Consider the following 573,008-nt stretch of genomic DNA (forward strand, 5'->3'; position numbering starts at 1 on the left):
GGGGTGGGCGATGTGGGAGACGCCCAGGGCAAGGCCCCTTCCCTGCGAGCCCCTCAGCGCCGTCCCCGCGGGAGGGCGCCCTGGCGCGCGGGCGGGTGACGCCACCGCCGGCCCCGCCCCGGCCCCGCGCGCCGCCCCCACGTGCGCGCCGCCCCCGCGGCAGAGCGCGCGCGGCGGCCCCGCAGCAGGGCAGGGCAGGGCAGGGCAGGTGGGAGCGCGGCAGGGCCCCCGCCCCGCCCGGCCCGGCCCCGGCCCCGGCTCGGCCCCGGGCCCGGCCCGGCCCCCGCCATGGGCGCCCGGCCGCCGCCGGCCCCGCGCCCCGCCGCCTGAGGCAGCGCGGCCGCACGGGCAGCGCCTCGCCCGCAGCCCCGGCCCCGCCACCATGGGGGCCGCCGCGGCGAGCCGGAGCTCCGCCGGGTTCGCCGGCATCCTCGCGGTGAGTGCGTGCGTGTGCGCGGAGCGAGGGGATCGGTCCGTGCCTGCGCCGCCCGCGCAGCATCCGCGTGTCCGCGGCGTGGGTGGGGATGTGCTGCAGTGCGGGGCTGCCCGCCCGCGCCTCCTGCCCGGCCTGGGGCAGCGCGGCAGGAGGGGCGGGTGCTCGGCTGTCCTGCTGGCCCCGCTCCGCGCGTCGGGGGCTGTGCGGGGCGCCGCTGCGCTCTCCCCGGGGCTGCTGCCCGCCCCAGCCTCGCAGCCCCGGGTCCTGGTAGGTGACGCCGGCTGGGTGCGATATTCCCTGCGATGTCCATGCTCCCCATCCCTATGTTAGCGCAGGCGGCGGCGGCATCCCCCAGCCAGGGCTGTGCCGCACAGCCAGAGCTGAGCGGGTTCTTGTTCTGCTCTCTGCACTGCTCCTGAAGCTCGGCACTGGACAGGGATCCATCCATCCATCCATCCATCCATCCATCCATCCATCCATCCATCCATCCATCCATCCATCCATCTCCGTCCGCAGCTGCTTTTCTTGCCTCCCTTTGGACAGGCAGTAAGCCTCCCCGCTGTGAATGGCAGGCGGCTGCCCTGACTTATCACGGAAATGTTTTCCAGGAGCTTTATCTCCCCATTTACTGTCCCGGATAGGGCACTTCCCAATCAGCGCTTTAGGGCTACATCCCGTCTGTTTGGGGAGAGACAGTAATTCGGTGTGTCAGGCAGACGCCGCAGCTGCTGCGGCTGGGTTGTGTAACCGAGAAGAGCACTTGCTCTTAAACTCAAGGTGGATCTGAGCAAGCTGGCGCTGGCTCGACAGGAATCCGAGTAAACAACAAATAATCTAAAGCTGGAAGGGCATTAGCCGGGAAACAGCCTCGTTGTTCTGAAGGCGAAGGGGAACTTGGCGCAGTGGCGGAGCAGACAGGGTCCGTGCTCAGTGCTGGCTGTGCACTCCCGAGTGCTAGATTCCCGCTGGGAGAAGCGAGCCCGCAGAAGCCAGTGCTGCTGCACGTCTGGAAGATGAGATGCTGATGGGGAGCTTGAGATATGCAGCTCCAGCCGGGATCCTGGAGGTCAGTTGGGAATGGTGGGTGTAGAGGAAAGAGGTGGGAAAAAGTACTGATAGAGAGGTGTGGGGAGATACAGCAGCAATTTTGGGGCATGAAGAGAGACTGAGCAAATACACAAGTGTGTTACTTGTGCATGTGTGTTCTCGCACCTGTATGTGTGTGATCATACAAGGAAGCAAGGCAAAATGCCCATTTGCTTGTGAGGTGGCAGGATCCTCCCGGGGTTTTCATCTGATACCTTCAACATTTTGGGTATCTCCCTTTGGTCACACAAGAAGTTAATGTCTTCCCAGCCTGGGGGAAGTTTGTGCAAGGGAGCATGTTCAAATCAATAGCTGGTGGGTCTTTTACTAGTGCAGCAAACCCAAATCTGCCTGGCTGCTGGGTTTTGGAACAGTAGCAGCTTGGCATTCGTTGTGTCGGGCTGGTGTTGGCTGTGATTTCATTTGCTTGGTGGATTTTTTGGGACCCCACTGACTGCTGCAAGGTGGTTTCCACCATCTCCCCCATTGTCCTTGCCTGGGACCAGCGCAACATCACCACACTTCAATTTGGGGCTTTTGGAAATCTGGGGGATTCCATCTGTTCGGAGCAAAACCGTGGCTGGCGGGGATGCTTCCGAGCTCTGGTCTGCGCTGGCTGCAGGGTTGGCTGCTGGGTTTTCCGTCATGGGGACCAGATGTTGTGGTGCTGCTGTTCTGGCTTGTTCGTCTCCCTGTGTTTCACTCTTGAGATGGAGTAAAGGAACTGCTGAGCAGTGAGTCCTGAGCTCTCATTTCACAAACCCCGAAGCAGCTGAAATAGCTGGTCATGTTGCAAGAAGCAGAAACTTGCCTTGCTCTTCAGTACTTTCCTCACAGGCAACTTTTTTCGGACTAAGTAATTTGATCCTTTTTACAGTGATCGGGGCAGGACGTTTTCTCCTCCTGTCTGCCAAGTTACCGTAAAACCTCCAGACCAGTTTATTTGTCTTTCTGGTGGTTTTATATATTTCTTTTACTTTAATGTTGCAAGCACTTTCCCATCATTGTCGGCGAAGGATGCAGCTGACCTCTGGGAAGGGCGGCAGGCAGTGCAGCTCATCCCCAACCTGTGCCAAGGCATTGCCACAGAGCCAGCTGCCATTTCTACCAAATTCTGCTGGTTTTGCTTGGAAACCATTCCCAGAGTATCAGTTTATCACTCTGGGTCCCTGCTCACTTGCAGGTCTCTGCTCCTGCTCTTCTCTACCAGGATCAAGTGCCCTGTGTTTAGCTGCTGTTTGTGTTTTGGGGTTTTTTTAATTTCTTTTTTTTTTTAATTTTTACTTTAGTTTTAGGTTTATTGCTGTGTCCCCACAGGGCTGACAGCAGGGCAGCCCTGTACACAACCTGAGATTATGACAATCTCGGTGTCACAGCATTTTAGGGCACAAATTCCAAGACAGAAAGTTGATTCACCAACTTCCTGCTGGTGTTTTGACTCACTGTGCAGGTTTGGGTCCCTGAATGAGATGCTGTATTCGTAGAATCATAGAATGGCTTTGGGTTGGAGGGGACCTTAAGGATCATCCAGTTCCAACACCCCTGCCATGGGCAGGAATGCCAGCCACAGGTTTCTCAGGTGTTTGCAGCTGCATCCTCTGTGTACATGCCAAGGCAGTTTGTGGCCCCCTAAGAGCTGTTTCCTGTGCAGATTGCCCGTCAGGTCTCCCTGCAGCAGAGTTATTGAAAAAAGGTGATGGGAGCACAGCACAGAGGCACCCACCCACTGAGATGGGGTCATCGGGCTGGGTGGTGCTGAGGTGGGTCGTGCCCACACCAGCTGTGGGGTGCTGCTGCCTCGAAGGTTTGTGTGCAGCTGAATGTGAAGGTCCCCTTGTTTGAGCATTTCCTGGTGTGGGGAGGTCAGAATGATGGTGTCCCCCAGCCTGATCTGATTTCCCCACACCATAAAGCCTTCATGTGCTGAAAAGGTAAAGGTGGCTGGGAGGTGCCTTTGCCCGTGCGGTGCAGGGTGCTAGTGCTGAGTTGGGATGCTCTTTGGGCTTGCAGCCACACTGTCCTGATTGACCCTTGTGGAAAGGGACCCCTGTCCCATTAAAAACCCTTCTTTGTTTCTGCATTGGGCTTGGAGAGCATCATTGAAACTGCTAAACCAAATCTGTTATTTAGTGTTGTCTTGAACCAGTTGTGTTTTTTCCTGTGTTTTTTTGTTACCCTGTACACTTCCTTTGGTACCAGAGTAATGAAATGAAGTGCAGTGGCTCAGCAGAGCTCGCTTCATTACTTGATTGCTTTTTCTCCTGGAACTGGGAGTGTCAGCCAGAAAGGTCCGGGTCTGCATGCTGCTGAGGGACCAAACTGGCAGACACCCGATTTTGCTGAAGATGTCCTCCTGCTTCTGGACTTCTCTTTCAGAGATCTGAGTGCTGCACAACCTGAGTAGTTGGATTATTTTAGGGACCAGAAATGCCAGTCTGAATAAATAGCAGATGCTCAATGCTGCTTAGCCATCCCCCACTGGAACTTGCTGTTCTCCCTAAGCTTGGAAGTGCATGTGCAGCTTAAGATCTTGAGATGTTCAAAAATACCAGCACTGCTTTTTTTGAGATAGGGTTTAAAAAAAAACCTCAAAAAAGCCAACTCAAACCTAGTGCTATTACAGACTTTAGTTACCCAGGCAAGGGATGGGAAGATGCTGGAATGGGGAGAACAGGAGGGAACCCGTGGCACATGCTTATAGTGAGGCTGTCCATGGGTTTCCTGAGGTCTGGCTTGATGCAGAGGGAGAAATTGGGATCTGAGACAGCAGCACACAGCTCACTCTCGGCGAGGCAAGAGACCCACTGCCTGTCCTGCCTCTCCATCACCCTGTCCTGCTCAGCGCTGGCACGGGAGGAGGGTGAGTAACACAGGTGACCCCTCCTGCCACCTTAAGTGGCCAGTTTGCTAATACAAGGATGCGTCATGGAGATTACAGGGGAGGATGGCAGGTTTGCTTAGAGCCAGCTAAGCACTTTGTTAAATCATGTCTTAGGGGAGGGGAAAAGTAAAATGCATCCTGTAAGCCTTTGCTGCCTGCCAGGGCAGCCCCGCTTTTTAATCTGATGTGCCATAATTAGTCTGGCCGCTGCAGGATCCTCGTCAGCTCCTGCGGGCTTGCCTGCTTCTGCCTGCTCTGTAATTGCTGCTTCAGGGGGAGAAAACTAACTAAATAAAAAAAAAATAAAAAAAGTGAAGTGTTTTGTACAAATCCCAAGCTGTAAATTATTTAGCAGGTAAAACAAAAATTTGCTATGTGTTTCCAGGAAGCAAGAGACTGCACCAAAAATGACGCGGCGCAGCTTGCGGCTCTGCCGCGATGTGCCTTCTGCAGAGTCATGTCGTTGGGAGCCCTTTTTATTTTTTTTTTTTTCCTTCTGAATATTTTCTTGCTGGCTGATAGCCCAGAATAGGTAGCAGAGCAAGAGGCGAGGGATTGTATAACACAGCCAAGTGATTTATGTGCTTGGCTCTGCAGCCGAGTAGTGTTAGGGTCTCTGGTCTTTTCACCTTCAGTGTAGAAAATGTTTGAAAATTCAAGGTAATGCTGACTTGTTCCCTCTCTCCCTCTGAACTTAGCCTGTGGCTGTTTGGAAATGTGTTTCCTATTGCTTTGCATGCTGTGTGAGGTTGTGTCAGTCTTTCTTTTGATATGTCTTTTGTTCTTGGTGACTTTTCTTCACTGCCATAACTGACATTAAATCCATGGACCAGAGATCTTCTGGAGGAAGCAGAGATACTTCTTGGTAGATGGAGCTTCTCTTGGTGATGGAGCAGCATTGTTGCAAAGGAATTAAGGAAATAAAGCTTTGGGATTGGAAGTCAGTAGAGATAGATGGATTTATAGCAAAGCCCAGTTTCCAGTTCAGTGTCTAAAAACTGGTGTCCTTTTACCTGTGTCTGATTCAATGAGGAGCTGATTTACAGCAGAGTTCTTTGAAGAGTGTGAAAATAGCACCGGGTTTTCTCTCCTGTTGCTAATGCAGCTGGTTTAGAGTAGGTTCAGATGTGGTTGGAGGCTCAAGGCAGAACATCCCTTGCGGTCTTGCCAAACCCAACACTTGCACCGAACCATAAAAAATCATGGAAAGGCAGAGGAGCTGAGAAATAGTCCAGAAACAGCCGCTAGCCTGGATTTCATCCTTGTTTGTGTTACTCAGAAAGGTAACTATTTGAACAAGTGCAGATGAATAAATAGAGAAGGAAAGTTTTACAGGTCAAAGCTGCCATCTGCATGTGTTTTTTGTCTTGTCGGTGAGTGCCTGCCTCGTGCTGGAGCCTCTCAGCCTTGAAATGCAAAGCTGGTCTGAATTCTCCTGGGGTGGCCAGGTAGCACGTACTGCTGAAACACAATTAGCAGTATTTACCACCCTGGCAGGGTTGCAGTGTAAATGATGCTTAGTTTCACTGAGAAGCGTGGTGTCAAATTTAAGCAATTATAATCATAGCTGAGGAGGTGGCTGGAGAGCGTGCTGCCACCTGCACCGGTTCCATTCCACTCCAGCCTTGCTGAGGTCCCTCCCATGGGCATAGTAACTTGTCCATGGTCCCACAGCACTGGCACATCCCTTGTGATCCTACAAGGGGTCGTTGGCAGAGAGGGCTCTGTTTGCACACTGTTGTTGGCTGATACCTCCTGTTTGTTTTCCAGCTGCTCATGCTCCTTGGCACCGCTGATGGTCAGTTGAAGCTGACCTCTGAGCAGAATGCCATCAGCCTCTCCCCTGGCAAGTACCGCCACCTCGACCGTGCCACCAACGAAGAGCTGACCTGTGACAAATGTCCTGCAGGAACCTACGTGTCTAAGCATTGTACAAAGAGTACCCTAAGAGAGTGTAGCCCCTGTCCAGATGGGACCTTTACCAAGCATGAGAATGGCATAGAGCGGTGCCACCCTTGTAGGAAACCCTGTGAACTGCCAATGATTGAGAAAACTCATTGTACTGCCTTGACTGACCGCGAGTGCACTTGCCTGTCTGGTACATTTCAGACGAACGATACCTGCGTCCCTTACACGGTGTGCCCAGTCGGCTGGGGCGTCCGCAAGAAAGGAACCGAGACTGAAGATGTCAGGTGCAAGCCGTGCCCTCGTGGTACCTTTTCTGATGTGCCTTCTAATGTGATGAAGTGCAAACCCTACACTGACTGCTTTGGGAAAAACATGGTGGTCATCAAGCCGGGGACGAAGGAGAGTGACAACATCTGTGGTTCTCCAGCGTCCCTTCCGAACACGGCTTTGACTTCATCAAGCACCGAAGCGGGTGAGCAGCCCTATGAAGTTCCACCAACTGCTGATCTTCCCAAAGGTAATGTCCACCGCTGAAACACAGGTGTGGTTTTGATGGAGGGATTGTGTTCCTTCCTTGGTCAGGGTTGGTGTTAAGCTGTTAAAAACAACCTGGTCTAAAGCCTGGGTGGTACTACTGCTTCATGGCATCGGGTTGCCCTTGTGTTAAACCACATTTAATAACATTTTCACTGAGACTGCAGTCCTGATCGGACTTCTGGCTGTCCTGCTGTTGGGGCTGAAAGGACATGACTTTCCTCAGCCTCTTTTCCCACCTCTGTGATGTGCTGGCACAAGTCTTTGTGCAATTGTGGTGAACCTGGGATGGGATGCAGCAGGAAAACCCCTGCTATGGTCTCCCTGCAGCAGGGAGATTCCTCCTCTGATGGATTCACTGCTTTTGTGCCTGTGCTTTCCTTGCTGCATTTCACTCTGTACTGTGTCACAGTATTGGTTGAATGGGAGCCATTGCTGTAACGGCCCTGCAGGAGCCTGGGCTGTCCTGTAACTTTTTTTCCTTCAGTCTCTTAAGATTACTATGTGGAATTTCCCCTTCTCTCGCTTAATTGGAAGTGGCTCATCATCACAGCCTTTATGGTGATGCCTTAGCTGTGTCTGGTTTCAGGGGTGCTGTAGGACTCCACTTGAGGTGGTATTCTGCACTCCCTGGAAAGCAGCTTCCCTGCAGTGTCTCAGATGAGGCATTTTAATTAAAAATTGCAACTTTTGATGACCTCAACAACTGAGTTGGTAAATACAATAGCAGGGAAGTGTTGACAGTCATATGCTTCCAGTGCTTCACCTCTGTTAAGTCTCAAGGCTTGCCCCTAGTGTTGGTATCATTGGGAGTGCACAGGAGGATGTTTCCTGAACTTTGCAATCAACTGTAGACAGTTACATAGAAGTTAAAGTGTTTTCCCTGTTTGTGTCCTGGTTAGGGTGTTTTGGGTAACCAAGCTGGGGGCAAAACCAGGTACAGACAAATGCACCCACTCTGTCTCAGCTGGGATGAGACACAATCTTCAAAAGATGACTTTTCAAAATAATCCATAGTTTTTGCCACAACAGCCCTTCTTCCACTTCTTGCCAGGCTTTGGCTCGTATTTCATGTCTGGCTGGGACCTGTGAGGTGTTGGTTGATAAGGAAACTCAATAAAGATGGAAGATAGCTCTTGGGAGGAAGTTTGGTTGCTTCAGAGACCTATTTTATAGTTGATTCATCTGCAGTTGCTTGCAGGGCTGATAAAAAAAAGTTTGTGTTTCCTTAACAAACCCAGTGGAGAGATACTAAGCCTACAAATTGTCAGTATTTTTGTACTTTTAGTCCAAACATGAAATTCCACAAATGAGTTAAAACCAGTGTTCAGAAACCTAAGAAAGTAAAAACAACTTGCTCAAAGTTGTTGGTTTTCTGATAAATGCTGAATGTGGGACAAACACAGTCTGACAACATGCCTTAAATAACTCATTTTTTGTAATAAGCTGCCTCTGGCCTTAACCAGCAAGGGTCAGTTTTACCTTGAAGCTCCCTCTGTAACTGTACCCATCTGTTCCCAGAGGCAAACCTCAACTTCACCTCTACTCTTTCTCACTGCCTGGCGTTGGGTTTCTGTCTGCTGGCCAAGCCGATGCTCAGGCAGGTCTTAGCCCGTGATGTGATGCCATATCGCATCTCCGGGGCCGTGACACTCAACTCTCCTCTCCTCCCGCAGGTCTGAACTCTTCAGTTCCCGATTTTGTCCCCTCTCCAGCGCCGCGCGCATCCAGCAGCATGGTGGAGCGGGCACGGTACTACAACGAGACCTCAGCCAACGAGACGGACGGCATCAGCGGGACCCTCATGGGCTCCGGCACCACCAGTCAGGCCCAGAGCTACCGGCACAAGCAGACCAGCCAGGCGCTGGAGAAGCAGCCATCCCTGGAGATGATGGGGGGCGAGAAGCCCAGCGTCCCATACAGGCCCCCCCGGCGAGGCTCTCAGAACGTCCACCAGCACTTTGACATCAATGAGCACTTGCCGTGGATGATCGTCCTCTTCCTGCTGCTGGTCCTGGTGGTGATCGTGGTCTGCAGCGTCAGAAAGAGCTCACGGACTCTGAAGAAGGGACCCCGGCAAGATCCCAGTGCCATTGTGGAAAAAGCTATTATGAAAAAGTCCACCACCCCCACACAGAACAGGGAGAAGTGGATCTATTACTGCAACGGGCACGGTGAGCAGTAGAGACTGTGGTATCCTCTCCACTCTAGCCCAGGGCTGTGGAGGGGCTGCTCCCACAGCCAGTGACTAGTGGCTTTCCTCATTTGGTGGGTCTTGTAGTGAGGACAAAGCCCATTTATGGTTTCTCGGATGTTTCTTCATCCTTGGCTTCTCCTTCCAATTCCCGTGGTGTGTCCCTGCTCCTGAAGGAAGGGTTAATGGAGGGAGTGTCACCTGCTCACTCCAGCTTCTCTTCTTCTCACCCAGCTTCTCCAGCTTCTACCCTTCTTCCATTGGTGACTGATTTTGAATGAAGGCACCTTTTGTTTTTCCCTCTTCCCTTTCCACTTTTCTTCTGTTTCACATGGTCCGTATTTTCTCAGTGACTCAGGCATGGATCGATCTGGTTGTCTTTCGTGTTGTCCTTTATCCCCTCACCCCTGTCTGTTTCTGGAAGGCTGAGTCATCCCCCACCTCTTGGCACCGCCTCAATTTCAGTTCTTAGCCCTAAATCCCAACTGCTGGCTTGTGTCCCAAGCCCTTTGCTCGCACTGGAGCCAGAAAGGTTATCCTTAAAGGTTGAGTCATGGATGTGTACAGCTCCACAAGTGTTGTCAGGTCTGCCTGGACTCTCTTTGGTAGTGTATCCTATTGATTTAGTGGATGATTTGCTGTCAGCTTTCTGATGAGACTTTAAAGATGACATATTGTGATCTTCAAGCTGAAATTTGTAAGAATCAGTGATAAACTAATGGTGTCGTGACTGTGAGCACCAAGCAGCCATGATCTCCCTAGTGGGATGCGCAGTTCTTCCTGTGCTAAGCCTCCATGGCAATTTTGGCCCTTGCTTATCCTGTGTAGAGTGACGAGTCCTTACTTGGGGTTGACCTTGCTCAACCTTAAACATCCGTTCACAGTTAACCTTTAGAAAAGCACATTTAACAAGGGGGGGGGCAAACAAAGAATGGATTGAACAAAGATTGAAAGGTTTAAGAGAGATCAGTCCTTGATGAAAGTCATCCTTGAGTGCCCAAGTACAAAGAAAAGAAGGTTTTGAATAGGGCGTCTTCTGTAGTGTACTCTTCACCTTCCTGCTGATTAATAGACCTACACTTTGTTTGCCCTCATTAATTCATTTATACAACCAGTAAGGTCTTGTTGGAAGTAGTTTTCTGCCTTCTCTTACATTTGTGTTGCTTATCAGTTTCCTTTTAACTCTTTTGTGTTCTTGGGCTGCAGTTTCTTAAACTTTTTCCCATAACCCCTGCACTCCATTGTCCCTAAAATCTGTGGCACCCAAAGCATGGTCCGCGAGACCATGATGAGTGATCTGCAGTGGAGTTGCAGAACCTTATTAGACATCCTTGTTTGTGAGCACTACCAGGAATACGTGGGTTTGGCCATGATTCATAGGTCAAAAACGAGTGGTAGTAACCCTTTCCCCCAAGACTTTAATTAGCAGTTGGTTAATTTCTGATGCTTTTCTGTTTCTTGAAGCACCTGAGAGCAGGGCAGTTTGTACCAGACAGGGAGTGCTTGAGTGCAGGGACCAGACCATGCTGCTTTCAGCAAGTGCAGCTCTGTATTCTATCCTGGCATTTCAGACCATGCTGCAGTGCCCGTGCTGCTTTCTGGAAGCCACGTTAGAGCTGCCTTTGTGGGCACTGCTGTGTGTTGGGTCACTAAGAATGATTCAGGTTAAAGAAACCATGCAGGTAAGAGAAGGTTCATGTGGAGAGCAATGACCTGTTTTAACCCCTTTAGATAAAACCTCACCTCCCAGATCTTGTCATCCTTTGGGGGACAGCATCATTCATGTGTCATCCTTTGCTTCCCAGGGTGAGTTGTTCCAGCCTTCTCTGTCACATTAACGGCTGCATCAATTTTGCAAGATCCTTACTAAGTTTTCCCTTTGTCTTAGGAAATAAGCTGGATGTAAAAGCAAAACCACACTTAGGTGATAAACCATCTTGGTGTGGTTGAACCTCTCCGATCTGGAGGTGAATGGCTCTGTTAACTCCCAGTCATTCCTGCAACAGTCACGCAGGTTCCCTCTTGTCATGGGTGGCTTTATGACTTCCTCCTGCCACTGAATGTCCTCAGATGAACTTTGTGCAATCAAGGCAGGCAAACAGGCACAAACCAATTAATGCTTTGTCTTGCTTTTAGTGCAAACCAAATCGTGTTGCGTTAGCTGGAAGAGCCTTGCTCATTAGCTCTTACTTGGTGATGCTACTCTGCCGTGTCAGAATGCAAATTATTCTTCTCTGCGGTGGTGCATAAATCCCTCTCTGCCTTTCCTGTTGAAACATCTGGCTCTTAAGGCTGTTTACTTGAAAGGAGAGGTGTAGTGCCATAAAGGAATTGACCTTTTATTTAATAACTGGCTGTACAGCTAAGACGTTTTGTAGAGCTGCTGCATCATGGCTTAGCTTTCTGCTGCTCCAGCAGTGTTTGTTCCCAAATTGTGCTTCATCCTGAAGCAGCATTTCAGACAGGGGTGAGTTTGGCCAGGAACAAACTTCAGGCTGTTGCAGAGGGGAAATCCTTCCCCTCCTGCGCTGCTGTGTGGATCCCTCCATGGTAGGCAACCAGAGCAAAGCCTCCTGAGATGTGAGGACCACAGCTGCTCCCCAGGTTCAGGTGCTAGCCTGGTTTGTGGTTGTACTAGGAGTGTAGAGAACAATCAATTAGTGTGTGAACTATCTTTGTGGCTGGGGGGGCAGCCCCTGGGCTGGCTGCTGGCAGTGCACCCACATCTGTGTGACCTCCATCCAGAGGCTGGCTGCCACACCAGCAAGGCACTGGGGTGTGTTTATTGCCTGTTTATGTAGTTCTTGCAAACAGTCTACCCCTACTTGTTCCTAGTTTACCATCTCCTCCCTCCTAATCCTTTCAGTTAACAGCTTTAACCTTTGAAAGGAAAGTTCGGGTCTGACGTAGGCACTGGAGCCTCTCCTCAGAGGAGTTGTGCTTGGGCTCCTGCCCTCACACTGGCAACCCCCCTGAACCTCCCGAGGCACCAGGTGGGCATCCAAGGCTTTGGCTCTTTGGGGTATTTTACTACTGATTGCTCCAAGGCAGTGGGTGCTGGGTGAAGCATGGTCAGGGTGGCACTAGCACTGCTCAGTGCTGGAGTAAAGACATGGCACTGTGGTTGGGCTCCTTACCAAAAGAGGAGGGGTTTAGGGTGGAAGCAGAGGCTCAAATTCTTACCAAATTCCTGAAGGGACTTGATTCCTGAATTGTTTAAATAATTGAGATAGGTGTGTGATCCTGATGAGCAGTTGTTGTCAGGAGGAGGTTCACTTGTCCTCATCTCCCCATGAGCTGGTATCTGTGCCCTATCCTCTCTCTGGTCATAATACATATCTTAAATAACTGCCCAAACATAAAAATAGAAGTAGCTTGGGAGGCTGGTGTTAAAACTAGACCCATGTCCTTAGCATGGATATGTTCCAGCCAAGGCAGCAAATGCCAGTGCTTCTCACTGGATTAAATGGTTCAGAGGTCTGGGAAGAGCTTGCAATGACTAATGGCCTGAATTAGCAGCCAGCCTACCTCCACGTCTGTGCTCATGTCCATCCTCAGAACGGGGGCTGTCCAGAGAGATTGAGAAGGTAGAACAGTGTACCTGTGTGGTTGGAGAAGCTGGACCTCTTGCTGCCTCAGCTGGCTCTTACTTTGCAGCCCTGCAGATAGGAATCCAACAGTTGTCAGTTTGTCAAAGTTTTCCTGAGAAATTATCCATGTGGTGCCTGAGTGACGTACGGGCAGGGCTGATAGGGCTCTGTGGTTTAACCTTGTATGACTTCTTTCTTTTAGAAGACCAAGTACGGCCTACGCACTGGGCTCATGCCTTTACTTTAGCAAATACCCATTTCCTTTCTTCAGACGTTTCCAGAGGTGAGGAAATGAGCTTGCAGAAACCTTTCAGTAAAAGCTGAGAATTGGAGCCTGTCTCTCAAATGCCTTGGAAATGCCAGATTTGCCATCAGTCTATGTCAAACATGAAGATGGGCTTGAATTCTGTCTGCAGAAATTGCTGATACTGTTGCCTTTGGCTTTCATCCATTTAGTAGCAGAGAATGAAAGACAAAGACTGCAAAATGTTAGGGTAAAACCTGTGTATAGGAAGCAGCTGTCTGAGTTGTTATGCCGGGAGGCAAGAAAAGAGTTTGGTGGTTTTTGTTTTTTGGAGTCGAAAGACTGAAGAACAGATCTTGGCAGCACTGGCCTGGCATGAGATGCCACTTCCTTTTATTTTTCTTCAAGTCTTGTAATTACACATTATTGCAGTGGGTGGTAAGAGCAAAGCCAGGAAGCCTCTGGTTAAATAGTCAGAGAAATTAACTGTTCTGCAAAAGCCGTTTGCAGCTGGGGTAGAGCCGAGGCTTGACTGCATGTAGAAGAGCATGTGCTAAAAATGGGAGAAAATCAAAGTGGGGAATAGAGACATGATGCTGGAGAGATGGGCAGTGTTGGGATTTGGGGGTCTTGGTTGGTCAGTTGTCAGCACGTTGGAGGCTGGGATCTTCTTGGTTGGCAATTTGTAGGGAGTAGTCCTTGGCTTGCATCCTGGTTGCTGACGGACCAGGGCTAGGCTTGAGCTTGGTCTGCTCCCAAGGAAGTCAGTGAGGGTGTTGAAAGGGGACCACATCTTGTACCTCAGAGAGCTGCAGCTGCAAAGCATCCCCATGTGGATATAACCCGTGGGGGTGTGGGAACGGCTGGATCATTGCAGGCTGGTCCTCAAATGGAATCAGGTACTCATTTATGATTAGTTGGAAGATGCTTATTGGAGTAAAACTACATGATTCTTTTCAAGAGACAGCACATTAAGGTTATATGTGGGCTTTTTAAGTCAATCTTTTCTAGAGATCCATCACCTAATGAAGGAAAGCAAGTGCATGGAAACAGTCCAGCTGAGGGTGTTATTCCTCAGGCCTATTTAACTGCTACTCTGAATAAGGAAACTGCTGCAGACTTGGCACTTGCAGGTCTATGGGGTGACTCTGGATGCTATTTTAGGACCCTTCCTTAGTGCTAGTGTGGGTAAATGAGATGAAAGCCTCTTACTGTAATGGTTTTGTTTGGTAGAGGTAGTTTTCCCTGTGATCAGCTCCTGAACAGGTCCCTGCTGGTGTCAGGAGCATCATGCTGGGAGGCCCAGTGAGGATGGGGGAGCTGCTGTGGAAACACACCCCTGGGAACTCCTCTGCACCTCTGCAGAGCATGAGGAGGAGCGATGGGGTTAAAAGCTTCACCAGCCTCAAACTGTGGTAGCCTCGAGGTTTTGTGCCCAGGCCACAGGTGGGGCAGAAATGCCCAGAGCATCTTAGGAGGGCAGGTGTGCCCATTGCTGCTGACATAATTTGGTAATTGCAGCTATGCCTGGAGAGGAGCAGCCCTGGGCTTGTGTGCAAACCCTAATACAGCTCTGGCAGGCAGAGCATGAGATGAGGGATTGATTTCTGTCCTCCTGCCAAAACAGAGAGGCAGAAGGTGTTGTGTTTGTTTTTGTTTTCCAAAGCAGTCTCTCCTCTGACATCTGCAGCTTGATGATGTGGAGATGACTGCTGGTCCTCTGATGACAGCCTGTCCACCTCCACAGGGTGAGACCTGGGCAGAAGGGGAGGTGGTTAAATTGGAAGAGGCAGGAATGTACTGGGCACCACAAGGAGTACAGAGGCTCCCTCACTGGAGCTTGTTCTGCTGCATTTCGTGCTGTGTTTGCTCCTACATGAGCACAATGCTCTGCTTTGGGTGGGATGGAGCAACTCTTCCTCTGCAGCACAAACCTCTGGCATTGGGAATGTTGGGGTGGCATCTGATAAGTTCAGAACACTGTCTTCCTCAAAACACCCAATGTAAAACATTGTTCAGGTTTGCCCAAAAATCATCTTGTCCTTTTGGGAAGCTATGTGGTTTTCAGAGGGCGTGTGCAAGAGCTGACCAGGGCTTCATGATGAAAGGGAGCCTTGGAAAGTGCAAACGTGGGAAGCTGCTGTTCTGCTTAGAGAAGAAGAATCTAATCATGTGCAGGTTTTATCATCTCCTGTTCCTCAGCCTTATTGTGTTAGCACTAAAGACTGGTGCTAGATCACTTCTAATATGCGTTGCTACACGAGCCATCTATCTGCAGCATGCACAGGGCTGTGGGGAGCTGCCCTGGGAAGCTGGAACATTTGCTCCCAAATCTGCTTCAGAAAAGGAGAGAAAACCCAAATTATCCCATGGTCACAATTCCTGGGTGGCCCCTGTATTAATTTAATGAGGGATTGGGATTTGTGCCTGCCCATTAAGGTGTAGGGCTGAGCGTGAGAGGCAGGGCAGCTCTGCAGGAGAGGAGGATTGTCCTTGCAGAAAACTGCTCTGAGCCCAGGGTGTTTTTGCCAAAAACCTGACACCAGTTCCAGTGCCGGGGGGGACTGTGATTTCGCACATCAGTGAGGCTCTCACACATCACTCCTCAAATAACGAGGTTGATTTTTTTGTTTTTTTTTCCTTGCTCTCCAAGACTGGGAGAAAAAAAAATGCAGGAGGTGAATTTAATCCTCGGGTTGGCATCTGTGGGTGTCTGGATATTTATATGGCTCTGGCTGTGGCAGTGTGTGTGCTCAGGGTTACCAGCTGTCCCAGAGGGTTATAATGAAGATTAACTCTGCAAAAGCCATTTAAAATTTAATAATTACATAAAATACTTATGCTGGCCATTCTCATGTAAACTAAAGCAAGAGCAAGTCCACTCTGTGGGTCCCTGATGTAACATCCTGTGGTGGTGGGCAGAAGCTCAGATGGGTCCCAGGAGGGTTGGACCGAGGTGCTGTTACAGAGGTGACTTCCACATAATGTATTGGGAAAGGAGGTCTTGTGCTGATTCTCAAGTTCCCAGGTTGGAAACATGTTCATAACTGCATGTGGCTGATCACAGACCTCTCTCCACTGCCTGGTTTGGTTATTTTCCAGACAGCTTGTAGGAAATGATTGTTAGAAGTCCCCTTCTGCCTTGCACGATTTTAGGTTTTGCCTTTAAAAAAAAACCAAAAACAAACTCCAAACATACCATTTTGTGGTTTGTTGCCCAAACAGCTCTTGCTAAGGATATGAATCACTGGCTCCTGAGAAGGTCTGATAGCAGCCCTCTACTCCATGGTTGGGAAAACTACCGTATCACTAAAAAGTCTTTGTGAGTGTGTCCTTTCTTTCTGTCTGACAAAGGTTCTTGTTAGAGTCATGGAAAGGTTTGGGTTGGAAGGGACCTGCAGAGATCAGGTGGTTCCTACCCCCCTGCTGTGGGCAGGGGGGTTGGAAGGGACCTGCAGAGATCAGGTGGTTCCTATCCCCCTGCTGTGGGCAGGGATGCCAACCCCTAGACCATATTGCTCAGACCCCATCCGACCTGGCCTTGAACCTGCCCAGGGATGGGGCATTCACAGCTTCTCTGGGCAGCCTGTGCCAGGGCCTCACCACCCTCACAGGGAAGAATTTCTTCTGAATCTCCAATCTAACCCTTCCCTCTTTCAGTTTTAGGCCATTCCTTCTTTCCTTCTTGTCCTGTCACTACACGCCCATGTTCAAGGTCCCTCTCAGCTCTCCTGTAGCCCCTTTAGGTACTGGCAGGCTACAGTAAGGTCACCCTGGAGCCTTTTCTTCTCTAGACTGAACAAACGCTCTTCTTGAGAAAGGTGCTTTAGCCCTCTGACAATTTTTGTGGCCTTCTCTGGACCTGACTTAAAGGTCCACATCCCTTTTATGTTAGGGACCCCAGAGCTCAATGCAGCACACCAGCACCTCCAAGTCCTTGGCAGAGCTGCTCTCAGCCCTTTCATCCTCCAGCCTGTGCCAATAACTGGTGATTGTCCTGACCCAGGTGCAGGGCCTGGCACATCTTCAAACTTCCTCATTTAGGACCTGAAGTGTATTTTGAGTGGCAGGCAGAGGAACTGAGTTTCCAATAACCTTCCCTTTTTGGCAGCGGTTGGTGGAATTTTTGCTTTTTGGAAAGGTGTGTTGTGCACTTGGGATTTCTGAGTCCTGGTTTGGCTGAGCTGTGGTATCTTGTTAGCTGGAGAGTGGATGTGCTGCATCCTTGCTCGCTTGTACAGGCTCTCAGTGTGTGCTCAGACATAAAAATAGGCTGCTGTGGCTGTGTTTCACATGAGTCAGGAGGATATTTGGAGAAGGGAGGTGGGCTGAGCTCAGGAGCAGAGCTGGCTTTGCAGTGATTTGGAACTTTTATCTGGGTGCAGGGGAGGGTTGGGCTGCATCACTGTGGTTTTTCTGTCTGACTTACGTGTGCCCTTGGGCTGTGCTCTGTCTGTGGTGCTTCATCCAGCCTGCCTGTCACAGTCAGGATTTGTCACAGCATGTGGTGCACAGATTAATGCTGCCCATCTCTGGAATACCTCTGTCAGCTTGTAGGTGGTGGAAGCTCCAGGTGCTCCGGCTCAGATTGGTACTGAGGTGGTGGAGGTCAGTTCCCCCAGCTGTCATGGGTGAACTGGTGGAACCTGTCCCTGGTGATGAAGAGCTGGAGCATGGAGTCTCCTGAAATCCAGCCTTTCATGAAGCTGTCTCTGGAACCCTGGGCTGATGAGCTGCTCTCTCCATGAGACTGTGTATGCCATAGGTCCTGGGAGATCTCCTGAGCTTTCCTTCCCAGCTGTATAAGGCACCTATAAGACCTGAACTGATGTTGTGTTAATCCTTTTTTATGCCCTTTGTCCCTTCAGTACTAATGGGGTGAAAGGACACGTGGCTTGGGGGTGCTCTGAGCATGAGGTTTCCCCTTAAAGGTGGCATTTTCTTAAGGAGCACTCGTGAAAAACACCAAATGTTGTTTGACTTGAGCTCTGAGAATGAAAACAATGACACCTCATTTGTGAGAGGGTGGGGAGAGGAAGGAGCCTCAGCACCTCTGTGGCTGTGGTTTGACTTCGCTGCATCTGCTGCTAGGGGCTGGGGTGTCACCTTGGTGGGGCAGCTCTTCCTCTGCTCTCAAGTTTGCTTGAAGATGTGAAAAAATAATGGCAGAGAAGAGAAATGGTGCCTTGCAGGTGCTGTACATGAGCATGCCAGCACTGCTGGTCACAGTCCCACACCGCACTGGCTCCTTGCCCTGCTTGAGGCCAAATGATGGTAAAGAACTGGGTCCATGTCCAACCTGCAAATAGCACAGCTTGGGAGACCAGTGAGGCTTGTCCAGAACAAGGCATTAAAGCTCAGCCAAGTCCCAAGTGCGTGTTTGATGACCATCTTAGTGACGTAGAAGGACTGATTGCTCTGTCTACATCAAACTATACTGCAGTGAGGCGGGGCACATCTGAAGGAGCAGGAAATGAGTGAGAAAAATCTTGAACCAGATTCAAAACAAGCAAGTGGAAGTCACTGAATAAACTGAAATCGTGTTTATGGGAAACATGAGGCAGAGGTGAGCAGTGTCCAGAGAAGGGCAGTGGAGCAGGTTTTGAAGGGGCTGGAACTCAAGTCTGAGGAGGAGTGGCTGAGGGAGATAGGGGAGTTTAGCCTGGAGAAAAGGAGGCTCAGGGGGATCTTATCCTTCTCTACAGCTACCTGACAGAAGGTTGTAGAGAACTGGGGCCCTGCCTCTCCAGAAAAGTCCTCCCTTCAGCTCAGCATCTTTGTAGATGAGCTGGACTTTTCTTTGCTTGTGCCACTCTGGATGCATTTGTTCATTTCCAGACTTGTCTCCGTTTGGCCTGGCTGTAGATGTGCCTGGTTGTGCTTGTGTTCCCATGTGTGTACATACTCCCTTGGGCTTCTCACTGGCCTGTGCACAACATCTTGGCCTTGTCCTGGCTTGAAGGAGTGCTTATCACCACCTTAAAATAATAGGGGACTACATGGTGTAGCCCAGCACAGCATTTAGAGACTTGCAGTGTTAACATAATGGCAACTGAAATGCCACCTGCTCAGGTACCTGAGACATGTATGGATGTCCTGGATCCTTCAGATCTGTCCTTTCCTCTTCTGACCATGGAAAACACAGCTCAGCCAGATGCAGCTGTGGGCATTCCTCTTCAATTCCATTGTCTGAGGCATGAGCAAAGCTGGGTGATCAGTGGTGATGGTTCCTGACATCATGATGGAGAGGGGTGGTGGTGTCTCCCACTTTAGCAGCAGGATGGTGACAGCTCTCCCAGGCTGTTCCTGGGGCCTGTGGTAAAAAGAAGGACGATTCAGACTGTGGCAAGCTCGGAGCAGCTTTAGCGTAGCACCAATGTGGCTGTGACCAGCCTTACATGGGAAGCATGAAACGGGTGGGTTAAAGCACCATCTCTGCTGAGTTTGGCCATTTTACTTGGGGTTGATGTGGTCTGGGTGTCTTTGAGCACCATCTCCAGCCCTGGTGTGCAGTTGAGCGTGGTGGGAGCAGGTCCACATGGTTCAGGGAGAGGGAGAAGATCCAGGGCCTATGGTGGAGCTGTGATTTTTGCTCCATGCGCTGTGGTAGGCACCTTCCCATCCCAACAGGATGTTCCAGTAGTCTTAGTGCTCGGCAAAGTAACTTGTAGGACTTCTGGAAGTAGTAGGATGGTAAGCTTATTATAAGCATTACCATTTTATTTTAGTGTGAGCAGTAATACTTGGTGGCATGCAGCTGCAGCTTGTCATGTAATGGGTTTAATCTTATTTTTTAAGAACAGAGGGAGCAGTGTTTTTCTTACTGACTGGAGCCAAATCTGCACTCTCGACTGCGTCTCTTCATATCTCTCTGGGGTTTTGTTTGCACAATATTGTAGTGGATGTAGTGAACATATGGGCCTTAAATTCATTTAATAGTTGCAAGAAAATGAGTTTAAGGTTCTTATAGTATTAAGGTAGACATTTCCAAATTCATTTTTAATGGAACATTTGTTCTCCAAAGATTATTACGCGCCATTAAGTCCTCTGCTGCCTGGTGTGTTCTCGTGCCCTGGGATGTTATTGCCAAGGGATATAAACATGTTTATGGGCCCAATTTATTGAACGGTGAGATTAAATATACTAAACTTGAAAATGTCAGTAGGAGCACGAGTGCTTTGTCATAAATCCTGAGCGAGAACATTTGGACATAAATGTCGTGCTGCCGCATAAAACTGGTGCAAATCAAGTTGCGAGCAGCTGCAAACTTCTCTCACCAGTACAGCAGTTGTAAACACTGGGATTTGTCAGCATTAAATACGTACATGGGAGCAGGTAGTATATGGGTTTTTCCTTTTCTGGGCTGACTAGATGTGCCACATGGGGGTCATAAACCAGCAAATTATGTTTTAATCCTTCTGTGTGTTTGGTGTGCATGGGAGTGGGTGTGGGCAAGGCTCCCACCCAGCCATAACTCATTGTCTCACTGCAGGGCAGCACTGGCAGGGGGACCTGGTGCTGCTCATTTGATGTGTGTGTGTGTGTACATAAAAAATAGGCAGCATTCTCTCTCTCTTTGTGGGTGTATATATCAACCTAGCAAAAAAAAATTGCTGAATATGAGAGTAAAGAAGCTCTGCAAGATTTATACAGTGAGATAATGACTTAAATACTCTCTCTATATACCTATATATATCTCTGTAACTTGGATAAGTGGTTATCTATATATATATCTATATATGGATATATAATAGGCAGTACCAGACATGCTCATCCCTCTCTGCATTGCTGTCATTACCTTGGTGCACAAGCCTTGCAGAGCTTTTTCTGCCCTTGTATTCACAGATTTTTACCTTTTTTTATCTCCTGGACTGAGTGATAAAATCAAACAGCGCTGCATAAATCTGGCATTTTGCTGCTTTTATGCCAAAAGCACTTGGATTTGCTGCTTTAAAGGACCTGACTTGAAACCTGAATTGTCTTTTGGGCTTCTTAACAACTTGGGAATGTGATATCAGAAGGCGCAAGGGCCTGGCTACCAGCGTGGTCTGGGCTGCCTGTCCTGCACAGCCAACCTGGATGCAAACTCATGGACAGAGAGGAATTTGGGATTTGCCTGGAAGCACACAGCTCAGTCCCTTGAGGTGAGGGACACTGGGTCTTCATCTGAGTAATGGGAAGCATTAACAAAACCAGGCTTAATTCCTGCTACACTGTCATAGTGCGATGGGTACCAGCATCTAATGATCTGAGTCACATTAATAACTCCAGAATAAACCCCAGTAGCAGGTTCACAGCCTTTTCTCCATAGATAGAACCAAGCCCTGTGGTTGGCTTGGGTTTTTTTGGGTGGGCTGCATCCCCCATGCTGGGCGGGTGAGCCAAGGTTTTATGGTAGGAGAAGCCCCGGCTCTCACAGCCCCATGTGAGATGGCACAAGCACGTGTCTGTAAACAGCTGGGGAGGGAGGTGTGGTGGTTGTGGTGGGAGGAGGGTGGGGAAGTACCAAATGTGGTTTGCACTTTGGTGTTCCTGATTTAGAGCAGGTTTAGCACCGTCTGTGGATGCTCCAAGAACTGTGGGCTCATGGCTGTGTTATCTAGTTTGGAAGTGAAAACTAAAGGGTATATATAGCAGATTTGATAAGCTTTCCTTAAGTGAGAAGAGGTTTGGTCAAAAATATCTTAGTGAAGCTTTATATTTTTTTATATACTTCTTTTTATATAAGCATATATACATATATATGTAAAATACATATGTTATATATAGAGATATACAGAAGTATGAATCATATATACACAGATATACACAAATACATATAAAAATATATCAGACTGAATAGATACTTTATACATGTGTGTGTATATTGTATTTGGTTTGTATAGTCAGGTTTTGGTAGCAGGAGGCTACAGGGGTGGGTTCTCTGAGAAGCTTCCAGAAGCTTCCCCCATGTCCAAGGGAGCCAATGCTAGCCAGCTCCAGGATGGGCCCACCACTGTCCAAGGCTGAGCTCAGCAGGGAGGGTGGGAGTGCCTCTGGGACAAGAGATTTAAAAAGAGGAGCAAAAAAAACCTCTTCACTTCAGCCAGTAGAGAGAGGAGTGAGAACATGTGAGAGCAACAGCTCTGCAGACACCAGGGTCAGTGAACAAGGAGGGGAAGAGAGGAAGCCACGTGGGAGCGGGTTTGCTGGCAGGACCTGTGGATGGGAGCCGTGCTGGAGCAAGGGAAGAGTGTGAGGATTCCTCCCTCTGAGGAGAAAGGAGCAGCAGAGACAATGTGTGATGGACTGACCACAAATCCTATTTTCCGTCCCCCTGCACTGCTGAGGAGAGGAGGGAGAGAATTCAGGAGTGAAGTTAAACCTGGGGAAAAAGGGAGAGGTGGGTGGGGAGGGATTTAGTTTTTAGTTCTCCTTACCCTATTCTGCTTTGATTAGCAAAAAGTCAAACTGATTTCCCCAAGATGAATCTGGTTTGCTCATGATGGTAACTGGTGAGGGATCTCTCCCTACCCATTTCTCAACCCACGAGCCTTTTGTTATATTTTGTTATATTTTCTGTCCCCTGCCTAGCTGAGGAGGGCAGGTATGGAGCAGCTTTGGTGGGCACCTGGTGCCTAGGCCATACACATATATGTACACGCATCTTTATAAAATATTTATGTAATACGTAGTGAGATACAAAGATGTGTACCATATATCCGTGTGTGTATACACATGCACATATATAAAAAAGGATATCTGTATCAGTCTGTATAATTTTTATAGGTTTTTTTGTATGTATACATTTGGCTGTATCAGAGCTGTGAACTGAAGGTGCAGTTGGAAGGGTTGAGCTAAACTGCATTAGAAATTGTTAAATTTTAGGCCATCTGGAAAGACCCTGGCTGTGATACTCTTCTGTAAGTAGCTATTTTTGCTGTTGTGCCTGCAGAGGGAAAGAGAAGTGCTCCCTATAGCCATGGGGGCACACTAGCTCAGGAGGAAACCCAAGGTGTTGTTATCTCTCTGGAAAAAGTGAGTTTCTCTTTGCGGCTCACCGATGCTGACCCTTCATGTTGCTGTTTGAAGCAGGGTGTTGCTCAGCTTGATAAAACGGGGTTAATTAGTTATTTTGGACGAGATACAGCTTTATTTGAATCTTTAACTCCTGACCTGTAGTAGGCTCAAGGATAAGTGTGCTGTTTGCATTGCTCCCTGACCTACACAGAGAAAACCCTCACTGTCTTGAGCCAGGATGTCTCAAATGCTTTTCTGGGAGAAACTCTGCCTTTTTGCTCTCTGGTTTCCTACCAGATCTTCCATTCACCCAATGTTCACCTGGTGCAGTGTCTCCCCACCCCATGGCTGAGTCATCCCACCAGTCTGCACTGGAAATGGCTCTGATTGCAATCCTAGCTGCTTGTTATGGAAATACTCATCTTTATAGAGGTACTTTGGTGACTCACCTCCTAATCCAGCTCTTTTTCAAGGCAGTGGCTTCGATGCAGGCATGTGGGTGAGCACGTGTGCTCTTCTGCTCTGTTCCTGCAGCCGTGTGGTAGGTGAGTACCCAGGGTCTTCCTGTGCTGAAGAGTGCAGGAAATTTTTGTTAAATTATTGATTTTAGAGTGTGTTGGATTAACTGATGGGGTCTGTCACCCTTTACATGCATAGCAGCTGTTGAGCATGTTATGGGTGCTGCTTCTCTGCAGCCTGGACTCATCAAGGTCTTAAAATAATCATAACAACAACAAAACCTCAAAGACCTACCCAAAAAAAGCAAAGTGTGGCCATTGGGGGATGAGAGAAGCTTTCCTAGAGCTGATGTCTGCAGACCTCCCTGCCTTACCTGTGGTTTCTCTGCCCCACAGGCATCGACATCCTCAAGCTGGTGGCAGCCCAGGTGGGGAGCCAGTGGAAGGACATCTACCAGTTCCTGTGCAACGCCAGCGAGCGGGAGGTGGCGGCTTTCTCCAACGGCTACGCGGCCGACCACGAGCGCGCCTACGCCGCCCTGCAGCACTGGACCATCCGCGGGCCCGAGGCCAGCCTGGCCCAGCTCATCAGCGCGCTGCGCCAGCACCGCCGCAACGACGTGGTGGAGAAGATCCGCGGCCTCATGGAGGACACCACGCCGGTAACGCCGGGCTGGGCTTTGGTGCAGGTCACACCCTGCGAGATGTGGTGGGATGGGATGCGGTTGTGGCCTCGAGTGCAGCTCATGGCCAAGTAGCTCCCTCTCTTCAGGGAGCTCCTTGGGGGTTTGTGTTGAAGTTGTGCATTGCTTTTGAGTAAGGCTTTGCCAAGGTTTGCCTCAAATCTCAATCAATGTTCTGATGAGCTCTAGAGTCCTATGTGCTTTGCACATACTGTTGAAGATCACCAGGAGGATCTGCACCTGAGCGCTTGTGCCAGGGACATGGAGGAAAATGCTTCCCTCCTTAAACTTGCTCTCAAATGCCGTGGATTTGTGAGAAGGGCCAAGTACCCTTGAGCACTAAGGGTTGCTTCCTCCAAGATGGTGACTGGTGGCATGGGGGAGGCCATGCATGCAGTCTTCCAAAGTTGTTCTTCTTTGGCACTTCTGGCCTTAAAACAAACTGTCCCATATTTCGGGAGAATAAATAAATTGCTGCAGAAAGTTCTGCAGTAGGTTCTTGGCCGGGTGTAAGACATAGGGAGGTGCTTCAGTGACCTTTGCAGATTGTTTTGGCCACTGCTGCCTTACTTGTTTCAGTTTTTGGCTCTGATAACTCACTCGGTGGTCTCCTAGAAGTGTTTGAAAGGTGATGAGTGGGGCTTTTTCTGAACATAGAAGCCAATGGGACAAGATACAGATGGAGGTGGGGGTGGCTGAGGCACAGCTCTTCCCCCTAAACTGGTTGGTGAAACATTTCCTATTGTCTTAGCAGTGACCCAGACCCAAAGAGGAGTAGGTGGGTGCTTGCAGACCTCTCTGGGCTCTTGGTGGGGACCTGGCAAGGTGGACCTTCACTTAGAGGAGAGCTTATGAAGCAGAGCATTTGTCAGGGCAGGGGATTCCCAAATCCTGCTTTGACCACCACAAACTTTCCCCTATACATGGGACTGTGATCCCTTCACTGTGTTGCGTATCTTATTTTGTTTGATCCCTTCACTGTGTCACATAAATTATTTTGTTTAGTGTATGAAACACCTTGTTCCCTTGTGACTATTGTGTGAAATCAGAAGTTGGGATGTGTTGGCAGGAGCCCTGGGATTGTGTTTCCAAGACCCTGAGTCAGTTGTGTGCTGAGCTTCCTGCCCACATCTTGGATAGGCTGGCTTTGCCAGCTGCGTGATCTCTCCTGCTCAGTTGCTGTTTTTTACCTTTCACCTCCTGGTAGCTAAGCAGCATGTGGCCTTCTCATTGATGGAAAAAATATAATTAAAAACCCAAGACAAAGCTGTGTTTAGGGAGAGAAGAGAGGGAGAGAAAATTGCCATTTTGCACACGTGAATTAAAGTTCCTGGCATGTGTAGTGTCTCAGAAGGACATGTTGTCCTCTTGCTCTCCTGGAGCAGGTAGTAACCTCTGTCCTTGTAGTTACTGCTTTGACTTTGAATACTGTGACAAAGCTCTGGGCAAGGACATTTGATAAAACACAGGGCTTGTTCCTCAGCACGACGCATAATTGCATAATTAACAGACTTGGGCTGTGCAGTGCTGAATGCCCCTGGCTCTTTTGGCCAAGACCATCAGGTTGTGCTTATCAAACAGCACAGAAATGCAGGTGGTGGCTCCAGGAGCAGGGTTTATGGGGTGGCCTGTCAGAGTGGAGGACTCCCAGTGATGCAGTAACCACAAGTTGTGCCCATAACTCTGAAAATACAGCGAGCAGATGCTCCAGAGACTGAGCAAACCCAAATCTCAGGGATAACTGTATGCAAGTCTCCTGAATTTCCCAACCAGCTTTCCTGTGTCTCTTTGTTTTTTAAAACAGTGTGTTGTCTTCTCCAGTATCCAGCATGCACACCTGGATCCTGGGGTGGTTCCCCATCAGTTTCACTTGTTTTTCTAGAAATGGGTAAAACTGGGTTGTTGATCTTTTGAGCAGGTGTCTCGAGTCCACATAAGAAATTTGGCTTATTTCAGCAAAGGAGCTGTTTTTTAACAAATTCACCTGAAGTAAAGAAATTCAGCCAAATTAAATTTAATAAAGAAATAGATTTTATTCTGTGGCTGAAAGATCGGTCACACAGAAAGGCACGATCAGAAAAAGGTCAGCCCTGAGCCCGGGGTGGGTGCTGGGTGAACACAGATCTGACCTCTATCGAGTCAGATCCCCAAGTTCACAAATGTCGCTTGGCTGGTTCCTTCTTACACAGTCCTTGGGCAGAGTCTGAATTAATTCTGTTCTTCTCGCAGTTTAGCACATTCATGATGTTTTCTTGTCCTGAAGTTGGACTGCACAATGCATTTCCTGGGTCTGATGAATTGTCTATCTTGGATGATGAATGGTCCATCTCTGATTCCTGGAACAGTTATTCTTAGTTCCTGGAATGGGATACTCCTTTAACGACTCCGAGATGTTAATCACTTTCATCAGGTGTGGTGTTAATAGCTCCAAATAAGGTCTGCCTCCACCCAGAGATAGACTTTTTCGTATGCTGATTAGTTCCTGGCCCTATTGTCTTCTCTGCTGCTGCCAAGGCTTGGGAAATTTTCTCCATCCCCTGCCTGGGGTTTGGGCTTAGGCATTTTTATTTGTACAATTAATATATACATTTATGTACACAAGCATGAATTACCAATTTCATTTATAACACACCCAAGCTATCACATCCTCTTTCCCTATTCATCTGATTGGGCTTTTTCAGATGAGCATCCCTTCTGATCAACCTTAGGAGTTGGACATTCCCCTGCCCTTGAGATTGTGGAGCTGTGTGTGGGTTGTCACAGCCTGGCAGCAGCCCAGGGTACAGATACAGCACGACAGCACACTGTGTTTCTGTGAGGTGCTACCTACTGGAACCTGTCTGCATCTTCTCCCTCAGCTGGCTCCTGCACTGTTGATGTGGGTGGTGATACAATGGCCCTGCAGGGGATGCGGGAGGCAGCTTGTGCATGGGAGACCAAATCCCCAGAGAATTGTGCTGGTGGCTCATCATCATCACAGCAGTCCAGGAAGCCAAGAGCTCAATGCCAAGAGCAGGCATGGAGGTCGATCTTCGGAGTTTTCTTAATCTGCTGGTTGGAAAGCCTTTAATTAGCACTAATTGAGGTTTGACTCTGGGTGATTTGTCTATCCAAATGCAGACAAATCGAGGCAGTTTCTCTCTGCACCAAAGTGGTTTGATCCAGAGGAGCGGGTCACCCTGTTGGTGGTGAGTGGGTCTGTGCTCTCCAGCCCTGCAGAAGGAGTCTTTCAAAAAAACCCAAAACCCAGCAAAAAAGAATAAAAAGAGGTTTTGGTGCTGTGGAGGGAGTGAGGACTCTCATAAGCAGTGCAAATGCACTCATCCTCCCTGCAGCTGTTGCCCAGAGAAGTTGTGGATGTCTCATCCCTGGAAGTGTTCAAGGCCAAGTTGGAGAGGGCTTGGAGCAACCTGGTCCAGTGGAAGGTGTCCCTGTCTATGGCAGGGGGTTGGAACAAGATGAGCTCTAAGATCCCTTCCAACCCAAACCATTTTGTGAGTCCAAGTAACAGCATGATGCCCTTAGGGTGACCGGAGCCAACAGCAAGTCTCCAACGCATGAGTCCTACATGAGCCCAGGAGGGATGGATGCATGAGGGCTATGCTGTCTGGGATGCCTTTGGCTCTGCTCAGCATCCCTGGGTGCAAAATGGAGTTTCCCCATCTCTCCCCATGATCCGTATGCCATAAGAAAGCACTGACATCCGCAAGTCATGGGTAAAAATTGTTACTGAACGCTGTAGCTCTCAGATGGCAAATTAGTACCCTAAACACATCGCATCCCACCCACTATTGCATCCTTGTCCTGAATCCTTTATCTGGTGTCTGCCTTCATCTTGTAAAAGCTGTGGAGGCAAAGCTGCTCTCTCCTGTAGTGCCCGGTTCCTTTGGCAGCCTTTTGTGCTCCCAAATCCAAATATTTACAACCCCAGATAGGAATAGAGGAATTACTGGGAGTCTCTGGAGCATTACGGCACGAGGCAGGAACATTTTCCTTCAGGTGAGGAACAGCTCCGCTGCAGACTTGCCTGCTTTTTTAGCTGTGGGAGATTATGCTGGTTTTGCATGGCGCTGGATGAATTTAGGTTAAACCGGGATTAGCCCTCTGAATCATTTTGCTTGGGGTTTTTTGGAGCTGAGCCAGAAAATACAGCAAGTGCAGAAGCTGTGGGAAGGTTTTTGGAGATGCATTTAGCTCACAGGGCTCCTGTTAAAGCCTGGCCCTGGCATGCTTGTTGGACTCAAGGTTTGCAAAATCTGTCCCCTTGCAGGCAGGTTTGCCAGGCAGCAGCAAGCCTAGGCACTACTTAGCAAGCATAGGCACATCGCAAACTAGTGGTGTTGACAACAAAAATAGGGGGAAGAGAGGGGAAGAAGGGAGAGGTTTCTCCCTGCTATCCCAGCAAACTTCAGTTCTCCATTTTGGGGGTTAAAATCAGAAAAAAACAGTATCCCCTAGGTAATGAGATATTTTTTTTGTGGTGCGTAACAGCATTTTGCAGCTACCAAGGCGCTCTGCACTCACCTGGCGTGGCGTGGGGTGGAGCTGGCACAGCCAGGCCGTATTGGCTCCCCTGAGTTTCCTGCTGTGAGCAGTGCTTTAAGCTCTTATCATTTTATTTATGGCTCTGCTGGCCTCGGCTGAATTATTTCAGGGGCTGGTTGGAAGGAAGCAAACAGCCTCTCTCAGGGCATTCAGCAGTGCAGCCTCAGCAAAGCTGAAAGAAAGCACAAAACATGAATAAGGGAGATGGTGAAAGTGGAGAGGGGGAGGCCGCAGCCCCGAGCCCAGCAAGGTTTAGTTTTGTGGCTAATTTCATGCTGCAGATAATCCCATGAGTCAGCAGATGTGTCATACCTGGGGGTGGTACAAGGTTAAGATGTGGTGTTTTGGGGTATTTCAGAGGAGAAGAGGATGTGAAAGCAACCCCGTGTCCAGGCACGTGGCTGTGGCAGTGCCTTGTGGCTCTGTTCCTTGCTCTTTCACAGGTCAGAACCCTGAGAGGGGGGAGTCAAGAGGCTGGAGCAGCATTCCTCAGACCTGGCCCCTGTCAGCTCCAACCCATCCCCTTCACTTCCTCTTCTGGCAGTGCAGGACTGGGCTGGGCCCAGTAATTAGGAATTAAGTTTGTGCTGCGTTCACGTGTCAGCAGTGGAGTGAGGGTAAAGCGGTTGGTGGATTTCCTAGCCGGAGGTCTGAGGGCAGGGAAGTGCCCAGGCAGCCAGAAAAAGAATAAAATTGCCTTCTGGACTTGCATCAGGTTTCACTTGAGGCACAAAGCTGTAGGGTGAAGTGGCCAGAGCCCTGTGGAAGGCGTAGGGCTGGTTGGATTTTGCTGGAGTGGGCATTGCTCCAGGTTTGCTCTAAGCCATGACTTAATTTTCAGCAGACTGAGGTTGGGTTTGAACTATGCCGGGGAACGTGCAATAAACAAAATGTAATCATTCATGAAGTAATGCAAAGAGAAACAATGTAAACTTTATATATGCAAGATACTTGAGGTTTCCCTGCTGTGGTGGCCACATCTCCTGGGGTCTCTGTGTTTGCAATGTAATGGGCTTGGGAGCATAAGAGGAAACTAGAAGATGGTTTCTTCTACTAGTCAAACTCAGTATCGACTAACTCAGACTGTAATTGGGTTTGGAAACTCCTCATCAGGGCTTTGTTACCTCTTCATTATGGTTTGAGTTAAAGAGTGGGCAAATCCATAGAAAGGGCTCTCCTGGAGTCATCCTCTGCTTGGAGAAGCACTCAGCCCACAGACAGCCAGGGCAGGGCTGCTGGGGAAGAGCTGCTTCCTCTGTGGGTGGCTGGAGTTTTGGTTGTGGCATCTAAACCCCCCCCAGAGCCAGCATTTCCCATCCCGAGTTGTGTGAGGCTTGACTTGAGTAGCTCTTCCCCAGGGCTGCGTGGTGGTGAGGGAGGAGGCTCCACCACAGAGGTGGCTCGAGCATTCTCCTGAAACCACACAGGTGAGGTGAAGGACACAGAGAGGAAATTTGGACTTTCCCACCCCAGCATCCTCTGCCCTTCCCATCCTGGCAGAGGACATGCCTCCTGCTCTGCAGTACCACACACCATCACTGCCCCTCTCCGACGCCTCCGTGAGAGCTCATGACCCTGCCAGTGGTGTTTAACCTGCCAGGGTCGGTCTGCCCTCAAGGTGGATCCCAAACACCCTGTGCACCATGAAGCTGCTGATCCTCCCTATGCCTGTGGAGTTCACAGCAAAAGCATCCCACACCAGCACCACTCTGTGCCTGGAGCATCACCTGTGCCGAGCTGCTGCCCAGCCCACCCTGCTTCACGTGCCAAGGTTTTTCCTCCTGCATTCCCTATGGAGGCATCACAGACCTGGGAATAAGGGCTGGTGTCAGCCGGGTGTCATCTTCTGGCATGGAATCTGGGAAGCGGCTGCCTCGGTGCTAAATTTATCCCCCCCACATCCCCGAGGGTGCACAGCCACCCTCAGCAGCAGCCAACCTGCCACTCGCTTTTGTTCCCACCTGGTTGCGGCAGGAGGAATTGCTGGGAAGCATCGCCTGAGGGAAGGGTGTTTTTTAGTGCTTACTGCTGCTCCTTCCTAATATTAGCACAGCAGCTGCAGTTTCTGTTTGTCTGAGCTGAGCTTTTATTGCAGTACTGTAAAACGGAGGCAGCAAATGGGACCAACCCATTCAAACAGAGCTGCTGAGAGCAGCTGTGAAAGAAAACAAAGCCAAGCCTATGTCTTCTCCTGCCCCCATCCCCTTTTTCCCCCTTTTCTTCCTTTTGGGAAGGACCTTCAGACACCCTGAGCTGCCTAGAGCACCTTCCCAAGATGCATTGGTATCCAAGAGGATGCTGGTGCTTGAACCGCAGTCTAAAGGGCTCCAAGTACACAGGAGCTTTTAGGATTTTTTTTTATTAATATTTTTTTGGCATTGAAAATCTCTTGATGCAGTGCTCAAAAAAAAATCAACTCAAAAAAAATACCTGGCAGAGCACCCCTGGTGGGTTGTAGGAGGCTGCTGATGTGACAAAGCCACTGCAGTGCCTTTGGTTTCTGTTCTGGACTGCATCTAACAGCATCCCCCGTGTCTCTCTGTGCAGGTGCAGATGCAGCCCCAGTGGCAAGTGCAGGAGCCCAGCAACGAGGATGTAAAGGTGAGAAATCCCATGGCTCTGGAAAGGCAAAAGGGTTGCAAGAGGGTTTTTTGTGGGTTTTTTTTCCCAGCCAGAGCTTGGTTTCACTCAATCACCACCGTTCACAAAAATAGGAATGGCCAAGATGGTTTCAAGGCAGTGAGTCATAGGCTGTGAATAGTGTGTTTTTACACCTATTCCGCAGGCTTCACCTCGCAGCAACCTTTTGCATTCCCTGGTCTTTCAAAGCCCTGATTCCCAGTTGATTTATTCCCGTGGTTTAAACATTAACACACATCCAAGCATCGTGTTTGCTTTGCCTCAAGCTTGCAACTGTTCAGCTATTTGGAAAGCTTTGGGCTCCCGGGGTGGGGGGGCTACAGTCAAATAACCTCGGGTGATTTTGTCTTTCCTAGCGTGTTTTAGCAGCTGTTTAATTAAACTCTAAATGAGTTGGTTCTGGGAAGACAGAGCTGGGGCAGCTGTCAGCTCCCTGCCCTCCCTTGGCCAATTGCTGCTCAGTCACCAGGCTCTTTTTTGTGAATTGGTTGGGTGGGTTTGTGGTTGGATATTAGGTAGATGAGCTGCACAGGGGAAGACTAACCCCTAAGGCCTGTGTTATTTTAAAAGGGCATATCAGAGCATATTACAATTTGGAAAGTGGCCAGCTGCTGTCCTGGTCCTTCCCTTGATATTCCCCCTTAATGGCCATAGCTGATTCTCCATGATGACCTGTACTGGGAGTTTCAGAGGAGAAGGCAGATTCTTTTAATTAAAAATTAAAGCTGACTTTTATTTTTAACATGCCTATTGCATCATGCACTGAGCTAGAACAAATCCTCCCCTGTTTATTTTCAATGAGTGGAGAAAAAAAACCCTTTTATTCTACCAGGAACAGGCTTCAATGTTAATTTAATGTGAACTAATGGGCGCCCCAGCAGACATGTGATTTGTGGGTGGCAAATTCCTTGACACGGATGAGGAATGTTCAGGCACATCCGTGCTGGCGTGGAGGTGGCTCAGCAGCTCCCTTTCCCACAGCCTTTAATCCCAATTTTGCATTTTATTCCTGGGTTGTAGGCAAAAGCCTGTTAGGAATAGCTTGATCTTTCCTCTGTACAAGGAGAAAACAGGGTTGTGAAATGCTGTTGGGAGAGGGAATTGCATGTGGACAGGGCTTGCAGTTCTTTTCCCTGGCAGGTCAAGCAGGGACACAGGGTTTGGGAAAAAGGTTAAATATTGGATGGACCTTAAAGCAACCTGGTTAGAGGGACCTGGTGACCTGCAGAGGTGCCCAAGCTGCTAGCCAGGGATGTGAGGATGCTGGCCCAGGCGACTGATCTCTGCAGGGAACAGGAAGTAGAAATGCTCTGCTTGAGATTTGCACCCTGAGGGGAATGTTGAGAGATAGAGGAGGGTAGATAATGTTGGCTGCTGCCATGGAAGTAGGGAGGAGTTTCAAGAAGAAACATGCAGAGCACAGTCAAAGGAAGCAGGTTCACACCAGCACCCAAATAATAGAATCATAGAATTGTTAAGGTTGGAAATGACATTTAAGATCATCAAGTCAAATCCTTAACCCAGCACTGCCAAGTCCACCACTAAACCATGTCCCCAACAGCCACATCCACATGTTTTTTTAATGCCTCCAGGGATGGTGATTTCACCACTTCCCTGGACAGCCTGTTGCAATTCCTGACCACTCTTCTGGTGAATAAATTTTTCCTAATACCCAGTCTAAACCTCCCCTGGCACAACTATTTCGTCTTGTCCTGTCACTTGTCAAATGGTGCTGCTTCCCAGCAGTGCTTTCTGCTCCTGATGTCTTTGGAGCTGTGGAGCTGAACGTTTGCCCTTGGCTCACATTAGGACAGGAAAAAGCAAAGGCACTTAGGTGTCCTTCCTTGCTCTGAAGTTGGAGTCTGGTGGGGTGGACTTCTCCATCAGGCTTTAATGGAGTGCTCACAGGAACAAGGGTGACATGGGGCAAACAAATCATTAATTTGAAGTGGAGCTGATCAGTGGAGCTGGTCAGAGCCATGTGCTGCACTGGAGATCCCTGAAGGATCTCACAGCCCCTCACCCTGCTGCCTTGGCACTGGTTTGAGCTATGGAGCCAGGCTGTGCCTTGCTTTTAGCAAACAATAGGTGTGGAGCAGGTTTTGGGTATCATCACCTCTTGCCCCCAAGAGCTGTGCTTTGTGCTTTAATAAACTGAGTCTGAGAAGAAAAACCAAGCTGAAATGCTCTGCTGTGGTTGCATGTGCCATGCTGGTGCAGTGGTTGATGCTACCAGGTGTCTCAAGGGTGTGGGTTGTGTTACCCCTCCTGCCTGATGTTCCAAATGCCAGTGCTGATGCCCACCCTGGGTCATCTCCTGGGCCTGTTCTGGGCTAGCAGAACGGGTCACCTCTTGCTGAGGGTGGGCTGGGGTGTTTTGAAAGCCAGGGTGCAGGTGGGTTTGGGCGTTACTCATTGTGTAGCGTCCCCCCACGTTAATTTTCCCTCTCTCTCTCCTCCCCCCACAGCTGGAAGGTGACAAGCTGGCGCTGCCGGTGAGCCCCAGCCCCGTGAGCCCCGCGCCCACGCCCAGCCCCAAGCCCCCCGAGGCGGCCGTGCTCACCGTGGAGCCCTCTCCTTCAGAGAAGAAATGCTTCTTTGTCGATGAAGCCGAGCCTCTCCTGCGCTGCGACTCCACCTCCAGCGGCTCCTCCGCACTCAGCCGGACAGGCTCTTTTATTACCAAAGGTATCAAAACCAACCCAGGGTGGAGTGGGAGGACAGAAGGGACACCATGGCATGTCCCATATGGTCAGCACACGTGGTAGAGCTCCCCAACACACAATATCATTAAAGTAAATAATTGGGAAAACTAGCTCTCCAGGATACACTTATCACATCCTCATTCCAGACCAGAATATCCTGTTAGCAAAGATGATAAAGATTTGAGACAGAAAAATATCTTTAAAGGCTTTTAACTCTTTGAAGTTCTGCCAGGGAAGTTCTGGCATCCCTGGGTGTTTAGGGGGTGTTTTTCCTGACTGTGGGCTCTCATGTTTGCCTGTGCATTTCTGCATGAGATGAAACCAGAGAATGTAATTCCCAGACTGATTTTTGTTTGGTTTTTTTAAATTTTTTTTTCACTCTTGGTCATCTTTGCTGCAGGTGTAAAGTACCGTTAGTCACCCTCCTCTATTTTTGGGGCTTTAATTTACTGTATTTACCTTGTTGCATTCAATGAAGGTGAAACACTGCGCTCAGTCAATCTACCACATTTATACTTGGGTGCAAAAATAAAGCTGACCCAATGAAAACAACTTGAAAGAGCAGAATTCAGCTTTTTTGGCTCCCCTCCTGCCCTCACTTGTCCGAATTGGCCATTCAGCATTTACAAGTGCTGTGTTTGCTCTTGCAGGATCCTGGCAGGATCTTGCAGGATCCTCTTCTCCCCTCCCCATCACTTGTCACCCTCCACCTTTTCCCTCAGTTCTCCTTGTGGCATGTCCCGCTCCAGAGGTGGCACCAGGGGATGGACTGAGGAGAAAAAGCCCTGGTTAGCAGAGGTTTCTTGAGGAATTTCTTGACCAGTCCCCTTTCCTCCTTCAGAAAAGAAGGACACCGTCCTGCGCCAGGTGCGCTTGGACCCGTGCGACCTGCAGCCCATCTTTGACGACATGCTGCACATCCTCAACCCCGAGGAGCTCCATGTGATCGAGGAGATCCCGCAGGCCGAAGACAAGCTGGACAGGCTATTTGAGATCGCTGGAGTCAAGAGCCAGGAAGCCAGCCAGACCCTCCTGGACTCTGTCTATAGCCACCTTCCCGACTTACTGTAGGCACTGGGTCACCGCACGCTCTCCGAATATCTGCTAGAGCTAGCTTGGCACTCGTTAAGATGACCAACAATACACAGGCAGGATTTGTTGTAGAATATACGGCCAGTATTTACGTTGAGGTGTCCTTGGTTTTTGGAGAGGGTGCAGTTTGCCAGCGTTGCACCCCTCCACAGTAACTATCGCTCAGTCCAAGTCTTTGCACCCTCTGCCCCCTCCCTGAGCCTCTCTTCTCCTTGTTCTCATTCCAGTCAGATCAGTCGATGCACTTTAAAAGAAAAGAAAACAAACGAAAAAATCCAAAATTGCAGTTAATGAACTAAAAGACCATGAATTTGGTGTAATCTAACACATCAAATTGGGGATTGCTCTGTAACCCCCTTCCTCTGTCAAAGCTGTCGCTCGGAGTGACCATCTCCCACCACCTCCCTTCACCTCGGGGCAGTAAATGGCAAAAACACGCAAAAAACCCACCCCAATTGTTGCTGGTTACTGTCTCTTAATGCAGCTAAGCTTCCCACCCGAGCTGACTTTTTTTTTAATGTACTCTTGTTTGGCTCATATCCATTGCTGAGATTTTACTAGCACGGTTATTTATTGTATGGTTTTCACCCGGACAACGTATCACGCTCCTAATACGCTACAGCAGAAGCGCTTAAACTGCAAGGAAAAGGGTCAAGCCCCACCAACCTTTGAGGCAGTGGAAAAGTCCTTTGCCTCCAATCGAATGTAAGGAGTTATCCTGCCTTGCCATCTGTGGGAATGGTGGGGCCCCCAAGGGAGCCTGGACGTGGGGAGGTGAAGGCCGCCGGTGGTCCCGCTCTCCTCGTGCTGTAAGACTTAAACCAAGCTATGCTTTTACACTCGTGTCTCTTGTTTTTTATACAGACGTGGCCGGTAAGTTCTCCAAAGACCTTCTATGGTCTCAATAGTCTCTTCAAATCACACTTCACTTTTTATTAAAAGAGGTCGGGGGCGGGGGGATGTGGGGGACAAAAAGCTGCATCGTAAGAAGTCTGTCTGATTATATTTGCAATTATTATGCTCCCGTAACGAACAGTCTGTACTACGCTCAATTTGAAGAAATAATGGTATGAGGGTGGCATGAGCTGCCCCGTGGGAAGGGGTGGGAGTGGGGGAAGAGGGGAAAATTGCCTTCCGGTGTACTAATTTATTAATAAATACTAGGTGTTTGTTACTTGACACGATTCTGTGTTAACCTCCTTAACAGCTGCCTCTGCTCAGGGGCACTTGGGTGGGGCACGGGCTTGCTTGGGGTGCCTGTGGTGGTGAGGGAGATTTTTGAGTTTGGGGGTCATGGGGAGGTAGCTCTGAGGCCAAAATATGGTTGCTTTCTGTTGGCAGCACTGCCTTGAGTCCCCACGGTTGCTACTGGAGCTCCCTGCAGGTCCCTGTGCTGATCAGGGTCAGGGCCCTGTGTTAATCCCCATAGCAGTGACAGATCAGATGGCTGATGGAGCTTCCAGGGTTAGTTTTTGCAAGCTCTCAAAGGCTTTGCAGGCATTCTGGGGAGGCTGAAGTATTAATTTTCCAGGAAGCAGCTGCTGTGCTGAGTCACTCCTGAGCGAAGGTCTTGCAGTCACAGTTGTTTCTGTTGCTGTTACATTACCCATGTCCTTAAAGTCTGCACTTCCAAATAACTCATCCCTTGTTATTCTGTCTACAAATTGAATCCATAATGGCACAAACACTTCTGGTTTATAAGACTGTCATCTTGTTTACTTGGCTTCAGCGTGTTTTCTGTTACCGAGGGTTCTGTGTTTTCCTTCTGGCTGTCACTGGAAAGTGCTGGTGCAGGACTATACATAGGTACACGATTAAAGCTTTTCAACACATGCACAGATGAAATACAGTGTCACATAGCAAGAGCCTTTATTGGGAGCTCTGGGGTGGAGTTCTCCCTTGGTGGCAATGAAACATTTAGGTCTTGCTGCCTGCACTTCTGAGGTGGAGCCCAGTATCGGCCTATTGGCAAGAGGTGGTAGGAGCAGTGGTGGTTGATCCACCTGGGCAAGAATTGATAAGGGGAGGGAGGGTGTGCAATTCTGGGGTCAATCAACAGTTGGCTTTAAATTAACCTTAGCAGGTTCTTGGAGCAAGTCCAGCTGGGAAATTGGGAATTGTCCTTTCTGGTGGTCCAGGTTCTCCCAGGTAAACGCATGGCTTCTAAGCACTACAGCCATCATGCCACCCTCCCAGGGAACCACCAACCCCACCCTGCAGCTCTACATCCCGTCCTGGCAGCCGCTCACATTTTCTGATGGGCTCTGAAGGTAAAGCAAAAAGAAAAATGGTCCTGAGAAGAGGATTTAGCCAGCTGAAGAGACACCACAATGCAGGCGTGTTGTGGAGGTGCCTTGGCCTGAAGCTGCTGGGGAGGCACAGAGAAGCTGTTTGGTCCCTGGGTTGTTGGGATGCATTTAATTCATCTTGATGGCAGGTCATGGAACAGGCCAAGATTTGGGCAATCCTTGGCTCCGTCTGTGCTGCGTACTTCCAGCATTGTTCCCTCCTTTGATTGCACCTGGATGTTGACCTTTTCCCTGGCTTGTATAATTTCAGATTTTCAATTTTTTGTTGTATTCCTATGTATATGTGTGTGCAATATATTTATTTATTATATATTTATCTATACATTATCTATTTAGATATACTACATAAATATTTTAATATATTGTGCTATTTCTATATTTACATATTTTCCTATATAATTACTTTGTATTTATAATACATAAATATTTTCTGTCTCTGGGGCTGTGCAACGAAAAATATCTGAGAGCAGCTGAGCCCCATGTACAGGCAGGGTATTTCCTGGCGGCGTGGGCGGTGTGAGGAGCCACAAGCCCTGTGCCCCTACCCTTCCTCTGAGCCAGCTCTCTTAAGCCTTAAGAAAATAAACCAGGCAGGTGGGATCAATGGGTTTGTGACCTGGAGGCCTAACTCCACAGGAGCAAAGATTGTCCTTGTTCTCATCTTTGTCTTACTCGAGGCATCGTGAGCCATACACAAACTGTGATGTGCAGCTCATATGGGTGAAGTCTGGCTAAAAAGATAAAGCTGTGAATGTAAAGATCTTTAAAAATACATGTAATATGCATAAAAGTGCATTTTATACAAAGTCTGCATTGAAAATTTACTTGAGAGTACATTATAGATGAGAAGTGGGGTTTGCCCTTTGTGGTGCCCCCATTTTGGGACAGGCAGGAGGCGTGGGATTTGGGTGCTGGGGTGGCAGTTCTGAACAGTAGAGCATGTGAAATCAGAGGGCACAAGGAAGCATGATGAGAGCACGGCCTCCTCTGCCTGCTGTGGGCATCTTGCTTCAGAGCAGAGACCAAAATTTCTGGTGTGGGTTGCACAAAACATTTGCTGCCCCAGCGCTCCTTGCTGGGGCTGGGACATGAGATGTGGACATTGCATTTACCCTTAGGGTGATAAGTGTTTGCTGGGACAAAACCCTCCAGAGACACCTCCAGCATGGCCTGACATCCTCAAGATAGGCTGGCTCTGCCTTTTAATTCCTCCAATGCAAATGAGCATTGGGATTGTATTTTTAAATTCTCTTTTCTTTTTTTTTTTTCCCCATGAATTGCAGGAGCTCTCTCCAGAAGAACAAGGCATCTGGTGCACTTTCCTCCTACCTTAGCCAATTTGGTGTTTATCCCTATCGGGAATGAATTGCAAGCCTCTGGGTGTGGCTGCTTACATCCCCATTGGAAAAGCACCCTGGGGTCTTCTGGGAGGTCATTCACCCCTCTGGCTCCTTGTACATCAGCCAGTTCTCCGTGGATTGCAGCAGTGTCTGTGTCGGAGGGATGGTCCGTGCAGCCCTTGTGTGAACACCATGTGGAGAGATGGGCAGCAGTGTGGGCTCGGTGTGGGATGCGGGGGATATTGTGGGATATGGTCTGTGCCCATCACTGGGGTCACAGGGCCAAGCTGTGCCGTGTGTGGGAGGGAGGTAAGTTGGTACAGGCACAGCTCACCCCAAAATCCTCTTCTGGCTTCACTTGGCCACGAGCTTTACACCACAAAGGGTTTGCAGCTGGTTTTTTCTCCTCTTGGACTTCACTCCTGTGAGTGCCGTGAGGGGGAAGTTTCCAGGGCAACTGGTAGGAAATGGGAAGATGGAGGAGAAAGAAGAGGAACCATCATTTGTGTACTCATTAAGTACATGCCTGGTGGCAACCCCCGAGGTGTTTATCACACCATTTAGAATGCAGCTGCTGCTTCTCTGTGTGAGCATCCATGAGCTTTATAGTTTCTTTTGGGACATTCTAATTTAATTTTCCTTACTTTCTGGATTGGAGGGAACTGGATGGATAATGGAGGACCTGCCTGTTGTGGCAGCTGTGGGCGTTTCTGGCAGCTCACAGTCATTGCAGGTACCCCAAGCCCTTGTACCCCACTTGTGTCTCTGCTCCTGCTCCCCAATTTCTCCTCCAATCCCCTCAAGGACCCCTGGGCTGCTGCACCAGCTTCACCTGTCTGCTCCCGGCCCTCTACAGATGAGATTAACTTTGCCTGGATTTAATTTGAAGGAAATAATTTGTAAGCATGCTGGTCTCAAAATACATTTCTGGGCACATGAGCTTTTGCCAGGACCTGTCAGGCTCAGCAGGAAACGGACTAGGGCAGGACATTAATTTGCCTGACTTTGTTTCTGGCAGCTCTGATCTTTCCAAGCTAATACTTGGCAAGAATGATATTAACTAAACCATTGATCTTCCAGGGTCCTTCAATAGCTGATGAATGCTTTTTGTGGCTTCTTTTACTGATAATTTATTTAAAGAATAACCAGCTGTCTTACCAGCTCCCTGGTGAGCAGAGCTCCAGGTGCCTTTCTACTGAGGCTGACAGTGTTACTGTCATTTTACAAGTGGGGAACCTTGAAGGACAGAGATGAAACTCCCCATAAGCAAGCTGATCAGAAGAAAATTCAGGGTGAAACTCAGAGAAAAGTCTTGCCCCGACAGCTCCTGTACCAGCCTCCCTTGAGAAGCATATGGGTGAGATTTGGGGTGTGAAGTGATGAGCCCCAGCAAAAGGGGAAGGTTGGAGGCAGTGTTCCCCAACCATGCTTTCCATTAATTAATTTGCCCTTTAAATTAGATTTTTGAGCTGGGAGGTTCCCTGGTTAGACTTGCCTTCCTCTTGCCCCATCTCAGCAAGTGCAGGTGGGAGGAAGGTCCAGCTCCAGAGCTGAGGCAACAGGCCTGTCCCCATCCCTCCTAGAGAAAACCGGTCACTCCTGCCTTTTTCCCCAGCCTGTCCTGTCTTCCCAGAGCAGAGATGCTCCTTCTCTCAGCCCTGTGTGAGGGACGTGGCAGTGATGCCCATAACACTGATGGAACAAAGACACAAAATTAGGGTGCAGAGCAGTTGGCTTTGTAAAGCAAAACAACTCCATGGGACTAGGAACTTCAAACCTGAAAATCACAGCTGTCCACAAGTGGCAAAAACTCAATTTTTTCCTCCTTTTGTGTTTTTTGTCCTTTTCTTCCTTTCCCAAGGACCTTACCCTGAACCTGGCCATCATTTCTGTGGCAGAATGGTGGAGCAGGGATTGGTAGTGATGGGAAGAAGATGCACTGATCTGCCAGCTTCCAGGACAGGTGGCCTGTCCAAATTGCCCTGTGGGGAAGGAACACCCACCTGCCCTCTGGTCTCCAGATGGGCCCTGCAAGCAGGGCCTGTGAGTTGGCCTGAGCTGAAATTAGGCATGGGAACCACCCAAAAAATTCAACAGTCTGGACAGTAAAGATGAATTAACCTGCCCACATTAGTCACACCCCCAAAGGAGGTGCAAGAATGGGACATCAACCCTTTCCCCTACTCCTGCTGTTGCCATCTTATAAAATTTAATTTTTAAAAATTACATTTAAACTTCAAAATGGCTTTTCTCTTTTTTTTTTTCTTTCTTTTCTCTTCTCTCACCTCTGCTTTCTTCCGATCGAATATGTGGGAAGTTTCTTTTAATTAAATGTATCTGTGGACAGATAATCCTGTTTTGCTCAAGTGTCAATATGGTCCTTTAGCTAAACTAAATATTTTCCCTGCCTGATATTTATCCTCCCCTGACTGCCCCTTGGCTCCTTCCTGGAGGTATTTGAAGACTGTGATCCCATTCCCTAGCTTTTGTGTTTAATTTTTCTGGGCTCAGGTCAGGCTTTCTCAGGGTTTTGTGTCATGCCTGGGCATTTAAGTGGTTCCCATTTTGCTGCTGCTGCTCTGGACCTCAGTCCTCCTTGGTACACCCCATGCATGGAGATGGCCACGTGCCATCAGCACACGTCACTGATAAAAGCTGAAATAACATCCACCTCTGCACTAACCTTGGATCTTGCAGAATCAGAAGAACACAGAAGGGTTTGGGTTGGAAGGGATATTAAACCTCATCTCATCCCAACCCCCTGCCATGGGCAGGGACATCTTCCACTATCCTAGGTTGCTTCAAGCCCTGTCCAACCTGGCCTTGAACAATTCCAGGAATGGGGCAGCCACAGCGTCTCTGGGCAACCTGTGTCAGTGCCTCACCACCTTCATAGTAAAGGATTTCTTTCTAATAACTAGTTTCAATCTCTCCACTCTCAATTTAAAACCATCCCCCTTTGTCCTGTCGCTATCTGTCCATGTCAAAAGTCATTCTCCCTCTTTTTTATAAACCCCCTTTACAGTGAGGTTTCCCTGGAACCTTCAGGTTGAGAAGGCTGTGATTGCCCTCACACTGGTGGCATTTGCAGCCAGGCTCTGGTGATGCTGAGTTTGTGAGCTTTGCCCTTTTGAAATCAGGAGCCTTCCTCACCGTGGCTTTGCTTTCACTGCGCCTCCATCAACTGCCTTGCCTGGACTAATCCAGCCTTCCCCTCCTCTAGCTTTCTGTGATTGTGATAAATAATTTATGTAACAGGCTGAATCAGGATTTGTTGCCTGGTATGAAGTGCACGGGCTTCTTCAAAATACCCCTTGGTCTTCCTGTTAGCCTAGAAACAGGGACATTAATATAATAAACACGTAATAGCCCTGGCTCTTCTCCCTCCTGCAGTGACACAAATTGGGGGTGACACTTGCTCGGCAAATGCAGCTACTCAGTCGTGCCATGAGCGTGAGGGAGGAAGAGCCAAAGAGTGGAATCAACGAGATTTTCTGGATCTGGCAGGGAAATAAAAGCTGGTCTGGCAAGGACCAAATTCTGGCAGGTCCCTGGCAGACACAATCTTTGAACTCATGAGCGTGGGCATGTGCTGTGGAAGAAGATCAGTGTGCCCCTAGGACACCTAAGCAATTCCATGCTGGGGCTAAAAACTGCTCTTTTGATGGCAAAATTAAAAGTAAACTGTTTTTTCTGCACCTCATACTGAAAGACCCTCAAGTCATTACTGTTGTTTCCCACTCCCTTTGTCTTGCTCTTCTTTCCCCTGCTCTGTGTCCTACAGCTGCATCCCTGAGGACCTTAGAGTGGAAGGATGTGGGGTGGAAAGGGCTGGAGTGGGCTGTTTTCCTGCATCCACCCCCAAGGTGATGCACTCCTGTACCTGATCCCTGTGGGTGAATAATGCCAGCAGTGCTTTGCTGCCATGGATGGCCACGTGGGTCTTGGACTGAGCCTGACACCCACGCTCCCAGGTGGTCTGTCCCATTCCAGACACTTCTGGAGGAACCAAACTGGGGTGGCATGCCAGATTTTAAATTAATAGATGTGTATCAGTGGGAGAGGCAGTGATATAGCACCTGGTGCACATCCTAAGAGAGCTCTCAGCTTCACTGGTTTTGGCACACTTGCCCCAATGTACAAAAATCATGGGGGACTTGACCCTCCAGTTTGGGTTTTGGGTGTTTGAAGATGTGAAAACATCTTCCCTAAGGCAGCAAACCCTTCTTTTGGGGTTAGCACCTCTAACACTGCCCTGGAGCTGCCCAGGGAGGTTGTGGCATCTCCCTCTCCAGAGACATTCTAAACCCACCTGGATGCATTCTTGTGTCACCTGCTCCAGGTGACCCTGCCTTGGCAGGGGATTGGACTGGGTGATCCCTAGAGGTCACTTCCAACCCTGACAATTCTGTGATTCTGTGCTCAGTGCTGCCCTGGGTCCCCAGGCCAGGTCCCATCTCCCTTCTCAAGTGTCACCCACCGGGGTCTCCATACAAAACCCACAGGACCGTGTTTCAAACTCTAGGAGCATTTCCCAATCAGACTGATTGGTTAGCTGCCATAAAAAATCCACCACTGCCATTACATGGTGAACCTGCAGTCAGAGAGGGTGGACAGACCCAGGGAAACTCCATGACAGGCAAGTCACCTGAAATAACCCCTCGTTTGTCTGGAGTCCCAGCAGCTCCTGGAAAATGAGCAGCACGATCATCACTGCGGCGTCAGCGCCTGCTGATGCAGCACTGTTAATTATAGAGCCAGGGCTCAAGCAAGCACAGCACAATTAACATCTCTTAGATGAGGCTGCAAGAGGCATGAGAGCTGCTGGGCTCTCCCCGACCTCCTCCAGGCTGGAGATGACAGCAGGATGCCATGAAGAGCTGCCCACCATGGTGGCGGTCCCATGGTCAGTGCATGGATTTACACCCAGCTGCTCCAAGGGTGATGTTGGGGCCCACAGTCCAGCCTTTAAAGCTGGAGCAATAAACTGAAGGTGGTTTTCAGAGGAAGGCCAGATCCTCCTGTCCTGGGGTGATGTCATAAGGGTTTTTGGGGTTTTTTTATTCCTTAACCATCTGCTTAATGCCCAAAGACTCTGTTTCTTTAAGATGGACCTGGGGGGTGGGGCTGGAGCCACGGACCCGGGTGTGGGTCGGTTGAACGGCTCGGCCCCATGGCTCGGGGGCTTCAGGGGTCTCAGCAGGGCTCGGGAGGGATGTGCCAGGAGCGCTGTGCTGCTCTTGGGGTTCTTTTGTGTTCCGGCTAGCTGGAAAAAGGTTCTCTTGGTTTTTCCTGTTCTTTTTCCCTTCCGTCCCCGTCACAGGTTAGCAAGCATAGTCCCGGAAGTGATGTTCTTGCAAAGGGGTGCTTACAGCTTCCTCTGTGACCTGAGAGAACCTATCAGCTGGCCAGTTCGAATATGGACAATTCTTTAAGCCACTTAAAGTTGTGACCGCCTCTGTGATCCACACTTAAGAATAGACAAACTCCCCCAAAGCTCTCTCTCGTTTCCCGTGCTGGGACAGGTGGCTGCAGGCCCCGTGCGGGGGCCAGTGGGCCCGGCCAGGCCCTGCTTGGGCCAGGATGGGCCAGGCCACGGCCATCCTGGAGCCGATGGGTCCGGTTCCACCCACGGAACCCCCCCACAGCCTTGCTGTGGGCAGCCGGAGCGGCTTGGCTCTCCCCCCTCTCCACTGCTATAAGCCACATTCCAGCTGCAAGGCCGAGGTGAGATTAACCCTTTTAGTGCTGTGAAGAGCTGAAAACCTGAGGGAAGAGAGAGAGGAGATGCTTAAAGCTGAAATTCTGTTGTGAAGCTATGATATATCAGAGTATCCCGTTGTAATTTCATGAAGAAATGGGGGGTGGAGTGTTCAACTCGTAAGCAAAAGCACCTGCGCTGAGATAGGCAGCTGTAATTTCATGAGAAGTTTGGACAGGCAGAGATGGAAGCAATGAGGACTTTTGTTCCAAATGGGAAAGGAGAAAACCTCAATTCCTAGAGATGCTCCCAGAGATAGTCCCAAAGATGAAGATGAGGAAGACCCTTTGCTCCCAGGGAAGGAGAAGGGCCTCTGTTTCTTTGTTTCTGAACAGCTTAACCTTAAAATTGTACCCCAAAAAACTTCAAAAGTGGACCCTCGAAAGCAGTTGTGGGAAAAGCTGCAAGTCAGGGGAAGGGACTCACATGTGAGCAGAGAGACTCCTCTTCCTAAATGGACTGAACAATATTTGGAAGTGGGTGGCTGTCTCGTTGTGATAATGTTTTCATAGCACGAGCAAGAAGAGACTTCTCTTTCTAAATGGACTGAACAAGGTTATTATGGAAGTGGTAAACAGACTGAACATCTCAAGGGTTGTCTTTTTACACTGTCAGTGGGAGAAGGGAGGAAGGTGGGGGGAGGAGGAGAGTTCTGAAGGTGGTATAATTTTTTTTCCTACTTTTAGGTCTGTTAATAAACTTCTTTATATTCTTTCAAAGTTGGTGCCTGCTTTGCGTTTCTCCTAATTCTTATCTCACAGAAGACAAACAGTAATGAGTATTTTGGGCCAAACCACTGCACTAAATTGGTGTTTCCGGCCGGTTATAGAAACCCAACCCACTACACTCCCCCCTGCCTCACTGCCTCCCTTCCCTTCTCTCTGGTCCGGGGAGCCTGCGGGGTGGCCCCGGCCGGCCTGCGGCGTGGCTCCAGCTGGTCCGAGCCCGAGGAACGCCGAACCATTTCACCTGCTGTGGGGAGGTGGACGGACACCTGAGAGCCAAGAGGTTTTTTTTCATCTGCCCTGCTCTGGGCTGCTGCATGGGCCTCTCTTTCCCCTTCCCTCCCTGGAGACTGGGGGAGCCCAGTTGCCAGCCCATGTGTCTGTTCCCTCTCCAGGCATTTGTTGTATTTTGAGTTTTGTTTTTTCCTGTTCTACCCTGCTTTGTTTGGTGTTAATAAACAGTTTGGTTTTTTTCCCACTTTCACTTGCTGTTACCAATTTGCCTCATTGGCAGAGGAAAAGGGGAGGCCCTTTTCCCTTTGGAGGAGGCGCTCATTCCGGAGCACTTCCTCCTAAAATTTTGTCTCCAGAAACCGAGACAGCTCCCCATTGGCAGCTCCAGCAGGAGGGAGGGAAGGGACGACAGTGTGACATTAAGGTTTGCAGCACCCATCCTCTGCATCATTCATTTACATTTTTTCCTGAGGCCCGGATAAAAAGCACAAGGTGTTATTTTCAGCACTGAAATGTTGGCATCTTACACCTCCCATCTCTAAATGCGCAAGCCATTTCCTTCCAGAGGAAGCTTTTTTCTGAAGATAAAAAGAATGCATATTTTGACCAGAGTAAGCAGCTATTTTCCTGTACTTCTTGGGTTTTGGAGCATCTGGCAAGCTGATGTTACCACATTAAAGTCACCCCATAGACTCCCCATCCACAAGCTCTAGAAAACCTCCATTACCAGCAACACTAAAGCACCTGAAATTCCTCATTAAAGGCTGGGGACAGTCCCTGTGTCCCAACATATGCCCAACACTGCCATGACTGGTACCAGCCTGGGCACCAGTTCCAGGCTGAAGTCTGTGAAGGTTAAGTGGTCCTTTTTAGAAGATCCTGTTGTCATAGAACAAAGGATAATGGTTTAAAACTAAAGGAGGGTAGATTTAGAGCACCCTCTTTTTACGATGAGGGTTAAACACTGGGATAGGTTGCCCAGAGAGGTGGTGGATGCCCCATCCCTGGAAAACATTCAAGGCCACATTGGGTGGGACTTGGAGCAACCTGGTCTTGTTGAAGATCCTGCTCATGGCAGGGGGTTGGACTAGACGACCTTTAAAGGTCCCTTCCAACCCAAACCATTCTATGATCTTGTGATCTCTGAAAGGGCTGAGTGGGGCTTGCAGGATCTCCTTGTGGGATGTAGGAGCTCAAGTTCCACACCAAGGACCTGTACCCACTGTCAGCTGGGGTGATGGTGCAGGGGGAGTCCCATCAAGCCCCACGTGGGACATGTGGTGGTTTGGAGGACATCCATCCCCACTGCTGCAGTGAGCAGGCTCCCCAGCATCCTCCAGCTTGAGACCTGGGTCCTAACGGGGTTTTGCTGGGCATTTCAAAGGAACCCAATGCTCAGCACATTGCCACATCACATCCCTTCCCACTGCTTCCCCGTGGCTCTCAGCAGTGATGGAGCTGGTTAATGGGTTCTGCTGGAGAGTTTGATGTTTAACTCGCTTCTGCAGTCAGGCGGAGGCCAGAGAGGTGACTCAACGAGGTCTCGCCCTGGTTCAGCCAGGAAAATCACATCCTGTTCTTTTAGCTGGAAAAACACTTGGCCACAAGCACATCGCATCATGTTGTACAAGGAGGCATCTGCTCCTCACCCAGGCTGGTATCACCTCCCCTGACCCCTATGACAAAGGGCCAGAAACTGTCACCAACCCATGGGCTCTTATTATTGATGCACACAACTGCCCAGGCTGCTGCAGTTTCAAAGGGTGGCCCTCATGGCTCTTGGAACTTCAGAACAACTCGCCCTGTGCCTGGGGCTGGGCTCACTCCATCTCACCCCAGTGACAAGTTTGGATTTGTGCCTGTCCACGTGTGTGACTGCACATCCCCACCACAACTGGGTTGTGAATCTGAGGAAACGAGCACAAAACCATTGAGCCGTACTGATTTTATGTCACTGACAGGTTTTGCACTCAGCTTGGGAGCCAGGGAGATAAAATACAGCTCGGTTTTTGTTGATGCCAGTGAGGTTTAAAACTCAAGACAAATTAATTGCATCTGTATTTTTTGAAAGCAATTTCGTGAAGCATTTGTTAAAGATGCCACTTAAGGAGGAATTTCCTAACTGCACAAGTTAATAACCTTAAAAATGCTACTCAGGCTCTCTGCAAATGAGGCTTTGTGCTGCAAATCTCTTTGAGGCTCATAATTCAATCCTATTTAAAAGCAAATTTTCTTAGATTTACAGCAATGAATATTTAAATACTACCAGTTGAACAATTTTCAATTTTGAGATAATTTCAAAGCCAGGAGAGTTTATAGCATTCGGCTACTCCACCACTCTTCAGCGTCTGAATTGATCTGAACCCAGCTGAATCTCAAGCAGCTTAAACAGCTATAAAGGGTTAGAGTAGTTTAAAGGGTTAGGGTAGTTTAAGCAGAATATCATGTTTTCAGGGCTTTGGTTAAAGAAATGAGAGTTCACAGGCTGTCAAGCTGAGCAGCTCCAGATGAAGGACTTGACAAGCTTCGCTAGAAAAGTTCTCTGAAGAACTCTGCATGTTCTCTGCCTTCAAACCTTGTCTGGTTTATTTTTTTCTGAGAAAAAATAAAGAAGGAAAAGGAAATGAAAGGAGCATGTTGAACATTGACATAAAATGCAGAACATAGGCAAAATGTTTGGGAAATGCTGTGAAGGTGGGTTTGCACTGACAACAGCCTTGTTTCTGCTCCCTGTATTTGACACTTCTTCAGTACAAACCACTTCAAAACACAGTAATGCTCTGAAAAGTGGCAAAGAAAAAAACACATGAGCTGTGCTCAGGTTTAACCCCTCCAATGCCAGATACATGCAAATTAAAAACCAAAAGATGGAGATTTTAAAAACTCTGTTGTGACCCCAAGCAAGATCTGCGCAAGCTTTTGGCCAGGGTGATTATTTCAGATGAGAAAACAGACAAGGGGAGAAGGAGTTTTTCAGGGGTTTTTTTGTAAGAGATATTTATGCCACCCCTAGCCATAGAAAATGGCCTCTGTGTCCATTATAATTTATTCTTTTTGACTAAAAGCCATGCATATTCCAGTGTAGTTGCTCCATCTGTGCTGTTAATGCTGGACTGTGCAAAAAACCGTTCAGGTTTTGTTGGATACAAAAGAGAGCTGAGGCAGAGGGAAGACCCCTTAGCTTGGCATATCACAGATGGATGAACATGGGGGATCTGTTTCCAGGTGTTTCTCTAACTGCACTGGCATCAGGACAGCATCTGTGCTGGCACAAACCTCCCTCACCTGTGCTACAAAAGCGAGGTGAGAAATAGTGCAGCTGAGGTGAGCTGCAAAGGCTCTGCTAGGGCTGTCTCTGCTGCAGTTGCTTTAGATCAGCTTGAGGGTTGCAGGAATGGGACAGGACTGCTGTACCAGGCTGCCCCACATCCCAGTCCCCCACGGTCCTGTCCCTGGCTCCAGAAGCAGATTTCTGGGAAAGGCATAATCACAGGTAACGTGATTCCCTCTTCAAACCCTCCTGTCTCAGGCTGTTTGTGGCTTGGGGAGATCCTGCAGCTCCTGGGGTCTCTGGGTGTTGGGTGACCCTCTGTGAGTTTCTCTCCTGTGACCACTCAGGGTTCTCTGGAGGAAGCAGAACCTTTACCATCCAAAGCTTCTGTGCCAGACCTTGTACTGAACACTGGCTGATTTGTCTGTTTTGAGCCTGGCAACTCTGGCTGATGTCCTTCTCTATCTAGTTATTTATTTTTATTTGTCATTGGATGAAGCACTGAACAGCCTGTCCTCTCCCAGTTCCATAAGCCTCACCATGTTTCCACCCATCTCTTTTCAAGGACAAGAAGTCCTGACCTACTCATATTTGATCTTCCCTGTATCCCTTCTTTGAACTTCTCCCCTTCTGCCCATGGTAAGCTGTGATGATGGATGTGGCAAGACCACTTCCACATCAGGATTATATCCTGACAGCACTATTGCTGCAGAAGAAAATGCCAGCCCTGACCAAATATCCCCTCTGAGGCTACTGCCAGGGTTTTCATCAGGGATGGGATATTTAGCATCACCACGGTAGGATCCAGGCACTCACTCAACAGGAAAAATAACTCAGGTGCTGTGTAATGAGATCTGACAGAAATGTAGCAGTAAATGATTTAATTACTCAGCCTGTTTCAGTGATGGTGCCAGGATGGATGCAGCGGTGCTGGGTCCCTGCTGCTGACAGCAACTTCCTCCTGTAGCCCAGCAGCATGCCTGGGGCAAGCCTGTGGCTTGTGACCTCCCACCTCACCACAAATATACTCCAGAACTGAATTATATTATTTAGGTTTTATTAGTGGTATAGCTGATGTGTGTGTACATATACACTGGATTATTCCACACACTGAGGGCCCAAACAATACTATTTCTTTGGTTTTCTTCCTCAGTACCATTTCCCTTCTCCTCACTCTCAGACTGCTCCTGTCTTATTCCATCTTATCTCCATACCCTCTTAGGACACTTTTTTTTTCAACAATAACATCACTGTCCAAGACTATGATATTCCCACCACTTCCTACTTTTTCCAGTTTCTCAGTAGACATACACAAAAGATTTGGGCTGGTTGTTTTGTTTTTTCCAGAGCAGGCACTCAGCAGTTCCAGGAATTGGGTGTCTTCAACAACAGCAATGCGTGTGTTGTTTTAAAAGCATCCCACCCTTGCTTTATTACCGGGTGTCCTGGGACATATTTCTCCATGGCTTTGGGCTCAGGGTTAGGGTTAGAGCACCAGGATGTGCTGATCTGGCAGGATTTTGTATCCCACTCCAAAGCTGGCAAGTGGCAGATCCCCCTTTTTTCCCACAGCACTTTGCAAGGACATTTCCAAGTAAATAACTTCTGCATCACCAGCATTAGGACTTTTCCTGCATCTCCCAGGGTTGTGAAGCAGCTCCTGGGACAAACCACCAAAAAAAATTCCCACCTGACGGAAGGCACCAGCTGGTTTCATCATTCTTAAAGCTTTCCAGGAAGCTCTGACTCAGGGAACTCATGTTCCCCTTCCCTAACCCTGTCCACTGCCCTGGGCTTCCCAGCAGTCGTCAGGCTTGGGAGCCGGAGACGTCATCACAGAATGAGTCGGGAAATGCACGATTTTGGGGGTGGGGGGGAAGGGGGCAAGGGTGGGAAATTTCTTATGACTTATGTCTTTTTGCTGTGGCTTTGCAAGCAGATCACCTCCAGCTTGGCTGGAGCGATTCCGAGCATCTTTCCGAAGGGTTTTCGCCATCTGGAGGCTGACATTAGCAAAGCAAATGCAAAATTTAAAAAGAAAGCTCAAACCTTACATTTGCAGAAAGGCAGTCCCCATGAGAATAAATCAACAAAGAGCTGGTGAGCTCCGAAGTGCTTGTACTGAAAAGCTGGGCACAGACTCATGGCAATAGCAGAATCACAGAATGGCTTGGGTTTGGAAGGGACCTTAAAGATCATCCAGTTCCAACCTCCCTGCCATGGGCAGGGACACCTTCCACTATCCCAGGTTGCTCCAAGCCCCGTCCAGCCTGGCCTTGGACACTTCCAGGGACAGGGCAGCCACAGCTTCTCTGGCCAGCCTGTGCCAGGGCCTCACCACCCTCACAGGGAAGAATTTCTTCCTAATATCTAATTTAAATTTCTCCTCCTTTAGCTTAAAACCATCCCCCCTCGTCCTATCATTATCTGCCCCTGAAAAAAGTCATTCTCCCTCTTTTTCATAAGCCCACTGTAGACTCTGGAAGGGGGAAAAAGGTGACACTGAAAACATAAGCTCTATGTTTGTTTTGCACTAGGCTTGGTTTAGCAGCATCTACATATCTGTCTGACTTTATTTCCCTATGTCCTTCTGCCATGACTTTACTCCAGTTCCCTGAAGACTGCGATAGCCTGTGAGCACCTCCTCTTCCTATGGATTTTTCTTGTCAGTCTCTTTATATCCTCTGTCAAGCTGCACAGAGCTCAGCCTCACAAGTCTTGGGAGAACACAGAGAGGGTTGTGCATGGAGGCACAATGCCAGGAACATGCCCGATGGAGGCTGCTGTCCTGGCACGGGTGATGTGATTCAGTGAGCTGGAGGCAGAGACACAGAACACCCCCTCCCAACCCTGTTCCCATGCAGGATGCCCTTTTGTGTTTGCTCTCTTCCAGCCAGCCCAGGTCCCTGCACATCTGCCAAAACAACATCTGGAAGCCAGATGTGTGAATAGCTAGCACCTGGATCCTACCAGAGACGGGAACTCCCATGGATGCTGGCACATGTTAGGAGCCTATATAGGAATGATGCTCCTAAACATACTTCTGCACAGGATCTTTTTGTCTAGAACGCAACTGAAGGACAAATGTTTTAGCTGGGGACAAACACAAAATCTGTGTGTGTTGGAATAGGACACAGGGTGATGGTTTTAAACTGAAGGAGGATTGATTACAATTAGATAGAAATGCTTTACAGTGATTATGGTGGAACACTGGCACAGATTGCCCAGAGAAGCTGTGGATGCCCCATCCCTGGAGGTGTTCAAGGCCAGGTTGGACTGGGCTCTGAACAAACTGATCTAGTTGAAGATGTGTCTCCTCATGGCAGAGACCTTGGACAAAATCACCTTTAAGTGTCCCTTCCAGCCTTCCAACCTAAACCATTCTATATTTCTATAGAGAATTTCTATAACACAGAGCTTATAACAGATATGAGGGGCATCAAGGATTATCAGATTTCTACAGCCTCAGAAGCCTTTGTCCTTTGCTCCTGACACCTACTGTCCATTCATCTGTAAGAAGGAAATGCTCACCGGTGATCTGTACCTCAAGAGCTCAGAAAGTTCCCATATTCCACCAATATGTCACAGTTCTACACCACCACATATGGCTGGGAGAGAAGGTGTGCAACACCATGAAGTAGCATCCTCTGACCCTGCCCAGCCTAATTCCCAGTCTCGACAAGGTGTCCACCTCCACCTCAGCAACATTCAACACTTCTGCATGGGGTTAGCTCCATCCCAAAGGGCTGAAGGGAAAGGCACACATCTTTTCCAAGGGGAAAACCAAAGACTGGGAAAACAAAGTCCAGACAGGAGGGGGATCATAAGGAAAACCTAGATGGGATTTTCCATTCTTGGTCCTTGATCCAGAGACGTCACGAAGATTTATCCAGTGCCAACTGCCCATTCCTACAGCTCAGGCTTGAGCTGGCAATTAACTTCTCTGTGGGACTAATTTGACTTCCCATTTCTGAGCTGGTTGAGATTCTGCACTGCTGCCAGTACAGGGTCCACAGGTCACTCAGTCACCCATAGACTGCTCTGGGCCAAGAGCTCATCACTGTCCAGGGCCAGCACCAGCCACCATGGCTCCTTGGGGCCTACGTCAGCAAGACTGTGCAGGGCTTGGCTCAACAGGCTTTGATGTTTCTTGGTCCTTCAGCACCTGAACCCACACAGCCAAGAGTTCAGTGCTCTGGGTCTTCCTACAGGACTTGAGGAGATGTTCTTCAGTCTCCAAGACTCTTCCCATGCTTGAATAGGCCTGAACTTGGGAAAATGCATTCTACAAGGCTAACCACAAGAAAAAAAATTCACTTGGAGCTCCCTCTGTCTCAATGAAAAAGAAAGACCATATCCTACTGTGCATTATTGAGGTTGTTCTGTCCTGATTCCCATCTTAGGGGGGTTTTGGTAGATTGGCTCCCTCATTGTGGGATTGAGCTGAGAGAAGAGATTCCCCCATTTTCAAGGGTATTATATTGTGTCCATGAACCAAGTTAGATTTTAGCAAAAGAGAGGGACATGTCATCACACAGCAGTGGGACAAAGCTGGGACAGGAGACATTTGTCACAAAAACCCCAGCAGTTCTGGGTACCACAGATAACATCAGTTTATTGTACAACCTGTGCAACCCAGCCCCTCCTCATGCCAGAAACCACCATTCCCAGCTCCTGGAGGCAGGAAAACGCTTAATAATTTAAAACTGTGCTCTAGAACAGAGGTAAACACACTTTGGTGGAGGAGTGGAGGTAGAGGCATTCCAGTGCTGGGGTACATCTGGTGCACGCTGAGGTTGTCACATCGAAGCAGAAGCCAGCAGGGCACGGTCACAGTGTGTGGTGAGAGGGGACAGTCACAGGGGTGTGATCACTGCTGCAGATTTGGGGTCAGCTTTGCCAGTGCTTTGCAGGGAGCCCAGGAAGGCGCCAGTGATGTTTTGTATTCTGTCTGCAGGGCTGGGATTTGTACAGCTGAGCAAGTTTTAATGTGATGTTTTCCGAGGCAAGAGACGTGGAAGCCTAAAGTGCCGCTATTACAAAACTCCAGTCCAAGCAGTGCCACATTTTAAATAAGCAATAAAGATGCAAGAGCAAGTCAGTACCAAATAGCAATTCCACTGTAGGATCACAGAGCCATGACCAGGCGCAACCTGATTTTTTATGCATGTTAAAGTAATTGGAAATGTGCCTTGTGCTTTTTGTTCATCTTATTAAAGGACTTGCTGCTATGAGGACATACGGGGTCATTTTCAACATTTTTAGCACTCTGCACAATTTCTTGGCTGGGGTTCACATTGTTCCAGTAAACAGTTACCTGGTTGTTTACTGGAAAAGTTGGGATTCCAGACCTTCTTTGGAAGATGATTTAATCACCTTACACACCATTTTGCACTTGGATAAGCAGGTCAGCAGCCAAGGCTCAAGCCAACAACAGGGTCTGCCGTGGCCATACCTCCTGCCTTGAGCACTGGTATTCAGGAGCAAGGAACCCAAGGAGTGCACACACATGGCTGGGTCTCTGCAGTTCTAGCATGTTTCCTCATGCCTGATGTGCACATGCCATATTAGGAAAATGTGAACATTTGACTCAGCCTAGCCTGCACTGAACATGAGGTGGAGGCCCAGCAAGTAAACAAACCCATAAGTCATCCTCCAGCTGGGCTGCCAAGAGGCTCTTCAATACCCAGGCAGAATTCAATGGGTGCCACTCTGCCAGACTGTGTCCACAGCCCGCCACTAATGGGGAAAAATCATCGCTATCAAGCTCTGCTTTGGTTCATCTCAGTACACACAGACAGCTGATCTTGCAGGCTAATTCCCATCTGGCCCAGCCACAGGAGAAGGAAAGGGAAGCTCACTTCAGACACAGCAGCACAACTCTGCCTTGCTCAGCCTGTGGTGACTCACGAGGCAGAATTGCCCCATCTCAGCGTGACATCTGCGGGTTACACCAGACACAGACACACCATGTGATGTCCAGCACATTTCAGGAAGCAGCTGGTGCCTCCACTTAGCCCCAGAAAGTGACTTTTGGCATGGTCATGCTGAGCACTGTGTAGTGCCTGGTCAAGTCATCACCCACTGTGTAGTCATGTGTATATCTGTGAATGATAACTGTAATCAAACAGGTGGGAAGTTCTTTGCCTGTGGAAGAAGGGGAATCAGGCCTGTGTGAGAAATTAAATCCAAAACCAGGAGGACAAAACAGTATTTCCCCCTATTTCTAAGCTGTCTCTGACCTATCACCATTTTACAGCTGTCCCTACATGTCCACTGTGAAAGCTGAGTGAAGACTGCTGCCTTCCTGGGATCATGGAGTTATAGAATGGTTTGAGTTGGGAGGAACCTTAAAGACCATCTAGTTCCAACTCCCCTGCCATGGGCAGGGAACAGCTACCCCAGCCATCACCCCTTGGCTGGGAGCTGCAAAAGTCAATACAGTTGGGCAAGTGCCATTTTTTTGTGAATATTTTACCTGTACCTGCCATCCTGCAGAGCCGCTGTAAATCACACATGTTCTGCTTGCCTGTCCCATGAGTGGGGCACATATGGCACACCCCATTGCTTGAGAAAGAACAGGGACAGGAGGAAAATGGCATACCACGGGTAGAAAGGGTGATGGTGAAGATATGAGAAATATCAAAGAAATTATGAAAGATGGGAGCAATAAAAGAGAATCTCACAGAAAGCTACAGCAGAGCTCAACAAGATGATGGCACACATCCCTCTGGATTCATTAACCACTAATAGGATTTATGAGAAGGATTTGTCACACTCTTGGGAATATTTAGGAAAACTAAAAAATAATCTGGAAAAAATCTTACACCCTATAAACATCTATCCTTCCTAATGAACACTTAATGCTTGCTAAGAGTGGTGGAAGTAAAAGGACCCAAGTGGGAGGAGAGCAGGCTCCAGTTTGAGATGAAGCCCCTGAGGTGTGTGAGGACCTGGAGTCCTTGGCTCACAGAGGTATTTAGGGCTGTGCAAGGTACCCTGAGCATCTCTCCTGGCTCCCAGCTACCACTTGGTGGTTACTGATGCCCCACAAGTCGAACCTGGAGCTCATATCTCTTGTCTCTGATGCCCATGAGCACCTCAATAAAGCTTGAGAGCTTCAGTAAAAAAAAGCAACCGAGCTTCCACACTGGGCTTTTTTGTATTGGTGCTGAAAATCATGGGCCAGGCTCAAGGCAAGAAAGGTCACATCCAGTTGCAGGGAATGTCACAACAAGAATGGACCCAAATCCTGCACTGTAGCAGGGACAGGCTAAAACAGCTGCTGAGGATCCAGGAGTGCTCACCCTTGCTTGGGTAGTGAAACACCAGGCAAGAAACTACCCAAAATCAGCTATGCCACCAAAGTCAGCACTGGGGGCACTGGAGTGGTTGCTGTTGCACCCTGGCTGCCCCACAGAGCGAAGCTCCTCAAGGTTTTCTTCATTTCTGGGCCTTAGGAGTCCTGAATACAAACCAATCAAGTAATGCCTGATGCATTTTCAACGCCCCGAGCAAAACCACTCTGAAAATCCCCAGATTTGAACACGAGGTGGCAGGCTGGCCCCAAGATGGGGAGCAGCCAAAGCACCTGAAATGGCCAGAAATGGTCCTTTGGCACCAGAGAAGGGGGGTGACACGGAAGCTTGGCGCCTTCTTGTCACCTCTTAGAGAGGGAGAAAGGGCACAAGGTTCCTGTGGGGCTTGGAGTGACTTAGGGGGAGGAGTATGAGGTGAATGATCACATACTGTGAAAAGATGTGAAAAGATCTTGCCTAAAACCACCTCCAGCTTGGAATGAGGATGACTGAGGGAGGGTTGCCTCTGGTCTGGTCGTGGGGATGGTGGTATACTGCCTGGAAATTAGGTACTGGCAGCACCCTCAGCTCACCACTTTAGTGATTTGGCTCCCAGGGCTTGGGGTCAGACTGGAGATGGCACAGCTGAGAGCTGATCCCATTATTTGGGCCTGCCTCACACATAGGGGTGTCCAATAGGACAAGAGGAAACAGCCTCAAGTTATACCAAGAGAGGTTTAGATTGGATATCAGGAAAAAATTCTGTAGGGAAAGGGTGGTCAGGGAAGTGGTGGAATCAGCATCCCTGGAAATGTTCAAAAGGCATGAGGATGTGGTGCTTAGGGACATGGTTTAGTGGTGGTCTTGGCAGTGCTGGGTTAGTGGTTGGACTTTGTGATCTTAGAGGTCTTTTTCAACTGTAATGATTCTATGGATTTGTCTGGTGACCACTGGGCTGTTTCTAAGTCTGATTTACCCTGACTCTGATCGTGACTCTGACCCTGCCATGCAAGCTGACTGTGCAGCTTGACCTCGGACCTACCTCATCACCTTAGTTTGCATGAGGACTTGGACTCTTGACTGAACCTGGCCACTATCTTCAAACCTGCATCAAATGTGCACCAAATCTGCACCAGCCATTTTGGCAGGGGAGAAATGAGGGCCAGGGTGCTCCCCACCAGCTTCTGGTGCAGGACTGCAGAGCCCACATGGAGCACAGAGCTCCCAGAGGAGCAGAAACTTCCCATGGCTCGTGGGGCTCCTTGTCCAGTTTATTCACAGGGAAATTTAGATTATATTGCAAGGAGTGCAAGCATGGTGGGACTGTAGAAAGAGCAGTCTAATCCACCCAGCCTCACATCCACCGTAGCTGCTGCCTTTGACACTGGTGTTGGCACCTGAACACACCACACTAATGGCTTGATGCTCCTCCTCCCTCTTGCCAGCTGAGAGCATCCCCAGTTCATCAAGCCGATTTGCATACAGCTCTATGTGAGGTCGTTAAGAGGTGCCAGGCATATGAGTGAAACAGCCTCACCAGAGGGAACAATCCAAGGAAATCCCAGTGCTCGAGCTCCAGTTTGCCTCAACAGAGGGGAATTCAATTATGGGCTGATTTGATTTGTGTGGCTCAGAGAAAAGCCAGCTGACTGGGTGTTGGACACATTTTTGGCTCTGCATCAGCCATAAATACCAAGAATTGCTTTAAGCAAGCTGGAACAAATGCACTGGGCCAAGCCCATCCCTGGCTGCCAGCTGTGGATCAGGGTGGGCAGCAGAGGCAGAACTGCCCCTGGCTGATGGAAGACTGATGTGTGACTGCTCGAAGGAGTTGCCTTTCTCACACACCCCTCTGTGGGAGGAGACTGCAGATTTTGGCTGTGCTGCATCTATCCTTTCCTCCACTGCAGCTCATGCCCTCCAGCCCCTGCACACTGTGTGTGTCCTCACAGACCTGTGCAGCTCATCACACTAGAAACCCACCTTCCCACTTCCAGAGCTTTTGTTCTCACAGTTGCCTCTCTGAGGACACTGAGATAAGGACAGTCACCAGTTAAGATCAAGCTTTGCAGAAGTGATTAGGTATCCTGTGTAACTCATTATCTTCCTGTTAACATTTTCCTTTTCTTCCTTTGAAAACCCACTGTTTGTTAAATGAACTGATTCATCCTTTGCCAGCATACCAGTGCCTAGTTTGGTTTCCTTCTCCCAGGTTTCTGGCTGGGATGACTCAAGATGGGTGGTTTCTTAGTGATCCACCCCATCTGAGCCCACCTCTGGTGGGTACCTACTAAATCCTATTAACCGCTGGCTGCCCTAAAGCCTGGGGAACTCACCCTCCCTGTGAGTGTACATGGAATTTTAGCTCTTGCTTGCCAAGAGCTGCTGTGCTTATAAAATTAGTGAGAACTTTGCTCCCTGAAAACAAGAGCCCCTGCACAGCTGTGCTGCTGCATAAACACAAATCAGCTCATGTGACTCCCACGGGCACCTTGTCCCAGGGTCCCTCTGTGCCCGAAGGTGCTCCTTGACTTGCAACACTGGGAAAACTCCAGTTCCTGCTCACACTGGGAACAGAAGAGCTGCATGCTGCTTCCCAGGAGCAGGATGAGACCTAGAGGCACAGCCAGAGCTGCTGCTTGCTCGCTGCAGGTAGCACTGGGCACATGGAGCCACCCTGGGAAGCAGAGAGCAAGCATCACTCAGAGACCAGCACGAATGAGATGTTCATTAATTCCCTCACTGCTTCCCATGTTCATGGGGAGTTAGAGGGTCCTTCTTGAAGAAAAATTCATTTGCAGTATAAAGCTGTCCCCTGGGTTGACATCATGGAGTGCTTTCTCATTTGCTCAGGGAGCAAAATGGAATTGCACAGCTCCCAAAGGGAGGAATGAACTGGTTTAAAAGGATTTGTCCTTCACATCTAAAGAAAGTCATTGGAGCTGTGCCTGAGGTCCCATGAGAAGTATCTATGCAAACATCTTGCTTGTCTGAATGCAACAAGGACTTCTTGGTAGGACTGGGCAAAATTCCCCTCTAAATATAATATTTAAATGGGAGGATAAAAATTTTCTATTGAAACCACTCAAACGGGAAAATTCATGTGGGTGAGTTCACGTGACTGTATTTCCTCTCCTCTACATGACACATGGGGGTTGAATGGAGCTGATCATCTCTTCTCCTCACACTCTTAACCACGCCCATTTCTTGTCCCTGACCTGTGGCATCTCGACCAGTTCCTCCATCTGCTACTTTGCTTCATCCTGCCACACTGGCTACAAACCAGCTCAGGAAACATCCACGAGGTTGCCTGCCATCTCTGTGGACTGAATCCACTGCTTCGGCAGGGCATCCAGGCTCACTTACAGCAGTGATGCCCTGCTAGGGCAGCTTGACTGGAGCATGCCATGCAGTCCTGCTGGGGCTTATGCCAGCTAAAAGTTCATCTTAAAACTGGGACAGGGGTCCAGGAAGGACTGAGTGATCACTGTGCTGTTTAGAAGAGCTGTGTCTCCCAAGGACTTTGAATATTGTTGTTAACTTACTGCTCCCAGTGTCTTAGTTCTCCCAATTAGAAAGGATGGCTGGACTTGCCCGGCAAATTTTGAGCCTGGTACAAAAAGGATTTCTGCAGTAGTTCTAACACAAAAGTAGTCAGACAGGCTCTTGCTAGACAACTACAGCTAGACCTATCATTTTCAATGCCTGGCAAAGACTGCACTTTAGTGTTAAGTAAATATTCCATTCTTGGAAACATTTCCCTTTAAAACAAGCAGGCTGGATGAAAGGCTTCCCTGACACTCCCTACCACAAAAAAAAAAAGGGCAAGATTTATTTTCTTGCTCAACCAGCAATGCTGCTGGACACCCATACCTCAGGTTTTCCTTCCTGCTTCTATCCTGTCTGCTTATCAGAGAGCATAACCTGTTTACTCAAGACAAGAGAAACAGAGTTTGCTCTTCTGAAACCTCTCAGAGACATCCTTTGAGCATCCTTTGTGACTGTGACTGGTGACTGTCCCACCTGACCTTGATTTTTGGGGATGGGAATGGACACTGTGGCCATGTGTGCACACACTGGTGCTGCCCAGATGAATAAGCACTGGCTGGTAGTGCTGTGTGGTCCTTGGTAGGATTAAAGCCCACCAGCAGCGAGGGGCTCTGGTCTGAGCCTGCAGTATACTGAGCCAGCTGGTGTGTAAGGGATCTGGGGAAAGGAGGGAGAGCAGGGGATGTGCCACATCCACCCAACAATGTCCCCCTAATCAACATCCCCTTCACCTGCTGCCACTGGCACGGCCTCAGCCCTGTGAGACCCTTCCCAGGGGTGTCAGGGGACAGAACGTATCCTCTGCATTCCTCGCTGGGGTTAGGACAGGGACAGTGCTTTCAAGTGCAGACCAGTCCCAATAAATTTATCTCACCAGCTTCCCTTTCGTAAGAGGAAGGATAGCAGGCAAACAATAAATGCAGGAAATGTGCAACTGACCCAGGCAAAGGTAGAAGGTTTGCTCTGCATCAGCCTTGTGTGCAGATGGGAACAAGGAGAAAAGCCAGTGCTGGGAGCTTGTGAGTCTTCTTCATGGACATTTTTTAGCTAAGAAATATTACTTTATCACAAATGAAGTGTCGTGGAAATGTGCCTGACTCCACAAAACTGTGGATGGAACACTGACAGCATTACACGTGCTAGAAATCAGCTGGAAAAGATGAGATAAATCATCCACATCCTTGGATAAGGCTCTGTTTCAATCACAGTATAATTTTTATCAGATAATTAAAGGGTTTTTTTTATTTCAATATATTTTTCTTACATTTCCTTCTCTTAGACACCCTATTAGAGATTCTCATTTAAGGTCTGGAGCAGGATATACGTTTTACAGTGTGTTATGAGTTTCAGATGGAGGGGAAATCCAGATTTCAACCACCTCTAATCTGAACTATCTTCAGTCTCCATTCTCCAGTCCTTCGGACAGACTGGACACTCCAAAAATTGGGCTGAGAGAGAGCCTGTGAGGTATCAGCCCTTCTGTAAGGATCAGCATGTTCAGTGATGTGGGATTTGACACTGATTGTGCCAAAATCAAATTTCTCCTGATGGGAGAGAGTTTTTAAAGTCCTTGCTAGGAGTTCCAGAGACAAACAGGACTCTCAGCCTTCGCTGCTTCTTGATAGTTGTTTATTAAGTCTTATCAGAAAGAAAGGGTAACTAGCATGATCCAGACATAGCACAAAGCAGAGAATACAGGAGAAAGCCAAATTATCAAGATTACACAGCCTTTCTAAAGGTAAATCTACCAATGGCTACTAAAAATGTACATTAATTTTACTTTTCTACCAATTATTCAGTAACACAGCCAGGAACTGCGGAATTCTTTGCCCAATCATCCCAAACGACTTTTACTGCAGAATATGGAGTAGTAGAAGAAGAAGGTTTGGAGAAAAACAACAATCCTCCATTTTGATGTTTTTTGCTTTTATCTATTTACTACATTAACAAACCCAAAACCTCTAAATTTTTCACCCTGTGACAATCTTACACAGTAGTCTATCACCTAATTCACACTAGTTTAGTTTCTAGTTCTTTTCTAATAGTAGGCAGTTTTTTCCACGGACAGAGGTCAAAAGCTGTGTTGTTCATGGGGGTGAAAGCCCTCAAAACAGGCAGAGAAATATTCTCTGCACTCTGGGTTCCCACAGGATTGAGGAGGAAGAATCCCAGCAGAGGAGCTGTATCTGCCAGTCCACAGGTCTAATAGTCCTCTCCATCCACCCTTGTCAACGAAGGATTTATACTGGAGCCAATGAAATTATATTGGTGCAAAAGTGGAGTGAGAGAAAATTCAAGCAAAGTATTTCTGTCCTTTCTGTTCAGCTGGGACCAGTAAGAAGGTCAAACCTGTGCTCAGTGTCAACTGAGTTTGCTGAATGCCTACTAAGATTGGGGTTTATTTTTATATACACAGTCCACTGTTGATATTTTTAATCAATTTCTGTGCTAACCATTCAGAAAGAACCACCTTTGTGTTGCACTAAGGGCCAGGTGTGTTGGTTAATAAACACAGAGACATTTTTAATCCATAAACGGCATTTTCGGGATGCACTAACCTGATTGTTTGGTATTGCCCTGTTCTGTGTTCCTCCTTCTCTCTTGGAGGGGTTTTTGGGATGTGCAGTGAGAGTTTTCTGTCCAGGTCTGTTCTGTACTGAGCCACAATCCCACAGGCTTTCCAGTCATTTCTAGCAGTGATATCTGAAAGGCTGTTGGGGGAAAACAAGTCTGGAAGATGCAGCACAAAATATTTGGCTTGGCCAGGATCAGTCTGTAATCCACATAAATGCCTCCCTGCATGGATGACATCTGGAGCTGGTGGAGTGTTGCGTTGCTCAGTTTGGTTGAGCAAGCCGCAGCCCTCTCAGAAAGCGCTGCAAGGCTGCTTAGGACAGAGCGGCTGTCGGCTCTGCAACACGGTAACAGCAAAGGAGGTGAGAAGGGTCTCTCCATGTGGCCTCTGAGGAACTTTTATTGTTCCATGTTGTCCAGCCAGTTCCCAGAGGCAGAGAGACCGCGTGGTCAGGGAGCTTGGGGGTTTTCTCAGGGCACGAGGGTGGTACATGGGCAGAGTTGGGCTACAGGAACCGACAGGGAGAACCGAAGGGAGTGGCCAGGGCTAGAGACAGGAGGGGGGGGAACAGTGTGGAAATACAGCACCACCGTGGAGCTTCTCAGCAAAGGACTCTCAAAAACCTGCAAAGCTGAACATGGATTTATCCAAAAAAGTACTGAGCAGGCAGAGGTGTTTACTGGCTTGGACAATGGCTGATGAGGACTTTCAAAGTAGTCAAGAGGGGTATTTTTAATAAGGGACACAGAACTTGGCACCTGAAGTGACAATTAAGTGCTGACATCCCTACAGACACTTATTTTTGGCCAGGGAATTGTTTCTTTTGAAAAGCACAAGCACATTCCAGCCAAAGCTGTTGTTGGACAGAGTGCCTCACCCCCATACCTGTTTTACCTCAGAAATACCAATACAGTGCAGTTCCAGAAGATTCAAGGGATGTAAATGAGTCTGTACTACCATCCTTATCAGGCCCAAACCCTTACAGGTTCTGTTTCAACAGTGCCTACATCAGCTCTGCAGGGGTGGCAGAGATGCCAAGCTTAGCCTAAGGGATCAGACTGGTGTGACTCCATACCACAGAGGTGTTTTTGGTACTAGCAAATAGAGAAAGGCCAATCAAAACCCAAACTTTGGTCTCAGATCTGGGGAACTGAGTTGCAAATCAGGGTTGTGCCTGGCATTTGACCCCTTTGGCATTTATTCCTTTGTTCTCTAACACTGAGATGAGTGTTTTCCTTGCTAAGAAAAAATTTTGGGGGGGCTGTTCTGATCTGTCTTCCCCTATTGGTCGCTCGGCTTGCTTTCTTTCTTTTTCACCACAGAAAGCATGGCAAACTGAAGCCATTAGTGCAATCGAGGCCCCCACCAGGGAAAAAACTTCTAAGTGGGGCTGCTGGGAGAAGGATCCTGTATCTATCAAGGCATAAGTGATTTGGTACTCAAATACCCATTCTACAGCACTTTGCTCTTCCTTCAGTTGGATCTGAGCCCCAAGACAACCAGTACCTCTGGTGTGTAATGGCAAGACAGGACACGGAGCTGAGGGAAAAGTGTTATGGTAGAAGCAGATGCTCAGAAATGAGGTGATGCCTCTTGAGATGTTTGGTTTGGGCAACTTTAAGTTTTGCCATATAACTGCATCTCTATGCACTGAAATACCTCCAGCAGACATTCCCTATAGATTCAGATGTCTAAGGACAACTGTCATGGCTCTGAGAACACTAATTTTGCAAGCTCTTTATTCCTCTGAGTCTTCCCTCTGCCCAAGGTGAGCTCTGCAAGGGTGCAGCTGTGTAACAACAGGGATCACACTGCTGGGAAGACAGCCAAAGTGTGAGAATGAGCTGGGAGACACCTAACTGGGAACCCTGGCTTGGCTTGGAGCCACATTTATTCTCTCCCTCAGTCCTTGGCCAAGCCACATTGTGTGTCTAACATCTGCCCAGCCTTATACCCTGCTAATCCCAACATGGACTTGTTGACATGACCTCCCAGCTTCACCTTGGACCTGCAGCTTTTGTGGGCTCATTTGGGGTGGGACTGAGGCCTAACCTAGTCAGCAGAGCTGCTCTGCTTTCCTTTGTCCAGGTGCCACAGGGCGGTGCCCATCCATGAGGGCACAGCTCCTGCCGTGTGGGGCAGCCAGCTTCTTTTGCTCCCTGGCACTGGGCCTCTCCTTCCCCTGTGGGTTAAGCATCCACACAGACTGCTGTAATCCAGGTTCTAGGTCTCTCAGAAAATGCCTTTTTGTTTGTTTTCCTGGGAATTTCTCACTGAAGTTTTCCTGGGATACATGCCATTGCAAGTCAATAAGGAGCAGTGCCAGAGATTCCATCCCAATGGAAAGCATTTGAATGTTCAGGGTAACATGTTGTCTAGCATTTAATATCTCTTGGTAGTTTTGATCTGCAGTAGAATTCAGTTCCTTTTGGCCCATCTATCTTGAGTAAAAATCAGCAAATGGACTGATGAATATCACGGATCAGGCACAAAGCAAAGCCTCTTGGTGCAAGTTTATCCAACTCAAACATGCCAGTGCAAAAATTCTCCCAGGGGGTCCCCTCTTGGGAGGAGTGGGAGTGGCTTTTGTCAGCATTCTCCTGATACACAACTAAATTGTACCAGATTCCTTCCACTCTACCAAGAAAATAAACTTTACCCTTCCTTATTGCTCTTACAGGGCAGAGTTTCCTCATTTCATAAAGCTATAAGCAAACAAGGAAATCTCTGTTAGAAGATGGGAATTCAGGTGAACTGCCTCTTCACCTCCAGTAACACTGATAAAAATCTGCCTAAATGCTCCTCCAGTGAGGCCAGGGTCCCTTTACCCACTGCTCTGGCTCCAGACTCATTGCTGTGTCCCACATTCTGGTTACTGGCCTGGGCATCTCGCTCCAGAGTCCTTAGGGTGCAGGAGCATTTGGGACTCTTTAGCAACCTCCCACCTGCTTAGCATAGAACTGTAAAAAGAAAAAGTTGTTTTATGAACCAAAGAAGTAAGGAATTTTTCACCAGCTTTCTATCCAACACCTTCTACTGCAAGATATTGGAGTCCCACCACATTCCCTATGACACTCACCATAGCAACAGTCAAGCCCCCTCACCTTCCCTAGACTCTGCTCTAGTCCTCTCTAAGGCTCTGTTCCCACTTCTCTCCTGTATTTCTAACAGACCTATCCCTTACCTCCCAATGGTGCCTCCAATTCATTTCTGTACTTTCCATCCCCTTCTAACACCGTCACCCAACTCACATGACTCCTGGCTGGCTCTGTCTGGCTACTGGCCTGACAACGATCTTCACCGTGTAGCTGGCAACCACTTCACTGTGTTTGATTATCTGGACAGCTTTTCCAGCTGCTGAGCAGCCAAATGAAACATATTTGTCCTTTAGGTGTTTGTTCTTTAGCCCAGCCTTCTAGAGGAAACTTGTAGGTCTTTATTAACTTGGAGATTAGAAGAAATGGCAAAATGTCGGTGTGGTGGTGCATCCCCCACTCCCCCTCGGGGTTCACCATGGTCTCAGAAATGCTCATTAGGCCTCGGCCTTGATGGACAGCCTCTGGGCTGAGGTTCTCATGAGCTGATCAGAAACACTATCTGCTCCCAGGACCTAGTGCTGGCTAAGGAGCCCTGGTTTTTAACAGCCTTGGGAACTTATTTTTCTTACCTGAATAACCACCCAGGTGGAACATTTTTGGTTTTGAACTTTCAAAGAAAGTTACTGACACAAATCGTGGCCAGGATGGAAAATTACTGTGACCAAAGCCAAGTCTGTTGTGACTCTCTAAGCAGTGGTCCAAAATGAGACCCTCTGGGCTCTCCTGGACTGCAGCAGGCTGAGACCAGCACCTCCCTCTCTGAGCCACACAGCTCCCAGGTTGGATATACTCGGGGGACCACAGCTGAATGACAATGAGGGATCCTAGGCTGAGATCCCCACTCCTTGAGACTCAACCCTTCAACCACTGAGAAGGTGCAAAGGCATCCAGCATCAGTACTTCCCTGAATTCAGGAAATTTTCACAGGTATGTACCTTGTATACCCTCCTTTAGGTCTGCATGTGTGTGAATATGCAAATGCACCACGCATGTTGCTCCCTTAGATGCCTATGCACTTCAGATTTGTAAGTACGTTAGGCCTGTGGGTTACTGTTGTGTCTGCAGTAAATTTCATATGAATCATTTGTTAAATTATTGAGATTAAGCTATAGTCTAGGTGCTGTTCAATTTCAGTGCTGTTAAACCTTTAGGCCTAAACTGTTGGTCAAGTCTGGGGTGTAGTTTAGCAGGGGGATCTACTCTGAACCTTCTGACTCAACAGGAAGGTCTTCCTTAGTCCTTTTTATCCTTACCCTTTCCTATTCTCACCCTTTCCCCCACAAAGACTCCCCATCAGTCTCCATGTAGATAATTTTTGGATGAATTTCAGGTTTAGATTGATTGATTTTCAATCCTAGTTTGCTTTTTCTCTGTGTGCTTTAACCATCCAGTAAGTAGGACAGTGAACCTTGCCAACAAACTTTGTCAACTGTCACTTTTTTATTAAATCTGCTTTTGCCAATACCTTTAGAGGTGATTCTTCAAGAGACCTTAAAACACTCATTCACCACACTCTGCCCTTCAGAGAAACTGTGAGATCAGCCTAAAAAATGAGAGAAGAAGTTAAGAAATATCACAATACACAAAGCTAGAAATGTGTTTTCTTCTCCCAATGCACATGGGATTGTCTCTTACAAGTGCCATGGATATGTGGCCAGAGGAGTTTTGTGGCAATATTTTCTATTTTTCAACAGCCAAAAGAGTACTTCTTGTCCCAGAGCAAGGAAGGAAAGCAAAGAAGAATTTGATTTAATAAAAAAATAGGACTGGCTGCTGGACCTAGGGGTCAGAAGGAACATATGATGTTCTCATTTATGTCTGCAAATGAGAAAAAAAGATTAGATTCACACAAAAAACCTGCCTCATATGGAATTTTACCAAATACAAAGGTTTCTGTATAGCCAGAAGTTTGTGCTTTGCCTAGACATTTTCTATGCAAAAGAGTAATTGCCTTGATGAATCAATGGACTATATATGTGTGTATATGCATGTATGTGTATATATATATGTATATATATATGTATTTATTTATACAATACGGACTCTTTGCAAGCTGGAATTCATAAATCCTTTGGGAATTTGCCTTTCTTTGGGTTTCATTACTTCTAGTCATCCATGTGGTGCCTCCAAAGCTCCCATGGAGGGATCTGACCTCCATGGACATTTGGTGTGGTGGGCATTTGGGGCAGAGGGGTGACTGGAAAGCAGCTGTGTGACCAACATGCTCTTTACCAGTAACCAGCATGATCCACAAACATGTTCTGACTGGGTCAAAAGGTCTCTTTTCACTGGAAAGGATATGCAAATCTATGAACTAAATTTATATGCAATGCCCTGACATGTATTTCAGTCATGGGAATCAGAAGTGGTTGCACAGCCCGTATTCTTTCACCTTGGAGTCTCCCACAGATAGCCAATCCCTTCTTCTTCACTTTCATAAGCATGAAAAACACTGTGGAGGACCTGCCTAAGGTATTGTACCTTAATCTCATAGATGACATTCGCTGTTAGAGCAAGGATTTTAAAGGCACGCCTTCCTAGACAAGTTCATTTTCTCAAACTTGCCTGTGCAAGGCTTCTTCTCTCCTGTAAATAAATCAACTGCTAAGTAAATATGAGTACTGAGTGAAAGCACATGAGATCATAAGGGCAGTATACACTTAGTCTATCTCCCCACTTTTGTGCCTGTCACGGGGACAAGATTAGAAGAAGAGCTCCTGGAACTCTCTCCCTACACCCTCCCAACCTTTGCCCCAGGAGAACACCATTTCTTTGGATCATAGTTGAACACATCAACTTCCCCACCATGTTAGACTATGTGCCACATCGATCAGACTTTAAAAGAAAGGTTGTGGCCCTGAAAGCAATTCCCGCTGTGTTCTTCATGTGTGTGAGGTGCTCCCATGCCAAAGTCTGTGCACTACTGGGGCTTTAACACTTCGAGAGCTTCCCTTCCCTGCCCTGCCCAGCCCAGAACCTGCAGGTTCTGCTTGACTCCAGCACTAGGAAATATCCTCTTCCCTCCATCCCCATGTGTTCTGTCCATCTCACTCATGGCACCTCCTGGATGATGACAATATTCTTCCATCTCCTTCTGCTGGTGTCTGCTCTTGCACACATCATGTCTAGCCTGACCATCGTCCCTTTGACATGCCAGGACCAGGACCATTCCTGGTGAACCCATCCTGTCCCATCTATATATCTTCAGCTACTACTTGTCCCATTCTTTTGGAGCTCTGGGTCTGTACACCCTCAACACAAATGTCCCTCCTGACTGCTGGGTTTCTCTGTGTTGTTACTATTAATTCCATTAATTACTTTTATGAGCAGATAATTACAATAATAAGTGGGAATTCCACAGCACACTGCATTGTATGGCGTCTTCAAGCCCCATGTTATGTAGGATACAGCTTTGCAGAGCTCTCCACACCCAAACATCTTGGGTGATGATCACATCTTGGTCGTGCACCACGAAGAAAGCATTTCCTTCACTGTCCATTGTCAGATGAAACGATGGGAAAATAGGCCATTGCCTGCACCCATCCATTTTAAACAGGGCCCAGCTAACCCAGAGGAAGCTGCTTGAAGTTTCAGAAAGGGATTGGGTGGGTTGTGCTTTGTGGGAAGGGACGCAGAAATCCCTGGAGGAATTACCGCATGTATTCTGCTAGGGAAATCCAACAATCGCATGAGCACAAAGGCTACCAGTAACAGGCGTTTTCCACTTCCTTGATTGGCTTTCACAGAAGCTCAACGAGTTCTCCATCGTTCTCAAGGAGTCCCTGCTTTGGCCTGGGCCTCTGCACTGGGATTTCCTATCAGCTATGAAGTCCCTTGTTTGCCTATTGTCAATAACTGCTTTTAGCAGACAAAGCTTTATATAACCTCAGACAAAACATGTTGTTAAAACCACAGTCCAGTGAGGCAGCTGGAGCTCTAATGTAATAATAAAAGAGCTCCAGCAAGTCTAAAGGCTGAAAGAGTAGGTCCTTCATTAAGGATGTTGGGTAACTGAATCTCTATCTAAGCCAAATAATGAAGAAAAATGAAGGAAAGCAGCCAGCTGTGATACAAGTATGTCAAGGATTAGTGAATCACAAGGAGGTTTACATGTATGATTGATTGCTGGGATTATGAAAAATATGGACCTTTGCTTTTAAATTAAATTTTTCAGCTTCAGTTTCCACATTTGCTTTGTCTGTGCCTTTTTTCCCTAGAAGATTAAATATCCATTTAGCTTTTTGGGCATTCTCAACTAGATGGTTACATTACACATTATTGTAGTGATCCTCCTGCTATGATGAAATTCATACAAGCGTGGTAACTAGCCTAAAAAAATTCCTAATTATAAACCCAAGTCACTTCAACCTAAAAGAAACCCATAAAGCTGAGCGATGGCAGTACAACTGAAGTACTCTGAATACCCAAATTGGTTGTTCTGTCACTGCAATGAATTCCTGGTGCTTCAGGAAAAAAGTCATCTTCAGAGACCTTGTTCATGAACATAAATAGTTTCAGTCGACCACCGGCTGCAGGAAGAGAGTCCAGGGCATGTCGCTCCTTTTGGTGTGAGACCATGCAGCCTTCAGCACTAGAGTCAGTTCTAAATATATTTCTCAAGTCAGATGTATAATGAGACATTTCATTACTTCCTTCCTTCTCAGCACACTACAGCAAAGTGAGTAAGGATTTGCTCTCCCCAGTATGAGCAAAGGTTAATTCTTTGCCATCTGCCAGGATCACCAGAACAACTGAAATATCCCTTTATTGTCCACGTGCATATTAGAGCGTTGCAAGCCATGACATTCCTTGGTGACGGGACAAGCTGGTGATAAAGAAAATGCCTGCTATATCTTCCTTCTAGTGACCCATGCCATTAATGATTTATATTGGATATAAGTAGTGAGATGCCCCAGATACAGAGGTTGCTGCTAAATAGAAGGCAATATTGATCACACTCATTAATCAAAAGCAGATAAAGACAGGGTGTATTGCCCAGACTCCCTCTCCATCTCTTTCTCTCCTTCTCTGTTGCTAGAAAAAGTATAGGTCAGTGAGCATGTGAGTGAGGTGTATTCATCACTGAAATTTCAAAATGTTCCTTCTTGCTTTTGCAGCATGAACTGAATCACATAGAGTAACTTAAAAGTGATCCAGAGTGGGGATATAAGGTTGCTAAAATAAATACTTGCTGTGTCCAGAAAGAATGCTATTATCTGTAGAATCTGGAGTCCTGGATACAATTTTCCATCTGAAGACATCCTCAGAAATATGGTCCAGACACATCCTGGTCAGACCCTGAGACACAGAGGGACAAGCTGTTCTCAGCTGCTTGTACAGTCAACAGGTAGAAGCTGATACCTCTCATCAGAGATAGCACCTGGACCAGAGATGCCATGGGCCATCTGATGGGTTGATGTTGGGCCATGGGCCTGCAGTTACCTTGCAAGAACATCAGAAATGGTGTGAAGCCAGGAGAGACAACAGCAAAGAACACATTGTCCAGGGAAGTGGTGGAGGGACTTAAAAGACATGGATGTGGTGCTTAGGGACATGGTTTAGCAGTGGGCTTGGCAATGCAGCATTAATGATTGGACTCCATGATCATAGAGGTCTTTTCCAACCAAAACTCTTCTATGATTCTGTGATTCCAAGGAAGCCATTACAGTGTCTTTCATTTATCAGCATAACTAGGACTGAGCTTTGGGGCACCATCCTCACCTTCCAGGGGTGCAGTCATTTGGCTAATGCTTGAAAAACCCACTTTGGGAGCCCAAACTGGAGGCAAAATGTGCAGAGCACAGTTTATGGCTATTCCAGGAATAGTTGTTCTTCTGGATGCATGAACCGGCCCAGATTTCTTCTGCACCTTGACAAGGATTCCTTGTGGCACAGCTGCATTGCTGGGGTGTTGCTGAACACATGCTCCATGGCTCTTCTATATTAATTTGCAGATTTTATTAATTTGCAGAGTATCTCAGCATCTCTTGGCATGAAAAGCACGATAGCAGAAAGTCTGAAGAGCACCTGTAGGCTCAAGATCATTCAGTATAGTGACAACTGAGACTCTCAGAACAGTTTACCCTGGGTTAAAAAAAAAAATAAATATTTTACTTGCACACCCCTGATGACCAAAAAAGTGTTCTGCCCACCTTGAAATCACACTGCCCAACAGCTCTGTTAGCACCCCCACCCAAGTGTCCCTTACATCCACTTTCCCCCCAACAGCAGGAAATCGCTTAGAAAATATTTCCAGGTTCCTTCCTGGCCAGAGGTCACCTCCGTGTTTCAGAGCAGCAGGAATCACCATGTTCTCTGACACAACAAACGGAGGAGGAAGATCTGTCCTGCCCTTCCAGCTTTCAAGCTTGTGCTTTTTAGCTGCAACTCCACCCTGCGCTGGTGGAGAAGGGATCAGTTCCCACTGATCGCAGGAAAGGGAGGTCACGGGGTTTGCTTGATTAAATCGCCACAAGCCAAAAGGTTCTTTCGCTCACTGAGAATTGCTCACGGGCTGTTTAATTTGTTCTGAAAACAAAAGCAAAACAAAAAAAAAACCCCAAGCCCAACAAGCAACAGCACACGCGGAAAAGCAGGTGTGTCTCGAGATCCTGGAAAAACAAAGGGCAGGGGGCTGAGGCAGGAGGTGACACTTGGATGGGAAGTTTCCATCCCAGTACAAGAGGACAAGTTTGGAAAAGACTCGGACAGGACCAGCACTTGTCCTACAGGTATGGATGCTGTGTGTGAAATGTGGCATTGGTTTAACACTTTGAGGTGGGTAAGGGTGCCTTGAAGGAATTTTTCGGGCCAGATTCTGACAGTGTGGTGCAAGCTTTACATCACCAGTAAACCTGCTGCGGGTTTCTGCCAGGAGAACTGCAATCAGCACGTGTTTCATTCTGTGGTGATTAGTTGGCAGTATTCTGTAGGATGCTTTTGGCTGTTCAGGGTATTAATTAAGCCATTCAAGCTCCTGACAAAATGCTACTGCCTGTTCGCTTGGCTAGTGAATGCTAGTAGAGGCTATGATTGCTTTCGTTTAAGCTCGATGCTGCAGAGGTAAAGAGGGACGTGCACAGAAATGCTGCGCTAATCCTCATTGCGTTTATTACCTCCTTATTAAGTCGTGCTGCAGAGTTTCGGAGAAAAAAGTCAACTGCAATAGCATTTAGAATTTTTTTCCACTTTGTTTTGTTTGTACTTTGTTTGTTCCACTTTGTACTTAGAGTGGCTGGAATTTGCAATGCAGATGCAGGCACTGTGTTTTTGTCAGCTGTATAGAACGGTGGGTTTCTTTAAGGGCAATCTCCCTTCAGTGTCATATTAGGTGAAACTTTCTGACAGGGGAGAGGGACTTGGGGCACCCACAGCCACAGGTTGAGAAACTTCTGTATACTGTCTTTGAGCATCACATTTATCTTGTTTCCATTCTTTTCTATGTGTGTTGTCAGCTGCTTAAATGAAAGCCAGTTTTATAGTGGTGTGTTGGAGTGCTGCTGCCAGTGCTCAGTGTCAGGGGGGATGCAGGGAGGCTTTCTGATGCTTTCACCTCCATTGATGTCGATATCCCCAAAAGTTCTGCTCCATTTCCAAACATCTCTGGTGCAGCACTATCCACTTTGCTTAAATGATCATGATTCAGAAAAAAAGCAGAGCTGCGGTGTGACCTGTACAACCTTGTTTCTCTCTCCACATCATGGGAAAGCAGTGCTCACCTACGTGCACAAGGAGCTTTTGGATTTGGGGGAGAAAAGTGTTATTGTTTGAAAGCTGTAACTCACACTTTCAGTGACAGTTTTAGGGGCAATGAGCTTGTGACAAGCAAGGGAATAGCAAGGGAAAGGATGTTGTGAATTTGAAAGCCTGAGGCTCTATTTCTCCTGCTTCTATCACTTGCTGTTGCATGAAGAAAATGGTATTTCACAACCCATCGATTTTCCTCTCACCTAGAAAATTCCTCATCTATTTCTGTCACTTAACCTGTCCAGTGATGTCTGGCAACATTGCAGAATGAAGTGATATTTAAAGAAATTTAGGAGCAAATCTTTAGCATCTGGGTAGCAGTGACACTTGACTGAACTCAGTGATGGGTCAGGCAGCTCAGCAGGAACCTGCTGTGACATCTCTCACTATTTAACTTCCCTAGATTCGTCTGAGTTTGCCTCCGGTGATCCAGATTTTAAAAACAAACAAAGAGAACATGCGTAGGCACTGAGAAGATATCTTTGTCCTGATCTTCTTGGTTATTTTTATTTTTTTAACACCTCTTAGTCAGGCTTAATAAAGCAGTTCTCCAACATCTGAATTGGAGACGTGGGAAATTCCTCAAACTAGGCAGAGCTTCCTCTCATTGTTATAACACAAAAGACCAGTGCAGCCTTTACTAGAGTTCCTTTTTTTAACCCATTCACTTGACCAAGAAACCTACCTGCTGCTGCCACCGCTCTGGGCTGTGATTCACAGTTTGCCAGAAGACAGCGGACAAGCATGGAAGTGAATTGCATCATCCATGAGGACTTCATTATTTTGGGGTTGTATTGCACTTGAAACTGAAATGGTTTGCTGCTGGAATTAATCTCAGCCTTGTGCAAGAATCATGGCTTTTTTAAGACCAAATGGGATGAATCTACAGCAAAACCCAACTCCTTGCAGAAAGCCATTTCCAGTTTTCCTTGAAACAGTTTCTTAGGACCATGATCTGCAAAAGGGGTTCAATTGCCATTCCTGAGCAAACCCACCACAATTGCATGATTATAGAGTTTATTTCTCAAATGATCCTGCATGTGGCTCAGCCTGCCTGGGGGCAGTTACCGCCCATGGGTTAATCTGATCCAGCACCTGCCCTGCTGGTAAGGGAGCAGCAGCTCGTCCCCCTTATCTTTGCTGGGCAGCATCCTGACAGGACTGAGCCAGCACTGGGTGAGGGCAGGAACTGTGGGGCTGTGATAGTGGCCCTGAACAGGTTGTATTAGGAATGTGGATGAAATGGAATGCACAAGGTGGGTGTGCAGGAACAAGGAAAATGGGAAAGAGATAGCAAAAGAAGATTTGCAATGGCTTGTTTCTCTCTGATGGATGAATGATCGATTCCATGTTTGTTTGGTTGGTGGTTTTTTTCAGAGATCAGCTCCTGCGGAGCAGATAATTCACTGCAGCAGGTTGTCTAGTAATTACACTGCAATATTTGCATGTTATAATGCTGCACCAGTGGACTTCGTTAAGGAGTTTTTGACTACATTTGCAGCCTATTCTGAGGGCTTATCTGCTGTTGATGGTGGCTTGGAAGAGGTTTCACTCTGACAGCCATCCCATGACATGACACGGATGTTGTAGCCTTAATCCACCACCTCTGCACACAGTTTATCTCTTTTCTACAAACTTCAGTTTATTCCTGTGGAAGCCTGCAACGAATTCTGCCCCAAAGTGCTCCCCTCTCCATCATAATTCCCATCTGAGCAATCCAAACAAGATGGGGGTGTGCTGTGTCTGGCTAGGATCGAATTAACTTTCTTCGTGCAGTGCTGTGTTTTGTATTTGTGGCTGAAAAAGTGTTGATACCAAACCGACACTTTGGCTGTTGCTGAGCAGGGCTTGCAGAGCATCAAGGCTTTTCTCTTTTTTTCCACTGACTCTGTTGTGAGAGGGATGAGGGTTGAGAGGGAATAAAACAGGGGAACCTGATTTGAATTCCCAAAAAGGATGTTTCAAACCATATAACATCATTTTCAGCAACAAAAAAAATAGTGGTGGAAGTCAGGGTTGTCTTCCAAACCAGCCATTGCTTGGACATTTTCTGGGTGTACATCTGCTTGCGGGAGGTAGTGAAGTATTACTTTCACATCACTTTTTTTTTTCTTTCCACTTTCTTTCCCTTATTAACCTCTATTTTTCTCAATCCACTAGTTTTTGCAGTTTTTCTCATCCTATTCTCTTCTCCACCCCTCTGACAGATGGGCAGTAAGTGAGTGGCTGTGCGTGGGCTCAGCTTCAGAACAGGGTCAGCCCATGACAACAGGATTTCTAGCTCACCCTTCAGACACCTTCCAGCGGACAACTTTTGAATAAACAGTTTTTTCCCAGCCCAGGAAAAAAAACCTTTAAACTCCCTTGTGTCATATCCATCAGCTGATTTACACAAAGTAATACTTGTTTCAGGAAGACCTCAAAGGTCACCTAATATCGACCATTCCTGGCACTGAATTCCTCCATTCTGGATGAAAAGGGAGTCACATCTCATTTGCCTTCTAGGTACTTCCACAAGTCTTGCTTTACCAGATCATTAATACAATCAGTGATGGGTTTTTCCTGCCCCAGGGTCTCTCTAAGCACCCTGTGAGGCAGAGACAGCAAATATCATCCTTGTTTGGCAGCACAGAACTGAGGCACAGAGATAGCCAGGGTCTGCTTACAAGGTTGGCTGCTGCCAACCCAGGGTCTGCTTAAACACCTCAACAGGAGCAAAAATGCTGTGGCAGCCAGGTTTGAGGGTGCTGGTGAGCAGCAGAGCTGTATGCATTCCCTATTTAAATCTTAATATGAAATATTAATTTCCAAATGCCTTCCCTCAAAACATAATAGAGTTGTGATCGAGTATGTAATTTACTGTCCTCGGAAATTCCTCAAAATGACCGAGCTTCCCCCAATTGTTCATGCAGAGAGGAAAAGCTCTACTAGAGTTCCTGCTTTGGCTCAACCCTGTGAGCACAGGCTTGGCCCTCCATGACCACCAGGATGAGTGTGTGAAAGCCATCTTCATTCCAAAGATGTCCCTACATGCCTTATGACAGGCTATTCACAGTATGCCCCTTCCTCCTGAAATTGTTTTACTGTGCCTTCTTGAGAGAGAAATTCTTTAAATTCCTGCACAGTGTCCCCAAAAATTTGGGTTGGTTGATCCTAGGTCTGAGATCCCGGCTAAGCCTGCGCATGCCTCAAGTGTCTCGGGCAGTAAAACAGGACTGATGGCACTTCCTTCCTTCCTCTTGTTATCCATCCTGTTTCGAGTCTATGGCTTAAAAAGTTCAACAGCTGTTCATAACCACTGTCCCTTACTGCATTTGGGATACACAACATGTTAAAATCCTAGAGTCACAGGATGCTTTGGGTTGGAAGGGACCTTAAAGCTGATCTCATTCCAACCCTTTCCATGGGCAGGGACACTTCCACTAGACCAGGTTTGCTCCGAGCCACATCCAGCTTGGCTTTGGACACTTCCAGGGACTGGGCAGCCACAGCTTCTCTGGGCAACCTGTGCCAGGGCCTCGCCACCCTCACAGGAAATAACTTCTTCTTAATAATTAATCTAAACCTGCCATCTGTTAGTTTAAAGCCATCCCCTCCTCGTCCTGTCACTCCAGCCTTTTTGTAGGTCCTTTAGGTACTGGAAGGAGCTCTAAGGCCTCCCTGAAGCCCTGTCTTCTCCATGCTGAACAGCCCCAGATCTCTCAGCTGGTCCTTATAGGGGAGATGTTCTGTGTTATTATTGAAAATCTGCTGTAAAAGCCTCCTGCTCTTTTCCTAAACACCTTGTTTCTGGACAGCCTTGCAATGATTGTTCCAGCACTGTTCCAGCATGATAATACCAACTTGGCAAGTGCTTAATCCATCTGACAGCAGTTAATGGAAGCTTCTCTTGTCCTTAATGTAAGTACAGGTGCTTTTGAGGGTGTTGAAGCAAAGGAGGTTCCTACTGAAGTAAGGCCTAGATTGCCTGTAGAGTCAGCAGAGAGAAACACATAAGCCTCAGAAAACTTCTTGTGGGAGAGGCCACCAAAGTTCAGCATCAACCTCATCCCATTGACCTGGGGGATGGTAGAGCTGGAGTGGAGCTGGAGAACCTTCCTGTTCTTGAAATGTGTGTTTTATTTTAGGCCATGCTGGAATTAGGAGAAACTGTCACAGCAACAGGGCAGGGTGAGTTAACCCTGAGGCCATCAGTCAGAGTACGGCTCACCTCCATGGACCTGAACTCTCCTTTTCTCCCTAAACAAGGCAGCCCAGGCTGTGCTGCTGACTGGGAACAGCCCCTGGCCCTGTTCTTTGAAGGATTTCTGTGAGTCTTGGCATTAGCATTGGCTGAGACAGGGAACATGGTAACTATGGACTAGGTCTCCTAAAACAAGGCAGAAAGAGACCTCAGCAGTTCATCTACTCAGGCCCTACATCTCATGGCAGGTGTTTGTTTAAGCTCTGCAAAGGCACCCTGTGGCTGGAGAAATTCCATTCCTTGGTGTTGTATCTAATGAGAAAACCTGTCATCATGCATAACTTGTCTTTGCATTGCTGTGTTTTTATGCCATGTGAACCCAAAAAGTACCACAGGGGTTCACAAGTCTGGATCATCCCTGGTCTCAGTCTGAAGTGTGATATAATTTTGAACAAGGATAAGCATGTCTGAAGTCTACTATTCCTTAAAGTCTTCTGAACATTAGTAAAACAAACTAGTCCCATCTGTGTTGATGATACTGTGGCTTGATCTCACACCTAATGCCAATGTTCAAGATATAAGAGCTCTGATAATTTTGAAAATATTATAGACAGGTGTAGCCTTCCAAGAAGTTAAATAGTAGCACTGTTTAGCCTTTCTGAGTTCTCCTGTGCTCTGGAAGACAGATCAGTACAAAAATAGTAAGGCTGGAAATGAAATCAGTGGAACAAAATAGAAACAATTTTTTTCTCTCAGGCTTTATCATTAGAGAAGGGATTTAAGAGATATGGACAACAGAGACCTGCCTTCACTGGTTTGAGGGATTGCCCTCCATTTATATGACTCTTTGTGCAAAAGGTGGATGCTATTTTGTACTTCCACCTTTTTGTTGCTAGGTGTGACAAGCCTGGCCCTCAGACAGGAAACTCCCTTTGTCCAGAGCGGGAATATACAAACTCCAAAAGGCTGACACCTACACAACTTACAGGAGCTTCCTACACAGCCAGCTGCACTTGCAGTAATAACAGGAAAAAAATCAAGAGGTTAATAAAATGAAATGAGCAGGAAGCATGCAGTCATCAGACTTTCTAGTACTTCAGTCTATAGAAGTAACCCGTGTCTGGCCTGACTGAGGGACCCAATCCAAAATTCAGTGCAGCCCATGGAAATTCCACTGCAACAGATATGGTTAGACCTCACTCCTCACTACACTGATATGGGAGTACCTGGCAAGTTCCTCCTTCCCAATACTCACACAGTGCTGAGCTTCAAATATCTTGTTGTGTTACTTCTACTTGTGAATTAGGCCTGCACACCACTGCAGATGCTCCAAAAAGCACAAGGAGAAGAAGGGAAAGTTCATGGCTACATCCCTTCTCTCATCCCAGTCATCAGAGGTGAGCTGGCATGTGCTTTTCCACAGGCTTTCCAAACGTGTGGTACCCAGCTGCATACAAAGAGCTGAAATAGGAGGGTGGAGTTCATTGTTTAGGGCTTTTTTTTTTTTTTTTCTTTGTTCATTCTCTACAAAATTCCAACATGGAAGTCAAGCAGGAGGCCTTAGCTGGAGTAGAGAGAAACCTGAGTGGAAGTGAGAAAGAACTGCCAGGAAGAAGACAAGAAATGGACAGGGCATGTTTTTCCAGTAAAGTGTGATTTAAATGCCATTTCACTTTGGTTTCAGCTATCACTGTTTTCAGCCTGGCATATTAACGGGCCACGTGGCATGGGGAACATTCATCCCTTCACTTATGAGTTCCATGACATCTGTTTGCACAAAACTAACAAAAATAAGAATAACCCCTCTATTCCCCCAGAAAACAAAACTTCTGCTCATGTCCTAGAGATCCCTGAGCATCCCATCAAACTCAGCCCCCTGCACCATGCTAGCTCCACAGAGCTGGAATGATACAGTTCCACAAACATCACAGAGAAAGCATGCCACAGCCTGTTTATTGCCTGTTTGAATCCTTATCACCAACCAGTTCAGTTTTGTGTCCTTGATTAATTTCTGTTTATTTTATTTTTGTTCTCATTCAGATGTGTTATCTAAGGTCAGTGCAACTTCCCCTGTCCCCCCTTTCCCTTTCAGCCAACTCTCCCATGAAATATTGTTGTGCCTGGGTGTGTGTTTCTTAAAGTCATTGTGTGTTTTCTGTCTGAAACAAACATTGTCTGATCATCCAACTTATTACGCACTACCCAAAGGTCATGCTTTATGCAGAGAAAGGAAAGCTCTTCTGTTGTGGCTGAGGAATAACAAACTGGACAGGCACTGAAAACAAGGCTTTCGCCCCAGAGTTCAAGACTCTGGAAAAATGTTCCATAGCTGTTTGCAAATGGTAACCAAGGTTCAGCTGCTTCAGGGTACTGGGCAGCCATGGAGCCAAACTGTCCTGTGCCAGCTGCAGATCTCTCCCTTCACACCTTCTAACCTGCAGCAGCTTCTGGTTCCTCTCTCCAGGCATCCTTCACCTCCACAGATCTTACAGCACCATACGCCTTTCATCCAAAATACCTAAAGGGAGGCAGAGTTGCTTAGGCCACAGGAAAATGCTGGCATGGGGGTAACTGAGCTTAACTAACTGTTTTTAATAAACTAACAGTTTTTAAAGAAAATACAGCCAAATTGGAAAGATGTAGAACAAGTACCAAAGAGGCAGGAGAACTGCTGTGCTAAAATGGCATAGTAGTCTTCAGCCTCAACAACTGATGGGGAATGTGAAAGTGACTTACGTGGCCCAAGGCCATGTAAAAAATTTGTCCTATCTAGTTTGACAACTTGCCCCTCACGAGTGGTAGATTCAAAGCAAGCAAAGGAATTCAGACCTCTTTGCTCCTGCAAATTATGGATTCTGGACACTCTCATAAGTTTTCTTATAATTTACTTCATTTGTGTCAGCTAAACAGGCCATTAGGGCTGTTAAACACCAATGACCTGCCTTTGCCTCCAGAAATCCCTGTAGCTCTTGATAGCCAGAAGTGGAAAGAAAATTCTGAAGATGTGCTGCTGCAAACTTACTTCATTTTTATAAAGCTCTTCCCAAGGGCCTCTGCTATAGCTCTTGTTGGATAAGAACCACCTGGGCTAGAGAATCCTTGGATCCACCCAATCTGTTCATGACATTAAGCAACCAGAGCCCATTAGAAAGGATGGAGAATGGTCTCTCAGTGTGAACAAAGGAGTAAAAGCACAGAATTAAAGGCTTTTACAATGAGGCTTTAAAGCAGAATATGGCTACCTGACTACACAGGGAGCTCTTGGCCTCAGTGACCCAGGACATGTCTTACAGCCTGAGGTGAGGGCCAAGAGCTGAGGCTAATACCCACCTCACAAAGAACTGCTGGTTGAAGATGTGTTGCACCTGCAATGTTGTTTGTTTTCTTCTTGCTGCTGATGCCAAAGTTGTATTCATCTCCCTTTTGGCACAAGAGGAACCACTTTCCCAGACATTGCATGTAGAAGGGTTTCAGCCAACAGGAAGAAAATACCTTTTGTTAGATGGCTGCATGGGGAGTGATAACTCTGCGTCTTCTGAAACAGAAATGCTTGTTTCCACTTCTGCATTTATAACCCCTTACCAAGGAAGCCACTTCAGGGTGGGTGTATCTTTAGGTCCCCTCATCAGTTATTTTTAGACATTGACAAGATCCCCCTGTGCCTTTCCTTTTCCAGTCTAAGCAGCTCTCTCAGCCTTTCCTGGTATAACAGATGCTCCAGCTCCTTAATCATCTTCATGGCCCTTTGCTGGACTCACTCCAGTGTGTCTCTCATGTACAGGGGAGCTTAGGAACTGGACACTGTGCTTAGGATGCATCCAAAACCAGGAAATCTTCTTTTTCTTAAATCTTAACATCAAATGAGAAGTGTTGTCACAAAGATTCTAGAAAGAAGACATGACTGGCAGGATAAGAAAGGCTTCCAAATGTGTCTGCCTGTCAGAGACAGAGTTGGTGAGTCAGACAGAAGATAAGGTGGAGTAGGCCAGGTCCCTCTGGGTGAACTGAGGTTACCTGAGCTAAGGAACCCAAGTAACGAGCCACAGGTCTGAGAGAATGTCTACAGAAGCAGCCTGGAAACCAGAAATGAGCTACTAAGCCCTGCTGCAAGGGATTTTACAGAATGCCAAGCGCATGTTATTTTCAGCTCTGGTAGAACCCAGGTGTCTGTATCGTGCTACACTGGCAAGGCCATAGAAGCCATGAGCTACTACAGAATCACAGAACATGCTGAGTTGGAAGAGACCCCCAAGGATCACATCCAGCTCCTGGCCCTGCACAGGACCATACCCAAGAATCCTGTGGGCATCACCTCCCTGCCAAAAATGCCCTTCCTGTCCTAACACCGTGATGTGGCTGTAAGCACAGGTGTATTGTCACCCAGCCCCAGGGGAGAGGCTGGCCAGAGGTCCAGCTTTGGTGTGGTGCCCTCCCAGAGGGGTCAGCTGTACAGCTGGCCAGCAACCAGGACGGTGTTCATGCCTCTCCAAATGTGCTGGACTGTTTCTCACCTTCCTCCTTCCCTGAGTTAATGCTTAGCCAGTAACTGTGGCAGTTGATGCTTATTCATGCAAGAATACCCTCACTGATCTGGCAGATGCTGTTCTCCAGAGACAAGCAGTAAGTCCAACTGTGAACTGTGCCAGGAGGGATAGGAAAACATTGCAGGGCTGGCTGGCACTGTCCAGAATGTGTTAAAAATGCTCACAGAAAGTTCTTTCAGCTGCTCTCAGAGCATTAGGAATGCCTGGAGAATGTGATAATTTGAACATTTAGCTGGGCAGTGTTTTCTGTGCTCTCAGTCATCTGCTATTTCAGCTGCTCTGCCCTGCAAACATGAGTCCTACAGAGCTGTTCTCTCCTTGCAGGAAGTCCTGTGTGGTCATGGTATGATTTGAGCCTGATCCTCAGATAGCTGGCGCTAAATTATTTTCATTTCCGTGTAGATTATTTGGGTATGTAAAAAGGTCATCAACAATTCACAGGAAGGCTGATGGAGGAATAGAGGAATCTAAAGTCATAATTGTAGGTCAAAAGGAAAGATAAATACTGCATGAACAAAGATGGAAAATGTGAGCTGATGTAGAAAAAGGTGTGAACCAGAGCCCTCCTCTAAAAATGATTTGGGGAAACCCTCAATAAGGCTGTAGATACAGTTTACCTCCTCTGTGCTTAAACCAGGATATTGTGCTGCAAAGGTCCAGAAAGGAATTCCTAAACTGTCTGAGGTAGAATCACAGACTGGAAAAGAACTCTAATATCATCAAGTCCAACCATTAACCCTACACTGCCAATCCACCACTAAACCATGTCCCTCAAGTCCACATGTACACATCTTCTTAATACCTCCAGGAATGGTGATTCCAACACTGCCCCGGGCAGTCTCTTCCAGTGCTTGACCACCCCTTCCTTGAAGAAATTTTTCTAAATAGCCAATCTAAACATCCTGTGGTGCAATTTGAGGCAATTTCCTCTTGTCCTGTTCTTTGTTCCCTGGGAGAAGAGCCAGACTCCCACCTGGCTGTCAGATTCACCCTCCTGTCAGGGAGTTGTAGAGGATGAGAAGGTCCCCCCTGAGCCTCCTTCTCTCCAGGCTGAACCCCCACAGCTCCCTCAGCTGCTCCTCATCAGAGTTGTGCTCCAGACCCTTCTCCATCTCTGTTGTCCTTCTCTGGACACGCTCTAGCACTTCAGTGTCCTTCCTGTCATGAGGGACCCCAAACTGAACACAAGATTTTTGATGTCTCGCCAGTGGCAAGCACAGGGGGACAATCACTGCCCTGGGCAGTCCAAATACAGCTCTGAGAACACAGATCCCTGCCCTTGCACATCTCCTCTGAATCTCTTTGAATTCATTAATTGCACAAACTGAAGTGTAGAGATACACAGGTAATTGGAAGAGATCAGCAAACAATCTACCTGTCACGCCATTGCCCCAAACTCACATGGAGGCAGAATCAAAGGTTCTCTTCCATGTCAGCAATTTATAGCCTGTTCTTAAAAACCTCCACTGAAGGGAACTTTGCAGCCACCCTGGGTAGACTAATTTAGTGCTTCTAAACATTACAATTACATATTTTCTATAACCACCAGCATATTTATCTTTGCTTCAGATTGTGTGACTTCACAACATCCTTCAGCCAGCTGTCACTGCGAACATCCCTTACAGTCCTTTTTCAAGGGACAAACTGTTATTGAGCCCATACCTGAGTCTTGTCCTATCTATTCTGAAAAACCTTCAGCCTGTTCACAAGATTATTGCTCTTGTCATTGAGGTCATACAAAGCTCTTGTCTTAGCATTCCCATGGCTCTCGTCTGGATGCTCTCCAGTACAGCAATATCCGGACACAGTGCTCCAGCCAAAACATCAACAGCATCACAGAGTGCACTTTTGTTACCTCCCAGGTCTTAAATTAAAAATATTTGTTAAAAAAACTAATAATGATATTTCAACATCGTTACAATGAGTGAATTTAGGTAGCAATTTCTTAGGACTCCCTCCAGAGTTTTTTTCTGCAAGACTGAGATGGGCAAAATTCTCTAAAGTCATGTGATAGAGACAATAAATGAAACCCCAAGCATTTCCAAATTCACCCCAAAAACGTTTATCTCAAAGTAATCTACCTGTTAACTCCAATATGCTTGGGATTCACTCTGTCCTCACACGTTAAAAACACAGCTTTGGGTGTCTGAACACACAAAATTCAGACTCAATAATAAGAATAGCAGATGCTGCAAGAACCCACAGTGTTGCATCCAGTTTCTGAGAGATTCTGGCATCTTTTTCTGCATTTGGATACAATTGACAGTGGGGTTTGATTACACAAACTGAGAAGATTAATTTCTAGAGATGAGACTGAAGTGTGAACATTCAGGACTGGAATGAGGATGGGTGAGTCAAGAAAGCTGCAACACCTTCATTTCTAAGATGTTTCCACATTTGCTTTCTGTTTGAACAGTATCTCCCAGGGTGCAGCTATGAGGGAACCTTACCCTGGTCTATCTTTCATGACAGATGAAATGTGTTCATTGCACATTTCCAGTGAATTACAGGACCCAGGAAGCTCTGCCTTGTTCTGGATGAGCGCTCCTGGTTCAGAGCAGGTGTCCTCTAACACACCTCTCGCTTGCTTTCCTGAGCCTGTGAAGGCTAACTTCAGGATCAAATGCTTAAATAAAAAATGTTCTGGGGTTGAAACTTTAAATCTTTAGAATCCAGGAAGTTCACAGTTTCTGGTGACATGACAGTACATGATGAATGAGTACAGGAAAAAACATCAGGATGATCAGGACATTGCCTGTGCTCACATACCAAGATGATTACATACCTAATGCTCTGGCATTGTATAATTTTCACATTCTCCTGCAAAGTAAACCAAAATTTATCATACCTTTAGGCTGCAGTTTGGTGATAAGCCTTGAGCAGAAACCCTCTTTGGGAGAAAATGATCAGCTTTTTCTGTAGGGATAGACCATGGACTTGTGTTCAACAGCTTGCCAGGGCAGAAAGGAAGAGGTCCTCCTTGTCCTTATCTCCTGCCATGTCTGCCAACCCCTGCTCCTTCTTCCTTCCCTGCCTGGGGCCACTTACCTGCTCCTCTCCTTGCTCTGGCCCTGTCACTCACGGGGACCTTCTCTAAGATGATCAGACTTGCTCAGATGAAAGCAAGCTGGACACCTTATTGCTGTTTTAGTTTTCTACAGGGACAGGGAGTTAAACTGACCAGAAGGCACCAGCACAAAGCCATCAATAAAACCAGTCTGCAGAGAGAGAGCTGGTGGCATTAAGTGCTGTAGATGTAGGCTTGGCCTTCTGCTTCTTCAGGTTCCTGAACCAGCTTGGGTAAGCAATAAATCAGACCAATGCCAGCACAACAGTGAAGACAAAAACATGCTGTAAGGGCAAAGAGGGCATCAGTCATGCCAATTTAATCACCTTAAAACTGCTGCAAAAGGCTGAGGTCTGACTCACCACATTGCAAGGAGCAGCAGGTGACCAGGTTTGCAGAAGAGGGAACAGATCTGTCTCCTGAATTAATCAGTGTTTAAAAAATAATCCCCCACAACATGAGCTTAATCTCAGGGTTTTCCACACAGCTCAGTGAGTCACTGTCTCACACACTGTTGTGGAAACAAATTCCATTGATAAACCAACTGTTACCAAACACTGTAGGGACAAGGGTTCCACTGTTACCTGGACAGATTTCCCCTATTTGTCCAGTGTGTTCTTGGCTCCAGATTTTGTTCAAGGTAGAAACATACATAACACATCAGAATTTCCCCTGGTTTCTGGGAATTCCAGTAGCCATCAGAACCGCAGGTCTGCATCTCTGTGCAGCTTCTCCAAGGGCATACATGTGTCTCCATAGAGCCTTGCAGGCCCAGCCCAGAGTGAACATGCTGCCAGCTCAGGTTGGAAGATTTTGGGGGTTTCCCCCTTAATAGTTTAAGTCAAAGTCCACAGACATTTTGCCATAGCTACAAAACATGATTTTGCAGCTTTCAGTCCTCAACACCCTCTTTTGCTAGAACAAAGAAGGTGAGTAACAGCAGTGGAACAAGTTAATCCACTAATCTGCAGGTAAGACACTGAAGAACTCAGATCAGTGCAGGGGGAAATAATGAGTATAACCTGATGAATGGTATCAGGAAATATCTCCTCTTAAAATGCCTTGTGGGTTTTCTGCGGTGGTATATCTGCCCAGCCTCACACTTGAAATTTGACTGCAGGCTCTAGAGGCAACTTCTTTTCTGGGAAGTAATAACTAGTTCAACTAATTATAAAAATTCCCGTGGTTTAATTTCTCTTTGAGAGAGTAGCCTGGGCTATGGTAGAAAGCAAATGATGTTTAAGATGAATCCAATTAGAAGATCTCTTTGAACCACCTGATAAGGTAAATCATATTATATCTCTGCGTGTTGTCTTTATTTTCTAGAACGTGATGATGACTATTGTGCTGGGTGGATTTGCAAGAGAAGGTGTAATTATTTTGCAACATTCGTGAAAAAGAGAAGCTTAGAGAAAATTTAAAAAGAAGGTCATGTATCTCACCTATGTCCTGGGTTAAAATGAGACCTTGCTATTTACCTCTAGGAATCCTCTGCATTTTAGAATTAATTTGGAACAATATTTTCCAACCTGAATGCGGTGGGGAACCAGCATTTGATAGCAAATCTGGACTTCTTTAGCTCTCTGGGGCTTTTTAAGTTGAAGATACTTATTGCTTCCCAGGAGACAGTTTGTATGAGAAATGAGGAATGTGTCTACACATGTGCTTTGCCCACTGAAGGCAGACAAATACTTGAGAATTTGCTTGCTAAAAAGTTTACAGCAATGCTTTATTCATTGGGAAATTAAATGAATGAGGGGGAACAGCCACATCACTTGAGAAGAACATTTAATACTTTTCCCCATTTGCAATTCGTTTGTTGATTTTCTGGCTTTCTAGATACTGGCTTGGGATGTTTTGGAGCTTTAAATAGCTACCAAAGCCTGAGTAGCAGCCCAGCTCTCACTGACATGAGTTGTCCTCTATATGGTATCTTACATGTACAGTTAACAGGGTGTTTGCTGTCAGCTACATAAAGTCAAACAAAAGATATGTTTGAAAATAGGGGCTGACCCACAACATTTGAATATGAAGGCAAGTTTGGGAGCAGGGCAAAAGATAAATGCAAAACTGTGCCAGGTGTTGTTTACCCTCATCATAAATTTTGTTTAATGACCTTTTTGCCTTTCTATTATCTGTTTCATCAACCTGTTACCAGTGTAATACAAACTCTTTGTGTAGATTAAGGTTTTTTTACCATATGCTGTGAGAATATGCTGAATATACAACGCTACCAAAAGCCTTTGTTTTGCTAGTGCTTCAATTATTAAGTCATGTCACTATCTCAAGGACTTGTGTCACATCTTAAAATATTTCCCTCTTGATCCACTTTGATCAATCGTGATCTTGGGATCAGCCAAATCCATGGAATTCTTGAGTTTGTTACAAGTGGATGATATCTTCAAAATAGCAATTAGTCTCTTTTGTAGAATTCTGGATATAGTAACAGACATGCCCAGGAAACTGAAAAAAATTTCCCCACATTTTTTCCCCCCAATTCTGTTAGCCATTCATTGATTGGATTAAAAAAAAAAACCTGTAGCACTCTATTAAAATAAAAGATTTAGGAGTGGGGTGGGAAGATACTCTGAATCACTGTGATGTTCTTTCTGGTTATTTCTGTATAAAAGTATAAGAGCAGCTATACCATGTTAGCTCAAATGTCTAGATAAAAGAGTTTCTCTCCCTTTTCTTGTCTTTCTTTGTTTATTTTATTTTGTGTGGGTTTACTTTTGTTTTGGTTTTGTTTTGCTTATGTTGGGTTGGAATGGGTTTTTCATTTTGGTTTTGGTTTTTTCCTTCCATTGCTATCCTAAAATGTCTTACAATTAATTTTCCTTCTTTAATTGCATCTCAGAATTCAGCTGACATTTTCTTCAGACCCCATTTCTGAGTGGTAGTAGTCAGTTCAGTCAGTAGTCATCACAGAATACATAATGTCATGATCATTTCTTTCTACCTTACACTTATCAGTGCTGAATTTCATGATCAGGTCACTCAGTCTCCTATGACCCCAATGCAGATCTTCACAGACAGACTTTGCTTTTGTTAGTCTCAATCATGTAAAGTTTTCCATGGTGTTGCTACACTGATCACTGCCTTTTCCACATCACTTGAGAACAGAGGGTAAGGTACAAGCTTACACCTCATTCCTGCAGAGCTCTGGTGATGGCATCTCTGTACTGGAAGAGAAAATAATTTATGCCTACTTTTGCTTCCTATCTTTTAACCAGGTGAGTATCCAGGTGAAGTCCCCTTCCAGATGGATCTCTGTAAGAACCACATTTGGTGAGAAAAGTCACAAATCCCTGCTGGGCACCCACCTTGGTGACATCGAGTACATGCTTGGCTATAAACACATTGCCATCCTCTTCCAATTCACGAGGTGAGACCTCAGATCATGTTCCTATTGTCATTTTTCTGTCATGGGCTCCTCTGAGCAGTAAAGTGCCAGCAAAGCCCCAGCCCACTTGGGAGCACCAGCTCTGATAAATGATGGCTGCAATAGGCAGCCACTGATCTCAGGAGGTGCTGATTTTTCTGTTTTCCCCTAGTGACTCACTGCCTTGCAAAACTTGAGTTTGGATGAACAGCCTTTTCAGTGCAGAAAGACTGTAATTTTACAAGAGTTCATAATTTTAATCAGGCTGGTGTTATCTACTCAGGCACTGTTCAGTACTATGCTTAGAGTTTTTCCTCAGTGCTGAAAATGATTTTCACAACCTGCTTGAGTTCTGCCTTTTTCTGTAGCTCTCTAACAGTTGTTAATTCTGGAGCTAGGAAACTGATTTGTTAGGAATAACCAGAAAGTGCATATTCATAGCAAAATATATATCTTTTATGTATTCTTCACCTCCTTTTCTCTATTCCCTTTGGTTGCATAAATGTCTTATAAGGGCTCATGAGTGTTTTACCTCTCCCTTTATGTTTCATCATCCAATCTACTGCATGACTCAATTAGCTCAGGTATTAATGATGTAGGAAATGTTATTGGGGTGGGTGGGTGGGGGTGTGTGTGTCCCTATGTGTGTGTGTGATTTCAGGCACCACATTATATTCTTGTGTGTCATTGTTCTTAGATTCTAGTTTACTTATTTGGTAACTTCAGTGCAATTAACGGAGAAGTGCTCGAAAACCTCAAGATAACACAGATTATTTCCAGGAAATACCACTCCATTGTGTCCATTTAGCCAAGGGGTAAAAAACACACAGAAATCTGTAGCTGAGACCATGGTGATGCTACAACCCCTCCAGAGTGGGATACAGCCGGTAGCAGAGTCCTTCCTGCTGCAACAGGACAGCCCCTCACTTGCAGCAACATTCCTAACTGTTCCCTCATCTCCTGGCTGTGCATTTCCCAAGTACCACTGAGGGGGATATTTGAAGATCCAAAGTCAACTTTTCTCATGGCAGATTTGCACCATTTCCTTTGTCCCTGTTAGGAATCTGCTTAGGATTCTGCTTTCTCCAAGCAATTTCTTTCTCCTATTTTGAGTAGGTACAGCTGACATAAGAAAAACGAGAGATGGTGGAAACAGTCTGATGGCAGTGCAGAGGAATAGTTACAAGCCTTGTTCTAAGGCCTGTCTTGCATGGACTGAACAGGCAGAGTTGCTGAAGAAGGCAGAACACACTGTTTTTGTGGAGTGGGCTGGTATTTCCTACTGCGTGAGTCAGATGAAAATTCCCTGTTTCTTTTGCTTCATTGTCTTTTCAGGCTGTACAGCAAAGTCACCGGGAAAAATGTCATCCCCAACCAATACAGGTCTCCACTGCCTGTTCCTGCTGGTCTCAGCCTGCTGCCAGACACCACAGGGCTCAAACTTCTATCCATTCCCATATGTAGTGAGTATCCAGCCCCAGTGGCTTTCAGTGAGTCTCTGCTCAGGGTGCTACACTACCCTGATGCTCTCCTTTACATCCACAAAACCTTGGAAGAAATCAGAATAAGACCAGGGGGAATCTGAACCCACAGTGTGTAAAAGAAATGGAGAAATCCAGGAACTGGGCTCTTCTTGTTTCCTAGTCTTAAAGCCTCTCCAGAAGGCACTGAACAAAACACATCTGGTTTCTCACCTGTGTTGGTCTGCAAGGGATTTCAGTTGCTATCTCTGGAGTTAAATCTGCATAACAGTTATGTGGGCACTGTTCCTGGATGGAATTCACCCATCCTATGAGAAAAGAACCAAATATATCTAGAAGTGAAGTGTTTGCAGGTAGGCGACAGGACTGTCCCAACAGCAGGACAAGTGCACATGACCAAAACACCACTCCTAAGTGATTTGTGTTTAGATGTTGCCCATGAACTGAGATTTTACTTCCGTTTCCTACATTTTCGATAATCCTCACAGATCCCTTTTGTTTCACCATTAGTGTGAATTATGGAAAGCCATCTTGTGCTTCATCCTGCACACGGGTTTGTTATTTCTGCACAAATAGTCCCCAACAAAAAAGACAAAAGAGGAACAGAGAAACCAAGAGTCTGACCAAATGGAAGTAAATACAATCTGTAGAGAAAACTAGTCTACAAATCTACCACTTTTGGTCATCACAATTACTATTAGACCAGAAAATACTTTGTTTGTCTTCTCCATTGTGAGCAAATGGAGAACCTCCTTCCTTGAGAAAGCTGAAAAAAAGGAAAGGAAATGTGAAGAGGAAGGTGGGAACTCCTTAAGCTCTTTCAACCATTATCCCCTGTCTTGGCAAACCAAAATATGTCTGGTTGCAGCAGCCTCACCTGTGCTTCAGCAGGTGTCTGACAGTGGCCAAATATCTTGTTTGATTTTTTTTTTCAAGCTGTCTCCATCTCAGCACTTAGGAGTTTTCATGAAAAAAGCAACACCTCTTTTTTTAGCACCATTGATCATGGGACAGCCTGCAGATGAGTCATTACTTAACAGTGTGAAATATGTGAAGTATTTAGCAACCTAGCAATCCCCTGCAGTTGTTTGGGAGAATAATTGAAAAAGGAAACCACTGAGTCCAAACCTGGAGGAAGACGTGGGTCACAGTGCACTTTCTGTAACTCTTGCAGCCAACCTCTAACACGAAGGTAACATCCGAGCAGCAAAAAGCGCCAGCACGCCTTGGGATCCTCACCCCAGCACAGCTGCAATAGAAACCCAGCTCTAATCACACACCAGATGGTTCCTTTATGTAAAGAGATGACTTAAGAGTTGCCAAGCTATTCACCCTTTCTGTAAATAAAGGTTTCAGTAGGAACCAAGAAACTGGCAAAACTGCAAATTTCCTGCCTGCGTCTTTGCTTGTTCTTTAGCCTTTCTTGCTAACAGTTGTGCCAGTGTATTTTTAGGGCACAATTAAAAAAAGATAAAATGGTCTGAATCTCACTTGGCTGCAGCCTATGTAAACCCAGTCATAGATGAAATGGTGCCACCCCTGCCCTGGTCAACTGTGTGTTACTGATGGCCGGCCCCAAAATAGCTGACCTGTCAACTGAGCTGGAGCCAAGGCTTTTCAACCCCTTTCTTCTCCTGCTCAGGCTGGCTCAGCTGCCACAGAGGTAGGAGCTCAGAGCAAAGAGGAAAGCAAAGGGTGATCAGAGTCCAGTTTCTGGATTCAAAGGCTGAGTGGCCAGGTTTCCCAAGCAGTTCACAAGGCTGGCCCAGGACTAAGTGCACTGTGTAAGCCCACTAGAGGCCTTGAGGCTCAGACACTAAAATCCTCCTAAGCTGGAACAGTTGGCTTGCAGAGATATGCAAAGAGGCATCTGCAAACTCAGTACATCCCTCAGCTGGTGCTTAACCCTTCCCTTCTTGGAAGATAGAAACTTTCTGTTTAAGGAGGAAGATGGGGGGGGAGGTTGGAGAGGTGTGGCCAAGATTAGTGGGAAAAACTCAGTATTTTCTTCACTAATTTCTTTTGCCAACGACAAGAGCTAAAGTTTCACCTTGTTGACCTTACAGAGCTTCACCCTCTTTTTTTTTTTTTCCCCACAGATTGACAGCATACTAGGACAGGAAAGCTTCCACCCAGAGATGCAAAGGCAGAAGCGAAACAGTACGTACACAAATGTATGGTAACAGAGCAGGCTTCTGTAAGCCAAGGGTGAAATCACTGTTAGGGACAGCATCTCTTGATGTACTGAACTGGGAACATCAAGGACAAGATGTGGTTGTGGTTTAACCCCAGCTAAGCACCACAGTGCCACTCACTCACTCACTCTCCCTCAGTGCGATGGGGAACAGAATCAGAAGGATAAAGTGAGAAAACTCATGGAATGAGATAAAGACAAGATAATCCTGTATGGCTCAGTCTGTGGTTGGCAACCCACGTACTTAGAGAGAAGGGATGAGACAGCATTCTATGAACATATTATGCCATTTTTGTATCAGCTTCCTACTGCTCTGACACCAAAGAAATCTGGCTTTTGTCAGACAAGCAGCAGATAGAACAGAGGCAGAATGTCTACTGAGTGGGAAGCAAGGAGATTCCCTAAGAAGAATGCCACACTTAGCTACCATTAAATAGCAATGAAGACCCCAAATGCTAAACTGGAGGCCATCAATTTGTGATTTACCCTCAAACACAGCTTTGCAGTCTCATTCTATTTCTCTTTCAGTGCTTATTCTTGACCTTCCCCTTCCGGAGTACACTGTTGATATTGAAGTAAGCCTGAAGGATTCATCTTATCTGGAGCCAATCAAAGACTATTTCAAAAATGTCAGTCTTACAGTTCCAGTTAATATTTCAAATGCACAAACAACAGTTTCAAACATCAGCATTACAACAGGTGTGTTGGTTATTGATTTGTATATTCTGGATAATGTGGGGTTTTGTCAGTATTTGATGTCTCCCACTCTTACCACCCATCACACTTAGGAATCAGCAAAACTGAACTATCTCTGCTGCCTGCTGAAAGATCCAGCAAGGCTGAAGCTGTAGCACACAACAGAATATTTGTTATCTGTCTCTCACCACTCCTCTTTATATAATGTTGGCATTAGGAATAGCTCTGGATGCTTTTCTTTTCCTAAGGAAGGGACAAAGCCGGAGGAAGCCTGAGCCAAAGGATTTTGCTCCAGTTTGGCTAAGAAGCAGTCTGAGTTACTTTCAAGTTCCAGGAAGCTGTGACAGCAGTTATCAGACTGTTTACTTCCCTCCTCCTGTATCTGGAACGTAAATGGCTGTAAGAGGCTGTACTCTGACCCTGACAGAGACAGGCTGCATGTGAGAGAGCTCACTTAACCTATTCTTAGAGGGCAAGATATCAGAGGTTTTATTACAGGAGTTGTGGTTGTGCAACACCACATCTGAGTAATACAGCGGAGGATATACACACACACAGGCATTTACAACAGCAGAGGAGATTTGATACCTTCTTATCACTGGTCCATAAAGCAGGGAAAGGAAGTGTTCAACAGTTCCCAAAACAACATGAAAATGGATTTTCATGGGCCTTCGGGCTCACGTGTAATGTGTGAAAATCAGTTTGTTAATATCTTACTTTTCTAATAACACATTTAGAGCAGAAAAAGTTACAGTGATATGTTTTGTTGGTTTGTTTTTTGGGTTTTGTTTTTTCTTTTTGTTTTTTGTTGGTTTCTGTTTTTTTAGTGCTTTAAAGCACTTTGTGATGATGTTACCTTCCCTCACACAGGATCTGTTGGGACACAGAACAAAACACCACCTCACTAGCTACTGGGACTCTGAATGATCTTGCTCTTACAATCTTTAAAAGCCTATACACTTCCTTTCAGCTCAGATGACATAAAAACATCCAGTCTGAAAAGTATTATGGGACCCTGGCTAGTATGCCAGGTAAATTTTTGGGATCAGACTTCACATCTCCATTCAATTACTTAAAAATAATTGATTGGACTTATCCTTGTACCAGTCTGGTTCCCATTTCTGGTTTGTCTCTTAAAATTAGCAGAGTAAAATTTGCAAGGTGTCAGATCACCATTTTAGCACCATTCAAGTGAACTCACAAGAAGGGCAACATTTTGAGATCCGTCATGAAGACATAGAAAGGTATATATTTATCTTGCAATAGCTATGCCCCATTTACCATTCTCATGGCATTTCTCTGGCTGTCTGACTCCAGTCTGCCTGCCCAGTGGTGAGAATAACAGCTGCTGTTTCTGTGAAAATGGATATGCCTGGCCGAGCACGGTGTGCAGTGATGTGATGCCCTGCCCTTCTCTGAGCCTGGAACCGGCCCTGCCCTGTGGCTACACACAGAAAATGCCTTTCTATGGACCTTACTGTGAGCCCCAGACTGAAGGTGAGGAGACGCAGGGCAGAACTTAATCACTGTGCAGCCCATATACTGGTTAGATGTCAGAATAGTGATGAAAGGTGTGATAAAAGAGCACATCAGGTATCGCGCTCCGGGTTTGCGGTGCTGGATGGTGACGAGCTGCGACCTTCCAAAAACATCTCCAAGGTGAAGCCACTCGGCAGGACCAGCACACACTCACACACGTGTACACACACACACACACACGGACAGCTCCTTAAAATGGGTTCATGACAAAGAGGCAGGAAGGGTCTTCATATGGGGTTCCATGGGAGGAGTTTAATACAGCCACACACATTAAGGGTTCCAGGGATGAAAACAAAGAACGTGTGAGGGTCCAGGTTTAAGTATGGGAGTGGAGGGAGCATGAGGGACCAATGTCTGAGGGCATGGGGGTGGTACACAGGTGGGACTAGGGAACAGGAGCCAATAGGGAAACTCTGAGAGAGTGGCGAGGGGCAAGGGCCAATGCGGGGAACAGGGAGTGGAGAACCTTCTAGGGCAGGGACATTTAAGGTACAAAGGCATAGGGAGGCCAACAGGCCAACTGGGGAAGCAGAACTGGGCTACATTAACATAACAGAACAGAGAATCCTGGGGGAAGCCTCTTTCGTCACCCTGACCTGGGAAGGATCTTTTGGTACTAGGGACTGTCCCACCAGTGGACTCTCTTTGTCCCTTGTAGCACAGGCCCACCAGCCACCACAGTCAGGACTGAGCCAGGTACCACATCACCTGTGAATATAGAAAGTTGGCAGAGATGGTCTAAAGCTCTTTTCCTTGCAATATGGGCCCACCTTGACCCAAACACTTGCAGATATTTAGATGCATTTGGAGCCCCAGCTCCTGGAGTCACTCCCATGCCTCTTTGGGACTTTCAGCTTTTGCTGAACAAAGAAAGTTTCATCTCATCAGATTTGCAACAGATTTTCACCTCATAAGCATTGTTTTTGATTATTTTCCGTTTATTTTTATGTCTTTCCTTACAGACTCATGTGGTATGGGAGAGCCCATTGTAATGAATATGTCGGTCAGACTCGACACAGACTTCCAGGATGATCTCAAGGATTCTTCTTCTGTGTTATACCAAAAATACAAAGGGGACCTTGAAAAAGCGGTAATGACTTCAGTTTTTCATCTCTGAAGGTAGAGAGCCCCCTAAGAAGTACAGTGTTTACCCCGAGTGCCTAGGATATAGGGTGGCCTGTCAGTGTCTCTGTGGGGAGCTGGGAAGTGTGCAGCAGTGGGAGCTACAAAGTGGGCCAAAGCTGACTCCATTGAAGGCAACAGCAATATTCCCATTCTTTTTAATACATTGGGAAGTATTTAGGGATCTTTTGTATCTAAAGCACAAAAAAAATATTATTGGTCCTATCTTAAGTCCATGTGAGTACACATGAATGAAACCATGAACAGAAATTTATTCCATGACACCAGGAGAGCACCAGGCCTGTTGTATCAGACATGCTACATGTCCTTACTCACATCAGGAATGGAGAGTTTCCTATTTTAAGCATACTGCAGTAATACACAGAGAACTTACGCCATGTCACGTTTTTGTTTACAGTTTAATGCCAGCTACAGATGTTTACCAGGCTTTGTATCAGCAACAGTGATGGGTTTCAGGTAAGTAAATAATTTCATTTTTTCCTGGAAGACACAAATATTTCTGTCCAGTCTCAAGGAGACACGAGTCAGCAAAGGCTACATTCACTCTGGCTAGAACCCACTCCCAGTATACACACACTGAATAACAGAATAATCCCTGCAAAGCAAAGCCCAGATATGACCATGGGAATGGGATTGTGGGTAGAATTCATCACTGTGCAAAAGTCCAAGAAACATAATCATTCTCCATATGGATCAAAGCCTTTTATGGAAAGGACTGAGCTCCACCCAAAGGGAAAAGGATGCAAATAAACCTAACATCATTTCCTGGGTCATGAGGAAGGTGAATTAGTACATTGACTCTGGATACAGCCTTGGATAAAAGAGACATTGCTGCTGTCCACACATACTTAAATGCAGCTGTAATTTAGGTTTTCTAAGGAAAGTTTACTAGAAATTAACATCAGATGAGGAAGATGTCACATAAAAGTGTTCCTTCTTAGGGAAGAGCTGTGGCACAACTTTCTTGTGTACCAGAGCAAGTCTTGAGTCCCGAGAGATGCCTCCACAGGATGTGAGGCCTTCCCAGCCATGCAAGATGGGTCACCACTTGACCCATAGAAAACCACTAATAAACAAGGACATCTAATTCTGGTGCTTCTCTCATTCTTGTATCCATTTAGCCCTGGAAGTGTTTTTGTGAACTATGTAGTAAGAACAGGAGCAGCAAGCTTCACTCAGGTTGGAGATTCCAACAGAGCTGTACCACAGTTTCTGGATTCATCGTACCAGCTAAACCCATCTACCTTCACAAGAGTAATAACTAGTAAGTTTAAAATTCTCAGTATTTTCCTTCAAACTTTACTTTAGTATTTTTAGCCTGAATCATGTAGCTGCCCTGTGTTGTTGATGATTTTGTACTGGACTTTCATGAAACATTTATTTCTTAGCTGTTTCATTCCATTCTGTGTCTCCAAAGCTTAGCACCTTCATGAGAGGACCATGCATGCATATCTCCCATGAAAACCCAAAGCCTTCCAGCTACTCCACTGATCAGTCATTGGTTGGACTTGATGATCTCAGGGGTCTGTCTTTTCCAGCCTAAACAATTCTAAATGATCCCTGATGTGGTCTGTCCAGAGAAGAGAGATTGAACACCCTAAATTCATATCCAGATCTGAGACAGCTCTAAGAATGTCCGGCTGCCAGCTCTTTAAAGCAAAACATAAAACTCTTGCAGTTTACATGACAACACATTCCCCTTGGCTTCCCCAGCACATTTTCCACGCTGCTGCTGGACAGTGTGTTACAATTCAGTTGCCTGATCAAGTGCCCTGGAGGTGCTGTGCTCTCAGTGCACTGAGTGCTGGACTGTCTGTCTCAGAGGATTACTTCAACCTGGTTGCCTCTCTTCCCAGTTTATCCAATTAGAAAGTAGTCGTGGCGATAATAATATTTCTAGCTCTCTGCATAAAATGTTCTGGAATCTTTAGCTGAGAAAGATACTAAAAGAATATGTTGAGGGAAAATCCCATGGCTTGTATCAGAGGTGGTGCCCTGTAGCTGATGCTGGGTGCATGTTAGTTGTGAAGCAAATGGGACCCCTATAAGAGGAAAGAGACCATAGAGATGTGAGCTGAAGTGACACTAATGCAGAATGTTGCTCTCTGTCTTCCCAGATCAGACAAAGTTCACCGTGAAACCCTCGAACATTTTTGAAGGGGACACAGTAACACTGACCTGTGAGATAAACTCAACATTTGCCAATGCAACCTGGTATCACTCTGACCAGACCATCTCAACCAGCTCCCGGTACTCAATAGAGACAGTTTTAGCAACCAGAAGATCGAGTCTTAAAATTACCAACGTTACGATGAAGGATTCTGGTATGATTTTCCATTGTTAAAACAGCAGATGTAAATCTCTAGTGTGGCTAGTTCCATGAAATGCAAAGATGAATGCAGTGGCTGCATTTTCCTAGAGGAAATGTGAAAATTACACTGCCCTTTGTAATTTTCCTGTTGTTTTGATTAATGAACTACATACTGACTGACATTGCCAGTAAGATGTGAACTGACTGAAATGATTGTACGTGACTGGTCTAAGTGCCAGGCTTCACTGTCATGTCAGGGGAGATGCTGGTGTCTGCATGGCTGTGAGGCCTTCCCACCCCTTTGTTGTGGTAACTGGAGGCTGTGGCTGAATTTGCCCTTAACATCCTTGTGCCCTTCACACACATGATCTAACTAGTCAGAGCTCAGAGTTACAATTTTGCATGTTTAGGGATTTTTGAAAATCAGAAACAGGTAAACTGGCAGCATTTTTCTGGGAGGAGCTATCAGGGGAATTATTATTATGTATTATCAGAGCTTGGACTCAAGCTCCCACTCAGTTCTTCTCTTTGGACCATGGATTCTACATTCAGCTTCAAAATGGGTAGCCTGTGACTAAGTATTTGGGCACACATGTGCAGGGTAGGAATCATGGGTCCAAAATTCTTTGGACTGAGGATGCCCTGAACCTTGGTTTGTCCACTCCTATGTAAGTGGTCTGCTCACTTGGCTATCCCAGTGGGGAAGGGAAACCCACATACTTAAAATATCTAGGAAGTTTGGAGCTCTGATTGCCAATCTCAAAACCAAGCCTGGCGGCATCCAAGAGGACTCGTGCCTGAGACAGTGGCTGATAAAGAGAAAGGGACCTGTGTGTCCTGGTCGATGGCCAGTTGAATATGAATCAGCAGTGCCCTGGAGAGACATCTGTGTCCTGGGGGACATCAGGCACAACATCGCCAGCTGGCCAGGGGAGGGGTTTGTCCCATTCTGCTCTGGGCTGTGGAGGCCTCACTTCAAGTCCTGGGGGCAGTTTTGGGCACCAAAATACAAAAAAGGCATCAAGGCAGTGTCCAAAGGAGGACACAAGGATGGTGATGGGTCTGGAGGGGAAGCCATATGAGAAGCAGCTGAGGTCACTTGTTCTGTTCAGCCTCAAGGAGACTGAGGGGAGACCTCACTGTGGTCTTCAACTTCCTCATGAGGAGGAGCAGAGGGGGTACAGATCTGTTCTCCCTGGTGACCAGGGACAAGACTCAAGGAGGTGGCATGAAGCTGAATCGGAGGAGGTTTAGTTTGGATATCAGGAAAAGGTTTTTCACCCAGAGGGTGGTTGGGTGCTGGAACAGGCTCCCCAGGGCAGCACCAAGCCTGACAGAGTTCAAGAAGCATTTGGACAGTGCTCCCAGGCACATGGTGTGGCTCTTGGGGTGTCCTGTGCAGGGCTAAGAGTTGGGCTCAATGATCCTGATAGGTCCCTTCCAACTCAGCATAATCTGTGATTCTGTGATAAATACCCTGCTCTCTTTGGCAATACTTTCTGAACAGCTTGAGAGCCTACACTCCAAAGCCAGTTCTGGTGGAGTCCACTCTGAGCACCTCTCTGTCACCCCTTCTGTGTAGGTACTTTTTGCACAGTCAGTCTACATTCTTACCATGACATACTGCTGCCAGAAGAACTATGGGCAGTATACAGATCCCAAAAGCACCTACTCAGCCAGATCTGAAGTATTTCAGTCTGAGAACACTGATCTCAAGTACCCATCAACACTGAATCCTTATCTGGATACATTTGGCACCAGGAGTCTGCAGAAAGCATTCTTGAGGTGATCTGAGGGTACATATTGATCAGCAAGTAGCAGAGCCACTGCAGAGCAGTGACATGGGAAAACTAGATGTGGAAGTAGCTCCTAAATCTAAATATGGAGGCAAACTCAGCAAAAACTGCTGTTTATGCTTTACAGGTTCCTATAGGTGCGTTTTCATACTGAGCAGTCCATTTCACACAGAGATACACACCACCAAAGAAACAGTGTCTGTCTTTCCGCTACATGTCACTCCAAACTTCGAGGACATTGATGTCACATGTAACAGTCCTGAAGTGCAAACTAAGGGTCTTCTGCTGTCCTGTTGCATTGACAGACACTTAAAATCACTTAAGGTTTCCTGGAAAGTAAATGGAACAATCAACATTACAGGTAAGATTAATAAAAGGTTGTCTTTCACCTGCTAAGTTTGTTCATTGCTCAGAGGTCTTCTCCTACGTGGCTGCCCCAGAGTCCTGGGATGAACACAGGGTATGCTCCACAGGTGTGAGTGGCAGGAGGAGGGACAGACTCTGTATGTCTTGTGTAGGTGCCAGTGGGGTTTCAGGTGTCTCCATACACTGATGCCTTAAACTGTGCTATCCTGGATGGAAACAGCTGCCTGGACCAGCAGCACGCCAGCTTCTTCCAAAAAGCTTATTTCTTCATGGTGTAATTTTGAGAGCAAGGATGAGTGCATCAGTCTCTACTGCTATCTCCAGAAGCACCCTTGAGGTACAAAGATCTTTCATGTACCACATAGTGAGATTTGGCAGTCAAGAGGTGCAAGTGCTGCACCGTGAAACAGCTGCTGTACAGCTAAATATGAGCACTGTTTCCCTCTCCACCTGTAGCTGTGATACATCACATACCAGCTGAGTCAGAGGCATCCCAAAAAGTTTTCCAATCAAAAGGTTAATAAAGCACCAAGTAAATGTGCTACAAAGAGCTACAAAGTAACATGACCAGAAATGCTCATAAACGTCTATGAACCATCACCCTAAACGGTCTATTGCTCTCTTAATATTTTATGAGTATGAAGTAACTGTTTATTGTTAACTATTTGCTGTAAATTAAGTTTAGCAGAAAGCAGGACTGCAAAATGAGGAAAAATCTTCAAAGCTCATGCATGGGGTCACTTCCACAGAGAACAGCTGCAGAAGGCTTGAAGGGTGAGGGGATCCTGGCCTACTGTAATGGGCTGTTTTACCCTTGATTCCCTGTGGCCAGGCTTTCCCCCAGGAAATCTGCTCTGCTCTCATATCAGCTGCACTGTCAGCTGCAGCATGGGACAGCTTTAGTGCTCACAGCTAAACCAGCACTCTTCAGATTTTAAGTTGAATGACTGTCAAGTACCTCCACATTTTTATTTCAGAATTAGACAACATTAAAATCTGCAGTGTTTACTTCTGTTTTACTTACCTTTACTCACCCTAAGTATCACAGATAATGAGGTTAGGCTTAACCAGAATACTCTTCATTTTGGTTGACCCTGAGGTTCCCAAGCAATGTTGTTGCTTTCTGACCGGTTTTGGCAGAAGGAATCTCAGCACAGTGCTGAGTGTTGCCATTCTGTGAGTGTTGCCAGAGTAAAAGATGTGAAGGAACTTCAGCAATGACAAGTTAAAAGTGCCATGCTGTTAATTACATACAAACACACAAGGGTTTCCGTAGCTGGAGTAATTGCTTGTGCTTTCCAGAAGAATTTTTGGACATCATAGCCCTTCAAAGAATGCTTATTTCTCTCTAGGAGTATCCATCTTGAGTGGAAACTGCACTGGATACCAGTTAAACATCAATGAGTCACTGTGCCCACCTGAGAAGTCAGGTGCAGTGACCACATACACGTGTGAGCTGGAGACTGGACATGGAGCCAGGCGCACTCGAAGCATCAGAGTCACGTACCTACGGAAAGGTGAGGGGCAGGGACTTGTGACAGACCACCAGCTCTTTAATGCATAGATGGCCTCTGTGGCACACAGAATTTGCAAGAAAATGATTAAAAGTGATTCTCACTAATGTGACTTCTGTCCTGTGTTGTCTCAGCCCACATAACAATATCTTCAAGCACAAACTCCACAGTTTCCGAGGGATACGCGTTCAATGTAACATGTGAAAGTGATGTGAGCAATTATGACAGCATCAGTTGGAAAATCCAGTCTGGAAATGGCACAAAAACAGTAGACTGTGATATGTGTGTCAAAAAAAGCAAATTTCCAGCCACGTCTGTGCTCACAGTGAAGTCTGCCACGCAGGACTGGAGAGGTGAGTGAGTATGGTCTTATGGGATACAAAGGCAATGAAATCTCTGTACCAGATCATTTACAGCATCCCTAGCCCTGCAAATCACTGTGAAGCCTGGCCACAGTAAACAAAAAACCCCCACAGTTAAAAGTATAAGTGTTGGAGGACAGCAAGGCTTGATGTTGCCAGCAGCACTGTACTCATTCAGCATTCATGACCGTACAAAAGCTGAGGAGCACTTCTGTCGACTGAGACGTGGTTTTGTATCACTTCTTTTAGGCACCTACATCTGCACATTCTCCCAGAAAAACCTGGAGAGTTCTGCCAATGAGACCATCGAGGTGATTTCCTTGCCCCTGAAGCAGAACATCCTGATCGACCCCATTACAACATCGATACAGTGCGAAGTGCCACACGCCCTCGAGTGCTGCATAAGTGCAAAGACCGTGACAGACTACAGGGTTACATTTGTGGTTCAACAAAATGAGTTTCAAGTTGGTAAGACACAATAAACTTGCAGAATCATTAGTTTCACTCTATGTCACAACCCAGTATCTGGGTTTTTTTGTTTTCAGTCAGGTCTGTGTAAACAAGTCATACTTAGTGCTTTCATGACAACCCTGAAGTACTTCTGAGGGTGCAAAAAAAGGAAAATGGACTTTTTCTTGGATGGTTAGCATGCCTGGGGAACATGGCCAGGGTTACTACTGATGTCACTGCTGTAGTGATAAACACATAATAGGTAAAGTCAATGTTTGGTTTGACTTGCCAGGCAGGGAGAAGTGGGCATCGTGACCCTTCTTCAGATTGGAAATTGCTGAACTCCTTTTATTTGCTTTAATCTTCCATTCTGCCACTTTTTAAAATGAATACTGAAAAAAAAGGTTACCTAAGAAAATCTACTAAGTCATGAAAAATGTTGAGTAACCCATTAAGAATGCAATTTAAAAAACTATTCAATTTTCTTCGAGGATACAACGGGCATGTCTTTAACAGCACAAAAGCCTAAGCTTCTATGTCTTCAAATTTAGGGCAATTCTGCAACTTCCCTGATACATTTTTATATACTCTTAAGTTTTCAAGTGAGTTGTTTTTTATATACTAGAAATTTTCAAGTGAGTAACAAAACAGATAATTTGGAAAAAAAGCAAATATGATCTATAAAAAATAACTCAGGAAACATGCAGGAGTGCAAAAACAACAGGCTGAGGAGTAAAGCAGGTGGAGATTGAGGAGTCCTTCAGTAACTAAGAAAAAGGCAAGGATGTTGTTGCAAGAGACTTCAGCTGGAGACCCACCCTCAAGCACAGGCATTCTGAAAAGCAGTGGGAGGGGGGCACAGATCCTGAGTTCAAAACAACCATATAAAAACAGCAAAACAGTATCTCAGCCTAAATGAAACACCTGTGGTAAAAGCAGGAAGAGTATTCTCAAAAACTATTTTCAAAGCAAATTTCAGTTCCTGCACAGTTAAAAGGGTTTGGGGAGGATTTGCTCATACACCAGTAAATGAAAAGGTATTGGTCATGCAGCAGCTGCCAGATTTATTACGGGGAGAATAAGACACAGAGATCAGCATACAGAGAGAGAGCTTCTTCACAAAGGAAAGGTTTTGGTTTTTCTTCTAGTACCCACAGAAACAAAAGCTTTGCTGATGTTTTCTGCTGGTTTTAGTAGACTGACCCCAAATCTGTGTTGACCTGTCTCCATCCATCCATACAGAGAAAAAGAAAAAAGATAATTTGTTTTGCTACATGTACAATCACACGGAAAAAGAATGTAAGAAAGAGAAAGAAGTTGTGGCATATTGCAAGTTTATCAACCACATCGGACAGGGAGTCGACAGTGAACATATGAGACTGCACTTTATACCTGGTAAGAAAAAAAGTAACTGTTTATAGCTGTTCTATAGGACATACCAATATCCTTGTTAAATCTGGTGCCACAAATTCATCACCAGTGACATCTAACAGGAGCAGCTTTTGTTATCCAAGAACTTTTGTCTCCTTTTCTGACGGGAAATTTTTACACACAGAGGAAAATATCAGTTTTGATGTAATTAAAAAAAAAAAAAAAAAAAAAAAGACAAGATATTTTGTCTTTGCTGTATTTGAGAGTGGTCCCAGTATGTTCCAAAGCAGCAATATTTTAGTCATCTACTGTTCGTATTTCGCACCACCGAGCTTCATCCCCTGTGTTGAAATGTGGGCATGCAGCTCCCAGCTTGCAACAATTTGGCAAGGATCAAAGACTGTGGTGCCTCAGGAAGAAGTAATCTGGCTCAGGAGGGCGGCCTGTGGGAGAGCATTTCCTCTTTGAACACAAGAAGGGCAAGGTGAGGTGCTGCAGAGACCAGGGCAGCTTCCAGCCAGCTCCGCAGGGAATGTTTGGTAATTAGAATTCAGCATTGCTAAATCCAGCTTTGATATTTAGTTCTGACAAGACTTTGGATATTTCAACTCTTTTTTTTCTAAATTGGAAAGGAAGAAATGTTGAACATCCCCCTAATGCAGAAATTCTGGTTTTTTCACAGCAGTGGTACCTACAGCTGAATCAGTGTATCTGCCAGATTTCACTCTCTTAGGCAATAAATATGCAGACACTTTAATTACTTTAATTACTTTAATCAGAAGATACTTACTGATATGACTAAGCCAATCAAAGACAATTAGCAACACTCACTGTTCATCAAAAATGTGTTGAGGCCTCACTAGCAAGGTCTTAATGAATTTCCTGTTAGTGCTACAGCAGTGTTGAGTACCTTAGCAGAATAAACTTTGTAGGAATTATTGTTCACTTAATGGTCAATATAATCCCACTCCAGATCTGTCTAACCGTGTAATCTGACAGATAAATCTAAATCTTTGGGTAGTGGTTTGTTGATTTGATTCAGTACTCAAAAATCAAGGCTTTATTAGATTTCCTTTTTAATTTCCTGATTCATAAAAATTGGGAATGTGAGACATCCTGAAAGGTCATAATTAATGAAGACAGCAAGCTGAAATCCTAATTTAAAGATCTTTGAACAGGTCCCAAGTTTTCTGGGGGCAATTTATTCATCTCCATTCTTCTTATTTTCTACCTCTGTCTCCTCTCTGTACAGGCAAAAAAGTTTCCTGCTCAGACAGATTGGGCACTGGAATAGAAAGGGCCACATTAATAAAGCCATGCTGTGATGTAAAAAATCCAAAAGGTTTTACCCAAGGCAATACAACTTACCAGTGCATCAACAGCTCATGGAGGGTTTTGAGGAATGACTGCCTGTCTGGACCAATAAATGACCTGCTGAGCAGTGCTGAGGTAACACTGATGGGTTTTTTAGAGGTTGGGCTGGGGAGGTGGGGGGGAAGATGGAGCAAAAATGTTGGTTGCATGATTTTGGCTTATCATAATCTAAAACATATGAAGCATTAAAAAGTTTCTTTTAAAAGGTATGAAGAATGTTTGGCTCTATCTAAACCAGGCAGTGAAAGAGCCAAGGTCCCCTCCTGGGGCCCAGAGGGCCTGAGGCACTGCATGGATAATGTCCATACACATGAATGCTTTGTCTCCCAGGCAAGGTGACCTTGTCCATGGCATCCATAAGGAGCAGTTGCTGGCCCGGAGCATTTCCTGAGCTGTGCTCAGGCACAAGCCCAGAGCATGTTACAGAGCACACCAACAGTGAGGCCATAGGAACAGCTCCAGGCCACTGCCCAACCTCATCCCCAGGCCCTTCCTACAGTGCCCACCCCCCTGTCACTACACTTGACAGATGGGTGCCAGGCCTTGGTTTTCAGCCTTGGTAACCCCCCACAGTTCTCTTCCCACCCACAAACCATTCAGAGTCACCTTTCTCTCAGTGAGGTTAGAGAATTTCACACATGTGATACGCTGTTATCTTCTGTTCCAGTCCTTGGTCAACAGCCCTGAGGCAAAAGCACAACTACCTTCCTACCTTGCACAGCTCAAGGAACAGACAGGAAAGGAGCTAACCACGATAAGCAATTCTTCAGCAAACCTAGGTGCAATCATTACCATCCTGGATATGATCTCCTCTATCCCAGCAGAGGCAGAGGAGCTCACTATTCAGGTAAAGTTTTATTTTAAGTCTTGTCTACACCTACCAAGCCCTTTGGCCCCTTTTGTCACAGGGGATAATGTTCTCCCTGAAGAAGTTTCACACTTACTTAGGATCAGGATCAGGAAAGTGTAAAGGGAATGAGATAAAGTGATTCAGATAGCAAAGATACAGAGGAGTTTATGAAAACTCAAAATGATGAGGACGAGGAGCCTATGCATGAAAGAGAAGCTTCTGTAAGCTTAGCAACTAGAAATATTCTAGGAACACATGCATCCTCAGACAGGAAAGGACAAGGAATGACAGCTGAAAAACTGGACATGAGCCAGCAATGTGCTCTTGCAGCCCAGATACCCAACCGTGTCCTGGGCTGCTTAACAAGGAGTGTGACCAGCAGGTTGAGGGAGGTGATTCTGTCCCTCTGCTCTGCTGAGATTCCACCTGGAGCACCGCATCCAGCTCTGGGGTTCCCAGGGCAAGAAAGATGTGGACATGCTGGAATGGGTCCAAAGGAGGGCCACAGAAATTATCAGAGGGCTGGAGCAGGTCCACTATGAGGACAGGCTGAGACAGTTGGGGTTGTCCAGCCTTGAGAGGAGAAGGCTTGGGGAAGACCTTATTGCTGCTTTTCAGTACTTAAAAGGGGCTTATAAGAAGATCTTTTACCAGGCCCTGTAGTGACAGGACAAGGGACGATTGTTTAAACTGAAAGAGGGTAGGTTTAGATTATGTATTAGGAATAAATTGTTTACTATGAGGGTAGTGAGGCACTGGAATAGATTTACCAGAGAAGCTGTGGATGCCCCAAGCCCTGGAAATGTCCAGGATCAAGCTAGATGTCCCTGCCCCTCGAAGGGTGGTTGGACTGGATGACCCTTAAATGTCAAAACCATTCTGTGATTCTATGATTCCATGAGTAGAAGTAGGAATAGAAAAAAAAAGGTTGAATAGAAATAGGGAAAGTAAATTTCAGGAACCATGATCAGACAAGGAAAATACATTGGTTGTAACAACAAATGAGTAACAAAAGAAACCTTAGAAATAATTGGAAACCTTGATTGTGAGGTCCAGAGGAAAAGCACTGCTCTTCTAAACAGAAAAGTGCAAAAAGGCTTGATGGTTTGTAGATAGAGAGCCCTACATGAGACACCAAGAAATCAAAGACAGCATGAATGCTGAGAAAGGAAAGAAAGCTGGAGATGCAAAAATACTAAATAATGTATAAAAATGTGTGTCACACAGCTCTGCTTTTGGAAACCTTAACTTGCAAACAGAGTATGCAGAGGGTTAGCAACAGAAGACTTCACATGGATTGAGCAAAATAAGAAAATGCTGGGCTTTTTCAAAAGGCACTTCTAGGACCATGCATAAATTACCATCAGAAACAACAATTAATTGTATGGGGTTTCAGTAACTCCATTATTCTGTTGTTGTTCCAGAATTTCCTATCCACAGTGGACTTAGTTGTTAATGATTCCACAACTGAAGCTTGGAAAAACCTGAACAAAGAGAAGACACGACAAAGTTCTTTGTTACTGCAGTCAGTAGAAAATTTTTCCCTGCGCCTCCAACCAGTTAATAACACCATTCCTTCTGTCTCTGCAAACACCATTCAGCTCCAAGGGGTAGTTGTCAAGGAAAATAACAACACAGATTATAACAAGGACTTCCTCAGTGCAGAAAACCTCACAGTCAACGTGCTTATCAGTGGCACTGAAATCCAGACTCTAACCCAAAATTCAACAATTGTCAGTGTGATGTACTCAAAACTTGGATGTATTTTGCCTCAGAATAGGTATGAATATATGAACGGTTTATTGATAACAACAACTTTGAGCAACAACAGAAGCCAGAAGTTTGATGTTAATATGACATTTGCAAAGAAAAACTTGTCTCTGAAGATGCCTAAGTGTGTCTTTTGGAACTTCACACTCAACGATCACAGGGGGGACTGGGATACTAGTGGCTGTACAACCACAGAGTCAGGAGATTATGTCATTTGCTCGTGCAATCACTTGACATCATTCTCCATCCTGATGTCTCCTGACAGATCCTCCGAGGTAAGCTTTGAAGCTTATATTTCCTATGTTGGCCTGGCCATTTCAATTGTGAGCTTGGTGGTCTGCATTATAATTGAATCCTTGGTCTGGAAGTACGTGACAAACAACACAACCTCCTACATGCGCCATGTCTGTATTCTCAACATTGCTACATCCCTGCTGATTGCTGATGTTTGGTTCATTGTCACTGCCTCCATTGATCAAAACCAGCAGAGGAGCAGAGATATCTGTATCATGGCCATCTTCTTCGTCCATTTTTTCTACCTGTGTGTCTTTTTCTGGATGCTGAGCCTGGGCCTCATCCTTTTCTACAGACTGGTGTTCATCTTACACAACACAAGTAAGACTGCTCAGAAGGCGGTGGCATTCTGCCTGGGATACGTGTGTCCCTTTGTCATTGCAGTCACCACCATTGCTGTCACCTTGCCAAAGAACAATTACACGAGAAAGGATTTCTGCTGGCTCAACTGGAAGGACAGCAAAGCTCTCCTGGCCTTCGTCATACCTGCCTTAATCATCGTGGCCACGAACTTGTTCATCGCCGCAGTTGTTATAATAAAAATACTGAGGCCAACTATTGGGGATAGGTCAAGCGGGCAGGAGAGGAAATCTCTGTTTCAAATTGGCAAAAGTGTGGCTATTCTGACACCACTGTTAGGCCTCACGTGGGGTTTTGGCTTTACCATCATCATCAAAAACAGTCATCGAGCTTTCCACATCCTCTTTGCTCTGCTCAACACTTTCCAGGTGAGTTACACACAGTTTTATTTCCTCTGTTATGATTTAACATAGAGACATTATTATAGTGCTGTGCTTGGCAGGGCATAAAAACAGCAGGGGAAAGTTCAGATTTGCTTTACACATCCTTATTCCAAAAGGGCTCTTTGGGAAACCCATTCCAGGAATTCAGCAGTATTTCATATTCTCAGCTGCCTTAACAGATGTGCCTTATAGATAAAGCTGGCCTAAAGAGAACTCCCTACTTTGTCAGTAGTTTTGGGATCAGCTTCATTGCTGAATACCAGGAAAACAGTTCTGTTATGTTCAGGTAGGCAAACTTGAGCATCCCTGTTCTCATTCATAGTGCACCTGGAGGCACTGTGTTATGCTTTTGTGGGTTCAAGTATAAACAACATGAAAGTCACCAGGATCAGCTGAGCAGTACTAATGATAAAGGCAGGAACTGACAAAAATACACACTATTGAGCGTTTTCAGTCAGTATGACTTTTACAACTTATTTAGGTGGCCAGAACAATCCCAATACAAGGAGATTTCTTAAGGACAAAATAGTTACGTGTACTCTCTCTCTTTAAAGAGAATTGTTAAGAATTGCCGTTGTTAAGAATGACATCAAAACTGTTCCTCAAACCAAACTCACTGGCCTTTTTCTTGGAACCTGCTAGTTTGCCTGGACAGCATAGGTAGGACATGTCTTCCATGCACAAATATTCCTTCTTCCAAGTACATTTAGTGCTACCAAACTGTGTCGCTTTGTAGACCACATAAACACGAAATTGAAATAAACCAGGCCTGGAGAGCTGCCAAATCAGCAGTCCACTCTGTGATATGCAGTTAGAAAAATGGCCTCTACCAAAAAGTTCAGAGTTTAAAAAATACCATGGACAATGTTTGAGATAATTATGAGATATTGCAATTAAAGGTTGGTGTCATCAAAATGCAAATAATTATCTGTCTCCTAGGGATTATTCATTTTGGTGTTTGGGACTCTCTGGGACAAGAAGGTAAGGATTCAAACTATTTCTTACATTATGTCAAAATATTGTTGGAATTTGAACAGAATTTCTGTATTTACTGATTGATTAATTTTTTAAACAAATAGATACAAGAAGCCCTGTTGAAGAGGAATTCATCATCCAAATGGAGTTCACAGCAATCGAAGGTTAGAACCTTGACCTAAGAATGTATTTTGGTTACTACTGAGTAGTCTAATGTTCTCCAGTGCACTTTATATTCTGGATTATTTATTAGAACAAGTCAGAGAAGACACTAACAACATAAATATGATATATCCTCTTTTTCAAAGTTCATTATTTCGACTGTAATTGGTAAAAAAATGAGAAGGAGGTTAGTGAACATTTGCTTTAAATTCTACAAAAAATAAACTAGAAAATATAACTGATACTTTTAGTTGGAAAACAGAAAATTTCTTTGGCACTATTATTTATTCACAACCTGAGAGAAATGCAAGGGAGGCCTCTCAAGGAATTATTATTTCAACTTACATTTCTGCATTTATAACACCTTCCCAAAAAATGCCAGGATGTGTAAGAATCTTAGAATGGTTTGGGTTGCAAGGGACCTTTAAGACCTAGTACCAACACCCACCTCCCCTTCTTCCTGAGCTGCCAGTGGTGCTGGCATCACCCTTATATGGCAATAAAGCTTGATTTTATGTTGGTATCTGAACAGGGTTTATTCAGAAGAGCCTGTACAGGTATTGCTAAAGAACTAGGAAGCCGACTTAAAAGCAAGGATAATTAAGAAGATGAGAACATAGACTCAAAGGAATTAAGGAGTCCCTTAGACTTGAACTGTCAGTTCAGAAGAGCAGCATTGGATCAAATCACTCCAGTTTCCACAGGAATTGCTGAAGCTGGAATGTACGCTCAGGGATCATCTTGCACCACACTCCCATCAGAGCATGGCCAGCTAGAGCTCAGAGCTGTGTCCAGTTGGGGTTTGAGTAGCTCCAAGAATGGATACAACACAATCTCTGTGTGCAGCCTTTTCCTGTGTTTGCCCACCTTCACAGTGAAAAAGTTTCATCTTAAGTGGGATTTCCTGTATTTCTATTTGTTCTCAATGCCTCTTGTCCTTCCACTGGGCACCAAGGAGAAAAGTCTGGCTCTGGCTTTACTCTGTCCTAGTCAGATAGACCCCAGCATGTCCTGGCATTTGATTTGTTCCTCCCCAGGGACAGGAGGACTTTGCACTTCCCTTTGCCAAACTTCATAAGATTCCGTTTCTCCAGCCTGCTGAGGTCTGAGAATGAGCAAATAAAGTGATATCAAAGTCTTTCATTAAGCTTTTTATTTGTGATTCATTTACCTTCTTTCTCTACCACCTTATGATATAGATGACAATACACAACACTGCCTAATTACCCCCACCAGGGTACAACTAACAAATGAAGAAGGACTGAACAGAAAAAGATGTGTTTTCCATACCTTTTTTTAACACATCTTTGGAAGAATCCCGTTAAATTCTCAAACCACTCCAGAACTGAAAAACCCTTCATTTTAGCAGCAGTGCGTGCCTTCCTTCGCACCTGGACTGCAGAGCGTTGTGTTCCAGTGCCCTCTAGCGTGCCAAATTAAATTTGCCTCGGATTATCTCAGGCTGCTGGCCGTCAAGAACAATCCCCATTCACATAAAATCTTAGCTTTTCTGGCTACCTTAATGGCCGTACTGCCACAGATAAGAGACCAGGACCCGTTACTGCCTGTTAGAACAGACTGGAGCCTAAGACATCTTCCCTGGCCAACAGTTAGGGACAAGCAATTTGCGCCATGTAGTTTCTTTTAAAGTTGATCTCCTTTATCACCACCATAAACATGCAAATGTGTGAACATTTGTGAAGTGTCGTGTGATACCTCACGAGCATCTGACTTGGCCTTCTGTGGATTGTTTCCTCATACTACTGAAACAAAGTTTATTGGAACCTTTTTGTTTTTTCTCTCTAAAATGGGGCTACAAAGAAAGTTCTTTTGACAAAAAGCATTTTTCTCTCTTCTAGTCATCCTCCCTGATCCTGGTGACGCCAATGCTTGCTATGAGCTACCCATTTTCAAGAACCTTTAACAACTTATGTGGGAAAACAGGTATGTGACAGTAGATCTCCCTTACTGAAGCACAAACAAGGTTTTGCTGTCATTCTTGCTCTCAGGGTCTGTCTGTCCTAATATCCATCAATTTATCTCTCCATGCATCCACAGATGGTTTTTAATCTTCTAATTCAAAGGAACTGCAATGAGTCTAATTGTAGCCTAATGCTAGCAGCACAATTGTCTATCTCTAAAACAATTATTGGATGTTTCACCAATTCTAAACCCCACTAACTGAGCTTTGTTTTGAGCTTAATGGCACAGTTCATCCATTATTCATGTACTCTTCACCACCTTGGAGCTGTATTTCTTCAAAGGTTCTCTGGCTGTCATTTTGTGGACATCACCATTTCAGTTAAGACTTCCTCTTGCAAAAAGCATTTCTGGAAATAACATTTAATTTATAAGTGTCTAATCTTTGTATCCATTGTTCAGAGAAGATAGTGACACTTGGGTCTTAGTTTAGGCCCTCGTGGCCACAAGAGGGAGGGTGCTGGGATTCATCTCAGGAGCTTGTGGATGTGTTGTGTTCTGGATGTGTGCCCATACTCCAGGAGAAGCACTAAGTGCCTTTATTTGTGTGAGAAAATCATTGCCCTGTGGCACAATTGGCTGTTCAAGCTGACACATCCTGGCTGTGTCACCAAACACAGAGAGTTCTGTGGTTGCTGGTGGTGCTGTAATCCAGGTAGTGCCAGAGCTGCAGGGCAAGGCAGAGCCACCTCAGCCACCAGCACAGGTGTGACTGTCCTTACTTTGCAGTGCCAGCATGTTCCAGACTCTCTGGCCTTGTCTAATCCCTGTGCTTTGTTTTGCAGGAAAATACAGAGTATCTTCTTCAGAGCCATCCACTTCTTCCACTGAAAATACTTCCAAGGCATATTCCTTGCTTAACTGAAGCACTGCCAATGTTAAATTGTGTAACTCTGAAAGGACCTCTTCCAAGACACACACAAAAAGTACCTGAGAGTCACCAGGAAGCGGACTGCTTAATTTTGACTGAACTGTGCCTTGGTGCATTCTTCTGGAATAATCATTTCTGGTTAATGCGTAAGGCAGGGAAGCTGAGAGGTGGAATTTTACAAGGTCTGCCAATCCCAGAAGAGATGATGAGGATTTGAAGGCTTTCAAGTGCAAGAAAGGACCAAGAAAGGGAGTGAAGAATTCTCAGCCCTTAAGTGGGTGCTTAGCACTATGCAGTACTGAGCCATGAATTGCAGTGCTTCTCACAGGTGTTGTCCAGCAGATTTGGTATTTCTCCTATCAACTCTCTGAGTGATCCCAAAGGCCTGTGTGGATACACAAGTACCTCACAGCTTCTCTCCTGCCCTCATATTAGAGTCTGGAAAGGCCATAATAGTCTCCACTTTCTATTTAAGACTTTCTGGAACCAAAAATTTCTAAATGAGAAGGCCCATTTCAGATCTTCACTTTTGACTTACATAAAATGAAGACCATGATGATTCCTCCGTGGTCTTCTTTCAGATGGAAAGACTGAAAGTTCCATGTGGCACTTTTTTGAAGAAAAGGAAGCTTTATGGCCTTAACAACATTTTTCTTTCCCTTGATATGTAATGTGGTAAGACAGAGATGGTTTCTGCTGTCTGCCACAGAGAGGACTGCGTTTATTTAATGCATAGTAGTGTTCAGAATGCAAGGAGTGCCTTGTGTAAAGTCTGTATGTTTGGGTCTTCTCTCAGAGGAGAAACACACTTGGAGGACTCAGAGAATAAGCTCGGTAGTGAATATAAATCACCACGTGACAGGCAGGATGAATGGTTTTATATAAATTATTGCTCTAACACTACATTTGTGGAACCAGTTATTTCAAGCTTGTATACCTTTAAAGGAGGGATTCCTGTCTTGAGAAGAACCTGAAAAGAATTATAATGCACACAAATGTTACAAAATTTAATGTACAATATAGTAGATGGAATCATGAAGATTTAGATTTGAGGCCAATATCAAATACTGCAGTCAGATGGTACAGCCCTGTTTGATTGTCAGGGAATCAGGCCTGTGTTTGCCAATGGTGAACCTGTTCCTGGAACTTTGGGGTGAATCAGGATGGGAAACTGTTCCCTACAGTTAGAAGCACTTATGATGGTTTGGTATGGGCAAGGTGGGGATGACTGAAGACAACAATCAAGTATCAATTAAATATGGTATTTATATTGAAAGCAATTGGGTTTTGCTTCAAGATGTAGATATAATGCTAGAACTAGAACACACTTCAAGATGAAAATCCAGAATGTCTTTGAACTGCATGGCCAGTGGAAACTTGAAAATCCCACCTTCACACATTATTTCAACAAATCTCGCTTTTGTGCAGCCATTTGGTTTAACTCGCTCTGGAAATAGTGTGTGCAATAATGAACATCCTCTCCTGCTGAGTGAGAACAGGCTTTACATGGACTGTAAAGTACAAGTGCCTGCACAGTCCCAGTTCCACCACACTGTGTCCCTGCAGGCATTTCATCCCTGAGGTTTCACCACAGTTCCCAGTTTAGCTGAGCCTGGCTCTTGACTGCCTGTGCATGAGAAATCAGGATGTGATACCAAGCTGCCTGGCACCAAAGGGCCATCTTTGAGGGATCTTCAAAGGCAAAGTCCTAGCCAGCATAACGAAAGCCATGACAATTCACCAATGAGAAGCAGCTGAGAAATTACCTGTGCCAGTCTAAAGACTTGAGGTCAAGCTTCACTTGAATACAGACACAGATAAACTGGGAGAGAAGAAAAGGGGCGAATAGTGAATGGGACAAGAAGGGGAAACACATAGCAACAAACATCCTGTACCCCTTCCCCCCCCCCCTCAGCAGCAAGAACCAAGTCTTTGTCATAGGCAGTGTGAGCAGTGGGCTCACTAATAGTTTTCTCCCTTCATGAGTCTGGTATTTTGGGTTGTTACCCCAATTCTTCCCTTTACTCTGATCCAACTCCTTTTATTCACCTTCCCTTCTTGAAGTAAAGGCTGTCACAGGGCTCATTTCCTGATGATTCCTGTCACTCATGTACCTCCCTTCCCTGGACAGCAGTCCCTCTGCCATGGCTGTGGCCCTGCCTGGACTAGTGTGGGGACCAAATAGAAGTTGCAGGGCTTTTTCCATTTGCAGCTTGGCTGGAGTAATCCCTCTAAACAATGGTTTCAGGAGAAGGTCCTGGTTGACCCTGGTTCAGCATTGCCCAAATCATTGAGCCCATGTTGTCCCCAGGGTCAGGTGAGCCAGGGTAGCCAAGAAGGAGCCTGTCCACAGCTGTCCCTGAAAGGAATGGCCACCAGCCCTCACTGAAACTCCTGTGTGACTGCAGGTCTGCACCTGCCAGCCATGCTGCAAAGGATGAGGTGTCTTGTTAACAACAAAGAAAATATCTGCCCAGCAGAACTATCTAGTTCCAGTCCCAGCCTTGGACAAGGAAACAACCATACAAGAGTTGCCCTGCTGTGATGTTCTGAAGGGAGCCAAACCATCAAACAGGGCCCAAGTGCACCCAGGACCACTTGGTGGGACATCCCCCGTGTCTGGAAGCCACGACAGGTTCTCCTGGCAGAGTCAGTGTGTGGTTTGGCAGAGTGGAGACTTGGGCTCTGTCTACACGAGCAAACAGAACGTCGGAGCCTACACGTGTTTGGAGTGCATAGTGACAACTTGCATTCTTAGTCTTGGTGTCCCTTTAGGGACACCAAAATCATGTGCAGGGTAGCACTTGGCTGGGGTTTGCCAGGATCCTCCCTGCCTTGGTTTCTATCTCACACATTCACTAGAAAGCTGCACCATGTAATTTTATTCAACTTTATGGATCTCCTGTCTTTCATTGCATAACCCCGAGTGATTTATGAGGTTGTCAACTTGGGTGGGAAACTCGCTTGATCCAAGGGGGAATCCCCTAATCCAGATGGCAGAAAGTAATGAGATCTGTAATTCCCTTTCACGTGTGAGATCCAGGCAGTCAGGTGTGTTGCAGGAAAAGCTGATCTAAGTGTTTGTTTTGATTTTATTCCAAAGGCAAAGAATAATAGGGACAGAGTATTAATTTGGTGATAATGCCTTAATTAAATGGATTGTTTGTCCCTACAGGACTGCTGTGATCAGCAGAATGGATCTAAGTAGGAATCAGCTCCCTGTGTACAACCTACTGCCATAAGAGTGCATTTTCCCTTGGCTGCCATCCCTTGTAACTTGTACCTGATAACTACAAGGGCAGCATCACCCTCTGTGATTATTTACCATTTGTATTCTGAACTCCTGCAGAGACAAAGAAACTGCTTTCTAAGGAAACCTGGATATCAGAGCTTCAAGTGTGGAAACTGTTAGAGCCCTTGAAAGCAGAGATCTTAGGACATACTAGATGAATTGCTTTCTGATATCTGCAGTTAAGTTCGAGGATGTCAACACCTTATCCAGCACACTGTAGTACCACAGACCCAGTCTTCATCTTCATACACTCCTCGACTTGTGAGATTATGGTTTCCAAAGACATGTGAACTTAATGGCAACCATGAGAGATTCTACCCTATGATAATTGATACTCTGCTCCAATTCCATCCAGAGCCTGTTGAAATTATGGGAGTTTTATAGTTGCTTTAAAAAACCCCTTCAGTTAGGCTCAGAGAATAGCTGTACACTTGAGTCTTTGAAAACCTTATGTGATGAAACCCTCTAGAAAGACAGCTAACTTTAATGTGGATGTATTTCCCTGCTAGAGCACTGGCCAAAACTGTGGAATAGTAGTTTATGAAATCTGTGTAATAGCTAATTAGTGTAAGGAAACCAGCACAACCCCAGGGAAAGTGAGTGATGATGTATTGACTTACATAAATATCTGTACCCTTTAGAATTCTTGAGCAATTTTTGTAGGAACATTTCCAGAATCTTAATACATGTGTTTTGGTGTGACTTTTACCAGTGATTTGAGAGGTTTTGCCAGTTATTTAATCTGAGTTTGAACTGTGGCTGAGAGTAAATGCATAGGCTCCAGCACTGCTGCTTGCTATGGGATGAAGAAACAAAACTTTCAAAAAACATACAAGAAAGGCAGTGTATAAATTTTCATCAGACAGCAGCTCTACATGACACACTTTAACTGCCACATCCCTCAGAAAAAACCAGACTGCTGCCAAGCTGTTGACAGAGCTTTTAATCCATATGATGACTGGTTTTCTACTATTTGTATTCATCGTTTTTCACTGAAACCTGATATCTTATGAACTATGGAAAAACAGCAGGCTGAGATTTGTCCCCCCTGCAGTTTTTTATCTTCTAGCCATCATGGCAATGAGGATGATAGATAAGACAATAGTTCCAGCAATTCCACCAATCACCATTCCCACGATGTTCCCGTGGACCTGCCTTGACTGACATCTCTCACCTGTGAAGAAGAAGGCTTGTCCTGATGGGCACCTGGGAAAACAAAACACAGATTCAGTAGATCAGGAGCCTTGTCATGCCCTCACCCCAAGCTCTTCACATTCATTATCCCAGATGAGCTGTTCCCATTGGAGGGATTCACATCACAACGTGCCCACCTTGTGTGGAGGCTATTTACACACCCTGGCAGCACCACAGAATGGGGCTTCTTTGCTTTATGCAAAGAAACCTGCCCTCCTGGCTGCTGGTAGGAACCAGTCACTGTGCTAAAGTGGTTTGTTTCTACCTTTCCTTGAAGAGCTGGTGGCTTAGACCTCTGAGATCTGTAGCTCTGAATACTTTTTAGCTGCATTGCTTGAAGAAGAAGGCCAGGGCAAGGAGGGAGGAGGTCTGTGGTACCTGCAGCTTGCTTTTCCGTTCACATTCACACAGACTCCATCATTCTGACAAGGGTTTGGGTCACATGGGTCTGGCAGATAAGGCAGCTGGTCTTGGACAGGCTCTGTGTCATGGGCTGCTCTCTTCTGCCTTTCAAGAACAAGGCCTTCCGTGAGGGCAGATTGCACACGTTGAACAGGAACTTCAGTTTTATTGAGGTGAATTATATCTTTAAAAAAAGGAGAAAGACATCAGAATCAGTGAGTGATACTATGTGTAGTGTGCCTCGTATCAGGGGCTCACAGGATGCTTTGTGGACTAGAGGGTGCTCCTTGTTCATTTTCCCTTCACAGAGCTCTTGCTGTACCACAACATGTTCTGTGTATTTAAAGCACAAGATAGAAAATAAGACTGAAATTACAGAAACAAGTTAGGTAAATCTGTGATGTTCTGTACTTTGAAAAATTATGCCAAGTGAGGCCATCCTACTTGGAAATAAACACAGTGGGGATAGCCTTTAGTATGTTCAGTGCTTAGAAATGGACACAGCTACTGGTCAGGGTGCCTAAGGGTGTCTAAGAAGTTAACATTTCAAAACTCACTGCCATTTAGATCCCTCTGAACTCACAGTCACTTTAGTTAACCTCACCCACCTGACACTAGGTAACAGAAATGCTTTTTAAAGCATTAATCAACTTTTTAAAGTTGATTCCTACTAGAAGAGATGTTGGAGACAGGTGGCAAGAGTTATTGGAATGTATGAAAATAGAAAGAATCACCTATTTTGTAAGGAGAATCAGGAAAAGGGTCCTTACCATTAAATTCTGCAAAAATAATCAGGTCATCATTTTTCAGGAAGCTTCTCCGTCTCATCTGTCTGTGGGATATGAAGTTACTCCACCCCCAGGCTACACTTCTGTTGCAATTGCACGACTCATCAAATCTTCCAGCAATTGATGGTTTATCCCATATTATAGCTCCATTATCTGTAAAGAGAAAATGAGCACCACAATGTTGTGCAGCTCAAAGTACTACATGACTGCTTTCTGCATTACAGTGTTAAAAGGGGATTTATGCTGTAAAATCAAGTTCAGACCTGAAATCCCCAAACAAATCCCAGAGGACTGACAAACTAAAAGTGCCAGGTGATCTTCAGGTATGGTCTGCATGAGGATTCTTAGTCTATGTGAGACCACTGAAATTCCACAACTCCTCTTTCATTGAGAACTAACCAAACACAAACTGCCTCCTCATTGTCACCAGCTAAGAGTTTCCTCCTGAGTAAGGATGCTCCCCCACCAGTTTGCAAGTACCTATGGGTTAGAATTTAGCAGATTTTGGTCATTCCTATGATTTATTGAACATATGCATACTTAGAGTTTAAAAGCTTCTACTGAAAAAGTATGTACTTAACTTCCACTTGAAAAAGTAGAAAGTGATGAAGATTCATGTGTAGTATTTTATTCTGTAACAGACTCCATTTGTCCTATTATTATTTCTGTCATAGAATCAGAGAATAGTTTGGATTGGAAGGGACCTTAAAGATCATCTCATTCCAACCCCTGCCATGGGCAGGGACACCTTCCACTAGACCAGGTTGCTTCAAGCCCCATCCAGCCTGGCCTTGAATCCTTCCAAGGATGGGACATCCACATTTTCTCTGGGCAGCTGGTTCCAGTGCCCAGCCATCCTCACAGAAAAGAATTTCTTCCTAATATCTATTCTAAACCTACTCTCTTTCAGTTTGAAGACAATTCCCTTTTGTCCCGGCACTCCATGCTTCTGTAAATTGTCTCTCTCCATTTTTCCTGCAGGCTCCCTTCAGGTACTGGAAGGCCACAATTAGGTCACCCTGATTGTTCAGCCTTCTCTTCTCCAGGCTGAACAATTTTGAATTAACACATCCATGAGAAAGGGTGAATGTTGTGCATTCAGACTATGTAGGTTGAGGTTCACTGAGTACTTTGAAGTTGACTGAACCTCCAAAGTGCAGGTTCGAATTTTTGTTGCTTTACTAACAGAATACTGCACCCTGCTGGCATTCCACCAACCTGTGATGATGTGTCACCTATCACAATGGACAAACCACAGGTAGAATGGGAATTGCCTGCTCTCAGGAGAACTCTACATTTAGAATCATACTCAGATATCCCAGGGGTTGTTCATAATAACACCAACCTTATATGTGTCACTTTTCATGTTATACAATCTTCCACAGGCAGGAATTCTGAGTCACACACTGGCAAGTTGTACACAGGAAAGTTCCCAAACTGGGAAATATGTCCCAAGTTTCTCAGCTCTGAGTCCTACACTCAGTTCTCTTACTCTGATTCCTTGGCTCTCACTGCCAACATTCCTCCAGGCAGACACCTCTTACCTGAGTTAATGTGGTCTTTGCTTGTGGTGAAGCTTTTGCTCGAGGACATCCTTTTCAGGACATCGGGGTCCTGATCCAGCACTGTGAGTGTGACCTGGCGGTTCAGAGCTGGCCACTCCAGAACTGCATCGTTCTCTCCACTGCACAGGTGGAAGGCTACACGAGCGTAGCTGCTGTTCTGGTAGTTCGGCAACACGCTGATGCCAAATCCATAACCCTCAGGGCTGTAAAAACGGGGGCTTTCAATAACAGTGATGGATGAGTTCTCAAGGATTTTGCTGAAGTTGTGAATGACCCACACAGCTGTGGGACAGGGGGTCTCTGTCAGAGTGACATCATCAATAGCAATCCCACCCGATGAAGAGCTGGGGTTGCCCTTCAGTCCTTGGAAGAGGTAACGGAACTTCTTCTGAGCGTTGAGGGTTACGTGGGCAATTTTCCAGTTGGAGTCACTGTCCGCTGTGATAAAAGGAAAGCAAAACATTGCTATCAGTGTGATTAGAGATATTATGAAGCAACTTGCCCCTAGCCATCCATCCCAGCTGCACTTTTAGACAACTGGACCTCTCACAGAGTCCTGAAGGGCAGAGATCTTAAGCTGATGTTGTGACTATAATATATCCACACTGTTTTGTCATCTAAACGCTTTGGAGATGTTGTACAAGGAACTCTTCACACATTAGGGAATGACAGTCTCTACTAGAAAGGGCAACATGCTAAGAGCTAAGACAAAAAGGAGGGTGGGAATCAAGTGTTAGAATTAGTTTTTTCTAACACTTTTCCAGGGAATTGTCCCTCCCTACAAGCTGCTGCAGCCTGATTTAGGCAGATTATGACAGGTCTTGTGCTTTGACAATATAAAACACATGGGGCCTCAGTGGCTGAGTTTGTCCTATTTAGCAAATCACCTAAAGGGGAATCCAGTTCACATTTCCAAAACTGCATAAGTTTTTATATTTCCAACTATCTAAAAATCAGTCTGAGATTCTTATTGACTGCAGAGGAGCACAGGTATTTACATCTGAACAGCACACTCTTAGATCATGTAACAGCCAGTGGAGACAGTCAGTTGGTCTCAGCATGGCTTGGGGTCCCTCTTAATCACCAAGTGCAACATAATTTTAGGAATGTTGTGACTTCTGCTGTGAAGCACCAAATTTACAATATTACAACCCACAGTTCCTCATGTAATACCAAAATTCTTAGCTGTATTGCAATATATTCTGGCAACTTCGGGAAAGTCTTTTGGTTTCTGAGACAGTCTTCTGCATTCATGGGAACAGTAAGACAACTCCTTCCCTCTACCCAAATATTCATCTTATTTCCAGAATTACCTTGAAAGGTTTGAATTTTCCTCATCTTGCGAATGTTCCCAGTGCCATCATCCTCTTTAAGCCAGATGATCAGCTTGTCAGAAGGGCTTCCTGTGGTCCTGTAGAAGAACTGGAGGCACTGCTGAGTTCTCTTTGGATAAAGGATTCTGGACTCTAGGATTGCCACCTCATCTTCCTGGCCAGAGCTGGTGCTGAAGAACATGAAATAGCCAGCATCTGGGAAGAAAGGGTAGACTGTCACTGCCTGTTTACACATTTCCTGCAAAGCTGCATAGTGTAAATTCATCATTTCAACTGCACATTTTAGTAAGCAGAAGAGTAGTACTCAACGTGAATAGTAAAGGAAATAGCATGTGATAACCATCCAAGACAGACTGGGATAAGAACAGGAGTAGTAGTTCAGCACATACATGGAACTCATTGCTGTCAGCTCCTGTCAGTTTTGCTTTAGTTGCTCTAATTGGAAATTGGATTCCTCAGGAATGTCAGAGATACATGAAACAGAGGATTCAGTGCTGACCACAAGCAATTAGTAGATACATTTAAAAATTTTATTTATACTGAAGATAATCTAAAAATGAGATCTTAGAGATCACATGCTATATTGCCTTGTAAAGAGTTAGATAATTTCTTATCAGCAATAAAGATGATAAAAAGGGGTTGGACACAAATCTAGCACTGTCCTGACCTTGAACATGCAGAAGGCCTTTTTTTACAGCTTGCCCAAACACTTCAAAACTCAATTACTCATCTTAAGAAAATTATTTAAGAATTCCTGCTCCTCTAGTTTAATTGTACATTAACATTTTTGAAGTGTTCTTTACTTTAGTTTTGAAGTGTCTACTTTTATCCTTATATTTACAAGGATTCACCATTTGCACACATCATATCTTGGTATCACATGAAGTTGTCATGTCTTATCTGTATGGTATTGTGTCGCTTTTTAGTTATTCAATTTAGTCAAAGATTAAATTAATAAGTTAAATTATTTTTAGCTGTTGTGTGCAAGTTCCATGGACTCCTGTCCAAGATAACATATCACAGAATCACAGACTGGTTTAGGTTGGAAAGAAGCTTAAAGATCATGTTGTTCCAACAGTTACACCTGCATAAAGGCAGTGCAGCTTCCTGCATGGTTAGTGAAGGGTTTTGAGCTGTTTATCAGGTTCTCTCTAATCAGTCAGGGGAAGGATCTCCATTCTCTTCCACATGGTAGCAATATTTTGAACTCATGTCCACAGAAGCCTTGCTAGAGATTGCTCTATGCAATATATGACACTTGACCATCAGTTAAACTTATTCTAAATGTGAGTGTATTAAATCCAAGTATAATCACAAGTGAGAAGCAGCGCTGTGAGCCTGTTGTTGAAATTGTTGTAGTAACAAACCCCCAAATGATCTAGACTACGTGTCCTTTTTGATAAGAAAGTCAAAGGCAACAATAAGTATCCATGGCAATTAGATTATGGCCCTGGCAGACTTCAGCAGACTCCCTAAATGTTAAGCTGTACTTTCCCTCCTTCAGTTTAGCCAGCAGTAAGTCAAAAACCCAGAATACCAAAGCTGTCTGGGCAAAATAGGATCCATCTATGTGAGAAACTTAGAATTTGCCCCCACTTGAGATGATTCTGATTGCAGAACCACTTCTCAAAAAACATCAAAATTCCTGATAGGGTCAATGACCCTTTGGAGGTGCCAAAAGGAGAGACACTCCCTACTCATGCAATTCATTTCTACACTTTGGAGATCCTCACCCACCCCTGTCCATTAACTCTTCAAATAACATTGATACTTATTTTGCACTGAGTCACTGGATTTTAAAGCCTAAGTCCACGTTAAGTGCTCAGTTCAGGCAGACTGGATTTTACCTGATAAACTCAAACAACTCATTTAAATTATTTTCTCCAGTTACAGTTGTACTGTATGGGGTGAGAAAGAGGAGAGAAAGAATCAGCTGAGGGTTAGAAGCATGTATTTCTAGAAAATATCAGGTGGTTTTCTTGAGTTATATTGTATTCTTGGGCCTGATCCACAACTACTAGCATTATAAAAGGTTGGAGATCTGTTCTTTCCAGTGGGTGGGTCACTTGAGTGGAATAAGCTACTCCTGAGTACAGCAAGTCGAAGAGTTACAAAGGACAAGTGAATGTGCTTTAGGTCAGGATTCCTTCCCCCTGTACTGAGGCAAAATTTACCACAGAAGTCACTTTTATCTTGGAAGTGTGTTGTCATTTATCCTGTCTAAACATTGAGAAATTAGGCTCTTGCTTTTCAGAACTGCCGGTTGGGACTTCATCTTTATTCTCAGCTGTAAACTAGCACCCTGTGACTGTGACTGGGGCTCACTGCTCTATTTTTGAGAACGTCTTCCTTTGAAAAATGGTGAAATTACCACATCAAAATAAAAAGTATCCCTGAACTCCTATCATAAAATCTTTGCAACTTTCTTCTACTTCCAGAACTAGAACTCCACAAGCTTAACTTCCCATTTGCATTGCAAACACAACATTTATGAGTGGCTACAAGTGCTGTTTGATTCTTATCATGAGGTAATACAACTCTTATACAGACTTTGGAAGTTGAAGTAAATAATTTCCCAGGTTATATTTAAAAGACCTCTAGTTAAGATTCTTTGTCCCCTTTGATCTTGCTAGTGTGGACAACATTCCACTAAATTGAAAAAGTTTAGTGAGAGTGGGAGTGCAAACACTGTACAGAGTCTTTAACAACTTCTCTGAACCTGTCATTGTAATCAGCCCTGGAGAAAACCCAGCTCAGAAAGTGTCCCATTCCTTTGTTTTACCTCTGCAGCGCCCAGCAAGTGTGTGGTCCTCCTGCCCCGTCACGTTGCCCTGTTGGTGGACCCAGTTCTGGTCATGGTTGGTGCCCTGGATCATACCACAGATGTTCTCAAACTCAAAAGAACACTGGTCCAAAAAGGTGTGAGTTGAAGCTGAAAAAAAATACACACATGGTCACCTCAGAGTAGTAGCTCATTAAAATTTCTGCTCTAATTTTGGTGGGGTTTGTTCACAGCAGTATAACTGTCCTGTAGAGAAGACAAACCTCACACTAGCGGATGTGAGCCCAATGACTCAGAGGAGGAAACATTTGATTCCTGGAGGGATTCCCTGGATAAAGACAACCACCTTTGACCTCTTTGGAGAAGGTTAAAGAGCCCCATGTGGCAGTGACTGTCTTTGTGCCTGTTTGCCAGCCTTGGTGTATTTAACCATTCCTCAGCTGAAGTAATTGTTCATCACAGCAGTTCCCTGATTGATAAACTTGAGCTCTGTCCTTCCACTCTAAGCAAAGTCCACCTTGTTACCTTAAGCTGGTTCAGCTGAGTTTGCCTGCAAGGTGATGCTTCTGCTGGCAGCACTGAGGGGACAATAACTTTTCAGTAACAACCATGATCAGTGATACCATCTTCAACCAGCGCAGCAAACACCTAGACAGTGTGGGATTCCAGAACTAGCCAATCTCAGGAGCAAAATAATCTGATTAAGACCAAATGTCAGTAAAATAGGACAAAGTGCAGTTGCATTCACCTTAGAAAAGCTCAACAAGGCTGCCCACACACCACAGGCAGTACACAACCACAGGTCTGAACTCCTGGGAGCAGCATGGAAGAAGTGTGAATGGTTTGACTTTCCTTGACTAATTTTTACAAAAATAATGACAGTGAGAAGAGCTAAAAAGGGATGAGAAGGGAATAAACTGTTTGTGTTTATTTGCACACCACAGGTCCTGTCCCATACCTCCTGAAGCACATTTGAGAAGAGTTTTTGTTATTTTAGAGACGTAAGGGAGGTGGACCAGCCTGGCTCAAGTATAACCAAATAGTTTGCCATGGTTAAATTCTGACTTACTGCAGTTGTACATGCGATTCAGTCTTTCCAGGTCAATGGCACTGAGGTCTAGACGTTGTCCAATTATGTCATCAAATGCTGGTATCTTTGCTGTAATTGTGGGGACACTTTCATTTTTGTTAAATGAAAGTGGTTGATAGTGCATCAACGATTCGTAGTCATAGGGGGTGTTCAGATCAGTGATGTAGCTGTCATCGTACTTTGCAAAATTGTGCTCTTTGCCTGGTAAAAGAACAGAAAAGTGCTTCATTTTTAGAGGAAATTGAAAGGAAATGGCATTAGCACCTCCCCTTGGATACAGTTTTCTAAGGCACAAATTATATACCCAAAAGCAATTACTTTGCAACAAAATATTGAAACTTAGATTTGTGTTTGTCATTTGGATAACAAAGCAGTGCCTTTTGATTGCAGCTCTGTGCTCTCACAGGTGACTTCAGTAAATTCAGAACCAAATACCAATGAGCTGTAAAGAATGGTATATATAGGATGTTAGATTACAATTAATAGGAATGGTTTAACAGTAATGATCCTGAAGGATTAAGTTTAAGGATTAATATACTCCATTCCAGAATCTGTGAACATTGATGCAAACATTTCCCAGGATATTAGATCATATATGGAGAAGGAGAGGCTCTGAAACTCACAAAGGAGATAAATATGACAACCCTGGAGTGTCTTCAGGTTCTGTTCTTCTTTAAGTAAAGAATGCCCTAGCAATCTCTGGGGGGAAAAAAGGTATTTTTACCCTAGATTTATAATATTTATATTTCTACTGAAATAGCTTTTGGAAACACATTTCTCATGGTTTCTTGGTGAAGTAATTTGCCCTTAGAGAAAGTTTTTCATTATGAAGGTGTCTGCTAGGGCAAAGAGAGGGAGCCATTTCACAGGCTTTGGTATAAAAGTAAAAAGATCTTGCCAGCATTTCTGACTGCAAATAATGTTTTCATAATATTTGGCATTCTTTTTCAAAGACAAAACATCACATGACTGTGCTGTTGGGTAATTACAATTTCTCTGTATAACAACTGCCCTGCCCTTCTGTAAATCACAAAGGTCTTCGGTTCAAGGCTTGCGGTTATACAAGAGCTTGGAATTGTTTTCTTACAGATACTTGAATTGCACCTTTTATCAAAAATAAAATTTAAAAAACCCCTCCCCTAGCCACTCCTTTTCAAACAAATCATTGTTGTGTAAATACATAATCAGATCTCACAGAGGACTACAGAAGAAACTGCCTAGGGACCAGGGGGACTGTGAAGATTTTGCTGAAACTCATAAAGCCACTGAACCTGATAATACTAAACCTGAAAGCAAAAACCTACAGAGACACGCTGGGCAGGAGAGAAATACTTCATATTTCCCATCTAATCTAATAATTTTGAGGTTTTTTTCATGTGCAAAGTGAATATTTCCAGTTTCAGGAAAGCCTGAATCTCTGAATATAAAAACCTTTCAGATTTTGAAAGGATCTTTGCTTAAAGAAGAGCCACCTCAAATCTCACCATCTAAGTTTACAATTTGCATGACATGGTAAGAGGAAATAGATTCAGAGAGATGGGAAGTGATTTGTTTAAAATAAGAGAGCAGATCAGTCCTGGAGCCAAGGGGAAATAAAAGTCCTGATTTCCAAGCAGGGCCTCTATCTTCTGGCCTTAGACAATCTCTGGCTTTTGACCAGAGAAGTTGTACCAAAATTTCTTGATTTACTGTGGTCTCAGGTGTGCCCTACCATTTCTAAAATTCTATCTTTAGAAAGGTCTTAAAATCTAGAAGTGCAAATAGGATATTGATAAATCTGCACTTTGCAAATTCTAACTTGAATGTTAAAACCCACCTGCAATAATTTCGTCCCACCAGATATTCACGTAGTCATCCCGGTCCATCCTCGACTGCTCGTGGTAAAATCCTAAAGCGTGCAGGATCTCATGTTCCACAATAGCTCTGTAGTCACACCCTGACCCAATTGAGAGGTTCTGTCCAGTCTGCAGGTCCCCCACCATGGACCAACACCTGAGAAAGAGGGAGAGCTTACTCCCTGTTCTCTGTATTTAACTTCTCAATCTGCTCACTGGATTTAAAGTACAATCATAAAAGTTCTTAATATTAAATGAGTCACATAAATAATTATTTAGGTGCTGACCACATGCCTTAATTCTCTAAAAATATGCTACTCTGAAAGCAGACTTACCCCCACAAACTATCACTTCATTACTTATCCTCTGTGTCAGAGAAGCTCACCCTGCATTTTTGAAAGCCACAGAAGTTTAGTCCTGCATCAGCTTCCATTTTGCCAAGAAACATAAAACATACATGGAAACAGTAAATTCATCAAAACAGGCTGAGCTTTTTTGCAATAACTTGGGCTCGAGAAAAAACTCAGGAGTATTTAGAATAGCAACATTTGGTCCTTTTTAAGAACAACCATGCCTTGCATTGGCCAGATGTGTGAAAATACATTTCCAGTATTAAGGTCTTCAACACTGACTTGTCAAAAATTATGGAGCTTGTAAACTTGTAAGACAAGTGTCATAGGACACTCAAGGAAGAGCTGAAGGCAGAAACATGAACTTCAGGGAAAATAAGAAATATTCACAGCTGATAGAGTGATAAGATTTTTGTGCTTTTCTACATTTTCTTTCAAAACATACTTAGCTGTAGGAAATAAAATAAATCCTTTCAGTTCTTGAAAACTTGAATTTCTGTGCATAACACCCTTTCAGATTTTGAGAGACTATTCATTAAAGAAGAGCCCTGCCAAACCAACAGATATATTACAATAAACTCTCTTTCAATCACTTTTTTTTTTTGTCTGTCTTACAAAAATTTCCAAACTTGAATTCTAGCTATTCACACTCACTTTCCTGGTAAGTTAAAAGGATGTGCATGGGGCTCTTCACTGAAATGGAAAACAACCCTAGACGGAAAAGTGGAAGCAGTTGATGAAAACTCAGAGATGCTGGGATTCACCTTCAGAGCTCATCCTGTAAATAACAGTCAGCAGAGGGAGGCAGCTGCTTGCAAGCTCTTTGTCTGAGAATGCAAAATGAGTTGTTTTCCTGGTGGCCTCTTTTTCTCTGCTGACAGCAAACCTTTAGACTGCTGAAGTCAAATGGAATGGGTTCCCAGCTGATTCTACATTGCAAAACTAAACAGAATTTGATATTACCCTTACCCATCTTGTTTGCTAAAAAAAATGTATGTTCTTTCTCCTTCATATGGCTTGAAATCAACGCAGGACTTCAGGCGGAACATTTCAAATGCCTGGAGAATTACTCCTTTGGCATTCAGGTCTGGAAAGCAAGGAAAGAACCTTTAATACACTGCAGTTTGTTCACCTTGGAGACGTAAGGTATGTACAGATTCACACATGGAACCAAAGGAAAAATGATTGAAATTATTGAATTTGATTAAGTTGTGGTTTGCTATGTTAGCTGTAGAAGGAAAATAATTTTGATATAAACAAGACTACAATAAGTAGTTATTAGTGACGTTTAACATTTTTTGTGTGAGAGAAACAGTTCTGGAAAAGGCAATTTTTTTATCACAGTGACTGCAGTACAAATAAGGATTGGAGATAAAATCTGAATAAAGTGTCTGCTTTACCTAGGTCATCACCCAGAATATAGGGAATAGGGAACTTCCATCTGTAGGTCTCATTTCTTAAGGCATTTCGCTGGTTTTTCTGAAAAGGGAATTAACAGCTGGTGATGCATCTACTGCAGGGAGCTAAGCTGATTTGTAGCAAACATACAATTAGGACAAGCAACAGAAAGCTTTTAATTACTTACAGGGAGCAGTATATCACCCTGAAAGAGGTCCAGTCCAGCAGCTGAAATGCAATTTAATCAAGGATAGTGTCAATGAAACATCAAATGTATTTCTTTTCATAAACCATATTGAACATTCTTATACAAGGTTAATGTCCTTGGGCAGCTACAGAAAATAAGTAAGGACCAGCCTCTATACACTGAAATATAGGCAATAATAAAAGTAACAGCAGTTTCCAGTTTCTACTCAATATTTACTTCTTGGAAATGTTTGCCTTTGTGGTGGCACTATTATCCATGGTCACCTTTGATAATCTCTGCTTGCTCTCCGATACTGACAAGAGTCACACAGTGGGACAGTGCTCAATAAACATCTAAGTTTTTTTCCATGTTTGTAAAACTTTATAAAAATCATACAGAGATGGGCAGAAAATGCTGGTGGGACTCCAGAGTCCTTCCAAATCACACAGTGTTTTTCTGCCTTAGCACCATGGGTCTGTCCAAATTTCAGAAAGGAAAGACATCTGCATCCCTTGTTTACACAGGGTTCCAGTCCTGGATAGATTCAGGTGTCACAGAGAGAGGAAGGTAATTCAGAGCTCACTTGATCATAATTCTCTTGAATATATTCTCTCTCATGAGCTACCTGACCATCAGTCTCCTTTACAATACTGAAAATTCAGCATTATGCTCACAACTCTTCAGGCCTCATGAGAATTTAGGCATGAACTCACCCAAGTTGATGTGGGGAATGTCTTTGAATATCTCACCAGCTCCAGCATCTGCAAGACAGTCAAAACGTAGAGTGTTCGGATGTGGTGGCACACAGCAAGTAGAAGGAAATGCTTCAAAACTCAAACCAGCTCACACAGCACTTACCAGTTTCACTGGAGACATGTCCCACCTGGAAGAGAATGGAATACAACCAGTATAAGGTATGCCTCTAGACTGAGAGGAGCCTGTAGAAATCAGGTTTTACTTACAGAGACTGGAGAACCATGGACAGAACATAGAAGAAGTGTCAGGCAGAGTGCGAAGATGCTGGAGCCCATTTTTGCAGTGGGAACAGAAGCTGGTCCCTCTCATCTCTGGCAATATATAGGGCATGTTGCTGAGCTTTCCATGGAGTATCAGCCAACCAGCATTGGACTTTCTACCTTTGAAGCATTATTATAACAGTCAGATTTCCCCCTGGATGGCACCTGATGGCACTGCTCTTATCAACTACCTAAGTCCACTTGGAGGAACATTGCAGAGAGGAATGTGGTACCTTCATGTCTTCGGTGCAGCTGGTGAAAGACCCACCCAGACTTCACATAACAGGATCTCCATCTGGCCCAAAGTTGCTGACTCCTTCTCCTGTGTTTGTTATCTGTCAGCATTATGATCTTGACTGCACAGGAGAAAAGCCACACTCTCAAGCAGAATTATTCCAGGTTTACAGCAGTCCAGCACTAATTGAATTTGGCCCAGTGCTGCTTTCAATTAATAATTAACATCACACTGTAAAGATTAGAAGTAAGAGAGATATGATTATGAATGCCCTGACAGTGTTTTCCCTCAGCTGATCCCATCCCAGAACTGATGCTCCATGCACAACCTGCCACTCTGCCTCCAGAAGTGGTCACTTGTATCAGTAATCCTTGGCTTTCCAGTTTGATGCTCCTTTGTTTTCTGGTGGATTTCAGAGATCACAAACTCTTGTCCTGCACCTTGCTGTCTTTCTCAGGGGGCATGGGTCAGGAAGGGCTCTATAAATCTCTAGTTTGCTGTGCATCCGTATTCCCATGAGTTCCATGTGCCCTGGAGTACCTGAGTGCCTTTAACTTAGGCATGGAATCCTGTCCTTCATTTCACATCTGAAATTAAAAGTCACAAAAGTGAGGATGTTCACCCCTATGTTCAGCAATTAGACAGGAAAGGGCTTGTGCCATGACACCACCACCCACAGTGCAAGGCAGAGAGCTTGGGTCAGTAAGTTTTGAGTAGGATATGGGCTTGTCCTAGAAAGGAGTCAGTCCTTCAACCTAAGCAACACATTTTTCTCCAAACAAATCAGAGTAGGAAGCTATTCATAAGAGATCACATTGCAGAGAAAAACGTACAGAGATATTTTCTTGTTTGGAGAAGAAGGGCCCCAGAGCACTAATCTTTCACCTAGCATACATGGGTGTTCTTCAGCACTTGCTTTTAGGAATGATTGTTTCTGACACCTAAGCTGAACAGGACACACTACTAGTAAAATAAGTATGTCTCAAGATACAGCATGTCAAGGCTGTTCTCACAGGTGAGCAAAGAGAGTCAAAATACAGCACGAAGGCCATATTTGCAGATGTGTAGCAGTGGATGTGAGAACAAAACAAAAAACTGAAGCAAAATCAGAGCAGTCTGAGAAACACTTGGTTTTTAGTACCCTTAACTTTAAAATAACTGAAGAACCTAAAGAGGATGTCTAAAGAGAAGTTATTCTGAGGGCATATATTTGTTTTCATATATATATAGAGGCTCTCTTGGACCCCCTTTAGGCACTGGACTGGGCTCTAAGGTCTCCCTGGAACCTTCTCTTCTCCAGCCTGAACAGCCTCAGCTCTCAGCCTGTGTCTATAGCAGAGGGGCTCCACCACCAGTTTCATTTTGTCCTCCCTGGAGGGCAGTGCACGCACATGCTTCCATTGGCTGCAGTTCTGTAAAAAACTTGGTGTTGGGAAAAGCTGTTGCTCTTCCACTCTGGGTAGTACAGCAGGTGCCTTACGGTTTCTTACACCACATTGAATGAAGTGCCCCAAATTGCTGTACGTCAGTATTCCCACACCCAAGGGCAAATCCACCCCAGATTCGTTGACACAGGCACAAGCTGGTGTCACTAAATGCAGATAATCCCTTTTGTTAATCTGCTTGTACTGCTTTTAACTCCACTGTAACGCAAACTTTGAGACAAAAATGTGGCTCAGGTATTTGTGTCCTTCACATGGGCAAGAATGGAAAAAAAAGTCTCCTGAGATGAAAAACCTGTCATATCAAAGTGGTACCAACCACATTTTTAATAAAAAATTACCCATCCAGCTTCCCAAATTTTAGGTAAGTCTGTTTCCTTTGTACAACTTGAAATCAGCACAAGACTGAACTTGTCAAATGCCTCCAGGTTAACAACTTCAGCATTCAGATCTGAAATACACAGCAGAGGATAACACCAGCACTTGCTCTGCTTTTAAAGTATTATAAATATCTATAATTCTAGAAGAAAGAATGAATAAGTGTACATTAAAAATAGGAGCATATATAAAAAAATATCTGCCTGGATGAAAGAACAGGAGGCTGCTAGCAAAATTCCCTGACTGGAGTAATTTCGGCAAAGGTCATAGAGAGATAGTCTGTTATTAGATAAACTGATAGTACTGAGCCAAACAAGCAGGGTTTTGGACATCCAGGGCATTGTTCAAGTACTGCTGGAAAATTTTATTGCATGCTATAATATAATCTGAACTGTTGTCAACTTTGAGCTCAGGGCCAGTAAAAAGAGATACAGGAGAGATACATACGATTTTAACAGCAATTTATTATTTGTTTCTCCTCCTGTATTATTCAAAACTTAAAATAGTGTCTAAAATCAGATGGTAACAAGGATAGTGCTCTGAACTATTTTACTTAGAAAATATCTGCATGTCCTCTCAGCCTGTACTGAGATGGAACTGGTAGGAAGACACAAGGCACATAGGGGAGAGCAGATCAACATGAATGTTTTTCACATTAGGATTCCCTGACTTGATTACTCACCTCACTGTCATGGCTGTGCTTTGCTGAGTGCAAAACCCACTCTGAGTGAGCATCAATGGTGAGCAAGGGAGACAAGAACCCAGATCATGAAGCCTCACACTGATCAAACACGGGTCACTCACAAAATCTCAACACTCTTCGCTTCAGGAAAACATCTCCACTGTTTGTGTCACCCAACACAGCCCCCCTGAACCAACATTCAAATTGTCAAGGGTGACACTGGCCCCAGGTAAGGCGATACCCAGCACATTTACATCCCTGCACCTGCCCTGCTCCCCAGAGCAGCAGCACCAAAATCCCCCCCAGCAGCAGCAGCTCTATAAAGCTGCTCTTGCCATCCCTGACACTCCACCAACAGCAGCCACTGCCCTGCCTCAGGCACTGCTGCCACAGCCCCCTTGGCCAGCACAGCTCTGCTCCCCAGCTCGCAGCATGGAAGCTTGTCGCTCTCCACAGCAATCCAATGTCACTTCATACAGGGCCACAACCGTGGCCATCATCAGCCTGGAGGCCTTTGCTGGCATGTGGATAAACGCTTTCCTTGTTTGTGTGCTTTGCATTGCCTGGGTCAAGAAGAAAACCCTGAACTCTAATGAGAAGATCTTGCTGCTTCTGGGATGCTCCAGGTTTTGCCATTTGTGCATCTCATGGGTATATTCATTTCTTTCAATAATTTATCCCAATTACCTTTATGTTCACTCCATAATTAAGCTTATTGTATCTTTTCAAACGTTTTTTAATTATTCCCACTTGTGGGTTTCTGCCTGTCTTTGTGTTTTTTATTGCATAAAGATTGCCAATTTCAGGAACAGGTTCTTCATCTACCTGAAAGTAAAAATTGACAGGATTGTGCCCTGGCTCTTGTTGGGGTCAGGGATTTTAGCCTCAGCTGTCAGCATCATTACCTATAACCTCGCTGAAACTCACAGTAACAACCTCAATTTCACCTGCCTTGGAAATTTTTTGGAAGCAAGTGTCAGAATGGATAAACATTTTTTCTCTTCTTTTTTTCTCGTTGGCTTTGGATATGCTGCTTCATTTATGGCAGTCATCTCTTCTGCTGTTTTCCTTCTCTTTTCTCTCTGGAGACACAAATGCAAGATGCAGACAAACTCCAGGAACAACCTCAGCATGGATGCCCACATCAAAGCCATGAAATCTATTCTCTCCTTCTTAGTGATGTACAGCATCAATTTTGTATGTTTGATCCTGACAATAATTTATGTCAATAAGAATGAAAATACCATGATATTTCTTATATCCATATATCTGATTGCATTTCCAGGTGTTCATTCCCTTATTCTGATTTTCGGTAATCCCAAATTGGAAAAGGCACTGCTAAAGATTCTCTGCTATGTGAAGTGCAAGTTTTTCCTGAAGTAGGAACTGTGATAAAAGCTGGAGCCCATGCAAAATGTTGAATCTTCACCATAGAAAACAAGTAATGTACTCTAATGCAACTCTCTAGGCAGTGCAGGTGATACAGATGTTCTCTCTTCACCGTCTAAGTTAAGAAAAATTCATTCATATTTATTGAACTAAACTATTGTGAGTTAAATAAGTTATTATTGTATTTAGATTTAGCTAAATCTTTGAGATATATTTTTGTTATTAACAAAGTCATTTAGCCCTGTTGTAGGAATGAGGCCTAAATCCCAGTGTGGTGAAGGGATTAATATGGGCATGAGAGTCTGTTGGCGAGGTGATAGATTATCAGGCAGAGGCCCTTTACCTCTGTCTGAGCCCAGTGGAAGAGGGAGTGATGTCCTGTTAATGCAGCCCCTGCCCAAGACTCACAGCCTTTGTAATCAGAACCTTGATAGCCCTCATTTCCTCATCAGCTGGGTGCCTGCCACCATTTAGGATGGCAGCAATAGGGTATTTTGATTGCAGCCTCAGGTGTACTTCTCCCAAAAGTACAGATTTGGCATTTGAAATCCTCCATGGCAGAGGAATATGACCCCGCTGCAGACAGGACAACAGGATTGCTTTGCTCTCCTCCCCAAAGCAGGGAACACCTCTTTGTTAAGATTTGCTCTTCCAACTGTGTCAGACTGTACCCCAGTGAAACTTCATTTATAGGTACAACTGATGGTAAAGTTGAGCTTAATGAATTACTCATTGCTGTTCTATTTTTTTTTATTATATTTAGCTCTAATCCAGTGAGTGCATTTATTAGCAGCAATTCCAAATTTGTATTTCTACAATAAAATTCATTATTTGTAATTCTGTGATTGTGAAAGTTCTTATTGAACACGACAAGACTTACAGTGGTGAATTTGCTATAATCAGAAATTAGGCTGAGACACACCAAGGCCCTTTGATCTCTGAGGAACACCAAGGGGTTTATTTTCTGCTAAATTTCTATACTCTTAATATAACGGACACAGACTGGCTGCAAAATAGCAATGACAATACTGCAAACCTGCCACAAATGTTTTGGTAGCCACTGATTGAAATGACTGAATGAAACTACAGGCTTCTCTCTATTTTGGTTTACCTTTCTTTCTGCTGTGGCCCTGTGCTGTGTGATATATTATGGGCTGTATCACTGTCCAGCAGTGGCTGACAGCTCTGTGTGAACATGCTGATCCCTGTCACTCACCAGAGGTGGTCACTGATGCACAAACAGCGAAGCAGGAACGTCCCCGGGTGCTCAGGGGGTGCAGAGCCCCCTTCCCACGCCAGCCCTGTGTGTCCTCTCTGCCCCACTGCCTGCAAGGACAGGATTCCCTGCTCTGTGTGACTGCCCTGCTGGCCTGCTTTGACTTGGTGATGAGATTGGCTTTTCCCAGTGGACTCTGGCTCAGTAAACCCCAGATTTTGTTCTGGATCAGGGGAACAGCATGAAAACGGAGTGGAGGAGGCAGCTCATTATGAACTGACTGCACCCCCCTGTGCTGCTGTGGGGGAGGAGGTGGAGGAGCTGGGGATGAAGGAGTGAAGTTGAGCCTGGGATGAAAGCATGGTGGAGGCAGTGTGATCTAGTTTTGTATTTCTTGCTCATTATCCTACTCTATTTTCTATATGCAAATAAATTAAATTCATTTTCCTCGTGTCAAATATGTTTTGTCCATGACAGTAACTGGGGAGTGATCTCCCGGCCTTTAGCTCGATCAATCAGCTTTTCTATCCTGTTTTTCACCCCTGTTCTGCCTGTAGGTGAGAGAGAAGGAACAGCTGGGTGGGGGCCTGGCTGCTGCCCAAGGTCAACCCTCCACAGCAGGTGAAACATAAAATAGTTCCAACACGAACAGAGCAGAACCTGAACTGGTCACTTCTGTCTCCAGCTCAGGTCCACAGGCTGATCTTAAAACATCTCTTCTGGACACATCTCCCAGGTGAAAAGCCTTGTAAGGACAAGCACCACCACACCTCCCCTCTTTCTCTGCTGCTACTCATGCACTTCACCCTTTAACATGACAGTCACAACCACTTTCACAAGAAAGCCCTGGAAGATCCATCTTATTCCCTACATCCAGTGCAACATCATCCCTCACAACCTCACATACACAAGACTCAGCAGGCAAAACCAGCACTTTGCAGATGTGACCACACAAAACTCCACAGCCCCAGCAAACCACGCTGCAGATCCCTCCTTCCATCCCTGTGAAACCCCTGAGAGTGACACCCAGTTCAGCATCCCTGCCCTGTGCACCAGCCCCACTCAGCTGGCACTGCAGGGGACAGGGTGTCCATCAGCACAGCCACCCTGCACAGCCCGTGGGGACAGATGCAGGATGTGCCCAGCACAGGGAAGCTGACCCATGAGAGATGTCAGAAGTCAATGGGAATGGCTACCCAGTGCTGGCATGCGATGGAAAACTGCTCTGGGTCACATTCCAAATTTTATGACTGTCAAAAACATGCAATTAGGAGGGTGTGATATGAATAGTTACATAACATACTGCTGGTATTTATATCCCACAGAAAACATGGGTATCATCATTCTGAAGAGAGAAAATGCTGGTGGTTCATTTCCTGTAGCCATAGAGCTCTTTGTTGGGGTTTCATTTTTCCTGGTTCCACCACAGCATCAGATGAGATCCCCTTGGTTACTCTGGGCCTGATGTGCAAGGCCTAATGTGCCAGGTCCTGTACTAACCCAAAGTTCATGGGCAGTCCATGCCCTACAGAGCTTAACACAACTTGCCTGTTGCGTTAAGCTATCAGAATTTACATTAAGTTGGAAGCTTTATGGCACTGCAGTGTGGGGGAAACCCAGCATGGACCCATCCTTGAAAGCCTTCACTTTCCCAGCAGATGAGATTTGAACCCTGGCACAGGCACTCATCCCAGTTTTCACCCTTTTTGCTCCATAGGCTTCAACTCATTCTTGTAAAAAAAAATGCCACCTTTACTTTCCATGTCCCCCCTCACTTGCCCAACTATGTGGCTCTCCACTTAAATCTTAAAGCAATGCCATTCATAAAATGAACATAGATTTAAATGCCTGTGAAGGATCAAAATAAACTCCAGTTTTCCAGCATCTTGGTGGAACTTTGCAGCTCATGGAGTCCAGATTAAACAGTACAGTGACTCCCATGACTGTTCTCAGCTGAGCACAGCCAGGGCTCTCCATGATCATCATAGATGACCAAAGGACAGAAGAACATAGGTCCTGAAGCCTCGCGCTGATCAAACATAGATCAGTAACAAAATCACAACACTCTCCACTGCACAAAAACATCTCCGCTGTTTGTGTCACCCAACACAGCCCCCCTGAACCAACATTCAAATTGTCAAGGGTGACACTGGCCCCAGGTAAGGCGATACCCAGCACATTTACATCCCTGCACCTGCCCTGCTCCCCAGAGCAGCAGCACCAAAATCCCCCCCAGCAGCAGCAGCTCTATAAAGCTGCTCTTGCCATCCCTGACACTCCACCAACAGCAGCCACTGCCCTGCCTCAGGCACTGCTGCCACAGCCCCCTTGGCCAGCACAGCTCTGCTCCCCAGCTCGCAGCATGGAAGCTTGTCACTCTCCACAGCAATCCAATGTCACTTCATACGGGGCCACAACTCTGGCCATCATCAGCCTGGAGGCCTTTGCTGGCATGTGGATAAACGCTTTCCTTGTTTGTGTGCTTTGCATTGCCTGGGTCAAAAAGAAAGCCTTGAACTCTAATGAGAAGATCTTGCTACTGCTGGGATGCTCCAGGTTTTGCTCTTTGTGCTTCTCATGGGTATATTTCTTCCTTTCAATAATTTATCCCAATTACCTTTATGTTCAGCCCACACAGCAACTACTTGTATCTTTTCGAAGTTTTTTTAATTATTCCGACTTGTGGGTTTCTGCCTGTCTTTGTGGTTTTTATTGCATAAAGATTGCCAATTTCAGGAACAGGTTCTTCATCTACCTGAAAGTAAAAATTGACAGGATTGTGCCCTGGCTCTTGTTGGGGTCAGAGATTTTCTCCTTGGTTGTCGGAATCTTTGTCTATGATATTTCTGATAAAGCCCAATGTAACAATTCCACTGGTCCACAAAATTTATGGAAAGTGAATATGAAGATAGATGAACATTTTTTCCCTCTTTATTTTGTCACTGGCCTGGGATTTGTCATTTCATTCACAACAGTCGTTTCTTCTGCCCTTCTCCTTCTCTTTTCTCTCTGGAGACACAAATGCATGATGCAGACAAACTCCATTAACAGCCTCAGCATGGATGCCCACATCAAAGCCATGAAATCTATTCTCTCCTTCTTAGTGATGTACAGCATTAACTTTGTATTTTTTATTGTTGCAATGATTAATTCAAGAAAGAAGGGCAATCCCAAGTTCTTTATTATTTATGTATTTCTGTATGCTTTTCCGGGTCTTCATTCCATTATTCTTATTCTCAGCAATCCCAAGCTGGAAAAGACACTGTTAAGGATTTGCCATGTGTGAAGTGCAAGGTTTGCATGAAGTAGGAACTGGAATAAAAGCTGGAGCCCATGCAGAATGTTGAATTTTCACTACAGAAAACAAGAAATGTAATCTCTAATACAACTCTTCATCCAGTGTACATGATAAAGGTGTTCACTCTTCACTAAGAAACTTCCCTCAAATTCTAAGTTAAGAAACTTCACTCAAATTCTTGGAAATAAATTATTGTGATTTGAATAAATTATTGTTATTGTTGTTTTAGTTTTGATGATTCTTTGAGGTGATTTATTGTCAGTGACAGATTTATTGAGATCTGGTACATGGGCTGACTGCAAAAGATCAATAACCATACTCCACAGGTTATACTGTAACCATCAATAGGCAAACCTGTCTCAAAAGTTTTGATTTTCACTGATTGAAATGACTGAATGAAACTACAGGCTTCTCTCTATTTTGGTTTACCTTTCTTTCTGCTGTGGCCCTGTGCTGTGTGATATATTATGGGCTGTATCACTGTCCAGCAGTGGCTGACAGCTCTGTGTGAACATGCTGATCCCTGTCACTCACCAGAGGTGGTCACTGATGCACAAACAGCGAAGCAGGAACGTCCCCGGGTGCTCAGGGGGTGCAGAGCCCCCTTCCCACGCCAGCCCTGTGTGTCCTCTCTGCCCCACTGCCTGCAAGGACAGGATTCCCTGCTCTGTGTGACTGCCCTGCTGGCCTGCTTTGACTTGGTGATGAGATTGGCTTTTCCCAGTGGACTCTAGCTTTGTCTGTGGAGAGGACCACAGAGAGGCAGCTGCACCCTGCAGCCCATGGAGGTCCACGGTGGAAAGGAGATCCACCTGCAGCCCCAGGAGAACCCCACAGCACAGTAGCTGGGGTGGGTGTATCCTGAAAGGATTGCCGTCCATGAGAGGGAGCCATGCTGGAGCAGGAAAAGTGTGCGAGGAAGGAGTGGAAGAGACAACTTACCATGAACTGACTGCAACCCCCATTCCCCATCCCTCTGCACTGATGTAGTGGGGGAGGTAGAGAACCTGGGAAGTTGATCCTGGGAAGAATGGGAGGGTGGAGGCAAGGGGTTTTAGTTTTGCCTTTGTTCTTCACCTTCCTACTCTATTTTCAATAGGAAAATAAATTAAATTCATTTTTCCCTTGTCAAGTCTGTTTTGTCCATTTGAATATCTGGTGAGTTATCTCCCTGCCTTTATCTCAACCCATGAGCTTTTCCACCCTATTTTCTACCCCTTGCCTGCCTATGGGTGAGAGTTAAGGAGCAGCTGGGTGGGGGTCTGGCTGCTGCCCAAGGTCAGCCCTCCACAGCAGGCCATCTATAAATAAAATAGTTCCAGCATGAACAGAAGAGAACCTGAATTGATCATTTCTGTCACCAGTCCAGGTCCAGAGGCAGATCTTAAGCATCTCTTCTGGACACATCTCCCCAGGGAAAGGCCTTGCAAGGACACGTGCTACCACATCTCCCTTCCTTCCCCACTGTGCCATAGCTTTCCTGACTCCATCCCTACGTATCCAGACAGTATCCCTGGATGCTCCCCAGGTCACATGTCCCTGCTCCCACTGGCTGTGAATTTCCTTCTTATCCTCAGTTTGAGGAAAGATGCTTGCTCAGTTTTGCAGCTCCCAGACTCTTGGATGAAAGAGGACAGTGACTCCCTGACTGTGCGTCCCTGAGTGCATACCACACTCTCTGTGAGCATCCTATGTGGCCAAGGGCAAGAAGGGCATTAATGCAGCAAAACTGAAAAGCAAATGAAACACAAGCAGTCCAGAGAGATGGACAAAACCAGGTCATGTCTAATGTAAGTACTACAGGGACTTCGTAAAGAAAGTACCATTTCCCAGGGTGTCAGGATAGAGGAAATGGCAAATTTCCCTCTGTGGGAGGTTTTTCTCAGAACATTTCTATCCAGATGTTAATGACCTGGAGTATTGTGCGCAAATTTGGTCACAACAACATAAAATTATATTAAACTGTTGGAGAGTGTCCAAAGGAAGGTAACTAAGATGTTGAAGACTCTGGAGAGGAAGCCATATGAGGAATGGCTGAGGTCACTTGGTCTGTTCAGCCTGGAGGAGACTGAGGGGAGGCCTCATTGCAGTTACAACTTCCTCATGAGGGGAAGAGGAGGGGCAGGCACTGATCTGATCTCTCTGGTGACAGTGGCAGTACCCGAGGGTATGGTCTGAAGTGTCAGGGGATGTTTACGGTGGACATTAGGAAAAGGTTTTTCACCCAGAGGGTGGTTGGGCACTGGAACAGGCTCCCCAGGGCAATGGTCACAGCACCAGCCTGACAGAGCTCAGTGAGTGTTTGGACAATGCTCTCAGGCACATGGTGGGATTCTTGGGGATAGTCCTGTGCAGGGCCAGGAGTTGGACTCGATGATCCTTGTGGGTCCCTTCTAACTCAGCTTATTCTGTGATTTTGTGAATATGCTTGTGCACCGGAGCTGAAATACAGGTGCAATGGATTTGGACAGAATTTGGGTAATTAATAGCCTAACTAACAAGGTAACTAACAACGGTTAATCATCTGTGGTTCCCCATGGCATAAAAGGAAAAAGCTGAAATACAGGTGTAATGTATTTTTGGACAGAATTTAGGCAACTCATAGCCTAACTAACCAGCTAACTAACACTAATCATCTGGGATTCACCATGTCATAAGAAAAGAAAGAAACAGATTCTGGAGAGGGAGGTGGTTCAACCTGAGTCATGCTCTGATGGCAGCAATTTAGTACCTGTGTGATGTGACTCACATCCCAATACAGCTGTGTGTCCATCCAGATGGAGAAACATTGGGGTCTTGTGCCATCAGAGATGCACAAAGGCATCCAAAATATGCACATGGGCTGTGAGAAACATAGTCTTGGAGAATCCCTCCCCTTCTTGTGGTGCCAGAGGGGATGGATTTGAACTAAAATCAGACTCCTGTGTTTCAAGCACCTGATACATATCTTCATGCTTTGAAAACCCAGCATTGGAGACTCTGATTTTATACCCATGTTTTTTATAAGGTAACAGATTTCCCATGCAGAGCTGAGCCCAAGCCCCAGCCACAGTATGGTCCTGCTATTGTAATGTTTTAATTTCAGGCACAGTACGAGCACAGTCCAAAAACAGAACCCTCATCTTCAGACCTGTTGTAATAGAAATACCACTCTCCTCACAAACATATGCAAAGATGAAGAAAGAAGCAAACAAAATACCAGCTGCCCTACAGAGTGCTTTCTGTTCTGTTAGCAAAACCAGAGAGGAGGAAACTCACATCAAAGCATAAAGCAGAGAACAGGCAATATCAGGAAAAGAAAATTTTCTTAAGGAAATGCTCTGCCCGCTTTCAATATCAAAAAATATCAAGAGAAATAATATTTTTGAATGAGTGCATCCAAAACTAAATTGGTCATGGGACATGATGAAGGGACAGAAGAACCCAGATCATGAAGCCTCACACTGATCAAACACAGGTCACTCACAAAATCTCAACACTCTTTGCTTCAGGAAAACATCTCCGCTGTTTGTGTCACCCAACACAGCCCCCCTGAACCAACATTCAAATTGTCAAGGGTGACACTGGCCCCAGGTAAGGCGATACCCAGCACATTTACATCCCTGCACCTGCCCTGCTCCCCAGAGCAGCAGCACCAAAATCCCCCCCAGCAGCAGCAGCTCTATAAAGCTGCTCTTGCCATCCCTGACACTCCACCAACAGCAGCCACTGCCCTGCCTCAGGCACTGCTGCCACAGCCCCCTTGGCCAGCACAGCTCTGCTCCCCAGCTCGCAGCATGGAAGCTTGTCGCTCTCCACAGCAATCCAATGTCACTTCATACAGGGCCACAACCGTGGCCATCATCAGCCTGGAGGCCTTTGCTGGCATGTGGATAAACGCTTTCCTTGTTTGTGTGCTTTGCATTGCCTGGGTCAAAAAGAAAACCCTGAACTCTAATGAGAAGATCTTGCTGCTTCTGGGATGCTCCAGGTTTTGCTCTTTGTGCTTCTCATGGATATATTCCTTTCTATCAAAAATTTACCCCTATTTTCTTTATGTTCATCACATACTTCAACTAGTTCAAGGTGCTTATAGCTTTTTTAATTGTTCCAGTTTGTGGGTTTCTGCCTGTCTTTGTGTTTTTTACTGCATAAAAATTGCCAATTTCAGGAACAGGTTCTTTATCTACCTGAAAGTAAAAATTGACAGGATTGTGCCCTGGCTCTTGTTGGCGTCAGAGATTTTCTCCCTGGTTATTGGAATTCTTGTCTACAACATTATTGATAAAGCTGTCTGTAAAAACTTCAATTTCACCCGCCAAGGAAGATTTTGGAAAGCTGCTATAAGAATAGAGGAACATTTATACCCTATTCATTTTCTCACTGGCTTTGCATTTTCCACTTCATTCATGGCAGTCATCTCTTCTGCTGTTTTCCTTCTCTTTTCTCTCTGGAGACACAAATGTAAGATGCAGACAAACTCCACGAACATCCTCAGCGTGGACGCCCACATCAAAGCCATGAAATCTATTCTCTCCTTCTTCATAATGTACAGCATCAACTTTATGTCTTTGATCTTGACTCTAATTTATTCAACAAAGTACCAAGAGCACGTGATGTTTCTTCTTTACTTAATTCAGCATGCTTTTCCAGGTGTTCATTCCCTTATTCTGATTTTCAGCAATCCCAAGCTGGAAAAGACACTGCTAAGGATTCTTTCCTGTGTGAAGTGCAAGGTTTGCCTGAGGCAGAAACTGTAACAAAAGCTGGAGCTCATGTAAAATGTTGATATCTCTTTTTAGAAAACAACTTCAATTAATTTCCAGTGCAACTCTCCAGGTAGTTTAGATCATAGAGATGTTCACCTTAGAGGTTAAGAATATATATTTCAAATTTCTGTCAACAGCAAAGTAATTTAGACCTTGTACACATCAGCTGGATGCAAAAGAACAATGATCGTACTGCAAACCTGTCTCAAACGTTTTGATTTTCACTGATTGAAATGACTGAATGAAACTACAGGCTTCTCTCTATTTTGGTTTACCTTTCTTTCTGCTGTGGCCCTGTGCTGTGTGATATATTATGGGCTGTATCACTGTCCAGCAGTGGCTGACAGCTCTGTGTGAACATGCTGATCCCTGTCACTCACCAGAGGTGGTCACTGATGCACAAACAGCGAAGCAGGAACGTCCCCGGGTGCTCACGGGGTGCAGAGCCCCCTTCCCACGCCAGCCCTGTGTGTCCTCTCTGCCCCACTGCCTGCAAGGACAGGATTCCCTGCTCTGTGTGACTGCCCTGCTGGCCTGCTTTGACTTGGTGATGAGATTGGCTTTTCCCAGTGGACTCTGGCTCAGTAAAACCCCCAGGAACATGGGTTTTGTGCAAGGTGCAGCATGGAATAAAGTCACAATTTCATCTCACAATGACCCACAAGCAGATGTATGGGGTGCCTGGGCCAGGTCCTGCAGCTGGGGGCCTGTGGGGTCTCAGTGGGGTAAGGTCAAGGCCGTCCCATGCTGGGAAAAGCCAGTTCCAGGTACTCCAAAGGACCTAACACAGGACACTGCTCATCTCATCAGCGACTGTTGTGGCTCCTCTGGGAAAAGAGAAGCCCTGAAGGACTGCAGGCCATGGAAGGGAGCCATGCTGGAGTGGAGGAGACATCTTGTTATGAACTGACTGCAACCCCCATTCCCTGTTCTCCTGCACTGCTGAGGGAGAGTCAGTGGTAGAGAATCCCAGAATGAGTTAAATTGAGCCTGGGATTATTGGGGGGTGAAGATAAGATATTCTAGTTTTGTGCATGTTCTACATCATCCTACTCTGTTTTCAATAGGCAACACATTAAACTGATTTTCCCCGTGTCGAATCTGTTTTTTCCATGAGCATAATTGGTGAGTGATTTCCCTATCCTTATCTTGACTCATGAGCAATTCCATCTTATTTTCCACCCCTGTCCTGTTTCAGAGTGAGAGTGAAGGAGTGACTGAGTGGTGCTCTGAGAGCTGCCCAAGGTCAACTCACCATGACAGGGCCTGAAAATGTGAAATAGTTCCAGTGTGGAGGAATACATTCAGTGCAGACAGTTCAGTGAGCAGCTGCAATGTGAGCTGCAGGTTGTGGGGAAGTGCTGGGAGTCCCAAGCATGGTGCCAACCCTTGCATAACAAAGGGAATGGGGACCTGTGGCACCAGCCACAGGTGACTGGACACTTAGACAATCCAACCATCATGGGCATAGACTGGAAGGACACAAAATCCCAGGGATCCAAGTGTTTGGGTTACCTCCTCAGAGGCACCCAGCTTGAGCTGCTTCTGTTCCATGTTCCATGGTTACTGTGCCATGATTAAACTGCTTAAAGATCCAGAGGCCTGAGATTCTACTGTGGGAAACCCAGTACCGAGCTGGTGAGGAAACCTGGTCTGGCTCTGTGAGTGTGGTGTCTGTAGGGAGTGGAGTAGGGCAGCTGCCCACTGTGAAGGGGCTTTGGTCCCAGCAGTGACAGTCTCTGGCGGTGGGGCTTGACTGTCAGAGGGCCTTCTGGGTGGTGAGAAAGGAAAGTCTTCACACCATCATGAACACAGCAGAAACTGAACTGGTCATTTATTTTACCAGCTCAGGTTTTACCTCATGTCCAGTGCCAGGTGTGCATTTCTTGTAAACCTACAAAATCTTCCTTCCTGCTTCTGAATTGGGAGATACAACCATTTAGGCCAGAACAACCTCTCAACCACAGCAATATCTCTTTTTCCAAAGACCACACATTCTATCAGGCTGCCTCACCACCCTATTCAACTCTCCTTAAACAGCAACTGCCCAGAAACAAGCAAGCAAATAATTAATGCCACTTTATAACACGCCAATCCGCCTTCTGTAGCTAAGAAGGGTTTGGAGTAGAATTAATATATCCATAACAAGTTCATAATACCTGCCCTGAGGAGATTTCATTTTGTTTTCCAGGACTGCATCCTGAAACAATTGTGGCCTTCTGGGCATTGAAGTTCAGTTATGGATGGAATGGCTTTGCTCAGAAGAAATTGGGCAACTAATAGCCTAACTAGTTAGCTCACCAAGGCTAATCATCTGGGATTTCCTATAATAAAGAAGGAAGACAAGGATTCTGGAGAGGGAAGATGTTCAGCCTAAACCAAGCTCAGATGGAAGCATTGCAGTCTGTGTGTGATGTCTCTCAGATCCCAATACTGCTGTGTGTCCCTCCATATGCATAAAATCAGAGATCTGACGCATTTTGAGTTACACAAGGGCACCCAAAAAATCCACATAAGCTGGTAGATACAAAGTCCTGGGAAATCCTTCCCCTTTTTGAGTGGTGCCAGAGGGGATGGAATTGAACAAAAAACAGACTCCTGTCTTTCAAGCACCTGATCCATCAAACCTTCTTGATTTGAAAACCCAGCATTGGAGACTCTGATTTATATACACCTTTATGTTTTTTTAAGGTACCAGATTCTCCACACAGAGCTGAGTCCAAGCCACACACACAGTGTGGTCCTGCTATTGTAATACTTTGTGCTGGTTCCAGCCAGGACAGGGTTAATTTTTGCAGTAGCCAGGAGAGGGCATTGCCCCTACTCAGGGATTATTCCATACCACCTCACACCACTGATGGAGGCAAGGGAAAGGGACTCTCTTCTCGGGAGAAGGGGTTCCTTCTGATATTGTCTGTTATTGGGGAGTTACTACCATGTGAATAATTTCTTTTCTTATACCCTCTGACATCAGTATTGTTGCTGTTACTGTTCATTTTCTTATCTCATTGATGTTTCCAGTAAATTGTTCTTATCTCAACCTATGATCTTTGCCTTTTGTTCCTCAAATTCTGGCACAGGGAAGAAGGAACACGGGAAAAAGGGGAGCGAAAGAGAGCAGCAGTGTAGTTTGGACAGTTGCAGTGGGGGGTCAGGACTGGGGAGGACCATTCCTAAACGACAACAATCATTCATTTAATGCCTCGGTACAACTACAGACCCAGCACAGACAGTTCATCTTCAAACTTTTGTAATAGAAATAACTTTCATCTTCTCACAAACATATGGAGAGAAGAAGAAACAAAGGAGAAAAAAAATTAAAAAGAAAAGAAACCACCCAAATCTACGTAGTTTTTCTGTTCAGTCAGCAAAACCAGAGAGGAAACTCACATCAAAGCATAAAGCAGAGAACAGACAATACCAGGAAAAGAAATTTTTCTTAAGGAAATGCTCTGCCATTCATCAATATTACAAATTAGCAAAAGAAATACTATTTTTGAATTGGTGTATCCAAAATTAAATTGGTCACTGGACATGATGAAGGGACAGAAGAACCCAGATCATGAAGCCTCACACTGATCAAACACAGGTCACTCACAAAATCACAACACTCCCCACTGCACAAAAACATCTCCGCTGTTTGTGTCACCCAACACAGCCCCCCTGAACCAACATTCAAATTGTCAAGGGTGACACTGGCCCCAGGTAAGGCGATACCCAGCACATTTACATCCCTGCACCTGCCCTGCTCCCCAGAGCAGCGGCACCAAAATCCCCCCCAGCAGCAGCAGCTCTATAAAGCTGCTCTTGCCATCCCTGACACTCCACCAACAGCAGCCACTGCCCTGCCTCAGGCACTGCTGCCACAGCCCCCTTGGCCAGCACAGCTCTGCTCCCCAGCTCGCAGCATGGAAGCTTGTCGCTCTCCACAGCAATCCAATGTCACTCCATACGGGGCCACAGCTGTGGCCATCATCAGCCTGGAGGCCTTTGCTGGCATGTGGATAAACGCTTTCCTTGTTTGTGTGCTTTGCATTGCCTGGGTCAAAAAGAAAACCCTGAACTCTAATGAGAAGATCTTGCTGCTTCTGGGATGCTGCAGGTTTTTCTATTTAGGCATCTCATTGGTATATTCCTTTCTTTTAATAATACATCCATATTGCTTTTGTATTCCTCTCCTACTTGAATCACTTGCAGGTATTCAAAGCTTTTTTGATTGTTCAAACATATGGGTTTCTGCCTGTCTTTGTGTATTTTATTGCATAAAAATTGTCAATTTCAGGAACAGGTTCTTCAACTACATGAAAGTAAATATTGGCAAGATTGTACCATGGCTCATGTTGGGATCTGTGCTTTTAGCCTTTATTTTCAGCATTCTTGTCTACCACATCTCTAATGAAACACAGTGTAACAGCCACAATTACAGCAGTCAAGGATATTATTTGAAACACATTATCAGAGTGGATGAACATTTACTACCTATTTTTTTTGTCATAGGATTTGTATTTTCCACTTCATTCACAGCAGTCATCTTTTCTGCCCTTCTACTTCTCTTTTCTCTCTGGAGACACAAACGCAAGATGCAGACCAACTCCAGGAACAACCTCAGCATGGATGCCCACATCAAAGCCATGAAATCAATTCTCTCCTTCTTAGTGATGTACAGCATTAACTTTATGTTCTTTATTTTGACACTGATTTATGCAAGGAAGAAAGAAAATCATGTGGCTTTTCTTATTTTTCCATTTCTGCAGGCTTTTCCAGGTTTTCATTCCCTTATTCTGATTTTCAGCAATCCTAAGCTGAAAAATACACTGATAAGGATTCTATCCTGTGTCAAGTGCAAAGTTTGCATGAGGTAGGAACTGTAATAAATAATGGAGCCCACACAAAATTTTGGTATTTCATTATAAGACACAATTCAATTTATCTCTAATGCAGATCGCCAGGTAGTGTAGATGATACAGATGTTCTCTCTTTACCACCGAAGTCAAGAATAAATCATTCAAATTCTTTAAACCAAATTAGTATGACTTAGATTATTGTTAGCATTTCATTTAGGTAATTCTTTGACTTCAATTGTTGTCAATAACAAATTCATTTAGACCTGGTCCCTGGGCTGGACACAAAGGGACAATAACAGGACTGGAAATCTTCCTCAAACACTTTGGCATTTGCTGATTGAAAAATGACTGAACTCAGCACCAGGTTTATTTGTATTTGGGTTTCCATTTCTTTCTGCTGTGTCTCTGTTCTTTGCAATATTATCACTTGTAACACTGGGTGGGGTGAGTGCGCCTTGAAGGACTGCAGCCTATGGAGACTCCACACTGGAGACAGATGTTCCTGAAGGACTGCAGCCCACGGATGGGATCCAGACTCTAGCAGGGAAGAGAGTGAGACAGAAGGAGTGGAAGAGAAAACTTATTACGGACTGACTGCAACCCTCATTCCCTGTCCCACTGTCCCACTGTGGGGGAGGAGGTGTAGAAGCCACCTCCTTCTCCTGAAGAGGAAGAGTGAATTTTGGCTTGTGAAGATGAAGAGGGGAATGCAAAGAGTTCTACTTTTGTGTTTGTTCCTAATTACCCTACTCTAGTATCAATAGCCAATAAATTTAATTTTCCTCAACTCGAGTCTGTTTTCTCCATGACAGTAACACCTTTTATTCCACCCCTGGCCTATTGTGGAGCAAGAATAAAGGAGCAGCTGGGTGGGGGCATGGCAGGTGCCCATGCTCAACCAACCACAGCACATTCTCTAAACATGAAATAGTTCCAGCATGAACCGAGCAGAATCTGATTTGTTCATTTCTCTCACCAGCTTGGGCACAGACGGATGTCTGACCCCATGCCACGTGCCAAGGGTGCATTTTCGATCCATTCTTGGCAGGGCTTGTTTGCCCTCCTGTTCTCCCAGGAAGAAAATATCGGCCAGGGCTGGAGACCAAACGTCTGAGACCTCCCTCAGATGAGGGAGGAGCTAAAGCACAAGATCTACTGGAGACAGCATGCCTCTGAGCAAACACATAAAAAGGGCTGGGGGCGCTGCTAAAAACAAGGCACTGCTCCAACACTCTTGGCAGTCACAGACATGAAAGAAGTGAGGAGCACACGTTCCCTTTTGCTGGGCCAGGAATGGGAGTTGCAGCCTGTTAAACCCATATGTCCAGAGAAAGCCCAACATCAATATCTCCCCTTCAACCAGAAGAAGCAACTACAGACCTGTTACAAATGAGTGTTTGAGATGTCTTAAAAAATCACTAGCAAGGGTATCAGTAAAAACCAGATTTAATAATAAGGAAGAGCATGAAGAAGTTTGTTGGCAAGATTCACTCTACTAATTCCTAGATGGTTAAGGCACACCAAGGGAAAAAAACAGGAAACAAAGTCCCATCAATCAAAACAGAAATGAACTGAGGACTATCTGTGTGTGTGTGTGTGTTTCTGTGTGTGTGTGTTTATGTGTGTGCAACAAAATGATAGAAAGGGCAAGGATAAAAAGGAATATGGCCTAAAACCTTAACAGCACTCAAAAGAACTTACATCTTCACAATTTAGCAAAGGAATAGCACTTAACAGCATTTAACTTAGCTTTTAGCTTATATTAAACTTGCTTACAGGCCTAACATACTTAGATATCTGAGGTACTTAAACATCTAAGAGAGCAGCATTTCTCCCATATTTGCCAAAGCATATGCACACATGTATGCACACAGACAGAAAGAGTCAGTGCAAGGTACCTGTGAAAAATTCCCCTCAAAGGCAGTGAAATACTCCCTTTGGATGCCTTTACATCTCGTCACCAGGCCAAGGGTTGAGCCTCGAGGAGTGGGGGGATCATCCCAGGATCAGTTGTTGTTTGGGGATTCTCCAAGTACAGCAAACATGAGAGTTCCCAACTGTGAGAGGCCCCACTGGTCACAGCCTGCTGGGGTCCAGGAGAGCTCAGGGGGTCTCATTTTGGACCCTTATTTTTGTTTATAGGGCTGCAAGAAAGTGGGCTTTAGTCATAAGAATGCTTCATCCTGGCTGCACTTCAGTTGGACACTCTTTCTTTGAAAGTGTGAGAACCAGGATGTTACACCATTCAGGCAAAAAATGTCATTTCTGAGGCTGTTTATTAAAAAATGCAGGATCTCATTAGGCAGCAGCAGCTCCTGGGAGCGCAGTGTTTGTGATAAGCTCAAGAGGAGCTGGGCCCAGGTGCCACTCATGAAGGCCGAGGCCTAACAAGCATTTCTCAGATCATGGCCTGAAATGTGGAGGGGGAAGCACCACCACAACCCCACTACCGACAAAAGAGAGAAGCACCACAAGAGGCTATCAAAGAGACACAACACACTGCTGTTTCCACCTTTTTGTTCCATTTTTCTTTTGAGCAGAGGTTGTGCAGCTCTCCAGAAAACATGGCGGGTTTCCAGGCTTTACTTTCTGGAGTTCCCAGTCTTCATCTCTCTGGTCTAAGGAGCATTCCTCTCAGTGGGACTGTCCTGTGGCAGTTCCTGCTCTCCACCTGTACAGCAAAGTCCAGCACAGACACAGCTCCATTCACAGGGACCCATCTACTGGGTCAGGGGTTGGGTCTTGGTCTGGTCAAAACCCTGCTGCCACCAACACTTGAGAAAACACCGCGGTGTGCCCGGCATGGTGCAGCCCCAGCCTCCCCTCACAGGGACCCCCCTGGGCCCCAGCACTGCCTGGATCCAGACATGGACATTCCGAGTGTAAATCCTGCCCAAGAGAAGGCCAACCCTTTCCTCCTCCTGCAGAGCTCTGATGTTGTAGGCACTCAAGATTCAGGAATCTCTGTCAGAAACACCATCCAATATCAGGAAAAATCCTTTTTTTCTGTAATACAGCAGCTCTGTCCCATCAGTGCAATGCTGTCATGGCTGAGAGCATGGAGCAAAGACAGAGGCTTGCCACAGATGCGCTGTTGCACCATGTCAGCTTTATTTATTTATTTTTTATTCCCCTAATAACAAGTTTTAATATTTTCATCATCCCTGAAGTGTAAACACAGGAGATATCCATAGGAATTTAACACTGATTTACTATATAGTTTTAATCCTAAATTCTTTAGAATTTAAAATAGTGCCTAAATTAGATGAAAACAAGAAAGGAGGATGCTCTGAACGCTTCTACTTGTAAAATACCTGCATTTCCTCCCTGCTTGCATTGAGCTGGGACTATTAAGAAGAGATAAAATAGGAAGGGTGCAGAAGATCAGCATGCAGGTTTTTTGAGATTAGGATTTCCTGACTTCATGATCAGCCAGATTCACTGATACCAGTTCAATCTGCTGCTCCTCAGCATCCTGTTGTCACTGGGGCACATTGGGAACGTGTGCTGGGGCAGAGCTGCACTGCTTGGGCTGGCCAGCAGTAACACAGCCATTAATGCAGCATAACTCAATCAAAAATGGAACAAGAGCAGCCTGGAGATCTGTACAAAATCAGGCTTTATCTAAGGCAAGTAATACAGGGATTCCACAACAAAAAGTCCTATTTCCCACAGTGTCAGCTGGGATAGGGGCAATGGGAAATTTCCCTCTGTGGGAGCTGTTTCTCAGAGCATTCCTCTCCAGCTGTTGAGGACATCAACATGCTTCTGCACTGGAGTTGATACCCAGCTGTAATGGACTGAGCCAGAACTTGGGCAACTCATAGACTAGCTAGCTAGCTAAGGCTTATCATCTGGGATTCACCAGGTCATAAAAGGAAAAAGAGACAGATTCTGGAGAGGAAAGAGGTTCAGCCTGAACAAGCATTGATGGCATCAATTTAGCATCTGTGTGATGTGACACAGATCCCAATGCTATATGTCCATCCAGATGCATAAAAGTGCAAATATCTTGTGCCATTTGAGACACACAAGGGCAACAAAAATATGGACATGGCCTGGGAGATACAAAGTCTTGGATAATCCTTCCCCTGTTCAAGATGTACTGGAGAGGATGGATTTGAACCAGCAGGCAACACCTGTGTTTCAAGTACCTGATCCATATTTCATGCTTTGAAAACCCAGCACTGGAGACTCTGATTTTATACCATTATTTTTTAAGATGCAAAATTCCCCACAGAGAGCTGAGTCCAAGCCCCAGCCATGTGTTCCGGTTTGGCCAAATTTAGAAATATATACTCTGAGAGAAGGCACAACCACCCCTTCCCCCCCAGGTTAGGGAAAAAATAAATTTTCCTCGAAGGAAAGTGAAGAAGATAAAACTATTTATTTACCAAACACACGGGAAAAGGAAAATAAGGCTAAATAATAAAATGTTTCACTGTGGAGGAAAAACCTGGGAAAGTGTTAAGAGTCCTCCCTTTGGTCTCCTCGGAGCTGGCGCTTGGGCCAGGGCCAGGCCCTCTGTGCCCGGTGGAAAGTCCTCCCCATGTGCTCTGAGGTTGAAAGCAGTCCAGTAGAAAAGGGAGAAAATCCGGAATTCCAGAGAAGGAAAAGCAAAGTCCAACTCTCAGTCTCTCTCTCTCTCTCTCTCTCTCTCTCTCTCTCTCTCTCTCTCTCTCTCTCTCTCTCTCTCTCCAGAGAACAAGAAACTGAAACAACTGGCCAAAAGCTGACTGGAAAGCAGCAAGCCGGGTGCTTCCTCGCTCCCCTGCCGCAGCTGGGAAAAAACCTGCTATCTCTGTGTGACCTTGAACAAGCTGTAAACTGCCCTGAAAAAGTTTTGCTCAGTTTTTTCCTTCCCCCTCTCAGGCTCAGTTTAGAGGCATAGAAAGGCACAAAAATTAATTTCTGGGCATAGGCAGCGATATGGGATACACATCATAAGGTCACCCCAAGACACCATGGTATTGTCTTGCGGGTGTAACATTTTCATTTAATGTTCCTCTACAAGCACAGTCCCAGCACAGACAGTTCAACTTCACACCTCTTTTAATAGAAATAACTTCCTTTCTTCTCACAAACATACAAAGGGAAGAAAAAAGAAAGTAGAAAACCAGTAAAAAATATAAAAAACCACTCAACCCTACACAGTGCTTTCTGTTCTGTCAGCAAAACCAGAGAAAACTCACACCTAAGCATAAACAGACAACAGGTAATATCAGAAAATTAAAATTCCGTCAAGGTAATGCTCTGCCCTTCATCAATATTACAAATTAGCAAAAGAAATACTATTTTTGAATTGGTGTATCCAAAATTAAATTGGTCACTGGACATGATGAAGGGACAGAAGAACTCAGATCATGAAGTCTCACACTGATCAAACAGGGGTCACTCACAAAATCACAACACTCTCCACTGCACAAAAACATCTCCGCTGTTTGTGTCACCCAACACAGCCCCCCTGAACCAACATTCAAATTGTCAAGGGTGACACTGGCCCCAGGTAAGGCAATACCCAGCACATTTACATCCCTGCACCTGCCCTGCTCCCCAGAGCAGCAGCACCAAAATCCCCCCCAGCAGCAGCAGCTCTATAAAGCTGCTCTTGCCATCCCTGACACTCCACCAACAGCAGCCACTGCCCTGCCTCAGGCACTGCTGCCACAGCCCCCTTGGCCAGCACAGCTCTGCTCCCCAGCTCGCAGCATGGAAGCTTGTCGCTCTCCACAGCAATCCAATGTCACTTCATACGGGGCCACAACCGTGGCCATCATCAGCCTGGAGGCCTTTGCTGGCATGTGGATAAACGCTTTCCTTGTTTGTGTGCTTTGCATTGCCTGGGTCAAAAAGAAAACCCTGAACTCTAATGAGAAGATCTTGCTGCTTCTGGGATGCTGCAAGTTTTGGTATTTGTGTTTCTCATGGGCATATTGCTCTCTTTCAATAATTTATCCCAATTACCTTTATGTTCACCCCACATTTCAACTAACTGTATTTTTTCAAAGCTTTTTTAATTGTTCCAGTTTGTGGGTTTCTGCCTGTCTTTGTGTTTTTTACTGCATAAAAATTGCCAATTTCAGGAACAGGTTCTTCATCTACCTGAAAGTAAAAATTGACAGGACTGTGCCATGGCTCTTGTTGGGGTCAGGGCTTTTATCAGTGGCTATTGGCATCACCAGCTATGACATTGCTGATATAAAGCTCAGTAACAACCACAATTACAACAGACAAGGATATGTTTTGAAACTGACTAACAAAACTGATGAGCATTTTTTCCATGTGTACTTTATCTATGGCTTTGGATTTGTCACTTCTTTCACAGCAGTCATCTTTTCTGCCCTTCTACTTCTCTTTTCTCTCTGGAGACACAAATGCAAGATGCAGACAAACTCCATTAACAGCCTCAGCATGGATGTCCACATCAAAGCCATGAAATCTATTCTCTCCTTCTTAGTAATGTACACCATTAACTTTGGATTTTTGATCTTGTTACTGATTTCTTCAACAAAGGAAGAAAAGCATGTGGTTTTTCTTAGTTTACTATTTCTGTATGCTTTTCCAAGTTTACATTCCCTTACTCTGATTCTTAGCAATCCCAAGCTGGAAAAGACACTGATAAGGATTCTATCCTATGTCAGGTGCAAGTTTTGTATGAAGCATGAACTGCAATAAATAATGGAGCCCATGCAAAATCTTGATATTTCATTATGAGACACAAGTCAGTTTATCTCTAATGCAATTCTCCAGGCAGTGTAGATGATACAGATGTTTTCTCTTTACCACTGAAATTAAGAATAAATCATTCAAATTCTTTGAATTAAATTAGTATGAGTTAAATTACTGTTAGCATTTCATTCAGGTCATTCTTTGAGTTCAGTTGTTGTCAGTAATAAATTCATTTAGACCTGGTCCCTGGGCTGGAGGCGAAGGGGCAAGAACAATACTGCAAACCTTGCTCAAACACTTTGGCATTTGCTGGTTGAAACAAATCAAATAAGCATCAGGTTTATTTATATTTGGATGTGCATTTTGTTCTGCTGTGTCTCTGTTCTTTGCAATGTTATCACTTGTAACACTGGGTGGGGTGGGTGCGCCTTGAAGGACTGCAGCCTATGGAGACTCCACACTGGAGACAGATGTTCCTGAAGGACTGCAGCCCACGGATGGGATCCACACTTGAGCAGGTGTCTGGGGGTGACTTTATGATGTGTATCCCCTATCGCTGTTCTATGCCCAGAAATTAATTCTGTGCCTTTCTGTGCCTTTAAACTGAGCCTGAGAGGGGGGAGAGGAAAAAACTGCGCGAACTTTTCAAAGCAGTTGTTCAAGGACACAGATACACACTCCTCTGCTTCTGCAGCAGCAAGAGCAGAGGAAGCACCCTTCTTGCTTTTCAGCCAGCTTTTGGTGCCTTTTCTTCAGCGGGAGACAGAGAGTTGAACTTTGCTTTCCTGGAGCTTCGGGGTTTTTTTCCCTTCTTCTCTTCTGGACTGTTTCAACATCAGAACACATCGGGAGAATTTTCCACCGAGGCCCTGGAGGTGGGCCCACAACACGGCTCTGAGGAGGAGGAGAGAGACTGCATCTACAGAAGGACTCTGAAATTTTCCCAGGTTTCTCTTCGCAGTGAGAGGTTTTATTATTTAGCATTTTTATCCTTTTCTTGTGTGTTCCAAGGAAGATTTTTTTCCTGAACCTGGTGGGGGAGGGCTGGTTGTAACCTGTCTTCTATCAGAGGATATTTTTCCTCCAAATTTGTCCAAATTGGCACAGCAGGAAAGAGAGCGAAGAGTAAGGAGTGGAGGAGACAACTTGTTATGGACTGACTGCAACCCCCCTTCCCTGTCCCCCTGAGCCACTGTGGGGTGAGGAGGTGGAGAAGCTGGGAATGAAGGAGTGAATTTTAGCTTGTGAAGAAGGAGGGAAGGGGTTCTCGTTTTGTGCTTGTTCATCATCACTCTACTCCATTTTCATTAGGCAATAAATTAAATTCATTTTCCCATATTTGAGTCTGTTTTGTCCATGACAGTAATTGGTGAGTTATTTCCCTGTCCTTATCTCAACCCGTGAGCTTTTCCATCTTCTTTTCTGACCCTGCCCTGTTGTGCAGTGAGAGTAAAGGAGCAGCTGGGTGGGTGGCCTGGCAGCTACCCAAGGTCAACCAACCACAGCAGGTTCTCTGAACATGAAATAGTTCCAGCATGAACAGAGCAGAAGCTGATTTGTTCATTTCTGTCACCAGCTTGGGCACAGAGGAATGTCTGACCCCATGCCAAGTGCCAAGGGTGTGTTTTCCATGCATCTCAGAAGGGTTTGTTTGGCCTCCTGTTCTCCCAGGAGGATAACATCTGTCAGGTGTAGAGCCCAAACCTCAGAGGCCCCCTGAAGCTCTGCAGAATTCAGAGGTACCAAAATACTCTCCAGGGCATCACCTCACATGTAGCATCAGGCCTGCTGGGCATAGGTTCTCTCTATAAGAATCTGTGCACAACATCCCTGCTGCATTTTGGGAACAACCTTTAATGCACCTCTACCAGCAGAAGGCTTCTCAGATCTTCTTTTCCTGCAACAAAGCCAAGGTGTCTATCTTGCAGGGCAACCATGCAAAGACTCCAGAGCTTCTCTGTTGCTGTGACCCAGCCTGTAGATACAAAAATGCTGCTAGCAAGGATTTTCTTGCTAGTTTCTAAGTCCGTGAGAGACTTTTCTCTCTCACAGAAGAGGTAGCAGGGAATGTAAACAACCAAGCCACCTGCAACCTTGAAAAGTCTTGTTTATGGTATAGTAGAAAAATATTTTGACAATGGATGTTTTAGGATTTTAGCCAATCACCCCCAAGGGGTGTCTGGCCCTTTGTCCAATTAGACTATGAAGAAAAAAGTCTATAAAAGAGTTTGTAAAATAATTAAATCAATCTTGCTGCACAATTCCTGCCTGCTGGATCTTCTCCTCCTCCTCGTCCCTATGGCTGCGGGACACGGTGATATACCCTAGGAACCAGGCCCGCGGTAATACCAGCCCACTGCAGGGCTGAGGCAGTGTGATGCCAATCAATCCCAGCCCATCCCCTGGATCCAGTTTCCCGAAGAGGAAGACTCAGAGGGTGGGTCGAGGGGCGCCTCAGAAGCCTAAGCTGCATCCCCCTGGGCTGTGCCCGGGTCCAAGCCGCCTCCCCTGGTTTGGGAAATGCCCGGTTACTCGGTTGTTCACTGGTTCTCTGTTATAACTCCCGCCTCTCGGTTTCCCCCAGTGGTTCTTGTTAATTTGTATCCTCCCCCTGGCTTGTAACTCATTGGTTGTTTTCCCCTTTCCCCGCTGTTTTCAAATTGTCTATAAAACTGAGGACAAGCCTCGGGGGAGTATCCCATCGCATTCCATCCCTTCCGAGCTTGTTCGGGTTGCGAAACTTCTAACAATAAACCTGTTAGGAGTCAGACCAGAACAGCCCCTCTCTTCCTTTGTCTCCGAGCTAATGTGAGCCGATCCCATCGGCTCCTGCCGTGTTCCCTCTGCAAAGAAGCCAGCTAGCGAGCTCAGCCAGCAGCGCCCTTCTTGATGCCAAAGTCGCTTCAGCGACGCACAGAAGCAACGCAGCTGGGCTCTCTCTGACCGAGGCTCGCCAGAGCTCGTGCCTCGAGCACAAGAACTGCATTATTTCTCTACACTTTCTCTGAAGTCAACCCAGAGGATGAGTTTCTGCTCTAGGAACACAAGTGGCCCCAGGATGCTAATTTGAAAAGATGAACTGAAGGCGAAAAAGCTTGGTTTGTGAGCCTTTTCTTTTAAGGGTAGTCCATGAGCATTCCCTTCCCCCTTTCTCTGTATTCCCACAAAAAAAAAAAAAAAAAAAAAAAAAAAAAAAAAAAGGAAGAATTATTAAGCAAGTGCAAGTGGTTTTGAATCAGATGGGACTTTGAACAACCTGGGATAGTGGAAGTTGATGCTGCCCATGGCATGGGCTTGGAATGAGATGATCTAACCATTCAGTGGTTCTGTAATTAGGCTTTCACTCTTTTCTGGCCTTTCCGGTCAAGTCTTGTAGTATCTGTGACAGTGGCATGGAGGTGGGGGCTAAAGCACAAGATCTTCTGGAGAGAGCATTTCTCTGAGCAAACACATAAAAAGGGCTGGGGGCACTGCTAAAAACAAGGCACTGCTCCAACACTCTTGGCAGTCACAGACATGAAAGAAGTGAGGAGCACACGTTCCCTTTTGCTGGGCCAGGAATGGGAGTTGCAGCCTGTTAAACCCATATGTCCAGAAAAAGCCCAACATCAACATCTCCCCACTACACCCCACTACCAAGAAAAGTGCAGGCACCACCAGAAGCTACCAAAGAGGCATGACACACTACTGCTTTCTCTTTTTTTCCATTTTTCTTTTGAGCAGAGGTTGTGCAGTTCTCCCAAATGCAGGGTGTGGCTTTCTCTCAAGCTCTTCTTCCTGGAGTTCCCAGTCTTCATCTCTCTGGTCTAAGGGGCATTCCTCTCAGTGGGACTGTCCTGTGGCAGTTCCTGCTCTCCACCTGTACAGCAAAGTCCAGCACAGACACAGCTCCATTCACAGGGACCCATCTACTGGGTCAGGGGTTGGGTCTTGGTCTGGTCAAAACCCTGCTGCCACCAACACTTGAGAAAACACCGCGGTGTGCCCGGCATGGTGCAGCCCCAGCCTCCCCTCACAGGGACCCCCCTGGGCCCCAGCACTGCCTGGATCCAGACACGGACATTCCGAGTGTAAATCCTGCCCAAGAGAAGGCCAACCCTTTCCTCCTCCTGCAGAGCTCTGATGTTGTAGGCACTCAAGATTCAGGAATCTCTGTCAGAAGCACCATCCAATATCAGGAAAAATCCTTTTTTTCTGTAATACAGCAGCTCTGTCCCATCAGTGCAATGCTGTCATGGCTGAGAACATGGAGCAAAGCCAGCAGTTCCACACAGATGCGCTGCTGCACCATATCAGCTTTATGTATCATTTAGGATTCTCTATGTCATAAAAGGAGAAAGAAACAGATGGTGGGGAGAGAGAAGAGGCTTGGCATTAATCAAGCTCTGATGGAGAAAAATCAGTCTGTGTGCAGTGTGACTTAGATCCCAGTACATCTGTGTGTCCATCCAGAAGCACAAACACCAGCGTCTGGTGCCACCTGAGTTACATGAGGGAATCTGAAATATGTATGTGGGGTGTTAGATACAATCTTCTCCTTCTTGAGATGCTGGAGGGGATTGATAGGAAGCATGAGCAGACACGTTTCAAGCACCTGATGCATATCCTTCTGATTTGAAAGGCCAGCATTGCAGATCCTGATTTTATACCATTATTTTTTTACAGTGCCAGATTCCTCACACAGGGTTGACCCCAAACCCCAGTCACAGTATGGTCCTGCTGGAGTAACACTTTCATTTCAGGCCCCTGTACAAGCACAGTCCCAGCACAGACACTTCATATTCAGACCTGTTGTAATAGAAACAACTTCCATTGTCCTCACAAAAACTTGGAGAGAAGAAGAAAGAAAGAAGTAAACAAAAACCAACAGTCCTAAACCATGTTTTCTGTTCTGTCAGCAAAACCAGAGAGGAAACTCACATCAAAGCATAAAGCAGACAACAGGCAGTATCAGGAAAAGAAAATTTTCTTAAGGAAGTTCTCTGCCTTTCATCAATATTACAAATTAGCAAAAGAAATAATATTTTTGAGTGAGTGTGTCCAAAACTAAATTGGTCATTGGAGGTGACCGAAGGACAGAAGAACACAGGTCCTGAAGCCTGACACTGCTCAAACGGGGGTCAGGCACAAAATCACAACACTCTCCACTGCACAAAAACATCTCCGCTGTTTGTGTCACCCAACACAGCCCCCCTGAACCAACATTCAAATTGTCAAGGGTGACACTGGCCCCAGGTAAGGCGATACCCAGCACATTTACATCCCTGCACCTGCCCTGCTCCCCAGAGCAGCAGCACCAAAATCCCCCCCAGCAGCAGCAGCTCTATAAAGCTGCTCTTGCCATCCCTGACACTCCACCAACAGCAGCCACTGCCCTGCCTCAGGCACTGCTGCCACAGCCCCCTTGGCCAGCACAGCTCTGCTCCCCAGCTCGCAGCATGGAAGCTTGTCACTCTCCACAGCAATCCAATGTCACTCCATACGAGGCCACAACTCTGGCCATCATCAGCCCGGAGGCCTTTGCTGGCATGTGGATAAACGCTTTCCTTGTTTGTGTGCTTTGCATTGCCTGGGTCAAAAAGAAAACCCTGAACTCTAATGAGAAGATCTTGCTGCTTCTGGGATGCTCCAGGTTTTGGCATTTGTGCACCTCATGGGTATATTCATTTCTTTCAATAATTTATCCCAATTACCTTTATGTTCAACCCACATGTAAATTTCTTTTATCTATTCAGAACTTTTGTTATTGTTCCAACTTGTGGTTTTCTGCCTGTCTTTTTGTTTTTTATTGCATAAAGATTGCCAATTTCAGGAACAGGTTCTTCATCTACCTGAAAGTAAAAATTGACAGGATTGTGCCATGGCTCTTGTTGGGGTCAGTGCTTTTATCAGTGGCTATTGCCAGCTCTCTGTACAACATCATTGATAAAGCACAGTGTAACAACCACAATTCCACCGGGCGAGGACATTCTTCAAAAGTGTGTGGCAAAATGGATGATGTTTTTTTCCGTATTTATTTTATCTATGGCTTTGGATTTGTCACTTCTTTCACAGCAGTCATCTTTTCTGCCCTTCTACTTCTCTTTTCTCTCTGGAGACACAAATGCAAGATGCAGACAAACTCCAGGAACAACCTCAGCATGGATGCCCACATCAGAGCCATGAAATCTATTCTCTCCTTCTTAGTAATGTACAGCATTAACTTTGTATTTTTGACCTTGACTGTGATTCCTTCAACACAGGAGGAAAATTCCATGGTGTTTCTTGTTTACATATTTCTGTATGGTTTTCCAGGTGTTCATTCTCTTATTCTGATTTTCAGCAATCCTAAACTGAAAAAAACACTGATAAGGATTCTGTCCCATGTGAACTGCAAGGTTTGCATGAGGTAAGAGCTCCAGTAAAATCTGGAGCCCATGAAAAATGTTGATCTTTCACTATGAAAAATAGATAATTCAACTCTCTACGCAGTGTAGATTATATAGTTGTTCTCTCCTCAACATCAAAGTAAGCAAAACTTCATTCAAATTCTTTAAACTTAATTGAAATGAGTTAAAGAAATTGCTACTATGGTTTCACTTAGACAATTCTTGGAGCTAAATTATTGTCAATAACAAATTCATTTAGACCTGGTCCCTGGGCTGGACACAAAGGGACAATAACAGGACTGGAAATCTTCCTCAAACACTTTGGCATTTGCTGATTGAAAAATGACTGAACTCAGCACCAGGTTTATTTGTATTTGGGTTTCCATTTCTTTCTGCTGTGTCTCTGTTCTTTGCAATATTATCACTTGTAACACTGGGTGGGGTGGGTGCGCCTTGAAGGACTGCAGCCTATGGAGACTCCACACTGGAGACAGATGTTCCTGAAGGACTGCAGCCCACGGATGGGATCCAGACTCTAGCAGGGAAGAGAGTGAGACAGAAGGAGTGGAAGAGAAAACTTATTACGGACTGACTGCAACCCTCATTCCCTGTCCCACTGTCCCACTGTGGGGGAGGAGGTAGAGAAGCTGGGAATGAAAGAGTGAATTTTGGGCTGTGATGAAGAAGGGTAGAAGGCAAAGAGTTCTAGTTTTGTGCTTGTTTCTCACCATCCTACTCTATATTCAAAGAGCAATAAATTAAATTAATTTTCCAAAATTTGAGTCTGTTTTCTCCATGACAGTAACTGGCAATTGATCTCCCTGTCATGATCTCAACCCATGAGCTTTTCCGTCTTCTATTTTCCTTCTTGTCCTGCTGCACAACAGGAGTGAAGAAAAGGCTGGATGACGGGGTCTGGCAGGTGTCCAAGTTTAACAATCCACAGCAAGCCCTGTAAACATTAAATAATTCCAATATCAACAGAACAGAATCCAATTGTTCATTACTTTCACCAGCTCTGGCTCAGAGGGACAATTTACAGCATAGTCAGTGCCAGGTGTGCATTTTTCATATTATCACCTTCAAAAAGAATCATTCATGTTCATGAAATGAGAGAAACAACCCTTTAAACCAGAGTAACATCTTAATCACTACAATATTTATTTTTCCCAAGACCACACAACCTCCACAGGGCGTGGTAGGTACAAAGTCTCAGTGAATCTTTCCCCTTCTCCAGTGATGCTGGAGGGGATGGCTTTGAACTAAAAGCTGACCCTGTAAAGACTCGATCCACACATTTCATGCATGGAAAACCCAGCATCTGAGACTCTGATACTATACTATTTTGTTTTCAAGGGGCCAGATTCCCCATGCAGAGCTGAGCCCAAAATCCAGCCATGGTGTGGTCCTGCACAGTCCCAGCACAGATCAAATTCACACTTCTTGTAGTAGAAATAACTTCTATTCTACTCACAAAGATATGGAGAGAAAAGGAAAGAAGCAAGCAAGCAAGAAAACAAAGAAACAAAGAAAGAACAATCCCACAATGTGTTTTCTGTTCAGTCAGCAAAACCAGAGAAAACTCAGATCAAAGCATAAAGCAGGCAACAGGCAATATCAGGAAATCAAAAATTCCCTCAAGGCAATGGCCTGCCCTTCATCAGTGTAAAAAAATAACAAAAGAAATGACATTGCTAAATGAATGCAATCAAAAACTAAATTGGACATAGTAGGTGACCAAGGGACAGAAGAACCCAGGTCCTGAAGCCTGACACTGCTCAAACGGGGGTCAGGCACAAAATCACAACACTCCCCACTGCACAAAAACATCTCTGCTGTTTGTGTCACCCAACACAGCCCCCCTGAACCAACATTCAAATTGTCAAGGGTGACACTGGCCCCAGGTAAGGCGATACCCAGCACATTTACATCCCTGCACCTGCCCTGCTCCCCAGAGCAGCGGCACCAAAATCCCCCCCAGCAGCAGCAGCTCTATAAAGCTGCTCTTGCCATCCCTGACACTCCACCAACAGCAGCCACTGCCCTGCCTCAGGCACTGCTGCCACAGCCCCCTTGGCCAGCACAGCTCTGCTCCCCAGCTCGCAGCATGGAAGCTTGTCGCTCTCCACAGCAATCCAATGTCACTTCATACGGGGCCACAGCTGTGGCCATCATCAGCCTGGAGGCCTTTGCTGGCATGTGGATAAACGCTTTCCTTGTTTGTGTGCTTTGCATTGCCTGGGTCAAAAAGAAAACCCTGAACTCTAATGAGAAGATCTTGCTGCTTCTGGGATGCTCCAGGTTTTGTTCTTTGTGCATCTCTTGGACATATTCATTTCTTTCAATAATTTATCCCAATTACCTTTATGTTCATACCGTACTTCAACTAGCTGTATTTTTTCAAAGCTTTTTTAATCATTGCAACTTGTGGTTTTCTGCCTGTCTTTGTGTTTTTTATTGCATAAAGATTGCCAATTTCAGGAACAGGTTCTTCATCTACCTGAAAGTAAAAATTGACAGGATTGTGCCATGGCTGTTTTTGGGGTCAGGGATTTTAGCTTTGGCTATTGGCATCCTTGCCTACGACATCGCTGCTCAACCTCACTGCAACAATCGCAATTCCACTGCACAAGGAAACTTTTGGAGAACAAATATCAAAATGGATAAACATTTTTTCCCTTCTTTTTTTCTCGCTGGCTTTGGATATGCTGCTTCATTTATGGCAGTCATCTCTTCTGCTGTTTTCCTTCTCTTTTCTCTCTGGAGACACAAACGCAAGATGCAGACAAACTCCATGAAGAACCTCAACGTGGAAGCCCACATCAGAGCCATGAAATCTATTCTCTCCTTCTTAGTGATGTACAGCATCAATTTTGTATGTTTGGTCTTAGAAATGGTTTATGTCACAAGGTCTGGAAGTCATATGACATTTCTCATTGTAGTATTTCAGTACACTTTTCTGGGCGTTCACTCCCTTATTCTGATTTTCAGCAATCCCAAATTAGAAAAGACACTGCTAAGGATTCTTCCCTTAGAAAGAAGTGTGAAGTTCAAGGTTTGCATGAGTTAGGAACTGTAATAAAAACTGCAGCTCATGCAAAATGTTGATATTTCATTATAGAAAACAAGTAGTTTAATCTCTAATGCAACTCTCCAAGCAGTGTAGATGATATAAATGTTCTTATCACTGAGATTAAGAATATATCATTCAAATACTATGAACTAAAATACTGTGACTTAAATAAGATATGTTCAATTATAATTTCATTTAGGTAATTCTTTGAGTTAAATTATTGTCAGTAACAAATTTATTTAGACCTGGTACAGAGGCTGGCTGTAAAAGAGCAATAACAATACTGCAAACCTGCCATGAATACTCTGGCATGTTCTGTTTGAAACAACGAAATTAACTACAGGTTTCTCTCTATTTTGGTTTACCTTTCTTTCTGCTGTGGCCCTGTGCTGTGTGATATATTATGGGCTGTATCACTGTCCAGCAGTGGCTGACAGCTCTGTGTGAACATGCTGATCCCTGTCACTCACCAGAGGTGGTCACTGATGCACAAACAGCGAAGCAGGAACGTCCCCGGGTGCTCAGGGGGTGCAGAGCCCCCTTCCCACGCCAGCCCTGTGTGTCCTCTCTGCCCCACTGCCTGCAAGGACAGGATTCCCTGCTCTGTGTGACTGCCCTGCTGGCCTGCTTTGACTTGGTGATGAGATTGGCTTTTCCCAGTGGACTCTGGCTCAGTAAACCCCAGATTTTGTTCTGGATCAGGGGAACAGCATGAAAACGGAGTGGAGGAGACAGCTCATTATGAACTGACTGCACCCCCCTGTGCTGCTGTGGGGGAGGAGGTGGAGGAGCTGGGGATGAAGGAGTGAAGTTGAGCCTGGGATGGAATGGTGGTGGAAGCAGCAGGTTGTAGTTTGTGTTTGTTTCTCATCATCCTTCTGTACTTTCAATAGGCAATAAAATAAATTCATTTTCCACATGTCAAGTCCGTTTTGTCTGTGACGGTACCTGGTGAGTGATCTCACTGTCTTTATCTTGATCCATCAGCTTTTCCATCCTATTTTCCACCTCCTCCTTATGGGTGAGAGAGAAGGAACAGCTGGGTGGGGGCCTGGCTGCTGCCCAAGGTCAACCCTCCACAGCAGATGAAACATAAAATAGTTCCAACATGAACAGAGCAGAACCTGAATTGATCACTTCTGTCACCTGCTCAGGTCCAGAGGCAGATCTTAAGCATCTCATCTGGACACATCTCCCCAGTGAAAGGCCTTGAAAGGACAGGAACTGTTGCACATAGGTAAAACCTTATAAAATGAAGGCCTTGTTGCTTTTGTAAAATCATAGCTCAGGCCTGTTACTTCGGCTAAGTAGAAAAGGACTGTGGGAAAGAGACACAGCTGAATTAGGGGCAGAAAAACATGCAGTGTGATCATCACATGTCCATATCGTGGTGTATGGTGGTTGGTTGAATTTTGTTTGTTATGCTTTAAATCTATGCAAACTGGTAACTGGCTAACTGCTTAAAAAGTCCAGGTTTTTGCAATAAAATGGCTCTCCTTTGCACCTGCCTGGGGAATTTGCGTTGCTCCTTATCGCAACAAGGAACCACCACACCTCCCTTCTTCCCCTGCTGCTACTCATGCACTTCATCCTTTAATGTGACAGTCCCAACCACTTTCACAAGAAAGCCCTGGAAGATCCATCTTATTCCCTACATCCAGTGCAACATCATCCCTCACAACCTCACATACACAAGACTCAGCAGGCAAAACCAGCACTTTGCAGATGTGACCACACAAAACTCCACAGCCCCAGCAAACCACGCTGCAGATCCCTCCTTCCATCCCTGTGAAACCCCTGAGAGTGACACCCAGTTCAGCATCCCTGCCCTGTGCACCAGCCCCACTCAGCTGGCACTGCAGGGGACAGGGTGTCCATCAGCACAGCCACCCTGCACAGCCCGTGGGGACAGATGCAGGATGTGCCCAGCACAGGGAAGCTGACCCATGAGAGATGTCAGAAGTCAATGGGAATGGCTACCCAGTGCTGGCATGCGATGGAAAACTGCTCTGGGTCACATTCCAAATTTTATGACTGAGAAGTGAAAGTGTTAAAAATACTTTTGCCATGGAAAGTGTTGATGAGCAGATGCACAGCTCAGGACCAGTTGCACAGCATTCCTATTTGCAGAGACATAAAAATAGCTGGGGGCAATGCTAAAAAAAAGGCAGTGCTCCAATACCCTTGGCAGTCACAGCTGTCTGAAAGCAGCAAGGAGGGAGCACATTTTCCCTTTTGTTGGGCCAGGAATGGAAGATTCAGGCTGTTGGACCCATGCGTCCAGTGAAAACTCAAAATTAACAACTCAACTTCATCCAGAAAAAGCAACTACATCCCACTTCCAAGAAAAGAGAGAGGCATCACCAGAGGCTGCAGGTCCATGTAGAGCCTCCTCGTTGACTCAGTGCCAGAAGCAAAGGCCACAGACATCAGCAGAGCAAGCAGAACCACAGTCCAAGATGCTTTTGTGAATCAGGAAGGATCAAGACCATTTCTCTCCCTGACAATACGGGTAACTGCTGCCATCTCAGTAACTTTAACCATTGCAGTGATTCAGAGTATTGGTATATTTAAACATATTTTGCAGTTGTTCTTTTATTAATATGACATCTGATACATAGAAACACAGAGAAAGGCAAAAGCACTTCTAGCTGTTAAGAACATTGTTTACAGTATATCTCTAAGGATGCGTCCTTGTAGCCATGTGCATCTCCCATCCATATGAGGTCTGCCAGCGCCTTTGCTCTGCATTGCAAGTGCTCAGAAGCACCAAACAGGCAGGGCACACTACTGCTTCCCCTTTTTTTTCCCATTTTTCTTTTGAATAGAGGCCGTGCACTTCTCCCAAAAACATGGTGGATTTCTCTGAAGCTCTTCTTTCTTGAGTTCCCAGTCTTCATCTCTCTGGTCTAAGGGGATTTTTCTCAGTGCAGCCTTCCTGCGGTAGTTCCTGCTCTCCATCTCTGCTCTGGGAGAGAAACCAAGAGTGAGCACAGCAGTGACACAGCTCCATTCACAGGGACCCATCTATCGAGTCAGGGGTTGGGTCTTGGTCTGGTCAAAACCCTGCTGCCACCAACACTTGAGAAAACACCGCGGTGTGCCCGGCATGGTGCAGCCCCAGCCTCCCCTCACAGGGACCCCCCTGGGCCCCAGCACTGCCTGGATCCAGACATGGACATTCCGAGTATAAATCTTGTCCAAGAGAAGGCCAACCCTTTCCTCCCCCTGCAGAGCTCTGATGTTGTAGGCACTCAAGATTCAGGAATCTCTGTCAGAAACACCATCCAATATCAGGAAAAACCTTTCTTCTGTAACAGAGCATCTCTGTCACATGACTGCAATGCTGTCCTAGCCGAGAGCACAGAGCAAAGCCAGCAGCTCCATATTGATGGACCTCATCACCTGGGCTTTCTATATCATAGAATCACAGAACGGTTTGGGTTGGAAGGGATCTTAGAGATTATCTCATTCCATACCTCCCTGCTCTGGACAGGGACACCTTCCCCTAGACCAGGTTGCTCAAAGCCCCACCCAGCTTGGCCTTGGACACTTCCAGGGATGAGGCAGCCCCAGCTTCTCTGGGCAACCTGTGCCAGGGCCTCACCACCATCACAGTCAAGAATTTATTCCTAATATATCTAATCCTACCTACCTAGGCCATTCCCCCTTGTCCATGCCCTTGTCCAAAGTCCCTCTTCAGCTCTCTTGTAGGCTCTCTTCAGGTACTGAAAGGTGCTGTAAGATCTCCACAGAGCCTATGTTTGAGAGTGGTGGTTGATGCCCCATGGCTGCTGGTGTTTAAGAGGCATTTGGAAAATGCCCTTCCTAAGATGCTTTAACTTCTGGTCAGCCCTGAAGTGGTCAGGCCATAGGACTAGCGGCAGGTCCCTTCCAGCTGAACTACCCTACTATCTGCTGTTAAGTATGTGCTATCAAGGGCAAGAAACCCTTTTTTATAGACTTTTAAATATCAACATATTTATTTATTTACACATGAATATACATATGCCCTTGTCTTAGATAGCAGGACCCTTTGGTACAGTTTCAACATTTTTCAGAGAGGGTGGCAGCAGACATGGGCTGAGGATCTCTGCACCATCCTTGGCAGCTCTCATAGCATTCAGAGTAAAGCCCTTCTCATGCAAAACAAATCTGATGCAAAATATGCATTTGCTATTCAGAAGCAGCTGGTTTGAAACCAGCTGTTTCCTAACTTTTGCATGTTCATGCAAACCTCAGTGAGTGGTACGGATACTCGGCAGTGGACTATTCAAAATATTTGCATTTCAATAATATTTCCGTGTTGATACATTTAATATTTCCATGTGGATGCAGTCCTCAGCACGGGTCAGTGGCCCAGCCCAGGTAGGCAGGCAGTTCATGCAGCTGCCAACACCTGGGGACTGACAAACAGCATGCAAGGGTCATGGTGGTGCTAGAGGGGACTGAATTTGGATTCAGGAAGGATGTGGATGCTCATAGACCTGTGTAGATATGCACATCAGCCCTGCATTTGGTGGAGACCCTCAGACTGTTATTTTAAAAATTGCCTTTTCTCTCTTTTTGCATGACAGGCAAATATCCAAAACTGACAGGGATGCTGTGTAACAAAATGTTCCTCATATTTATATCCCACAGATACTATGAGTGGAGGGCAGAACTGCTCTGTGCTGTGCAGCATTTTGTGCAAGCACACTCCTAACTGCAGCACACACGGTACTGCCCTGCTCCCTTTGGCACTGCCTGACCTTGGACATCACCTCTAGGACCTTCTGCACATCTGAAGGAGCAGAAGAGAATCGAAATTACACTATTGACAGCCATTCCTTCTAGTTAACTCCAAGTTTGCTGATGTGAGGCAGTGAGGCCAGTGTGTGAGGGTGAAGGCATCCACTGTGGTCATAAATTATAGTGGCTGGGCTTAAAAAGCGTTCCTGAGTCTCAGTGATAAACTCTTGGCTGCCCACAGGCTGGGTAATGGCTGTGAGGTGATCATACAGGCTTTGTGTGTCTTATAAAATGTTCTAGACTGGGCATTTGAAGCATCTCCCTAGCCATTAGATCTCCCAGCCACAGTGAGCCATGCAGCTGCAGGGTGTGTCAGGCCAGCATGTGGTTCTGAAAAGACAAGTCTTCCACCTTAAATCAGTCATTCACCTCCGAAAGCCCTTCATCAGCTGACCTGAGTCATCCCAGGCTGTTGCTAAGGTGTCTCAGACCACGATGTTAATCATCCTGTCAATCAACCTGTCAATCATTCTCCCAGGCACTTCCACCTGCCCTTCTGCATCATCCAGGCAATTCCCCTACCCCTGCTGTCAGTTCACTGCCATGGCTCTGGAGCACATCCAAGGCACAGCAAATGCCACAGACTTGGCAGAAATTACTGGCGAGATAAGTGCAAAAAGGACAGCACTGAACAGGCAAGTAATTGCTATAAATTATTCATACAGGAGCAGAAGCCTGCAGACTTTCACCCTCTAGGTTACGTAATATTTACCTGTTCTGGTTTAGAAACTAAGCATGACAAGAGCTGAGAACAGTATAAAGAGAATCTCCACTGGAAGACAGTGCCCCATTCTCAAAGGTCTGGCAAACCTGAGCTTTACTACTTAGCCAGTGTCTAGGTAGTAAAAAAATCTAACTTTCAAAGCTTTATTATCAGCTGATGGTTGCCTAAATGCCTTTAAACTGAAGGTCTGACAGTAAGAAGAGCTGATAGTCTGTGTGGAAGGAAAGTGGTGAATACTGAGGAATTACAGCATGTCAGCTCCAAAAACAGTGAGACTTTAAAGTGGTCTGGATGCCCCATTCCAGCAGTGGTGAGATCCATCAGGTTGGATGGGGCTTTGAGCAATCTGGTCTAGTGGAATGGGTTCCTGTCCATGGCAGGGGGTTGGAATGAGATGAGCTTTAATGTCCCTCCCAACCATTCGGTGATTCTATTATTCTGTGTTGGGTGGGCAGGTAAAATGCAAAGCTATCAGCATCCTCCATAATAGCCAGAGCTTGGAAATGAGAACTTGTGGCTCCCCTAAAAATTTTTTTGGGCTCTCTACAGGGGGATTTTGCACAGTTTGTGTGTCTTTTCTTTTGGAAGGACACTGATGCTGTGTGAAGATAAAAAGTGGGCATGGGGCATTTCAGCAGAAAGCAACAAGCTGAAGAACTACAGCAAAAGGACAGCAGTATCTACAGGAAGGTTTATGTGGATTAATGAAAAGTGGCATTTGTAAGGCACTGGCCTCCCCAGACATTTGCCCATCACCGTGCCTGATTTTGAACTTGGCAGCTCGTGTGCTGCACTGGCAGGCTGGTGACTTTGAGTTGGATAAATGCCTATTAAAAAAAAAATGGGACGTACATGGTACCAAAGCATTCTTGAGAATGGTGGCAGTGGTAAAAGAGATGCCAGTGAAGGATGATGGTGAGACTGTAAATTCATAGAAAAACTCAGGAAGAAAATACTTTTGGGAGCTCTCAGCAGCCCAGGGTCTGGCATGGGCAGGTTTCATGGGTAGTGCATTTAAATAAAGTGGTGTTGGGACTATGGCTTGCACTGGTTGACCTCTGGTGATCTGTCCCACTGCTTTAGAGAGAAGCAGGATGGGACACAGCTCAAACCTCTGCAGTAAAGCATCCTGATCCAGGGATACATCTTTGCAAGACGAAAATACCTGTGAGCCAAGCCAATGGCAGAAAACCAGGAATGGTAATTGGGAATCCTCAAAAAGCGCATTTCTTATGGCATGTGCTGCCACAGTGGTAACTGTAAGCAATTAAAACAACAAGGATTTCCCCAAAATCTGGACGTAGTATGAGGCCATCCTATTAACTTAAGTGGTCTAACTTTCTTTAATTATGTAAAAAATAGGGTGGCTTTTTTCTTTACTATAAGAAAGGCCAAATTATATATATATATATATATATATATATATATATATATATATATATATATATATATATACACACACATACAACTGCTGAGGGCTGTTCCTAAACAACTCAACAAGTGTATTTGCCATTCACCACTGTAAGGGGTTAACACTTGTCAGCTGTTGCTTTCATTTCTGTTGCTTAATAACGGCTCTGCAACATCCTTACAAAAACAATGATGTCATGAAGTGGTAACGATTTTGAAAACATACCAAGGCAAACCGCAGGAGGCAGGGGAATAAAAGAATGTCTTCTCATGGCTTCCCTGTGACGGGCCCGTGTTTGCTTATCCACGACAGCTTGTGTGTCAGGGCTTTAGCAGGCTTTGGGTGGGAAGGTAAGCAACACACTGTGTTTGTTCTGCTCCTCTGTGGAGCAGTGAGGTTAATTTTCACTGCAGCCGCAGCGGGACTTGCCACCAATACTCACTTTTCCAAGAACTTGGAGCACTCCCGGTGTCCATAGATCTCCGCGAGCCTGCGGGGAGTGTCTCCGAAGAGGTCGGCGGCGTCCATGGCAGCGTGCAGGGAGTGAAGGGCGCGGAGCACCCGCAGCTTGCCCGCCTCGGCAGCGAAGTGAGCCGCGGTCCAGCCCACGTCGCTGCGCAGGCAGTGCCGGGCGCCGTGATCCACCAGGAGCCTGACCAGGTCTGCCCGCCCTTGGAATGCCCAGCAAAACCAGGAGAGAAGATGCTTTAGAATTTATACCTTCAGGATGCAGAAGGCGGTCACACACAGCTGGTCATAATCCCCTTAGGCATGGATTTCACTGACCTATTTGTTTTATCATACAAATGATACTGAATAGGAAATGCTGGTTATTTTCTCCCGAATTAGACTATTTCCAGAAGAAATTTACAATAAAAACAACAATCAAATAAAAAAGCTTTCTAATTTCTGAACAGCACATCTCAATCAGTCATTGACCAATTGGTTCTTTCATTGCTTCATTTTGGTTTTTACTTAAATTGCAAAATAAAATTTAAACATTGAGAACAGGAATACCTGTGAACAGCTTTACTAAAACAAAGGTTTGTGGGATAGTAGATAGAGACATTGTTTTTATTCACCTTCACATTCTTCTAACCTGTGGAACTGTTTAAATAAGAAAAAAAAAAATCTTTCTACCCCACTTGACACTGTCTTGACTGTGCTGGATCATTCCCAATTGCATCTAGCCCATGTTGGTCTCGCATCATCAATCTGTTAAGTAACTCAGTTCCCTTTGCTGATGTCTAAATGCTTAATAATCAAAAAAAGCATGGTCTTAAGTGTAAAATAGCAAATCACACTCGATTTCTGAGCAAAGCCAGATGCCATGACACAAGATCCCAACAAACACTGTAGCACAGAGAAGCAGAGGTCCAGTTTCCCATTTTACATTGTGTACAATTATACATTATATATTGTTGCATCATCTCTTTTTTGGGCTGCAAATGGATATTTGACTTTATCAAACACTTCTGAAGGTGAAGGACCAAATGGGAGCTGCAAACAGCTCTGATCCTGCATTGTTCATTTAAGCAGGTGGGATAAAGGGAGAGCAATGCAAAACACAGTTATTATTTTGTTCTACTGGGTTTGATAAATACCTGGTATAAATACAGCAGGTTTGACTTTCTGCTCTTTCCCACAGGAGTACATGAGAAACAACCTCATGGAGTCACCTCTTAAAAAAGTAATGGGGGGGAAAAGCAGCCATTCCCTATGTATACATCATGTAAATTGAAAATTGTCTTATGATGGAAGAAAAAAAGCTAAAAATCACTTCAACAGCTCTCCCATAAATTATTTTGTAGGCAAAGTTCCAATTTAATTGGATATTTAACCTTTTTTTGCTCATTAGGGACAAAATTATCAGATACAAGCTGTGATTTTGCCAGCATAGATACAATTACAGTCAGCATCACCTTTTATGACCATCCATTCACAGGGGTAACCGAGCTGGTGGTGCCCTTACCTTTGGCAGCAGCCCAGTGCAGGGGGGTCCTGTCATGCCAGTCAACATCCTTCTGGTTTGGGTCACAGTGCCCCGCCCTCAAAATCTTTTTCACCAGGTCATAGTCCCCCACAGCCACGGCTTCGTGGAGCTCTGTCATGCTGCACTCTTCAGGAAGTCACCTGGTAACAGAGGGATGGTCGTTTAGTGGGTGTTCACTGATGTACCAGCTCCTCTCAGCAACTTTAAAAGGTCAAGCAGCACCTGGATTAAAAATGAGACAGGCACTGTGACAAACCAGGATTTGTCCAAAAATAAGGAAAAAGGAATGACAGGAGGCAAACAAAAAAAAGTTATAATTTATCTTCAAACCGGTGGTCCCAGACCAATGGTGACTTTTGGTCTGTAGACACAGAAATCTGCAGCAAAGTGCAGTTCTTTATATAAAGGACTCGTAGCTAAAGCCACACTGAACATTTGCCCTGGGTTTGTTGTGCTCACTAACCATGGGAACTGGCTCCTCCCTTGCCAGTGTTGTGGGTCTCTTACTGGTAGCATTTCATTTCAATGACAGAAATGCCTCTGCAAGTATTCTCTGATGTTCTTTGGTGAAAATAATAAAAAGGGATGAAAATAATTATTCTTATTTTAAAAAAAGAGTTGATAGGGCAAGGAGGAATGGTCTTAAATGAAAAGATTCACAGCCTGTTTCACACCTGGGTGGATGGACTGTGCAGGTAAGATCCAAAAGAAAGGCCCATACTCATCTTCTACTGAGTTTGAGTCCTGTACATCTGGGAAAATCTGAATATATTAAAAAGAAAAGTAAATTTTGGAGCTCCTAGTGGGCCACAGAAGTATCACGGGATTTGGTCTCTGATACTTTAACCACCCCTGTACTTCTTCCTCCTCCTCATTGTCTCTCACTAATCTTGAAGAACCTGTTCCTTTAGATTAAAAAGAGATCTTCTGATTTGTTCTCCAACACCTTTCAACAGCATCAAATCTATCCTGAAAACGTCAAGCTTTAATGCATCCAACCTATCACTGAAATGAAGGCTGGACAAAAGTATAGGAAAAAAAAGTCTTGGACTTTTTCATACAACTTTATTCTTTTCCACCTTCAGCTCATACCCACACACATACACCCAAAGGGAAGGGAAGCTGCTGATTCCAAGGCAGGAGCTCAGCAGCTCTCCAAGGGGGCAACTTCATAAGCGATTTAGGCCAAGCCAAATTTTACCTGCCCTCCTCCCCTGCTCCCTCCCTTTGCTAGCCTTGAAGCTCATAGGGCCATTTCACCGCTGTTGATCTCTCACAAAATTAATCTTTTATTATTGGTCCCGGTTTTCAGGTGAATTCCCTGAATTCAGCATTACTGAGGGGGCAAACACCAGGGCTGTGCAAAGGGGGATGAGTGCAGATCTGCCCCACAAGTAGAAACCTGTGCTGAATCCACCTTCCGCCACTCCAGAAGTTGTACCCAAATGTGGGATCCGCTTCCCTAGAGAGTGGGAAGTGTCCTTCAAAGGACAGAGGAAAAGATTTGTATTTTTACAGCACAACCTTGAGCCAAAGTGCCGTCCCCCCACGCTCGCCCGGCCACAGGCATTGCAGCTCCTCCACGGGGTGTTGCAACCCATCCGGGGGAATTTTCTCATGGGGCTCCTGTTGCTTGACCCAGCCCCAGCCGGGAGATGCAGCATTCACACAGAGCGAGCCCACGCGTGACGCTGTCCCCGCCACACCGGGGCACGGCCCAGCACCTCGGCGGCCGCGGGCCCCGCTGGGACGCGCAGGCTTTGTTGCGCATGGCTCTGTGCCAGAAACTTGTTTCTCGGGCCCAGGGAAGGCTTCTCCCAGAAAGATTGTCTCGGCTGAAAACTAAGGCAAAGTTTGGTCCCTCCCCTTCGGGGAGAGCCCAGCGGTCGCTGTGCCCGCGACAGAGGCGGCCTCCTGTGGGAGCAGCCGGCGCTCGGCCGGCTCCGGAGGGCTCTGGGTGGCCAGAGGGGACATCCTGCCCCTCTGGACAGCGGGACGGGAGCAGGGCGCGGCCAGGACACGGCACAACAGGTACGTCAAGCCCTGCAAAGGGAGAAAAAAGGGTCTGGGGAGCGCACGGGGAGGAGCAATGGTGACGTGATGGGGATTTTTAAGGAGCTGAGTAATTTCTGCGCAGCCCCTCATGCAGCTTCACTGCTCCCATTCCCTGTCCCCTACCTTCCTTGATCGCGTTCCTCCGCTTCCTTCCTTCCTTCCTTCCAGCCCCTTATCTGGCCCCAAATCCCTCTTCGTCCCTGCGGAAGGGTGGGATCCACTCCGGATAAGAAGTTGAGAGGGGTAACGGGGGACATGCCCCTTCGCCTCTCCGTGTGTGGAGAGCATTCAGGGAAATGTAACCCACCTCCTGACACGGCTGTGTCCAGCATGGGGATGGGAAGCAGCAGTCCCAGGCTACAGCAGGGAAAACTCCAACTAGATGGAAGGGGAAAAAATAATTCACAGCGAGGGTGATTAAACTGCTCCAGGTGTCCAGCGCCGAGACATGCAGACCTGAGGCAGCCCCATGTGTGCCCTGCTTTGAGGACTAAGTGACTTCCAGCAATCCTTCCCCACCTAAATTCTTCTGGAAGGCTGAGAGGGACAAAGAGCAGGAGGTTTGAGTGCTCTGCTAGCACAGCATTCACCTCCTCCAAACCCAGCCTCCCATTACCTGCACGGGACCCTGCATCCCAGCTGCTGTTGGAACAGGTGGGGAGAGTAGGTGGTTTTAGGATGTGGCTCCCCTGGTGTGTTTTAAGCCCGAGCTCAGGTACAAGGGATAAGTTGAGGATTGCCATGTCAGCCACACAGACCTGCCAGGACAACCTGGCTGTACTTCACCCTGTGACACAACCACCCCAGCCTCTCCAGGAGCAGCAGGTGGTGGCTCCTCTGGGTAGGGATCAGGGGTGGTGGTGCTGCCTGGGCTTGCAGCCCCTGGGCTTGCTCACCAACCCCACTGACGTGTTCACAGCAGCCCAGAAACTGTGGTGAGTTACTGCTGGGGACATAGGGGATCAAGCTGTGGTGATTTACTGTTGGAGATACACAGGATTCACAATGGGTAGCTCCAGGAGGAACAAGATATGCTTAGATCTCCATCTGTCTGTCATTAAAGGCCTCCCCTTTTGCAGCCTGTTGGGAGTGAAACACTTTCTCTCTTCAAAATCAGCTGATATGAAGGAGGAAGAGACTTGTGCTTGCAGAGTAGCAAGAGGGGATGATTCCCAGCAGACAGGTTTCCCACCACAAAGTCCTGCTGCAAGCCCAAACCAGCAAGCAATGGGTCAGAAAAGATGCTCCACTGCCTAAAATGGTGTATTTAAAAGCAGGGACAAGAGCTGGGGCTCTCAGGTAAACATTGTCATAACTCTTAAGATAATAATCCCCCAGACCCAGTGAATGTTGAAATGTTTTGGCATCTGGCATGGGGCTAAGGTGATCCCATGCCCTGGTGATGAGAAATGGCACTTTGGTTCTATGTCTAGGGTCAGATCTGTCAGGGGATGTATTTAAAACATTACTCAGAGCTCAAAAAGGGGACAGTGACATTTCCATCTGCTATGGGGTTTCTTACTGGGGAGTGCTGCAGAGATGAGCATGGGGCAGTGCCCTTCAGCAAGGCTGGGAAGCCCTGGCCTAGCCGAAGATGTAGGACCATCACCCAAAAACTTGGGAATTGCCCAGCTCCACCTTTGCTTCTTTCAGTCTCCATTTCCCATCTTGGGAAGGGGGATGTACCATCCTTCCCCAGCCCCTGTGCTCACGGTGATGTGCTGTCAGTGATTTACTGAGGTCAGCACTAAGCCACACCAAAATGTCAGATAGAATCAGCCTTTAAAACATGCAGCATGGTTGTTTACTGGGAAAAAAAATGGAGCTCAGATCAGTGAAAAATCACATTTGCATTTCAGTGACAGCCTCAGCCTTTTACACACTGCAGCACAAAAGGCGTCAGTGTGAAGGACTCTTTCCTTCAGCTCTCCCACATTCCTCAGCTTCAGCTTCCCTGCTTTGGCAGCCTTCAAATAAAGGAAAAGCCAAGGTCAGGAGAAAAAAAAACAAAAAAAGAAAAAATAAAAGGAGAGAGGAAAAAAAAAAGAAAAAAGAAAAACCCTCAAACCTAAAACCATATGCCCTGGTAAAACCTCCTTTCCTGCTGCCCACTATCCAAGTGAGAGCTCCTGCCTGGAAACTGCTTGGTGTTTGCCAATGGCTTTTGCACTTCTCAGAGCCCCCTGCAGCCCCTTCCTCCCTTGCTGGAGAAACTGGTACCCCTGGCACCCCTCAGCTGCTGGGACAGGCACTTCTGGAGGTGGCAGTGACCAAATTTTGTCAAGCATGGAGAAAGTCTGCCCTGTCACCAGCACCACCATCCTCTGTCTTGCACCAGCAACTTCCCATGAGATTCATGGAGATGTTGGGCCGCTTGAGGAACATCAAGCCCACTTCAGAAGATACAGGGAAGAAGCACCTGGGACCAGTGATACCCAGGACCCCATGCTGCCACTCTCACGGGCACAAGCTCTCCTGCTGCAAGTACCCAGAGTGCTGGAGGCGAGAGTTTGAAGGACCTGGCCCAAAAAAGGGCAACTTTGGATCATATCTTAATGCCAGTTCACACAGGCCCATGGAAGCTGTGCCAATTTATACTGACAATGGATCAGCCTTGGAATTTAACAAAAGCCTCCATGTTTATCCAAGTGTTGGGAAAGGCTGTCGGAGCTACTTCCTGTGCCCTTTCAATCCCCAGCTCTGGAACTGCTGTGGGAACCACCCAGCAGCAGTCACAGCACATCAGCTCTGGAAAATAAACTCAAACCCAGGAACTAAAGGCAAAACCACCATGGAACATGAGGAAGCTATCATTTCCCTGGCTGTAATCACCAGCAGGAATGTGGGTGTGCTGCTGGAACTTCCATTTTATCTGTTTATCGCACTTGAAGCGGACCCAGCTCTGGTCAGGGGTGTGCAAGGACTCTGCCTGCTAAAAACTCAGAAGCAGGACACTCATCTCAGGTCTGACCAACTGTACAACCAGCACAGCCGTGAAATTCCAGACTTAAAACACACACAGACATATACACACACAGCCCGATTTCTTAAAGAACATAAGAATTTGATTTCCAGTATCACAGGAGGAGAGCAGGGGTGATGGATGCTGTTATCCCACATATTTCTAGGGAAATCAATTCCCACTGCTTAACAGCCTACAAGGAGGGGCATTTCTCTTCTGCTGCAGATTTTGAAGGTGCACAGATGAATGATGAAAAGTTGGTTTAATACGTAAAAAATGGGTCTGTGATGTAAACTACAGAGGCTGACAGGCTGGAGTATTTCCTTTTCTGCAGTTCCTCCAAGGACACACTGGTTAGAGCAGCAGTTTAGCATCTCAGTAGTAAAATGCCCTGCAAAGTCACTGTGCTGTTATTTAAGTTCCCCAAAAGAGTATAGCACAGCAAAAGCACCATTTTTATCTGCACCTGAATAAGGCACCTTATGAAATAATGGCATTGTTCTAGAGGAAAGCTGGGGAGGTGTTTAAAAGTCAGGCTTTGGGTGTGAATTGTCTTTTCAATTTGTGTTTCTTACCACAAGCAAGGTGCACACTCTGAGGAAAAGGTTGTTAAGGTATTGTTAAAGGGATTGCTGAAATAAATGCAAGTACAAACAGCAGTAATAGGCAAAGGGTTTATCCACCTGTTTAGTGTCCTTTTCTTAATACCTATTATTGCTTTAATAATTAATATTCTGCTTAGTACAGCTGGCTTATGAGATGGGTAGAAATGTAACCATTTTGTTTGCTTTTTAACAAACAGCCACAATACCTGTTGACAGATTGTGGTCACACAATACCTCCCTAACATACCTCACCTGAACATCTTTCCTATTAAAAAAAAAGCCCCACTGAGGCATCCAAATCCAGAGCTTTGACAGCAGGTGCACTCCAGCCCTTTGGATCTGGAATGGACAATCACAGCTCTGCTCCTAAACCTACTGCCAAATCCTTTCATAGCCCTAGGTAAGGGAGAGCATTCCCAGCATAAACATTTTAAAACTCAGTAATAGCCTTCTAGCTCTTAAACTAAAACCAGACTTAAGTAAGTTACATAAAAACTTAAATTTAAAAAAAGTTCTGAAAGATGGCAGACAGGGCTTACTGGATCATTTAAAAATCTGAGTAAACTCAAGAGAAACTATATTATAGAATACTCTACACATTTCTTCAGCAGCAACTAAAAAAACCCAACAGTTTTATTTTGTTTTTCTGCTTTTTTATCGAAAGGGAACAAAGCTCCCAACAGCCCCTGGCTGATGTGCTAAATGCAAAAGTTCTCCCAAATCTGCAGTTATGGTTAGATCAGCTTTTGCTCCAACACCTCCCCAGTTAGATCCATGAATGATGCCTAATTGTCAGCTGGAACCCCACAAAGCAAAGACACTGAATTCAAAGCATCAAACTTCCCTTTATGACTTCACATGGAAATAGAGTTGGCTTTTTAAAATTCCATTTTTGGCTAAAACTTTAACAGTTCCAGAAATGCAGTATTTGGCCTCCTTGCTTACTGCTGACCCCCAAGAATCCCCACATTCCGCCCTCGTTCCTTGATATCAAGGGAAAACCCTTCCAGACGCAACTCTAATTCCTGTGCATCCAACAGCTGAAGGAAGAACCAGGACAACCTCTTGGAAAAACAGCAGTGAAGCTGCCAAATTCAGTCTTGAAACAGCCACTTGGCTTGACTTAAAATCCCTTCCAGCAGCTCTTTTTAAGCAGCCAAGCACTTAAACCTGATCAATATCCTCTCCTGTGACTGTGCAGAGACTTTTCCAAGCACTTTTGCTTTTTGGGATGTAAGGATAATGGAGATGCGCTGCAGGGATGACAGAGCAGGGCACGCCAAGGATGACAATAGAGCTGGGCATGTTGGGGATGATGGCAGAGCTGAGCTGCTGAGCTGACAATGAAGCTGGGAATGCCACAGATTATGTGCTGGGGACACCAAGGATAATGATGGAGCTGGGCCACTGGATGTATTCTTGAAGCGGTGCATGAGTAAGGAAAGCTCCTCTGCATGGATGAACGGAACCATTAGCTGCAAAAGGGAGCCAGGAGCAGGTCAATACGACACTGGAAGCGCATGGTTTCTTTCTGGCTCCCTTTGCAGCTGCGTGAATATCCGATGGTGGCACCGCCGTGGTTTTATTGGGGTATGTGTCCTGGGGCAGAGCAGCAGGGCAGCCCTATGCGGCCAGGTCGAAGTCGTCGCGCTCCTGGTTGTAGTCGAGCACCTTCTGCCGCAGGCGCGAAGCGTCCACCCAGGTGATGAAATCCTCGACAGCGCGGGGCACGAGGAGCGCAGGGTCTGTCACCACCTCGGGCCCCACGCGGACGTGCCCCTGCTCCACGAAGGTGACGGCGTGGCGCAGGTTCTGCGCCATGCGCAGCTTCACCAGCAGGCAGGGCAGGCGCCGGCGGCAGAAGGCGGCGGCCGAGAGGCTCTCGCAGACGGCCAGCGACTGCCGGCTGTTCACCAGCCCCAGGCCGTGCAGCTTCTCCAGAAGCGCGGCGGCGCAGCGGGCGCGGAAGGCGGCGCTGGCCGGGCCCAGGTCGCGGAGCCGCCGGGCCAGGGCGCGCACGGCGCGGGCCAGCGCCTTGTACTGCACGTAGTCCTCCCGCCGGCCCAGCCGGTACCGCCGCAGCGCCCGCACCTCCGCCAGGTTCCCGCCCGACACCTCCCAGTTCACCAGGTCCAGCCGCCGCAGCAGCTTCTGCTCGTGGTACTTCAGTTTCCGCACCATCTTCGCTGGAGCCGGATCCGCCGCGCCGCCGCCTGCGAGGGACCCTTCCGGGGCGGAGCGGCCGCCGGCCCCGCGGCTTTTCCGGGGAGGAGCCGCCGTGACTTCGCGCCGGCAGTCCCGCCCCGGGAGTGCTTCCCCGGCAGGCCAGCCCCGAGGGAGCCCGGCCGGGCGGCGGGGTACCGGGGTAAGGATGGCCCCGTGTCTCCTTCCACAAGGAGAAGGCGGCAGATAGAGCCCAGCCCGGGATGCGGCTGCTTCCCCCCGCGCTCTGCGCATCGCCGGGGCCAGCCCGGCGCGGAGGGGTCACCCCAGGTACGGCCACACCGCCCCGACACCCGCTCCGGCACGGGCAGCCCGATCTTGTCTCGCCGGGGGCCGAACCCGGGATTCGTCATTCCTCCTGGAAGAATGGCTGCGGCGTTGTGTTTCTCCGTGACATCCCGCTCCCCCTGATGCACAGGCCGGTTTTCCTTGAGGAGCAGCAGAATCCTCCCCCTGTGCGGTTCGTAGCACCGCAGATCTCCCGAGTGCCGCCGCGGCCTTGCCAACCAAAGGTTTCGTCCCACTTTTCTGTAAGTGCACGGTGCTGTCTGCTCCTTGGGATTCAGGATACAACAAGGAAATTCCCCAGTAGAACAGGTCAGGTTGACAATTCGGGATTTCTTTGTTTCTCACGAGCAGATTTCTGTATTGGCTCAATCTTGATTTTCCTAATTCTGGATCTTCAGCATGCTGGGTTTGTTTCAGTGTGGGTGATCTGGTCACAGAGGCCATGGTGGCCTCTTGATTTGCTTTGTGTTTATCCCCAGGTTTGTCGGTGAAGGCACCAATGGAAATGTGGAGCACCAGCAGCACTGAGCAGTTTTACAGGATCCCTGAAGGAAAGGGACCACACTCGGTTGGATGTACAGACCTGATGACAGAAAATGCAGTTGAGGTAAAGTTCTCGACTCTTTCTCCTTTGGATTTAAGCTACAATGTTAGTGAAACAACTGGCTGCAGTTTTACAGGTAAATCAGGCAGAAGGTCTTGTTTGTGTGCTCCATGCTGACACAGCTGAGCTTTCTGTCCTCTTCATCCTGGTGTAGGATGTGTACTGGGCATTACCAGATGGATGTAACCTGCAAGCCATCCCCATGGCCAATTCCTCCCTCTTCCTAGTATCCTTGCCTTTCTCCTACACAAGATACTGCAGAGAAACTGTGTCCTCCTGGGACCCAGGGGGTTCTTCTCATCCACCCCACTGCTCCCTCCTGCACTGGGCTTCTGAGGAGATTCCACACGCAGTGTCTGTGACTCTTGCTGTTCTCATTGCAAAGATCCCAACAGGATTTGTCAGGGCTGGGAGATGAGCCTGTGCAGTTTCAACTGCAGGGTAAAAGATGAGATGTCTTCTTGAGATTTTATCTCTCTGAAGAACAGGATGTCAGCTCTGCAAGAGGTTAGCACAGTGAGAAGACACAATAATAAGATAGGGACAAGTAATGAGCTTGCTTGTGAGTTTCCATTTCAAATCCTCTTGCCTTGGAGAGAATATACCTGCATTTACACTGTGGTTTTACTCCTCAGACTAGCCAGATATAGTGGAACTTGTGATCACTTTGTAATGGTTCATGTGTTTTCCTTCACTGAGCTTACTCTGTATCAGCACAGAGGAGTGATGAGTTTCTCTTTGCAGTCAGCCCATATGGGTTTTTTTACATAAGCATTATGAACAATTGCAGTTCTCCCAGGCATAGATAATGAACCTCTTCCCCTTTCTGGTAAACACTTAGTCATTGGGGAGGTTCCCTGGGACTATTCTGAGATCAAGTTAATATCACCACAAGTGTGGAGGAAAGTTCTTCCATAATGGTCTCTGTGTCAAAGGTTGGTTTAAGTTTGTTAAGTGAACAGAAACAAGCTTCATTAAACAAACTTTTGGTAAACTAATCAATTAGTGTTCAAGAAATCAGGCTTTATTTCAAAGCTCACATTTATTTTGGCCCTAATCATAACTTGCTAAACCAAAAGTACAGTTGGAGCAAGACAGTGAATTTGAATATGGTCTTGCAAATTCCCTTGCAAACCAGGAAGTAAGAATGCAAATTGCACACAGTTCATCTGCTGGAAAGTCTGCTTTGGCGTGTGCCTTGGTACATTGCTGCTGTCTGTGAAGGAGGAAGACTGACCAGGGAGTATGCAGGGTCCCTCTGAGTGTGGAAAGCTTGGGTGCTTTCCTGGGATACCTGGAGTGCAGACATTTAATGATCTGAACTGGTGATAAGAAACAGAGGCAGATGAAACACAGGTTAACAAAGTTGTGTTTAGAAAGATGGACCATGGGAGACTTGTGAACATGTTGATGAGGAGGAAGAGCGATAGATTGTTCTCCTTTGCTGTGCAGCTGTCCAAGAGCTTTGCTGACTGCCTCTGCTCAGTTTAGGCAGGAACACTACAGCCATGTTAGAGAGCCTTCTCTTCTCCAGGCTAAACAGCCCCCAGCTCTTTCAGCCTGTCATCCTAGGAAAAGTGCTCCAGCTCTCAGGTCATCTTCAGTCACCCTTTAACAGTCAGCCCTATAAAACGTAACAAAATGCATCATCAAACCATTCCCAGTGAGGAAGACAGAAGAAAAGATCCAGCAAGATGCTGGATGGAGTAAATAGGTAGTGAGTGTTTGTAATAATTAACTTAATTAAATGAAACATTTCTAATAAGCCCTAGGCTAACCTAGAGAAGGTGGTATGTGTCTCCACCTGTGATGATGTTTATTGCATGCTACTTTAAATTCATTGTAGGCACAGAAAGATTGTGACAAAGGATTGGCATCAAAGCCTGTATATGATAATAATTTTCTCATGAGATTCTCATAATTCTCTTGAGCTGAATTCTTGCATCTGAAACCCTTTCTAGAAATGTTTTTATGTTCCATTTTCTCTGCCATATATAAATACCAATATTCCTTTTTTTTATTATTATTTTTTTTCTAATCCCAGGGAAGTTTTTTGCGCCTGTATTATCCAGCATGTGATGCCACAGATATCGAAGAGGCACGATGGATTCCAGACAAAGAATACTATCAGGGACTCTCTGACTTCCTTAATCTGTACCGAGTTGTAGGAGAAAGGCTTTTCCATTATTATGTTGGTAAGACTGGTTCTGGTTTTATTCTTTGCCTCTCGCTGCCTCAGTGCTCCATGAGCAGGGTGTTATTGCTGCAGGGCTGAAAAAGAGTTTTTAGCAAAGAAGTGTGTTTTTGAGGGATGGGTTTGTGTAATGAGGCTCAGTGCTGAGTGTGACCCAGTTCTCAGCAGTCCCTGACTGCTGTGGATAGGAGTGTCTGGGCAGTTTATTCTAGGTAAGCTGCACGTGTATGTTGGGATTTAAATCCCACAGGGAAATGTGCAAAGATATGAAAGTCAGAGAGATTCTGAGGTCTGAATACCAGCAAGACCTGGATGCCTGATTATTAAGGTTTAAGAGATATGTACACCTTGTGCCAGGCTGTGGATGGGAGGAGGAGAAGGCAAGTATCTTCTGCCAGTAGAAGGTATTTTCAGAATCAGATCCATATTTGCCTTCTATTTTAAAGATGAGACTTGGTACCTTATCTTCAGGTGATTGCTCTGATATCAGTGGTCACCACATTCTTGGGATCTCTCCACACAAACAAACGCTTTCTCTCATTTCAGTAATAATGATGCACACTTCTGTTTTTATCTAGGTTCAGTGACCTGTCCTGCAAAGTCAAATGCTGCTTTTAAGCCAGGAGAAAAATATCCACTTCTTGTTTTTTCCCACGGACTTGGAGCTTTTCGGTAATTTTGCATTTGTTGACATTTTAGTTTTGTTGTCCATGGAGATAGCAGTCTCCAAGGGTGCTTCTGAACAGATTTTCTGTAGGGAGATGAGATCCTTGTGGAGCTGAAAGAGATTTAAGAACAGGCTGCTGTGTGTCATTATGCCTCCACTGAAACAACAGCAGGGTTGGTGTATGGTTTGATGCCTTTTCCTGGTCTTAAAATCAAGAGTCATACACGGTTAGAAGGGGAAAAGGGATTTTACCTTGGTGTTTATTTTAAGGATCCTTAGGTGTACACGTCCAGGTCACATGCATTGAGATGTACCTCACCGAGTCTATCTCTCCCTTTGTCTTCTGTCTCCACCTCTGACCCCTTCCCCAACATTGGGTATAACATTATAGGTTCTACTAATTAGCATATCTATCAAAGATTCCCCAATGAGAGGCTCAAGTGAGCCCCCCTCCCCAAGGAACCTTCCCCTGGACGGTTCTGTCTTGGTTTACAGAATGTGTTCTGGAGAGGACCTTGGGGTCTGGGGCACACTGATCTCTGGCTACGAAGCTTCTAAAATGTTTGGTCTCTTAGCTTAACAAACAAGTCCAAGAATGTAGGCAAAAAGCACTAGGAATACAGAAGTTGTAGAAAGGTATAACAGGGGTATAAAGGAAAGGGCAAAAATCTTCATGGCATCATTTGGTCACAGAATAATAGAACAGCCTGGGCTGGAAGGGGCCTTAAAGACCATCTCTGCTGTGGACAGGGACACCTTCTACTAGACCAGGTTGTTCTGAACTCCATTTATGTTTTCCCCTTGTATGACAGAAGTGAAGGTATTTACCAACCTATAAGCATGTTGTGAGATTAGCTGGTTGATTTTTTGACAACTCTTTGGAGATGCAAAGTGCTGTGTGTCCTACTTATTAAAAATCAGTAGCATTTTCCCTTCTGAATAGACAGTAAAACAGTACCAAGGTTTTGTGAACAAGCTTTGGTGCCTGCTGTACAAAATCCTGCTCTGCTGGGTAGCAAATTCAAATGGAAGAAATACTGAATGACTAGTGCATACCTAGTGTGGTCAGGATTTAAAGAACAGTGGAATTGAAAGAATGACATCTCACCAGGGTGTGGTTTTTATTGCAGGACAATCTATTCCGCTATTTGCATAGAGATGGCTTCTCAGGGCTTTATAGTGGCTGCTGTGGAGCACAGGTGAGTGTGCTGCACATTCTGGAGTTCTGATGGAAAGAAACTTATCACATTGAACTGAATGGTATTTATTCTAAAGAAGAACTTCTGGATATTTTAATAAAACAAAAACTAACATCTCTTTTTCAGCCCTGCCCACACTATTCATAGCTCAACTCCTCTCTAAACAAAGGGAATTTTGTTTAGATAAGCCCTAGAATGAAAGCCTTGGGGTAGATATCATTTGTCATTCTTCAGATAATGCTATTTCTCTATTATTAGAATATAAAGTAGATGAGGAATATAGAGAAGGTGGGAGTTTTGGTGGGGTTATTGCATTATTTAGAAAATCTGTGCACACTGGGTTGCAATTGCAATAGCAATGGTCGATAGCTGGATTTCTTCAGATGAGTGAAATCTAAAACTTGTGTTGACTTCATCTCACCAAATGGAATGCATACCCAGAAGTAACCTCTTCTTGATATTACAGAGATGAATCCGCTTCAGCCACGTATTATTGTAAAAGAAGGTCTGTTTCTGAGTCACAGGAAGAGTCTACACCTACCATGGAGAAGGAGTGGATCTACTACAGGAAACTGAAAACTGGAGAGGAGGAGCGTTGCTTGCGCCATAAGCAGGTGCCTGGGCGGGCTCTGTGCTCTGGGAAGTGTGGCAGGAGTGCTGTATTTAGGACTAGCAGACTCTCCCTTTGGCTCAGGGAGCAGTCTTCTGCCCTGGCTCGGGGATATTTAAAAATGGATCGGGTCCTGTGTCCCTGAAGGGAGCAGCCAAGAATAGCTTTCTTCAGAGCATAAACTGCTCCCTCAGCAAAGCTTTTTCTTGGAGTTGCACTCTTGAGCTGAGTCATCTGTTTCTCCTCTGGTTCCACTCTACTTTCTGTTTCTTCTCTTTCTTCATACTTCTACTGCCCAGCCCAGCCTAAAAGTGACACAGAGTTGAGCTCAAGTGTTTGCATGGCCTTAGGCTTGCTTTAGCTTTTGCTTACCATTCCATAGCAAGATGAATCATGGCTGCCCTGAGTGGGATGGGTACTTTATAGTCTTTACCACGCTTGAAGGTGTTTTTTAGCAATGTAAACAGAGCAGACTGCCATTTTATAATAAGCAGTATCCATACTAGATGTAATTATGTGGCCATAATGACAAGCTCCTCCAAGCATAGACTTGACCTTTAAAATATGGGAGTATTTTTTCCTAATGAAAACTCAGGGAGGTGCTTCTCTTTATCTCCCTGGGCCATACAGACAACAGTACAAGAGTCATTTCCTGTGTGTGTACAACATCCTACTTTTGAGTGTCAATGTCTGAGCTTGGAAATAACCTCCAGAAGCTGTTGTCTGCAAATTTCACAAGTGGAGAAGTTGGGAGATTGGGATTTATTTGAAATTCAGTGATGCACAGACATCTTGCTGGCTGCCTACACACTGTAGTTCCCAAGATCACTACTGTTCCTTGGTTCTTGAAGCTTTTCTTTTACTGACATAGCAGTCAAAAACTGTTCTTACATGGAACAATGAAAACGTTTATTTGCAACAGCTTCACTACAGTTTTCAGGGACGAGTATGTATAAAAAAATGGGATGGGCTTCTTCACTGTTTCTTAATTTGAGTTTATCTAAAGACAGTTTCAAGGCTATTGTCTGATGGGGCAAGTGATGGAATGACATTTGCTCATAAGTGAGCCTGAGAAGCAAGTCAGCCTTCCTTGGAGTTGTGTAACTTAAGCCTTTGCACATCCCCACAACCCCTTTTCTTAAGCAGTGACAGGACCAAGGAGTTGAAGGCCTTTGGTGCATGTTACAGGGATAAATTTCTCTGTGTGCAGAGTCTTGCTCTGCGCAAGAGCTTCAGCTCTTTACACCTCCAAAAACCAGTCTTGTTGTTTGTCAGATGGCTCCAATCTGCAGTTCAGCATAATTGGTATTATTATCAGACACTTAGTGGGGATTAAAAATCAGAGTAAATCCTGTGTCCAAGGGGCTGTCAAGCCTGGCAGTTGTCTGATGATTCCTTCCACCGCTCTGCTCCAACCTCTTTTTCTTCCCAGGTGCAGCAAAGAGCACAGGAGTGTATCAAAGCTCTCAATCTCATTCTTAAAATCAGTTCAGGAGAGGAAGTAACAAATGTACTACATTCAGACTTCAACTGGAACAGCCTAAAGGTGAGTGAAAAGGTGGCAGCTGCATTTTGTTAAACACCTAATAATAGTTCTGGTTTCCCCCTTCCATTTCTAAACTGATTCCTGTAAAGTATTCTGAAGATCACACTGTAGATGTATGAACATATTCTCAGGTCATGCCAAGCTGGGTAGATAGTAATGGAGCTGAAAAGATGCTCTACCTACTTCAATACAATCTATTGCCTAAAAAAATTATTCCCTTTAAAAAAGTTTGGGAAAGAAAGACTCTTACAGCACCTGGATTTTTTTGACAGGATTCTGTTGATACTAGCAGAATAGCTGTGATGGGACACTCTTTTGGTGGTGCTACAGTTATTGAAAGTCTCAGCAAAGAAATGAGATTCAGGTAAGTACGCAAAACAAGGACAGAGACATTTGGCACTTGAGAGGTCTGGAGCAGGGCACTTTACGTAGGATCCCCCGACTACTAATTAGCTCCTGAAGAAAAGTTTTGTTTGGCATGTCTTGCTTTCTCCAGTGATGCTTCTTCCAAGTGTGGGGATATGGTGGAACACAATAGCTGCATCTTATAATGTGGGATCCTGCAGTCCAGCTGCACCTGGCAGTGGAGACCAACAAATGGCAAGAATGGACTAATTCTTTTCCCCCAGAGTGGAGATAATTCTGAAACAAAATTATTCATTTTTGTGTTCAGTATCAGAGAGACTTTCTCTTTCCCATGTCTTGGGCAACTCAAAGCATACTCAGAACTTCCAAACTTTCTGCTTCTGTGCCAATATCCAGATGTTTTTGCAGGTGTGGCATTGCCCTCGACGTATGGATGCTTCCTGTAGGTGATGACATTTACCAAAACAGCATCCAGCAACCGCTGCTTTTTATCAACTCTGAAAAATTCCAGTGGGCTGAGAACATCTTAAAGATTAAGAAGCTCATCTCCAATGACACAAACAAGAAAATGATCACTATCAAGTAAGTGCCCAGGATCCATCATTTCCATGGTTCAAGCTTTTGTTGGAGCTGTACAGTTATATGTAACTGCAGAAAGACAGTCCCTAGAGCACAAATCTGATGAAGAGCAGCTGAGGGAGGCAGGGAGGCTCAGCCTGGAAAAAAAGGAGGCTCGGGTGACCTTCTTGGTCTCTACAACTCCCTGACAGGAGGGGGCAGCCCATCACACCAGTGGGTGTCAGGGTCTGCGCTCAGGGAACAAGAAGAAATGGCCTCAAGTCACACCAGGGGCAGTTCAAATTGGATACTAGGAAATACTTCTTCATTGAAACAGTTCTCAGACATTGGACCAGGCTGTCCAGGGAAGTGGGGGAGTCACCATCCCTGGAGGTGTTTAAAAGACAATGCCACATGTACATGAGGGAGATGGTTTAGAGGTAGAATGGCAGTGCTGGGTTAATGGTTGGATTGAATCATCATAAAGGTCGTTTCCAGCCTAGATGATACTATGACTGTCTCTCCTCCTGGCCCAGGTTTTCACTGCATGTTTAAGTTAGCCATACATCCCCCACAGTGAGGACAGAGACCTCTCAAAGCAGCCAAGAACTCCAAGTTTAAGACACTCCAAGGTGTGCATTCCTGCCCTGGGGCATAAGCTTTGTGCTGGGCTGCAGATGCATCACCTGCATCTGAACACTTTAAACAGCCTTCTGGGGACAGTTCTGCAGCCAGGGGAGGGATGGCTCTATCCTGCACTGCAGAGCAGGCAGACAAATCTGATTTTGATGCTTTGCCAAGCATCCTCATTACTGCTGTTGCAGTTACAGTGACTTGCAGCAAGCATGTACAAACCTTCCTCCTGTCTGTGCTTAGCGCAGAAGTTCCTGCTAATCTTGCATGCTTGTGAGATTAACCTGTTTTATCTTCTCCTAAAGACATATGACTGAAGTCTGTGCATCTTGTAATCAGGCAATTTAATGTATTCTTAGAAGCCTGATGGTAATTTTTCTCTTTTCAGGGGGTCAGTGCATCAGAGCTTTCCTGACTTCACCTTTGTAAGTGGAGGAATCATTGCAAGATTTTTCAAGTTGAAAGGAGAAATAGATCCAAATGAAGCTATTGATATCAGCAATCATGCTTCATTAGCCTTCCTACAGAAACATCTGAGTAAGTATCTGTTTACAGCAAAGTATGAAGTTAACTAGTACTTAATTCCTGTGAAGCTTTTTATATAACCATTCAGTTTAAAACAAGATCAAAATAAGTGTGTCAGTGGAAAAAATAAGTCAGACTTTTTCTAGAGGTTTGTCAGTTACTTTTGTACTCTTAGCATCTCAGAGGAAAATCACTGACATTTTGTTCTGGTACAAGAAAATCTGGAGTATCATTTTTCCATCCTTAAAACATTTTTCCTCCCCTACTTTGCCAAGTTGATTTCATAATTCAGTGTAGTTCTACAAAAAGCTGGTTACTTAACTCATGGCCACTTGGGTTTTCTTTCCCCTATCTTAAAGGTCTTAAGAAAGATTTTGATCGGTGGGATCCTCTTGTGGATGGCATAGGACCCAATGTTATTCCTGGAACCAATATTGACACATCTCCAGCTGACCCTGAATAAGGAATACAGAGAAGTACTGAAAATGCCATAGACATCAGGACACTAATATTGGCCAGACACTGCTCAGACATGTGGTGGCATTAAACACCTACAAAGCTGTTAGGGTCTGGAACAGAAAAAAGGCAAGGCATTAAGTTACATAATCATAATAACAGAAGTTTTCAAAAGAGTTACTGGGATGCACTGAAATACTGCAACAGAGTAACTTCTGCTTTGTAGGCAGCTTAGGGGAAATCACTTGATAATTTAAATGCTCTTTCTGGTTTTGACTTGAGTCAGGTTTTGCAGAGAGACAGATTGAGCTCCAAGGAATTCAGCTACAGGTTGGTTTACCAAGCTTTATGTCAGTTTGCATCCAGCAAGCCTTTACTGCAGTGTAAGGATAAAAAAAAACAAAACAGAAAAACCCCAAACCACCACTTTTCTATTTAGATATTAAATATTTCAGCTGTGCTCTGACAACAGTTGGGAGTTGGGGCAAGTTTTTGCTCCTTCTAGTCAGAGATGACTGTGGAGAGTGGTCTTCAAAACTGTCTCTTATTAAAATAAGTCACAGTAAAAGCTACAGGAAAGAGTTCAGCTCACAGCAGAGAAAGTCCAGACACAGGACTCCTCACAGGAGCTTAATTCACTTACATGGAAGATGTGTTTAGTGCCATAGCTAGAGAATATGTTTATATCCCAAAAGCTTCTGAATGGGTCACTCTTGTTGTAGCAACTGTAATTGCCCTTTGGCAAAGCTCCAGCAGCTTCTCCCTTGTCAATGTCTGTGTTACCACTACCACAGAGTCAAACTGCAGGGGAAATTACAGATGTGGCACCTGTACATCTCCCTGTACACAGTCCTTGTTAGCACTGCTTCATCTCCTGAGGTCTCTCCTGGTAGTAAACGCTCTCTGGACACTCAGCTTTGTCCAGGTACTCACAATGGTCTCTAGGTGACACAAGCAGCAGTTGGCTCCCACTGACAGATACAGACAGCAATAGTAGGACCTGAAAAAAAGATTGTCAGCAGCCACCTGGCTGGCTTGTTTAAGGCTCTCATTTTTTGATCAGAACTGCCTGGAGCTGCCCCATGGAAGGGTGTCTTCTAAATTCTGTTCATTTCAAAATCAGGTTACAAACAAAACTGCTGAAGCAAACAGAAATGAAGAAATTAACTGTGTAATTACTATGTATAATCTGTGATCTTAAAATAAGATTGCAGTAACACCTAAGACTTGTCTTTCAAAATTTAATTAAATTCTACTCAGCCTACTGCCGTGTATTGTCTCTATTAAGCAAATAAACACATCTGTCTTACTGAGTCAGCACTAACACTTGAGATCTACTGTCAGTCAGCTTGGGTTCCCAAGTCCTTGAAAACGCCACAGCATGAAAAAGCCACAGCTTCTCAAGAGGAGGAAGCAGCTGTGCTATACAGGAACATGGAACATCACTATAAATATAAAATAGAACCCCCTTTTCAACACCTGAGAAGGACAATAAAAGGCAAGATCTCCTTAAAAGAGCTGTAGGTCATGTCCTTGGCACGTTGCACACATGGCAGCAAAGCCATTCCACTGGGTCTTCTTCATATTCACAGGAAAAGCTTCATCTTTCATTAGTGTGATTGCAGCAAGTTCAATTAATTAGGTGCAATTAATATTTCAAAGCATTCACCATAGCTCACAATGCTCTAGAGAGCTGGTTAGGGTCAAAACACAACCAGTGACTGCAGAACAGCCCTCACAGCATTTGGGCTTCTGCACAGGAACAGACACAAGTCATTAAAACACATTGACAAACCAGTATATGCCAGCCAAAGCTTTATTCCAGCTCCTTCCGTTGCTTTAGAACAGCACCAAATTCAAGACTTCAACCCAAAACAACTATGTTCCCCTATGGAAAAAAAAAAAATTCTCCCCACCCCTAACCTCCCCCCAAAAAACCCTCAACTTTTTTTTTTTTTGGAGAAAAAAAACACTTAACAATGCAACTTTTCCAAAAGCAAACATCAGAAAGCAGTGCTGTACAACACAGTAGCATATTCAGAAAGTCACAAGAAACCTTTGTTGAAGAACCACCCACCAAGAACTCCATACAAGTCAGTGCACCCCCAGTCAGTAAAAAATGCCAGTCAAGAGGCAAATTCTTACTTAGGAAAGTACAGCTATAAGAAACAAGCTAACAGTAACAGTCTAGCAACAACAGCTGTAAAAAAAATCAAGCTGACAATACCAGTCTGCCAACTCTATTCCTTTACAGGGAAGTTCAGCAGTGACAGGCATTTGGTCAGTTAGGTAAAAAAATTAACCACTCAATACTTCACTTGTGTTTTTGTTCCCACAAACAGATTTTCATGGGAACATTTCACACACGTGCACTTGTTCAGTTTCACGTGGTCGACATGTCACTTGGTTTCAGCAATGCTGGAGGACATGAGGATCTTCAGCTAAATTGCTACTGCAGCCAGTTTGCTTTTCTATAAGGAATAACACAGATTAGACCCATCAACATGTTTCTATAAATGTGTATAAAGGCATTAACATCAAAAGTCAGCTCTACAGGGTTTCAGACTAAATACTACTGACATATTGGACTGTATTAAAAGACTACACTTACTATACAAAGATAATGCAGCTGAAACAGCAAAAGTACCCAAGAAGATGAAGCAGCAGTGCTCCCAGATTTCAGTTATGAGTTCAAGTCACTCTATCCCCGAGTGGGCTTGGCATAAGCCACCGCAGGAGTTTTTACACCCTGTGTACCTCCAACTCAAACTGCCTTTCCAGGCAGTGGCAGTGTGTGCAGCAAGATCCAGCTCTGTGACACATGGGTGCATGACCCTGACTCACCTTTCCTGTGCTTGTGCTGAGGGTGCATATACTAATTCCATGCATAGTGTTCAAAACCAGAAAAAAACCCACAAAATCAAGACTAATTCTGCATTTGAATGATGGAATTGAGGGAGTAGATTCACCATTTTAACATTTTATCAGATTCTTTTAACTATCCTTTTTCTTGCTCAACAGACAACCTGATCTCTATTGAAGGCTTCGTTATTTGTTACCCATAAACCAGTACAGTTACACTGAAATACAATTAGCAATGAATCCCTGAAAGCACAAATGCTATCTCCAACTCAGTTCAGTCTTCACCAGGCAAGCACAGAAACAAACTGCCCAGATAGGTTTAGGAGTTGTCATCCTTGGACAGATTCCAGAACTGGATATAAGGTCCATAGCAACCTGATGTAGTTGGCCCTGTTTTTACCACCAGGAAAGGCCCCTTTCAACCAGAACTCCTCTACAACTCCATAATTATAAAAATAGCATATAATCAGAAAGAACCTTTACTATTTATTTGGTACACTGAATAGGTGTTCACCAGTAACACTTCAAAATTTTTAAGTAACAATAAAGATGTACATGTATATTCCCAACCTATCCTTACAACAACTAAAGTGTTATTACAGGTTTAGATTTATAGGTTATGGCACTGGGGCACTCAAATCCTAAACTAAACGCTTAATAGAGTCTACCTAGCAGTTGCTCACCTTGCCTCAGAAACATGACCAAGAACAAACAGCATGCTGATGGCAATGTGCAAAACCCTACCAAAATCTTTAATTTGGGTGAATCACCGCAGCTTTTCCAAGAGGTTCAATCCATTAGATAAATAAATAAATACTAAATTAGCTTCCAATCCAGACCCAGTAGAAGTTTTCACTGCATGTAGTCACCCTTAAACTGACAGTGCATAAGCTAATGCCATCAAGAAAATCCCAACCACAGTATCAACCACAAGCTCAAATTAGGGTTTCAACTGTATTTTCTAAAATAAAGCAGTTCCTAGAAAATTAGAAAGCATTCAAACACTGAGTACACAACCCATTTGGGGGACTTAAAGTAGACTTACCTTGAAGTAAGGACTCCTCTGGTAAGGACTGCAAGTTTTCTGTTGCAGGGGTTAATGCCTACACAAAAAGGGATCCTCTTAGGAAGCTGGCACTATTGCCAGGACTTCCACTGAGGTGTTTAATACTAGACTAACTTCTTACATGAGCACGACTGGACTCCTATTTACCATTGTTTTCCCCCCTTAAAACTCACTACATAGTCTTCTACCCACTTTTCACTTTGATGCAAAGGCTGCATGTGAAGAATGAACTGGAAATTCATGCTGTTATCATCACCAGCAGCATGGCTGATGATCTGAGTTTTGGGTTCCAGACACAAGTTTTTCCTCCACTGGTAGGTGCTTCATGAAGAACACTGGTGAAAACCTTACTATTCTTTCCTAATTACTCCGTAATATAAATATTTTCCATGATTTAGCAGTTAGTTAGCACCCTTTCTAAAAACCAGTACTGTTCTGCCCAGCCCAGTATCACACTGCCATACCTCAGAGGATCTGCGAGCCCAGTCAGGAATTCCGTTCCAGACGTTCTCAGGATGCACAATCTCCTCATTGCCACTGCAGAGGTTCAAGACCTGTACAGAGCCAAAGTGGATCTAGTACAGCAGCAATGCACTCAATAAATAAGACACAGTGTAGGAAAACAGAGTTGAGGACTCTGTGCCTTTGAGGTGTTGAGAAGTCTGGATCTTGCAAAGAGGAACAAGTTAATATCTAATAAAACTGAATATAGTTACTGAGGCTGCTCAAGGCTCTTCTGGGCTCCTTACCCAAGCACAGAGAGAAAAAGGCTGCAAAACATCTACTAGATCAGAACCAGAAGGAAGCTGATGAATAAGGATATCATTACATGATAATCCCTGACACTGGCACTCATCTGAATACAGCTGACTTAGTTTTAAACACCCAAGGGATCTGCCAGCAGAAGAGCTGGCTTCCACCATCTCAGACATTCAATCTTCCAAGAGAATGCTTTTATGTAATGATCTTTTGGATTTTCAACCTTAAATTATAACTTAGAGTCACTTTATGTAAGTACAATGTCTGTGCATGTGTGTACATCAATACACACTCCCCCTGGACTGAAGGAAGGCGTCTCATTGATCCCTCAGCTTAAACAGCAGTAAAACAAGGCAGCTCACTGGATTATCCTCTACTGCTGAAGTTAACTCCCACCAACAGCTAATGCAATACACATTTCACTGAAGCAGGAATAGTTGTGGATTCATTATTACTTGTAGTATAGTTTGAGTTTCTTCCCAAGTTTCTACTGCTCTAGCACTAACTCCTCAAAACACCAGTAAAATAATGTCAAGTTGCATGAGCATTTAATGGTAACACAGCACCACAGCAGAACATTAACTTGCAGGCTAGACAGAACCACAAACATATGTGTGTCTCAGACTGCAGACAGATCCTTCAATAATCCCAGTCAATAAAAGACAGTAAGATGTGAAGGGAACATCAAGTGCTGACATGTATCATCCAACTCAATTTGAGACACTGCTGTTTCTCTCTAGTCTATAAATTCAGAATCAGCCTTTGCAATACTTAAATTCTGTAACACAGTTCTTTAAAATATTTACAGTTTAGAGAGAGACCAAGGAAGGACCAGATCTTAAGAATGCAGAAAGAGTATTCAAAGCACACTTACCTTGGTACCCTTCTCAGATACCTCCAAAATGCGAGCATTGCACCATTTGAGAGAGGTCCACACCACACATTTGGAACCAACAGCAAAGCCCTTCAGATTACAAGGATAGTCATGGTGTGCTACAAGAAATAATGACTTATCAATGAAGGAGGAAGAAAAAAAACTCATATAACCCCACAAAAAAAAAATCAAACAAAACATGAGATGCTTCAAAACACTGCTCCCCCACCCCCTCCAAACTACTTGATATTTTGAAGTTAAAAAATTGTCATCCCAGTCCTGCAAACGCCCTTCATGTTCAGAAATGGATTTCCACTCAAAATCATTAATCTTCCCAAGTAAGACTCGTTGCTGTTAGACTGTCACATTACCCATGAGATACTACACTTGGTCTGCTGTCCTTAACCCATCAAAGCATTAGCAATAATACAGTAACTTATTAGGGAATAAAAGTTAGGTTTTCTACAAGAAAGCTATTCTCATGTTTGAATGTGCACAACGTTTTGATAATTTAACTCTTTAAAATCAGATACTTTACCTGCACTGTAGTCAGCCAAGTTCTCATTTTGCTTTTCATCTTCCCCAGGCCTACAGCCTAAAGACTGAACACACATATTTCCACTCTCTTTAAATGAGTCAGTCAAGTCTTGTTCCATCCATTCTTCCACACAGTCCTCTTTCTTCTTCTGCCACCCCTTGTGTTTCTCAACTTGGCAGTCATGTGACTTCACAGTGAAAACAGGCCTCTGATTTGCTGAGTCTTTTGAAAGAAATGAAAATTGACTGCCACTATTTGCAGAACTCTGCAGCACATCATGTTCCAGCCCTAACAAGTCCTCCTCCCTGTCTTCCTGAGGCGGCTGAACATCAGGCAGCACCGGTTCCAGAAAGGGCTCAAATTTGGCTCCTAGCATCAACTGCTTGTCATGCATCTTCTGGTGCAGTTCTTTCTCAGGTCTACCACCAGATGATGACAGCCGTAGGGAAGGAGAATCTGCTTCCATCCAATCATCTAGTACAGCTTCTGTTTCATGAATTCCGGACAAATTTGCTTGCAGTTTCTTGGTCTTCTCTCCCAAAGAAGGCTGAACATCAGATGCAATCAGCTCTACTGACTTCTCTCTGTCACTAACTGAAGGCACCAGCTTTTCTTTCTCATTACATAATGGTAAAATTTCAAAACAGTTCAGAGCTCCCAACTGCCCTGTCTCCTCCCTCACAACTGTCAGCTCCAGCAGTTCCTGTTCCAACACCATCTCTCTTGCTTTGCTGCCTGACGCTGCCTGCATTTCAAGTGACTTTGCTTCCAGTGCTTCCTTTGTTCCTTCACCAAAGGAGGACTTTTCCAAAAGTCCCTCTAGCTCCTCCAAGAGCTCGTTTAGATCACGACACGGTAAGTGCATTTCTAATGGTTCCAGTTCTGATGTCCCTGTTCCATTGCTTGCAGATGGCTGTGCCTGGAGCACTGGCAATCTCTGCAGTTCTTGTTCTTTTCCTAGGAAAAGGCTGGCTGCTGGAGCACTGCCTGTCAGTTTTGCTTTCGGCTCAGCCTCCTCTCCAAACATTATTTCAGGCAAGTCTTGTTCCACAGCTTTCATTCCATTCCCCACAATATGAGGACTGTAGCTTTTTATTGGTTCTAGTAACATATTGTTATCACTGTCACCTTCAGACAGAGCTGTCTCTTTATCAAAACTGTTCTCACACTCTCCCATTTCGTATCCATCATCAACCTTCCCATTGGCAGCTCCCACTGACACATTTGCTTCTGCAGTCTCTAAACACTCAGAAGTTACACCCAGGAAAGGATCAGAACAAAACAAAGCATTTTCACTCTCTTCCTGAGCTAATCCACAAACAGCAGTAGTTTCTTTGTCGAGACAAAGACCCAAATTGCTGTTTGAACTGCTATTTTCCTTTAGGGAGTTGCAAAGGTTTGAGAAAGCACTGTCACCAGTTTCTTTATTAGCCTTCCAGAAAGGCTTCATCTCTTCATTAATACTATTTCCAGAAGCTTCCAGCTTGACAACACACAGAGGGACTTCAGAATCTTTATTTTCCCGAATTTCTACTACTTCAGCTTCTAATACAACGTTTTCAGTCATATCATAAAACTTCTTATTTGCATCACTAAGCCATGAGCCCTCTGAGGGACTGAAACCTGACAGACAGCAAGCAAATGCTTGTGCAGGTACTCTGAGCAGTTCACATGGCATCTGTCGGATCATCTCCAGGCTGATGGCTTCCTCACTGCCGTAATCCACATGTCTAACAACTACACTGTCATCTTTCACACTGCTGATCTGAGCTCTGTAGAACCATCCATCTTGACTGTATTTTGCTAGACAAGTATCACCACTTTTAATACAAGACTTGCCATCATTCAGAGAGCTTAGCCCAAGCTTTTCAGCTTCCTCTATTTTTTTCTCGATGTAGCTCACATCTTTGGTATCAGCACAGTGACACCAGAAGAATCCTGGACTATTTACCACTGTGACATAAATTTTTAAAGTCTGACCTGCCTCTGGAAATTTCCAGATAAATGATTTATAATCACTTACACAGGAAATCTCATTTTGTACCTGAGGAGGCAAAGGCTCACAGACAGTTATCATGTCACTGTTCTCTCTTTTATCCATTTTTTTTCTTAAGAAAAGTCTTTCTCTACTTGCAAGATCTTTATCAGCTAAATCCACTGTTATTATACCTTGATGGTCACTGAGAATAACTTCCCATTTATCGTCAACCTTCTTTACAAATTCACAAGACAGCAGGATTTCACTTGTTCTCTTGGTGAAGTAAAACATTGCTTTCTCTGTCCAGTCTGCATTTTTTTTGCATTTAAGTCCACCTAGAAAGCAGTGAATACTCATTGCTGGAATAGATGACAAGTCCTTAGGGAGTCTGCATGCTTGATCAACACTAATCACTGAAGTGTCACCATAATCAATATAATGTACCTTTATCGAATTGTCAGAAGTCTTCTCTTTTACTACAGCTCGATACCACAGGCTGTCTTCTGAATACACAGCACTGATTAAATCTCCTGCTTGGAAAAGTTGTCCACAAGGCTCCTTCACTGATTTCCCATTGTTTAAACTTTCCAAAATACTGTTAAGCTGAACCTCGTCACTCCCTAGTTGAACATAAAAATCCTGCAGGTCATTGATGTAAGACACATACACTAAGGTTTTAAGAGCTGGCACTATCTTCTGTGGTGGTAGATCAGATGAATTTTTAAGCATTATACACCTGCCTTCAGCATCAGATTTAGTATCTGACAGTGTATCCATCTGGGAAAAGAGCAGAGACGCCTCCCCTGCTTTATCCAACAAAATAGCATCCTTATTGCTAAGCATTTCATCAGGTCCTAGTAATCCAGCTGCCACATCTCCCCTCACAGAGTGCTGGAAAAGGTTTACAACTTCTTCTTTTAAGTGTCTTCTGCTCCCTTGTTCTTGCTGGGCTTCGGGTCGACGTTTTCTTTCAAGAGGCCTACCTGCATTTAAAGGGGACTCTGCAGGCTCATCCCTCTCATTCACATCTGTATTTCTAGAGCACAAAGTCTCACTGTGTACATGACTACACAGTCCTGTACTGTTTAGGCTTAGGTCCTTCAGTTTTGTATTAATTTGAGTATTTCCATCAAACAACTCTACCAGCAGTGTATTATCAGAGTCCTTTGCTACCACTATTGCTTTTAATCTCCTTTCTAGGACAGCTTCCTTAAACCATGTTGCAGCTTCTTTGGAAACAGATGATACATCAGACACAGAACACTTTATGGCCTGCATTGGCACAAGCAAGATATCAGAAGCATCATTGGGTAAAATAAGCAGATCATCTTTCTCTATTGCTTCTGTGTTCCCAAAATCCACAAAGAAGACTTTAGCCTTAGGTTGTCTTTCCATAATTACTCCCCTATACCACTGACTGTCAGAGTACCTTGCCAGACACAAGGTCCCAGACTTCCCCAAGGTTCCTGTGCTGGTCACTCTCTCACTCAGGTGACTGATGTTATCAGCCAGCTGTGCCAAGGTATCTGCACACCTTTCAAGTTGGCAGTAAAACGTCCATGGATTCTCAACATGCGTAATATAAATGTCTTCCTCACTCCCAATTTTGATACCGTGACTAGAATAATAGAAAGAGTGAAGCTGGACCAAAGATTCCAAGTGCTTTTGAGGAAATAAGGATCTGGCTACACCTTTCTCAGTGAGAAACTGGCAAGCACTCTGAAAAGGTGTGACTAAATCTACAATGTTAAACAGGTCCCTATTTATTGAAGCCAAGGCAAATATTGTACACTTCAGATCAAGGTCAGATGATGAATCAACAACAAACTGCCGAAAAGTCCGAATGGCTTCTTCATCCCAGGCAAAAGGATTCTGACCATTAGGCTGGATTAAGTTGTAAAGGCTGCACCTGAATGCCTGAGCCTCTAACCTAAGGAAGCGTTCACTAATTGCACGGAGGTTCGTTAGACACACCTGCTCTCTGTTGCCATAGTCAACATATATGACTTCTACTTTTTCTGCACACACTCCTTCATTAACTATTAAAGCCCTGTACCATTTTTTATCCTCTGAGTACTGGGCTAAACACACAAGATTTGGCCAAACATGTGGCTGGGATGAAGTCTTGCAATGCTCCTGAATTTCATCCATTAGTACCTCAAGGTCATGGAAATTTCTACTTAACTGACACCAAAAACAACTAGGATTTTCAACATATGACAAAATAACATTAACTGTACTTCCCACTTCTAAGTGGCCTCCACAAGAAGAGCCTGGCTTAATTTCCACATAGTTCTGTCCCAAAGAAGAGTGCAGATTTTCCTTACCCTCATAGTCTCGAGAACAAAGTTCACTACTTCTAGAACTGTGAATGGCTGCAATAGGGCTCTCTCTGACCATCACACCCACATGAGAATCAACCACTCTATCACTGCTCTTTAGATCACATTCTTCTCTGAGCCTCTTCTCTGCATTTTTTTGGCTTTCCTCTGCAGCACATACTAGAGAAGAGGCCTGTGTCACAGACTTATCTGATTTCTGGGAAGTCTTGGGTATTTCATACCTCTGGTATTTAGCATAACCCCTCTGGCCCATGAGTTTACTTACTCTTCTCTCTCCTAACTGGGACTGGTCAAAAATTTCAACCATGTATTTGTCACCCTGCACACTCAAAAACCAAACCTTTAGTCCTTTGTTCAGTACCATCTCCCTGAATGCAGACACAGAGGCTTCACTCCAACTCCCTCTCAGAGGGGAGACACCTGCCAAACAACACTTCAGAGCTAAAGCAGGCAGCTCCCTGAACCGAGGGAGCAGCTCCTTCACAGCACACAGACCCACAGTTTCTGTACTGCCTCTGTCCACCAGGTGTATTTCCACCCCAGTGTCCAGTACCCTGGTGACCACTGCTCGATAGAAGACACCCTCGTTCCAACTGGCACAACAAAGGGATCCAGGCTGTGGGTTCCACCCAGCACCATCCAGCTTTGTGGAATGGGAATAAAAATTCCACATGCACTGCCTTAGCTGCCTGAAGAGCTGGTAATGCTCATGGAGCTGCAGCCAAAACTCAGATGGGTCTTGGAGGTGAGAGACCCGTGCACTGTAGAATGTCCAGGTCTTCAGATGCACACCAGTTACAGCAGCACCAGCCAAACCTCCGTGTGTTAAAACAGGAGGTGCTTCTGGTGGCAATCCCAATTCTTCAGCTAAGGATTCCTCTACTTCCAGCTGCTCACGAGCCTCAGTTTGGCTCACATGAGTGCTGACCAGGCAGCAAGCCTGAGACCCAAAAAGACGGTTCAAATCAACGCCATTTTCCCCATAGAGCGTCACATAATAGAGATGCTCAAAGGAGTTAAAGGCTTCGATGTGCGCACTCACTCCTCTGCCAAGCACCAATGCTTTCAGCAAATCGACCTGCAACGGGGACCAGCCTCGCCCCCCATCTGAAACACCCTGAAGAGCACAGACGTAAGTGACTACAGGCATGCGAAAACACTCAGCAGGCAAATGGCGCAGGTTAGCTCTGGTTACAGTCTCCTTCCTGCCATAGTCCACAAAGATCACGAGAGCTGCATGCTGGTCCTGCCCCTCACCAATGAGCTCCAGCAGAATGGCACGGTACCACTGGCCATCCATCCCACGGGCAGCACAGGGCGAGCCCACTTTGGGCAATAAATCCTGCTCCCACTGGTCATAAGCATGGCACATGGTATCAGAAAGGCAACAGATCTCCTCAGACAGGCACTGCAACTGGCAGTAGATGTGGTGTGGGTCAGAGACATGGGTCACTAGGACAGGCTCTGTCACACCCAACTGAAGCTGAGGGTAGTAGTAATCCAAGGCAGGTGACAGAGGCCAGTACGAGAGCAACACATGGACAAGCTGTGGAACTGCAAAAGTTCCAAGGGAACACGCTGGAGGCTGCTGACAGAGCTGCTTCTTTAACTGGCCAAAAGGCAGGCAGCGCCTGAGTACCTGGCAGAACCAGCTGGGAGAGACACGCTTGGCCAGGCCCAGCTGCCGCATCTGGGCCACGAGCTGGGGCAGCTCGAGTACGATAAGCTGTGGCGTTATCACCTCCTGCACCACACCGGACACCTCCTTGCCATGCAGGAAGCTGAGGAACTCCATCGCCTCCACGCTCCACTTGGACACTGGTGAATCCCCACAGGCTGTCCCCTCGTGACCCTGGGAGGGCATGACATCAGCCACGACACAGCCCAGCACCTCCGGGCGCAGCTGGAACAGCTCTGAGCAGCCCCGTGCCAAGTAGTATGCGGATGTGGCCACCACGTACCCCTCGTCCAGCAGGAAGACACGGTACCCCTGGGCACTGCAACTCACCACACAGCAGCGGTACCAGATGCCCAACACCTCCACCAGTGCCAGCTCTCCTGGGCACAGCCTGGTCCCGCTGGCCCCCGGCCCGCTGGGCTCTGGGCGGGCCGCCAGGCGCGGACCGGCCGCCGCCTGGATCTCGCGGTGGAGGAGGGCATAGTCAGCCTCGCGTTCGCCCAGCAGCCCCCACAGCCGCAGGATAGGCACCTCGGGGTAGAGCCCCACGGCGCTGACCCGCAGGGTGACGGTATCGCCGCGGCCGAGGGACCCCGGCCCGGCGCGCATCGCGAAGCCACCTCACCCGGCTCTCCCCTCCCGCACGAGGCGAATGAACGCCCCTCCCTCCGACCCTCGGCCTCATATAGGACACGCGCCGCCCACGTGACCCAGAGGGGGCCGTTAGCAGCTGCCCCAGCGGCCGAGTCCATTTTGACCTCTCGGGGGGGTGAAGAGCGGCGCGAAGGGAAGGGGGAAAAGGAGGGGTGAAGCGGGCTGATACATGGGGCCGCTCCTGCAACACCGAGACTGCGCGTAGGCGCCACGAGGAAGAGGGTTACGGAATTATGGCCGGGGCGCCGCGGGGCTCAGGGCAGAGCCCGGCAGAGCTGCCCTCACCTACGGTGGAGCACTCCACGCCGGCTGAGTGGCGGGGTGAGCGGGAGACAGCGCCGAGCCCGCTTAGCTCCTATTGGTTAGAGCGGCGCCGGGGGCGGGACACACGTGAGGAGCTTGGCGGCTATTGGCCAGCGGCGGCGTCAGGGCGGGGCGCCGCGGTGTGAGGGCGGGAGTCGCGGTGTGAGGGCGGGCGTCGTGGTGTGAGGGCGGGGAGCTCGCACCGGACACCCGCCAGGAATCGTTAATAGTTCACACTCAAAAGAGAGAGATTTATTAAGAGTTAAAGAAGTTTTTCACGACAAGATTTTTACGAGGCTTTTTTTATTTTTATTTTGAGCTCTCCCTCAAGGGTCTGTATTGGGACCAGTGTTATTCAGTATCTTCATTAATTGCATAGGCGAAAGGCTGGGAGTGTACTCTTGGCAAGTTTTCAAGTGACACCAAGTTGAGTGATGCTGTCGTTACAAAATCCTCTGAAATAGTTGGGATAAATAAGACCATCTAACACTGTCTTTTTACTGTTAGCAAGCAAGGCATTACTTTATTCTTGGCCAGGAGGTGTGTGTGTGTGTGTGTGTGTGTATGTGTGTGGCTGACGAAATTCCAGCCTCTACACAGATGCAGATACAGAACTTTTACATTTATTTATATGTATTTTTAGCAAACAAATTAATATTCACTGGTTCTAAGTTACAGAATTCTCTTTCATTAATTAGTATTCTGTCCTCTACTGGTTATCGATTTCTCACTTCTCATGCAAATTAGTCTATATTTTTCAGTCCTTTTATTATCTTTTTCCCAGGTAGGGACTTTACAGCATACATACTGAGTCTTTGTTAGTCCCTATTTTTATCTGCTGTTTTCTGCAAAATGTCCTTGTGGTCCATAAATTGTTCACTCCTTGTATCCCATTTCAAAAACAGACCTCTCTTCTTCCAGGCTTTGTTCATTGAAGCGTATCAAGGTTATTTTATCAAAACTTAGAGTTTCAGTGATTTTCCCAAGCTGTGTGCCCATAAAAATAGCAAGTTTGATACATGCTGGCTAAAAGTGGTTTACATATACACTGCTTATAATTAATATCCTGGTTATGATGATCAGAGAGATTGAGCAACTGTCCTATATGGAAAGGCTGAGAGAAGTGGGATTGTTCAGCCTGGAGAAGAGAAGCTTCAGGGTGACCTAATTGTGGCCTTTCAGTACCTGAAGAGAGCTGACAAGAAAGATGGAGGGACACTATTTACAAGGGCCTGGAGTGACAGGACAAGGGGGAATGGCTTCAAACTGAAAGAGAGCAGGTTTAGATTGGATATTAGGAAGAAATTCTTTACTGTGGGGGCAGTGAGACACAGGAACAGGCTGCCCAGAGCAGCTGTGGATTCCCCATCCCTGGAAGTGTCCAAGGCCAGGTTGGATGAGGCTTGGAGCAACCTGGGATGGTGGAAGGTGTCTCTGCCCATGGCAGGGGGTTGGAAATAAATGATCTTTGAGGTCCCTTCCAACCCAAACCATTCCATGATTCTATGATGAGAATATTTATCTCAATAGAAAGGTAAAGCTGTGTATCCATCACCAGGGTTATCAGGGTAATGGGATGGCAGGCAGGACTGCTTGGGATGTAACTGAAGCAGCAGCTTTGCTGGTTTATCGTTGCTGGTGTTGGAGTGCAAGATGGAAAGGACTTGGATTAGTTTCTCAGGATGTCAGCTAGAAAAATATCAGGTTTTCTGAACAAAACCTTTGGAGTGATGCACAGGAGGTTCCACCTGAATATGAGGAAGAACTTCCCGCGCAGTGACCAAGCATTGGAACAGACTGTCCAGAGAGGGTGTGGAGTCTCTCTCACTTGGAGATATTTCAGAACTGTCTGGGTGCAATCCTGTGCCCTGTGCTCTGGGATGACCCTGCTTGAGCAGGTAGGTGAGACCAGGTGACCCACTGTGGTCCCTTCCAACCTGCCTCATTCTGTGATTCTGTAACTCCCTTATAATGATGAGATGAATGTTTTCCAAGCTGCAAGTGCACCCCCAAATGCACACAGGCACAACTGAACTACAATACAATCAGAAAGTACAAGTGCTAGCCAAGAAGACACCCAAACTGTGTTTAATGAGAGATTGGCACACTGGAGACAACTGGTTGCAAAGACTAGAACAAATCCTGGGTATTTATTCAGAGAGCCAAGTCTTCTCCATAATTCCATTACTAGATATTACTAAATCAAAGACAGCTTTGTTTTATCTACTCATGGCTGCTTTTAATATTGCATTTTTGCCTCTTGATTGCCAAAGAGGAACCTAATGACAAACAGCACTAGCCTCCTTCTCTACGAAGTCTAGAAGTCTTCAGGTTTAAAAATAAATAAATCACTCCTGTTCAAACATTTTGCATCATTGGAGAGAACGTTATATTCCACTGGTGGAAAGTGGGCAGAGTGTGTGTTTCCATGGAAAAGTGGTACCTTAATGCCACACCAGCACCAAGATTGTCATGGGACGAGTAGTTCAGCTTGGTCCTATGGAGTATCCTGAGTCCTTCAAGCAGGGCAGAACAAACTAGGCTTTTCATTTCCTAGGAAAAGGACTGCATTTCAATCATAATCTTACTCAAATAGTTGAGTGGAGAGGTCAGGCAGTCTCTGGGAAAGTAAGAGGAACACAAACCCTTCCACCTTTTGTGCAAAGCAAATTTGGAATCGGGTAAACTGCTTTTATCTTTTTCAATACCTAGCACTCCAGGCTTGGTTTGCTGAGACATCAAACTAATGAGGTAGTTCTTTATCTATGCGCAAATGCAATTAATAACAAAAATTCCCAAATAATTTTATAGATGCTTAGCCACAGAACATGTTCAGTGCATTGATCAACTTGCTCTCGTCTTTAACAATTGGAACCATCTCAATTATCAAACAAGCAGACAGTATTATGTTCTATTTGCTTGGTAGACATTTTTTATTCCTGTTTGCTGGTTCAGGAAGCTGATGCTGGCTGCTAGTTGAAGTATTATTGTGACAATTTTATTCTGTGGATAATAAAAATTTCATGTAGCAGTCTGACAATCAAACAGTATCCTTAGGTCATGGCTGCTCCTAACCAGTAAGGACTGGATTTGGAGCAACAAGCTATATATGTGATCCTACTACCTTGTGGAATGAGAATTCAGCTTTTTGAGTCTTCTCTCTTGTGTGAATACTGAAGGTTTTAAAAAGAACTAACTCCACACATCCTTCTGATTTGTTCATATGTAAGCCAGAATACCAGTGACCAAGGAGCCTGAGAAAACAAACACTGAAGTTAGAGGGTTAAAACAGAAGCCACCCAATAAATAAGCCCATTAGATTAAACTGTCTCCTCATAAAAACCATACTAAGTTCAGTCTCCTACTGCTCTGGTTCCCAGAGAGGTTCCCAAGCCTCTGTCTGCTCAGAGAGGCTGTGAACTCCCCATTCCTGCAAGTGTTCAATGCCAGGTTGGATGGGGCTCTAAGCAAGTAGAAGGTGTCCCTGCCCATGGCAGAGGGTTTGGAATGAGATGATCTTTAAGGTCCCTTCCAACCCAAACCATTCTATGATTCTATGATTATGTCTTTCATACAAAAATTGTGATATTACATAGGGTGAGGGCTGCATCCGTACTCCTCACATTTTAATGCTAATTGTTCTTGTAAAGAGTTAAAAAGCACGTACCATTCGCATCCAGGTTGGTATAAAGCCTTTGTAGAGAGACAGAAACCCTTCACCCTGGACAGTTTGAATCAAGCAGTCCATGGAAGATTTATAGAGCAGACCTCTAGCAATGTGCAAGGAGAACAAACAGTTACGATTACAAATAAACAATTTTTTAAAATTCCATCCCCCTCATAAAGATAATTTGTAGTTGATATTTTTCTACAAGCAAATGCTCTTTTGTAAGCTCCCTGGAGTCTAACCCAGAATTGAAATCTACTGGTTATGATTAGGTGCCCATCACAACAACATCCCCCAGACATCTGCTAAATCAGTAAAACCCCCACCAGAAAGATGAAGAGCAAATTATCAACTTAGCACTTCACTCCAGTGAAATCAGTGAGAATCAGGGTTTCAATTTGCTGCTGAAAAGTCGGTCTCTGAAGTGTCCATACTTTCCCTGCTTATCTCTCGGCTGGTTCATTATCCGGGTTTTGACCACATCGGCAGGAGTTCCCAGAACAGCCGCTACCAGCCCGGAGCAGGCACTGCCAACAGCAAGGGATACTTAAGGAAGAAACCAAGATGTATCATGACAATTTTAGCACTGTAATTCCAGTTCTTATAATAAAGATATATTAAAAACGTTAGCATAAGATCATGAGTAATAACTCATAACAAACTTGGTTTAGGAGACTTGCTAGTACTGCTCTTGCTCACATGTCCTCCCAGTGCCAGCTGCCCTCATGTCTGTGTGCAGTTTTGAGTCATGGATGAAGGACCCACAGTAGGCAATTCATAACATTGTTTATATAAAGTACATTTCTTCATCATTTAAGGGAGTAAAAGAGGTTCTGCAGCGGTTGTATCACTGTGCTCCCACAGATGAGAGCAAAGGTGTTTAAGTGCACAAGCAAGGCACTTCTAGTGAGGGCAGTTTTGAAGCAATGGTTGTATTCTTTCTCTTGTGTCTTCTATAAAATGATGGTCTTTCAGGAAAGAAAAGCAATTCTAAAGTTGCATTTCATCAGCAGTATCAAAATCAAAGAATGGCGTCTTCTGCTGGCAGAGAGAGGCAGATAAAGACAGCAATGCTGGAAATGCTCTACAGTGGAAAAGGGGTAATTGGGGAATACGGCACCTGCTAAGACTGTGAGTCACACTATTGTCCACAAGTGTCGTGTTCAGAAGCAGAAAGTGTTTCACTGAGTCATAGGTGGTCAGATCTGTAAAGAGGATAATGAGAAAAAACAGTCAGGAGTGAATGGTGTCTGTGCTGTTCATGACCCAGGATGTTCATTCCCATTGCGGCTCCTGCCTTTTGCATGGCTGGAACTCTGCCCCCAGTTTCGGATGAGGGCTGTGGCACCCGAGTCCTGTCTTTCGACATGTGAGTAGAGTCTCCTTTCTGCTCCCATCTGCTCTGATTTACCTAATAGATGATGCTGAGCTGTATCTGGGTGACCCTCACCAGCCCTGCTGCTGGCTCAGCTTCCTGGCTTGGCCTCAGACCTGCCTCATCACCACACACTTCCCCGAGGATTTGGATCTTTGTGAAGCCTGGCTGCCTTTGCTGGCTCTGCCCTGCTCACCTCACTTGGGCACTGGGTTGTGGCTGGTGAGGTCCCTGCTTTGCTGGCCATGGGACCCATTCAGCTCCCAGCTCACTTTTCCTTAAGCTCCAGTAAGAACTGTTACTTTTAAGCCATTTGATTTCCACAGGACCAAAACACAGGTGCGCAAGGCAAAGGTCACCTGCAGGATGCTCCAAACAGGGCCCCAGTGTAGGTAATCAAGGGAGCACCTGAACTCCTCTTTCTTAAAGCTTTTGGTGGGGCGTTAAGTGCTGCAGACCAAATTATTTCATTTACCTCCCATGTTCACCAACGCAGCTCTTTGGACATTTGGTACCCATCCAGCCCAAAGTCCCCTTACTCCTCCTTCGGACAGGATCTTCAGAAATGCATGGTGCACTCCCCGAAACCTGAAATCAAGGTGCAACTTTGGGTAGACAGCCCAGTGAAATCTTTGCACATTCCAGCACTTTGCTGCACTGGGTCCTCATGTAAGATTAGGAGTTTATACCTGCAAGGATCTGGCCCCCTTGTTTTTGGATCCATCTTTGACTTTAACAACACAGTATTTTACCAGAGATACTCGTTGCCTTGCAAAGCAGTGATCTGGTCCCTAACAGCAGACAACTCTTAGATCCCACACTGGGTTGCAATACTAAATGTATGTGACACCAAATGATGGCAGCAGTTTGGGATGCAAAGAGCAGCATGTCCTGGTATTTGCAGGAGGGTCTCAAGCCCCGCTGTGTGCCAGCCTTCGCTGTGCCTGTGCTTCCTGCATCAGCCATTTCCCTCATCCTTTCTTCCATCTTCCCATCTTCAGAAAGCATCCTTCCCTCCCCACAGTACAGTGCTAGCATGGATGTGCTGCAGCATGGAGCATGGATTTGTGGTCCCTGGGACTAATAAATCAGAATAAAGAAGATGAGTATAAATGGAATAAGGAGGAGGTCTTGAATCCCCCGCCCCTTCACTGCCCAGAGCCATTGGGTGCTCTCCCTGTAAAAGGGCACAGAGCAGCTGGGGAGAAGGGGTGGCAGAAAACGGAGAACCACACTCTGGGCCAAAGAGTGATCAGTAATGGAAAATAAACCACCAGCTCTGAGAGGAACCAACCGTAACGGTTTTCCTTCCAACTTCCTTTTTCCCTCCATCTGCATCTGCACCTTCACCAGATCAGTTGGGCTGGCAAAAAACTGTCCGATGGCACCCGCAGACATGCCTCCAACCACAGCTTTCCTACCAAATGGAGAAAAATTGTGCTCCAGAATACAATGAAAATCTTCATAAGTCACAGTGCTCACGCTGAAGAGTTCAGCAGCACAACCCAGGTGGAACAAGTGTAAATGGTTATCCCATATATTAACAGCCAAAAGTGAAGGTAATAATTGTGATGGCTGCAGGGTGTTAAAGTACCCAGTAATATTTCTGTTAATTTTAAGAAAGGGTTAAAACTTACCTGGGGAAAAAATATCAAGGTTCTATTATGCTCCTCGCTTAATGTTTAAAGGCAGGATGGCAAAGTACACAAGTAAGGGATGATACTCCATGCATTATAACTGAATGCCCATCTGAAATTCCAAGCTGCTTGCTGATATATAAAACTTTCTTTATCTCCCACTGCTACTAGATGAGCTGTGTTGACTTTATGAGTCTATTTATTGTCGTACAATCAGAAGTTTCCATATTATCTGTATATCCTTCCCTGTAGCACAATGCATGACAAGTATTTTGTATGCGATTTTATCAATCCCATTCTAAAACCAGATATATTTTGGACCTAAGATTTGGCTGTAGGACTCCTATGGTAAGGACAAACCCCAAGCAAGCAATAAAAAATATGCATGAATATGCAACATTACCAGAGAGGAAAGCTTTCAGCCTCCACCCTGCCAAGCACAGAATCACGGAGATGTTCGTAAGTAACCATCCGAACACCAGTGTATACTGTGGAAAACAAAAGCAGGAGACAGTTCTTGGGTCTGCCATTCGAAGTCACACTGTGAGAGAGAGATCAAGACGTTGGTTTATAACACTCCAGAGCTCGCCTGGGTCAGCTGGTCACTGCTCCCATGTTTGTGATCAGAATGGGGAAAGTGAGGGGGTTGCCTGGTGTCAGTGGGAGAGCCAGAGTGCTGTAGCACCAGAAAAACTCTCTGGCTGAGCCACAGGTCTGCCAGGAGGCAGCACAGCTTTGCCTGCACCCTAAGGAGATGGGACTGCATTGCTTCCTTCTGGGCTGATGCCAAGCACAAAACCCCCACAAGTGCTTTCGAAGTTTGTTGCTGTCACTGTAAAGCACAGAAAGCTGTTACTTGTGGCCAAATCTCTAATGCATTTCTTCTAGCACTTGAATTCTTCCCTTCTGCTTGGAACCTCATCTTTTTTCCCCTCTTTTTTCCTAATCTGTCTCCACTTCCCTCACATATGAGACATTTATTGTTCTGAGGACTCTTAAGTGTCTGTGCTTCCTGGACAAGACCTTCCTGCAAAGATGACAGAGAACTTATATTTTGTTTTCCCAGAAGCCAGAATAAGGCCATGAAGGAGTGGTAAAGGGAAGGAAGAGAGATATGGATCTGGAATCTCATATGTTCCAAAATGGGATTGCGGGCTAGACTGAAGAAGTCCTCACAGATATATTTGAAGTACAAGAAAATATGGCAAGCTCACTCCAAAACACTATTGGCCACAGAAGGCAGCACCCAAGCCTGTCCCATCACGAGCAGATAATCACCTATGTGGCGGTAGACGGCCGGCGTGGCTCCTTGCCAGAGCTTCCGCAGCCCCTCCTCCTGCGCGATTCCAGCCGCCGTGCGCAGCATTCCGCGGTACGGGACCGCCGGCCCGGCCACAGCGCCATCGCGGCGCACGGCAGCTTCACCTTGGATCTGCAGCCGGGTTTTCGTCAGATCCAGGGGAAATGTCACTGAGAGGAAAGGGCCGGGAACACACGTGAATACGAGACCTCCCGTGCCGGGAACACCTGCACCAAAACGCCCTGCCAGGGCCCAAGGGGCTGTGCAGGCACCCGCGGGGAGCAGAGCCTGGACCCAACAGGGTGCAGGAAATCGCTGGAGAAGAGGAGAATTCACATCCAGATCTGTTAAAAGTGGCTCTGGGCACAAGTAACTAAATTACATTCCTGTCAAACACGCAGTCTTTCTCCCATATTTAGTTTTGCAGATTTCTTATGCAATATGTGTACCTTCTGAGGGACTCAGGACTAAAAATCCTGTTCCAGTTACTCCCCCTGAATACAGACCAGTCACATCTCGCAATTGATCATGTGGTCTCTCCAATTCTTCCCAGCACAGTGGCGGCATATGTTATGGTCAGGACCAGCCCCACAGAGGTGATCATAATGCAGACACACATTGAGGCTCACCTACAAACTTACCTGCATATCTGTCCTACAAACCACCTTAAAGCATGCTGCTTTTCTTATGAGGCACTCAAATAATGTCTAGCCTGTTATTTCTCTCACTGAAATAACTGGTGGACAGTGAAGGAGATCTAAGTTGATCTCAGCTTCCCAGGGCTGCTCCTGAAACAGTATGGATGCACACTGTGCCCCTTATTTCAGTTCCAGGCCAGGAGTGCCTGGCGATGAACCTTCCCAGCCTGTGCCCAGGAGCAGGGCTTGTCTTTGTTTTGACACCTCTGTGACACACCAGGGTCCTTCCAGAGCAGGACTCAGGTGCCAGGGGAAAATAATCACTGGTCCAAGCCTCAGCAGGTTTATAGTCTATTTGCACATGAAGTTTGGTATTCATGTTTAAAGATTAGCAAAGATCAAGAAGTTACAAATCATTAGAGCAATGTAACTGATTTAACTGTAAAAGCTTGTAGAAATTATAAAGAACATGCTGAAAAATATTCAAAATAAGTTACTTGGTCACAAAGTAGTGTTATATAGGTGCCAGTGGGCTTCTATTCCATGTTTCACTGAGCAGTTTTCCAACTCCATTTTTAAACAATCTCCACTGTGGTCAGAAACGTAAGAGTCTATTTTTCTTTGATTAACCTTCATTAACTATGAAAAGGAAATTCCTGAAAGAATCAGGCCTTGCTAGTAACTTAGGCAACAGATCTGCCTGCCTCTTTAGTCTTTTTCTGGAAACCCAGCCAGTGCAAAGCTTAAATTAGTCACAACTGCATCTAGTTAATGACTGCAGCCCTTCGGTCTCAGAGGCAAAGATTTCATCCTGAAAAACCCTCCCTCCAGCCACGGTCAGGTGGAAAAGCCACGACTAGCACAGTGAAATGCAGATTTGCTGGAGCGGAACACTGAGGAATGAGGCATCTGGGGACTGATATTCCCCCTGCCCCCCGTAAGTAAATCTGACCCCCTTCCCTCTCGGAAAACCACGGTGAGTTGTACCTAGTTCTGCCACAGCCGCTGCACAGGCTGACAGAGCGAATTTGCTGGCTCGGGGCCATCTCTCTGGAAGAGGTAAGCTCCTCTCTTCTTCTGCAGGTGACATCTAGCATCTCACATGAACCGAGGCTAACCAGACACCCTGCCCGGGTCTGTCTGCAGCAAGAGCGGGCCCTAGCGCAGATCAGCTCTGGGTGGTTTAGGAGACAAGCTGCTGAAGGTCATATTTCTCCAGCGCCAGCACCGGGAACTGCAGCACCCCGAGTGGCTCTGCAGAGCGGGAAGGTCCTTCTGCAGTGACACAAGAGACTCCTGCGCAACAGGCTCCTGGGAAATGTAGTCTGTCATCAAGGCTGCTCTGCGCCCGGAAGCCGGCAGTGCAGGTAGAGACACACGCACAATTTTGTCCATTATCTACGTTAAAAAGAGTAATCATTAATGAGAGCTCAAGATTACGCGTGGGATCTGTTTGCTTTGCGGGGTGCTGTCATTGGCAGCACTGCTTGGGGAGCCCCAAACTCTGTTCCCGTGTCAAGGAGCTGCATCCGGGAAGGATGAATTGATCCCGATCTGGTTTAGTAAGAGCTGCATTAGCAATAGCTACCTGCCGAGCTGGGGCTGCGGATTAGGCACGGAGAAGTGCAGTTTGAACAAGGATCCCAGCAAGCCTGGGATGGCAGAAGCTGATCGCTGCCTAGAGTCCCGTAAGTGAAAGGTTTAAAGCTTTTCCTGGCTGAATGCTGGAGTCCTGTTGTGCGCCAGTCCTAATTTCTCTTAAATTATCATAGATATATTTAAGTTCTCATCATGAAAAAAAAAAAAAAAAAAGGGTAAAGTATGTGCTTTTCAAGAGAAGCTTTTCACTTATCATTAAGGCTCAGCTGAATCCCTATGTTAATCATTAGCCATTAGTCAGTAATCCTCATGCTGATTCGAGGATTTTTTAGGTCACAGAAACTTATCTCAGAACACCTCCCCACATCCCTGTCTGACTGTCTAAAGCTTTGATGTGTGGCCCCCGTCTCAATAATTCAGACAAATTAAGGGAGCACTGGAGGTGAAATTTTCAGCTGAAGTTGGATGAATCTCTCTCATTGGTCACCAGTAATTGGTATTAAATTGGATCCTTCTTGGGGTTAAAATTCATTACAACTCATGCAGTGATAAAACAAACTCTTGACAAAGTTGTGGTTAAAAATGGGGAGAGGGCATATTGCAATTTAATGTAAACGTGCCTGGCTGCACAGAAGGTGTGAGTGGTTCAGAGCCTGTGGACAGTTCATGCAATCTGCTGTGGCACTTTGTGCCTCTCTCCACAGCTGTTCTGTGGGCTTGAGTCAGCTTGTGCCATGCTATGTCAGCCTGTGTATCATCAGCTCGTAAGGTGGGGTAGAGAGGACCTCTAGAGTTCACCTGCAGTCATCCTACAGTCCTCTGTCACAGCAGGGAGAGCTTCAGAGTTGCATCAGGTTGCCCAAGGTCTTGTTTCGTCTCCTGAAAACCTCCCAGGATGAGGGTCTCACAATCATCCTTTAGTTGTACACCTCTGGGTACAGTCTCATTCTGTTTTCTCTATGACCATGCTTTAGGGAGTGGAAAATAACAACTAGATCCCTCCTTAAAATAAACCCCATAGCATTGCAGCAGCCTGTGGAAGGTCATTTTTAGCCTGCATGGTCATTTTTAGCCTGAAGAAAGAGGTTCTTTTTTAAACCAGATGATTGGGGGAATGGCAGTGAAGAGAAATTTTCTCTTTCCACAGGATCTTTGAAATGAGCCTGACTAGAGGTGGATGCTTGCATGGACAGCTCTGTGATGTGTGGAGAATGGCCAGTACTCATGGAGATCCATCAAACACCTGGAGTTCCTATATCCCAAGATGCTGAGGGAGACAGCACCAGCAGAGAGGACCCTTCCTATTAATTTATTTCAGTTCTTGGTGAGATGGAATTTTTTGGTTTCTGTCCAAAGCCAGTTTGACCAAAGGCTGCATATGTAGGTAGGGAGTGTGGATGTCAGATGGGCTGGAAGCAGAGCAGTGGGGTCTGGGAGAGCTGTGTGCTACTGGAGAAAGGCAGCCAGACTGCCCAGTGCTCTCACCTGTGCTTCCGTGTTAGTTCATTTGGAAAGACCATTAACCACTGCCCAAGACTAGGACCTAGCCTGAGGAAAGCTTGGCAGTGACTGTTCCACCATTGTAGTGGTTGTGTCCTCCTCACAACAATGCCTTGCATCTCATGTCCTTCACCAAATCACACCCTAAAAGCACAAGCTAAACAAAACCAAACAAAAAATAGGCCAAAACAAACACAAAAGCCTTTAATGAATGTCTTCACAGAGGCTTGAGGGCTTATCTTACTTGTATACATAGATCACTTTAAACTCACTACTCAGTGAGTTAATGAAAATATACCATGCATATAATGAAAATATACTCCAATATTACAGGGTCTTTAGCTCTCTTATCACTTTACCCCTTTATAGGAAGAGAAATAATTTAATGGATAAAATAAAACCAGGAAATAAATGTATAAAGAGCTGTGGTAGCTAAACACAGAAGTGTAGTAATATGATGGTTAACAGTGATTTATCTGTTTGTTCCAGACAGTTTGCAAAATGGAGATCAACACCCTATTTGTTATAGTTGATGTATGTGGGCTTGTTCTTCTGCACCTATGACCAACATGTAACATCCCAAGGTATTTCAGCATGACTGTTTAATGAAGGACATACACCTGTTTTTCACAGCTCTTAACCTCCTACTACCAGGTGTATTTCTGCTGTGCTACTTTTACTGTACTGCCTGCCTGCACAGGTATAAAGGTTCCTGTTAGTGCACCTATTCCTGTATAGGAAGGTGGTTAAACTGTATTTGTATCTGTATTTGTTTACACCCAGTGCCTCTTGCTCTTTCCCTGGGCACCCCTAAAAGAACCTGGCTCCATCCTCTTCGCACTTTCCCTTCAGGTCTGCAAGAGGAGAAGATCCCCCTGAGCCTTCTCTTCTCCAGATTGAGCTGTCCCAGCTGCCTCAGCCTCTCCTCAAATGACAGATGCTCCAGCCCCTTTTTCACTCTTGGCAGAGGATCACCTCCCTCAGTCTGCTGGCAGCATTTCCCTGATGCAGCCCAGGGTGCTCTTGAATGCAGAGGTACATCTCTGACTCATGGTCAACATGGTGTCCACCAGTACCCCACATCTGCAAAGGTCCTGTCCACCCAGGTGCCCCCTCAGCCTGTACTGGTGCATGGTGTTGTTCCTACCCAGGGGCAGAACTTGGCATTTCCCTTTGCTGAACTTCATGAAGTCAGTTTTGTTTGTTTTTTTTTTTTTTGCCAGAAAAAACTGGAACAGGTGATCCTTGAGGTCCTTTCCAAGCTGTTATTCTATGCTTTTAAGGTAAGTCCCTGTCTGCCCATTTTCCAGCCTGTTGAGGTCCCCCTGAGTGGCAGCACACTCATCTGGTCTGTCAGCCACTCTTCCTGGTTTTGTGTTCTCTTCAAACCTGCTGAGGGTGTGCGGGGGTAGGCTCTGACAGCACTTCCTAGGGGTTTTTTATACTTAATGTATTCCATAACTAATTTTGGTGTGCCACTTTCACACATGCAAAGAAACTAATCTGACCTCTCTGAAACCTTGTCTGCTGACATGGCACTGATATGATAGAGGTGACCAGCAGGTTTGGAATTGTCAGTTCAACCTCAGAAGTGTTTCTCTGCTCCTCAGACACTGGACACACATCTCAGACAGGTGAGAGATACCTTTCTTAAGGTTTCTGCTTCAGGTGATGTCTGCAGAAGTTTTCTTGCCATCTGACTTGCTGAAAGCTAAATGTCTGCAAATCACTGGCTCTCTGCTTTGTAATCTCAATATTGAAAAAAAACCTATTTTTTTTTAACTGAAGAAAGCTCTGCACTGCTTTGCTAGTGTCCTTGGCCATGTCCCTGGCTGCCTGGCTGGCCTTCCAGCAATTGGTGCAAAGTCCAAGGATTTGGGCACAGCAACATCTAAGTTTTGCAAGCAGCAGTTGGTCCTCATCCCAGAACAGAGCAGAATTGGGTCTGCCGTTTCCAGAACAAGGGCTCGTGCCCTGTGCTGCTCAGTGCTTTTGACATCTGGTCCCCGTGGCAGTGCTCGGCTGGCAGGGCCGATCAGAGAGGCCCTCGCAGATGGACTCGGAGCGCGGCCAGCGCGGCCGTGCCGCGGCTGCGGCGGGCGGAGCAGCTGCTGGGGCTGGGACAGGCGGCGAAGAGGCAAAATGGATCTCGCTCTGCTCTTGGCAGCACTCCTGGGACTCCTCATTGTCAAGGCTCTTTTGTTTCAGCTGAGAAACCCGAGCTCCCCTCCTTGCATCAGGAGCTGGATCCCTTGGTTTGGAGCTGCGTTTCAGTTCGGGAAAGCTCCTCTGGAGTTTATAGAGCAAGCCAGAAACAAGGTAATGCGTGTGCTGGCGTGCCTGCTCGTGGGTGCGTGCTCAGGGAGGCTGCCTGCAAGGGGGAAGGCAACCAGAAACTTCTGCGTTCAGTTTTGCCCTTTCCTGTCACGTTTTATAACGTCAGGAGCATCTAAGTGGTGAAGAATCGGCTTAGTACCACCAGCTTTGCTGAGCTGTGGATCTGATCCAGGCACGATCTCTGTGCTGTGATCATCCTCTGCCGTCCTGCCTTTGCAGTCTGGCTGTATGTTAATCTTGGTTTCAGATAATGTGGAAAGCTCTCTGCCAAGTGCTGGGACTAGGAAGCTACTTATTTGCATGCCTGAAGTTAGGCGAGATTTTTGAGTACCAGCTGGTGTCCCTCAGCATTCAAGAGAGACACAAACATGTTTGGCAGACAAAGTTTTCCATCCTAAGGAAACTTAACCAAACATGAGGGTCGAGATTTACCCCCTGGACTTAAAGTTATTTTTCTGTGTCTGTTGGATAGAAAAAGATCAAATTATTAATTTAGGTAAGATGCCTGATTTCTAGACAGCTAATAATAACTGACATAAACTCCAGTTTCCCACTTTTCATTCAGGGATTATATCACCTGCTACTACAGTGTAGTCAGCCTTGAGTGCTCGGTACTGAAGGATCACACAGCCCACTACTTGAAAAAAACTAACTAAAAATGAAACCATTGTAACGTCCTGAAATTTGAAAATAACTCTACATCGATAAATACTGGACATTTAAAGTTTGCCTTCTCATTTTGCAGTGCTAGATTTCATATTTGTATTTCTTTTTGTATTGTTATAAACTCATGGTGTTAAAGCAGAGGATTAAATCTGATCTTTGAGAACAACAAGAGCTGTCAGCCTTGTATTAAAGCACATTGGGTGCATCATGGTGTAAACTCATAGGTATAATCTGGAGTTTCTTGGCTTCTCTGTGCTTGACAGGCCAGTTTTAATTTTATATTACTATGTCTTTCCTGTATATATTACTGCGTCTTCCATCTGTGCATACCATTATCAGTTATTTGTTCTTTCATCTTAGATCTGAAATGTAGGACTGGAAGAAAACTAATTTCTGCCTATTCTTCAGAAACCATGCTACATAATCCTTAAAATAAACTGGCCAAGCCTCACTTAAAAAATCCAGTCCTAATATTTCTTTGACTCTTCTGATATTAGGCTGTTAGGGAACCTCCTTGTCTATTGTAAACACACCCTGATGGCAGCCACATTAAAGCAGCCTGACAAACTGTCCTTTACAGTGCAGTCTGTTTTTGGGGACAGCTATTTCACCATGACTTTAGTTGCCTTTTTTCCCCAAGAAACTTTTAAGAAAATTCTTGGAGGTAATTTTAAAACAAACCTGGCAGAAGAGTCCTTTTTTGGCATTCATTCACAGATGGAATGAGCAAAGCATTTACATACTTGTATTGGGGTACAAATGCACACTCAGTGGCTCTGGGTTAATTAATTTTGGTGTTCATTTGTCTGGAGACCATGTAGACTCCAGGTTGATGCTGTGACAGCTGCTGACGCATCTGTACACACCAGAAGCTCCTGAAGGACTTTATAAACCTCTAGTTTTGTTGGGTCAGAAGCTAAAACAAGAAACGTTTTCAATGGGAAAAAACTCAAAGGAAGAGAAGGTTTTCTTACATCTCTCCCTTTACTGTATGTTTGCTGGTAGGACCTTTACTTTGACTTCTGGTCCAGCAGCTCAGCACCCTTGTGGCTTGTGACCTCTCCCTGTGCTCCCCCTGGGCCAAGAGGGATGTCTCCATCCATCCCTCCCTCCCAGGTTGACTGGCTGCCTGCAGCACCATCACCTGACAGTCTCCCTGTCCCTGAGGAGGGCAACTCTCCTTAAACTCCCCTCAGGCACTGAACGTCTCCCTCCCTTCCCACCTCCCACACTGGCACGCTGAGCTGAGGCCAGGAAAAATAAGCCTTTTCCTGCCTGCTCCCTTTTAAAAAGAGTAGGCACTGCTGCAGAGTACAGCCAAACAAAACACGTGCTGCTGCCAAAGGGGTCATTGACAGGTGCTACAGGGCTTGCAAAATACATCTGCAATAATTCCAGGCTCCTTAATACACCAGAATAGGCTTAAGTGTCCTTAGTATGAGCAAGCTGCCCTCATAAAAGGTATTGCAGAAACAGGCTTTAGGCAGTGTGAAACCTCTTAATCTCTGTAGGGTCATTACCTTCAGGGGAGACTCTTAAAATGAGAAAATTCCTCTCCTGGATTAATCCTTCAGACTGTCAAAGTGACACTCATCTCTTTCTTAATTTCTTTCTTTCTTAATTGCTTTCTTTCTTAATTCCTTTTGTGTCTGTCCTTCACTGCTTTTTCTCTCAAGTTCTGGAGTAACACAGTAAAGTTCCACTACTTCCAACCTGCCCTTTCCTTGGAGTTTGCTGCTTCTATTTTCCTCCTACGGAAGAACACGTGGGCTGGAAGAATTGTCTCCTTTCCCCCTTGTGTCATCACTGGGACTAAGAAAAGAAAGTTCCCTGCTCTAATAAAATATTTAATCTCTGGTCTAATAAAAGATACCACCTCTTCCTCCTAAAGCTGCCTGGTGAAAGAAGTTTTGCAGGCGGTCTGGGATGGGCAGGGGCAATAACCAGAGCCACCATGCAGCATAAAATACAGGGAGAGCTGCTTACTGAGGGGTTCAAAGGATGTGGCTCCCCACTTTGCCTGGCAAACATGGTGAGAGTTAGTAATGAATTTGAAATTCTTCTCATCAGTTTACTAATTAAGCAAACAGGAGAAGTTCAGTTAAACCCACAAGATTGTTCTGCACTGTTGTAGGGATCTGTGGGATCCATCCATCCCTCTCAGAGAATGTTGATTTGGGATAAGGGGCCGTGTCCCAGGACTCCCGGCCTTACTGTGTGTGCAGCTGGGCGAGGGGTGGCTCACTGGGTTGTACTGGAAGGGATATGTGGAGCTGAACAGGCTGGAGAAGGCTTCTGGTGGAGCATTTCCATAGTCAGTGTCCACAGCCGAGTTACTAAAGGTCTGTGACTGGTCCCAGGTATAGGAGACCAAAATGCTGCAGTCCCTGAGCTAGAGAGGGGACATGGCATTGACCCTGTGTGTGTCTGCAGTCAAGGGAGAGGAAACCCACCCAGTGCTCCCAGCTCCCAGCAGGACTCGTGGTACAACTGCAGCTATCTCAGCTGAGAGTGGTTGCTCCCTGTCAGTGTCCCTGGGGAAAATGGCTGTTTCCCTGATTTCCTTTGGGATTTTGGAGAACATCCTTCTGAAGTTTTTATTTCTCTGGAGTGTTACTTTCCTTAGGCTCAAATCTGCCTCTCACCATAGCACTGAAGTGTTTCCCAACCTTTGAAAAAATTAGTTTTCATGAGTGAAAGCAGTAAATCCTAAGAGGATTTTTATTTTGCTTCCTGTATCTCTGTATGTTGTGAGGTCTTCTTAAAAGCTTAATCCCCTTTTATTGAAATACTCATGCATATTGTGCATCTCTTTGACTAGCTCAGAATATCCTGCTGAGATAGAATGGGTAGAAACACAAGTTAAATTGAAGATGCAGGCTTGGTTAAGATGCAGGATGGGTTAAGAAGTTTGTTGTCCTTTTTCCTCTCCTAGCAAGATAAGCGCTCCAGACTAATTATCATAGAATGGTTTGGTTTGGAAGAATCTTTAAAGATCATCTTATTCCAACCCCTGTGCCATGACAGGGACACCTTCCACTAGACCAGGTTTCTCAGAGCCCCATCCAACCTGGTCTTGAACAATTCCAGGGATGGGGCATGCACAACTTCTCTGGGGAACCTGTGCCAGGGCCTCACCATTCTCACAGTAGAGAACTTCTCCCTAATATCTAATGCAAACCTACTTGCTTTCAGTTTAAAGCCATTTATTAGCACTTGCGTAATAGATCTTGGAGTAATTTCAGAATATCATTATTCTGAGCCTTCTTCTGTGATATTTCTGGGTCTTCTCATTGTTTAGACTCTCAAATTACTCCAGATCATGAGTAAACTTTTAGTTCTTCTTCCAAGGAATGAATTAGGAAAACTTCTAATGCTACACAACCTTATGTCTCCTTAAAAGCTGTATTGGGCTCTTCTTCAGTACATCCTATTTATCCACTACTAATCTCAATCTTTAATAACACTTTAATTTTTTAGTACTAAAATGACTCTTTGAGGCTTCCCAGGTCCTTCTGGCACCATGCTTGCCTGTTCATCCTCCTGTTGCTGAGGATGATTTAGCAGATCACAGTAGGGAGTTCTGCAACTTCTTATTTTAATTCCTTGAGAGTTCTGAATTGAAATATTTATCACTGTTTTACCTAGAACTTGTTTAAGTCTATTCCGCTCCATTCTTCCTTCAAAACAAGATCTCAGTCCATCACTCTCAGTGAAAGGCTCCAGGGTGGGACTTGTCTTACACTGATGTAATCCCTAACTCAGATTCCTTCCCCCACGGTTTCCTTACACCTTGATCATTTACCAGGCTCAGCAGCACACTGGGAGACTTCCTGCATCTGGCATGTTTGGAAAAGTCTTTATTATTGGGGGTAGCAAATTGCCTTTAATAGTTTGATTCTCAAAATTTTTTAGTAGTTTAATTTTGCATTGCATTATCAAATGTCATATTTATTTGGACACAAAATTCTGCTTTCTGAAAGATTTGTCTTTGAATATCTGCCATCACTGTGTTGCTCAGTGAGCTGACTTGTTCTGGAGGAGGCCATCTATGCATCTTTCTTATTTCAGTTTTGTTTAGTATTGGTCTAATTTTAATGATTCTAAATTGATTGCAGGAAGTTGGATGAGATTCAAACCCAGATTGTTTGTGTGGGTGTTTGCAGGTTACCAAGATGGTCACTGGACAGGTAGTCAGTGCTGTCACTGGAGTCCCAGGGTAGTTCAGCTCCCTCCAAAAACAGGTGTGCAGGAGCTGGTCTGGCAAATTGGTTTTTAGGATCCCTTGACTGCACAGATTTGATTTCTATTGTCTATTATAGGAGCTCAGACATCTTGGTCACATGTAATCACCTAAAATAAAGTGTTCCAATCTTTAATTGAGTGCAACCTTAATTGAATAATTAAGTATTATTGCAGGTTGCTATTAGCTCTAATTTAATTTTAAAATTAGTTAAAGTACATTTTAATGTTAATTTAAAAATTTTAAAACCTAATTTAAAAACAAGAACAGTACAAATTCACTGAATTTTATCCAGACTGATGATGAGGACATGGACATCAAAAAGCAATCTTAGAAATTTAACTGTTATAGAGTCATAGAACCAGAGATTGGTTTGTGTTGGAAGGGACCTTAAAGCTCATCTTGTTCCACCTCCTGCCATGGACAGGGACAAATTCCACGGGACAGGAGCTCAAAGCCTCATCCAGCCTGTCCTTGAACACTTGTTATTAAAACAATATTTTATTTATTACCATCCAGAGAGTTTGAACATTCATTCTTACTTTAATAATTTGCAGTTGAAGGACACAATCAAAATTCAGCTGATGCCAAGAGGCATCTTTTCCTTGGCTTCAAAGAGCTTTTGATGAAGCAGGATTTACACTACAGACACAGACAGCAAAAAAAATGGTTAAAGTCAATGGCATAAACAATGTGAGCAAGGTAGAATGATCTTTTTATGCCTACATCTAACAGACAGTAGATATTGCACATTTGTTTTCTAGTTTAGAGTATATACAAATATCAGGGATCATTTTAATAACGTAGGAACTCCGAATTTAATGTCTATTGCTGAAAGTTTCAAGAGTTTCTAGGGTATTAGATTAAGTGAAGATGAAAGAATGATTTATGGCATCAAAAACCTTCCCTGAATGTCAGTCAATCTGTTCTGCACAAAGCTTGTTAGGTATTTTGATATTAATCTTTCAACATCTGTACAAGAAAGTAATCATTGGTATTAGGAGAAAGGACACGAAAGGAAAGAACAGGAAAGGAAAGGGAATCTGAAATATTAAAAATATGCAGGAGGGTGGAGTTTTTGCTAAAACTATGTAGACTGAAATAGGTAGGATTGTGGATTTTTATGATATTGGTACTTTGCTGTGGCAGCCAAGGGATGCAGCAGATAATCCATCCCTTAGGTTCTCTAAATCTGCATAGGTTTTATTGTTTGAACTGCAATGTAATTCAAATATAAAGTGTTAATCTAAGAGAAGGAATCTCTTCTACTCTGCAAGAGGTCAGGCAGGCACATATCACATTCCCTTCTGGTCCGTAAGTCTGCAAATTTTGGTCTGATTCATGTTCATCTTTTTGCAGTTCTGGGCCAAGGTGTGCACAGAGCAGGAATCACCAGGTCCTCCCTCCTGACCTCTCAGCAGCACTGAAGTCGTGCTGGGGTTCCTGCAAAATGTGTTAACAGTGCAGTCACAGGAAATCTTTGTTTGTTCCAGCATGGACCTGTGTTCACAATATTCGCTCTGGGAAAACGGTTCACTTTTGTGACTGAGGAAGAAGGAACTGAAGCATTTTTTAAATCTGAAGACTTAAATTTTGAACAGGCAGTACAACAAGCTGTCAAGAATGCAGGTAACTGAGACCTGTTTTTTTTTAAAGGAAACCAAATCTAGTTACCCAGGAACATTAAATCCCTACCAAAAGTCCACTGGCTTTTTGATCATGCTTTAAATGTTTATTTAAATCCATGACCATGTTATGAAATGAAGGTGAAATTCAATTTCTCCATAAGGATCCAGCTCTGCAAGCCAGCCAAGGGATTTGGATTCAGTCTCAAGGAATCAGAAGTTTCTGATCCAGGGACTGTTATTATTTTTACCATCAAGCAAGCCCAGTTTGAGATCAGGTCCTTTTCTGTGGCTGGACACCTCACCTGTGTGTACCTCATTTACAGTAATAGTAGGTAGTCCTATCACTTCGTTGGAGAATCAGCTTGTACCAGTAGATAGTTGTTACCCTGTAGTCCAAGAGTCATTAGAAAAGGATGAAGTGTTTATGAGCATGTACTACTACAGCATGGAGACACAAACTGGGTTTTTTTGGGATAAATTATTTTTCACTTCATTCAGTTTTGTGGCACGCCTGCACATCTCTCTACGTCCCACTGGGGGGAAATCTCTGGATTGTTGATTCTGGCATGGAAGCTTCATGAGGCAGGAAGATGTTACACAGACTGAGAGAAACAGCAGCATTACCAAAACCTTTACATAGTTACAAGGAAGCTTCCAGGGAATTTCACTTCAGGAAAATGAGAGTTAAGGCATTTAAATTAGAGTCAAAAGTTATGTGTTAAAATGTTCACTCTATATTTCAGTGAAAATCTACTTTCTAGAATGTTTCTGTTTCATTTTGTATTTAGTGTCTGTCCCTGCAGAGGCATTTTATCAGAACCATGGTAACCTCTACAGCATGATGAAGGGGAAAATGAGTCCCTCTAATCTGCACCTGTTCTCGGGCACTTTGTGTAAGGAGCTCCATGAGCACATGGCTCACCTGGGCACAGAGGGCACAGGCAACCTCAATGACCTGGTAAGGTAAGGGAGTTTTGCAGCACATCTCTAACTCAGGGGTGTCCTACATGGGAGAGTAACGTTTCTGTAACGAAGCTGGAGCTCAGGACTCAAGTCTTACAAAAGGTTTGTCAGGATGCTCGTCACAGACTCATGGTTTCAGGTGGCTCACAGAGTGGACAGGGTTTCATGTAAGGGTATTTCTCCCAGTTAGGAGAAGCATCTGAATTGCCTTTTTGGAAGAAAAAAGAAACCACAGCATTTTCCAACAAACGCTGCTTCCCAAAAGATGGGAGAAAAGCTTCAGTTTATAAAGCTTCAGTTTATAAAGAACTTAGGAACAGACAAAATGCTTGATCTTCAACAGGTTGAAAACCTTTTATGTTTGAGCCAAGCCTAGCTTGAAGCTTAACTAAGACCTCTGCAACTGACTTGGCTGCAAGAACTTCATGTAAAAAAAAATTTGTTTCATGTGACAGCAACAAAGCTTTTAACTCCTTCTTTTTCCTGATTATCTGGGACAACACCTATATCTTGTCTGTCCATCTGTATTACAAGTTGAATTTCACAGAATCACAGAATGGTTTGGGTTGGAAGAGACCTTAAAGATCATCTCATTCCATCCCTTCCACTAGAGAACATTGCTCAGAGCCCCATCCAGCCTGGCCTTGAAGACTCCCAGGGATGGAGGCAGATACTGTCTTTGGTTTGGACCTGTTTCTAACACCTCACATTCAGATTGTCTTTTGCTGCCTTTTTCTGCATTATACAGTAAGATATAGCTGTTACTGCAGTTAAATCACTTGGCACCTCTCACTGCAGTTGCTGCAGTTTGGATTAACTGGGGGAGAGTGTGGGGGAGAGGGGCTTTGAAATATGGTAGGAGATGATCTGTTCTGCTTTGCTAAACAAGGCAGAGTAAAAGTATTGGAATGCGACATTCTGAGTAATTGTTACTTCGCTGCCTTGAAACAAAATCCATAGAGCCACCAGATGGCCCCCTCTTCCTTATTATCAGAAAATCAGAAAACTGAGCACTATTCCCTGAAATACTCATTTAGCAGCAGCTGGGACACAGCAAAGGCTGCACAAGAGTTTCTTGGAGAACAGGAAAAGGGTCTGAGGAAGGCGCTCAGAGTTTGCAGGATAACAGAGGAGCAAGCAGGTAAAGAATGAGATGAAAAGAAACCAGAAAAACATCATCTGTCCTGGAAAGCTGCAGCCAGAGGAAGGATAATTCAGGATGTTTGGTCCAGAGGGGTTTGTGCAATGCCTGGAAGGTTCATGTGGGTCGACCTGAAATGAGAGGGGTGGTTAATGGGGAGAAGGGGACCTCGTGGCCAGAGCCTTTCTGCTCCTGCTCAAGTGACCAAACCCTAACTGGTGAAGTTCAGCCATGCGCAGAAGACCAGCCTGAGGTCTGTGTATCTCCTGCCTCTGCTTAAAATCTGAAATAAGGGTGTGGGTGAGGTGTGAGCCTTGTGCCAGCCCTTCATACTGATGTGACCCTTGAGTCCTACAGCTTCCAGTGCTGGCAATCCAGTGTGCTGCATCCTGGTCTAAAACTGCTGCAGCAGCTATCCTGTGGGCCCCTAAGTCACTGGCATCTTGTCCTTGCAGGCATGTCATGTATCCAGCAGTGGTGAACACCCTGTTTGGGAAAGGCGTCTGCCCAACCAGTCAGAGTGAAATCACGGAGTTTGAAGAGCATTTTTGGAAGTATGATGAGGACTTCGAATACGCGTCTCAGATGCCCGAGTGCTTCCTGAGGTGAAGGGGCAGAGGTGATGGTTGTGGTGTACCCACTACAGGCATTTATCTTGCTGCAGTATCAACCATGGGAGACATTTTCCCTGGAGGATGATGCCCAGCCTTTATTGATGGTGTGCCCTTAGGCAAAGCAGGCTTTTAGCTAAATGCTTCAAAAAATTCTGACCTTGTCTTGTGCATTTTCCTGGCATAGAGCAGAAACAACCTGGCTTATATGAGCAGGGCCCAGCTTGGACCTGTCAGGGAGCAGCAGAATAGGGTAAAGGGCAAAGGCCTGAGCCTAAATGCGAGTCCCAAGCTCAGGGGGCCTCCAATGATGTGTCTCTCTGCTCTTTTCCACACCTCAGCTCCTTTCCCAGCATACCAATCCCAGGTAATGTGGCTGCACTGTCACAGAATGGACCTTGGGTAGAGACAACCAGACTCTGAGGAGTTTCTTCCAGACCCTGTCAGTGCTGTTGTGGCCGTCATCGCACCTTTAGCTACTCAAAATACCTTCAGAAAGAATTGAGGATGCTCTAAAAATGGCCTTGATTTTCTTCAAGAGGATCATTCTTGAAAAGATTGGCCTAAGCAGTCTGTCCAAATCCACACTGAAAACCTGTAATAAAAAGGTATGAAAATGTAGGAGTGTTGCAGTCCCAGGTCATGGCTGCAAGAGGAGGTCTGGGCAAGATGAAGGCCTTGGACGTGCTGTTCCTCATGCCAGTCATCACTCCTGTCAGTCAGACTGACACTCGGCTGTTCATCAGCTGACTGCTGTCTAGAGGCTTTTGGAAAACAACCCAGGGAGTGCTTCTCATGGAAAAGGAGATGTTGGTTTGTGCTGCCTCAGTCAAGTACTTCTTGTTTGTTGCTTTTCTTTACAGGAACTGGTCAAAATCCAAAAAATGGCTTCTAAAATTATTTGAGAAAGTAGTGTTGGATGCTGAAAGGACCAACCCTTCAGAGACTGCATCCAAGGTAAACATCTGAGGCTAAGAAATGAGATGACTTTGTTGCATATTCTGACTGAAGTGATGGAGGGCAGGAATTACTTCAGAACTGGAAGAAATAAGTCAAATATGTCAGCTTTTATAGCTATACCGAAATGTTCCAGTATTGCTGTCACCTGCAGTAGGACAGACCCATAACTTTGACTCCTGTTCCTCCATTTAGTTTATTTCAAGCAATTCTGAGAATTAACATCTTCCCCTGGGGAATTTTAAGGCAAGGGTTCAGAGCTCTGACCCATCCCCAGCCTCCCAGTATCACACTGCAGTGAGCAGTTGAAAGAGGTGAAAGACCCTTCAGTTGTTTCTCTGAGGGCACCATGCTGTGAAACTTCAAAACCTTACATGTGCTATTTATAAACCCTGGTGTAGAGTGAGCAGATCCTTCAACAGCCAGACTGGTAGAAAATAGCAGATTCTGGATTGGGAGCCAAGTACCCTAAATATTGATTGTGTCAAAGCTGAGATAAGTTGTTACCCTGGTTATTCTCCTCAGCTCTGGCAGGAATTCTGCCGATAGGGCTGACAAACGTGACTGCAGACTGGCCTGGGAATTCTGATCTACCGAATGGTTGTAGAACAGATCACTAAAAAAACCAGGTTTTATTTAGACTTTAAAAGCTTTACATACCACAATTTCTTTAATAAAATAAACCAGATTTGCAGAAAGAAGGAGGAGGCTGGAGAGGAGCTGGTGGGAGGTAAGAAGGTGCAGGAAGTAGGAGGCAGAAACTCGGTGTCTTAGATTAAGTGGGCATTTGGGAAAAACATCAGCCATTTTATATTCAAGGTTGCCCTTTTCCCTTCTGAAAAGTAGGCAGGAAACTTTGCCTCAAGTGCATGGTTGTGCTGCATTTAAGGACATACTATAAACAAAAGCTGATCCTAGAACATTACACTGTTGCTATAGTTTCAAAGAATATCAACCCACTGAAGTCACTGCTTAGGTCACCAACAAAGTGCCTGAAACTAGGGAGTTTGCTGATGTATTAGACCATCTCTTAATAACAAGCACCCTTTTGGCAAGAACAGAGAACATTTTCTTCATTTCCATTTTCATTCAAGTGGCTCATTCCCCTTTTCAGGTTCTTTAAAGCAGAGGTGTAGAGCAGGGATTAGAACAGAGATTTCTTTTTTTTTCTTTCTTCCACGTATGAGCAACAATGGGGAGTGAGGGAACCCAATCCCATAAAATTTTAAGGAAATGGAGAGCATTGAAAGTATTCAGGAGGGATTCATGTGGTGCCCTGAGTTCTCCTGGTCCTCTGCCTATGTGAGTGAGTCTCATTTTCTCTTAATGGTTGTCATTTCTACATTGTGCCTTCCAAAAAAGCCATAACTAACATTACTTCTCTTTGAGAAATTAGTCCTTGAGTTCTAGTAAACCCCACCCCAAACTACATTTTAATATATTTTTGGAAATACAGATGATTATCTTTTATTTTTAACAGACACTTCTACAACATCTCCTGGATAATTTGCAAGGAAAACATCTAGCTCCCAATTATGGTCTCCTGATGCTCTGGGCTGCCCAAGCAAATGCTGTCCCCGTAAGTACATCAGCTGCAGAAACACCTCTTTCTCCAGTTCCAAAGCCTGTATTTGGGAAGGAAAGGCTTTGAAACAGAGGTCACACACACACTGCATGGATTCCAGAGAAGGGATTATCACGCCCACATGCATCACTACAAATATACCCAGGCTGCAATGTCACAGAAGCAATGACAAGAAAAGCTCTTCTTTTATTTTTCCTAAATGATGTTGTCCCCTATCATAACATTTCAGGAACATAAGCCTCACAGCTATTAAGATCACAGTCTTAAGCTGTGAAGAGCATTTAACTCTGTTTTGAAGCACTGTGGCTGTATTATAGAAAAGACTATTTCAGATACCCTGGTGCTACCAATTGTAAAGAATATCAAAAGCATAATATAGAGTAACTTCATCCATGTGTAAATCCTTGAGTGAATTTGTCTCTTTCATTTTTGGGGATCTGCTGTACAAACGCCAGTGGAAGAAAAGAACAGTTTGATTCTAGAGCCGTTAAGTTTTGTCCATGTTAGAAAAGGATTTGCTGGATTAATGATACTGATATAAATATGCTAACAAGCCCAATATATCTAACACAGCTTAGGCTGACCCAAGACATTTATAGGAATTTCTCAGATGAAAAATCCATAGCAGCAAAAACATCCTTTATTTACCATGACTACTAAGCTCTTTCCAGCACAGTTATGTCCATTACAGATGTGATTTAGAAAAACATGATAGTGAGTTATTTTTGTATGTCCCCCTAACAGATATATCTATGTTTTTTGGAGATTGGATATAACTGCAGTTTAGCCTAAGGGAAATTCATCCATTTCAGTGAGGTTTCTGTGGATTCACGTGTTGGCATAAGTGGGAGGCATAGCCTGCTGTCTGTTATCAGGATAACTGACATTCCTTCCACAACACTTACTTCTGTAATATTCAGCTGTAAATAGACATACAGATATTTTTCTGTTTCTCAGAATAGTCACAACCACTGTTCTGGGGAATGGAATGACGAAAGAAAAGGCATTTCACCTTCCAAGGGCATTTTTTACAAGCACTTTAAACCCTTTTATCTGAAACAATTCAGTTATCCCTTCTTAGCTCATGGAGTGAAGCCACAGTGTCCAAGTGCTGTATAGGAAAGCTAAGCTTCCAGATTTGTTTTGCAGAAGGAGGGCTGCATCCATGTCGGTCTGTTTGGGAAATAACAGTCAGAGTTTCATCCCTCACCAGCACAGATGGCCCACGACCAGATCTGTGTGCAGGCTGCACCTCCTGCTAGCTCAGCAAGGAGAGAGACTCCTGGCACTGCTGCCAGTCCTTCTGGTTTCATCCTACTTAAGAGGATTTTCTCCTTTCCTAAATTTCTTGATTTTCAACTTCATTGCATAATCAGTTAGCAAATTATTTCTAAAGGGGATATACTACTCCTTGTTTTGCTGTTAATTAAAACTTTTTCTGCCCATTTCAGTGTGACTCACTATGACAATGCCCTGCAAATTATTTCACCTCATTTCGCCTAATACTAGTATGGATTAATTTTTTTTCATTCCTGCAGCTAAAACTAATCATGCACAATGATTTAGTAGTAAATTTAACACCTAGTTATTTGAAAATAAAGGATTCTGTGTTTCAAAGCTCAAGGCTAAAGCTATATAATGTTCACTAAAGATAAGTACACAGCAGATGACTAGACATAATCTCCCAGGAGCTGAGCCCTTAGATATGGATTTACCCAGGAAGCACAGCTCCCTGTGCATCCCAACTGCAACAGGCACATACAAAAAAAAGCGCAAATGTTTTTACCTGCCTCTGTGATTTGCTAAAAAGATATTGTCATTCTGTTCCATATCCCTAAATGCAAGGATTTCCATCTCTGTTTAGGTTGCATTTTGGACCCTTGCTTTCATACTCTCTAATCCTACCATTTACAAGAAAGTCATGGAAGACTTGGCTTCTGTTTTTGGCAAAGCAGGTAATAAATCTGATTGAGTCCTTCTGGAAGCTGGAAATTATTTATCCTGTGTTGGCCCAGCACAGGGCACACTTGGTCAGTGGCTGGGAACAGTGAGTGTTCTTGCTAAGGGTGCTACTGATAACATAGAGTCCAGCTCTTAGGTCTTTACTCAGGATATGCTCAAGATGTATTTTTAAGCAAAACCACCTTTGGTGTTAGCAGAAAGAAGGTAAGAAAGGAACAGTACATGTTTGTTTCTTCATTCCTATCATTTAAACTTAGATTTGTATTTACCCAGTCTTGTGCTTTTTCCAGGCACCTACAATAAGGTCAGATGAGGTCTTTCAGTTCAGGTGCTTTTCATTGTGTGCTGTTCACCAGAGTTACAACTATTCAGGAAAAAAACAGGCCAGGAACTGTTCTCTTTTCTGTCATCAGAGGCAATTTTTTCCAGCATGCTTCACCCCCCATAACTAATCTCTTTCCCTCAAAAAGCAGTCGCCTACTGGGAGTAGTCATTCCCATATGCAGTCCCCTGAACCACAGGTTAGACTTTCATGGAAGACTCTTTGTTGACATGGGTCAAAACTGTATCAAGAAATACGTCAGTAATTAACCAATAAAGTAAATAATGAAGCAGAGCTTAAGCCTTTCTCCTGGCACTGTTTCATTTGCTAATGTTAACAGAGCCCAAGAGCTCAGACATGGCTTCTTGTCTTGGTGCCTGCAGTCCCTGAGATTTCCATGCAGTGTCCTATGAAAGCACAGAAAAACTCTCAAGACTTTTAAATTCCAACATGACTTTGTTTGGCCCCTTCTGGCCAACACCATATCTACACCTTCCTTAGAGTTATTGAATTATCTTCAGTGGCTTTTCTTAAATTTTACTGATTCGGGTCAATTTATTTACTTTGAAATATAAAGACAATTTTTGGGTGTAAACAATGCCTTGAAGTCTTTGAAGTACTTCACCCACAGTTCTAAGGCAAGAAATGTCAGCCTGTATCAAAACAAGTACGAAATCTAATTTTTACATGGAGTCTTCTTTCTCATGCCATAACAGGTAAAGATAAACTGGAAGTCTCTGAGGAGGACCTGAAGAAGATCCCTTTCATTAAATGGTGCACTTTGGAAGCCATACGGCTGAGGTCTCCAGGTGCAATCACCAAGAAAGTCATAAACCCAATTAGAATTAAGGTGAGGTTTGGTTGTGGTTTTTTTTCCCTCAAGCATGCTGTGTGATTTGTCTGGAAAGGGTCCTCCCAACAGATCTGGATAAAATTATAGTGGGAGAGATATTCCACAGCTTCACCTATATATTCTTTTTAATAGATTTATTCATCATCATTGATTTATGAGTGGTTTGGATTCTCTGGCTCACAGTCTTGCCTTCAATTTTGAATTGATTTTAGACTGACTTGAATTGAACTAGAGATACTGATGGTATGTAAAATAGGAATCAGACACAACAAGTATGGTAGAAGAGACCACATTTAAGGAACTGATAAGACTCCTTCAACTACCGTTCAGAAGGGAGGTGTCAGCATTCAGGAATCTGGCAAAGAAATGTTGGGGAAAAAACTCACACTCTTAAGGAATCAGTGCTCATGACTATTTAAGATTACTGATAAAATTACTAATGTCTACTCTCATAGAAGGCTTTCTTTGAATTTCTTGGCATTGAAGGAAGTGTTTAACAAAATATTTAGGAGGAAAAAAACCAGCTCACATGGTAGATTAAGAAGCAGGAAAGACAGAAATCACATTTCTGATCTTTTGATACCTAAAAACACCAAATTAGAACATAACTAATCTTTCCACCTTCCCCGCTGTATAGGTTTTATGGAAAAAAATAGCAACAGCAAGAAGAAACCTCAAACATGTAATATGGCCACCTTGGCTTTAATCACCTTCACTTGTCTTCTCTTAGGACCTTCTGCTGATGGAAGAGAAGTACCAAGGAGGGACTGGTTTCTGAGTTTAACCCATTCAGCTCTTTTCTTAGAGATTTTTCTCCTTTTCAGAATTTCACCATCCCTGCAGGTGACATGCTGATGTTGTCACCATATTGGTTGCACCGGAATCCAAAATATTTTCCTGACCCAGAAATGTTCAAACCTGTAAGTTGTCACTCTTAGTGTGGATATTTTGTTGTCTTTTCTCCCCTTCACTTATTTTACAATAAAAGCACATCAACAAACTTGCCTAAATTTGGCTGGAGAATAGCCTTGAATACAGAGAACAGGGGCACATAAAGGAAATGCCTGTAGGAATAAACAAGACTTTTAAATTCAGTGACATGTTCCAGGTAATATGGTACTACTTTATATCACTTCGATCCTGACTTTACCACTCTCTACAACTCCCTGAAAGGAGACTGCAGCCAGATGGGGGTCAGTCTTTTCTCCCAAGTAACAACTGGTAGGATGAGAGGAACTAGCCTCAAATTGTGCCAGGGGAGGTTTAGATGGGATATTAAGAAAAATGTCTTTACTGAAAGAACTCAGGCATTGGAACAGGCTGCCCTGGGAAGTGGTGGAGTCAACATGCCTGGAGAGATTTAGAAGATGTGAGAGTGTGGCAGTTGGGGATGTGGTTTAGTGGTGGATTGGCAGTGCTGGGTTAATGTTGGACTTGATGATTTTAAAGGTCTTTTCCAACCTAACAAATTCAGTGATTCCAAGTACTCTCCCTGTCAGATGATTTCTGGTAGGTATTATCTCTGCTAATTCAGTAGTTAATCTAGTTTCTTGATTATTATTCCACTGCAGGTGGCTGTGTGGGCAGGCTTGTAACTGCTCTTTTTAGCACCATCCAATATAGAACAGTTTGTCTTTTTTATAGAAATACATCAAGGAGTAATTCAAACAAAACTTCCCTTCTAGCAAACTTCCCGATTTGAAATCCTTTTTAACAATTCCTGCTTCTTTGAAATCTGAAGCTGAAACTCTGATGCAGCAACTTATTTTTTTAGTAAATTTATTTCTAAAAAGCAAGTTAGCTTGTTTTTTTAGAAACTCACCCATTTTTCAAGACGAATAAGTGAGCACCCCTTAGACACTGTCATTCCAAATGTATGACCTTGCTTCATCACCACTAAGGTTTTTTTCTTTCTTTATTGGATTTTGATGCTGACAGGTTTCCTCCTCAGAAAGCTCTGAACAGCCCTAGCTGAAAAAAAACCCCTAAAATAGATAAATGCAAGATTATGTCTTCTCTGGGACAGCTTCATCAGAGGAGTTCACCACCAGAAGCTTGACAGGGTGTTACTTGGCAGAGTAGCACTGAGTTTGTGGAGGCTGGTACAGTTTGTCACCCAGCAGTCATGAGATTTGCTTCTCTCAGTGTCACCCACCAGAACTTCAGCCCATATTGCCTTGTTCCTTGCGTTGTTCCTTTCCTCTCAAAGCAACTTAGGATGGAGCAGGGATCCCTTTGGGTACAGACAAGCTGTTTCTTGTTGAGAATCGTTCGTTTTCTCACACACTGGCTTACACCAGTTAAAGCTCATAGACTTTGCATTTGTCTGTGCAGAGTGTCTTAGAAATTTTTTTTGTGCAAGATGTGCGTGAGCTATTTGTGTGTCATGACACAATTTTGTGGCTGAGGCTGCCCTCAGTACTGGTTGAACATTTGCATTTGTATATATAAAGAGAAGGTTGCATTTTAATAGCTCGATGCAGGATTTAGGAAATGGGGAGGTATAGGAAAATTGCTTTAGGGGTAAATTTGAAAACCTCGCCAGCATTTTAAGGCACTTAAATGTGTCTCAAATGGGACCTTCATTTCTTTCCCTGATTCAGTGTTGACTTTTGGATCCAGACTCTAATACTAACAGGTTGAATGCAAAAAAAATGGCATTAGTGTAACTTTGTATTGAGGATTAGCTGTCCAAGGTCATTTTTAGCCTGGAGAAATAAAGTTAAGCTTTATTTATATAAGGCTGATTTGGAAAAAAAAAGTTTCTTCCCACAGGATCGTTGGAAAGAGGCAAATTTAGAGAAGAATGCTTTCTTGGACAGCTTTGTGGCATTTGGAGGAGGGAAGCATCAGTGTCCAGGAAGGTCAGTGAAACAGCTGGGGTTTATTTATTCCCAAACCCTGCAGAGAACAACTCTCTTGAACTGGGCTTCTCTTACAGTTGGAGATAAAGGGTTTTCTTTGCTCTTTGTCAGTCTCCTAATGTTGAGCATCATCTGCACCTTGTTTAAACTGATCTGAAAGTGGCTTCATTCCTGGAAAAGACAGGTTAAGTCACAGTGAGCAGGCAGAATCTGAGACCAGTTTATCAAGGGATATTGCCCCCTGCCCAGGGAGGAAAGTCAGCCTGGCTCTGCCCCTGCTGAGGTGTCTTTTCTTCAAGGGAGAGTTGCTCCACTTACAAACACACCATTTTACAGACACAGTTATTTAGGTTGCCTTAAACCAGTTCTAAACAAACCTACAGAACATTTCTCTGCTCTGAGACTCTCCATCCTCTGCGATGCCACTGACATCTCTGCTGATCTTTAGGTATCTTAACTGGCTCCTCTCTGTTTGAATCTTGTCTTTGCATTAGGGCACACAGAATTGTATAATGGCTTAAATTGCAGATCCTGTCTCACTTCACTCCTCCAGCAGTGCCACCAGCCTTGGTACTTCCTGCATTCCTTCTGCTGTTTTCTCTGCTGTCCCTCTTCCTGGAACCAGTCCCAGGGAGCCAGCTGCTCCTCATTCCTGTGTTCAAACATCTCTATGCTCAACCCTCTGCCTTCAAAACCTGGTCTCCTCTGAGACAAAAGTGACCAAAAATCCTTAGGACCAGTCATTTTATCTCAAGTTTCATGTGGAGCAAGGAACCTGGAGGGTGTTGCAGAGGATCTGCATTCTGGAATCTGCACCCCATGGCAGGCTAGACGCAAGTGCCAGATAAATGTCATGAAGGCATTAAAGACATGAACAAAATGAATAAAACCACATTCACCATTTAGGTTTGCCAGAGGGAAGCGCTCACTCACTGCTGTACCTTGGTGGCTTGTACCACATTCCTGAGCTAAATCTGAGCACAGCCTCATTCCCAGCAAGGGCAACAGCAAAACTCACAAGAGGCATCTGCAGGTACAGGGAAAGCTGCAAAACAGTGTTTCTGAAAGCTGCTTGTTTATATATCCTGACCTATATCTTTGTTCAGGCTGTTCTCTGGACTCTGATAACATCTTTAAAATAAGTTTTTGCTTAGAAAGAAAAGTATAACATTTCCACATAGACAATAGATGGAGAATCTTCTTGCTGAGAGACTAAAAAGCCCTTTGAGACCCTTTGGCAGGCCACATGGTAACACACCTTCAGGTTTTTCAGCAAAAATTGTAAAAGAATAATGTGATGGGCTTGAAAAAGAAGGAAATTAAATCAAGGGTTGTATCAAGGATTCCAGGTTGCAGATTTGCTTCATACGAGTGAATGAAACAATGATATTTCAAGTTTAAGATGCATTTTTATTTATTTCAGTATTGAGGTTTATAAATGAAATGTGTGAAACATTTAATTTCTCCATTTCAAAAGTTCAGCAGAAAATTAAAAGCTAATTTAATCAAACTGAAAGCTAGCAAATAATTTACCTGTCCCATATTCTAGCAAACTGATGTGGGAAGAGCTCCCAAAAAGCCATTTCTGTGCCATATTTTTTACCTCAAAGAAAAATTTGATGTCAGTTTGACTACTTCGGTATAACCAGGTGGTTATTACCTGTGTGACTGTGCTTGTCTTGAATAGCTCTGTTGTCCCCTCAAGCACTGGGGTACAGGGCCCTGCTGTGCAAACAGGGCTGGTACTGGAAGGACCCACCCTTGCATGGTGCTGCAGGCTTGGAGCTTGGGCTACATCCCACCTGAGCTGGGCTAATAGCCATCAAAATACCTCTGCTCTGCATTCCCCTGAGCCAAGGCCACCAAAAGCTGAAGGCAATTCCAGTGTGAAATCACAGGGATAATTTGGGTCTGAAGCTGCGCTAAAACAAACAAACGTCTTCCCACTCCAGATCCCAGGGCAGCTCCATGTGCAGATCCTGGTGGCTCTGCATGAGTTACCCTGGGTCTGTGAGGCTTTTTAGCTTCCCTTCACACCTGCCAGGCCAACTCCATATGCAGTCATGTAGCCTCCTCCCCTGGGAATTCCCCCACAGCTGTTTTATCGAGGTTTTCCAGCATTTCTCTGTAGAAGAGCAAGGTAATATTACTATTTTAACTGAGTATTTAAGACTTAGGTGTAAACTCTGCAAGTGAGTAATCCCATGACCTCACATAGGTGCACAGTGGTGAATGCAGAAAGCTCTTGTACACATCAGCATTAAAAACTGATAGCCTGGAGGAGTTTACCTGCAGTTATCCAAAATCTTCTCTGCCTAAGAAAGACCTTTGGGAGAGCGTTACAGAAAAAAGAAATCATGCCCTTGGGTCTAGTACTGCATCCTAATGCTGACGCATTAAATAATAACTCCCACTGTCACTGCTCTCTGATGTCACCAGGCTCCCAGCTGCATTATATAACTTTATATAGCACGATTAGTCATATGGCCTTTTCTGTGTTTGACTGCCTTCTCACTCCTAGGAAGTTATTTCAAGTCAGCTAGTGTTAGGAGAACATAAATGTTTATACAGTGGAAAAATCCATAATGATAAGGGGCTGGTTTAAAATAGGTGTCAGAGGGATACTGGTGGTCCAGCGTTTCACCGGAAAGAAGGGGCAGCTGCCACATTTGTGTTCTTTGCCAAGTAACAAAGCTGAAGAAACTATGGCAGTTTTCCTGTGAAAGATAAACTTTCAGGCAGAACTAAAGCACAGAGTGTAAAATGTGTCAAAGGCACCGTGTTTCTTACCTGATGATAACACACTTGTGATGGTCAGTCTGGAGGGCCAATGTTTTCCTCCTGTTTCTTGCAGATGGTTTGCAATCATGGAAATCCAGCTGTTCGTTGTGCTGTTCCTGTACAAGTATGAATTTGTGCTGTTGGATGCAGTGCCAAAGGAGGTAAGAGATCCATGCATTCATGTGGCATTCCCCATCTTTATACCCTTCATTCATCAGGTTCAGGTGAACAACCATGCTCAACTGTAGTTACATAAATTTTGAGAGGAGTATTATAAAGCATGTAATGAACAACTTGATCTTTTTTTTATCTCAGAAAATCCAGAGTAATTCCAGCAATTCCAGTTAGTGGGGCTGCACTGCCTATACAACAAAGTGCTTACAAGAATGTTTTGTCTCATTGTTGCCTAAACATTACCAGAGATTTGATACTTGTTGCTCACAAAAACATTAAATATGGAACAGGATCATTAATACTTTAAAGATATGGAATCAGATGCAACACTTGTAGTGCTCTTCCACTCCATATTCAGGGATGGAAAGTAACTGATTAGGGTAAAACTGAATGAGCAACTGTGACACAGAAAGGTTTTACCGTAAGGGAGAATGGCACAGTCAACCCTTCATTATTTGAATATTTTGAAAATATTCAGAACTGTGAGATTTTCTTAAGAGCTCATGTGTCATCCTGACAGAGTGACTGGAATAATAATTAACCACAAAGGCCCTACTCAATGGCTTTGGCTTTGCCAAGAAGTAATTCTCTAAGACCAAAGATACAAGAATGTTTATATCATAATGTTAAAGCACAATGGTAATTCCATTAACTGAACTAACTGAAGTGTTTTTTCTGATTTTCTTCTTTCTTCAGAGCCCTTTACATTTGGTGGGGACACAGCAACCCATGGCACCATTAGGGGTCCAGTATAAATGCCGGGAATGAAAATTGTGCAGCATTGACCTTTCTTTGCCAGCCCATGGATGGATGGAGCACTGAGCTGCTTCCCAATCCCACATCTTCAGACAGGTTCTCTGCCTGCAGAGTTCTTGATTTCAGCTTTCAATGCTGTACATTGTGCTGTGCCAAACCAGTGCAGTCGTACTTGTGCTCCTCCCCTGGTTGCCCACCTCCCAGTGCTTCACTCCAAGCTTTCCTGCTGCATTCATAATTTGTGGGTCAGTTATTCACACACTTTGCAAATCTGATATACTAAACTCACCAACCAAACACGCAGGACAAAAAGCTGCAGTGTCTGGAAGTCCTGTGTGGAAGCTGTGCCAGAACCAGCAGAGAAGCAGCTCCCTTGGGCCAGGTCACCGCTTCCTGCAGGACACTTCAAACCAAGGCCAAAGTGGTGCCTCATGCTAAGAAATCACATCAGTAACAACAAACAGCTCCCTGGTGCTGGTGTGCACAAAATCCAGGACAGTCTGAGCAGAGGCGTCTGGATCAGCTCCACATCCTGATAAACTGTGGTGACTTGTGTGTCACTGCCTGTGTGGGCAGGTGAAGGTCTGGCCTGCTCTGCCTACAACTAGTGCCAACTTCTTGCAAATAAAATGCATTTGTAACAGAAAAATTGCAAGCATTTGGGATCTTGTTCCACTGGAGCACTGAAATTTCTGCCGAGCCTTATTTTGCTCCACAGGATTCAGAATCGGTCCTTCCATGAATTTGCAGTGACAGTTTGACCTTGATGTTTGGCTTCCAATAAAAAGTGATCACGAGGAAAGCTGTTGCTGCTCATGAGACTGGTTGTCTAATATCTAGAACACATTTGCTTTCCCCACCACATGCATTATAGAACAAATTGCACAAATCTAAGAATATTTGATCCTATAAAGAATACCTAGTAAAAGTTGTTTGAAGAAGCTGTCAAATAAGTTCAGATACAAACACTTTAACTGCTGTCAGATTCCATAAACAATAATAGCTGGCATGTATTTTTAGTCTTAGAAGTAAAGATTATTCATCATTTTAAAAGTATTTGCAAAAAAAACCCATCACACAAATAGACTTTCAACAACAGTACAAACTATGGGAATAACATGCATAGGAAAATAACACATTGTATAATTCATTACATGGTTGGCTTACCTTCATGATGGATAGAACAACTTCAGTGATTTATATGGCTAGAAAATGATTCATCCAACTTTTAATTTAGCCCATAATGGTTAACTGTGCAAGAGTTGCAATCTTAATTGCTGTTCCAGTGTCTCTTCCATAATTGAAAGCCATTCCCATGGATTTCCTGCGTGGTAATACCTGGAAGCGTATATTTTAATTTTAAAATTTGGAAATGACCATAATATTTGTAAGGCCAAGCTGGATGGGCCTTTGAACAACCTGGTCTAGTGGAAGGTGTCCCTGCCCATGGCAGGGGATTGGAACTGGGTGATCTTTAAGGTCCCTTCCAACCCAAACCATTCTATGATTCTATGATGATTTTTTAAAATATTTTGCACTCACACACCTTCACCCTGATCTGCCAGAGCAGGGAGCAGGATGAGGCCACTGGTGCTGTTTTTCTGAGTGCTGAGTGTTTCTGTCTGAGCTGGCCACTGGAACCATCAGTGCACAGACATTTTACACATTTGTGGATGTGTCTGCTGGACCCAGGGGTGTGGAGCTGCAGCAGCCTCACCTCTGTGAGGCTACTGGATTTAGCAACTCCCGATTAGTTGAGAATCAGCCATGAAAATATTAGTCTTGAAAGGCAGGATGTATTTTCATTAGAAGTGGAAGCTTTTGGCAGGAAAGAAATACTGTTCATGGCAGAGGGATACCAAAGAAGCCCCTGAAGAAAAGTGTTCCTGGCTATGGGATTCCATCATTGCCCTGTGGTGGATGACAGCTCCAGGCATTCGCTGTACTTTCCTAGGTGGAAAAAAACAAGGGAGATGGATTAGGAAAGCAATGTGGTGGTGAAGTGATAGAGCTAAAAGGGGTCTTCTGCCTGGAAATAATCCAGAAACTTCTGGGGGAGGGAACGACTTTCCCATGGGACAGGGTTAAATGGGCATTAAAAGGTCATCGTGATACCCTGCGCAGGAGTGGATTAAGAGTATCTAAATTATTCCTCTTCAAGTGCTTGTACAAGCTGCTTTTAAATACAGCAGTGCCAAATTTCCATGGGGGATCTGTCGTCTTACCTGACTCTCCCTGCTGTTAGAAAGCTGTCCTACATATCAATAGCAGGAGTCAGAAAAAGGTTTTATCCATGCCATTAGCCCAAGACTGTAAGAAGCAGAAGATTTTTAAGACCACAGAGAAATAAAATGTATTTCAAGCTACCTTTTTTTATTTCTACCTTCTCCATGAAGTCTTGATGTTAAAGGGAAAGTAGTGGAGCATCCCTCAAAAAACATCTTAGAAAATGTAATTGTTCTTCCTCCAGACATGGCAAAAGTCAGATCTGCTTGATAAATTCCAGTGTCTAAGTCAGTGAAACAATGGTAGGAGTTGTCTCAATGAGACAGGGAATCTAGCGTTACGAGGAATGAGAAATAAAACTCTGTTAAATCAATTTTCCTTTAATAATTGTATATCAAAGAAGGGTTTCAGGAGAAAAAAAACCAAAAAACAATGAAACTAACACATGCCAGCCAAATATTTTTTGATACTTTTGAAGAGACTATAAACATTTTCCCTGAAATTATGAATTTCCTGTGGAAATATAAATCCTCTAAACATTTTGAGCTAAAATTGTTGCCCTCCTGCAAGTGAATCTTCTCCAGTCAGAGCAGTGACAAGATCACCCACAGTATCAGCAGCCACCTCCCAGAATAATCACAACTTCTTTCATGTCTTCCCTCTAAAGACCCTCCCCAAAGGCCCCTCTCAAGTCAAGTATTTCAAGTGGTCTTTCTCTTTTCTGTGCCACTGATTGTCACAGACCCCAGAAGTTTAGGCTTAGCATGTACACCTCCTTAAAATAGCTGTCTGGGGACTAAAAGATAGGGCTGTGGCCATTGAGAGGTGGGCTAAAAATAACGACTTCCCCTCAAAAAGAAATTAATTTTAAGGCCTTTGCTCTGTGCTGGGCTTAAGCACTGTGCCAAGCAAAACTTGACTTAAGCATGTGTTTTGCCTTAAACAAACACTTAAAATGGATCTGAGGAATAAGAATGGATTTTGATTTAAGCACAGGCTTAAGTGCTTTGCTGAACCAGGGTCCAAAATTCTCAGTCCCTAACCTGTTGTTTACAGTTGGTCTTGGCATCTGTGTTGTAATTTTAAGGACATACAAAGGTTAGTGGAAATACTGAAGTGGCTTTGCTCATTTTAGGTGAACCTGGCACACATGGAAGGATTTTAGGAAGCATTTATAGCCCAAACCAGGAGGCTTTGTTGGCATCAAGCATCTTTCCCAGTTATTTGGTACATTCTAAATGTGCAGCTCACCACATGGCAAAAATTACTCCCTGTCCACCATGTGGTAGAAGGGGAATGGGACACAGGAAAGGCATTCAAAAGATAGAAAGCACTTAATTGCAACAGCCAAGGAGAGGCTTTCATCATGTGGCCATTCTGGATGACATTGGACATGCGACTGATTGGCACAGCATTATTTGGGTTTTTCACTTTGATCATAAAATTACCAGGAAAGGCTTAATGGAGTTATAAATATCTTGTTTCCATGAGAGTCCTGGGAGGATAATTATAGCACTGAAGTCTTTACAAAGATAGAGCATTTATAAAATGGTATTATCTGAGGTCTCCAATGGATAATGCAGGGAATTCTGCACTCTATTCCCAGCTCCCCTATTGACTCACTGTGCTCTTTGGGTGAATCACTTCATCCCTGTTTCCTCACACAGGGGTAATAATGACAATTACCCACTGCTGCAAAGTCTGTATGGCTTAAAAGCTGTAAGTGTTGCTCCCACTCATCAGAGCACTCCTGCCTGGTTATTGATAGCAATGGCTGTCTGGAAGGCTTTGGATGAGCTACATGTTTTCCTGATGTGTGCTACTGGTAAATTACACTACTTGTAGAGTTACAGTCAAAACACTCAGGAGAAATATTTTAAATGACTTAATTCACAGTTTTTAAGAGGATGATGAAACAACTGTACCTCCCAGTCTTCAGAAATACTTTAATGCAGAGCTTGGCATTTAAAGACTATGAACAAGTTTCTCGTTGAGTGAAAAGACAACTTCCTTTCATAAAACCAACCCCTACGGAGGAGCATTACCTAGAAAGTTGAGTAGCGTCTGTCTGTGAGTAGCAACTACACCTATACTCTAGCTTTCCTAGGCTGCACTAGGCTTTTCCTGTTCTAGAGACTCCATACATCATCTTCCCAGCTTTGAAAAAGGCAAGTGATGAAGGAGTGATGGCAAATGAGCAAATGATTGGGCCTGAGCTCACATGGGATACCTTGCTTTAAGGGCCTAACATGGATTTTGGTTACAAAAACCTAAACTTCAGTGCTGGAGAGGAGATCCTATATCTCCCATGAATAGCACTGTAACAGCCCTGGCTGCGATTGCAAACGGCTCCTGATAAATTTGAGAGAGATCAGAGCTCTCCTGTAGTGGATGGGCCTTTGGAGCTTGCTGTGCCTTTTTGCAGTGGACTGAAACAAAAAGGAGCAGATTCCTACCTGGAATGAAGTAGAACTGCAGATCAGGAAATGGAAATGTTTTACCAAGCACTGAAATGACATTTCTATATGAATAGTCCTGACAACAAAATTGCCCATTTTTCCAAAATAGAAGATCTTGATCTGGAGTGGGTGCATTCCTGGGGTGAAGGGAGGAAGAAAAGGCAACCTTACTACTTTTCAGGAATCTGCAAAACAAACCAGGAGAGTCTGAAGACCTAAGTTCTCTATATGGGCATTCTGCTTCCAAAAAGCAACTTTTAGGTAGTCTACAAAGGCAGAAAACATTTTTCTGAGTGCATAATACTCCGATCATGTAATCACAGCTGGGCAGAGAAATCAAAACCTAAGGAGGATCATGTTCTTCACAAAGCATCATTAGGGAATGGAAAGACTTGGCATTCCCTTTTTCCAGGGTCCTTGCTCAGAGGCAATTACCAGTGATCTCTGTGAAGATCTGACCCAAATAAGAGCCAAGAGAGGCTCTGTGGTTGTGGTCCCTCAGCACTGCATGTCCAAACTACTCTTGCTGTGGGGTCTTGCACTGGTAAAGCAGGATCCAAGTTGAAGATGGGGCTCTGAAACACCTTCCTCTCAAAGGTCCCAATTGTAGCCAGACTTGACTCATTTCAATTAAACACAAAAGTTTCACTGGGTTCATAGTGTTGGTTTTGTAACTGCTGACACAGATCCACAGGCAGTTTCAAGGCACTGGCCTTTTATCCGGCCTTCATTCTGAAGACCATCAATGCTCAGAAAAGCATTGTGTCCTTCTGTTCACTTGACACCACAAGGAAATCAAGTGATTTCCATTACTGTGACATGGCCTCCTGAATGTGATTTCCAGGTTAAAATGAGTAAGCAGTGCAAGATACTCAAAGAGTTCTGCTCTTTAAGTAATTCACTACAGCTAGAGATACTGCCTTTGATGCTCTTCTGCCCAAATCTTAGTATTATAATTTACTATTTTAAGCTTGTTTATAGAACTGGAATAATATGCAGATAAAAAAGGATAATTACTAGGGTGTTTTCAGGCATTAAAGCTGAGGTTTGAAGTTCCTTTTTCTGAGAAAATAAACCAAAGAATGTTTTACTATCTGAAAACCTGGCAACTGGTTTTACTTACCATGAAGTGAAATCAAGCACCACTTTGTTAAAAGCCAGTTTCATCACAATGATCTGGTTGTTCCTAAAAATAATAAAGAGGTCTGAATCAGCAGGAGATGGTTTTATTCTGTCCTTGGGGTATTATTCGATATACCCACCTAAATTTTTCCAGCAGACTCTGGCCTTGCAGCCTGGTTCAGAGGTTGCACATTCAGGCCTGTGGGTCTGTAGGAAATGAGCTCTTTACACACCCTCAAGCCAGGACAAATCCAAGTGATTTGTTGTAATCACATCTGCCCTGAGTTGCCACACTTGCACCTGGGAAGGTGCATTTATCCATCCACACAGAAACATTCCAGCGTTGGCATCTTTGTACATGGGCCAAAGGTGGAAGCTGGGCAAAGGTGGGAGCTGGGGCTGTCCTGCCTGCTGGGCTCTGAGCTCTCACAGCCTGGGGATGTGCCATGCCACTGGATGTCACAGCAGGCTGCTCCCCAAGGTGGCACTGGAGCAGTTAAAGGACACAATCAGACTAGAGGCCCTGCTTCATCTTTCCTTTTTATCTTCCATTTACTGTTTCTGTCCTCCCTAGGGACTTCATCAGTGCCCTTTTTTGCCTTTCCCAGCTCAGCTTACATTTTCCTTCAGGTTTTTCAGATATCCAGGCTGCCAAATACCTGTAAAGCTTTAAGCTGGAGTGCAACATGGCAGGGGTAAGCCTGGCAGATCAGTGCCTCAGTAGGAGATAACTCCTAAATGGACTGGCTGTCCTTTCTGGAGCTCTGTCACACTGCTGGGAGAGCAGGAGAAAGGGACAGAGCCTTCCCTCTGGCTGATGTGGAAGGAGGACACTCCTTAGAGGTTGCTCTGCTGCAGTGACTCAGTGCCATGGAAGCTGGAATTGCCCAAAAATATGTCACCAAGACTTGTTTCCATTTTGCCATCCCCAGTGTTCCCCTTGCCAGGACAGGGGCACTGGCATCATCCACTGTCAGTCACTGATGTGATCTCTAGAAAATCAGTGCTAAAATACATAAAAGCAATCATATAAATACAAGCATACACAAAGATAAAGTATGTAAGCAAACTGTCTTAGTAGAAGTGTTGAAAAATTAAGTTTTCACTTTTAGGCACAATTCAGGCTCAAAAATATAGTCTCAGTTGTTACTTACCTTCTTGAGCTGCTTATTTTCTATTAACTGGATGTGTATGTGGTGTCATGAGCTGACTAATAACACAGCCCTCTGCTTCCCATGATACTCCAATTATGCCTCCAGTAGTCACTTAAAAGTGTCAGAATAATGAATGAAAATTTCAGAGAAGAAAAAGAAACACAAGAAGCCTAAAGATTATGGATCATACCTTAAGAGACTGAAACATAGGAATTTTTGTAACGATCTCTCAATATAAACAAAGCTCCTTAAAATGACATTTTGGAAAGCCTTCCTGTGTCAATCTCCATAATTAAGGATAAAGATTAATAAAAGGCAAAGAAATCTCATACAGTGGACCTCTCCATCAAACCTGTCTAGCACTGCTTCAAAACTAGGGCTCCTAAATTCTACTTCTCAACAATTAATAAACATTAATAACCACACTATTTGCCTTATAGGAGTAAATTGTGTCTTGCAGTGAATTACATTCTGTGGCCTTCTAATTAGAACATATAAAAATAGAATTTCTGGTAGCTTTGTTTTCTTAGTTGCTTACATTCTGAAGCAAATTAAATAATCTATTCATAAGCTCAGTCTGTATTTAGATACCTAAATAAGCATCTTGATTTTTCAGAGCACCTACAACTCTGAGAGTCACACAGTGCTTCTGAAACCAGGCCATTTATTTAGGTGCCTATATTTAGGTACATGAGTTTGAAGCATTTGGCTTGAGGTCACATAGCTATGGCTCATTGCATTTTTTTATTTCCATTTGGGTCACAATGGGCAAGTCACTTCTAATAATTCTCATCACAAATATAAGAAATAGCAGGAGAGGTGGTAAGAATTACTTACTAAAAACCATCATGATGCTTAGCACTTCCTTAAAATACATGGAGTTTCCTTCACGGAGAATTAAAATCTGAAAAAAGAAGAAATCAGTGCATCAGAAAGGTAAGACAGTGTATTTAGAGACTGAACTTATGTTGTGGTTAAACTGTGCTCATTTCCTGGACTGAATTTTCTGACATCTTTGTCATGGCCTCTATAACCTTGTGACCATTTTGACAAGCCAGATGTCTCAGCTTCCTGTATTTTGACTGGGCAAATCCTAGAAACCAAGTGCTTCTACTTGTTAACACATGGCAGCAAACCACAGTTTATTCTTGAGGAATTTGGGCTGACATCATCAGTCATGCTCTTGAATTGTAGCAACACCTCCAAGACTGCTTTTGAATTTGCACAGTAGCTTGTACAGGCCTTGACCTTAATGAAACATTTTGACCTGAAATAAACAGTACAGGACTCTGCTGACAGAAGATCCCTTGGAAAAGGACATCAGGAGGAAAACACAAAATTTTAAAGAAACAAGGAAAAAAATTAAAACCTTGTATTTCAGCATCCTCATTCAAATGTGAGAATTTGCATCTGGCCATAATATTTCAGATCTGAGCGAGCTGCACTTGTACTGTAAGAATGTTGTTGGTTACAGAACAAAAGGTTTGTGTTTTTCTTTCTTGAAATGGAGGTTGTTTTAAAAGTCAATGAAACCTGGTTTTCCCCTTGATCTATCATGCATCTAGGCTGAAAAAACATCTCTTGGTTAAAAATATTCCTTCAACAGAAATGGGGACATGCCATTTTTGTTGTCTTTAAAGCTGAGGGTTAGCTACAAGATAGTAAAGCTCTGTTTTGTGGAACTTTATGTTAGATAGGGAATTTTTGCAATGTGAAATCAAAAAGCCCTTTATTTTTTTCTGACAGCTCTCACTCTCTGAAGTAGATGTAAAATGGAAAGATTCTTTGTTCCTGTTCTCATTGCCTTAAAAGACATGAGCTCCTTGTCTGACCTCTGTCTGCTCCTGAAGATGCTTAGAAACAACAGGGATTTGCCAGAGAGGGGATTTAGGGAGCAACAGAGCCAAATGCAGGGAGTGTCCCACTGCAAAGGTGGGAGCTCAGGGCTTCCAGAGCAGCGCCACAGGTTCTTATAGAATCACAGAACGGTTTGGGTTGGAAGGGACCTTCAGGATCATCCCATTCCATCCCCTGCCATGAGCAGGGACACCTTCCACTATCCCAGATTGTTCCAAGCCCCATCCAACCCGAAGCTAAGCACTTCCAGGAATAGGGCAGCCACAGCTTCTCTGGGCAACCTGTGCCAATCCCTCATCACCCTCAGAGGGAAGAATTTCTTCCCAATACTAACTCTAACCCTGCCTTCCTTCAGCTTAACATCTTTTTTCTTGTTCTACCACTCCATGCCCTTGATAAAAGTTCCTCTCCAGCTCTCTTGTAGTCCTTTTAGATGCTGGAAGCCCTCTCTAGGTTCTTCTTCACACTTGCCTGACCCCCACAGACCAGATTTGGAGAGAACAGACATCCCAGCTGGAGCATGTGCTTCTCTGCATCTCCAAGCTTCCAAAGAAAACAGCTCTGGCCCACGATCAACCTGCTCGTGGAGTAACGTGTGCAAGGGCACTACAGGCACTGGCATTTTACAGAAGGTCAAGGATAGTCTCCTTTCTTGCAGGAATTTTTTATTTGTGCAATTATTATTCCTGTACCCAGATCTATATAAACTGCTCTGTAGATAAAAAGCAAAAAGAGTGTTTGCTTTGCACCTTTTTGCTTTTCTCTGCAATACATAGCAGCTAAGCTGCAGACACTGGAGAGGTGTCAAGGCAAGGTTGTCTCAGTGCCCTGAGTGACTGGGTGATGAACTGGCAGATGAAGTTCAGCAGTGGTAAGTGCAAAGCAATGCAGAGGGGAAAAAATAAACCCAACCACACACACACAGACACTGGTTCCAGCACTGCAGAAGATCTGGAGACTGAAGTGGAAAGCCCTCTGGAAATGTCAGCGTGGGACTAGGAAGTGGTCAAAAAGAGGAACTGAATGTTAAGATGATGAGGGGACCCCCAGAGTCATTGGACTCTTTAGCCCCAATGCTCAGAGTTAGTCAAAGTCCTTTGGCCAGACAGCTCTTGTCTATTCCAGGATCCAGCAAAATTCAACAGCCATTTTAGCAGAATCAAAGTTTCAAAGTTAGTGTTTTCTTGTAAAATTAGAAAGGCTAGAGAGGATGGTGATAAAGTCTCCCACTGAAAACAGAGAAAACCACATGAGACTGAAAGAGAGATAGCTAAAGGGAAATCCAGTTAAAGGCTAGAAAATTATCACAGAATAGTTTAGGTTGGAAGGAATATAAAAGATCATATAATTCCAACCCTTGCCATGGGCAAGGACACCTTCCACTAGACCAAGTTGCTCCAACCTGTCCTTGAACACTTCCAGGGATGGAGTATCCAGAGCTTCTCTGGGCAACCTGTGCCAGGGCCTCACCACCCTCATTGTGAAGAACTTCTTCCTAATATCTAATGTAAACCTGCCTCCTCTCAGTTTAAGGTCATTCCCCCTTGTCCTGTAATGATGGTGAGAAGGTATAAACAATAAATTTACTGCCTCTGTAACAAAGGAACACTTAAGCAGGGATAAGACTTGAAGTTGTTTTTACACAGTGAAGAACTATCCTGTCACAGCACATTGTGGAAAGCAAAACCACAAATGGGCTCAAAAAGAGGTAAGAAGAATTCCTAGAGAACGGGGCCACTGGTAGCTACTAAGTGGGGAAACTTGGATTTAACCATGAGTTCCAAAAATCTCTGCCTCCCTAGTTGCTGGAAAATTATAAGGTAAATGGGAAAATACAGAGCCTATTTTTACACTGATTTACCAAGCATCCAGTCTTGGCTGCTGGAGACAAAAGACAAAGCTAGATGGATCCAACTGTGTTTTTTGTATCTTAAAAAAGTAACAGAAACAATCAAGATTATAATGCTGATAGAGTCAACATTAATTTTACTTGCTTTATCCACTCTAATCTCCAGACTCAGCCATTTGCAAGAAATCATAATCCATATCTGGCCAAGGAATTTGGGATTATCCCAGTGAGCAGAAATGTAAAAGATCAAGTATTGACTTCTTCAGCATCCACAGATTTTCAGGCATTACTTACTCATTTCTTCTGAAAAAAGGAAAATTTGTCACCAAAACATCTGCAAAGGCTGCAGGACTTAGCCTGGGTTTGTATTTTGATGATCAGAAACCAGGGTAACATGGTGGGGGGGGGGGCAAAATCTTTTGGTGACAGTGCTTCAGTTGTGTTGAAATTCCCTGTGGCTACTTCAGCACACTTGAGAGGCCACTTTTGCTTACAGATTAAATCTGGAGATGGGAAGCAGGTGCAGACTGAAGATAATGAGCAGCTCAGGATTTGAAGGAGACTGGCTAAGCCTGTGCTCTGGGATATCAGTAACAAACTCCCACTCGGTTCTGTGGGATGAGCTCACAGCACTGCTTGTGGATCCTGCAAGTAGCAGCTGTTTTATCACCTCCTTTGGTATCCTTTCCAGAATTACAGCTTCCTTCAGGTTTTGGCACTCTACGACTGCTTGGGTTGTGGGAAGATGGCCACAGCCTTTAGGAGGCACAGGGTGCATGGCCTGAACAGCTCTAGGGTAAAGGGTGGGACTCCACAAAGGACCTTCTCTCAATTGCTCTTATCCTGTTATTTTGGCAACACCATTTTTCCATGTCTAAATAATATATTATTTTGTGACCTTTCCTAATAGAAATCTTTAATGCTTGTAACAGGGAATGTTAAAATCCTTCAATTGTTGCCATTCTTATAATTATCTACTTTGAAGGAAATTTTACTGCAAACAGTGGAATTCATGGTTTTTTTCCCCTTCATCTTAGCAATAGTGCCTGGATGCATATAAACCTAAAGTGCTGACCTTGGCTTTCCTGATTTTTCTTGAGCATGGGTTAGCTTGCTTTCAAAATTGTAGAGATTCCTATTTTACCACAAGGAAAACATATGCTAGGGCAGCTTCATCCCAATGAAAACATTCCTCCCAATATGAAAATTAATAAAAATTGAGACACAAGACACAGTTAAGAGGATGGAGATAAGAAGGCACAAGGAAATTTTATAGCATAAAATGCAAGACAGAAAAAGCCCAGTGGATGCTCTTCCTACTCAGAATATTAAAATAACACATAATGCAAAGGGAACACACATAAATGGAGACAAATGAAAATATCCTACCAGGTTTAATTCCCAAAACAAAAACCAACAAGCAAATAATTTGATTTAAAAGCTGATTAGTTTATATAGTGACATTTTTGGTTCCATAGCTCGCTTTCTTTTCTGCATAATGCCTAAAGCAGTAAGATCATGGTCAGGGATTGGTATTTTAGGCACAAGGGCAAAACAATGAAAATAATAATTACTATTATAAGTTACCTATTATCCATTTAAAAATAAAAGTAGAACCAAAGCAGAAACCCTGAAAGAAGTCTAAACCAGATATGCATCAAGGCATAAGTCAGTCCTTAGTTAAGGGACCAGGAAGAAACTCTTCTGTTTCAAGTACAACAATCTCCAGGGCATTGCTCTTTGCTGTCTGCAGAGATGAGGTGGGATATGCTATTGATTTAATTCTTCACACCATTTATTTTCTGCTATTATTGGAAAGTACTGCTATAAATGGCACACATCTTTTTATATATTTTTAACTAATGGAGAATTATTCCTTACATAGATTTTTATAGGGTATTTAATAATTACATAGGCGTCTTCTAGTTCTTCATTTCATTCTATAGATTTTCAAAGCCATCTTTACAGAAACCTATTTACGTTTCTGTATTACCCTATTGATTAAATCCCTTTGTATTACATTCCAAAGCGAAGAGACCACAGAAAATCAGTATTAGCCTCTGACGTTTAGTAGCCTCGGATGTGCAGCTGGAAGAGAGAAAATAGCCCTTCCTTTAATAAAACATGCCTTGGGGGCATCTGAGGGCTTTCTCTTCTTTTTAAAATCATGACCAGCATCAGCCTTTTTCTATTGTAAATGTGATGTTCCTTTAGAGCCCTATAAATGTCCCTTCTGGTCTTGTCCATAGTGGGGAGATACCCCTGATTCACCTGTTAACCTGAAGAACTGGATCCATCCCAGATGGAGCTGGCTCCAAAACACAGTTTGGGTGTTGTTGGCCAGAGGTGGGAATGGTCTTGGGAGCTCCATCCTCCAGAGTAATTAGGACCCCTACAACATCAGCACGAGAGGGGCCTGAAGGGTTGTCACTAAAACCGTGGTGAGGTGCCCTGGCACTGTTTGGGCATCCATCCTACTCTGTCTGCATCCCATCCCACCTCTCCCCTATGTTATCCCATCCCACCACCCCTTCTCACTCCCATTCCATTCCATCTCATCCCACACCACCTCCCCCCTACTCTACCCTATCCCATCCATCGTTCTTGTTCAAATTCCATCCCATCCCACCTTTTCTCGCTCCCATTCCATCCCATCCTGTGTGTCCCCAACCTGATCCCTCCTATCCGACCTCATGTCTCCCTTACCTTACCCTAACCTACCCTGCATCTCCCTACTCCATTCCACCTGACTTCACCCAATCCCACTTATCCTCAGGGCGGGGGCACCGAAACCTTGAGGGAGAGCAGCTTTGCTACGAGAACACAAAACACTGCCTGGTTCCTACCGCTCCCTGTGTGCTGGGGTGCCATGAGCTCCTGCCCCGGCTCACCTGTGTCCCCTCACTGCCCTGTGCCACTCACCTGTCCCCTGTCCCCATTCACCTGTCACTTATCCTCGTTCATCCCTTGTCCCCACACCTGCCCTGCCCGGATCACCTGTCCCCACTCAGCTGTCCCCGTACATCCCCCGTCCCCTCACGGCCCCCGCCGGCCACCGATTCCCGGCGCGTCGCCGTGGGAGCTGGGGGCGTGGCCAGTGCTGTGGGAGGCGGGACAAACGCGCTTCTCGCGTTCTCATTGGCGACTCCTCCTGCCCGTTTAGGCGGGGGCGTTGCTGATTGGGCCGCCCCGTCCTCCCCCTTGGCGGGCGCGGCGCGGGCGGGCGCGGGGTGCTCTGAGGGAGCGTTGGGCGCGGAGCGCGGCGGACTCCGGGCGGGTGAGGGAAAGGCGAGCGAGCCGCAGGTAAGGGCACGGCCGCCTCCCCAGGGGCTCCTTCCCCGTCGGGGCCGCAGCGCTGTCCCGCAGACCTGGGTTATGCAACCGCCCCTCGGTCCTGCCCCGGCGCCGCGCTGCCCTCGGGGCGCCTTCCACCCGCAGCTCTCGGGGCGCGGGGGATGCGCGGCGAGCCCGCGGCCACCCGTCGGGAGGGGTCGGTGCCGGTGTCTCCCCCGGTGGGATGCGGTGGAGCTCGTGAGGAGGGATGGGGGCGTGGGAAGGAGGTTTGCGGCCGTGCCGAGAGTGCTGGGAGCAGGTCGGGGTCGCAGCCATGCGGACCCGGACCGGGCGCTCGGGCAGCTCCGGGATGGGCTGCGCCGCGAGCCCTGAGAGAGAGGCTTTTCTCGGGCTGCTTTAAACTTGGCTGCGGTATCCGAGGGGGAATGGCTTTAAAGTGAAGGAAGGTTGGTTTAAATGAAATATTATGATTAAGTTCTTTACTGTGAAGCTGGTGAGGCACTGGCACAGGTTGCCCAGAGATGCTGTGGCTGCCCTATTCCTGGAAGTGTTCAAAGCCAGCTTGGATGGGACTTGCAGCAACCTGGGACAGTGGAAGGTGTCCCTGCCCATGGCAGGGGGTTGGAACGAGAAGGTCTTTAATATCCCTTCCAACCCAAACCGTTCTGTGGTTCAGTGATCCCAAGCCAATATCATTTTATGCTTATATAAGAGGTAGCTATCCAAACTTGCTGGTTTGGGTTCTTTTCCTCACCTCTCCTAGATTCTTTTCTACCTCCTTAAAATATTGTGGTCCTTTGCTTCTTGAATTTGGAGTTTAATGAAGCTTCCTGAAATCAAATGTATGATAAGTTTATACAGCTGAAAGAAATCATATAAATGAGAATTGTAGTTTAATCAGGGGTTTTACTTTACACCAGCTTCTGTCTTAGGCTTTAAAGTTTTGCCCTTGGAAATGGTTCGGTCTTTGTTTAGCTAGTTAGAATGACTGTTCTGTAGAAAAAGAAAACTCCTTCTCTATGAAAATACATGATTAGTGTAAAGAAACTGCTGCATTTATTCTTTCAGTGAAACTAAATGATATGGTTGCACATCATCCCTGAACAGATGGAAGTCTGAATGCTGTGAGAATATAAAACAACCCAGAAAACTGCAAAGACATCTCAGTAAACAAGGACAGAAGAAGATTTTCTGTAGATGGTCATCTCTGTTAACTAATCATTGGTACCTTTAACAGCAGGATCTGTCCTATTCTCCTTAAACTCCCAAGAAGCTGTGCCAGCTGTGTGATCTAGTTTGTCTGTCTCTTTCCAAGTATTGTAGTTTGTGTTCAGATTCAGTAGCTTGGTTTGTCATTGTTTGTGTTGAAAATGTTTGTCATTGCATCGGTGTCCTTAATTTTTTTTTAATTTATAAATTACTTGATTGTGCCAGCAGGAAATCCTTTTAGAGGAGGAAACTTTGAAATTTTGTTCCAAGTCATCATTGTGTCCCAAGTATCTTCTAGGAGTTAAGCCCTGTGAATGACTCCTATTGCAGGTAGTTCTGGGTAAGATTTGGGGCAAAGTCCTGAATTTCAGTTTAGATGCTGGAGGGCTGCTAAACGAGTGTTCCACTGACCCCTGTGTGAGGTGACAGCTCTGGCTGAAGGCCAGTGATGCTCTAATGCTGTGTGCCCCTTATAAAACGGGCTTGCTTTAAATAGATTAGCATAGAGGCCAAGTGAAGGTAATCAGGAGGCTTGTTCTGGTTTCTTTGTGTTTGGGGAGGAGTTTTTTTTTTTTTGTTCTTTGAGTACCTTAATGTTGCCGTGGTAACTGTAGTGCCCGATTGATCGAAACTCAGCTTCTTGACCTTAAGAACAGCACAGGGAATCTTCATACCTGGCATTGGCTGCTCCAAAGTATGACCTTCCTGTTGTGCAATGGGACTGGAATTTTGGCTTGGTTGGGTTCACCAGTGCCTCCTTGATTGTTTTCTCCAGGGCTGGAGATGCAGATGCTCAGCAAGGTGATGCCAGATAAATCCCTTTGTGGCCTCGGGATACATCCCTGGTGTGGGAGGCACAGCTGAACCTTCAGTGTGATGTGCATGTCTTGGACTGCTTGAGCTGACCAGTCCTGCTTTAGAGGAATAAAACTGAATAGTCCCTTTGGATGTTAAAAGCTTCCAAAAATAGTTCCAAAGTCTCAGCTAAATTTAATGCGGCTAGAATGTCAATGGAAAGGATTAGAACATTTGGGATTTGCACCAGTTAGCATTTAGAAAAAAAAAAAATTAAAATCCTCTTCCTCATATTTGCCACTTTTTAAGAGGAAAAGTGGAGATTGGCACTATTTTTGTGTGGTGCTAACCAAACTGGAGCTCAAAGGTGAGTGGACTTCCCTTTACTGGTAATTTTGATTCCTGTAAAGGGAATTTGCCCAGGTGGGAGATCAGGAGTGAAGGCTGTGGGAGGGGGTCACTATAGTCCATGTTGCTTTTGAGGCTGCAAAGGTTCAGTAATCCTGTCAGGTGAGGTCCTGACAGGTTCTGCTCTTTCTAATTAAGTAAAAAGCCTCTATTTAAGTCCAAAGGAGCTTTCCACAGTGAAGAATTAGTGCCATTAAAAATAATGCTCATCTCCAGTGTTCACTGTGCAGAGTGGAACGAAATTCCAGTAAGTTACTCTGTGACCTTCCCTGTTATATTTGTGCCTTCTGACAGAGCCTTCAGTGTGGGGCCAGTTGGCTTCAGCAGGAGATGCAGCCCTAGGCTGACAGTGAAATTGGTGGCTCTGCTACTGTAAAGTCAGTGACTATTTTAAGTTAAAAATTATTCTTTCAGTAAATCTTATTCACCGGGTTTAATTTCTCCCCTCCTGCCTGTCCCCTGCCTTTGAATTGTGGTAAAAATTGCTTTTTTGGTGCTGTTTTTTTCAGTAGGAGCCAAGATGGAATCCCTACACTTTTCCTGGACCCTTCTAGAAAAGCAACTGCAACTTTTCTTTGTTTTTTTCCTTCAAATTTTCTTAATTCCTGCAGATTATGGTTTCCAGGTTTGCACTCAGGACTCAATAATACTTCTAGTTTATAGTGATTGTATTTAAAGCTTCTATTTGTAACGTTTTGTTTGCTTTATTCTATTTTTAGTCATGTTGTTTGTCATGGCAAGCCGTGCTTAATAAAAAAAAGTAAAGTTTCCTAGTGATTTGAAGAGATATGTGCCTGTTTCTTGATGTCCCTCAGGGATTCTTTTTAAAAACTCTAAAGACAGGAAAATGTTCACCAAGGAAATGCCTTATTAGTTTCCATAAAAACAGTGGATAAATCTATAAATGCTCAGTGATATAGAAGGCATTGGTCTATTCAGACACTTCATATACTCAAATTGTCTTCATTCAATACAATTTCTGCTGAAGGTTTTGGCTCTGCAGGGATCTGACTTCATGAGAAGATATACATCTTTGCCCTTTCAGTTTTACACTAAATAAGTGTAATTTTTCAAAGAGAAACTTCAGTGAGCTACTGCTGTTTTCTAGTGAATATAATTTTCTGCTGGCCTCTGTTAATTTTAATTAGAGGCATACTGTGTCTAAAAATAGTGGGGTAACAGAATGAACACAGAGCTCCTATTTGGAATCTCTACAGAGCTTTTGGTCACAGCATCTCCAGAGCTGAACACTGACATGACCTGATCTGTTGCAGTGGGAGGGGTGTTTGCCTTGTGTTTGGAGCTATCCCAAATTAGAAAACTTTGCACACCTGGACCATGGGAGGAGAAATTTAAAGTAACTCACATCAGTGTGAAGTGATGTGCAGGGTCTGGGAGGGAAATGGCTGCTGTGGTTCTCCAAGGGTTAAAAGTGCAGCACTCTTGGGGTTCTTATTAAAGTTGAGGGTCCAAACCTTACATCAAATTCAGAAATAACACAGAAAGCTTTAAATAAAGGGAATAAATGGATGTGGCAAGTGTTCAGCATTAGATGGAAGTTACATGAAGTTCTTGGGCTCAGATTTGAATCCACTTCAGTGTCTCAGACTTTTCAAGTGAGCAATCCTGACAGTTTGCTGTCATGATCCCAGTTAGGATCTTGGATAATTTAGTATCAATATTGGTGCTGGATGATGCCTGTATTACTGCATTATTTTTAATTTTTTTAATGGCATTGCCACTTCTTTTGAAATTCTGTATGGCAACTTGTGGTATCTCAGGTATCTGAAAAATTTCCTGATTTGGGAGGGGAGAAGCAAGTGCATAACTCAATTTGAACTCATTGCATTTTAAAAGGAAGATAAGTACAGTTTACTATTATGTGGGGTTTCTTTGTTTTGTTTGGTTGGGTTTTTTTTGTAATATAAAAAGGATCCTAAGGGGATGAAGTTAACTTATTTTGTCAGAAGCTGTGGAAAGGAGCTTTAACATAAATGGGAATGTGATCCAGTGATTGTATTATAGCTACATAAAAGATTACTTTTAATTGAGATTATTTTATATGGAAATCCAGTTTATGGATGATACATAACTTAATTGTTTAAGGGATTTGAAATGTAAATTCTTTTGTTCTAAATTAGTTGAATAATTGGAAAGAGAATATTTTTTTTGTCAGAGGACTGCCTAAAGTGGCTAAGTAATTTCAAAGAAGCCACAAACTGCTACCAACAACATGATACCTAAGCCTTAAGGTTTGACAGACATAATAAAGGATATGTACGATTTTTTACATATATATATGTATGTACATTTTTGTATGTGTAAAATTACTCATAATATGGAAAATGTAAGATTTCCATCTTATGCCTGAGGATAACTTTTGATTGAAGTCTGCTAACAAATGTTGATTCAAGTATGTTTGTCCCCTCTGATTATTGTTGAGCTCAGGCTCATAGGCAGTTTATTTCTCTTGGGGAACATGTATGTATTTTATTTGCCAGGTTTTAACCGTGATGCTGTGCTTTGGATGGTGCAGTCCATGGCAAAGGAAAAATCTGTGAAACAACAGCTATTCCATACAGATATTCTTAACTGTCCCATCATAAATTGGGCAGAGGATTTAAGAATCAAGGTGTTATAAGTTTACTTGCTAGTGGAGGGAACACCGATCAGAAATCTGTATCTTAAGAGTAGAAGATGCCTGTGCAGGCACAGACACCTACCTGCAAGTCTGTAAAAAGAGCTGGTCAAAAGGCCTCTGAGACTGACTTTCTTAAAAAGACTTGGCCAATACCCAAGTCCCGCTGGGCAAATATGTCTCAATAATTGGCTGGAAAAAAACAAGCTTTTCCTGTCCAAGAGCTCTAGCAGAGCAAAACTACTGCTACATGATGTAAATATTTATTAATTTCTCCTCCTGGCTGCTGCAGAGTATGTTCATTTTGTTATTGGTTAAAAACCTGAGCTTTGTGGTTGTAACTTAAAATCCTGTTCTGTTTTGTTGTTTGTCATAGTGGTTTTGTTGACTTCCTAACTTAGAAGCTTTCCTATGTAGTACTTTATTGTAATATGGCTCTCCCAGGAGAGAAAATAAGCAACTGTTTAGTGAGGAAGCCTAAAGACTTTCCTGACTTCTATCAACAGATTGAGATTCTTTGCTTCTCTGCCCACACTAGTAGCTTTGTTATGCCTTGGGAAAGGAGATATGAAACTTGTTAGCTTTAACATTCATAATCCAAATTCCTTCAACTTTAGTGTGTCAGTTTCTGTGGCTCTCAGATGGTCAGAGTCAGAGTCTTCCCTGGCTGCAAGTTGTTTGCCTGTTGTGAATGAAATTCTTCCCACAGACTGGCACAAGCCTGCTCTGTGATGTAAATTGTGTTTTGTAACACACTGGGCTTGAAGTTCATTTTCATAAAGCTAATGACACAGGCTAGACATGATGACAAACATGCTTAGAGACAATTATTTTTGGAGGAGATCATTTATTAATGCCTTTTGCTAGAGAAAATAATACATTCTGATGTGAAGTTTCTGGCTGGTGTGGGAAGTTCTTTGTAGTATTTCCCTGGATGTGTTTCCCATGAAATGTACAGTAATACAAAGCTTGAGTGAGTAGGTTCAAATATGAGGGGTAATGTCGCTGTGATGGTCAGCTCTCTACACTAACGTGTACTGCTGGACTTGTAGCCATCTCCTCTGCCATTTGTTCAGGCTTCTTCTTTCCAATTAGAATTTAATTTCTAAACTGAAATTAGTTGGAGGTAGTTGTGCTAATATTGGACTGAGCTGGTGAAAGGAAGGTGTGTATTTGATGGCCTGAAAACCCGTCCTCAGGTTAACACAGTACTTTTGAGCCCGGCTTCAGCTTGTGTTCTTGAGAACTTCTGTCATTAGCCCTGAGACTCCAGCAGTAAGAGTTACTGATATTTCCATAACCTTATGTTATGGAATGATGTGCTCTGTCGTCAGCCAAATCTCATTTCAGAGCAGAGGTTATATGAAAGGCACAGCCATAGCAAATTAGCTCCATAATTTAGCTTTACTGAGATTAAGTGTAATAAGCCCATATGGTTTAATTTTGGACAGCAGTCCTATATAGTGTGTTTGAGCTAATATTTACAGCTATTTATAGAGAATAGCAAGTATGCAAGAGAGCAAGGGCAGAGCAGAACAGATGAGCATGCTGAGTTTATGTAACTCTAACTGCTTGTGTCATGAGGAGGAAAAGCTGCTAATGATTGCATATTGTTATTGAAAGAAACAAGTAAAAGGGAATAGATTATTATCCAATAAACTTGTAGTTAACTTACTGGGGCTCTGTAGAAGCGATAGGTTGGTCTACTAAGGACTACTAAATACCTGATTTTATACTAATTAACATACTGATCATTAATTGGACCTTGACTTACTTCCCTTGGCTGGCATGTAGCTTACCCTCATAACAACAATAGTGATATCATTTACTGTATGGGCTCATTATGTGTGCCCATCGTTCTGCGTGCCTTAAAATTACCTTTCTATACTGATGCATTTGGGATAAAGGCTCCAAAATCAGCAGGAATTTCTTAAAATTGCTGAAAGTCATATTGAGTCCATTCTTCCCTTAATTTTTTTTGCTTCCTAGTGTGATTAAGATGCAAAGAAATTGCTAATGGGCATGGAAACCAGTGTAAGTTCTGTACTTAAACTGTAGAAAAAATTGGCTGTTCTTTGTAGCAGAGATGTGTCTTGGCTGTACTGGTTTTTGATGATGGCATGTTCGTGCTGCTCTCCAGAAGAGTCTTTTGTTTTGTTTTTTCTTTTTTTTCCTTGATGCCTGATTTAAATTTCAAAGTTATTTTCAATGTTCTTCTTACCCAGTGCATTGTGCTTCCTGAGCTGGCTGCAGACTCAGAAGCACCAGTAGCCTTCCCAGCAACAAACAGGATTCTCTTAAACCCAAATACAGCACAGTGTTTTCTCATAGGACAAGGGGCCCCTAAGTAATGTCTCTTCTGCTTGTGTTCAGAAGGTTGTACTGATATGTTTAGGCCTTTCCTGTGCTAATAAATGAAGTTGAAGCCAAGCTCCTGTTTGAACCTTGGTGAGACTGGTCTTAGTGCCCAGTGTCAGAGGCCAGTTCTTGCCTTGAAATAGTGTGAAATTTACTTTCTGCAAACCGAGCCCGCAGACTGAAGAATCTCTGGGTTAACTTGTGGACGTGGAATGTTTAAATACAGAGTGTAACTGTGTTATGTTATCTTCTCCATGCTGCCAGGGATGAGGGGAGATTCCTACTTCTTTGGAATGCGGGGCCTTGGCCACTATGGCTGCATCCCGGAGGATGGAGGGCAGTTCCTACTCTACTCTATCAATGGAGACAACGGCTTAAAGAGATGTTTTGCAGAGGAAGATTTTCATGAAATAATTGATTTCAATGATCTCCCGAATTCTCTCTTCGCCTGTAACGTTCACCAGTCCGTGTTTGAGGATGAGGACAGTAAGGTACAGTGTCTGTTTCCATGTTTTCCCTGTAAGAGAAACTTACGCTTTATATCTGTTTATTGCGATCGGTGAAACAGTTTAATTTGTCTCATGCAAAGAAACTTGATCACAAATATGACTTCTTTCTAAGGTGATAACATTTGCTGTGACATTTATTTCAAGAGTTTAAAAGCTGAAGTCAACAAAAAAAGATTTTCTTTTGTTGAGAAATGCAGGTTGTTCATGGCAACCTTGGCTGCAGGGATGGTGGGGATGGCAAAATCAAACGTGATGGTTGCTCCTGCTTGCTGATCACAGACGACTGGGATGGGAGGCTGCCTTTCTGCATTTTCTCTTTAGAATTAGAGAATCCTTAGGTTGGCAAAGACCTTTAAGATTGAGTCCAACCATTTACCCAGCACTGCCAAGCCCACCACCAGACTGTGTCGCCAAGTGCTGCAGGTACACATCTTTTAAACCCCTCCAGGGCTGGTGACTCAACCCTTTCCCTGGGCAGCCTGTTCCAATGATTGACAACCCTTTTGGTAGATAAATTTATCCTAATATCCGAGCTAAACTTCCCCTGGCATGCCTTGAGACCATTTCCTCATGTCTTATTGATTGCTAATTTGGAAAAGAGACCATCACCTGCCTCACTTCAACCTTCTTTCATGTACTTGTAGAGAAGAGAGATAAGGTCTGAAGTGTTTGAGGTTACCTGTAATACTGTGTTCTCACTGTCATTCACTTTAGATTTTCTAGATAAAAAAGACATGAGAAACTTAATGAAAATATTTTGAACTCTGCAATTAATCTAAAACAGAATGTTGAGAACAACATGGTCTTAATAATAATAACAATTTAAAAAAAAAATCAACTTTTGGAGGAAGCATTCAGTTCCTGTTTCTTAGTCTTCTTTCTGACTGAGACTTCAGGAATATAAAACTGATTGCTTGGGGCTTTATTGTCTGATGAAATGAGTCTGAGCTAATTGTTATAGGCACATCTGAAGCTACTTGAGGGTCCTTTTCAGAATTTTCTATTCAGAAACAAACTGGCAGTGGCACAGTGGATTTTGGCTGAAACTGTCTGAGGGATCCAGATAAAACTACAAAGTCACTGGGACCAGAGCTGGCCAGAATGGATAAAGGATTTTTAGAGGGGGAATTACCAGATGAAAGAGAAATAGAACAAGATTTTGAAGGATACAGGCTTCCTGTTAAAGATACTGAAAGTGGTGTCTGTTAAGGCTGCACAAGTAGAATTGTTTGAGTTTAGTTTTTTAGGTGTCTTTGTCTTCTGTAATGATGTCTTATGAATGTTTGAGTAATACAGATTAGTGCTGTGATATGAGCTTTAAAATGGGCATTTATATGTTAAAAATCCTTCACTCTAAATTGCAATTTTGGAAAACAGTGCCCTATTTTATTGAATAGGCCTTTTGCTAGTAAGCATCTTGCATTTACATTCTGCCATTTTCCAGAATTTTCTCACCGTCTGGTAGTGAACTTGACTAAAGTTGAAGGGGTCTGAAAGTCCAGTTTTAAAGGAAGAAAACAGAAGCCCACCTAGAAGTAGAGAATCTTTCTCTTCACCCTGCAGAGTTTCTATCCCCACTTGCTCCTGAGCTTTCCCTTTTGAGAGCTGAATTCTGGTATTTAGCTGATGGCTTAGTTAGAAAATGCAATGGGTGATTATGTAAGTATGTGGGATAGCAATCCCCAAAGACTTGCAGGACTTAAGGACGTGTCTTAAGAATAGCAGCTGTGTTGTAGAGGTGGATATTCTGTGCCATGTGCAGGTCTGTAAATGCCCTGGCCATGCTGTGGGTTGAACAGCTCTGTTTGCAGGTAAGTGGTTACTCCTGTAAGTCTATATTTAACAAGATGGGATTACCTTCAGATTTCTCATTAAATCCAAGAACCTGGGGAGTTGATTATGGTTTTTATTATTCCTGTAGAACATGTACTTGTGTTCCCAGTTGATTAATACCCATAATCCTTTCTATTAATAACTGTTGCTGCAAGATAAGAGCACACATGAATTCAAAATAAAATATTGTCAAGTTGCTAAGCTAAATTTTAAAATCTCACACGATCACTATTCATAAATGCTGCTAACAGTCATATCTTCAATTATATTTTGATCCAAAGTATATGTAATGGTACAGTAAACTTCTAAAAGGAATGTACTACAGTAATGGTTATATCTGCAATTGTTTAATTGTATTCATTCTACAGAAAATAAAGCTTTTTCTAATGTGTTTTTCACTTTTACTCCTGACCTGCACTTTTAGGACGAAAGTGAAGGTATGACTGGAAGTTACAAGTTAGCTAGTAAGGGAAGCCAGAGAAGCCTGTCATTGTAAATGTCTGGTTTGACTTGGTACGGAAAGTTCTGAGTAGCTTTAGCATGGAACAGCATTAATGTAAGGAATTTACACTATCAGTTTTAAAGTTACGTTATCTGAAGTGTTTAAGGGGCTGAAATGTCCAGTTCAAACTTCTAACACACAGATATCTAAGCAATACACTCACTGAAGACAGGTTTTATTTTGAAGGCATTTAACTCCTTTGTATCAGATACGGGGTAAATTCCAGATTGTGCTTGAGTGTGGACTTGCAGCAGCTAAGTCTGTACTGGGGATAAGCTGATTCGTTTTGTTCTGAGTCCTGAGTCAGAAATACCCTTTCACCAGTGTTGTTTGTCTACAATCCCTCTTAGAAGGGATTCTGTCTCCTGTCAAAAGCAATGGTGGCACCTGCAGGGAGCCTGAGTTCAGACATTCGTTTTATGAAGGTGAGGAATTCTGGCAGCTGAAGGCTGTGTCCTTTGCAGGGAAAGACACAGGCTTGGGTTTTCTCCTGACTGTCACCCTGAGGTCTCACCATCCTGAACCTGAAGAGTTGTGGACTCTGGAATCTGAAGATGAGTTTGCCATCAGGCTTCAAGGAAGGTGCTCAGGACTGACTGCCCTTAAACACTGAAGAAAAGGGGAATATAGGTTAATGCTACCTGTAGTTGATGTTGCTTCAGTAACAGAGCATCTGGTAAAAAAAATATTTCCCTGCCTTCCAGGCTGTGTTCTTGGAAAGAAATGTGTGCTTGCATCAGGTGAATGCCCCAGATAACTGGGTTGATAACGTGGGCATTTAAGGATTTGTGCAGACTGGTTTAGCAGCTTGCTGCAGCTGAGGGGAGGGTGGCTTTGCTTATCTCCACTCCCATCATGGACAGCCTGCACCTTCCTATGGAAAATGAAATTGTTCCTTCTTTACAGTGTGCTAGAAAATACAGAGCTTTTCAGTTCCTAAGACCCAGCAAAGGTGTGGAGAAGATTATCCAGCAGGATAACCTGTTGCAAAGCTGGGATCACATTCAGTTGTGTCCCTGTCGCTGTCCTGTGCTCTGATCATTTGTTTTGGCATAAAGCTGTTAATGGTAGGGGCAGATTAATTTGGTGTTTTGGAATGTACAGCACTGACTTGGTTGGGTCATGGAAGTGTTATTGTAAAGAAGCTAAAAATAAAATTACTCATTAACACTGGGTTTTGTTGCATTCCTCTTGGAAAAACTGATGGGACTATTTATGTGTGAGCAAGATATGGCAAAATTGAGACTGATTTTTGGCTGGTTGTGTGACTGAATGGGAGGTGCTACTCCTTTTAGCTTTCCTGATGGAGCAACTGTGTTGATGAGCCAAAGGGCATGACTGATAACTCCTGAGGGTATGCGAGTGTTTCAACAGTTAATTGCTACCCATAGCCCTTAAACTTCGGGTAGTAACCCTTTTGTTGTGCTTTTGTTATGCATGTATCACTGTTTTGTAAAACCAACCTTTCTGTTCTGTGACTTGAACTTCCTGCGGGCTGGGACTAGTAAACACACTGTCAAAGTGAAGCATCTTTGTCTCTTAGGATGGTTTCTTCAGATGCTGTAGTGCCTCAGGAGATGCTTACACAAAGCTGTCATTATTAGAATATGTTTTCATGGGGGAAGGATGTGTTTCCTCAAGCTTTTTAGAAGCTGCATGCTCCTTTTTTTCCCATTCTTTGGGCTCAAATTGGAAGTAGCACCGATTAAACTTGATGGTTTTATTTCAGATAAAGAATGATTCATCAGTTTCTGAGCGTTTTAGTTATGGTGAAACTGCCTAGGCAGTGATAGCCAAAGTCCACCAAGTGCTTTTTCTTGCCAATGTAATTTAAACCAATAGGAGATACTGTTACTATTTCTGCGTGAGAAAATACTGATCAAGTGTGTCCAGTTCTGGAATTTCCAGCGTGAGGAAGAAACAGACATACTGGAGGGTGGCCACAGAGATGAAGGAATGGGAGCCTGTCTGCTCTGAAGAAAGGCCAAGGGAGCTGTGCCTGTTGAGCTTGGAGAAGGCTCAGGTGGATCTGAGCAGTGTGTGTGGACACCTGAAGACAGGGTGCAAAGAAGGCTGATCCAGGCTCTTTTCAGTGGTGCCAAGTGCCAGGAGCAGAGGCCATGGACATCAGCTGAAACACAAGAAGTTCCCTCTGAACATCGGGAAACACTTTTTTGCTGTGGCACTGATACCACAGGATGCCCAGGGGGGTGGTGCAGTCTCTCTCTCTCTCTGTGGAGATATTCCAAAACTCTCTGGATATGGTCTTGGGTATCTAAGCTCAAGCTGGCCCTGCTTGAGCCAGGGGTGGATTGGAAAAAATTACCTCCAGAAGTCCTTTCCAACATCCTCCAATCTGTGATTCTGTGAACATCTGTTGAAGTGTATCCTAATTCTTCTGATGCAGAGGGCCAGTGTGGGAATGCAAGATTGGGGACTGAAGGTGATTAAAAATGCATTTTCTGAACCATGAGCTTAATGGAGGTGAGGTGGGGCAGGAAGGAGAAAAGTCAAAGTAACAAACCAATGGAAAAGATAATCCTATTTTAATAGAAGGACTTTACTATGAAAACAATTACTATTTTCATGAGGGATTCTTTCACTTTACAACTATTTACATATATTGGATGATTGCTTGCTCTTACTGCAGAAGCCTCTGTTAGACTTCCTTTGGCTTTCTTTTCTTAAGATGTGTTATTGAACTTGGATCCTGAAAAATATTTAAGGCTCCCTCAGGTGGGTGCTGGAATATTTGTCCAAGGGTGATGCTTTAAGAGATCTTTGTAGCCTTACTTGTAAAGGCTTTTTTTCCTTTGTACTTGCATTCAGATTTCTCAACAAAGCACATATTCGTGCTGCTATTTTTATTTTTAAGGTTCAGTGAAAAGACACTGGACTGCTCACTGGTTTACTGTGTTGTCTTTATTTTTATATGTTAATTCTGGAACTGAAACTTTCTGCTGATGCTTTGACTGAAGCAGATAATTGAAATGTGTCTGTTCAGTGCTCCTTTTAAACAAAGCGGAGCCAGTGTGTCTGCTGCTATGTGTGAAATGTTTCTTCGGTTCCCTTTTCCTATGGGCTAATTCAAGATGATGCTCTGGGAGGCTCTAGGCAGGTTTTGTGTCTGCAGGGGAAGATCTGTTCCTTTTGACTTGAGTTTTAAGCATCTAGATTGTGAAGTCAGAATCTCTTTGTTCATATTACATCACTGAAGCCTCTAGGTGTTGAGTCATCATTATATTTAGAGAGTGGCACACTTCTTTTTAGTCCAATATTAGTAGTCAATCCTGGACCCAGTGGAAGGTCACCCTAGCAAAGATGAAGTCAGGCTCCAAGGCTGGAAAGGAATGCAGACTTCACTCTGCCTTCCTGGTACACTTGCTGTTCCTTTGTTTTACTTTCAGTTTTTCTACCTTTTAAGGTTGGTGGTGGTTGATATGATAACATTATCAGAAGCTGCCACTTGAAGCAAACTGTGCCTCGTGCTGTGGAATCTCTACCAACTTTGCTTTGTTCTGCTTTATAAATGGGATCAGTGTTACTCCCTGGCATTCTCTGAAAATAGAAGTGTTTCTTTACTATACTCTGTCTATACATCTGATAAAATGAAAATACAGAGAGCTTGTAAACAGATGCTGTAGGAACAGTGTCCTTCATGAATCAGAGCTGCCCTCTGGGAATCCTATTTTGCACTTTTCCCTGGGTGCTGGCTTGCAGACAGCCAAGCACTGCTTTTTTTGTATGATCATGGAAGCACTAAAATAAAGCTTTAGGAGGCTGTTCTTGCTCTGAGAAATATGCAGTCTAAAGTTCTTTTTCCATTGCTTTGTTTCTTTTCTGTAACTAATTTAAAATACTTTTCCTACGAACCATCTCTGAGCAATCCAGTGTTTTGTCTGAAAACACCTGTGACCTTCCCTGCTCTGCATTTCATATTCCATCTGACTGCTGAAGTGGTAAGCCTGACTTTTTCAACCTCATTATGCAAGTTCTTTCTACAACTGGAAAAAGCTGTTGATATTTGGCCTTAAAATGGCCTTAAACCAAAGGAGGGTAGGCTGACATTAGATACTAAGAAGAAATTTGTCATTGTGAGGATGTTCAGGCCCTGGCACAGGTTGCCCAGAGAAGCTATGGCTGCCTCATCCCTGGAAGTGTTCAGGGCCAGCTTGGATGGAGCTTGGAGCAACCAAGTGGTGTAGTGGAAGGTGTCCCTGCCCATGGCAGAGGTTGGAACTAGATCATCTTTTTAGGTCCCATCTAACCCAAACTGTTCTGTGATTCTGTATTTGTCATTCATAAACCTCCCTCCCTTTTACCCCATGGTGTAGCTGCTGGACCTTGATCCCAGCTCTGTGTTGGCGCATGGAATGGGATGTGGTGTTACAGCTCCTCCCTGTAGGTGTTGTTCCTGTGCTTTGCTCACAGGTCAGGTGTTCTGTTGAGGAGCTCAGATAAGAGAAGCAGTAACTTGATGAAGTTGGATGTCCTGTAGCATGTGACTGGCAGTAAGATCCACAAAGCATCTCAGTGTCTGTAACTCCTTCTGTCTCAAGCCACAGCAACCATAAGGAGCTGAGGTTTTACTGGAGAAGGGGCAGTAGGGAAGTTCACCTTCACTGACATTTGGGATCTGTTGAGTATTCATTCTAGTTTGGAGGCAGAAAATGAGTTAATTTTGATTGGTGTATTTTGCATATTCAGAATGTCAATGCATATTTATAAGGAGATTATTTAAGGCTGCTCTTGTAGCTCTTAACAAGACAACTTGAATTTATGTATGTGTATAGGGTCTGATGGTAATTTCCTCTGAGGCGATCTGCAGAATTTCCAAAGGAGCTGTAAGGAGTTGTCAGTCTAGTTTAGGCATTCCTTCTGTCTTCTGTTGGGTTGTTCTGGAGATTATGCTGTTGGTGTGCAGGAATTTCCCAGCTCTGAATATTCCTCGGTTGAATCCATGTACAATCCTGCTCTGAAAATGTGGTTTGGTGTTTTTGTGGTGGTGCTGATGTTGTTTTTTTCTTTTTAAACAAAAAAAAAACCCTCAACCAACCAAAAAGTTAGTAACAAGTATTTCTGGGTCTGAAAGGCTACCGTCTGTCATGTGGATGCTGTCTAATAATTGTTACAGTACTTGAGGTTATTTTCCCATCCATGGACAGTGTTCTTGGTAGCACAAATGCCCCTGTTTTGATGGGAGAACGTGCCTGGCAAAAGACCAACTGGGTTAAAGGTAGGCCTGTATTCCTTGCAGCTGAAATCTGAAGTAGTGCTTCAAAGCATTTAACTATACTAGTTATTTGTAAATTACAAAAATAAACTGATTAATGTTCTTTCCAGAACACACAAGACAGCAGTTACTGTCTGCTTTTTAAATTTGGAAACGTACTTTTTTCCTTAAGAGCAACTATGGAAAAATTCTTCTAGTGTTGGCTTTCTGTGGCTGTATTCTACTCTGCAGTCTAGAGGGAATGTGTTATCTCAGACCAGGGTGGGTGGGAAATCTTTCCTGGGAAAGGACCATTCAGAGTAAGTATTTCCTTTTTTTTTTTTTGTTTTAAATACAGGAATATAAATTTCTTATCAGTTCTACTAAAATACAGACTTTTGAATAATGAGGCATTTTAACAAAGGTGTCAGTAAATCCATGCCAAGGTTTATGAGGGCCTTCTGTTATGGCATGAGAAAACAGGCTCTGGGAGCCATAGGGAATTGCAGGGGCTTGTGTGTAGGTCAATAAAAAATCATGCTCTTAATTACTCCTTTCTCCACCACACTGGACACTGTAGGATAAACTGTGGGTAGGTCTGATTTAGATATCCCTAAACACTGTACAAATTTAGGTTAAGATTCCACTTGGCAGTTGTCTGTCTCCTGTAATAGGTTGAGCTAAATTCCTGGGCTCAAATGCCTTTTGATCTTTGAGGAAGTTGGATCTGGCCTGGAACACTGAGGCTGGTGTGGCTTTCCTCTGAACTCTAACAGGGTTAGCTGGAATAGGGGTTCAGCCAGGGACTTCTGCTGACAGAGTTTTGGTAGTCGGGTTTTTTTCCTTCTGATTATCCTGCTTGAAAATACTGGAGTTTGACTGCATGTACACAGAATATCGAGCCTTTCTTTTCCAGGATATTTTCCAACCTATTGCGGGATATGTTGTTTTCTGGGATGATAAGATTTATTGTAACTGGTGCTGCTTGCTATTCTTGACCAGTGTTACTCCTGTTTTGGGTTTTTTTTCCTTTTTTTTCCTGTCTGGCAATCTAAGGCATGGCATGTTCTTGTAAAGCAATAAAAGCTGAGATGATAAAACACCATCTTACACTTGGTATAAACCGCAGCCCATGAACTCTGCAGGAACTTCCTTGGGTCTAATTGAAACTGTTGCTGGCACACTGCATATTGAAGGAAGAAGTCAACCCTTCAGGTATCTGCTGACACAAGCAAGAGCTACAGCTCCCAAAGGGAAAAGCTGCCTTTATGTAATTTATAGAAAAGTCTTTGGTTTGTTCCACTAAGTAGTTCTTATCAGCAAATATCTGCTAATAATCAAACACAGTTTTGCCCTTCTCTCTCTGCAAATTGTCACTGTGAAGTCAACAAAAATCCTGTTTTTCTATCTGATAGTAATCAAAAAGTGCAGTAAAGCCATTCTAATGTGGTTAGGGCAGCAGCTGTTCTTTATTTTAATAGCATGAGAGGTCCTAATCCATCCACAAGTTCTGATATCAGTTTTCTGGCCCAAGGAAAAGGCTGCTAAATGAAGGTCAGCCTTCATTAGCAGTCTATAAAGACACTGTGTTTACAGAAGCAACCTTACAGTTTAATCACATTCAAACCAGTAAATTTACAACTCTAATTACCATTTATTTAAGAGAATTTCTCAAATCTTTCATACAAAATATATGGTAAGAACACTGTGCAAGAGTTAAATGTAATTAATAAACTAATGCTTAATAGAGATGCGTAAAAATCATGCTTGAAGAGGAGTATTATCTTAGAAAATGAGGTGTATGGGGAGGTGGTGTGAGAAAGTACAGGGTGGAGAAGGGAGAGATGGCAGCTTTAAGATTGTGGCATTAATTAAGACAAAATCTGCAACAGATTTGAGCACAAAGTTGAGAGGTCATAGTTGAATCAAGGTGATATCAATTATCAGTTACTCCTGTGCATTTGAAAACATATGTTCTTCCATGCCAGATAAATTCCTGATTCTTTTCCATCTGGTGGAAATTTTAGCATTTGCTGCAGTAGTGCCAAGATTACTCCATGATTTTGTTCTCAGATCCAATCCTGGGGCAACAAGATCTGTTGATAAACTATACCATTCCATCAGTGAGGATTTTGTTCAAGTTCTCTGTTTCTTGTGTAGTGTGTGTGTGCATGTACTTTCTTTAATTATCTTGGTTTAATGTGATTACTTTTAGGTTATTTTCTTCTAATTCGATTGCATTTTCTGGACAGCCTACCCTGCTTAAGTTACATAACTTTTGTACTGGGCTTTGAAACTTAATCCAGAAGCAGAGCCATTGCAGATATAGTAGATGTAATGTATTTGTCTCAGAGGGATAACAGAAGCCTTCCATGTGATACGGACTAATGAGCTGGAAGTTAAGATGACAGTAAAATGGGAAAAAAATTTTCCATATCTCTGGCAAGAGAGTAATGAAAGTAACTCTTGCACTGCAGCAGGGTGGACTCAAGTCTTTGTGTGTTGTCTTTACCTGGCCTTGTGGTGAGTTAAAAAAGCATAAAGACACTGTAAGACCGCAGCATTCAGAATTAGAAATTTGGCATTTCATGTTACTGGAACCAGGACAGGGGAGAAATCTGATGGTTTCATCCCTGTGTTTCCAGCATGTGACTGGCTTATGAGGGAAGAACAAACTGGGAACTTCAGAAGATGCAGAGGAAGTGAGGTACCAGCCCTGAATGGGGGGGGAAGATGTCCCCTGTGTTAAGCCCTCGATACAGACTGGTGTGTACCATGGGCTGACTTAAAAAAGCCATGATAGAGTCAAGAAACACATGTCTCTTCTGTTTTTATTCTTCATGACTCTTGGATGCTGATTATTTTTTTAAAATTTCTTCTTGGAAGCTTTTGTTTGGTTTTTTTTGTTGTTTTTTTTTATTGTTGTTAAACAGCTGGAGTTTGTGGTATCCCTGACTGAAAGCACAGTCAGTTCACTGAGGCTGAAATAGCAGCAGTCTTGAAGAGAGGGGAATGGATATTTCACATGGCTGAGGTTGTGTTGCATCGAACCACAGGGCCACTTAAATCAGCCTTCTGCCAGTTTGGGGACTGGAGTTCTTACTTGGCTTTCTTTGAGTTCCTGGGACAGAGCCATGTACAGTCTGAGGGCACTGACACAGCCCAGAGGCTGCCTCCGATGTGATATCAAACATTTGTAATATACCTCACCAAGCTGGCACTGCTTGCTTTCACTTTTCTGCCTTTGCAAAGCTTCTGGGTGGATTCTCCCAGGAATGCTTCCTTAACAAGCAGAGATACATTTTGGGATATATAATGTTAGATGCTTAAATGAGTAACTTCTGGACCCATTCAGTTCTTACATATTGGGGATCCTGTTCCTCTAAATAAACATACAGGGCTGCTTCAAACTGTCTGACTTGAGCAATTTGGTCACAGACACTTCCAAATTCCTTTAAAATCTGCTGCTGTCAACAGGAGCTGTGGAAATTTATCACAGAATGCTGTTATGTCGTCCTTCCTTTCTGTGTCTCTCTGTAAATCCCTTTATCTTTTGCATCTGTAACTACAAATCTTCCTTTGAGGTGTTTCTTTTCCGGGTGTCCATTCTACCTGCTGTGTGCTCTGTGATGCAGCTGCTGCTGTGATTGCTCCTGTTTGCCTCACAGTTAAGAGGGAGAAATACTGCACAAGTGGTACAGGAGTGTTTGTTAGGAAGATAATCTGTCTTCCTTTTTTTATATTCCAGTTTCAAATAATTCAAATAAAAAAGCTTATACCTTTTAATAAGTATTTCCCAAAGAAATTGTTTTATTGTCTTAATCTATCACTCTTACAGTTCTGAATGGAAGTTTTTCTGACTCGCTGCTGGTTTGTGACCTACATACAGCAGATGCAGTTTGCCCTGTGCATGTATTTAGATTTTGAGAATTTTTTTGGTGGAGCTGTCACTTACTGAAGCACAGTTCTGATTATCTATTCAGAACCCTGCTGCATCACAGTCTTTCTGTTGATCTAAAATGTATGATGTGATTGACGCCGTGTGGCGACAACAAAAGCAACTGCTTAAAATAGCTGCTCCAAGCTACGTGTCTGTATTCCATGTGTTTACTTCAGGTCTAAGAATTAAATCCTTATCTGATATTTGTCAGTCTTGAAACAGAAGGAGATGGTTGTACACCTTATCAGTATCTTGAGTGAAGATGAGATTTTTTCCATGTCTTCCATTCCCAGCACAACCCTGTTATTTTTCCAGCCCATTCTTTCTCTAACTAACAGAAGGAGGATGGGGGGGGGGGGGGGGGAAGGAAGTGTTGCACAGATCTGCACTTGGTATGAGAATTAGTTTCATGTAAAAACCAACACTTTCTAGTGGTATAGCTGAGGAGGAGAACGGGTGGTGGAGTTTGAACATGATCAATAACAGGCACTGGATTTTCAGAAGAATCTTTATAAGGTGAAAGTCATGTGAAGACAGTGACTTTTTTAGAATTTTAGGTGGTTTAGGTACTGCAGGTATGCAGTATACAATTTCTGGATAATCCAATCTTCTTGAAATACTTGGTACCTGCCCTGCTTTTTCTTCTGCTTCCACATTAGCAGTTAATGCCCTCCCTACCTTGTTTTGTTATTGAAGGACATTGAACTATCTTTTATCCACATTCTTGTAGCATAAGGACTGCTCTTAACCCCAGACCTCTAAAACATGAGTTGTGTCAGTATAGTGATCTTGATTTTTAAAAGAATTTTAGTTTCTTGTTAATGCATTCTGTTTTTTTGACCTGAGTTGCCACCTGTAGGTTGATTTCTTTGTTGTTGTTGTTTGTTTTTTGAGGTCGTACCTTAGGTGTGTGTTTGGCAAGGTGAAAGGGAGTATTTGCAACTGGCATTCTCACACAGCAACATTGCTTCTGAAAACTGGGGTAAAAACACTGATACTATGGAATTTGAGATTAAAATTATGAAAAAAATCACTGTTCCACTTCTTCCTGATCTCTTCTTGCACCTGATGACTGTGCAGCAAGTGATCTTGATAGTGAAGGTAAACTTGGTTTATACACACTTAGACTATTTACACGGTGTAAAGGAAAATCCCAGCTGGTACAGAAAGAAATCAGAGACTTTCCGTGGATAACCCAGCCCACTGTGTGTGAGCTAAAGGCCATCAGGGTGTGTGTGCTCTGGTTCATGGGTGCCATCTGCTGACTCCTCCCTGCACCACACAGCACTTGCTGTTGGAAAGATAATACATATTAAGGAATGTAGTTTTAAATACCCTGCCACTGGAATATTAAATACAAAATATGATTTTTAATCCTTGCTGGTTTTGTGGAGTTAGAACAACAGTGTTTACCCTAAATATGTTTCAATTTCATTTCAGCCCTGCAAAATAGTTTTACAGAGGAATTATTATTACTCTCATATTTCTTTTGCAGTGTTTTTGCTTATGGTGGACCTAGATCTTGATTTCTGCAGCGCCTGAACTCAGCTTCTAGCATTTTATCTTCAACATTTCTGAAGTTTTTCCTCATTCCATGTGTTTATTCCATCAGTGGTATCCTCTGTATAGCTAGGAAGACGGGCTGAAATAATTTCTTTGTTGTGCTTGCCTGCAAACCTGGTAAAATAGGTTCTGCTGTCCCTTGTAACCATACCAGCAGCACTACCAGGTAAAGTGACATAAATAGGTGACTACACCTGATTGAGTAGCAAAGCTGAGAGAAGGGGCAAACTGGAGGAGAACAGTTTAGTTTTAGACCCTAGAGTAGTTTAGAGCCCGCTGATTAAATTGGTTTTAAAAGCAACTTCTGTTTTGTCTTGCTTGTCATAGTTTTCGTTAAAACCTAAAATCAGTTTGTTGCTTTGAGTCACTCAGCTGAATGTTGGTGAGTATCTACTGAGTAGGAATTCAATCCTAATAAATATGACATATGTAATGCTATCGTCATGGGCTGCTGTAAATCAAATCTTTTTCTGCCAAGGACTGCATCACTATAATGTGAGATTCCAGCTAATCCTCTGTCATGGGGCAGCTTTGCTCTCCATGCTATGGAGAGGAAGCACAACCAAATGATTATCGGTCTAGTTAGGACTTGGGACCCAAATTGTGTACAGGTTTATCTTTCTCTCCTGACAAGGACTCTATTACTCTCCCACCTACTGTAGCTGGATGTTGTTGGGATAAATGGAATCACAAAGTCATTTAAGTTGGGAAAGACTTCTGAGATCATGGAGTCCAACCATTAACCCAGCACTGCCAAGGGCACCACTAATCCTTGTCCCCAGGTGCCACATGCACACCTTTTGAGCACTTCTGGGGAGGGTGATTGCACCAATTCCCTGGGCAGCCTGTTCCAATGCCTGGCAACACTTCCAGTGAAGAAATTTTTCCTAATATCCAATCTAAACCTTCTCTGGAGCAACTTGAGGCCATTTCCACTCATCCTTTCGCTTATCTGGGAGAAGAGACCAAGCCCCACCAGAATACAGCCTCCTTTCAGGCACTTTTACAGAACAAATGTATCCCAGGAATGATTTAAGGCACTTAAGCCTGGCTGTTACAGGGAGCCCCTCACAATTTTTTTTTTTTCCTTTTTGGTAAAGGAGCGGAAGTACTGTTGCATTAAGATTATTAAAATCTGGTCCATGTTTATGCATATTTATTGTTTTATTTGGCAAAGCCCTACTGAAGTATATAGGATTATTTGAAAGCAAGGTAATGCATAAGATGGATAAAGTTTCATCCTGGTTTAGATGAATGGCATCAGCTAAAATATGTAGTAGTAAATTATTTAAATACATTTACAGTGTTTTTTGAGCAAAATGAGAAGATTGAGTACTTGTGCTTTTCATAGCACAGCTTTGCTAAGGAGACTGTTTTTGGTAAAAATAACTTGATAAAAAGCTCTACTTTTAACTCTGAGTCTTCTAATTTAAGAATAAATCACTTGTGCCTTCTCCCCTTGACTGCTAAGGGGTGGGGAGAAATCTTTGGTATTCTTATCTTTATGGGGGAGGTGGAATGTCCTCGATCTGCCCAGAAATACTTAGCAGAGCTAATTGGTGCCTAATGGGTACAGTCACTATCTAATGTGAAAAGGTAGTTAATGAACGGACTGGAGAGAATGCTTCCTGAAATATTTGAATACATCAGTAGTTTTAAATGCATAAAACATAAAGAAAAAAAAGTGTAATTTTCAAGTCTTGCAAATAGAAGGACTGATCTCTTCGATGTGATTATTGATTATCTTAACTTGTTAGGACTGTGATGCTTGTTATTACAGAACCTAATACAACATCCTAGACTCCAGAGGAATAAACACAACCAAAATGAATAATGTAACACTAGTGATGCCAGGAACAGTTGTTTTAGGTAGATATGACTCATGTCCCTTTAATACCTTAAGTAATTTTGGTGATATCATGTCATATTTATGCAACTTGGACTTTTCAGTGAATTCTAAGCCAGAACATTTAATTATGAACTTCCTTCTCTAAGGTAGTAACTAAAAATGGTTTTGCTGTGTGTAGAAAAAAATTAGCATAGTATATTTGCATGAACTGAGTGTGGTGATTACTTTTTTCTGTATTCTTAGTATGTAAGAGCAGATAATAAATCTTCCTACAGTTGATTGTTTCTGCAGTTCGTTATTTTGTGTTGCATGTGCATATTCACACAGTGTGTGTGCAACGTTCAGGAAAATAATTCTGATATGGAAGCTCACTGTGATTTTCTTGGACTAGTAGAACAGTCAGGTAATTTTAAGAACAGCAGTTTAGACAACTCAGACTGGGCACAAGAAATTTTTTAGGTAGAGAGACAACTCATCACTGCAAGAGTTACTGTTTTATTTGCAAAACAGTTTGCTCTAACTGGAATATCTTAGTTCTGCTGGCAATGGTGGAAAAGCCTATAGGCCCACTAGCTAAAAGATGGTATCGTATGCTCAGAAGCCGTTGTGATGAGTTATATTGTAATTAAAAGTTTGGGTAAATGTAGTGAGATATTTAAAATGTATCTTACAGTGATATTTAAGTGGCAGTCAAGGAGGAGTAGACAGAGATTTGTCAGACAAAAGACAGAATCTTCTCTAAGCTCTTGGCAATACAAAGTAGATTGTATTATTTGACCTTGAATTTGACTTCTCTCTACTTCAGGTTTTTTTGTGTGTACAAGTAAGCAGACCGTCCTGCTTTTCCTCATGCACATTGTAATTAAAAACCTCTAATGAGAAGGTCTGAAACCAACACATTCCTTTCTGAGTCAGAGAGTGGTAACAAGTGCCCTTTTGCCTGGGTAGGATGGGAATTGTTTTATTTGGTGTATCCATGTGTTAGACTAAGGCATGCTCTGTCTTCGCCAGGGGTGTTTGTTCCCCAAATTACTATTGCTGTCCTGAGCAATTAAGTTCCTGCATTGTATCTTTGCAGGATCACACAGACATGGGTTGGAAGGGATCTCTGGAGGTCATCTGGTCCAGCCTCTGCCTTCAAGTTTAGGACTGTTGCCAACACTAGCTGAGGTCAACTCTGACTTTTTTCGTCAGCTCTTGAAAACCTCCATGTAACTCACACCCTCTCTGGGCAGATGACACATGTATTACCCTTCAAGTGATTTTTTTCTTTTTTCTTTTTTTTTTTTAATTGAAACAGAAGTCTTTGCCCCTTCTTTACTATTTTACTTTCATTTGCACTTTCGTCACATTTGCAATTTGCTATGTTGCCCAGAATGCTTAGGAAGATACTGAGCAGTGTGTCCTGATACTGACCCTTGTGATATTCATCTTGTTATTTTTTGTCAAGTGTATGTTAAGCACTTGATAATTAGTGTTCCAGCCTGTCAATTCAGCAAGTTCTCAACCCATTTTAACAGTCTGATCGTGCAGCCCGTGCTTCCTCGACTCACAAACGAGATGGTCAGGTCAGGATTTAGATAAGTCGGTCTTAGTGAAAGCTCTTTAAAGTGCTTATGAAACAGGTGATATTTGCATTATATTTGAATGCTTAGTATTAGTGTATTATTTCTCATGTCTGTGGTTTTCTTTTTTTAATGTCTGAGAGTGATTTTAAGAGCTCAGTTTTCCTTCTATGAGCTACTGGACCCTGAAACCTCAGCTGCTGAACAGCCAAAGAAATGTTGTTTGTTCCTTGGAAGCAGCTGAGCCCTGGGAAAAACAGGTTTCCAGAGCAGGACATAGCAGGGGAGGAGAAAGGTAGAGAGGAAGAAACCTGCAGTGCAGCAGAGTTTTGGTAAGACAGGAGCACAAGCTGCAGAGACACTGGAAAGGGACTTCCCAGGGAACCAGAGAACACATTGAGTTTCCTGCAGTGCAGAAAGCCACTTTATTGCTGGATGGAAAGCCCCCCGCAGGGTAGTCCTTCTATCTCTGAGGATGCAGCAGAAAGGGGTATATTTGCTTCCAGCTGTGTTTCATTTCTATTTTCTCACCGTGGGGCTTCTCTATTTTAAAATGCTCAGATTCCAGTCTTCAGTCACAGATAACTGCATCGTGTGCTACGTCAGCAGGCATAGAGCCAGCAGGCTGAAGGAGGTGATTTATTTTATTTACTGGTGAAGCAATATCTGGGATAGCGTGTCCTGTTTTGGGCTTCTGCACACAAAAAAAACCATGTAGACAAGCTGGAGAGGGGCTCCAAGATGGAAGGGGGAGCATGTAATGAGGAGAGCCTGTGTGTGGGATTTGGCTTGTTCAGCCTAGGGAGAAGAGTAAGACTCTGGAGGGGCTTAATTGTCCTCTGCCACCAAGTGAGTGTAGAGAAGAGACAGACAGACTTTTCTTGCAGGTGCACCACAGAAGGCAGAAAATAAACCCAGTCAGAATTTGCCACCTCAAAACTTAAAAGGAAAAAGCAGTTTTCACAATGGGTAAGCACTGAATCTGCTAAGAAGATTGAGGAAGCTGCTAAGAAGGCTGAGGAAGCTCTATCCTTGGAAGATTTTTTGGAAGTTGACTGAACAGGGCCCTGAGCAATCTGATTTGACCTTGAAGCTCTGTGTGCCTTGGGTAGGAGGTTGCACCAGATGACCTCCAGAGGTCCCTTCCAATGTAGATTATTCTGCTGACCTGTAAAACATAGGTTTACCTGGCACTTAATTGGAGTATCCTGGAAAGTAATGTGGGTTTAGGTATGTGGCTGTTCTTTTGTGCTTTGACTTTTGAAGGTCATTCAGCAAAATCAGTCATTTCTTTGTGCTGTATTTCTCTTAGGGCTTTGTAAAGCATTTAATCTTTCCCTGTGAAGATTGACATCTGCTGAAGAAAACTGATTCACTGTGTTTGGTGCCAGCCTTTTTTTGTCTAATTGGCAAATGTAGTTTCCTTGTGTATAACCTGCCATAGATGGAGTGTGGGTGGTTGCAGGCCTCTTAAAATTGTGCTTTTATTTGGTCTTATTCCTGGCCCTTCTGTGCATTGTTGTTACTACAGATCAGAAGTTCTCATCTTAGTGTTCCTTCCTGCTTAACTAGAAAGAAATGGAAAATAGATCAGAATTCTGACACCAATCTAATCTATTTTGCATTGATTAATTTTTTTTCACATAGTGGCCAAGTACCTAGTGCTGAAGTTCTTAGTTTCTGACAACCTCTGCTAAAGGAAGCTGTCTCTGGACTGAATCTGGCCAGAGTGGGTCTGTTGTATTTGTGTGTGGATGTGGTATTTCAGACTACTTTTGAACCTAGTTTGTGTTCTCTGGAGTCAGCATGCCTGGAATGCCTCTTCCACTTCAATTTTGTCCCAAGAAATCCAATTTGCACACTCAGCCTGAGCACTGATGTAGAACAAAATGTGATAGGTGAGGGTCGTCAGGAGGTTTGCTTCAAAAGCACAATCCTTGTCTAAACTAAATGCAAATACACTTGCACCTATAAAATACTGTTGTGTATGTGAAATGTATTGAAGTTGAGATTTTTCTTACCTGCTTGTGGAGACTTAAAACTTATTCCTGGGGCCATATATAACATGAGCCTAAGTAATGTAAACGTTCTAAAACATTTTAAAAGAAAAATCTATTTTTGGTAACGAGTGACTATTGCATTACTGTGGATTGTATTCTTATCTTTACGTGTCTGTGTTGTGAAGCTACTGAACAGCCATCTACAAATACGTTGTGCTAGGGTGTGCTTAGCTGAATTTCAGATGTGGAGAGAGAGAATAAAAAACAGAGGGGACAGAAAGGCAAATAATGGGAGAGGGGGAAAAAATGTTAAATGAAGGTTTTGATTCATTCCTTAAATTATAGTGTGAAATGTTAAATATGTAGAAATTCATGCCTGGTGAACCTGATGATGGTCTGTGGTGAAGTGATGACCTCAGTGGATGAGGGGAGAGCAGTAGATACTCTTTATCTTGACTTTAGGTCTCTTTGCACTGTCCCTTGTACCATCCCCATGCACAAACAAATGAAGTAGGTATTAGATGAGTAGACAGCGAGGAGGATTGAAAAGTGGCTCAGCTGCTGAGCTAAAAGGGTTGTGATCAGCAGCACAAAGTCCTGCGGGAGGTCAGACATTGGTGGTGCACCCCTGGGGTTGCTGCTCGGGCCTGTGCTGTACAGAAGCATCTGCTGTAGAAGAGTGAAGAAGCTGAATCCAGACTCTTCTCAATGTTTTTCAGTGGACACAAACTGAAAAAAAAAGAAAATTAATTTAAATATTAAAAAAAAAGTTTATACTAAAACCTCTCTTTATGGTGAGATGGTCAAGTGTTAGCACAGTTTGCCTAGAGAGACTGTGGACAGTTTTTGGAAATACTCGAATCCTGACTGGGCGTGACCCTGAACAACCTGCTCTAGTTTGACCCTGCACAGAGCAGGGGGTTGGACTAAATGATCTCCAGACTTGCCCTCCAGCTGCAGCTATTCCCTGATTCTTACTCATCTTCCTTCCCTTATAAAAAAGTCACAACTTCATGCAACACATTCCTAAAAAAGCTCTGTATGAAGCAGAATTTTCTGTGTACATTCAGGAGTGTTGATGTGCTGGTATCAGACTACTCCTGGTTCCTGTTTGTCCTCCCTTAAATTTATCATTGCAGACCACTTAATCAGTTGCTCATACTGATTTAGCACTCCCTAGAATAATTTTATCACAGATTTTGTTACACAAATTTGGGCACTTCTCTGACTGGCACTTGTTGAAGTTTTTACCCAAATTAAAATCAAATTCTATGGAAGTAAAATAGCTTCTAGTATGTTCTTAGGTTTAGGTTGTAAGAAGCTCTTATTAGATTTGGATTTGAGACTGTATTCCCAATTTACTGATAGGCATAGCCTACTGTTTTCTGTGCTTCATTGTCTCTTTTGGTAGGAAGCGTCTCTAAGTCTTGGAGCATTCCTTTTTTTCTCCTGGCTTGAGTCATCACCACAAAAGCTGGAGTTGATTCAGCTTCCCAATTCTTATCTGGCTCCTTAAATCCAGTTGGCCTGGTTTAATGCTCACTTACGTGTGCTTTGCTGGCAATGTAAAAACTTGAATGACTTCAACCAAACTCTTGTTCCTCTTCTGATGTCTTTTTTGTTCTTTTATGCTGAGTATGTCGCAAATACCTCTGCCCTGGTTCCAGGTGGCAGGCCCAGACAATTCATCAAAGTTTATCTGTGCTCAGCAAACTTCAACTTTAAGAACTTTTCTTTCCCTGGTTCTGTGGCTGCAGGAATGTATTGACCAGCACAGCCTCTGAGTTGAGCTGACCACGCACTTGGGTATCACGACTCCCATGCTTTCTCCCAGGCTATTTCATTATTCAGCATTGCTGGTAAGCATCTTCCCTGTGAATCATGGAGCCCGTGATTCTGATGTATTGGAAGATGCAAAATGGTGTGAGATAGGAATGTGCTCAGGTTTCTTTTTTCCCCTCTCCAACTCAATCACTCTTACGTATTCATGCCGCTATTTTACATTTCCGTTTCAAATTTATCGCCTTCTTTGCTCTGCATTTATTCCCTCCCACACTTAAACATCCTTCAAATCGCTCCTCTCTTTTTCTTTCCCACAGCAGTGCCAATCATCCTGCCCTGTTAACATTCCCACAGACGTCTTGGAGCTTGTTCTTCAATGACAGGAGTGTATTCACTTCTTATGCCACCGTCATCTTTTCTCTATCTCCTTAAATTGTGCTGAGGTGTTGTGAAGTGACACAGTCACTTGTCTTTCTTTACCAGGAAGTATTCTACTGTCAAACCCTGGGAATGCAGTGGCTTTTTCCAAATGCTAGTTATGTTACCTTACCCAGGTTGTTGGTACTGGTCAGCTTTTGGTCCCAATCCTGATCTTTCATGCTTTGAAGACTTTGAGCCGTTGGCAGATCTGTGAATGCTGACCTGCTGCATGAGTTGTCATGGGTCATGCGTGGGTTGTCATGAATATGACAGATAAAATTGCTGCTAATAATACAATTCAGTAGAAGATATTCACAGCCTTCCCACGGATTGGTACTTCCGCTGCTGGCACTGAAGGGAGTGTTCTCCTCTTCTGCACTTGGTTCTGCACCTGCCTTCTCTCCAATGGCAATTTTCTGTTTGAAATTATTTATTGTATGTGATCCCCCTTAACTATGAGATTTCATTTACTGAAATAAACCATACTAGACGAAAATCTAATAAAGATTCTGTTCAAAAGAGTTCAACTCTAAACTTTTGCTGCCTGATCTTAGCATTCAAGTGTATGGATTGCAATGATCTCTTTCAAAACACTGTCCAAAAATCTCTTGATTTTGTGCAGGCTTGTGCTTTCCTACCACGTTTCTGCCTGTATTTAAGGAAGCTGTATTTATGTTCGTCCAGTCATGGGGTTTTATGAGTTGGTGACACAACCCCAGACTGATGAAACTTAAGTTGTTCTAACCCCCTGCCTTTGATTTGAGGTGAAAGTTTCAGATGCTTTTTATTAGAATTTATAAACAATGCACTAAACCAAGAAAGCACTCAAATAATGAGATCTCCAGAGTAAATTAAGAGACAAGATTAAATGGTTAGAAAACTTCATTCTGCAAAAACAGGATGTAGAGGGAACACAGGATTCTCTTTTTCTAGTTCAGCCACTTTGAGTGGCTTTCCAGATTGCAGCAGATTCTGTACATTGATAAATGGAGGTCTGAGATAGTGGAAAGAAAGAAGCTTGGGTTTGGTTCTCTGTTATCTGCCATTTTGAAGACTAAAATCTCTGTCTGAGATCTGTTTGTTCTTTCCTTTGAATTTAAAACTGCATGGACTTCAGGTCACTTTTATTTATGTAAGTTCTTCTGCAGTGTTCTGTTACTTAACAAATTCATGTTGTAAATACCAGTGCCTCTGGCTTCCCGTTCACCAAAGGAAGTAATACTTCAATTCCAGACAAAGCAGATTCTGTACAACTGAATTCTCAATCATTATTACATATAAAGAATTATGGACAGACAATAATAAAAATTATTAAAATATTACAAAAATTATTATATTGGTTGCAGCATGATGCTGTCCTGTGGATTATAAAATCACTGTTTGAGAACAATGACGTTTAAACAATAGAAAAAATACCTCTGGATTATTTTTCTGCCTTTTAAAATTTTGCTTTGAAAAAATATTCCTTTGATCACCTTTTGCTCTAGAAGTAGTGCTAAAATAATTCTTAACCTTAATCCTGTCTACATTTTAGGGGCAGAGGAACTGCCCCTAAAACCAGCTGCTGTTGGTTTTGAGTATTAAGCTTGCATAAATGTTTTACTTCAGAAATTTGTGTAGTAGTAAATAAGCTAGCAAAAATAATTATCTGTGTTTATCTTGATAAATGGAATAATTTCATTAGTGAATTGAAATACAGCAGTTGTTGTAACAGGGGAATGGCTCAAAGACATTAGAGGAAAAGTCAAAGATGTGGGCCATTAAAATTTAAGTAATTTTTTTCTAGACTTACATTGATGTTTAAAAAATCCTAGCAATGCCTTGAAGATTCTCTGTGGCACGATTTTGTACTTGGTAACTACTGTGTCTTCCAGAAAAGCTTTTGTAATCGATGTACTTTCAAAATGCCCCATCCCTGGAAACAGCCAAGGTCAGATTCGACAGATTGCTCATTGCAGGAGGGTTGGACTAGATGACCTTTAAAGGTCCCTCCTATGATTCTGTGATATTAAGTAGCTTTTGAACATTTATTTTACAGATTTGTAGCTAACTCCACATATAAGTGGATGTTAATATAGAAACCTGTCTGTCATCCAGCTTTTCCTTTGTAGCTTTACAGAAACAAGAAAACAAGTTGGCACTATCATTAGGGATGCCAGAATATGTGTCTTTATGAGTGAGTGTGGTTTCAGTCCCTGTGGGTTTGTGTTGCTTGTCAGGGTGGGCTCAGTTGAAGCCCCTGTGTCTGTTCACTGCCCCTGGTCCATGGCCACTGTGCTCTCTTGGCTCATAGCCTTGGCAGACGAATGGGAGTCTTTTGGTGCTTAGCAAGGGACTCTCCTTTTATGTGCAAATTTTATATATTATGTTCATCGCTGCAGTGAAAGTGATGCCTTGAAGGCTTCAGTGGCCTTCTCTTAGGACAGTCTAACATGGAGCAGACTGCCCCGAGACAATTTGTGACTTGATACAGGAATTGTTTTATTGGGAAATTGATTCTTTTTAAAATCTTGTCATAGGTTAGCAAGCATAGTCGCGGAAGGGATATCCTTGCTAAGGGGTGCTTACAGTTTCCTCTGGGACCTAACAGAACCTATCAGCTGGCCAGTTTGAATATGGACAATTCTTTAAGCCACTTAAAGTTGTGACCGCCTCTGTGATACACACTTAAGAACAGACAAACTCCCCCCCAAGCTCTCTCTTGTTTCCGGCGCTGGGACAGGTGGCTGCAGGCCCCGTGCGGGGGCCAGCGGGCCTGGACAGGCCCTGCTTGGGCCAGGCCGGGCCGGGCCACGGCCAGCCTGGAGCCATGGGCCTGTTCCAGCCATGGAACCACCCCCACTGCCTTGCCGTGGGCAGCCGGAGCGGCTCGGAACCCCCCCCCTCCACTGCGGCCGAGATTCAGCAAAGCGGCACCTCTGTCCGGCAGAGGTCAGGGACCAACAGCGATAAGCCACATTCCAGCTGTAAGGCCGAGGTGAGATTAACCCTTTTATTGCTGTGAAGAGCTGAAAACCTGAGGGAAGAGAGAGAGGAGATGCTTAAAGCTGAAAGTCTGTTGTGAAGCTATGATATATCAGAGTATCCTGTTGTAATTTCATGAAGATATGGGGGGTGGAGTGTTCAACTCGTAAGCAATAGGCAGATGTTGCCGCAGCTGTAATTTCATGAGAAGTTTGGACAGAGAGAGATGAACCAGATGAACCAGATGAGGACTTTTGCTCCAAAGAGGAAAGGAGAAAAACCTCAATTCCTAGAGATGCTCTCAGAGATAGTCCTAAAGATGAAGATGAGGAAGACCCTTTGCGCCCAGGGAAGGAGAAGGACCTCTGTTTTTTTGTTTCTGAATGGCTCAACCTTAAAATTGTACCCCAAAAGACTTCAAGAGTGGACCCTCGAAAGCAGTTGTGGGAAAAGCTGCAAGTTGGGGGAAGGGACTCCCATGCGAGCAGAGAGACTCCTCTTCTTAAATGGACTGAACAATATTTGGAAGTGGGTGGCTGTCTTGTTGTGATACTGTTTTCATAGCACGAGCAAGAAGAGACTTCTCTTTCTAAATGGACTGAACAAGGTTATTATGGAAGTGGTAAACAGACTGAACATCTTAAGGGTTGTCTTTTTACATTGTCAGTGGGAGAAGGGAGGAAGGTGGGGGGAGGAGGAGAGTTCTGAAGGTGGTATAATTTTTTTTTCTGTTCTTCTTTGAGGTCTGTTAATAAACTTCTTTATATTCTTTCAAGTTGGTGCCTGCTTTGCATTTCTCCTAATTCTTATCTCACAGAAGATAAACAGTAATGAGTATTTTAGACCAAACCACTGCACTAAATTGCTGATTCTGCCTGGTTACAAACCCAACCTGCGACAGATCTGCTCACTGTACATGGCCTGGTTCATGTCTCTTCAGAAATTTGGCTGCACTGTTGGTGTATGTAAAATACTTCGTAAATGGCAATCAGACATTGCCATCGCATTTTAGGATGCTACAAGCACATTGACAGAACAGGAAATAGTAACTCTTTCAGTTGCTCTGTCCAAAAGATAGGACACTATTTTTTGTTCAAGCTGTAATTCAGTTATCTTCAAGGAATGTTTCTTGCCTGTGACTGCCTTCAGTTTTTTCCATGTGTCACAGAAACGCAAACATGCTTGAGACACATGCTGAGATTCATTCCTACTCTAAATTACTGCATCAGCTTCAGGGCTTATCCTTTCCTTGAGAAGGGGTTGCTATCATTGCATATATTCCAATGTTAAAACACTTTAGCACTCTTTCAAGTGCTAATTTAAAGAGTTGTGACCTTCCTCTGTTACACACATTTTGGGCATGAATTTCTTCTTGTTCAACTCAATGAAACAAGTGCCATGGAATGAAACAAAGCAGTTCCAAGTGATCCTTTGAGAGAGTGGGTGGTACAGCCAAGGTGCCTCTTGCTTTGTGTTGTAGTATCTGAGCCTAATTTGTCTCTGTGGCCTGAGGAAATTGTAACATAGTTGGTGGTATCTCAAGTGAACCAAAGTAGGATTTTGCTTGTCCATCTTAAGTTGAAGGATGAAGTTCTGACTGTAAAATCTCAGCTTGTGACTAAAATGTACAGATATTACTTTAAAAATTCATATTAAATTGCAAATTAATACTTAAATCTTTTTTGTCTTTTAAAATGAGGAAACAGTTTTCTACAGTAAGCTCTGCTTGCTGCAAGAAAAAAGAAATGGTTGAAACAAATCCATATTTTATGGTAAACATTAGTATGGAACACCACATCAAGGGGCACAAGGTGGAGAGGACTGGAGTTTTTTAGTCGGACACTTCTTTCCCCCCTTAACTGAGATACAGTGCACTGTATAAAAACTATTGGATTAACTCTTAATGGTTGAAATTTTTGAGTGCTTCAGTGCTGGCACTTTCCATTCATAGCTCATCTGCATTGTTCTAATTTAAGTGACTAAAGAGAAAATTAAGTGGTCTATAGCTATGTGATAAGTATTTAATTGGAGTTGTATCCATAACTTCCATGAATTGATTCATGTAACTAGAATAGAATATTACCGTGAAATTGTGTTAACAGATTGCAAAAATAATTAGCAAATTAAAGTTAAATCACCAATAAATATTCTCAGATAATTTGATGAGCTTACTTGTGAAGAAATAAAAATATAACTAAATACGCTTTGCTTGGTGATGAAGTCAGCTGTGATAAGGTTGTGAGCAAAATTCAGAGTGGAATTAACTGGGACACAGGCAGGCATGATTAGGCATGCAGAATTGAGTAGCAGGTAAAGTAATCCTGTACTAACAGATAATTTTAACTACAGTTTTTGTTAAAGACTCCCCTCATCTGGGTGTTTAAGTCTATCTTAGACAAAGTGATAGACGGACTGGGCTCCAGGGAACAACTCACATCAGATTTTTGGGTCTGCATCTGTGTGTCTGAACATGCACAAGTCAAAGGCAGTTGCTGTGGAACTGAAGCTATGACTTTATGTAAGTTTTACTTTACATTTTCTGAGATCCAGTGACTATGTTTTTTTGACCTTTGCAATTGGAATGTCTTAATACAGCTTTTGAAAAAAAATTAATTAAACAGGTCCATTAGGCTCTAGAAAGTATCTTTAACTGTTAAAGTGTGGCTGGGAGAAGAAGCTCCCAGAAAGATTTTAAAAATGGCCAACAGTATCAGTGGAGATGCGGACTGTTGTGTGCTACTGGGTCTCTAGGCTTAGAGTATTCGTGGCAGACTTAGTTAACTGGAGTAACTGCAGGTGTGGTTTTGGAATCACTTCTAGGCCCCAAATGTGTGAAACCTACAAAAAATTAACCAGCATATTCCCAAAGCCAAACAAGATCATAAGCTGAGTTTGCAGAGATGTGAAGCAACCAAAAGATTATAAGAGTCTATAAAAGAATGAAAAAGTAGATGATGAGAAAATCTTGCTTCCAGGAAAACAAGAAACTTCACAGAACTTCAAAGAAACGGTTATTTCTGGTTTTTCCAGTTTTGACAGGGGCTTCTGATTAAAACTGAATTACTTAAAGTAAAATGGAAAAAAAAGAAAAAGAAAAAACCAACCAACTAACCTACGAAACAAACCCTATTCTAAAGTAACAGCTGAACTTACTGTAGGTTAGTTGGACCCAAGATTTGGGTTCTCCCACTTCTGCCTTTGGCTTTTCTAAACCTTTTTCTACTTTCCTGGAAAAAGTAGAATGAAATGGAATTTTTGTATGGAAATGTTCTGCTACTGGAAAAAGCTTTGGTTTGGGGAATATCATGTATTTGGGTTAGTTGTTTGAAGCTCCATGTTTCAGAAGGAAGCTGACTGTTTAAATATAGATCACTTGCTTTGAAATAAGATCAATTTTCTGTCACTCACTTGTAGTTTAATGTATTTGCTATTTAATTACTGTCAATTTAATATTGACAATGCAGTGTCAAGCTCTTTTATGAGAGAGTGAACCAACATGAAGAATAACTAAATGATCTGGAACTGTATTAAATACCTTCTGAAACCACACTAGTACCTCATATATGAGATGCCTGCATGGGAACTAGTTCTGCTTTAATTTTTTAATTATTTTATTTTTGTTGATGTCTCTTTGTAGCTGTATCACACTTCATAAGAAATATGGAGCTACTGAGTAAACTGAGAGTTCAAAACATAGGAATGGAACTGGTTCTAGTCTTTTCCTGGGCTGGGTCAACGGAGGACTGTTTCTTGAGTTCTAGTTGGGAAAACAGGTTTGGGTTTTAGAGAGAGCAAAAGAGGGAAACTAAATCTGATCTATCTTCAAATAAGATACAGGCACTTAAAGGGCTCATCATGGTCTCCTTCTTCTGTGTGTGAAATAATGAAATCAGTCTTGTAAGGAACAACTAGGATAAATCCACTTTATAAATACATTACAAGTGCACTAGTATCTTAGAATTACTCAGATTTCTTTCATTTTTTTTTTTCCGGATCATCATTTTCATGCTCTAGGGGAAAAAAAAAAAAACTTCTTTAAGAGATTTCTCATTTCACTTTAGAGCCATTGGAATCTTTATACCTGACTTTTAGGTCTCATTGTATCTAACCTCCATCTGTCTTTTGAACATAAATAAAAAATAATAGCAGAGGATTTATCAAAATAGAGAACAGTGTCATCTGTAATGAAGACAAGAAGTAATATGTGTATATGGCAAATTTTAAGTATCAACACCTTTTTTTTGTCTGCAGTTTGATCTGGGGATTAACAGAAGAGACTATTTGATTTAAAGTGTTGCAGCAAAATAAATCCCACCCTATAATATCAGGATAAAATATCAATTACATAAGAAATCTATTATTCATTGCCTCATTATTTGCTGTTTGCATGCTGCATGCATGCATTTGCTCTGACTGCATGCTGTTTGACAGTGGATTTTTTTCTCTCTTCCCCCCCCTTTGAAGTGGGCTGCTTTTGCTGGCTTGGCAGTAAACGCTCTTTTCTCTCAGCACAGCCATTAAATCTCTCACCTGCATGTCCTGTGCAGAGCTGCAGTTGAGAGATAAGGTTGGTCTCTCTCACAGCAGCGAGCATTGGTATTCCAGGCTCTTCTTTCAAGGGCATTTTGCTGTGATGAAGCGTCTGAAATGACAAGGAAAACATACAGGCATGTTAAATACCCTTGCTAGTCTGAGATGAGTAAGGGTAAATGGAAATGATTTAAAAATACATTTTGAAGCTGTTAACAGAGCTCGTGGATAACTGCAAATCACAGTTTTAGGCAGGAGTATTACAGACCTGTTCCAACTGGCATCATCCATTAAATAACAAACAGTAATGGAGAGTACTTGTCCTGCCCAGCTTACACTTAAAATCTAAATAAAACACAAAGCTCTGAGCCATTCTGAATGTGTGTTCCTGCATGTTCTTCATCCAAGGTCATAAAGGTAGTTCTTGTGAAGAATTTAATCAATTTCTTCAGTGTCTTGTTCCTGTGACAGCCTCTGAGCACCTCCATCTTCTCCCTGGGAACTGAGGAGGTGCTTGGGATTTCAGTTTCCTGCGTCTCTCAGAGCACTGGCCTGGCATCCTCTGTGTGTGTGAATCTTGTACAGAGTCCATGTAGGACCTGGTTTTAATTCTGTTTTCAAGTGTTGCAAGAATAAACATATATAAGGACTTTGCATATTTTCTAGTCTGTGGTCGTTATCACTTTTATAAAATTAAAGACAGATTTTTATGCTGTTTTACCCATGCTCAGTAACATTGGATACATTGACAGAGCAGGTATCACCATTCCTGTCTTGCTGTTGGAGAAACCGAGGCACAGTGAGAATTCTGTGTAGCATTCAGTTCAAGTTTAACACTTATATTTAAGCATCAGTTATACATATGTATATTGTGCTAGATGGTTAAGTTTCACTTGTAGTTGCTGGAAATCTCATTAGCAGTCAGAGGCTGGAGAGAAATTCAGGCCATCCTAAACTACACAGCAAGTGATTGATCAGCAAAATCCCACTCTAATAGTCCATGGAGTGCATTGAACAGGGAGTGTGTTGAACAGTTGCCCAGATAATAAATGCTAATTTAAATATCTTAAAGAACCTCTTGGTGCCTCTGGCTGATGGTTCAGAGGAGAGGGATCTTCCAGAGGTCCTTGATCATGTCTGTCAAGCCTGTATGTGTGTGTCTTGGATACCTTTAGGTATCTCCTATTGCATTAGCTATCCATGCTGGAGCTATGAAATTAATTCCCAAATCTGCTGCTTATACTGGCAATGTGTATACCAGCATGTGGGCATCTATGTTTAGTTCTCTTAATTTGAAACCTATGCAATTTATCAATGATCATGTTTAGATAGGCTGCAAATAAATTCAGCTTACACTGTAGGGGTATGATCTTCTTCTCTTGCCAGGGATTAATGTGTGTGTTACGTATTCTGTAGGTGGTCATGAGTTCACCAGACGAATCAAGGATGTCCTGACTCCTGAACTGCAGCAGTTCATTTTACCAGAGAGAGGGGTTTGCAGTTTGGGACCATAACAGTTGTTTTCCTGTGTGGATCTGGCACAGAAAAGGATTTGTAACCATTCTGAGTTGACAGAAGACACACGCACGGATTTCCACCCCCTCATACCTCCCTGAATTTACTTGGAAACGAGGGACTATGAATGGTTCAGCCACGTTAAAATAATTGAGCAGCTCTGACTCACAGTTGCAGCTTGTGTGTAGCTAAATGAGACAGCAGAGTGATGCTGCCTGACTGACACAGTTGTTTATGCAGTCACTGAAGTATTCTCCCATCATGTGCAGGCCTTTGAGTTGTTTGATATTATCTGTATTAAAGAGGGAGAAATCCTTCATAATGCTGATGAGTTGTTTTATTTTCTTGGATACCGTCAGAGTCCGAGACCTAGAAGCGTGACTAACAGAAAGTTATTGCCTACAGAAAAGCAAAATATCACTTAAAATACAGAAAAGTATTTCCAAAAAGCAAAGCCAGCCAAGGAATTTTCTAAGATCAAAAGTCTCTCTCCATGTATGAGGAACTTATTGATTTAGAATTATTCTAAGTTTAATTAAACTTTTCTTGTCTGGTCAAGATTCTGTGTCTTTAAAAATCTTTAAAGGAATGATTATTTATTATGAGAAGTGGTGAATTGGAGTCCTTTTTTTTGCCACAATTGATGCCAATTTCAGATTTGTAGAAGCTTTAGCTTGGGGGTCAGACTTATCTTGGGAAAATTAGTGGGTTTGTAGCTGTTGGATAGTTCAGTGTTCCTTATTTACCGCAAATGATTGTTAAATGTTGTACTTAAAAGATATATTTCCAAACAGTTTGATGGTGTGTTCCTCTGGCTGGACTTTTCTGGTGCTTCCATCCTTTTGGGGGTAATTTTAGTATGAGCCAGTGCTCACTGTCATGAGAAAAAATATTTTTATTTTCCTTTTGTGGCTGAGCTGAACCCTACCCAGTGTTCACCATTGTATTTTCTTTGTCCTTGTGAAGCACTTCTTTGAAGGAGCTAACTTTGCTCCTGAAGAATGTTTCTGGTTGGCCTTTCTTATCTTCTGCTGCAGACAGAGAAATTGGAAGAATTGTATTCTTTTCTGGATTTTTTTTCCAGGGCTGTCTCTTACATTACTTAATTTTTATGGGGTTTTTAAGGTATTTATCATTTATAATTCCATTAAAAATGAGATTATGTTTGTAATAGTATGTTCCTGTTGACAGGTAGGAGCATGGTTTAAATGCTGTTTACTTGTGTAGTAGGCTGAATGAGATCAATTGAGATGCACATCATTAAAAACACTTCAATCAGCCATAATGTGAATCCATTCCCAGTGTTCCATTCAGCCCTCAAAGGGTCATTGATGGAGGGCTGCTTTTTATTTTTCTGGATTTGTACATTGACTTAGGTTTGCACCTGCAAGCAGAGGTGCTACAAAAATAACCCCTCTAGTACCAAGGGTTCAAAAAGCACAAGCTTCATCCAGAGAGAAAGAAAGTCAGGATTGGTTCTGAATTTAGCTGCTGGTTTTGGTTACCATGTGTCTGATATTACTGTGAGGTCCAGAGCCAGTGAAGTTTCCCTAAGGCTAAAAGAGTAGTAGTTTGCTTGCAAAAGGAGGGTCAAGATTTTGCAGAAGTTGTTTTAATGACTTGAGAGTTGAGCTTGAAAATCTTAAATCTGTGGTGCTGCTCATATGTGTTAAGCTGAGACACAGCTGTAACTACAGAAGCAAAACAACTCCACACACTGGAGTAAAGGCTCGGACTGCGTTATCCTAGAACTGTAGAGATCCAGAATGCAAGATTGTCCCTGGCTGGAACACATGGCTTCTTTTTTCCTTCTGGTTGGGGAAGCTTTTTGTATTTCTGAAGGCTGATTAAAATATAAAACCTGATCATCAAGTGTTGATCATCAGAGTCTAGTGATGCTATGGGGTTACTGTGGTGCATATGAAGGAACAGTAACCTGGAATATTGCTCTGAGTTCTAGAATCTGTCTGATGCCTGTACATGTAACTGTGAAAACTTGCTATTTCCCTGCTCAGCCTGATTTTACAAATGAGCCTCAACTGCTCCTAAATTCATCTCCCTAAAATATTCCCATATAACGAGCAGTGCCCCTTGAGTTCCATGCACAACTGTTACTATGGACAAACACTGAAACAAATTAAGAAGCTTTTGAATGACAGTTCAAAACTCTCCACTTTCTGTTCTCAGAATTTATGGTCATGGTCTTAAACCTCGTGTAAAATTGGTGAGGGATGGCAGTAGAGTTACATACTGGTACCAGTTTGTGATCTGGAGAACCTACTGAATGAGTATCAGTACAATGCTGAATTGCAGGTCTGTCTATATCAATTTCTATTTATTAAATATGATACTTTAAATTTGCATGAAACATGGCTTCACTTTTTCTTGGGAGTTTAGTGAATTTAGCAAGCCTGTCTAGAGACAGAGTTAAGAAATTCTTTGAAAGAAATTGAAATGCTTTTCTTTAAATTTGGATGAAAAGCAAGTCTGGAGAAAAGCAAGTCTGGAGACTTAACTGGAGAAATAAGTCAATATTAACCAATTTTAAAGTGTTCAATAATAAATTTTTCATTAACATTAGGTGAGACTATAAGGAATTGTAGAGTGCCCTGAAAAAAACCATTCACATAGGATATGTCTTGATTTCAAATGAGAAGTGAGCAGTAACAAATAGAATATGACATATATTGAAAGATATTAGTTGGAGTACTCAAAAGCTTTGTGAGTTTCTGTTAGGTAATCTTTGTTTTCAAGAAGCAAAAACAGCTAGGTTGTCTTTGTGAAGAGCTCACTAAAATACCCTAGTGAGCTAGAGTGGTTTTTTAAGGAGAAAAATTAGGTTATACTTTGGAATAAGCAAGAAAAAGCAAGAAATGAAAGTAATTATGATCTCAGTAAGGTTTTCTTTTTCAGATGGAGTGGAAAAACTGCAGTGATTCTCTTCTGAAAGGAGATGAATAGTAGAAGTGCAGGAATAATCATGAAGTGGAACAGGTCAGTTTGCACATCAGGTGCCAGTTTTCATAAGAAGATTGAAGCTATTGAAATTGATAGGTTACAGTTTTTAAAGAAGAAAAAAAGAAAAAAATAATTACAGAACTGTCCGGTGTAGCTCTGTATTGTAAGATCTTTTTTCCATCACTGCTATAAAACCACACTCAGGCCAGGCATCACCCTCACTCTGGATGCCTTTATGGGCCTTAGAGACCATCATCATCTGATTCTTGATCTTTTCCAAATGCTTGTTTTGTTTTCATCCTGTTGGTCCATCACTGCTAAAACTTCCATAAGACTCAGACACACGCCTTATCTTTGCTTTCAGTGTTTCCTTCCAGCTCTTTGATACCACTTACTAGCTTCTCACTTTTCTATGGCATGATTTTTCCATTGCTGTCTGCCTACAACTTCCATCAGGCCTTGATGGCTTTTTTTCTCTGTTATCACATACATGTTATATTCAAACATATGAATAAAAGTTCCTATAAACACTCACAAAAATGATAATTTCAAATTCTTTCTAAAAAGTGGCTTCCTGTGGTTTATGAAGAATCCTGACAGGGATGAAGTGACCAATGTGCAGAGCAACTGATAATCATGACAAACAATATTGATTAATTTACTGCCCTCTGCTGCCCTCTCCATTTCTGTTGGTCTGTATAGTTTGGGTTTGTAAAACATTTAGTGCTTGGATATGTTTTTGTCCTGGCTGTGGATCTTAGTTTGTGATTACTGCTGGGGAGGTTGCTATGAATGCAAGTTGAAATATGGGAAAATTATTTCATAGATCTTGGAAAAGAATCTGCTCTGATAAGAGATCTTGGCTTATCTGTCTCAGCATCTAATGTCACTGACCTTCCACAGTGAAGAATTTCTTCCTACATCTAATGTTAGTATAGTTAGGAGTTTATCTGTGAGTGAATTGGAGGTAAGCAGAACAGTCTCTCACACTGAGCCATGTGCTGCTCCTAGGTTCATACCAATAGTTAAATATTTTAATTCTCCCTGTTTATCTGATATATCCATAAATGCCAATTCTAGGCCTACAACAATTAAAAGTAATATATGGATCACAAGAATGAAATGTTAGAGGAAAAATAATGGTGCCTGTCTGGGATAAAGATCACTTTAGAAGTCCCAGACATGTAGATATTTTATTTCTATCATTAAAAAAAAGATGAAACTTGCAAAGAATAAACAGACCACTGAGTCAGCAGGTGTAAAGCATCTTCACTTCTGCTTGTTTCTTTTGTTGAACACTGTTGTATTTGTGAAGGGTTGACCCTTAGGATGGATGGTGTAAAGGCTGCCTAGTGCGAAGTCCTAATTTCAAGGAAATTTTCATGTTCTGTTCTTTGACGGGGTATTGACTTCCAAAACACACACACACACATGCCTCTGATCTTCCTGGGGATGAGTCACAGTGCAACGTGGATGCGAAGCGCTGGGATCAAATTTGCAGCATGTTGATCACTGCTGATGACAGGACGAGATGTTCTCTAATCCCCTGTGTGGGGTTATAGAGTGTGCTTTATTAAAAAAGAGGACTTAAAGCTATTAAAAGCAGAGTGCTGAGGTTTTTGTTGATTTGAGGGGTTTTTTATTAGTGCTCTGCTGTAGATTTTAAAGTATATAAAGTAACAAATGTTACCTTGAGCTTAGTGGCTTTAAATGCTGGGTTAATTTACACTCAGAGCGGAGCTTTCAGTGTCAGGCGGTCTCTTTTCTTTTTTTTTTTTTTTTTTTTTGCCACCATAAGCACTCAGCTGAAACAACAGCTATGACTCAGTTGACAGTGAACGCTGCTTGAATTGATTTAGTCCGAGTTCAGATTTAGCACATAATCATGTTCAATTTGATCCACTGTGCTGCCTAGAGATAAAAGGGTTGAAAAAATAGATTTAGCTTATGTCAGTCTTTGTGGTGATGTCATTGCCATGAGAGATGGAATAGCGCTGTTACTATGCTGTGCCTGCTCAGTTGGTGGGTGTACGGGGGACAGGCAACCAGCAACTCACTTTAAGTGCACAGAGCTTGTGTTGGAAGCTTGCAGGCATTGCCAGCGCTGAAACTGAATCTTGGACTGTTCAATTGCAGTACTGAGCTGAAGATTTATTTTTTATTTTTTGTTGTTATTTTTTCTTCCATCATTTGTTACTCTGAGCTTCCCTAACTCTGTGTACAAAGGCGGGGGATGCCAGCCCGTAGCATGGACTGTGATGTTTCCACTCTGGTTGCCTGTGGGGTTGATGTGGAGGTTTTTGCCAGCCAAGAGGTTAAGGTATGCGCCTGCAATCCTTTTGTTGCTTCTTAGAAAAGCCTTTGGGAACAATAGGCATTTGTATGTAGCAATTCACTATAGGGGGGCAGATGAGATTCTGCTGCGGTGGTTAAAGACACGCAGTTAAAACAATCTGTAATTCGGGGAGAGAAATATGGGAGAGGAATTGTGCCTGCTTTTTAGTGTGTTTTGATAAGCTGAAAAAATAGCCTGGTGTTTACTCTTTAATGATATAAGAAATGAGTTATATAACTGACATCTGTGCATATGCATGTTTCATATTCATAAAAAATCTTTCATTGTTAATTTTGTCAAGTTATTTTTAGTCCAGTGTTACTTTTTACATCAGCCTTGCCGTAAATGTTATTTATTGATGTTGATAACCTTCAGATATCTTTACTTGGTTGAACAGCAGCTGTTTCTTTCCTTCACATTCAATCAAATGTGCAAGCATGAATTTTTTGTGAAGGGTTAAAAGTTTGTAGCAAGTATTTTGGTGCATCTGCAGTGTAACAGAACACAAAAAGTTAGGCATCTTGCATATCATATGAACACCTGAAAAACAATGCTTAAATCTAAGGCTTGATAAGCAGGGCTCATATTCTCTTAATTAGACTGCTGTAGAAAAGTCATTGTGTGTAACTGCTTACTGTTTAAATCAATTATCTTTTTCATTTATTCTCATATTACTGCAAGAAAATCACTGCAAATTAAGTTTGAAAGAGGAATTCTAAGTATGCTTTTCACAGATCATCTGAAAGAGCTCATAGATGTAATACAGTGATATACAGCAGTTTATAAAGGAGAAAGGTACAGACAAAATTAGTTTCTAATCTGATGGTTCTTAGTATTCAAAGACTAGAACAGGGTAAAAAGGATTTACAAATTGGAGGTCAAATGTTGAACCTCTGTTCTGTTTGGTTCTGAATCAAACATTGAAGCCACTGGAAATATCTGGAAATAAAACTACATTGATTTGCAAGAGGCTATGATGATTTTTATTTCCCTGTTAGTTTGTTACCATGTGCCATCATTTATACTTTGTACAGATGCTTTTGTGTTGGCACCAAGAGATTCTTCTTAATTTAAGAAGCTTTTTCCTAACAGTTTAATACTGGGTTTAGAGATAAAATAGTGAGTAATTCAGAGGAATGATTCAGGTGAGGAGTCTTGCCTGCATTTGGACAGGTTTCCTGTATTATTTTGAAGTAGTAAAATATTTATCTGCTTATTCATTTATTCTTTTTTCTTTTTTTTTTCCCGTTTTTTTACTTGAAAGCATTTTGTTTTAACATGTAGGATTTACACCTGCATTGATGTGATCTTGTACCTGGGTCTTTCTGTGTCTGGTCCACGTTCAATGTAAGACTGTGCAAGAAATTAAAGTTGTAGTGAGCTGCTTGTAGCCTCATTCTTATGTCAGTAGCAATGCAAAAGCAAAATTCTGACTTCCATAAATCAGCAGAAAGCATTCCATTGACTTGGGTAACACTTAGATTAGCCTGATTTAAGCTGCAGCATCTATAAAGTGTGGGCCACGAATATGAGATAAGAGAACAAAAGGGTTACAGAGACATTACAGGAATTGTAACCCTTTTATGTTACTTGGACTTTCTGTACCTTGTTTGCTTTGGTTAAAACTGCCCTGTTTTGCTTTTTCCCCCCCTTATGTCTGAATTAAAATGTTGATTGCAAAGTCTTTAGGTATATTTACAGTGTGGACTGCACTGCAGACTGCACTGCAGCTTAGAAACTCAAAGTCTACTTTGAAGTTGCCTGGCTTAAAGGCTGTGAGCAGCATGTCCTCCGTGACCCACAGCTCACTGCAGGCTCATTTCCACTGGGTTGTCCCCAAACTCTGTTGTGGAGGCTGTGGCCAGCTCTGTGCTCATCCCCGGGCTCCCCATGCAGCAGCCTGCAGTGTGGGCATCCTCTTTGTGAAAGTTTCTCTGCTGCTGATAGTTTAAAGCTGGAGATACCTACTTCTCTTTGCTCACTTCCAGGAGAATTGCAAGGAAAAAACCAATGTGGCTTTTTTTTTTTTTTTTTAATGCAAAAGGATTCACTTCAAGGTGGGGTTTTTTGGTGACAGCATGGTCACAGCATAAAAAAGTTTATGTTGACTTCGATAGAATGGGGAACAGCTTTAGGGTTAAAAAGGAAGGAGGCTGTTGCTGAGAAGAGATGGATGTGGAGGAAGAGCAAAAGCAAGCGCAGAATTCCTGCCTTCTCCACCTACCCTGTGACTACCCCTCTGCCCAGCTCTTTTGTGGGTCAGCCTGAAAGCACAGCCATCATTGACAACTAAAGTCTAAGCTATTGTCCCTTCTCCGATAGAAGTTTTTCTTGCAGGGAACCTTCTCCCTGTGTAAAGGGAATGTTTCCTCAGTGGTAGAACAGATATTAAAGATCTTACTATATGTATGGTGCTTGGTGAGATTTGCTAAAATGAGCTGTTATTCCTGTAGAAGTAGTTCTCTGATGTCAGCAAGAGTTGTGTTTAGGGTTTAGGATATGCTTACAACATATCTCACTTTTATTTCAGTTTAGGTTTAGAACTGACGTGAGGCTTGGGAGAAGGATGCTGGATGTGCTGAGCCATTGTTCTCCCAAAAGGTTTGGGAGAAGGATGTGCCTGTTCTGAGCCAGTGTTGTCCCATGAGGCTTGGGAGAAGGATCCTGGTTGTACTGAGCCGTTGTTCTCCCGTGAGGTTTGGGAGAAGGATGCTGGCAGCACGGAGGGATCGCTGTGCACTTTGCAGCACATGTGTTGGCCACAGCTGCAGGCTGGGGGTGTGAGGAGCCTGCCAGGCCTGCAGAGGAAGAGCTTGGTTGTTTGGGCTCTGGAGCAGCAGCTCCCACAGCAGGTGGCAATGAGGACTCCTGGAAGTTGCCACTTCTCAAGAGCATTGGCCCCTCAGAGCTGGGGAATTCTGATACAGAGCTGGCTTTGGGCACAGGGCTTGGAGCAGAAGGAGCTCTCCAGCTTATTGCTGCTTTTCCACCTCTGAAGGAGACCTTATTCTGTAGGCATTATGCTCTTAGCATCTGGCAGTCAGGCTTGGAAACACTCTCTTTCCATTTGGCCTCTGGAACAGGGGAGCAATTATTTAGTACTGAAGGCAAAGCTTTTTAGTTGCTTCATTTGGAGCTGCTCATCCTTTCAATGAACAGAGGCTTGTATGGGTGCCTTGGAAATGGCAGCTGGCCCCCAGCACTTACACCGTGGGTTTGCCACCCATGAACCCATCCAACAAGCCCTTCACTACTGATCAGCTGCTGCTTTGAGTTGCCTTTTCTAATCCAAAAAAGTGGGTCAGGCTAATCAACACACTACTGACTGTAGATCAGGAACTAGAAGAGTTGAGAAGGCAACCACAGAAATCACAAAGTGCAGTTCTGCTTAGAAGCTCACCTGGATAATTAAAATTCTTTCAGTGCTTCTAGATGATAATTTCATGTAATGATCTTTGTTACATAAGCAATTAGTTAATGAATATCTTGTTTATTTCTAATAGAGGAATTCCAGACATCACCAAAACAGTGGCAGAGAATTTAAACTCGTATTTCTTACTCTAAGTAATGTGTTTTTATATGAATAATTCTAGATATTCTCTCCTCATTTGTGTTCATGCAGACCATTCCACTTGGGAACAAGGTAGGATTGGGGCAACTTGGCACTACTGTGAAAGGGAAGAAATAGTAATGATCCAGATGGATCGCATCCTGAAGACAGTAATGGGTTGTGGGTGGGACCATTATCTTAACACAGGGAAAAAACCCAATGTGGACATAAGCCAGGCAGCAAAGGGAACTAGTAGAAATAGTTTCACTGTTTTGACTGTTGCTTTGGAGGATTAATCCCCATTGGAGCAGGATCTCTGTCAGTCTGTAAACTCATTACTCAGTTCAGATGCTCCAGTAAGCACCCTGCTAATGGGAGTTGTTTGGGATGGATGGGTTGGAGGCCAGTCACTGTCCTGCAATTGCCTTTAACATGTTTTGCAGTCTTAACTTCTGAGGTCTAAAGGGCAAAAGCACACTAGATGCCTTTGGTTTTTGCTCTCCACTTAAATTCTGCACTTGTCTAAGTGGCTCATTCACAAAGATGTTCGGAGGTTTAATAAGTTCAAGTGCCCTAAGGTCAGAGTCAAGTAAAGAAGACTGGAAAAAAAAGAGAAGAGTGTTGCTGCCCCTCTGGACGGTGCCAGCTGTCCAGTGGCAGGAAGCATGACTTGCTGGGAGAGTTTCTCGGTCTCTGTCTTTACATCCTTCTCCTTAGCCATGTGAGCTTGATCCGTGGGAAGAGTCTGTTGCACAGTCATAAGACTTCACAGACAGGCTATAAGGAGGAAACCAAACAACAGCATGACTGCCAAAAATACCCTGATGGCTAGAAAGGCCTGCTCTATAACTTCTGTTGGTATTTTCTGTAGTTGGTAGTTCTTTATAATTGCAAATAAGGTTGTGAAATCTGCACGATCCAAGAGTTCTGCTGGAGAAATAGACGTATGTGTTTTTTGATCTCTGCTTACTGTCTGTGTTAATTTAGAGGAGGTAATGGAGAGGAGCTTCCCAAAGGCTGTAGTGCTGTTTCCAGCACACTGACCCTGCTCTTGGCTTCAGGGTCAGCACAGAGAGGCTCTGACAGCAAAACTGGGGCTCGTGCAACCAGTGCTGCTGTGCACTGAGGTGCTCCCAGTTCCAGTCACAGGTTGGGCTCTGCCTCTGTCTTTCTAACACACTTGTGTGAAGGCACCTGGACTCTTTAGGGACATTTCCAAAGAGGTGATAGAAGGGTAAGACTTCTAAATGTCATAATATGCTGTTTAGGCTGATCTTCACTTATTTGTACTTGCTTTTCCCTTGCCTCACAAGAAGGGGATGCTGCTGTTTCATTGGAGGTCGGTGGCAGCTGTAGGTGCTTACACACCTCTGAATATGGCAAACCTTCTTCTCCTTCTTCACCCTTCTAGTGCTAACAGTGAACAGCAAAGCAAGTCAGAGGGCTTTGTATTCTCTCTGATTCTCCTTTCTTTTGGAAGTCACATGAAGATATTTCCCTTTCATAAGGTAACTAGACAGTGAACAGTTTGTCAAATGAAAATAAATGACAACTAACGTGTGTTGGTAGAAGGTGCAGAATTAGTCCGAGGCAGGTAATAAGGTGAGATGGACCTTGTAATTCTACTGACAAATGGCCCAGCCTCTGTGAGGAGCACTGAAGAGTTAGTGATTTTCTTCAGCACATTTGAAAAAATTTGAAGAATTTGAAGAATTAATTTTGAATTAATTTGAAGAATTAATCAGTGCAGCTATAGATTGAGGTACTTGTAATACGGATACAAGTGTGATACTGATTTTTCATTAAATAATTACTTTGGTTCAAATTCTCAGAAGGACCTAGAGAGGTAAAGTTTCTCTTCTTTCTCTTCTTCTCAAAAAAAAAAAAATTATCAAGGACCCATAATTTTCAGGTCTGTAGTGTTCTAGTCTCATTTTCTTCTGAAGGTACTGTATATGTGCAGTCTTTTGCCTCAAATTTTACTGATGCTGGTTGCTGCTGCCTAGCATGACTAAGCTTTGATACTGAGTAATGTTGCAGGTTCTGAGGCAGAGGTCTGCACCAACCTTGTATGTATCTTTAGTAATTTTTTAGTAATTTTTAGTTTAGGGTTGTTGTTTTTTTTTTGCTTATAGACTAATACACATGCTTTGTGGTTGGACAGTTCTTCCTTTAATATTTTCTAGGGGTGATTCTACCAGAGGCCTTAAATAATCTACTCAGTTTTGATCATTCAAGTGCTAAACAGCCTGTTTGCTTTAGAAGATGTTGCCTAATCGTATGCGAGAGTGCAAACAACCGTGACAGTGTGGTCTTGAGCAAAGAATTCTTCCGTGGCAAAAAGACTCTGAGGAAATTGTACCACAGTTTGTCAAACACTTGGCTAACACACAGGCTGCCAAGGCCCAGAAACTGGCCAAGCAAAGCATTCAGTCAGTGGCCCATTGCTGGAAGACTCTGTTTTCCATCCACACAGTGGTGCCACCATTGTGGGCAGGAGCTTTTCCTGAAGGTTTCCCCGATTAATATGATTTTCAGTAAGCACCTTCTACTTCTAAATGCCAACAGAATTAAAATTTCCCCCGGGGGAGACTTCTCCCCTTTCTTTTCCTTATTGGCAATGCCTCTGAAAAGCATGTGCAGCCATCAAGTTTGGCTCCAGCCTGTTTTCCATCGGGGATTCTGGTTGATTTCTGCTTTGTCTATGTCCATTCCTGAAAGCACAGACTGCCATCTCACATCCTCAGTGTTCTTGCGATGCCTTTAGCTGTCCCCACATAGAATTCCTGTTGGTGCTGAATCAAGGGGAAGCCTTTGATTGTAGCAGCTGTGATGGAGTCAACAGCCCCACTGTCCTGGCAGGGTGGGAAATCAGATGGATGGGTCTGTGTAGAGGTGAATGCTGCCACACCATCTCCATGGCACATTCTCTTCTCTATACCTGGAGTTGCTGGAAAACCTCAAAGTGGTGTTATAGGTAAAAAGTTCCAAGTGTTCTCATTTGCGTATGGAAAACTATGGAATGAGGAAGTAAGTTCTCTGATAAGGAAACTGGATTTAGAATGCAGCAGAGCTGGTGTAATTAATGATTCTTGTTCTTAATAATCATGTTCTGTAGATATTCAATCTCAAATGTTGTTGAGCTCTAGGCATTTTCCAGAGACCAAGGAGTTGTGCTCAGTTAGTAGCTGATTTTGGTTGGTTTTTGGTGGGTTTTTTTGTGGTTTGTTTTTGTTGGGGTGTGTGTGTGGTTGGTTGGTTGGTTGTTTTGTTTTTAATTAGCTCAAACTTGCTACTTTTCAGAATCTGCATTAGATTCTGGCAGACAGAAAGACTGGCTTTATCTTGCAGGATGGCTTCATGTTTATCAGGAGCATGGAAGAGCCTCCAGTTTTGCAGCACCAGGTAGTTCCAGCTGTTGAAATAATAGTCCCTGAGCTGAGAAACCCAGTGAACCTGTTGAGCTCAGAGCAGGTAGGAACAGGCAGCTGTACAGGGGAATTTCTGCAGCTCAATTTGTCACTTGCAGAAGAATCTCTCTGCTTCATCTGTTGCAGTGAGGGATACGTTTGCCATTAAAAGGTGGAGGCATTCAGAGAGCTAAATCACGCAGCAGGACTTCTGCTGCACAGCCAGAGAGAAGCCACTTGGCTGAAATCTCACTTGTCCTTTTAGTCATGTAAGTCAGATGTGCTGGTGTGAGACAGATGAACAAATTATGGTAAAAAAACCTGCTAATCCTCTCAGTAAAAGAAATTCCATTTATGGAGGAGATAAGACGATGATTGTTTTACTTGCTGTACAAATCTTACTCAAACTTAACCACCCTCAAGTTTCATCATCCTTTGGTGTGTATCCTCTTGCATGACCACAGTGTTCATTCAGTCTTGGCTGCTTTTCCATGTTTCTTAGAGAAAACCGATAACTAAACCACTAAGAATAAAAACTTCCGAAATGTCTGAATAATTACACCTATGCTAGGAAATTTGTTTTAACCATAAAACAAATTGTTGGTTGTGTTGGGGAGTGAGGTGGTGCATATTTTGTTTTGTTTGTAGGATTATTATTTTATTTGCTAATGCTGATAAAAAACAAAACCATAAAGAACCCACCAGCAGAAATGGCCTTTTTCCCTCAGAGAAGGACATTTATTTAAAGGAAGGAAATGTCTCTAAGGGGCAGATCATAGGTGGAACTGTTCTGAGCTGGGGGAGGAGGAAATCAGTTGTTCGAAATGTGGCTGACATGAGGAAGGGGATCATGGGGTTTGGGAGTAGGGAAGTCACTGTGATGAAGTGCCTCTGTTGAGAAAGAATGGGGAAAACTCCTGTGGAGACTGGGGCAGGGAGGCAGGTGGGGCAGGACTTGTGTCTGAGGGTATGACAGCAGCAGGGCAGTCAGGATGGAGGAAAAGCACATGAAAACGAGTAATAATGGGAGACCAAGGTGAGAACAGATGACTTTGACTTGTGCTGTAGTGAAATGATTTAGGGGCAGAAGATGACACAAGGTGCTGGAAAAACCCATTGATAGTCCAAAAAAAAGGAGGATTTTGTGACAGAACTTTCATCAAGCAGGTGTTAAGTATCATGAAAACCTTAGTTAAATTAATCTTGACAGCTTTCTGCTTTACTGAAAGCATCTTCCACAGGCTTCCATCCCACCTCCAGGTAACAAAATCCCTGCATGAACAGCTACTCTGGGCTGCTGCCACTCTCCTTTCAACTCCCTCCTCAAAACTTTTTGTGGTTAAATGTCTCACAAGAAATTAAATGATTGAAGATGGCAAGACTAAGCTACATATGCATTCTTGGGACAGTAAATATTTTGGAAACCTTACCAAAAAAATTCCAATATATTGTCTTTTACTATATATTTTATTCCTGTCTCTTCAGTCTTTCTGCTTTATCCTTCTGGAATGCAAGAAGGAATTTTGTGTTTTCCCTTGTTTTTGTTTAGTGTGATAGATGATACTAAAAATAAATAATGCTAATTTTTAAACTGTTGGAAGTATCCAAACAGTACGTGATACAGTAAGACATAGGAAATTTTGAGACTCTTCTGGGTGCAGGTTTTTCAGCAAATGGAGGTAGATAATTTTATTTGATTTTCAATTTTGATTTTAGCAGTTGAAGAAATTAATAATGGCAAGTACTGTTGGTGAAAATTATTTTGAATTTAGCTTTTGAAATAAAGTCTGAAGTCAGAGAAAAATAATTTTTCTGAAAAGTCATTTTCAGTGACGTTATGGAGCTGGTAAATAGTGTCTTCTAAGAAGATTATCTTAGAGACCAAGAAGAACATGAGAATTAGCAGCTAAGGAGGTGCTTTTGAATGCATAATGGAGATTATCTATCCTGATGCAAAGAACAGATGGGACAATCTCAATAAGAGACTGTTAGGGCTAGATCAGATACTCCTTTTGCTTTACAGCAGTTTAAGGATTTATATATAATGTGAAAATCAAGTGTGCAAAATAACAAAATAAGTTTCAATTAGCAGAGGTTTTAAATAAGAACAAGGAAAGTCTTGTGATGTATAAAAATTAAGAGGAAAACAATGTCCATATTCATTAACAGCAAGATACATAATGTGGGGAGGGTTATGGTGTGACTGATTTCATTTGTGTTACATAATAACACAGATAATTACCTAAATTAATAGAAAAAACAACCCTAGTAGTGGCCAGAGCAGAGAAAAACTGCTAAAAATTCAGGGGTAAAACAGACATTTAAGTGTACAGGACCTGCAAAAATCTACCTAAGAATGCTTTAGGGTGTAGCTGAAATAATTTTTTACTGTTTGAAATTATCTTTGAGAATTCATAGGTTACAAAGAGACTGCTGAGGATGGGAGATGCAAAAAAATAGCATTTGTGTTTAAAAGGAGGAGGGAAAAAGACCTGCATAAGTACAGGTATTTTTATCTGACTTGAATTTTGGAAATAACTTTAGAAGTACTTTGGAAATAATTAGGCCTGGGCTGTGTAGACCAAATCATGTCAAATCACTGTGCCGTCCTTGTTTGACAGGGCAATGGGATAAGTGGGATATGGGAGATGTGGAGTGTAGATATTTTGACTAAAGCTTTCACACTGTTCAAGTCATTTCCATAAGTAATCTACACTCCAAATATAATTTCCATAAGGTGGGTGCAGAGTTGTTTACAGAATGTCTGAACCAGAACCAGTTCATTCTCAAATGGTGAAAGCATTTAAGCAGATAAGCTCACATGTTCCTTCCTGAAAGCAGGTTGAGAATAATGACAGTAGTCAAAAAGAGAAAACGTAAAAAAATGTGTGAATGACACTGTTCTGGTGGGGCAGGGTCAAAATTCTGAACAACCCTTAGTTAAACAACAGGATGAGATTTAGTGCAAAAAGAAATAAAGTCACAGCTATATAAAGGCATTCAGATGACTAAACAGTTGTGTGGTGCAAATCTCTTGAGTTCTAGTGAATGGCAGTGGATAATTAGCATCAGTATCATACTTCTGTAAGCAAAACAAATGTGGATTCACTGAATGATTTGTGTTAGAAGGGACATTCATATATCATCTGGTGCCACCCCTGCTGTGGACAGGGACACCTTCCACCAGACCAGGTTGCTCCAAGCCCCATCCAGCCTGGCCTTGCCCACTTCCAGGGATGGGGCATCCACAGCTTCTCTGGGCAGCCTGTGCCAGGGCCTCACCACCATCACAAGGAAGAATTTCTACCTTAGGTCCAATCTAAACCTGCCCTGTTTAGCTTAAACTCATTGCTTCTCGTCTGTCACTACAGGCAATGGTAAAAGTCTCTCCATCTTTCTTATAAATCCTCTTTAAGGATCCAAAGGTTGCCATAAACCTCAGAACTCCTAAAGCCTTCTCTTCTCCAAGCTGAACAACCCCAACTCTCTCAGCCTTTCCTTACAGGAGAAGTGCTCCAGCCCAAGTTTGCTGTTGCAGCTGTGCTGTTTGTCTCTGGTGAGACTGGTTAGACTTTTCAGATGCACATTTTCTTGTCTAGAAAGGAGATTTCATGTTGCTACCTTGTTTACAGAGCCTAAGAAGAAAACCACTGATGTGTGAAAAGTAGTACTTTTATCTTTAGAAACAGCTGATTCCATGAGAGGAACTGCAGGGCTGTGTGACCAGCCAGCTTTCTGCAGGCGGTTGCCAGTCCTTGAACCAGAATCTGAGAGTTGTTGAGCTAAAAAAAATTCTTATTAACCGAGACAGCTGGGAGCAAAGCCAAATGCTGGGCCATAGCAGAAATGAGTATGCTGCTTATGTTAGACAGAAAAAAATTATTGGCATACTTAAATTTTTAGAGGTTTGGGAGCTGATGCCTTTTTGCCTGTTTTTTTTTTTTAAATAAGTGAATAAAGAGGGAAGATGTTGAGCTATTTGCTTCATGCTTTTGTAGCACATTATTAGACTGACACTGTTGAAAAACTGTAGTGACGTCAGCAACCTGCCCACAATCTTAACTCCCGAAGTGGTGATATTTTTGGGATAGGGGAAGGAGCTTGGCATACAGTAGTAGTCACAAAACGAGTTTACTCAATGCATGCTGCATCCTATAAAACAGTACAGAATATTTTTTCATGTCACTGGCTCAGCATACATTCCTGCTTAAGCTTTAACTATTATACAGTTTTATAGTTTATGTATTGTATAGTGAAATAGCAGAGCAAAGGACTTTAACAATTCTATAAAGAAAAGGTCTTGGATAAGGAGAAGTTACTTTGGGAATAAGTAGTTGGTGTAAGTATGGTAAAATGATGGTATAATGGGAGTGTACACTTGTGTGTAAAATGAGGTGTGTAAATGATAATGCTGCAGATTGGTACCTATTGAACTACTCTATTCTAGAATCATAAAAATTAGACAATCACAGACTGGTTTGGGTTGCAAGAGACCTTAAAGATGATCTAGTCCCACCCCCTGCCATGGACAGGGACACCTTCCACTATCCCAGGTTGCTCCAAGTCCCGTCCAACCTGGCCTTGAACACTCCCAGGGATGGGGCAGCCACAGCTTCTCTGGGCAACCTGTGCCAGGCCCTTACCACCCTCACAGCAAAGAATTTCTTCCTGATATCCAATCTCAACCTGCCATCTTTCAGTTGAGACCACTTACTTATATGAAGGTACCCTCATTGGTTTATTCCCCACTAATGTTTTCCATTAAATTGAGGTTCAAATGTAGCAAATCCAGTTCTACTGTGTTTCTGGTTTGAGTATCCCTTAGAGAAAGTCTGGACTGTGCTGAGCATGAAGGTATTCGCTTTTAGTTGATAATTTGCCCTTCTTAATTAAATACTACTATCCCATACTGATTAAATACAGAGTTTTCAATTTCAATTCAAAAGTGTAAATTCTGTTCTTGGGGCTACAACTGATGCTGCTTCTACAGTGCAGTGATGTGCAGCTGGATGCAGGCACAGTCCATGCATCAGACTGAGTGGTCTGGGACACCCTCTGACTTCTGAAGATGTAACCTCCGTAGTGAGCAGGTGCCTTCCCTTTATTTTGAGTGACTGCTTCCACCAGGTTTGGCATCCCACTTCTCCTGTCATTTAGAATCTATTTGCACCAAAAAAACCTTGACTGCAAAGCCAGACTCCTTGAGTTTGTCCTGTGTGATGGGAGGCTTAGGTTGGATACCCCAGAGGGTGATTGGGCACTGAGTGGGCTCCCCAGGGAATGGTCACAGCCCCAAGGCTGACAGAGCTCAAGGAGTGTTTGGACAACGCTCTCAGGGACAGGGTAGGATTGTTGGGGTGTCCTATGCAGGGCCAAGAGTTGGGCTTTGATCATCCTTGTGGGTCCCTTCCAGCTCTGGATGTTCTCTGGTTCTACACGTCTGTCTCCAACATTCCAGACTGGCACAAGGGCATTTGCAAGGCAAATGCGACACAGAGCCAGTGTGAATCAGTGCCACAGGGCAAGAAACTATGGGATACTAATTATTTTTATGTGTCCTACTTATTTTTAAAAAGCTTGTTCATGAAAAGAAGAAGATCTCCATTTGTTACCACTCTGCTTGCCAGTCACAGGGCTCGTTCCTTCTCACAAATTGCTCTGGATCTGAGAACTGCAGCTTCAGTTTCATAATCCCAGTCCAGTATCTTTTTAATATCATGCTGTTACTGATATATTTTTCACATCAGAAAATGAAAAGAATTTTGATGAAGACCAGTGCTACTTTTAGCTCTAATATGGGATTAGTCTACTTTTCAATTCTTGTTTCTAAACAGAATTCATGCCAACTGGAAATTTTCCAGTTGGTTGAAAAATGACATGGGAGCAGTTTGGTCAGGAATATTTGCTTTTTCACCCTGGGGTTCCTGCCATCTGCCTAATAAAACAATTATATCACTGTAAGACTGAAATTCCCTGTCCTGTCTGGAAGTGGATAGTACTAGTGGATGTTGAGTCAAATGGAAACCTCTGCTGCTTTTTCTGCCCTTCTGTACCCAGTACAGAACCTGTATCTGTCATCTCAGCCTTTTTGGGTGCTGGAATCTGCTTACTAAGTCCACACAAATCCTCTTTCCTGGCCTGCACAAGCCCAGTTGTCTGATGTGTTCCAAATTCTTGATGTCATGAGGTACTGTAACACTGTAAAGTTCTAGAGGCTAATTAAGCATTTTGGTGTGTATTGGAAATTAAAATATGCTGTTGAAATCTTTTTTCAATAGGCAGGTAAACCACTGTGGGGTGTTCCTTTGGTATTTCACCATCTGTGCAGCTTGAGATCCTAGCGTCCTCTAAGGTCTGTGACCTCTGATGGGAAAGAACACAGCCTCTCTAAGTGTAAAAATATTTCAAACTCACTTTTTTTTTTGCTGAAGTTTACTCAGACTGGAAAGCACCTTCAGTTTTTTTGTTGGTCAGTGCGGAACTGGGGGTTCCAGTCACAATCTAGAAGCAGCATGGAGGGAAGAGTGTATAATCTCTGTTTATGCACATGCTTTCCATCCATTTTCTGCCATGATCTCCAAAATTAAATTCACAGTTAAACTTTCTAGAGTGATAACAGCATTAAGAGGAGTTATACCCAGCAGTTTATAGCTCATTTGAGCCTCCTCTGAAGGCACCAAATCAGTGAATGTGGGAGAATGAGAAACTCACAGTCTTTTATAACTCTTCCAATGCAATGTATAAACATAATCATTTTAGTCTATGGGAGTTCTGCTGTTTGAAGTTAGGAGGAACAGACTGTTATCTGTAGTTATTCCCTTTTTTGAACTAAATATATACATATATATGTATATGTATTTACACTGGTATCTTTACATTTTAGATAGCACAATTCCTGTTGTGGGGAAAGTCTATATCCTATGCAATAATAATAATTTTTTTAAAAAAAGGAAAAAATTCTGTTCAAATAAATGCATCAAGTGCAAATGTTCTCTTACAAACAATTAGTGAAGGAAGGACTACAAGGAGAAAATTAGGTTAAAAAGAAAATATACATAAAGAATTTACATGGATTTTCACTGACAAACTACAGAAGGAGATGTGCTCCATTCTTCTGAGCATGTGGCCTCCTCTGGACCTGCTCCATCAGGTCCGTGTCCTTTTTGCAGTGGGGTCCCCAATGCTGGATGCAGTAGAGGGGCAGAATCCTCTCCCTCACCTCCTGCATTCACTGTTTTTGGTCCAGCCAAGGACATATGTGATATATATCAATCTGATGTCAATATCTCCGAATCTGTCACATTTGTCAACAAGACATTACCTTCTCTTCCAGCCCAGCAATGACTTTTTCTTTAGTTTTCTTTTTACCACTTCCTTACATGTTTATCTCTGAAACTATTGTTTATACCATTAATTCTGAAACACTGTTTACACGTAGTTGATGTAGGTTTGCTAAAGACTCCACTCAGCCGCTTGCTGGAGGCACCGTATTCCCGTTCGTGGTTTATCTCTATTGTACAAAGACCCTCCAGTCTCAGAGGCTGCAGCTCCTAGAAGCTGCTCAGATGTACAGACAACAGACCTGCCTGAGTAATTTGCAAATGAAGTGTGAGGCGGGGAATGACAGATGGTCGGGACAGACTGGGAAGAACAAGGAACAGTCAAACAGCACAAGCAGAGCGTTAGACGGTGGTCACGGTGCTGCTGGTTGTGACTGTGGGGTCACTGACTGTGGGGTCACTGACTGTGGGCTGCAGAGGTAGTAGAGAGAGGATGATGGTGAGAGGATGTGCATTGGTGTGTCAGGAGTTTCCCTTGTACCTTTTTTCATCAGTTAAGTAACATTTACGGAGCTGCATGATATTAGATTCTATTCGACTCTCCTACTTGGTTTTTTTTTGCTTCACAGTCACTTTCAAAACTGCCAATGTCCTTTCGAAATCCAGACAAGTTGAAACTGTATTTTTAGTCCTGTTCATGCAGTTTGCAGTGTTAGAGGAGAGGGAGAAAGCATTCCCCATGACTGATGACAACAGCTGAAATGCTATAAATGTTGATCACTCTAGGCAAAACAGTAAATCAGGAATGGGCAATGCAAGCATTTTATTTGTTTAAACTGTCCCATGGCTTGTTCTTGTTTATTTTTCTAGTTTAACTGGGTTGACAGAGTCAGGGAATAAGTAGTGTGCGTTTTATGGTTGTTTTACAACATTGTATCTCCAAGAGTGTAAATAGGACACAGTTTCTCAGCTCTTGGTGTTCCCTTTATTGTAGTTCATCCTTGCATTTAGCATTTTGCACACTGACGTCCTGATTCTGCGTCACAGCAACAGAGGTGTCCCCTGACACTTCCACAGCCTCAGTAACAGATTTTTAAGAGGATGAGGTTTCTGTACTCCAGCAGAGGGGTTGTGTAGAAGTAAAGTGATTCAGAATGAATTATGGAAACTCCGGTTCTACTCCCATGGTTTCCTGTGAGCTGTCACTGTGACTGTGGGTCTCTCCTGGCCTCAGTGTCACCACTTGAACAGGACAGTGGGGTGGCCTCAGAAGGCTTGAAGAGATGAAATTGCAGTTGCCAAAGATCAGTGAAAAATAGTGTCATAGTAAGATGGATATTTATGTAGCTTTTCTTACAGCATCAAAGTTTATACAGTTAATAGGAAGAAATTCCTCCCTGTGAGGGTGGTGAGGCCTCAGCACAGGTTGCCCAGAGATGCTGTGGCTGCCCCATCCCTGGAAGTGTTCAAGGCCAGGTGGGACAGGGCTTGAAGCAACCTAGTCTAGTGGAAGGTGTTCCTGCCCATGGTAGGGGCTTGGAATGAGAAGATCTTTAAGGTCCCTTCCAACCCCAACCATTCTATAGTTCAATGAATATGAATAATTTTCACACAGCTTCTCATAATAAATAATTTCAGTCCAGTTTTGTGCTCAGGTTTGACCACCAGCCCCTTATTTATTGTTGTCCATAGTACTTCAGTTTGGTTGTGGGGTTGTTTCATTTTCTTTTCCTAGAGTGCCAGCTAACTGTTTTTATGAGAGATACGGGCTCGTCTCTGCATTAGCATTTTGAGTCTGAGCTGGGCATTCTCATGAGGCAGCTTTCCTGTTGCTCTTCATTAACTGTGCTTTTCGTTCACATCACAGAGCAGTTCATGAACTGGATGCCTTTCAGATGAAATTAATATAGAAGATTCACTCTAGTAGTGTGCCTGATATGCTCCAACTGTTAATGGGCATTCAGTCTGTGGCACCTGATCAGAAAGTCCTCAGCACCAACTGTTTTGCTGCAGAGATCTGCTTCTGGAACACTCCTTATTAATATAAATGTAGCAGCTTTTGGTGAAAACTAATTAAGGTTGTTTTTCTTCCTATTTTGTGTGCTAAATTAAGATAATAAGAACTTTAGAAACATATACACAGTAATTTGTTCCTTTTGATACCAATTAATTATTGGGTTTAACAACAGAAACAAGACAAATCAATAGCTGGTGTTGTTCTATGAACATGTTTAAATCCAATGCAGACGAGCCCCTTGGAGTTCACTACATACATTATCTACTCAGTTATTGTTTGAAATCATAAAGCAAACAAAAATAGGTGCTTTTTTTCAGGACAATCTGAATATTTTCTTCACATCTTTGTTCTTAGCATTATTTTTACCATTCTCAAGCCAAAATGTAAGGCTGCTATTTGGAAAACAAATGCATTAAATCCTCCACAAATCTGTTCAGGCTTTAATTTTTTTTTTCCTACTGCCAAATACAATGCGAAAGAGAAAAAAAAAAAAGGCAAGTATTAAGTGATGTTGCACAATAATGGTAGCCAGCACAGAAATCAAAAGTAGCTTTTCAGGAAACAAAGAATGATGTCTCAACAGAACACTCCTCAGCACAGGGGGTGAAACTAATGGATCTGGTCATAGGATGTGCACTTTCTCAGCTGGTTTGCAAGAGCACTTCCAGCATTTCAGAGAGCTCATACAGCATCTGGAACTGGAGTACTTCAGATATGGTGTGCTCAGAAAAGCTGTGGCTGATGATACAGTAAAATAACAGTGCTCCTATAAAGAAGAAATGTAAAGTGTGGATTTTACTTTTAGCTCAATCGTTGGGTGTGAAATTGAATTGAGAACTCTCCAAACTATATTAAATCACCCCCTTGGCATTGCCACAGGAACAATTTATTTCATCTTGAAGGAGCCTTTGGTTTCCAGATCAGTGGAGCTAAGCGGGAGGAATGTGCGTCACATTGAGGTAAACAGGGATGTGAGCTGGTTAAAAACAGAAAAGGCAACGCAGCAAAATTCTGTGGCTCTGACATTTGTCAGCCTCTTCCAAAATGTGAATGCATTTCCATTAAGCTTTGGGGCAGATATTATCTCTGTACTTCTTGTTGTGCTGATGAGTTGGAAGCCGAAGGTAAATTTATTTGGTTCAGCTGATTTTTGAAGAGGGAGATCTGTGTTGTTCTGTTCACCAGGATGTTTGCAGTGCTGTCATGCCGTGGTGAGCATGTAATGCAGGAGGTCTGCTGAGGGACGGATGCTTCTTCTGGCCTTAGTCCCAGCATGAGGTGGGACCAGCAAACTTCTTCCAGCTCCTGACCTACTTTTGCCATCAGGGCTCTTTGAGAGATGACAAGTTACAAATGTCTTTACAACATTGTGTAACATCTGTTACACGTGCTCAAAGTCCCTCTCTGGAACAAGACACTGGATCTATAAGCAGTAAGCATTACATCTAATATTTCTGCTGTCAGAATGATTTTGGCACAACGTTGAGGGCAGAACCCTCAACACATCCTTCAGGATCTAAAAGTTCTACACAGATGCCTCCAAACAGCCCCAGTGTGTCATGATAACAAGCAGGATGTGTGAGCCATGGACCAGGCTGTGTTTTGTGGCTGGTGTTCTCCTCTTTAGGGTTGGCTCACTGCAAATTGCAGAGCAACAAGGCCATTTAGCATCACTTCTGGAATACATCACTTCTGGAATACAAACTGCATTCTTTGCATAGTAAAACTTAAAGGTATTAGGCTCCCCTTTATCAGGATTGCAATAGTGCAGGCAAATCAATCTTCATTTTACTGGAGAGAGCAAGATTTAATGCGTTTTGTAACACTCCCCATCTTGAAGTCCAGCCTGAAATTTTTTTTTTGGCTTTACTGTTTCATTTTGTCTTTGGTTCACAATTTACCTGACCTTCACCCTTTGAAAACAAGAGAAAGCCAAGCACAGAACAAGAAACTGAATGAACTGGGATAGCAAACTGAGTTGATTTGTTCATATACTAAGAGAATTGTTCAGTTTTGGAAGATGCTAATTACTGGCACATTTAATGTAAATAAACCCAAGCTCTTTCCAGCCCTATGTCAATGCCCTAATCTAACTTCAGGAAGAGATGAGCAGGGCTTTACACTGAGTTCCAAGTGAGGAACATGCTTTTAGACAATGCAGTAACCAGGAGGTCATTGCAGAGTACTTAGTAATTCTAGTTACCTGACAAAATAGCTAGTGTTCCCTGGTTTTCTCCCCTTTAAAAATGTCTTACATGTAGAAATGTCCTTTCAAAATGTACTCTGGGGAATGACTGGCAGAAAGACACATTTTTCTGCTGCTGTTTCCAGCTGTGAGATTGTATGAGGGATTCCCTTTGGTAACCGAAGAAACTTTGTGCAAACCAACATTCAGACAGCAGTATTCCATGTGAATATTTTATTCAAATAATACCCTGCCCCACTTGTAAGGAGGGAATAGGGAGAACCCACACTCTTAGCTACAGCTACCTACAGTGAAAGGTGAAATAAAAAGCTACAGCCTGGAGACCTGTGCCTTAAGGGGATCTCTGAATGGTAAATTTGTATTTTATTCTCCTGCCATTACTTAAAGGCAGTAAGACAAGCCCATAGGAACTCTCTATTTATCATCATTGGTTTAAAATATTTCCTCTATATACAGCACTCCTGGAATTTTAACTGAGAGTCAGTAGTGGTTTTTCATATGCACTTCCAGAATTTCCCAATGAGTTTCATCCTTTTTAGAAGCAGAGAATTTGATCATTGAAGAGGCTGTTGCTTACACTGGCTACTTGTGGGAGTTCTTGCTTTTAAGGAATTTTCACACATCAGTTGTATCAAGCTGCTTGCTTGTTTTGTGTGGCTCATTAAATAATTGTTAAAAGCACTTCGGGTGAACCCAGTTCTTTTAAGTCTTCATTAGACAAATCAAGATCCCTTTTTTCCTCTCCTTTTGTCTTTAAGAACCACAGAAATGCATCGTGCTCCTCTCTAATATCTCCTTCTTACCCTTTTCATAAAAGTAATTAGGCTTTTTTCTATTTCTGGGCCAATGCCATTTTGGTATGTTACAGGTCTAGTGCTAAATAAGCTTCTCAATTTAAGTCTAAATCTTTTAACAGGAAGTCTTTGTTTAATATCAGCACTGTTGGTTATTTTAATTCTGCTAATCTGTTTCCCTTCACATTATTTATTGATATCCTTATACTCAGATGCAGCAGGAAACCCCTCATACTTTAGGTTCTGTTTCCCAAGGCAGAATCCCAGAACAGTTTGACCTTGAAGGAACCATCTTGTTCCACGCCCTGCCATGGGCAGGGACACCTTCACCTAGACCAGGTTGGTCAGGTCCCTGTCCAGCCTGGCCTTGAACGCTTCCAGGGATGGATATAATCTACGTTTACCTCCTGTGACAGGTTCACAACTTCTCTGATCATCCTTGCAGTCTTTTGTTGCTCTTCCATCTTGCCTCCATCTTCCTTAATGGTGGATGAGAAGAGCCATACACAATATCCAGGCTATTGTAATTACATTACAATATTCTTCATGTGGCGTTGACATATCCCAATCCTGAAATCACTTCAGCTCATAATTTTTAGGCTTCTGTTGTATTAGTTTTGTTAAATGTGTGCCACTTCAGTAACTTTTTTTATCCCCCTAGAAGTAACTGGTGTGCCCATCCTCTTTGCTGTAAACAAGTTCTTAGATTGTTTTTGTTAAAAGGCTCTTCAGTGCACAGCATCCACATGTTTTACCAGGTTCTGTCTTTCTTCTTGTGCCGCATGAGAGCTTTGTAGTGTTGCGTGGCTGTCTGGAAACAGAATACATTCAACTCTGAGATAGGAGTTTATGTCTTACAGGGATATTTATATCCAGTACAGAACTAATTTCAGGAAAAACTAATTTCATAATTGTGAATTATAACCTTTTCCTATTGTGATTAGTTCCTTGGAGTATCTTTTAAATGAATGAACAGGAAAATTAAAATAGGAAAAATGCTTTCTTTATTTGCTTACAAAATTCTAGGAAAAGCATTAGGCTAAAGTTTTAAATCACAGCCATCTCCTAAATCAAATGTGTAGCAAGGGTGATAATGAGTGTAAACGCACTGAATAATAAAATGTAATTTGGGTTCTGAGTTCTGGGGCTCTAATCCAAAGTTTGCTGATGTCTGTGGAAAGGTTTCCATTGATTTGAATTAGGCCTTGGCTTTTGTCCTGAATGAACACAATGCCAGTGGAGCTATTCATGAAAGAAATGTTTGGAAATAAATCACAGGAACTTGCTGTGTCAGAACCCAATTCACTTGCTAATTATGGCTGTCATGTTTTACAGTGCTCATTGTGTCGATACTTTGTCATAGTCCCTCACATGAACTAACCAAATTCAGTCTTAAAAAAATAATTTGCTGCTGCTGCTGTAATTGGAAGGTTGTTTCTGGATCATTACTCGGATGTTTGAAACCTTCTTTAACTTCTAGACTCAACCTGTTTATGCCAACTGTTAACACTTGTTTTATGCCAACGTAGTCTTCTAGATTTACCCCATACAGTGGGATTTGTCCTTGCTCTGAACAGTACTGGTAAATTACAAGTGACTGTCCCATCTCCTCTCCAAATAAGGCAAGCATTTTCATTTCTTATTTGGTAAGTTGTTAATTCATAGAATTATGGAATGGGTAAAGATGGAAAAGACCTTTAAGATCATCAAATTCAACCATAAACCCAGCACTGCTGTGTTGACCACTAATCCGTGTCCCCAAGTGCCACATCCACCTGCCTTTTGAGCACTTCAGGGATGGTGATTCTACCAATTTCCTGGGCAGTCTGTTCCAATGCCTGAAAACCATTTCAGTGAAGAAATTGTTCATAATGTCCAAGCCAAAGCTCCCCTGGCTCAGCTTGAGGCCATGTCCTCTTGTCCTGTCACTTGTTCCCGGAAGCAGAGCCTGATCCTCACCTGGCTGCACCCTCCTGTCAGGGAGTTGTGCAGAGCCAGAAGGTTCCCTCCTTTTCTCCAGGCTGAGCTCATCTCCCTCAGCTCCTCCTCATCAGACTTGTGCTCCAGACCCTTTCCCAGCTCTGTTGTTCTTCTCTGGACTCACTTCAGTACCTCCCTGGAACCTTTATCTGGATCTATTCCCATTAATCTGCTTAGGATACAGGCAACAAACCCTGCATTTTTAATAAGGTGCAATAGGCTCCATATAATGGTGTTAATACTCTCCTTGCTTTACTGGAAATACTTTTCCAAATATACCCAGCATCTCCTTTACCTCCCTATGGCTGCATTTCACTGATCACTGTTACCATGTGATTTACAGGGCCTTGGTCCCAGGTGAGCTTCCATTTAGTGCTAGAAATAGTTTTTAGTCCACAAGGACATGGGTTTGCCCTTGTCTTCAGAGGCTTTTAGGTCCTGTCTGTCACTCCAGCACTCGTTTCTTCCTTGCATGGTGTCTGTTCTCAGCATTGGCTGTATCCTAAATGATAAGCATCAAGCTGGAGTAATCAGCAGCTTTAATTAGTATGGTCCTGCTTTGTGCTAATTTCATTAATTTAGAAAACAAACAAAAAAAGAACTTTGGGAACTGCTAGAGACACTGAGTGATGGGAGCTGACAGAAAGTGACAGGAAAGAACTGGGGAAAGGTGCCCAGTGTTGGGCAAAGCAATAACAAGATGAAGAGAGGGCACAGGGCCCACGAGGGAGAAATGAGAACTTGGTGAAATGAAGGCTGCTCACATTTTCCAGAACATTAATTGGGCCTTACTGAGACATACTTGGGATGGATGAAGACACTTCAAAATCCCAGAAATAAATGAGTAACTCATGACTTTCTACATTTTGACTTTTTAGGAATAGCAACACTGCTGCTTAACTTCGGATGTTTCTTTTTTCACAAGTTTTCAAAGTGCTCTGAAAGTCCAAAGACTTACTTTCTAAAAGCATTTTAAAAGTACCAAATCCTAAAAGCACTTTAAAAGTCCCGAACTGAGAGGATTACGAGTCTTGAATAATTTATCCACAAAACTTGAAAGGGAAGGAATTTGCTTAGGTCTTTAAAATGTATATGATAAATTTTCTTATAGATTGGAATGACTCTGAAAGACTTTTATCCAGATAAGTGCATTCAGCAGATATTAGAAGTCACAGGCAATAGCAATTAAGGCATAAGGCATTTCCTGGGAATTAATATCAAGCTGGGAGGAGTGGGGATGGCTCGAGATACAGCTGAGGGCCATTAACTTCACTTGATGATTAATGACCTCTGCTGAGGTCATTAATATTATCAGCTGAAAATGTAGAAAAATCCAGATGTATGAATCTTTTTAATGGGAGTTGCAGTTTCAGTCAGTGCAGTGGAAGTGTCCCCACTGTGGGTAGACTGCCCTGTATTAATATCAAATAGAGGGCTTGATTTCCCTCCTCCCCACGGCATTTTCAGGAGCATTAATCAAGGCTGGCTCTCTAAAGCTGTGCCAGTATCAAATTGAAAAGCAAGCAGAATAAAGTCCATAGTGCTTCAAAGTTCTCCCAGTGTGGCAATGGCTTCCAGGACTTAATCAGCTGCTTTTACAGTAGTCTATCTCTTCCTTTCAGTGCCTAATGAGAGTGAGTCTCAGTGTAGTCCAGGAATGTGCCCACTGTTCTTGGACCCATGTTTGAAATCGTGTCCTCCCTAATTTTGTGTAATGTCCCTCACCAAGATCTGGGCTCTGGGTTGTGTTACAGAGAGGGCAAGCACACAGCCCTGACTGCTGCATCCATACAGGGAGCATCTCTTTATTATTAAATAGTCAGTTGGAATAGATACTTCTCAGTGTCCAGGTAAGTCCATGTGTGGTTCCTTCCACACTTGGTGAATGATGAATGATTTAATTGCTGACTCGTAGAGAAATTGAGAGCTACACAGGGAAATGTTCACCTTGCTGCTGATTTTTGCCTTATGAGACTTCTGTTATAATACCTTGATCATCTTTTATATATATATGTGTGTGTGTATGTATGTAGGTATGTATGTATGTATATATAAATACCTTGATATCTCTCACAGAAACATATAATAGTTTAGGTTGAAGACCTTTAGGATTAACTGTTAACCCAGCACTGCCAGGTCCCCCACTAATATGTGTTTAAGTTTGTTTACTTCAAGATGCTTTTTAAAAATGTACTGAAGAGGTCTGAAATAGGTGATAAAGATAACATGAAGACATAAGTTTTAATTAGTCACTTTGGTTTTTATTTGGACTATGTTTCTAAATGCTGTGTGAGTCCTACTTTACACAGACACTGGGCCCCTGTTCCTTTCTTTCCCTTCCCCCAGCCCTTTTTCCCTGGTTATCGTGAAGGTTGTGGCATCAAAATTACAGTCAGGATAGGACTGAAATGACTGCTGCTTTTGGCTGACCTTTATACAAATGCCACTAGATGTAGGCTTCTGCTCAGGAAAATGGAATTTTTCAAAAATATAAGCAAGCAGATAAAAAGCATGATTGAGGTGTGAAATGTTGACAATTTGGACATTGGGTGGTAAGACTAGACCTGCTTGTACAAACCTATGCACTTCACACTATTTTGGGGATTGCTGCATGCCTTTAGTCGCCCTCTGCCAAACCACAGAGCTCTTGCCTCTTTTTTCTTTCTTTTTCCTTTTTCATTCCTCCTAAGTATCTCCTGTGGTGAGAGGAAGAGGTGAGTGAGGTCAGGCAGAATGAAATGAAAATCATGAAAGCTTAATAGACCATAGGGAGGTTCCTTTGAGAGGGTGCCACTGATGGAATATCAGTTATGGGGAGGAAGACCACAGAGTTGGCAGTGAATGAAAGGAGATGGGGAACATGTGCCGTGGTGTGTCACAGCCCTGGCTGTGGAACTGGGCTGTTTCCCTATTAAATCCTTAACAAATGTCTCACTCTGGCAGTAGTTACTCCCACGGTGCTGTTAGTGCTCCCTGATGCAGCTGCACTGTGCTTCAGGATGCATTTTTCTTAGAAGTTCCGAATTCTTTGTTTTGCTTGTAAGCTCAAAGGATGAGAACTGAAGTATTGATGAGATTACATCAGTTGCATTTTCTTCTTTATCTTCTGTAGTCTCTACCAGTTATCCACTCTAAGGGAAAAGAAATTGTTTTCCTGGATGAGAAGAAAAGAACTCATATTTTAAAACATGTAAAAATGTGAGGACTTGCAGAGATAGCAAAGGAAGCAGAATCCTGGAATGTTTTGAACTGGAAAGAACCTTAAAGATCATCTCATTCCAATTCCCCTCCATGGGCAGGGACACCTTCCACTAGACCAGGTTGCTCAAAGCTCCATCCAACCTGTCCTTGAACATTTCCAGGGATGGGGCATCCACATCAGGTTATTGCCATTACACATTAGGTTCTTGTAATTATACCAACCCCTGACATAATAGCCCTCAGTGTATATGAAATGGTGTGGCAAATCATCTCACTGGTGCTTCTTTCAGAATAAAGCACTCCTAAAAGCAGGGGCTTTGGTCTGGCTGATTTTTCATCTTGTAAAACTTCAAGTCTTGATTGCAGTAGTTAAAATGCTCAGATCTGATGTGTGACTCACTGGATGGTAGTGAGTGAAATCTGAAATCTGAGTAAACACAAAGGCCGGACTAAATAATAACTGTCCTCTTTCAGCCTCAGCATTTTATGAACCTGTGTTTGTGTGAATGAAAAGTCCTGTGCAAGTGTCAGAATTGATTTAAGGACTTTGGGTTTATCTGATGGTGTGGAACTAGTCCTCTGTGTGCTCACAGCTTGCAGAGAAATCACAGGATCTGAGCCTCCAAGGCTGCCAAGGTGCCTTGAATTTCTGTTCATCTCCAGGTCCATGGATGTGGTAAACTTCAGACTTTTCTTTTACAATGTTAAAATATCCCTGTTTTTGTCATGAGCTTTTGAGCGTGTTTCTACAGCTAAAGATTTTGAAGCCTGAAATTTGTCTTTGGGACAGATCACTGTTTTCAGTTGTCCAATTTGTCTCCAGATGCCTCACAACCCCTCAAAGAAAAAGTGTGTATCTTCTAAATATTCAAATGACAAAACATCCAGAAAAACGTATCATGCAATACTAAATGACCCTGCAGTGCTGTTGTGGAGGTAACCCTCGGTTCCAGCCTTTGTCTGCTGACTGCAGTGTAATTCAGCACAAAGGCTGCTTCTGTGCAGATGAGCCCACAGTTGTCTGGTGTTTTCAGTCATGTGCCCTTTCAGCTTCATTTCATATGTCACTGTCATAGGTTTGCTCAACTTTTATGAGAGGTTCAATAGCTGCTGGGTTCTCAATTTGAAGACTTCTTCCTCAAAACCTTTTGCAGAGTTCAGCACTACCAGACTACTGCTTTCCTTAATTTCTTTTCACAGAGCCTTTATTTGTCTATGGACACCTGTCCCCAAAGGCCACAGGTTGAAACCTCCTGGTTAAACAGTTGTCAAGTTTCCGATTGTTCTTTGACACAGACTGATGTGACAGAGCACGAAATTAATCTTCAGCATTATTTCTTTTTCTTTTGCAGGAGAAATTTGAAGGTTTGTTCCGTGCCTATGATGACTGCGTGACATTCCAGCTGTTCAAAAGCTTCAGGCGTGTGCGGATAAATTTTAGCAGTCCCAAATCAGCTGCTCGTGCCAGAATAGAGCTGCATGAAACACAGTTCAGAGGGAAGAAGTTAAAGTTGTATTTTGCACAGGTAATGAAATCTGGAATCTATTTCTGTGTTAGTGCGTAGCTTTTGTAGAAATATTCTACAGTAACACTGAATAAAACTAATAAGGGTTTCTCCCATGCCCAATCTCTCTGATAAAAGATACTTAAACCTCCTTGTGTTGACTGAGCTGTTCCTGTCCTGAGGGTCTGCAGTAAATTTAAAGGACCGCTTAGGACTAAAGTTGCTCATTCAACATACAGAATTACATATCTTAGAGGTGTTGTCTGTGGGTAACTCTCTTAACTAACCATAAGAATGTCCTAATGTAAAGAATCCAAGTGAATAAAAAAGGTGGGGCTGGATTACTTATTTGGCTGCAGCCCTGAGCCACAGTCAGGCTTCCTTCTGCCTTCTTGGCTTTTCCTTACTATGTACATGAATTACAAATACTGAATTCTCTAAAAGGAATTTACTGAGTCCAAGTCAAAGGAAGAAGGTAGGGGAAGAACAACACTCCCAGCCTGGGGCTGTAGGTGATTATATCCATCTATTGGAGATATTATTTAGTCCAGTTCTCAGCCAAGGGAGAGAGAATGCAGATCTCCCACATCCTGGGCCCCAGCCAGGATACAGAAAGTTGAGGGAGGTTGAGAACCCAACCACCACCTCTTCTGAATGCATTTTAATAAATTGATGTGGTCACTGTGTCTTGTGAGATACCCACTAGTGTTTATGAACAATGTAGGTGTGCTTTGAGCTGCCAGATTGGCCCTTCAGAGGTCTGAGGGTAAGGGCTTGCTCACTTGAAGGTATCAAGCAAGCCCTAGAGGCTGTTAAATTATGAGCCTCTTCATCTTGGTCAGAATAGGAGTTGTTTTGAGCCTAGACAGCAGCAGAACCACAGGAGGATGGGAAACTACAGCTGTGAAAACAACAATATGCTTAACAAGTTAGATGAGCTCAGAAGATCTTTCAATTGGATTTAGGTGTTGAGAATCTGTCTCAATCCCATTTTCTATGCCTTAATCTCCTAAATCTGGCTCTGAATTTTTTTTCTGAAAGGTTTCAAAACCTGCAGTTAAGCGGATCTGAGAATGGTTTCATTCTAACTGCACAATCAAGAGGCTAATTGAAAACCTGGGAGAACCAAGAAAATGTGCACAATAGTGATTAGTCTCCCTATCTAAGATGATTTCCTGCAGAACCATTCTGGTACCTGCACTAGGCTCTCCAGTACACATAGTCTTACAAGAGCTTATTAGTTGTGTCCAGGGAATGAAGGTGTGGAAGCAGCAGTGTCTGCCCTCAGCCAGACTGAATAACCACTTCCAGACCTACAAGTTCTGGGTAACATGGAGTTGAGAGACGCAGACTGGCTCTTTGCAAACCCCAGGAGGTACAGGAGGGTGGCATCTCAGCACCCTGGCATGTTTGCTGTCATGGAAATAGAGTTTATTGCTTCTGTGCTCCAGCTGGTTGTAACCTTGCTCAGATGGTTGCAGTACAATTCATTTATATCAAGGCTTCTTTAACATACTAGAAAAGAGCAGGACTTAAAATAGATCATTTAAGATGGAAATAAAATAAGGACACTCAGTTGCAAATGACTAAGGAAAAACATAGATTCCTTTATCACTTCAACTAAAGAAATAAAATATGTAGAAACGTTTCTGAAGTTACTTATAAGGCCTTGGTGCAGGGGTTACTTGTGTAACATCACATTTACTTAGGCATTTAGACCAGATCACAACAGCACCTTTACAGCCTCAAAATTCTCTGAACTAGCAGCTGTGGCTACCAGAGCTTTGCATTTCTTCTCAGAGAACGTACACAAAAGGCACAGACATTGTAGCTTTGCTGATGTAACAGCCCCACACTGTGCATTTACTGCAGAGGCACCATCTGTAAGGCTGATATGAAATTTATCTCCAGGCCTTCTCTGCTGAGACTGATGCTGAAACCCTGCATTTGGGATAAGAAGGGTATGATTTGAGCAGTCATTCAATTTAGCCATCCTGTGTGGATGAGAAGCTGGGCTTGAGCTGGTAACATGCACTGGCACCCCAAATTCCTGGGCTGCATCACCCACAGCGTGACCAGAAGGTCAAGGCACATGACTCTGATCCAGTGAGATCCCATCTGGAGTCCTGTGTCCAGCACTGGGGTCCCAAACACAGGAAAGGCATGGAGCTTTGGGAGTGAGGCCAGAAGAAGCCACAAAGATGCTCAGAGGGCTGGAGTCCCTCTGCTGTAGAGACAGACTGAGAACTGGGGGTGTTCAGCCTGGAGAAGAGGAAGCTCCAGGGAAACCTCACTGTGGCTTTTCAGTACTTAAAGGGGCTTACAAGAAAGATGGGAATGGACCTTTTAGCAGGGCCTGTTGCGATAGGACAAGGGAAAAATAGTTTTAAACTAAAATAAGGTCATTGTAGACTGGAGGTAAGGAGCAAGTTTTTTACAGTAGGAGTGGTGAAACACTGGCACAGGTTGCCCAGAGAAATTGTGGATGTCCTATCCCTGGAAATTTTCAAGGCCAAGCTGGATGGGGCATGGCAGGAGGGTTAGAGGAAATGACCTTTAAAGGTCCCTTCCAACCCAAACTGTTGTATGATTCTATCCTGTACTAAACAGTGTCTTTGTTATGCTTTAAAGATTCAGACCTCTGAGACAGATGGAGACAAGCTTCATTTGGCACCACCACAGCCTGCAAAGCAGTTTCTCATCTCACCTCCAGCCTCCCCACCTGTGGGGTGGCAACCAATAGATGATGCAACACCTGTCATCAACTACGACCTCCTTTATGCAGTTTCTAAGCTTGGACCAGGTAAGCTTGTGGTCCTTGGTTGAAAACGTGTCAGGAAAAGCAGATGAGCAATATCAGCCTAGATAATAACTGTCGAGGGAGTTGGCATAGAGCCAGAAGCTGCATTAAAACTTGGATTTGAGCTGATGGATGTCACCTGGTTCTTTCCTTCAGAATGAGTTTTGCCGTGTGTAGGCACATGTATGTTATCTGGAGCTTGTGAGATCTGATCGAAGCTTTGCTTACACCATTTATTGTGCTGGGGTTTGTGCCTAGATGAGACAGCTGATGGTTTAGGTGGGGACTGGACAAATGTTTGGCTATGGATGTGAGGAGCTTTTGCTGTACATGACATCTGCTTGGTACTGCTTTCCAAGGTGCAGATTTCTCACAGGCACCTCCACTGGAGTGGAGAGTCTCTCACATTGTTTGTTGAGAGAGAACTACTGTTCCTCAGTCCCAGTGGGATTGCTCTGTTAGGAAGGCTCATTTCCTGATGAAAACTATGCAGGAGGAATGGTGTAAGTTGTAGCCTCCGTTAGCACAGGATAAATGTCAATGGATAATGCATCCAGGCTTTCTTCTGTCTTCCCACCTTTGGCTAATGCCAGGAATTAAAGCTAGCTGGGATTTTCAAGCAATGCTTTCCCTTGGAAAATGCTCATCTGATGAAACCAAAACTTTACATAGGAGAGGGTTACTTTTGATTTAATTAAGTCATCTTTACAAACAGTTTTCTTTCAAAGCTGTTAAAGCATCCTGTTTTAGAACTTTCAAAATGAGAAAGGTTCCAGTTTCAGGTCTAAGCAGTATCATTTACAAATTAATCTAATTTACATTCATAAGCCACAGGGAAAAAATAGCCTATTAAATTATCTTCCTACCAAAATAAAACATTTCAGATCCAATCTAATAACAATTGTGGGGGTGAGCTCATGAAAATTTAGCAGTTTATTTTTGAAATTTTTGTGGGATGAGAGAATTGTTTTCTCCCCAGCTGTACTGGGGATGTTGCTTGCTCGCTCTGGGAGCAGCTTCCAATTGCAGGCATCTTATCATTGGGGCTTTTGTGCAACTGCACCAAAGTAACTCAGAGCTGGAGTGCGTGGGGTGCAGGAAGATGTTTCATGATTAACAAGGTTTGCAGGATTTTCTCCTATCTTTTTCACATGGGATCTCTAATGAGAAAAATGTATATCAGGAGATTCCTATGGTTTATTCCCCTTCAGCAGGAAAGCCCATAGAAAAAGGCAGTCAGGTGTAAGACTTTATACTATATTGCATATTATTATTTCCAGGAGTGATAGTTTGCTTCTAAACTGCTGAATAAAAGAAAAACAATAACCTCCTTTTTTTTTTTTCCCTTTGATGCAGCAGTGTTATAAATGGAAACATGTAAACGAATTCCCAAGCTAGCTGGGTAATAAATCAATTCCTGTTCTGGAGCAGTGGAATGTGAAATATCACTCATTGTCCCACACTCTGGGACAGCATTGCGTGAAGGTCAAATTCACCCAGATTTAAGGAGCCTGCAGGGAGCAATATGAAAAAGCCATTGTGTGCTCTCTTCTTTCTATTTTTAGCACTTGTTAGAGGGATCAATTTTAGTTAACTGCAGCGGCGGGTTTAAAATAGTGTTGCTGTTCTCAGTTGTGCATTTACTATGTTTAGAATTTCATTGAAAAACAAATCCCACTAACACTCATTTCTCAGTATTGCAGCAGTAAAACACTGCTGGACATCAAGTAACATTGGTAGCCTCAGAGAAGTGAGATTTTTTTCATTCAAAAACACAATTTAAAAATGTAACTGGCTTATCAGCTGTCAAAAAATACTCATTTGGCACAGTTGTTTACAGAGCTGTGAATGTTAGAATCTGACTTCCATGTCTTTAACTTATGAGGAATCTTTGCTGTAATAAATGCAGTGATTTGGTAAAATAACCATCTGAGGACTAAGAAAACTCATTAGAGCTTCTAAATAGTGAACAGTGTCTTGTATGCCCTCAGCATGAGTTTTACTGTCCTACTTCAGTAGCACCACTTGGACACAGACCCATGCTCCTTTCCAATTCCCTGAATCCAGGTCATCTCCTGTCACAGTATGGTGCCATAATCATCACAGGTGCAAAATTAGAGACGAAAACTGTTCCTGGGGGCAAAGTGTTGGGAGATTTGCTCCAGAGTATAAGGAATATGCTGGAAGTGAGTTAAAGATTTGCTGTGTGCCATCAGTTTTGAGACAAGTGTTCTTGCTGCAGCAGTGACAGGCTGGCATCTCGGAGATCTAATGGAACAGATTTCTTTCTGTACTCAAAAGGAAGCTGGTTTTTGGCTCCTTCCCATGAATTTGAGATCAGTGAGGGTGCATTTACTCCTTAGGGAAGATAGTGGCATATTTAATTAAGTTCCTGGATGATTGATGTATATTCTCACTTTCTGCAGATGCAGAAATTAGGCTTTAAATGAGGCATGAACAGAGTGCTGTAGATCAGTCAGAGCCAGGAACCGTGACTTCCTGGTGCTGACCTCCAGCCTACAATCTTCTCGAAATATTGCAAATAAGGGAGTGTACTTGTTAATCTGTTTGATAGAAAACACTTCCACTGTCAAGAGAACTTCCAGTCGTTTGAAATGCTGATGAAGATGTGAAGGCATCAGGGCCAAGACTAGAGAACAGATTGGTAGGTTGCAAGCATTCCTGTAGGAAAAAGTTAGCTCCAAGTTAGGCCAGGTGAGGATACAACCTGGACCGGACAGGCAAACAACCAAGCAACCACCCCACCTTGCAAATATATTTTATATGAGAAACATTCGCAAGGTAGAGGGAGAGAGAGTCGCCAGCTCCAGGCTGTATCTACAGCAGAGCTGCTCCTCTCAAACGAAAGGCAGCTGTTTGCCATTTATTAGTGCAGTGATTTACAAACCATCCTCTTGGCACTAGAATATGCTCTTTCTTTTCTGGTCCTTCCCTCTCCGTATCCACTCCCCAACCTGTCCATACATGCCCTCCTTCCTCCACTGCGTCTTTCTTCACAACAGACTGCCCTGTACCCCTTCATTTCTAACTCTGCACTCCAGAATGTCTTTTCCCCAGGATCCCAGGTGCCACCCTGGCTTCCCCTTGTCGGCCTCAACCCCTCACAACCCCTGCTGCCCACACTGTGGTTACCCAGAGAAATTGCTTTTCTCCCATAAGTTTGATTCACAGATCACAGCTGCACTGATGGGATCTGCACCATACAGTAACACCCAGCACAGGTCAGGGTGCTGAGCACTTTATTTGTTCCATGCATTCTCTTGTGCAGTTTTGCACTGTATCAGTGGCCACTTGCCTCCACAGCTTCAGGCACTGTTGGAAAAGCAGTGCAGGGCAACATGTCCAGTAGCCCTTACAGACAAGTCTACACCAGTTGCACTCCTCTTCATGTTACACAACCCCTTATCAGCATTCCAGCAGGCTTTGCACCTCAGGCTACTCCTCCAGGTCTTGCACAATACATTTTTCACATTATGAAAGCACCATTCTGAAGTGTCACACATGGTGACTCTTGAGTCCACAGTGGGACTGTGGGACACAGTCCTCTTGGGACACAGAAGAGACCTGGCAGCTGTCTGTGCCACTTGGCTGTTGGCTCTTGGTTTCATTTTTGTCTCTGAGCAGTTCAGAAGTAGCTGTTCCTGCCATGCTCTAGCTGGGCTTCTTGAGGAGGATGCGCAGCACCTGCCCCTGCTCTGCCCCGGGTTTGGCTCACCCTTCCCTAGGGAAGGGGAGAACAGGCGAGAGCAAGACCCTGCCCAGGAAATGCCATACACAGGGATTTCAAAGAGTCTCTCAAGGCAGATTTTCTGTGCTCATGTGTTTTCAAACTCTTGTGTTTGTCATCACTGATTCAAAGGAAATCCTAAATATTTCATATGACTCCCAGGAAGGATTAAAAGAGGATGGAGGGGCAAACAAATGGTGATAGATAAAACTTTTCATCTCTGTCCTTCCTCTCCCTGCTGTTCTGTGGCTGCTTTTTCCCTTCCCTCCTTTTACCAGGGGCAGGGTACCGGGGAGCTGCTGGATGGAGAAAATTCTTCTTCTGGTTGGGAGAGGAGGATGCCCTGCTCCTGCAGTATCAGTCATGGGATTCCAGGGAGCAGTTCCTCTGCTTTGCTGTGGCAGATCCATGTTGTAGAGGTGTTCTGTGGAGGTATTTTGTGGGATGGGCTGTAGCTCTTCTGTCACAAACAAAGGACTTCCTATTATTTGCACCCTGGTATTTGTAAAGCCCTTAGATGAAGGGACTGTAAGGGGAAGGTATTTTTATGATGCTAATGCCACATTTACACGGAATGGGCAGCTCTGAAATCATTAACCTTTGCTCATGAGATTGATTTAGGGATGAGATAGCTACACATTAAAATTAGCATTTATTCATTATTCTTTATGTATATGAATATCAACTTTGCTGGACAAATGGGCCCTGTTAGACAGGAGCTGCAACATCAATAAAAGGTCACAGTACTGACTCACAAAGGGATAGAAAATCCTATACGATTATTTTTAATTTTGAAATACCGTAAGTTGCTTCTGTGGTCATCTTTCTTGTGTCACCCGAGGCTGTGGGTTTACTCCTGGCTCATGTGGTCACAAAAGGTTGGGCTCAGTGACACAAAAGCAGCTGTGCTCATTGTTAAGCGGGGAAACTTCAAATTCTTACTGTTTTTCTTCAGCAAAGCAAATGGATAAAGAGGAACATCACTGCTATTTTCAGGGGTTTATCAGAAAGTTTTTTGGACAAATCTGTGTAGTGGAGGTGCCACAGCTGAATTCTTCCCTGAAGGCAGAGGTTATGTTTGAGTATATTGGATAAAGTTTGTGATATTTTTCTGAGTAAATTTATGTGAGTTGCCACTGTTAGCTTATGTGAAGGTTTAAACTTTTTATTAAAGGATAGAGATAGGCTGGAGGAGAAAGACCCCTCTCCCCAAGAATCCTTTGGCTTAGGTAGCCTGTAAGAATTCTCCAGGCAAGCAGAAGCAGGAGCATGGATCAGTGTAAGGCCTGAGAACACAGAGACATGCTGAATGAGACATGCTGAATGTCAGAGACAGCTGAATGAGGTCACTGGACAAATGCTGGGATGGTTTTAGTTACAGAAATTGGTGAGTCTTACCTGTGTTAACCCCACATGCTGCTCACAGCTTGGGACAACCTAGGTCTTGTAAACATAAATCCACTGACTCAGCCATTACTTCAGTAGCTGAACTGCTACAGACTTAGTTTTGGTTTGTTTTTTTTTTTTCTGGAGGTGTTAAGAGAAAAGAAAAAAAATACAGAAAAAAGGCAGAAGGGAAGGGCTAATCTGGCTGTATCTACTGGATTTTTATTTCATGCTTATCACCTCAGTGTTTTTCCGCAAACAGTGATTATGTTTGGAACAAGATACAGCGGTACAAAAGTCCCACAGTTCCTGTTGCCCTGTTCCTAACTCAGCCATGAAAAGGTTTTGTGGTGTTTGAGCCACAGCTCTGCCGGCATGAATAATGCTGAGTACAGAACAGAGTCTGCAGCTCATTTGTGCTCAGAAATAACTGTATGCCTTAAAAACCTAATTTATGAGTGCATCACATTTTGGTTTGCAAAGTGACATTAATTGCTGCTGCAGTTACTTGCGCCAGAGGCATCTGAATATTTTTCCTTGCATCTGTACTTATTTCCACTGTTCTTTTTCAGTGGAAAGAGTCCTTCTGGGAGGGATTTGAGCAGTAAAAGAATGTGGCATTTGAACTGGGATTATTACCTTTTAAGAGGGCAGTGAATCTGATTTCCTTGGCGTTGCTGGTGTGGGAGGACAGGCCGGCGCTGCGTGTGCGCAGCACTGCGGAGCTGCCCGTGGTGACAGTGACCAATGCAGCCCTCGGTGCTGGCTGGTGGCACTGACGTCAGCCCAGAGCTGAGAAATTAGCTGAGGCCCACAGGGAAAAATGGGCAAAGAAAAACCATATAATTCCTCAATGCAGCACAACCAAGCTATTTCTCTTTTTATATTTTAGCCTATCAGCAAGACCTGTAATGCTTTGCTCGATTTGGATTCAGAGGAAAGGTTGCCAAAAATAGAGCAGTTAAATGTCAACATTAATGGTATCACAGCAGTAAAATATTTCTCACAGCAAGATGCCTGACTTATAGCTATTATTCACTAGTTGCCTCCTTATTTTTAGGCAAAAATACAGCGTGTCCTCTAGTCTCAAGCCACCCAGGCTTATTTGGACCAGGAATTTGTCAGCACAAACAGCATGTGAGCACAGTCCCAGAGCTGTACGTGCTAATGCAGGGCCAAACCTGCAAGCTCTTCCTCACATGAATTACTCTGCCACAAAGTGGCTAACAAATAAAACTCCAGATTAGTCCCACAAGCAAGCCACAAGTGCTTTGAGACAGGGCCTGCTATTTGCTTCCATGGTGCAACACCTGGCACTTCTGGGTTCTGCCAGTGGCGCAGCATTTAGGAGCCACTGCACTACAGAGGCAATCTGGTATGGCTGGGGCCTCACCTTCCTCATCTCAGAAGATTTTGCAGACAATGTTTTTTTCTTAAAAGTCTTAAATTAATTCCTTGCAATTTAATGACCAATACCTACTTGTATCCCATGTCCAATCCAGAATATGTATAGTGCCAGCAGGCTCAATTCAGGACTGAAAGTCCTATGTCCGATCCTTTGTTTGCTTGTGGACTTTGCAGGTAACCACCCATGCTCGTGTGGGCCATTCACTTAAGAGTTGAACTTGATGATCCTTGTGGGTCCTTTCCAATTCAGAACATATTCTGTGAAAAAGAAAAAAAAAAAAGCCATGTTCATCAGAGGAGTACTGTGTTGAGACTTAAACAAGGAAGAAAATATAATGTACTGTTTAGGCGTTCAGCCTGCTCTAGTGAGCGTTTATAGACTGCTCTGGAATCACATCTGCAGAAACAAAATTTGTTGCAGCTCCAGCTAAAGAGCTTTGAAACTCAAAATCCATCTGGAGCAGAGATATGTGGGTTTTTTATTTCTGGAGAAATTAGATTAAGTGTTGAAATACGTCTGTGGGCTTTAAATGGGACTGAAGGAACGCCACAGCAAAAATATAGAACAACCCCAACCTAACAGGTGTGAAATGACTTCAGACCAAAGGTTGGATAGGTTGGGTTCCAGTTCCTCTTTTTAACCGTGAACTTCTGTGTTCTTTCTCCTCTGCGTACTTTGTGGGTTTATCTCAGTGCTGTTAGCCACCAATATTGGTGCCAAACACCATTATAGACAAGAGAGTGTGTGTATTTTACCGTGCCTTACACACCTCTGATCAAACTGCCTCCTGGGGCAGGATCCCCAGGATGTGTTGTGGTAGCTGACAGAGTCCAGCTGTGCTGGTGCTCACCTGTATTTAGGAGCAGCACACACTCACCTCCCTGTCCAGGTGTGGAGTCTGTTCTGCAGTCCAGAAGTGTCACAGGCTGTGTTGCTACTTAGATTGCCATCTTTTGACGTGATTGCTTTTCTCTGCTTCCAGGAGAGAAATACGAGCTGCATGCAGGAACAGAGTCCACTCCCAGTGTGGTAGTGCACGTCTGTGACAGCGACATGGAAGATGACGAGGACCCAAAGAATTCTCCAAAGCCAAAAATCATTCAAACTCGACGCCCCGGTGTGCCACCACCTGTATCTAACTGAGCCTCTCCCGCAGAAGCAGCACTTCTCTCTCCTCCAGCACAGCTCTTGGTTTTTGTTTGCTTTGTTCTGTTGAAAGGCAGCCTTTGCCTTCTGAGCACCGGGACATTAAGGTCATTGAAACCCCTTCTCAGTAATCAAGCCTCTGTAACAAAAGGGCTAGGAAAATGATCTTTGTACCTGTAACCATATCACACACCAACTGATAGATCTAGCTGGAAAGGACAAAACAAGGCTGAGGAAACAAGGGAGGGTTTCAGTCTGAGGATCTTTTCACAGCTATAATTTGCATGCTGAAACACCACTACCAGAGCTACCATTTGGGTGGGAATTAGGCCGATATCAGGCTTGATATTCAAACTCCCAGGATTGCTACTGCCCTTTATCGAGCAGCCTGCTCCTCTGCCCTCCTCACTTCCCAACAGACCTTAGTCTTTTCCCTTTTCACTCTTTTTTAAGGGGGTAGGTGTGTTGTTTTTACTCCACTAGCAGCTTGGTGGCCTTTTCACCCCCCCAGAATTTTCTGTAAGGGATACTATCTTTAAAACATTTTGAGAAACAACAGAAAACAACTCTATTCCACCAACAGCTGTAGGGAATGGTGGTCTGAAATGGTGACAGGGATGTGAGATGGAGTTCTCTGGGCTGAGGGGAGAGGCAGCAGCTGCTGGGGGGTCTGGTGTCTGTCAGTCCTTCTGTCTGAGGAGGAGGGAGCCAGAATATCAATAGGGATTGTCAGTTTATCTTCCATCAGGGGATGAGTGGTGCTTCTCTCCGGGTCTGCAGAAGAGGATCTGACTGACTGCTCATGTAAGATGGGATTCCTTGCTCCTGTCATAGCTGTACGTTCCAGTAATGATACAGGCTGAATGCTTTCCTAGTGGTGTGGTGAACAGCCCTGAAACTGTCAGTAATTACTTGCACATCTCTAATATTCAGCCCTTTTCCCTCCCCACTTCCTGTGCTTCAAAGCCCTTCTTGAGCTGTCTGCAGTTTGGGTTTGTGGAGGTGAGCAGAGGTTAGTTAAAAATTCTTTTTTTTTTGTCTTTTTTTAGGCCAAAGAAAACAGGACCATAATTACACACTTGAAATTAGACTGCATGCAACTGAATCCTCTTTTTCACCCTGTCCTGCATGTTTCTTTCACTTGCAATATATACTGGGTTACAAAAACTGTTCTGTGTTTGCATCATGGCTGACAGCAGACAGATCCCAGACTCCCTGTCTGGCAGACCTTCCATGATGATTTATTTTTTTAATGCATACTTGTCATTTTGAGAACATATTTTCTAGACATTTGAGCTCAGATTTTGCATATATTTAAGCATGCGCTTAATTTATGCACATGAGTAGTTCCACTAAAATTAATACTGCAGAAACCAAGCATATGTGTAAGGTATGGTGGGATTTTTAAGCTAATTAGCTGCAGCTGTACTCCCCAAAGTGACTATAAAATGGCACAGTGAGCTTCCACAGTTTAAAATCCTTTACAGCTTAAAATAAGTAAATACATTTTGGAAGCTTTTTCTAGGATCTGAAAAGTCAGTTTAGGTTCTGTAATCAAGATTCTTGTCATAAAACCTAATGATCTGGTTTCTGAGGGAGGGTTCCATCACACCCTTAATTAGCAGCGAAGCTACAAAGCTTCAGCAGAGTCCAAGTCCCCCTTGCAGGGGTCTTGGCTCTGCAGCACTTCCAGGACAACAGGCATGTTGCTCTGTCAGTGAGGACAGGAGATGGCATTCCCAGCAGGCCTGGTGAGGACGTCTGGGAATGAGGACTTGTCATTCTCACATAGTTCATGGTCTTGACCACCACAGCCTCCTGATATTCCTGATGAGATGTAGTTCTTTACTCAGCACAGTTCTGTAATGTGGTAATTGTTACTGGATTATGGGCATCATTGTGTGCGTATTACACTGATAGAATACTGCTCATTAAATACAGCACAGACTGAACAGAAAATCGGGCTTTAGTATCCTCGTGATATCTGTGTAAAGTTTTCTTAAAGTAACTCCTTAGAGGTGTCACTTAATTATTTTTTCAGTGATACATTTTAAATTGTCTTAAGGAAACAAATTGTCACTCAGGTCACAGCCCTAGGAATGTATCCTGCTGAAAACACCATCCTAGGCCGCAAATGGTATTCCAGGAGTAGCACCACTGGCTTTTTTGAGAACACACCCAGAGCTGATGTCCCTGGGGTTTAGCCCAGTATAAACAGGGACAGTAAGATTTAAACACATAAACAATCAGAGATAATCACCAATGGATTTTTTTACAGGCAAGGCTGTAGGAGGTCACATCTTGTCCTTGCATCCATGTTCTCAAACTTCGGAGAGATGAGGTTCTGAACTAAGGACTTTGGCCTCAAATGATGTAAAATTGTACTGCAAATTAAAGGACTGGACCTTAAATGTTCTTCCCTCAAAGTGCATTTTCAAACATTTAAAATGAGGCCCTGTTCAGTGACTGCTCTGTGCTTTGTAAAGCTGTGTGGTACTACCCTGGAGGCAGCAGGACACGGCTCATTGCTTGAAGCACAGAGATAGAAACACAATTACAAACCTGAAAATTCAAAGCAGCCTCTATGGTCAAAGCTTATATATCACCTGTACGTGATAAAATAATGGTCATCATTAAAAAAAAAGTGTTTCAGGTATTATGGAATAATGTCCCTATCATCAAAGTATCAGCATTTGGGACTCATGAGAGAAGCTGGTATTTTACTAAAGGCTGGTTCTTGCCTGACATGGAAGGAAGGCTTCCTTCAAAAAATGCTGACTATCTGAAACGGGAAGTGTCCTATTCAGTACATCACAGGCAGAGCCCCTACTCATTTGAGTGTGAATTTGCTTTTCTGTAGCTTCTCCAGGGTCATTCGCTCCAGCTTGCACTTCTCACAGGGCTATCAGTGAGTTCTCTCATGCTGGAACCCTGGAAGAATGAAGCCTCAGTGTTACATTGTGGCTCCTGAGGCACAGTGGCACAGCCCACATAATTTTAATTTCCTCCCCAACGCAGGAGCTGGCCGGAGTGGCTGGAGGTGATGCCCTGGGGCCTCTGTTGGGTGGGCATGGCTCCTGCTGCTCCTTGGAAATTAAAAGAAGGAAATCAGGGGAGTACAGCTGCTGTTTCTGTTGCCTGCTGCCTGTTTGTCCTTTCTGGGTTCTTCAGATATGAAATTGACATTTTAATGACTTCCTCAGTATAGTTTGAAGCATGAAAACATTTCCAGTGCATGGAGAAAGTGTATTTTGGAATCTGCTCTTTTGGAACAAAACAACAAATTTCTGTGGCCTTGATTTTTGTAATTAAGACAAGGTAATGCAAACTCCCCCCTTCCTAACATACACAGACACACTCCAGTAAACTTTGTTTTCAGCCAAGAAAATATGGCAAGAGTATCCCTTCCTCAACCACAGCAAGACTACAGCCACAGTTACTGTAAAATGTTTTAGGTTATAAAAATTCTCCCCCTGCATAAATTGTGTAGCATCAATTTGATCCTAAATTGGGTGAGAGGGGTGGATTGGTTTTATTTTGGTCTTTTCCACCTGTCTCCCATTCAGCAACACTGAAGAAGCTTTCAGCAAAAATACAGATTGTTGTTTGTACCAAGTAATGGACTGAACTCCTGGCAGGATGCAATTCCAGTGGTTTGTCTGAGCACTGTCACAGATGCCACGAGCATTTCCATTGTATTGTACATAACTTTTGGAATATTCTATTTAGTCATATTTTATAGGAGTATTAAAAAGCTACTGGCTAATTAATCACTTTTACACTTGTATAATTCAGAGCTTAGTTTAAAATAATAAATATGGCAAACAGTATTCTTGTGTTCTGCTTGCATTGGCGTTTGGAAAAGCAACATTTAAAGAGTTAAACTATATCAATAAACTGAGTAGTGTGTTGTGTACCCCTGGTAGAATTGAAAATGCTTAAATGTGTGACATAGGCCAAACTCTGTTTCAGTAGAAATTAAGGGGAAAACAGCCTTCTTGTTGGCAGGATATGCCATGTTCCATTTTAAGCTGCTGCAGTTTCACAGTCATGTGAACTTGCTCTGGTTTGCTGTGGATTTGGCTCAGTGTACCCAAAAAAAGCTGCAGTGCAGTCACTGGTGAGCAAAAGCTCGGCACGTCCCAGCCCCTCAGCATGGTTCTCCCCGGGCTTTTATAATCATGGGTGATGCAGTGGCCATGAATGCTCGGACAAGAACATGGCATCCAGCTGCCAGCTAGGCTGGGGAAAGAGTTCTGTTAACATTCATTATTACAAAAAATTGAAACTAATGTGTCTTGCATCAGTTTGTACTGGGTCTTGCAAAGGATTGGAAACTGGGAGATGAGTTTGCTGATAACTGTCCTGTGAAATTCTGATATCGAATTGCTCAGATCTGGATTGGGAAAAAAAATGATTTGTTTTTCTTTTTCTGTGTGCCTGGCATAAAAACTTTGTTTCTCAAAGGATGATTGTTCATGCTTCTGAAAATTAGATCTGCTTAAGAAGTCTCATTGGAGATGTAAATTCTGAGCTCCTTAATTTCTTTGGAAAGAACAGGCCTTAACCTCTGTGTTTTAATTAGAAAAACTAGTAATAGTGAACTTCTTCTGGGGTTCTTTTTACCTCTTCTAGAGGTGAAATGCAGGAGGCCTAGTTTATTCTTCACTTTGAGCACCAAAAGAGCTTCCCCCACCACAGTGAGTTTCTTCATCTACCCAACTGAAATGCTGTGTTTGCGACATGCCGGCTGTGGCTCTTCCATCATGCTTGGCACTGGACACAGCACTGGGAAATGAGCTTCAGGGCTTCAGCTGTGGGTAGCAGAGAGCTGTGTATCCCACAGGATCAGACTGATCACAGTCACAGCACTTTCAGATCCTCTAAAGAACCTTTACTGAATTTAGTTTTGGTCCTTCTTTAGTGGCAAACACTTCATCACTAAACTTTTGCTGTTTCAGGCTTTCTCTCACATACCAGTGTAAATGTAAGAGCTTTGCATTTCCTTGATTCCCTTTTGGCTAAGAAATCACATTTAGTTCTGGTTTATCAAAAAGCAAAACCAGGTATGGAATAGAATCCCAGCTCTCATTTATACTCAGCATCATGCAATGTTCTTGAATAACTAGTTACACTAGCAAAAGCCTCAAATACTGCTTTTCCTGGTTTAACCCATCTTCTGGGGGAGTACAGCAGCTTTCAATATTCCAGGCTCCTTTTAAAAGGAGATGTTTTTCTAACAGTAGCTATGCTCTTTTCTTTGAATACATGTAGACTGCAGCATTCAGGGGTAAAATGACAAAGGAGGAAGTGCTGTAAAAGCTCTTTCCCACAGGTCTATTTGAAGTGTGGAGTGTATTTTCTTTGGCTTGGAGGGAAGGGAAGGCAGCACTGTTAGAGGCAGAACAGCAGCAGCCCTCTGGATGGAAGAGCAGGAACCCTGAATGCCCCCACTGCAGAGATGCTCAGAAAACTTTAAAAACCAGCCTGAACTCTCTCTCCCCTTCTGTCAGTTCGTTCAGTCACTACACAGAGATTCTGGGGCTGCAGCAAGAGTCATCTTAATACAGGATTGTGTCCTGATGCAGCGGCTACAAAGTCTAGATAGGGACATTTGTTAGGGAGATTCTTGCTGGAGTAAGGCTGGGAAAGCTGTGAAGTGTGAGCAGCCTTGAAGTTAATGAAAAGTGAAGATATTCAGAACCTTAAAACAGACTTCAGGATTCAGATTTGAATCAGGGGCTTCCTCATTTGCAACACTTGAGAGTATCCAGCAAGAAGGATTAAACTTCTCTATTATTCTCACCAGAAAATCAGCCTTCTTTTAACAAATTGTTGTAACCAATCATTTATCTAGTGCAAGAAAGTTGTGTCTACATTAGTGTCACACAGTTGTGTTCTCTTCACTGTTGGGTTAATGAAGGTAAATGTTCTGAATCCATTTTAGAGCAGAGTTCTTGTACAGAAACTTCGGAAAGAAATGCCATCTGTAAGGACTGGTGGATCCTTAAGTGTCAGTTTGGCAAGTTGTCCTTCTGTGGGTAGCTGCAGAAATATTTCGTGTATGTTGTTGTAGATTTAAAAGCATTACTCATGGTTTCATTCAAGTGTCTGCATTTCTGACACGGATGTGACATATCTGTATATATTATAAATCAATACTATTTTTAACCACATATTTTGTACAAATATTCACATTAGCTCTGTACTTCAATGAAAATCTATTATGGTATTAAACATTTTGGTGGAATTAGCAAACTTCTTGTCCGTGCTTTGCTTTCATTTTATAACAGTGTTAAGCAGCTGAACCATTTCTGGCATCCAAGGCAGATATTTCCAGCTCCTCATGTTGTTCCTTAAATCCAGGTGCACCTGTACCCTCTAGTGACTGATCCCAGCCACTGCAGAGGCAGCTCCCAACACCTCCGGATCCGAGTGAGAGCCCAAAATCAAACCTAAACCAACAATAAACGTGAGCACAGTTTTTTCTAGCTGATGAGTAACATCATGGGACAGCACATGGTTGTTGAGGGACACCCAACAAGAGATTTCAATACAGAGAGGTGCAGTTTTGTAACAACTTTTTCCTTTTTCCCCTTTCTCCAGAGTTTCTGGGTGGGGTTTATGGCCAGGAATCGGGTGATGAACTTTGTGCTACAGGTGTGGTCCAATTCAGTTTTCTGTGCAGAACAGTCACATCCACACAGGTTCTGCCAAGCACAGCAGCAATGTGATTCTCCAGGCTTGGACTAGCTCAGCCTCACACATGTAACAGAACAGTAATGAAGGAGGGAAAAAAAGGCATTAAGAAAACAATTAAAAGAACCTTGACCCCTACTACAATCCCTAGAGCTGCAGTGAAGGGGAGAAAGGTATCACACACACACATATATATATATATAAATATTTATTCACTAGATAGGCAGTGCATGTGTATATATACATATTCATCATATAGGCAGTGTCAGCTATAAAGGGATTAATAAGCATCATGTTTGATTCTGTATGGTTGGACTTGATGACTGTAAAGGTCTCTTCCAACCTTGACAATTCTATGATTCTGTGTTCCCATGCATCAGTAAGAGGATAATGGTTTTGTACACTGCCATGAAGTGGGGTGGGCATCTGTGTACATACACAGGACACGGACTTTGGACTCATATGTAGCAAAGGAAAGGTGGGAAACCTAGCTTGGATTTTTGTCCAGTTCAGCGGTTTGGATTCTAGTGAAATGAGGAAGGAAAAATTCATTTCCATTCCAGGGCGTAGTTGTGGGTCTGGACATCACAATGTGGGGAAAAGCATCTGCCAGGAAACAAATAGAAAATTTAGAGCCTCAGAACACAAGAGGAGAAAAAAGTCTAGAAAAAAAGCAGAATCAAAACTTTTTTTCTTTAAACTGAAGAAGCACTTCCAGATGTCCAGAGAATGAATTTTGCTCCTTGGTTTTACAGTTGGGTCACAGCCCATCCAGCCCTATTTCTATTCAATTTCTATTAAATTTATGACATGCAGCAACACCCTTACAACCTGCCCCTCTTGACACCTGCACAAGGGCTGTACTGGGGAGCCCACTCCAAACACACACCTCACCTGTGACCTGGGGGTGCTGGTGGCAGTGGCTGAACATGAGCCAGGTGTGCCCGGGCAGGCAAGGAGGCCAGTGGCACCTGGGCTGTACCAGCAATAGTGTGGCAGCAGGACCAGGGCAGTGATTGTCCCCCTGTGCTGGGCACTGCTGAGGCCACACCTCGAGTGCTGGGCCCAGTTCTGGGCCCCTCAGTTCAGGAAGGACAGTGAGGGGCTGGAGCGTGTCCAGAGAAGGGAACAGAGCTGGGGAAGGGTCTGGAGCACATGAGCAGCAGCTGAGGGAGATGGGGGGAGGAGAGAAGGAGGCTCATGGGGAACCCTCTGGCTCTTCACAGCTCCCTGACAGGAGGGTGCAGCCGGGGCGGGTCGGGCTCCTCTCCCAGATAACAAGCGACAGGACAAGAGGACATGGCCTCAAGCTGAGCCAGGGGAGGTTTAGGCTGGATATTAAGAATAATTTCTTCACAGGACCGGTGATTAGACATTGGAATAGGCTGCCAAGGGAAGCGGTGAAGTCACCGTCCCTGGAGGTGTTTAAGGAAAGACTGGACATGGCACTGAGGGCCGTGGTTCAGCTGACGCGGTGCCGCTCGGTCAAAGGCCGCACTCGAACCTCAGAGCTCTTTCGCGACCCAAATAACGCCGCGAGTCCGTAATTCCACGTCCCCCTCCCTCCCGGGCCCGCCCCCGCGCGGTCCCGCCCCGCACGCTCTGAGTGACAGCGCCGGGGCCGCTCCCGGGCGGGCCGGGCCGGACCCGCTGCTCCGCGGCCCCTCAGGTAACGGCGGGCGGCTCCGGGGCTCGGGGGGTGCCCGGCGTCCTCCGGCCCGGGGCTCACGGTGGTGCGGGCGCTGCGTGTGGGGAATGGCGGCCTGGGCTCGGCGTTCGCGTGTGCTGAGCTCCGGCGGCCGCTGAGTGGGGCCTGGGGCGCTTCTCTGTCGGTCTCGTCCGTCCGTGTGTCCGTGTGGCAGCTCCTGCCCTTGGCAGTCCGGTGGGTTCGTTCCCCCAGAGCCTCTCGGGTCCCTCAGGTTTTGTGGTGCCGAATTCCGCATCCATAGATGTGCTTAGGTTGTATCCAGGGGAAAACAATATGAGGAGGCCTTGGGGAAAAAACCAAACCACCCATCATTTATTATTTATTAAAGAGCATGCAGTTAAGGAGTTAGAATAATAGAATTATAGATCATGATGAGGTCATTAGCTGTGTGAAATTCAGAAGTAAAGACTTGATTTCACTTGAGAAGGCTGCAAGGTGTACTTGTCCCTCCCCAGAAGGGGAATTTATGGGCTATGTCTAATTCGTCAGCTGTGTTCCTATGAACACAAGAGCGTGTTGGCCTTGTGTCCTTCAGGTTCAGCTGGAAGAAATGTCCCATTAGGTGGATCTGAGGGAATCTGTAGCCTTTGGGTCTGTGTTGTTTGCTGAAAGGGGAATTACATCTCTGGAGTGTCAGTTTGTTCTTTGCAGAACTCAAAGCCTAGATTTTAATTTCTAGAGACACACAAGTTTGGTGTAACATTTGACTGCCTGCAAGTCACAGAATCCTAGAATCACAGAGTGGTTCGGGTTGGAAGGGACCTTAAAGCTCATCTCATTGCACCCCCCTGCCATGGGCAGGGATACCTTTCACCAGTCCAGGTTGCTCCAAGCCCTGTCCAACCTGGCCTTGAACTTCACTTCCAGGGATAGGGCAGCCACAGATCCCATTCCATTGTTGCAGTGGTATTCAGATGCTTTTTACACCGTAACTTCTTATATTCACTAAGATATTTATGTACTCTAAATATTAAGATGGATTTATTGTTACAAATTCACTGTTTTCCAGCTGAATTTCAGTGGTGACTGAGTCCCAGAGGACTGCTGAAAAATGGGAACCTAAAGGGAACTATGAGGAATATTGGTACAGCCCACATGCAGAATTGGATTTAGCAATATCTGGTCTTTGGTTGTGATGCTGTTGAGCAATAAGTGGAGAATATTAGCATGAAATTTTAGGTCAGTTACAGACGGGGAATTTCTGTGTGAGGGTTCTTACAGGGATCTTGCTTTGAGTAGATAACTGAGTTTTAAACAAGAAGATGTTTGGGAAGAACAGGAGGAGACTGGGGCAGGGGAGCACAGCCCAATACAATGTGAAATTATGTGTCCTATGTCAATTAAGGACATAATAAGGACTGTTAGATAAGGAATGCCAGTCATAGTTCGAAGTAATCCATGTCCTTGAGACTTACGATCAGAATTGGAGTCACAGAATGATTTGGGTTGGAAGGGACCTTAAAGGTCATCTTGTTCCAATCCCCCTGCCATGGGCAGGGACACCTTCCACAAGACCAGGTTGCTCCAAGCCCTGTCCAGCCTGGCCTTGAGCACTTCCAGGGATGGGGCATCCACAGCTTCTCTAGACCTGTTCCAGGGCCTCACCACCCTCACAGTAAATAATTTCTTCCTAATATCTAATCTAGCCCTGCCTTCTGTCAGTTTGAAGCCATTCCCCCTTGTCCTTGCCTGCTGTTGTAAAATATATCTTGGAGCATATAAATACATAAGGAATATTTTAACCACTCACTTTTAAAACTAAGTTATGACTTTGGCAACTTCTGTCTCTGCTCAACAGATGCCATGTTGCCTCAGAAGAGCGGACAGATACCTTCCAGAATAGCCATGAGCAGTTATTGGAAAGCCCTGGGAATTTTCTTACTCTGTCTTCAAAGTGCACTGTCTCACCAGCCAGCCCAGCCCAGAGTGCTGCTCGTGTCTTTTGATGGGTTTCGGTGGGATTACATCTACAGAGTGCCCACTCCCAATTTTCACTATGCCATGAAGAACGGGGTGCACGTCAGGCAGGTCACGAACGTGTTCATAACAAAGACGTACCCCAACCACTACACCCTGGTGACCGGGCTCTACGCAGAGAGCCACGGCATCGTCGCTAACGAGATGTACGATCCTGTCCTGAATGAAACCTTCTCCCTGAACAAAATGAACACCCACAACTCCAAGTTCTGGGAAGAGGCCAGCCCAATATGGGTGACGAACCAGAGGGAAGGACACAAATCTGGTGCTGCTATGTGGCCTGGAACAGATGTGAAGATACATGGAGTCTTGCCTACACATTACATGCCCTACAATGAATCTGTTCCCTTTGAAGACAGGGTAGCGAAGCTCATTGCCTGGTTTACATCAGAAGAACCCATAAACTTTGGTCTCCTGTACTGGGAACAGCCTGATGAGATGGGCCACTTTCTGGGCCCTGAAAACCCACTTATGGGAGCAATAATCAGTGACATTGACAGAAAACTGGGGTATCTCATTTCTGAACTGAAGAAAGCGAAGCTGTGGGATGTGATAAATGTCATAGTCACAAGTGATCACGGAATGTCACAGTCATCCTTGGAAAGGCTCATTGAGCTTGATCAGTACGTGAGCAGAGAGCTCTATAAAGTCATCGACCACTCCCCTGCAGTAGCCATTTTGCCAGAAGAAGGTAGGAGCTCCAGCAATAACGTTCCCTGAGGAGATACTTGAGTATCCAAACTTTATAGACTGAGTTGGTGGTAGCAGCACTGATGGCAGTAGGACATCAGCCTTGAACAAAGAGCACTTGCAGGATCCCTTTGGTTTTTTTGCAGGCTCTATCAAAAGCCTGGAGTAACTTTCAGAAAAGAAAAGGGAGCAAATGTGTTTGCTGTTGACTAATATTGCCAAGGATCCTTTAGTCCTTGTGAGAAGTAAGATAATCTAATGGCATTATCAAGGCTGAATGGTGCTCTAGATAGATAACACCTGAATGTTACCTATCTTGCCTTTCATCAGGATGCTGAAGCCATAGTGGAAGAATTATTTTTCTAACTCTGAGAACAGATTATATTTCTAAACTGAGAACAGATGGGGATCTTTGATAAAAAGAAAGCCTGTGTTGGCTATTTGATTAGCTGCCAGCTATTGTAGTTCACTTGAGTTTTTTCCCCTGTCATGCTGAACAGCCAGCCAGTTACATTCATACCGTTTTTATTGTGATAAGGATGGGCAAGAATAATGTTGGAATTGAAATCTGAAATCTGGTTACAGTCACCGAAGGGTTGCTGAAGTGTCAGGTGTACGTTTACTGTCACTAATGCATCTGCTCTTTATTTTGATGATCAAGTACTGTAAACTACTTGGTGCAGATGTGTTAACCTGGAAAATAACACCCCTGCCCACACAAACAAAGTGCTAATTTGGAAGTTGAGTTTTAAGGTGACCTTCTGGAAAGGTGTTTTTTAAGAATTCTGTAACATTTGCATCACTAATGGATAGATAGCACTCTGTATTTAATGCCTAAGCAGGGAGGGTGTTTGCAGAATTAAGTGACCTTTAAGTGCATGAACAAGTGTGTCTCATCATTTTTAATTTGGAGAATACTCCAGACTAAAATGTGAGTATGCCCAAACTGAGGCCTCTGCTGTCAGAGCACAGGCAGGCCCTGTAGCTGGGTGCTGTTTCTCTCTGTGGTGATAAAAGAGCCAACTTTGGGAGCTTCATCCCCATAGAGGCAGAACATGGTTGACCAGGATGTTCTCATTAGCAAATAAAGAAGCTGTAAAAGTAAACTTCAGTGCTGAAATGTCCCTAATGCAGTAAACGACAACTTGAAGATGCATAACTTGATTCTCCCATCTGCTAAATGCTGAAAGTAAACAGTATCTCTGCTGCAATTAGATGACAGAATAGTAAAAAAGCCATTTCGGTGGATTTCAGAAACAGCTTGGATTTGATTTTGCCCAGAGATTCAGGTATTTATTACACTACCAATAAACAAGAATTAGTTTTGAGCACAGCTAAAATTCTTTTCTTCCATGATACCAGCTGTGATTTTTATTATAAAACAATGAATTTCACTGCCAGTTTAGGTATGAGCTAACATATGCTTAAGTACATAACACTGATTCTTCACCTGTTATTCCATTTGTCTTTCTTAAACCAAGGGAATGGTAAAACTTAGTGAGACTGAGAAAAAGTTTGAATGCTTTAAAATGCAGCAATTTCTTTTAATTGTTTGGCTGCATATTGCTTCCCCAAGAGATGGATTAAAGCCATTATTTTACCATGCTGGTGTATCAGTGTGTGTGGGGAACTAATTAGATGTTCACAAAGAAGGTACCTGTAGCACAGCTGGTGATGCTGGCCTTTTTTTTTTTATTTAATATAAATATAATAATTCAAATAATTAACATAAAATCAAGTTTGGTATATTTGGGACTTCTCCTCCCTGCCATCCCATAAAGAAAACTGGCATAGCAAAATTAACTTTGTAACTGATATAGTCCTAGAAATGCTGCATTAGAGTCCCTCTTCTTGTTCCTGTAACTATCGCTGATGTCTTAGCTTTTGCTGTTTCATATTGACCTTTGTTTTGCTTCTTAATTTCGTGATTCTTTTTTTTTGGTGCCAGTTTGAGATAAGAAACATACATTAACGTATTTTCCTTCAGAATTTCTATATTCTGGGAACTGAGGGGGAAAAGGAAGATGATTTCTTTAGAAACACTGGCCACTTTCTCCCAAACTTTTTTCCATGAGATCCATTCAGAACTCCTTGGATGCTGGAAATGGCAGGCTGAAAGGGGCCTGCAGACACACTCTGTGCATTCAGCTGCACATGTCACACAAATATTTACCTGAGTCATGGGGCTGAGGGATTTGGTGTGTCACAGGAGTCTGTTGTGTGCACTGCACAGCCCGCAATAGAAATCTGGCTTTAAGTGGAGGTGGGGAGTGAAGGAATTTGCTCAGATGTCAGTTCCTGAACTTGCTCTTGTGTTCCTGGCTCTCTTTTCTGGTTCCTCCTTTCTGTGCACTGGTGTTCCAGCCAGCTTGTCCAACTGGTTGTGGTTCTTCAGTGGCTTTTACTGGAAAGGCAAGCTCAGAAACTGGAAATAAGCAACTTAAGAACTGGGGTTGCAAAATGCCTGTTTTATTCAGTGTTAGTAGAGCTCTTGAGGGTTTGTGTTCACTGTGACTAGGGAAGGGAAAGGAGAAGGCACTGGAGTACAGAAGAGTAGCTCATGCTGTTGGCTGTTACTGAATAACAAAGGAAAGCAACAAACAAACTGCTTTAAAATAGATGAAAAGTGTCACTTGTTGTCACAGCCAGCTGGGTGACAGAATTCGGCCTGAATGCAGCCATTACCTCACAAACAGGCTTAGGAGCTGTCTTCTTGCTTTCAGGCTTTGCATGGAGCTAGGAGAGTTTGGCTCCTTTTCTAGGAGACAAGTCAATGCTTTCTAACTCATTCCTGTGAGAAGCTTACATTCTGATAACTGTGAAATGAGGAATTTTTCTAAAATTAGCAAGGCACTTCTTGCTTGGGAACGGGCTGTGAAGTCTGGTGCTTAGGGGGATGTTACTGTGACTGAGGCTCTGGATTTCTCACAGTAACTTCTCTGCACACTGTTGTCTCTTAGACTTCTGGGGTAGTGCATTTTGCTCTCTTCTTTCAGCTGTATTTTGACTACTGATGAGTTCAGTAAACACACTGGTATGTTTAATTTTTTCTTTTGTCTCTTTTGTTTGTTTGAAGGCAAAGTGGATGAAGTATATGAAGCTTTGGCCAACGCTCATCCCAACATGACTGTATATAAAAAGGAGCAGATTCCAGATAGATTTCATTACAAACACAACAGTAAAATTCAGCCCATCTTAGCAGTGGCTGATAAAGGATGGGAAATTGTATATAATAAGACTGACAGTTTTCTGTGTAAGTATTCTGTCTTTATAGTGTGTTTTGCAGTATCTTCCAAGGCAGAGACCTTAAGTGGTACTTTCTCTCCTAGTATCAACCAATGTTCATTTGGTTTTTTTTTATTTGTAAGGCTGGGAGGGAAAACTAAAGTGTGTAAAATTTATAATTTTTTCCCCTGATGGGATGAGAAGCACCCTGCTCTTAGGCGAGGAGGATCTGCACTCACTGTTTCTTTAAACATTAAATTTACTGAGATAAGAGCAGTCACATGTTTTAATGGCCCCATAGTTGAGGTCCTTCAGGATGTAGCAAACCAACAAGCACTTCTTGAGCTATTAAAAAAGAAAGTTGTAACTGAATGTATTGAGTAGAGGGTGAATAGGGTTGTTTTATCATGTTTACTTACTTACTGGAGAAGGGTTGGGTTGGGTTGGAAATGCAAGAACACTTTTTGAAAATCCTCAGCTTGTGTGGGTGCTACACTTGAGTAACCCCATTCTATTGCTACAAAGAGTCTTGGATATTGTGTTACTGCACACCAGTGAATTTCATTTGCCTTGGAGGAAAAAGTGCATTCTAAGTGATTTGGAGGTATAAAACCCTGAACACTTTCAAGTTCCTCACCTTGAAGTTTTGAAATTTATTATAGGTAGCATGGAGACAGTGAACTGTAACTTCTTGGTTACCTAAAATACAGGGGTCATGTGGTCAGTTCTTACATTTCTAATTGAGAACCTTTTGAACTGTGCTGCTGGTTATGAACCTGAAGAGCACTACCAGCAAGACATAACAAGTTTTTCAGTAGCTGCTGAGAGCAGCTTCTTGTACCTATGTGTTTGACATATTCTCTGTTTTTAATGCCCCTGTCAGGAATGGGCACTGGACACCCACCAGTGAGTTCTTTTTCCTTGTTGAGGAGTTGATGGTGCACAAAATTGGACAAAATGTCAAAGTGTCTATTCAGAGTCACATGGACAGTCTGACTCTACATGTTTTTTTTTTTAAATTTTCTCGAAGAGATCTAGACCAGTTGCAAAGTTGGAGTTTTTCCTTGAGGAAAATTAAGGAAGTTTGGGTGTACCCAGGGTGCCATTGACAATGGTGTTACTGCCATATGAGCTCACCTTTTTTTCCCCTCTTTGTCAAATAGTGTTCTCCATTGTGGGCTTTTTTAGGTCTTTTCTCTTTGTAGTTCTGAGACTTGGTATTTGCTAGGAGACATTTGTGCTGTCAATCAAAACAATTCTTCTAAACCTCTCTAAGGATAACTGATGGCTGTGCCTTTTCTGCATTCTGCTAATTCTAGGAAAAGGTTCAATGCTTGTTTTGCAACTTCGGGATATTGACCTTTATCTATCTTCTATTTCTAGTTGGTAATCACGGATATGACAACACTGTACCAGAAATGCATCCCATTTTTTTGGCAGTTGGGCCTGCTTTCAGAAAGAATGCCACCAAAGAATTCATGAATGCGACAGACTTGTACCCCTTACTGTGTCATCTTCTTGGCATCAACCCACTGCCCAACAATGGTTCCTTCAATGCTGTGAAGGATATACTTGCTGAAGAAGTTCCTGGAGCCCGTGGAGCAGACACCTACTCCACTGTTGTAGGAGTCTTCCTGGGCAGCTTGCTTGTTTTGGTTTTTACTGCAGTTTTTGTTAAGCATTTTGTCCTCGCCCAAGCAAATTCCATGCAAATCCAACACACTGAAGCTGCCCAGCCACTGCTGCAAGATTAATAACACCTGGGATAACACCTCAAACACCTCCTGTTTGAGGCTTAAAATAAGCCTATACAAAGGAAATAAACAATGGAGGTGGATCAGCATAAACACATGGAGTGAAAGGAGATGGGTGCTGATTCATTGGTACTCTGGGGCATGTACAGACCAGGTATGCAGAGAGAGGGCATGTTCCTTTTCCACCCTGCAGTCACTTCATCTTCCAGGGGTTGAAGATATCGTAGGTAAACCTGGAAAGCTCTGTGTGTATAAAGACCTGTAGTGACAAGAGACCTCAAATACCTTATTATGGCTAATTTTAGGGCAATAACATAAACTGGGGTGCACTTCACAGACTATTAAATGGTGATTTCATTTCCCACTCTTTTTTTTTTCTTTTATTCCTTGAGAGATTTTTTGAGTCTCTTTGATTCTAACAAGTCACTGAATGGTACTAAACTTCCTTGGTTTTTTATTTTCTTCTCTGCCCAAGGAAGCTTTTGCATGAATCGCTATTACAGATAACTTGGTGGGTTAAATCCTGCAGAAAAGAACATTATTATTCAGCTAGGTCATGCAGTGCTAAGTGTCTAAGTTTGGAGTTACATATATTTCTTCAAACTACTGTGTTAATTATAGCCCCAAAACATGAATCTAAGTGGTATTGCCTTTAGCAATCAGCATTAAACTGCTTGATTCTTAATGTTTTAAAATTTTATTTAGGTAAATACAGGTTTTTACCACTTTAGATACGATTTTAGGTAAATGTAGATCTTTTTACTTTACTGCACTAAATCTAGGAGTTCCATGCAGCTGGCAGGATAAAGACACATACAAGCACCACACCTGTATATCCAAATGGAGCCTTTTCTCTGAATAAGTTCTCTCTGAATAAGTTAAGGAACATGGATGCTCAAGCTGGTTTCAAAGTGCTCTCAGGCTTGTCCCTGGGTGTGCATCTGGTCTGCTGTTGGAGACTGAGTTTGACTTGTGTCTTGTGCTTTATCTGCTGTGTCTGTGTGGGCCTTAGATTGGGATGATCAGGATTACACATGCAGTTTAAGGGCAGCTGTATAAATCTTAAGCCATATACGTTAAGTCTGAAAAAAGCACACTTTAATAAAAAGAGGTGTAAGACTGGAGTTTGTTTTTCCAGAGGAAAGCCTCTGTTAGGGAAAAATATTAATTCTGAGTTAACAAAGGTACCTATTATTCACATTCTTTTATGTGTAGCAATAAATCTTCTTGCTAGTGTAGTTGTGGGGGTTTTTGTGAGCTCATTTAAATGGTAGGTGAGAAGCTGCTGCTGAGGTGTATATGAAAAACATACTCTGACGTGAGAAAAGTTGTCTATTGTCAGACTTTTCCCCTTCTCCCTGGGTGAGATGATAGTATTTCTCAGCACTTTGTTGCTGAGTACAATGTCTGAAGGAGAAAGAAACTTTCAAAATTCGTGCAGACGTAGCAGACTGAGTATTTTAAACTGCAGTTGATGGCTGTATCCACAGCCCCCAGCAGAGGGCAAGGATGGGAACACTTCGGCTTTGGATGTGCTCTGCCAAACCAAGGGCGTGACTGACAGACAGTTCTGCAAGGGGAGGGCTGGGGTACAGAAGTCATTTTGCTGGGCTAAATTCCAGGCTTAATGAAGATCTGCTGGGTTCCTCTGTGATGGCAGGGACACTTGCTTAGCACCAAGCTGTCTTGCAGACAGATGTGGACATTTCCAGAGGCCACATCTGGGAGCAGCGAATGCTTCAGAGGGAAAGCAATGAAATAGCCCAGCTTAAGGGATATGCTGTAATAGTAGCTTTAGGAAGGCAGGAAAAATGCAGGTCTGGTGGAAGACAGCTGTTAATTTGGGGGATGTATATGAAATCCTCCGAACTGCAACTGGCTCAGTGCTCTTACTGTGCTGCGAATGGCCTTGTTTTCCTGCATTGCCATTTTCTTAAGACAACACTGAAGGAAAATGTCTGTAAGGCTGATTCGTAGTGCAGCTGGCCATTAGCTGTGCCTGAAGTTGAATCTGCTGGCACAGCTAAAGCTGCAGGGGCTCCAGCAGAACTACAACAGCAGTACCGTGTTCACAGCAGTGTTCAGAGACTGGGGAAATCGGAGCAGAAAACCCGAATCTCTGAGTTGTTACTAATCCCTTCCCTACCCACCTCCTAAAAAGTGGATGGCACACAGGAAACTGATGCATTGAGTCCACCTTTTCTTGCTTGTTTGCAGCTTAAAAATGAATTGTAGCACAAACTTAGTGTGTGTTTAAAGATGATCTGCAGGCTTTGATAAGGCAATAACAGCGACAATTGTCATAACAATGCCAGACCCCTCACCTGTAGCTTCTGCACTTTGGAACATGTTGCTTTAGTAGAAATTCTTCTTATTGCAGTAATTCCATAGCAGTGATCATGGCAGATGTAAAAATAACTGGGTTGTAATCTCAGAGCTTTTCCTTAAACTCCACTTTAATTGTGGCAAGTGTAGTTCTATCTTCAGCCAAAGTGACCCTTGGTTTTAAGGAGGGGGCAAAGTTTGTCAGTGTTGTTCAGTCATCTGGGACTTACACTTACCTGTCCAAATATGCAACAAGGGAAGAGCAGTAGGTTGCCCCCAACAAAAGGTTTGGGAACAATAATACTCAGAGTAGGCTGAGGACATGAACGTGAGAATTGTCGATATAATTGTTCTGTATTGCACTGTGAGGCCCTTCTTTGAGGAGGGCAAAATAAAACTTTGTAAAAAAATGAAAGGAACCTTGTAGCATTTTGGTATTTCAGTTTAGGGTCAAACATTTCTTTTATTCTTAGGTGCATTTGCAGGTATCTCTTGGGTAGTTCCTTGTTAGGACATTTGCCCAATTGTTTAAGTTGTTGGGTGTGAGCTTAATGAAATTGAAAGCACAGATGATGCCACTGGAGAAAAACAGAGACTTTTTCTCTGATGTGACATTTTGCAGACACCTTTTTGGGTGGGATTTGGTTTCTGTGTATATGATACTTTCTATGATGTACAAACAACTTTACTGGAAGGCGAATCTTGAGTACACTGTGTACTGCTTGTAACTTAAGCTTGGAAACCAAGAATGATGCATGATGTGTTTCATTACTGACTGTGGAGCATACAGATGTCAAATGTTTTCTTTGTTTCTTCTTGTTTGGAAATGCTGAAGTTAAAATACATCTTTGCTATAATGCTGTCAAGCATGGAGTGCTGGCTTCATTTAAAACACTTCTGGAAAACGAACTGGGGGGCAGATGACTGGGGGAGAATGGTCTCAACTTGTATGCATCCCAAATATTCCTTGGACTCTGCATAGTGTGTGCCTTTGTTAAAAATAACTGGAAGTGTGATAGACCCTAGGAATTTTAGGTCACAGTTCTTACATAACAGACTTTTGTTTCCCACCTTGCTGCCATATATGGAAAAAACAGCTATCAGTTACCAATAGGATTCCAGTTTCTTTTACTAAAAAAACATCTTCCAGACTTTCTTGGTCAAGAGCTGCAGTAATGCTGCTACAAGAAATGCAGTCTCAAAAAAAAAAAAAAAGGCAGAAAAATCAGATTCATGAAATCATTTAGGTTGGAAAAGATCTTTAAGATCATCCAGTCCAGCCATTAACCCAGCACTGCCAAGCCTGTTGTTAAGATGAAGTGTTGTATAAACTGACTTTTCATACAATCATAGGATGGTTTGGGTTGGAGGGGACCTTAAAGATAGCTCATTTCAACCCCCCTGCCATGGGCTGGGATAGGGACACCAGTCAGAAGTGTGAACAACACAATCTTGACCTGCATGTGGGAGAAGGACAAATGTGCAGTGGTTGGGTTCTGTTGTTTTGTAAAATGGAAATTTAACAGGCTTACTTCCCAGTCTTCTTCCCTGCTTAAATAGTGCCATGGATGCTGTGTTGACCCTATCTATACTGCTGTACAAACCTTTCATGGCATGTTTGTCCTAAAGTAAAGATGATATAAGTATTTATTAGATGATAAACTACAAAAATTGCTGCAAGGTCGTGAAAATGATAAATTCAGTAGTGGTATCAGCCTTTCCATAATGAAATCCTGATCTGAATCGTACTAACAAACCTCCATTACTGGTTTTTTTGCAATAAAGGATGCTACCATGCATGTAAGAGCAAACATCTGTCCCTGTGGTCTGATCCTTCGAGTACACAAAGTGGGTTTATTTTCACAGGCAGTGTGTAGCAGCAAGTTACTGAAAGCAGCATTTCAGAGCTGTAGTCAGGTGAAATCAGCTCAATTCTGGAACTGTTTCCTTGATGCCAGTGCCCAGAAAGCACAGAACCCCAGAGGGATGGAGGTTTTAGGGCTGCTGTGCCCAGAGTGGAGAGTTCCTGTGTGGAGGCAGTAATGAAACATAAGTCTTCAGTGCTGGGAAGTGTCACTAAATATCCCCTATTCCCCTCTAAACTGCAAAGCCAGTTAAGCGTTAGGAAATTCCCCTGAATGAACATGCCCTGTGTGACCATTGCTGAGTTGTGTCTATTTAGCAAGTCATTAAATGTTGCCACAAACTACTGTTCCTTGATCGCAGCCTTGAGGAAGCAGAAGCCACAGCTTTGCTGTTGTTCTGAACTGGCCGTTCAAGAGGAAATCAGCCACTGGCATTCATGAGAAAGACTTCACACAAACCAGAATGAGGCTGTGGAAATGTTTTGTCATGTTTAAGGCTCTATTTTCAAAAATAATCATCCTTAAATAAATCAGCTGTGTGTCTTAAAGACAGAAAGATGTTTTTTCTAGGTTCTCTTGATTTGTACATGATCTGTATGAAACTGGATTTACAAGAGCTACTGTGTTCTTCCTTTGTACCAGGAAGAACACTCAGCACCCTTACAGACCACACCACAGATTCGGAAATGAAAATAACCAGCAGTACAACTGGAATACAGTTTATCCTACTTCTTAAATTTCCCCTTTAAACCCTTTCTCATTAAACACTAAGCACTGTCTCATCTCCATGCTAAAGGGAGGAGGAATAGAGGGTGATAAGGATTTCCACCAGATACAGCCACTCGCTGGTTTCACAGCACTTCACTGCCTGTAGCAGTTCTCATCAGAAGGGGCTGCCTAGGAGCTAGGAGGAGAAATGCATTTAAACCTTGATCTCCCCATCTGTACCAACATTCCTATTTCAGATCAGAGTTCTGCCACCATGCTTCAGGCAGCCTTTACAGTTCTGGCCACCAGAGCCTTGGTGGTAACTTTGTGTAGTTGATGTGTTCTCAGTTCCTCTGTGGATCCCCTCCCAGGCAGGTGCCAGTGTGACAACTGCTGGGGAGAAGAAGAACAGAGTGGAGAAAATACTGTCCTCATCAGTTTTAGCTTCTAGAAAAAAAAAACAAAACCTCACAGGTAGAGGACACTACAGTCTGGCCTTACTGTGTCTGCCAGAAAGGTAAAACTCAGTCAAGCCTTTCCAAACAAGTATGATGCAAAGCATCTCCAGTAATTCTCTGACTGACCCTCGGAGGATCCCACTCTGTATTAGCAGAATTACCAGAACCTAACAAAACTCTCTCTAACACAGGAATTCAAGCATCCTCCCTTTTACAGCATATCTAAGCCTAGGTTCTACCCTGCAACACGTTCCCTTCGTAGTTACTCATTAACCTGACCTCTTGGTGCATGGAATTAATTTAAATCTGGCAGGATGAGGAAGTGACTCTCTATTCAGTCCAGCTACTGCTCTAGAATATCAACAGGCTAAAATCCAGTACCCTGTCAGTAACAGCACAGATTTTTCAAGGGGCCTGAGCCTCTTTCCATTAATCTGAACTTTTTCAAGTAAAGCATTAGTAGTTTGAGGGGAAAAAGAAAAGCAGAACTGGTTAGGTTTTGGATTGTGTTTTTAATCAGTACAATGGAATCCCTACAGAGGAAGACACAAATTACTAAAACTTCCACACATTTATAAATAACAAGTTTCTTTTTTTTCAGTGGGCAGTTCAAAGTAACTCCTTCCCTCCAAAGTCCCTGCTGGATTGCTAAAAGGCTGTGGCCAACACCAAATTGCAATGAATTTGAAGTTGTGAAAGAGAAACCCCATTGCTACCAGGTACCTCTGTCACTTTATCTTTAAAAACCATCAAACTTGTAGGAAAAGGACTTGGTAACTGTAATTCTCTTTTTGGGTTAGCAATAACAATTTAACCTCACTGAAAGATAAGGCACCATTTAAGGGTTTTGCAATCAAACTTTTTTTTTTATAGCAAGTTACTAGATGACCATTAACAAAGAATCAAGAGTTTCAATTAAGAGAACAGCTCTGGTCTTCATCAGGAATTTGCATCTACGTACCTCAAACATTACAGAGAATTTATTTTTTCAGGTAAGATCCGCTAACTTCTTCCTTTAATTTTCCAGGGTGTAAAATAAGAGTTTGGAATCCTTGCTTGATGACTTGCACATCAAACTTTCAATTGTTGCTTTTTAGCACAACAGCCTTCAAAAGACAAGTATGAGCTGGACCACAGGGCAGAACCCCCTTTATCTCAAAAACACCTTCAGCAGAATTTACTCCTGAGAAATTTTCCACAGGGTTTAGGAGCAGTAATTTTACATCTACAGCCCATGAAACTGGGTAATTCAAAGATTCCCAGGTTAAACTGACTTTCTTGAGATAAGGCAGTAGTGCCATCCCAACTGGATCTGTGGATCTAAGTCATCCAGAGACACATTCCAGAAATGTCAGAGCCACCTGCCCAGGCTTGTAAGTGCTGAACCACATAGTTTATTGCTCAAAATAGAAGAGATATGCACCAGTTCTTTCATCACTGACTTCTACTTTCTTTCTCAGAAGTTTCTTGTCACATTGATGACTTAAGGTAGAAACAAAAGTCTTGGATCTTCTCTTTCCTCAAATTTAAGGGCACACGAGAATATACTCTCCAAACAAAGCTAACTCCTAACTCTCAATAAAGTTTTTGTTTCCAACACAGGTGCAAGAACACTAAAAGTAGTCAATATTAATTTAATACAAAAAAAGCAATTATCATTTACAAATATTAAAATTCATTTCATCTGTCCTGGCTAGCTACACTGGAGTCTCATTCTGAAAGTGTTCAGAGGCTTGAATGAAAAACTAAGCATCCTTATTTTGTTAAGCATCTCTTCCAGTAAAAAGCCACCTGTTCACTGTTTTGTTATGAAAATATTTTTATAGGACACTAGTCACACAAATCAGCAGGGTCTGGCTGTACAGTATTTTACACAGATAAAGTGCATCAAACAAAGAATGCCATCTAGTGCAAACTGAAGCTGTTTTCCTGAAATCACAATTTAAGAAGTGGGGCGAGGCTCCCTCCGCCCTATCCAATCAAAGGATCATCATCGTCACTCTGTAACTGGAGCCGGGCAAAGGGCCGGGAGGGAGCCACTCTGTTCTTGGAGATGATGATGATGCAGGTGAAAGTGCTCAGCACGATGAAAGCCCCGATGACGATCCCAATGGCCTCGGGGACACTGATGCACCACTGATCAGCCAGCAGGCACTTGGTGTTGGCGAAGGTGCCGTTGTGTGGCCGTGGGGTGAGGCCCAGGACGTGGCACATCATGGGGTAGATGTCCACGTTGTCCATAGTGCTGTGGCTGTAGCCGCGGCGGAACGCGGGGCCGCGCGCGGCCAGGAACGGGTGCATGCTGGGCAGGGCATTGTCGTAGCCATGGTCCCCCACTGCAGTGGGGCAGAGCACACAGTTACTGTCACAGCCTCTGCTGCAGAGTCACTGTTCCCCTCCCCATCTGCCCCCACCCCCAAAGCACCTGTTTTAACCAAGGGTAATGCACAGCAGCTCTTGGATCAACCACAGAAGGAAGTCACAGTCCCTTCCCTCTTCCCTAAACCCCACAGGTCTTCCCCCATACTGGCCTTCACCAATGGTCCTCCCTCCCATTAATCTCTTTTCCTTTCAGTGCTTAACATTTCCAGCCTTCCCCTTCCCATTCTTCATGCCAAAGTTGAAAAGAAGGTTGCCACTCCACAATGAGTCAGTAGCTGGAATGTAAACATTTACTTCTCAGATTTTGGAAAGTCATCTCTCCTTGCAGAGTGGACATTTTAATTACTTATTAAAAATGAGGCACCTTTCCCTTGATGGTGTTCAGTTAGAGCATATTAAATACTCTCAATTCATGCTTATCAGATTAGGTACTTCAGATGAAGGGACACCCAAAGAGTGAAAACCAAAAGACTAAGGATCACTGTGCCTCTGGCAGGCCCACAGCAAAACCTTGGTAGCTATAAGGTCAGGAGTACCTGGACATCTAGTAGGTTTTTAAGATGGACTATAAACAGCTAAAAAGCAGCCATTGGCAAATTTCCTAACAGCGTTCCTTGAAAACCCTGTCCAAGGTGCCAGAAGTCTCTCACAGCATGTACAACACGGTATTTGAGTTACTGCATTTAAGTTTGAATCCATGTCTTAGTAACAGTTGAGGAATATCCCTGAGAACTGTTTCCTTGGGTGCTTCCCTGAAGTTTCTGATGCAGAATGTCCAGATTCCAACTGATTAGGTCACACTCACCACTTCAATGAGCTTCCACTAGTCCTTTTTAATGTTTTCCACACATTCTGTTTGCTACATCTTGTTTTGACACATCTTTCTAGATTTTTTCCTGCCTTTTACTACTTGTTTGTTTTGAACAGAGCTACTCCAAGTTCCCTCTCCAATGAAGTTCCCAGTTTTTCACCTCTGAAGGATGATTCTGGAGTGTGGAGGTACTGGTACACTTGGCAGTCACTGTGCTGCCACTTTGTCCATTAAGACAATAAACCTTAAACAGCTTTCAGGGTAAAACCTCCCCTGCCTGATTCTGGGAAACCTTTGCAAATAAAATTGATTTGAAAAGTGATCCACTTCAACTGATACAATGCTGTTCCTTATAAATATTCACTTACTAACTAGTTACATGACATTGAATCTAACCAGAAATAAGAAAAAGAGAGCTCTGATCAGAGAACACCTGTGCTACATGTTGCCAATTTGAAGATAAGTGTTGCAAATCCGTGGGGAAATTAAAATATAAACACATCCTGCATGAAAAAGCAGTGCTTCTGTAAAAATACTGAAAAAACCTGAACTTAATTCTGCAAAGGGAAGACAGTAAGATCAGCCAAACTGGGTGAAACCAGGATTTTACACCACCTAACACCCTGTCTCTAACAGCAGTTGTACAGGGAAGTATCCTGGAGGGATATCCCTGACCTACCAACCAGCTTCAAGCTGTTGGCTGCTCGGAAACTTCCTGGAATTTGGTACCTTTGTATTTAATTTTTATTAATGGATTTTCCTACAAAGAATCTGCCCAATCACTTTCTGAACACAAATATATACACCCACATAGAGCCTTCATCTGCAACCAGAATTACAGGTTGAATTCTATTACAAGAAAGAAATATATCTGGAATTTCTTCTTTGAGATACACTTTCATGTGACTGTTGCATTTTTTTCAGTAAATTATACATGCCCCTTGTCTGCCAAAAAAAAAAAAATCCCTGCATGTGGAACACCTGCAAATATATATACATATATATGTATATAGATACATATATATGTATGTGTAATTTGACATTCATAGCATCTAGCAGGAAGAAAGGGCACAGTTTAGCACGGCACTGAGAAGTGACACCTGTTCTGAGTTTTGTCTTTCAAACATGCTGGTGTGTTCCTACTATTTTTAGTATTTCCTGCCATTAATTTTCATTCCCTAGGACATGTACTGTGATATTAAATGCTGTGTGTTGCACGCTTTGATATATGCACCTCTACATATATATTTTATATACAATAAAAAGTTAACCACACTCCAGGGAAAGCTTGAGACAGACTGCTAACCTAAGATAACTCAGACTATTAAGTTGAACATGGCAAAGTGTTTCAGCCAACAGAATATCCCCCAAATCCTCCTCATCTGTTAAGAACACTCCAGGCTCAAGTTGACAATGTTCTAGAGAAAAGTGCTGCACTACTCCTAAACCTGCACAGTGCCAGGACTCCACCTCCTAAACGAGGGCCATCCTGCAGCTGGCTGGAATAGAAACAAGGCAGTTTACCCACACAAACCACAGAGCAACACTTACACTTGGAGAGGGACTCGTTCTGTACAATTGTCCAGCCTTCGTCTGCAACCAGAATTATGGGCTGGATTCTCTTGTTATGGCGATAATGGAATCTGTCTGGAATTTCTTCTTTCAGATAAACCTTCATGTGACTGTTGCAATTTTTCAGTAAGTTATACACAACTTCTTTGTCTGCCAACGAAAAAACTGCATGTGAAACAGCTGGAAATTAACTCCTGTTTACTACAATTATCTATCATTAAACCCAACTTCCATTATTTCAAAACAATAATTTTAAAAAAACACATAGAAAAGGATTTTTTCATGTCCCTTATGAAATGCTACATGTGTCGAGGTGAATTTCAAAATTTGCTTTCATTTTAAATCAGACACCTCCCAGATGTAGGTTTGGACCTACAACTCAATTCATCATCTGGGCTTGAAAGGCAAAATTCAAGCACAGAAATCAACAGAAAGCAATCACCCCCCTCAAGTAGTCAGTCAAACCGGAACAGTATTTTATCCAATGCAGTAATTTTTTTTTTTTTTTTTTTTACTGTATGAATCACTTTTTTCATTAGTCTGGCCACAGAGAGGCCAGCAGTGTCATGATTTCAGACATGCTTGTTGGGGATTACTCCGAGATACAAAAATGGAATTCACAATAAGGAATCTTAAGTTTCACTCTCAAAACAAGAAATAGTAAAATAATCAAAACTGGGACTAGATGTTCACTTAGAAATTTACACAATGACTTTTTTTTATTCAAAGTAACAACATGGGTTTATTTCATGCTCACTGTGAATTACAGTGGCATAGACTAAGTGAGCAGGCACACTAAGTACCTATCTACTTTCTCAACCCCCTGTACCAGGGTCATCCTTATCAGCCACAGCAATTTGACAAGAAACTCTCCTTGTCCCCCTGATTGCCAAAACAAACTTCTAAACAAACCATCATTCTTTAGTTTTCTCATTACGTCCAAGTTCTGCAACACGAACTCCACAGGTTTTGCAAAAGATTAAAACAGTCTAATAAACTGTGTACTTTTCAGAGGCAAGATAAAAAAGATTTAATTCTCAGTGTATGCCTTAAAAAATAACCAAACTCAAACATACTCTGCCTTGGCAGCACTGCAGCAACCGGAGTCTTGTCTATGAGGGTGTAGTTATTGCGCCCGAGGCATTCATCCAGGACAATCAGCTTCTTTGCAGAGCAGGAGGCCATTCCGTGGTCACTCGTTATTATGACATTAACAGTGTCCCACAAACCCGATGCCTTCAGTTTATTCATGAGGAAACCAACATGTTGATCCACTTCTTCCAACACTCTGCTCATGTTCTGGATGTCATCTGGGCCATACTTGTGCCCGCTTGCATCTGGTTCTTCCCAGTAGAGCACAGCAAAATTGACCAGTGGGTCAGAGCTGTTCAGCCACGCAACAATACTCTCCACTCTCTCCTCAAATTTCACTGAGAAGTTGTACTTCATAAAGAAATGAGGGGTCGTGTTGTTGATTTTTACATCACTACCAGGCCACATTGCAGCAGCACTTGCTCCCTTTCCCTGCTGTTGATTTGTTACCCAAATTGGAACTGCCTCATCCCACCAGAAGGGATCCGAATCGTTGAACTGTGAAAACTTTTTCTGGGCATCTGTATCGTACATGTCATTAGCCACGATGCCATGGCTTTCCTCATATAAACCTGTCACTATGGTGTAATGGTTTGGGAAGGTCTTGGTGATAAAAGCATTTGTGACTTCTTTTACAAGCACACCATCCTCAATGAATTCCTGGAGATGAGGAAGTTTGTAGGTTTCCAAGTAATCAGCCCTGAATCCGTCAAAGGACACGAGGAGTAACCTGGGTACCGAGCCACCAGCTGAGTGAGCACAACAGATGAGTATTCCAGCAAAAAATAACATCAACATCGAGCTCATTGTGGAGACTTTGAAGTACTTCCAGCAGGTAATCAGATGCACCTGAAAAATTTAAAAAGACAAGGCACATAACCAAAACAATTCTGCTGTGACCAGTTTAACCAGCTATACACTATATACATCTTCCTTTTAGAGGGTAACTCCAGAACACCCAGGCTAAACAACCACTCAAGTCAACAGTGGATTTCCCTACTGTCTTCGGAGGCTTCTTGCATATTGCCAAGAGTTTTTCATGTATTAAAACAAATGAGCAGTGAGATTTTTTCCACTGCAGACTAAATGAAAGGAAGAATTGTTTTCTTTTGATCAGTTATTCCATTGTTCTGTGTGTCCTATTACAATTCTACATTCCAAGACAGACAATCAGAATTTTTCCTCATGTTCAAGCACAGGCACTTGAACAATTTCAGACCCACATTTAAGAGTCCTCTGCAGCTCTAAATCATTATTACCCATCCCTGTTCAGGTCAGAAATCTGTTTCCTACTATAATGGTAATTCTTCTTTTTCATCTCACTTTTCCTTTTTCAGTTTCTACCCTCTAGAGTTGCTGGAAGACTTTTGAGCCTTTCAACGTTCCCACTTACTCGTTGCTTATTCTATACACAGAACTGCCAGGAGTAACTTCTGCCTTCCTTCTAAGCTGTTCTACATCTACCATAACAGCATTTAAACCTGTCCTTTACATGCCACACTTTTCTCTCTAAAAAACCCTAAATTAATAACCTTATCCGTGAGGTAAATATTTCTCACCAAGGAATTGATGACTATTATGAGTGCCAGGTATGATCTGTAAGCTTTTTCTCCCCTCTTAATGTATTATGTGTGACTTAAGCACTTCGTTCAGAAAGGTAGAGAATGATGCTCTCGGTCTTTAAGAAAGAGGAAGTGAAGCTCTAGGTTTCACAAAACCTTCTGCAATGTTGTTAGACAGTGTATTTGCTTCTCAAGAAGAGCCCCATCACAACAAATTTTTCCTTTATATTTCTTTTATAATTTATTTTCCTTTATGTGCAGACAAACTGTGATTGTAGGAGGCACAGCAGCTGTCTTCCCAACATTTTTAACATCAACCCTTTCCTACAAACTCCTTAGAACGGCGCGTTTATTTTAAAGGTGTAAGGAGCTTTAATGTTAGCTGTAGCTTTAGCAGTGAGGGGAATTCAAAGCACGGGAAACCACCCCCCCCCCCGCACCCCGGCCCGGTCTCCAACAGCTGAAATATCTTCAGAAGATAGAAAAGTTACAAGAAAGGATTTTTAAAAATAGCATTAAGGCATCTCTTTGCACAGAGGACTTGGAGGACAGGGCCCTTTCAAAGAAGAAAAAGGAGAAAAGAAAGGAGAAAAGCAACACAGCGGCGAATCACCCGTTCGATGTCAGGTGCTTTAAAAAGCAGAACCAGTTTTCCACAGCGCAGTAAGACGCAAACCCGCAGAGTTCGCTTCAAAATGCTCCGAAGCTGCTCAGCACTGGTGTTTTATACACAAGCGGCGTGTTCTAACCAAAAATTAACTCCACCCCAGGCAAACCCAGCAAAACAACCCAGCCGTGAAATACCACCAGCGATAGTCGACCTGCTCCCGCACCTCCCGACCGGGTTTTTGAGTTGCTCGGCTCGGTCAGAACGGAGGTTATTCCGCCTACAAAGCGCGGAGAAACCCAGCACCGCCGACCCACCAGGCACTCCGGGTCGGTTTCCCGCGCACCTGCCCCTCACCCGCACTCGGACCAGGCTCACCATCCCCACAGCCTCCCGCCGCGGGACACCCCGTCCCCGCCCGGGCCCCACCGTGAGGTCCCGCTCCGGCTCCGCTCGGGCCGGGACGCGCGGGCAGCACCGGAGGTGACCGGAGGTGACAGGGGGCAGCGGGGGGAGGCGGCTCAGCGCCTGCGCACCCGCCGCCCACGCAGCCCCAACCGACACTGACGGGCCTTTGGAGGGGGTGCAAGAGCTCGCCAGCGAGCGCGGCCTCCGCCCGCTGTGATTGGCTGCGGGCCCGCTGGCGGGAGATCCGATTGGCTGCGGCGCGGGGGGCGTGGCACCGGCATGAGCGGCGGAGGGGCAGCGGGAAGTGAGGGGCGGGCGGTGAGAGGCGTCGTGGGGAGGCTGCGGCGAGGCCGTGGGGCAATGGGGGATTTCCAGCGTCTAGAGTCAGATAGAAAAGAGCTCTGAGATCATCGAGTCCAACCTATGACCGATCACCACTTTGTCAACTAAACCATGTCCCTCAGTGCCACGTCCAGTCTTTCCTTAAACACCTCCAGGAACGGTGGCTCCACCGCTTTCCTCGGTAGCCTATTCCAATGTCTAATCACCCTTCTTGTGAAGAAATTATTCTTAATGTCCAACCTAAAACCTCCCGTGGTGCAACTTGAGACTATGACCTCTTGTCGTGTCACTTGTTACCTGCACGCAGAGCCCGGCCTCCCCCTGGCTGCACCCCCTGTCCAGCAGCTGTGAAGAGCCAGAAGGTCCCCCCTGAGCCTCCTTTTCTCTGGGCTGAACCCCCCCGCCCCAGCTCCCTCAGCTGCTCCTGGTGCTCCAGCCCCTTCCCCAGCTCCATTCCCTTCTCTGGACACGCTCCAGCCCCTCAATGTCCTTCCTGAACTGAGGGGCCCAAAACTGGACACAGCACTCGAGGTGTGGCCCGAGCAGTGCCCAGCACAGGGGGAAAATCACTGCCCTGGTCCTGCTGCCACACACCTGGATGAAGGGGCCAGAGCTGAGGGGAGCCATGGGGGCTGTGGGATGCAGCTGTCCCCTACAGAGCAAGGTGGTGGTTTCAGGGAGCTCAGGGGTTTGTGTGTTGTCCCCCCGGGCTGGGGTGCAGCTCACTCTGGGGCTGTTTGCTGGGCATCCCTTTGTTGCACAAGGGCACCGTGAGGTGAAGCTGTGATGGGACATGTCCTTGGGAGTGTCCCTGTGTTTTCCCAGTATACCCATAACCTGCCTCCTGCCTCTTTTGCAGGTGCCTAGCAGCCCCAGGCTGTCACCTTTGTGAGGCAGTGGTGGTTGTCAGCATGACTCCTCCATGACTCCATCTCCCTTTTGGTCACACAGCTCTGAAAATTAGCTGTTCATATTCTTTCATGCACATCACCTTTTTGTGGTCTCCTTTGTGCAGGAAAAAAAAAAAGTTTACCCTAAATCTCCGAATAGAGGCAGGAAATGGTCAATGTGTTCTTCAATGTAGTCTGAGTGCCACCGCAGCAGTGTGTGGTATGATAGGTTGAGATCTGTTTTGGGTCCTGGTGTAAGTTTGCTTCATAAATTAAGGCAAATAGTTTACATTCCCATGGTTTTCCTTTTCATTATGAGAAGGGATTAGTAATTCTGCAAAACCTGTTAAGGTACTGGTGCTGAAAAACAATGAGATCAGCTCTATGTAAATAGAGAAATGAAGCATCCTTTAATAGCACAGAGTACAAATCATCACTATTTTAAATTTCATCCTAAAAACTGAGAAAAAGACACGCTTATGACTTCATAACTGACTGAAGTAGATCTGAATTCCATTCTGTGTACCCTGCTAGATGTTTATTCTGCAGGCAGTGTAGATTTCAGCTTGTTTCTTCCTAATGGTTTTCACATATGTATGAGTTAGGCAGGTTTAGCTACCTGTGTGTGCCAGCTGTGGAGTGGCTCTAAAATGTATAATAGGCTGAATAAAGTGACACGCCCCTGATTCACCTTGATTTATGGAATGTAGCAGGTGTGGCAAAGCACAGGCCCATAAAAGAGGGAAAAAAAAAAACAACTCCAGGTGAGCTAGATAAGTATTCTTGCAGCTACTCACATGTCATGTGTCAAGTTCAAGTCAAGGTCTTTGTGTATTTTTTTTCTCTTAGGCTCTTTTTGGTTACACAAATTCAGCTTTGTGAATATGCACATGACAGCCAGTCATGTGGAGGAAGGACCCGTCCTTTATGAATTACTTTGTTGTATTGCCTTAAAAATATTTGTTACACAGAGTGAACTAGAGCTCCAGGGAATGCAGAACAGGGCAGGTGCAATATTTTAACCAATTTCATCAATTTACAACTGAATTCTTGTTAAAAACTTTATGCACAAATGCAGACAAATTTTAAGCATTGAGGCTCTTTTGCCAACCTGCTTTTGCAGCATAATCACTCAGCTATTCAGTCCTAAAAGGTGTGAGTAATCTCTTGTTTACCCTTGCCCACATGCTTTGAAAACTATTTTCAGTATTCACTTATTCATGAGCCCAGCCTAATGTGGTGTGCCCAGTTTGACACATCATACAGGCAGCACACCACAGCAGCTCTGGACTCTGAACTGGTCTAGCCAATATGTATCTAATGTGTTTAATACTGCTCTTGGTTCCATTTACAGTGTTTCCCTACAAGAAATGGGTGAGTTACATGTATACTTACATTAAGAGGAGTAAAACTGGGCACTACTGAGATGTTTGCCTTTCTTCACCTTGATCTCTCTATTGTATTTCAGCCCATGTTTGCCTGTAGAGGCTGCAGTTCTAAGCACTAGGTCCTGCCAGAAGCTGTGCAGATTTACTGCTGGAGTATAATTGAGCATTTACAGCTCAAAAACCATTAGTCAATGCCAGGAAGTAAAGGGTAGGCAACCTCAAAATATTCTTAGTGGTTGCTAGGCTTAGTAAAACACTTACTTTCTGGATGGGAAATCATACCCTCTAGTTGGCAGTGTTGTAGAGGTGAAGCAACTCTGAATTTATTTGGATTAATTAAATTTGGATTAATTTAATTTGGATTGTTTAGCCTGGAGAAGAGAGGGCTTAGGGGTGACCTAACTGTGGCCTTCCAGCACCTGAAGGGAGCCTACAGGAAAGACGGAGAGGGACTTTTTACAAGAGCATGGGGTCACAAGTGGGAATAGCTTCAAACTGAAAGATACCAGGTTTAGATTGGATATTAGGAAAAAAATTCTTCCCTGTGAGGGTGGTGAGGCCCTGGCACAGGTTGCCCAGAGAAGCTGTGGCTGCTCCATCCCTGGAAATGTTCAAGGCCAGGTTGGACAGGAGCTTGGAACAACCTGGTCTGGTGGAAGGTGTCCCTGCCCGTGGCAGGGTATTGGAGTGAGATGGTCTTTAAAGTCCCTTCCAATCCAAACCGTTCTTTGAAAACTTGATGCTGCATGTGAATGGCTCAGCTACTCGTGTGGAGTGCTTTCTTAGGGACATTTTCATTACTTAATCTTGAACAAGAAATATTTCCTGGATTTCCAGTTTTGTTCTCACTTTTATCCATGTGACAGAGATCTCTGTCACCATTTTTGCTCACTAGTTTTTTTAATCTGTCATTTAACCTGTCATTTACTGTGTTTTGATGCATCTTTATAAAATAGAGATGAAAAAAATTAGATGTTTCATGAAACCGTAAAAGAGCTGGGTGAGTAACAGCTGTTAAACTTTATTAGACCTTAATCTTTTAGTGCCCATTTAATCCAAAGCATTGCTTGTATATGGAAGCTATAAACAAAAAGGGATATTAACCTTGCTGTTTCTCAAACTGTGTGGAAGGAGATCCCTAAGGCTGCATGACAGGGTGACTGTGGCGTCTCTGCCTTCTCTATTTCAGTTACCAAAGCTTCCACTGCAAACAGGCTTGAAACTGCATTGCTGAGCTTTCCAAGGGTGCTTAGTTTCAGAGATAAACAAGGCTGTTGAAATGATGCCAGATTTTAAAGGCAAACAAAAGTGTTTTTCTTGGAGCAGTTGGGCAGATAAAAAGTTGTTATTTCTTAGGCTCTCAGGTATTCCAATGGAGTTCCTGACCATGGACTTGAAGACCAAACCAAGTAAGGTTTTACAAAATGAACTGGAAGACCAAAAATAAAGCACTTTGAAGCATCCAAATTGGGATTAATTAGACCCTGCATCAGGTAAAGCAGGTTTTCAAATGTGTGCTGACAATGACTTCTGGTATTTTTAACAACTAAAAGCTGTTGATAACATGAGAATTGGGTGTCATGTGCAAGTTTTCTGTTGTTTGTCTAGTTCCTAGGGGAGAAATGTCTGTCATATGCAGAGAAATTTATGGATGTGTTGGCTTTAAATACACCTTTTATGCAGCCAGCAGCAAAGGAAAATCTGGGTGAAGGTGAATCACCATTACTACAGTGGGGTCCTGGATTCGTGAACCAGCTCCTCAAGACTGCAGAATCCAAGTCAGTGTTAGCAGAACAACAAATGGATTTCTGCATGCCTGCTTCAAGGATGTGCTGACTCCTGTGTGAAATGTCATCATCAACGTCTTCTACCAAACCACTGTCTTCTGAAATGGTTCTTTTGTGTTTTTGTTTTTCTTACTGCAGCACAAATAGAATACAGATAAAGGAATAAAATGTGGGATAAAGTCTTGTCCTCATGCTGTTTAGTGCAAGATTGGCAGTGGATAGAGGATTACTGTTGAGGAACTGTGTAGAGATGAGGTACTGCTAACAACAAAAGTAAAAGCTGAGGCTGGAAATGGTGCAAGGGTTTGTGGTTGATTTCCTCCAGGTACTGAGTGCAGCCAGGAGTGAAAACAAAGTGGTATGAATTTATTGCAAGTCCCTTATAATATGTCTGTAAACTATGACCAGTCTGTCTCCTGGAGCCCACAGTATAGTTTTGATAATGTCCTTGTTGCAAAGCTTTGGAAATTTTGGAGCTTTATGAAGGAAAAAAGTTGTAGGGGTTTTTTTTGTAAAGCAAACGTCCTGAATGGCCAGGAACGTTCATGATTTTTCATTGAGTTCACTTAAGTGCAAATGAGGGGTCTGATCCCACAGGATGCCAAGATCCCTCAGAGTTTCTGAGGGACACTAAACTTTGTTTACCATCATTCACTTTCAGGTTCAGCTGTTTCCAAGAATTTTGAGTGTTTTATTTTAACTATTCAATTTTTTTTTTTGCATCTCTTCTGTCTGGAAAAAGATACTTTAGAGCAAGCAACTGAAAAAACCTCAATTTCTTTAGTTATGAAGAAAGATTTACAGTCTCTTTGCTTTAAAGTGTGCAAGTATCTTCACAGAGAACAAATAAAACTGAAGGATTCTTTTAATTAAAGCACTAAAATCATAGGAATATCCAACTAGGAATTACTTGAGAAATTCCAGTAGAAACAGGTTGCTATTTCTAAACAAAGCTGAGAACCACTGAAGCTACTTGTGGCACTGATGAATAAGTTGAAGTTTACAATGTTGTGGAATGCCTAAAATATGTGCAAATTACTGCTTCAATAAAGGTGTACCCAGATAAAAGTCTTGGGAATCCGTATCAAACACTGTAATGTGGGGGTTTGCCTCTAATTCTTAATCTCTGTGAATATGTGAGGGATGCTGCTTAGGGGTCTGATATTCTTGGTACTCTTCCTTCTTCCCACCCTTCTCTTCCACTCTGGGGCAAGGGATAACTGACTCTAGCAATGCAGGAATTTCTTTACAAGTCAGTCTTCTGCTTGTCATTTTAAAATAAGTGCAAGGTGGAGGTGCTGATTTCTGCTGGGGTTTCTGGGTGAACAGATAAAGTTTCAGTAGTAGCTTCAGCAGTCTGAGTGTACCAGAGCCCTTATGCTTCAGATAAATCAAGTTACTCTAAGCAAACAACTTAAATACCAGTAAATGTCTCTGTGTGTTTGGGCTGCTGAAGTGAGCTCTGTGTGTCTCTGCAGAGTGAACCAGGCAGTTATCTAGGTTTCTAGCCCGAGTTTTGATGTCCATTTGTGGGCTTCTAAATGAATACTGGCCTTGCTGTCTAAACAGACATATGCTTTGCAGGCAGCTGTGATGACTGGGCTGTTTTAAAGACCATCTTCATCTCCTTTTGATATAATTATTTCCATCACTTTTTATGGTATATTTTGAGGTGCTCAATACTGTCCACTAGACTGTAGAAAAAATCAGTGATTTGCTTATTCCAGGTGCTGAACACTGACAAAACTGTAACTTGTGTCAAAGTATTCTAACTGGTCTTGTCATGTTGATTCTGGTATGTCCTGCATTAAGAAGAATTAGGTTAGAGTAAAACCAGAAGTTCAGTCACAAAGTAAAAAATGAACCTTGCAAATGAGGAATTCTATTGCTCATGTTCTTTGTCCTTTTATGATTTTTTCTGCTTATGGTTTTTGTGCTTATGTTTCTGCAAAGCCAGTAACCAGCGTTACTGATGGCTCACATGGGTCCAGATGGTCAGTGACACAATCTGGATTACAGAATTAGCAGCGGAAAGTATTGTGTTACTAACTTCTACATTAACTCAACACCTTCTAGGTTTGGGAGCAGAGGAATTTAGGGAATGGATGAAATTGGTGATCTCTGTTTTGTAGTCTTGCATTCTCATGGCCTTGGGGCTGGGACTGTTACTCAGAGGGCTTTAGGTGTGCTGAGACCTTTTTTTGGTCTCTTGTCGCATACAAGCTCTTCCCTCTCACTTCTGTGCAGAAGAGAAGTCCCATTTCACTGTACACTGAATGATACTTTTCTTTTCTCTTGGAGGGTGGCAGAAGAAAGAAGAACTTGGGTAGCTCACAATGAAGGAACCCACATCAACTGTATTTATTTATTTTAAAATAATACTCACCTTATGCTCTTACTCCGTGTTTTACTTGTGATATTTTAAACCCTCCAGCAGGTGCTGCTGCATCCTGCAAATGTCATCTTCGTGAGGGGAAAAAAAAAAGTCATGGACTGGACTACAACTGGACTTTGTTCTTTGTTTTATGTCACGACTATTTCTGAGTTCTCTTTTTTCCTCAAACTGTTTGCCAGTCGAGTTACTAAGGAGGGATTTTTATGATCCCAGCGAGTTTAATCCTGCAACCACTCTGTAAGAAGGGGTTGAAGATCAGTGGGAGTTGCTGATCAAAGTCATGCTTAGAGCAAGTTGAAAAGTCCCAGGCAGAAATACATTTGTCTTTCTACAAAATATGAAGAAATCCAAGTGTTTTCTTAGAAGTGAAAAGTAGTCCTAAAAGAAATTGAACTTATACAACTTTCCAGCTGTTTTATTGCTTTTCCCAAGTTTCTTGAACTTCAGTAATTTAAGTTCATGATTTTAAATCAGTCTTCTCATTAGCCTTGGTCTTGAGCGCTAGAAGTTTGCAAGACAGATTACACAGTACCCATTTTGGAATCTCTGGGTTAGGATTTACACATGAGGAATTGTGCTGAGTTACATACAGGAGATGTACTTTATCCTGTTTGCTGATGGACCACTTGTGCCAGCCAGGCATGTGTGGGCAGGAAGAGTTGAGATTAGGCCTTGGTAATGGGTAACATATTCTTGAAGTCCTTGAGTTGCATCAGGCCAGAAATGCCCTTTTGAGCTAAGAGATCTCACTGGTCTCTGATACTTACTTGCATCTTTGTACTGTACAATCACAGTGATTAAACTTGGTTGTAACTACGGTCCTGGCACTTTTCAGTTTATCTAGGATAGGAGCCTTAAGTCTAATAATATGAAATATTGGCTTGCTTTTGATATTTAACTTTAGTAGTACTCTAAACTGTTCAATATAAGAGTAATGGCAGTTAACTGCAGTCATAAATCCCAGGCAGGCAGCACCTGCTACTCTACCCTGTGAAATAGGTTGTGTTCTCTTCTTGTTCTGTCTGGGATGGCTGGAATTACCATCTTTCTCTATCACTTCTGTTCTTTATTTCTTTAAGAAATCCAACCTGGCTGTGGCAGTTACCTCTCAGGAAGTTACAAGGATGGGTCAAGAGGAAAACACCTTCACTTTCCTTTTGGCTCAATCCCAAAAGATTAAATATTAGTTTATAAGAATTCTTGTAATAATCTTCATAATCAAGATGCAGTAAACATAGAGATAAGAAGTCTTTAGTCAATAAGGCCTGAAGTTCTCATGAATTTAATAAATTGGTGACTTTATAATAATTTGATAAATTCAGGTTTGGATCTTCTGGGAGTTTCAGCTCTGTTAATTTCAGTTGCTCTGGAATGTGTATCTTTGTCTAGGAGGGCAGTTAATTTTATGCTAAAGCTGGCAGTATTCACCCACTTTAGATTCTGTGCAGTTTGGTGTGTCTCTCCATTCATTAGAGAAAAGGAACTGTATACACAAGGTGGCAAACTAGATTTCTGCAGTGTATGTCTTATGACATGGAGATACATAACCTAAATGTGATTATGATTAATTGATGCATTATGTATATGTAATCATGATTAACTTATTCAGTGCTTTCTTTTCCTATATTTCCAGGGCAGCTCATGAGACCTCTTACAGTTTTGGCCCCAGTATATAGTTGAGAGGAGGAAAATGCCAAGTGTGAAGTGTGTGGTCCCCAAAGTGAATGAGTGGCAATGTTGGAAAGAGTTAAAATTTACAACTTTATAATTTTTTTAAATGTATTTTTTCATAAATGATCGTCAGTTGTTGACGATGTTGTAAGTAACCACGAAAATGTTGCAGATGATCGTTTGTATTGTCGAGGCAGTTTTACCTTGCTTTTTCTTGAAGATTTTGTGTGCTGAAAATATGAAAAAGTGGGTGAAGTCTGCATTTCTACCTCTTTACATAAGTAAGATTTCCAATAGAACTATTTTTGACTTCCTATGTAAGACTACTTATTTTTTACTGTAGCTTTCTAGTACTGATAGGTTCTTCATCTGTTTTTTGCAATACTTAGGCAGGCAACATCTCGAAGAACAACAGATTACAGCTCCTGAGATACAGTTCCTGGGAGTCAGATCAACAAAGGGGTTAAAACTGAGACAGCCTTTTCCTTCAGTTGAAGTGCAGTGTTGATTCAAGGCTCTCAGTAAATGATTGTTGGAGATCTGCCATGTGTAGCTGAGCATTCAGAGTACACCACAGACTCTGCTTCCTCCTGAGGAGCTTTGTCTGTCAACATCTCGCTTTAATTGTAATCTGGTAAGGTACCAGCAGGCAGGGAAAACTCACCAGCCAGCAGCCATGGAAGATCCAGTCTTTACTGACATCAATCAAAATGCTAATGACACCACTGTCTCTGAGGCTTCAGATTCTGAGGAAAATAAAGGGGGTGATCTTCTTGATCATGTCCATGAAGATTCAGCATCCCCTTTTTCCATCACTAATATCCCAGAAAACATGGATGGTAGTCAAAAGAACTCAGAAGATAGCTGTAATAATTCTGTGGCCTCTCAGCATGGAAGTGATGGAGAAGATGATTCTTCATCTCACCATGGTGCCGAAGAAGACCACCCACAGCAGCAGATGGATCTGATGAGCCCAACTCAGGACGATAAAGACATAGAAGACACAATGTTTGAGAGCAACCTGCATTTTCCTCCAGATTTCCAGTTTCGTCAGAGACAGAGCACTTTTACCAACACTTCAACTTCCCTCAAGTTTCCGCTTAACAATAACTTTGGAGAAACTAACAACTTTCAGGAAGATTTTGAGATTTCCATTTTTGTGAAGGTAAGAACCCCAAATCCATGTGTGTGTCTTCCAAATCAGTGAAATACAACTACCTACTGCTTTGCTCCCAACTCACTTACCTCTTGCATCTTTAAGCAGAGAAAGAGGAGATTTGTGTTGTGTGGAGGTGCCTGGGATTTCTTCATTTCAGGTGGAAGTATGGTGCAAGTATTCTGGTTGTTGCTGCAAATTTATTTATTCTGTGAAATCTCCCTGCTTTTACAGCTAGGCTGCTACTATTTAGTTGAGCTAGTTCAGCTATCCCTGCATTTCACTACCTAGTAGCTGAGAGCTCAAAAGTAATAGCTATGACTTCTATGAAGAAAACTGAATATTAAGTTTAAATAATGCTCATCCCTGAAAGAAGTCTTTCTTTTATTTCTTTCAATATTTAGGTTTATGTATTTCTGTGAAAATTTCAACATGTATTTTCATTAATTTCCAGTTAGGTATAAATTACTGAGGAGGCTTTCACATTTTCTCTAACCTTATAAAGTATTACTTCAGTTTCAAAACTGTAAACACCTGTGTTCCTGAATAAATCCTATGATTCCCTTCATAAAAGCACTTGTATTTAACCTTTCTCAACATTTATTAGGCTGAAACACAGGCCTGACAGTTCCTTCTTTTTCACTATATAAGGATGTTCAAGATCTTGTTTACCTCGAATAGGACAATACACCATGATTATAATATTCTATTATTTCAAGAGAAGTCTCATGAAATTCGTCACTTTTCAACATAAATAATATTATCCAAATCTGTTTCTCAGTTCCATGGGGGCTTTGGAAGCAGGAGAAGAGATTTTGTCACCACACATAATGGGAAGTGTTTTCAGCAGTCATTATTTGGCTAAGTGACTCCCTGAAACAGCACCTGTCCTATTTCTGTGACTGGATTATGGTAATTGCTAAAAATATGTTGATTTTATGGTCAAAGTAAGAGCTGTGGCATTAGTTCTAGTGTATATTTCTGCATGTAGTCCTGTGTATGTGTTAAAAGTTGCAGCAATTGAGTACATTTTGTTTGTTAGCAACTACATGGTGCTAGCAACCTGAGGGCTGTATTTTGGCTTAAAATCATCTCTTTAATTTCCTTATTATTTCACATTCCTCATATTTCAAAATAAAAATGTCTTCTTTTTCTGTGGATAAAATAAGAAATGTGTGCAGATGCTCCCATTCAAGCAGAGTTGTCTGGGTTAATTTGCAAAAGTGCGAAGAGAGGCATTTTGAACAGAACTATCATGGACAAGGTCTGAAGAGGTCCTTTTCCTTGCTTTTGTTGGGAAGAGTAGCTGATTATCCCATAAAGGTTCTTATCAGCTAGTCCAGAGAGAAACTGTGCTCTCTTCACTTGCCAAACATAAGTGCCTGGTGTCTTTGAGATGTTCTTGAGCCACAAGATACTCCTACCTGGCTGAGAGGTTGAGACATGAGGCTCTCAGGTGATCCATGCTGTGATTCCAGTGGGCAGGGCACTGGATACTGCTGGGTGAGTGGCTGAACTGAACTGCTCTGATGTGTTTTATTACTTGAGAAAGTGATGATATTTAGTTTTTGGCTTTTTGCTTTTCTGGTATCAAAGTAATAAAGCAGTAACTCCATGGAGTGCAGATCCAGCTTTGCTCTCTTTAATTATCTAGATAGCAAAAGTCAGCCTGTAAAATGGAAGGTCATAGAATAATATATAACAAGAGTAGTGAAATCCCTGAGGGCTGTGGCTTCTTGCACGTGGAACCAGTATCTCAGTTGTGTCAATAAATATTACTCATAGATGGTTCCCTTCTCTAGTCCACCTGAGGCCAGTGTTGCTCTGAAATTGGGTTCATCTGTGTTTGCACTTTTCTGCAGACACTAACAGTGATAGCAGGACCTTGTGCTGTGGGACAATAGTGGTCATGACACTTCTGCCACTATTTATTCCTTCCTTTGTTTGTAACACTAATAAATCTCTGTTAATGACTGGAAATGGGAATGTCAGAGGACTGAACACCAGAGAAAGTGGGAAGATTAACTGGTATCTAACTCACAGTGCAGCTGGATGGATAATCTTTACAGTAGTCCATTCATTAGACACCAAGAAAATGTTTACATCACTTTAACTAATTTTTCACTGATTATCAGTACTTGGTAACTATGTCATGTCAGTGGACTATTTCAGAATGTGCCATAAGGTAAAAAAGGAATTCCCTGTACCTTTAACAGCAGAATGCAGCATGTACCAACATGAATCCTTGTGTGAATCCGGCACGTCCAGGCTTGTCACAGCTGCCTTAATGCCCTTTCAGTAACGCTGTAATTTCTTCAAATAAAAGCCTTTGCAATTTGAACAGAGATATGACTGGCACACAGGCTGTGTTACTGAGTGCACAGGACAGCCTGACCTAATCACAGCTCCAAGGTCCAGCTTTCTCACCTGTACACTGTATTTTCCTGTTGAGCAGCACACTTGTTCTGAAGGTTTAGGTTTCTTTGAAATTTTTAACTTTTTTGTTTGCCAGAAGCTTGAGTTGTTTTTTGAAGACTAGTCCTCCAATTTTCTTTTCAGAAGAAAATTATTGCCCTTCTGTTTTTTCAGACCTGAGACTGACTGCAGATTATACCCTGTCTGTACTCATTTGTTCCATGGGAACACAGTTCCCAAAAGAAGGAAGGCAATTTTTCACCCTAAGCATAATAATAAGCATAATAAACACCTTGTGTTAGGCAAAAATACTGACATAATACAGTGGTTTAGCATCATCAACCTGCACCTGTTGGATCACTGCCCTGGAGTAACAGAGTTATGGATGCTGGAGACCATCTCTGGAGGTCATCGGGTCCAACTCCTTACTTAGAGTAGGATCACCTATAACAGCTTGTTCAGGGCCACAACTTTGGTTTTCCATATGACCAAAGATGAAGAAACCACAACTTCTCTATGCAACCATTCTAATGAGTCCTACCCTCATGGTAAAACTATGTTTTAAATGTTTTGTGTATCTCAATTTGTGCCTGTTGCCTCCTGTTCTTTTAGGGGATACCAGTGCTTATATTTAGAATCAGAGCCTAAGCATTTAGCTGTTTCTGTTTGGAATTATGGTATCCTTTAGTAAAATTGCATTAAGTCAGGAGCTGGAAAAGAAAGGGCATTTTTGGTTTTTCCCACAAGATGCTTCCCCACTCCCTCATTTGAAGTGCTGAGTCCTGCACTTGGGTCACAACAAGCCCTGCAGTGCTGCAGGCTGGGACAGGAGTGGCTGGAAAGCTGCAAAAGGACCTGGGGGTGCTGGTGACAGCGGCTGAACGTGAGCCAGGTGTGCCCAGGTGGCCAGGAATGCCAATGGCACCTGGGCTGTACCAGCATTAGTGTGGCCAGCAGGACCAGGGCAGTGATGTCCCCCTGTGCTGGGCACTGCAGAGGCCACACCTCAAATCCTGGGTTCAGTTTTGGGCCCCTCATGACAAAAAAGACATTGAGGGGTTGGAGTGTGTCCAGAGAAGGGAACACAGCTGGGGAAGGGTCTGGAGCCACAAGTCTGATGAGGAGCAATTGAGGGAGCTGAGGGGACTCTTGCTTTCCAAACTCTCTGAAAGGAGGGTGGAGCCAGGTGGGGGTCAGGCTCTGCTCCCAGGGAACAAGTGACAGGACAAGAGGAAACTGCTCAAGTTGTGCTAGGGAAGGTTTAGACACAATATTAGGAATTTTTTTTTTTTTCTTGTGGAGAGAATTGTCAGGCATTGGAACAGGCTGCTCAGGGAAGTGGAGTCACCATCCCTGGACATCCAAAAACATGTGGATGTGGCATTTGAGGACATGGCTTAATGGTGAACATGGTGGTGATGCTGGGTTGGCAGTTGGACTTGATGATCTTAAAGGTCTTTTCCAACCCTAAAAATTCTGTGATTCTGTAGTTACATGATTTCCAGGTCAGGAATGTCTGAAGGCTCTAACTTGGTGACACAACCTTGTGCTAGTTCCTTACTGATGCCCCAAGATGAGCTGAACTGTTGTGAATGACAGACCACGTTCTTCACAGGGACAGCGAGACTCATCATTGTATCACTGGGAAAATCATGCTTCTTCCTATTGAGTTGGCTTTTCTCTTGTTTTATGGAGCATTCTGGTATCTGTTGAGAAAATCCTGTTTAGGAATGTGTATTAATGGTTCAGACCATGAAGTCACACGACAAATCTAATTTTAAGCATGTATAATTTGAAGAGAGCAGAAGCACATGGATGTCCAGTCAGAAGTTAGTGGTTAAACTGGTGCTTTGCTGAGCAGAACCGAGCATTTCTTACTACACTCATAATCTACAGAGTAAAAAAAACTGTGTTTGCAATTTTGGGCTGTAAGATAGTTGTAAGCATAACTGGGTGTCCAGATACCTTCCAGCAATGGAAACCAGTTAGTCTTCTAATTGACTCCAGCGCAGCACATAAGGCTGGTGCTAAGCCGTGTCTTCTCCACCAAGGTTTGCAGGTAGTACAGTTAATTCAGGCTGAAGCCAGACAGCAGGTGTAACTCTCCATATGTACAAAAAATTACAGTAGTTTGGCTTTTTATGACATTTTAGCCTTTAAAAATACTTTAATAATAAACCTAATGGAAGTAAGCAAATATTATTTTGGTCTTATGAATAAGCTTTGAAAAAGTTTGAGTGATTCATAATCCACCTTTTAAATAGTGTTACCTGAGCAACCTGAGCAAGGAAAAGATCCAATAACTATTTTCAGAGTTTTCCAGTCTTGGCAGATTTACAGACCAAGATGCTGAAGTTGACATGTACACAGCAGGAAATGACTCACGGGGAGCCAATATCCTAATGTGATATCTGTTTTGGTAATTAAAATGAAAGTAATGGTTGTTTATTCCTGCAAATATTCTTGAGATACCTTACAAGTACAATTAAGTAGAGAAATACAAGTCTGGAAAATCAAGTGGTAAGATGTGTCCTCCTGCTCTCAGTCTTATCTATACTGTCCCTAACAGATGCTTTTTTGGGACCATTCAGTGATGCCAATTCTGCACTTATACCAGTAAGTCTGTCAATGCTTAATTATTATCCTGAGACAAACATTTTCCTTTATTAAAACTCTGTTGCTCTGAATTATGCTATTTTTATTTTTAATAGACAAGACCTTTATGTATATAGAAGACACAGATCAAATTTCCTTCATTCTTTGCTTTCTTAAATGAAACAAATTCAGTTCCTTCAGCTTGCCTTCAAGCTTGAGTCATCATTTGTAAATGTTGAGTGGTTGGTGTATTGTGCTTTGGTTTTTGTTTGTTTTAGGGGTGGATTTTTTGACCTTTTCCAGTCTTTCTCCAGTTAATTTATATAATTCTTAAGCTCCAGTTTGGAGGTACAGTGTAAACAGCAGTGCAAATAAAAATTACTACAGCAAATGCCTCTTTAATTCATCGTTTATCCAACTCTCTAGTCACTTTATCTGCTGTATTCTAACATATTTTTGAATCCTTTAACATTTATATGGTTCCTCTAGCCCTGGTGTTTCCCCAGTAAGTGCTTCAGTGACAGTCTCAACCATTTGTGACTTGCCCATTTGCAAGCAGGTGTAATGCAGTAGTAATGCACAGTTTGGAGCTGCCATTTGCCTTGTAGAGCATTAGGTTTCTCTTCTGTGAGAATTTAGGTTTCTCTTGGTCTGTACAGACTCTGATCACCCCTCATTGAAAACAGCCTAGTTTTGGAGTCAGAGAACTGCTCTGACATAAATCCAGTGTGAAGGAGACCATCTCCAGTGCTTTTGCTCTCAGAAAATACAGATACATCTTTAACACCTCCACCCCGCTGTGCAGACCCAGCGTGGCTTCATGGCACCCTCCTCCACCCTATCACGTACAGCAGACTGGTAATCTCTTAAGATTTAACATATAAACCTAATAGCAACTAACCCTTATTTCTGAGGAGGAAAACTGTGTTGTGGGTCTCTTCACAGCTGCATTTATGCCTATCCGAATTACTCTCTCTCTCTCTCTGTGTGTGTGTGTGACAAGATTAGTGACGGCCATTCTGTTAGAGATAACACCCAGTCCCCTGACTATCAGTCATGAGCAGAATGTGTGTTTTAGCAGCAGGGAGAGCAGTTTGCTTAATCTTTTGGATACAAGGGATAAAAGGTCTTGCTTCCAACCCCTCCTGAGTCTGTGCCTCACTCAGGCACCTGCAGAAAGGTCCGTGAATCAATTTTGAGCTGGTGCTCCCGTGCCGCACTCAGCACGTGGCTCCAGCCACAGCGGTGTCTGAGCACAGCACAGTAGCGTAGCAACAGCTTCAAAACACAGACCTGTATTATCTAGGAAATTGTCCCTGCACAGTGATTGCAGCAATGGCAAACACAGTGTAAATAATGTAGGCCACACCAAGTGAAAATTAAAACAGGATTTATTTACTCATTTATCTTTTCTTCATATATGTTTCATCTTGTGACACCCTCTCTGATGTTCTGAAAACAAGAGTCTTATCTCAGCATGGACTGTTTCTCTTTTGAAACATTTCAGAACCTACATTTTTGGAGTGAAAAATGTTTGGATTTGTGGATTGGTTACTTCTTCTGGCATTGAAAACTTATCTGTAAGCAGTACTGTCACCTGTTAAATTGATCCTGTCCAAAGCAGAGCAATTTGTATTATTTCTGATTGTTTTTTTTCAGAAGTACCTAAAGAACAGCTCTACTGAGACTAGTATTTTACAAACACAAAATAATGCATAATCCCTGCAGAGCAACAGGTGATGTAATATGTCAATTATTTTGGAGTCTGCAAGAGGAAAGCAGCTTTTCTGCTCTGCTCTTTCTTTTCTTTAGATATCAAGGGTTGGATTTGGTTCATCCAACTGAAGGTGTGTCTGTAAGCCATTAAGTACACCTCTGCAGGATGTGTAGGATCTTTTTGCAACAAAAAGCTTTCTGAAATAGCACAATATGATACTAATTCCTATGGCCAAGTGCAGGTACCACCTGTAGGGTGAGGTTACTGATTAGGTAGACTCCGTTCATTGTATGGAGCGGGGCCTAATTCAGTTTTCCAACCACAGGCATTCCGTGCTGGTTTAGATGTCTAAAGGCTTTTTCCTGGCCTCCAGCTGCCTCTGCAGGCCATGGGTGTCTCATAGATCCTGTCTCATAGATGTTTACAGGTTTCCTCAGCTATCCTATCAAATGCTGCTGGATATTTAGGTTTAGACAACTGCATCAAGCTATAAACTTTCACTGAAAACATTGGCATGGTCACCTGAAGTTAAATAAACTGAATGCCACCAGTGACAGTTTAAATACAAATCTTGGATGACTAGATTAGATGAGGAGTGAATTCTGGTAATGGACATCTGGAAACAAACTTTAATTTTTTTTTTTTTTTTCAGGCTATCTTATTTCCCTTTTTGTTTCAGTGTGCACACTCAGCAACAACTGATGTGCAATAGTGATCAAACATTGTGATGTTGGGCACTTCTGCTGTTCACTGTACAGTCTAAATTAACTAGATTAAATGATCTAATACATTTTAGCATCTTTCCAAGACTGAGAACCAGCACTCTTCCTTTAACTTCAGTCAACTTTTATCCTTTTTTTTTAACAGCAATCCCCATATATGTGTCTTTCAACTGTATTTGGTTTAGAATTACTTTTTATTTCAGACACCACAGTAGAAGAGCCAACTGAACATACTAGACTTGAATTCCTAGGTACCGCTTCAAACACAGCTTAAGATTTTAACTGTGAAAAGAAAAATTGTTTGTTTCTTTGGGTCATAAGACCCTGTATTGGAAGGAAATTTTCCACTGTTCTGCCACTGTATTTACTGGTTCACTCAGAAATGCCCTCTCATATGCTTGGTTATGGCTGAAAAGAGACACATAAATATTTTTCTGTATTGGTAGCAATTTAAAAAATATTTATTACTTAATGGGAAATGTTATGAACCTTTATGAAACTGCCATCTGTGGAAAAGAAAAAAAAGGAGGAAGTGTGTCACTGTAAAATGAGTCATTGCATTGTCATCTGCAGGTATGATTTTTGTATTTAGATCTCTAGATGATCCTTTTCATATCAATTAATTAAACAATTGTTGAATTTTTACTGTTGGTAGGCCTCTGATAATGTAAGACGTCAGTGACATTCATGACGTTACAATGATGTGATCAGGGATAGATGAGAAGGGAATTGGTCAGTGCACAGGTCTGGTTTCAGTACATCCAGCAGTCTTTGAAACCAGGATTTTGATTCACAAGTTGACTGATTTTCTGTTGCAGCCTCCATGCAGGTGTTAATGAAGTAAAACTTGAGAACACATCTGCTGGGAGAAAACCATTATCTTCCTGCTTATATGTTTTTAAAAGATGAGGCACAGAAAGGTAGAAATCTGCATACTGACCAAGACTGGTTGCTTTGGGGATTCTAGGTAATCTGAAAAAAAATTCATGGGACTGGATGTGACTTTTTGGGACATGAAATTGAGTATTCTGTTACAGACAGCCTCATCATGTAATACTTCATTCATAAAGTGATCAAGGTCTATTTAGAAACTATTACTATTATTATTATTATTCATTTTGGAAATGTGTTTCAGAATGTCACTGCTCTGAAGGTTTGACACTTTAATTTCCAAATTACCTTTATTCATGTGCAGCTTAAACATCCTTGCTCTTTTGCCAGAATGGTCCATTAGCATTCATTCATGCATTTAGCTCTTTTTAAAATCAGTTTAGGCTTAGACAACCTCAGATGTTTTGAGGCTAAACCAGCCAGTCCTTTTTGTCTCCATTTCTGCCAGTCATCATAGTAATCCCCTTCTGCACGTATTTTCCTTCCATAAAGGTGCCTTTTTTTTTCACAGCTGCATTTTGTCTCAGATTGCTTCTGCTTTTATAGCTAAACTAAACCAGCAGCAAAAGGTTCTTTTAATAACCTCCTGGTTTAAGCTATCTATGATTGTTTAAGTAAACAAATTCTATTTGAGGTGAAATTCTATGTTACTGTGCTTTGGGAGATCTCAACACTGTGTCCCTGTAGCTTGAGCACTGGTTGAGAAGCAGGTGGAAAGAGTGGGAGCTTTGCATCTGAAAACAAAGGTATTAGTCACTCCTCTGATCTCTGCTCACTGTATTTATATCATTTTTGGATTTATTTAAAAATCTATTCTGTTAAACATCTGGCCAGGAGAAGTGTTTTATACTTGCCCAACATTTATCTTGCTCTATAAATATGTGTATCCTTAGCTGTAATACTGGTACTTTGGGTGGCTCCTCATTGCAAGAGGGTCTCTGTTAGCCTGAAATGGCCAGTGAGGTGCCCAAATAATACTGGAAATCCTCAGTAAACAGGAATACTAGGAGAAATAATTTAAACTTACGAAGTTTTTATTTTTCTTAATGTCATCAGAAATTCTTCCTAGTTTTAATATCTGTTAGCTAGGACTTTCCAGATGGGTACTGGACAAAATAATTCAGGAATACTGATTTTCATAGAATAGACTTACTGACTTAACAGTCCTTATTTTAGCTTTTTTTTTTTTTTTTTTTTTTTTTTTTTTTTTTTTTTTTAATATCACACTGTGATTCAGGCATGGCAGATAACCTTTCTTGTACATTTCATGGACTTTTTCACAGGCCATCAAGAAGCACCATTAAAAGTGAAGACAGCACACACATCCCAGTTGTTAAAAAAAAGAAGTGCTGCAGCACACTGAATGCTGTGATGCTTATCCATGAAAAGAATAAACCTATTATCTTTTAATATAAAGTCTTATATGCCTAATGTTTAGATACAGGAACTTTAATTCACATTCTTCTCACTATTTTAAATTAATTTCTCAATGCCCTAAGTTCCTACAAGGTCATATTTATGAAAAGTTACTAAAATATACTGGATGAAGGTCCAGTATCAAAAATCTGTTATACACCATGTGGCCTGTTTTGAAGAGGCACCAGTTTGTCTTCCCTTTCTTTGGTGAGCCCATGGATTTGTAAATAATCACAGTAAGTAGTTTCTAGTTACAGAGTACAGTTACCCGGTGACATAAAAAACACCACCTTTGTAAAAACACCACAGATTGATTTGTAAGTATATTGTACTGAATGATTGCATAATTTATTGGACTTCATGAAGCACCTTAAATTCACTAATTTACACCAAACATAGGCAGGATGCTTATCTGTTGAATCAGTAACTTCCTTATGGTCCTAACTCTTCACGTCCTTGGTGTGCTGGCGCCTTACAGGAACCCTTATAAAGAACAGTCCAAGTTCAGAGCAGCAAATTCAGTCATTTGGCTCCTCCCTGTGAGATTGCTGCGAGTGAAGTTTGGCCGGAGCAGAGTTTCTCTGCGGCCCCGGGCGCGGATTGGCCCCGCACCCGCGGCTGATAACAGCTAAAAATAGCCCCGCTATAAAAGCCCGGCCTGCAGCTCGGCCACCCTGGTATTCCTTCCTCGACTGCCGGCCAGGGAGGAGACCGTGCTCTCCAAGTCCCTGCAAGGATGTGACCAAAGAACACTCTGCTGCCTAATTCCACCTAACAATTAACTTGTCAAGACTGGACTGTGTGACTCATGGGGATGGTAACCAAGTACTGTTTTAGATATTAAAAAAAAAAAAAAAAGACACAGACTGAAGGCCAGATTTTCCAAGCAGTTTTCCAAGCAGAGCGTGACAGGTGGGCTGCTGGAAGGTCTTTGGAAGTGTGCCTATAGAATATTGCATCCAAGAATGCTGTATATATATTCACATAATCACCTGTATGGAAAGCGTACTCTGTGATGATGGAGTTCTGAACACTTGGGAAAACAAGTGTATTTTCATTTGACAATGGTTTGACTGAGCTGGCATTGAGGAGTTCAGGAGTCTATTCTTAGCTTGCTGTTGATTCTGGGGGAAACTGGGTCATTTCCTTGCATTTTTGTTCGCTTTCAAGCTTTTGTTTTAAGCTGTAGGCTGGGGGATCAGTGACTTCAGTGGCTGAGTGCATTGCAAGATAAATCTTTGGGTGTCTAAAGTCCTTTGGATGAATAAAGAAGACACCAGTGTTGAAGAGCTCCCTTTTAAAAGTCTGGCATAAGTTACACTGACTTGAAAATAGGCTGTAAAGAGGGAAAGAATTAGAAAGCATTAAAAATCAGTGGCACTATCAGCCCTATCAATAGTGAACTATTCCCATATGTATTATTTCCAGTAGCTCTGAGTCTTCCTCTTTGATTTTATGAAGCTTTGCCTTATGAAGTTTGTATGTGTGGATTCCCCTTCATTTTATTTACAGCACTTTAATATTTTTTTTGTTTAAAATAATACAGTGTAAGGTTTATAATATCTTGGGAGAGTTACAGGTGACCTGGCTAACTTGCTTTCACTTTTGATATTATATACTTATTATCTGAAAAGGACTACCAATTTCTTCTTAATTTGTTGTTTAATTGCTAGATCTCTCATGGCAAATGAGATAATTACAGAAGGTGTTGGTTTGGTAGTTCTGTAGCCTAAAGAGATCTTCTTCTGGTCATGAGACCCAGCATGATGAGAGATGATAGAAACTCCCTTACTTCCACCTAGTGAAGATGCAGGGCTGAGTGGAGTTAGATCTCACAACACACCCAGCTTCATCCTCATGAACTCTGCTTTTCCTCTCTGAAGGTCAATTTTCTGCATGAACCTGTAGTCAAGATTTAACTGGAGGGTCTCTGTTTGATGCTATCCTCTGCAGGGGAATTTAGGTTCTCTCTCAACATCATGAGATACCTTTATATATATTTATTAATTAGTCTGGTATCAACTCTGACTTGCTGCTTGGATAGAAATGGGTAGAAGTTGCTAATAATGAGTAAAGGGGTCTATATCTCATTAGAACTTTTCTGACTGATGTAGGTCAGAGTTAGGAAAACCTAGTCCATCTTCTACAGAATTGTATCAGAGTTGTCACCAAGATCAGAGCAGTGAGAATGCAAAGACAGCCTGGGTTTTGACATTTTGGTGGTCTGTGAGGTTGCTCCCAGGTGTTGCAGCTGGTGACTTTCTTACAAAAGTGATACCTGCTACATATTCTGTGAAAATTTTGTGATTTCGGCCAAAGGTGACAAGTTTTTGGAAAATCTTCCATTTAAGAGAAAAAAAACCTTGTCTTTCTAGTTAGACTAGCCAGTATTCCCAGTTCTGACAGACTTAAACAAGGCACCACTGTTATTTAGACTGTGCTCAGTGCTGAATTTCACAAAAAAAATTACTCGGTCTTAAGCCAACCTCCTTTTTTAAGAATTGCTACCAATATCTTCCACTTAAGGATGTGGGACAGGTTCTCTGAAGTCCTAATGACCTGGATTTGATGGTCACCAGCAAAAATCTGTTAATGTGAAAGTGTATTTGCAGAAGAGAAGGTCACATCTGTTCTTAACTAACCACCTTGCTTCAATTCTTTCTGGGTGTCTGCATTAACTCTGCAGTGAAAAGGGTCCCCAAGCAAAAAAACCCCCAAAAACTAAAATGGAGCATCACCAAGTCAACTTTAGCTGCTGCAAGATGTTGAACTCTTACTCTGATGTTCTTAGGAAGGAAAAAAAAGAACTAAGAACCCACCGTTCATTTCATAACAGCTTGAGGTGATGCACTAAGGCAAGTGAGCTGGCAAACTTTGTGGAAACTTTATCACAGAAGAAGTACCAAAAGGTGAAATGAAAAATGAATGAAGGCAGTTTATTAAGGAGAATGGAAGAGTTCTTCAGTTCACTGTGAGGCTCAAGGTCAGCCAGCTGCATTAACCCAGGCGAGCAGCACTGCCATTGACAGAGGCATCACCATTGCAGAGGTTAAACTTTGCTGCCACAGAGGGATGTAAGGGTGTTGAGCCCTGCTATTTCACACTGCTCAAGTGTGTGCTTTTCAGGGACCAAAAATCCAGAGGCCCTTTTCTTAAGCCGAATAGTACACGCACCACAGAGGATCCTGAAATCCACGGTGCAGATCCGTGCACATAACATAATGATGCCAGCATGCAAAACCATGGGGACTAGCCTGAGTCATGGGTAATTTCAAACTGAGCTTCTGAAGGCTTCACCTTTTAGAAATAATGTGCATCAGAACATAGAAAGCAATTTCAGCTTTCAGCCAAATTGTTTGCTAAACAGTGTGAAACACAAATGTACCCAATGAAATCAGCAGCAACTGGGCATTGTTTGAGCCTTATTTACTGGGAGGAATTGGGAACTAGCCTGAGATATACATAAGTTGTACATACCATTTTGAACACTTTCTGTAAATAATAATTCATAAGTTTGGGATTAAAGTAGTGTGTTGTGTGCTTGTCTTTTGTTTGGGGGGGATTTAATCCTAATTTGCATGTTCATGATTCAGATCCTAATTAGTTTATGCCAAAAAGCATACAAAGAAGTGAACAGAAATAATCTAAATAGGGACTTGCAGTATGAACTCCTGTAAAATAAAACAAGAATAGGCATTACTTACTCTGTTGCAGACTTGGAAGTAAAATCATGTAATTTTTATTCTATGACAGTAGTGAGTCAACAACAATGGGTACGTCACACTTACCTGGTGCTGTTTTTCTTCACCACACTTAATAGTATGGAGGATGCATTTTGAAAAGCAAGGGCTGAGGATTTCTATATTTCTCCTTTCATCAGCTGCATTATCCACACAGCCCACAGTTTGGGACAATCTGTCATGCTCTCCATTGTATCTCCTACAATGCCACTTTCCAGAGCAGTCTCAGTCCTGGTTGGAAGTATCTTTTGTTTTTAATTGAAATGCCAGTTTTGGAATGATAGTAAAATAGAGGAATAAACCACTACCCTCTAGAAGCCTCTGTACTGAATGCAGCATTAGGAGATAATTTTGTACCTTTTCGGAGCCACTTCCTTACAAAAGGATACCTGTGGCTGTCTCAATGTGAGCACTGAGATCTTTATCCATAATGAAATCCCTCTTCACACTGAACAACAGCAGGTTTTTCTCTTGAAGGTGTTAATGCTTATTAATGTTACAGGAAGGTTTGATGCTGCATCCATGTGAAAACACAATTATATATAAAAATAATTCCATGGTTTTGGACTAGAACTTTGCAAAACTCCAGTCTGAGCTGATTTAATTCTGCTAAACAGAAGAGTTTCATCCAGATAATTTTAGAGCTAAAAGAATGCTTTTTAATAAAAAGATAAAGGAGAGCTGCTGTAGCTCATGGCTGTGTTGGATTCATAATATCTCAGGATGGGTATAGAGTGGGTTATCTCAAACTGGCCAGTTAATGGAGTGCAAAGTTTTCTGGCTTAGACTTTTTCATCCTTTTCCATTTCTTGGGACATTCAGGCTGCCCAGCTGTTCTATCTCTTGATATCTTTTCTTCCATTACCTTGAGTGTGGGAAAATTTACAAGAAGGAACAAAATCACAGTTCTTCCATCAAACCAACATATCTTGAGGTACTGTACATCTTTGGAGTCAAGGGAAAGTATCTGCTCACCCAATGTTGGCATGAAGCTGATGAGAAGAGCTTTGTATGTCCTTGCATGTCTTGTACATTTGGGGAGGGGAACCTGCTGTCTGGCCACAAATATCTGAGACAAATCCTTTTGATTTTTCTGAAATTCAGACAAGAAATTGACAGTGACACATTCAAATGAAAATCAAAATTATTGGATTGATTCCTTGCAGTTGTTAACTTGTTAAGTGTGTTGCATGTCAAAACTACTAGTATCCAATAAATGCAATTGTAAATTGCCAGTACTTCAGAACTGTCTCTGGAAGAGATGTTTTCATAACCCATTCAAACCAGTCTGGCTGCTTCTTAGGTGGGGGATTCTTGGGCAACTAAGCAGTTAAATAATTCCCTGTTAAAATCATAGCCCCGAATACCATTTACTGCATTTACTGCACCTGCACCAAGTTTTTACTTCTCTTCATCACAACAATGAAAAACGTTGTCTGTGTGTCGTGGTTTGATGCTGGCCCAATGCCAGGCACCCACGAGAGCCACTCGCTCACCCTCCCCTGCCACAGCTGGGCAGGGGAGGGAAAAGGAAAAAAAAATTAACAAACGCTTCATGAGCGACATAAGGACCGGGAGAAACACTTCAAGGGTAAAACAGGATCAACTTAAGTTGCGAAATGAATTTATAACTAACAGAATCAGAGGAGGATAACAGTAAGTAAAATAAGCCCTTAGAACACCTTCCCCCCCCGCCCTTCCCTCCTTCCCCCCGACAGCGCAGGGGAACAGGACATGGGGGTTTGGTCAGTTCATCACCGAGATTTCGGGGGTTTGGTCAGTTCATCACCGAGATTTCCTTCTGCTGCTCCGGGAGAGGAGTCCTTCCCCTGTGAGGCCGTGGGGTCCCTCCCACAGGAGACAGTTCTCCTTGAACTTCCCCGGCCTGGGTCCACTCTCATGAGCAGCAGCCACACCGCCCCTGCTGCAGCCTGAGCCCCTCCACGGGCACACAGCCCTCCCAAACTGCTGCGCCAGGGCTCTCTCTTTCCACAGGGTGCAGGGCTCCAAGGCCAGGCTGCTCCAGCCTGGGAGCAGGGCCCTCTCTCTCCACCGGGTCTCCCACTGGATCACAGCCTCCCCCAGGCATCCACCCGCTCTGGCACGGGCACTTCCACCACGGGCTGTGGGTGGATCTCTGCATCCCACATGGACCCATGGACTGCAGGGGCACAGCTGCTTCACCATGGGCATCACCACGGCCTGCAGGTGGATCTCTGCATCCCACATGGACCCATGGGCTGCAGGGGCACAGCTGCTTCACCATGGGCATCACCACGGCCTGCAGGTGGATCTCTGCATCCCACATGGACCCATGGGCTGCAGGGGCACAGCTGCTTCACCATGGTCATCACCACGGGCTGCAGGTGGATCTCTGCATCCCACATGGACCCATGGGCTGCAGGGGCACAGCTGCTTCACCATGGGCATCACCACGGGCTGCAGGTGGATCTCTGCATCCCACATGGACCCATGGGCTGCAGGAGCACAGCTGCTTCACCATGGGCATCACCATGGCCTGCAGAGGAATCTGTGCTCCAGTGCCTGGAACATCTCCTGCCCCTCCTTCTCCACTGACCTTGGTGTCGCCAGGTTGTTTCCCTAACATGTCCTCACCTCCCCTTCTCTGACTAGAATCCAAAATCTTGTGACTTTGTTTTGATTTTCTTCTTAAATCTGTCATCACAGAGGTGTTACCAACCTCTCTCATTGGCCCAGTTCTGGTCAGCAGCATGTCCATCTTCAGAACTCTCCGGGATTGGCTGTGCCGGATGGTGGGAAGCTTCCAGCAACTTCCTCACAGGAGGCATCTTTGTGGCCCTCCTGCTACCTAAAACCAGGCTGTGCCAAACCAATACACCTGTGTCATATAAAACTTGCAATACCTGCTCTCATGGAATGAGCTGGGGAAGCACTGGGGGATGGATGTGCTTTGTGCCCTGATCCTTCTGGGTAACGTAGCGGTCTGCTGGAGAACTGCACGATAGAGTTACATTCTGGATGCTTGGCCTCTGCTTCACCCCCTTGGGACAAATCTTTGCTGGAAGTGAAGCTTGGATCAGGCCTGTGAAAGCTGATAGTGTGTCAGAGTTCACCTACAATAGAGGTCTTATGTGAAGACGTGGCCATTCCTTTTCTGAAGCTGTCCTCTTCTTTTATTAATGGGATGACGTGCTCATATTCATTTCTATATCTCATAAACCTCAAACTATAATGACTTGGCTTATGAGGAGTTCATAATTCAGTGTCTAATGTTCTTGTGTGTAACTCAAAGCCTCTGCTACTTCTGACTTGTGAGAAAATGATAGGCCAAACTAAGTGACTCATTCTTTGCAGTAAAATGAGAGTGTACTAATTATTTATCAGTGTCTTACCCTTAATTTGGCTGAAGAAAGAGCTGATTTCATAACGCACAAAAGAGCTGTGTAGACAGTAAAAACCATTATAGTCAGAAAGGTTCTACCCAGATGTAAATGATAAGTCAGTTTTATATGACAGAAAAGCAGTAAATGCATTAATAGATTCCTAAAGCAGTGCATATATATATATATACACATCTATATATATTTCCTCCTACTCACTGTCTTTTACAATGTTTATCCTAAATTCAGCTTTCAGAATCTCTTTTTAAAAAACTAACATTGTATGAACAAGTTATGTTGTGTGGTTTTTTTGGTCTCTTCTAGGGGTTCCATGGGGGTATTTTTGAAAAGCAGAGGGGGTTTTTTTGAGGTAGGCTGGCTTATTGTTTCTGTGGATACCTAAAAGCACAGCTGGAATACCAGATGTGTGGTATTGACTCCTCAGCTTCTGTAGCCTCTGAGCACCCCATAGTCCTGGGGCAGGGGCTGAGTACAAGGTGCTGTCTTATGGGTGGAAGCAGATGGGGAAGGCACCTTCCAATGGCAGCACTGCCCAGAAACACCCTGAACCAAGTGGGATCTGGCCCGTTCCTGCAGTAGTTTATATCTGGGTTAGAATGGACATGGCTGCAGGGCACCTTCTCTCCCATTGTATTGCAAAGTTTCCCTTCTGCTTTGCTGAGCCTCAGCACAATAATCTTAATCTGCAAACTAATTATAACACACCACTAAACCCAGACAGTAATTGGGAGGGAAGGATTTGAATGTTTTGACACGTTGAGTCTCTACTGAAATTGCTACATCTAGAGTCTGAGTTTCAGAAGCACATGGCACGCACAACTTCTGGAGTGAGGGATGGCACGTGCACAGGAATCAGCCACTAAAGCCGTAGATTTCTTTTACTTAAAAATTACTGCAGGATTTGTTTGACCATGATGTGTTTATCTCATTACCCTGGGCTCAGTGGAAAAAATTAGACGCTTCTAGGGCACATTTTTTCATTCTAAAATAGACACCTAAATAGGTCACAATGCATCACAGTTTGTAAGTGCCGATATTTTGAAAGCTGATTTTATTTCTACATTTTGGTTTAGCATTAGCAGCATTGCCTCATAACTGTGCTCAGAGCTGGCAGTATTTTCTCTTCTAGAGCCAATAGAGATGGTCCTGTGATTTACCTTGTTCAAACAACTTGCCTATATCAAAACAATGTTTTCAGTGAGGCTGGAGCTACAGGTAACCTCAGTCAAGATGACCCATTTCCCATTGATCCCAGGAACCCTCATTAAAGGGAAATTATGTCACCACAAAGTGCTAAAGCAAAACAACTTTTCAGCAAAACCCAAAAGCTTATAATTGTATAGTTAACAATGCGTTATTTAGGGATGCATTTTAGAGATACGGTGATTGCTCTTAAGTTTTTGGCAGACTTTTATAACTGTAATGCATAATTACAATGCAATGATTCTTTCTGCCACATGTAAGTACACTTAGCCCATGTCCTTGGAAACTTGCCGGTAGGCCTAAGAATAATTGTACTCTAAATGCTTGGTAATTAATGTGCCTAATCCAAAAGTTACATATAAAAATTTGAAATCAAAGGAGTAATAACACTTAATTCTCTTATAGTTAACTTTCCAGTTATTTGAATGAGTGCTAATTAGATCTAAAAACCATAAGCATACTTTTACAGTAATTATAATGATGATTATGTTGTAATTACAGTTGCAACAGCATAATGAGATTTACTCGTTAACCATTTCAGTCCTTCATGGCGTGCACATGAAGCAGCTGTTGCAGGAAAATTTCCTGTAGAACTTACCCAAAGGACCGCAGAGATGTTGGCTGTGACTTCCCTGGAGCTGTGTCAAATGCCTAGAGGTCATGGAAGGAATTGGAGATCATCACAAAAGCACACAGCTAAGAGCACTTTCAGGAAAGGCGAGTGTTTGATCATGTCAAAACCTTCCCCAAAAGACCTCTGTGTGTCATAAGGGAAAGGTAAAACTGCTCATGTCTGGCAGCTGGAGCTGCCAACAGCCTGTGAGCCAGAGCTTTGGCACTCCTGAAACAGGCTCGGGGACAGAAGTGCAGGAAGGGACTTCCTGAGGGCAGGACACAAAGACCCTCCAGGCAGGGATGGGGATGAGCAGGAGGTGCCATTGACCCCTTTGCCTCTGCCCGCTGTTCCCTCCTGTGCCAGCACTCTCTCCCTTCGTGACTTTTGGCTGTGTCAGGACTTTCTGTAGGTGCCACCACATGCTCAGGGCTGCTGTGCGGTGCCCTCTGAGTCACGCAAAGGAATGCAGGGCGAAGGAAAGGGAGTAGAGACGACAGCAGCACGTCAGCAGCAGGCTGAGGTCTTTGGAGCTGTTCCCCCATGTTCCACCCAGCGAATCATGGCTCTCCTGTCCCTCCTCTATAACCAGCACCGCGAGGGACACGCTGAGAAATATCTCTGGGACCCAAACATTCCCATTCCTCTGCTCCTGTGCTCCACCAGCAGTGGTGGCATCACAGGTGCTTCTCTCACCTGAGTATTCTGTTTTGGCTTCTGTACCACACACATGGCAGGGGTTGCTGAGGCAAAGCTCTGCTCTTCTGTCCGTTCTTTGCATTGATCCAACAGCCAGTGCACAAGCTCTTTTTTCCTTACCTTTCTTAGCAATAACAATATTAGGATTTTGAACAGCTAGAGGCAGGACAAACACCCTTCAGAAAAGCAGAGACAAACATCACTGTTGCTTAAAGCAACGAAACCAGCCCTGCTGCTGGACTTCCTTCTTCCCTGTCCCTGGTGCTCCCAGCTGTAGAATAAGGGAGGGAACAACAGAAATGCTGAAAACGGGGAAGGGAAGAATTATTCGCTCAGAGACTGATCCTGCCGTAGGTACCAGGAGCTTGTCTCCTCCCCTATGAATTTAACCCCACCCTCTCTTTTTTTATGCTCTGGGCTATTTTGGGCGGATAGCGAGGGCTGCAGTTCTGCTCAGAGCGCAGCAGCACTTGTTGCTCTGAAGAACTGCCGTAACAGGGACTGCTGCCTGCCTCTTCTTAATTGTTAATTTAACAACCTGAAAACTTGTTTACTCCACTGCTTTTGAGCTTTATCATTATAAATGATATTTTAAGAGCTTTGTGAGAGCGGTTCAAAAGAGAAACTCACGCCGTGCAGCTGAAACATTTTTCTGCCACTTAATAGCAAGAGATCAGCTGGGAGCCTTGGGGGCGAAAAATGACAGACTGTATTGCTGCTAATGGGGAAGGAAAGGACCCTGAAATTGAGCTCTTTGTGAAGGTAAGTTGTGCTGTGAACTGGACACTAGTGTGACTCTCAGATCGGCTCAGCTTCTATTGAATAATCAAACTTTAATTTTCTGGCACTGAGTGGAAGCGGTGCTGTGACAGCCTGTTATCTCTCACACACATGCTCACTCTGCTTTCTTTTTCGTGGCATTAGAATTAGGTAATGTTGTGGAGGGAGAGTCAGAGTTCCTGTGTTTTATTGTTAATTCTCTCCTCATGAGTTTGTTCTGTTATTCTTAGCCTGCTGCCTGCAATGTACTGTGTCCTAACTTTAGACTTGAGGCTGTAGGCTTCAGGTTTTGCTCTATGAATCCTGACTTTCTTTTCCATTTTTGGGAAGAGCTGAGGGGTATCAGGATTTGGTACCTCAGCAGAATCTGTCAGGTCTGAAATGCTGATGGACCATAAACCAATAAGGATTGCGATAAGCTCTCAGTCTTCCAATTATTTACTGCAATACTTTCTTTTTTTTCTAAACCAATAAAAACTAAATCAGTTTTTATGGTTGGTTTCCTCAGCCCGAAGCTCATTCTGATTTTATAGAAGGGTAACTGAGAACAGAAACCAATTTAATGAAAATACAGAAAAATTGCTAACCTATTATGTGGTAGGGTTTCAGAATGTTTCAAGTTGTGTGCAACTGTTGGTCTCAGGCTGTGAAATTCTTACCATTAAAACCAGTGGCACAGTTGAAACCCATGACACATACAACCTTATTAATAGCAAACTTGTGCAGACTCTGTCTCAGTGAAGAGCTCAGATTTTTTGATGTTCATAGTATTTAAAGCCTCTACACACACTGAGGCTGAAATCCCCTAAGCCCATGTAAAATCATGGAATGGCTTGGGTTGGAAGGGACCTTAAAGATCATCTTGTTCCAGTTCTCCTGCCATAGGCCACTAGACCAGGTTTCTTAAAACCTTGCCCAGCCTGACTTGGAACACTTGCAGGTGTTTGGTCTCTCTGAGCCTAAACCACCCCTAAAATCCATAGGATTATTATTAATACGTAGGAGTTACCTCAGACCCGTAGCAAACAGAGCCCTGAAAGGCTGGGAAAGCAAATTCCAACTCCTCCCTTTTGTCAAGATGAGAGTATGTAATTACTTTGTACTCGCTGATGGATATTTTGGGCTGTAAGTTGAAATGTCAGCCACATCCATGATGTGTATACATGGCCTCTTCACACATCTTCCAAAACCAGTCAGTTCAGGGGCAGCTACTTTGAATGAGCCAGCAGCAAGGTCTTTTTCCCTAGAAAACAGATTTGACAAGAATTTCAGGTTCATTAGAGCCCTGTAGATCCTTTGTACAGAGACCTTAATGTTCTAAAATGGAGCAGCATGAGTCCCTACAGCCAGATACCTTACCTCCTACAAGTTGTTTCTATCAAATTGAGGTAAATGGAGATGTTTATGGGCTAAAAAATAGGCTGATGATGTTGTTTGGCACTCTGTCATCAGTCAAATATGTGCTGGAATGGAAATCTGTAGCTACTGGTTTATTTTAGTGCTCACACTATTTCACTGAGGCTGACATGGATGTTTGTGATATGTGGTTCTTTGACTACATCAGCTGTTAAAGTGAAGGTCATTGCCCAGATTCATTGTGTGAAGCTCTGGATCCATAAGATAGTGGGAAAAATGAGCACTGCATTAAACTAAACCATGCCACCACCTGAAGATTTATAACTCCAGAAAGAATATTTTTAGTAATGTCACTTCCTGCATAATGCATATTACAGGATTGCATAGAGACTCACATAAAACTCAGAGCTGGAGCAAAAGAATTAATTGGTATGTTCCTGGAGACTTTCCATTTAGGTTGAAAAATATCAATTCTTGATGTTTTGGAAAGGTGCCATTAATTTAATTAAAAGTTTAAAAGGTTGTATAGTAAAGTATGTAACCAGAGTATTAAATTATACACCTCAGAAGTTTCAAAATAAAAGGAGAAGAACATCCAAAGGAGAGACGAGCTGAAAGCTGAAAAAAAGGAGCATGTGAGATCATCATGAACAGGTGAAAACTTTTCTGGAGGGTGACTTTGCAAATAATAGGATATTAGTAAGGGGAGATAAACAGGAAGTCTGATCCAGGAGGCACTCTGCAAAGGAGAAGATACTTTTTCTGTTTTAAGGCTGGAAAGAACAGAAAAGTGGCAACTTCTGGAGGACCATGAAATACTGGGACAAGTGGCAAATGTAAATATATTGGACCACACTTGAGGCAAGTTCTAACAGCAAAGGATGTTGGGATCAATGAGCAATTCCTCATTTGATTTTTATAGAGCTGATACTTCGGCCAAGGAAAAGGGTTCTGTCCTGCATCCTTGAATGAACACACAGAAAATACAGAGATCAGTGAGAAAACATAGGGCAGTATATGTGGCCTGGTGGAAACTGTAGCTTCCACAAGCCCAAATAAACCAGAAAGGGCTGTTTCTCACCAGCCACAGTGTCCCTAATAAGAGCATTTTCTGTCTCAGGTTAAAAAAAGAAAGGTGTTACACAATTGGTCTATTTCCCTTTTCTGTTTATCAACCAGGAGCGCAGGAGCCTCAGAAAGACAAGCAGAGAGCGGGGTTGTAACCAAAAGAGCTGCTCTGTAACCTAATGCAGGTTGGCTCAGGATCTCCTGAGCCACACAGACAGGCTGGGCACCACCAGGACACAGCTGAGCTGCTGTGGCAGGGACAGGTTAAGTGGTTATCACACCTATTTGTTATCATCCCCATTGATTTCACTCGTTTTCTAACGGTGCCCTAACCTGGATCTGTGAGGTATCTTTTTGTGAACAAGTGTTTTTTCTTGCAAGGTGCTTGATTGAGAGCAACCCCCCCCCAAATCTGGGGTAGGACACGAGGAGAGCGATGGTGGGAGCCGTGAGATCTGCCAGGGAGGTGGTGCCACCTTGATCAGACGTGCAACTTGTGTGAGCAGGCCTTTGCTGAATGCTGAAGCTCCGGCAATTGCTTCTCTAAACTTGTTTGACAGGGAATTGGAGGAGGCTGCCAGAAATGTTTTGATGCGTGGGGTCGTGAGGTGCTGGCGGCTGCAGTGCTGGGGAAGGGAACATCGGGAGGTAGCTCCTGCTCTGTGCTTAAGCCAGCTTGTTGTAAGTCAGGCTGATTTCAGTCCTTTGTGTGCTGGAGAAGCAAAGTGCTTCTGTATAAATGACAATCTCAGTCTGATGGAAGGTATGCTTAGCTTTTCCTGGCAATCTTGAACCTGTATGCGTGAACATAACGACAAAACTGAAATAGTGCTCCTTTTACATGAAGTAATACAATTAAAATCCATAAGGGAGGACCACAGGACTTTTGTGGCTTTTTTCTGTTTGCAATGGAAACGGGTGTTTGGATGTACATTCCTTCCCTTTCAGGACTAGACTAGTACTTAATACCAAAAGGTATTGAAAGGTATTTGAAGGGAGATACATTGCACCCATGGGAAAAAAACCAAAGATGCAAAGAAGACTGCATTGCTCAGAATGCAGTCTAGAAAGCAAACAAATCCCACAAGTGGACCATAGTACATTTCATTTTTAAAATCTTCCGGCTTTAGAAGCAGTCTATAACAAGATATATCTTAATCCGTGTTTCTGATAGTGAAAAGATGGTGATATCGTGGTAGGAGAATGTGTGGTAAGCTGGTAGGCAGCTGCTTCTAGAAAGAGTCATTGTTGTGGCATTGATGGATTAATATTAGGAATATGTTCATCAGCATCCTGGGCTGCACTAAAATCAGCAGGACCAGTTGGTCGAGGGAAGTGATTTATCCCCTCTACTCCACTCTTTTGAGACCCCACCTGCAGTGCTGCATCCAGGTCTGGGGTCCTCAGCAGAAGGAAGATGTGGACCCACGGGAATGAGTCCAGAAGAGGCCACTAAGTTGATCACGGGGCTGGAACACTCTGCTATGAAGACAGCTTGGAGAAAACTCCAGGAAAACCTTATAGACTAAAGGGGACTGGAGAGGGACCTTTCACAAGGGCATATAGGATAAAGGGGAATGGCTTTAAGCTAAAGGAGGGTAGGTTTATATTAGATATTAGGAAGAATTCTGTACTGTAAGGGTGGTGAGGTCCTGGGACAGGTTGCCCAAAGTTGTGAATCCCTGGCAGTATGCAAGATCAGGCTGGATGGGGCTCTGAGCAACCTGATATATTGGAAGGTGTCCCTGCCCTTGGCAGGGGGGTTGGAATGACATGATCTTTAAGGTCCCTTCTAACCCAAACCATTCTAGGATTAGGTGAGCAAGAGCTTTTGCTTTAAAAGGTGTAAGGCTTTACTTCTCAAAGTGTTCACCCACGGTCAAACTGAATAGCCCTGAGAGAAAATGTGAAGGTGCTGCAAATTTACAAATCAAGAGAGACCTCTCAAAGGCCTTGAGCTTCCACAGTCACTGCTTCCAACATTTAACGCGTCCCCATCTGCCAGCTGACTGGGTTCCGTTAGGATTATGTCTAAAAGTGATGGCAGGATTTTGCACCAAACCTACTATTTATGAATGAATGGGTCAGTCAGAGAGCCTGGCTTCCAGGACAGAGCAGCCATCAACAACAGTGTGCTCCATCAAAGTCCCAGGAGCTGCTGCTCTCAGGAAGGTGTTGCTGCCCCTCTTTCGGACACAATTACCCCAGAAATAATCTCAGGGAGGAGCAAGTCTTGTTTGTTTGTTTGCTTTATTTTGGCATTTTTGGTGCATTTTCTGGATTTTTTAAAAGATATTTCTGCTGAAAGGTGATTTCAAACCACCCTGGGTTTGGATTTGGTGAAGTTGTCACATAGCCTTAAAGGAAGATATAAATAAAAGTGTTACACCTGTTACAAGCAATCACCCCCCACTATGAAGGCTTTTGTGGTTTTAATATAAGAGAGTCACTAATTTCAGTTTCAGAATTTCAGGGTTGTCACAACCAGTACAGGCTTTGCAAGCAGGGAGAGGTAACTTGATAGGAACCTTTTAACCCTTTATAACAAGACAGGCTCTGCAGTGTATTTGATTCATAGACTGCCCTCAAAAAGTTTTTCTTCCTGATGATTAGGTTTCAGAATCAGATCTGGAGGGCTCTGAGTTAATTTCTGTTTCTGGAGAAGTGTGGGTATTTCCTGGGTATTATGAGCTCAGCTTGGCTTTCATACAAAATCATTCCTATGTTTAGTTAAACTTTCTAGATAAAGAGGAAATAACAAAGATAAAAAAAGCACAAGGAAGAATAATGATACTGAAACATCTGGTCCAACCTGTCTAGTGCTCCAAGACTGACAATAACATTTTTTTGTTGCCAAGCCCTTCACATTTTGAAGGAGCCATAACCACCCTACAAAGCAGGTATGTACAGAGCTGTCTGTTTCAGCTGTCACCCTGGAAGTGGTGTGAGCACAGGGTTTTTTTTGTGTCTTGAATTTTTACCTTTTGGAGCTGCCAAGAAGGTGATGAGCACCATGGTTAGTGTCTCTTCAAACTTGTTTTAGTGAGGCAGTACATGATCAGCAGCCTGAGTCTCCTCTTCCAGCATCCTGGCCTTGTGCTTTGGTGTTAAGGTTACAAAATTTACGAGGTTTGCCAGTAGTCTGGACACCAGGGAGGAAAATAATTTTACTAGGTTTGTTTAAACATCTGCAAATGAGTTTCATAAGTTCCATGCAGGGGGACTTGAGTATTTCAGTGTAATGGTTCTGCTAAGATCTTGTCAAATCAGGAGTGACTGGAATGACAAATCAATAACAACTCCACATCTGACCTGCCTAAATCAGGGAAACACTGCCTGGAATGATAGTTGCTTCTCTGATTTTTTTATTAAGCATTTTCAATAAAATCATTAAAAAATAGAGGAAAAACATCCATCTTGGCAAGATTTAATTTTGCTTTAAACTTACACTGTTAAAAAAAAAATTCAATAAATTGCCAAATAACAGCCTAGCAAATGTTTTAAAATGACAAATTGCTTGTTTTTCCTTGTGATGAAGAAAAACAATACTTTAAAGGAGCTTTAGCCTGAGTTATACAACCCAGGGTCTCTATGTGTCTGTTTTGTCTCTGAGCATTTGCAGGTTTTGTTTTGCGTCAAGACAAGGGCCTCGTTGGTGGGAATGTTAGAGACAGGCAGTAAATAGTTTAAGCAGGCCAAGTTTAAAAAATGACTTGGCAGGGATATAGTCACTATTCCTGCCACCTTGAATCGAGTCTGGAATGCTTTTAGGATTGCTTGGGAAACTGGTTCTCAAGTTAAGAAGGGATTTCCAGCCGTGTCTCCTGCCTAAATTCATGGTCTAATCCTTAGTTTATGGTTAAAGGTGAATGACACCCTGATCTGCCATGATTTGGGGGTTTTCCTCTATAAATGGCTGTGGCTACTTGCTTTTATTAAACTTGATGGCATTGATATATATATATGTTAATTGAGATCAAAACATCTGATTAAAATGAAACATATTCCAATGCTTTGTTGAATATGTATACCTTCTTCACATGCCTTTATAAATTGTATTCATTCAAATAAATAAGAATTCAGAAACATTCAGCTTGGGTCATGGCCGCAAAAGTGAGTCAGTTTTGTACTGCTGAGTTCAGTGGCAGCAGAATTAGGCCAGCCTAAGTGTATTTCAGATCTTGTTTAAACTCCACTTGCTAGCTCCTTCCTTTAGTCCAGCTTTTCTGAGCCACATAGTCAAATTGAGTAAATACCGTGTTTTAATTTGCCATGAAAAACTGATTATATTCATAATTATTGTTGCTGGTACTTAAAAATAGCCACCAGTGTGCTCTGGGTGCTCTATGTTTAGCTGCAGTTTGCTCTTTTTCCATCTCTGGCAGCTCCCATCTTGTCAGGCTCACAGGTTGTTGCATTTGTGCTTCAGTGATGACAGTGAAGCTCCAGTAAGTGTCCTCAGGAAACTTCTGTTGGCAATACATGGCTCTGCTGAGGCTAATCCAGAGCAGCAAATGTCACTGGGATCATTTGACATAACATCCCAAAAATACACAGGGACCCTTTCCAAGAGAGCCAGCAGGAAGTATGTCTGCCTGTGCTCCAGGATTTAATGTTGGTATCAATTCACCTGCCTATGTCAAATAGAGTTTAATGGAAGGCTGTGTTAGGATTGTTTAGGAGAGCACATGGATCATCACAGCAACAATATCACTTAGTTCCTGTGTGGCACATACTTCTTCAAAATGTGGCAGATACCATCACAATAATCCCACCAGTGCTGCAAATAGGTAATAGAAACATTATTTTGTTAGTAGTATTTCCATTTTTCAGCTAAGAGCTCTGGTAGCTTTTTCAAATTACTGCTTTTTAACAGTCAGGCAGATGTTAAAGAGCTGTGACTTTATGTGTTAAGTTTTATACTTGAATCAACAGAAGATTTCAGTGATAAACTTTTTTTTTTAGCTAAGGTTGACACAAAGTCAGGGAGAATCAGTTGGGATAAGGAAGGGTTTGGTTTTGTGCTGGATTCAATCTGTAAATCTTACATGATGTAGGAAATCAGAGCAGGTACCTAAGGAGCTGTAATGGCTAATTTGTAAATAGCTTTAAGTGATTTGTTTGACACAGTAAAATTTCACGTGGAAATTTCCTTACTCCCTTTCCTTCCTTGTTTTTTGTTCTCCCCATTTTTTTGCACTTCTGTGTTGCTGACATGCAGCAAAACTCATCTAGATGGGGTAACAGGGGTATGTATGTACATCTGAAACTATGAATTAAAAAATCTGGTTTTTGTAGGTCTGAGGAGTTTAATCAGCATCATGGATTCCTGGCATGGTTTTTTATATTAAACCTAAGACTTGGAAATTATTACAGTGGAACAGAAGTAATTCAGAGTGTATCCAGCTGTGTTTTGCAGTTCCAAAGCCAGTAATTTTATCTAGTAATACCTAAGGGTAGAACTTAATCTAACTGACTGCATTTACAACATGTCATTGCTGTTTGTTATGTAACTTGATTGCCAGTACACAGGTAAATGTAGAACGATGAGTCCATAGGATTTTTTTCTCTGACTCTCTTAAAGTTTCTTTGTAAGTGAGTATTATTCTGTCCCTCTCAAGAATAATTTCATGACTTATTTTTTAGAGTGTGTATGATTTTACTCTTCTATATGTATCAAAATTTATTAATGCTGGTGTTCATTACCTGAAGTGATCTTCCACAATTTAACACATATTCTTCTTTGATTCAGTGACTGATGCACCACAGAAATTTCATGGGTACAATGTCATAAGAGGAGATGTGCTCAGAAAAGGGACTAGACCACAAAGCACCTGAGATACAGTTCTCTAACACAACACAGCAAAGCTTTGCCATGTTAAACTGGCCCCAGTGTTGTCAAAATCCAAGGTTTTTTTTACTTCCCATTCTATGAACAAATGAGCACTGCAGCACTTTATTTTAACAGAAAGCAACAGCACGGCTCCCACCATTCAAACCTTCTGATTTTTATTATTTTTTCTAATCAAACTGTGAAAAGGTCCTGCAATGCAAATTTTACATGTTAAGCTCAGTAATATTCCCAGGTTTTGACCCAAATTCTTGGCAGGATTTCTTTACTTTTGTGTTTTTCTGCCTCCTTCAGTGATCCAAGGCAAGTTCTTCCAGCTCTCCTCACCTTTATAAACTTCTGATACCAGTCTTTCTCTAGTGCCAGGTTTGTGGAGATGTGTTGCGTGTTCTGTAGGACCAACTTCTCTGCTTTTCCTGCTTGTTCTCACACACAAAAAGACTCATAAATTTATACCAGTCTTGTAATCCCCATGATTTCTATGCTGGTCCCCAAAGTAGCCTGGTTACTTCTTAAGAGGTATTATGTATCTGGAGCTCAAATGCTTTTCCAATTTTTTCCCTGTGCACCTGATTTCCAAATGACATTAAAATAGCTCCTTTATATGTATTTCTGGCAACCCTTCATAAAACTGAAGTAAAGCACTAATTGAAATGCATTTCCGGAGGGCTGTGTTGTATTAACTTACTAATACATCTGTAGGACAGTAGGAGTTGAAGCTGTCCCTGCTATAGCTACTCTGGCATAAAGGACATTATATTAAAGGATGAAGATGCTCAAATAGTGAGTTTGCTCTTCTAAATCGTCATCTTGATAGATGCTAATTTTGTGTGTAGTGCAGATGACACAAGCCCATGGCATTCACCTGTATGAGCTTGCAAAATGTAATTAAAAAGTTCAAGGCCTAATATTCAAGGCTGAGACTGATTTTAATTTACTTTAAATTCTGTAAAACTTGCAAATATTTTATATGGGAATAGTAATTTTTCCCCCCTTCTTTACGTAAATCAGTCTGTAAAAAAGCCATTTCTTAACTATTTCTGTTGCTTCTCTTGCATTTCATAGAGTCATAGAATTGTTTGGGTTGGAAGGGACCTTAAAGATTGTGTAATTCCCACTCCCCTGCCATGGGCAGGTACACCTTCCATAGGTTGCTCAGAGCCTCATCCAGCCTGGACTTTAATACTTTCAGGAATGGAGCATCCACAACTTCTCTGGCCAATTTTTTCTTCCTCTGGTCTAAGAAAATCATATCATGACTCAGTTTAGCATCCACTAGTATCTTAGGTGTTAAAACCTGTTCATGATTCTGGAAATGGGGTTTATGCACAGGGTGAGTTTGCTTGATTTAGGTATGGCTTTAGTTTCTGTTTCTCTTAATCAAGAAGATGCCAAAGAAGATCTGATTTTTTTTTTTAAAACTTCTGCTGCTAGTAAAGACATATAAGTGTAATGTTCTACTGCTTGGAAAAGGGCTCATTACCTCCAAAGAGAGTGTGCTGCTACAGGCTCGCAGTGGAGTTCAAAGTATGATGAGCTAATCCTTGTATGTTCCATCTCAGAAAACATTGGACAACTGAGCTCAGCAACTGTGTGTATTCAGAAAAGGCTATTTAGCATCAGTTTTAAATGTTCAGAAGATGGATTTTTTTTTTTTTTGTGAAAGTGTTGGGTTTTGTTTTTTTAATTCTTAGTAGTAAAACACAGGGTGATACTAGAAGTTCTCCAGCCTTCCTAGATGCTGATAGCAATTAAGCATCCTTAAATCCCAGTTCTGCAAAGGAGGATGTGGAGGCTGCTCTGTGCTTTGGCAGCCACCTCTGAACATGATTGTCTTTGCAAAATCCATTCCCTGAGATAAAAAAAAATGCCTTTTTATAGCATTTCTGAAGCACTGTACAGTCATGGTCAGCACTGCACAGGTGCAGAAGCTGAGAAGCCGTGGCCTTGTGCGAGGAGGGCCAGCAAGAACTTCACCTTGGTCCTGTGCTCTGTCCTTTAGTCACAGCTCTTGTGTCTTTTGGGTTTTGTACAGCACTTAGCATGACTGATTTAGTGTTCATGTGCCACAGAGGCTTAGTAATTCACAGTAAATAGCCCAATAACAGACACACGCATAATACTAGTCAAAGCTATGCATTTTTACTTTTTTTTTGGTCATTGTTATTAGTAGGGAGGGGTCAAGGTTTAAATTATCTTTTGGCTGGCTGTTTTAAACACACATAGAGCTTACGTGTGTTAGGACGTTGGAAAAGAAGTAGAGAAGAATAATTTTAAAGCTAAAAATTGCTCAAGATAGACTGCCTTCAGGATGGCATTCTCCTTTAATTAAAAGAGCAAACATCACTTGACTGCAATATTGAATATATCTGTGGGGTCTTTTTAGTACAGTGGTAACAAGTATAGCAAGACAGAGAATCACAGAATGATTTGAGTTGGAATGCACTTCAGGACTGTCTATTTCCAATCCCTCTGCCATGGGCAGGGACACCTTCCACTAGACTAGATTGCTCCAAGCCCCATCCAGCCTGGCCTTCTCCCTTCCAGGCATGAGGAATTCACAACTTCTCTGTGCAACATACTAATAGTTAAGGTCAAATGTCATCAGGTTAGGAGTATGCTTAATAGTAACTTGTAAAGGTGATTAACTGTTGGAATGAAACACCAAAGAAGTCATGCCCTGTCTGCCTCTGGTCAGATCAAGACTAGATATGCTGTAATGAAGCACACATAATTAGGGACAATCAAGGAATAAACTTGCCAGAAAATCTGCAAACCAGCAGGACACTGCAATGGAGGAGGTCTTGCCAAAGCAGAACAGGGCTTGGTTCAAGCACGGAAGGAGTCTTTGTTTTCTGTGTCTCTGAATGACAGCACAAATTTGGTTGAGGCCAGTCTGACAGAAATGATGTTGAGAGGCTGCTTACATGTCCTGGGTGTGATAATGGATTGTGATTAATTCAGGTGGTGGTTAAACACGGGATTACTTACCTTATATGCTTATCATACCTGGTTATGCAAGGACCGGACTTTGGAAGAGCCTCCAAAGGCTGAGCAGATGAGTGCTGTGTCAGTACAGGACAGACCTTGAAGATGAGATGAGGAAGAGCTAAACTGGAAGATACAAGAGCTGAATTCCCTTTCTGTCTGTCATTGCCTAAGTCACATCACAACCCTGTGCCTTTGCTTCATTCCCTATGAAATATTTGCCCCAACATCCATTTTCATATCTGTGTAGCCCAGTAACATGTCCAGATAAAATTTCCCCTCTTTTCCCTTTATGCAGATGAGTGACTGTAAAAGCTACTCAGTCATTGTGGATTAAATCCTGACATAATACTGAATTAATTCTCAGGCTGGGCTGGTGCTTTTCTGTATGAATTGCCAAACTTGTCCTCCCCATGACATTTTGACACCCAAGTAAACACCCTGAACCTTGACATCCAGGGCATGTAGCTGTTGTTCTGTGTGCTGGTGCATGCCTGTACCTGTGTATTGTCCCAAACAAGTGGAAATCAGAGAAACCAACCCCGATGGATCATCGCTATTGTTGCTGGTGTTTTTCTGGATTGTGACTCAATTTGTGTGGGTCAACAGGCACGTTGTTTTACTGCTTTCCTTTTGCTTTTAGCTGCTGAATGGGCAACTTCAAACAGATGCAAATGCATATCATGGGGGGAAATTATTTTTTTCACTGCCCTGTGTTTTGTGATGAGCCATTGCTGCTGATTCAGTTTGCAACTGAAGACCTGTTTTGTTTGTTTATTTTATTTATAGTATTTTTTTCAAAAGCTCTTCCTGAATGAAGAGGGATTGAATCACGGAATATTCTTGCAGGTTCTAGGTTCTCTCAGAATGGCAGTTTTAGTTGTTTTTCTGTGCTCAGTTCTTTTAAATGCCCAGGACATGCCAAGAGGATCCAATGCAACAATGCCCTTAATTATTAAGTCTATTTTCAGTCTTCAATTAGCATTAATTAATTTTAATTCACTTTTAATTTCTCAATATTGACTCACCCATGCAGTTTGACATGGAATTCTGTTTTGCCTTGATTTACTGAGTTGCCCTTTCTTGTACCGAGATGTGCTAAATTTGAATTTTTGGTTTTGTGTTCTTTCTTAACAATAGCTCTGAGTCTCAGAGTTAAGCTCTGAGTTAAGCTCTAGATCCCGTCATAGGGCTGGGTCTTATTTGAAGTTCAAAAATTATGTTTTCTCTGCATTGAGCACTCAGTACTCACCCTGCTCCAAGATGGAGCCACAAGGAGCTCCTAGGAGTGTACAAATGTAATGTTTTATTACATATTTCAATTCCATATTTACAAATCTTCAATTACATATTTCTCTAAACATTCCATAAGTCTTCTTGCTATTCAGTCTGTAATAAAGGCAGGTGAACATGGGTGTGGGAAGACTTGTTTCAGAGTGGGAAGTATGCACTGCCCATCCTGGCTCATTGACACCCGCAGCCCCATGATCCGTGCTTGTGGAAACACCTCGTTCTCTTACTGAGCACAATCTCTGCTCGATGGCTTCATGATTCAGAGTTTATCTTAAAAGAGATGATTCAACAATAATACTGAATGCTCACTGTAGACAGCTCTTCAGGTCCAGCCTTGAAGAACTGGGGAAGGATGTGGCCAAGACGGGAACTTTGAACAAGTTATAAAACTTCATTAAAAAGTTATATAAACTTTATAAAATTTATAAGGTTATAATTAGTCACATGACATCTCTTTTGCTCTGGCCACCAAGGATTATTAATTTTTTAATTCATTAAAAATTATTTGAATATTTATTTAACATTTATTTAAAGCCATATCCAGGATCTTTGAAAGTGAGTGCAGTGTTAGTACTAATCACCTTGTGCCATGCTGCCAGAAGGAGGGATTTTGTACTAACAGATGTTTAGCTTTTTATTGGAAGTGTGAAATTATAGGATTTCTCTTATTTGTTATTTTTGAAAGATCACCCGTGTGTGCTTGACATTTGACAACAATAGGAAAAAAAATTGAGAGAATCATTTTAGAGAGAATCATAAGTAAAGATGAAAAGATTAGCTATTGCTAATTCTTCAGATCTTATTCACATACTTGAGGGAATTGGGCTTAACTGTACACAAATGTATAGAAAATATTCAGAAATTCTCTTGCCAAATGCTGGTTTCTCAATTACCTGATTAACCTGGATTGTCTCCAGAGAACGTGGAACCTTCTTGTGAACTTAACAATAATGGGTGAGGTGATTTAGAGGGCATGATCCTTGTGTCACACTCCATTTCCACCATATTGAAAAGGATTGGTTTAATTTGAATAAAGCCAGCTGGGTGACAATGTCAGAGAAGCAGAGTGGAGAGCCAGAGAAAGGGATGGGAGCTGGAGGTGAGATCTCAGTGTTGCTGACATCAAATCATTGGTGAAGGCCAGGGAATGGGGAATATGGCTGAAAGGTGAGGGGCATAAAATGAAAGAAAATCAACAAAATTTTTTTTTTTTTTGTGGAGGGAAGAGAGCGAGCAAGAGATATTTGGGAAGAAGGCTACTGATTGCTTCTGAGACAGCTGTGAGAGGAAAGAACAGGCTGGAGAAGAGTTTTGGTGTGCAACCATTCTGGGGTCACTGCTGGGCATTTTGGAGGGTGCTCCACTTGGAATATGAGGAACTTAGGAGTGATAAGAATAAAAAAACAAAAGATGATATTTGGAATCAACAGCATGGTCAAGGATCCCAGAAACAAAAGGACAGTAGGAGGTGAAGATGTGCTAGGGAAGGGGCGATGGATTATTTTAATTAATAGCATTGAATTAAACTTAATAAAGCTTTGGGTTTGTTTTTTTTCATCCTCCATAAGAGGATAAAATGAAATTAGAGGAAGTTCAGTCTGAGCAGCAAGTCAAAATTTGTTTCGATAAAATTATCAAAACTGTTTCCTACGAACAGTTTTTAAAGCATTTCAAACTGACCTAAACAGTACAGACACAGGAATTTAAGAAGTCATCCTGCGCTGGGATACTGACTAAATAAGAGATGTGTTCCAAACTCCTCTCATTGAGCTGACTGTTTTTTCTGTTAACAACATTTGTCATATATTAATTTCAGAAGCCCATACTGCAAAAAAAATTTGTAACTTCTACTTTTACTCATACACACACTTATTCAAAATGGCTCAGTAGCTTTTGGAAAGCATCACTGTTTATTTTCTCCATCCCTTGATATTGAGCACACAAATTGTTTTGCTTTTAGGTGAGTAACAAGGAACATTTACTTGCTGTTTGTGTGTATGTCTTAGACTCTTGCTTTCACTGCATGTATTTCCATTTATAAACTCAGAACTTGCTCTCTGTTTCTTGTTTAATGAAATATTCAGAGTGGCATCAGAAAAGACTGCCTTGTAGTGCAACACCCTTCTAATGGCTAAATATGATTGCATGTCTGTGTAGATGATCAGATGAACAAATACAGCAAGGAAGAAAATACTAAAAGTGAAAAAAATATCCCCTCAATACTAAACTCTGTAATTATTTCTCTGTGAGTAGCTGGAAACCAGAAAATTTATTTATAAGGCATTTTTATTCCCAGGGCATTATGGCTCAGTCCAAATACCGGTAATATTGTATTGATAATTAGTTTATTGGAGTGACTGTGGGTTGCACTTGAAGTCACACTGAGGTGCAAACAACACACCAAAGACTGGTTTGGGCCTGTGGTTTGCTGCTCTTTGCAGCACAGCTTGATCTGCTTTCCGTGGAAGTCACAAACACTCATCACATTTTGGGGTAGAGCTTCTCCCTGTGCCTTCTGCAGGGCTCTGAACTTCGGAGATGCAGAAGGAGAGAGGAAGACCCAGTCCTACCCACTACGGGACACCTCCTGAGGGCTGCCAATTGCTCTTTTAACCCATTCAAAGTAACTGATGAACTGTATTTTTATGATGATAATAAGATACAAACCAAGACCCCCGAGGACACATTATGGGGTCAGCTGATATGGTAAATGCCCTTATCTGCAACACCCACCATTCAGACCTTTATATGCAGTGCCTGCAAGTGACTCTTTTCTAATACTGCAAATAAAGTCATGGAATTTCAATAAATAATTCAGCCCTGGATCTTATTTCGGGTTCAGCGTTAACTTTCAGCACCTGGCTGCTGTTATTATTTGTTAGTCTGATATGCTGCTTAGAGGCATGGAAATTTGGCTGCAATTCACCAACATTTGCAGAATATGCTATATGACCAGATTACTACCCCTGGCTCAGAGATTTTTAACAGACGTGCAAATTCCAGATGTGCTAGATTTGATTCTTACAAGAAAAACTGCCTGCAGGATTCTGGTACTGTAATGGGAGCTATGCACAGATCTTGTTTTGGAGAAACAACTCCTGTATTTGCACCTGATCTCCACTAGAAACAGGAATAATTTGGCTATAATTTGCATTGCCTGCGATTCCTTTGGATAATGATCTATCTCTCATTTTATTTTCTGCAACTTCCCCAGGGGGAAATGATTTTTTTTTTTGTATCTAATTAGCTCTCAGGATATAGAATCGTCAATATCTGAAAGTATTAAAATTGGTGCTTTGTGAATAGATAAATAGATTCTTTCTCACAAATTCTTTCTTCAGAGCACATAGAACCACTTGTGGTTTTAATCATTTATTAGGAAGAAACCAGTGAATCCAAAGTATTACTCTACTTTCACTGAAGTCAGTGGAAAATTTATCATTAGTGGGAATATTTTGTGTGAATACTGGCTGTTACGGAATTAGACAAGGTATGTTATCATTGAATCATAAAATGTTTTGAGCTGGAAGGGACATTTTAAAGGTCATCTAGTCTGACCCCCCTTCAATAATCAGGGACATCTTTAACTAGATCAGTTTCCTGAGAGCCTTGTCCAGCCTGACCTTGAACGTTTCCAGGGATGGGACATCCAGAACCTACTCTGTTAGAATGGAACACATTAATGGGTGTGGCACCTTAAAGGCAAAAACCCTAATAAGATCCTGCAGGCTTAAGCTTCCAGAATGAAGGAGCTGCATTATGGATATGCAGAGCATGAACAGTCACCAGTATCAATGTCTTGAAGGACAAGATCCTTCCAGTACCTGAAGGGAGCCAACGAGAAAGATGGAGAGAAAATATTTACAAGAGCCTGGAGCAACAGGACAAGGGGGAATGGCTTCAAAGTGAAAGAGAGCAGGTTGAGATTGGATATTGGGAAGAAGTTCTTCCCTGTGAGGGTGGTGAGGCCCTGGCACAGGTTGCCCAGAGAAGCTGTGGCTGCCCCATCCCTGGAAGTGTTCAAGGCCGGGTTGGACGGGGCTTGGAGCGACCTGGGATAATGGAAGGTGTTCTGGCCCATGGCAGAGCAGTTGGAAATAGATGATCTTTAAGGTCCCTTCCAACCAGAACCATTAGGATTCTAAGTTTATTTATCTTAAAAAAAAGTATTTGTGATTTTCTTGTTCAAAGTCCCTCTTCCTATGAGATAAACCATTGTATCCGAAACAACCACCAGTAGCTGATGCTTCAGCATCTCTATTGACTTTTACTAAAATTGTGACAATTTTCTGAATACTTGTGTCCTGATTCCCCAGATCCTGTCACCAAGGTTCCTTCTAGTCCTTGAACCCACATGCATAGATGCAATTGATAAATGAGAAAAGATTACATGTATAAGTGATGTGACAAGTTAGGTGGCTTTTGGAAAACCGCGTAAATGGGATGTTGTCTTCCCTGGGAGTGAGAGCTGCTCCCTGCAATGCAAAAAGGCAACGCTAGAGGGGATTTTACTACCACTCTATGTGAGGCATGTGCCTCTCCCAAAAACCCTTCCAAGACATATGTTCTAGTTCAGCCACAAGATGTTGGCTACAGGCTGAGCGAAATCTATGTTTGTATGATGCAAAAGGTCAGGAGAGATTATGATAATTGTCCCTTCTGGCCATGAAACCTCTGAGTGAAATTCTGGTCCTGTCAAAGTCACAGGCAAATTTGCCATCGATTTCACTGGGGCCAGACTTCATCCTGTGCAAGTCGGAGGGCAGCAAATGTCTGAGCAATCAAGCATCCAGCACTGGCAGTAAGAGCAGCTTTGTTGCCAGAGTCACTAATATATACTGTTAGAAAGGGTTTTTAAAACATCCTATGACCCCTTTCCCCTCTGCAGCCGGATGAAATAAATCAAGACCAGTTTTACCGGTTTCTTTTGATTTCTTCAAAGCCTCCACTAAATGCAGATTACACAACCTCCTTAGAAAGCCTGCTTTGTGTTTCATTAGTCCTATAATTACACTAGCTTTTTTCCCTCCTAAATCTTTATTGTTGCAAATTGAGCAAAATGCTTAATCCCATCCTCTGTGGGCATGAACAACAATGGATCATCATCCTCTTTGTGAAACAGTCTTATACATGCTTGAGGACTGTTATGTGGTAGTAGGATAACACATGTACATCTCATTATCTTGTTGCTGTTTGCTGTAGGTGCACAGACTGATGATTCACATTGTTTGTGATTTATGTGAAACCTCCTTTACTTTGCCCTCACCAGCTATTCCCCATCCTGCATTTTGTGCGTTACATTTTGTTTTTCTCACATCTTGCACCTTGAGGTTTATTTTGCTGAATTTTCATTTAAGTGATTTCAGACACTTTGTTCCAACTTCCTAGCATCACTTTGAGTCTACTCCTCTCCTGGGAAATCCCAGTAACCTCTCTGTGCTCATTGTTGTCAGGAAATTTTGTAAGGTTCTCTCTGTTCCTTCCTCCCTTTTGCTAATGGAAACATTAAATATGACTCATCTTGTCACAGACATTTATGGTACCTTTATTTGTTATGTGTTTAAACGCTAACAGGAAACTTTATTATTGCTGCTCCGTAAGTATTTTTTCAACTACTCATACAAGCACTTTGCAAAGGTTTCATGCAGGTCCTGTTTCCCTATTTTATTAATGAAAATACAATCTGGATCTGATGTCATAAACCTTACAGAGGTCCGCTTCTGGGCACCTGGTGCTTCCTTCCTACCCAAAGTACTGGCAAACCTGGAAGAGAACAAAATTTACTTGGCTTAATTCATGTTATTTGTTCCTGATATGTCCAAATTGTCTTTTCTTATCTACTTTAGATTTCCCCATACACTTGTGAGTTACTGTTACTCATTTGTTCCAGTATCTTTCTATATGTTAAGTGTATGTATCTGACATCTCTTGAGTTCTTTTCTTGTTCCTGTGGTGTCTCATTCACAGTGTATTATTGATGGGTCCCCATGAAGCAAAGATTTTAAAAGCTGTTCTCTGAGGTTGCATCCACTGGCTGATGTTGGTACCCAGGATTCTGTGCCAGGATCCTGGTGAGTGATGGGAACAGTCTTTATGCTGCTTTATTAGATTGGAAAAGGCTCAGGAAGAAGTGTAAAGGATGATTGTTACTTGTCCATCAAGCCAAGAATGAAACACCTGTATTTTCTGTCCAGTATGTCCCAAAGCACAGGAACTTCGTGCACAATCTGCTATTAAGAACTATGATAAGAATGGCAATTTTTGGTTTTGAAGAATTTCAAGATTTTGCTCTAAGTTGCTCTAAGTCTAAAAACCCATTTTAAAACATTCCCAGTGATACTAAACAGAGGCTGTGGTAGGTTTTCTGTGAGGAGGGAAACTGCAATAGTAATTTTAAAAGGAAATTTGGGCTGCTGGATGGGCTGCTGGGCAGCCAGGAACCCTGTGGGTCCTGCTGAGCTGCACATTGTGACTGCACAGCTTTGTGTGGTCCCAGCACCCTGCCTGTCCTCAGGGGCTGGCCAAAGACCACAACTCCAGGTGTATTCCCAAGGTGATACGGCCAAAGCCTTTGTGCATCTCCATCAGGTATTTGTCAAATTCCAAGTGAGCTCCTCAAAGAATATTCTTCCAATGGAGATTTAGTTTTCAACACTCTTAATTTTTTGTCTAGTTGCTCAAGAAAATCAGTGTCAGTGATACTTCCCTCTTACTGAGGCTTTTAAAATCAGCTTTTCATGTTGGGTGGCTTGTGGCCTGATTTGCCAAGTGTAGAGAGTTGATACTTGTGAGAAAACAGCTGCCTTCAAATTGTCTCACTTCTGATCTAAAACTTCTAGCCACTGTGGGAATGTCAGCCTGCATTAATACCCATCCTTTAGCCCATATTTTGCTGACATTAAAAGTATATAAATTAAAGACATCCTCTGTGTGATTTCTTTCTATAGTACTGCTGGTGTTACTTAATGACTCTCACTCTTCTGGGGACTTTTCCCTTGTACATCACCCTGTGAAAGTCAGTCTTGGTGTTCAGAAATTCCTCACAGCAGAGCAGGCTGAAATATGGTCTCTTGGGAAAAAAAAAATATATACCAAATTTAATTAATACATATGTGTGTAAACATATATATATATATTTGTATATATTTGGTGTAGGAAGTTTTGTTATAGTTTCCACTACCTCTGATTATCCGATATTAATTTCTCATTAAGTTGACCACATGCAAAGCTAAGTAACAGATCTACAAATATAAATGAGAACAAAATAATAGCATGTTCTAGGGTATCAGACCAGTCTGTGCTCTTCTACTCTGCTGATATTTGTCAAGTCATGGAACTTTAGAAGAAAGCAGAAGAGGTGATGGAATATCATGGAATCATTTCCATATGATGAGACTATTCACCTATGTCTAGTCTGAAGTTCTCTAACCCCAAACTGCACGTGACTGGTTGGAGTTCTCAGACACCACAAAATTTATTTCAGAGCAAAACTTACTTCATGAAAGAACAAGTACAGTGGCCTTTGGCTTCAACAAAGCCCTTGAGACAACTGAGACCTATTTGTGCAGGTTGATCCCTGTACAGGCAGATGTTCTGCTACCAGGACCTCAGCTGATGGGGCAGATGAATCTGGTCTAACTGTGAACATCCTAAGCCGTCATGAAAGGATTCTCTGGAAGAAGCCAACCTGTAGGTCTGATCCCTTCCTGCCCATGCTGCCCCTCATGTAAAAAGTTGAAAAATCATGATTTACCAATATAGATATAGATAATATTTGTCATGTCCTAACCAGGTGGTGCCCACCTGTGTTCAGCAGTTCCATCTGCTGAAAGTCCTGAATGTCTCAAGAGTACAAATTCATCTCTTCCAAAGCTGCAGAGATCTGAGAAGTGCAGTGACAGCTCCTTGGAGATCCTCAGCCCTGCTGCCGTGCTGCTCAGCTGGTTGGAACCCAGTGTGAGAAGGCAGCTCCCCTCAAACTGGCCGGCAGCACAGACCCAGTTCAGCTTATGTGCATCTAAAATATATGCCTGTATGTAATGCCAAACTTGGACAGCATTTTGGCTGGCTTTTGGGGAGCTGGCTAAAGAGTCTCACCACTTCCTTTTTTTTTGTTACTACCCTGACAATCCTTCAGGCACATGCTCTATTTTTATTTGACATATATGCACATGGTCCATTTCCATGTGTGTGTTATTAGGGACATATTCCTGCTCTGTCTTGCTCTCCCTTGGAAGGCTGCTGCCCACAGCTTCTCCCAGCAAAACGAAATCTCAGGAAAAGTCCAATGAAGTTGAAATGCTGCACAGCAAATTTATTATTGTTTTTGTAGGCCCATGTTCAGGAAAGTACTTAAGTATGTGCTTAAGTCCTATTGAAGTCAACAGGACTTAAGAACATGCTTAAAGTCAAGCATATACTTCCTCTGAATTCAGATGTATTTCAGCACATGCTTAAATGCTTTTTCTGAACCAGAGCCACAGTCAACAAGAGTGTCCTGTGACACACAGGGTTTGTGTGATGAGATTTACTTCTTACTTGAGACCTACCAGTGCTGCCCTATGAATGCACGGTTCTTAGCTTGCCTCTCTGTTGGTGGCACTCCAAAAAGCTTGCTGGCTTTTGCATTTGGAGGAGAAGTTGGGAAAGAAAAAAAGACAAGAAAATGGAAAAAAATAACACTTGCTAAAGCAATACCTTGGCATGTCTGATCTCATGTTGCAACCCATGGGTTTTCCCTACAATGGAGATTTGTGCTATTGTGTGTGTGGTATAATTACTAAGAATTTTTTTTTCTTAATAGCACAATAAATAGGATATTTCCTGGCCTGCTTTGCATTTCCAATAGGATTTTCACTTCCCCTTTGGGTTCTGAGCGTAAGGAGAGTAAGTGTCAAAAGGCAGGAGCTTTCCCAGTTTTAAAACAGAGAGGGTGTAACCATGTGTAATGTGAGCCTCGATTTTGATTGTAGGGATGATGAAATCAAATCCCTCCTTAATCCATACTGAGAAACATTGAGGTGAATTAGCCTGCTTGTTTTTGTTAACTTGTTCAAATCCTTTTGAAAAAGAAATGTGTTTTAGTGTCATCAAAAATATCTCCCTGCTTTACCCCACAGTCTAACAGACCCCTGGACCATGTGCAGAGCGACCCTAATGCAGTGAAAGGAGAAGGATAAATGAACCCAAATACATTATTTTCCTGGAAAAAACACAGTGCTTTGCCATATGGAATTCTTTCCAGAGCTGCCATTTTTAAGATAGATGCTTAGTCATTATTAATGATGGTATATTTCTTTAAATTCTGTATTTTGGGAAAAAACTGAAACTTGTCTTTTTTACCTCCCTTAAGGTTAGTTAAAATAATACACAGTTGTCTGTGTGTATTGCAGTCCCCGTGTGTGTACAGTTGGAGTATTTTTGGAATATGTGTGGAAGTTTATTCCAGTTATTTCATTTATAGCAAAGTACTAGCTTGAACTTGAGAAGAGCTCCCTGTTCACATCTTTCAGCTGTGCTGTGCAGTGCTTGGAGGCTTTTGATACTGCCATGACTTTACAAAAACACTTGACACAAGTTCATAAAATCACTGAGACTGTTTTTTCTCCCTCCCAGAACCTCCTTAATTTTGTTAATTGATAATGTGTCCATGCAGCCCCCACTTGAGCACACAAATGTCATTAAGGTTTAATTAATTCACTAAAAATAGCTGAACTATTTAAGGAGGAGCACCTTATAATTAATAAAGGGGAACATGTTGTTAATTCTTGCCATTACTGAGATAAAGGGAAGCAGCTGGTCTGACAGTAGGTTTTTCCTGACGTGATTATACTGGGTTCCAGGGCAGCACCTTGCATCACTTGGTGTGAATGACAGAAATAGCTGGAGATTAAGTATAAAAGCATACTTTTTGAGTAGGTAAACTAATAAAATTATGTTTGTGAGAATCAATGGGAGCACAAAGTGATGTTTCCAAGATGAAGAAACCTGTCTCTAGAAATTCTGTCTCCAGAAACTCCAGACTTTTCTGTTGCTGGGATCCGTGTTCATCCCAGTTAAGACACTCAGTGGATTCAGTCAAAGTGAAAGGTGGACACATTCATCTTTCCAATGTGCATCTTGGCCTTGCCCACACAGGAGACCTTCCCTTGGGCACCTAAATTAAAACTTCAGTGGTATGAGCACTGATTGGCCAAAGAGTCTGGCCCAGCAAATCCTCAAATCTGTTTTATTTTTCCATGGTCACTATGGGAATTTGCCTTTTCAGGTGAGGCTCTGCTCTGTTGGGAGTGCACTTTAACAACTCTATCTCCTTTATCCTAGGGCCCACAAAGCTTCAAGTCTGTCCCTAGCTGCAATCTTTTAATTAGAATTGTCAGTACTGTCCCTAGTTGCAATCATTATATCAGAAATAATCCAACATTACTGGCAGGGAGAGTGCATATGTCACCAACTTGCTCCATTTTATAAGTGCATCATCACTTTTACTGTGTTTCAGGGAAGCTGCATGAGAAAGATTTTGTGAACAACAGCAGGGATAAATGATGGTTCTCCAGCTTATCAATTATTTGTTCTTTTCTTTCCATCCACTGCTTGAGTTCTTGATCTTGATGAAGGTATTATTTAATTCCTGCCTTTCTGAGCTGTTACCCTTGGACAGTTATGTAATAGGTTTGTATTTAGGCACTAGTAGGGTGCTTTAAAAAAGTTGTTTTTCTTTGAAGCTCAGAGTGACTAAGCCTGGCAAGTTTTCACTTCTTTCTCATCTCCTCCTGGTGGTTAATAGACTTCACAAGGGATCTCAAAACACTCTGATAAGCCTTTGAAGTTGTTACCTAGTAAGGTTTTGCTCTCTCTGAATGCTGAACATTGAATTACTGACTGCTCTTAGAAGCAATGAGAGAGGCTTCACAAAACCGACAGAGCCTTGCCTATAATTTCCACAGAAAAAGAGCTGAATATAATGGATAAATTGTGTTGCTGGGGAGATTTTGATTCTGTTCCCTCCTCTGTCACCAGTTTGCCTTGTGATTTGTGGTAGCATTTTCAGTTATGCCAGTCACATGAGATCAAAACCCATGAGTCAGTCTCCACCCAACTCATGAGCCTGGCTTCCAGATCCCGGAGCTTTGAACAGAGATCATACCGTACTTTTTCTTTAGTTCGTCTTTTGTTCTCGGAATTTCCTCTGCCTACTCCCGATGTGTCTCTAGCAATAAATGTTTCCCATTGCTCTGGAAGTGTTGAGAAGGATTTTTGACCATTTGGGGCTGTTGGAGGCCTCGTTTGACCTACACAGTGATTTTATTTTGATCACCAAGTGAATCTTATTTCTTCCAGATTTCACATCTTTTTTCTTTTCCCAATGACTTCTACATCCCTTAGCCCCACACAATCCATCACTTCTGTTTCTTCCTTGTCATTATCATTCTTGCAGGCACATTCTGTAGCTCTTGGGGATGTCCTGTGCTAAGAGTTGGTCTCAGTGATCCTTGTGGGTCCCTTCCAACTCAGCAGATTCTGTGATTCAGCTGATTCTGTGATTCAGCTGCTCTGCTTTCCTTTAGTTCTCTGGTCTGGAGATGGTTATTCACCATTCCCTTGAAAGACAGAGAATGTATAAGAAGATGCAAGTCTAAGTAACCCTTAACCTTTGCATGAGAATAAACAATTGGAGAGAGCAGGGAAATGGTGTTCCTGTGTCTTTCCTGAAAAAGATGAAATTGTGATTTATGACTAAGATGGTAAAAAAACCAAGGGGAAAAATGGTGTCATATCACTATTTTCTCCCATAGCATTTGCCTCTTTTCAGGAAGGGTAAGAAGTCAAAAGTTCCTGGCAATGGTTTAACAAGCTAAATCCAAATAAAAAAATGTGACTTTGCAGTAATTATGGCATGCACTATGGTGTACCTGGTATTCCCATGGTGACATTGTTGCTGTTGCCATGAAATTTGCAGAACAGAACTAACGATTAAATTAAGAAAATTTTGCAGAATCAGGCTACTCCCACCTCAGGTAGAATGCTCACCCTCCCGCCCTACCACTCCTTCACCCACATTGTTTGTTGATCCTTGCCTATGCCATGTGCCAGACATATTGCAGATCCATAATTTCAAGTAAAACTGCAGCCACACTGTTCCCCCTTATATCCAAGTACCTCTAGAGTCTCAGTGCTTGAAACTGAATCTGAACCCAGATCAAAACTCTTTACACAGCTCTAAACTTTGTGACAGGTTGCCTCCAAGCCTTGAATTCACACTCCCTCTATAATTTAGTGACAGGACATGTGGAATTTGTTTTTAAACCCAGAATCATCAAAAGCTTCATTCAAGACATGAAAAAGATTCTTGATGCCCACCAGCAAATCTTTTGGCTGAACATTTCACAGGCAAGGCCTGAATTTGTACCAACTGGCCATGTCTCAAAATGTTTCTAGTTGTGCTGGGGATGTTTCACAAGCTGCAATAATTAGAAGTGATTCTTTAAGACAGAGAAATGCTACCTCACAGCTTGAATATTAATAAGAGAAAATTTATGAGAGCCAACAGACTCATATAATATTGTCTCCAGCGGAGAAGGGCATTTATTTGCTTAGCTCTTTCATCAGCCATTTTCAAACACACACTGTGCATAAAATACAGTTATGCAACCCATGTGGGTCAACAATGGAAGGTTGGTTGCTTCAGCAGGATTATAAGAATCTTTTAAACACAATGGTACCACAAATTAAAATGGAAATATATCAAAACCATTATTGTCCTGAAAGCTTTGGCCACAAGCATAATTATTGTAGAAGGATGTTGCCCTTGGCAGCAGGTTTGGCTCAGTTCAGCTGGTGTTATTTGGATCCCTCCATGGCTCAAAGTTAGAATTTACATGGCTAAGGACCATAAATTTTTAAAAGGAAAAAATAGGCTGTTTCCTCAATGCTAACACTAGCAGTTTTGTATTGTTGTGTAGTGGCTTGTAGGCAACTCATTAGATAGTAGAGATAGGAACACACTGAGTGTGGTGGCTGAAACCTGCCTTGAACCTCAGAAGATTCAGAGGGAGGTTTCTGTCTGGACCAGGCTGTTTGTGTCTGAGGCAGCTGTTGATGTGAACGAGAGCGAGGCAATGTCCAGAGTTCTTGGGTTTAACTCTAAAGTACGTGTTTTAGATAGTAAAACAGTGAAGCAGATACTGAGCTGATAAAAACTGCAGTCCACAGACTTAAATAGAGCAGAAAGCAGGTCCTGAGTTTGTCCACCCTGTCCATGAAGCAGACAGTCCTGTGGGGATGAGAGTAGTTGAAAGAACACCCTGGATGTTGCTTGCCATCAGCAAGGACCACATCTCCTTAGAGCTGCCCTCAGGAGAGGCTCCATGTTGCATCCTTGATCTCCTGTCAAAGGCTGAATCCTGCAGTAACTCCATTCTTGTGTTGATGATAAACTATATTAAATAGCAGGCACTGCTGGTTATTTTTAAAATACTTATTTTTCTTTCAACATCCATTTTCTGTCTTGAGGGAAGTAAATGAGTAACAAGTCTGAAATCCATTTTTCCTCTCCTTCTGTCCCGCAGGCCGGTATCGATGGAGAAAGCATTGGGAACTGCCCATTTTCCCAGCGTCTCTTCATGATCCTGTGGCTCAAAGGAGTTGTGTTCAATGTCACCACTGTTGACCTGAAAAGGTAAAAATTGTTCCGTTTAATTGAAAATAGTTGTATGATGCAGTGTTTGCACTATAGAAAGATCCCTCCAAGTTAAATCAGATTTTTATCTGGCCTAGAGAGCCTGTGGTGCACAACAAAATAGTTGGGATTCAGGTTTGGTTGTTGGTTTTTTTCTTTTATTTGTGGAATGTTTTTATATTAACAGGGTGCTTGGGGTAGTTTCAAAGTCTTCTAACCACAAATTACAGGAGAGAGAAAAAAAAAAAAAAAGGCAGACTGATTTTGTAGGAACTATAAATATCTGTGCAACTACCCGACCATAAAGATTAGTGATTTCATGACTTTTTCTCTGCTTGCAGAAAGCCAGCTGACCTGCACAATCTGGCTCCTGGAACCCACCCACCTTTCCTGACATTTAATGGAGAAGTCAAGACAGATGTTAACAAGATTGAGGAATTCTTGGAAGAGATTCTTGCGCCTCCAAAGTAAGACCTTTAGATTTTTTTCAGTCAATATTCCATTTCCTAGGAATGAAAGATGTCCTAAGAAGAGTTCCTAAAAAGTACTCCTACAACTTTTATTTACAGGAGTTATATTTATTTATGAAACTTGCTGGCTTCAGTGAGATGACTTCCATGTGTGAAGGTTACTTGTGTGACTAATAACTGCAGAATGTTTTCTCTGTACACATTTCAGGATGCCCTTGTATGCAGAATTAAGGAGACCAGTACTAGAAAAATTTTGTAGGGGTCTGGTGGCCACATTTTGCAAAACTAAAAATAGCTTGGAATAGATGCTGAGAATTGCCACACAAAATATCTGTGCCAGGAAAAGCATTTTACAGTGAAAAACTAGAGGTTTCTGAGCTGTATGGTGTGTTAGGAAGGTTGGAAGGGGAACTGCTTACAGAGGACTAGAGGCTCTGGAGGCAGAAAAATGCTCATTATTCTAGTCAAGAAATGACAAGAGCCCATGACTGGAAGCTATAACCAAACTAATTCAGATTAGAAATAAGGCCCAGATTTTTTCAGTATGAAAAAGCTACCAATGAAAGGTTTAGATTTACCAGATATGCCTTACTTAGTCAAATGTTTTGGACTTCATACAAGGATAATGGGAAAAAGAAATAGTTGGCTTGTGAGTTGGACCTTAGAATCTATGAATCAATCAAATTTGGCTTGCTTCCTTATGAAGCATTTTACCTCCAAGTGAATCAGCAGCTATAGGCCTGTCCTGAGGCAAGAGATCAGCTATTTAAATTTTCTATACTCTGCTCCAAGACCACTGAAGTCAGTAGGAATCATTAGTTTGTGTTTATCTTTCAAATCAATATATTCATTTTCACTAAATGTCTATAAAAAGCAGTGCAGAGACTGGAACATTTATGTTCCTTCACGTGGTTAATCCTAACACCGCTTGCTATTCCATCCTGGAGTACATTTTCAGTGCAGAGCATTAGACACGACTGCCATTCATAATGGAGAGAGCTGGCTGCCAAACTCCCCTGCACCTTTCTGGAAATGTATGCTTCCTTCTGATTTAAGGCTGATTTTGGGTTGTGGTTACATAAAGCACAAGTGCAATTACCTTTGTCTTGACACCATCCCAGTGTAACTCCCCACATGCCTGCCTTGACAGACAGATCACAGATATGGTTAAGAGTGTCTTGCCAAGCTGTTGTTTTGAGATAATGAGTGTTAATTACAGTTCTTCTCACAGGAAGTTTTTCTCTCCTCTTGTAAATTATATTTGTAGCCATCACTGTGGTGCTGGTAACAAGATGTAAATCTCCACTTTTGCCTTTTCAGGTACCCCAAGCTGGCTGCTAAGCACCGGGAATCAAACACTGCTGGAATTGATATCTTTTCCAAATTTTCTGCATACATCAAAAACACCAAGCAGCAGGATAATGCTGGTGAGTATGACCACTACCAAATGTGCCAGGGAATTTGTGTGCTTAGAAGTGGAAGAATTTTGCCATTCTCTCATCATTTTATTGTAAACTCTGTTCAGGTGACATCAGGTAGGTCTGCTGATCAGCTTGAGGTGGTTGGTTAGGTGGGCTCAACTCACATGTCCACAGTTGAATTAACTAATCTGTAGTAGTAAATAAAAGAGACACAGAGTGTTTGGTAGCCTCTTTACCGACAGCCATGATGTGTTCCTGTCCACACAGCCCAGTTTCCTCACCAGAACAGGATCCCTAACTGCTTACTGGAAGAGACTGGTGGCCTGTGCTACCTCTTCTACTCTGCCCAGGCACTGCTTAGAGGAGTGTGTGTTGACTGGACCCAAACCTGTGAGAGCAGCTCATGCTTTATTAGATGTTGTCATTGGGCTCTTGGCCCTCTTATGATTATGTTACACTGTCATAGCAAATTTGCTCATACAAACCGAGTTATATCAGGACATTCCATACAAAGTAATTAAAAGAAAGAAGTGAATTTAAGAAATGTAATTGCACTCTGTAAGCTCCAGATTGTCCTTGACATGTTTGTTTATGAAAAGAAAGAATCCCCCAGAAGCTGGATGCCATTCATGTTTACATGCATCCCACACCTTCTTCTTAATAAAATTGCTGTTTTCTCCACATTCCTTTCACCTTAGAGAGGCAAGATTTCAGCAAGTCTGAGCTCCTGTTGCTCCATAAATCTGTGGATTTACATATCCCTATCCCTTGAGCTGCCCTAGTAGAATATTTGCAGTCATTCACTGATGTATCTCCTACCTTATATTACTGGTTTCACAGACAGAGACCTAAGGCAAGTTGAATGCCATGTGCTCATATCTGTCATTTAGAAAAAACTAGATTTTGCAGGTTCCAGCTCTGCCACACATTTCATCTGTGCAATTATATTTCATTGCCCGGGGCTGACCCATGAGATAAAAGTGGTTAAATGATGATTTATGTCAGATAACAATCTTCTCTGTAATATTTTTGTGTTGTTAACAGAAGGAAATAATTATAGCACTTCACTTTTCAGTGATGCTAAAAACTTGGGGGTTTTTTTGTCTAATGCTAATGGGGTGCTCAGTTAACCTCTGTAGGAAGTTGTAAAAGGAAGATAAATTAAGAGTTAGACTAAATAGATGTAACAATGAAAGTAAAATATCTTGGCCATTTACAAGGAATTTTTATGGTCTGCTCTGCAACTGTAAATCTTCATCTGTGCTGCCTCACATGCACAGACCCAACTCTCGCTTCTCAGTGACTGCAATATTCAAATCCCTGGGCTCACAAAGGCTGGCATCTCCAGCCAGGAATAAATGGCTGTCCTAAAGGTGTCTGCATCTGGCCATAACCAGGGGTGGAATTCAAGGTCTGATATCCACTACAGTGAGATAAGGAATCTAACCCTGCAAAGCACTCCACATTTTCAGAAGCTGCAGTATGATTAAAGGGAGCTTTCCCTAGTCCTGCATAACAAACCCTTGGTTTAGGTACTCTTGTAAATGACAATTAAGCACACCAAGGTTATAGGGACAAGAGCAGTTAAGCTGCAGGAGAGACCCAATCTTTGCTCCCTGCAAACATCCTCACTCCATTTTTGTTAGCTGGTTCCTGCTCCTGTCTTATCCACACACTGCAGTCTCTGAATGTACTGATGCTCAACTTTCCTCATCAAAGTAGAGAAAAGCTTTTAGCTTAATTTTATTACAGCTAGAGTGCTGCCCTGCAAGGAGAATAAAGCAGAGATGGGCAGAGTAGAACTGGATCTTTCTATCTGTAACTATGTTCTTTCTATCAGTGAAGTTAAGTCCCTGAGGACCTTGGGGTCCCTGGGACTGTCAGTGCAGACCTCAATTTCAGCAGAGTAATTGACTTTCAGTTTTCAAAGGCTAAGGCAGAATAGTTTCTCCCTTATCCTGGGGAAGTTTTACTCACCTTCTGTCCAGTTCATCTGAACAGCAGCACTTATTCTGGAGGCTAACTTGGATGGAAGAGAATGAGTTAGTCAAAAAGTAATTGTGTTAAATTTCTTGAACAGTGAAATGACTGTGTGCAAAGAGGAAAGGAGAGCAACACAATGTACATATTTCTTAATGAACCTATTTCTTTTTGATTGGTGTTTTGTAAATTTTTGTAAAATTGCAACACTGATTCAAAAGGGATCTGGGGCCCTAGCCCTGATCTGTTGTGTATCATTTTACAGTAGGTCCTGCTGCATTATTCAAAATAATATAATAGAATCACAGAATCCCAAAAGCTGCAAAAGACCTTGAAATCATCAAGTCCAACCTTTGGTCACGACCCTGCCAATTAAAGCATAGCACTGAGTCCCACCTTCAGTCACTTCTTGAAACTTCCAGGGATGGTGACTCCACCACCTCCCTGGGCAGCCTATTCCAGTGCTTAACAACCCTTTCAAGTGACTAAATTCTTCTTGATGTCCAGCCTGACCCTCCTCTAGTACATCTTGGGGCTTCCTATTGGAGTAAATAATTTTTATATTATATTAATATTATAGTATATTATCTTTATATATATCAAATAAATTTTATACATTTGTTTTTATATATTACAATATTATATTTGTATTATATTATATGATAATTTTATTTTTCCTATATAACAGCAGAAGTAGGTGTGTGTAGTTCTGTGACAATAAAAAGCATTTTATAAATATAAAATGTAATTACTTAGGTGAAGTCCCTTTCCCCGTCTCCACATGAGCAGGTGAGATCCAAAAAGAATAGAAATGGCTGCTTGTGGTTATCATAAATGCTTTCTGTAGCTCCCAGCTCGAGATAAGGGTAATGTGTGTCTCATAGTCATCTTCTGTATCTGTTCCTAGCTCCAACTGACTCCAGTGCTTGGGTTAATCTGGAATGCCACACCAGTGGCTGGAACATCAGTTGCACGTGATCAAAACACAAATAGAGAAAGAGTTGGTAGTAAATTAAAAATAGATTATAGAACCCAGATCATTATATAAACAATAATTTGGATTTATTTTAATTGGCAGTAGGGTGGTGTTGGATAGCAAGGTGGCTAAAGCACCAAACATCAAGCACCAAACATTGTTTAAATTATGTTCTCTTAACTCAGGAGTCAGGGAAGTGAATTCAGTAACGCATGGGATATCAGGCTGGGAATTCGTGGCACCAGCCTATCTCTAGCTGTGAGAAATGTGGGTTAGGTGTAATTGTGTGTGACCATTCCTTTTAGGGTACTGGTTTAGGGCAGGTCATGTGGTCTGTGCAACGTGAGCTCTCACCCCAGCCTGGGCTGTTACATCTCTGCAGAAAAGTGGCATGAAGTGTTTGGGATAGTTAGTGATACCTATGCAGCCTGAGGGTATTGGATATGAGAATTGCTGAGAATCTAATGCACACCGAAGAGAAGCCCAAGCTGCTGTCTCTCCCAGTGGAGTTTGCAACCGGGGCCATGCAGAAATGTCACACTGCAGGTGATGCCACTGCTGGCTGTGTCACTGTGGTATTTCCTGTCCTGATAGCGCTGGGGAGATGGCACTGGTAACACAGTCTGTAGCCTTTACATAGATAAATGATTTTTTTCTTTTTTTTTTTTTTTTTTTCCTGATAGTGGAAAAGTTACTGAAGACAATAAGAGATTGGTAATTTCTTGTTTTAGTGTCTGTCTGAGTCCTCGTATGGGAATGAACAGATGCAAGGATACATTTGTACCTCTGTTTCTAAGATTGTGACACCCTCTGCTGGCAAATATGTGAATGTATAAAGCAAGCAGCTGTGCACAAGCGGCTTTACAATCAGGGCCGAAACATCCCGTTAACAAAACAGGGTTCTTTCTGTCAAGACAGTTTCCTCTTGCAAATGCAACATCGTCAAAAGAGAAGTGCTTCAGAGTAACCTATCGATTTTGACAAAGTTTTCATGGAAAAAGTAATGTTTTCTCTGGATGAGTTAAATTGACTTTGAAGTAAAAATGCTTTAACATTACAGAGAAAAATAGTGGGGTTTTTTTCTGGATTCATGCACTAGTTCATTAGCCACACACCGTTATGTTTTATGCCTGGCACAGAAGCAGGTGATAACCTTCTCCTGTAAGTCTGCATGGCAATATGTTATTGATAATGATTCATTTACTTACCAAAGGTATTTGGCAGTGAGGCTGCCCTGATTTAATAGTTCCCTCAATTTCTGATTCTTTTTTTCCATCTTTGTTTCCCTAACTTTTCTGTCTTATAAAAACGTTGAAAGTTTTGGAATGGGCTGGCGAGGGCTGTAAGCCCAGAAGCAAACGTGCTCATGCCATATCAAAGTCCCACCACTTTTAAGCTTCTTGAAAGGGAAGAAATTGATTCCAGATTCTCAGGATGTGGCAAGCTGTGTTTAAAGAAAGTGTGTGCATTTATTATTTCAAGTCAGTTCAATCAGAACTTGATTCCTTCCACCCCCTGTGCCACTTGATAATTTTATAACAGGCCTGTTTGAAGGAGTCATCTCCTTGTTGTGGGATTAGATCTGTGTCTCAGTAGAACAACTGGATTATTCAGTTCTCCAGCTGTTGTCACCACGCTTCACCCCTTGTACCTGAAATGACAAGTGCTCATTCACACAAGGACAGGAGTCCTTGGGAGGGTTCAGTTACAATAGTCTTGAAAATTATTTCCTGGATGCTCTTGCTCAAGTTTTCATGGCTAATTTGAGAGTTTTTTGTTGCTTAGTGATTGTTTAATATCGAGAAGGAGGTCTTGTCTGAGCACAGGAAAGTAAATTGAGGTCTTGTGTGTTTACTTTGGTTCCTCTGGTTGATGCTGAGCAAGTCACTCACTCTCTGTACAGTCACCAGCATAGCAACAATTTATGTATTCATAGGAGGAGGGTGAAATCTAATTAATTGGAATGCTGTGTACATAGCATCCTGCTTATTATTTTTACTTGTGAGACTGTGTACTGCAAACCGAGGGGACGGCCTGGAGTAACCACCCATTAACTGTCCCGCCTAAAATTGTGAGTTCTTTGGCTCGTAGAATGAGCCCTTTGATTTCATGTAGGAGTTTAAAAAGTTGTTCTTGAATTGAGTTCTTAGGGAGCACCAGCTCCAGTGTGGGTGGGCGCATTCATTAGTGGTACGGAAGGATATTTCACTGTACAGCTCCTCAGAAGGCGCTGAGCTGGGAGACCACCAACATGATTTCATGCGGAGGAATTTCCAGCCGTCTGACCAGAGGACTCTGCTTGTCTGGTTTGGATTTACATCAAGAGGCCAAAAATAAAAGCGCATTTAAATCATTAACTCACATGTGATTAAATGCTGTTCACCTCTTTCAGTAGCTCCATCACACTTTGTGGTTTGGTGCGTGAGGTGGGAAATGTCTCCCTCAGTGTGCTGTGTATGTACACGTGCAGTAGAAATGCACACACACGTACAGGGTTGGAATTAAAACTGCCCTACATCAGTTTTACACTGTGGAGTTGCTCCTGCTAAGTGGAGGGTCAGACCCATAGCACAGGTATGTGCACAGGCTCAGTGGTACACCCTGATCCTTCCTAGGAGCCATCACATGCCTCTTGTAAAAAGCAGAAAGTCTGTTCACTCCAGACCCCAGCTTAGAATATTCACAGTAATACCAGCTCCATGGTGAGACCCTCTGTGGCACTGAGGCAGGGGTAGGACCTTCGTGATATGGTGGGGCAGGCTGTGACATCCTGAAAAGTCTGGACTGGTCTGGCTCCAGAAGCAGGAGAGCAAAACATCTGTCCCCAAGGCATGTCCCTGTGTGCTGGGGAAGGGCAGGGAGTCAGCTCCTTTCCTTCCAGCCTGGCTTCTCTCAGCCAAAGGGGTCAGATTATAACTGTAACTGTGATATGGCGTCTCCTGAGTCTTTGGTGCTTTTGACCTGTTCTGTGCCTAAAGGCTTCACCCTGTGCCCACCAAAGCTCCTGGCAAAGCTGCTCTTGAGTTTGCCAGAGCAAGTTTAAAAACCTGTTCAAATACTCTTGTATTGATGGGAAGTTTCCTCTCACAGGGATCTTGGATCAGACACTAATTTGGGACCAACATTAATGCTTTATGCTTTTTGAACAGATTTTCAAGGTGCCATATAAATACATAGGTATAAATATATAAATATGTGTGTGATGTCTGTGTATCAACTTGGCATTAAATGTTTTTCTTCCTCTTCTTTACTTGAAGAATTTCCACTTCATTTTCCACTTTAAACCCCACGTCTGTCCAAGGCCCAGCACAAATCACAATTTGTCCTGTGTTGTGACAGTACCAAGTTTTCTCTGTCATACAACCAGGAAGGACTTGAAAGAGCTTTTAAAATTGTTTTAAAGAGAAGCATTTGCTTTGTGATGGAACACATCAGGATGACAGTTCTAGCGGAAGGTGTCCCTGCCCCTGGCAGAGAAGTTGGAAATAGGTGACCTTTAAGGTCTCTTCCAACCCAGGCCATTCCATGATTCCATGTTGATTCCATGATTCTTTAATTTTGGCCTTTGAAGCACAAAAAAAAAAAAAAAAAAAAGCTATTTCAGAACATTTTAAATGAGTTTTTATTACTCCCCCTAAGCTGAATAACATTGGGCTCATGGTAGCTAAAGTGCTTGGCAGCTTTACAAAACCAGCCCTAATATAAAAAATACCCAGTCTTTAAAACATATGTAAAATAGCTTTTCTGCAACATTTGTGGCACATAAAGTACCAAATACATGTTGGTGAGTGTGATATAAAGCTTTTATTGCCATTCATTTGGGATACCCACATAACTCACTCATGATATGCTAATAAAACTGTTCACTCTGTCTCCTTGTTAAAACACACATATAAAGACCACTAAAACTGTGGTGATAGCTTTGTGCTAACTTGTTAAGAAGTGCTGCAAGTTGCATTTATCATCTGTCCCAAATTGCTTTATCTGCATTCTGCCCAGTAATCAAAGACTAAAATGCCCAGGAACAGCAGTTTGCAAAATAAGTTTTCTTGTGAAATAACTCTTTGCAAGTTCTCCTCAAAATCGTGCTGGCTGGAGGCCCAGAGTCATCAATATTCTGTCTGGTACCAGTGACAGCTTTAAGGACCAATATCTTTTGACCTGCCGGAACTGAGAACTGAAATCTTATGCCATTAGAAAGAAGAGGTTTTCAGTTTTATAAAATGATAACACACCATCACCTTAATCTGGGAAATATGTACCTTGCAAGGGAATATTTCTGAACTTTCCTTCTCTTAAGACCTTCCTAATTGAGGTAGGAAGATTTCCTGATGGAAATGTGAAAAACACTATTTGAAAACAGCACAAAAGGAACATTTTCTATAAGTCCAGATGTGATCAGACTGCAGGATCTTCAAGGCAGGGACTTGGTATGCCTGGTTAACAGTCTTAGGTGCAGCCATTCTGGGAATAGTAAACATTTGCAATAAATTTACTAACAGACACAATTTTCTGACACATCTGTGCTGAAGCCAACTTTGAAGACATGGAATACCATAGGGTGGAAGAGAAAAAAAAAAAAGAAAGAATATATGTATTTATATAAATTAAAGTTATAGAACATGCTGAAGTCAACAAGGTTAATGACATGATGAAATCAAAGCATGTTCTCAAGCCTTTGCTGAGTCAGGGCCTATATGCAAGGCCAGGCCTAGACTAAAACACTTGCAGTGGGAACAGTAGTTGGCAGACGCTCTCTTTTAAGAGGGAATTATTTCCCCTGTGTGTTTGAATATTCCTCCAAGTGCTGCTGGCTTTACTGGGATGCTTTGTTCTGTTTCCCAGCTGAGCTCCCATGCTCGCACACAGGAGCAGTAGCACAGCTGGAAGTGGATTAGAGCAATCTGGTGGCAGCAGTCCTGGGAGGAATTAAGCGTCTCACTGCTGGAATGGGAGGCCTAAATTACATTATTATTTAGAATTGAGTTTTAACTTCATTGCTCTATGGTTTTGCCCTGGTGGATATCTCCCTTCGTTGTGATAGACTTGGTGTATCTTAAGTATGTTCCCCACAGAAAGGACTTAGATGAAGCTATGGCCTTGCTCAGTTCATTGTCCAAATCTTACATAACCAAATGTTTGGGTTTAAACACCCAGCTGATCTTGATGTCCAGACATGATTGTTCACAGGCTTATATTTAGCCATTGCAAGTTATCACATGGTAGAGAGCCCAGTGACTGGCTCCTAGAAGTCAGTTTGCAAAACTGTTCATGACTTCAAAGGGAAAAGCATTAGTCCAGGATCTGTTTTTCCCTAAATAGATTTTTTGTTGTTGTTGTTTTTGGTAGTTTTTGTTTGTTTGTTTGTTTATGCATGCAAATGTTCTTCATGAAATAAAAGGGAAAAGAAGAATGAGACAAATGAAAATCAGTGTTGCTAAGTTTCTTTATTAGATAGATCTTAAGTCATTGACTTTCAGCTTGAAAACAGTGCTAGAAATGAGGTGACAAAATGGGAATTAGAGAAATAATTCTCGTAAAAATATCCTGGTTCCTCAGATTGCAGAAAAAAGTAATCTGAATTTCATGGACTTTGAGACCAGAAGGCTCTTTGGGTTATTTACTATCATCTGCTACCAATCACATCCCAGTCAGTTTTGCCCATTGAGCAAACATGTTAATGTTTCATCCTTAAAATTATTTGATTTGATTGAGCATAGAACAAGAGAGACTGAAGTGTCCTTCATGCACTGAAGTGTATTTGGTCTTTTAGGCTTTTTTCCAGTCCTTGAGCACTGTCTTACTGCTTTCCTTTGACCTCTTGCTGGAATTCCCAATGCCTTTTTTTTTAACTGGGGACACCAGAACTGGGAAAAGTGTTTTTAATACTTGCCACAACAGTTCAGTTGCAACAGAGGCAATGTGACCTCCCTACTAATACTTGAATTGCTTTCATACATCCAGACTTAATTATAACTGATTTTGCTTCTGCTCCTTTCAGGGAGGTTAAGTTGACGCATAATCACGATGATCCCCAAGTCATTTCATGGGGCTTGAAACAAAAAAATCTCAAAGGCAGAGAAACAATGGGAAAGAACTAAGATGTGAGTAATTTGTAAATCTCATAATCTCATGGCTTTTTGTCTCAGTAACCATTTTTGAATGCAGAGGACAGAAAATTTGGAAATATTAAATAAATCTATTTGAGACCAAGATTTTCTAAGTGAACTGAGGGATTTGAGAACTTAATAGCTTTCAAATTTCATCCTCAGGTGCTGCTAGCTAGGCATTGCCGTGTCTCCCTCTCATATGTCTTCACCGATGCTGGAAATAAATAACACAGTTGAAATCAGTGGAATGCAATTGGGATTATCCGGGTGTAAAAAGAAGCAGACTTTATTATTCTACATGCCTGGAATTGGAAGAAATTGATATTAAAGAGTCAAGCACCAACACCCTGTACAGGAACAAATGTCTTTGCTTAAATCTTGGAACACAAGGGGTCCCCACAGCACTGCTGCTGAAGCCCAGCTGCACTCACTACCAGAAGCTCACTTTACTCTTACTTGAATTAAGATCGATCCATGTAGCTTTCCTTTGTTAGTCCCAGAATCATCTTATTTGCTCTTTGGTAGTAAACCAAAAGTATACACTCTGAGTGAACACGCTTAAAAATTGAGATATCGGAGCGATAACCTCATGCTATAAAGAACGTGTGTTTATAATCTGCAGATCTTGATTTTATTTATTTATTTATTTATTTATTTATTTCCGAGTTCCTGGTGCAAATCAGCTTCTGTTTGTCTGCAGTTGCTTTAGGGACACCTGCACAAGGCTAACGTGGCAGAAGTCAGGATTAGGCCCTCGGCAACGTGCCCTAGAAGTGATGCTTGTCCCTTACGTGCTGCTACAGAGTCACGATGATTTGTGAAACACAGGTTCAGTGCTGTTCTTCCTGGGGCACTTGTAGGCCAGTAGTTTTACATTCACTTGCTTCCTACCCTCAGGGTCGCTTGGACTCCTAAGAGACTTGGAAATTAAGCTTTTCTTTGGTGTCATTTGAACACCTGGGTTTTCTTCTTAAAAACCAGCATATGAAGGTGCTCTGACCACATTCTTCATGATAATGTTACAAGTATTGCATTTATTTCTTTCCTCCATTGTAAAACTGGATAAGAGAAGGGAAGGAGGAAACCTGAGATTTCAGTAAAAAAAAGAAACAAGTCAAAACAATCTTTCTGGATGCTTGAAAAACATGTCTAATTTACTTTTTAAGGCATTATTGATTCACCTGCTTTGCTAGGTTTAATTTGAGAGTAGGATAGATGGTATCACAAAAATAGGAAGATGCCAAGATGCCTTTTCTTGTTGCTATATTTACTATTTATCCCCCTCTAACCTGAAACCAGTCCACAGCTGGTGCATTAATACTTTACTAATGTAAAGTTTGTAGCCAAAGAGTATTTTTATTTTTATTTTGTATATAGGAAGTTTCAAGGAAAATGATTTAAATTATTTTTATAAGGCCATATAGAAAACCTTGTGAGAAGAAGACACTCAGGTCTCCTAAATCCAAGTAACCTCTTAATCCTTGGATCATTGTTCTCTATCTTAGGAAAAGGTAGCTGAGAATTGAGCTCCTAGTCTCTCTCATTCCTTCTATGGAGGTTTTGAGACACATCTGTCAAAATATTCCAGACTTTTTGAGTGAAGCCCGAATGAATGAATGAATGAATCAATCAATCAATCAATCCACATCATCAGTCTGTAGATAGGGTGAGAAGGGAAGAGAAGAGAGATGATAAGGGAGGGATCATCTCACCTAAGTCTAAAAGTTATACATTAATCATTCAAAAGTCCTTTTTTATTTCTGATCAGTGGAGAGAGACATCAATCCATTTCTAAAGGACAGTTTGATTTTTTTAAAATATGGGTCTAAAATTGGGAGAATTTCCTTTGGAGGTGCCGGTCCTTGATTGCTACCTGTAAGGGAGACTTGAACAATTAGGTCAGACTAATTACCTAACAATTAGATGGCTGAAGTTAGGCAACGGGAATCTTACCCATAAGCAAATCAACAGATTTTTGATGTGTCCAGGTTTCTGAGGGTGCTTTGGGTGTCCCTCAGCTGTGTCAGCTCCATGCTCCTCTGAGTCCTGGATGAAACCTGGGGCTTAGCACCTCCCTTTCTCTAACTGCACATACACAGAACAAAATCCATGTGCCTACATCTATGGAAAATATGTCCCTGTTTATGCCTGGTTCAGATCATGTCTGAAAGGTGATTTATGACCAGAGTTGTGTGGCTGTTTCCCTGTGTGCCCCTGTGTTTGTGTGACTCACACCCCTCCTGGTGTAAGCTCACCCCTACACTGACCAGGAGTAAAAAACCCCTTTTCACATCCCAGTTCTGACTTGTCTGGAGGATGAACATGGGCCCCTGTCCCCTAAAATAACCCAAAACCAGGAGAAAGTGGAGTTGAGGAAAAAGAGACAATAATTTATTTCTCTTCTGTGTACACAAACAGGTATTTGTTGATTCATTAAGTGGGTAGAGACAGACAGATCACAGCTTTTCCACATGGCTGTGTGGGCATTCACCTTTATTGTGGGAACATGTACAAGCCTCTTTTCCAGTGAATATTGAATTATTTATCTGGAGTGGAACATCTTTAATAGAAGAGCTGAATCACCCCAGAAACTCCCTTTGGCCCAGACTTAGGCATCTAAATGCCTTGGGTGCATGGGAGCACACAACCTTCATCCTCCTGTGCATTTCCAATGGCTCTCTCAGTGACCTCCCACTCATTTGCTGCTCCGAGCTGGGGAGTTTATGAGGCAGAAACATGTCTGGAAAGAATGCTGCAATGCTCAAATTGGCAATGTATTTGCCCTGTGGGGGGTAAACCCTAATATTTAAGTAACTTTTAAAAAAACTGGAGGTATTATGCTAGATCACTTGGGTGAACTGTGAAATTATATTCAAAGGTTAGGATTCATCTTGCCTGACTTCACCTCCCTGAAAGTGAGGTGTCTAGTCTGAGCTAGTCCTTTAGGTTTCATGTGTAATTCCTGCAGCAAGAAGGGCATGTGTGGAGTGAGTCACGCTGGTTTGAATCAGGTGTCTCCAGCAGTTGGATGGAATTACCCTCTGGAGATGCTCAGTCCCTCTGAGCAGAGAGGGAACCTACAGAACCAGCTCAGACAAGGCACCTGACTCTTAAATGGCTGGACAGAAGAAATCAAGGCAGCACTCAGATCTCAAGCATTTTATTGAAATCCCCCCCTTGAAAGAGGGGAAGATAAACTGTTCAATATGGAGTACAGAGTCACGTGTATTGCAGTCACAGCCCTCCATGGAGAAGAATTAATCTATACAGATTAAAATTACAATACTCTCTTGAGCCAGTCTGAAAAAAAGAAATGAGCAGGATGGAGAAAAAAGAGACTGAAAATATGAATCCTTGGGTTTTAATCAGACTGTCAGGCTAGTAGAATGATATTATTTTCTTACCTTAAATTGCTGTTTCTTAGCTGGTTCCCCTCTCCTACCAGAAAACAGTATTGGGTCTCATATAATATCAAACTGTGAATCTGGAAGTGATCAGGAAAGGTGGTTTATTTTTTTAAAGGAAAAATAAATCTCAGATTGTTTGATTGAGACTGTGAATATTTATGTACTGTTCCCCCTTTTCCCTCATTGTGTATTTCACCAAGTTCATTTGCGTGTGTTACAGGATAAATCTTACTGGAGGGCAGTGGAAGAAAGCAGTAAAAAGGGAAAACATCAATCAGTGATTGAGGGTAGCAGCAGGAATCATTCATTTTTTTACATGGATCATGGTTTGTTGAACTTGCCTAGGCTTGACAATTAAGAACCTTGCAGTTGTGCCAAGGTCAGCCTCAGGTAGTTTCAGGTGTTGGCTACAAAAGACAAGATGTTGTTGCTGGGCTCCAATGATTTTGAGCCTTATTGTCACAGGGATAATCACTTAGAAAGAGGGCCACATATATTTGTCCTTGACTTGGAGAAAATGTTTTGTGACAAAAGTTTTATTTAAGAAAAATGCCATGGGTGGTGTGGGTAACCTGATTTATTGGCACATGTGGGTGGAATTTTGTGAATAATAACTTGCTTTGGAAAGTAAAAGTATTTTCTCTCAAACTTTTTGAAACAAAAGGTTATTCTTTTAATTTGGAAATGATATGTTTTTAAGATTACCAACTTTTAAAAACTGATGTGAAAAGATGTCTAGGCATGACTTACTTAACCAACCGTCCCCAAATATGACTTTCTTGTTTTCATGTTTGTTTGGAAATATTGCTTTATTTTCCTTAATATTTGTTTAAAAAATTAACTATTTTTGCTCTTTTCACATAAATCAAGTAGTTTTTATGTTGAATTTGCTTAAAAATCTATTGTTCTTAGTACTCTGATTGTGTCCTCTATGCCTTGCATTTCTTTCCATAATAACTATCAAGTGAAATCCTTATCCTACAAGAGGTTCCCCACAAACACATAAAAAAGGAGTCACCTCACCTCATTTTAGCTATTTTAAATTTAGGTATCCAGTCTGCCTAGGAGAGAGAGTGAGAGAGTGTGAAGGAGAGATTGAGGCTCCTCTGGTGGTAATTTGGCTTTTCCTAGGCTACTATTTTAGGATGGAATTATTTGCCTTCCAGTGGCTCGTTCAGGCCACAGAGATTGGTGTTTATGTGCTTTGTCTGCTTTGCTGTTTCTCCTTGTCCCAGCATTAAGCAAGGAAGGAAATATTTGGAGTTCAAGGAAGGGGAAAAAGAGTCCTTGCCTGACCTCTGCAAACGCTGTGGGTGTGGGCAGCCTGAATTGGTTTTACTTTTTCCGAACCATTTTTCTTTTACTACTTTCTAGTTACTTTCCATTTTGCTTCAGCCTTATTTGACCCACTGAAAACAGAGATGGAAATGACTGATGACGCTGGGAGTTTTATGGTCGGTATTATTTCAGGGGTCAGATGAACTGATTATAATAGTATCTTTTGGCTTTAAAAGCTGCTGGAGAAATCCTAACCCCACTGAAGTCAACAATGAAGCAAAACTTCCATGGGCTTCAGGATGGCCAAAATTTCACCCTGAGTACCTATTAATGAATCTTTGTCATCTGGCCTTCTGCTTGACTTGCAGGATTGCTCCATGCATTACATTTTCCAATGTTTTGTTCAGATGTGGTGTAAGTACTTCAGAGCACAAGGATTTCTCTCCATCTCCTGGAAACAGTTGCACAGGCTAATAGTTTAAGGAAGTTTTTGCTTGAAAATTTGAGTAACAGAGCCAAAGTCTGTTCTTGGTTGAACTGGAGTAAATATGGAATAGCTTGTTGACAATACAGTGTTACTCTTCTTTTATGTCAGTGTAACCGAGAGCCCAGTTTTGCCAATTATTAACTTTTGTTACATTATTTGTATTTCTGTGCATGTCAGAATTTGTTAATTTCATTGTTCAACATCAAGTAACCTTCTGCTGAAAACAGAACATCATTGTGAATTAGGTATCATCAGCTAAATTGAACCTCACCCTGTGCATTTGACAGATGGTAATACATTCATTAAGTGTTCTGTGGTTGCTTTGAGGTTGGAAAGTGCTATTTTTCTGGCTTCTAACTCAGGATTCTTAAGTAAAGTTGTTTAAAATCATAGTTTTGAAGGGAGAAGAAAAATCACAAAAAGCTCATGAGGGTTTTTTTTTTGTTAATATTGTTGTTTACTATTGGTGGGATGACAGGGCAGGACTGTGATTGCTAGAAGTTGTCTTTGGCTACATAAGTAGCTCAGAATGAAGTAGAGAAGTCTGAGAGAGATGGTTCCACCATAGATTTTGTATATACGTGGGTAGAACTTCTTGGAATTTGAGATTATATTAAATATATCCCAGTGGAAGCAGTATGATGCTGGTGCCCTTGTGCTTGGTGATTCCACTGTCCAGAAAAATGGTTTCCAGGAGTTCAGACATTTCATCTGTTGCATGGATAAGCTGATGACAGGGCTTCTTTCTCAGAGCTGGTCACATTTGGGATCCCTAAGTTCCTACTGAAAGTCTGCAGGGTGGGGAAGCAATTGGAAGTAGAAATTTCGAAAGCAGCACAGAGCCACATACTCAGGCCTGGTTCTACTTGGTGTTGTACTATTGAATTCTCCACTCTGACATTACCAAGACAATGCAAGAGTGAGGTTAGACACGTCAGGAAAAGTTCTCCCCACAGCTCATTTAGGGCTCACCAAGACCAAGTGTAGAAGAGAAAACTCCACTGAACAGAGAGGAAGGTCTCAGGGTGTTTAATTCAAAGATATTCTTTTAATTTACTCACTTCAGGGAAGATTAATCCCACCTATTAGCTGTTATCAGCAAACCTATTTAGTTATTTAATGATGTTTCCCAGAGGACAAGTTGCCAATGGAGTTAGGTGCTTAGCCACTTCTGAAATTCACTGTGGGTGATACTCTCACAAATGGGGAATTAGTAATTTTTTAGTTCTTCACATATTTTTAAATGTCTTCATCCAGTCTGGTGCTGTGATGTGTTCACATGGCCCCTACCCTGGTGAGTGCATCCTCTCCCCTGTGTTCTCAGTGGAAACAATGTAGAGAGTCATCCAGATTTTCATGAAATAGCTGAAGTATGAGAAGTTTGGAATTAAATCCAAATTTAAGGAATTAATTCAAGCTGAGTTTGGTCAGTAATGTGAACCCAGACAGTTCTTTCCTCAGGAAGAGTCCCAGAACATTCAGAGCTGTAGGCTGTTCTGAAGAGGTTATTTCCTGGTCTCCATTCACAATTTTTCACCTTTCACATAATGCCTAAATATCTACCAGGTAAGAGAGAAAGTGAGTCCCCCTTGAGTGGGGAATTCCCCAAGTACCTTCTCAAGGAACGTAAGATTTTGAATCATATAGATAAATCTGAATGTGTCAGGGGACCTTAAAACGTAGGATTTGCAACATGGATATTTGCACATGGATTTCAAAAAATGCCTTGGAATTGACAGGCTTTAAAAATCTGACCCTGTGCACCTAAAATCCATTTGATATGGCAATTTTTTGACTTTAATTCTCTTAGTTTTTAAAAATTTTTTCACTATTTAATTGGAAGGAGAGCAGTTTTCTCTTACTCAGTTTTTTTTTTTGTTTTACAGACTGTTCTGAGAGGTTTAATAGAATCAGAAGAGTTTTGATTAAATAAAAGGGGTCATTGGTGTCACAAGTAGTTGTTCAGTTCTTGACTACCAGGATAGAAGATGGTCCTGACTGTGTAGTGATTTCATTGTGAGATGTCAGGATCCTGTGGGTTCCAGCAGAGCCTGTGAATTAGGTCACAGATGTATTGAACCCTGAACATATGCTTATTTCTGGCCTAAAGCTGTCACATGCAAGTGCCAAGTATGAATTCAGATAGATGTTTTTCTCACTGTCACAAACAGGCTTCACTCCAGGCATTGTTTTTGGGACAGCCCTGACACACTTTGATAGAGCAGTGAGAGCAAAAAAACCCACCCCAAACCCTAATAAGTTCCAGAAAAGTCACATAAACCTACCTCACCTGCTGCTCCTGTCTCCATGCACACACCTGACTGACCCTTATGGTTAGCATAAAGCATCAAACATCCTCCTGACGCTGGAATATTGCTCAGATGACTTGGAGAACCAACAGTCCTGCTGGGTGAAGGGAATACTGGAAAGTGGTCAGCGTTGAGCCAGTTCTCTAAAATCCAGATGAACAAAATTGAATTAAATCACAGTAATTCGAGTCCATTGTCTCTACATGAACACGCTGTAAGAGGACACAGTCTGAGGCTGACCAAGAGAAGCAGAACTGTCTATTCAACAGGTGTTACAGGTCAAACCAAAAAGAGATCACTAAATCCTTTGAGTGCTGCCACACTCCACAGTTCCTACCCTCCTGTGGAAGTTGTAAGGCAGGACAGCTGCAGGCAATTAAAGGCACCACTGCCAGCATCTGACAGTAGAATGTCAGTGTCAAAATTCAATTTGAATTGATTAAATGAGGGATAGCAACACTTTTGTTTTATGGATGGCAGCACTTCAGTCGCTTTAGATGCTCTGCTTTCAGAAATAAAATTCCTTCCCTCCCTGCTATGTTTGTGGGGGTGTTTTCAGTGGGATCACAGTCATTTCTCCAGTCAATCAATTAAGCCAGGGTTTGCCACTGTGTCTCAGAGTCAGCCACAAAAGAGCTGGTATGGTTCCCTGGTGCTGGGCCAAGAGGCTTCAGTGGGAGCAAAGCATCAAGCGGCTTAATCTGACTTCCACTGCTGGCACAGGTTTAATGGATGTTAGGGCAGCAGAGAAATCATGTTCTGTGGTGTTCAGCTCCTGCTCTCTCAGTGGCCCTGGATGTGCTGCCTTTCTCCCTGTGCCAAAAGCACAGGGGTAGCTGACAGCAAAGCCTGTGGAGTTACCTGTGCCAGGAAGGCTCTCTGTGAAAGGTGATTGCTGCAGCCCTTTAGAGTGCCTGTTGTGGTCCATAAATATATTTAGAACCATAGAACCATAGAATTGTTTGGGTTGGAAAACACCTTAAAGACCATCTAGTTGCACCCCCCCTGCCATGGACACCTCCCACTATCCCAGTTTGCTCCAAGCCCCATCCAACCTGGCTTTGAGCACTACCAGGGATGGGGCCACAGCTTTTCTGGGCAGCCTGTTCCAGTGCCTCACTATTTCACAGTCAAGAATTTCTTGCATATAATCAACCAAATTTCCCCTATTTCAGTTTGAACCCATTGCTCCTTGGACTTTATCTCCATAGGCCTTGTAGTGCTACATCACCTGAGTAACTCTCCCCTAAGTTCAGTGGCAGTAAGTTACTCAGAGACATAAGATTTTACAGTATTAAGCCATTAATACTGACTCCAGCCTACATCTGCAGCAGGTATAAATCACTGCAGGTAATTTTCACCTGCTGAAATTCTGGCCCTAAGCCCACAAGTCATGTTGTTATTTTTTCACATTGTAAATTCTTGCTGTTTCTTATTTATGTTGCTTTAGCACTTTGGGGCACTTGTGTGGGACCAGGACTCCATCATGCTTTTCACCCTTCAAACAGAAACACGAAAGACCCTTCTTTCCCCCAAGTGTTTGCAGTTTAAGTAAGACACAAATCTGCACAGAGTTATTCAGGTTTTTGTAAGTGCATTATTTCAGCAAATTTTTCTGTTATCCTGAGAGTGAAGCATAAGAACACAAATTCCTTGCCTGGGTGAAAAATTTCCATTCTGCTGTAGAGGTCTACGTGGCATTTGAAGACTGGAATTTGTTGGAGATGGAAGCAGTGTGGGACGTGATCTTCAGTAACTGAACTAAGAGGTCTGGGGTCTCCTTTCCATTGCAAGACCCTATTTGAGATCTCTCAAAAAGAGAGATTTGCACCCAAGCTGAACCCAAGAGTTAAATGGCAATTTTAACACTGGCTAATATCTAGTTTGTAGTATATCTTTCAGCTGCACGGAGCTCTGGTTAGCATCTTTGGAATTACTGCTATTGCCTTTAATTACTCTGGAAGGGGGTTGAAAGAAATAAAACTAAGACTTGATAGAGCTGAAGTAATGCTAGAAAATTCTTCTTCATTGCAGTCCTACGTGGCTGGTTAGAAAAATGAAGGAGCAGTGTACAGGGTTCCAGTTCCTGTGTGATGGCTTTCAAGAGACCAGAAGAATATCATAGGGAATATGTGTTTTTTTGTTGTATCATATTGACAAGTTGTTTTTTTCTTTTTGTGATCTCTTTCATGCTTTTTGTTGTTTGTCAGGAGAAGACATGGCACACCAAGGTCCCTGGGTCCCCTTTCCCATTGCAGGATGAGCTTTATCCTCAGGCAGATGTACTTTGCTGGGCTACTTTGCCATCGGATTGTGTAGGCTTTGGAGCACAAATTAACAACAAAGGAATTGGTTCTTGGCTTTTTTTCTAGGCACTACCATAGCCATTGAAAATGAGTGTTTATTAACAATTCTTATCCTGCCCTATCACTTATTCTTTACTTTTTTTTGGACAAGCTCTTGAAAGGGGCTTGGTGAAGGCTCTGAAGAAGCTGGATGATTACCTGAGAACTCCCCTGCCAGAGGAGATTGATGCAGACAGCACTGAAGAGGAGAAAGTATCTAAACGCAAGTTTCTGGATGGAGATGACCTGACACTTGCTGACTGCAACCTTCTGCCCAAACTCCACGTTGTCAAGGTAAAAGATGTCATGAGATCATCAGAGAAGCCTTATCTGAAACTGATGTGCCTTGCTCTGACAGCTGAGTGCTAAAGCCAACATGTATTTCAGCAGAGAGTTCTTAAGACTTAGAAGAGCAGTTTGAAACACACTTTTGCTTGTCAGTGTTTCCTACAGGTTAACTAAAGGAACTTTATATTTAGTACATGGGAAAACTGTCCCATCACTAATTAGTGATTAAGACAATATTAAGTTCTAGGTGTCTTGTCTCTTTATTTTTACCCTGCTGCAAGTAACAGCAGCATTTCATATTAATTAGTTCCTAATACCCTTAAGAAACATGTCAAATCTTTAGTCAGTTCCCACCCATTTGTAACTTAAGAGCAGCAGTCCATCTCTTTGGGGAATATTTATTCCATCTGGTATTTCACACAGAGAAGTTAACAAATCAAAGTCACTGCCAAGGTCCAGGATTTAAGATATACTATGGTTGCTGGTATAGTGCAAATCATGTACATCATCTTGACTTCTAAATGTTGCATTTATTTAATTTATCAGATGACATGTTGCTTTAGAATAACCCAAGTACCTGGCAGACCTTGGCAAGCTAGCGAGCTAGGAATTAAAGCCAAGTCATGCATCTAATTTGGCTCTGTGAGCCAAAACATAAACTGAGCCTGGGAGCTGACTGCACACATGCAAAAAGGAAAAAAAAAATTAAAAAGCACATAAGTCATCAGGTAAGAAATGTGATAATATCCTCACAGGTTTAGCACTTTTTCTGGCTCGTCTTCATTGGCGACGTTGGAGTCAGACAATGCAAAATGAATGTGTGGCCCCTCACTGGTTCTTGTCTCCTAGGGATGAAATGAAAGATGTCAAAAGAGAATTAAATTTTTTCTCAGACAAGCATAGCCATAGGATATTGCCTGAAAAGCATTTTACAGATAGAAGAAAAGGGTAAATTATTTTTTCATTTGATGGAAGATGTGTGTTGGAAATTTTGAAAATGTTGACTTAAGTTGCTCAGCAGGTTTTATCTTCCCCATATGCGTGTGAAGCATAATGGAAGGCAAGAATGCTTAATTAAATGCAGTTTAGGACAGGATTTGGGCTTGCATATACAAAATGGATCCTGGTAATAAAAACAAATCACAGTTATTTCTGAGAACATGACTATCCTAAGAAATCTGAGATGGAAAACAGCTCTACCATGTGCTTTAAAAATAAAGGGGAACTCTGTGGCACATATGTATGTAATTTATGCCCAGGAACAATTTTATACTGTCAGAAAAATTAGAGATTGGAAGCACACATTAAATTAGCTAATCCATCCCTTCCTATCAGCTAGTTCACTCTGTCACCACAGGCTTATTCTATATGGTATATTCCTATAGGGAAACTGAAATATCCCAATCCAGCAAGGTACTTAACCAACCAACTAACTTTAAGTACAGATTAATCCCATTGACTTCAATGGGACTGTACAGGTGCTTAAAATTAAGTATGCACTTAACTATTTTCCTGAATAAGGGCCTGAATGTTTTTAGAAATCGAAAAATTGCCTTGATAGACAATTTCCTAGTCTAAAAAGTCTTGAAATAACCATTTTCTCCCTCAGTTTACCCCAATGCTCCTGTTTCTAATAGATGCTAAATCTATTAGATTAGATCATGGTTTCCTAACCATGGTGCCCATACCACCCTAAATTTTTCCTTTTCATGAACACGGAGACAGCCTTCCAACAGCTGTAGGTGCTTATGTCCTCTGACACCATTGGCCAGGCAAAATATATTACATATATTAAAAATATAATACCATATACATATATAAAATAATGTTAAATATAACAATTAATATGAAAATATGTTATTATCATTACTAATGCCTTTCTCTTAAATCTGTCTTGCTTTTTATGATTCAGCCCCTTCTTATGTGGTTTCTCAGCTTTAAGTGAGGTACTTAAGACTTGTAAAAAAACCCCAAAACCCCTAATATGGTAAAATCAATGAAATTCAAGTACCATAACAGTTGCAATTTGGTGACAGTAGCCAGGTCATTGCTTTAGAGTGTCCGTAGGCCAAGCAGCAGCCTTGCAAGATAGAGGACAACCAGCAGTCACTTCTCAGGCTTTTCTAGAAGTCCCCAGTTCTCCAAATATTCCTCTCGTTTGCTATCAATTATATGACAGAAAAGAGCAAGAAGCTCCCTAAGAAGGAATCTGGAGATACATCACCAGTGAGGTGGTTTTTTTTCACGTGTTTTATCTTTTCTTTAGATTGTTGCAAAGAAATACCGCAACTTCGAGTTCCCGGCGGAGATGACGGGGCTGTGGCGGTACCTGAAGAACGCCTACGCCAGGGACGAGTTCACCAACACCTGTGCAGCAGACAAAGAAATCGAGCAAGCCTATGCAGATGTGGCCAAGAGGCTCAGCAAGTCCTAACTGTCCCCAGCCATGGCTCAGTATCCCCTTTTACAGACTCTGCTCCTTGTTGCCTTAAGATGTACTTTATCCTTATGTTGTCTGGTTGGCATCCCTATGACTTCACCCGTTCCAAGTGTATTGGTCAGGGACAAATCTGCCTCTCCCTGGAGAAAAGAGAAGGCAGCTCGTGTGGAGGGGTGGAGACCCTTTGAAGTCTAATCCAAGATCTGGTTCAACTAGTATTATTTGCAATCAGTATTGGAAATGAGCCCACTTGACTAGTTTCTTGTTCTGTGTTGAGGGTACATCACTACCTGTATTCTTTAGAGTTTTAAAAATAGCTGAAATTTAAGGTAAGAGAGTTAGGAACACATAGAACTGGTTCTTCTCTAGGTTATTTCAAGGACGCTTTTTTTCCCCAGTTCTATTAAGATCCTTGAGGCATGAACAAAATATAAGAGAGAGAGAGGGGGGGGGGGGGGGAGGGAAATAGGAGTTTGACCCTAAAGCAGAAATGCTCTTAGCAGTTATATTTAAATAAACTCTCTGAATGCATCTTGTGTCTTAGCAGGCCCAGGAGTTTATTGGGTATTTATTTTTAACTTGGCGCAAGAGGGGGAAGCCTGAGTGAATATGTCAGACTTGCAGATGCTACTCTGCATAAAATTTGCATGGTGGTGTTGGATCTGAATGTTTAAAGCAAAAGACAGTGAATGAGCAATTGAGCAGGCAGCCCTTGGAAGAGCAGGGCCTGTGCCAAAATGCCCAGTGGATCTGCTGGTTGGTAGAGACAGACAGACACAGCAATAACAGGGGCAGCAGATTGACTCCAGCACCCACAGAGGGAATTGGCACAGCAAACCAAACCACGTAGGATATTGTCGTCTTGACTGCATGGTTGCCAGTTCCTTTATAATTGCTATCTTGGGAAACTTGGATCAGCAGTGGGAAGCTGTCGCTGCACACGGATTCCAGGCAGGGGAAGTGCTTTTATCGCCTTGGGCTCCAGATGGGTCACTTTCAAGTGCTCATCATCTCACCCCAGGAGGAGTTCGCTGTGAGAGCCTCAATGAGGCCAGGCTGGCATAGTGAGAGGCATGTTTCCAGCCAGGAATTCAGCAAGTGTGCTAGCAGAAATCCATGCATGATGCCTCAATTCTGCTTATCCAGGCTTTACTGATCCAGGTTCCAAGATTCTGAATTAGGTTTTCTTCTAAAAGAGATTATTTTGCTCTGTCTGCGGTGTCTGCCTGGCACTTCTGCTCTACACTAGTGATTGTTTGCACGTTCCTTTAGCAAATTCAGAATGACAGCTCTTTCACTTGAAACTCATGTGCTCCAGTATGTACAGCAGAGCACATGGCTCACAGGTTTCAGTCTGGGGGAGATTTATTCCTGTTTTAAAAGATAAAGTGAAGGTGAGCTGTAACCTAATGTGGCTCCTCTTCTGATCAGAGCTACTAGAGCTGCACTGATTTGAGGGGAACCCAAAGCTGGTGAGCTGTGACCAAGGGGAGCCTCACAGCAGACTTGTTTCCAGCCAGAGAGCTGGGAATGTGGAACAACACTGAAAGTCAGGCTCTGCCGTGTGATGCTGATGACAATCTGAAACCATCCTTTTGCTTTGGTGGGATAATTCCACTTTTCACACTAACCCAGCTGGGAGCAGAATGTTGTTCATTGACTGAGGAGAGTTTGCGGTTGACTATTGTTTCGCATGCAATGGTCGATTTGTTCTGAACTTTCAAAACCTTGGAAGAAAATCCATGAACTCCCAAGTCTTCTCCTAGAATGGGCTATTTTAGCATTGGCTAGACTGGAGGGCAAAGGCTTGCACTCTTTAAAATATTGCTGAGAAATCAGCTGGCTCAGAGAACACTAATAGCAGCCAGAAACATCTAATGAGATTAGAAGTGTCTGCACAAGCACATGTGGCTTGTTAAAAACATTTCTTCATGAGATTGGAATCATTGTGATATTATTTTCCTTTTTTTCTTTTTTAAAATTCCTGCAATTATTTATTTATTTATTTATTTATCTTAATTGACTCTATCCTTTCTTTCTGTCTTTCTGGTTTTTGTTTTCACTCAGCACATGGGTCAGGACGGTTCAGTCAGTTTAGAAAAGTGTTATTAGCAAAGCTCTGAAAATTTATTCCTAGTGGAAAGTCTTCTCTCTGATCAATGGTCCTGGGGATTTTTTACTTTCAATATGACCCTGTCAATCAACACAAACTACATTTTTCTCAGTTGTCTTTTTCCCAGGTTTGCACTTCAATCAGTAGCTTTGTTTAGTCACAGTTGCAGTGAATCTTTGAATAAAAGACACGGAAGAAGATGCAGATTCTTGTTCTCTGCTTATTATATTTAGCTCCTAAAAGAAGACTGTCCAAACATGCAGCAGATCTCAGGCAGGTGAACCAGGGTCTGCCCTGATTTCCATCTCAGAATCTTCATCATTTTGCTGAATCTCATAGTTCTAAAATGCTCTTATATGCTTGGTTTTGTTTTTCATACAAGCAGGCCAAATCACAGTTTATTTCAGTGACCTCAAACTGCATCTGTTTTTAAAAAATTATGTTTAATAATGGTTTGGCTTATATTAAAAAGAAAATGATCTATAAATGCAATGAGCTTTTTCTAAGATGATTTCCATGTTCTTAAAAAACTTTTTAAGATTTCATAATAAAATCTGAAAGTCCACAGGCTAATATTTTTTTAATGAATTACAAAAAAATCCTTAAATATTTTCATTTTTCATGCAATATTCCAAAATATCTAGATAAAATATAGTGATGCATATGAGAAAATATTAGAGGGAAATGGAGCAGTTTTCAGTTATGGTGCCGGTTCTGTCTGAATTCAATTCTCACTCTGCATCCTAACTTTGCATTTTACTCATAACTTTATTATAGGCTGATCCAAGATTAGGGACAGGTTCAGGCATTCCCTGACCTTTATTTGGGTTTGAAATTCAAGCTCATCTTTTAAGATCTGTAACTTTCACTCACCTTTGTGCTTTTTGGCTTTATCCATAGCCAGAAGCAGGAAATACTGGAAATCCTACATAGAAAAGTGTTTTGCTAAGATTTTGAGCTCAGTTCTCAAGACTCAGGATCCATCACCAATGAGATTTTAAAGGGCTCCAGACTCCTTTAGGCAGAGTATTTTTGGTGACCTTCCATTGTATTTAGAATTATAAGTAATAAATATTAATCATACAGGATTCTATATCTATATTGGCAAGGCAGCATTTTTGAAAAGTATCTAAGTGACAAGACAGACATTGCAGATTTACAATAACTTTGTTCATAAATTTTTTTGCAAGATGTAAAGAAAGACATAGTGCAGAGAGGGAAGAAGCCAACAATGTGGATTTAATCATCTACATTTCAGAAATGCAGACCAAATGTCTGTGAAGATGTCCATTTCATCCAAACATTTCTTAGATATTTATTTCAAAGCTCCCTGCTTAGTCAATCCAACACTCCATTCATATTGGAATGAATATTGATTTTTCTTCTGTTAGCAGTGGTATGGGAGTTCTTGAGGATCCCATAGATTAGTTACCCTTATTCTCTGGTAGATTGTTTGAATTGCCAGGAGGTCGTTTTGCAGCACAGGTAGGACTAAAGAGTATCCTTTTAAAGTCTGTTTAAACTAGGGCTTCTGAGAAACATTTTTTTCCTGTAGAAATCATATAATGATATTGCTTTATCAGGTCTAGTGTAGAATACAGAGCTACAAGTTACTCCTCTGTTTGCATCAACTGAAAAGCCACTGCCGGGGGGGAATGACAGTCTGTAGCACAAGGAAAATAGACAACTTTGTTTCCTACAAGAAACTTCAGCTGAATTCCATGTAACATTTATTTTAAAATATATATTTATTTTATTTTAACACCTTTCTCCCTCTCTTGTCTGTGCTGAAATTCAGTTCCAAGTTAGTCATAACCATTTCCTCAGTGATTAGTAGCAGGATTCTTGTGGATGGACACATGGGAAACTGTGTTTTAGTGTAACCCTTCCATCTGGTAGGATGAAGCCCCCTGTCTGCATCACCTGAGTTTGGCTAATTAGCTGAGTTGAAAGTATTGCAGGAATTTAGCCAGTGGAAATCACACTCCTGTAAAACCAGAAAGCACATGGAAGCATTATTTTTTAAAAAAATGAATAGGTGTTTTAAAGGAAAAAATACCCCTTAAGTCTCGTGTCCTTCTTCATGTGTATTCTTTTAAGCATCAGGAAATTTTCCTTTGTTTATTACTCTTCTAGATGTATTTATTATTCTTGAATTGCTTTTGATAGTAAGAAATATTTTTCCAGTAAGATTTTGCCTTTTTGCTGAATCTTTCTTCTCTTCATTAATTTTGATGTCTGCAATGACTTAGTAATTCCAGAGGAGGCAGGAAGGCTGTGAGGTTTATACTTGTTGAGAAGTTGAAGGAGGTAATGATTTTTCTTTTTCTTTTTCTTTTTTTTTTAAGAAAACAGTATTAAAAGCATTAAAAAAAAGTGTCTTTTCATCTGGGATACTTTAACCAGGAGTGATATACTGTTTAGTCTGGACTGTGAATTTCAGCACAGACAGGAGCAAGGCAGCATGTTGAGGGTGGCTTTGCCTAAGGGTTTCTCTGAGGTAGTAGACATGTTCCCTCTAAGTCACAAACTTGCCATTTCCTCCTTTCAGGAGGGATGTGCTGGTTTGGACCCTGGACTATGACAGCCCACTCAGTGCTCAGCAGTGAAAAGAGGAGTCCTGTTCCCTTTTCTCCCCTTCCAGCTCACATGCAGGGAAAGCAGAGAGCATTCAGCTGCTTGATTTCCTTGTCCCGCATTTCAAACAGCACTCGGCCCCAGAAAAGCCCAGAAACCCCATCCAATGCTATTTTCCAAAGCTTGATCTGTCCATTTTTTAACACGTGACATAAAAGCCTGTAGAATCACGTGTAACCCCTCAGGCACTACCCAGACAGGACTCAGCAGCCTCTCAGAGACTGCAGCAATCATCTTATTCCCCTGTTGCCCCAAATCATTCCCCTTTCACCATTCACTGGAGAGATGCTAATCCTGAAAACACTCCCCAGGATACGTTTGAATGTGGTGTATTTGAGCTGTGCTCATCAGCTAAGCAGCTCTGAATGGTGACATTGTCACAGCTCAGCGGGTCATGCCTCTGCTGCCAAGGGGACCCACCACCCACTGGAGGAGCCGAAACTGCTCCGCCAGTGATGGTGCAAAGGTTTGAGGGCCACCTTTCCTCCTGCCCGGCTCCCTGTCTGAAGTGTTAGAGCTCAGCTGGAGCCATGATCCAGCGCTAATGAGCATTTCTGGCTTCCAGCATGTGAATAGGGACTACTGATGTGTTTAATGTTAAACATGTGCTTGCCTGCCTGCCTGGAGAGAGGCCTAGAAGTCATGACAGAAAAGCTTGTTTTAATGAAGGGCATTATTATTCTCTTGCCTTTGAAATCTGGTGGCAAAATTCCCAGTGGGGGAATTCCCAATAGGAATTCCCAGTAAAGCCAAAGGTGGCATAAGCATGAAGATGTTTCTAGTGCAGAGAGAACGGCGTACACCCAGGAAGAAAAGGAGGCAGCAGTGATACAAAGGGTCTTAGTGCAGAAGAAGGACACCAGGTGGCAACTGGAGGGACACGAGTGGTGCTGCCAGGCTCTGTTCTGGTCCCATGGGGGGTTTCAGAGTGGAGCTGGGACCAGGCTATGCTGGCAGTGTAATGCCAAGGCATGTTCTGCTGTATCTCCAACCACACTCCCTATGGTGGTATCCCACAGCACAACGATGCCTCCATTGTGTCTGCCTCACTCTTATTATGAAGTGGCTTCTCTAAAGAAAGCTAAGAAGGGTGGGGGATTTTTTTTTTTTTTTTATGTATACATGAAGTGAAAACAATCCAAATATGCTTTAATGGTTCTCAACATGATACTGTCAATTCTCACCACAGGGTGGAATTTGTTGGTGGAAATTAAATTAAATTAAATTAAAGCAGAAAAGCTTGGCTATTGCTAATGGGTACTATTGGGAGCCCTAAAAGCAGTTTGCAGTGTAGAATCATAAGAGGAGTGAACATCCTTTAATTCCCAGAATTGCTTGGGTTTCAGAGGGTCATTTTAGCCTATTCTACTGCACTGCTGAGAAGTTGCTCTTTCCCTGTCTCTCTAGGTCTATAAACTCTGAAGAATTTGGGAAATGGCTATGGGCACCAAATTAGTCTTTTTCACTCCTTTTTTTTCGTCCTTCATTAAATTAACTACTTTAGTTTGGAAGTAAGCAATAAGTAAGTAGAATTTGCAAACAGCAGATTTGTCTACTCTTTCATTAAGAAAGTTTTTAAGAGCTTTCAGGAAATGAGAGGTTATCCCCAGCTTTGGGAATAAACTGCAGTATAAAATACAAATGGAAGTGGGATCCTGATTAAATTATTGAAGCAGAAAGATTGCAGTTTGTTTTAAGGAACATGCTTAGGAGTAAGCAAACAGAATAGTCCAGATACTGCAATAGGGGCTTCAGATTCAGTTCTACTTTCTGGTTTGAGTTTTTGGGGTTTGTGTTTGTTTTTTTGGGTTCTTTTAAATTACCTATTGTACAACGTAAATACTATATATATACATATATATATATTTTCAGAGTATTTATCTGCATTATTTAATTCAATAATGCTGTGAAGTTTGTTGGGATGGAAGGTGGCATAAAGAGGAAAATTTACACTCTTGAAACAGCACGATTATTTCTATGTCTTTGATTTGGTTCCCACTGGAATAAACATGAACCACACCACTTAGTTGTGTGGAAGCAGGATCTCAACTTCACAGACCCCAAAAGTTTGGCACTCCCTTGGAGGACAAGGTAATTTGCTGTTTAGCAATCTGAGCCTTGCAGTGGGCATAATGTGTTTTGAAGGTGTCCGGAGCCGTCCTTGGGTGAAGGAGCCATGCTTGCAAAGGACCACAGTGAATCCCCTGCTGTTTTAAAATGAGATTAAGCCATCATGAGATGGGGACTGGCTAACCCCAAACCAGACACATTCGCCTGCAGCACAGCCGCTAAATTGGTCTGACATCAGGAACCGCAGCGAAGGAGCTTGGCCTCAGAAGTGAGTCAAAGCAGCATCTTTGTCACCAGTCATTTTCTATTTATAATGACACAGATCTATTTTATAATCACAGGGAGGCACAACAGGAGCGTGCTTTGTTCTGCCTAAATCGCATTTCTCGTGCGGGTGCGTTTAAACACAGCCCTTGGCCTCTTGCCCCACACCACACACACCCAGGGCGGGTAGTTCTGGCACAACAATGCACACCCTGTCGTGCTTGAATGCTCAAAGTCTCCAGTGCTGGAGCAATAAACTCCTGCTAAATGGCTTAAAAATGTTCCCTTAAGTGCACCGAGCTGCCCTGCTGCTGCCTCACTTCTCATTTCCAATGCCTGTTCTGTTTCTAAGCCTTGTGTTTCGAAGAAACCAGGAGTATGTTGTGTTGTTTAGTGATGGAAATCGCTGGGCAGTATTAACAGTAAGAATTTGGGGTGAAAAACCCCAATCCCCAACCCAACCCTCTTTCCTGATGCAAACCTGATAGCTTTTGCTCCTGACTGTGTTTTCAGAGGCTATGAACAAATTCCCAACAGCTGCTTGGTTTGGTTCCTGGAGAATGGGTCCTCATCTGTGCAAACCCTCAGAGCTATGATGGTAACCCCCCTTTGCTCCCTTTTGTCCTTTCCTTTTTTTTTTTAAATGAAGGGTCCTGCTGTGTATTTCCTAGAAAATTATGATCCAGAGATCAATAGATTTATTTTTGTAACCTGGTTTCAGTTCTAAAGCCTGAAGATCAAAACCAAGTTGCAGAGTAAGATTTGGGTGTGAGCAGAAGTGCTTTTTCCCCCTCCCAAACCTACTTGCTTTCAAATCCTGACTCATTTGGGGCACAATTCTGGTTACTTTGAGGGGGTCTGAGGTTTAAAGTGAGGAAGGGGAGCCCACTGATGGCAGGAACCAGTCTGGAAGTCTTAAGAGATACGTGGACAAGTTTCCTATCAGTGCATGAGCAACCTGTGCAGAGACCGGCATAGCCCCAATGTCCCACAGTTGCTCAAAAATTGCACTGACATTCAAGGGCAAAATTTGGGCAGTGAACCATGACGTGATGATCAGACATGGTACCTCTTCAGCATGTTATACAGGCAAAAAATAGCTCATTTGAAAGGACACTCAAATATTTAGATACTGGTCAGGGCCTGAGTTCACAACTGGATTTTCTCCTCCAAAATGTCATTAATCCCAGAAATGCCTAATGGCTTCAGGACTCCCACCTGAAGTGCTGGGCTAAAAGCATGACCAGGAACCCTTATGGAGAAAGCATAAACTCAGGTCTTTAAACTGAGACCTGGTAAGCTTCAAAGAAAAGTAATTTATTTGTAAACAACTATTTTATAGTGTCTGACAGTGAAAAGTAACTGTGTATCCAGGGGTCTCCATCAGATAAGAAAGAGAGCCAGGATAAAAACCCTCTGCATACTTGTGTTTTTCAGTCAAGGAACAGCCTCTCTTAATGTGCAATTTTAGATTAGATTGCTACCTTTTGGGGTAGGAACTATGTATTTGTTCTCTGCATGTGCAGCTCCTTACATGACAGGACCCTGATTAGGGCCCTTGTGTGCTGCTCTAACCCTCATAGTCTACAATAATAGAAAAATATAACTAAAATGTCATTGCAGTTCACCTTTAATATTATGATTGTGAGACTACTCTGTCAACTGTGAATAAAATAATGTCCTTTTTGTATAATAGGTAGTATATTTTATTATTGAAAAAAGAGTTAATTTAATTTTTAAACACAAAAAAAATGTATCTGCTCATTGTTTCATTTTAGGCCTTTGAATATATAAGCAAATATTTCTTTTTTATCCTTCAAATGAGTATGTGTTAAATGAAGAAACCCACCTTCCTGAATTGGAACTGTTTATAATTATATTCCAAGAGTGATTAACACCTGATAATTTGAATAAAAGTGGTTTATTTTCTCATTGGGTTATGGCTGAACTTTTGTTTAATTTTGTTAATTGTTTTTTTTTTTTGAAACAGGCAACTTTTTTTTGCCTGCAAGAAAAAAAAGTGTGCTCAGAGCTTGAATACAGCTATAGTCATCCCTTACTCTAAGAATGGGATATGAGAACTGGTGGGGTTATGATGCACATCTGTAAAATAATGGACAGGGCAAAATGGGGTGTGACTATTCACTATTTTGCATATCAGAGGTTATGTGTTCCTAATGAAATAATCAAGCAGCAAGCTTAAAGCAATCAGAAAGAATAAACTTTTTACTTAATGTATAATTAAACGTTGGAGCCCTTTACTGGATGATGCTGTGCAGATCAAAATGAATATGGGCTTCAAATATGGACATACCAACTTCCTGAAGAACAGATCCATTTGTGTTGTTAAACATGAAACTTTGGAAGCAATTTCCAAGTCAAGAAGTTTCTAAATGCCTGGGCTGAGAGAAAGTCCGTCAGGAAGTGGGTTTCCATTTGCCTGATTTCTTACATTGTTTCTGCTGTGAGAGATTAGACACAGCCACGTGAGGGTTGGGTGCCTTGGCTCCAGGATGTTCCTTCTGGGATTACAATGCACAAATGTGAAGTATTGTAAACTGAATTCCAGCACAGAACTTTGAATTTAGCTTCCCCAAAGAAAACCAATTCCAGAGATGCTTTAGATACAGGGGCTCGGAATCCCTCTCATAGCAAATGATAGGGAATCACATTCCATCTGAAACAAGAGTTCATCATCCAGCAGCTGCAACTGGAGAGGAACAAGCAGGATTTCTCTGAATTTACATGTCAACTTCTCTTCTGGACCAAAGATTGTACCCAGCGGGCCACATCTCTCTAGTCCTGCCTTGTTCTGGTACCACATCTCTTTTGATGTTGTGTGTGATATAAAAATGGGCATCTGTTTCAAATTCTCCAGACCCAAAGTGGTAAGTGCCAGCCTAATATTTCTGCTCTAACTAGTGCTGAAATACCCTTTCACTTGTCCAGCACTGTAGGAGTCTGCCCTGGCTGATTGCTTTTGGAGTAAGCTCTAAATGTGCAAACACCCAGGTGCAGCTTCATAGCAGATGTGATCTTTCTCTCCAGTCATGGCAGCATGAAGGAAAACCAGGGAATCTAAAAGACTCACCATCAGATGTATCAAAGAACTAATAAATATATATTTTTTTGACTATTTTCTAGCCAGTCCTGAATGGAAGTTCAACTTTGCTGTTCAGTCACTCAGCTGCTGAGGGTTGCTATGCACTGTTATGGCTGACTGGAGACACTGCTGTGCATTTTCTCATAGGAACCCACACTTTGCACAGCTCCATCATGTCACTGTCCTGCCAGAACCACGGGTATGAGACTGCTCCATCCTGATGAGCATCTCTGGTAGTGGTCAGTACCGAATAATTCACAGAGTGGTGCCAGGAGCCCCAACCCTTGGAGTTTCTCCTACTGACCATACACAAAAAATGTTTGACACTGGTGGTTTTTTAGTGTTTATTTAATTAAAAATTATTCCCTATAGCTCTGTTTCCTCTCATTGTACAAACAAACCTAACACTGGTCTCAGGCTCTCTGGACACTGGTCTAGGTGATGTTTTAGGGTAGTAAAACTGAGTGCATCAGATCCATTAGGCACTGTGTAAAATAAGTGGTTTCTGTGGATAAGTGATTGTGATTGCAGATCTGAATGATGAAAAATGGGGTGAGTAACAACCTGGATCACGTATCATTTTTCCTGTCTTTATTTTATCATTCCTTATGCATTTGCTCTGAACAAAGCCAAAGCCTTCCTCTTTCCACAGCAATGTCTCACTGCTGCTGGTCATTTTTTTGGTCATTCGGCCTCTGAAAGATCACTTCTACCCAGGCAATCGCTCTATCTGACAGGAATTTGTACTGCTGTGTCTTCCTACTTGCCATGTAAAAAAAAGAGCCCTTGATGGGCTCCACAGAGCTGCTGGCACCTCTTCCTTTAGGGATGGGTTGTGGGGAAACTTTGTCAAGGAGGGTTTAGTTTCAGTTTTCTTTTTTATCTCAATACCTGACATAACACTCCACACGTCCTGCTAGACATGCTGCAATCAGTCCAGTCTGCGCCAGGCAAGAGTTTAGACATTTCAGGTGTCATCCATCCTTCATATCTCGTGCATGCCTTTCCTTTCATGAGCCCAGCAGATGCCTTTAATTGCCAGCCTTCGCTTCTTGGCTTTCCAAGGAGCAGCAGAGGAACTATGGAGTCCCTCTGGCGAAGGATGAAACGAAGGGGCCCAGCAGTGTTATGACATTTTCTTGCACTGAATTGGCTTTGGGAAGAACGGCCTCTTTCCTCCTGTTAGATAAGCACAGAAATCTTAAGCAGATGCTTGCAAAACATCAAACAAATATATACTTAAAAAAATAAATATAGGCTATACCCACATGCCCCATAATCTGGCCAATATTCAGCCACCACTGACAGAATCTAGCCTTTCTCTGGAGAAGCCTGGAGGAAAAGGAAAACCCGCAGTCTAGTCACTCCTCAGCAGGATTAGAACTGGCTCCTCCACCATCCCAGAGCCCAGCATGGCCATGCCAGCAGCTGGTGGCAAATTTCCAACCCGCCCTGTTGTTCAGCAACTAGAGGGAAATGCAACCCTTCTCTCTTGGGTGCTTAAACAGACTTTAATGTGTTTAAGTTTCTCCCTAAATCAGCACTGCAGAATGCAAAGGGGAATTTAATGCCATAGGGAAGAAGGTGCAGGAGTTTCAAAAGCCTAAACTGCCAAAAACAAGAAGAAAGGGAGTTTTCTTTAGTGCGTACGTAAGACTTGTAACCCTTATGCTCCTGACTTCTAGAGCAGAGGTAATAGAAGGGATTTCTTCTGGTTCCCTCGCACTGAAAGCCACAGGTTTTTGGAAAAGCTGGATGGAAGTACATTCACTGGAAAGTGTGAGACAGAATTTATTGCAAGTCCCCCTTCCCTCAACCCTTTGTTAAAACAACATTAAAAAACATTATTGGTGCCAAGGGAAGGACTTTGAAGAATCTGCTGGAGTTCAGGTCACTCATGTAATCCTCATCCAACTCCTGGTGTGGACGGGTTGTGGTACCAGCTTTCATCAGCTCATGCACCACATCCTGCACAGCTCCTGCCTCGTTGATGCCCTGAATGGGTGATGCAATTTGTTTTCTTGGCTCAGAGTGGTGCTGGGCCTTTTTTATTTCTTATTGCTCAGCCTGTTAGGAAACTCTTCAAAATAGTCATGGTATCATGTGCTTTCTGCAGCAGCATTGCTTGTGACTGCTTCACAAACGTTCATCAGATCACATCATGTGTTCCCAAGGGGCACGGGATGATGTTTCACAGCATGGGAATCTAGACTGAAAACTTCAGAGATGGATTTTCACTTTAGATGCTCTGTTTCACCTATTTAAGATGTGATTTTTGCACTGTGCTGTGATTTCAGGGAACTGCTATACCAGTAAATTCAATGTACTAGGATCACTCCCAATCTCTGGGACAAAGTGGCACGAAATGTCTCCTGTCCCTACTAGTTCACCCGCCTCAACTGAACAGATGCCTGCAAATGGCTTGTTAGAAACACCCCCCGGACAAATGAGCTTCCAACTGATTTCAAAGGTTAGTTTGGGAGGGTACTAGATGGCCTGAGCCAAGATACACATGTGTATTTATATATATAAATGTGTAAATATATATACACATATACACTAAGTAGTAAAGGCAGGTATTTGGGTTACAGTTCCAAGTGCAGCTGTGAGTGCTCAGAAGCTCCTGCCCCTCAGCTGTTGCCTCAGGTCCCAGTGCCACCACCAAGTCTGCATACAAAAAGTAGGAAATTTGGGGCAGATGAGCAGTATTTGATCTTTCCTGACTCTGGATTGACTTTGCAAGTATAGTAATGTTTTACTGTAGTTTTGCTTTGTATAATGTTTTGTACATGTATGCACACCTATCTATACATGCACACCCTTCCCTCTGAGCAGTGGGTTTTAATTCTGGGTTTTCCCTTATCGTCCTTAATTGCAGAAAATCAATGCAGTAGGAATTTGAACTGCCACAGGACCAGCTGGCTTTGGCACCACACCTCTGCTGAATCCCAAGTCCTCAGAAGGTTATTTATCGCACCACAGACAGAGTTGTGCTGCCTGCCCACTCTGCTGGGAATATTCCCTATCCTTTGCCACATGCATGATTCCCCAGGGAGAGCCCCACAGCTGTCAGAGCCAGTTGGATGCCTTGTTCTGCAACCAGCACTCATATTTATGGTGTATGGGGTAAAATCTTTATTCATAAAGCAGAAGCTTTAGCTTTTCATTGTCAGCGTGGATGTTGAACTAATCAGAAAGGGGAGCAGGGGAAGGGTGGGGACAGGAAAAGAGGAGTTTGTGGGAACATAACAATGTTAAAGAAAAAAACTCTGCTTGCTGTCAGTTAAGTCTCTCCATTAGTTACCTCTACCATTATGGATTCATTTTAAGATCCAGACTTCAATATACATAACTTTAAATCACTAACATCCTTCATGGCTCTGTGATTTGCTGGTTCCATATGTAGCCTCTTGGCCCATTGTGTTGGCACAGGTTCAACTCTTGTTCTTCCTTTGGGTTATGGTTTCCTCGCTTTGATGGGGGGGTTGGGAGGGGAAGAAGAGGGAGAGAGCAAGACAGGGATGGTGAGACAGAAGGTAAGTGATGGTAGAGAGGGAAGGGATGGGAGGAAAGGAGAAGAGCACAAGGAAAAGTAGAAATAATACAAAGAGAGAAACAGCTTAAAATAAATTAGAAAAAGTAAAGAACCAGTGTGGAAAGAGCAGAAAGAGGAAAACAGTGTGAGAGGTGTTGTCATGAGCAGCTATCCCCACCTTGCTGCTTGTGGCAGTGCTGGGATGCTGTGGAGTGTGAGGAGAGGGCTGATACAGACTTTCCCAAGCTCCTGCAGTGGCAATGCCAGCCTGCCCCTCATCCCAGTGTCAGGCTGCCCTCATCCCCTTGCAAGCAGGTTCAGTCTGTGCCTGAACTTTATAATTAAGCTCGCTGAGATTTTGCTTGGGGTCTGGGCTGACAGCTGTATTGAATTTTGGTTTATTGTGTGATTTATCAGGGCCATCGATGGGCGTTTGGATGATTTAGTGCTGCAAAAATACCTTGGAATGCAACGCACAGCAATATCTGCATTATTAATAACAATAATAATAAAGATAAATGTCCCTCCTCAGAGCTTGCAATGGCTGTGCCACTCAATTTAACATTTTAACAGTGGCATGTGGCCTCTCCATGGCACCTGGTAGCGTCTGATGGATTTGAGCAGGCAAAGAAAAGATTATTTGTCAAACACTCTGCCTCAACTGTACAGTATTTTGAAAGCTCCAGGTCAGAGCAGCCTGAGCTGCATTCCTGTCCCTGACATCCATCGAGACTGAACTTTGTCATGTTATTAAGCTGTCAGCAGTGCTGGGGTGTTATTTGGATTTCTGGTGGGAACTCCTTGCACATGCTTGGGGTGCTCTAGTGGGATTATATCAACACCATTGTAAAACACACACAAATGAACTGTGCTGTAATTACCACATGAAGACCTCACTTGGCTGGGTTAATCAGCAGAGAATGGAAATACCAGATAAACACAAATGGCCCACCAGGATGTTTATTTCAGGGGCAACAATGCCACTGTTTCCTAGGAGACCAGCCTGATTCTGGGGCTCCTCTGTCAGCCAAACCACTGACTGCTCCTCTGTGCCATGGAGGAGCAACATGGAGCTCTGCTCCACCCTCTGCACTAGCACCCAACAGACCAGTAGGAGCAGGGCTGGGAAGAGTAGAGTGACCAGAGTATTTACAGGTATTACAAATATCTGTGATACTTGATTAAAATAAAATAAAATAAAATAAAATAAAAAGTTTTCTCTACACCCTTGCACCAGTTCCACTCAAAATCTGCTTTGCATGAGAGTCCTGTGCCCACAAGGTAGGACAGAGGCTGCTTTCTGCCCACCCCTCCTCACGATGCTCTCTGAAGTGGAAGGGGCAATTATGGCTTTATCAATTCCAGCTGCCTGTCGGGAAGGGAAGGCTTGGGAAAAGCAGCTGTCTGGGGTGGCTTGTTATGTTGCTCACCATTCAACAAATCACATTTTAACATACTTTTACGATTTGCTTTTTTGGGAGAGAGACAACCTGAATTAAATTGACTGCACTTCCCAGTGCCACAAGTCACAGTGGCCAAGTGGGACCTTGGAAGCACCAACCATCCTGGGCAGTGCAGATTGTCCCTCCTTTCTCTGCCCAGTATGCTGGTCTTGTTTTACCTACAGAGCCCCTGGGGTCTGTGACCGACACCATGGAGGTTGGTTTGCTAAGAAAATATTGAGCTGCTGGAAAATGTCCTTGTCCCAGCTGTTTGCTACAACTTCCACAACTCTGTCCACAGGTTTAGGGGTTTCCTGAGCACTCCTTGACTCAAGGATGGTGTTTATCCAGAGTATTTTGCATGAGCAGTGAGAACGTGTCTGGCTCTGTCAGGAGGTGATAGCAGAGCACATGGTTAATCCCTTCCTCTGAAAAAACTACAGGAAAGCTTAAGGGATGGTGGCAAATAATCCATGGGTAACGCCAGCAAGCTTTGAAAGAGGTTTTCCACACAGTCTGACATCCTATCATAGTAATAGCAATAAAATAATGAAAATATGTGACGCTATATGCAAATAATATAGTAAGTTCTTGAAGCCACTTGCTACTCCCATGACTTTGCAATCCAAATGAAATAAAGATTTCATGCTGGAACCTCTATTTGCAGAGAGACAATTGTCCAGAGACGTTCACTCATCACTCAAATGGTCAGGTTAATAGTTCCTCTCCCAGATACCATATGAAGAACAGGATCCTCAGTCCCTTCCCATTCCTGGCTCACAGGAGGGTTTTCTCCTCCATAGAAAGGAAGGAGAGGGGAAAAGGTGGTGGCTGTGTCAAGAGAAACCTAGGGACAGTGAGCGAGGGAGACACAGTCAGAGCCAAAGAGAATGATGTTTCCTTAGGGCCTTTTTGCCATCTGCTGGTTCCCCAGGAAAAAATGACCATGCTCTGACCATGCTCTGACCATTTTCAGACCATGCTCTGTAAACCTCCTCTCTGAGTCCCCAAGTGCTCCATTATTTCTGGGACCATGTAGGACACCAGACACTGAATAACCATGATAATCTCATTGCCATTTCTTCCTTCCTGATGTTTGCCGCATCTCCCTGTGCCATGTTCCCTTTTAGCTCTTGATCTCCCATCTCATGCCGAGGGTTGAGGTCCACTCAACCCAATGCATTGGGGCTAAATAATGCAATTGATAAATAACACTGACCAAGAAGCCCTTATCCCTTCAGTGCCACCACCACTGCAGCAGCCTGCGGTGGTTTAGTCCCAGCCAGCCGCTGAGCACTGCGCAGGCATTCGCTCAATCCCCCAGTGGGGTGGGGGAGAGAATCAGAAGGGTAAAAGTGAGAAAACTTGTGGGTTAAGAAATAGATTCACTGGTAAATAAAAACCCATGCACACAAACAAAACAAACCAAGGAATTCATTAGCCATTTCCCATGGGCAGGCAGGTGTTTAGCCATCCCAGGAAAGCAGGCCTCCATCACATGTAACAGTGATTGAGAAGACAAATGCTGTCATTCCAAACATTCAGCCTTCCTTCTTTCTTCTGAAACAGGATGCCTTATGATCTGGGATATCCCTTGGATCAGTTGGGGTCAGCTGTCCCAGCTGTGTCCCCTCACAATTCCTTGTGCATCCCCAGTCTCCTCACTGGTGGGGTAGGGTGAGGAGCAGAAAAAGCCTTGGCTGTTGTGTAAGCCCTGCCCAGCAATAACAAAAACAACCCTGTGTTGTCAACGCTGCTTCCAGCACAAACCCAGAACAGCCCCATCCTAGCTACTGTGAAGAAAATTAACTCTATCCCAGCCCAAACCAACACACAGCCAAAGGGATGGACATTGCAGGTCTGTTCCTCTCCTGCTTTTATCCACTCTGTAACATGGCCAGGGAAATCCTGATGTCGTCGCTGAGTGTGGTCCATCACCTGCAGAGACCTAGTCAGGAACATCTTGCTGCACAGGTGACTTGAGGTCCCAGGGGAACAGCTAAATGCTATCATCACATTCCAAGCTCATAGATCTTGTATGTGTGGCTCCCAGTTAAGAGATCTTCTGAGCAGTGTGTATCCAAGATGAAAACATTTTTCAGCCCAAAGGAAATTCCCACTAAAAAACCTAATCCTGTCAAAATTTTCCAAATAAAATTTCTGGTTTGGACACGCACTCAAAACCCCACCAAAACAGTTTAATCTTCAATTACTAACCAGGATATTAAAGTTGGATATCTCGTTGAAATTCAGCATTTGGAAATTAAATTACATTTTTAAGTGAAACAGCATCTCAAAAGGAATTGTTCCTTCCAGGGCACCAGAATAGGCTATGTTTGGTTGACAGTTGTCACCTTCTTGCTTCACTCATTTGCTGTCCTCTGGCATGTGGTGAACATCTTTTGTGTCTCAGCAATATTGTGGCCAGCAGGACCAGGGAAGTAACTCAGTCCCTCTGTGCTGGGCAGTGGTGAGACCACATCTTGAATCCTGGGTTCAGTTTTGGGCCCCTCATGACGAGAAAGACATTGAGGGGCTCGAGCATGCCCAGAGAAGGGAACGGAGCTGGGGAAGGGTCTGGAGCACAAGTCTGATGAGGAACAGCTGAGGGAGCTGGGGAGGCTCAGCCTGGAGAAAAGGAGGCTCAGGGGGAACCCTCTTGCTCTCTATAGCCACGTGCAAAGAGATTGTGGAGAACTGGGTGTTGGTCTCTTCACCCAAATAACAAGCAAGAAGATAAGGGGAAATGGAAAGTTGCTTCAGGGGCGGTTTGGATATTAGGAAAATTTTCTTCACAGAAGGGTTTGTGAAACATTGGAACAGACTGCCCAGGGTAGTGGTGGAGTAACCATTCCTGGAGGTATTTAAAAGATGTATAGATGTGACACCTTGGGACGTGGTTTAGTGGTGGCATTGGCAGGGTTGGGTTAATGGTTGAACTTGGTCTTTTCCGACATAAACGCTTATTCCATGACTCTGTGGTAAATGATTACTGTTTTGGTCTCAGAGGGGTGGGCACAGGTAGCCCACAGCTTTGTTTTGGAGGTGATAAAAGCTGGCCAGATGCACCTTGGATCACATCTTTTGTTTCTTTGACTGCCACTTGAAAAAATGCATGAGCACATAGTTATCCTTAAATCCATGACTGAAGTCAAGGGGATTATGTGGTCTGTTGATTTGGGATAGAGTTTAACATGTGCTTGAAGAGGTGCTCATTTGGTGTAGTGAATAGGAGCATTTCCACAGAACTTAGAGAGAGAGGTTCATGTAAATAAAAAAAAAAGCCAAGATCATGTAAAAGGTCAGTGTCACTGGACAGGGGTGACACAGCAAGAGAAGCACCTTCAGATAACTTCCTCCTCTGAACAGCACTGACCAGCACCTTCAAAAGTAGTTCCTTTAAAGTCCCCACAGCTGGGTGCTAAAAATTAGTGAAAAATAAATTATTAGGGATATTTGAAACATAAAGATATGTAGACAACAGAATTTTGAATAATGAGGAGTCATGGGGTGATGAATTGTTCACTATATAACCCATGTTCTCCTTGTGGTTTTATGAAATGTTTTAAGCAGGAAAATAAGAAAGTAAACACCTCTGCTCCCAGTATGCTTGAGAGTTGCATGTTTCATGTCCTGCAGTACCAAGATTTCTTGTTTGGTACTTGCTTTATCTTTGCAATCAGTCAAGATCTCCGGCAGCCTCAGAAGGAAAGACATCGCATATTATATTCCTCATAGCTGCAAAACCAAAGGATTTCAGAGAAAATGCAGAGCTCACTTGTGAAAGAGGGCTGAAAGTGTTCCCCCACAAAAGAGAAAGTATTGTGACATTTGAAAGATTATTCTTCCTGGGACTCAACGTTTTTACCAGTGATCTGCATCTATAGCCTTTCCCAAAATACTCTGTCATCAAATGATTCAATGTCATCATCAAAGAATTTTTGGCTACTGACTTTCCTTTAATAATAGTTGAGAAGTTTAATGAAAGGAAAGGTCTGCATAGATTTCTTCCTAAATTGGATGAAATCCTGCCTTTTTTCTTTTTCTTTTTGGTAATATTTCTGCTCAGAGAAAATTATAGCCTCTGGTGCCAGTGATGTGCTCTGTATGATTTGTTTATTACAGCAGTTTTAACTGGAACCATGGGCGAGGGAGTATCATTATAAAATTCTTGATACCCCTCGTATATTTGTGCAAACATAGTTGTGGGCACCGAAGGCAGTGATGGAGATGCCAGTTTCAAAGCATTCTCTCCTTGTTTTAAAAATGTGGTGCGTGCCCACATGCTCTCTAGGCAGGGAGAAACCCAGGTCCTGGTTCATACCGGACGTCTGACCCCGTGTGTCCAACCCCACCTGGGGTGAAGCTGGGTTTCTGCAGCTGCCTCTCCAGCTGAGCCGTGGCTTGGTGGTGGTACCCAGTGGTCAACCCCTTCCTGGTGTTTGCCATCAGGAGCATCCTGAGGAGCTGTGTGGCTTCTCACAGAAGGGCAGCCTGGAGTGGTACGAACCCAGAGTTGCTGCAGTTTGTAGTAAAAACCTCTCGGCCGTGTAGGTTACACACTTGCAGTGGTTGAGAGGAACAGGTGGTTACCCAACTTTGTGAATAGCAAGTGTTGGGTCCCAGAGAGCTGAAAATTCATGCCGTGTCTGCAGTACCAGTGAATATGAGCTCTGAAAAAAAGGCCTGCTGGTCCTTTCTTTGCAATTCTATGTATTTCTTTATTTACTACTTTCTAGCACTGAAATTGCTTCTGACTCCCTGTAGGACTTCAAGAGGTGACAGCTGTGGAGGAGGTAAACAAGAAATTGTTTGAAATGCAAGAGCCTGGGTTTTCTAAAGATCCAGGAGCTGGGTTTCTTGCCATTTGGTGGCTACAGTCTCGGACAGATTTTCCAATTAATTCAGCCAGCAGCTCTGGATGTCTCCCACCAGGACAGTGGTATCCCACTCTGCAAAAAGCTTGAATCACAAAGATGTTAAACTGTCTTAGAAACCTGGCACCAGTGAATCACAGGTCTGCTAATTTATTTGTATTACTTTGTTATCAAGCCCTGGAACAGCCTGGCCAGGGAAGTGGTGGAGTCCTGGAGGGGTTTAAAAGACATATTGGTGTAGTGCTGATAGACATGGTTTGGCAGTGCTGGGTTAATGGCTGGATTTGACGATCTTAGAGGTTTTCTTCAACCTAAATGATTCTATGATTCTATGAATCATGAGGATCACTTAGTTAATGGAGATGCAGAGCAGGAGGGAACTGAGATTTTTATTTCTCTTTAGGAACTGCCATATCAGGAAGGGCTGTGTGGCCTCTGTAGAGGCCTGTGAGCCTGTCAAGATGAGGGCTTACACCACAACCTTGGAGTGGGCTTGTCCTCATCTAAGGTTGGCTACCTCAGACCAAGGTGTCTCTGCCATCAGTGATGTGAGATGAGCACCCCCACAAAGCTGTTTGCTTTTCAGCCCTCTAGGATGGGAGGAACACTGCTCTTTTCCAGAGGACCATCTCAGACCATGCATTTAGCTTTATGAGGGATGAGTTCAAGTGAGAATTATCTCATGTGCACACAAATGGGACTAGGGGTGGCCTGAACTGAAGTACTGGGCTTGCACACTTTGCTGGATTGGGCAGTCAGCAGCTGTTACAACCAACCCCCAGGAATATCTGTACTTCCACTGACTGAAACACCCCTCTGAAGGGGACAAATTCTGCTCCAGCCCCACAAAAGCTCTTCTCATTGCAGTGCCATAGGCCAGTGACTAGGCAATAACTGAGAACACATTTGTCCCTCCAGGGGCAGAGGCAGCTGCCAGCAAAATGTGATGAGTAGGAGGCAAACCAGGGAAGAGCCATAGACATCCTCCACTGGAGCCAGGAGAAAAGCTCATACTGATCTCTCTGCAAATCAGGGCTGAGCCAGATGAAAGCTGTCAAGTGACAAACCTGTGTGGTGTGAGATTGTTTTGGTCTACAACCGAGGAGGGGAATCCTCTGTAGTCTACAAGACCCTCCTGGGCAGCACCAAGACAAATTTTTCTTTCATCAGCACAACTGGGATTAATATGGACTAGTTCTAGTGCAAAAAAAGAAAAAAAAAAAATCACTCTGTACATTTCCCCTTTTCTCTCCTTCCCCCACACCCTGAATATGCATTAAAATTGAGTCCTGAGCTCTGTACTGCAGAAATGACAATTTAAAGTGCACATGCTGGGAGTGTTTGGGAAATGTTTATATGGCAGGGTCATCTGATACAAAGAGGAGATGGGGAGATGGAACAAAACTCTCACGAAAGGCAGGAAATCAATAAAAGACTGGTCACTCAACCGTGGGATAAATATAGAACAAAGTAGTGAGTAAATACCTTGTTGACTCCAGGCGTCCTGTTAGGAGGGATTCTGACAGCAAAATGTAGATGTAGACCACAGTGTCTTGGGAAGCAAGAGTGGGTTTGGTTGCTTTGATTGATCCATATTTTTATGTTGCTGCTGCTATTGTTTTTTGGTGTGGGGTTTTTTTTGTTGTTTTGTTTTGTTTTGGGGTGTTTTTCTGGTTTGTTGTTTTTGAGGGTTTTTTTGTTTTGTTTTGTTTTGTTTTTGGGGGTTTTTTTTGGTGTTTTTTTAGTGAGAGATGCAGTGTCTTCACCTATGTTTACAGATTAAACAGTGCCAAGAACCATTTCTTGTGCAGCCCCTTGGTTGTCTATGCTGTTAAACTGCCTGAATTTCCCCCAACATGCTTCTGGCCTGATCCCAGCAGGGCCCAGTTGTGATCTGGGAGCTAGCAGAGAGCTCAAACTGTTCCCAGTAGCAGTTCAGATGCAGCTTGCCACTTTTGGGGAGTATTTAGCAGTGTGGACATGGACATCCAGGAAAGCATTGCTACCATGTTTATGTACTAGCATAGGTGCAGTCAGTGTGTTTCTGTTCAAAATAAAGTAAAATATTTAACCATATATCCATCACAAACAACTACTGGCAGATTTCTGTAGGTAGCAGGGTGGGAATCCATGGGACAGGTAAGCACCAGGGTCCTGCAGTCCTGCACCTTCCCTTGGGTGGCTCTGCTGCATGTCCAGTTTCCATGTGAGCTGAGCTACTGCTGTAAAATGGCAGGAAATGGCAAATTTCCTCACTTATTTTGTTGGATATATCTTTGTCACTTTAATAAGCTGAATTAGCTGAGCACAAAGTGAGCAAAGAAGGCTAGGACAAGAGTTACAGGGCTGGGGGTGAAGGAGAGAGGGCAGGGATTCAGCACAGGAGGGATTTCCAAGGGTCTCAGTGGGACTTGAGCCTGGGCCATCAATATCCCTTTGATGCTGGCGAGATCCCACAGACAGGCTTACACACCTTCCTCACCTGGGACTCGCCATCTGAGAGGCTCATTTTGTTGTGTTTTGGCTCTTTTCTTCCCTCTCACAACTTATATAATATTCCCATCTCCCTTCTGTTCTCTGTTGTGTCTCTTTTCCCATGTTTTCACAGGGAACATGTGTATTCCGTGAGTGTTCAGTCTTGCACATGTGTTGCTCGTGCCAAGAACGAACCATTCATTATCAGGAACAGTCATTAATGGGTCAGGGAGTAGTTAAAAGATATTAATAGTAAATCCTGGCATTTGGCAGTGAGTGTTCAAAATCCTTGCATGCATATAATTCATAGCAACAGCCTCAGACTCACCCACGTGAAGAAACCAAGTTTTCGTACAATACAAAACCCCCTATTCTGAGGTTGCATCCTATTTATTTTAAGGGATTTTCTGTTCTGAAAGTCCAATTATATAAAAAAACAAAGGTAGGAAAAATGCCTGTTGTCTGCTGTCTCATAGCCATTTCTTATCACAATAAGGATAGGGAAAGATAAGCACTTTCCATGAGAAGTGACCAATTTGATGAAAAAATACTGGAAAGGGAAAAACAAAGTAAGTCAACCCAACACATAGGCCTTATTCAACAAAAACCTAGGAATGAACAAAACCAGGAAAATTACTATAAACTTTAAAAAAATCTATAAAAAAATGGTTTAAAATCAAAGGGAAAAAAAAATTCTTAATTCCCTTTCAAACAGCCCCCAGTCCACTATTTTGCAGAGTTTTAGTCCTTTAGGGAATTCTTGAAAATTCAAATTAGACTTACAGGCATGTTTATGAATGTTGAATATCGTTTCTGTTTAAGAATCTGCTAAATAAACAGAGCTGGTTAATTTTACTGTACTGCCTTGTGTTGATAATACTTCAGGATATATTAATGCTTAAGAATAAGGGACCTGAGGCACAGAGAAACATTAATAAAACAAGTACTTAAATACAGAATATCTAGACTATATCTCCAGCTCCTTCACTGATGAAATATCCATGGGACAATACCACCTACTTAAATTTACATAGTGTTTAAGGAAACATCTTTTAAAGGAAAGTAGATGGAAAGTCACTGTTCTCCTCTTGTGCACTCAAGGTAAGTATTTGACTCCTGGCAGAAGCTGAACAAGTTAAAGTAAATGAATACAACTGTGCACAGTGGGAGCAGCATGGCAGTTAATTAATTTCCATAACCCATGTGGTGGTGTCACTTATGGATTCAGCTGAAAAAGTATTTTTCTTTGGCCAAGATCTGAATTCTTCAAATTGAAGATTTGAAGAAAATGGATATTCTTCCAAAAAAATTTTAAAAATTTTGAAATGTGGACAATGTCAGTCCAAATGTGGACTTGGGGGACTCAGTCACTTAGGGGAATTTGATCACTCACTTAGGAAGGTCAAAATATCATTCAGAGTCTTTTACTGTCACTTCATGGATCTTGCTCTACCCAGGAGGTCCTACCTTCTTCCTATCCTTGTTGATAGTTCCATCCACACCAGCCATTATTTTTATGAAATAAATGCTTTTAATGAGCTTAGTGTCTTTGTGATATGGATCCTCCAATGGAAGGTTGTGCATCCTGATTTTCTGTGTGTGTGAGGGAAAAAAGCCCCATGAATTGATGTTCAGCATGAACACCAACAGATGTTAAAGATGCAGTAGCAGGGACACCTTCCACTGTCCCAGGTTGCTCCAAGCCCGGTCCAACCTGGCCTTGGACACTTCTAGGGAAGAGGCAGCCACAGCTTCTCTGAGTAACCTGTGTCAGGGCCTCACCACCCTCACAGTAAAGAACATCTTCCAAGCTTCTAATCTAAATCTTTTTCTTTTAGTTTTGAGCCATTCCCCCTTGTCCTCTCACTATATTTCCAATTAAAAAGCCACTCTCCCTCTTTTTTCAGGCTCCAACAGGATCTCCCCATAGCCTTTGCTTCTCTGTGTTGAGCGCTCACAGGAGGGAAGAGTATGGTCCATCCCCACCCAACCTACTTTCAGTGGCTCCATATTCACACCTCTCAAAAAAGCGTGGAATTAAAAGTTTTGGGAAGTGCGTTGTCTGCAGAGAGCGTGCGGTGCTCTACAATGCCCAGCGCCTGTGGTTCTGGCAGCAGAGGAGCTGACTGCTGCACTTTCACCAGCAGATCACTTAAGGCAATGGAGAATTCAATTCAGGGAGAATTCAGGGAAATTGCTTTTTTAATAACAGGGCAGGAGTTTTCACCCACCTCTTTCACCCAGCCTGAGTGCTGCAGAGAGTAGTTATCTGTATGAATTGGCTTCCTCAGCCAGTCTGAGTCATTTTTCTGAGTCTTAAGTTTTAAGGGATTCTTTGTGGCTACACACTGACTCTGGTTTCATCCCTGGCATCCCTACAGGAAACTCAGTTGCACAGTTTTGGTGTCAGACTCAGCAAAACAGCCCTAGACTGAGTGGGAAGAGTCGGACCCTCTGGGAGAGCAGAGACAGCAAGAAGAGGCAGGGTGAGGAGAGGTTGCCCCGCTGCCCTTGTTATTCTAGTTCTGTGGATAACCAGAAGGTTATGGCCTTCAGCACTTCTGCCAGTCAGAGCTATTTTTGATTAAATAAAAATCCAGGAAGTTTTTAATATGGGCAAACCAATAATGGATTGTGTCACTGGCAAGTTCTAAAAATTATATTGCTGAGTCTTTGTTAAAAGACAGAACAATTTGCCTATGCTTTTCTTTCTTTCATTTTTAAAAAAAAATCTTATATTTTGTTGTTTTAGATTCATTCATGGGTTCAAACATTAAAAAGTACCTTTCTTGAGAAACACATTACCTATAAACTTGTGTAGAAGCTGACAACCTGGTCTGGGACACTAATACCACTCAGACTTTTATGCATAAACTGAGTATGGTCAGCAATATGTTCCACACTAAATGACATTGTCCTGCTATTACAGTGTGTTTATATCTTGCTGTGTGCTCCAAAAACTCCACAAGAAATCACAATATATGTGGTAGTGATCAGTGATCAAATATGAATTAGCTGGAAGATGTGTAAGGAATCAGCTCAATAGAAAGAAATATCGAATGCACTGAGAAAAATTATGTGTTTGGCTGGAAGGAGGCTACTAGATCAGTTTTTTCAAGAATTATGCTTGTCACTAAGCATTTCTTAAGAATGAGCACATTCAATATGGTCAAAAGGCTGTTGATTTCCCAATCTTCTTTTGTGAGACTCCACCTGGAGTGCTGCATCCGGCTCTGGGGCCCTCAATACAAGGTGAACGTGGACCTCATGGAATGAGTCCAGAAGAAGCCACTAGGCTGATCACAGGGCTGGAGCACCTTTTCTATGAAGACAAGCTGAGAGACTTGGGACTGTTCAGCCTGGAGAAGGGAAGGCTCCAAAGAGACCTTAGAGCCTCTTCCAGCACCTAAGTCTGGTGGCCTATTAACTCCCTAATTCTGTATGTTCCCCCGGTTCCCTGCCCTAGCCCTGGCCACTCCCTCGGTTTCTCCCTATTTGTTCTGTACCCCAATCCCGCCCAGGGACCGCCCCTGGGCCCCTGACAAACCCACTCCACACCCAGAGCACATTGTCTCTCTACCTCTGAACATCATGAGTACAAGATGTGATTAAAACCATCTCAAACCCTCATGAGGGACCCTTCTTTACCATCCACTGCGTTGTAACGCTGCTGGCTGCCGGAGCCAGATCACAGGGCTGTCCGAAATGGGCTCTGGGATGCAATTAATCACGTGGCCCCAGGAAACCCTCGCTGAGCTTTCAGGCCACAGCAGCCTGCTAGGCAGAGTCCAGTGGTTACAACATAAATGAACCTACAAGGCAGCTGGAGAGGGACTTTTCACAAGGACATGGAGTGATAGGACAAGGGGGAATGGCTTTAAGCTGAAGAAGGGTATGTTTAGATATTAGGAAGAAATTCTGAGGGTGGTGAGGCTCTGGAACAGGTTCCCAGGCAGGCTGTAAATGCCCCATCCCTGGATGTGTTCAAAGCCAGGTTGGATGGGGCTTTGGGCAACCTGGTCTAGTGGAAGGTGTCCCTGCCCATGGCAGGGGCTCAGAACTGAACGGTGTCTAAGTTGTCTTCCAGCCCAAATCCTTCTATGGTTCCATGATTCTATGTTTTGCTGATGTCACAAAGAGAAGGGTTACTGTGAAGGGAGATCTGGTGTCCTGAGGGTGAGAAAACAGAAATAGTATGATTTCCAGCAGAGAAAAACACAAGTATTTCACTTCAGAATTATTAATGAGAATTTTTTGCTTTAGTATCAGTCATGACCTGGAAGCCACTGAGATGTGAAAGGCGTTAGTTTATTAGCTGATAGCACATTTATTCGGAGCTGCCAATGCATTGGAATCAGAATAGCACAAAAGTCTTCCCAAAATGGAACATGTCCCCAACAAGGAAGATGTTTACCACTGTTGGAAAAGATCTGCAACATTGCCTAATTCCTGGGTCCCTGCTGTTGTGTGGTCAAGCCTGAGCAAACCAACCTTATGCAATCATACTCAGGGGTTTCACTAAAGGGACCTGGTTGGGGTGCAAACAAAGCCTCACCACATTTGCACAAAACCTTCTCCAAGCCAAATTGGCTTTCACCTGGCACATTATTGGATCTGAAATACCTCCTGCAGAGCTGTGAAAACAAATCTCCTTGTAGGCTCCTCTCCATTAACACCTGGAGATATGGCAGCACTTTTTCAGTGCTGCTGCCATGCAGCTGCCCAGGTCCATGTGCCAGCAGCCTCTTCTGAAACATCTGATACCAGTCACACTCTGAGACGAGGCCATGGTATTTCCAGTTTGGCAGCCCGGCAATTCTTGTTTCGCTGGGAACTGGCAACTGCCCACATACACTGAGCCACTGTGTAAGAATCCATAATTAATGTCACATTTGCTCTACCATCAGTCTAGACACATTTGTCTAAACTATTGTTTTTAAAAAAGAAACAAAAATATAAAAAATGTCAATCCCTAACAGACAGAGAGTAGAGAGTAAATAAAGCCTGGCAGGCTCTTTTGCCTTTGATCACTTTTGCTACATTCCTAGTTGTCTTTTGAAAGAGTCTGGCACATATTTGAAAAAACTATTGCCTTTATCCTTTTTGACTTTACAGTTGCCCTGCATTAGTTGGCATCACATAACAGAAATGCTGTTGGAGTTAAATAAAGTAGACACCATGTTCAAGGTTTAAGAGAGCTATGTTGTATATTATTTGGGCACCTTTTGCTGTTGTGTTTCCACATTTTCCTCAGCCTAAAAATGTCCAGAAAGGTTCAGAAATAGCTTCAGTTATCTCTGAAGCTTAGTCATTTGTGAAGTGTTATACTGAAGGAATAATGTTACAGAGGCTTTTGGTTCAGAAGTATATCATTAAACATCCAGATGAAAGCACAGGAAAACATTCAATTTATAGGATCCTGATTTGATATCTTGCTTTATAGCACATTATGATTTGTTCCCTAAAAATGCCAGTAAAGATCACCATATAGTTTCTTAATACATGATGCTGAAAGAAAAATCTTTCTTTTTCTTTCTTTCTTTCTTTCTTTCTTTCTTTCTTTCTTTCTTTCTTTCTTTCTTTCTTTCTTTCTTTCTTTCTTTCTTTCTTTCTTTCTTTCTTTCTTTCTTTCTTTCTTTCTTTCTTTCTTTCTTTCTTTCTTTCTTTCTTTCTTTCTTTCTTTCTTTCTTTCTTTCTTTCTTTCTTTCTTTCTTTCTTTCTTTCTTTCTTTCTTTCTTTCTTTCTTTCTTTCTTTCTTTCTTTCTTTCTTTCTTTCTTTCTTTCTTTCTTTCTTTCTTTCTTTCTTTCTTTCTTTCTTTCTTTCTTTCTTTCTTTCTTTCTTTCTTTCTTCCTTTCTTCCTTTCTTCCTTTCTTCCTTTCTTCCTTTCTTCCTTTCTTCCTTTCTTCCTTTCTTCCTTTCTTCCTTTCTTCCTTTCTTCCTTTCTTCCCTTTCTTTCTCTCTTTCTTTCTCTCTTTCTTTCTCTCTTTCTTTCTTTCTTTCTTTCTCTCTTTCTCTCTCTCTTTCTCTCTTTCTCTCTCTCTTTCTCTCTTTCTCTCTTTCTCTCTTTCTCTCTTTCTCTCTTTCTCTCTTTCTCTCTTTCTCTCTCTCTCTCTCTCTCTCTCTCTTTCTCTCTTTCTCTCTCTCTTCCTCCCTTCCTCCCTTCCTCCCTCCCTCCCTCCCTCCCTTCCTTCCTTCCTTCCTTCCTTCCTTCCTTCCTTCCTTCCTTCCTTCCTTCCTTCCTTCCTTCCTTCCTTCCTTCCTTCCTTCCTTCCTTCCTTCCTTCCTTCCTTCCTTCCTTCCTTCCTTCCTTCCTTCCTTCCTTCCTTCCTTCCTTCCTTCCTTCCTTCCTTCCTTCCTTCCTTCCTTCCTCTTTTTTCCTCTCTCTGTCTCCCCCCTCCCCTTTTCCCCATACCCTCTCTCTCATCTCACTCAATTTCAGTCCTCTAAAGCTGTGTGGATAGCTTAAATCAGTCAAGTAGGTTTCCTTAGAATTTAGTGGAGTATGGCATCCTACCTGTTACTTTACAGTTGCCTCTTAGGGTGGAATAAGGAACACTCCTCTCCATCTCTAATATAGGGAACACAGTGAAGTTACTTAGGTGCCACCTTAATTCTTAATTTCAGGTGTCTACATATGTCAACATCCACCAGTGAATTACTTGTCTTGACTCCCACTATAGTCAAAACTTTATTGATCTGGTTAGTGGAACCTTGGGCAAGGAACATCTGACCAGATGTGGGCGTCTACAGCCAGATGAACCTCACTGACTGCTGGGATGAAGCCTCCAATGATTAAAACACAGGTCAGATGCCCAGCACATGTCTAAATGTGTCCTGAAAGCACTTTGGACATGATTCATCCCACCCTTCATGCCTGGCTGTGGTACTGATCTGTCACTCTGGAGCAATGACTCCTCTCACTGTTTTAGCTGTTTGCCAAATGTTATGTGATCTGCAAAAGTTGCCTGCAGTGAATTTCTTTCTTGAGATGGATGAGTTAGAATGACCTCAAACACATTCTTTAGAGATCCTATCTACCTATTTATAGCATTTCAAAGTTCTTATCAACATGATATCACCACAAAAGGCTTTTAACTGGAGACAGAGGAGAGCTGCCTTTTGGGTTTAATGCATCCAAGCATTTATGCCACCCTCATTCACATAGTTTCTGAGCATTTAACAAAAGGATGCAAACAGTCTGTATATTTACTGTCTCCAGGTTTTGTCTCCCCTGACAAGAAATACAGCTCTAGAAAGCTGTCCACACAGCTCTCATAATCATACTCTTGTAAATTCATGGTAGAATTATTATTGGATTAAAGAGAAGGATACACCAACATCAAGTGTCTTGCTAAAACCTGTCTTGAAGTGACAATAAGGCAAATCATGTAAAATTAGGGGAAAATGTGTTGTAAGCAAAGGTTGCGCCTGTTTTCATGGCCAATTATTTTTATTTTGCTATGTGATGACAGCCTTTCTATATTTCTGTCTGAGTGAAAGGAGTTTAGAAAATAAACTATTATAACAGAAATTTTAATAACTGTCAAGGTGAAGGAAGAAAAGTCAGAAGAGTGAGTGAATGGCAAGAAGCAGTATGCAGAGGTAACGTCTTCCTGATTCAAATAGTCTAGAGCACACCTAAAGAGGTCAGTTGGAATAAATTGGTCTTCCCTATTAAAGTAGATATTTTAATAAAAGCAATGATTCGGTTCTGTTCAAAATTTTTATTTTGACTGAAAAGCTCAGATTTCTTTAGACTCAAAGTCTGTTTGTAGATTTTTGAGGCATTTTTGGGGGTAAAACACCCTCAGTGTGGGTGCAGTATCATATAACTGTTGCAAGTGTTTGACATCCCTTTTATACCATCTTTCCAAAAGCAGATCTTAGAGAGTGTGCTGAAAGGCCAGGGCCTATCTTTTAAATCTCAGTGCAACAGAAACCTTCTGCTGTACACAACTTTCATCCTGGAATTAAAGCATCTCCCCACTCTTCTACCTCATGCAGACACATGTGCTCTGTACTCCTGTTCCCTTTCCCTGAGTGAACATCAGCAATCAAACAATGACCTGCAAGGAATGAGACACACAATTAGCAGTGAAATACAAAACAGCTGGTGCAGCTGAATAGCTGTTATTCTGAGCACATGAACCTGAAAAGATACTGTTTAGCTCATAAGACAAACAAAATTTCCCTTCTGCTTGATCTCTGAGACCATCTACCATCAGGAGCTGTCCATTTTCATTTAGTCTTTCTGATGCCAGGGCCGACTGTGCAGGGTTATAAACAAAGAGCAGAAAGTATCACTTTCCTTGTTAATTTGACAGTAAACAGGACTAATTTGACCATGCAGCTGTTTATTGATACCGCCTCCCCAACAATTTGATATACAAAACAGTAGCCAGTGTGCTGAAGCTGCACATAGTGTTCAAGGGGCCAGAATGGGCACAATCTCTTGCTGTAAAGCAGATGTCAGGAGGGACTCCCATTGTGCGTTTGACTTTGTGGCAGGGAAGGCCATGGAAATCAAAGAATCATGGAATCACAGAGTAGTTTGTGTTGGAGGCGAATTTAAGACCATCTTGTTCCAATCTCCTGCCATGGTCAGGTCATCTTCCACTAGACCATGTTGCTCCAAGCCCCGTCCAACCTGGCCTTGGACATTTCCATGGATGGGGAAGCCACAGCTTCTCTGGGCAACAAATGTAAAAAAATGCATTACTGGGAACAAGATGAGCAATTTTTGCTTCATGGGTGTCTTCAAGATGGTGTTTCCAGAAGCATTTCTTATTAGTCTCTGATTTCTGTGAGGTCAATGGGAACAACCATCTGCTGCTGTAGCATCTGCTCAACTTGCTTGCAGTGGTATGACGATGAAAGTAGGTCTTAAATGTTTGTTTATAATAAATTCTTAGTATTAAGAGATGAAATGCTGTATTACATGAAATAGTAACTGGTGACATCTACAAATAGTAGTATCTTCATGCCTTTTTATTTCCCCACCCAAACTTATGTCCCACCTTTTTTCATTCATGTGTGTGGTTTTGACCTGCAGCTGCCAAATGCTGAGAGAGATCATCAGCTTCTCCAGGGACAGGAAGGGAGAAATTCCACAGCAATGCCATCTTACTGGTTTTATTTCTCAAGAATAGTCTAGACATGGCTTTTATTTGTGTGGCCAGAGTCCTGTGACACACTGCCCGGATATAAAGTGTCCTGCTGAAAAACTGATGTCCCCATCCAGAGAATACTGAACCTATACAAGCCTAAGCAAACAACATCAGCTGTCATATTTGAGAGGAAAGTATAGCAAAAACAAAGTTAAGATTTTTTCTTGTCCCATTTGCATGATTTTTAACAAGAGCTTCTCGCTTTTGCCTTTTGTTATACCTATTTTTTTAATTCTTCCTGGGAGTGATGACTGATGCATTATCGGCTTTTTGGATGAAGGATTGTTTTAAAGATTGTAGTGAATGTTTGGAAGAATTCATACTACTTGATTATGCCAAGTTTTGATTGGATCACTCTGACTTGGCAGAGATGGTGATATCAGCTTTGATTTTTATTTTAAATCATTGTTACCCCCCAATTTTCAAATTCAATAGTTTATTAATTAAAAATACATGTATGGTTTTCATTGGACTGAAAGGGAATTTAAGTATATATATAATATTCTTTTGTGCATTGGCAATTCTAGGTGTAGCAGAGGGAGATGAAAACTGCTTGCCACCAAATTCACAGAAATCAGAGGAACAGTATGGTTGTACGAGCAGAAATACTATGGCTCCACTAGCTTTGAGATTTTACAAAGAAATTGAATTTTAAAAAAAGTGTTTAGTGTCCATATATTCCTCCTAGGATATAAATAAAAATCTAAGTATTTGATATTACATGCTGACACTCCTTTTGATTCTCACTGCATGCAAAATCAGAAGCTGCACATATCTGTGGTGCTCACAGCTGCCTCATGGCAGGTAGCTGCTGAGATGTTCCTGGGTTCTGTTGGGTCAAGATATGAAAATGTCACCTCTTGTGACATAGCTGGGCAGAACTGCCAGTTCTCAGGATGGTGGAATGTTTGCAAACAAGTGGGGATGAACCTTGCACTATACACACCCTGGGCATGGTTTCAATAGTGCTGTAAAATCTGCAAGTGCTGCTGGGAATTGTTTTTCCATGTGGGCCTGAAAAATGTCTTCTTTTCACTGAGCTCAAGCAAGCTTACCTTAGCTGGGAAATGTGCTTCCTTCCTCTTCTGGGGTTTGCAGCCATACTCAGTAAAGAATTCTGTGTCCAGCATATCCTGAACTGGCATGAAATCATAGAATCATGGAAACACAGAATGGTTTGGGTTGGAAGGGACCTTAAAGATCATCTCATTCCAGCCCTCCTGCCATGGACAGGGACACCTTCCACTAGACCAGATTGCTCCAAGCTACATCCAACCTGGCCTTGAACACTTCCACAGCTTCTCTGGGCAACCTGTGCCAGGGCCTCGCCACCCTCACGTAAAGAATTTCTTCTTAATATCCATTCAAACCCTGACCTCTTTCAGTTTAAAGCCATTCCCCCTCGTCCTATCACTACCTATCCTTGTAAAAAGTTCCTCTCAGACTTTCACTTGGCACCACCAAGTTAATTTTGTGGTTTTGTGTTTTCCCTATATGACACCACAACTTCAACAAGGGAGCTATGTCTGAAAGGCAGAAAGTGGCCTACAGCCACAAGCTTGCTCCAGTGCTGCTGACTTGCTCTTTCATATCACTTTGTGTGTCGTTTTGCATCTGCTGGGCTGAGGTAAGGGGCAGTACCAGAAAAGCCAAAATGTGGCTGTGGGTGGTCTGGTGGTAAATCTAAATAAATCACTTGTGGACCACAGTTAATAAAAGCCAGCCTGAAAAAGTGGCACAGCACTTCTCTGAGGCAGTTGCAGAACAGCCCTTGCACATCCCTTTCCCGTTGTTTTTCTTCTGTGTACATTGGCCCCTCTGTTGGCTCCAGACATGAAGACCAGTGCTTGCACTTGGTGAACCTGGCTTGGGTTTGCTCTCTCTCCAAGTTTTCATAGAAGCCAAGGCCTCTTGAAGGTCTTAAAGATCTTTGCAAATGATAAATGACATGCTTTGTTTCAGTACTTTGTTGTCTTGAGCCCAGAACACAGTTTGCAGGTTTCTTGCGTTCCTGTAGATGGCAACTGCAGGACAGTTGTCCTCGGCTCTAAAATAACATCTAAATGGTGAGATTTAAGCTCAGGGAGCCAGGAACAGGAAGGGTCCTCCCAATTGAAACTAATTGGATCCATGCTCCGATATCCGTGCCTGTTTCCAAAAGGGTATAATGATTCCAGCCAGACTGTTTGCTCAGTGTCAGTCTGAATTTAACTTTATGCTACTTCGCTTTATTTTAATTTGACATTATTTTCATGTTTATTTTACCTAATAAGTGAATCATTTAGCTATAAAAGACTCGTTTTGGAGGGTTAAGGGTGGAATCTGGAATGGGTGAAGCTTGGAATAACCACTGACCTGCTCGATTATGCCGGAGTAGGGCATGAGCAATGATGTCACATCAGGGAGCCAAGCCAGACACGTAGGGGTGAGCAGGCCTGCCATTCTCACTTCCTTGTCATTGGAAATGTCAGTAGACTTGCTTGAAGGACAGATATGGTTGAGTTTGTGATAAAGACACACTGAGCTCTTCACCAATCAGAACACATTGATGTTATTGTTGAATTTTACTTTGGCGAATGGATTCTAAGAGAAAACTAATGGCATTTTTACCACAAAAATACCATTTCACTCAATCTGCAAAATCATGATACAAATTAAATATGAGGGGTACACAGCATGTGATTCAAAAAGTGTACTGTGAAACCGGGAAACTGTTTTTGAGAACTGGGCTCTTTTATCATTTCTCAGACTATCTCCCAATGTAAGTTGTCAGTTCTTTAACAGTGAATTGATCTATTCCTGATTTATGCTGTTCTGAAGGTATAATTTAGTAAAAGATACATTAATTGATATTAATAGAGGGAATTGTTTCCTTTGTTCTCAGTTGAGGTGGGATTTATCTTGTATAACTTTAGAAAGCTACAGTAAGGATGCTCACCCAGGCATCTATTATAAGCAAAGGAAAGAAATAGGATCCCTTGGGGATTGCTTAATCTGGTCTGGTTTTGTTATCTATGTCTGGAAGAGATACATCATGGATTTAAAATACATCTCCCCCTGAGCGAGCTGGGGTGGTTCTGCTGGGAGAAGAGAAGGCCCCAACTTATTGTGGCCTTTCAATATCTAAAGAAGGCTAATAAGAATAATGGAGAAAGACTTTTTATCAGTGCCTGTAGTGTGTCACTACACGGGTCAATGGTTTTAAACTGAAAGAAGGGAGATTTAGATTGGAAATAAGGAAGAACTTTTTTGTGATGAAGGTGGTGAGACCCTGGGTTGGTCTGGATGATCTTTGAAGGTCTTTTCCAACCCAAAAAATTCCATGTTTCTATGACTGTGACTATAGAGTCCGGAGTGACTGCTTCTATGCAGAAGAGTATACCTGTAGTCATATGAACTTGGTTCTTGTGGTCTAAAACTGAAAATTTGGAAATAATGTTGTCTGACCCACATCTTGACTGGACAAATCATAACTTTAATGTAACTACCTGTATTTTCTGGAAAAGCATCCGTTGCTGGTACGGAGATCTTCTGCACTGTTTGAACTATTTATTTCTAGAGCTATACTTCCATTTGTACCTGCCATAACATCTCTTGTTGGACTGGGAGGAGGTTACTGACTGATCCAATTCACTTGGTTATGAGGCTTAGTCTTCATTTATTATTTAGCCACCTGGAAAACTTTGTGCAATCTGAAAACTTTATGAACAGCAATATTTATACTTGTTCTCAGAACAATGATCAAAGCACTGGATGCCATGACACAATACCAATTCCTGTAGGAGCCCAGAGGGGGTACCAAATTAAAAACTAATTTCCTGTTGACAGTCCTATTTCTGAGATCTCTTAGCTCATGATTTTTTAATTCATTTTACTTATGTGCTGTTGAGACTGTGCAAAGTTCACGGTTGCAGAAGAATGACGATGCAGTCAACTGACCTTGCAAAAGCCTATGTACCTCATATATCTCAGAAGATATTTTTATAGACCAAATGTGTTGGTTCAAAATAGAATCAGGCTAATTTGAACTTACTGAGCAGCTCTAATTACATATTATTTCTAAATTCTTTGCTTATTGAATCACTTTTCTACATTCCTTTAATTTTGCCATGAATTAAGTCACATCAGTCAGCTATCTGCATTATCTCACTTTTCTGTCTTGGAAAACTTGCATATGAATTTTGGTCTTCTGGAATTCTGAGCTTCTATGGTTATTAAAAATAAGTACGGACCCACCAAAATCTCTCTCGGGTAGTTTTTAGGTGCAAATGATCAAGATCTATTGAATTAAATTGTTAATTTCTCAGATTGCCAGAGCGTGTTTCTTGAAGGCAGTTAGGCTGGAATCCAAACTCTTCCCACCTACAAACTACAGGCACCTGAGCTCAAGGAGAACCTCTGTATATGAGTTTCATGCAAGCCTTGGCTGAAACACGTGACTTGAGTTGCTGTTAACAGCATGCAACACTTCTTATACTGGAAAGAAGTTGATGCAAGATCAATATGATTTGAGGAATGACTGACCGTGAGATTGAACTCCCGGAAAAAGGACTGCACAAAAAGACCAAGTAACTGATGTGCACAAATCCATATCCTGACCTTCTTTTTCCTGTTATTCTTATCTCTCAAGTGCTGCATACTGAAATCCTTTCATGGACCAAGTAGCAGAAGGGCAAGTTCTGACCTCATTAATACCAGTTCAAGCCCACAAAAGCCATTAGGATTGGAACACTCCCACTGGCTTCTACTTTTAGCCCAGTGCTGATGCTTTTCTGCTTATGCAAAACCTCATTGATGAGATTTGGGATAACCAAAACCAAATGTGACTGATTTAAAAGAATGATGGTGGTGTGGTCAAGGCACTGGAGTTGGGTATTGGAGACATAAATTCAATTTCTGATCATCTCATGGTTTTGCTGTTTGATCATGGATAAGTGGCACATTAAGAGTAATACAGTAATGGATGCTACACAGGGGTCTTGGCTAGCTCTGGATCATATTTTAACTGAGATAATGAGGATCTAAACCAGCTAATTTCATTTCACAACTGTTAAAGTCTTGACAGAGAATTTCTTTGCGCTGAAAAGGAGTTACTCAAAGGATAAAGAGGTAAAGAATAGAAGGTATTAGAGCACAAGTCTTGTCAGTACATGATACCTGAGTAATAAAGAGTTGATGAATGTTTAGTCATTCATAAACATCTTTCTTGCAAACATTTTTTACACTGTTCTTCCATATTAATAGAAATACACTATCTTAAGGCAAAAAAAAAAAAAAAAAAGATTTTGCTACAAGATTCATTCTGTTGAGCTGGAAAACAGCCATATAATTTTCTTGTTATTAAGCAACATTGTTTTCTTATTGACAGGGAAATAAGGCTTTGTGCAATTGTACAACCTGTATCAAATAAAATGAGTTGGGCAGACTTGTCTAAAGTTGTCTTGGGCTCTCACCCTCTCTCCACCACAGTAATCTGATCCTGCAAAATTTCACAATGAGTTTTTGGCAGTTGTTCCCCTAAGGTCCATGACTCTTCCGATAAAATCCTAGGCACTGATCAGAAAAAAACCCTTCAAAGCTAGAGAGAGCACATTATTACAGTGGTTGACATAATGTCATCTGGAGGAAGACATTACCACTCAAAATTAACCATGGCTGTGTGGTGAGCACTGTGGCTTCTCCTTACTTCAAAGCTCAACATGGTAGTTAACAGATGACAATACCCACTTCCTTGGGCCTTACTGAATTTACTTACTGGGCTTCTTGAAAATTGTCTTCCCTACCACATGAGTGACCAAAAAGTAAACCTCCACAGAAACAAAAGGTCATTAGCATCTGTACAATGGAGTCAAATGTGCCCATGTTTCTAAGGGGCTTTGATGTGTGTGAACAAGTGCTGACTCTAGAGTTTGTAAATTTGGTATAATGTGTCCCTAAATACTTTTAATGAAGTTTTTGGACACAGTGAGGACATGAAATTTGAGATCAGATATTTTGCAGGTCAAACAAAAGCATACCTCTGCTTGTGCTAGTCCACATATTTAGGAGCTTTTGTCTATTCGCCTGTCTTGCTGTTCTTCAGTCTGTTCATCCAGGGAATCATTAAATGCCCACATACTTAATTTGAGTCCTGATGTTTTTCTGCTGTGTGTTGAGCAGCTGTATTTGAGTCTGTCTAGGGTAGAAGGATGGAATTAGGTATCCTCAGAAGTAGGAAGGAGACTAGGAGAGGTGAGAGAGGAAGGGGAAGAAGGAATGAGCCCTGGTTTTGTGCTCACTGCAGTCTGGATTACTCCCAGCATTTCTATTGCTCATTATTCCTTTGAAGTCAGTAAATGTCTGTGAAAATTACTGCTGAAGTTTTCTCACCTCCACATAACTCTGGTAGAAGAGGACAGTTTACTCTCACTGCTGCTTTCTCTTTTATCTTTAATAGAGGTTGGTCCACAGACTGCGTCAATAGAGCCCAGTCCTTCCCACGTGAATGTTGGCATGGTAGCACCTGATGAGCCATGAAGGGGGAAGAGAAAATGGGGTTTTTTTGATACCTAGGATATTATTTTGAAAATAAATAAATAAATAATCCAACCAACCTGAAAGAACATTTTATAGTTGTAGAATCAAGCACTTAAAAGCTGGTAAGTGCCAGAATTAAGGGTGTCAATCAAGCTCCAAACATTGCCTTCTGGCACTGTAAATTATGATAGTCTTTAGTTATCTAATCATATACATTTTTTCCTCAAGGCTTCTAGTAATTTTTTCCTCAAGGCTTCAAGGTCTCTAGTAATGCACATGTAATAATAAGGAGCAGAAAAAGAAATGGAAGATTTGCTTATTAAGTTTGCATCAAATGAAGCATGGCTGAGTGCAGAAGTGGAGCTGCAAAAAGGAGCTAATAGCTGCAAAAGGGGAGTTAAACCACTAATTTTGAGATCATAAATTTTTGCCAATTATTATGATGTCTTCTTCGTCTCTGTATCTGGGGAAGCGTTGACTCAGATTATAACTAACCATCTGAGCAGTCATCACTTTGATAAAGTGGTTCCTCTGAGGCATTACAGATTCTAGCTGGTTGTGAAACCATAAATGCAATCTTCACACACATTCAAATTTAGAAGATTTATAGAGATGTACCAGAATTGCTCTTGCACCTTTACTGAAACTTCAGTTTTGACTGAAACAATAGTGATACATGATTAAAACTTTCAAAGATCTTGTCCAGCAAACTGAGAAATCCTTCAAATTTCTGTAATCTCATTCATTCCTCTCTTGCTGATAGGAAAAAAAAAAAAAATTAGAAGTTCTAATTTTGAAGGCATTTTATTATGGACAGTCAAGCAAAGCTGTATTCTGACACATACAAGTCATGGACATAGTGGTCTTCTTGACCTGTCCCAAAGCAAGCACACTCATGGTAGAACTGGTGATCTCTGCCTAAGCTCTGCTGAAGGAGACTCAACTCAAAGATTACCTAAGCAAAATGTCTATAGCATCTCTTCAGTCTTTTTATATCATTAAACACCTCTGGTCTCACCATTATCAGCAAGGAGGTGAAACATGATTTCACTTGTATCGACTCAAAAACTGGTCTTAAATCCATCCCACCGTAACATCCAGCAGAACAAGGCTGATTTGGCAGCACATCCAGAACAGTTGGTAATGCACTGCAAAGGTCAGTTTACCCTTCAATCATCACTTAGGTCTGCAGTAGAAAGAGACCTGGTATTTAGTCCCCCTGCCTGGACAAACCAACCCCAATGCCCCTGCTCCTAATGAAAATGGCAGTCAGGGAATGATGATGCCGCTGGCTGTCTCATCTTGCATATGTGCAGGGGCTAAAGATAGGAAAAGAATAAAGTCTAGTTTCTTCTGTTTTGAAGCCTGCTTTGTAACCTTACTGATGTCTTTCCAATGTAGTTTTACATGTCTGCATGTGACATATCAGAATTAGAGGAATATTAAGTCAGGAAGTCTGGAACAGACTTCATGAAGATGTTGAGGACATGAACATCATCCATGTTGTTCTTGACATTTTTTCATGTTCTAAAAACCATCCTGTAATGACAAAATCAAATTCCTAATCAATATATTTTCTTAGCTTTAAGAAGTTTATTCTCTTGTCAAATCTAAATTGTTCTTGTTGGATTTCAAGCTTATTGTTTCTTGTTTTTCTTCCCTTGCTCCTTGTCTGCACCTTGTGTGTCCAAGCTCATAAAAATTCTGAACTGTCTAAAGCAAAGGTTTGAATTTCTTGGTCTCCCAAAGAAAGTTTTAACTTCAGTTATGTATCCCTGTCTAGGAAGATATGGTTTAAAGTAATTGGATTTTCGCTTTCATCTTTGAGTATTTTTTTAGTTTAACCTGGTTTTCTTGGTTGAAGCTCTAGAGGAAGCTTTGGTATTCTCCAGCTGTGGAAGAGCTTATTCTACTCAGTGACTCAAAGATCAGCCCTGTACAGCCTGGTGAGGAGCTGCTCTGGAGGTGAAGGAATGGTGCTTTAGTCCTCTCCCAATTACCAGGAGTCATTTTTGAACACCTCTGTTGCTTAGGGATCTCAACAGGCAAGTCTATCTCACATGGTATCCAACATAAAATCTTTTACCTTTACTATTAGAAAGGACTTCAGACATTGTGCCTTCTTGTGGTGAGAGATACTTACCTAGAAAGCCACTGTAGTGAAATTCAAGGTGAATCCAGCCATCTGCCACCCTATATCACAACTACATATAATAAATGTGTTCCCTTTGAGATTTAATGAGAAATTTCAATTATGTCCATATAAAATTTTATGACATTTCAGACAGGTTTTTTCAGTTCTGTCTACCGTCTCCATTTTTAAAAATGCTTTTTCATTGCTTGATGGGTTTTCTTCTCTTTTTTTTTTTTCATTTTACGTCTAATAACATTACTGAAAAGTGATGTGAAATAGATAAATCTGTCAGTTTCCTCTTTCATTCTCAGACTCAAACACGTATGAACCAGAGGATGTGCATGAAGTGCAGGAGATGGAAAGAAAATTTAGAAAATAATGTGCATGCCCTTTTTTACTTCTGTGGTGAATGAAAACCTGAAGTCCTGAAGTACCAGAGTCCTACAAGACTTGCAAGGCCGGCACACTGCTGCCAAGAACATGCTGTCATTTGTGGCTCCTCACACTTCCTTGACCACAAGAGAGCCTGGAGACAGGAATCCACCACTGAGGCTTTGAAAAAGCTGCATTAGGTTATTGAGCAACTGGATCATGAAACTCTTCTTGTTATCCTATTTGTGGTGTCTCTCAGCTTTGCAGCCCATAGCCAAATGCCAGTTTTGGACAGCACTTTTACCTAGGATAGTGTACATTCTCACACTAGATGGTCTGGTGTCTGTGTTATTCCAGACACAAATTAGCTGGGAAAAATGGATATTACATACAAACGCATGCATACATCCTTCTATTCTTCAAGAGCTTTAGGTCACAAAGGCAAGCAATAAATTAGGAAAAACCACAGTTTAGGTAGCTTTTGCAGTCTCAGTTTTCTTTCCATGTACAGAAGATGTATGGAGGTATTTAAAACGTGTAGACTTGGTGACATGGTTAAGTGATGGGCTTGTCAGAGCTGGGTTAATCATTGAATTCAAGGTTCTTAGAGAATTTTCCAACCTAAACAATTCTGCAATTCTGTAGTGTCTCAAATTAAATTATCATATCCTGTCTCTTCCAAATTATCTTGATTTCATTCAGTGCTCAAGATCAGAAGTCTCAAGACCCAGGAGATGCCATGTGGCAGTACCATAACTTGTGTGAGGATGTTGGGAAATGGAGTAAGGGACTACAGGGGCAGAAAAGAGAGGTGTAAGAGACCCCATCTGCTCTCTTGCTGAAATCCCTGCTCTTGGTGCTGGGAACACTTGTGCTTACATCTCCCTTTGTAATTAGAATAACTTTCAGCTGACAGCACAAAAAGCTTGCACAGAAAGTTCATTTTTCCTTTAAAAACTAAATTGCCAACTTCTATAATTGTGGGAAAAGCCTTAACAGACAGCCCTTTTCCCTTGCCCTACATATACCCACACAGCTGATGCTTTACCAATCTCCCTCCCCAGAAACCTCCCTCATGCTGCTCAACTCCAGCAGGAGGAGCAATGGGAGCACACGAGAAGCATCCCGTCTCCCAGCTCCCCCAGCATTACCAGCACCCCTTCCACAGCCAAAAGCAGCAAATTATCTAGAAACTCGTATTTGGCTCAGGGCTGGAGGAAACTCCAAAGCTGTTAAACTTGAAAAAAAGTCTCTGTGGAGTGTGTGCAACCTCAGAGTTCCCAAAGGCTCATTTCATAGGATAATTTCGCTGGGTAATTTCACCGGAGTAGGTTTTCGCAGGAAAAGGCATGTCTCTGACAGTAGGGTAAGCCCCTTGCTGAATTCCAAATCCCTGCTCCGGAGAAGAGGGATAGTAGAATTTTTTAATGAAACACCTATTTAGGTTCTGTTGTGTTTTAGACTGCGAGACAATGGAACTTTTTTTCTTGGGCTTTTTTGGAAACAGGTGAACTGCTTTTGTAAAATTTCAGCCCAAATGGTTAAATTCACAATGTTATGAAGATGTGTAAAAGGAGTGTTGTAATGGGATGAAGTACAGACTTCTCTTACTGTAGACCAGGATATGAAAGCCACATATAGGACAGTGTTCTCTGAATAATGGTATGGAGTTAAGGTCTCTTAATGCAGTTCTGCAGAGGGCTGTGCTCCTGCCAGCTTCCTCCCAGTGCTGTCACAGAGGGCATGTCCCACAGCAAGTGGCATTAAAGGAGGGCTAGAGTTTCTTTGTTCACCTGTCCTCCCCACTGTTAAGTAGATTCCTGGATAGATACAGCTGTACCCTTAAAAGGGGATTGGCAGCATTTAGAAATGACACACATCTTAGACTCTTTGCTATTTAGCAGTGCCAGGAGGAAGGATTTGTAGCAAATTGAGGGAATACAGCTGATGGTGCCCTGGAGGCACCTCCAAAGTTAGGTAGGAGGTAATTCAGGGATTTGGATCTTAGAAGGATAGTGAGGACAAGCTAAGCACACAAAAGCTTTTGTGGCACTGGGTCCCAACAGCTGTGCAATGAAGAATATTGTTAAAAATCACAGAATGGTTTGGGTTTGGAAGGGATCTTAAATACAATCCAGTTCCAATCTCCCTGCCATGGACAGGGACACCTTCCATTAGGTTGCTCCAAGGCCCATCCAACCTGGCCTTGGACACTTCCAGGAAGGGGGAATCCATAGCTTCTCTGGGCAATCTGTGCCAGGACCTCACCACCTTCAAAGGGAAGAATTTCTTCCTTACACCTAATCGAAATCTCTCTTCTTTTGGTTCAAAACTATTTCCCCTTGTCCTGTCACTATCTGCATCTTTCCCTCTTTTTAGTAAGTGCCCTTTAAAAATGGGACATTTGAACTGCAAACCACCCTTAAGAAAGCCAAGAGAAAGGTCTTGAAAAACTCTAGAGAAAGCCAAGCTGTCAGAAAGTAAGAACAAACACGGGTGTTGTCCTCCTGGATTTCTAGTGGTGTGTTTCGGGGTGGAGCAGTGCCATGCAGATGACACGTCCATCCACAATCTTGGCACTGAGCACAGCAAGAGATCCGCGCATCCGTGACGGAGGGTGATCCAAAGTGCATGGCTCTCACGCTTCAGCAAGTACGCTGCTAATCACCTAGATGGCCACAGAGGCAGAGGCCAGATGGTCATCAATTATCCAGAGATTCCTGAGGCTGGAAAGGGCTGACGGGGTTGAGGTTGAAGAATGCACTGTGACTCTTTTGCCTCGCTCCACTGGGAAAATAGCAAGACTGGCTTGGTACAAGCCACTGTGAAATGGCAGGACATTCTTGTTGTTGGCTCCATCATAATTTGCTTTGGGAATGTTTTGGACACCCCTCTTCTTTGTTGGGCAGGGGAGGAGGAAGTGTTTGAACCTTTAAACCCAGTGTGTCTGGCTCTGTTCCTATTTACTGCTGTGTGACAGAGTGAAGGCAACACTTGAGCTTAGGACATGAGTAGAGCTGGTTGAGTGTTTCATACCTGATAATTGCTTTTATTAATTTATCTGTCTAAATGGCATGTGCCAATGTGTTGTGCTCCCCTATTTCACTATCTCTGAAGAACAACAGTTCTTGGCATGGTAAAGCAGTTTAGAAAAGGTGAATTGACTGCACAAGTGATAATTGCTCCATTAAAAAAATCTATCCTGCTTTCTTTTCACCTGCTTTTTTCTTTCACACAGCTTTGGGCAAAAAACAATATTCCAGTAACAACTAACTGTTTTCTTTTTAGCAACCAGCCTGAGTCCTTTATAGAACACATACAAGATATGTACCAACAGATATCATACATAAAATATTGAAAGGGCATTGGAGTATATAAAGTCATGAATTCAGAATCTGCTGGTCCAAAATGTGGATTTAGCATCATCAAGAAGGCAGTCTGGTGTGCAGGGTGTTCAGATCTTTGACTGTGAGTCCTAATGCCAGAAATTTCACCTCTCTGTGCCTCGAGTTATTATCCTATAAACTGGAGTTAATTTTACTTGTCACTTTGTAAAATACTTTGAGGAATATTGGCCAAAATTACCATCTAGGAAAAAAGTGTTATTAATATTATTAGGACTGATGACACAAAGTTAAGCTGTTCCAATTTTATCCAACGGCCAAACACACGCTCCAGTTTTACAAATTACAGTGTGGGCTATCCAATTTCATGAGCACACTTGCCACTTGGTGCCACAGCTTTATACCTCTGGCTCCACAGTTAACATGAACTCAGTATAATCACCATAGAATTTATGTCAGTTTTGTGGAAATGTTATGATTATTCACAGCTGAAACTTCAAAGGCATCTTAAAGCACTTCACAGCCATAGAGTTTCCTGTCCTGAGTCTCAGGAGATCTACCTGCTGCACTCGCCACCAAGCCTGGAAATCTGCCCACTGAGCTTCAAGCTGTGCCCACACAGGGAGCCTAGCTCCTGCATTTATGGGAGTGAATCTGGTACAGGAACATTCACCTCTGCTTCCATTAATTGGCTCAAATGTGAAATTTTCTGGGTCTGTGCAGAGATGGACAGGGGACTGTCCATAGCTGAAGTAAAAAAAAAGGAGGCTCTTTGGATTATCAGTCTAGGATTATATTTTATTCAATAATGTAAACAAGCACAAATCCCCAAAAATCTGGGAACAGAACCTTTGCTAAACCTCTGCACTGAAACTCAGCCTGTGCCAGGTGCTCACTGGGTCACTTACCTGGTCTGTGCTGGCTGCTTTGTGGTGTTCCTGAGAAGCACTCTAGGAAATGACACTCCAAAATTGGGATTTTTGGGAATGAAGAACCCATGGACATGATCTATGCTGTGCCATCTGCTCTTAGGACCAGAGAAAGGGCTTGACCCCATTTAATTAATATTTTAGTAAATGTAGCTGTTCTGAGCAGGCTCCTTTGGCCTGTCTTGTAATATATATCTTTAAAAGCCATTTCCAGGATGGGAAAATTAGAAAATTGTGTAAAATTAGCAAAGTAACTGAAAACAACACAGAGAGTTGTCTCTCGTGGATGCAAGCCATGCTTTTAGAACCAGAAATATCATCATTAATATCTAGTCAATCACCTTTCCTGCAGTAACTAAAATTTCTGCACACACATTCTTGAGATTGAATGACAAATATTTTTGTTAATTTGTTGTCAGAAATGAGAGCTTTTATAATTATTATTATAGATGTGGTGCTTAGGGACATAATTTAGTGGTGCACTTGACATTGCTGGGTTAATGGTTGGACTTGATTATCTTAAAGGGTGAGTAAAATGGGCTGAGAACCCCTAGGACATTTGACAAAATGTTCCAAAACAAAGGCAGTGCACATAAAATAATGAATCGTATAAGATATATATAATTTAAGTAAAACACTTTATGTTTGAGCAATAACTATCTGCTTTTGTTACCATTTTACTGCCTATATGAGAAAAAAAGTGAGATTCTGTTGTGTGGGAACTTGTTCAAAGTCTCAAAATAATCTTTTTTTTCTTTTCTACGGCGAGGAAATGAGAGGTCTGAGTCAAAAATCAAGGTCTTCTTATGCTGCATGTTGTACATAAGGAGAGGAAGAAGCAAGCTCTGATGATGAAAGATAACTGTCTGGAGAGATGAGATTACAGGCACTAAAATGCAAGTACTGTTTTCCTGACGTTGTAAAAGGGGAACTAACAGCTACGTGCATCATGCAGAGGTTTGAATATCAGGTTTATCTGAGATAAGAAACTTCCAGCTTGGAAAAAAATCTATTCCAAGGAGCATGAGCCTCTGTAGCCTCTCCAGTATCATCTGATCTTGTGTTGGAAGGTACAGGCATCAAGACCACCTTGTGGTTACACAGCTTTGATGCAAAAATGGCCATGGGCAGGGTTGTCATCTTGTGGGTTTGAGGTTGACTTCCAGTTCTGGTTCAGCACCCTGCTTTCACCTTCCTGTGGTGGAGAGGTGCTGGGCTCAGTTTCCTTTTTTCCTTCCAAGAGTTTGCTCAGTGCTCCCTGCTGGCAGCTGCTTCTCCCTGGGCCGTTTGAAACTGAGGGTGCTGCTCCAGAAATGAAATGGAACAACCACCTTCTGGTCTGAAATCTGTCTGAAAACTGAGCTCCACGTCGCCAGGGATTGCGCTCCCCCTCTGCTTGGAGGAAGCTCGTGTGCAGCACTGAGGCCTGAGGCTCACAAGTGTCAGCCGGCTCCTGCTCACCTGACACGTCAGGGTGCAACTCAGGAGCCTCCAGAGCGGAAAGCCACACCAGGAGTTGCAATAACTCATATCCTCTGCGGGTTGATGGAAAGAGGACCTGAAACTCAGGTGCGCCAGGGTCTTGCACCAGCCACACGCTGTTCTCAGCGCCAAAAACCTCACTGGATGTTTTGCATGAGAATTAAGGTTTGGTTTATTAAGCAAATAAAATTTCTACCTCATGTCAGGTCTTCACCTGCATTTTTTTACCTTTTTTTAGCAGTGAAATGGTGGTTTATGCATTCGCAGCTGAATAAGGCCATGAGATTAGGTAAGCACGATAATAAAGGGTTATGGAAATGCACTAACCACAACTCAAAGCCACCGTGTAGGAGAATGCACATGGTTGGGAGTTAGGTTTATGAGAAATAAAAATCTGAATGATGCTGTGCTTGAGAGTCATGGGCCTTGCGTTTTCTTAATGCCAGAAGTGATTTATTTCTTGTAAACAGCTTTGCTCAATTGGGGCATCCAGTTACTACAGACCTTGTTTGGTATAAAAACTAACGGCATAGAAAAATATTGCTCTAGCAAGGTTTAACTGGTCGTCAACCCAAACATGTGGCTGAACATGAATTCCACTGCCTGAAATATCCTCTGGTCACTCAGCAACATCTTAATGTCAAGAGGAGATTATAGTCAACGTTCCCATTGAGCCGTGACTCAGAGGTACTGTATGGAAAGAGGACATTTCCAGCAAAAGCGTGATATGGAAACTAAACACAGTGCTGGAAATCTTCCCTCCCATTGAAGAAAAAGATATGTGAAAGGCTAGCTCTTCTGAAGTGGAAGTTTGGCTGCTGCTGGGAACGTTATGAAAATACACATTACATGCCTGGTTCCTCATACATAACTGTGTTTCACAGCACGTTTCATCACCCACCTTTGCCCTTCCTCTTTTAATTCAGAAAACGCGCAGGAAGAGACCTTACTTCTCAACAAAAATAAGTGAAAAACCTTGGAAAGGTGACATTTTTGCTAAGCAGGAACTCTGATAAGTTGAAATGGTGTCGTTTTGCCTGTGTTGCATAAAAGCTAGCTATTAACATACCTTAGATACTTTGAGAGGTATGGAAATGTTTAAAAAAAACATGGACTGAAGAGATTGGCCTCAGTGAAATTTACATTAAAAAACCCAAGGAGACACTTAAATATTCATAGTTTCCATTTCTAATCTTTTTCCACGTTAGTTTCCTGACATACATAATTCTCAGCTATGTTTGTGAGATGCCCGGCATCCCGAGGTCAGATGCATATTTCTTGTCGGGATCCAGATTGGTTATTTTAAATGTTCTGATCCTGTACAGGCTTGCACACAAGAGTAACTATAAAATGATCAAGACTATGTGCAGTTTTAAAGCCAGCCCCATAACCGTGAATATTTATATTTTCAAATATATATATATATATATATACACACACGTGTGTTTGCAGGATTGTGTGATATAGAATTTAGGGAAGAAAAATAAAAGTACCACTGAGTATTAATACTTGGTTGATGGGGGTAGGGGGAAAGAAGGTGGAGCCAGGGTCATGTCAGTGGAGCCCAGTAAATGAAGAAAAGGCCCAGTAAATGAAGAAAACTCAGCAAATTCCACTCAAACATAAGAGAAACCTTTTCCACTGTGTGAGTGGTCAGATATAGAGACAGGTTTCCAGGGAGGTTGTGGAGTGTGCATCCCTGGATGTATCCAAAACCCAGCTGGACAGAGTCTTGGGCAACTCGCTGTAGGAGACCTTGCTCTGAGCAGGAGCCTGGATTGGGCAATCTCCAGAGGTGCCTTCTAGCCCAAGCAGTTCTGTGATTTTGCAATTCTGTTGAAGAAAACACAATTACTTGGATTTATCTGAAGAATGATTTCCTCAGTTGCTTAACTTCATTAAAACCCATAAAAGTTTATAGAGAAATTAAGTGATGGCCTCTGTTCCAAAATAAATCTGCTCTACTCATACATAAGATTGCTTTAAAATCAATTCTTTGGTTTAGGTCCTCAGGTATATTTAGTAATTTTATGCAACAGTAGTGAATTTCACAGGTTCATCACTAAGTTTGTTAAAAAGTTCTTTCCTCTCGTGTTTGGAAAAACTGTTTCCATTTTCTTTATTTTTTAGTTCTTCCACTATGAGGGAGAATCTATAGCAAAACTTTGTTTTGTTTATTATCTCACATATCTTATGAAATTGTACCTATGCAAAACCAGCATGTGACAAATTTTATTAGTGCTGGAATAAAAGTTGGAGAAAATAGGGTGAAGTAGTCTAAAGGGTTATGCAAAGAGTACCCAGGTAACAGCCTTTTGCTGAAAGGGCTGTCCATTAGCATTTTTTTTAGTATATTTCTCTTCACTTGACAATTTTCCAGTTTTCTGTGTGCAGTGATTCAGTTCCTAGCAGAGAATGGCCTGGGTCCAGTTATGACACTGGCCTTAGAAATGATTTGCCATGAGAATCTGAGCTGAATGTCACAACTAAGAACAAAGCTTATGGACATTCAAATCCTGAATTGGATATGAATTTTGTGGTTGGGGTTGTCTGAAATATTTGTTGCTGTTGCAGGAGACCTGGACCTCACTGTTCTTGCTGCATAAACTGCATTAAAAGTGGCTTCTTCCATTAAAAAGCCAACAGTCTTAAAACCCCCCACTCTTCTGCATTCAAAAGCCAACCATTCATCAGAACAGTCTGAGACTATCCACCCCTGTGGTGTACCAATGCAGTAGGAGTGTCTGGTGTCTGGAGCTGGAATAAATCATCCAGTGGGATAGAACTGACCACTGGCCACCCACTGGATGAGGATAAGCCAACAGATAGCCCTGGAGTAAAAGTCACTGAGGCATTGCTGGTCACTATGATAAGGACTGGGATAAGATTTTTTTTTTCAAGTTGGTCATCTTTAGACAGTGTGGCAAAGGAGGTGTTTAAGAAGGAAACCACAGTAATGAAAATAGGGAAAGTTTAGGGATATTTATGGTAAACTTCTTACAAACTTAAGGGGAAAAAAGGTGTGAATATATTAGGAAAAAATACCTAATAAACAACAAAGATTAAATTCACAGGCATTTCAGAGCCTCTACTTCCTACCAGGCAAGGAGGTGCATTGAAATGATGCTGACTCTTGGAGAACTGTAATTTGATTTGTTGTGCTGCAGTTCAGTGGAGAATCCAGGCTCTGGTTACTGTAGCACTAAAGATCCTCTTACTGCTGGCGTAAACAGGAACCTCTTCCAAGTGCAGATAAGCAGCAAAGGATGTAATATTGAATTATTCTGCCAGTCTAGAGGTGACCCTTCTGCAGCATACTTGGGGCCCACATGTGCATGGCAATGCAGTGAGGTATATCCCACTGCTGCTTTCATTGTGTCTTTTCTGTGGCTGGGAGGGGGCTTTGGTCCTCAGGGCTATCAGATGGGTGTCTTTCCTGAGCACGACATTTATTTTAAGAAGTAAATATCACTGGGCTGATGTGTGCACTTAGCCTTGATGAAGTCATTAATGTGGTTTCCAGCATACTCTTCATAAAATTCATGGCAGCACTTAATTGTTACCATGTTCTTCCTCCTCACAGGCTCTTATATTAATAAGAAAAAATGCTGAAAGGCCTAATAAGCTACACACAGTAGAGGAATGCTTGAAATGCTGTTAGCTGGTCACATCACCAGAGACATGAAGGCCAGTTGTCAAACAGGGTGTTATGTGTTACTTAAGGCACTGAGTAACAGCACAGCCAGAGAGGTTCTCCCTGTTCTCCTGACCCAAATGATGCCAGCATATTCACAGTGCTGGGCATGATGGGTGGGTGGCGAGAGGGGAGGGATGCTGCTTATTTATTCTTAGAGTTCTGTCACCTTTTTCATTGGCAACTCCTGTGATGCTGAACTGGGGGCTCACTGAAGAAGACAAACCTGATATTCTCCTAGGAAAAAGTAGAATTGTCCCACCAGGGACAGCTTTTCTTCCTGAGAATTTCTGTGTGGTGTTTCTGAACTTACATTTCTGCAAAGAGCCAGGACAATGCCTGGGTTCTGCCCAATCTGCTTAATTTGGGGCTTTCTTTTGGGAAAAGGGAAAAAGGGAAGTAGGATGTTAACTAGCAATTGGATGGATCAAACAATTTCAGGTATTTTTTCCTTTGAAGAGTTGCATTTATCTCACTTTAACTCTTTAAAAGTTAAATTTCTTTGCTAAACAAGTTGTTTATTCTCTTGTATGGTTAGCACCTTCACAGTTCATCAGTCCCCCCCATTTAGGGATATGTTATCCCTCAGTAATCTCTGCCTACTCCTGACCTTAAAGGTCTTTCCCAACCTAATGCTTCTAAGATTCTAATCCCTCTCTGACCTTTCCTCCCTGAGTTCAGAAAGAATCTGAGTGGCTTGCCTAGGTTAGGTCACTAATTTTTGGAGAGCCAAACTGGAGATGAATCCCACTGCCTGTGATCAAATCCCAGCTCCCCAGCTGCTACCCGGCCCCAGGCAGCATTGCCAGGAGGAGCTGTGCTGTGCAGGGTGGCAGTGCCTTGCACTTGCAGTCCTGTTCCTCTAACCCAAGTCTCCAGAGAGAGTCTGAGCAGTGACTCTGCACACACATCAGCATTTCAAGGGCATTGCCTTGATACCACACCCAGTGAGAACAAGATCTTTTGCTTTGTAGGCATATCACAACACAGTGAGGTCAGGGGAGTTACAACAAGCAGTTGTAATTTAAGTAAGTACCTAATTTAGGCCAACACAGAGGTTGCTGGAGGATGTGGTCAGGGAGCCAGGAATCTCCTCCAGCTGGGTTAGCTGGCCTATGCTGCAGAGTGGACTGATGGGTGCACAACTCAAACTACCAGGATGGGTTTTCTTTGGGCCAGTCTTTCACACTGGCCTGGAGTTTTGGCTCTGTGGACAGTCTGGTGCTTAATGACTGGGGGACTTGCCACTCTCAGCTGCCAAAATTGTTTGGTCCACTACTGGCTTGGGAAGCACCTGGGTGTGCATAACACAGTGTACCACCTCTAGACAAGACTGGAAACGTGCTTTCTCACCCACCATGGTGGGTGAAACAAGCTTCAAGCAGAGCATAACTGTCCTGAGCAGGATTTAACCAGAAGTTGGTGAATGGGACCTTCGATTTGAAGTGCCCTGGTTTTAGCAGAACCAGGAAACAAACCTCCTTTGTTCCCATCTTCCTCCAGAAACTGACATTCAAAGCTTAGCAAAAAGCATCAACAAAATATTTGAGGGCTAAATGTATCACCATCTGGAATGGGACTGCCAGAAAAAGAGCAAGAGAAAGACTCCTTTTTCACATGTAACTTGTTTAATAAAAATAAAATTCCTCTTGCGTTTCTGACATGGCACTGTAACCACTCTACCCTAACTCGCTTTGTCATGCTCAGATCTATGAAGTAAGAGGAAATTATGGAAATTTATCATGTCTGGGTTCTCAGGATTGATTATGACTCGCTGCTTTTATCTTCCAAACAGTCACTAAATCTAATTGCCTTGTTGTAATGGATTAACCCCTGTGGTCCACAGTAGCATTTATATTGTGTTCAAAGAGACTGTTACAGAGTTAGGGTACTTTTTTTCAGCAATATACTTTCATAACATGTAGGTGCTCTATGGACATAACTCACCCTTTGTGGGTCTTGGGGGTCTAATTGGTTCATTGTTCTGCCTTTCTGCAGGGGATGAATTTCACATCACATTGGGAGCAAGTATAGATGGGTCAAAGGGCCTTCACAGCATAACCATTTCTTTTAAATTACAATGCAAGCAGATTTTGAAATCCTGTGTTCAAACATCAGCATCTGTATTGTAATCAAAAACATTCCCTTGCTGATATTTGCAGGATTAGTATTATTATTAGTCATTGTGCCTCAGCCCCTGGGGAACCTGAACTCTGGGGTCAGGTCCCCAGTTAGGAGCTGCATAAATACAGACCCTGTGTTAATAAAGTTCCCACTTAAGCTGTCTTACACTGTGTTTGCCAAGGGCTAATGGGTCATACACAGGCCCTCCTGGTCACTCAGCAGGTCCTGGTGACTCTCCAAGTGTTGGTAACGAGGTCTTGTAGGTGTGAGGCAAGGAACAAGAGGTGGCTGTGGACAGCAGTGGTGGGGGAAGGTGACAGCTGCTCCTCAGTGTGACAATCAGCCATCAAGGTGTGCTGGCATACTAAATCCTGACCAGTATCTTTGGAGGTGCAATAGGAGGACGGTGATTTAAGAGGGGTATGAAATGCAGTAAAAATTAAAAGCAAGTGAAAAATTCAGAGGTCAGAAGGACAGGATCTGCAAAGGTATCAGGCGGCAAAGGGCTGCTAGTGCTAAAGGAGGAACACAGATGTCCCGGTTTGTATCAGAAAGAGGGAAGGAGAGAGGTCTGAGACAGAAAGGAAACAAAAGAAATGGCACTAAAAACCAGAGGGAGGTGATGCTGCAATTTTGAAAGCACTGGTGAGACCTAACTTGGAAGAAAGGAACTCAAAAGTGGAGATGGTGAGGCAAAAGTGAGGCACAGGAAAACTGCACTGAAGGGTTTGGTAATATTATGATGTAGAGTTGTCTGGAAATAGCTAAAAAATATTTAGCTAGAAGGCCAGCAAAATTACAGGAAAATGTACTGGGTAAGAGGAAAATCATCTAAGTCTTGGGCTCCCCGAGAGTCTCTGTACCCAACAGGGGTGATAGAGAAGCAGCTGGGGATGAGTTCCATTTGTGGGAGGCAGGGCAGACATGAAAAGGGAGAGGAGACACCAAAGGGAAGGGTAGGAGTGAGGAAGCTGGGGCAGAACCAACCATCACCAAAGCAGAGACCAGCAAGAGAGATGCTCAGGAGAGTATGGACCATGCCTGAGGAACCCAATCTAATGGGCAGCTGCTGGTGGAGCAGGAATCTGGCAAGGGATGTCAGGAGAGAGGTTAGACGTTGGGATATGCATTTGTAAAACCCCCTATTAATGAGACTTGAATCAGGTTTGAGGCTCATAAAATGTCTTTTAAAGGATTAATTTTGAATTCATTCTGAAGTGAATAGGAAGCACTTGTGATCCAGGCTCCCCAGTCAGTAAATCTAATCTAACACGTTTCATCACACCAGACACGATCGCAATCTCAGATCAGTGTAAGTGAATGTTTTATAGCTTCAAGCAAAAGAATAGAGCATGTGAGAAAATGTCTTTAAATTGCTTGCTTTAAAGAAGGGCAAATTGTCTGATACATTTTTGTGGGTGCACAATTGCCAATATTAGTTTTATTTGACTTTTTACAATGTACGCTTAATTAAAATTATTATGGAAATTCTTGTCTTAGCCATTAACAGAATAATTGCTTTTAGAGATCTCATTCATTCTCAAATAGGTTTTATGTCCTGTTTGTCATACTGATAAGTGTTTAAATGAGTTGCTTCACAAAAATTGTCATTGGAAAATGGAATCTGTTTGAAGTCTGTTAAATGAAAATACTTTTTAATTACAGAAATTGCTATGAAATGCTTTCCTGCTGTCTGTACAGCTTGAACAGCACAGTTTAGGTCGTGCTGAAATGGTTCAAGATGAACTTTTGTTTCACCCCTGAGCTTGGTACAATGGTTTCCAGAGGTTAGTTCAGGAGACTGAATTGGTGATCACTCACTCGACATTTTCTGACCCATGTTTAACTCCAATATTTTCCCACTGTAGCAAGTCACGAGGATTCACACGAGCAGGCTGAGATTCCTGTGTCTAGGGATATGCTATTACTGTGGGTAAAACCATGACATCTTTGCAAACAACAAACCTTTCTTATCTGGGATGAGCTTAACTGTACTACTCAGAATCTGTATTGCAGAATAATTTATAGCAGTTCATTGGGACACAAGCTGATACAGAGAAGGAAAACAACATTTGTACATTTTTGTGCACAGTTTCTGCAGGGAGCTGTCGCCTTGGTTAACTGTTTCACTGCCTTTTAAGGCAATTTGTTAATGAGTGTAGACCGCAGAAATTTGCCTGTTAGGAATGTAAATTCACTGCTGCTTTCCCTATGCACATATTTTTATGCAAGCTAAGGTGCTTCTGGATGTTTCTGTGGTGTGCTTCAGCAGCCATATTTTGAATAGCACTGCCACCTTGGTTTCAATTCTGTCTAGTGGTGGTGAGTTCCCCAAGTTAATTGTTCATAGAGGTTTTTGGGACGGTGCTAGCCATGCTTGAGAAATCTTTCTCTTCAGAGCCCAGGCAAAGGGCTTGTGGCTTCTCCACAGCCTCCCTAGAGAGAGCCCGGAGCCCTGCTCCAACACTTTCAGGTGTGCTCCCACAGTGAAAGTGTTCACATGCAAACCCACGGGCTCATGGCCTGAGGACCTGACCTTCTCCTTGGCACATGGCCACAATATTGTTTCATGAACTTATGCATGTGTGTGTGTTTCTGCATGTCACATGTAGAAGGCTGATTCCAGTGAAGAGAGTAAGAATATTAACAAAAAAAAATCAATAATGAAACAGAACAACAACACTACCAAAAAAGCCCCAATGAAACAAAACAAATGACTACTCTCAAAGTGAATTTGACACCAAAAATCTTCTCTCATGTTCAGACTTTTGCAGAAGGCCCAGCCACTGGCAAGATGAGGATTTAAACAACAAACTAAACAGTACAGTACTGTATTTATGAGGGAACAACATGACAGACTCTATTTGGGTTTTATACCAAAAGCTTAACCTTTTGCAGTCTGTGGGTTTGAGCTGCACTAACAAGAAGCAATTACTGTGGTGGATTATATTTTGCTTATGGTGTATGGCCCCAGGCTTCTCAGTGTGGCTTCTCTCAGAGCTGGCACACAACAGCAGGGGTATACGCCAAAGCTGCTCTCACTTCTCCAAGACAATGAATCAGAAAGGGCTGTGGTGTTTTAATCAGAATGGGTTTTTTTCCTAGGCTGGGAGTCCATTGCTTTCTTAGAAACCAGGCAGACATAGCAATCCCTCCTGCTCTCTCTTCTGTTCCCTCACAGATAGCTCACTGGAGGCATATATGCACACATTTTGGCTGAGCAGCATGATGGATGAGGAGCCTGATGGCATACAAAGTGCAATTTTCTTTATTTAGATGTCTGCACCTCTCCCGTAGAGAGAGGATTACAAGGATGGGCAGAGAAATCCTTCCTTTCATGCTGGTTGTTGGCTCCCAAGATGTCTCAACACAGAAAACAGCTCCAAGCACAGATTTAGGGAAAGAATAAAGGCCAGAGTTGACAGAAGTTCAGATTGAACAAGTTATTAAGAGCTGCTAAGTGTGTCTGGGCTCCTCACTTTCCCTTGCAGTCTCAGGGTTGACTGGGTGCCCTGAGATTTCATGATCTTCTGTCAACAATTAGCCAGAAAATTAAAACTCGTAAGAGCGTAACAGCATGTCTTTACATGGCAGGGAAGTCTGCTTCCATGCCAAGAAACAGAGCTGGGGATTCTGTGGGAACACTGCCATTTGGAGGCACCTGCCATAAAACTATTTATATGCACATGGATATGTGTGTGCATGTACCTGGCTCTGTGCATTCGTGCAAGTGTGTGTAGGTGCACACATCTACCCATAAGGGGATAAGCTTGATACATTTGAGGCAAAACAATGTATTTCTTCTCCAAATTTTACCTTTGTTCAGTTTTTGCAATGCCCTCAGGTGATTTGTTCAACACATGTTTAAAAACAATTCCCTTGTGTTTGGCTTCATTTCATGGATTGATCATGACCACAAGGTCTGAGCTAATATTCCACCACCTCAAAGAGAAGTTTTCCATTGGAGATATTGCCTAAAGACTAAGGGGACTGGAATGTCAATAATCTGATTGTTGAACGGGTGCACATACATAACATGGAGTCACAGCTCCTCATTCAGCAGCAACAGCATAGGTGAAAAAATAAATAGAGGCTTGAATTGTTTTCATGGAGATAAAATCAGTTTAAACAGCTGGAATATTCACTATAGTTCAGGTCTATCCTAAGACTTCTTTTCTAGGAAAATTAGTTTCTTTAATAAGATATATGTGCTATGTGCAGGCTGCAGGCTAATAATTCACAAAAATATGTAACCAGTAAGTCCTTTCCCATTTTTCTGGCTTCCACGATTCCCTTGGAATTATTCCATATTAATGATTACTTATTAAACAATTTTCACAAATTATTCTGAACTCTCTGGTCAGTCATGGCCAGGCTTTTCAATGGGAGTGCCCATAATGTACCCAGTTCAGTGCATCTGTTTGCATACATTTGTACACTTTTTCCTACATCAAATATTCTGCTATGAAAATGTATCTTTAGGGTTTTTTTGGATGGTTTAATTTTTCTTCTGTTATCGTTAGTACCTTTGCTTAGCACAACAGTAAGTGTTGTAATGGCAGTGCACACGCTCTTGCAACCTTCACCTGTTTTACCCTGCCTGGTGCAGAGGAAATTCAATTAATCACAGATTTCTCCATGTCCAGTGAGCAATCAAAGACTGGTGTAGCTCAAATGCTACACCTGTGGCAGAGGCTGGATCCCAATACCTGTGCTTTTGCCTATTCAGACAGAAGCATTTTCAGCTTCACTGAATCACAGCCCTTTTTAGGAAAGTATATGTTTTATTATAGTTAATTTTATGGCCCTGAAGATGAGCAGTTGCTATTTTGTGGATCTAAAAAGGCAATGGATCTGCATTTATAGCTTGTAGCTGCCTTTTTTCCTGCAATCTTAGAGGAAAATAAGAGCTCTTGTAATTTAGCTGGGAAGACACTGCTCCACAGGGGGAAGAAATCAAGTACATGTTGATGCCTAAACCTAAATTATTTTGTACACAGCAGGCAGGGCCCAGCCAACTCCCCATCTAGAAGCTGTAAGGCAGCTCACTGGGGAGAGCCCTGACCTGCTGGCTGACAGGTTTGGAGCTGTCTAAAGGCTTGAGATGAGCACGTCAAAGCCAAATGTGGAGGAAGCTGAGTGAGAAGGCACAGGACTCTGTGGATCCCTGGCAGTTTTCACTGATGGGAGCAGAGAGAGATGTGTTCATATGTGGTGGCTAAAGTAGGAAAGTGAACACATTCCATGGACAATGAATGTGAACAGGAGTATATGGAAGATACCTTCAGGAGCTGCTGGAGGTTTATTGTCTTCTTAAAAATTGTTCTTTCATTTTTTTCTCCCAGACCAGGTTTTCTAGCCATTCTCCCATCCTCAGGGGAGTTTCTCTGCTGCCCTGATCACTGTATGTTCTTCCCTAAGAGAGGTGTCAGAACTGGATTCTGTAATCAGCTGGGGACATACTGATACTGAAGAGAGCAGGAGGGGTTTCATTGTCTTGTGTTTGCCTTTTCTTTTCTCAACAGCATGACAGCATTGATGCACCTTCACTCAGCCTCTGATCCACTGTAATGCCTTGACACTTTTCAATAAAATTTCCAGTCCTCATCTTGTACTTGTACAGTTGATTATTCATCCTTCAATCTGGAATTTTGCATGTGCTGCTATTTGTTCTTTCAGACAATTTCTCCACTTTGTTCAGTTTATCCTGATCCAAATCCATTCCATACTGAAAGTGCAAGACCAGACGCCTCTGCAAGAGGCAGATGCCTCTGTAGGTTTTACCTACCCAAACTTTGATTTTCATGGAGAAGGTAGAAGAATTACTGAGTTCAACCGCATTGAACAACCATTATGGTTTCCTTAAAGAAATGCAGAGAGTTCAGCTGAAGACTGAGTGAGTGTTGAGGGTGCAGAATAATTTAGAGCTGTACATTCTTCTGGACTGACAAATACTGCAAGAGAATGCACAAGAGCAAGATACCTCTGGGCATCTTCTCTTGTTTCTCTCTCTACCCACAAACACTGCCATTAAGTGACCAGATGGGTCCAGAACTTCATTTTGTGCCAAGATCTACCAGATTACAGCACCTGAGCCTCCATATTCCTCAGTGTTGCAAATCTGAAGCCTTTCACATAAACAAAGTTGAGCTGGAAACTGAATTTCTTCATGAAAACCCAAAGAAGTTCCAGGTGTGACGTGGTCCTGTAGAGGATTTTTTTTCTTTGTATGTCAGAAAGGATTAGGAAGGTCACTTTGTATAATAAAGTGGAAAATTTTCACCTGCAATATTCTTCCTGGTCTGATCCTAATATACATTGTATCATCCAATAAAAAAAAATTTAAAACCAGGTATCTAAAAGTGATAGTGGGAGTATTTAGAGGAAAAAAAAAAAGCTCCATTTTGGAAGTGAAATGAAAACTTCAAGTAAATGCTTAAGACTGTTGTTACATGTAATCCTGAGAAACTTTCTATGAAATCTTCAGAATTTTTAGAAACCTGTTGATTCCTTATAGCAAGTGCTTAATGCAAAGTTATGAACATTAGTGTAAATAGGGTCTTGTAATGGTAAAAAAACCCCAGCTAAAAAAAATTTACTATAATATATTTATACACGTATTTGTGTATTTCATAAATGGTTCACTGTAACATGCAAATTCCTTGGCACTCAACACAGCTCTACACAGATGGTGAACTTTAGTCAGTTTAATAAGTGCAACACTTCATGTCCTGTCCTTTTATCTTTCACCTTTCTCTGCTGTTTGCCTCCCATCTTTTCTGCCAGCTACTCTACAAAGAAGCCTGGGAAAGACTGTAAAGCAGTCTCCTCAGATCGCTTAATATTCCTACTATGAAGACAGCCTGAATTCAAAGGGTCCATGTGAGAGACAGGCAGATCTTTATTTCTCCCTTGGCAGTTCTTTTATGTTGATAAATCGCAGTTTGCTCTGCACATTTCAGTTCAGAGGGAAGATCTGCACAGGCTGACAGCATTAACAGCCTTCTCAAGCAGTCAAAACCCCTTTCACCTCATTTGGGGCATCACATTCATGAGCTGTATGTATCCTGCATCAACTTTTAAACTAGAACCATGCAATTTACTTCAAATTTTAACACCATAATCATAGAATCACAGAATGTTTTGGGTCAAAAGGGACCTTAAAGACCACCTAGTTCCACCCCATGTCATGGGCAGGAACACCTTCCACTAGACCAGGTTGCTCCTGTTCAACCTGGCCTTGGACACTTCCAGGAATGGGGCATCTCCACAACTTCTCTGACAAACCTATTTCAGTGCCTCCCCACCCTCAGCTGTGCCAAGGCACCACAACCATGTGCTTTTTCTGCAAAGGTTAGGTCCATGGCTTCATAGATGTTCAAGGCTGGAATTGAGGACACCACAGTAGATTAATTTAGTCAGTAGGTTTAAGGACAGAAAGGTGATGAAGACATTTAATATGGAGATGCATCTATCAGATTATCCAAACAATCCTGGCTAAAGACCCCAGTAATTTTTGTTCGATAAAGCCATAATATTGCATTGGTTAAAATATATCTGACAATTTTATAGCACCTTGAAAAGTTCCTCAGGTGAATATTTCATGCTTTCCTTGTAGTTTGTAATTATGAATAATGACTTCCATTGTCATATTTATATTTGTAGTTTTTAGGGCTTCCATTCCCATTATCCCTTTCTCTGATTGATTAAAGACCAATTGTATGCTGAGGCTTTCCACCTTGACAGCATTTTCACAGACTCTAGTTGCATCACTGCTCAATTATCTTCATGATAAACTCCATGGACTGAAGAATTTTGACTGAGATTGAATTTCTCACTGAAAGCCATGTCTAGTAATTTATTTGCCTTCCAATTTTTCAAAATTTATTTAAATATGAAGTCACTAGGAACTTATGTAGGAAATATTCCATAATTTTGTGATCTAATTTCATGCAGAAAACTTCACTTGTCAGACCAAGCTGGAATCTTATCTCATTTCTAATACTAGTAATAGAAAAATGAATCTGTTTTGCTCTCTGCTGCCAAGGAAAGTTAGATATAGAAATAGGCATAAGCTATAAGCTATGTTTGGATTTGGATGCAAACCTTCATATGGCCTAAACTAATGGATGGAGAAGTTACTTGGAGTCGTCTGATGGCTGGTCCACCTCCACTGAGGCTTCTGGAACTGCCATAGAGCTGGAGGTGAAAGTCAATGAGATAAATATGTCTAACTACTGCTAGCCTGAGTGGGGCATCTGCCTGTTTCCTCTGCCCTGAGGAGACCTTTGTATTAGTAAGCAATTTCTGTTTAGAGAAATAAATTTGTCTCATTGCCATTTTTTCTTCTTCTTTTTACAATAGCCTTGGGTACATTTTCCTTTTTCTTTCACAAATGGGTCCAACTCCTTTTATTTTACTCCCCTGATTTCAATAGCCTGATTACTACCAGTTGTTTGGTACTCTAACGTGTATTGTTTTATTCCATATGCTTTATTGAGCATGGCTTTTGGACTCTGGGTTTTGTCTGGGACTGACCAGCAGAAGGAAAGGAAAGAAGGTCTGTTAGTTTATGATGAAAAGATAAAATTTCCAAGTGCTCTGGGTTTTGTTTAAAAATATGCTCCCTCCCACGTGTGAAATTTATGTTAAACTTTAAACCAAAGTCAAAAAGGAAAGATAGCAAACCAGTTTCTCTTATGATTTCCTTTGCAATATTGCAATTTTAATTTTCTTTTCTTCTTTCTCTACTTCATGTTACTCCCACAGATGCTCAGTGCAATGGGAGACTCAAAACATCTACTGATCCTTTTATTTGCCTTGTTGCAAAGAAGTGCACAGTGAGCGAGGTGGTAACCCTAATTCCTGCCCTTTCTTTTCTACTGTCCTCAGTGAAAAATGTCTATTTCATATTTCCCAATCAGATGTGGTATTTCCCTGCTTTTGGATCACTGTTTCTGTCAGTGAACAGGATAGGAGCTCAATGAAATTAATAAATACTCCCCAACTGAAAAGATGGCTGTTCTTGCTTCATTATGACAAAAATTCCTTAAATTACATGCTGAAATTTGACTAAAAGTCACAAAGGTTGCAGAAGGAGATATGAGGCCTGGTTCATGCAACTACATAATGCCCAGGAATGTGACTTTCCACCAATCTCTCTCTCTTTGCTTTCAGGTTCCATCAGGACACAGCCTGAACCGTTTCACCCAAGAGTTCCTATTTTAATTGTTCTTGGTTTTATTTTTCATCAGACTGTCTGGTCTAAACGCCCCTCCAGTCACTCTCTCCTTGTCTTACTTGACAGGAGTAAATATTTTTTTCTGTGATCTGTACTTGCAAGTGGATAAAGTATTTTCTTGACAGTTCCAGAGAAATCCAGCTTGAAGGGCAACCTGTGGCATGGAAAATGTTCAGATAAATATTCAGGGACAAAGAAACACAGGATCCTATGATGAAAAATACCATGCAGCATTAAGGCAGGCAGAACAACTCTAAAAAACAGAAGTTAAAATCTGCTTTATAGGTCTTATGGAAGACAAGGTACATCTGACAGTAGTTGACAAGGTGATGTTAGGTCATAGGTTGGACTCGATGATCTCAAAGGTCTTTTCCAACCTACTTTATTCTGTAGTCTTCAGGAAATGCTGTACCCCTTCTTCCTTAACATCTCTTCCACTACTGCCAGAATAATACTCGAAAGGCCCCTGGGTGGTCCCCCTCCAACTACCTTCTTGGCCAGCCTAAAATTCAATCTAGCTGTAGAAAGCTAAGAGGAACTCAAAACTCATGGACATGAGACATGATCCTGTCCAAGGTGGATTTTCAAATGCCAGAAGTCAACAAGCCTGTGACAACTGCTGTGAAGCCAGTCTGGGGCTAATCTGCTTTAGGGGCTAATCTACTTTAGGTACTTTGAGAGGTACTCTGGTGATATGCCCCAGCATAACACCCTGATACTGATAGGCAGATTTTTATAAATGATGAGAGCTACATGCTGCCCTAAGGTTAGCAGAAGTACAACATGCTCAGTTTTATTGATGTTGTGTTACTTTTCTTTTCTTTTCCAGCAATGAATGCTGTTTAAATTACAGTAGAAACCTCCACCAGCCCTGATAATATGGGCAGGGGATAAACCTGGCTTGTAGCTCTGAGTAATATATATCCTTTACCCCAACACTGCAAGATATTAGCTCAAGGCTTGTCAGCCTTTTGGGTTTTAATTAATGAAGTTCTTCTTAAGGACATTTTTTTCATCACTTGCTCTATTCCAACACGTTTCTTTCATTTGAAACCTGAGTGTTCTGCCAAGCAGGCCCACAATGTCAGAAGGGGAGGGAGTGCCTGTCTAAACTACAGTCGTCTCTCTGTTCAACTTGATTCAATTTAGTAGAATTTCACTTTGTTGGATGACAAGATGCTGTATTTTGACATTTGCCTGTTTATGCTAAAGTAGAGGAATAATAAAATCAGTTTGGCATCTGGCTTGCTCTATCTGTAGCTTTTACTTAAGAAAGATAATTCTTTTTTTTTTTTTGACTGACATTATTGTTTAGTTTCTGATTTTTTTTGTGTTGGACTGTTCACCCGTGAGCTTGTTGACTTTTGTTTTGGTTGGGGTTTTGTTGGTTTTGTTGTTAAGTAAAAGCTTTCCTAACAAACAGGCATTCTCTTCCTCGAACACACTCTTCCTCAGCTACAAATCTAAAAAAAGGAGACATCTCTGTAAAAGGGAAGGAATTTCTTGTACATTTTTTTTTCCTTTAAAACTTATTGGAAAAAGTAAAGTGCAACAACCAAACAAAAAACTTCTAGAGTTTTAGAGCAACAAATGATGAGGCTGTGAGTAAGAGGCATTCTGTTACCGAGGCAGAATCCCCTCATGACTTTGGTATGAAGCTGGGGTGGTGCTGGACTGGCAGACCCTGGGATGGTATGTTTGTTTTTATGTTGGGCTCCCCACCATAATGCATGACCACCTTCCAGGAGCCCACCAAGAGATAAGAATGACGTTTGTCATCTGCTCTGTGTCACTCCTTCCCCAGGAGACATGGGTGTACAACTGGGGGCTTTGCTTTCCCAAGGAATATTTTCAAGTCCCATGTCAGAGGAGGTACCACAGAGGTAGATGTCTTGCATTTCACCAGAGGACAGTGAGTTTTGTTCATTAGTTCCTGAGGAAATTAATTCCACAATTCATCCCAGGAAATAAGAAATCTTACTCCTTACCCTTATTGCAAAAATTTCACTTCAGCCAGGAAAGTTGTATTTTGGATAGGGAACCCTAAGAACACTAAAGCCCTGAAAGTCACACCTGACAGGATGCACTAACAGCAATCATTTTCCTTCCTCCCCAGACCAATATTTCTGGCAGAAAAATGACACAGCCTTTGATCTCGAGCAGGCCCTGGAACGTAACACTCTACATTGAACCTCATCACAGCATTTGCAATCCCAACGCAGTTTGTAAGCTGAACCACAGAGAACTTGTGTCAGAACATTTCTGTCATCCTCTCTACCTGAAGGTGGGAGGATTTTGAGAAGGAAGATTTAGTGACACTGGTCCTAGGCTTAATTCAAAGTAAGACCTGCCTGATAAATTAAGGTTTCCACAGGGTAGAACCCAGAAAGATGGACTGTTGAGGAGCTATGCTGCTCTCTCCCCACATCCCTTACCTGGACAACCAGAGCATTGGCCTGGACCCCGAGGCTCTAATAGGTCCCTGCTCCTCAGTCTAAGGGCATTGGCTTTAGTCTCAGTTGTTCCAGTGGGAACCAAGCTTTGTCCTGTACAGAAAAAGAATGATTTCAAGGCATTTCTGCAATTCCATCCCTGTGTTATTTATGTCCAAGGTAGTCTTGGATGTTGATCTTTCTTCTGGGACTTTCTGAAGAATGTCTCTGTGTTGATGTACATCAAAAAAAACCAAACAAAAAACCAAATCAAAAGCAAAGTAGAAAAGCCACATTTAAACCCTTTGATCAATAACATGCTTTATTTAAAAAAAAAAAGCAATAAAACAATTTTTTGTTATCTGTCTTTAGTTCCACTGCAAAACTGGCTTTTGGGTGCCTTCTGAACAAAGCAGTTTGTCACAGTCCTAATTAATTATGGTCACCACAAATCTCAGTCCATGCCTGGGTGCCCTGTTGTACCAGCTCTCATCGCAAGGTTTTCTTTCAAGCTGAGCACTCAGCTACAGCCCTGTCACACAGAGGGAGGACAAGCAATGGTCTCCTGCTTGTTTTCATGCCAGCCATGAGGAGGTCCCACCCTCCATCCCCAGCTCTGCTCTAAATTATCTTTCTCTGTAGCCAGGTACAGCTCTGCCTCATGGCTCAGTGTTAAAGCCCTTAACAGGATGGTGGCTGCTACAAACTGTAATGGGAGCCTATAATTTCTTAAATATATCACCTATCCTTATTGAGCCCAGCATTAGAATCTCTTTAAATTTGTGCCTCGTTGTCATTTGAGTAGTTTGCCTTTATGTAGATACATTTTTCCCAAGAATTATGAGCATAAAGCAATTTTAAGCTCTGATTTCATGCTCAGCTCTCTCAGGGATGTCAGACTGGAGAGCATCACCTGGGTCAAAGAATCTACTCCCCTGTGAGAAAGATGTAACAGATGCTAAGCCTTGGAGGTCCCCCAAGGGCCTTTTCTCTGCACAAATCCAAACATTGTTGACTACATTGCCCAACACACAGAAAAAAACGTTAAAAATTAGATCTATAGAGCAAGAAAGCAAAACAGCCTTAAAACTGTAGTGTTGCACATGATGAGGCCAGAACAGACTCAAGTCATCACCACTTATTTTGGCACCTTCAATTGCAGGTCACTGGCCAGGTGAATCCACCCAATGCACAAAATTGTTGCAAATCTAATATGGAGAAGATTTTCCTGGCCCTGATGAGTGTTTTAAACATGAACACAGGAGCAAAAAGAAATCAAGAGGGAAGCAATAAGGCACCTGACCTCATGTCCCATGTCAGAGTGCAGCCAATCTGTGATGAATCTGAGCAAAATAGGGAAAAAAATACCCACCAAAAATCAGCAGCCAAGTTGTTCATCAAAGGTGGGAAAAAAAGTCTTCCTGGCCTCTCTAGGCCTCCAGTGGAAACCCTGCAGCATGGAATTAATTAAATACAAAGAAACATAATTAATTTAATTAAATGCAGTCCTTTTAGAAAGGGTTGCTCTGATTAATGCCTGCTTCTGCAAAAGTTTTTGAATATATTTAGTCCCATTCCCAAAGACAACATTTGCAGGATCTTGATTAGAGAAACTAAGAGCTCACAAATGTAAGTGCAAGTGGATGCCTTGCTCTTATGGTGTGAAAAGAGACACAAGAAATAAGTTTTAAACAACATAGAGATCAAAACATTCCTTGGTTTAATATCTGCTGGGGTCAGGAGGCACCATTCAGATCACCTAGGCTGACTCTCTGCATAATACCAACCACAAAACCTCACCATGTGATTCTCACATTAGGCCCATCAGACTCTGATCCACCCAGATCCTGCCACCCATTTCCATAACACAACATTTGGTGGGGCTTTTTGATACATTGTTTTCACCCTCTGATAGCACTTGGCGGTTGCTGAGCTCAAATTCATTAAGTCAAACCATTTCCTAATTAAGTGGCAGACCTTATCATATCACTGGTCTTAATCAGTTCCCACACAACAAAACCCATTAAATAAAACATCCCAGCTGAAAGCTTTGGAAATGGGTCTAAGTCACCCCTGACAGAGTCTGGGAAACTAAGGCTCAGAGACTGACAGTTTGTTACCATTTTGTGGTCATGTATTCCAGTATTTAGTAGATGTGCTGTATTTTCTAACCTTCAAAAATCTGGTAGAAATGGCTGTTCTTTATGTTTTTCCCTGACAGGTGTCTTAGAGAGATTTTTCCGGAAGACTATAACTCTTACTTGGAGAGGTGTGTTAAGTTTTATGGAAGACTGATCAGCTTGTCACTTCTTATGTGAATTTCAGATTTTAATATTCCTAGGTTGTCTCCTCAACACAGCTGACATGCATCATCTGCAGCTCTCAGAACTTACAGTCCTCTGCATCACCAGTCACAGGGCCAAGAAAGTTGTCTCTATGTCAGATTTGTCCATGAGTTTGGGTGTTGTTATTTTAGCTGTTGCAAACAGTGAATATTACTGGAGCAGAATTCTTAGCATTTCCCCAGTTCAACACACTTAACACCAAGAATGCTTGGAATTCTTTCCTTCTTAGAATGGGATTAATAAAGGTTTAAAGAATGAGTATTGTCGTTCTGTGGAAATACTGACAGTTTTATCAAAAGTTTACTTCGATGTGAGAGACACTATAGATATGAGGAGACTTGTGATTTTTATCTCAAGTTTATATTTTTTGTGCTAATTCATCTTTTTTTTTTTTTAATCATAGTCAAAAGTAAAGCAAAGTTAATAATCTCTACCTCCAGATAGGAAGCATATGCAGGAGATCTTAGCTGCTCTTCCCAAGGCCTGTTACAAGTTTTGGCTCAAATGTCAACATGAGTCAACATTTTACTTTTAGTGACAGGTTGGTTTAGTCTCCTATTTAGTATTGGTTGAAACACTGCAAATCCTTCTTAGAGACAAAACACTGCCTCCTTAACAGAAAGTTGTTCTAAAAACCTTAGTGACATTTTCCAAAGAATTTTGTGTGTTTTCTCCCCATTTCCTTGAAATTGCAGCGAGAAGGAATTTTATCATCAAAGTGAGCAGAACTGGCAAGGCATGAATGAACACAAACCAAAGAGGCTCCCGGTCGTGCCTGTCTTTGATGAGATCCATACCCTGCACCTTCGCCCTGTCTGTGGGGAGATCCCAGCTGTCATGAGAGTGTTTCTTCTGCAGATTTCAATTCCCATGCAGATCTTAAAGAAGTGACTAGAACTTGCCTGGATTCGTACAGTTCATTGGGTCACTTTTATGAAATTCTTCAATCTTTTTCTTTGCTAAAGGTTTTTTTTGTTTGTTTCCTACTGGCCATATGAGCAGCTGTTGTTGTAGGAGGACTAATGCTCACACAGGTACTTTAGCAGCAGGGCACTAACTCGAGCTAGGCAGATACAATTCTTTGGCAAAAAAAAAAAAGAAATTAAAAAATGCAATTAAACAGCTAGGAGACTTTCCAGAGAAATAGGAAAATGCAGGTTCAAATCTTAATTGTGAAGTAGGCAGAGCATGGATTTCAGCACAGCTTTTGCACTGCTCAAGCAATAGCTGTGAGCACTGGACAGACATTAGTTGCCTTCACCTATTTGTGATCAAAAGGGACACACTTCTTCAAAGCGCTTACATTTTTGAAGAGGCAGGTCTTGCTGATGAAAAAGATACTTGCTTAAAGTGGATCAACCAAAAATCACGGTTGATCAGTCAAATTCTTGACATAACCTCTTGGCAGTGGGGCAAGGACTGGTGCCTTTAATCAGCCTACACTGTGCTTATCTCACCTGAACTAAGGTGGTAACTTCTCCAGGTATTACCTCCAGGTACCAAACACATAACATAATAACAACAGGCTCTAGAAACACCAGCTGGACCATTGTAACCTTTCTGAGACATCCACATTTACAGGATGTAACTACTGTGTAGTTACTACTGAGGCGTGGAGAGATGTAGACTTCTGTCAGGTGGACTCAGATGTGTGAACACCACAACAACACAAATTATTCCCAGCTATAAGCTAAAGCAAATTCCCTCTACCCACATTTCTCCCGAGCTATATTTCATTATCTGCTGACTCCCTGATGCCAAAGGCAATTTTTTGCATATCTGCCTCTGCTATCTTGTTTCACTTTCTGCTCCCTCCAAATGAGTACCAAATACTGAACCCTGCTGTTCTTAATTCCGGCGTACCTGAGGCTTCTTTCTGTTTCATTTGTTCCAAAAGGACCTGGCAAATGGTGTAGAAGAACTATTTAATCAGTCAGCCTTTCCTATACATGTGACTACAGGGACAAGGATTTTTTGGGCTGAGTCACCAAGGCCAACCTGAGCTGAGGATCTTCCATTGACATGGATGGGGAAGGAGATATGAGTGTGCCAAGTGTCCTTTCAGTCAATGCAGGGTGTTCTTGGAATAGACTCTGACATCATTTGCCTGCCCAAAGCCTTGAAGTTTCAGTGCCTGAGATCAGAGACAGGATTAAAAGAAAAGAGAAATCATTTTCCCTCTAGCTGTTAAAATCCCACATAAACTTTCAGGTTACAGGAAAAGCATCCTGTTCCTCTGCTGAATTTGATCAATCCTTATTCTTTTTCCAGAACTTCTAGATTTAAGTGAATTGTCTTCCTGGGTTTAAAAACAAAACAAAGCAGAAAGCAGGACACAGATGTGACATGGGGCATTCATTGCACAGAATTTTGTAGGGACCATGACGTACTGTTTCACATAGACACTGGAAACATCATATTTATACCCAGACTTTGTCAACAGGATGACAAGACCTTAATTTTGAACTACAGTGTCCAATCTATATGATCACAGCAGAGTGGTGAACACAATTCGTTTGCCTTTGCTATAAATTCAGAGGCTTCTCTACACAGGCCAGCTCTGTGAAGCAAATTCAGGTGTGAATTTACAGCACACACTTCCTTTTGCACTGCCATCTTGTCCAGACACACTTCACACAAATAAGTGTGGATCTGGTTGTTTTACTGAACTGGGCACTGGGAAGAGACTTTAAAATCCCCAAAGGCTTTGAACAGCTGTAATACTTGTGCATACAAACTGCCTCGGGTTAGGCACCTCACTCCATTTATGCCAATGAAAACCTGTTCCAAAATCCCAGCTCTATCCCTCCCGAATTCTGTGCTTTTTGAAGACAATGGAAACATGGAATAAACTGAACATATAGGGTTGCAGTAAAGATTGTACTGGGATTAGAAACTTGACATGCTTATTCTATATAAATAAAAATCAGATTTGCCATTGAATTGGCTGTGGTGAAAATTCAGGAAAGCTTCTGAGAATATTTGGAAGTTTTCCCTCACTAATATATAGAAAGCAGATACTGATTCCTAAATAATTACTGAGACAAGAGGTACTTTTCAGCTGGAAAGCACAAAGCATTTGACTGCAAATATGATACATGGGAAGAATGACTCACATACAAAAGGGGGTGATTTAAAATGGAATTATTTACTCTTGAAAGTGTCTGTTTATGGGATGACTTGAATGAAATATTGAAACTAAGGATTATAATGCATTTACGCAAGGCAGGAGGTTCAAGGACAGACGTTTGAAGGAAGAAAGGAAAGTATTACATAGGGGAGGGAAAGTGTTGTATTACTACTAGAAAATGAAGTCCAGAGAACAAATTATGACTGTGTTTGCTAAGGCCTTGCACTGCTAATACTGTATGTAGCTGTCTTTTGGGTAAAGATATTTTTTTTGCTCCATCTCAATTCCCGCTCTACCAAGTCAGAAATATAATAATTCTCTGTTTTCTAGGGTCATTGTGAGGTTTAATCCATCAGTTTTTGTAAGCACATCCTGAATGCCTCAGATGACATCAGCATAAAAATTGAAGGAGGCATTGTTTTAGGCAAAGAATAAATAGCCAGGAAGGATTTTGGTTCAAAGGATTTGGAGGCAAATAGTATGAGCATCCCTAAGCAAAATTTAGATGACTTCACTGCTGATGATAAGGGAGTATTCAATTGTTTTACTCTTGAGAGCAATCAATATGTTAGAGGAAGACAGGACTTTTTTTTTAATCAGAAAACTGTTCTGGGTCAGTATTATAAATGAGAGTTAATTTTTTATAGCATTTGCATTTTAAAAAAGAGAGGCTGCCTTTCTCTAGCTGAAAATGTTCAATGTATTATAGAGATGACAATATCAGCATCAAGATATTGCAGACCCAAAGCACCTGGCTCCTGGTCCCAGTCCTATACAACCTTGTGTCCAGCTTGAATACATTTTTTTCTATGACTTCCAATGGACAACAGCTTCCAAAATCATATTTTCCTTCTTACAGTTGGTGGAAAAGGTATTTAATTTATGGCAAGGGTTTTGCAAAAGGATAAACCTTTGGAGGCAATACAGAAGCTAAAGGCAGTGGGTCTGAGATGCTCTTTCTTATTTTAAAATACAGCATCTTTCATCTCTGGCTATGGTTGGATCTCATTTTCCCTCTCGGTCTTCCTTGTATCTGTTAAAGTATTAAACAAATCAAAATAGTAAATATTAACAAATTATAGGGGCTGTCATATCTTAAAGGCATTGAGCACTAGGGAAAAATTTATTTCTATGATAAAATACTGCATGACTAGAGAAAGCATTACAAGTCCCTCCAAAGAATTCCTCTAGGTCTACTTCAGAGACACAGTAGCATCTGTAGTGATTGCTGCCCTATCCCTGGAAGTGTTCAGGGCCAGGTTGTATGGGCCTTTGAGCAATCTCATCTAGTGGAAGGTGTCCCTGCCCATGGCAGGGGGTTGGAACAAGGTCCTTCTAACCCAAACCATTCTGTGATTCTGAGATTCCATCTCTCTCAGCTCCTAGTTGGGGTTTCATCTGTACAGGTATTACATAGGTATGTTCATCCTACCCATATGATGTGTTTAATGTAGGTATTCTCCTTCATTGTTTCCTAAATCATCTATAAAAGAGAAATAATGTGTTGACAGCATCAGGAAGCCCAATCTAACTACCTACATACCACACCTTGCAGTCTTGAGAGTCAGGTGAGATGGTCCGGACCCATGTGCTTAGGTTTAATGAAATTCTCACAAAGCTGGATCTGTTCTTTTAGGGCCTGATCCCATGACCAATAAAGTCAGTGGAAAATGCCTGCACTGACTTAAAAGCACAATCCCAAAGCCAGCAGGATCTACAGCCAATACCTAAGGCAAAACATGGGGCATCAAAGTGATTCTTATGAAAAACAGCAACTGAACACCTCTAAGGTTTAGGAAGCCACTCTAGGTGAGGTTCATTTTGGGGTAGTACATTCTGCAGGATTTATTTCTTTTGAAATGCTGTTTCAATGTTTTCTGCTCTGTCCTGAAGGATATAGGAGATTCCTGCAACATGCTGTGAGAGCAGCCAAGGAAGACTTTGGTTAATCCTTCTGCCTTGTGGTATGTGTCCCAAAGATTAGGCTTTTCAATCCAAAGGAGTGTATGGAAAAAAGTTCTGCAAATGTGAGGAAAAAAATCACTCTCATCTTTACTTCTTGAGATGATGTGTCATAGTCTTTCTAGTTAAAGTGCTTTCACTAGCAATCTGCTAAGGAAAGTATGAAATTAGAATATTAAAAAGCAGAAATTAGACATTTTCCTTTTTAGATACATATTAAACAGTCAAACTTAATTAGTTTCAAAATAAATGCTAAGTATAATCTACCAGTACTGCATCCAAAATGAAAAGAAAGCAGGGAAAAGATCTACAGTGCAATGTGTTTGGCATCCACCCTGCTCCTCAGAGTCACTCCTCAAAACTGCTCAGGGCAGGACATCTCTTTCTGTTTGCACAGTAATCAGTCACTCCAATATGCAAGCAGTCCTCAAGAAGAGAGGAATTTCATTTATGGCATGAACTCCAGGTCACACAGAAAAGGACCATGTTTGGTTCATCCAAGGAACATAGTTAGATACCAGTGTTCAACTAAGGCGTATCTACGGATATATATACACAGCACTAAAGTCACATCCTGTTTAATATTATAGAAATGCATTGCCTTTTGCATTCTATACTTCTGCCAAGGTTTGCAAAAATCATGGGGTATGCTGTCATGGTTTTGTCCTGGTTTGTGGGCTGCATCTTCTTTGTCCTTATTATACTGACTTTGCTGCTGCAGCACAATGAAATTTTCAAGTGTTCTCTATGTAATAAGTTGAATTTTCAAGAGAGACTGAATGAATAAGCAATGTAATTTAAGATGTGAACAGTATTATCAAGGAGCTAAAGCTTTTATTCTCAACTGGAATATTTTAATGGAAAAGGTCTATTAAAGGGGAAGGAAATACAATCCTTATTCTTCATATAAAATTGTTATTCAGCATAGTGGGGATTTTAAGAAATGAATATCATCTTCTGCTAAACCCCTCGTGTTATTTTATACCCTAGCTGATATCATACTGGCCCATATAATTGGCTGTATGAAAACCTGCAGAGAAGAAATTTTTGAATCAAAGATACTTAGAAGTACAATACAATAACTCAGAGGATGAGCAATTAAAAGTTAAGGAAGACTATTGTGGAAAAAAGAGTATTTTAATCAAGTCACATGTTAGGAGTAGAAATAAGAATGTTCTTACAGCTCTGCTCTATATTTACAGTGCTCTAGTAAACACATTACACCTTATTCCCGCTCAAAATTGTAAAAGGATGGAAGGAGCCTTGGAAAGTCATCTAGTCTATTGTAGGAAACCATCCTTAGGTAAGTGATAGCTGTATTATTCCCAACAAATGCTTGTTTTACCTGTTCTTGAACACCTCCAGTGCTGGAGATTCCAGAGTCTTGCAAAACAATCCATCTCAGTTCAGTACTTAATTACATTTATGTTTACATTTTCCCCCACAGGCTATCCTAAATCTTTCTTGTTTCAATTTAAATCTATTACTTCTTGTTCTACCTGTACTAGGATGTAAGGATATTTTATTCCCTTCCTCTTTACTCTTAATTCACATATGTGAAGAACAGTATCATATCTCCATTTTCTTAAAAGAAAAGTGTACATAATCCTAATTCCTTCCACTTGCAGGTCATATTTTCTAGCCTTTTTACTGTTCTTGTTGGACTTTTGTGTGTCTTCTGTCACTGGACTACATCTCTCTTAAATTGAACAGTGTAATTCAATTTAAATTTCGCCAAACCAAGTGGAGCAGGTGTATATCACATTTCATTAATAAGATTCCCTACTGTCCTTGTCAAATAGCATCCTATTTTTTACCAGTTATTTCTTTATTTTGTGAAAATTATTTTAATTCTACTCTGGTCCCCGAATTCACTTTGGGAAGCCTGCATAATTTATCAACCTTGTACTTAATGAGTTTTCTCTCTCTCTCACCAATTAATTCATGATGGGATTGAATATTACCACAGCAGACTACTACAAAACTCTGCTCTTGACATATTTCTTGGTAGAGAGTGTAGTATTGGCAGCCTTTAGCTTCTCAGCAATTTCTCCTCTCCCATTTTTTATCCTTTTGACTTGATCCAAAGAATAGTGTTTAGAACAATATCAAAAGCTTATTAGAGGCAAGATAAAACATCTATGCTTCTCCCTTATCCAAAAGGTCTGTTGCTGTGCCAGAAAAAGAGTTTAGTTTGGTTTGGCAAGATTTCTTCTAAAAAAAATCCACAACAGCAAGTTTTGCTCTTGTGCTGTTTCACAGGCACTGTAATTCCCACTTAACAACTCTGGCCCACAGAGTCACCTCGTTTTAGGATGTGATGTAAATACCTTGATTTGCAGAACAAGGTCCTGAAGAGTGTGGTTTCCTGCCCCCACCTTATCTACCTGGGCTGTAGCAGTGTTGGCAGACTGGAAGCCTCTGTATTCTCCTTATTTGTCTACAGATGATGATATGGACATTGTTTCGATACCAACTGCAGTCCAATCTCTGAATCCCAAATGTGGTATTAAAAAACCAGTATTTTTAAATTTTAATTTCTGCTTTTCACCCACACCTCAGTGATGTAGGGTTGTAAGTAACATCTGTGCAATATTGTAGCCCCAGCAGCTGACCTGGGTTATGCATCTTGTTTGGTGCTGTCAACACCAAGGTGGGTCCTGTCCCTGGTCCCACCCCAGGAGCACCAACTGTGGGGGTTTTCTGCACTGGCCTCTGCAGAGCTGCAGGCAGAGCTGCAGTTGCTCAGCTGGACAGGAGCCAGATTTGAAAGCTGAGCAGCTTTGATAGATCCCAAAGTGTGCTGAAAATGCTGCGCAGGGGTCAGAGACCCCCTTGCTCTTTGGGATCAGAGCTGCTTCAACCATGCCAGAGTCCTGCTGTCTGTGAAAGGCCATGCTGACAAACTCACTTTGTAATGCATATTCCAGCACTGGCTGCACCTTCTCTTTGGACAGGAAAAAGAATCTGTTGTCATTATTTTAGTATATTTTAGAATCATAGAATCCTAGAACAGTTTGGGATGGCAGGGACCTTAAACTCATCTTGTTCCGACCACCTGTCCTGGGCAGAGACACCTTCCACTCAAAGCTCCATCCAGCCTGGTCTTGAACACTTCCAGGGATGGGGCATCCACAGCTTCTCTGCCCAACCTGTGCCAGTATCTCACAAATCTCACAGTAAATAATTTCTTCCCAATAGCCCATCTAAATTTACACTCTTTCAGTTTAAAGCCATATGTAACAGGTATATTTAAAGCTCCTTTACCAATGTTACCTTTCTGTGTCCCTAAAAGTCCTTTTAGGCAACCAAACAAGTGTTACAATCTTTTGGTTTTTTCCCTAATAAGTGAAGATACTAAAGGGAAATAGGACTTACATTGCCGTGTGATTTCCAGCCCCGGTCTTCAGTAAGTTGCCCTACAAGGTGCAACTGCTGGAGTGTGGGAGAGATTGAGCTATTGGGATAACCCTGTGTGGTTGACAGGAAAAGGATAAAGCAGAGGAAGACAGCCCAACTAGCCTGAAGATATGTGCAAACCGAGATATTCTTGGATTTAACCTGTATTTAATGAACACACCCTAAAAGTCTGTGTTACCCACCACAAACCCAGCACAATAAGCCACTCCTTTCCAAATATCTTGACCCAAAATCCCCAAAGAGCCACCAGTTACTTATCACATACTTTAGAAAGCAGAAAGTACCCTCCAAAAGTCCTTAGGAGGCAGAGAAGCCAATAGCTCCCAGATGTCCCAATTGCTTCCCTGCAGAACAACCTCGACTGGGTGCTCAGATGGCTCTGGAGTAGTAATTTTAGGTCTTTTGGCACCAGTGTAGGAAGACAGCTGCCTGTCACATGCAAGGTAGAGGATCCTCACCTGGGAGCTTGCAAACTGTAAGTAAATCAGGAGGCTACACTGCCACCAAGACACTGTGCAATGTGTCTCTTCACTCAGCATTATTGCTGAAATAACTTCCACTCTTTGTATTTCGCATTCTCACCTCATATATTACTGCTTGACTTGCCAACAAAGCCCAGGAACAGGAAGATGAGAAGTTTCTGTCCATTATGAAATGGCTACAGAGGTGGGTCTGTATTAAACTTCTTATTAACCCTGGGACTCCTCCTGTTTAATTCTCAGAATGTAAAAAACAGAGAAGATTTAGTTCACGGTACATTTGCAATAAAGCTCAGACTATACAAATAAGCATCTTGCTGCAACTGCAAGTAGAGGCAAGTTCCAGAAAGAGAAAAAAACCAGTCTGATGCATGTCATCTTGTGGTTTTTTGCTAGATTAATGAAAAGCCCACACAGCATAATTATGTTTACAATAAGCTTACAGGAGTTTTCCCACAAGGTGGAGGAGAGTCATAGAGGGATCAGGTTAAACCAATTATTTAACCTTTACAGAGCTAAACTTGCAAGTGTTTCAGAGGTAGGGAAAATGGACTCTTTTATTGGTTGCTTACAACCATGTATTAAAACAGTGGGGTCTTTTTTTTTTTTTTATTCCATTACTTTGCAGGAGCACATCCTGGCAGATTCAATTCAGATGACTGGGAAACAAATTGTTTGGTGCCTAGATGACTTAAATATTCCACTGCTAGCACAAATTTGCTCTTTGCTACCATGAATGATTCTCCTCACAAATAATCTAACAGTCTAGTAGGGCTCTTCACAGAACGTGGCATCCAGATTGAGAGGTTTTAATGACAGAGAGACCAAATAAATCATTGAGCTCCACTGGAAGATGTTGCATTCACTAACATCAAGATTTCCTTTTCTGGAACTGGTCTTGAGGGCTCGAAGCAAGTGGGCAATGGTGGGAAGCACCGAAAAGAAAACAATATAGTATCATTTATCAGGCCTTTTGCAATGTCAGCTCTCCATTGTTCTTGCTTAAAAAAACTGCACTTCTTGGCTTTCCTAATGCATCAGAGAGACATGCAGTTGTTCTGGTTTAGACATTAGTATTAGTTTTGTTTATTCCAGTTCCAGTGGGCAAAATTCAAGTAAACCTGATTAATTCAGTGGTCTACCTATGGTTTTTCCAAAGGATATTGCAATCTATGATATAGTAGAGCTTGAGAAACACAGATGTAACACCCTAGGGAATAAATTCTATGGATGTTGTTGACAAAGGATCTATATAAATGATCTCCCAACTAGTACAGGGCAAAGTCAGGTTTTTTTTTTCTTTGCTTCAATTTGAAAAGGGGGGGGGGAAATCATTACTGCTCAAAATTCCAATACTTTGGCAAACTGCATCATGGGGAAAATATTCAAAACACTTGATGTGTTTAATCTGAATTTGGGAATGTCTTTTTTTTTCACTGAGATAAAAAAAGGGATTTTGTAACAAATTTTAATTTCTGTCACAAAATACCAAAAGATTTCTTTAAAAAATGCTTTATAAAGCCCACCCAATTACCAGCCAGCTTCAGCTAACAACGTGCTTTACACATCCAATAATAATCAGCTGGCATATGAGAAGAATGTAAATGAAATTAATACCCAAATGGTCAACCTGGGGCTCTCCAGTTACTCACTCCCAAGCCATTCCCAGGTGACTCCCATACTGGCACTGCACACAGGGTTGGGAAAGCCAACCCCCTGGCTGCAGAGAAATCCAGCATGGGCACCCCAGCCTGTGCTAGGATTGAGCACCCTGTTCAGAAATGAGCAACAGGACCCCACAGGGAGATGTTAACCTTTTCCACCTGCAAATACCTCCTGGCACTCCTCTGCTCCCTGCTCTGTCTGCTGTGTGTAGGGTAGGTCTCATTTGTATGGTGATTTTGGCAGGTGGCTGACAGGGTAAGGGTGGTGCCACACCTGGGCGTGCGTGGACTGATCCTTCCTCCGTGTCCTACAGGAGGTGACGTTTGCTCTTTAGAAGGAATCCTAGTGGCAACAACCAACAATAAATGAGCCCCTGAAGTACCTTAGAGCTACCTGGCCAGGCATCAAAAAGTACTAAAATTTCTTATTGGCTTTTGCACAGTTTAGACAAGATAATGCCTTGAAAATCTCAAAAACAAGGTCAAACATTTTCAGTCACAGCATTTCCAATTCAGCAACTCAGCTCATATTTGAGCAGCAAAGATGTGTAATTTTCCAGTTGTGCTACTTAAATGTGGGGGAATCGTAATCTTTTCACACCTCTGAAAATTAAACCAATTATCTGGAAACCATAAAGGAATTGGCTGACTCAAGGTTTCATCCAGGAGTGGGAGTGGGAATAGATGTAGTAGCGATATGAGGTTTTTCATTGCATATACTCCTATCAACATTTTAACCAGAGAATTCAAAGTATCACAAAGTCAAGCAGAGATACTGAATCACCTGATAAATGGATCACATTTTCTGATTTGTCTGCATTGCTTCAAGCAAGCAAAGCACAGGTAAAAGATAACTTCTGGTGACATGTCATCTCTCAGGTTACGTCCTTGTTCCAAATAACAGGAAAACTTACAAACATTTTCTGTCCCAATAACATTTAGGATTGCGCAACAAATACTATTAAAACACTAATTTCCAATTATTTGTGACTTGCCCAAGATTCTGTGTTGGGACTGAAATTTTCCATCTTGGTTGTTAGTTTATATTTGATTTTTTTTTTACCCTTTTTGGAGGGGAGAAATTTAGGGTGAAATAGCCATTTGCAAGAAGACTAAGTTATTTTTTGGCATTATGTTCTGGACACAACTGCCTTTGATTTCTAATGGGAATCTCAACTTTTACAGCCGGATGGCTGCTATGGTTGAGATGAGTCTTTTGAATTCCCTGTGAGAATCTGCCCAAATTTGGCAAAGTTTCAGGCTTTTGAAAAACCACAATTCACACAGTTTTAAAGACGTTAAGCAACCTCTCCAAAGCCTTCTTCTGCCCAATTCTTCTGTTATCTCAAGTAAAGAAGTCCAAGAGGGTGCTAGAGGGGCTCCATCCCTGCTGATGGCCTGTGTGGGTGCCAGGACCATAATTCCTTCAGCCAAGTTAATTTTTTCAAACTGGTTTCTTGAAATCCTAGGAAATAAACCAATAAATGTTAACTGCAGGAGGATGCAAAGATTAGGAATCACTGAATTTTAATGGGCTTGGGCAACTTCAGTTTGGTTTCTTTTGTCTAAGTGGTGTCCATGCAAATTTTATTGGCTTGAGGACTTCCTGCATTTCTCACTGCCCTCTGCCTCACTCAGGGCAGGGAGGGTCTGCTCTGGGACCTGACATCCTGAATGAAGGAAACATTTTCAGTCCTGCTCTCTCAGTGCTTTCAAAGCACAAAAAGGGTGAGAGAAGACTAGAAAATGAATGTTGCAAGACAAGAATGGATGGTCTCTTTGCTAAATTAGTTGAATTGGATTCACTTATCCTGGTGTTTGTTTAACCCATCTTTGGTCACTGAAGCCAGAGTCTTCCTACAAGCCATTAACTTTGCATTTCTCATCTTCCAGGTATCTGATAAGATCATGGATTCTGACTTGCAGCAGCAACTGTCATTCCCAGCTGCAGCCAAGATAAGGGCACGTGTCTCATACTGCATCCCCCTAAATCCCATTTTCCATCCCCCTGTTCTTTGCTTCTCTGAAGACCAGCAAGGACGGCACCCCCTCCTCTGTTTTGGGAAGAGAGGAGTGAATGTTTGTGAGTCCCTTGGATCCTGTGGTGATGAGCCCCACAGGAGAAGGCACAAGGAAATTAATAATTCTGTCTTCAGAATGAGGTTTTTACTGTAAATAAGGCCTGGGGTCACACTTCAGATAATAAGCAGAGAACAAAATATTGTATTAGGAGAGCACCATCCACTCTGAATGAGGTGGTGGAAAACATACTAGATGTTCATTTAATTAAAGACTTATATAATTCATACACACAAGGAAAATGATTTAAGGTTCATTTTTGAGTTAAGAATTGATTTGCAACCTTAATAATGCTCTTTTAAAACAGTGTGTGGGTGGCATGTGTGTTTGTTATAGCCTGCCAGCCAGGTAATTCAAGGAAAGAGGGAAGCTTTGAGCTTTCAGCCCCTGGTCATTTCTTATGGATAATTCACTACCTGCACATCCTTCCTGGAAGCTGCTACATGTATGTTACTGATGGCTTATAAAAACAAAACAAAACCAGAAAGATGTAATGCAATATTTATTTAAAATCCCTGTTTTGGGAAATCATTGAATCATGTCTGTCTTGAGGCATTGTGGTTCCTTTTCTAAATACTTCTTACTGAAGATATTTCATCATAAAACAACCAGTCTTAGGGCTGCCCATTCCAGGGCCAGGGAAGAATTATTTGAAAAGCAACTTTCAGCCTTTCAAAATTAGAAATTCTTTGTTAGAACACCTTTTATTTTCTTTAAGATCAAAAGCACACTTTGTTTGAGAACATCAGTTATTATTTCAAGGGATTTAAAATACTTGTCCTGGGTAGACTAGTGTGGATCACTGGGGTTTTACCTGTGAGGGTGGGGTTTATTTTAATTATGACAGCAGGCACCTGGAGTCTGTCAGGGCTTTTGCCTGAACCCAGCTGCATCTGTCATTCTGATCACACTTCCCCTTCAGATGTGGTCAGACACTATGGGAACAGAAAATTGATGCTGCACTGTGAAGCTGACATGCTGGGAAGATTTCTTGACTGGAAATAGCTGGATCCCAGTTTAGAGACACTTATAGGGACTGTAACATGGATCAAAAAGCTCAGGATTTAACCATTGAGGACATTTGGGGACAGGGCTGAGGGAAGTAGAGGTGGAAACCCTGACTGAAGGATTAAAGTCCTGCTTGTGTCACAGAAGGGAAGGGTCAGATCAATGCCACCAGAATGGGACTGCTTAAAATGGGCATATTTGGCCAATATCTGCTAGCACAGGTCTCCAATTATCAACCCTGTATCATGTGCTCTGTAGCATCCGCACAGTTCCAAGACACTGTGGGGTAGATACAGGCAGCTGGGGCAGTAACAAAGCAGTGGATCTTGCCATTCCCTATTCCTGTAATTATTAACTGTGCACATTTAGATGAAGAAAATCCCCAAGAGGCACAAATCAAGAGCATCTCTAGTGTAAGTGTCTGGAAGCCAATGAAATGAAGCGAAACATATTTTCACTAGTAGTCAATCAATTTGGGGGGGGAGAGGATTGGGACTGTTTTGGGCTTTGCAACAATTGGTGCCTCATGTCAAGCACCTACATCCCTTTTGTGAACATCTAAAATTGACAAAGATGAGGATTCAGCAGAAGTCACTAAAATTCAAGATCTGATCCTACAACCTTTGACTTTATCCACCCAGGGCTGTATAATTTGCTCTACCAGGAAATTAACACTTTCTTGCCTTAGTGATGAAGCTTGAGCTGTGCTGAAAAAAAATATTTTCTATTGACAAATACAAGGGTCAGAAGGAACTTTAATGAGGGGAAGAAGCTGACTTTGCACCACACACAAAGTGCCCCGAGATCCAAGAGCTCAGTCTTCTGGCTTTCTGGAGGAGGGGCAGGGGGGGAAATTCTAACCTTCCTTGTCTACTCACTCTTGTCTCTTTTCTTCTTTTTTGCCTCTCTCTTTTCCTCTTCCTAAATAAAAGATGAGTTTGCTTTCCTTAACCTCACAGGAGACTTTAAAATGATCTTAAAATGCCACCAGAAGGACTGTAAACATATCTCTCCCTGGGCTTTAATTAGTAGAAAAAGCTATGCAACCACCACATGTGTATTTAAAGCAATCTAATAGCCATTGCCGTGATGAAGTTTAACAAGCCTGTTTTTGCCTGAAAAAGAGATGGGGTCTGGAGAACACCTTCGCTGTCAAAAAAATAGCCAGTGAAGGCAATAAAAATTTCCTCTGTTGCCAGCTCATCAGTTCTTATTTAACCACCCAATGCAACAAAAGCTTAATGCAAAAATGTACTGTAATCTTCATCTATCCCTCCCTCCCTCTTCTGCTTTCACTCTTCCTCTCTCTGTCTCTCTCTGGGATTGGCTTATTTAAAAACTATATTTCTGCCTAGGCATTCAAAAATGCTGAATGCCTCAAGCAAACTAGTAGAATAAGCATGTTTCTCTACTGTTTCTTGGCAGGGTCCACTGCCTGAGTCCTGCTTTAAATTAAAGCACATGTGGCTTGAGTTTAGCATTATCATGAAAATGAAATTACCACTTTAGAAAAGTCAAGTTATTTTGGAAGTGAAAACTGCAGGTCAGAGCCCACCAAAATTCCAAAACCTTGCTCGAAAAATGTCTTGTTGAAGGTTCAGAGCTGCTGCCGTGGACAGTGCATCCTTTTGGATCCTGATTTAGAGTCTTTCCCGTCATGTTTTCCTACATTTGTTACATGCTCTTGGGAAAACCTTACAGACCTTGGCTCTTTGTCACTGGCTCCCTCTGCAGCTCCTCCCTTGGAAAGGGGAGAGACATAAAAGTTATCTATCAGAAATCAGCTGCATTGACCTGAGGCTCATCCTACTGTTTTGAAGTGCCTTTGAAAATTGCCCTGGCACTGGTAAACAAAACAAAGCCGTGTTGAAGTGCTGCTTGTTTGCTCAGCTAAACCCTCTCTGTACTATTACACTAATTTTCTTGCCATCGGATGAGGGTTGTGTGGAGAGGAGGTAGGAGCCTAACACTCTCACAGCTTGGAATGAATTCTCCTGTACTGTTTTACATGCCCAGAAATTTCAGTAGGTGGTAAATCTCATCTCCAACATGGTGGTTTGAACAGGGTTTGGGGTTTCCATCTGTGTGCATATGTAAAGCTGTATTTTACCTGTAACATAATATTTAGATTAACTAGTTTGTTGGGTTTTTTTTCTCTTCTGGGCTTGTTATCACACAAAACTAGATAAATCAAATCAAAAAAGCCAACAGGTCAAGTCCCATTGTTGCTATTAAGAAGTGGGTATTGACTTGTCAGGTTGTGGTAGTAATGAGCCATCTAGAAGTTGTCACTTGCCAGAACCTGAACTCTACCAAATGAGCGGATTGTTAAAGAAATATCATCAGATGGGCTTGATTCTTCTGCTCCACAACACTGTTTTTTATTTTATTGCAGTTCCACTGGCTTTGGTGAAGTGAAGCCAGTCTCTGGGATGTTTGGGAAGAAGGAGGAGTCAACCAGCAACATGCCAAATATTGCAGCCGAGTTGGAATGGCCAGTATGTTGTATAATCCTGTGGAAACATGTACAGTGATTGTGCAAAAGGAGCTGATGATCTGGCTGAGAAATCATGCTACAATAACTCATCCTGTTTCCTACACACACAAGTATGGACGCTCACACACTCAGAGCAAAACCTGTGTCTAGAAGAAAAGAATTCTTCAGCCAAAACTTCAGAGACGTTTGGAAGGACAGGAGAATGGTGAGTGCCAAGAGAATTTTCCCCAAGCTAAGAATTAGTAACATTGCCTTCCCTGTTAAAGTTTGCCAACATGACTGGAATTGAGGGTGAAGTGACTACTGATGTTCAGAGAATTTGAATCAAGCCTTTCATGGAACATTTAGAATCAAATCAAAACGAATAGAATAGAATAGAATAGAATAGAATAGAATAGAATAGAATAGAATAGAATAGAATAGTTCAGTTGGAAGGGGTCTACAATGATCCTTTAGTCCAACTGTAAAGACCTTTAGTAGGTACCTACTCCTTACTTTAAGTCAGCCCACCCACAGCCCGAAGAGCTGGAGTTTGGCCAAAGGTCTACTATGATTGGGAAGTAGTCATGAGCAGAGCCTCAGGTCCAAGATTTTTTGTGTTGCACTGTCAGATAACACCATTGTTCTCACCAGGTGATGCACAGGGGGCCAAGGGATTGGTCCTGATGCTCCTGTAGACCTACCTTCAGACACATTCCTTTTTTTCTCCTACCTCTATCTCTTCCAGGATTATTCATAAGAGCAATCATGACCAGGCTTTCCAAGCCATCACAATGAGTGGAAGGGGGATTTTGCTTCTCTGGAGAGATCCAGGACAAGAGGTATGGTTTTGTCAGTCACAGTACCTCAGGGCCTGGGGGTGAGGAGGAAGGGACATTGATAGTTTGGGGTAGAGGACATAAATTCAATTCCACCAAGTGCAGCAGCAGCTCGGGGTCAGCAGCAGGCTGGAAAGGGACTGACTGAGGTCAGAGGGTCTGTGGAAAAATCTTGATGGGCAAGTTGATTGTAGTGGATGTGGCTACCAACCCCACACTCAAACAAATCACTGCTGTACTTAATTTTGATCAGACCCTATGGAAAAACACCTCTTCAAGTTTAAAGGGGATGGGAAGATGAGGGGTTTAGATGATGGGTCATTTAGGCAGGGTGAGGATTGCCAGGGACTGAGGATGCAGCTGCCTGTGGTGGGCTCTGAAACGGCAGGGGGTTGGTTTGTGGGGAAGGGAACACAAGAAGCACAGTTTCATGAGGCAACAGGGATGAGTACAAGGTAAGGAAGAGACCAGAGGTTCACCACATGTCTTGCCTCCGTCTCCCTGCCTGAGTATCGTTAATCAAACTTTGTGCTCAAGATCTGCTGCTGCAATTCCTGTAATTAATCCATATGGGACCCTTCCAACTCGAGATATTTTGTGATACTCTGACTCTACCCCAACAGATCTCCATCCTCTCACACATGATTATCCCCTCCCATCCCATGTGCCAGAATACCCTATAGTCAGTTGAACACACTCTGTACTCATTATGTAGTTTTCTAACACAGAGGTCAGTTCCAGGTAGGTGTCACAGGTCTCTTACTGCCAACAGAGAGCTCCTATCAATGCTCATAGGATACAAAATGTGCAGCAAGTGGACATCTCTGCTCAGGTGTGCTTCCAACCAAGTACCCGGCTTCTGCAACAAACAAATAAATTAGTTTTAAGAAAGAGGCTTAAGTTTTATATCTGAATATATGATTTTTCACAGGTAAAGTGAGGCATCTAGTGAAAAAAAAAGTAGTTCTCAGTGCTCATTAGCAATAAGAGGCTCTAAACAGGCTATTGTCAATTCAGGAGAGAGTTCCTGGAGTCACTCTTTGAAAATATGAGCAGCGATATCAGAAGTCCAAAACGCAAAGAGAGATGGACGATTAGTTAGCAAAGACTAAACTATAAATCAGAAAAATCACATTTTAATTACATGCATGTCCCTTGAGCTCATTTCTTGAAAACTGTGCAGATCTGCACACAACAGGGGATCAGGAATGGTGAAGAGTGATCAATGATGATCAGATGTATGTATGATATGGTATCTGCAAAAAGAGAAGTTGAAAAAGAGACAGCTGGCAGAGGCTTGTAGAAATGGAGTGTTATGGAGAAAGTAAACAGAAACATTTGCTTTCCATTTTGTAGAGGATAGGAAGTGGAGAACACCACCATCGGTCTCCAGGTTTAGATCAAAAAGAAGTATATTTTTATCAAAAATGTAATTAGGCAGAGGAACACATTGTTGCAGGCTTGTACAGAAGCCAGAAGTGTGAATGAGCTTAAGGTGAGATTCAAAAATCCAGGAATAATAATAAGTGTACTGGTGAACAGACTGTAGCCTCTAACCCCCAAAAAACCCTCTGCTGAACAGTGTGTGGGACAATGAGTGCGCACACTACAAAAACTCCTTCTATTTTCACCTGCTTATCATGACCTTTACCATTACTCTATCACAGAAATTATGAGGGAGGATCTCCTTTAATATAATTATGCCTGGGTTGGTGCATTCGGGATTAGTGTGGAAAGCCCCACACTTGAATCCTCTCCTTGGCTTTCAACCCAGACCTTTTTTTTCTTCCTGCAGAGTGCTGTGTATCTGCTGACCTATCCTCTTCCCTGAGTGCATCTGCACCATTGTGTTGGCTTGTGTCTCAATTCTGTGCAGGACCCTGAACTCTCTGATCATCAGTGCCAGTGTTAAGCTCATTTTCTGACTCTCACCTTCACTGAGCTAACTGGCTCTCCAGGCAGAGCAAATTTAGAAATCCAGGAGTGGAAAAGTAGGTGGGAGATGATCTTGTCTAGTGGTTAGCACATGCATTTCAAACACCCACTGCCAGTTCTGCCCCGTGTATACACAGGAATGGATATCACTTTATTTTCCTATAATACAGATTCATAGAACATAAACATGAGAAATATTTGTGTTATATATTATTTCTTAAGTACATGTCTAATGAGAAGAGTAATAAACCTGAGGGAGGGCAAGAGTGGGAAATTCTGTCTGAATATCTTGTAGACCTTTTCTGCATCAAAATGAGGTGGTTCCGCTTTGGATTCCCATTACAGACTATGTAAAATGTCACTAAAACTAAAATAGACCCTAAACAGCCACACTGAGAGGCAGAACAGCCTTACTTCCTTCTCCCACACTGACCTGACTCAAACTTCAAAGGGGCCCCTAAAGCCAGAAGAAGGGAATCACTCAGCTGGAGAGAGTTAAGTTTTAGGCTGCCACATGAATGTAGTTCATTGCCCAAAGACCTTGATGGTGTTCTAGAAGATTCTAGAAGGTAAGGTGTCTGCCAGGATGTGGTAGAGGTTCAGATTAAGACATGTAAATGAAGATGAATACCTGAAAGCTGATCTCTAAGCTCCAGGTGTAGTTCATGGAGTTCTAGCTGGCAGAGTTAGAGAGGTCTTTACACTGATTCAGCTGACCAGATTTAAGTGTCCTAAGATGAAAATTGCCTCCCATCCTGGCTTCCTGTGGCAGTGAGAATCTACATTTCTGAAGGGAATATATCTTTCTAACATTAGATTTACAGTAAGACTCTCAACGATCTCTAAATTTTTTTTTTTTAAACCCTAAAGAATTACCAATTCCTTTACAGATCTAACTCTCTCTCTCCTCTCTGTCTCTCTGTAATTCCCCTGTTTTAACAAGGTGACAAGGTTACTTCTTTTTTCTACAGGATATGGTGAAGATAAATAAAGCAAAGGTTTTTAAACTTTCACACACTGTAGTTCACCACAAAATACTTTAAGTAGATCTATGCTAAGTAAATAAAGTGTATAGCAGTTCTCATTTACAAAGATAAGAAAAAGATTTTTTGTTTCAAATTTTTTATGTATGGCCCAGAATTCCACTGCCCTATCTCCATACTTATTGTGAAAGTGTGAGAAAGAAATATGTGTTTAAAGACTCCAGTATCTCTTATTTGGTTAATATCCTACAAGTATTTAAATGAGTCATTTGATGGCTCTGCACTTCATGATTGGTTAAGCTATTTAACATACTTTATTGCTTCTGTGATTTATTGCCTGATGAGGACACTCAAGAAAGTCTGAGAATCTCTTTGGGGTTTATTGAACTGGTACATATTTTATGCTGATTTCAAATAAATCAATGTCTATTACAGCATAAAAAATGGGAACATTGGAAAGAACGTTGAAGAGAACTATTTCCGGAGCTTTGTGTTCTGCTTCATGCATAAAGCATGAGGGCTTCATTAACATGGAAGTATGTGCATGTGAACCTTTGGGTCCTTATTAATCATTTTGTGACTAATACATGGAGCTCAATGATTCCCATAAGCTTCCCTAAAAGAAACCATAACGTACACACTGTGTGAGATGGTTCCCCAAAGGAGCGTGTAACTGTCTCAGACACCGCATGTAGGAATCCCTTGATAGATGTGCTGTTCAGTATGTCCTTCCCTGCCCTACTCATTGCTTTTCAAACAAGACCATCAATAAATAAACAGAGCATCACCAGTCCTCGTTTTGTTCAGCTGGCACCTTGGTTGTTCACAGCCCTCAGGAGTTCTGTCATTGATTAAATGAGAGCAGGGCTGAATCAGAAAAAATCCCCAACTATGTAAGTTTATTGACCCAGCGACATAAGTGCTCGTACGGATAGAGTTGAGGTTTCAGGATGATTAAATCACAACTCCTTTGGCAGTTATCTGTGGGCTGTGGGGTCTTCTCTGTGCACCATCCTGAGGCTGGAGAAAAACAAGACTCCTCGAATGTCTAGTTTGTGCTAAATGAGAACAGTGGGATAAACTAGAAAAGCGTTCCCCCAATGTTTCCTAGGGTGGTCATTCCCAGTAGAAGACTAGAATGAAAACATCATGATAGTGCTGAATGTTCTTTCAAGAAGTCTTTTGTGATCTCTTCCAGCCTTGCGCCCTCTACAAATTTAATATATCTACTCTCTGCTTCATTGACCGACCTTTGAGGAAACCGCTTGACAAGTTATATCTTCTGATTTTGGCAGATTCCTACCTACTCAATGGATACAATAATTCGGTCAGTTTTTCACCTGAACTAATTTCACCTGAACTGTGTCTTTAGCTTGCTTATGAGAACAATGTGTGAAAAGACATCAATTGTGAAATCCTCCAACTTTCCCAAAAAAGAAAGACCTGTTTTCCTCTTTTGAAAAAATACTAGATTGGTTTATTCTTGGCAAATACCAGCTGCTACTCATGTCCTTAGTATTTTCCAGGTGTAATAATTTGTTCACTTGTTCATTCCAGAATTTTTCTGGGACTGAAATATAAACTGACTGGCCTACGGTTCCTTGGCTTGTTTTCTTGCCTCTTTTTATAATGGACACTATTTCCAATTCCAGTTTTTCACCTTTCCGCCAAAGGCTTGTCAAAGATAATTGCTAACACTTGTAAGTCTGCTTTGCTCTATTCTTCCAGGCTGTGTCTGTTTCTGCAAGCACTGTGCTGCAAAAGCAGTGGATCAGTCATAAGAAACACTCTCAGTGACCACACTCTACTTGTTTGTTTTTTTCGTCAGACTGGCTCTGGTTTGGTCCCAGGGACTTCATGCCTGTTAGCAGCTACCAATTAACACTCCCAAAGTGTGTCTTCCTGTTTAGTTTCATTCTGAGGTCTAAGCCTGTCTGGAAAGAAAAGCAGAGCACATTAAATGGGGCTGATTAGGAGATCCTCTATAACAGTACATTCCCCAGCCAAACTCAAGGGATGTGGAGCTGCACTCTCAGCACCCTAGACCAGAGTTCATCAGTCTCAACCAATCTGAGGGCAAATAAATCATGGAACTACTCATTGTTTATGATGTTGATCATTTTAGGCCATTAAATGAAAACTTATTGAAAAAGGTGTTAAATGTATCCTTGTGTCAGCATCATCTGACAAATAGTCCTTCCTCTGCTGGTAAAAGGCCAGCTATCCTCGGTTCTCTTCTTACTGCTGATGAATCTGTAGAATGATTTCTTCGTACACTGTATGTTTATTGAAACTTTAATCCTATTTTGTGTTTTGACTTCCCTGAGTTTATTCCCTCATGCATTTCTCCTCTTCCCATATACTCATCCTGGTAATCTGCCTCCTGTGTCCACTCCCACTTCTTGTTCTTGAGATTCCAAGGGCTCAAGCTTTAGCCAAGCAGCCTCCTGTGCTTCCTGTTGCTCCCCTGCACAGGTTAAGACATAATATCAGAGAATAAGTTTGGGCACTATGACCTCTTAAGATCTCCTGAGATGACAGGCTGAGAGAGCTGGGGTTGATCAGCCTGGAGCAGGGAGACCTTATTGTGGCCTTGCAGTATTTAAAGTGGGCTTTTTAGAAAGTTGGGGACATACTTTTTATCAGGGCTTGTTGTGATAGGACACAGGGTAATGGTTCTAAACTGAAGGAAGGTTGATTTAGATTAGGTATAAGGAAGAATTTTTTTACAATGAGGTTGAGGAAACACTGGCACAGTGTTGGAGTTGGTGGATGCCCCATCACTGGAAACATTCAAGGTCAGGTTGGAAAGGGCTCAGAGCAACCTGATCTAGTGGAAGGTGAACCCTTCATGGCAGGGGCATTGGAGTAGATGACCTTTAAAGGTCCCTTCCAATCCAAACTATTCTGTGATTCATGATTCTGTAATCCCTTCCAGCCTTTTATTTACATGATGATATGACGTTTTTCTTTGTGATGCCATAGCAATAATTTATAAATATTGCTGGAACATTGCTCCTTGGAGAACCACAATATATTCCAGTAAGACTGTTGCTTCCATGCACAAGGAAGGAAGAAGAAGAAGATGACCTTTGTCCAGTCCTGAAACCAAAGAGTATCCAGGTTTATCAGGTCATTTAGGAAGCAGATAGGATGGCACATACAGCCACAAAGCTCTATTTGCAGAACAGCACTTCATAGCAGGTCGTGAATAGGCATGATTGAAATTTAACAACTGGTCTGGCTGAAGATTAAAATTTCTATGAGTCAACAGACTGGCTTTTAACCAGAGGCAGTCATGTCTAGCATCCTGCAGGAGCTGAAAACCTACTGTAGCCTTGTAAGTATCCAAAATGTTATGCAAAAACAGAGATTTTTTTTGGTGGTGCTCTGGGTGTTTGGTTTCTTCTCTTTTCTTTTTCTTTTTTTTTGCACAGAAGTTGTTCTGAGGACACAAAGTTCTCATCCAGAATCAGAAGTCATGGTGTGTGTTACAAGAGTACAGGAGAACTGGCAAGAAACATGGAGCCCATGAAAACAAACTAGCAGCACAATGGATTTGTAATATTTAATCAAATTCTTGATGATCACAAATCTTGCAACACATTCCAAAACTACTAAAAATGCTATACAGAAAGCAGCTGAGCCAATATGTAAAGCCTTTTTAATTTAACAGGACCCATTTTTTATAGTATCCAGGATATGTTTCTGGCTTTCCTACTTGTCACATGATCTCCTGTCCAGATGTGCTGGTATATATCTAGTAGTGGACCAGCCAAACCACAGCTCTTTCCTCCTGCTTGTAGCATGTCACTGTAATTCAACCATACTTCTCCCAGCTACAGAAGCACTACATTAATATGTGGTATAACAACAATAACACAGGAGGGGATAAAGCTAACCATAACTTTAACTATGTATCTAAAAATAATAATAATAATGGAATGACCCTATTCAAAGAGGTTAATTTGTGTGCAGGATATAAAATCCAAATATGCAGTTGTTTTGCAAACTTCCCATTTTTCTCACCTGCAACAGAGCATTTGTGCTGAGGAGAAGATTTCCTGCAGTTTTCTACAGGAAATTAGGCTCCCCCTTTGTTTAGATCCCACAGATTGTACTGTATGCTCATGGGCAGCCAGCTCAGGTCTCCTACATTTTTGCTGCCTTTTATTCTCTCAGTGGTGGCTGCCACGTAGAACAGAAGGAGAAGGGAATTCCAGGCTTGTGGGTTAATTATTAACACGGTTAAGCCTGGCAGCATGCTCAGAATTAGAAAGGAAAAGCCTGAGGGCTGATTCTTCCCTCACGTTCACAGGATAACCCCACTGGGCTGACTTCGACCTCCCAAGGCAAGGGCCATATCCACACTCCCCCATGGAAAGTTAGTGGGATTCTTATGAATGGCTCCATTAGGAGCTGGGTGGGCTGGATGCCAAAGAAATCAATGGAGTTGCTTCTGATTTACACGGGGATAAGCATGTGGGTGTATTAAATCCGCAATCCTCGCCTCCACCGCAGCCAGGAACTCAGCAGCTGGGTCGTGCAAAGTGCCACAGAGAACCCTCCAGTGTCACAAAACACCAAGGGCCCCATCCATGTCAAGCAGCCTCGAGGGTGCTGATTCAGGGGCATGCCAGGCATCTGAGGAGATGATGAAAAGTGGGCTGAGCCAACTCAGTCCTAAACAGTGATTTCAGCTCCTGTGCTTGTGCAGTCTCCACCATTCCAGGATCCCAGGACATCATCTTGTAGATCATCACTGTGCCTCTGGAAGGTGGAGTGATGGTATTTTAAAGAAAATGAGGTCCAGGCTCTTCCTGCCTTGCCTGGCATGTGCATCTTAGGTGACAGATGAGTCTAAATGAATGAGACATCACCTGCAGCCAGCACAGAAAGGAGGCCACCAAGACCTCACTGCCTTCTGAAGGTGACCTAGAGCTACTATGCTAATTTATGTCCCTTAATTTAGATGGCCTGGCTCCAGCCCAGAAATACAATGGGCATATTTTAAGGGTAGTGAAGCATTTCTTGAGGAAGAGTTAAGTACCTGATTCCTGATGAAAACAGGAAATGATGAGTCAAACCCATTTGGGTGATGTGTTAAAGCCCAGTGATCATTTCTTCACTTTTGTAGAACTGCCTGCCTATTATCTGGCTCTGTCTTGGAGGTGTCCTTGGCATACTGGGAGGCTGAACAGAGTTCCCTGGATGTCACCCTCACCAGTGACTTGTCCTTGCATGATCACACAAGACAACCAGTGGCTCCCACCACTGCTGGACCCAGAACTAACCCCATGGTACAAAAACTCCTCTTCCTGAGCCTGAGTCAGTCTGGCACCTCACTGGCTTTGGTGACCTCTCCACTCCAGGTCTTATTTCTGAAGCTGTCCTGACATGGATTTGAGCTGCTGCCTACTGGGCCAAGGAGCAGTAACATTGGAAAAGCTCTAGGTGTCCATTTCTCCACTAATATAAATGATACCTTACTACCAAAGGAAAAGATAAAGCTCTGAAAACCAGGGACCAAAGACTTTCTAAGCCCCGTATATCCCAGAAATACACATTGATACCAACACATCATCTGCCTGCTTCATTTAATCCTCTCCTCTCCTCTCCTCTCCTCTCCTCTCCTCTCCTCTCCTCTCCTCTCCTCTCCTCTCCTCTCCTCTCCTCTCCTCTCCTCTCCTCTCCTCTCCTCTCCTCTCCTCTCCTCTCCTCTCCTCTCCTCTCCTCTCCTCTCCTCTCCTCTCCTCTCCTCTCCTCTCCTCTCCTCTCCTCTCCTCTCCTCTCCTCTCCTCTCCTCTCCTCTCCTCTCCTCTCCTCTCCTCTCCTCTCCTCTCCTCTCCTCTCCTCTCCTCTCCTCTCCTCTCCTCTCCTCTCCTCTCCTCTCCTCTCCTCTCCTCTCCTCTCCTCTCCTCTCCTCTCCTCTCCTCTCCTCTCCTCTCCTCTCCTCTCCTCTCCCCTCCCCTCCCCTCCCCTCCCCTCCCCTCCCCTCCCCTCCCCTCCCCTCCCCTCCCCTCCCCTCCCCTCCCCTCCCCTCCCCTCCCCTCCCCTCCCCTCCCCTCCCCTCCCCTCCCCTCCCCTCCCCTCCCCTCCCCTCCCCTCCCCTCCCTTTTATCATTACCTCTTCACCTTTCCTGACTAACCTCCATCTGATACCTTAGTTCTTGATTACCAATAAGTTCCTGCGTGAGCACTGATAAGAGAATATTTATTTCTCTGATTTCCTGTTAGGAGGACTGTTCTTAACAGGGATTTTTTTCTAAGGGAGAAAAAAAAAGACAACAACTAGATAAAACAACAGCTAGATATTTAGTTTGGTTGGTTTTTGTTTGTTTGTTTGTTTGTTTTTGTGAAGTGACTGACATTTAGACACCTCCTGGTTCCCATTTATTCCCTTAATAAAACAAATTTAAAGAGTCTTTCACTCACCAGGCAGCATTAAACTTCAAGAAGGAAGGGGATTGACTGCTTTTATTATTTCATCTTTTTTTTTCTAGCATGGCCAGGCAGTTAGTGCTGAGAGAATGTGTGTAAATATACAGTATAATCACATTACAAATCGCTGCCAAACAGAGCAGACGCAGACTAAAGGATGAATGCAATCAGAAAAGGGATTGCAGAGTGGGTTCCTGCAGTTCCAGAATCAATGGGAAGCTATTTTCAACTTGAATTTCCAATAATTTTTATGGGAAGGTGACACCTTTGAGGTCAATGCATCCCTGCCACTGTGCTGGCACAGTTATCCCCATCTAGCTGGTAAATTCATAGAATCACAGAATATGCTGAGCTGGAAGGGACCCATCAGGATCGTCGAGTGCAGCTCCTTGTCCCACAAAGGACACCTCAAGAGTCACACTCTGTGCCTGAGAGAATTGTCCAAGCACGTCTTGAACTCCGTCAGGTGCTGTGACCACTGCCCTGGGGAGCCTGTTCCAGTGCCCAACCACCCTCTGAGTGAAGAACCTTTTACTGATATCCAACCTAAACCTCCTCTGACTCAGCTCCAGCCATTCCCTCGAGTCTTGTGATTGGTCACAAGAGTGATCAGTGCCTGTCTGTCTGCTGTCCCTTGTGAGGATCTTGAAGACCCCAGTGAGGTCTCCTCAGTCTCCTCTAGGCTGAGCAGACCAACTGACCTCAGCTGCTTCTCATGTGGCTTCCGCTCCAGAGCCTTCACCATCTTTGTGGCCTCCTTTGGAGGTTTAAACTGTATTGATGAAGAAACCTTTATTGTTGCATAAATTACAGAATGAACACTACCCTGGGAATGTAAACTGAGGCAAATTCTACCTTGTGCATTGCCAAATCAGAATTTAAGTTCCTAAATCAGAGTCATGAATTTGATGCCTTCTCTGTAGGGGAATCACAGAATGGTTTGGGTTGGAAGGGACCTTAAAGATCATCTTATTCCAATCCTCTGCCATGGGCAGGGACACCTTCCACTAGATCAGGATGTTTACATCCCCATCCAACCTGGCCTTGAGCACTCCCAGAGAAACTGTGGAGTTATCTGGATATGGCCAGGATGGCTGTACCTGGCGTCATGAGGGAACACTGAGCTCTCCCAGCAATTCATCTTGGTTTCCTCTTGGTTTCACCCACTTCAGCAAACATGAGATAAAGCATCAGCATTGCCAGTAAATGATTGTTATTTGCACAAGGAAAAACCCTGCAATGCACTGTACTGACTCCACTGTTTGCTCAGCTCTAGATGGCAGAGAGTTAGACAAAAACAAATACAGACACCCCAAAAGCACATCAATATCTGTCTTGTTATCACATTTACATGCTTTTGAAGAAAGTTTATAGTGCACAAAGACATTTTCCACTCTACCTTTCTTCTCAGACAGAATGGATTTTTTAAATGATGGGAGTCAGATGGTTATTCATGATTATTTAATGATTTAAACACAATTTGAACTCACCATAAGTTCTTGCCTCAATTCCCAGTGCTAAAACCAGTCTTGTCTCTGTGCCTAGCCATCTTATTCTAGACTTTTTTACATGGAACTATGATGCCTATAATCAGTATGCTATACCCATGGAAGCACATCTCTGGTCTAGCAAGGCTTCCTGAAGCCTGTTTTAATATCTCAGTTCATTTGAACCATCTGTATTCTCAGTTGGTTCATGTAAAAGGCAGCTGAAATGGAGATATGAGCAGTTCAGATGCGCAGAGCACATCTGGCTTCAGGTGCCAGTGAAGAATTTGTCATTGAGAGCCAAGGCCATGATAAAAGATCTCTCTTGCTACGTAACAAATACTTCATAGAAATAGTTAAAAATGGAGTTCTTTCCCCAGAGAAGTCATGGTCCAAAATAGAGTGTCCATCATGAATGTACATTATGGGCAATGTACAGGGAAAAGGGACAGTGGGTAATAACTTTTGAGACCCTGAATGTGTCTTTATTCATAATTTGTGAAGAAACTGGAATTAAAGCTATTTTTGCATGACTGGGGTAAGGGAAGGCAGCCTTTTCTGAGATTTTAGGAGGTCTTCAGCTCTGCAGAGAAGGGTGTCTTGATGCAGCAGGGCTGGGAATAAGGTCAAAGCAGAGAGGCAGCCTGGGAAACAGCATCAGCGAAAGCCTAGATGTTGCTGTCATCTGCAGCTGCTTTGGTGAGATGAGGAGGTGACTTCAGAGAAAGCCAAAGACCTTCCTGTAGAAGTTGAATATGATTTCTTCAGCTGTGATTTTTATTAGGATACCATTTGCTCAAGAATCTAGACAAAGCAAACATTTTATAAATTTGATCTAACAAAGTTACCTCTCATAAACACAGAAATAAACTCTCAGTGTGTTCCCATTTCTCTTCTCATTCACATCCTCACCTCACTCTCTGCTCCAGCTCCACCCCAGGCGATCTCACTGGATGATGCTCAAAGCACAGCATCTTTCTGACAGTGGGACACAGATAGCGATGCCTTCTCCTGGCAAAGCAGGCCCCTGTAAATAATGCTGCTTTTGTTAACATTATTTTCATTTCCTAGATCCTCTTAGTTATAAAAGGGAAGATGGGCTCTAGAGGTATTTCAAAGACAGCAGTCCTTCAGAGGTATTTCCTCATGCAGCATAAAGGATAGATCCAGCAAGGGTGTGAAGGTGTTTCAAAGGGATTGAAGCAAGGAAGTTATGTAAGGCAGGGAAAAGGATACCCCTGCAGGCTCCCTGGCTGTTCCCTGAAATTGCCAGGGACTGCAATCAGAGGGAGACATCTTAATATATGGTTTGAGAATAATTTATAAAACTTGATTTACTCCTTTTATTTTTTTTTCCTATAGCTCAAACTATTTATGTGTTGTGATAAATGATCAACCAGTGTCTCAAAGCGACCTGCAAAATTACACAGGGTGGACTGGCCGGGCTTTCTGAAGTGCTGAGTCTGTTTTGTTTGATCACATGGTTCAGACCCAGAAATGAGAAAAACAAGACCAAGATCCCAGACCTGCCACAGTTTTGACTTCTGCAACCCTTTGCTCTCTGCAAGTTGTAAGACATGGGGGAATTGTGGCTGCCGGCAGCTGATGCTCTGTTTTACCAATCCAACCCAGTAACCAGCAGCCCTCACCAGTTTGTTTTTCTGTTTGTTGAAATCCTATCTGCCCAAGCTTCTGAAAGATGTTTTTAAAGGATTTTAACAAAGGCCTTTCGCATGGGAGTAATTTTGTATTTTGTGGGCATCATCACATACAGAGGTATTTTCTTGATTAAGTGTAAGTTTTATTAAGCTTTCTCACTAAATGATATTCCTTCTTCTTCCCCACATTTCTTTTTCTCTATGATCTCACTTTAGATTACTAATGCAGCCAGATGCATCCTGGATAATTTGGCTTCGTGCAAAGTGTCGTTTCCCTGTGATCTCTCTGTTGATACAGTTGTTGCTACAGTTCAACATTATCCAATCATTGAACCAGAACCAAATCACATCTCTGCATTTGTGAAGGACAATTCTGCCATGAAGTGTCATCATGTACAAGAATGGCTCCATTGTACTCAGTAGATACCCTGCTCTGATTTTGATGACATTCCCAGTTCCCTTCAAGCATGCCCTTGTGATGCTGGCCAAACCTGGCTGGAAAAATCCTCCCTGGCACAAGCATGGTTTGAGGAACTCAGTCCCACTGACTATTAACGGTGCTCAGAGCTTTACTGATACATTGACAGAGGGTCCAAGTAAAGAGGAATTTTTAAAAAATGAAATGGATTTGTCATCATGGTGTGATTAAAAAGAAAACATAGTCAGAGGGGAAGTGAAAAGTTTAGGAAGTGTTAATATCATGGTATGGCATGGAGTTTCAGTAGGAATCAGAGATTCATGCTGTTGCATACAGGTGGACCACAAGCATGCCATCAGTTCTGACTCACATCTGCAGTGATCCATGTCTTATGTCAGAGGTTTTACCACTTGTGGTGAATAGAACAGTCCATACCACAGTGAAGCGACTGCACAGTTTTTAAATGGCTCTTTCTTCCCTCCTCACTGTACAGCATGGATTTGTCTGCAGCAAAAACACATGTTCTTTTAATTGAGTTCAAAGTGGGAAAGGAACCAGCAAAGGTTTAAATTACAAATGGAAAGAGAAGAGTTTGCAAAGAGAGGCCAATTTCATGAACCACTCTCCCAAATCTCCCACTCCCTTAAAAAAAAGTCCAAGTTTTTCTTGCCCCAGACTCTGCAAAGTTCAGCCCTTCCTAATTTAATCACTTAAACTCTGGTAAACTGCAAACTCCAGCACACTCACAGCTTTCTGTAGATAGTTATCACATCTCCCTCAGCCCTTGTTTAGCCAAGCTGCATACACAACATTCTTTTAATCCTTGTAAAATCAAGGCAAACCAAGCTATCAGTTTTGAATGTACACAGAAATGCATCTTCTCCCAAATCTATCAGTGACCCACAAACATTTATTAGCTGCCTTAGCCATCTACATAAATCCAGTAGAGGGAGGCATTACACAGATGTGGTTCTACAGCTGAGGAACTATCTCCAGATATTTGGGGGTCACTAAATTGAAGCAAGGTCACAAACAACCAAAGCTCTGTGTGCTTTAGTGGCCAGGTCGATGTGGAAAAGAGAAGAAGTCTGTAAAGGAAGGGGAAACATGCTCCTGGGATGGCAAAAATTAATCTCCCAGTGCTCAAGGTGTTTGAGAGATAGATGAAATTACCCTGAAGGCAGGTCACTAGGGGAAAAATAATCTTTGATTTAGATGTTCCAGAAAATATGTGAAATAAAGCTTTTCCACAAAATCCATGCATGAAATCTGAAGTGTCTCATGTTGATTTAGCAACTGTATTATATGAGATGCAACCCATGTAAATCCACATGTTATTTTCTCATCCATTCAGCAGAGTCCTTAAAAAAAATAAAACATAGCCTTGTTACTTATTTTGACTGTTCTTATTTCTACTCTACCAGTTTGGTTGCAGCTGTGGTAGCAGGAAAAGTTGTTATAGATGCAGGACACTTACCCTGCAACTTGTATGCTCCTATTGGGAACCCACAGAATCAAGTTCTCATTATGAACTCTATTTTCACCTCCCACATTGCGAGCACTAAAGTAGGGGAAAAAAAAAAAAAGCTTCTGGCTTGTAAAAATATAGAATTTCTTCCTTAGGAGAAATGAATTGAAAACTAATTTTCAAGGAAGCAAAACTTTCTATCAGCAATACTGTTATTTCTTATTATTGGTTTGAATGGCTTTAGCACCTGGAACGTTCATCTGTGCTGAGGATTGTGCATTGCTGCCTGCTGCAGGCTGATCCAGGGGAAAAAATCCTGCTCTACATCAGCAAAGGAGCATAGTTTGCTCCCATTTTACAGATGGAGACCTGGTAAAAGAAGATTTTGAGGCACTTGTCTGTGTTTATTCTTCCAGCAATGCAACCCAGATCTCTTGAATTTGAGTCCAATACTTTAACCACAAAGCCCTCCTCTCTCCAGTTTCAGTGTTTAATTAATGATGATGATGTCTGCAGCTTCCTCTTATCAAGCCATCCTTTCATCAATGATGGTATTGTGGTTATTTCCCTGCCATGTGTGTGGCTGTCTTCCAGTTATTTTACCAGCTCCTGAAACCATGTTCACAAGTAGAATTTGCTAATATTTCCCAAGTCCCTTCTAAATGTGAAGCTGAACTCTGCTTTCAGTGCACACTAATTTTATGCTACTGATGAATGTAAAGCAGTGATGGTAAAACCTCCCAGGATACATGGATTAGCTGAGGTTTCCAATACCATCTGTGCTGCCACCTGAAGTGTGAGGTATGGTTCTTTCCTCCTACCACCAGTTAAGCACCTTAAATGGTTTTACCAAGGAATTTCAACATAATTAAAATGGCCTGTGAATATCATTAAAATGGTCCTTCGTGCCATTTCTGGTTGAATTGGGAAACAAATGTCACTTGGTCCTGAAGGTTTTTCAGATGTGGGGGGCTTCAGATTTTGTCCCCTATTATGGCAAGTCCTCTTATTCCATGGTTCCATAATATTTATCCTTCTCCTTTGTGAGCATCAAGGGAAGAGCTTTGAAGGGTTTATTTGCCACCTCCACCACTTTCCTCTTGTTAAAACAGGACTAGGGTCATGATGACACAGACCTGACTCAGGACCAGTTGTAGATCCTTCCATCAGCTCTGCATCAAGCTGAATGAACTATACAGAATGTCAGCAACATTATTTTTACTGTTCTTTCTTGGAGGTGATCAAAAGATATGGTGCTATTGTAAGTGGCTTTGTTTCATTATCCACCTTATCTTGCTTTAGCTGACCTTTTCTTGGATAATCTGCAGTCTGGGGATCTGGTAAGAACATGCTTCTGTCAGGCAGTTGGATTATAGGGTTGCTGTAAATCCCTTCTAAATGAAATAGTCCTATTCTATTCTATTCTATTCTATTCTATTCTATTCTATTCTATTCCATTCCATTCCATTCCATTCTATCACTTCTTGGTGAAATTAAAAATAAAATCATCAAGCTTCCTTCCCACTTGTGATAAGAGGTGAGTTTGTAGGAATGCTTTAGCTTGTAGCTGACACTAACTTCAAGTGCATCACCAGGATGTTTTTCTCCATGTTCTGTGATCAAAAAGAAGCAGAAGAGGATTTAAAATTATTGAGTGAAGTCTCCACAGCTACTGTACAAATAAATAAAACAGGCCAGGACTCAAGCCCAGTGGCAGATCCCACAATGGCACAGTTCAACTCACCTCCAGAGCAGGGTGGCTGCATCCAAACAGTCTGTTGGGAGACATCCTTGATCCACACCAAGAACAAGACCTAAATGCTCCTTGGCATGATGCTAGGTGGCCTGGACAGAAGTACTTCCAGGTTATACACTAACAATTTATCAGTCTGAAAAGTCATATGCCAGGGCTTGTGCCCATTCCCTGGCTCTTTCCACTTTAAATCAACCATGATCCAGGAGGATCTGTTTTATTGTCCACTGATGGTTAGTTTGGGCAGCTAACTCAGATGGAGCCATATGGACAATGTGGATTGCTGGCTTCATGCCTGGCTTACAGGTGGAGTGGAAGCAGCAAAATATGTGATAACAACAATAAACCAAGGTGGGGAGAAGTGAAGAAAGGGGGCAAGCTGCATCCTATGGAGACATTTGTCCTCTGGAAATGTTTGGATCCATTTTGAGATATCCTGGCCAAGACAGTGGGAAATCCAGTGTTTTCTTTATCAACTCACCACTAGCAGGTTTTTTCCCTGAATTAATGCCATTTAATTATTATATTCTATGTTTATGAATGGGAAATACTGGCTAGGGTACTTGTGGGAAGTGTTTGGTTTCTTAAGGTTTCTGGGCTATTTTTTCTGAGCAATTTTGTGTTGTAATTTTAAGAAAAAATTTAGGTATTCAGTTTGGCCTTCATTACTGCCAGGAACACCTGGCAGGCTGGTTACACATACAGAAAATCTCATCTGTCATTAGTAAAATTCAATTGTGCAGTCCATGCTGGGGCAGAATTCCCACCCAAGGCACTATAAAACCCTCAGGAACAAGGAAGACTGAACCGGAATCTTATTTTGTTCAGGTTCATCTCTTATTATGTTTTGGTTTTCATCCCTTTTGACAGAAAACAAAATTTGCTGTAGTTGACCATTTGAGCATCAGCCTTTGTCTAGGTCTGAGACTGGCACACACCCAATGTTTCAATCAAAGCCAGAAGACTAAAGGAGAGGGAGAGAAAGTGCAATCCTTGTAAAGACTCTGTCATCCAATTTTGCAATATTCCAGAGAAGGAAAAAGTTACTTACAGACCCCCATGGTTACCAGCTTATACCTTGAAGCATGAAATTTTATTACCTTTTTCCTCTAACTGGTCATCAAATAATCCTACTGGTTTTTAACTCCTCTTCTACAGAATGATTCCATCTGTCTTGCTTTGTCCTTCATATGTTTTTTGCACTTTCTTTTGCATCTGTTAAGAGTCCCAGTTTAGCCTTAATGCACTGCTTTTTAGCAGTGCTCATAACACTTAGACATGCATTAATTGATCTTTGGACATGCTCTCCTTCCCTATCTGCTTCACTGATTTGTTCCGTTTAATTTCATCCAACACATCTCGCATCAAATTGTGCTGTAATTTCCTCTGCTGAAGTTCAGCATCCTTTGTGTTTAACTCCTGGGTCTCTCCATAGTTCTAATTACAAACCTGGAGGATTTAGTTGGAATTTTAATGGCAATATAATAGTAAGCCTAGAGCCAAAACAAGTACTCCATATTTTGGAACTGCCATGAACTGAGAGGCAGACCAGGCAGCAAGCTTTAAGCACAAATGTGCTAAAAACATTTAAGGAGACTTAACTTAAATTCCTTCTTTTCTCCTTGACCAACTCATTTTATTAGGGAAAGTTTAATTTGTTAAATTGAATTGCTCAGACATTTTAAAGAGAAAAGACTCCAAAAATGTAGTGTGTATTTCATGCCAAAATGTTATTCCAGAGTTTGCCACCCATTTGTGTTTCAGTAGAAATACTTGCCTCCCACTCCTTGGCACTGGCTCAAAACTCTTTTTCTCAAAGGAGGTGCTGAAAAAGCATCTGAGTATTAATTTGTCTTTTGTGGGAGGTTTTAGTGTTGTTATAAATCACTATAAATCACAAATCAGGCTTTAAATGGGAGACTTCATAAGCCGCTCTCACTACATAAGGCTGTGAAAATGAAAAGCTTAAAGCAAATGTTATCTTGATGTGTTGTATTTAAATTGCCTCTAGCAGACTTGGTGGCCTGGTTTTGCCAGTGTCTGACCTGCTCTTCCAAATGGCAAAGGGAAGTGTGGTGGGCACCTCCTCCAACAGTGATGAACATGATTCAAAGCTCTGTTTGTCAAATTAAGCTGCTTCAAGTCCTACTTTAGAATTTGTCAGACCGACTTTTCTCGAAGGGTCTCATATCTTTGCAAGCATTACTGGTAACTTACCCAGAGCACAATCTGAATTCAAGATCTTAAACACCAAGACAGCACTTGTTCTGATAAAAAAAGTGTGATTCCATACATACAGTTCTGAATGTTTCAAAACCCCAGCCAGAGACTTAGTAACACCCTATATTTACATGACATTTTTCATTCTGAGGTATTTCTCTGAGTCTGGTACACCAACCATGTGTAGGTAATTATCAGTAATCATCGCTAATTATTTTTACAATTCTTTTTCCATTTTGGCATCAACTTTGAAACGGCAGCTTAACATGAGCTCATCTAAACGTAGACTTTGTGAAGACAACATTTCTGAATAGGAGCTGTATAGGGAGTCCAACGAGACAAAGCGTTCCAAGTTGGAGCGTGGCCAGGACACCAAAGTCATTGCTAGAAGTCATGGGATCTTAAATGCCCACAAAGTGGTCAGGACCTCCACTGAGTTTTATGAGTGTAATGTCTCACCCGAAGAACAACTTCTTCAGCAGCACAGTACCCCATTGTACTGCGCTGGACTCGTTCATGTGCAAGGAGAAGAGTCCCATTCACTGAACTCCTCATGCCAGCCCGTCCAGCTGACCAGACTGTCTTAGTGTGTCTTCCAGCCCAGCAGACCACCTGTCTTGGCTCACCACATGTGGCTGGGAGCCAGTGGGAGATGGCAAAGCTCTCAGCTGTCTCAGATAAAGACATTTTTGGGCCCTCATGGGATTTGTCCATCTCTCCTGAATTTTTTTTATACCTTCGTGCTTCAGCTCAACAGTTTGCAAAGTACAGGGGAATCCAAACAAGGGCTGGAATGCTCTTCCTTTGGGTCTACAGCAGCCAGGGTTGGTATCCCAGCGCTCCAGGTGGTCCAGTGATAATAGGCTACTGAGAAAACTCAATGAATCCAACATGTCCTAACACTGCGAAGGCCAAACTGTCTTTTACCACATGGGGCCATACTTCAGGTGACTTAAATACACTTGAAAAGCTGTTGAAATTGCAACTGTTTTCCCACCTTTTCTGGTAACGCAAATCCATCTCTTTATGTCAATGTGTGGACCCTGGTGTGAGTTTAGCCAAGCAATGCTGAACAGGCACAATTTCCATAGGACGAGAACACTGTGCAGCCCAGCATAGGTTAAAACACATTTTTTTTCAGTTTCCTGTGCTATTTAGAGTTAGCCACAGGACCCTGCTGCCTGATCCTGTGGCTTTTGAGCATTTCTCCAGCTTCATCAAACAGCCTTACAGCAGCTCTATGCAGAAAAGAGGAAGACAAATTGAAACCTTTAGGTATGTGATGAATCTGTAGATTTGTTTTAGGATGTCAAAGCAACTGCAATAATTATGGGACCAAATTCACCACAGATAGTTCAACTCACTTTCCCAAGTCACTGCTCACGTAACTTATCTATGCACAGCATCTGTTGATGGGATGAGGAGTGAAGGCTGGGCCATCGTTTTCTGCAAAGGAAAAGGTGAAAGATTACCTCTTTATTTAAATAAAAACAGTTTTTAAAGATTCTCTGGGGGATTACACAAAGGCTAGAGGCCTGTGTGCATAACTGAGTTCTCACTGACATCCAGCCAGAGACAGGTCCTGGGAGCATGAATATCTGAGTAGCTACAGCTAAGATTCTAAGGAAGTTTCAGGCTAAAAAGGTGTGGACAGTAGATGAAGTAGAAAAACAACCAGACTGGAGGCTAGCTTGGTCTGAAACTGGATTTTAGATATCTAAATCCTACTGGGGTCTGGATTTAAACTGACCCAATCCTACCCAAAGAACGTAAACATCATGAAACATGGGTGGATCTGGCTTAGCAGGCATTGCTTCCAGATAAAGTCTGGAAATCACAGAGAATCATCTGAACATGAGCTAACCATGATGCAACACAAAGAATAGACTCGGAGCCTGGATTTAAATAAGAAAATTGTGAGTAAGAATAGAAAATGTACTTACTGTGGTTCAAGACATGATAGAAACCTTGCAGGTTGCCTTGGCTTTTTGTGTCTGGATCTGGTCTCCAGCCTTCCACAGTGAAATAGAATTTCAAGAAAGAATCATGTGTGACGTAATTAGTTTTTAAGACCTGTGATGGAACTTCTTCACTGGAAAATCAAAACATTTGGGTACTAATTTTTTCAAAGAAAATCCTTACCTCAAATACAGGTCTGAATGAGAAGGACTACTAAAAACTCAAGGGGCACTCTAGGCTGTAGAGATAATTGCAGATTTCCATGCCTCCAAAGTCCATGGAAAAGGGAAGACTTGGGTTTCCCTTTGTCAGATGACCATACAGGAGTTATACACCACTATGAAAAAGAGAATTCTTAGTATGAAAACGGGTTTCTTCCATGTGCACACTGTCAGTGGTATGAAAACAGGGCCAAAATTATGTTTTTGCAACATCAACTGAACATCCATGCTGCATGTTATTCATTTATTCCGGCATTTGGAAAGAAATCCTGACAGCTCGTAGGAAGGAGGATGTAGAGGATAGAGAGAAGGAAGGGAAGGAGGACAGTAAAATATTGTTGATTTTAATTTTTGCTATGGTTTGTTAATTTTGGCATGTGGGAGGTGGAACAGCTCCTGGCTTTTCTTTTATTGTGATTATACTTTTTAATGTTGGCAAACACACCTGGAGCTGACAATAGGCATTTTTCAGTAGCACATAGTTATGAATAAAACTAAAAATAAAATAATGAAGCTAAACAGAAAACTGAGTGTGTGGTTATCTTAAAGTGACACCCTAAGGCCTTACTGTTGTACTCTCAAACTGCATAAGCCTGTCACCCTGGCAACAAACAGATAAAAGAACAAAGACATATATTTACCTCTTGGAAGGGAGGAAACCATTTGTAGGGCTAATTCCTGTGGTCTTTCTGCAGGTAGAAGTCCTGAGCAGTTTTATCTGAGTAAGATCTAAGTAAAGACATCAGGGTTTGGCCAGCCATCATATCCTGATTCTGTTCTTTCTTCTACCACTTAAAAAACAAGTCAAAATAAATGCCTATGAAATTATGACTGCCTGAAATAATGTACAGGAAGTAAGAGTGTAAAATAAGGAATGCTTTTGGGTGATAAATATGTTCTTGAATGGTACAGATCAACTAAATTCTGACATATACTACATGTTCAGAGATACAACACTGAGGCTACTGTTTTTAATTCTATAAACTTATGTCTTTATAAGAAGTACTTGTATAATAGTTGTCTATACTTTTATTCATATATTCATGCACATGCTAACATACACAAGCATGCACATTAATAAAATGTCGTTCCTCAGAGGCTAAGGCATCTTTGCTTAAGGATTTTCACAGGCAAAAAACTCTGTGTTTAACCCATAGACAGATTCGAAACCAATTTCAAAGACCACATTGTCTTTCACATTGGTTTGTTAAAATCTATGGGTCTCAGTTGGTTATTTCATGGTTGTAACTCAAAAACCAAGACAAAACTGAGTGCATATACTCATTGATTTGGAAGCTGTCCCAGGCTTGATGAGTATAAAAGATGAAAGCCACTTTTCTTCTTGCTTTCTCTCAGATTCCTATTTCTACAAAAATTCCAGGTTCACTCTTACGTCCCAGAGATGTGGGGGCAGTTCAGCTCAAAAGACCCACATTGCATGGGCTGTGGCACTGGGGAAGAGGTGGGTATCTTCTCTGTGAATCTTTGGTTAGAAGTTACAACTATGAGAATGGTGGACAAATGCAAACTACCAACTTCTGATGCTATGTCAGCTGTCTTTTCCCAGTGTGCAGGCTGTCACGATTTCATGGTTTCAGTCATTGTTTCAGCAAATAATTCTGGATATGAAAAAAGGAATTAGAGTGACATTGGAGATGGAAGCTAATCTTTACTGTAAGACTCTCATATAATTAGTCTTCTAAGTTTGGGAGGGTCTTACACAAGACAGAAAATGTGCCTGAACACACACTGTTAAAGACAAATTTGAAAGTTATTTTACTCATGTTCAAACAAAAAAAATATTTAATATGTGGTTTATTTCCTTAGAATGGATTTTATTTCATTAGAGGTGAGTAACAGCAGTGGTTAGGTTTCTGTGAAGACAATAAATTTCAGGATTTTGGGGCTCCTGAGAAGGGGGCACTCATATTTTTGATATTTATTACTTTTCCTTAGGAAATTAATCCTGAAGAAAGAGTCTCTGATTCTGAGCAATATCCTGAAGAGCTCTATCTTCACATTCACTATTAGCAGGTGGCATCTGGCTCAAGACCACAGGAGAAGAATTTAGCAGGTGGTCTTGTGAGGTGACTCATATCACTTCTGCTTTCTGCTCATAAGAAGAAGCGAGGGAGGTTCAGCAGAAGAGCAGCTCCTACCAGGAGGGGCTGTGCCAACAGGAAGCAGTACCAGTGCCTCAGTGGGTGGCACACTCTCCATCTGAGCTGGTGCTGCTCCCAGTCATCACCCCAACTGATGGTAGGAGAAGTTGAGAGGCAAAGATAGCATCTTTCAGACACAGGAGACAGATAATAAACTGAGTTCTCATGATCTGTTTTCCTCTCATTATGATTTTTCATCTTATTTTACTGTTAATTTTGGAAACTGCGGCTTCCTAGACTTAGCAGTTCACGGACAAAATCAAGTTTAACTACAGGAGCCTACCAGGCTACACTGTGAACACCACAGAATCACAAAATGCTTTGGGTCAAAAGGGACCTTAAAGATCACCTCCTTCCACCCCCCTGCCATGGGCAGGGACACCTTCCACTATCCCAGGTTGTTCCAAGGCCCATCCAACCTTGCCTTGGACACTTCCAGGAATGTGGTGGCCACAGCTTTTCTGGGCAGCCTGTTCGGTGTCTCACCCATACTGCAGTAAAGAATTTCTTCCTAAATCTGTTCTAAGTTGACTCTCTTTAGTTTAAAACTGTTACCCCTTGTACTGTCACTACATGCCCTTGTAAAAATCTTCAACTAGACCAGGTTGCTCAGAATCCTATCCAATCTGACCTTGAATGTTTCGGGGGACAAGACATTTACCACTTCTCTGGGCAAGCTTTTTTCAGATATCCAGATATTCCTTTCTGTTCAAGAGGACTCTATATCATGACTATTTATGTATATATACACACCACAATGGAAAAATAAAAAGATACCCTTCAGAGCCTTGTTGAGATCTCTTACAAGGAGGAGATCATACTGAAATGCGTCTTTTGTCTTGCCCTTTTATTCCATTATTGGACTTGTAATACTTAAAGGGGGCTTTAAAGAAAGATGGAGGCAGTAGCAATACAAGGGGTAATGGTTTATAAATAAAAGAGGGCAGGTTCAAATTAGATATAAGAAATAAATTTTTTATGAGGCGGCTGGTGAAACACTGAACAGACTGCCCAGAGAGGTGGTAGAGGCCCTGTCTCTGGAAACACTGAAGATCAGGTTGGGCAGGGCTCTGAGCAACCTGGTCTGGGTTAAGATCTCCCTGTTCATTGCAGGAGGACTGGACTGGATGACCTTTAAAAATTCCCTCTAACCCCAACTATTCTAATAATTCAGTAATTGCCACTGTAGAGACAAATCCTCCATGTTCACTGAAATTTCCACTTTAAAGCAATGTAAATGAAGAAACTACCAACGGAGAGGGAGATCCCTCTGATTTCCAAGAAATACCAAGAACCTGTCAGATAATTTTCTCTGTCGCATGGAGACATGCAGCACAAATTTCCATTGCTTCCTAGAAATCAACAAAACCATGGCGAGTCTACATCATAGCTTTCTATAGTAATGAATGAGATACTCAAATAAATTCAGAATATCATTATCCAATGTAAATTTGATTTGATACCTTGACTTTGGTGCAAAAACAATAATTTATACTGGCCAAAGCTATGGACCAAATATTTTATTATACCTTTCAGTCATTAAATGTCATCTAGAAGGAAATCTCTAAAAATAGAAATATTATTCTAGAGAGGAGTGAGTGTAAAAAAAGCCTAAAGATGAAGCTGAAGCTGATGAAACAGATCTTTGCATGAGCACAATACAAAATATTCAGATTTTATATATATATATATAAGAATTATTGTCCTGGAATAGCTCCAAACTGTTTTTTCTTTCCAGGATGGATATCTGGGATATTTTTGTTCACATCTTGATAGTTTTTATTGGGCGACAATTTATACGCCAGCTGATGTCAGCATAATCAGAGTTTAGTACAATTTCTTTTTCTTCAGCAGTGCTGTATTTATTAGCCTGTTAAGTTTCATTTCAGTGAGGTGCAGCCTGAGCCAACAGAACATAACTTTGAAAAACTCCCGCAAACAGGGTCTCTCCCTGCACTTTATACTCCCCCTCATGCTTCATATTCTCATAATATATTAAAGGATTCTAGTGTCACCTTCCAAGAAATATCCAACTTTTTTCTCATAAATAATTTTTAGCAGTTTTGACTTTTCTAAATATTTGTGGGTTTTATTATTTTTTTTATTCCCACTTTGTCTGACAAAATGACAAGTTCAGGGGCAAAGCCTGATTGACTGCCCCACATTAGACATTTCACAATTGTCTAAGCATAGTTCAGATGTCACAAAACCCAGCCGAGAGGCCTCTATGGAGTTCAGCAGGTTATCATTTTCCTACTGTTTGATTTGTGGTTACTCTGCTTCAGTAACTGTAAAGAAATTAGTTCCCGGCTAGACAGGAACTGGTAAAACGAAAGTGGTGTTGATAGAGGTGTTACTGACATGGACAGGTTTTTTTTCCCCTGTAAGTGATATTTGTCCTGTCTTGTCCCAGTGTGTTTTCTAAAGTCATTACTTCTAATGACTCCATTGGCTTTTTTTTTTTGTTTTTTTAAACATGCAGAAGTAATCATTTTGTCTAGAAGCTTTTTTCAGCCGTTTCTTCTTTGCATTTTCATATCTATTTTTATGGTCTGCAGTCAGCTCCCAGTGAATACAGAGCTGATTTGCTCTTCTCTTCCCTGAAGCTGTTCTTTCATTGTTAGATGTCCCTGTGTTCATGCACATACCTCGCACAGAGAGGAAATAGATGTGAACTGAGACTGCAGAGATAAAAACTGCTGAGGCTGATGAAAAGAAAAACTAAATCCAGCTTGCAAAAATGAAGTCTGTGTCAGAAAGTTACACAGCTCCTCCAGCTTCATTCATAGTACACTGAATTTGTCTTATAACATAACTATTATTTTTTCAAAACATGTGTTTTCAGGGCCATATTTAAACTAAGAATAAATACAGGTTTTCCAGCAAAGGCACAGGAAAAAAAGGCCTTTCATTTTCTTGCCTATATTTTCAACCAATTCCTGCTCAAACAATAAATAAGCCAAAGAGGGAAGTATTTTTCTCTTCTATGGAAAAGTTGATATTTTTATTTATTTTTTTAAGGAGATAAAAATACTCAGACACAAAGATCACTGTAGGTTGGGCATATTAAGCCATTCTTCTGAGAGGAAAAGAAAATCAACTCCCCGAGTTATTAAAAGAGTTCTTTTCATTTACTCTAATTAGTTAAAATTTGAAAAGACAGCCTGCTTTTAAATCAAAACAGAACAAAACAAAACAAGAAACCATTATGATATTTCTTTAAAAAATTATAAAAGATGCTATTTGGAGTATGAGCACTTGGAAAGTTTGGGTGAACTTGTAATGAAACTGGCCCTTCCTGCAGAAATCTATGGCTGATAGTGAATCAATTTTTTGATTTTAAAGAAGATTTATACAAAAACTTTGAGGAACTCTACCAGAAGACCACTGGTGTTTAAACATACAGGATTCAAGGATAAGAAGAATAACTCTTCCTCATTATTGGGAGTCACATTTGCTTTGACCAAAGTAAACCCTTTAACAGCATTAAACTATTCCTTGGCTCATCCAGTCCAGTTCAATCTGGAAAATGAGGACATGAGAGTTGCATCATAAGCTGGTTTGGCACCTGAAGTTCAACTTGTTGCTCTGAAGTCTCCTGGTTTGGTTCTGGGTGTCTGATACTGTGACAGCTGTCATATGGGCATCACCAGGTGCTCAGAAATTCCACCTCTGTGTCAGGTTTCTGTGTAGCTTGAGCTTGTCCCTGAAGCAACTCAGTGATTTCTGAGCATGAAAAGCTTTGCCATATAAGAGGAAGAAATCATGGGCAAAAAAAGGCAAAGAAAAGTGAAGTTGAAGAATGAAAAAGTCCAGTTAAAAATGACCCGTGTTCATGAGCCCTCTGGTCCCTGGGTAGCTAAAGGTCCCAGCAAGAGCAGCCTATGCCTGGTGGACCTCAGTAAGAAGCCTGGAGGTCAGAGCTCTGGTGTCCTTTCCATCCTGAGGACTGGCTTTGTGGGAAGTGTTCCCAAGCAGCACTGATGTGGCGGAGAGCAGGAGTCATATACTCTACACTGTACCCTTGCAATGATTGAGTCAGAGAAATTAGAGATGGAAAATGCACTTAGGTCACTTGGTCCATTCCCCAACTGTTTAAAGGTTGCCCCCTACAATGTGTTCTTCATTGCTTTGTCTAGTCAGCTTCCCCCTTTTCCCTGGGGGGAACCATTTCATGTAGTAATAGACCTCGTTGTTAGGAAAATTTTCCTGATGCGCAGCCTAAATTTTCCTTGGCTCACATTCATCCCACTACTTCAGTTAAAACCTCCTAGTCAGCTCTTAACTTCTCTCCACCTCAGGCCCTTTTCTTCCATCAGAGGAAACAAATGAGTCTGATCAAGTAAAGCCCTGTGTGTTTAAAAAATAATGACATCCTTACCTCCCAAGAGTGATAGTCAATACAGAATTAACATTAAATGTGCAAATCGCCTTATTTTATATGGAAGAAATGAATAAGCTCCTAGAAGCTTTAATCACGTGTCTGTTGGCATGGCTTGAAAAGTCCAATGTCTACAACCATTTACTAAAACACATGGAGCCAGGTCCCACCTGGAACAGATCAAACTGGCCTGGTTGGTCAATCCAAGCTCTAAGTCCCATGGAAATTTGTATCACCTAAAGGTCTGTGGGTTCCCTTCCCAGTCAAGGTTGGGAATAGAGCCATATACCACCTCACTGGTGACATGTGTCATGGACCGTGGGACACTAGACTGGTATCACCAACACTTTCACTACTTTGAAGAATCTGGGAGAAACTGTGGGGTTTGGATTTCCACTCACAGATAGCCAAGTTAGCCTAAGAATCCACTGTACTCTCCTAGCAGAACCACATGAGTATCTGATGTTTTGATTCTGCTGACAGGGAGAAAAAAATGTCATTTTCTATTGACCCAAAATAAATACTGTCAAAATAATTTGAGGAAATGGGTAAAGTAGCAATGCAGAAGAAGCAAAATGCTTCAATTATTTCTTGAACTACTGGTGTGGCTTGATATCTTTAATAAAATAAATATTAAGAAACAGAAACAGTCTTTGGCATTTTTCAGACTTTTTCAGGGGCCTCTTATTTTTGTTTTGTGACAAAAACAATTTGTTGCCATCACCATGAATCACCAAGGGCTTCAGCTGGTGGAAATCCACAATTTTCTGTTCAAAATGTGCTTTGAATTACAGTTGTAAGTAGTAAGCTCTTCATGAAGGCTTTTCCAGTAAGACCTTTCTCTGAATAAAATGAGATTTCGGCCAAAGTTCAAGATAAATGGGAAATCCAGGCTGAGTGGTAGATGGGAACGATGTGGATCAAATCAAATGTTGACATTATACGATGTACAGCAAGTGTCTGGGAACCACTTCCACAAGAAAAAGCAGTAGTGAGAAGTTACTGTTTCAGCCTGGCTTATTTTAGAGAGCCTGGAACAGAACCCAGCAAGGGGTTGTGGTGCACTTCTGTCTTCAACTTCTACATCGCTGAATTCCTCTTTGTTGAGAGGAAGATTTCGGTTTCATGATATCGCTTGTTATTAATAACTACCTTCTGCTGTTAGTTACGGTGTTTAAAATCCCTTTCCATGCTAAGCTTTGACTGATGGGAGAACAAAAACATGTTCCTTGCTCTGGAAAGGTACAGGTTAGGTATAAAATGGCAGGGGGCAGAGAGCAATCAGGGTTACAAAGGAGCAGATGGATACCTTCACTCGGTGCTGCAGTTCTGGCACAGGAGAAAGGACAGAGTCTCATCCTTTAATGCCAGGTTGGATGGGGCTCTGAGCAACCTGGACTCATGGAAGGTGTCCCTGCCCATGACAGGGGATTGGAAGTGGATGATCTTTAAGGTCTCTTCCAAGCCAAACCATTTTGTGATTCTATGACATCTGAAAGCCCAGAGTACATCACCTTTATTTCCTGTAAGACCAGAACTGGCTGTCTCATGTCCTACAGCCTCTTTATGGCTAAGCCAAGAGCAGGATTTCAGTGTCTGTCAAGAGGAAGAAAAACTGCATGTGGGAGATTGTTGCAGTGTAACACGATGTACCAAAGAAGGAGTCCCGTGGAAAAGAAATATCTATGGACAGATTCTTGATAGATGTTTCAGAGAGATGTTTATTTCTGCAGCCGCATGGCTGAAGATCTGCCAAGGAGCTCCTCTAGTCCCAGGACCGAGGGTCCTTCTCCCAGGGACCAGGGGCTCAGGAAACTCCGTGTCTCTGCCCCAGGGCCCCTCTCCCAGGGCTATATGGTCGGGGGAGGGCCCCAACAGGAGATGACCAGAAACACCTGAGCAAATACGAAATATGGTGGTTTTTAACTTTTTAAAGCAGTCTCCCGGCTCAGCCATGACTTGGAAAGACCCTTGTCCAGGTTTATTCAGCATTGTGCACTTTGGGAACAGTGCTGCCTGCCTGTGTTCCTCTGGCACAGTGGGCTCAACAGCTAGCTGGGGCTGGGCATACCCTGCATTTCTATTGCATCCTTGGGTGATTTGAGCAGAGGCTCCCCAGCCCATGGCATGAATGTGGCGTATGTGCCTTTGGTCCCTGGATGGGTGACTCAGTTGTCCCCTCCCAAGCATTGCCATGCACCAGAATAACCACTGCACACACCACCCAGGACAGGGACAGTCAGGGCCACAGGGTACCCTTGCCCACACTGGTGGCATAGCATCTTTTATCCTGTGGCATCCAAAGAGGATCTCCCACCAGGCTGGCAGCTGTGGACTCAGGATACGGCCCTGTGGTTATGGGTGCAGCCAGTCCCTGGCACAGGTGTCCTGGTTAGTTGTTCACAGACTGAAACAAATTGAACAGAAACCCAAAGAACTCTGAAAAATGCTGTAGTGAAAGGTCTGGGAGGAAGCTGGAGGCATAGACCCTATGGCTTTGTGGGTAGACGTGGGTGTCCACAGGGGCATCTGGCAGAGGGTACCTGCTTTGTGCTTCCCAGACAGAGCTGAGATGGAAAATGGTCTTGTCTGGAGGAGGGAGCTCAGTCTCAGGCTCTGAGCTGCCAGCTCACAGCTGGGCTAATGGGAAGGAATGCACTCCCCAGCAATGCTTCTTCATAAATTATTTTTGCTGGGAGATTTGAGTGTCGTTACAGTGAATGTGTGTACAAATATTGGAAGAACAATGTGTGCTAGAGAAAACAAAGTGAAAAACCACCCGGCTTCCTATTTCTCCTGTGTAAACCTGTGATTTCTCCCACCTTCTTGAATTGCAGTCTAATACAATATTGTACAGCCTGCTGCCTCCTTAAATAATTCCTGCTGGAGTAGCAGACACTGAGTACATCACTCAAACCCCATGAAGTTGTTTTGCTTTCAGTTCCACATCCTGAGGACTTAATTTTCTGGGAGAATGGAATGATCTGGATGTTCCTCTGGGTGCTCTCCTGGCACAGGATAAGTCCTGGCATGGGTCTGGAGCTGAATATTTTGTGGGGGCTTCCAGTTTTACTGTCATTCCTATTCTCTTGAGCTCCCATTTCCCCTCTTCCAGTTCCTCACACTTCTATTGTGATTGAAATAAATGTGATATATTATTGTTTCACTGGTTTAAAATGAACTGCAATTACCAACAGAGGATTTATTTCATTTACTTCCAGTCACCTAGAAGTCAAGCATCTGGCTTACATGAGCCATCTATAGTCTGGGGAGAGGGATGGGCATAGCAAGAAGTCAAATGCCTTCCTACCTATTTTAAACACCTTTTTTAGGCTGAGATGAACAGCAAGTTGAAAGCCCATGGCTGTAGAGGAACTACAAAACCAAGGTTTAGATGATTCAGGTGTGGTGACTTGAAACCCACCCTCAATGTTTGCTCAGGAGGAAACTGTGAAAGATGGGATCAGTGTGTTTGGGATTTTGATGGAAGGGCCACAAGGGGTTGTGTTGGTCACAATGCTGACTCTAACAGCCTGGCCTCCAGCCTTTAAATTTTCTCATCCATAGTGTTTCAGGGCTTTTTAGTAGAAAAGGAAAGCAGCATCTGTCAATTTTAAAATAAATCTTGCCCTATAAATTCCTGCATTGGAAAATAACAAGGCTGTGGAAGAGGAAGAAGAGAGACTGAATATGTCACAAGAGAGAGAAGGCCAGCAGGGGAGTTTTAATATTTTAACAGCCCCTGGAGTGTAAGATGAGGTTATTTCTACACAGGACTTTGAACACTCACTAAGGCACTGTAACTTTCAGCCCCTCACACTTTGAGCTGAATCAAAATGAATAATTTAGAGAAGAAAGTCTCTTGAACTCTTTTCCATGGGCTATGTGTCTCTGTGGCATAGGAGCAACCCGGACTTACCATTTCCACAGGTGCTGGGGAACTGTGGGGACACAGTGCCAGCTCTACTGAGGTTTCTGCCTTTCTTCAGCCATTCTGCTGTCACTTTCAGGAGTTTTAGGAGACATTTTTGTTGTAAGCTGCACTCCAGCTTTTGACTGGCAGCATAGGACGTGTGGAACAGCAGCTCAAGGGTGCCAGTAAAGCTACTGAGCACACAGAGAGTGGCAGTGGGGCTGCTAGAACCAAGTTGGATGAAAGCCAAGAAGGGCAAACAAAACCTGAAACAGAGTAAAACTCTTGCCAGAAAAGTGATGAAGTCAGAGCAACCACTTGTTTCTTGCAGTGTTTAAGTGGTTTAAATTGAGGGAGTAATTCCCAAGGGACATGAGTGTTGAACACATCGAGTAGAGAATAATGCACTTTGCTGTACGAGGTGCCCATGGGCAGGAGTCCTCTTAGCATGGCAGTGAAGCCCTTTTGTGCCATGGTGAGGCTGTGCAGATGTATCTGAGCTGGGTTTTTACCCACATGGGCAGGGCACAAACCCTGCAGGAGACCCTGCAGATGGGGACCTGTGGCATTAGAAGAGCCCTGGCTGGGCTCAGGGTGGCTCAGGGTGCAGGAACTGCCCCTGTCCACAGACAGCCTCTGTCTGCCTCACTGGCCCCACAGCCAGTAGCTGTGCCCTGTGGGAGCCTGCAGTGGTTACCAAGTCAATCCAAAAGCTGCTACTCCTGGCTACAGGCTCTGGTCCTGCTTTGTTGTCAGTGTGCCACAGGACCAGACAGCTCGGAGTCTAGACTGCAAAGGTGTTCAGCATCTAATATCTTTGGCTATGAGACCACAGAAATCTCGTTCCTTTAGGAAGAGGCTCAGGAATAGCACTTTTTCCCTCCCTGCCAGCTGGATTACACTCATAGCATCTTTGAGAACGAAGAACACTGCCTTCACAGCTGAATAGAGGCAACTTTTTCAGGCTTTTTATGGATTTGCATGCTATGGAAACTGTTCCCAAATCCCTTAGACACCTAAATGAAGTCAGTTCTAACCTTGGTTGATAAAGCATCAGTAAGACTTCCTGAACCTACGGCTGCGTGTCTTGCACAGATCTAGAAAACACCACTGATATTTTCATCAGCGTTAGGCCATGAAAGATTACTATTGGAAAACAGCAGGATCAAGCAAGCAAAACTGTTAACAGTGGGGAATACGGTATTTATTTACTACTTATGTGAAGTTGAAAGAGGGAAAGATGGTAAAATTGGAAAGAATGCCTTTTAATTTTTTTTTAATCATAAAGCTTTCCCCTTTCTTTCCTGGCCTATATTTTATAATGAAAGGAGGAAAAGTGATAAATTTATCTTTATTTTCGCTTTTTTATTCTAAGGGAACTGCAATGGCCAAATCAAAAGCCATAATGTTTTAAAGATACTCCTTTTATCTTTTAGTTGAAACACATATTTAAACACAAACTTAAAAGGTAGAGTAGGACATCTATTAAATGTCTGGGTTTTTTTCACCTTTTTGGTAAACATAGCAGAGGAAAAAGTCTGATCAGGCTAGAAAAAACCCCATGATTGAGCAGGACAATTCCTTTGTCTTTCAGGCACAGACTCAAAAGTATGGATAGGTTTATATATAAATACATATGCAGTAACCAAACCCTCAAATTCAAATACACCTGAGCTTTGGGGAAGTTTGTATATTGATTTAGTCTTTGTGGCTTAGGCTCATCTGTAACAGAAATATTTGCAAATAGACTGAATACTTCCTCTTTAATCTTATCTAGCGATCTCTGTTTGTCTGGGATTTTCCTAGAGATGGCCTCAGATCCTGATATCTGAGGGCTGCATAGCTAAATTAAGGTGAGATCATACACAGCTTCACAGAGACCTTTATTTTCTTCTGTTTGCCATGAGCATGTGTTTCATTTTAATCCACTGGGATGAAAGGCAGAGCAGCAGCATAGCCTGGCTCAGCCACCACTCGGCCTGTGCTTGGCCCACCTTTAGGAAAAAAATATTTTGACTGATGGTTCATAAAATCATAGAATGATTTGGCTTGGAAGGGACCTTAAAGATCAGGGACACTGTGGATGTGGACAACCTGGTCTGGTTGTTTGCACTATGGGCAGACCAGTTTGCACTGTGGGCTGGGATGCACCGAAAAAGCTCTGCAAGAGCTGTTGTCTTTCCAGGGGCTCTCCCAGAGCTCCGAGCACATCCCAACCTTCATCTCCCTGCTCTGGTGCCTCCACCTGTCCAATGGTACCTCACCAGCTGCTCTACGCGTCAAACATCTGGGAGGAGCAAATCCTGGATTAATGTACAAGAGATCTTTCTCCATCTACAAAGAGGATTGTTTAAGGTTTCACACCTTCAATGCCACCTTTAGGCAAGCTGCTGCACCTTGGCAATAGGGAAGAGATGGTGAAATGTTGGGATTTATCCATGTGCGCCTGGCTAATTGTTGTAAATTAGCTTGGCCTATTTATGCCCGGGCACCACTGGCAAATAAGACAGATTGACTTGAGCTAAGCACCTTCAGTTCTCACCTCTCTTGGAGGGCAGGAGGTGGATGAGGCTGTTTGGTAGCTGTTCAGCCCCCGTGCTGCTTAGACAACTATGCTGCTTTGTATTCTGAACAATTTATCATGGTGTGTACCTGCGCTGGTAATTACAATTACCCCTGAGATTTAGTGCACTGGGAAGAGCTCCAATTTCAACAGAGCTGTGCCGTGCAGCATAGATGGGGAGGGACAGGGAAATTTTTCAAAGTTTCATTGTGCCCTTTCCTTTCTGTGTCCCCCCACATTGCCCAGAGTGGTTTTGTCACCTCCTCGAGCATTTTCTCATGGGTAACTTCTCACCACTTCAGATTCCCAGCATTTTCTGTGTGAGACCTCACCAGCTCCTACCAGTGTTTATGTGGTTAATGGGTGAGAGGAGGGGAGCGAGTGCATCTGAAAGGAACATGAGAAATATAAACAATTTTATTAACAAGACCACAAAACTATTTTTTAATATATGCAGCCATTTACAAGGGGCAAACAAACAAACAAACAGAAAAACCCACTGGGGAGACATGGTTGGTGTCTGCAACTGCAGCGAACCCACTCTGATGGTGTGGGCAAGTTTGGGGAGGGTCTCTTTCCTCTGGCCAACACCATCCCCTGTGAAACCTGGCACTAAGGAGGTGGGGTGCCACTAGCATCCTGCTGGGGTGCCAGGGATGATGCCAGCCGGGTCAGGGCTTGGGCAATGGTGGAGAGGTGGCTGTTCATGGTCCGCAGCTCCGCCAGGATGTCGCTCACGTTCGCCGATGCCTCGGAGCCCGCGGGCACAGCCTGGGCAGCTGGCGGTGGGGAAGCAGGCCCCGGAGCACTGTTTCCCATAAGTGCTGCCTGGGGATTTTCCTCATGGGAGGGGTGTGGAGCTGGGCTGCTGCAAGGCTTCATGCCTTCCAGGGAGCCTGTTCTTATGGGAGGCTGGTCTTCCTCCTTGCCTTGAATGGTGGCGAGCGTTGCCGAGGCGAGGAAGGGCAGCCAGTTGATGAGGTGGGTGGCACCGCTGGGTGGGACAACCGGCAGATAAATCCCAGGGTGCAGGGATGGAGTAGAGGCAGGTGGGGCAGGAAGAGAAGGAAGTCCAGGGTGAACAGTGGCAGCAGAAGTGGATGTTGATGGTGAAATAGGAGGTGGTTTTGGATGTAAGGCTGCAACACACGTGCGTAATGGTGGTGAGAGTGATGCGGTACCAGTGTCAGAGGAACAGGAGGGTGATGCTGGAGCTGTGAAAGGTCCAGCTTCTTCAGAAGTTGGTGGTGAAGTGGCAGCAGGTGGAGCATCAGGAGTGCAAGGATCTGAATCTGCAAGGAAGATACATCATGAGCCTTGATTCACAGATGTACTTACGTACAGGCTGTTGCCTGCTGTCCCCGCAATGGGACCAAGCCTTCCTTGATGAAAGGGGAAATTTCATCAGCTGGCAGTGATACTCTCTGTAGGCCCATTAGAAAAGAACAGATGTACTCTAAAACAAGAGCCTATTGTAGGTAAGCATGAACTAAATATTATAAAACTAAATTATCTTTCCACTCTCATTCTTCATAAAGCCTCTGGACAGGCCTGAACATTTTTCTGGTTGGCATCTCATAGCTATGAATCAGCTGGTGAATTACCTACTGTGTTTTCCAGGCCAGTCATGGAACCATGGTAGTGTTCTAAGTGACTCAGATGTCCTGTGGAGGTGGGAGAGCTGGATGGCTTCTGCCAGAGCTAAAGTTAATTTCTACTTTACAGGGGTCTCAGTTTTCAACATTTTGGTTTGAACAGACAGCTCAACACCAAACACAATAAGAGCTACCTGGTGGCTTAGACCCTTCAATATTTTCTTTTAATGTGTGGAAACGTGGCAGTGATCACACAATCAAACTTTGATGTATATACCTGCCTAGATCCCTTCAGCAACTTCAGATATGAAAATCAAAAAAGAAGAGATAGAAAGAAATTGTTGACACTGGGCATCCAAGCCTGACATTTGTGCCCTCTTGGAAGTAGTTCAGTGGACCTCATTCGATGTCCAGTAAGGTCATTAGAAACATTCTTGCTTGGACTGAGTCCATCAGATGCAGCATAGGAAGAAAGAGCAGCCTCTGGAGGATATACAAGGGCTTGGAGAGCCACATGATGGTCCAAGGTGCTCTACTCATCATGCCCAGTTGTTAAATACCTTATGGTAAGGATGATCCTACTTTTATAATCATTCTGAAAGCCAGAAATATAATAGAAAATTTTACCTTTTCAACAGCCTCAAAGATCTGCATAAGTGGAATTACTATACCACGCTGTACATCTTTATTTTAGCACTGGGAACACATTATACAAAAGGTGGTGAGATGCTACAGGAGTGGTCAGTGTAAGACAGATGGATTTTAAAACTACTTTTGCTGCAATTAAGTGCAAATTTTAAGGCAGTGCTGTGGATACAAAGACACAAATTAATAAATTTATCTAGGTTAAAACAACCTAGAGAAAGCCAAGTGCTGAGGTGTTAACACTATGCTATTATTATTTCTGGCATCTAAAAAATCTGATGCGAGAAATCCACTTTTGTTACTGGCTGCTTTGGTATTCCAGATAGCAAACTAAAATTCTGACTCAAAACCAAAGGTTTTCCCCTGTCATTCCTAATACCAAACCAGTTGGACATTCAGCCAGAAAAAGTCCATCTTTGTCTCACATGGGAGTACTATGTTGTTCCTAACCAGACACATATGTTGCTTGGAGAGGATTATGACACAAAACTCAGGCTGCCTTTATGTCCCTGAGATTTTTATGGAGACTTACGGCAGGTTCCTTGAAATGGTTTCCTTCCTTTGTGTATTGGCTTTCTTCCCAATGTGAAGTCCCTGCCTACACAGGCACTTGATCCCTGTCCACTGGAGGTGGGCTGAGAATCCTGGATTTTGGGCTTCCAAAGTGCTATTGATTCGCCTTTGGTTTTTCAAAACAAAAACAAAAATAAAGCACAGCTCAAATACTGGTTCTTTTTCCATCCAAACCACCAAAGTTTGCAAGGACTGAGATGAAAGTTTCAGGTTTGGCTGCGCAGTGGTGTTAACCAGAACAGTGTTTATGATCCATATATAGCATGGCTAATCCCTGTCCACATTGCCTGAGCAAACCAAATTAAGTGTAATATTTTTCCATACATTAGAGAGCAGAGGAAGCTCGACAAACCTTGATGTAATCTGGTTTAGCACCATGGCAAATAACTGTCAAAAACGATTCTTAAATGGCCAAAGAGATACTGGGGTTGATATGCAAAGAGTAGCAACTAATACAGACAAAAATAGAGGCAAAAGTCTGGACACCAAAGGCTCTTCCATTTGGCTGAAACCTTTCCAAACAGTGTGGTTTCCCTATCAGAAGCCACAGCTTTGTCATCCCCCTAATCCCTATTTAAGATTTATTTATTTATGTCATGCAGCTTTTAACACAACTTGCTCACCTTGATCAGGCTCCCGTACTTCTACCTAAGAAATTCCACATGGGTGTCTGGACACCTCCACAGGGATCCTGGTGTATCCAGGATGTGTTGGAGCTGTTGCATTGCTCAGATCATAGAACCCAGAGTGACTGATGGGTCGGGATGGGTCTGACCCAGCTGTTCAGCATCCAAAGCCTGCAGAATCACAGCATCACTGAGGCTGGGAGGGACTCCTGCAGACTGTCCAGTCACAAACCCTGCCCAAAGATGTGTCAACAATTTTTTCTCCACGGTCAAAATCACTGGAGTGTGTTTAAGAAAGCTCAGTTATATGGGAGGTCTGAGTAGGAAGAAGCATGGAGCAAGAAACTACAGTTGTGTATGAGATACAACAGGATTTCTCTTTATTTCCTTCCTCTCTAATGCTAGTTTTTCTTCTCTCATTGCAACTCATCACAACTTTAATGTTTGATGATTTTCAATTTTTTTGTACAGCCCTCACAGAAAGAGTCTTAACTGGAGCATCCAAGTGCACTATCACTGGTGGGGGTGTTCAATCCACATCTAGACAGAGCTGGAGCTAATTGGGGTTGGATGGATGCCTGCAGAGAGATGTTGAACACAGGGTGCTCAGACTAGTGCAGCTACCTTCCCTAAAGGTTTCAGCCCACCTGTGCCTGGTCAGTCAGCATCCTGCAGAACACCCAGTCTACAGAAGCTGGGTGGATGCTGTAACCTACTCCCACATGCAAAGACTGACTGTTCAAGGCAGGCTTGCAGTTTAGAAGAAAATTTATATCGCCAGCTGGGGGAGTTAATACAGGACTCAGAAAACCTGGGTTGGGATCAAATTCATGCTAAACTAAAAATGCTTGGTGAAGAAATTCCTTGGAAGTCCCTGCATTTTCTGTGTTGCATATGGAGGGAAAGCCACCTAAATGAAGGCTTTGACACATAAGGTGTACTTCTCTGAGCAGCCTCAAGAGTCACTTCTTTTATATTGAGTGAACAGGCAGCTTTGCCTCATACTTCAGGAGGATTATATTACTGAGATGGGATTCCAGTCACAAAATCACAGAATATCCAGAGCTGGAAGGGACGTACAAGGCTTATTGAGTCCAAATCCTGGTCCTGTACAGGTCCACCCCAAAAATCACACCATATGTCTGAGAGTGTGTTGCAAGGCTTTTTTTGAGCTCTGTCAGGCTTGGGGATGTGACCACTTTCCTGGGGAGTCTGTTCCAGTGCCCAGTCACCCTCTGGGTGAAGAAACCTTTCCTGATATCTAACCTAAATCTCCTCGATACAGCTTCATGCCATTCCCTCGGGTCACCTTTAGCTTGTCTACACAGTCACTTCCCAAGCCTTTCTTTGCAGGCAGTGGATTAAATAGGTCTATCATCACTTCTTTATTGCCAGAATGAGAGAGGTTTGTCCTCATCACTTCGCTGGGAATAATTTTGGATAACTAACTTGAATGTGGATGTCATGATCTGAAAATGCCTACATTGCAAAAGAGAACTATACCAGTGCATAAAAATGACCGCCCATCTTAAAAACATTCCCTACCTTTCTTATCTACTGTGGATCTCCCAAAGGGAAAGCCATTGTACATCCTTGTGTTACCTATTTGCAAGCAGGAGGAACTTCTGCTCTGCCACCTCCAAGAGGATCTCAGGGTGTCCAAAACTCATGGGACTGTAAATAGGGCAGGTAATTCAGTAATGAGAGGAACCAGATGACTACCTCCAGGAGAGGATTTCCTGGTACTTGTCATGCTCTTGATGATGGATGTGACCAAAAGATTAATGGTCTGCCCTGTGAGAATGGCAAACTAAAGTTATTTTAAATGCATTCAGCTGTATGAGATGATCACATATTTAACTTTAGAGGCAGCCTTGGCTATCTAAGCTGCTTTTGTTTGACTACTGATTTTATCTGCCTTGCAGCCAAATTGCTGTAAACTCTGATTCCTTAGTCTTTTGTCAGCTAACAAGGGAAAGGTCTGTGAAGAAGAATCCCTGAGGGAAAAGAAGGAGCATGACTTTCCACGGATTCAGCTCATCTAACATTAGCCCTTTAGCTGGCATCTAGCGTGAGACAGTTGTCTTGGCTTCAGTCAAGAAAGAAGCACCTCTGGAGTAAAGGCATTCCAAGCTATCAAGTCTCTAAGTGTGGTGAAGGATCATGCTCTGAAGTGTCCCTCCCCTCCCTGAACTTCTGGTAAGAGTAAGTCAGCTACCTTAGATGGGCTTCTAAATGGCTCAAGTTGGGTGAGCTGGATTCCTCACTTTATTTGTAGATGTAGCAAGTAATTTCACAGAATCACAGATTGGATCAGGCTGGAAGGGACCATGGTGGATCATCTTGTCCATGCCCCCTGCTCAAGCAGGGTCATCCCAGAGCACAGGATTGTGTCCAGACATTTCTGGAATATCCCCTATAAGGCAGAATCACCACCCTCTCTGGGCAATCTGTTCAGTGCTTGGTCCCTGCACAGGACAGAAATTCTGCCTCATGGCCAGGTGGAGCTTCCTGGGCACCAGTTTCTGCTTGCTGCCTCTTGTCCTTTTTCTGAGCCCCACAGAGCAGAGCCTGGCTCAGTCCTCTTGGGATTGCCAATTTCCTATCAAATCTCAAGAGCAGATGGTTAATGCTGCCTCTGTGCCCCCTTAGAAAGCACAAAACTATGTAGATAGGGTTTAAGACACAGGAGGGTAGAACCTGAAGCCCCCAGAGTGCTTCAAGGAATGAGCTTGTGGTTGAGAAGGTGATAATCTTTCAAGTGAGTCAGGACCAAACAGCAATCTATTTCAATAGTGCCAGTCCTTTATTTATTTATTCAAATAACCAGTACTTCAAGGGGGCTTATAGAAGTGAGGAAGAACAACTTTTAAAAAGGGAAGATAATGATAGGAAAAGGGGGAATGATTTTAAACTAAAAGAAGGGGGATTCAGACGAGACATCAGAAGAAATTTTTTATTCAGAGGGTAGTGAGGCACTGGAACAGTTTACTCAGAGAAAACGTGCCTTCCCTGGAAGTGTTCAAGGCCTGGTTGCACGGGGCTTTGAGCAACCTGGTCTGGTGGAAGGTGTCCCTGCAATGAACAGAGAGGTTGGAACGAGACAATCTTTAACCTTCCTTCCATCCCAAACTGTTCCATGATCCTATGATACTGTGATTCAATGATAAGGGTATTGAGATGCTGAAATGAGCCTCTTTGGTGAGACAGTGACCTGCAGGAGGCCTCTGTGCCCTGTCCTTTCTGCTCAGGTTTGTGCAGCTGCTCTAAAGCTGTCGGTGTCTGTGTGCGTGCCCACGGGACCGAGTGCGTGCGCGCTCCCCCTGCATTTCACAGCTGCTTCCCAAGAAAGGCTAAATATACTCCTGCCTCCGCTTTCTGGTGAGAAGTGAAACTCAAGTCCCAACAGCTTGTGGTAAATGAAAGCCCAAGAGCAGCATGTGCGTCACTGAGGGCGGTGCTGCCTTTGCAAGGAGAAAATCCATCTTTGGGATCTGAATCTGAAGCCAACCCTCCTGCGCTGCTCAGGTTTGATTCAGATGGAGTGACATTGCTTCCCACTGCCAGGCTGAGTGAAACTTAGAAGGGTTTTAAGCAAGATTAGAAGGGATTAAGTCACCATCTTGGGTGAAGAGGCCACCAGACATTACAGTGGAGTAGGTCTGAACAGAAGCATCAGTGTGAGCACTCCAGGATTGGTGTTTGCATACATGTGATTTCAGAAACTGAATTTGGCTCTAGATATTATTTTGGCTCTAGTCTAGCCTTTAATTAATTAATATAAACTAACTCTGAACACTCACTTGCTTTTGGATGAGCAGCTTAGAAATGCATAGAAAATTCATAAAAATGTTAGACAAGTTTATTGTTAATTATTTTTTATATAAAGCAAATAACATCTGTGTCCTACAAACCCGCTTCTCTCTTAGTAGGTAGAAAAATACCAAAATATTTTATATATTGAGATGCTGCTGCCTTTAAAGACAGAAGTGTTTTTATGTAATTAAACATGCCTGTTCAAGTCAGGAGTTTTGTACAAAATACTGATTTGAAAAGAAAAATAGATCAGAGTATTCCAAATCAACCCTATTCCTCTGGTTTATGGCTTCTGCATTAAAATTATTTTTAAAGGGATTTTGCAAATAATTGCAAATAATTGTAGGTTATGAGAACAATGCTCTAATGGAGCACGTGGCAAAGTCTCTTCCAGAGTCTATGACATTTCACCAAAAATACCCCAACTCTGTCTCTGTGCTGTCAAACTGGTTGAGTCATTTCAGCAAGGCTCCTTCCTCTGGCCTCTTGCTTTTTAAACAGACTAATAACAATCCATCTACTCTACAGATTTTAATTCACTTAAAAGTTTTTCTGACTTCATAAACTTGTGCATCTCTTTGGAATTTGTTTCTTTTTTTTTTTAAATTGTGGTCTGTTTTGGGGTCTGTTTCTCTTCTTTCAGGTACAGTACACCAGGCTTAGCTGGACTGAGCTTTATGTGACTAATCCCATTATGACTCCTGTGGAGTTGTGCTCTTTCAAAATTTCTTGAGTAATAGTCTGTTATGAGTACATACTTATTCCCATGTCATGCGAACAAATTTGTTCTCACAGTTTGTCATGGGCCATCTGCTTTTTCATCTTTGTCCCTGGCTTAATTTCAGTGAGATTTTATTCACTTCCTGACAAAATGTGTGTTTTTACACTCATTTGGGACCAGATTTTCCAGGAACCTGAGGTCCTTCTTTGACACCTAAGGGACAGAGCCAGACTTTTTGAAGTGCTCTGCAGCTCCTGTTATTTCTGAAAACAGAAGACTCCCTAATGATGCCCTGACATCTCAGTGTGGGGAGGGAATGGGAAAAGAGGAGGTAGACACGTTGGAGAGGTAATATTGCTGGACAACAGGCAATTCCTCATGACAGTGCTCATTGCCTAACGTATTTTTCCTGCTGTGCTCAAAGCCCTGCACAGATGAGTCCCACACTGGCTGCACTTTTTGGGGGCCAGACTGAAGCACATAAAAAATGAAATGGCTTGACAGAAGTCCATCATGGAGCCAGGAGCAAAGGCTACTTTCATCTTCCCCATCAACCAGCATTGCCAATGCAGCCCTCTGATGGCTCCTTTGCCCTCCACTTCTATTAATGCAACTTCTTAAACTGGGGAAAGATTCTTTCCCTCCCCTTTGCAGCACAGAAAAAAAAGCACAGCAGAAAAATCTGTTGTGCCTAAGGAGACTGCCAGCCCAGCCCTCCCATGACCATGCAAGAACATCTTCTCCACCCACATGTGCTCCCTTCCCAGCAACTTATAGAGGATGGCAAAGTCACTTGGGAGACTTTTTAGGTCCTCTGAAACTAAAATAAGACTGACAACTACTTCTGGAGAGCCAAAAGAAACAGGAAGGAGAAGAAAGTAGTATAATTGTTCAGACCACTTTTGTCCAGACTGCCTTGTATTTTGCCTCTGTCAATGGTCAGTAAATGCTGCCTCCAAGGAAGTATCAAAAAATCTTCAGTAACAGCTATACCATAGTCCATTGTAGGAAATTTTCCTCATGTTCCATTAATGAATCAGGTTTTTGGCCCAGGACAGATGTTTACACTATCAACAATCACCTTTGATGAAGGCCAACAGATTTGATTTAAGATCAGGCTCAAAATGGACTGCAACTGCATGGACTGCAGCTGAAAGAGCTTGTGTATAATTACATCTCTGGATCTGGCCATTAGCTACACCAAAGGGTTTTTCCTGTTTTGAAACAGACAGCTTTTCCAACACGTGTAATTCTTCTGAGAGTCTTGTTTTCTTTCCTTAATAAGTACTATTGTCTTTCTAAATGTCCCTATTATGGTCTTATTGGCATTGTAAACATCCCATTTTTTTTATTATTTTTCTTTTTCCTGTTTCTTTTTTCCTTTTTCTTCTTCTTTTTTTTTTCTTTCTCATCCTTTGGCAAGGTTTTAGCAATTAAATCCTACAGCAATGAGTTTCTCAGGTTAGTTTTGCATTGTGTGAGGAAGTTTTTCCATTTATGCAGCAAACTTTTGATGCTAATCAGCCAGGAACATTTTCTCTAAAACCACCTGTGTGCCTACCCTTTGTAGCTTTCCCAATTGCACTTCCTGCCACATATGGCCCTAGAATAAGTCCACGATCACATGACATCAGCAGGTACTAAGAGGTACAAAAGAGAGTTGACAGGATGTGTATCTTTTACCTTTAAACAAAAGGATCATAGAAATCATTAAGGTAAGAAAAGACCTCTAAGATCATCAAGTCCAACTATTAACCTAATAGTGACAGGTCCACCACTAAATCTTCTCCCCAGCTGCCACATCTACACATTTTTTGAATGTTTCCAGGGATGAAGATTCCACCACATCCCTGGGCAATGTTCCAATGATTGACAACCCTTTCAGTGAATAAATTTTTCTTAATGTCTGATCTAAACCTCCCCTGGCACAACTTGAGGCCGTTTCCTCTCATTCCTTGTTAACTGGAAGAGGAGGCCAACACTCACTTGGTTACAACCTATTTCAGACTGTTGTAGAGAATGAGAAGGTCCCCTCTGAGCCTCCTTTTCTCCAGGCTGAGCCCCACCAGCTCCCTCAGCTGTTCCTCATCAGGCTTGTGTTCCAGATCCTTCACCAGCTCTGTTGTTCTTCTGTGGACACACTCCAGTATCTCAGGATGAGGCAACCAGGAACACTTATAGAAACAAATCTTGATGGTCCAGATATTTTAAGTTTATTTTTCTTTGCTGGTTTGAGATTGGTTTAATTTCTTTACATATATTCTCTGAAGGCTTCAAAGCAGATTCAGATGTTAATTAACCAAAGATAGTTATATTTTCCTGCTGGTTTTTTTTTCCAGGAAAAATATGAGACACACCATGCAATCTTATGGTTTTAGTAGCCAGTGAGTCAAGTCTGGAAATTTGGTTCACATGAGTCAACAAGATTTCAGGTTCCTACAGAGAGTCCAGTAAGGACAATGTCCAGCCAGCAGTGGATGGGCCTCTTTTGCAGACACCATATGGCTTTTCTTGGGCTGATTCATGAAACAAACTGCATCCAGGCTGGGTTACCTTGAATCTCTTCCATGCTGTGCTTTTTGATGGTTTGTCTCTCTCAAACCTGTCACAGCTGTGTTCCCCACTGAAACACAGGAGCTATGTATTTTGCTGGGTATTTACCATCCAACTGCCCCAGCACAAGGATTCTGCTAAGCCTTAGAGTTAACATAGCAGAGCAGTGGTCTAGCATCCTTATCTTGTACTATCTTTCAAGCTGTGGAAACTCACTACTTGAATGGAAGAGACAGTGAAAAAGAGAGCAGAAAGTCCCCTCTCCCACCTTAGGTTCTTTAGAGCAGAACCAAGGTTGTTGGTTTTCCTTAATGAGGAGCTTTTAGGTGGAACAAAGGCTGAGTAGGAGGCCATGATTAGACACACCACAAAAGACTGTCTCTGCAAGATGAGCTTGGCTGTTGCTCTGCCTAAGAGTTTGCAGGCCAAAACCTGTTTGTCAAGCTAAAAGTGGACACCTTGACTATACAATAAAGAGCCCCTCAGTGATCTGAGGATGACAAGGGAATGATCTTGCCATAAATATGCAAGAAAAGTAGGAACTAACTCATATAATTGATTAAATTTTCATATATTTCCCAGCATGTTTCACCCCAGAGGCATGGTGCCATTTTTAGGAAAATAATCTTGTAACGAAAATCCCCTGAAACTGCACAGCCTGAGGTGATTTTTATCATCTTCATACACCAAGGAACCACAGAGACCATATCTTTACTACTGAGTTAATCTGGGTCGGAGACAGCCATATCTGAACACCTGAGTTATGCCAGTCTGGACATGAATTATTTCCCTGAATGACCCTACTGCTGCTTTGCTGTTTGTGAACTTTCCTGAGTGTACCAGGAGTTTCAGACTGGAGGAGGAATATCTCATATTTTTTTGTGTTTAGATACTCTGCTTTCCCAATCTCTTGTGACAGATGTGGGAGAACTTGTTTACTCCAAGGAAAGGCTTTCAGGAAAGCCCTGAAAGATTCAACTCACTCGTAATCAAATCTGAGTCCTTCCTGAAAAAAGGATGAGTGCCAACCCATGGCCAGACCCAGGCTGCTTATCCCCTCCTCAGAGCTCCCAGCCTGACCTGAAATACGTCCCAAGCCTGAAAGAAGTTTGAAATGCCCATGGAGTCAATGCCTCGGAGATGTACCTTTTATCCTCTTTCACTTCAACTGCTCAATATGCCCAGGCAGTTGTGGCAGGCATCATGGAAATGCTGTCTTCACAAAGACATTTTGTCTCCAATAACATTTTCATTTTACACCCAAGTCTAGCCGGAGGTGAATTCTTTTGTTTATTGAAGAGCCACAGATCCTTTGGAACAAAATGTTCTCCTGTAAGCCGGGTGAGACGCTGGTTTTATTGAAGAACAGTCCTGCAGACCAAGACAATGCTGTACTTCACTACCCCTTTTGAATTACTACTCTGTCATTTCCCAGAGGAGCATGATCGGCCGACCACTAAACTCTGCTTTAAGATCTTATGCCCGATCTAAATGAGACAGAATGAAGCCCTGGAGAGATTTCAACCCTTGCTTTGTTGAAACAACATTGCTTTGTTTGGAATGCATTTGCCTTTTACTGGGGAATGAAAATGTAACCCAGTGCCCAGTTTTGAAATACATAAATACAACACTTTTGGTAACGTAACATATAAAGACAGCCATAGCATATGCTTTTTCTGACACATCCTTTTTCTTGGAGATCTTCAACCAGTTTTGAAACCATCAAAGCCTGAGCTCTGTAACATCTCAGTGGAGGATGAACATATCATGTCTGTGTTTCAGGCTAGCATGATGACCCAGTTAGGAAATCTGTAGCAGACATGGAATGAAATCCAGACCTGTGCTTGCAACAATGAACTTAGCCTTCCCCTGTGTCCAGTTGGATTACACAAGCCAGGAGCCACCCAAAAGTTCATGACACCCACTCACATCTCCAGTCAGTGGTCACCACCATTTGGCTCCCAGGTCTTTCCTGGGCTTTACTGTAATACCCTTAGATTATGAAGAGATTTAGAGTTATGCTCCAAATCATCCAACCCAGGTTGAATCCTGGAAACAACTGAGACAGTTGGACTTTTTCCTACCCCTTTCTACAAATTCACTGTTACTTCAGTGCATCTTGGGGCAGAAATTTCAAGAATGCAGGCCCTTGCTGTACCATTAACTGGTGGATGAAACCACACCATCAGCATCTGTGGAACAGCAGTCAGAGAATTTGCGGGGTGTTGCTTGTTACAAGAACAAAAGAACTAGACTAGGAGGTTCCGAGTTCCTCATCCCTCCATCCTTCCCACAATGTGTCCTCCTGAATAACTAAGTGGAGGTGGCATTTGCCCACTCTGAGAGCAAACAAACATGTCAGTCCTGCCCAAACAGAGGTGCTCTGTCTCTCTGTCTGAGTCCATGTCCTTTGATCACCGTGGGCACCAGCTCCTGTCTGATATTTTGGGCTGGGCAGGGTGGGCTTGTTCGCTCGCTGGGCGGAGGGAAACACCTTGTCAGGACAGGAAGGAGTGATTCAGCCACTCCTCACTCTGAGTCAATATTTACCCAGAGGCTTTGGGTTTGGGGGAGGGATGGTCTCTCTCCAGGGTCACATTCCCACCCTCCTGAGGTGGCTGGAGCCACCAGTCTAAGAGGGTGCTAGCAACCTTCTCCTGGGAGCTCAACTGCTTTTTCTAGGCTGTCTTTGGATGCAAACTGGCATGCTGTGGCTATGTCTCTTTTTCTTCTAATTGTAGTCTGAAGCTTTCCTTAATGGGACAGAGAAGTCTTTGAGACTGGAAATGAGCTTTTCTCTTTGTTTCTGGTAAGACATAACACTGTCCTCATGGGACCGCACTCCAACAGGGATATTTTAGTTCTGCCTGGCTCCACTTCTTGCTGGCCCGTGGTCTGATTGCTGTTTGTCACTGGGACTGCAAGCACTGGGGAACAGAGACTGCCCTCACTGCAGCTGCTCTAGTAGGCTGGAGCCCTGAATTTGGCTGGGCTTCCCAAGCATTTCCACGAGGCAAATAGTAACATTTCAGCTGGACACTGTATTCCTTGCTAACATTCCTAAGGGGCTGTGTTGTGCTGCCTTTGCCTTTTCTCCATGTTAGATGCATTGCTAGATTTCACCCTAGGGTTTGTTGTGTCCTGCTGGTAGATGACTATATTCCTCTATTTGAGACACTGAAGATGAAAGAGCAGATGGAGATACCCTTTTGCTTGGACCCTGATATGATTTTGTGAAGATGTTGAATATGTCCCATCCTTCAGAACTTGGTCTCTTTTATACTGGTGTAAAACAGGAATAATTCCATTGGCACCAGTGTCATTTACACCAGTGTAATCATGGGAGAAGGAGAAGAAATAGGCCTGCAGGGATTTTTTGTTTCTTTGGGGGGAACCATGCTGACTGTAAAACCACAGCACAATTATTTTTAAATGAGAAAAATTTCTTTAAGACAGATCAGCCTCTTAAAAAGAGAGACAAATGGAATGAAACTCTGCAGTTCAGAAAGTCCTGCGGTATTTGGGAAATGGGGCAGTTTGCTGTAAAGGGAAGAGTAAACAGCCAAAGCCAGGAGAGCTGCAAAAAGAGAAAGACCCAGAAAATGAAGCTGCTTATGAATTACATTATCAAAATTTCTCAGAGCACAAGAGATGAGATTGTAAAGGCAAGTTTATTCTCAGCACATGCGTGGAAAAATGTAAACCTCAGTAAGAACCACTGAGTAAACCTGAGAAAAGAAAATGACTGTGCCTGGAAATGTTTAGGGGATGGTGTTTGTCAATTAATGAACTGAGAGGCCACCGTTTGCAGTTCACTACACAGCAAAGGCATCTACAAACTAAGCCCAAAGAAAGAGATTTTTTCTTTTTCCCCAGTAAGAGGAATGAAGGGACACTTTGCTCTGTGTTTCATCTACAACTCTTTTTCTTTCATAAAACCTGGTGATTATTGAGAAGAGAAAGTTTGCTCCAAGTGGC

General features: G+C 43.0%; 20 protein-coding genes and 1 long non-coding RNA gene across 44 annotated transcripts; 15 read left to right on the forward strand and 6 right to left on the reverse strand.

The window, feature by feature from the left end:
• Positions 1–326: 326 nt before the first annotated feature.
• On the forward strand, positions 327–38,110 carry TNFRSF21 (TNF receptor superfamily member 21). 2 transcript variants are annotated; one of them, XM_069011727.1, is made up of 7 exons: positions 327–436; positions 6,174–6,828; positions 8,522–9,019; positions 23,727–23,992; positions 31,106–31,159; positions 33,667–33,886; positions 34,745–38,110. In XM_069011727.1, exons 1-7 carry the CDS (start codon positions 383–385, stop codon positions 34,972–34,974), a joined length of 1,977 nt encoding a protein of 658 aa, XP_068867828.1. In that variant the 5' UTR covers positions 327–382; the 3' UTR covers positions 34,975–38,110. The 2 variants fall into 2 exon arrangements, with proteins under 2 accessions (XP_068867828.1, XP_068867829.1); XM_069011728.1 differs by lacking the exon at positions 327–436 and adding an exon at positions 1,264–1,502.
• A 27,729-nt stretch (positions 38,111–65,839) lies between these two features.
• On the forward strand, positions 65,840–113,222 carry ADGRF5 (adhesion G protein-coupled receptor F5). Of its 4 annotated transcripts, none has more exons than XM_069011730.1 (22): positions 65,840–66,082; positions 87,929–88,080; positions 89,413–89,540; positions 91,658–91,718; positions 92,281–92,451; positions 93,766–93,945; positions 94,950–95,077; positions 95,528–95,586; positions 96,252–96,394; positions 97,248–97,454; positions 99,365–99,598; positions 100,956–101,120; positions 101,252–101,470; positions 101,729–101,947; positions 103,172–103,324; positions 104,553–104,749; positions 105,342–105,521; positions 106,949–108,316; positions 109,271–109,312; positions 109,411–109,470; positions 111,328–111,412; positions 112,234–113,222. In XM_069011730.1, the coding sequence occupies exons 3-22, from the start codon at positions 89,439–89,441 to the stop codon at positions 112,311–112,313; spliced, it is 4,053 nt and encodes a 1,350-aa protein (XP_068867831.1). In that variant the 5' UTR covers positions 65,840–66,082; positions 87,929–88,080; positions 89,413–89,438; the 3' UTR covers positions 112,314–113,222. The 4 variants fall into 4 exon arrangements, with proteins under 4 accessions (XP_068867831.1, XP_068867830.1, XP_068867833.1 ...); XM_069011729.1 differs by lacking the exon at positions 65,840–66,082 and adding an exon at positions 71,800–71,886; XM_069011732.1 differs by lacking the exons at positions 65,840–66,082; positions 111,328–111,412; positions 112,234–113,222 and adding exons at positions 71,800–71,886; positions 110,001–111,297.
• A 452-nt stretch (positions 113,223–113,674) lies between these two features.
• On the reverse strand, positions 113,675–129,567 carry MEP1A (meprin A subunit alpha). Its single transcript, XM_069011734.1, has 14 exons — positions 129,499–129,567; positions 129,395–129,419; positions 129,250–129,297; positions 128,537–128,577; positions 128,352–128,430; positions 127,921–128,038; positions 126,583–126,758; positions 124,746–124,967; positions 123,677–123,826; positions 120,874–121,089; positions 119,540–119,998; positions 117,978–118,148; positions 117,184–117,391; positions 113,675–116,817 (listed from the first exon to the last, which is right to left on the reverse strand). Exons 1-14 carry the CDS (start codon positions 129,565–129,567, stop codon positions 116,670–116,672), a joined length of 2,130 nt encoding a protein of 709 aa, XP_068867835.1. The 3' UTR covers positions 113,675–116,669.
• Positions 129,568–132,721: 3,154 nt separating this feature from the next.
• Positions 132,722–133,690, forward strand: LOC138107427 (taste receptor type 2 member 9-like). Its single transcript, XM_069008647.1, has one exon. It carries the CDS (start codon positions 132,722–132,724, stop codon positions 133,670–133,672), a length of 951 nt encoding a protein of 316 aa, XP_068864748.1. The 3' UTR covers positions 133,673–133,690.
• Positions 133,691–137,256: 3,566 nt separating this feature from the next.
• Positions 137,257–138,180, forward strand: LOC138107428 (taste receptor type 2 member 7-like). Its single transcript, XM_069008648.1, has one exon. The coding sequence runs from the start codon at positions 137,257–137,259 to the stop codon at positions 138,178–138,180; it is 924 nt and encodes a 307-aa protein (XP_068864749.1).
• A 3,788-nt stretch (positions 138,181–141,968) lies between these two features.
• On the forward strand, positions 141,969–142,931 carry LOC138107072 (taste receptor type 2 member 9-like). Its single transcript, XM_069008403.1, has one exon. The coding sequence runs from the start codon at positions 141,969–141,971 to the stop codon at positions 142,929–142,931; it is 963 nt and encodes a 320-aa protein (XP_068864504.1).
• Positions 142,932–146,848: 3,917 nt separating this feature from the next.
• On the forward strand, positions 146,849–147,802 carry LOC138107429 (taste receptor type 2 member 10-like). The gene has a single exon (XM_069008649.1). The coding sequence runs from the start codon at positions 146,849–146,851 to the stop codon at positions 147,800–147,802; it is 954 nt and encodes a 317-aa protein (XP_068864750.1).
• A 5,691-nt stretch (positions 147,803–153,493) lies between these two features.
• On the forward strand, positions 153,494–154,459 carry LOC138107073 (taste receptor type 2 member 9-like). The gene has a single exon (XM_069008404.1). The coding sequence runs from the start codon at positions 153,494–153,496 to the stop codon at positions 154,457–154,459; it is 966 nt and encodes a 321-aa protein (XP_068864505.1).
• Positions 154,460–159,891: 5,432 nt separating this feature from the next.
• Positions 159,892–160,845, forward strand: LOC138107430 (taste receptor type 2 member 9-like). The gene has a single exon (XM_069008650.1). The coding sequence runs from the start codon at positions 159,892–159,894 to the stop codon at positions 160,843–160,845; it is 954 nt and encodes a 317-aa protein (XP_068864751.1).
• A 2,083-nt stretch (positions 160,846–162,928) lies between these two features.
• On the forward strand, positions 162,929–163,891 carry LOC138107431 (taste receptor type 2 member 9-like). Its single transcript, XM_069008651.1, has one exon. It carries the CDS (start codon positions 162,929–162,931, stop codon positions 163,889–163,891), a length of 963 nt encoding a protein of 320 aa, XP_068864752.1.
• Positions 163,892–166,471: 2,580 nt separating this feature from the next.
• On the reverse strand, positions 166,472–175,754 carry ANKRD66 (ankyrin repeat domain 66). 5 transcript variants are annotated; one of them, XM_069011743.1, is made up of 5 exons: positions 175,176–175,753; positions 174,992–175,068; positions 172,793–172,953; positions 171,263–171,491; positions 166,472–166,862 (listed from the first exon to the last, which is right to left on the reverse strand). In XM_069011743.1, the coding sequence occupies exons 3-5, from the start codon at positions 172,929–172,931 to the stop codon at positions 166,682–166,684; spliced, it is 549 nt and encodes a 182-aa protein (XP_068867844.1). In that variant the 5' UTR covers positions 172,932–172,953; positions 174,992–175,068; positions 175,176–175,753; the 3' UTR covers positions 166,472–166,681. The 5 variants fall into 5 exon arrangements, with proteins under 5 accessions (XP_068867844.1, XP_068867846.1, XP_068867845.1 ...); XM_069011745.1 differs by lacking the exon at positions 174,992–175,068 and having other exon boundaries at positions 175,176–175,754; XM_069011744.1 differs by lacking the exon at positions 175,176–175,753 and having other exon boundaries at positions 174,992–175,140.
• On the forward strand, positions 174,401–191,568 carry PLA2G7 (phospholipase A2 group VII). 3 transcript variants are annotated; one of them, XM_069011739.1, is made up of 11 exons: positions 174,401–174,844; positions 181,426–181,553; positions 183,595–183,745; positions 184,323–184,416; positions 185,542–185,610; positions 186,077–186,224; positions 187,653–187,766; positions 188,039–188,130; positions 188,541–188,714; positions 189,712–189,860; positions 190,208–191,568. In XM_069011739.1, exons 1-11 carry the CDS (start codon positions 174,469–174,471, stop codon positions 190,309–190,311), a joined length of 1,599 nt encoding a protein of 532 aa, XP_068867840.1. In that variant the 5' UTR covers positions 174,401–174,468; the 3' UTR covers positions 190,312–191,568. The 3 variants fall into 3 exon arrangements, with proteins under 3 accessions (XP_068867840.1, XP_068867839.1, XP_068867841.1); XM_069011738.1 differs by lacking the exon at positions 174,401–174,844 and adding an exon at positions 180,765–181,255; XM_069011740.1 differs by lacking the exon at positions 174,401–174,844 and adding an exon at positions 181,105–181,188.
• IMP3 (IMP U3 small nucleolar ribonucleoprotein 3) lies at positions 179,261–180,663 on the reverse strand. The gene has a single exon (XM_069011741.1). It carries the CDS (start codon positions 180,614–180,616, stop codon positions 180,059–180,061), a length of 558 nt encoding a protein of 185 aa, XP_068867842.1. The 5' UTR covers positions 180,617–180,663; the 3' UTR covers positions 179,261–180,058.
• Positions 191,569–192,102: 534 nt separating the features above from the next.
• On the reverse strand, positions 192,103–203,185 carry TDRD6 (tudor domain containing 6). Of its 2 annotated transcripts, XM_069011735.1 has the most exons (5): positions 196,404–203,183; positions 195,866–195,984; positions 194,697–194,786; positions 194,212–194,269; positions 192,103–192,775 (listed from the first exon to the last, which is right to left on the reverse strand). In XM_069011735.1, the coding sequence occupies exons 1-5, from the start codon at positions 203,008–203,010 to the stop codon at positions 192,714–192,716; spliced, it is 6,936 nt and encodes a 2,311-aa protein (XP_068867836.1). In that variant the 5' UTR covers positions 203,011–203,183; the 3' UTR covers positions 192,103–192,713. The 2 variants fall into 2 exon arrangements, with proteins under 2 accessions (XP_068867836.1, XP_068867837.1); XM_069011736.1 differs by lacking the exon at positions 194,212–194,269 and having other exon boundaries at positions 196,404–203,185.
• Positions 203,186–203,646: 461 nt separating this feature from the next.
• On the reverse strand, positions 203,647–213,065 carry SLC25A27 (solute carrier family 25 member 27). 3 transcript variants are annotated; one of them, XR_011150061.1, is made up of 10 exons: positions 212,963–213,065; positions 211,316–211,507; positions 210,441–210,525; positions 209,695–209,817; positions 208,876–208,988; positions 208,146–208,230; positions 207,460–207,552; positions 207,026–207,128; positions 206,483–206,612; positions 203,647–206,361 (listed from the first exon to the last, which is right to left on the reverse strand). XR_011150061.1 is itself a non-coding variant. In XM_069011753.1 (9 exons), exons 1-9 carry the CDS (start codon positions 213,063–213,065, stop codon positions 206,541–206,543), a joined length of 969 nt encoding a protein of 322 aa, XP_068867854.1. In that variant the 3' UTR covers positions 203,648–206,540. The 3 variants fall into 3 exon arrangements, 2 of the variants coding, with proteins under 2 accessions (XP_068867855.1, XP_068867854.1); XM_069011753.1 differs by having other exon boundaries at positions 203,648–206,612; XM_069011754.1 differs by lacking the exon at positions 209,695–209,817 and having other exon boundaries at positions 203,647–206,612.
• A 190-nt stretch (positions 213,066–213,255) lies between these two features.
• Positions 213,256–239,566, forward strand: CYP39A1 (cytochrome P450 family 39 subfamily A member 1). Of its 5 annotated transcripts, none has more exons than XM_069011748.1 (18): positions 213,256–213,342; positions 214,722–214,898; positions 215,564–215,658; positions 215,927–216,109; positions 216,298–216,357; positions 216,685–216,708; positions 217,283–217,393; positions 223,814–223,949; positions 224,737–224,911; positions 226,508–226,657; positions 227,527–227,620; positions 229,101–229,199; positions 231,070–231,160; positions 232,206–232,339; positions 233,167–233,262; positions 235,118–235,206; positions 238,061–238,148; positions 238,858–239,566. In XM_069011748.1, the coding sequence occupies exons 4-18, from the start codon at positions 216,005–216,007 to the stop codon at positions 238,927–238,929; spliced, it is 1,524 nt and encodes a 507-aa protein (XP_068867849.1). In that variant the 5' UTR covers positions 213,256–213,342; positions 214,722–214,898; positions 215,564–215,658; positions 215,927–216,004; the 3' UTR covers positions 238,930–239,566. The 5 variants fall into 5 exon arrangements, with proteins under 5 accessions (XP_068867849.1, XP_068867850.1, XP_068867852.1 ...); XM_069011749.1 differs by having other exon boundaries at positions 215,568–215,658; XM_069011751.1 differs by lacking the exon at positions 235,118–235,206.
• Positions 239,567–250,203: 10,637 nt separating this feature from the next.
• LOC138108721 (uncharacterized) lies at positions 250,204–251,893 on the forward strand. The gene is made up of 3 exons (XR_011150062.1): positions 250,204–250,262; positions 251,277–251,344; positions 251,834–251,893. It is a non-coding gene; the product is annotated as an uncharacterized lncRNA (long non-coding RNA).
• Positions 251,894–252,794: 901 nt separating this feature from the next.
• Positions 252,795–338,452, forward strand: RCAN2 (regulator of calcineurin 2). 3 transcript variants are annotated; one of them, XM_069011756.1, is made up of 5 exons: positions 252,795–252,887; positions 260,551–260,777; positions 321,554–321,727; positions 324,338–324,509; positions 332,031–338,452. In XM_069011756.1, the coding sequence occupies exons 2-5, from the start codon at positions 260,553–260,555 to the stop codon at positions 332,189–332,191; spliced, it is 732 nt and encodes a 243-aa protein (XP_068867857.1). In that variant the 5' UTR covers positions 252,795–252,887; positions 260,551–260,552; the 3' UTR covers positions 332,192–338,452. The 3 variants fall into 3 exon arrangements, with proteins under 3 accessions (XP_068867857.1, XP_068867856.1, XP_068867858.1); XM_069011755.1 differs by lacking the exon at positions 252,795–252,887 and having other exon boundaries at positions 260,541–260,777; XM_069011757.1 differs by lacking the exons at positions 252,795–252,887; positions 260,551–260,777 and adding an exon at positions 295,580–295,748.
• Positions 338,453–339,144: 692 nt separating this feature from the next.
• ENPP5 (ectonucleotide pyrophosphatase/phosphodiesterase family member 5) lies at positions 339,145–351,438 on the forward strand. The gene is given in 6 exon segments (XM_069011758.1): positions 339,145–340,387; positions 340,390–340,428; positions 340,431–340,562; positions 342,400–343,269; positions 346,345–346,521; positions 347,877–351,438. Coding segments are annotated over 6 exon segments (1,908 nt in total). The 5' UTR covers positions 339,145–340,068; the 3' UTR covers positions 348,248–351,438.
• Positions 351,439–354,095: 2,657 nt separating this feature from the next.
• ENPP4 (ectonucleotide pyrophosphatase/phosphodiesterase 4) lies at positions 354,096–362,140 on the reverse strand. Of its 4 annotated transcripts, none has more exons than XM_069011761.1 (4): positions 362,059–362,140; positions 359,445–360,309; positions 358,348–358,518; positions 354,096–355,939 (listed from the first exon to the last, which is right to left on the reverse strand). In XM_069011761.1, exons 2-4 carry the CDS (start codon positions 360,265–360,267, stop codon positions 355,575–355,577), a joined length of 1,359 nt encoding a protein of 452 aa, XP_068867862.1. In that variant the 5' UTR covers positions 360,268–360,309; positions 362,059–362,140; the 3' UTR covers positions 354,096–355,574. The 4 variants fall into 4 exon arrangements, with proteins under 4 accessions (XP_068867862.1, XP_068867861.1, XP_068867860.1 ...); XM_069011760.1 differs by having other exon boundaries at positions 362,008–362,086; XM_069011759.1 differs by lacking the exon at positions 362,059–362,140 and adding an exon at positions 361,987–362,002.
• Positions 362,141–364,336: 2,196 nt separating this feature from the next.
• Positions 364,337–442,038, forward strand: CLIC5 (chloride intracellular channel 5). Of its 2 annotated transcripts, XM_069011763.1 has the most exons (7): positions 364,337–364,422; positions 370,900–371,675; positions 417,965–418,074; positions 418,416–418,541; positions 419,865–419,971; positions 438,970–439,151; positions 441,412–442,038. In XM_069011763.1, exons 2-7 carry the CDS (start codon positions 371,187–371,189, stop codon positions 441,577–441,579), a joined length of 1,182 nt encoding a protein of 393 aa, XP_068867864.1. In that variant the 5' UTR covers positions 364,337–364,422; positions 370,900–371,186; the 3' UTR covers positions 441,580–442,038. The 2 variants fall into 2 exon arrangements, with proteins under 2 accessions (XP_068867864.1, XP_068867865.1); XM_069011764.1 differs by lacking the exons at positions 364,337–364,422; positions 370,900–371,675 and adding an exon at positions 391,491–391,822.
• The last annotated feature ends 130,970 nt before the right edge of the window (positions 442,039–573,008 follow it).

The sequence above is a fragment of the Aphelocoma coerulescens genome, chromosome 3 (genome assembly GCF_041296385.1).
Source record: "Aphelocoma coerulescens isolate FSJ_1873_10779 chromosome 3, UR_Acoe_1.0, whole genome shotgun sequence".
In the NCBI taxonomy this organism is placed as follows: Eukaryota; Metazoa; Chordata; class Aves; order Passeriformes; family Corvidae; genus Aphelocoma; species Aphelocoma coerulescens.

What these genes read in the sequence shown, in the direction of transcription:
- TNFRSF21 (XM_069011727.1), top strand. Translation starts at nt 383, where the DNA reads ATGGGGGCCGCCGCGGCGAGCCGGAGCTCCGCCGGGTTCGCCGGCATC. An exon ending in AACTGCTGATCTTCCCAAAG is followed by an intron (nt 6,829 to 8,521) that starts GTAATGTCCACC and finishes CTCCTCCCGCAG; the next exon opens with GTCTGAACTCTTCAGTTCCC. An exon ending in AGGCTCTTTTATTACCAAAG is followed by an intron (nt 33,887 to 34,744) that starts GTATCAAAACCA and finishes TTCCTCCTTCAG; the next exon opens with AAAAGAAGGACACCGTCCTG.
- ADGRF5 (XM_069011730.1), top strand. Translation starts at nt 89,439, where the DNA reads ATGTCATCCCCAACCAATACAGGTCTCCACTGCCTGTTCCTGCTGGTC. An exon ending in CTTCACAAGAGTAATAACTA is followed by an intron (nt 96,395 to 97,247) that starts GTAAGTTTAAAA and finishes CTGTCTTCCCAG; the next exon opens with ATCAGACAAAGTTCACCGTG. An exon ending in GGAGTTCACAGCAATCGAAG is followed by an intron (nt 109,471 to 111,327) that starts GTTAGAACCTTG and finishes TCTCTCTTCTAG; the next exon opens with TCATCCTCCCTGATCCTGGT.
- MEP1A (XM_069011734.1), bottom strand. Translation starts at nt 129,567, where the DNA reads ATGGGCTCCAGCATCTTCGCACTCTGCCTGACACTTCTTCTATGTTCT. An exon ending in TCCATGGTTCTCCAGTCTCT is followed by an intron (nt 129,420 to 129,498) that starts GTAAGTAAAACC and finishes ATTCTCTTCCAG; the next exon opens with GTGGGACATGTCTCCAGTGA. An exon ending in GAATCGCATGTACAACTGCA is followed by an intron (nt 123,827 to 124,745) that starts GTAAGTCAGAAT and finishes ATTTTTTTTCAG; the next exon opens with CTTCAACTCACACCTTTTTG.
- LOC138107427 (XM_069008647.1), top strand. Translation starts at nt 132,722, where the DNA reads ATGGAAGCTTGTCGCTCTCCACAGCAATCCAATGTCACTTCATACAGG.
- LOC138107428 (XM_069008648.1), top strand. Translation starts at nt 137,257, where the DNA reads ATGGAAGCTTGTCACTCTCCACAGCAATCCAATGTCACTTCATACGGG.
- LOC138107072 (XM_069008403.1), top strand. Translation starts at nt 141,969, where the DNA reads ATGGAAGCTTGTCGCTCTCCACAGCAATCCAATGTCACTTCATACAGG.
- LOC138107429 (XM_069008649.1), top strand. Translation starts at nt 146,849, where the DNA reads ATGGAAGCTTGTCGCTCTCCACAGCAATCCAATGTCACTCCATACGGG.
- LOC138107073 (XM_069008404.1), top strand. Translation starts at nt 153,494, where the DNA reads ATGGAAGCTTGTCGCTCTCCACAGCAATCCAATGTCACTTCATACGGG.
- LOC138107430 (XM_069008650.1), top strand. Translation starts at nt 159,892, where the DNA reads ATGGAAGCTTGTCACTCTCCACAGCAATCCAATGTCACTCCATACGAG.
- LOC138107431 (XM_069008651.1), top strand. Translation starts at nt 162,929, where the DNA reads ATGGAAGCTTGTCGCTCTCCACAGCAATCCAATGTCACTTCATACGGG.
- ANKRD66 (XM_069011745.1), bottom strand. Translation starts at nt 172,931, where the DNA reads ATGACAGAGCTCCACGAAGCCGTGGCTGTGGGGGACTATGACCTGGTG. An exon ending in GCACTGGGCTGCTGCCAAAG is followed by an intron (nt 171,492 to 172,792) that starts GTAAGGGCACCA and finishes GGGCATTCCAAG; the next exon opens with GGCGGGCAGACCTGGTCAGG. An exon ending in TGCTCCAAGTTCTTGGAAAA is followed by an intron (nt 166,863 to 171,262) that starts GTGAGTATTGGT and finishes TTTCTCTCCCAG; the next exon opens with AGCAGAGATGGAGAGCAGGA.
- IMP3 (XM_069011741.1), bottom strand. Translation starts at nt 180,616, where the DNA reads ATGGTGCGGAAACTGAAGTACCACGAGCAGAAGCTGCTGCGGCGGCTG.
- PLA2G7 (XM_069011738.1), top strand. Translation starts at nt 180,862, where the DNA reads ATGCGGCTGCTTCCCCCCGCGCTCTGCGCATCGCCGGGGCCAGCCCGG. An exon ending in TGACAGAAAATGCAGTTGAG is followed by an intron (nt 181,554 to 183,594) that starts GTAAAGTTCTCG and finishes TTCTAATCCCAG; the next exon opens with GGAAGTTTTTTGCGCCTGTA. An exon ending in CACGGACTTGGAGCTTTTCG is followed by an intron (nt 184,417 to 185,541) that starts GTAATTTTGCAT and finishes TTTTTATTGCAG; the next exon opens with GACAATCTATTCCGCTATTT.
- TDRD6 (XM_069011735.1), bottom strand. Translation starts at nt 203,010, where the DNA reads ATGCGCGCCGGGCCGGGGTCCCTCGGCCGCGGCGATACCGTCACCCTG. An exon ending in TATCTGAGAAGGGTACCAAG is followed by an intron (nt 194,787 to 195,865) that starts GTAAGTGTGCTT and finishes GGCTCTGTACAG; the next exon opens with GTCTTGAACCTCTGCAGTGG. An exon ending in AGAGGAGTCCTTACTTCAAG is followed by an intron (nt 192,776 to 194,211) that starts GTAAGTCTACTT and finishes TATTCCTTATAG; the next exon opens with AAAAGCAAACTGGCTGCAGT.
- SLC25A27 (XM_069011753.1), bottom strand. Translation starts at nt 213,065, where the DNA reads ATGTCACCTGCAGAAGAAGAGAGGAGCTTACCTCTTCCAGAGAGATGG. An exon ending in TTGGAAGGAAAACCGTTACG is followed by an intron (nt 208,989 to 209,694) that starts GTTGGTTCCTCT and finishes CCTTGATTTCAG; the next exon opens with GTTTCGGGGAGTGCACCATG. An exon ending in TACCAACCTGGATGCGAATG is followed by an intron (nt 206,613 to 207,025) that starts GTACGTGCTTTT and finishes TTGTTTTCTCAG; the next exon opens with GCTCCTTGGTCACTGGTATT.
- CYP39A1 (XM_069011752.1), top strand. An exon ending in ATGCCCGAGTGCTTCCTGAG is followed by an intron (nt 226,658 to 227,526) that starts GTGAAGGGGCAG and finishes TTTTCTTTACAG; the next exon opens with GAACTGGTCAAAATCCAAAA. An exon ending in CTTCAGAGACTGCATCCAAG is followed by an intron (nt 227,621 to 229,100) that starts GTAAACATCTGA and finishes TATTTTTAACAG; the next exon opens with ACACTTCTACAACATCTCCT.
- RCAN2 (XM_069011755.1), top strand. Translation starts at nt 260,541, where the DNA reads ATGCTGCCAGGGATGAGGGGAGATTCCTACTTCTTTGGAATGCGGGGC. An exon ending in TAAAGTTGTATTTTGCACAG is followed by an intron (nt 321,728 to 324,337) that starts GTAATGAAATCT and finishes TATGCTTTAAAG; the next exon opens with ATTCAGACCTCTGAGACAGA. An exon ending in AGTTTCTAAGCTTGGACCAG is followed by an intron (nt 324,510 to 332,030) that starts GTAAGCTTGTGG and finishes CTCTGCTTCCAG; the next exon opens with GAGAGAAATACGAGCTGCAT.
- ENPP4 (XM_069011760.1), bottom strand. An exon ending in TGCAGTGCTGCCAAGGCAGA is followed by an intron (nt 358,519 to 359,444) that starts GTATGTTTGAGT and finishes TTTCGTTGGCAG; the next exon opens with ACAAAGAAGTTGTGTATAAC. An exon ending in GAACGAGTCCCTCTCCAAGT is followed by an intron (nt 355,940 to 358,347) that starts GTAAGTGTTGCT and finishes GCCCCACTGCAG; the next exon opens with TGGGGGACCATGGCTACGAC.
- CLIC5 (XM_069011763.1), top strand. Translation starts at nt 371,187, where the DNA reads ATGGAAGATCCAGTCTTTACTGACATCAATCAAAATGCTAATGACACC. An exon ending in AGATTTCCATTTTTGTGAAG is followed by an intron (nt 371,676 to 417,964) that starts GTAAGAACCCCA and finishes TCTGTCCCGCAG; the next exon opens with GCCGGTATCGATGGAGAAAG. An exon ending in ACCACTGTTGACCTGAAAAG is followed by an intron (nt 418,075 to 418,415) that starts GTAAAAATTGTT and finishes CTCTGCTTGCAG; the next exon opens with AAAGCCAGCTGACCTGCACA.